The sequence below is a fragment of the Lepidochelys olivacea genome (assembly GCF_965140295.1).
Source record: "Lepidochelys olivacea isolate rLepOli2 genome assembly, chromosome: 11".
NCBI classification, from domain to species: domain Eukaryota; kingdom Metazoa; phylum Chordata; order Testudines; family Cheloniidae; genus Lepidochelys; species Lepidochelys olivacea.
In genome coordinates, this window is record NC_140421.1 from 45,972,740 (window position 1) to 46,549,455 (window position 576,716).

Genomic DNA, 576,716 nt, shown 5'->3' on the forward strand with positions numbered 1-576,716 from the left:
ACAACAGGCTACATAAAAAGCACTAGAAAAGTCAGTACAAGTTAAAATTTCATACAGACTGACTTGTTTATACTGCTCTCTATACACTGAAATGTAAGTACAATATTTATATTTCAATTGATTTTATAATGATATGGTAAAAATCATAAAGTAAGCAATTTTTCGCTAATAGTGTGGTGTGATATTTTTGTATTTTTATGTCTGATTTTGTAAGCAAGTAGTTTTTAAGTGAGGTGAAACTTGGGGTACGCAAGACAAATCAGACTCTGGAAAGGGGATCAGTAGTCTGGAAAGGTTGTGAACCACTGCCTTAGTGTATCTATTTGTTCCATGCAATTTTTTTTGCCCATTAAAAAAACAACACAAGAAGTGCTTATATTTTTTCATGTTATTTTATTGAAAAGATACATTTAAAAAAATACACAGACATTTTACTATTTACGGATTGCAGATAAAGATGTTCTAAAAGAGTTAACTCTATTTTATTCCTTTATTATATTTGTTGCCCTCAATATCGCACAAAGACTTCAGTCTGAGTACTGCATATTGATATTACCTTTATAAAAGGGGGTAGGGATGAGGGAGGGCAGAACTATAGTCAGTAAACAGAAAAGACAGTCAGTCAATTATAAATACTGTATGTTCTGTACATTATTGCATTAGGGAGCCACAACATTATGCAGCATTGTTACAAAGGAAACAAGTTTAGAAATGAAGAAAAAGAATATTTACGTATAAATACATGGCCCATTGTCTTCTTGAACAATGCAAGTGAGCTGTGGTAATGTGCAATTGAAAAGCTTGCTTTTTTTTATGTTTAACATTGCTTAGCAACACCAGTGAGGAAACTACAAAATAAGTTAAAATGAAAATAGTAAACAAGTAGTAATCTTAACTATATGTTTTATGGCTTTCTATTTTTAATCTTTCTAACTAAAACATGAAGCAAGAGAAATACATGAATTAAAAAAAGGCTTCAAAGCTGCATTGCTTCCAAACATTTGCACAGCAACTAAAAATGTCTAACTCAGACAGGCAATACATTTCTAGTACTACACAAGATACAGCAGTACTGCAGTCTAAAACAGTACACAATTCCTGTCAACAAGAGCACACTGAAAAGAAAAGGATGCAATAGGTTATTAAGATGTTATCCACAATTAAGCACTTGGTTAATCTACCTTTTTCACACTAGAATATACCCAGTCGGATTCCAGGACCTATTTACATATGTGTGAGTGAGGAAGACCCTAGTTTTCAAGTGAGTCAGGAAATATTCTGTGTTCCTTGTTTCCAAGGTGCATCATGTACATATTAAAAAAACCCCAACCAACAAACAGATGCATGAATCTTGATGCTAGCTTTTCATGAGCCATTAAGCTTTTGGTAAACCATTCTTAGACAAATTATTTGAATTTAAAAAGAGAGAGAGAGACGTTGTCTAGGCTTCTAGAATACAGTACCTGTCCATGAAAAATTCTGTGACTTGGACTGTTGGGGGGGTGTCACACTGCATGGCATTAGAAAAGAGAGAGACATTTTAAAATCAAATCCTTGCTTGCTTTGCTTCCTTTTTCCCCCTTCTACTGGCCATAGTTATCTTATCATCACTACGAAATTAGTATGGTGCAAAAAGGATCGATGCAGGAGTCGCACGTATGGGACCGTGGCCCGGCCTTAGGAGAGCTGGTGGGATTGCAGGTGCCTGGAACAAAGAGGCAGAAGGACGGGGAGGGAGGGACAGAGCAGATGACACAGCTGCAGCTGCAGCAAGAGAAGATGAAAGGAAAGCAGGTGCTAAGGGCTTAATCATATCTTTTTGGAATGCAAGTTTTGCCTGAAAAAAAGAAAAAAAAGAAATGTAAATACTGTTCCTGCCACCATTTTTACAATGAGTAGAAACATTAACCCTGGCAAAGTGTTCATTAAGCTTTTTATCGTTCTGGATAGCATGAATAATAGCTGTTTTCAATTGCTTCTTAGTACTTCACACCTGATTTATAATTACTGTATTTCGTTTGCTCCAATTTTAACCATTTCTAATAGCAGGTGTTTGAGATGTTTGCTTGTAGCCAAAAGGGCAAATTAACACAGGATGCTTTACAGGAGAGATATTAGACCACATGTTCAACTGCAAAATTTGCACTGGCATTTTCACACCTGCATCTGAACTGTGGGTGAAAATTTCAGTGCTCGTAACGTTAACTGCCTGACTACAGGTGCAAATCAGGAAAGCACAAGAACAAGTACTCCAATATCCACCTGCAATTAATTTTGCTGGTGTAAAAAATGCAGGTGCATATCGTACCTACCAAATGGGAAACCTTACATCAGCAATTTTGAAAATTGTATCCACACTGTCTTCTGACACACAGGACAATTTAAACAAACAAACTGCGCATTTAAGTACACACAAATCCACAGGGAGTAGGTGTGGGTGCTCCAGTGAGGGAGGGTTAAAGGTAATTACAAGAGTGAATATCTGTAAATTATAATAATTATCATCATGAAACTCAAGGTTGGGAAAAAAGGATCATGATCATGACTTCGACAGGACTCTACAAAATAGAAAGGTGCATTTTCCTCATTTCTTTTCAACTATAAAAATGAGGTGTAGAAAAAGGCAGAAGTCAGAGATGGGAAACACCCATCAGTTCATCTAATTTTCTCTGCTAATGCAGACTTGTTCCTTTCAGCATATTTTCTAGTCTCCAAGGCTAATTTTTGAAAAAAGCTCAATTTGAGATCCCCAACAAATCTGGCATGGGTATTGTAAAATTACCCATGAAATCTATACCATATAACTCCACTTGTGGGTTGGTGTGTTTCAAGGTTAAGTATTTGTGGGTGGGAGGAGAGATACTTACATCCTGGCTCTATTACTGTCGGTCTTAAACCCAAGAGATAAAAATATAATGCTTTATAGAAGTGAGCAAGATTAGTGTGACCCAAAGCTAGTGAACAGGGACTGTTAGAGAAAGCCTGAAGCATTTTCATTAGACTATAGGATTACAAAGAAACATTAATATTTCAACTTCTGCAGGGGTCTCATATGCTTTTTGGACAGTGTCTCACTTTTGGACAGGAGTATTTGCATCTCTTTAGTTCCAACACAGAAAAGTACTTTTGGTGAGTGTGTTCTGCACACTGCTCTCTAATGAACCCAGGACAGCGACCGTCGCAGGATGACTTAACTAGTGAAGAGAGTGCACGCAACTTTTCCTGAGCCAGAGTCCAGCTGAGCTGTGAGCAGCCTGCCCTGAGGCTAGAGAAACCAGCAAGGGGGTGTTATGGGGGATCCTGGTGAGGAGGAACCCCGGAGTAAAGAAAGGGGATATTCAGGGCTGAGGGGCTCTGGGGACCAAGGCAGGAAATAGTGATTTAGTAGCCCAGGCATAAATATGGGATAAATACCTTGATAATTAGCAATTAATGCTCCTAAACGCCTCACAACTCTCCCACACCAGCCTTATACAGTGCACACTTTACTTTGTTGTTTGTGTGAGATAAGTCAGTATGTTTTTAGCTTTACACCTTAAGCCCTTCTCCCGGGCTACATCCCTCATAACATCATGTTTTCTTAAATGCTCAGCTAGGCAGCGTGTGCCCTTTAAAGAGAGGGAGTGTACTAAAAACAGAAGAGTTCACACCTTTCCACTAGACACACAATCCATTCCACAGCCCATTGTTCATTCCCTCCCTTCTAGCAGTAAATAACTCCGGAGTGCTATTTCGCCTTTGAGTAGGCAGACAGAATACAGAACCATCTTCAAATCTGATGCTAATACAGATTCAGCCTGCAGGGGGAGATACTCACAAGCTTTCCACTCCTGTCACACTCCTATTCTCTTTGCAGTGGGAATCCCAAGGTCACAAACTCACATATACAGCAGTGATGCTGCATAGTAACAGTACTTACTGCTAAAATACTTGGGCTGCGCTGAAGTTTGTTGTAAGGGCTATATTTAGGTTTCATAGGCTTCCCTGCCACTCTGTCCTTGTGCCTTCTGCTGGAAATGTGCTGAAATAAAAAAAAGTACACATTAAGAAGAAGTTTAGAGATCTCATGGTTTTCTTCTTTTTGGAACTGATTTTTTGGCTGCATGTACCAAGTCCCTTGTCAAAGACACTGTGAGACAATTAAGGCTTAAGGGATGCAGCAATGATCTAAGTAGTTGTGTCTTGCTAAATAATGCCCAACAGTTTGGAGTAAATCACATAAAGAACTAGAAATTAATCAAATACACAGGATCCTGTGATCCAAGCTGCAAGTGCACAAAGCCACTAGCACTCAGGCAAAAGCTTCTGAGGTACCTGTTTAAGCTGAATTTCTGAATTGACATGGACATCACAGATTTCACAATGAAATGTCTTGTTCTGCAGTCCTGAGCCCTTACTGCCATTCTGAATCTTCAGCCTGGATCCAAGTCTAGGGTAAGATTTAATGGGACCTGCACCATTCCGCGCTTCCACCATTGTCTTGTGTTTGGAACCTAATGGACAATTAGATGCATAAGGATTAAAAAAGATGGAATGTTTTTTTCTTAAGCCACAAATCATGATAAACTTATTTTAGAGCATTGCTGCAGTTTCCATCCCTTTTTAGATTTTCCATAACATGAAATGTTTGTTTAGGAAATAGAATGGTCAAATACTCCACACACATGTTTAGATTATGCATCATCTTGACTTTGATCACTGTACTACACACTTCACTATTGCATGGTACAGAGGAGAGCAAAAGAAGTATAACCATAAAAGAAGTTTGAGAGTTTGTGCAGAAAGGAAAGAGGGACACATTGGAACATTTCCCTCTCTATCTCATGATCCAGGTTATTGTAATTTTCTATTCTGCAAATGGGTCATGTGGGAATAAGGGGGTATGGCCATGGAGGATACTAAAATCTGCATATAAACAGGAATTGGGAAATCCTATTTAAAACAGCACTAACTATCTCTTCGTATTCAGTGGCTCCTCAGTGGAGGAGTTAGAGACCTGTGGCCCCGTAAACCAAAAGAAAATATGGATGGAAGCTAATTGAGGAGTGTAAGGAGTATGGAGGAAGAGATCCTGGGTGAAATTTTGGTTCCTCTAACTCAGTGAAACTTTTGCCATTGACTTCAATGGGGCCAGGATTTGACCCCCTGGCTTTAAGTGTAGGAATCCATGAAGAATGAGGATCCACAAGAAATCCTGATCTTAATGATGTATGTCTCCAGAATCAATGTGATTGTTGGGGTCCTGACCCTCCTGAGACCTGCAGTCCAGGAGGGAGGATGCCAAGCAAAGGCTGCACCACAAAAGTCTTTTGGAGTTTACCATTCATCCAATTTTATGTGGGAAGAGGGAGGATAGATGTTCCTTCCTTCCTTCCTCTCTCAAAGAGCTACAAAAGAAGGGATTCCTGGACTTAATATTTCTCTTGAGGTAAGGAAAGATAGATTTAGAGGCAACATATACTTTATAAGCATCTAGTCTCCACTGTTCAAAGCCTCTGACATCAAATCTAGAAAAGTGAATCCTCAAGATATTACATAAAAACTATATTTTACCAACAGCAGCATTTAACTAGGCATGATAAGAATAAATATATTATATATTGGAACTTGAAGAAGTACAGAATTTACAATGAAGTTGAAAACTTCATGTTAGTTGGAAGCACCTCTGGAGTCAGGACAAAGTACAGTTGGGTATCATGGGCTGTAGGAAGTTTGGTGAAATCATCGGTCTAGACCTTAGGGGACTGTGTAAAGGATATCTTCAAAAATAGGTATTTAAAAGCTCTTGTGTCTGAGAATATAAAGGATTTTAACTCTATAGTGGTTTATTTTTTTTAAAATGACATACAGTCACATACTTTCATGTTGTAGGAACTCACCTGTGTTGTGTGCTTCTAGCTGTGATAGGGAGTTCACAGCCACTTTGCATAGTGAACAGTAAAGTAGTTTTTTGGCTTTTTCCTCTTCAGATTCAGAAACTGTGCTAGTTGCTCCATTTGTGCTGTTAGAGGATGATGTTGATGTTATAGGTGCTAATGTTATAGCTCCAGGTTTGGGAAGGAACAGGCCCACTTCAGTATTTGACGGCTGACTAGAACCACCGGTTTTCACTTTCCCTTTATCTTCTAAAAGAAACAAATACATGTGTATTGTAAGGTATTATACACATCAAATCACAGAGGGAATATACACAGGGCAGTGATATCCTAGAGCGGGAAATCTCAAGAACCCTTGTTAAATTTCTGCCATCAAACTTAATTGATTTTTGGGGTGATTTCCTGGGCTCTCAGGAAACTGCTAAATCATCATTACCAGAGACTTAACCCTGAGATCATAAAAATATTTCTGAAGAGCAATTTGTTTGTTTGGAATGTCCCAAATTGCATCAAATAGGAGGGATTTTCAAAATAATTTCACTGGGGAGGATACCCCTGAGGTTCCACCATAATCTTGAGAACCACTTCCCTCATTTCCGTTATACAAGTTGAATATAGAGCTTTTTTACTCACTATAGGGGGTCAATGCATAGCTGCCAATATTTAGATAAGATTATTCATGGCATAATTTCCGGTATAAACTGGGGGACCTAAAGGTTTTAATGCAATGCTCTTATGTATCATTTTACACCCATGAGTCAATCATCCAGACCTCCTCTGAGACTGGTCGGTAGGTGGTGGTGTTTCATTTTACGGTTGGGGATCCCAAAGTAGAGAGATCAAATGACTTGACTGAAGCTGCAGAGGGCATTTGTGAGAGCCAATCAGAACGTAGGAGTCTGCTGCTCTCCATCATCTGGTTAGTTTATTAGACCTTACTGCCTCTTGTGCTATTGAGACCAGAGATGACTGCTGAGCAGAGGAGAAAACACACCTATAAGCAGCCATCCAGCCCCTTGGTGGGGACAGAGGTGACCCTAATATCATCAGCAGTAGCCTAGGCAGTGTAGGTGTCAGAGCTACATGAATAAACTGCTATCATCGGGGGGGTGGGGGGGGAGGAGGAAAACCACACTGAGAAACTTTCAACTCTATTGATCAGTTGACATTAGTCTGACTGCCAGTTTGCATTTACAAGAATAGTTTTCCATAGAAAACGGTTAGATACTTAATTTTTTAAAATACAAGATGAGATTAGCCTTGACATTTCTAGGTTCCAAATATTAGCGGAGACTCAAAGGCCAGGCCTGCATTTAGGATTAGTCATATTATGGCTTACTAAACACAAGCACATAGAGAGGACATGATACAAGACACAAAGACAAAAGCCCAGAGGAAGACTTGCATGAAAAGACGCAGATTATAGGATATATAAAAGCACAGTTTTGTATATTACTTTCCCAGAAAAATTTAAAATTAAAACTGTTCAACTTAAGCTCATAATACATTTCTTAAACATATACATATTTTTTATCTTTATACTTAGTGCTGGTTTGGTACCTTCCCATCACAGCCAAGCAGGAATCAGCTAAACTACAGAGAAACTCTTAAAAGTAGCTTTAAAAATGTAATTTATATCACAAGACCCGCAGCTGTCCTCAGTGACACTGGGCACGGTGTTTCAGAACCTATTTCAGCAAATCACTTTAGCGCAAACTTAAGTCCATCCCTCATCACTGAAGCAGTTAAGCACATGCTTAAATTCTTTCATGTGTATAAGTCCCATTGAAAGCAATGAGATTTTTGTCTAAAGTTAATCCTATGTTTAAAATGCTTTGCTGTACACGGATGGACTACTAAATCACATCCTCAGGCCTTACATAAGGCCTGCACTGAAGTCCATAGCTATTTTGGCTATTTTTGGCTATTTGGCTATTTTTGCAGGATATGGCCCAATACTCCCAAGCCAGTAAAATACAACAGGCTGATAGATATTAGCTTAACTTAAATGAAAAAAGGAGCATATGCCTCAAACGTAGATAAATGCAGTGTATTTAGTGGATATTTTCTTCCCAGGTAAGCAGTGCTGGTTGCCATCGCCTGACTTTCAGTTTCTAACAGATGTGCACCTGGAGCCAGATTTTCAAGTGCTCAGCACCCACAATTGGAGCCAAATTTTTCGAGTCCAGTTCTCAATTAGACACCTATGTAAGGAGAAGAGTTTCAAAAGCGCTCAACTCCCATTGGCCAGATTTTCAAGAAAAATCAGCACCCAATGTGCTGAGCTAATTTGAAAATCTGGCCATTTATTTAGATCCCTAAATGGACGCTGAGCTCTTTTGAAAGCCCAATTGTGGGTGCAGAGTTATTTTCAAAATTTGGCCCTTGCAATTTATGTATACAACAACCAGGGTTTTGTTCTACCATCATTCTGTGTGTGGATGCTAAAGGGGTGCTGAGCACAGGATTGAACCCTTCATTGACAAAGTGTATGTATGAGCATAACTCACAAACCTAAAAGTGTATATAAAATATGAACAGGCACTTGATACTAGAGAGCATAGACAATAGTTGGCGTATTTCCCAGAAATGTAGGGCAGTAAATCTTTGAATTTAAGATCACTGAGATAAAGGGAAAAGAAGTGTTGTTAAATATTTGGTTATATACTTCAAAATAGCCATAAAAACTATTTTAGAATTACACAACACAAGCAAACCATATTTAACATTCAAATTGACCAAAAGTCAGAGGGCCAGGTTTATGAGAGGGGTACTCTAAACATTTTTGAATTGATAAAATATTACCAAAGGAAGTGGTTTTAAATCATTCACCATCTACTTCAAAATTTTAATACAGCTGTAGTAATCATTCACATCTGCAGAAAGCCAATACATGGAAATAACATCACAAATGAATATTTATAAAGTATACTCCTCCCCGCCCCCTGAAATAGACAAATAATAATAGGGAAAGTTGTTAGAGGTGCTAACAATCTGAAATGAAACATCTATTGGCTATTCATGGACTCAGGCTACATAAGAATAGTCTATCACTTGTGTTGTCTGTATGAAGAGTCCAGATGCTATGAGGTGTAGTGCGCGTTCTGAAAGGTGCTGTGCTTTCGACTCCCATTAAAGAGAAGTCTTCAGTATGCTGTAGGCTCAGGCCTTTAAAAACATGTGATAAGTGATAAAAACAGCATGAAATGTTTAAAAACAATAATATTTATAGAACTACATGGTATAATCTTCACCCAAAACAGTGGCTATATTTCTATTGTGTTTTATCCATAGAAAATAGCTGATGCCTTGTGTTTATGCACCCTCGATGCATGTAGTATTTTATTTTCTAAATGTGTTTGTGTAAATTTAGTGCTGGCAAAATGTGCCAATCCTGGAAACTCAAGTCTTCTGTTTCTCTAAAGAGAAGGTATAGGACAAGCATCAGTAATGCAAGCTTCTCCACACTGCCCTGAAGAGACTGACGGCCTTCTAGGCGTGAGTGGACAGTTCAGTCTCCGTGCCCATTCAATCCCTAGCTTCTCTGCTCAGACTGTCTATGACAGTGGCCACCTGTGAGGATATTTTTTTGTCATCCATCCCTGTGAACACGAGGCTGAAAACACAAAACCATTTCACACAGGTCACCAATCACCATCAGATTATGACAGTTTTCCATCGCTGGATTTAACAGATGACTGAAATGAAAGATTCCGTATCCCATTGCCAATCACCTCAGCCAACAAGTAGTAAATCCTGTGCCTCAAATGCTAACTGACATACTGCTTTAGCCAGGATTTAAAATATTCCCTAGATTTGTCATTTTCATTATTCTTAATAAGGAACAAAGCTATAACAAACTGACTGCGAACTTCCAGGAAACTAGCAAGAGGTTATTAGCATGTTGTCAGGCAAGGTTCTGTCAACTATTTAAATTTTGGAAAGGTTCCCAATTCAAATAATCACTCCACCCAGAGAGAGGGTGTGTTGTATATACACACACGCCCTACGCCCATCCCCATTTAGATTAATGTTTCCTTCCATCTTTCTAAATACTTAGAGAACATGTTTAAAATCCTGATTGAACAGTTAAAGTAATGTTTTAATTCCCATATCCAGTAGAATAAGATAGACGAGTGTTTGTCTACCCAATAGAGTAGGATCTGGCTTTTTTGGCTTCTAGAATCATTAAATTACATTTCTTCAAATGGGTTTTAGTTAACTATATATTGTTTTCAATCCCTCGGAGTCACATCACCATTAACTACCACTTTTAGAAATACCTTCTGAGTATTCATCTGTGCAAAGCAGATAAACACAAATCATATTCACATGCAGAATATATACAGAAGATTATTTTATTTGTATTTATAGCATATATTTAATATTAAATAAGAAACTGGTCACTTGCACACTGTTTAAGAGCCTAGATGATTTCATAATGTATAAAATGTCCATATATTTAGAAGTGTTTCATCCTAGATACTACAGGAATCATTGTATAAAATCTAGACATAAGGTGAGATGTGGCTGTAAAGTGACAGCCCCATTGTAAGGCTGCCCTGCTGGCATTCCTGGAGGCATAATTCTTGCATCTGGTCCAAGCCCACTGAAATCAATGAATTTGGACAGGGGATAAATCAATACAGCATTTAGTTCAACACCTCCAGGAGCACTCAAGTACCTCAGGCCAGAGTGACCTCTGCTACACCCCTAAGATTTAGAAGAATGCAGCATATGCTCCCTCCACCCCCACGACAGCCCAATTCCACCAGCTGGAGCTGAAGGCTGCGACTCTGCCCAGGCCCTTTCTTTTCCCAGACCGTGTTGGAAAGACTAGAGCTGCTGCTCATCCTAGTGGCTACAGACAGCACAAGACCCACTGAGAATATAAGAGCTGTAACTCGGCCTAGCCCCTGTGTGGTGCCGAAATAATTGGGTAGGTCCTTCTGTGCCCTTTTCTGTACTTACCCCTATGCGGGACTAGTTATAATCTACCCCATACTACTGGACAGTATATGACTGTGCTCTTTTCCTAAGTACAGAGGATATTTTTGTCTGTTATATTCTTGTCTGCAATTAAGGATTAAATCTCCTTTTTTCTTAAGCCCCAGGAGCAGCTCTTACTGAATCCTGCTTTTATTTTGAAATAAGACATGAGAAAAAACTAATTAAGTATCGCTTTGGGCTCAGTAGTTCAAATGCTGTTGTCTCTTACCTCCATTGTTTCAGTCTTGGCTTTGAAGTTGCTTTCATCTATGTATGAATGTTTGGCTTATATTTAGTGTCAGAATTGGATTCTAGAATCGGAGGCGTATTTAGCTAATTAGAACTATTTCTGTTTGGATTTGCATATCATACACATAGTAAATAGAGATGAAAAAGATCTAGGCAGGTCAACTTATCCATTTCCCTGCCCATGCAGGTTTATTTGAAATGACTTACAATTTGCAGCTTCTGCTTCACTCCTGGGAAGGGCTATTGCACACTCCAATAGATTTGACTGGTCCAGGTGAGTTTTGTCATTGACTTCAGTAGTGCCACAGATTTCACCCTAGGGCTTTTTTCCCCTGACGTTCAGCCTGCATTCACTGCACTCAGACTTACATGTCCTGGGTTCACCCTATACAACTGAGTTTGCACAATTTGGCCTCACTCACGCACTGAGGACGTGCACTCAGAGGAGCCGTCCATGCAAAACTCCTCTCCCTGTGGTGCAGGAGGGAGGAGTGCTCCTCCTCCCACCCTCCTATGCTTTGTAAAGAGCTGTTTTGATTAGGGCACCAGGGAGCCAGTTGTCTTCCCAAAGGTCACTGGGGCATCGGCCCAGATGCTATTAGAACCCAGGATCACACTTAGTCCTTGGAGCCCCCTTTTGTGAAATGTGGGTGTCCCGGAGCCGCCTTTGTATTCTGTGTTTTTTGTTAGAAAGTGGGACATTTTTGTAAAAAGTTGAAATGTCACATTTTCTAAAAAAACCCAGCTCATTAAAGGAAAAGAATACAGAGACACCAAGAATGCATGGTGAGGGGTACAAAATTAGCAAAGGGAAGAAAAGACAGCTGAGAAGAGCGGGAAAGTGAAATCTTAAGACCACCTCATTAGGAGACTCAGCTAAGCAGAGTAATTACCTTAGCTAGGTGAAGGCCTTCTTGGAGAGAATGAGAGAGAAGCCATGTTCAGATGTCTAAGGCCCTACTGATAAAAACAAAACACTGATGGATAACACTTCATTCTGGAAAGCCAGCTCCATAATTAGTTTTGTGTACTTAATAGTTGGATGCAGGACAATTCGGGGGATCTTAAATACCAAGTTACAAGCAGGAGGTGAGGGGACGAATCTCAGTTCATACTGAGAGATACATTTCTACCATGTCTTGGAAATTTTGTGATTAATCTCTCAACTGAGTAAATATACATCTTATCTCAAGTCATCACAAACAAAAATGTGACCACAATAGAGGTGACATGATCTCCTGCATTTAATATGACATATTAAAGTAGAATTGTTTTTAATTTTATGATGCTGTACATAGTCACTTTACAATTAAATGTATGTCTTGCAAGTTACGGGCTAAAAGACTAAAGTAACAGCTATTGTATACTCAGCAATAGTTACAGTGTTGGATGTTAAAATTGATTTGATTGAAGGAATTTTGCTCAGTTATTTTTTACTCTAAAAAAAGAAAAAGCCATTAAAAGATCTTTATCATCATCCTAGACAGTCACATAGAGAAGGATAGAAGACTGATTTAGCACATCAGTGGAAAGGTGGCACTCCTTACAGTTCAGAATCTCTCTCTAGTAACTTTTGGATACATTGCTCCAAAACTTGATTTGTCATCCGAAGTCATGACCTGGCCCAAAGGTAGTCAACAAGAGTAGTTCAAAGAGGCAATTTGCACAACTTAAAATAAAAAAAAAAAATCTATAAAACAAATCCATGAAAATGTTGATAAAAATAAAATAGAAATCCAGTATGAAATGTACCTTGCTGTTGAAATGCTTTAGCAAAGTTAGGAAAGTGAAAAAGCTCAACTTCATATTTCAGTGTCGAAGTATACAGAATTAATACATAATGCATATCTAGGACAGGTGTTACCCTGATATTTGGCTAGTTGGGTGTTATATCTATATGCATGTCTTCTACCTAGTTATCTATGTAGGGTTTGTTAACTCTTTTTAGTCTTTGATACCATAGAGACTAACAAACTTATTTGAGCATAAGCTTTCGTGAGTTACAGCTTCATCGGATGCATGCAGTGGAAAATACAGTGGGGAGATTTTATATACACAGAGAACATGAAACAATAGGTGTTACCATACACACTGTAACAAGAGGCATCAGGTAAGGTGAGCTATTACCAGCTATTACTTACCTGATCACTCTCATTACAGTGTGTATGGTAACACCCATTGTTTCATGTTCTCTGTGTATATAAAATCTCCTCACTGTATTTTCCTCTGCATTCATCCGATGAAGAGAGCTGTAGCTCATGAAAGCTTACGCTCAAATAAATGTGTTAACTCTCTAAGGTGCCACAAGTACTCCTTTTCTTTTTGTGGATACAGACTAACACAGCTGCTACTCTGAAACTAGTCTTTGATAGTTATAGATAATTCTATAATGAATTTGAATATGAAATTTAGCTCTGGTGTAAATGAGTAAAACTCTCATTACTTTACTTCAGTGGGCCTGCCTCTGTTTATACCAGGGTTGAATTTAGCATCCTGAGTCCAATTCCAAATGGACTGTAACAATATTACTGGGTACTAACAAAAGTTAAAGAAATGGATAACAGATACATTAGATATGGATGAGCCATTGCAAATGCTTTTCTAACCTCTAATCTTAATACATTAAAATGTGTACAAGTTGAGGGGCTACTTCACAAACCTTAATAGAGCTCACTATTAACCTAACAAGAAGGTAAACTGCCCCTTTTAAGATGGGTACACTGAGGCAAATGAGTATATGAAAGAGTAAGTGACTTTGCTACAGTCCAACAGCAAGTCAACGTCAAAACTGGAGGTAGAAACCAGGAGTCCTTCCATATAAGACTCCTTTTCTAGACACTAGAGAATCCGACATTTTGAAAAACATTTACCAATCCCCTCTCCTAAAAATGGCTATACATTTTCAGAACTTCCTCTACCTACATCCTGGTTGATGAGAGAGGATAATGGAGAGACTATTCTTGAAAAGTTTGGGTATTTTTGTCAGGAATGCAAAAAACCTGCTTTTTTCCTTACTTATGGTTTCCTTTTCTTCCTATGCAAAAACGAGTGAACCCCCCCCCCCCACAGGATTGCTAATTCAACTTGTCTGTCTGTAAAATGTTAAAGAACATGCCAGCAACATTGCAGGGAAAAAGGAAAGAGAAAGACAAAGAGAAATAAAAAAATAAAATGGCTAATTTGGTTAAAATGGTTAATAGTATAAAATGGTTAATACGCAATTAAGTATCAGTGCATAGATATCTCAACTTAGTTACTCCACAAATGGAGTGAACTTCCTTTGAACAGATTAATGTGTTTGAGAATAATGGAACTGATATACATGTATAGATATAAACACTTAAAGTTCATAGACTTCAGTTGTGATAAGTGCTTCCCTGTGCCACAATGTTACTGCTGAAGAAATGACTTTTATAAATATGTATAATTTTTGATTACTCGGAAGAGCCTTAATGAATTTGTTGCTAAGCCATTTCCCATAATATCCCTAAATTCTCATACAAGTTGAGTTACAAGGCACTGACGTGATTTTTCAAGTGTTGATTGTGGGTCAAATTCAGACCTGACGTAAAGCAGGCAGGACTCCTTTGAAGCCAACAGAGTCATGTCCAGTTATACCAAGTCTGAATTTGGCCCTGTAATTGCAACAGTACCATACCTGTCCATGAAAATAACTGGGCTGCAGTAAGTGGCCTTTGGAGTGTGCAGTGGTGAGAGAGATAGGCCCACAGTGTTTAACCACATTTTTTTATTCTTATTGTATAAATACTCTTCCGCTGTAGTGTGGGGGGGAACAGTGATGTTAATTAAATTCATTACAACTGTATAGGGTCCAAGGATGTTCCCTGGCATGTATATGCATGTAATTAAATTGGCATAATTCCAAACAGACTTCGGGCAGTTCTACACTTAAAATGCTGCAGCGGCGCAGCTGCACTGCTCTAGTGCTTCGTAAAGACGCTACTATGTCTACGGGAGAGCCCCTCCTGTAGGCGAAGCCCTCCTGCCGAGACAGCGCTGTCTACGCCGGCAGGCGGTGTCTTTACAGCGCTCAGGGTGTGGATTTTTCACACCCCTGAGCGACATAGTTCTACCCATGTAAGTTTACCGTTTAGACTTGGCCACGGTGAAAGTGTTCATCAAAGAGTAAAAATGTTTACCCCTGAAATTAGAAATTTGGATTTCACGTTTTCGATATTTGGCACATCTGAACTAAAACTGAAACCGACACTTATTTTGTATCTGTTAGTTACAGCACATTTCTTCCTCCCGTACGTTAGAGAATATGGCAACGGAAGATGTTGAAAAGAAGCCAGTTAGTTATTATTTATTATGTATATTACTATAGCATCTAGGAGCCTTAGTCATGGACCAGGCCCCATGCTGCTAGGCACTGTACAAACACACAACTAAAAGATGACCCCCTACCCCAAACATCTTACAAGCTAAGTATAAGACAAGAGATGGACACAGTTGGATGGGGGAGTACAAGAAAATAGCGAGACAGTACTGGTCAGCATGACAGGCAGTGGTCTCAGCACACCAGTAGCCTAACCGTTGTCAAGTTGTTTTCTAGGCATCATAGAAAAGGAAAGTTTTAAGGAGAAATGTGAAGACCAAGGAAGTGGCTTTGCGGATTTTTTATGTGGAATTCCTCTCATGCATGAGGGGCAGCATGGGAGAAGGCACAAAGGTGACTGCAAATTTAGCAAGCAGGGGATGGAGGCTGGCATCATAGGCCAACGGGAGGCAGGAATCACCATCTTGATAGCAAATGATAGAGATGATAGGTAGAGAGTGGAGACAGGTCACAAAGGGCTCTGAAGTTGAAGACAAGTAGCTTATGTTTGGTGCTATAAGGAAGGGGGGAGCCAGTGCAGGGATGCAAAAAGAGGGATGACACGGTCAAAGTGACAGGCTAGGAAAATTATTTTTCCCAGCAGCAGTCTTAATGACTATGGGGACAAGACTGCACCTGTCAAGGCCAGAGGAAAGAGTCTTGCAGTAATTGAGATGTAAGGTGAGAGCCTGGATGAGAGTTTAAGTGGAGAGGTTGGATAGGAAAGGGTGCATCTTAGAGATGTTAAGCAGAAAAAATCTGCAATATTTAGACACAGCCTAGAGAAAGGGCTGAGCTGAAGGAGATGCCCAGAGGGCACTGACTGACATGCAGGATGGTGGAGCTGTCACAATAATTGAGAAAGGAGTGATGGGGATTGGAAGGCTTGCGGGGGGGGGGTAGGTTGGGAGTTCTGTTTTAGCCATGTTTTGATTGAGATGGTGGCCAGACATTCACAAGGAGAAGGAAGAGAGACAGTTCAAGATTTTAGTTCAAATAGGAGGAGACAGGTCTGGAGCAGAGATGTAGATCTGTGAGTTTTCAGCAAAAAGACGGTAGTTGAATTATTTTTGTGGATGAGATGACCCAGAGATAAGGTGTAGAGGGAGAAATTAAGGGGACCAAGGACAGAGCCCTGTCCAAGAACTCTGTGGAAACTTGAAAGCTTGTCTCTCTCACCAACAGAAGTTAGTCCAATAAAAGATATTACCTCACCCACCTTGTCTCCATAATGAATTAGGCAGGAGTAAGAAAGCAATTAAGTCATTAATAGTTACATTCTTTACTGCATTCATAAGCATCCTTCTTACATCTCAATATCGTTCAAAAACAAACCAAAAAAGGAACAAAAAAAGCAGAACTACATTACTCTTCTTGGCACTCAGTAAGACAAGAGTTAGCCAGTTTTCATAAGGGATTCTGAAATAATTACTTTCTGCTCTCTCTATTTTCTGAATGTTGAGCAACTAGTGGATGTAGTCAGCATACCTACAACCTAACCAGTTGTACAGTGTAGTGAGGAGTGAGAGAGGGGCCTGTAGGGCTCTGCACTGGAAAAATAACATTACAAACCTGTATGCAAATCAGGATGATGTAATGTTTCCTAACATCTTGGCTACCTTTCATGTTTCTAAATATTTTTCTTCAACATACTACTCTGAAACAAACAAGCAGCCAGATTTTATTTAATTAAAAGGTTATTTTTGTCTGCATAGTCTAAGGACAACAATTTTGCTTTAAAAAAAGTAGCAAATAGAAGCTAGAAAATGTACAGTATTTAATCTCAAAGATCTCTGTAGAGTGAAATAAACTAAATACTTATTTTAGAGATGATGTGGCTACAAGAGAGAATATTTGGACATCTCTGAAAAATTGGGAGTGCTCTGTAACTAGACTGATTATTTGATTAACCACACCACTACTCCTAAAGTTGCTGAGATGAACTCTCATTTCCAGAAGTGTTATCTGTTTGGATCCGGTACAGTGACAATGTTGACACTTGTTAATTTCTATGACATTTTATTTCTGATTCTGCATTCCAAGTCCTTGGGCTACTTTCTTATAAAGAATTTGGCTTGTTTTCAGGATTTCAAATTATTTTTAACTAATCAAAATATACGTATGCACTCAAATATTTATGTTCAAAAGTTTGGGTGAGTTTTGTACTAATGAAAATGGACTGGCTAGAGTCAGGAAATGTACAAATAGCCACATGCAGCTCTGCTACTGCACTATCTTGACCCATTATATTTTAATCCTGGGCTTCTCCTGAGCAGTGTGCCTATTGTGCTAAGTGTAGTAGTGGTTTTCTGAGGTGCGTGAGTAGAACTAGGATGCAGCAGACCGAGGATGTAACAATACCATTCTATTATTCTGTTTGTTGAAGGCAGGCTACAGGCCGCAGTGTCCCATCACACCTTTCCCTCTCCATCACCAAATCAATACAATGCCTGTTTCAGACTTACTTAGCACAATCTGCAAGCTTCTGTGAGACTATAAACTTTTCCTAGTTACTAGTATCAAAAGGATTATTTGCTGAAGACTGAATCTCTGACAAAAAGCTTGTTACTGTTGTAGTTATAAGGATTTATTTTCAATGGAATCTAATCTCAGACTTCATCTATCACATGCAAATTTACATACAGAAGGCCAGATTCTCAGCTGGTGTAAACTGACATTGCTCTGTTGACTTCTATGGAGCAATGTCAGTTCACACCAGAAAAGAAACCAGTTCACTTACTAAAACAAACACAAAAACAACAAGCCAATCCAAGAGCTTAATGCACAACCATAGGTCTCTGGCTTTCCAGTGGCATACCTCATCCAGAGCAAAATAGGTTTGGAAGACTTTCAATGGAAATTAACACACATTAAGCCAGATTCATGTCCCTACTCTGACAACACTTCAAAGCTGCAGAAAATATGGTGGATCTGCCCAAAGGAGGGAATACCACAGCCAGCCATTGGTATAAGGAGCATTCCTGGTGTAAAGTCTGAAGGTCGGGGGTGTCTGTGTTCTCAGGATCCTTTGCTGGTGTGGGTAGCTGAGTAAAACTTAAAAACTACCTTTGCCTCTCACCTTCCTCAACTGTACTGATGTATACTGGCTGCAGCTGAAAATCTAGGCCAGGCTTGGGAAATTATAATATAGATTGGACAAGCTGGAAATACTGTACACAGTATTGTAAAATTTTTCATTGCAGTATGCAGCTCACATCTGGGCAAAAGTAAATGTATTGGTTTGTTTAATCTATCTTCCACTGACATCAGATATTTATTATTTTGCCAATATTTTATATTCCTCTTGCAAATTTGGTCATATGCATTTTATAGGTATTGGACGGGAAATTTTTTGCAGTATTGCATGTGTCTGTTCAAGCATACAGTGTTGTAGGAATGTTTAGAAAAAATATTAAAAGAATACAGCAAACTTTTTGTATTATATCTAGGTATCTTTCACTTCTGTTTAAAGATGCTTTGGTTCTTCTGCTAAACAATAAAAATAATGTTATCTGCATCTTTGAATCTGAAACATTTGACTGGAAAACATGTTTTACTTGCATTTTGGGCAAAACTAATCCTAAAATTCTAATCCGTGGCTACTAAAATGACTGGAAACTTAATAAAAAACCCCCTGGGTGTCTAAATAAATGTATGAAAGATGATGAATTGGCATTTTGCATGCAAGTATATTCACATGGGGCTGTATCTGAGCTCCTTACTCAGTACTTGCTCAGGCAAAACCGCCCCTGAAGTCAACTGTGAAACACTCATCTTCATTTCAGTTAAATGACACATGTAATTGTGTATTCTCATTGACTTCAGGGGCAGTTTTGCCTGAGTACTGTAAGTACTGAGTAAGGACATCAGGATTTGACCCCACAAACTGCATTTCAAATAAGCTGATGGGCAGCAAATATATTTTCTTTATCTGGAAATAATGAGCAACTTTATTGCTTGTATTTACAGCTTTAAGGCTATAAGGAACAGAATACATTTCACACTCACAAATACTATAAGGTAGTTTTACAAGCAGTTGCAGAATTAAAACTGGAGTGATAATAAAAAGCTTTGCATTTGATCTGTTTGCGTGTCAGCAACCTAAACTTTACTTTTTTTATGGTCTCCACAGATTCCATATACAGCTGTAAATGGCCCCACTTCCGAAACCAACTTTCCACTCCCAGCAACTACTAACCCATTTATATCTGTGGGTTCGTTTCAAATGTTTTAAAGTGATTAAATGTGGTAATAAAAATGAACATTGGCTAAAACAAACAAAAACATGGTGTGGGGGGTGGTATTTGGAGAGTAGTTGCTATACTGACTTTGTGCAACTATAGGATCCCTCTTTGCTAGGAGAATACTTCTGTTGGCAGCTAAGTCACTTTTACAGCCAAAAATGTGCCAGCAGTGTGGCACAAAGCACCCACACAGCACCTGGGCCATTTGAAATTTGGAGACTAAATTCAATTTTTGAAGTGTGAAAGAGAGGAATTTTAAACCTGTTTCAAGCGCACATCTCAGCACAGCCTTCACTGTGGCAGAACTAATATTGGCCATGGGCAAAATTCTACTCAGCTTAGACTCCAGACTATTGGAGGTATTAGCACTCTGGCATCTCTATTACTTACACTCTGGTGATGTGATGAAACTAACTGCCTTGGCACCAAGGGTGTAACCTTACTTCTCTTGCTTCTACTAAATTTCCCCCCTCAACTTTGCCCAGACTGTCCCTATTAGGTATAGATGAAGTTACTCTTCTTCCAGGATTATTTTAGAAGACCAGTATTAGAAGCGCTAGTCCTATTCTAACGGAAAGGCCCAAACCCTTCATTTCAAATGGCCAATTACAGCCCTGCTAGGAGCAGAGACAAGTCCCATTGACTTGAATTTCTTAAATTTTAAAACTTGTCTTGCTTATATAGGGGATTAAATTGATTCTGCCCAAACAGGAGCAAATGATATCCTCATTCATCATAGAGAATTTTTAAGAAGAAACATCCTGCATGAATTCTCTTCCTTTTGGGATCTTCCACAAGATCTTAGCCCATAAATTTCACCTTTCGTGTTATGTCTAGATCACCATTCTTCCCAGACATTTATCCTTTTACTTATCCACTACCCTCTTTCTTCTTATACACCTCTTTTCCCCATTTCTATTTTCCGTACTGCTTTCTTATTTAAATATTCAAGCACTGTCATAAACATACACCCTCCCCCCCACAGCAATAATAAACCGACACTAGTGTGGTATACAGACACCATGACTATTTTATTAATTAACATTATTTCTCATGACTATAATATACTTTACCATTTCAATAAATTGTAAGTACATTTTTTGGATTGTTTTCAATCAGTTTTTGTTATTCTTACTCAGTATATTTGCCTACAATAAAGTTGAGAAAATGGAATTTCTGGCAAACCCGCAGAGAGAGGATATTTAACACCCACACCCACACCACAATGGACAAGAAAAGCTGTGTTGGCAGGCAACCCAACAAAGCTGTTGACAGATTCTATATATAAATAGTTTCTTTGAAAATGCCTACCAAATTCATAAAATGAAAAGGAGTACTTGTGGCACCTTAGAGACTAACAAATTTATTTGAGCATAAGCTTTCGTGAAGTCTTTTCAAAGTCTCTCCCTATGGGAGCAAAGTCTGTGCTGTACATGTCATTGATAATATCTTTTACTGTACACCATGAACACTGACATTGCTATTATGACCATGCACACCCATGCATAGCATTGATGCAACTATTAATCCACTGTATTCCATAAAATAGCACTTTAGAGCCAACTGCAAGTCTGTTCTGCAGTAGCTGGGGAAAGAACGACGCACACACTTCCCATTTTGGTTAGGGCAGTCCCAGCTGAAGAAAGCATCTCCTTCAGTGAGACTAATCATGTGCTCAAAGTTAAACAAGTGCTTAAGGGCTGTTCCAGATTGTGGCCCAGCACTGTACCCAGACAGTTTCTCTTACAGTAAGGGATATATTATTTCCTGATTTTAAGACAAAAATACTTTATTTTTCAAATAGCAGACATGAGACCAGAGGCAGCAGTGTGAGGCATGAAAATTTCAGGCTTTTCATCTTCCCACTGTTAAGAAGTCTATGTGTGTTGTTCTACCCGGAAATCATCTCAGTCTCCCCATCTGGTGCCCCTACTTTTCTTTGTCTTTTTCCTCTCAAATTACATTCCCCCTCTTTCACGTTGTGGATGCTGCCAACGTTGTCAGCAAAGGCCAATGGTCAAGGAAGCAGGACATCAGTGGGACTATTCATACATCCAGTTAAACACAAGGTTAAGTGCTTTGCTGGATAAGGTCCTAGGAGCCTTAACATTCAACCTGTGCTACAGAGAATTTCCTGCTCCATGGGGTGAATCTCACAGAGTAATGACAGGTTTCAGAGTAGCAGCCATGTTAGTCTGTATACACAAAAAGAAAAGGAGTACTTGTGGCACCTTAGAGACTAACGGATTTATTTGAGCATAAGCTCACAGAGTAATGAGTTCCTATTTTACAGAATCACACAACCCCACTTCCTGCAGGACAGGTGGAGTTTAAGACTTCAGGCCTGCAGAGATTTATTCTGCATGCAGCAGAACAGTATCTGAGCACAGCAGCAGGTCTCAAGAAAAGTCACTGTCATTTGCCCAGAGGATCTACGTGGCTTCGGCTATCTCTCTTCTATTGGATTCACCACTTTCATGATACTACTTTGAATGGTCACTTAGAATATGTGCAAAAAGAAAAGGAGTACTTGTGGCACCTTAGAGACTAACAAATTTATTTGGCCACTGAATGCATCCGATGAAGTGAGCTGTAGCTCACAAAAGCTTATGCTCAAATAAATTTGTTAGTCTCCAAGGTGCCACAAGTACTCCTTTTCTTTTTGCGAATACAGACTAACATGGCTGCTACTCTGAAACCTGTTAGAATATGTGCTAACTACTTATGCTTAACAATCTGTTCCATTTTGCATTTAGCTGAGACACTTGGAGTACCTTTCCCAGACCCAAAGAAGAGCTCTGGGTGGCTTGAAAGCTTGTCCCTCTCACCAACAGAAGTCGGTCCAATAAAAGATATTACCTCACCCACTTTGTTTCTCACATTGGTTTTGCTGGTGCTGAGATTACTGAACTTTTCACACAATGTTCCATCATCAACATTATTTTTTATTATTTGTATTACCGTGGTGCCTAGGATTCCCAGTCAAAGACCAGGACTCCATTGCGCTAGGTGCTGTACACACACAGAACTAAAAGACATATACTGATACTATACCACAATCTAAGTAGCTTAGAATTTAAGGTTTGGATGATGTTTAATTAATAGGAGAGAAAATTCTTAAAGAATGAATACCTAGGCAACTACCTGCCCTTTGAGGCCGTGGTAACTAATGCTAGCCATACAAGAAATAACCGAGAATTTACCAGAGCATTTCTAATTATGTCCAACCGCAGAAGCCTTATTTTCCCCAAATTCACTAGGTTGTATGGAGAATAATCACTGGCAAAAAAAGCCCCCTAAATATTGATAATTATGCAGCTACTGTCTTTAAAATGAGTGGGAAATTATGAAAGGAGGTAAACATTCAGGTGAAATGAAAGGATTTTGTTTGGATAATCGATTTTAAAAGCACCAAGAAGCATCTGGGAAGTGTTACATGTTTACCTTTGGCAGAAAGATTATTTTTAAAGCAGCAATAGAAGTGACACTATTAGGGAGTGACTTGATGATGGACTTGTGGAATGTGAATTGAGGCCTGTCGCAGAACATCACACATCATTCCTAGTTGATGAAGAAATAGGATCAGTAACTGAGAAACTGGAAAGATCCCGTCACATCATGATTTCTTGAGGAAATGTGCCTCAGCATGTTGAGTTCTACTACTTAGAAAAGGTGGTAAAGAAAGAATATTCGCCATTGTTGTCACAATTACCTATATTGCAGAGTCTGCACTAAAGCAAACACTGAAGGCAAGAGCCTTCTACACCTGGTAGAGCATGGGGCGGAGGAGGAGGGAAGGGGTTCTCTGATCCTTGGGTTGCCAGTCCTGTCTGAAGGAGCAAGGCAGAGCAACCTGAAGGCTGCTGTAAAGTAGTACTGACTACAACAACCTTTAAAGGGCCAGTCTGGTGGTCAGGAATAACCAAATTGTAATAGCTCTCCAGAGACAGGTCCGCCTTCCTGCTGTCCACGGCCTGATGGCTCTATACTGCCCAGAATTTCCCTTAGTCCACCAAAACCACCAGGTAGCCACTGAAACTGGCTTTAAGGTTGCTTTCAGACACTGACACAGAACAAATCAATATTAGCAGGGGCCAGAATGTGGTTTTCTTGAACAAAGAGGAGTGTTTCACAGTCAAAATGTCCAAAGACATCAAATCCCAAAAGGTACATACTCTAATAGGAGACAGTATATACACATCAGGAGATCCTTATGAACTGAATTAGGACTAAATTTGAAATGCCTAAATATATCATCCCTCAAACACAGCTCCCACTGACACCGTCGGGACTGGATCATACACTTCATGGATCAATTGGAGCAAAAGACCCTACCTTTATATTCTGAAGTCCATTTCCAACCCTTCTATGTAGTTTAAAGCATTTGCATTTATTGTCTGACTTCAGAATACAAAAAAGATGATATTCCAATTTCATGTCCCTCCATTTTGAACTATATTTGTTTTCATTTAGAAGTGTGATGAAAGAATCCTTTTTTATTTGATAAGTAAACAGGTTCATTATTATTATTGTATGCATTCGTAAGGCTCTCATCACTGTAGTATCCAGGCTATGCTGGCTTGAGAGCACTTGGAGAAAGGACTGTTTCTCCTATACAGTATTCTATTGCATTCTCAAAGCTATATTTAAAAAAAAAAATCACTGTATTGCATGCTGGTTGCTATCCCCTGCCCTGTCTCAGGGGGATTCATTCCACTGGTGCTGATATTTTACATCTATATAGCAACTTTCATCACTTTACAAACTACAGTGGGGGCCCCAATTCTGCAAAGAATTACTCTTGCACCTATAGTTATCCTCGTGGAGTCCGACTGTTACCAGAGGGAGAGGTAAGTGAAAGGAATCCTCAACACAGGCTACAGAGTAGAAGTGGAATTTCTCTAGAACTGCTACTGTATTAGACGACTTGGCTTGCCTGGGTGGTTGGTGCATGTGCACAGTGGGGCAGGATGGGGTTCAAGAAATCCTCCCATCGATGTGGAAAACAGGGCCCCTGATTCCTTCCCATTTTTTCAAACATCAAGTCTGGGCAACAGGCACCGTCAGGGAAAGACGTGGGCTGCAGAGGCTTCTCCTCTCTTTCTCCTTTGTGCATGCTGTTGGAGCTGTGAACATGATGGGGATTATGGGTACTACGCAGTGCATCGCCCGTGCACACACAGCTGCTCTGGTGCAGCATGCACAAGGAGTGGACGCCCTGCAGCAGCCATCACTGGAGCAATATTAGGCTTAGCCCATGGTTCAGTAGCTAAGACTCTGATTTATCAAGGTCTTTAAGCCTCTGCTTAACGTTAAACACACGAGTAGTCACACATTTAAGTTCCTTGCTGAGTTAGAGCCCACAGAAGTGGCAACCTCAAAGAGAGTTGAGCGTTAGCATTTGGGGGCAGACCTGCAAAACAACTCTCTCCACAAATTTATCTGTTTCATGTCCACCAGCCACTCAGCACAGATCCAGGCTGATGATTTTTAGACAGGGTTAGTGAGGTGATTCTGTGGGTTACACCTCACACTTACCGGTCTGCTTTTTCATAAAAAGTGTACGTGGCGTGGCAGAACAGGGCAATGTTTAGGTCTTCCCTCCCCCGCCTCCTTCCACAGAAGTGGAATCCAGTTGCTGGGTCTTTCAACCCTCACTATTTGTTGACATTGATTTATATTGGTTATTTCAGGAAAAAAGCTAGAAACTTACCTTAAAAACAAAAATGACTCAGATTCATCTTCACAGGGCCACAGGTTTGAACAAGGGACCCGTGTGTGCCCCCTCCATCTTATCAGTGTCATTAAAAACTATCAGCCATGTGGCCCTTTCTCCATACATAATATCTCAAACTATGATATCACAAACTCCTGCTAATGTTCCTTAAAAGGATCAATTCTTCCACAAATTAATACTTGCGGGGAAAAGGGAATTAACAAGAAGTTATACAGTGAACGACTAATTTCATAACCCTAATGATCTAGAATGTTTCTCAAATGCGGCCACCAGGGGTTTTTGTGTGGCCACAACAGCCTTCTGGGCAGCGACTGGGGCTAAGGGGGAGAAAAGCATTGGCCCCTCCCACTTCCTCCTTTTTGCTCCTGGATGCGCTGCCCTGCACCGGGACTTCAGGAGCCTAGCTGTGTGGCCCCCCAGCTCCAGCCACAAGGACCTAACCTTCAGCTGCAGGTCTTCAGCCTCCGGCCCGTGGTTCCAGCTGCATGGTAGCAGGTGCTGGGCTCCCAACTCCAGTCCTGGACTCCAGCCGCGCAGTGGCGGGCACTGGCCCCAGGTGCCGATGACCCCAGCCCCAGCTACATGGCAGTGGGCTCCAACCCCTGGGCCTGGCCGCGGGGCAGCTGGTGCTGACATCTAGCCCCAGCTGTGGAGCTTCAGTCGGTGTCTGGCCCCCAGTTCCGGACGTGTGGCTCTAGCCCCCGGCCCTGATCCCCTGCTCCAGCTGCTCAGCAGCAGGTGCCAACCCTCAGCTCCGGCAGCACAGCCCCAGCTCCTGGCACTGATGCCATGCCCAGCTGCACAGCAGCAGGTGCCAACCCACACCTCTGTTCCTGGGCTCCAGCCACATGGTGGAGGGAGCTAGCCCCGGATGCCAACCCCTGGCTCTGGCTGCACAGCAGCGAGCGCTGACTCCTGGCTCCAGCACCCAGCGCCGATCCCTGGCTTCAGCCACGCAGTTCCTGTCCCCAGTTCCATGCTCTGGCCACGGGCACTGAGCCCTGGCCCTATGGCAGCAGACACCAGGCCCTGGCTCTGGCCACGCAACAGTGAGACTCATCACCCATCCCCGCTGCCTCCCACAGCCCCGCATCTCTCCCCGCACATTGCCTGGGGCCCCCGCTGCATCCCTTGGTCCTGCATCCACCCCACCATTACCTCTGGCCCCTGCTGCCTCCCCCTTTCGTCCCCGCCCCCATCCAGGGCTTAAGAGGTCCTGGGGCTTGCTGAGAAAAGTGATATTAACAAACATGCAAGTATCACTTTTCACAGCAGAGTTACTAGTTACCTGTGAAAAGTGATACTTGTATGTTTGTTAATATCACCTTTCCTAGCCTCCCAGGTAGCTACTAAGTGTGCTGTGATATTAAGAAATATACAAATATCCCTCCCGAAGGGAGAGGCAGCGTTATTTTTACTACTGAATCTGCCAAAAAACCCTTCAAATATAAATTACACTGAAAGCTTGTGCTCTAATAAATTTGTTAGTCTCGAAGGTGCCACAAGTCCTCCTGTTCTTTTTACTGATTTGGATGTGTATATTTAATTCTTTTTCCTAAAATTAATTAAATATTTTAGAAAAAGTGTCAGTGCGGCCACCAGTGAGCATCGGTGGCCGCACTCTGAGGCCACCAGTGAGAGTTGTTGTGAGAACCCCTGACTAAAACAACAAAATTAACAGTAACACTTCAACAGCTAAACATACAAAGATCAAGAAAAATGGAAGCAGGGTAATAAGGACAAGATACAGGTCAGAGAAAAGGACACACAAATATTGCAGAGATATTCCTAAACAGAGGAGAGTTGGAGGCTCAAAAGTAAGTACCACACCAAAGTATGATTCAGCTAGAACTCCAAACCTGTGGAATATAATCTGCCAATAACCACTGTTCTTGTATTCTGGCTACACAAAGCCAAAGAAGCTTCACTGAGGCATAATATTGTCTTTTAATATGGTGGTTAATGAACAGTGAATACAGTAGCTTATTTCTGAGTCACACTATCCTATTAACACCACAAGAGGAGATTGTTGCTTCTCACAGCAATAGATTCAAAAAGTAGCATCATTCTCAAGGTCCAAATTCAGCCCCTTACATCTGCCAGAAATCATATTTACCTGCAGTAACCAAGTTCTCCTGAAGACCGTTCAAAATGTTTGAACAATAAGGACTTGGGTGAATTTGGCTTTGGCCTTTGAGAGAGAGAGAGAGAGAGAGAGAGACATACACTAAAATTTCTCCTATGGTTGTGGTCACACCATCACAAGCATAACCTACTGGCGAGTGAGTGCTTCATGTCCTTCCCAATGCCTGATGCATGGCGCTTGAGAGTCTTCCTAGCGAGAGTGTTTGGCTCTTTAGCTCAAGCTAGCTCTTTCAGCTCTGGATGTCCCCGGTTCAATCCCCATTGTGTAGGCCAAGATGGTGACCATCACATAAGCACTAATGTAAACAGGTCATTGGCAACCTACTACCAAAGTTTCTTACCCTGTTCAGAGCACATGTAGATGACAGTGGTAAAAGCCAGTGGTCAGCCTACATAAACATTCCCCATCCATGCTATGTTACCACAAGCGGAACTGCACTGATACAGCAATGGTAGAAAAATTACAAAAAAAGTTTGGGTCCAAAAAAAGACAGAGAACCAAAGATGAGCAAAGAGAACTTAAAGATTCACAAAACAAGAGAAACACAGTTAAAGAAAAACAAAAATACAGATGCAAGCTAAGCGTCCCACAATAGAAATCTTTAAGACCAACTAAAATAAATTTACCCATAATACAGATATTAAAAAGAACCCATCCCTCAGAGGCAGAAAGATATGCTGAAATATTAAGAGTAAAGAAAAAAAATCTATCATTCTCCAAATTCTCAAAGGCAATGTAAATGATTCTTTCTGTTGCAGCAAACATACAATAAGGTAAAACCCACTCTTACATATATATTTTTTCAACTACAGTTTTACAAAATCACATCTAATATATAGCATTATCTGGTTTTTTAGACAGTAATCTAATAAAACTTCCCTTGCATTTTCCCACTCCATCTCTGACTCATTTCAGAGTAGCAGCCGTGTTAGTCTGTATTCGCAAAAAGAAAAGGAGTACTTGTGGCACCTTAGAGACTAACCAATTTATTTGAGCATAAGCTTTCGTGAGCTACAGCTCACTTCATCGGATGCATGAAGTGGAAAATACAGTGAGGAGATTTATATACACACAGACCATGCAAAAATGGATGTTTACCAAACACATTGTAAGAAGAGTGATCACTTAAGATGAGCTATTACCAGCAGGAGAGTGCGGGGGGCGGGGGGCAGGGCAGAAAACCTTTTGAAGTGATAATCAAGGTGGGCCATTTCCTGGAATAATACATTTAATAATTCCATAATACATTTCCAGGAAATGGCCCACCTTGATTATCACCTCAAAAGGTTTTCTTTCCCCCCACCCCACTCTCCTGCTGGTAATAGCTCATCTTAAGTGATCACTCTCCTTACAATGTGTCTGGTAAACATCCATTTTTGCATGGTCTGTGTGTATATAAATCTCCTCACTGTATTTTCCACTTTATGCATCCGATGAAGTGAGCTGTAGCTCACGAAAGCTTATGCTCAAATAAATTGGTTAGTCTCTAAGGTGCCACAAGTACTCCTTTTCTTTTTACTGTAACGAGAGTGATCACTTAAGGTGAGCTATTACCAGCAGGAGAGCGGGGGGAAAACACCTTTTGTAGTAATAATCAAGGTGGGCCATTTCCAGCAGTTGACAAGAACGTCTGAAGAACAGTGGGGGGTAGAGGGGGGGAATAAACATGGGGAAATAGTTTACTTTGTGTAATGACCCATCCACTCCCAGTCTCTATTCAAGCCTAAGTTAATTGTATCCAGTTTGCAAATTAATTCCAATTCAGCAGTCTCTCATTGGAGTCTGTTTTTGAAGTTTTTTTGTTGAAGAATTGCAACTTTTAGGTCTGTAATCGAGTGACGAAAGAGATTGAAATGTTCTCCAATTGGTTTTTGAATGTTATAATTCTTAATGTCTGATTTGTGTCCTGTCAAGGTTCCTCCCCCACTCTGAACTCTAGGGTACAGATGTGGGGACCTGCATGAAAAAACCTCCTAAGCTTATCTTTACCAGCTTAGGTCAAAACTTCCCCAAGGTACAAAATATTCCACCCGTCGTCCTTGGATTGGCCGCTACCACCACCAAACTAATACTGGTTACTGGGAAAGAGCTGTTTGGATGCGTCTTTCTCCCCAAAATACTTCCCAAATACTTCCTTGCACCCCACTTCCTGGACAAGGTTTGGTAAAAAGCCTCACCAATTTGCCTAGGTGACTACAGACCCAGACCCTTGGATCTTAAGAACAATGAACAATCCTCCCAACACTTGCACCCCCCCTTTCCTGGGAAATGTTGGATAAAAAGCCTCACCAATTTGCATAGGTGACCACAGACCCAAACCCTTGGATCTGAGAACAATGAAAAAGCATTCAGTTTTCTTACAAGAAGACTTTTAATAAAAATAGAAGTAAATAGAAATAAAGAAATCCCCCCTGTAAAATCAGGATGGTAGATATCTTACAGGGTAATTAGATTCAAAAACATAGAGAACCCCTCTAGGCAAAACCTTAAGTTACAAAAAAAGATACACAGACAGAAATAGTTACTCTATTCAGCACAATTCTTTTCTCAGCCATTTAAAGAAATCATAATCTAACACATACCTAGCTAGATTACTTACTAAAAGTTCTAAGACTCCATTCCTGGTCTATCCCCGACAAAGACAGACTATAGACAGACACACAGACCCTTTGTTTCTCTCCCTCCAAGAAAGTATCTTGTCTCCTCATTGGTCATTTTGGTCAGGTGCCTGTGAGGTTACCTTTAGCTTCTTAACCCTTTACAGGTGAGAGGAGCTTTCCCCTGGCCAGGAGGGATTTCAAAGGGGTTTACCCTTCCCTTTATATTTATGACATGTCCATTTATTCTTTTACGTAGAGACTGTCCAGTCTGACCAATGTACATGGCAGAGGGGCACTGCTGGCACATGATAACATATATCACATTGGTAGATGTGCAGGTGAACGAGCCTCTGATAGTGTGGCTGATGTGATTAGGCCCTATGATGGTGTCCCCTGAATAGATATGTGGACACAGTTGGCAAAAGGCTTTGTTGCAAGGATAGGTTCTTGGGTTAGTGGTTCTGTTGTGTGGTTGCTGGTGAGTATTTGCTTCAGGTTGGGGGGCTGTCTGTAAGCAAGGACTGGCCTGTCTCCCAAGATCTGTGAGAGTGATGGGTCGTCCTTCAGGATAGGTTGTAGATCCTTGATGATGTGCTGGAGAGGTTTTAGTTGGGGGCTGAAGGTGATGGCTAGTGGCGTTCTGTTATTTTCTTTGTTGGGCCTGTCCTGTAGGTGGTGACTTCTGGGTACTCTTCTGGCTCTGTCAATCTGTTTCTTCACTTCAGCAGGTGGGTATTGTAGTTGTAAGAATGCTTGATAGAGATCTTGTAGTGTTTGTCTCTGTCTGAGGGGTTGGAGCAAATGCGATTGTATCGTAGAGCTTGGCTGTAGATAATGGATCGTGTAGTGTGGTCTGGATAAAAGCTGGAGGCATGTAGGTAGGAATAGCGGTCAGTAGGTTTCCGGTATAGGGCGGTGTTTATGTGACCATCGCTTATTAGCACCATAGTGTCCAGGAAGTGGATCTCCTGTGTGGACTGGTCCAGGCTGAGGTTGATGGTGGGATGGAAATTGTTGAAATCATGGTGGAATTCCTCAAGGGCTGCTTTTCCATGGGTCCAGATGATGAAGATGTCATCAATGTAGCGCAAGTAGAGTAGGGGCATTAGGGGACGAGAGCTGAGGAAGCGTCGTTCGAAGTCAGCCATAAAAATGTTGGCATACTGTGGGGCCATGCCGGTACCCATAGCAGTGCCGCTGATTTGAAGGTATACATTGTCCCCAAATGTGAAACAGTTATGGGTGAGGACAAAGTCACAAAGTTCAGCCACCAGGTTTGTCATGACATTATCGGGGATACTGTTCCTGACGGCTTGTAGTCCATCTTTGTGTGGAATGTTGGTGTAGAGGGCTTCTACATCCATAGTGGCCAAGATTGTGTTTTCAGGAAGATCACCGATGGATTGTAGTTTCCTCAGGAAGTCAGTGGTGTCTCGAAGATAGCTGGGAGTGCTGGTAGCGTAGGGCCTCAGGAGGGAGTCTACATAGCCAGACAATCCTGCTGTCAGGATGCCAATGCCTGAGAGGATGGGGCGTCCAGGATTTCCACGTTTATGGATCTTGGGTAGCAGATAGAATACCCCAGGTCGGGGTTCCAGGGGTGTGTCTGTGCAGATTTGTTCTTGTGCTTTTTCAGGGAGTTTTTTGAGCAAATGGTGTAGTTTCTTTTGGTAATTCTCAGTGGGATCAGAGGCTAATGGCTTGTAGAAAGTGGTGTTGGAGAGTTGCCTAGCAGCCTCTTTGTTCATATTCCAACCTATTCATGATGACGACAGCACCTCCTTTGTCAGCCTTTTTGATTGTGATGTCAGAGTTGTTTCAATGCCCCTCTGCTATGTACATTGGTCAAACTGGACAGTCTCTACGTAAAAGAACAAATGGACACAAATCAGACATCAAGAATTATAACATTCAAAAACCAGTTGGAGAACACTTCAATCTCTTTGGTCACTCGATTACAGACCTAAAAGTTGCAATTCTTCAACAAAAAAACGTCAAAAACAGACTCCAATGAGAGACTGCTGAATTGGAATTAATTTGCAAACTGGATACAATTAATTTAGGCTTAAATAGAGACTCGGAGTGGATGGGTCATTACACAAAGTAAACTATTTCCCCATATTTATTCCCCCCCTCCACCCTCCACTGTTCCTCAGACGTTCTTGTCAACTGCTGGAAATGGCCCACCTTGATTATCACAACAAAAGGTTTTTCCCCCCACTCTCCTGCTGGTAACAGCTCACCTTAAGTGATCACTCTCATTACAGTGTGTATGGTAACACTCATTGTTTCATGTTCTCTATGTATATAAATCTCCCCACTGTATTTTCCACTGAATGCATCCGATGAAGTGAGCTGTAGCTCACGAAAGCTTATGCTCAAATAAATTGGTTAGTCTCTAAGGTGCCACAAGTACTCCATCTCTGACTCAATAGCTCTGGAATTAGATGGTGATATGGTAATTGAAAATACACTTGTAGAATCCACTGCTTCAAACAGATTCCCAGCTCCCCACTAGGATCTTAGTTGCCAAGTTCAGCAAAGCAAGGTCAGGGAGTTATGACTCTGTCTCCTCCATAGGGACCTGCACCTTTTGGGCCCATTTGTTCTTAGCTGGTAAGGCAGCAGTTCACTGATCTGCCATTGTGATTTATTTTGAGTGCTCGAAACACCTGCACTAATGTGAAGCTAAAAGATATCTGGGATATTTTTTTTAGTTCACGTTAACAAATAAATAATGATACGGTAGCAACTTTGTGGGCTGGAGTCCCTTCTAGTGGCATTAGGTTGTTTTAACCCCTTTCTAAAACTAGGCATGGATTAGAGAACAAGTAGGGTAAAGGCAAATGGCATGAGGCAAGTATGCCTGAGACAGGCTTGTGGTCTGGCTCAAGCACTACACAAAACATCTCTCTACTGGTGGGCCCCATCTGCCAGCAGAAGGACTGGTCTTGTGGTATAATGAAGGAGATTCCAACTCCCATTATTTGGACCCTTGTTTTGGCCTACAGGGGAGTCTACTCTTTGATTTAATTGTCATTGCTGGGATTAAAATTTGCTGGGTAACCCCAGATTTGCTTCAAGTTTAATAAAGTTGCAACCACAGGCTTCTACAGTGAAACATGTGTGACAGTAGAACCCGGACAAGTGGCAGTAGAAATGGAGTGACAGGCTATTTTCACTTGAAATTTTCAAGCTAAACAGTAGATTCAGTTTTAGGGGTTTGTTTGTTTTTTAGTTTACATTCAAGGAGATAATATGAGATATTTTCCATTGCAAGATCCACAAAGTTAGAGTTCTTTAAAAATATCTTAGCATTTTCACATACCTTTCACAATTAAATTCTCTCTTTCATTGTCTAATTTTAGAACATGTCCTGAAGATGCCTCTCGATTCTCTCACTCACTCTTCTCTTATTTTAGTTCTATTGACCATTACTGTGTGTCTGCCATCTCTTTTATTGTTTTATAAAATCTTGGTTTTATTTATTGGAAGGTGCTACCTGGGTTTATATTGTTTCACACAAAACTAAAATGTAGGTGGATTAGGTAAACCAAACGGAACCTCAACCTTTTTAGGCTAAAGGCCCAATCCATGAGAGTTTTGCCTGCGTAAAGAGTGCAGGATTGAGCCCTAAATGGCCATTAGCATGGGAATTAGTCACTTCCACATTAAAACATTTTCTAATGTCATTCTCCTTTTGGCATTTGTGTCAAAGCTCAGCTCCTGGGAAAAGGGTGATAAACAGTGGTCACGAAGGAAGCAGCAAACCTCTCAGAGTCTATTTCATTTCATAGCCTGGGAAACCAAAAGTGGCTGCTTTCTACTGGATAAGGATTATAGTAGTATTTCACACTGTGCCAGAAAGTTCAGGAAACATTTCTGCTTTATTCAGCAACATATCACAGAGGGAACAGAGCAAAACTGAAACAATAACTCACACACACTAGGGTTAACAATATTTCTGAGATTACCAGAAGGAACAGAAGAACAAATAACGTGGAAGCTTACATGAGGTTGTGGAAGCCATTAAAAAAAAATCTATGCTACAAGGCTCCCGTGTATTTGTTGAAGGAGATTTTCATAGCCATAACTATCCTCATTTGGTTTGAGCAGGCCTCCCCTTTTTGAGAAAGGGAGTTTCCTGGAGACAACTTTTGCCCTCAAGATACACACAATGACTTCAATGGAAGCTGAATGGAGCAATTCTAATCAATTCACAATCACAAGTTTAGATGGCATTAGTACAACATGTTCCATATTTTGTAAATATAAATTCCACACGAGAATCTTATAAACGTTATTTGAAATTAAGCCTTAGTACTGTGATATAGGGAATGTTTCATGTGTGTTACAGATGTTTTGGTACTGAATATCAAATACAGTCATTCCTGTATAGTAAAGCATATTAGCAGTTTACAAAAACAAGTCACAGACCACTAACACTCAGTCAGACTCTCACACAAACACAAAAAAGGAAAGCAAAAGAATGTAGAGAACAAAAATTGTCATTGACCTGATTTGTCAGAGATGTTGGCTGTGACTGGCGTGGTGGAGCAGCTTGTGTTAGCCTTTGCGCTGTCCTTGGAAGAACCAGCTTTTGGTTTATTTTTCGTTGCCTCTAGTGCTTTGACCTTCTTGGCATGTTTACTTCCTTTGTAGTGGGCCTCGGCCTGGCTCTACAAAGGAGAACAAATCAGGCTCATTTTTTGTACTTCCATATAACACAATGGATGATAATATAGAAAAAATGATACTTTCAATAATAGGCACCATATTATTCCACCTGACAAACTTTAGTAGCACCTTGTTAATTACTTTCCAAAGGTTAATGTATTTTATGTATTCAGAGGGGAAGACTTGCATTTTGACGGAGATTTTAATGAAGAGTATGTATTTTCAGCACCTTGGAACATGAGGTTTCAAGTGTATATTAGAATTGACAGCTGCTTATCTAATTCCTTACTGTCATACCCATGAAAGATTTAAACCTCTATGTAAATGTAAACACATCCAATTTCGAAAACTTCTATTTAATTTTCATGTGCTGTTCCCTAATCTTTATTGCTTATCGTTAGAAAGATGTACTCTATGCTGTAACAGGATTAAATAATCCGTTTTTCTCCTCCTTGACCTAGTACAAGAGTTATAAAGTATTTGCATCATTACACTAATAGCAATTGAAATGGGCATTAATAAGATTATGACTTCACTATTAGATCAAGGGGGAAGGGATGAAAAAAAAAGAAACATATAAGCTATAAACTTTAATAGCCCCAAATGAAATATACGAAATGCATAAAATGGTTACCAAGTTATGTTATATTTTATCAGTAGTCTTGTAGAGCTCTTTCCAAAGCCTTAAAATGTTGGAATATGAAGGACAGGACACCCTGGAAAAGGTTGTACTTCTTATTAGCTTCTTTTCTAAAATGTTATAAAATTTATACTACACAGTTCTGTAGAAAATTAGTAGTGTAAAATAACATTTGGTGTACGTTAGACTTTTGTCACAAAGTTATTCATAGAAACTAAGGGCAAAGTTTTCAAAGTTTCATGCCTAAAGTTAGGCACCTGCATAAGTGTACTGATTTTCAGAGGTTCTGAGCACCCATTGCTCCCATCGATCGTATATACCAACCACCTATAAAAATCAGGTCACTTATTTAGACCCCCAAGTTTGAAAATTTTAAGCTATGGTTTTTTAAACACAAAGCTGACTTCCAAAACACTAATTTCATTAACAGCCTTTATAGAATAGAAAATTGCTGAAATATCTTATATTTATACACAATCCATAAGCTGTTTTAACATACATTTAAATAGTATTTTAGCAATAGCTTTGCATTACTAATGAGAGTATCTATTTGTAAATATCATCCTTTTAAAGATTTGAAACTTCTGTTAAATAGGTGCCACTATTGAAGGACACATATTAACTATTTAAGTTAATATTGTGATTTAATTCAAACTAAAACGTTGGGAGCAATCATGTTTTCCATACTGACACAGAGATGACCACATCTCAGTGCCCCACATGTAAATATCAGCACAAGAAACATTTACTGTTTTCATGCAAATGTACATTGTTAACACATCTCTCTATCATTGGATTAGGACTACTGCATTTTGCTCACTATGTTAAATGAAGGAAACCATGAAACAAACGACACATGCTTTATGAATATTGACTTTGGGATCCAAACACTTTAGGTGTTATAAAGCAGCGTTGCTATAAAGAGGGCAATTGTACGAGGGCTCAATGTAACTAGGCACCACAGTACAGTCACCATTGGCACAGCATGTAATCACAGAGCCTTACCATGAAGGTGGAATGTAAGCAAACAGTAGGAACAAGTGAAACAGACAAGAGAACGCACACAAATCTGTGTTCACTAAAGTCTTCATGAAAATTATTGACACCATTAAAATCACTAAAGCATGCAGCTAAAATAGCCACTTAGGTGAGATGAAGTACTTATACTGGTGTATATTGCAGCTTCATAGGTGAGCACATGTACTGTAAAATAAAAGTAAATGCTTTCTGCTCTAAAGGAACAGAATAGACTGCATGTTCTAGCAGACTGTATACTTCTGAAAAAGTTTTGCTAAGCAAGTGTTCAGCAATAAGAAATACGAGGCTAACTGTAGCCTGCAAACCTTTCCAAAAAACTAACAACCTAATATTAAAATAGTGGGTACAATATTTACAGTACAGAGTCTAACAATTAGTTGTGATGCAACTACTCTAGACTTCAAAACATCTGCAGTATTAACATATAATAAAACACAATGCAAAGATTATAGAGCAACAGCTAACTGTACAGCATAATCACTACTTTACATACAGTATTTAAAGGGACACTTAACTTGAATTTTTTGAAACTAATTTCAAAAATTCAGCTTTCTGATAAAGCACCCTTTAAATAGTATATACTGATTTAAAAAAAAATCTTAATTTTCAAAGGGTTTTTCTACTCCCCTATTTAGGTTTAGAAAGGGTCTTTAGGGCTAGCTGGGGGGAAACCACCACCAAATTTTCAGATTCAAATATGATTTTCAAGTTGATGGTGTCCCCTTAAATATTTTAACTACAATTATGCTCAATGCATACATGTTCTGGTGACAAGAGCATGTGCTGCCTGAGGCCAAAATCTACACCATAAAGAAACATAGGGGCACCAAAGAGAGAGGTTTACTACATCAGTACATTGCTAATAAGCCTTTCTGCTGATATTTGCAATGAAAGTACCTGCAACATCATACTACTGTTTTTGATTCACTTCATTCAATCGTCATCTATTGTACAAGAGACCTGTTGAAAACAAACAAGTCCAGATAGAATTAAAACTAATGTAAGCTGTTTATAAATATTTGCAAAGCCTTCACTGAATTCTGCCGGGTAGCTCAGCCATAGTATTTCACTTCTGATTTCCACTAGATGGTAATTATATCCATGTATTATCACACAAGATCACAAATTCATAGTTTAGAAGGCCAGATGGAATCATTGTGATCATCTACTCTGATCTCTTATGTAACTCAGGCCATTCGACTTCCAAAAAATATTTCTGCTTGAATTAGAACATATCTTTTAGAAAAGCATCGGATCTGGATTTAAAAGTTACTAGTGATGGAGAATCCCACACGATGCTGGATAAATTGTACCACTGATTAATTTACACCTTATTTTCAGTCAGAATTTGTCTAGCTTCAGTTATCGGCTATTGGCTTTTATTATACTTTTGTCCACCAGATTGAAGAGTCCTCTACTATCAAATTTCTATTCCCCATGTAGGTACTTAAAGACTGATCTAGACACCCCTTAACCTTCACTTTGTTAAGCTAAATAAGATGAGCTCCTGGAATCTCTCCCTCATTTTCATGGCTTATCTCTGAACTCTCTCCAGTTATTCAACATCCTTCTTGAAGCATGGACACCACAAATGGACACAGCATTCCAGTAATGGTCACACTAGTACTAAATAAAAATATATTCATATTCCTACTAAAGATTCCCCTATTTATGTATCCAGGGCCATATTAATCCTTTTGACCACAGCATCACACAGACCTCATGTACAGCTGATTATCCACCATCACCCCAAGTTTTCTTCAGAATCACTGCTTCCCAAGATAGAGTTCCCTGTCCGGTAAGTATGGCCGGCACTTTTTGTTCCTGGATGCATGGCTTTATATTTAGCTGTACTGAAATGCATTTGGTTGGCTTGTGCCCAGTTTACCAAGTGATCCAGATTGATTTGTATCAGTGACTTGTCCTCTTCACTATTTACCACTCCTCTAATCTTTGTGTCATCTGTAAACTTCAGCAGTAATGATTTTAAGTGTTCTTCCAGGTCATTGATAAAAAAAATAAATGTTAGCTAGTGTAAGGCCAAGGACCAATAACACTTCTAAATCTTGAAGTCTTCATATCGATAAAGATTATAAAACAATAGATTATAAGACAATATTTTGTCCCTTGCAAATGTATTACTAATATTTGGCATTGTTTATCTTACAGAGAAAATGTACAAAATATAGACTCAATCACACAACATTTATGCCAGAAAAACTCCCAACAAGGTGTATACAGAATACAAGAACTAGCCTTATGTGAAACAAATTAACTTTCATAGGATTAAATTAGGCTGCATCCGAATTGTAAGGGAAAATCATAATGAATATTCGTATGGTTCAGCATTTTCACAATTGTGCCATCCTGGAATAAAAAACATTTAAATTAATGATAATCAAAAGTAGGCAACGTAGTACAATTTTTAAAGGTAAAGGTCATTTTAAGTATATACTTTTAGCTATAATACAACTTCTCAGCTAACAAGCATTTCATTTCCATAGCATATATTTCAATGCTGAAATTACTCTACAGAGTCAAAAACTTGGCAAAAGGAGACAACAGCTTGTAGCATACAAAAGCTGCCACAGATAATTATATTTAGTAAAAGCACTAGAAATGATCCAATTGTTTAACATATAGAATTTAATAGCTTTGCAATTATTTGCCAACTGCAATTTGAGGCTGGGCTTTTCTATGAAGCCTTAAGGAACCTAACTCCATTATACTCCTTTGAAAATCCCAGCCTGAGTGCTAATTTGGGGGTGAATTTATGGAATCTAGGTGAATCAAAACCGGTATTTTTGACTAATATTCATTTTGAACCACTATTTTCTACAGGGAGTAATTATTAGCAAGGACTTATAATACAAGATACCATTTATAATATCTTGGTGTTATATTTCATTTTAGTTTGAAACTCATTGTAAAGTCACTGGAGATGCATAACACATAAAACATTGCAAATTTTAGTTACAGTTTTAGATGACCTTATATTTTCAAAACTGTATATCCTTACACCTTATTAGCATATACCAGCAGCAGTACCAGATGATAAAGAAAAATCCATACAGTGGTTATAATTACTTTGTTACTAATAGTAAATACAGACTAAGATGGCTGCTACTCTGAAACCTAATAGTAAATTGTTAACTGTTAGCATTTTACCCAAGGATTATCCTACATAGTGAGGGAATTAAAAACAGGTGTTAATTTTTTAACACAATTTTATTTATTTTATTGTCACTAAGACAGATTCACTGTCACTAGGGACAGCAATTCCAAAGGAAATGCACAGGTGCAGTGGGAGGCAGAATTTGATCCACTATCCTTTAAATAAGTCTTTAAAATATTTCTGATCCTATGCCTGCATGTTTCATTTACTTCTATTTTTCTTTGGTAGGTGGGCTGTAATATTGATACAAAGCATTGTTATATTACAAGAAGCAATACTCTGTGGACTTTCCCTGAGCCCTGCAAGCAGGGGGAAATGATGGCTGTTTTGCAACTTCAGGTCCAACAAGGGGTCATTGATTTGTCTCTGTTTATTACCCCGTTGCCTCCTACTTTGAGAAGATCTTTCGTACAAAAGTCACTTTAAGAGCAAACTTCTTTGTATTGTATGCTTTCATAATCTCAATTCTAATTAACAAACACTAAAATGTAATACAGGCATGCTAGCAGTGATTACATATATAATTCTAACATTCTGAGTGTCTTTTAAATTAGCCCACTAGACTTCCAAGTATTAATTTTTCATTGAGTTATGAGATATTACATTTATTTCCATTTTTGCAGAAAATATAAAAGAAATTTGCATACAAGGTTAAAAAAGCCAAATGTGAAATTAGCCTATGTTTTATTAGTAACATAAAGATAATTTGCTACTTAGAGATTAAAACCCAATAGAAAATAAAACAATACTGAAAGTAAATATAGTAGCGCTACAATATTTCAAGGGTAAACTGAAGAGACTTTTTTGGCAATAGTTAATTTGGGCCAAATTAATTTAATTCATGCAAATTCTATACCAGAAATGTCAATATTACACACACAAAAGCAAGGTTAATCAAACACTCACTACTAGGGATTTCCCTACAACCCCTCCTGAATTCCTCCAGCACCCCCCACAATGGTCAACTAGTTACATGTAGTGTTGCCAGTTTAGTCATTGGTTGGAAATTTGAATTGAAACTGAAACATGAATACACATTTTAAAAGCATATACAGTGTATGATAAAATACTTGTATCTGAAAAAGTATTATAGGCTTGAAAAATATGAACAGAGACTAGCTTTTTCACACAGCTGTTGTTTTTTCTGACAACCTTGGCACAGTTGTTTCGGCAATGTTGGCCAACCTTATCATTTCAAATCATGATTTATAAGCAAAGTTCTGAATGAGCTCTCCCCTGATAGCTAGTGATGAGCCGGGGTGGGGGGGAAGGCTTCAGGACCAGACTGTATTTACATGAACTCACCTACTCTGCCTAGGTATCCAGCAGACAGAGCTGTGTTGCCCAAGTGATCAATTTTGGCTGGTGTTGGGAGTTTCTGTACTAAACATTTTTATTACATTATAATTAATTTTTACATAAGAACGGCCATATTGGGTCAGACCAATGGTCCATCTAGCCCAGTACTCTGTCTTCCAACAGTGGCCAATGCCAGGTGGTTCAAAGGGAAATAATAGAACAGGGCAATTATTGAATGATCCATCCCCCCCATTGTCCACTCCCAGCTTCTGGCAAGCAGAGGCTCTCAGAGCATGGTGTTGCATCCCTGCCCATCCTGGCTAATAGCCATTGATGGACATATCCTCCATGAACTTATCTACTTCTTTTTTGAGCCCTGTTCTAGTTTTGGCCTTCACAATATCCCCTGGCAAAAAGTTCCACAGGTTGACTGTGTATTGCGTGAAGAAGTACTTCCTTTTGTTTGTTTTAAACCTGCTGCCTATTAATTTAATTGAGTGATCCCTAGTTCTTGTGTTCTGTGAAGGAACTTATTCACTTTCTCCACACCAGTCAAGATTTTATAGACCTCTATCATATCCCCCCTTAGTAGTCTATTTTCCAAGCTTGAAAGTACCAGTCTTTTAAATCTCTCCTCATATGGAAGCTGTTCCATACCCCTAATCATTTTAGTTGCCCTTTTCTGTACCTTTTTCAACTTTTTTGAGATGGGGTGACCAGAACTGAATGCAGTATTCAAGATGTGAGCATACCAAGGATTTATATAGTAAAAGTGAGGGAGCTTGGTTTGCCAGACCGATCAGCAAAGCCAGTGCTGACAATCTATGGGGAAAGGCAGCAAAACACCAATCCTGTGGACTGCATCAACTTGCAGAAAGTCTTATAAGCAAGTCATTGTCAAAGCCAATTTTAGAAGTACTTAATGAGGCTTTAAAAATGCTGGATGAAGTTCAAATTCGTCCAATTTGGGAAAACCCGATGGCTTTCTCATGAGCGATCCTTGGCTGTTGTCTCAAAATTACTGAAACCATTATTATTGGCTTTGGAAAGTATCTACCAGATGGGACAGATCTAAGTAGTGAGGCTGGTGGACTACTTTTGCTACTAAGTTCAGAGAAGACAATCACCATTCTACTATTGAAACCACTTGGGTCATTAAACAATGCCATCCAGGCATCTGTTACAACAGTAGTAGATCTCTGTCCAGCAATGGAAGCTACACTTGGATCAATCAGAGAGATATCCATTGAAAACGAACTGGAAGAAGCAAATACTTCAGTTCAGAAGTTGACTAATTAGGGCACTTATATTAACTCCTTAAATGAAGAGGACGAGAAGTGTTTGTTAAGCCAGCTGAAAAAGTAAAGTACACAGATGTGCTTCTTACATCTCTACAACTACTTTTGGATTCTATAAACCTCTACGTAGCTTTTACAGATGCCGGTCTTATAAAACACCAACAGTTGAGTGGAGTGAGGCACTACCTGCAATGGGGCTGCCATGTGATCAGGACAGAACAGAGAATTTGAACACAACGTGGATCATTATATGATGAACGAATGAAGATTTGACTTCAACTTCTTCTTTATCATCACTTGTGGTTTGACCCAATTTTTGTGCTGTTTCCTGTGATTAAAGAAGTAGGAATTCATCTTTTTCTACCTCCAGTCCCCACAGCTACAGTTGAGCATTCTTTTTCCTCATTGAATAGAATTTTGTGTTCTGAAGGAAGTCGCCTTCTACCTGATCATGAGCATATCATGAAGGAATGGAAGTACTGGACACATGAGAAGCCACCAAAAATGAATGCACTGCATTCGAGAAGTTCATTAACAGAATTGTGCAACATTACAACAAGAAACCAAGAAGGATATAGACATAGTGCTTCATAGTAGGCATATGTGGCCAACTTTAATTGGTATGATGATTTAAAAACATGAGTTAAATCTAAAAAATGGTCGTGAAACATTTTTCAGTTTTTACTATGGTGCCATACAGCCCACCTTCGCCCTACTGGTCTCACCCCTGCCCCATATTTTTGAACCCCCCCGCCATTTCAATTTTGGGGAAAACACTGCACACTTAAGGTGGCAAAGTCAAGCAGTCAACAGTTAGGAAATGCCAAAATGAAGGTTGGCTGTACAACCTTAATTTGGTCCCTAGGTGCATATGGAATACGATACAGTCTTTAATTATGTGATCACATACTGTTTTTTCCATAGAACCCCTGCTCACTCAGTGCAGAGGATGGACCTGCTCTGTGGATTAATTTTAGGATTGTGAAGTGAAAGAGGCTATTTTCTGTGGGCCCCTGCCTCATGTGCTGCAGAAGTTGGAAGGTGTGTAGGTGAATGAGGCAGGGGCCTGCAGGAAGAGGAAGGACTGTCTCATGGTTAAGGTAGTTGAATGCTGCCCTGGAAAACTGGATCCTATCCCTGACTGACAGAGAGTTCTATGGAATGATGGACATATCACTTAAACCAGACTTTTCCAATGTTCCATTCCAGGCTCTGGAGGGGAGTATACTCTAGTGGGCACAAACACTTCTGCACATTTCCCCCAAACTTGACCCCCTTTTCCTGGCAGCCTGTCCAGGTCCCAGTCTATCCCCAGCTCCCCTTCTCCATGCCCTGTCCCAAACTCCTTATCAAATTCCCCCCTCCAACCCCAACTTCTTGTCTCCCAGTCTTCTTGTCCAGCCAGTCCCAGTTCCCCACTCCCACCTCCTTGTCTGAGCCCCGCACCTCGCCACTGGTTCCCAGACCTAGTTTCCCTCCCCAGGCTGCTCTGTTTCCTGCTCCAGTTCCTTTCCCCAGTCTCTTTAGCCCAGCCAGTTCCAGTTCTTCCCCTGTATCCCAGCTCCTTGTCTGTCTGGTTTCCCCTTCCCCTCCATTCCCATTTCTCCACCCACTGGTTCCCAATCCCAAACCCCTTGTCTGATCTCCAACCACTGGTTCCCAGTCCCACGCTCACCCCCACCTCTAAACTCCTTGTTTGATCTCAGGGTTACCCTCCCACACAACTTGAGCCCAGTCGCCACCATTTCCCTCAACTCCCAGTTTTCTCGTCCAACCTTCTTCCCTGACCCCAAGTTCCCAGGTCATATCTGCTTGCTCAACCAGTTCTGGCCTCCCATCACCCCCTGTGGCTCCCCATTCCCAGCCACCCCAGCTCTATCATCCCCAGTATTTTGCCCAGTCACTCCGTATCTCTCCCCCATCCCATCACAGTCCTTGTTACCCCATGCATTCAAATCAGAGAGCTTCTTCCTCCAAACTGTCTTGGTACCCGCTTGCGGGATGGGAATCTTTCAAAGCACAGGAGAGGCAGGCTCCCTGCTTCCAGTGCCTGGCCCCTCTGTTGGCCTTAGCAGCTGGGAAAAGCAATTACATGGAAAACCTAGCTTTGCCCCTTGTAGTCTTGGGCTGGCACACATTCGTTCACTCATTGGTGATGGCCATGTGCAAACTGATCAACACTAGGAGCTGAGAGAGGCTTGTGCATGCTCATGGAGAATGGAAATTCAGAGCTGTTACCTGCTAAAAGTGAAGCTTGCCTGACCCATGATTTTTCAAATGCTTATAACTTTGCCAAATTTGGGGAGATTTTTGTGGGGTCAGCAAAAGGCACATTCTTAAGATCAAGGTCACACCTCTAGCAAATTTCAAGTCCCAGCACCATGCATCAAGGTGCAAGACCTGTTTAAAGAAAGATCACCGGCATTTTTAACGTTGGCAAAACAGTATATTTTCCTCTATTGTTGTTCTCAGAAACAGCTGAAATCTAAAAACAATTATACTCACCCCACCCCTCCTAGACTGGCATGGAAATTTCCGCTTGAAATGGTTGAAGTTAGGCAAAGTTTAAGCAACTGAAAACAGGGTCTTATAATGGGACATATCAGGCAACCTTAATCAGAGGCAGTGCTACCTGCAAATTGTTCATAAAAGTCATATGGACAAATCCTGTGCCCAAGTGAAACTTTGGAAGGCCATTAACATGGGGAAACTTGTAAGTTGGGGAGGTCTATGGGAGTTGCAATGGAGGACTGGCTCCTCCTGTCCTTGTTACTTGGTAGTTGCTACTTCATGTTCCTCATGACTGCTGTATCCCCACCTCTCTGGAAAGGAGCATGTGGATAGTGCAGTGGTTTACAACTAGGGGTTGGGGCACCCTGAGGGGCTGCGAGCAGGTTTCAGGGGGTCTGCCAAGCAGGGCCAACATTAGACTTACTGGGGCCCAGGGCAGAAAGCTGAAGCTCCACCGCCTGGGGTGGAAGCCCAGGGCTCCAAGCCCTGCCACCAGGGGCTGAAGCAGAAGTCTGAGCAACTTAGCTTCACAGGGCCCCCTGTGGTGTGTGGCTGCAGACAATTGTTCTGCTTGCTAGCCCCTTTCAAAGCACAGGAGAGGCTGGCCCTGGCTTTTATATGCAGAAAAACAGTTGTGGTGGCACAGATGGGCTGTGGACTTTTTATTTGAGAATCCCTGGGATAGTGGAACCACTTAATCTCACTCCGTCACTTTTCTCATTTACCCTTCTTGCCACATACTAGGGCACAGGGGAAGTTCCATGGCATGCAAGGAGTGTGGACTCCTTTGTGAGCTGCCTGTAATGTGTCCCACCACCCCACAGAATAAAATGGAACACAGGGCTTTGATTGCATTGACGAGCTTTCTGTAACAATGACTTTGGCTCCAAGACTTGGCTCTACATATTTAATGAGCAATTTATATTCATATTTTAGCATGAAAGTTTCACCTGAAAACAGGTATAACTTGAAAACTACAAATACCGTAGGCACTGCATTATGTACTGTAAAGTGAGATCAATATTTGTCACAGTTATTGTTAATAAAACATCTTGTCCGGCACTTTAATTTTGAGACCTGATACTGCTTTTCTTACTCAAGCAAAATTTCCATTTACTCCAGTGGGAACTGTGTGAGTAAGGACTGCAAGATTGGGCTATATACTGGTAGGGAGAGCTTGGGTAAGTAGACGATAAACTCAAAATATACAGCAATGTTGAAAAGATGCTTAATAGATATGTTACTTCCCTCTCCGAATGAAACCAAGAAAACAATGTGCTAAAAGTCATTATCCAGTGCTATATATCAAGCTATAAATATACCTCATACTTTAAAATCCCTTCTCAGAAAGGTAAAGGACAGAGAAGGTTCTACTCCCTCATCTGTAAGTAGAGTATTTTATATACTTAATTCCTATGTTCCAGATTCTGCTCGAGTGTATGCAGGCAGCTCTCATTGAAGTCAATGGGAGCTATGCGTATGATTGAGGGTAGATTTTGGTCCCATGAATGCAACAGTGAACATCTTAGGAGGAGAAATTTTATGATTTTAGGAAGATAAAAATATAGTTTCAAATGCAATTGTAAAATGTGGTTAAAAGTGGCAAGTTTACATTGGTCACTGTAAGCACTTTTTAATGTTCATTTAAAAAGCAGAATGTCATAGCTAGTATAGGTTTCAGAGTAGCAGCCGTGTTAGCAGTCTGTATTCGCAAAAAGAAAAGGAGGACTTGTGGCGCCTTAGAGACTAACAAATTTATTTGAGCATGAGCGTTCATGAGCTACAGCTCACTTCATCGGAATGCATCCGATGAAGTGAGCTGTAGCTCACGAAAGCTCATGCTCAAATAAATTTGTTAGTCTCTAAGGTGCCACAAGTACTCCTTTTCTTATAGCTAGTACAGCAGGATAAGAGAAAATATTTCAAAAGCTTAAATCAGATTTTAGTAGTTAGCTAATGGATAGGGCCTTTCGTATTCCTAGAAAGAGGAAATACAGTCTGATTGGATAATGCTACTTAAAAGCAGTGTGCTGGGGAGCTGAAATGGTACCAATTTGAATGAGAAAATTACTTTTTCCGGGTAATCTAGAATCAGCCCTTTAAAATGTAGGAGGGGGCTTATAAGTGTATGAATATCATATCTTCAGCGTCAAACTGCCTGTTCAGCAGGCTGACTGACTTAAAGAAAATGCTCAACTTGCCGCTCATCTTTTTTTATTCTGAAGAATCTGAATGTGTGTTGTTCTTGTTTGTTAAAATTCCAGAGAGTGGAAATAAATCGTTCAAAGAGGAATGACTGAATACTCAATCTTTTCCTTTGAAATCAAAGGCAGCTGTGGCTGCTCAACACCTATGAAAATCACGGTAAATAGTTAGGTGCCCAAATAAGTTACATGCCTAACTTTATGCATCCAAGTTTGAAAATTTTGGCCAACTGTTTTCAGAAGGCCAGCTCTATATTCTATATTTCTATAAAAATGAACTTGATGGAAAAAGGTACTATAAATAGAGCTGATCAGAAACATTTCCACTGAAACTTTTTTGGACACATATTTTCATCAAGGTTTCAATATGTGCCAATTTCAATGAAATCTTGTGAAAAAACAAAACAAAGTGTTTGGATAATAGCATTTTAACAAATTTTGAATGAAACATTTTGATTTCTCGTTTCAAAATGACTTTTCAAAGTGAAATTCTTTAAAAATGTATTTATATAAAAGTTATAAAATGTGGAAATTGGAACAAAGTATTTTCATTTTATCAAAATGAAAAAATTTGACTGACTTGAAATGATTTTTTAAAATTATTTTTTGTGGGATTTTGTTTTGTTTTCAATCTATTTCTGAATGGAAAAAAAAATCAAAACAGCAGAATTTCCTGTGAAATAGGAAATCGAGTTCCTGACTTGTTCTATTGCCAACATCTAATTCACATTTGTTTAGATAAGAAGCTCAATGTTTCTCTATAAATTATAGAAAAACAATAAATAGTGATTTAAAAGTTTAATGAACAGGAACAACTTTAAAACAAAATAGATTTGGAACCTAACAGTGGGGAAAACCTTTCACAGATTGCCAGAAAGAACTGGGTACGCTTACAGACTTGGGCCAGATCCTGCAGACTTACACATGTGCTTAACTTTACATACTGCAAGCCACACTGAATTCCATGGGATTCAGTGCATAAAGTTAAGTGCGCATGTAAGTCTTTACAGGATTTGGACTTAGTGAAAAATTTTTTTGTCTCTTCAGACACCAACATAGCTATGAAATAGCTCAGAATGTTCTGGGTACCGAAATGCCAATAATCATGCCAGACATACCCCACTGTTCTTCAAATCTGTACCCCATAAAGTTTCTGCCCATTATCCTTTTGATGAATCTGTTCTTTTAGTGCCATTCAACATCTCTGAATAGTAAGTAAAAGACAAAACAAGCAATGAAAGCTTTATAATACAACAACAACAAAAATCAATCAGCCTTCTAATCTATAAGTATACTGGATTTTAATGAACAGTTTATGATAAGCTATTTCTTTTGAAAACATTTCCCATGGAGAAACACAAACACCCAGATGTTAAGTTTTATTTAAAACCTGAAGTTGATTGTTAATTGAGAATTAACATATTCATTTCCCGATTATGAAGACACCCAGTTTGAAATGTAAACACCAGGATGTTAAAATTGTGGAATTAAATATGCATACATTAAACATGTAATCTACTGGTTTGCATGCCAGATGACAATACATCATCTGAACTACAAGTCTTCCTGTTTTATACAAGGAATACATGTACACATTCTTTCCATGACAGCATGAATGCTATCATATTATATTGTAACCCTATTAATTGTAAAATGTTTTGCTTTACATATAACTTTTTCATTTTAATTTGCTAAAATAATAAGGATATATCACAGATATTCCTTTGTAATGGCATGACCTTAAAGAAACATTTTAAATCCAAGTAAGACTGCAGAACAAAGGATAATGTATGGGAAACTATGTCATGACTGAAGTCTGACAATACATTTTAAATAGGCAGCTATTCATTTCACAGTTTACAGGTAAATGAGTTTGAGCATCTCTAGCTGATGTATGAAAGAGTAATTAAATGAATTTATCTCAGTCGGGTCAGCCAGTCACATGTAGTCTAAATAAATGACATGTTAGCCTTTCTGTTCTTTTCAATGACAACCTGCAGGAAAATTTCCCTAAACTGAAGGTTCTTGTTTCTGCAGGAGCATGTATTGCTCTGCATCATCAGGTTCAACTGAAGTGGAAGCTTCCTAGCAATTCAACACTCTAAGCTGATTTTGGATGTTCTGTGTCAGTTCCTGGTTAGAAATTTAAAGGCACAATTAAAAACCCAAACAACCTTAACTCTGCCCTATAGTGTCACCATAAGGGTGAATGAAACCTTGTGTGTCTTTAAAAAGCCGTGTCAACATCTAATGTAAACAATGAAATGCCTTAATCATAATTTTATGATAATTGCATGATATCACTGCAGAGTACAGTTAAAGTTGCTCCATTACCTTCAATAAATATTTCAATACCTTAACTTGTTTGGATTTCCTGTAAGTGTAACCTTAATGCTGAATTTCCTGGGTTCACAGTGCTTGGTTTTGGAATAACTACAGTATCCCTGTAATTTTTTTACCCCTAATTATTAAGACATACTCTCACGCCTTATTCCACCTTGATGTAGTTTTTGTCTGAGACTTAATAAATAAAGCCCCAGAAAACCCCTAAGAGTTATGTAGTTATAATTCTCATTTTAAATGTGAAACTAAGCAAATTAAGGGCATGATTTTTCAGAAAAGGTGAGCACTCACAATGTCAGTTTAAATCAATGGGAGCAGTGGGTTCTCAGCACCTCCCAAAATCAACTTGGAGTGACTGGGAAGAGAATTCAGATCTTCTGACTGCCGGGTTTGTGCTTTAACCACAAGAGAGATGGATTGTTGCCCACCAAAGAAATTGGCACCTTCTTTGTGAGCTTTTAATTGTTCTGACTTATAACTGTTGAAGTCATTTATACTGGATACACACACAGAAGCACGAAGACACTGCATATGTTCTCACACAGTGTCATGGGGTATCCAAACCACACAAGCAATGAGCAAATTAATATGGGCCCAAAGGGGCCAATTTACCTTATATGCTGCACCTGAAGTTCTTTGGTTCAAGTACAGCTACTTTTAAATCTGTTATAGAATGTCCAGGAAGACTGAAGTGTTCTCCTATTGGCTTTTGTATGTTACCATTCCTGATGTCCGAAGTCACTGAAGTCTGAAGTCATTGAAGTCACTGTGACTAGTCACACACTTACACATGTGCTTAATTTTACAGGCTGAGAGTTGTAGTGAAGCATTAACATCCCACATGAATTCGCATTTTAATTCACTCCACATCGTGAGCTATCAAAGTTGCTTCCATAAAATAGTAAATTGCCCACCAAATACTTGATTACATAGAACGTTTGGTAAAATATAAAAACTATCACTTTATAACAGCATGTACATTTGAGTGTTCCATATATTATTGGGGATTTCAGAATAAAACTATTTTCTATATCATCTCTATTAAAATTTGTTTGTCAAACAGCAAAATAGAATTTTAAAAAATCTTCCAGAATGAGTAATTTCCCTGAAATTAATTAAAGGCTGAGTTGAGGAACAATTCAAAGTTAAAGTATAACTTTAGTTACAATGCAGCCATACATTACATATTTTTTAAATCCTGGTTTCACAATGTTACTTTATTTTCCAATGATTAATTCTATTTAAAACTTGGTTCCCCCAAATATTAACTTAAAATAGGGTATTATTGAAAATGACATGGAAAGAACAGAGAAACAGTACAAATCAGACCCTTAATAAGTAACTGCTACATTTTAAAAATCCAACTGAACTTAGTTAGAAGCTTTATTCAATAGCTGCTATTGAACAGAACTTTCAGCACATTATGTCCCTGCACCCTGTAATCACACAATATTTCTGTCATGTTGAAGCTAAAAATGTTCATCATTTTGTCAGCTCTGGCTACAAAGCCAAGAATTACCTTCACAAGCTCCTGAGATTTATGCTTTTAATTACCTCCTATCTGCTTCACTGCCCTCGAAACCCAAAGAATCAATATAAATAGTCTTATTTATATGGAAAATGTAAAATGTTTGAAAAAGCAGGTTATAGTTTTGTAGATTTCTATTTGATGTTATTGATTCTCTTCTGTGTTATTTTTTTTGACAGCACCAGCTAGTCATTCAAACTTACCAAGTTACCATTTATCCAGTAACCTTTATTTAAACTTCAAAAACTTGCCTTTTGGCTACTTATGCTTAAAAAACAAGACAATTATCATCATGGTATCTTTTTAATTAATCAGCTATTACTGAATTCAATTCTAGTGTGGCCTTCAGCATCTCTTAGGGCCTGGGTTTGTCACCCTCCAATAAAATCTGCCTTCTCTGAATTGCTTGTAAAATTTGTTTTCTTTCCTGAATCGAGCCTCTCTTAGTTGTCACCACAAAGTGCTACTGAGCTATCTTGATACTCATTATACTGCCATATTTCACTGAAATCGAGTTAGCTTTTAATTGTGAAATTATTACTCTCTCTAAAGACTTAAACTGGAACTACTGCTTGTTGAGCAGCCAAAGACCTTTCCCCAAGAGACGGTGTATGTGTGCGGGGAGGAAGCAAATAGACACATCTTTGCTTTATAGGTGATCAATAAATGGTAATGTTCAGATTTTAAAAGGAAGATGATTGGACTCATGTACATAAAGAATGAACTCGTGAGCCTGTTTGTTGTATGGGAGGGCTAGTGGGGCAGGGGGAGGAAGGAGAATTGAGGCAATGTAAGGGAATAGATCTTGCACTCAGTGCTTTCACAGTGCCCCGGCTCCAACACTTCCAGTGAAGAATCAACCCAAAGTGAAGAGGACAAGAGAGCAGAAAAATTATTTGACCATGAACTGAAGACTCTTATGTAAGAAGAAAAAGAAGCATGATGCTTTGCAGAAGCCAAACAGATGCCTTTGCAGCTGTGACTTTCCCTTCTGTTGTGGCTGCATGTTGAATTTTCAGGCACTTCTAAGAGCGTAGCTGTCTCAGGGACAATCTGGCTAAGGTTCTACAGCTGCTATGGGGACTAGTGCCACATGGAGAAGCTGTAGACTGATCTGGTGGCCAGAATGAAGATGAAGTATCAGCCAAGAGCAGACAGAAAGCGAGCCCAGGTGGGATAGGAAGTTGTGATTTTTTTTCTCCCTTTCCCCATTGCTACTTGGCCCTCTGTTGGATGACACAGAGGATCCAGCCAATTTGAGCAGGCTGCTGGTTTGAGTGAGAGCTACTGTAATACAGCTGATTAACAACAAGCCAGACAATATATGCTAAATATCAAAGTATTATTTATGAAAGCCTCTCTATCCATCCCGGCATAATATGAGAGCACTATTAGAATTTTGAGAGAGGAAAAAAAGCACTTTCAATACACTCATGTGCTGGCTCTATCTCAATTTCAGGAGGGTTCTCTTTTCTGGCTTCCAGGCCACCCAATTCAATCCTGCCGCTTGCTTTGGCCACCTCTACTGGAGCATGCACAATAAAGTCTGGGGCACTTCAGCAGCTGTCCCACATGCATTTCTTATTTGTAAAAACTGTTTTTCTGTAAGAAGCCGTGAATGGTGCATAAAACTGAGAAAAGTAAATGCATTTTACTTTAAATTTACTATTTCATTTTTCTGAGGAGGTCATTGTGCCATGTGCCCCAGTGTGGAGTCTCCACACCATTTTCCCATTGGCCTTTGATGTGCTGAAATAACGTGCATTTGGAAGGCTTAACTTAGTAATGTATTGTTTGCTATTTTGGAGAAGTTAAAGTGGGAAGACTAAGGTCTATTAAGAGATGAGTTTACATTTTGATTTGATGATGAAGAGGTCTGTGGTTATCCTAATATTCTGCAGAAGCAAATCCCATAGCTGCAGAGATGGCTTGATCCTCTTCATGTACACGTTCCGCACTAGGCACTGTCAACAAGAGTTCCTGAGGAATGCAGCTCTCCAGATGGGCTGTGGTCACAGAGAAAACGGTGCTCTCTAAGATATTTGGCACTCAATCCATTTAGGGTTTTAATAAGTAAGAGCAGAGCTTTATTTTGGATCCAGAATTTCACAAGGATACTGTAGTGTGGGGAACACTAAGTGATGGATTATGATGCCTCAGGGTTGTTATAAAAAGTGCTGCAGCATTTTGTTCCACATGGAGTTTCTTTGAGTTATTCACTTTCAGTCCAGCCACTGCATGTTGCAGAAGCTGAGCCTGGAAATGATAAAATTGTGCATCAGGATATCCAGGTCAAGATCAGACAGGAAAGTATTTTTGACGCATGAGACTTTGGTGCTCAGCCTCAGTGAGGGGCTGAGAATAAATCACAGACCACATATTTCACCTTGATGATCAGAGGGTTGATGCCCTCAAAGCACGGAGAAATGTTCTCAGAACATTTCATTTTACAGATTGCATAAACTTTATCTTGGCTAAAATAACTTTCAGCCAATGTCCTTTCACCCATACTAAGATTGTTCAGATACCTGAAGAGTTGGGAGACTTGGTGCTCAGTGAAGGAAATGCAGAAGTGGGTGTAAGCTGCATATTTCTGGTATTAAATCCATGGCATCCTACAATCTCCTCAAGAGATTTAGGATTGGATTTTCAAAGCCACCAAGGAGATTTGGATGTCCAGTTCCCATTAACTGCCTCAGACCATTTACTTGTGGAGTTCTATCCTATTCAAAATATAGCCTAAAAGTGGGGAATAGGATTGAGCATTATGCAACCCCACAGGTAAGGCATTTAAGGCAGAGGAGTGGCTACCAATTACATACCTGAGATCAATCCAAGAGAAAGGATTGGAGTCAGCACAATGCAAGTCAATCCACCCCCGTTAGGTGGATTTAGTAATACCTTGTGATCACCTGTGTCAAAGGTTTCTGATAAATCTAGCAGTGTGTGGATGGCCATCCACCAAAACTGACCACAGTCACTAATAATCTCTTCCCAGCTATAAAGGGATGCTTCTCTGTTCTTATTGTTCTTGATGTCTCTATGAGTTTCCACTATCGATCATCTTTCATTCTCTGATTCCTCTCCTCTCTTATTTCCCATGACTGTTGGTTCTTTCCCTACCTTTCAGCTCAATTATCCAACATCTCCTTCAATGGCTCCTCATCTTTCTCTTCCCATATCTGTCGCCATACCTCAGCCCCTTCTTGGTCTCTCTGTACTCTCCCCTGGAAATCTTATCCATGTGCTCAACCATCTCATCAGCTGCCACCTCCATCCAGATAATTCTCAGATCTCTCTCCTCATCTCTGAAACCTCCATCTATGTCCAGTGTAGCATCAACTGTCTCTCTGACATCTTTCCAGGTTGCCTCATCACCATCTCAGATGCAGGCTCTCCTAAACTGAATTTCTTATCTTTCCTCTAGTCCCTGTCCACCACCTCCCTTTTCTGTCACCATTGACAACTCTACTAACCTTCCTGTCTCCCAGGCTCATAATCTTGGTGTCATCTTCCATTCTTCTCTCTCCTTTTACCCCCATATGCAGTCTTCTCACTAAATCCTGTCACTTCTTCCTCTTTAATAGCATCAAAATCCACCCTTTAAAAAAAGCAAAGATAATTAGTTGCCCATTGGACTTTAGCCTCTTCCATGCTCGCTACTGTCACGGGGAAAATATGCTGAATTTGTTCATTTTCCAGATATCTGGACATATTGTTATATACTACACTGTATATCTATGAAATGGCTGAGAGTCACTGACACAATGTTAGGGATTGCAATAAAGTTGACATTCAGCAAAACATTAACTGATGCAATTATATTGTTAGACCATCACTCTTATTATTTGATGAATGATCACAACCACCACCATCCGTATAAAGCCCCCACACTGTCAGACTAAAGCAGGTGCCAAGGCACTAGAAATCTTGGCTTTGGTACTCTAACAGTGCTGGTTTACAGCTCATTGCAATGCACTTCAACAAGAGGTCAAATCAAAATGTGGCAGAAGAATAAATCAGGATGAATTTGAGGGGCCTGCAAAGAGCACTAACAGCATGCAGAGCGGATTAAATGCTTTCTTGCCTGCAAAAACATCCAGATAAGGGCTATCCACACATACAGAATCATGTGCTAAGACTTCCATTTAGCTACAGGATACAGGGTGACTAAAAGCTTGAGAACACCAGCGGTTAACTACGAGAAGTTAAAAAGGTCATTTGATTGCACTCCACCTCAGCATATTCTCTCTTGAGCATTCCACAGAAAGTTTTGGGATTTATAATTTAGTGAGTCAGAGATCATACTGTGCATGCATGCATAGCTACATGAGCCCCCAGTCCTGCAAACACTTATGCCCATGCTAAACTTCGCTACCAATGTCAGGAAAAGTTAAATTAATCACATCCGTGAGCATGTGCAGGAATGAGGTCTAAATTTGTACGTTCCAAAACAGGTTCAGAAGCAGGAAATGGTCTTTTTCTGACTATTCTAACCTATGCCTTCCTATCCCCTAGTCAGCTGATTTACTTTCTGTGCCGACCATGTGAAGGTAGCTCAAACTAAGAATATGTCTACACTTTGAGCTGGAAGTGTAATTTCTACCTTGTGTGTATATCCACCTAGTTACTTTGATCAACCTAGCATGCTAAAAATAGAAGTGTCGCTGTGGTGGTGTGGGTGGTAGGACAGGCTAGCCACCCTGAGTACAACCCCACCCAGGACTCTAGGGGTATGTTTACATCACAATTAAACACCCATGGCTGGCCTGCGTTAGCTGACTAGGCTCGCATGGCCCAGGCTTTGGGGCTGTAAAATGGTGGGGTAGATGTTTGGGCGCAGGCTGGATCCTGGGCTCTGGGACCTCATGCAGTGGGAGAGTTTGTCTACACTGCAATGTAAGCTGTGGGTTAGTAGAACTTGATTTAACAGGCAATGGGTTTGTTAATTTAGGAGCATCCTAATTCTCATTTGCAATCCCACATTAGGAACTGTGGAATCCTAGGTCCCAATCTGGGACTCCAGCGTCTACACTGCATTATGTGGGCTTGAGTCCAACCACCTGGGCCCCAGACTTCCTAAGCACCCTCCCAAAATGTGGCCACTCTAGCCCTTTGTTAATGGTGCAGTGTGGGAAAACTTGACTGTCCAGAGTACAAAAAGTTGAGCCATGGGATTGTGGACTACTTTTGGCAGATTCCCAGAGCACTAGTCCTGTGGGGCTGTGTCTACACTGGAAAGTGATAGGGCTTGAACTCTGGGTGCAGGCTTGATGCAGACTCATACCCTCTATCCCCAGGGGGACCTGGGGTCTGAGCCCTGGGTTAGTGTGACTTGTGTGGAGATAGAAGGGGAGTTAGGCTTGAACCTGAGTTTGAACCCTGGGCTTACAGAGCAGTGTAGACATATCCTAAGTATTTACTTGGGCAACCAGCCTGCCTTACCGTCCATGCTGCTGTGCCTATTTTTCTGTCTTTAGCTTGCTAGGTCAATCAAACTAGCACATGTATCTCTATCTGAGCTGGAAACTGCCTCCAGCTTGAAGTGTAGATGCATCCTTAGAACCAGATCTCACTTAAAGCACCTTCATTAGGTTATTTGAGCTATACTGTCAGTTATCAGAGCTAAGGAAACTAATGTTATTTTGACATTAGCGCTGCACAGTTACACTTCAAGTCAAGAAATTTTAAAGATAAGATTCTTACAGCAATCTTCACTTGGTCATACTGAACATTGTATCCTTCTATTTTATTTACTAATGGCCTGGTTTTATTTTACAGCTGCTGAGCAACTATAGTGCACAGCTGTGTGTGCAGTACTTCTGAAAATTGATCTCTTAATGTGTTATTTAATAGATTACTTCGTAGGTTTTAAAATATCTACCAAAAATACACAGAATTGATCTGATTCACTACAGCATCTTTCATGTTTTATGTTGGTGTAGCTCTGTGGAGATCTGTCAGTGTAACCTGGACTTACACAGTGGTGAATCAGACCCACTGGGCAATGTGACTGAGTTAACATTTTTGTGGAAACATTAATTTTTGCAGAAACATTAATTTTTGCATCTTGAGATTTCTTTAAAAAAATTAAACGGTGCAACTTTACTAATGTGTGAACATATTTTTGTAATATGTACACATCACTGCATATAAAATATGAAATGACAAAACTATGAATGAATGTGGTACTATTCAGATGGAAAAGACATGTTGTTTCTAAAGTGAACTGCTTTGCCCGCTGGAAGACTGACTAGCAGGCCTGTCCCTAGGGAGGTGTGGGGCCAGGGGTGGAAGTGACTGATTCGTCTCTTCCGGGACGACCGCAAAAGCCAATTGTACCGGCCTGCGGGGCCCCCCAAAGCATGGGACCTGGAGCAGTTGCCCTGATTCGCCCTACCCAAGGGATAGCACTGCTGACTAGTGTTAATTTGTAAAAGTTCATTTGGGAATTGTTTATTATCAGTGCTTGTTTATTTGCATATCTTTGTGTTGTGTAAATAAAACTGTCGCTTTTTGCCTTCCAATGTTGTATACTCCTGAGAGTCTGGAGAGAAAGACAAAGGAGGCTATGCTGGCACTTAAAATTGGGCACAATCACATTGAATTATGATGCACAGTGTCTTTTCCAATATATTTTACTTGTTGAGATATATCAGCTATGGCATTCAGGCTGTTTACATTTCAACTCTGCCTTCCATATTTTTGACACCACCCTCTGTTGATATTCACCCCTTCTTGTCAACTGTTGAGAATGGGCCACATCCACCCTATCCTGCTTACTGTATTTTTCACTCCATCCATCTGAGGAAGTGGGTTATATCCCATGAAAGCTTATGCCCAAATAAATTTGTTAGTCTCTAAGGTGCCACAAGGACTCCTCGTTGTTTTTATATCAACTCATTCTCTTTCCAATTTAGAAATGTTATTGAAGAAAGTGTCAATCATCATTTAAGTTCTTACATTAAAATGTAAATTAGTGCAATTATAAGAAATTAGCATTTAGTAATACCAAATGGAATGTTATATAAAATTCTCTCACTATTATTATATATACTCTGACTATACGCAGTATCTGGCATACTTGTGGATTTCCCACAGACACTTGTGTGGGCTTCTGTGAATCTAAATAGGATTACTTCAGAAATGTAATTTTTCTCTCCACTGTGCCACAGAGCTCTTTGAGCTTTTCCTGCGATCCCTTAGGCATATACTCATACATCTGCCTATGCTCAGATTTGAAAGATGGCCAACAATGATGACTTATTAAAATCTAAATGAACGTGCATGAAATTCATGCTCCACTAATAGAAATTAATGGGCTTTGGTATATGATGATCAAAATTAACCATAAAGATCAATTTTTAAACCATCTCTGTGTTGAAAGAAGTGAAGTAGTCTTTTATGCTTTCAGTTCAGCATTTAATAAAACCAATCTGTAAGTGCAACATCTGTCTTTTGACTTTGCTCTATATTTAAAGGGTATCTGACATTCTATTACTAACTGGTTAGTACGGGGTTCCTTTGATTGGCTGTCCACTTCTCTGAGCGAATGCATATCACTATTTAGGTTCTGTCAACTTGACTACTTTATAAGTTATCTTTTCACCTGGTGCTTCCACTTACCATATGTTTGGTATCAGAAATCCTCATATTATATACACAAGAGAGGTCTAACTACCTGATTGTTCCTGCAAAGTCTATATGCACAACTGATGGGGGGCACAAAGTTAGAAGCAGTGATATTAATTAGTTTTCCACGATAACCTGACTTTTCAGTAGCATGCAACTCAATCTACTATCTGCTATTCAAGTATTTCTTTTTCGGAACAAATGCGAACAGGTTTGATTAATGCCGCATGCCTTGTTCTGCTCAGTGTGGAATTACTATGGTGAAGCAGGGACTTCTACAGAAAAAAATGCCACTTTGTGCAGTATGGATTCATTACTTATACCACCAGTTGTCACCATTGGCCTGGTAAAACTGGTATACCTGAAGTATTAGACTTTAATGAAAATACATATTTAGTTTTTTCTATTAAAATTTTCATTAGATAGTGAGTTTTTGAAAAAGAAAACACATAAAAGCCAAACACAAGTGTGTGCATCATGTTAAGGCTCAATTTGCCTGACTTCTTATAAGTCAGATTCAGGATAAGAGGACAGGTTATCTTGAAGATGTATATTTTTCCACACATGCTGACCGACTAATCTGTAACTGACAAGAAGAGGTTCGCTCTAAATGTTTGTAAAGATCCAACAGTCTCTTTTCAAGAAGTTAGAAAGAAAAAAAATTAAGACAAAACCAGCTGGGTCTAAAGTCTATAAATACATCTTTTCTTGACATTATCCTAAACATTTATTTTTTAAACTACAGAAAAGAATCCGAAGCTTGGGCACAGTAGAATATTTCAGTCAGGACACTGCATCTCTCTAAATCATGATAAACATAGTGAAAGAGAAAATGAATGTCTTTAACCTGCAATTTTTATTTCTCATAATAAAGGGCACCCAGAGGTTTGGACATGATTCATGCACGAAATATGCTCATTCTACCACAATGGAGATGGTTCAGATGTTTTAAATTCCTTCCTCCTTTGACTTCAGACTCTCTCTGCTGGACAGCTGCAACACCATACGCTGATGTTAGGAGACTATATTTAAAGCTGAAATTGTGTAAACTGGTAGAAAACATTACTGAAACCCACTGTAGGATATATGATTAACTGAATGGAAGGTTTGACATCTACCAATTGAATTTTAATCAGGAATATTTTGATCTACTGGTCCAGAGCAGTGGGTGCCCTTCAAATGAGAGAGAAATTAGTTACACCTTATGTGTAATTTTTATTTTTCTCATACATGAGCATGCATTGATCTAAATATTACACAAGGAAAGGTAAAAAGCACTAAGATATAGGGAAGAAATTTCAACTGGAACACCAGTGAAATTCTTTTAGGAGAAACAAAAGTAGAAAATTTAATTTTTTTTGGTCATTTTCATTTTATTTGCTTGCATAGTTTAAGTCGAGGGAAGCTGGAACGACCAAAGCCTTTGCCAGCCAAGGAAAGAATACCAGTTTTGTAGACTTTGGAGAAGGAATTGCAAATCTTACATGGCTGCATTATAAACCTCATTGTACAAAGATCTGTGCTTCTCAGCCCAACAGTTTGAATGCAAACAAACTCTTACTGAATGTAATCTGATGACTCCAGGAAGGGTCTGACTAGATGCATCTAATGCCTGACATGTTAGATCTGAGCCATAATTGAAGTGCTTCATACATTTTTTAGGATTCCCCCATGAAGGAAGAACTTTCTCTACTCTAGTCCAATGAAGATTAATTTTAAAGACCATTTCAATTTCATATGGTAAATATTAAGATGTTTTTCTAATATTTGGTCGGATGACAAAAACGTGAAACATTAATTTGAACTCTGTTCTTTTTCACTTTGAACAAAGTCCAGATGAGGACTGAGTGTCATCTTTTCATGGAAGAACTGAAGACAGGTTTCTTTAATTGACAATGTTCATATTTCACTTATTCTTCCACTTTCCATAATTGCTATAAGGAAAAAAAAAAATATGGAGAGGTCTCCACTAGACGATTGATATTGTGCCAATGCAATTTATGAAGAAATAGGCGCTCTCAAGAGAAGGCTGACACCAGAAATCCATGGGCAGAAGATTGACTCTGTAGGTTAATGGGAATCTCTTATGGAGCACTCCCAGAAGCCATACGTTTGGAGTGGATTTAAGCTGAAATCCCTATACCTGGTGAACAAATCTTCCAAATAGTTTTGTATGCTGTGATTATGGAATGTTTCAGACACTTTCTATTAAAGTTACCCAGTTCCCAGGAGTATCCATGTTGTTGAAAGCTCAGACTCTTAGGTTCTGTGCTGTAAAATCAAATCTGCAAAGATTAGACTGAGGCCAATACAGTCAGGATTACTGATGCTTTATCTAGTCTTATTTTTCCAAATAAATTTGGTGATTAGAAAGAAATTGGCATACATGAGTACATCTGCCCCCTAGAAGGAAAAGGTGTCCCTCTTCCATGCCAAGAGATGCCATTGATGAGACCAAAATACTCATACTTTTCCAGTTGTTCTAAATTGTGGGTAAGTCTAGATATGGTAAGGGGAGCAGGGGGTTTGAAGTTTTGTCTTGTTCTGTGGGATGCCACTGTAACAGACAGGTTTTCCCTTTCATGGAATGAAAGGAGTTTGGTGATCTGTGGCTCAGATTTTTATTCTGTTCCTCCTCGGCCATTCACATATGCCACCATGGTCTAATTGTCCCTCTTGATGTAGAATGTTGAGGTGTTCCTTAAGAATTTTGTGAAGCAGGGCTTCTAAGTCATTGTCAACTGCTTTGGAAGTACTATGAGTGTCCAACAGTAGAGCTAATTGTGCAGGCCGAAGAACTGAAGGGTTTGGGGGTCATGGCTTGTATATGCAGAACAGCAACATAAGCATGAACCACAAACATTGGGAGGCAAACTATTTGAGAACAGTAAAGAGAAGAATTAAAACTAGAAAACTGGGATAATTACCATTTGAGGTATCTTAAAAATGAGCTTCAAGAAAAACAAGACGCTGATCTAATAGCAAGGAAGCTTTACTTTTTAGTGGGTTTGGCTAATTAGGAATTGCTGCTGGTGCACTGGGCTATGTGGAAAGAGGATTCCTTTAATGAACATCTCTAGCAGTAAGTCATTCAGCTAATGTAGGGGTAAATGCTTTAGGGAATCTCAGCTTAGTCAACACTACTGAAATTCCTTATTTGTCCTCTCCCCAAAATGGGGGAGACTGCATGGGAATGAAAGTGGTGGTAATATTCCAGGTCCTCATTTGACTCTAATGTTCATGGGTATTCTATATATCAGGAGTCATAAGGCTTTACAGGGGTTGCAAAACTGACATTTTTACAACTATTCACTTTTGACCCCTTCTGTGGTTGTCTTGAAGTGACAGCGGAAAGTCTTCTGACAAAGTGGAGATTGAAACTGTGGGTGTAAAGAGCTGACAGGTGCTCTGATGTTGGAGAACCATCCCTTTCTCTAAAACTATGTAGAGATGGACCCAGCTGCAGCAGTTTTCTCACATATGGGCACTTTCTCTTACTGCCGGATTAGTGTCACATGGATTGTGCATTGCACTAGGTCCAATCCTACTAGACTCTCTGCTGCTAGCTTCTGCTATATGGCTTTGTGCAGAACGAATGGCAGGCCCTGTAAAGTGGTAGTCTAGAGTAGGCTGCTCTGGCATGTGTACTGAGGGACCTAAGAGGAGAAAAAAAAAATCAGGCTATTATCCTGCAGATTTGAATGCTCTGCTGGTAGAGGCAGACGGGCAATGTGGGATAGGCCACTCTAGCGCGCTGCAGAGGGAAACCAGTGAAAAGTGTGGGTCTGATGACTGGCAATCCAATAAATAAGAAGTTCCCCGCAGACCGATTAAAGGAAAAGTTGCCACTACTGCTGTATGTTGTGGAGAACAAAACTGCTCTCTTACAGCCGGAATAAAGGCTCAAAGTGCAGTGATACAGCAGTCCACCCCAGGGAGCCTGAATGCAAAAGGTGAAAGGGAAGAAAAGGCTGTGGTGCCCCCATTGAGGTGGCATGAGTAGGTCTAACCCAGGCGTGACATCCAGCCCAGCAAGTGGCCACGTATGAGAAACGTATTATTTCATTTGTAAGGTAATAACATAAAATCTATTGATCTGTAATGGAACAACTATTCTCTTTCAGAGGGGAAAATAAGGGAACTAAGTTTAAAAAGGAGGCGAGTATAATCTGATGAATCCATTCTGAGGCCAGCTATTGACATAGGATGGCAGTGCTACAAACCTCTGCCAGCAAAGAAGAGAAGGCCAAACTGAACAGACCCCATCTTAGGAGACTTTTCTAGATGTAATTGTGGGGCAGTGTTGTGGTCTTCGTAAGAAAGCTGAGAAGCAGTAAATCAGGGAAGAGCATGGCCAAAGCAGTACTAGAAAGGGGTAGAATGGAAAAAAACCCTAGGGCTCTAGGTAGAAGCTTTCAAAAACTTTTCAAAAGTATTTCTTATAAGTAGATATAAATAGCAAATATTTTAATACTTCAGTATCATTTAGAGACAGCACACACTTGCTTCTTATAAATGTTATGTTTGCTCTGAGATGTTTTCATTTGTGCTAATGATAGCTTAATAGCATTAAAAGCCATTCTTCATGATTGGGTATGCTATGTTTTAAGAGTCTTCCACATGGAAATTAGTCCTCTTGATATTAACTACTCAGGGAAAATTGTAATCTGCTTATATGCATTCATTTAATGCGCTCTTTTAGAGTGCACTTTGACCTGAATTGCATTGCAGTAGACAGAGCTTCATAGAACTTGACCAGACTAAAGGGACAACAGGAAGTCGAAATCCCCACTTATCTTAACTGAAAATATTTACTATGGGACGGGTATAATTGGAGAGATCTGAGGCGAGGTTATCAGTAAAGCATGCAGGAACACAGGAGGAAGAAGAGATTTCTTCTAAAAAGGAAACGGATATAAAATATAAAGGACACATACACTTGTAGGAAGTCTTTCTGCCTCCATTTCTCTTGAATTCTTTGTGCCGTTCGCTTAGATATTAGTTTGTTGGCAAATAAAATATCATTAACCAGTAGGACATTGGATCGTGATCTGGTATTTTCTGTAGATCACCAGTGTACCTGAACCCAAAATACTTAGGCCCTGATTCAGGAAAAGCACCTACACATGTGCTTAAGTGTTGTACTGAAGAGGGATGCTTTCCAAAACTGGGAATTTAGAAAAACAACACTATCTAGCCTCAAACTACAGAAAGAAGGAGCAAGTTACTAGCCAGGTCTTTCTGCTCTTTTGGTAGGTTTACCCTGGTGGTGGCAGTCATGGCCAGGCAACTAAGTGTAAGCATATAAACCACCACGTACCAGAAAAAGTTAAAAATCACAGTGTGGGATGCCATTACAAACTCTTGCGAGTGGGCAAAATGTCATCGTAAATGGCTGGCATAAGTGTGGGCAGAACTGTAGAGGATTTAATTGGGAAAAGATGTTTGGATTAATTAGACGCACTGCTAGAAAAAATATAACGATACTCACATCAGAGTTAAAGCGAAGCTGACAGACATTACAGGAAATAACTTGTTTCTTCTTTGGGGGAATGGATACTCCAAATGTGTGGTTTATGACTGCTTTTTGCACAGGATCCATCTGGAGAGCAAACAATAAAATATTCAATTTACAACTTCACAGAACAATAAACAATGCAGAAAAGGCTCAAAATAACATTTTCCCGCTCCAAATTTCATTTTTTTTTAATAAACAGGAGGAAATAGTATTTCAAACCTCATAATAAAAATGATCAGATTTATCTCAAGATAGGGAATTTGTATCATGCCAGAGTTTACAAAAAAGCAGCTCAGCTACCCGCCATCACAGACCAGTGGATGGTCCACCTCCCTTACCACCCAGAGCACCACTATCACATCAAGAGACAAGGAGTCCATAAATCCCTCCTGCACCACACGCTGCTTCTATCGCCACACCAATAAGCACCCCGCCTCCCCAGAAGCACTAAACATTTGTATGTCTCTTTCTTTGCAAGGAAAAGTATCAGCACTCTGGAAAGAGGGAAGGATAAGAGCCTTTGGTTTTTGTGGCACAAGTAAGCTCCAGAATCATCTTATGTGGTATACGTTGCTAAGCTGGCTTTGGGATGTAAAACTAGAGATGGGAGTTTGGGGGGCACTAGAGGGAGCACAGGACAATTTTAAATCTAGATTCCCCCCCCCCCGCCCCACACACACACACTTTCTTCCTTGGTAATAAATTCCCATTTCTTCCCTTTTGGCGGCTTGGTAGCTATTCAAAACAGGCTACCCAGGAAGTGACAGTTACCAGAGAAATCCATGTCAGTGACAATGCTCCTGAGGCTCTTTTCTCTCAAGTCCAATTCCAAGGGCATATGGAAGGGGCTGCAAGTAGCAGCAGACCTGTAGCAGCTTCCCACTCACCTCACACAGACAAATTAATTGGGAAAATCGTCTCTCATGGAGACATCTTTGTGAGAGGAGTGTCTTTACAGACTCTTTTACAACACTTACTTGCCTGGAAAAATTGACTCATTCCTCAAGGATTTCCAAAATAGAATTGATGAGTGATACAATCCAAGAGAATATTCAAGTAATGAGTATTACCCAGGAAGTGTTTAAAAATGACTTTGCACCAATTATAGATGTAGCAGTTACCATACCAGAGAAAATGCTTTGACACTGAGAAAGACAGAGAGACTTGAGAAATACTGAAAACACGAAGTATCTGAATCCTGAGCTTGACAGAGAATTCTCAGGAACTGGGAACTAAAGAAGCCTTTCCCAAGTATCATAACTCCTGCTGGATATCAAACTCCACTGGCAACTGAGAAGCCTGCAGGATTCCAGACAGTTCTACTGGTACCCCTGCTAACTCTGAGGGACTTGCTCAGGGTACTGAGAGGGGGAAATTATAATTGTTACCTCACATTTGTATCATGGTAGCAGCAATAAGCACCAGTTAAAAATAAGGCCCCATTGTGTGAGGCACTGTACAAATACAAAGTAAAATGTAGTCCCCAACCCAAACGGTTTAGAACAACATATTTTACATCTATATCTATACATGTTTAGACGTGATTAATTTATTTAAAGACAAGGATGGGTCTGGAAAAAATGGGGAGGAAAAATAGTGGGCTACAATGAACAAAGAGTTTACATTTCCTAACTTTGTTTAGGGTTCCAACTCCTGGGGGAATTCTGTGCCACTGCACATGTGCACAATTCATATGCCACACAGAATTTTTTTTCTGCAGAAAATACGGTCTGCCGGAAAGGTGCTACAGTTACTCCTTTCACCCACCAGGGGCTGCTGTGGCACCAGAACAGCCCCAGCTGTGGATAGTGAAGAGACAGAGGTTGCCTTTCTCATAGTGCCCTATGGTGGGGCCAGGTCAGGAGGCACAGCATATGCAGGGATGGACATCATGGGGCACATGGGGCTGCTGGGGAGTCACAGACTGTAGTTCAGAAGTGTGGGTGGAGGGAAGACTGGGGTAGGGGCTGAATGGGAGTGGGGGTGCAGAGACTCATGGAGAATGGGGTGTCAGGGGGGGCACAGGTACACATAGGGATGGGGAGGGAGTGTCTGAGTGGGGTTGCAGGATCACATGGGGATGGAGGGAGGGGGATGCAAGGATACATAGGGAGGGGGGAAAGGAGGGATGGCTGAGTATGGCTGCAAGGATACATTGGGATGGAGGGACACATGGGGACAGGGGCAGATATGCCTGACTGAATGAGAGAGGTTAAGGGTCAGCCGGGGTCTGCATGGTGAAAGCTCCCTAACAATCCCTCCCTACCCCAAAAAATCTGGTCCATACTTCTCCCACCCACACCCAACAACCCTCCAAGTTCACACCCTGGCTCTTTGCCAGCAATTACTTCCTTCTCCCTCATCTCCTCTGATACCCATGACTCCCCCAAACCTTTGCACTACTTCTGAGGGGTGCGGGAAATAAGTTTCTGTATTGTAGTTTAAATGAATTATTACTCAGAGTTGTGTATTGACAGTGGTGAGCTGGAGCCGGTTTGCACCGGTTCGCACAAACCGGTTATTAAATTTTGAAGCTGGTTTAGAACCGGTTGGTGAAGAGATGGGCAAACTCTGGCCTGCGGGACTGTCCTGTCAGGCCCGCCTGAGCTCTCGGCTGCGGAGGCTCCCCTGAGAATCCCTTTTTAATTTGTACTCACCCGGCGCCACTCCAGGTCTTCGGTGGCAGGCCCTTCACTTGCTCCGGGTCTTCGGCGACACTTCGGCAGCAGGTCCTTCAGTGCCACCGAAGACCTGGAGCAAATGAAGGAACTGGTTCTCCAGCTTTTGGCAGCTCATCACTGTGTATTGATATGCCTAGTAAATAATCTATTTGTCAAAAAACATTTCCTGAATTTTTGTTGTTGTCTGTATTGTTACAGACATTGTTGTAGACAAGTATTTTGAAATAAATTGCCAAAATAATTGAAACTGGTGTGATTATATTGTGTTATTTTGACAAATAAAATACGCAGAATTGTGCATAATTTTAAAATATTGTGCACAGAATTTTTTATTTTTTGGTGCAGAATTCCCTGAGGAGTAATTTCCCATCACAGGAGGGAGTAGTTTGATTTGCTAAAAGGTTATATTTTTCTTGCAGATTATTTTTCAGTCTCAGCAGTGATTTTCTTGGTACAATAATATATGAAAGAGCCATAGAACTAGGATGATGCAAAGCTTGCATTTGACACTAAACTTAATTTGATAAAGAGATGGGGAAAGAAAGTTGAAGTTAATGATTCTTTAGATCAGGTTTTTGCAGTGAATTAGCTACTTCCAAATTTTCTGAAGCTGATGGCTAAATATTCTAGTTGTCCCCCTTAAAACATTTTTGATGCTTCCGGAGAAAGAAAACTGCATTATTGAGGATTTTCTTAATATAAACACTTACATACATGCGCGCACACACACACACACAATCAAGAAATATCTTTTGTAGCAAAGCTAAGAGGTTATCTATTACTTAACACTTAACTGATGAATAACTTTTTGGAGTATAGTGAGATGATGTCCCTATTACCTCCAATCCAAAAAAGAGCGTTTTGTAAAGTTCATAGCTAGCATTTATCCTTTTTGGAACTGTGATGTAATATGCACTTGCTTTTGATAGCAAATACAGTATTTCACTGCCTTAAGAGTCATAGAAACAAAAATAATTAAAAAACAAATGCAGCTCAACTACAGCGTATTACTTTGTTATAAAATGATACTATAACATTGTCAAAGAAGACAACAAGAAAAATAATAAACTATAAAGTTTGAATAAAACATCATTGAAACATAGGGCTGGAGGGGACTGTGAGAGATCATTTAGTACAGCCCCCTGCATTGAGGAAGGACCAAGCTAACCTAGATCATCCCTGGCAGGTGTTTGTCCAACCTGTTCTTAAAAACCTTCAGAGATTCCACCACCTCCCTTGGTAAAATGTTCCAGTACTTAATTATCCTGACAGGAGGTTTTTCATAATATCTAACCTAAATCTCCCGTGATACAGATTAAGCCTTCTTGCCTACCATTTCCTCTCTCTAACAGCCCTTAACATATTTGAAGGCTTATCAAGTCGTCCTCCCCCACTCCCTTCTTTTCTCAAGACTAAACATGCACAGTTTTTTTCAACATTTCCTCATAGGTCAGGTTTTCTAAAACTTATTTTTGTTGCTCTCCTCTGGACTCTCCAATTTATTCACAACTTTCCTAAAGCGTGGCATCCAAACTGGACACAATACTTCAGCTGAGACCTCACCAGTGCCAAGTAGAGTGGGACAATTACTTCCTGTATCTTACATACAACACTTCTGTTACACCCCAGAATATTAGCCTTTTGCAACTGTATCACATTGTTAGGTCATATTCAATTTGTGATCCACTATAACCCCTAGATTCTTTTCTGCAGTTCTAGTGCTTTGCCACTTATTACCCATTTTGTACATGGGCATCTGGTTTTTTCCTTCCTCAGTGGCCTGCTTCTTTATTGAACTTCATCTTGTTGATTTCAGACCAATTCTCTAATTGGTCAAGGTCATTTTGAATTCTAATCCTGTCCTCCAAAATGCTTACCCCGCCCTTCAGTGGTGGTAGACTCTGGACTGCCCCTGCAGGCCCCACTAGATATGCCCTTCCCAGTTTGATAGCAAACAATTGATAACTACTCTGAGTATGGTCTTTCAACTAGTTGCATACCCACCTTATGGAAATTTCATCTAGACAACATTTCCCTAGTATGGTTATGACAGTGTCATGAGGGATCGTATCAAAATGATTAGAATAGAATAACCCTCCCAGTGTTTCCAGAATACAGTGACAATGTTTAAGAATAACTCCAAAGCTAGAAATTAAGTAAAATTAAATACATTAAGCAAATTAAATACAAATTAGTAAAACAATTTTTATTTCTGAACTCTACCTCTCATTGCATCATTCTACAAAATAAGCACAATGTAGCAGAATGCTGATCTAAAGTACAGGTTACGGAACTTCTGCTTGCAAACTTTTTGATCATTCATTGCATAATATTAATCTAGCAGAAACATATATGAGATCATATTTAGAATTTGCTCCTGCATCAAATTTATTGCAATGTAACTGACATTTAAATATGTTTGTACTTAATGCAATAGTATTTTAGCACAACATATGTTTTGCTTTTTCAATTAAACAGCTAATAGCTAGACTTGCTAATCTAGAACAGAATAGTTTAGTGATGAAAAGTACCTCAACCCATCTGAAGTGTCTGAGATCAGTAAAAAGGAACAGCGAAGAAAACAGTTATCTGCAGAACTACTCAAAAAGTAAAACGAACAGCGATTCTCTTGTGTACCCCAGATGATAATCCACAGCATTAACATTAGGCAATTAGCAGTTTAGAAACTACAACAGAGACTATGCATAAAGTCTCAAATTCAAACAGATACAGCAGCACAAGGACAAATTCTCATGAACAATACAGCGCACCCAGCCTCCAGAAGCTACAGCTCAAGATTCCCAGGGGAGTAGTTGATGATCTTCCCCAAAGAGAAGAACTGAATGCAGTCTGGTCATGATTAGAATTCAAGAAGGTGCAACATTAACAATTAATAGGTTTTAAATATGTCAGAAACTAGGCTGGATTACAGCATGTTTGAATAGTAACATAGTATCTGTCTGCCAGAAGGCTAATGCTATGGGGTAAACTGATCTGGGATCACTAAATAAAATTAAATACATGTTGTTTTGAATAAGGGGGTAATTTGCTGATTTAGGTGGTGTTTGTGACTCATTGAAGCTCTGCAGTCTGTCAAGTTCCAGTCGTTAAGAATTTTTTCTGTAAAAAAGATGAACATCTGCTATATATTATATCTGCTATAAATTCAAGCAACAATCTAGCATCTGGATGCTTATTATTTGGACTATAATATGAGCTACAGGCATAGTAAAGAGTTCATACATTTTGCACTGAAGGTGGGTGGTAATGATATTGAGGATTAAAAACCTTTTCCATTTCATTCTCTTATTGAAAATGCATATATGAAATAAAGGGAAAACCAGTAAGGTTAAATAAAACTAAGCAGAAACAATGCCAAAAGCTTAAACCACACTCAAACCTCTACCGCAAACCCATATTAACCTGAGCAATCCTTACTCATGCTAGTAGTTGCAATGAAATCACTGTGACTACCTCTTGAGAGCACAGATTATTAGATTTGAGGGGATTGCAGCACTGGTCACTCATTTTTAACCCCCCTCTACACTTCCTGATTTCAGCCGGGACCAGAATCAGGAATATCCTCACCTTACATTTATATAACTCCTTTCATTGCAAAAGCTCCCAACATGCGTCACAAAGTACATGGATAGCTGTCAGAAATGCAGTCATTTCTGGGGTGGAGGGAAGCAACAGAAAAATCATGGTAAGTTACAGAACAGTCAGAAGGAGGAAAAGAAACATTTGGCCAAGAACACCAAAACAAACCCTACCGTTATAAAATATATCAGGATCTTTATTATTCATATATACCAAAGAGAACTTTTGCGCAATATTCACACACAGCTGCACAGAACCCTGTTTATGTACCTCAAAGGAGAAGAGCTGAGTTGAGCCTGCCAAGATGTGATCTGCTTTTGTTCCAAGAAAGAGAGGTGTTTCCAAACTTTTTGCTTCAGCTAAACTACCAAATACTGTAAGATTGGCTATTCTTGTGACATTACAAATCTACCTGTTAGTATTGATTTAAGCTCTCTGGCAATTTGTAGTTCGGAAGCTTGGATAAGTATCTAGATGCCTATCTGAAACAAAACTTTTGATTTTTGCCTATTACTAGAGAGGTATTGGTAATAAAACAAATTTGGCAGTCATCCAGCTTTGGGTGTATATTAATCTAGAGATGTGGCTGCCATTTTTCTCCACTGACTAACTCTGGTGCCAGCCTGACCCAAGAACTCTGCTTTTCCTCATTTATATCCATACCTCTGTAAGGCATCTATGCATGCTGCTGCCACTACTCCAATCTGCTGAAATTTTTACCCAACCCTTTTCTCCTCTCACCTCAACGATTACAATTTCCACAGTGATGCCTCTCCAAGTCCTGACTTTTCTGCCTCCATCCGATGCCTGTCTTCTCTCACATCAGAAATACTGCAATTTAAACAACTCCATAGGCTCTCCATTCAATTCAAAATTGCCACCTGGTTTTTAAACACTCCTTGGAGTTGCTACAAATTATGACAGAGATCATGGGTGACATTTTGAAATGGTGTGCAAGGAAACTCATTATAAACTATATGTTGATAAGCGGGTATAAAAGTTTAAATTGGTATAACTTCTGATTTAGTATGTGTTCAAAACTGGGAGTCGCCAATCGAGGTTCCGTGCCTTTTCTCCTTTCCTGCTCTCATAAAACCCTTTTAAAAATCTACAGCTAGAGAAACTAATAATTGATTTGCTGGCACAATCAGTTCTGCTGCTTTATAAATGCAATCTTGCTATGTTTTCCATTTGTGAACTGAGACAAAGTGTGTTACACATAATTACCTACCCATCGGTAAGGCATGGGTTAAAGTTTTAAATGCTGCTATTTATCCAAACCCATTAGACAACTCTTCCATTTTTTTATTTTATTATTTAAAATAAATAGGTAGGCAACCAGTAACAAGCAAACCCATAGGGTCAGAGCCAGTCTATTTTTCAACTTGTCTCTAGAGCACTAGGCTTGATGCCAACATGATTTCATTCTATATTTCAACTCTAAAGCTCCTCAGGAGAGCTGGGCATGCTGCCATTATGAAGAACCACTATATACTGGAGCTTAATTCAAATTCTGTCATATTAACACCCTCTCACACCATATCTCTCCCCAGTACTCTACATATTTTGATGAATAGAGTTATGAAGATAGACACATTTATTCAAAACAGAGCACACATTTAAAACATCCACTGTAAAAATCACAGATTGACGACAGAAACAGTTGAATGTGAAAAAAATTAAAATATTAGGCAAATAAATACTATTCCACCCCAGTCTTCTGCTCAGTGATACATTATGCACTTCTTTGGTGACATGTAAATTGGCAAGAATCATTTACAATTCTCTACTACTACATTTGTCACAATACACAGTATAACACACACACACACACCCTTAGAGAAACTTTGCTATATCCCTTGTCACTGGGTCAAAGCCAAGTGTAATTTAAGATTCAACTTAACAGTGTATTGTTATATTTTTTTCTTGCTCATTTTACATTACCAGCCACCCTGGAGTCAGCCCTGACGACACTCATTGTTTTTTTATTTTGAAAACCATCCATGTTCTCTGCTGTAGTATGCCCAGCTGGTGTACTGTAAAGTGTTTTGGAGTTGGAAAAGTCACACACACACACAAACACCTGGTGGGAATTTGAGGCAGGAGAGAGCTTCCTCGAAATCCCCAGAAGTTGACTCCAAGAACATGAGAATGGCCAATTCTAGAAAAAAATAATTGTGGTCATCTGTCTTAATCTTGTCACCGCACTTGTTGGATCATATTAAAGAAGTTCTGTATTAAAATCACAAATGAGTTTGATTCCCCAGAGTTTAAATTCCAGGGTATTACTAATGAAGAGGTCTCTTGGTTTTTGGTACTGTTTCTCTCCCTCTATGTGTGAAACTTGCAAGCTGCTAATTGCATTAGTACATTCTAAGACAGAGTCTGTTCTCAAAGCAATTCACACAGAAAGACTCAAAGCAATACTCTGTAACAGCAGAAACAGCACCCAGAGACTCCCCGCCCTTTTGTTGTATTAACAATTGTGATTAAAATAGAGATAGAGGATCTATGTGGATGGATGCTTGGTGTGGATAATAACTGAATGATCAGGGAGGTAAATAACCAGAGGACCCCCGGAGGGCAGACTGGAATCCACCCAACAGCCTCAAGAATGGGAGAACCAAAGAACAAGATAACTTCTAGCAGCACAGAGCTGTCAGGAATGTGACATCTGCTGATTGATTCAGCAACAGCATGATGAAGTAATTCCCATAGACTGGCATAGGAAGAAATTCCTATAAAAATGGACTCTAGAAAGTGAGAACTTTGGGGTCTGATTCTGCAAACCAACTTCCAGGAGCATCAGATGAGCATCTGACAAGGCCCTGCTCCCTCCTCATGTCCAGGCCACCTGGCCAGTGGCTTGGCATGAGCTACTCTAAGGCTGGTAACTATGATAACAACCTTGCAGAACCTGTGTGTGTGTGTGTGTATGAATGAATGTATGAATAAATATGAGATTGAATGGAATGTTATAGCTATAACTAACAGCTTACCATGATTCTTTCTGTATGCACAATAAATGTGGTATTTTGCCTTTTCCCCTTTAATAAGATCCTGCTGATTTTTATTTTATTGGTATAACACAGGTGTGGCCTCATCAGTGCCGAATAGAGAGGAATGATCACTTCCTTCAATCTGCTGGCAATGCTCCTACTTATACAGCCCAAAATGCCGTTGGCCTTCTTGGCAACAAGGGCACACTGCTGACTCATATCCAGCTTCTCGTCCACTGTAATCCCCAGGTCCTTTTCTGCAGAACTGCTGCTTAGCCAGTCAGTCCCCAGCCTGTAGCGGTGCATGGGATTCTTCCTTCCTAAGAGCAGGACTCTGCACTTTGTCCTTGTTGAACCTCATCACATTTCTTTTGGCCCAATCCTCCAATTTGTCTAGGTCACTTTAGACCATATCCCTACCCTCCAGTGTATCTACCCCTCCCCCCAGCTTAGTGTCATCTGCGAACTTGCTGAGGGTGCAATCCATCCCGTCATCCAGATCATTAATGAAGATGTTGAACCAAACCGGCCCCAGGACCGACCCCTGGGGCACTCTGCTTGATACCAGCTGCCAATTAGACATGGAGCCGTTGATCACTACCCATTGAGCCTGGCAATCTCGCCAGCTTTCTATCTACCTTATAGTCCATTCATCCAATCCATACTTTTTAAACTTGCTGGCAAGAATCCTGTGGGAGACCATATCAAAAGCTTTGCTTAAGTCAAGATATAGCATATCAACCACTTTCCCCATATCCACAGAGCCAGTTATCACGTCATAGAAGGCAATCAATCAGGTTGGTCAGGCATGACTTGCCCTTGGTGAATCCATGTTGACTGTTCCTGATCACCTTCCTCTCCTCCAAGTGCTTCAAAATGGATTCCTTGAGGACCTGCTCCATGATTTTGCCAGGGACTGAAGTTAGGCTGACCAGTTTATAGTTCCCTGGGTTCTTTTTCTTTCCTTTTTAAAATACGGGCACTATATTTGCCTTTTTCCAATGTGGCTCTAAGCCCCCTTTTCATCTCCCCTGAACTTGGAGCTGGCTGGGGATTGAACAAACCCTTTCCCTAGAAGAGGGTAGCTCTAAATTGTGCTAGCTGGAGGAATCCCCTCTTACTCACAGAACGCTCAGGGTATGAATGATAGAAGGTGTGGGAGGTACAGACTTTATGCCATTGCTGGACAATATGTAAATTCCCAGCATCCCCACAAAGGCAGCTGTAAGTCCCCTTTGTGATGCTGAGCCATACAAAGGGAACTTAGGCTGGGCAAGTATGTGGGGAAGAAAAAAAAGACATGATAAGCCTAATATTTACTGGCCAACTCTAACACAGATATTTTCCATATACATATAAAATACAATAGCTAGAGAGGAAACAATTAGGGCTGTCAAGCGATTAAAAAAATTAATCGTAATTAATCGCACTGTTAAATAATAGAATACCATTTATTTTAAATATTTTTGGATGTTTACTACATTTTCAAATATGTTAATTTCAATTACCACACAGAATACAAAGTGTACAGTGCTCATTTTATATTTTTTTTATTACAAATACTTGCACTGTAAAAAACAAAAACATTGTATTTTTCTATTCTCCTCTCACAAGTACTGTAGTGCCATCTCTTTATCATGAAAGTTGAACTTACAAATGTAGAATTATGCACAAAAAAACCCGCATTCAAAAATAAAACAATGTAAAACTTTAGAGCCTACAAGTCCACTCAGTCCTACTTCTTGGTCAGTCAATCACTCAGACAAACAAGGCTGGTTACAATTTGCAGGAGATAATGCTGCCCGCTTCTGGTTTACAATGTCACCTGAAAGCAAGAACAGGCATTCAGATGGTATTGTTGTTGCTGGCGTTGCAAGATATTTACGGGCCAGATGTGCCAAAGGTTCTTATGTCCTTTCATGCTTCAACCAATATTCCAGAGGACATGCTTCCATGCTGACGATGGGTTCTGCTTGAAAATGATCCAAAGCAGTGCAGACTGACGCATGTTCATTTTCATCATCTGAGTCAGATTCCACCAAGAGAAGGCTGATTTTCTTTTTTGGTGGTTTGGGCTCTGTAGTTTCTGCATCAGAGTGTGTTGCTCTTTTAAGACTTCTAAAAGCATGCTCCACACCTCAATCCTCTCAGATTTTGGACAGTACTTCAGATTCTTAAAACTTGGATCGACTACTGTAGCTATGTGATGTTCCCCTCTGGTGTTATCTGGACCAGTGATCTGCTAGGCCACTCCAACCCCTAACTCTGGGAGCCAGCCTTACACCCTGCTCTGCTGTGAGAACCCCCACTCCTGGGCTGTTCACGCACAGCCTCTGGCATGAAAGCTGCTCCCACCTACGTGCAAGTGAATGACACTAGCCAAAATCTTCGGTCCCAGAAACAACCCTAGGAACCTCCATTTTGCAGTGTCCAGTAATGCCCACTGGACACTGCAAGCTTATATAAATTCATCAATTTAACAAAGAAATTGATATGTATCAGGCTTGTTCTCCCAAGGGGAGTTTCTGACACACTGCAAACCAAATGCACTGCTTCAGGTAGAATAAACAAACAGATCTATTAACTATAAAGGTAGACTTAAGTGATTATAAGTCAAAGTTTAGCAAGTCAGATTTGGTCAAATGAAATAAAAGCAAAACGCATTCTGAGGTGATCTTTACACTTTCAAATGTCTTTACAAACTTAGATGCTTCTCACTGCAGGCTGGCTAGTTGCTCTTCAGCCAGGATCTCCCCTTTGATCAGTGGTTCAATTGCTTGGTGGTGGTGGGTGTCTGTAGATGTAGGTGGAAGAGAGAGAGCATGGCAAAATGTCTCTCCCTTTTATCATGTCCTTTCTTTCCTCTTGGCTTTGCTCCCCTTCCCCTTCAGGGTCAGGTGAGCATTACCTCATTGCAGTTCCAAACTGTCCAAGGGAGGGGGTGACTCCCTCCAGGATCTAACAGATTCTTTTGTTGCTGCCTGAGCAAGTGTCCATTGTTCCTGTGAGGCTGGGCTGGGTTTGTCCCATCCATGCCCTGACAAGGTGTGAACTCCCTCTCTGTTCTTGGAGAGTTTTTGCATGGGCTTGCTTTAAGCCGTGAGGTTACATTTTCAGCCTCATAACTATATACATAAAATTATAACCTACAACCTTATTATAACATTACTGTAACAATTACTATAACATCACTATAACAACCATGCTCAGTGCATCATGGGCCTTTCAAAGACACCCAACATGACAAACTTTGCATTGGATACCACACAACCATTCTATAAAGATGAACATGGGGTATAGGGTGTCTCCCCGAGGTACAGAGCATCACAAGCTAATTTTAGAAATCTCACATCGGTACCTTCTTTGTATTTTGTCAAATCTGCTGTGAAAGTGTTCTTAAAACGAACATGTGCTGGGTCATCATCTGAGACTTCTATAACATTAAATATATGCAGAATGTGGGTAAAAAAGAGCAGGAGACATACAATTCTTCCCCCCAGGGAGTAGAGTCACAAATTTAATTGACACATTATTTTTTAATGAGCATCATCAGCATGGAAGCATGTCCTCTGGAATGGTGGCCGAAGCATGAAGGGGCATATGAATGTTTAGTATATCTGGCATGTAAATACCTTGCCACGCTGGCTACAAAAGTGCCATGTGAACGCCTGTTCTCACTTTCAGGTGACATTGTAAATAAGAAGCAGGCAGCATTATCTCCCATAAATGTAAACAAACTTGTTTGTCTTTGCAATTGGCAGAATAAGAAGTAGGACTGAGTGGACTTGTAGGCACGAAAGTTTTACAGAGTTTTGTTTTTGAGTGCAGTTATGTAATCAAAAACAAATCTGCATTTGTAAGTTACACTTTCAAGATAAATAAATTGCATTTCTTGAATGAGGTGAACTGAAAAATATTATTTCTTTTGTTTATCATTTTTCAGTGCATATATTTGTAATAAAAAATAATATAAAGTGAGCACTGTGCACTTTGTATTCTGTGTTGTAATTGAAATCAATATTGAAAATGTAGAACAACGTGCAAAAATATTTAATAAATTTCAATTGGTATTCTATTGTTATAAGTGCGATTAATCTTTTTTAATCATGATTAATTTTTTTGAGTTAATCACATGAGTTAACTGTGATTGACAGCCCTAGAAACAATACACTCACTAGAGCTCGTTTTTATAATAGCCACGTTGCAAAATCCCAAATAAAGAGATGAAAGGCAGACCAGGACTGAGTCTAGCACTGGTACACCAGTTGATAGCTGTTATCCACTCCTTGTAATCAACTAAGGGAGCAATGTGCTTTCTTGACTTAAAAATCAATAGTCTTTTGATCAGCAAAACACATTAACCAACATCTTTTGAAGAACTTCTGGTAAAAGTAAAGTGTGGAAGGGAATCAATGAAGGATTTCTTCATGACTAATCAGATCTAACCTGAAACTTAAACAGGACTTGAATTGAGAAGATGAGGACACAAGTCTCAATAGAAAAGTAGAAACTTCTCCTTACCAGCTGCAATTTGTGTGACTGTAACAGGGTCAGCACCTGCCTCACGAATGCCACCTCCTGGTTGATGTGAGTCTGCAATCTCTCTGCTTGGGAATGAGGCAGCACCTCTTCGACATTGGTGAGGCCTCATCTGGAGTACTGTGTCCAGTTTTGGGCCCCACACTTCAAGAAGGATGTGGATAAATTGGAGAGAGTCCAGCGAAGGGCAACAAAAATGATTAGGGGACTGGAACACATGAGTTATGAGGAGAGGCTGAGGGAGCTGGGATTGTTTAGCCTGCAGAAGAGAAGAATGAGGGGGGATTTGATAGCTGCTTTCACCTACCTGAAAGGGGGTTCCAAAGAGGATGGCTCTAGACTGTTCTCAATGGTAGCAGATGACAGAACGAGGAGTAATGGTCTCAAGTTGCAGTGGGGGAGGTTTAGATTGGATATTAGGAAAAACTTTTTCACTAAGAGGGTGGTGAAACACTGGAATGCGTTACCTAGGGAGGTGGTAGAATCTCCTTCCTTAGAGGTTTTTAAGGTCAGGCTTGACAAAGCCCTGGCTGGGATGATTTAACTGGGAATTGGTCCTGCTTTGAGCAGGGGGTTGGACTAGATGACCTTCTGGGGTCCCTTCCAACCCTGATATTCTATGATTCTATGAGCACCCGCCTCACAGGAGCACCCCCCTTCTGGTCAGGTGTAAGCCTGCTATTTCTTAGTTCTTGGTTGGAGCAGGCTGGCACTTATTTGCAAGTGCCCTGTTGGCTGATGGTTTCTTCAGCAGGTCTTCAGTGACTCAGCCCTCTGGCTGAGTCACATGCTATCTGCAGATGGAACAAACAAACAACCCCCTTCCAGGGTACACAGTCTTTACATTCGCACCAAGGCTTCCTCCCTAGAGACACTGATCGCCTGTAACAGTCCAACAGGGACTCATCGTGGTACCCTCAGTTGTGGGTGTCCTTTTCAGCCTTTAGCCAGACCAGAAGGGCCCATCATGATACCCTCACTTGGTCTGGCGAGGCTCTGGGCTTAGTCTTTGCTCAGCCCCACAGCTATCCAGGAGATCCTTCTTAGCTCCACTGGTCTTCAGCAACCCTCTCTGGGCACAGTCCTGCCTGAACTGAGCTGTCCATGGTCCTGCTGCTCTTCCAGCCATCCAGGCACCTGGTATTTCCTCTTCCAGCTCCAGGCAGCAACTGACTGCTTTGCCTCTGATGCTTCTTTTTATATGGCCCTTCTGGCCCCAGATTGGCCACTCCAGAAACTCCTCTGATTGCCTGTTTCCCCTGCAGCCACTCTGGCCCACCTTGAGGACTTCTCCTCTGCTCTTTTCTGGGACAGGGTCAGGCAGAGCCAGGAGGCCTCCAGCAAGGGACCTCCAGACCTAGTCCACACCGTCACAGTGACCTTCACTGTCAACCCCCCATAGATTATACATTGTACTCATCCAGTTTGAAAAAGTGTCAGGAGCCTGGATTACCAGGTGCAATGTTCTGGCAGAATAAAAATTCACTCCTGGTTATTTGCATGGAAGAATACACTATAGCTCTGAGTAAGGGGTGGGTAAAGCCACTAGTATAACCAGCATGGATGTAAAGAGAATTCTTTAAGACTTCTTTTCCTATTAGATGGACACACATTGAGAATTTAGATTTTTTCTAAGAGCCTATTGTACAAAAGTTATCATCACTGGAAACTAACATGAGCAAATGGTGCTGCATATGTGGCCACCTTGGTCTAGGTTATATTTTGATAATATGAGCTGTGAGAAGAGTTGCTTTTCTTGCACGGTATTTGCAAAACATCCTTCAATGTTCTAATACCTAAAATATTTATAGCTAACAAACCTCTCTTTTTAAATAGCTTTCTTGTTTCTCTAAACAAGCTTGTACCTCCAATGAAAGGAAAGCACTTCCACCAAAATAAAGACTTCTTGGATTTTCCCTGTGCTGACCTATAAAAGAAATGAACTGCTAAAACATCAAATTGGTTTCAAACATTTTGCAATAATTCACAAAATACTCAGATTTTCTGAGGACTTAATGTGGCTTTTTATTTGCACTAGAGCAAGTGACAGAATTATTGCATACACATAGCATTTTTGTATGAAATTAGGTAGACAGCTAACTGCTCGATTTGTGCACAAAGTTAGAAGCAGGTTTTGAAAATTTGCATCTCAAACCTCAAGTCTATGCATTAGACTATAAAAAGGTTGTCTAAGAGAAAAACATTTAGCTGATTCCCTACTTGTATGGTCCCCTCTTGATAAGTGGACAAAGATTGCTATAGGGGGCCTACCCATTAATTTCCCCTCAAAGAAAGTTCCAGAACTATTGAAACATTTAAACAATTACACACATATGGGGAGATTTCCCTCTAAATATAGTTCAAATTAGGTTAGCTCGGATCTTTCTTGCATTGGCAATAAAATGGATTAGAAGACTTTATAGAGTTTCCCCCCCACATTTCTAGAGTCTATGACTTAACAAAGAGTAGTTCTCTAAAGAGAGTTCTAATAGGAGTTTGCCAACCCACGTGTGTAAGTATATTTACAAGTGGTGCAAGTTTTAACACCTATAGTTATCGTTGTCCCCCAGTTCCTATTATGAGACCCTGTTTTCAGTTGATGATAATTTTGCAAAACTTTAATGGTTTCCCTGAAATTTTCTTTGTCAGGTGTCTACCTCATGCTCAATTCTTAGAGAAAGCTTCAGCAAAAATGATTCAACTATTTCCAAGAACAAGATAAGGGGAAAACACATTATTTTGCCCAGGTTAGCAATTTGGTTGTAAGTATTTTGCTGTGATGCATGGACTTAAAATTTGGCAGGGAGATCACCCTGATGTCAGGGATATGCCTTTTGCCATGCCCATGAAAAACTGCCCAAAAGTGGCTCTTGAAAAAAATCTCAGTTCTTACATGCTCAGTAAAGACTTGCTAGTTTTGCTGCTAAATTCTTTGAAGAGTATTTGTAGTAAGTATACTCGAGCTCCTACATGCTGAGCAGGACTTTCCCTGCAATTGTTACTCTAAGCCACTGTTGTGCTCAACTGAAAACAGGGAGACTGTCTTTCCTGTGCCTAACCTGCTGGCATCTAAGCAGTGACCAGAAGGAGGAAGTAGCTTGACTTAGCATACAGAAAGGCTAGGACACAGGGAAAGAGGTTGTGGAAGCTTGAGGTCAGGAAGAAGCACATAGGGAGGGGGAGGATAGGGAGGTAGGGGGCAGGTGGACAGAGACAAGCTTACTGCAGGACAGTGGCAGAAGTGTCCATTACTACTAGAGCGCATTTCCCTACGGAACCTGGAATTGAATCTAGGAATCCTGAGTCTCTACTTCTCTTTGCTGTCAGCAGATAGCTGTGAAACCCATTGGCAAAGTGTCTGGTTCACATAAAACATAACAGCCTGATCTCCGTTCACTATTTTAACTGTGTTCCAGCATTGCCAACTCTCATGATTTTATTGCAAGTCTTCCAATATCTGGTGTTTTTCATAAAGTCCCACCTCTTGGAGTCAGACAGACTCTCAGCTTTCATTTACCCCCTCAGCCCCTCCCCCTCATTTCTACCCCTCTTAGTTTTGGATAAAATTGGGGAACAGTGAACCATAATGGCACAAAAACCATATAAAAAGTCCAAAAATCTACTATTTTGTTGTCTCTTGATTTTTGGGAGCTGACTATTGATTTTTTTTTAACCCTGTGGTTGACAATGCTGCTATTCTGTCTTCTTGCCTATTGATTTGTTCTGTGGTAAATTACTATGTGGCAATCAGGGACTACTGGTGCCCTCTGCATTGACTGTACTTAGTGCAATAGTGTGTCTGTGTGTGGGGGGAGGAGGGGGAGAGGGTACAAGAAAACTGAGATTTTCATGACTCCAAGACCTGGGCTTTAAGAAAAACACCAAATATTGGAAGACTTGCAATAAAACCCTGAGAGCTGGCAATGCTGGAACACACAGTAACACATTTTGGACTTGCTGCTGAGAGCCACAGGAGCTACACGCTCATTTTTACCCAGCATCACTCCCTCTTTTGAGGTTGTACTGGTATATTACAGTCCCTTCCCCAGGTAAGTGTGGAAGCATGGCAGCAGCATGCCTGGGGAAGCTTCCTGATGCAGCTCGCCATTGGTTCTCAGGCAGCTTATAAACTCTTTGTTATTGGTTTTCCTTGTGGGCACATCATGGGGAGCTTGTTCAATCAGCTGCTTTGATAGGGTAGATAGGGCTTTGGGGGCGGCTCTTCCCAGACCCAAGCTGCTCTCTGGGGTAGTACGTTGGGGTGTGTGTGTGGAGGGGAAGAGAATACCCACCAGCTTCCTCAGAGCCACCGTCAGTCAGCCCAGCACTTCAGATAAGGGAGGTTCAAAGCAGCTGGGCAGGTTACATTGGGCAGAGATAAAGAAGGGAGGATGCACTGGCCTACTCTTTTCTTATGAGAACTGGAGGAGGCTGCTCTTGCTCCAGGGCTGTTCCTGATCTCTACGGTGCTGCTGCTGCTGCTGCTGTGGGTGCTGAGCTCCTGCATGTTCTGGAACTGTAACAGACACCCCCATTCACACCCCCCCCCCCAGTATTTCTTAAGTAGCTGCAATTCAACCCCTGTTGGGGAAAGGACAGGCTTCTCCTGAGGCAGCTCTGAAGGGGAGAGGCAGCTCACTGGGGGCTGTCCTGCTAGGCCCCCATCTTGAACCTGCTCATCACAGGACTCCCTACAGGAGAAAAAGCTGATCCGTGGGGAAGGAGAAGAGAGGGCAACGGAGGAGCAGAAAACAAAAATATAAGGAACAAAAACTGAAAAGGAGAAACAGGAAGAGCAATGAACTCTCCTCCCACTGGTTACCCTGGATATAGTCATGTCTGACAAAGTGGGGTTATCCTCTTCTTACGTTGTATGTGAGTCTTACTGTTTTGCATGAATACTGTGTGTGCCTCAGTTTCCCTGTGTCTTGCACCAGTGCCTAGGTGGTGGGGATAAGGGTGTGTGACTTTTGCTGTGACCCTCGGAGGTCGCTGAGGCTGCTCCAGCTGCCTGCATGTAAGCTATGGATGGTGCTCTTCGGAACTTGAGTACCAGGAGGGGGATGCAACCAGGTGACACTTTGCCCGGGAAAGTGAGACAAAGACTGGAAGAGGAGCAATTGGCGTGTCGGAGGTGAGGCAGCAGGGTCAAGTTTAGTCTGCTATGGGGGAGTCAAGAAGAGGGAGGAGGGGAGTCCAGGGCATGTGGGCCAAGACTTGGCTGCAAGTCACTGATTTCTGTGCTAACAAGTTCTGTTCTACCCTGTGTTCCTGTCCACTAATAAACCTTCTGTTTTACACATGGCTGAGAGTCATGGCTGACCGCGGAGTTGAGGTGCAGGGCCCTTTGGCTTCCCCAGGAGCCCCGCCTAGGCGGACTCGTTGCAGGAAGCGCATGGTGTGAAAAGGGATGCTGAATGCTCCGAGATCAGATCCAGGAATGCCGAAGCTGTGTAAGCTTCTTGCCCTGGAGACAGTGTGCTCAGAGAGAGGAGGCACGCTATACCAGAGTCCTGACTGGCTTCATACAGAGCAGTTTCAGACAGGGCCGGCTCCAGGCATAAGTGACGGAAGCAGGTGCCTGGGTCGGCCAATAGAAAGCAGCGGCACTCTGTCAGTTATTGGGGCGGCACGTCTGGGTCTTCAGCGGCAAGTCCTTCGTTCCCTCCCTTCCACTTTGGCGGCAGCTCAATAGGTTTTTTTTCTTTTGGTTTTTTTTTTTCGCCGCTTCGGGTGGCAAAAAAGCTGGAGCCAGACCTGGTTCCAGAGCATCAACCTTGTGACTCCATGACATCGTGTCTGGAGTGAGTGACCCTGAGCTGCCTGCCCAGGACTAGAGCAGAGGCAGTGGCTTCTGACAGTAAGTTACCAGGCAGCTTTTCCCTCCCACCATCCTGGCTCACCTGGACTGATAGCTCTGGATGCCTGTCAAGTTTGTGAGAAGGGACCCATACATGAGTACAAAATCAGCTTATGTGCCCTGCTTGAAGAGGAATAGGCATTGCAGCAATAACTAGACCACGGTAACCTCTGAGTTTTCCAAAACGTGAAGGTGTGAGTTGGCATTTAGAAATCAATCAGGATCTAGTTAGATGTGGAATATTTCACTAATATGAAAACTGCCGCTGAGATAATAATGCTTGATTATCCCCGAGGCCAAAGCAAACTCAGAAGGAAAGCATACCAATTGCTGATTATTTTCTATTATGATACTCAGAAACTGCTTGATATTGCTTTTGCACAGTAAAAGAATGACTGTTCGCTTGTATTATTTTGAAAAAATGTACATCATAGAGTGCTGCTCTCTTCCAAATCCACTCTTCTGAGGAGATAGTAGAAACCTTCTAGTCTTTTGGAAAATGTACACCTCTCATTGTAGATGGTACAGCTAGCAACAAGATCGGTTACTCAACACTTTCTAATAAAAGACCCTATTTTCAGTTGCTTGTCAGTAGAGCTGGTTGAAATTCACTTTCTGCAAAACCAAAATTTTCTGTGGTAAAAGTGCAATTTCTAAGAATGAAATTTTATTGTATAACAGAAATTCTATTTCCCAGCTAGTTATAACCTTGTGCATATGCATTATGCTACACTTTTTACTACCTTATCACAAACTGTTTTTTCTGCAAGACCACCACCTCATTCAGTAGGCAGAATGGATGGTTATCAGGCAATTAATCATAGCTGTGTGCTGAAAGAAGCTGTGGTCTGTAGGATCCTTGCCTTATTTGTTGCAGGAGCTAGAAGTTGTGTGGTAAATGAGGCAGTGATTATATAATTAAAGACTCCATCGTAATGCATATGCCTAAGGGTCCAAATTAAAGTTACACAGGCATCCTTAATTATGACATTTCCTAAGTTTTGAGTGCTTGTCTTTGCAACCTTAATGCTTTTATTTTACTTTTTTTTTAATGTAATAATACATTTCCTCCAGAGATAACTTCAGCTGACATGCTTGTAGGTGATGGGTGATCTATCCTATTGTTTTAACAATAGATGTCTAAAAACATACCTGTCTAGAATCAATTACTTAACCATTTTTGGAAGGTTTTAATAATTTCTAAACATACAATTTTTTGAAGGCTAAAAATGAACTCAGATTAATAAGCACATTTTTGTACAGTATGTTACCTGTAAATGGGGTATACAACTCATAAAATGCCATATCTTACATACAAAGGGCTAGATCCTCAGATCCATGTGTCAATTTACACCAGCTGAGGATCCAGCCCAAGTTGTACATATAGTGTTCTGCTATGGATGAGTTAGAGCTGTGCAGGACGGGGAAGATCAGTCGCTGAGCAGAAGTCTTTGAAGGCATTATTTCTATTCATCAGAAGGGCAAACAATATTGGAAGGCTGATTGGGGAAGTGCGCTTGAGGTGACAGTTGCTACACTTCTGTTAAAGGGGTACTTTGCAACCAAGGGCCAGTTCCTGGCAGGGCCACGCCTACTCTGACACTTTCCATGCCACTTTGCCCTGACACGTATTTGCTGGCCCTGTTAGTGCTGTCTGCATTGGCTGGCTTCCCCCTTAGCACCCTGAACAGCGGCAACCAAACTAAGGCTCCTCCTTACATAAATATCATGGGAGGGGGATCCGTCCACTTTTGTCCCCCATCTACTGCACCCACACAGGAAGGCAGCAATTCATTTTCAATTACATTTTAAATATAAGGCCAATGGTGGGCTGAATTTACCCCCTCATAGATAGAATATACAAGTAATTAAAATCCAGAGCCATCACATATTCTAAAGCTTTTTATTGAGCCACACAAACAATTCACTCAGGAAAATAAACACACCTGGGGTAAGGCATCTTTTAAAAAAAAAACAAAAACCAAATCAGTGCAAAGAATGTATATTACACTTAAAAATAACCCATGCAGGCAGAGAAACAACTAATCAGAAAACAGCATATTTTAGCAAATGAAGTGAGAATACTTATGTTACATCTGTAGTATCACAGATGTTTTCAGTATTAAAAACTGTCAAGATTAACTATTTACAAATGGATCTAATCTGGTTTTATATATACTTCCATAAATAAAGGAGAGAATTCTTCTGGAAATACCATGCTCTTCAGGAAATAACGTGCTCTCTCGGGGATGTTCCTTTTAAGACATTTTCCATTTACTACCATTTATCATTATTCTATTTTCTTGCCCTGATACTTGCTGCATCATCAAATGTAAAGCAGAAGCTCTTTTCTTGTTGCGTCATTACAATTAACAAGCCAGAAATTATCTCCACCTATGTCAAGTAACAGGAAACATTTAGTGAACTGGCAGTTCAATACAAACAGAGACAAGTATATCCCAAGATGTTTCATTTTCAGGAGTTCTTTTCCAACTCTCAAAAAGGTATGAAAACATAAATGAAGGCCCTGATCCAGCCTTTGGATCTATCCCATCAAAGTTAATTGGACTTCACAGTGGTTAATGTGAGATCGGGGCCTAAATTTTTTGTAATTACTCTCATGGGTGAAATCTGTAGGTTTCTAGGTCTGGAAACTCACAGGGTCCTACAATATCTAATACATACTGTTAATCCATGATGTGCTACTGGCACTTGGGAAGATGATGCAAAGCCCTTTTAATTGTATGGCTTCCTTCAGGCCCAGACATAGGTGACCTAGATCTTACATACATTATGTCTTCATTTAGGTTCACTTTTGTCAACCTAAATTTTGCAATGTTTGCGTGTGGTCAGTTTTCACATACACCCTCTCTCTCACCCCGCGCTACAGACCATTTGCTCAGGCTTACAATGAAAGAGAAAAATAACAGGGTTTGGTCCTAAAGCCACCACTCATGTTATCATGATGTAAAATATATATTTGCAGTGCATATGTTTAGTTAATAAGAATGAACTCAAGACAGTCAGGGATCATTGTGCCCATTAGCAGATGACGATGCCCATCATAAAAAGCGATTAAGGAAATAAACACTAGGGGAGGAGGGGGAAATTCTTGTGAATTAAAAAGGGAGTAAAAGTAAACTACTGCTTCTCAGAGAATGCAGGTTAAAACGTGGTGTGTCTGTGCCTTTTCCAGTGCTATTTAATATAGTTATCAGTGATTTCAAGGGAGAAAGTAGACAGCAAGTAGTTGAAGTTTTGCTCTTTTGGTTACTAAATACCACAGAAAACTGTGAGTGGCTCCAGGTGGGTTTAAAAACTGGATGGGGGACGAGGCAGATGGAAGTTAGCTTGGGTAAGTATAAAGAAATATGCGTAGGCAAAAACAGTCTACATGTCCAGTCTACATGACTGGCCTCCAGATACTACTGCAATTTAAATGGTCAATAATAATAGCAATAAATAATGCATACTGATAGGCTTGACATTTGCAGGATCCTCAGAGAAAAAGTTTATTTAAAGAGCCTGGCTAATGTACAGCAGCATTAAACAAAGACGACGCTTAAGTACCTTAGAACAGAACATAATCACAATGATCGTATATTGGAGACTGGTATGCCCTCATTTGCAGTACCATTTTTGGTTTTGGCTCCCTCATACCGTAAGCACATCTGGAATGCTTTTTTGCATATGCACATATACATACTCCCCCATATATATCTTATGTATTGTGTGTATATGTATATATACACATACACTATACACATTTTATATACACTATATACATTTTATGTGTGTATTTTGCAATGAATACATTAATATTCAAAATGGCTTATAATGGCCTTTGAAAGAAGTTGCTGGTATACTACTCCATAATCACCCTCCAGCACTATGTACCATAACACAAGACCTCTCTGCAGAATATATTTACAAGTCATGAGGAAAAATCCTCTTGCTGTTTTCACGTCATACAGAAGATAAGTTTGCAAAAGGAAACATTTGGCAGTGGTTCAAATAAGCACTGTCTGGTGGTGCTGATAATGCAATTTTTTTCTGACTACAGTGACAATTATGATGCTGTACAATTCATGTAATCCTTATGAATGAACAAAATATATTTACTGACTGGACAGAATTTATTCACACAATGACCTGAACCATTCTCCTTTCTGTCGCTATTAACTTGTTATTTACAGACTGATTCCCTGAACATGGAAAAAAACAAGCTCAGCAAACATGCAAAATATTAGTTTTAAGTTGTATGCAATAAGCATATGGGGATAATTTAATGAACTGTAAAGGATATTAACAATAGGGATTTTAATAATATTTAGAATCTATTAATGGGGCAATTAAGGAAGTAAGAGCAATTAAAAATAAAGATTAGACTTTAAAAACAAATTTTTTACTCTGAAAAAAAAATAGGGCAGCAGCTTTGTCAATGATTTAACTGCATGTTGCAGTCATTTTACAGCAAATGCATTGCAAAAATAGAGGTGTAATTTTTCAGAAGAAAAACACAGTAAACAGAAAATGAATCAAAAGTAAATATGAGTTAATAAGAAATTGTTTTTCACCCTGGCTGATTAGATATCAATTTCAGTTTCACATCTCTTCATTCAATGATAGGCTAGACATTCAGTTAGTGAAAGTCTGAGTAACTCCATTGGTTACAATGGTTTTAGGCTGATTTATATCAGCTGAAGGCCTTGCCTATTATCTTTAATATGAAAAAGATTTTTGTTTTCAAAATCATCTTTGATCTTTCTATTTCCTATGTATATTGGTCTTTCTATTTCATAGTATATGCATGCACGTGCACGCACACACACACACACTCACACAAGACACTATTGCTTGCTAACTGTACATTGTGTTGTTCTTTTTACATGCCAACCACATCTCCAGAAGAAAACAGTCTGTATTTGTTGGATCCTCAACAGGAACCATGCAACAGGATGGTCTAAAAGGGAAGGTATATAACAAGTGAACACTGGATTTCATTCTGTCCTGTTCCCTATGTGAGAAATTAGCTATTGTAAGAGTTGAAAAGGGTTATCTAACGTTTGATGTAACCAATACATAGAGTTGTAAGACAGGCTTCATGTACTGATTATTAGCATCTGCAGAGAAAGCAGGAGGAGGGGGCTAATAACGTGAACACAAATTTACTTACTGTGTTAAAATTTGGGAAGAGTCCAACAGCAGAACTACTGTCCACAGGAAAGGACACAAAGGGCTTGATATCCAGTGAAGGCTGCATCATCAGAGTCGGTGTGCGCACAAGGGCAGGAAGTGTAGTAGTATGGCATGCACTGCCTGCCAACAACAAACCAAAAACAGGAATTCATCACTCCCTCATAGACAAAAATGCCCTTTCTTTAGGCACATACACTCTGTAAAGGTAGAGAAAAATCACCTCTGGCTAACAACCTGTAAGAAATAAACATCATACACCTTTGATAAAGTGGTTCAGTAGGAGTTAATACAATTAAAAGATGCCTACTTCTTCACATTCTGGATGAGGCAGAACACTTCCCCATGCCCAGAGCTGCTCAGATTCTGAAGAGGAGACATATGGTGCATAAATCACATTGGACAGGCAGAATAAAAACACTTCTAAGGCTCAAAAATTCTGATGAGCCAGAAAGGCAGGGCTGAGCACCTATTACAAACAGATACTTTTGCAATTCAGGGTTGCCTATGAGATTAGTGAGAGTGGACATTTATGCAAGCTGGGATACAGAGGTATTTTTTAATGTGAGTTGTGCATTCATTTTTCTCCCTTATAATGGCATCTGTAATCTGCTTAATGCTGGAAAAGTATGATTCAAAGACTTTTTAAAAAAACTAAGAAAAGGCCTACTGATTAAAAATGCAAGAAATCAAGAAATAAGTAGTAAGTCCATAACACATGTTTATACTAAATAACCATACGGCACAAAAATAAACCCAATTTTCTACCTTCCCTCAACATCACTCTCCAACAATATTTTCTTAATTTAACCCTACATCTTTCTTTCCAAACTAAGGCTTTCCAAATTTTTAGTTCATAGGAACCCATTTTATAAATACACACAGACAAAATGTGGCCTCAAACAAGTAGAATCTTTCCTAATTAATGACTGACTGTCTAAAACTGAACAGATTAATATTTAATACAAGAGCAGGCCTATATCCTTTCTTTCTGCATAGCTCCTGACTCTCTCATCTCACAGGGGGAGGGGAACAAGGGGGTATGCACCAACAGAAAGTATAGGTGGTTTGTACATCTAATGGTACAGGTGTCCCAATATCCACAAAGAAATTTCTTGTCAGTTTTCTGCAGAGGGTCATGCTCTCCCTCTTCGCAAAATGGTTCACAGCAAAGCCACATTGTTGCTGCCTCCCTGGCTGTACACTTCCCTTCCCCTCACCCTCTCCTCACCCTCTGAGGGCAGGAGAAGGCAACTCTCGGTCTAATCTCTGGCTGGATTTTCCAGTGGGAATTCTGTAGATTTGCTAGGGAGCTTATGTCACCAAAGCTGTCTCTTTGTCCCCCTGCTCCCTTCCCTTGCTTTTCTTCTGAAACAGAGAGCATTAACACCCCAGATTAGACATTTTTTCATTATATACCTTACTTTAAAAATGTTATTTCTGGAGCTCCAAATGCAGATCTGTAACAACTGGATTTACATTCTGCTATTTGGGGTTGCAAAATATTCTTCAATTAATGTATTAAGTGACTTCTAGATACTGTAAATTAAACATTTAACACAAACAATGCACTGCCCTTCAACCCTTCCAAGGCCTTCCACTCAATTGATTCCCTACCCACCAATCCTCCTCCTCAGGGCTGCCAATCCAGTCTGTGCCCAAACCCACTCTTTTCCCCCCTGAAGCTGCCCAACTATCATCTATGCTGCACACCCCCTGCAGCCTCTCAGCTCATCAGGTAAATTAATCAAAAGTATCCCACCCCTCCCTGCAATCCTATTGATCACATCCTCAGCTCCACATATATCTCTAATCAAGCAACTGATCCTCTAACATCAGCAATCCATCCTCTTCCCCACAACCACTCAATGGATCCTTTTACCACACAGCCCCAGTCAATTCATCCATTGCTCTGCAATCACCGCAGCCAGTTGATCATCTGCCTTCTCCTCCTACTAGCTTCCCTTGTCCCCATCTAATAGATTCTTTGCCTCTCCATTAATACTGCTCCTACCACTAGCCCTCCAGTTACCTTCTTCCTCCTTTCCCCAATGGCTAATCAGTGATGGGGAGGAGAGCAGTCCTGTGTTAGATGTTTCTCTGGTCCCAAGGAGAGTGAGTAGTGTACGCTGCTCCCCATGCAGGGTCCCTGGGCCTTTTAGAATGAGGTAGGAAGTAGACTGTGGAGCAACAAGTGCAACTCTCTCTTCCTCATCAAACCTCACCACTCACCCACACCCATCTGAGAGATGCCAGGCAGTCTGTAGGGCCTTGCTAAGTAGATCTGTCCCAGTGCATTTGGAATCTGTGTGTGGGTCACTGAGTGAAACTTCATTCAGAAAAGGCAATGCATTTGTTCCCTCTTCTTTTGATCTCACAACCATAGGTTCATAGACACCATTTAAAATCCATTCTACTATATCTGAGAATCAGATTGAATGTTGTGATGCTGTGGTTACCTGGGTTGATTAGATAGTCTACCATCCAAGACAGGTCCTTTGTAGATACTACTGAATAGGAGAGGGTAAATATATTAGTTTCAGCCACTGCATAAGAATGTAATGTTATAGTCTATTAGATTAATTACAGACCACAATCCTCCCCAATTCATGCATTGGTAAATCCTGGGGTCACAGAAGGGATGGACACAATATTGCAGCAGTGCCCCACCAGGCTGGTTACATTCCTTCTTGAGAGGAAGATTGATCCTGATAAAATTATCCTACATTTTCTCCTTTCCCAACCCCATCACTTGCAAAATTTAAAATACTGTTTGAAATCTATAAGATTTTATATTTTGCATAGACTTGTGAAACTCATTGAGAGTTGTGTTTAATTAACTGTAGGTTAGAGCTTATTCGTGTGAATTCATAAACACTAAAAAACTAATGACAGTCTAATGCACATACAGCCTCTTCCTTAGATCTGCAATGAAAAAACAGATCAACAGGATAATAGTGCATCAAGAGATTTACCAAAGGAATTATCCTTTGACTGTATTGTATTTCTACTAGCTGATTCTGATGTATTAGGTACACAGAACTCAGTATTGTATTCACACTGCAACAGTGTACTTAATTACACACTGTGCTTCTAATTAGGTAATGTTCCAGCCATTGTCAATGTAATTCTTCAATAAAACAATATTTACGTATTTTGATTTAGCCAGACTTATAAATATTGCTTCAATTACAACGAAAATTAAAATTAAGGCTGAGTTTTTGTAATGACTGACCTCCCATTCCTTCTAGCCAGGCTGTGGCAAGTATTCATCATAGAAATAAGTTTTCACTATTTTTTCCATATCTCTGTGCACTCTTCTTGGTACATCCTGGCTGACTACTGATATATCAAATTTATCACAACATATACCAGAAGCCTCACTGCAATTTGTGCAGTCCGTGATATGGGATGTCAGAATAATTAAATCTGGAATATCTTCAGGATACCAGGATGGATTCATAGATTCTACAGAATTTACATAAAACATGCACCCAACAGTTTGATTAGTGAAGGCAGTTCCCCATAAACCTGTGTTCAACTATTTTCACTCCCCCCACCCCACAGTTGACTTTAAAAATCCTTCTCCTCTACTACCCCTGCCAATCAAGTCACAGAGGCCCATTGACTGTCCTCCCTCCACCCAACCTCCCTGTAAAAATCCCTGGCAACATTAGCAGGAAGAGATGACCAAAAGTGACAAAGCTAGAACCTCTTCACTTAAGAGTCATCAGATCAAGCAGAATGGAACACAGACTTGCACCAAAATTCCCCCTAAAGGTCAAACACAGTCCCACTGTCACCCAATCAAATTTGTATGCAAATATGAACCAAGCAGGAATACTGGCACAACAAAGATGTAGCTGACAATGTTCATTATCACTATAAATTTAGCAGATGTTTACCATTTCATTAACATTTTAAGGATGCAGACATTTTACTGTGTCAGATTGTTTTAAATTAGTAGTAAATCTTGGGCATAAATAAGTGATTTTTCTTGCAAATTCATTCACCCTCCTCAACCTGCTAGTTTAAACACTGTTTTACCATATTTTTTATTGTAATAGCTTCAAGAACTAAAAAAACTCTTTCCACGTTTACTCTTAGGATATATGCTACAAAAGAAATATCTGGTGTTTGGATTAAAATAATTAAAAACAAACAACAAGATTTCCGACAAGCTTGTTTCCCGGTGTTCTGTCTATCATGTGACTTATTTTTTCTAGTTCATCTGCTGCTGCTGCTGCTCTGACTCCAGCTGCAATAATTATCTACAGTTACATCATCAGGTTCAAGAAACAGGCAGAGACTTTGCCAAAAAATATTAGTCCTCAGCAGAAGGTTTTCACACCACTCTGAAAAGCTAAGGGATGAAATCAGTTTTTTAAATCCTAGCTGAAGATCCAGAGTGCTTCCCATTTTATTAGAATAATAAATATTATATGTAAATATTAGAGAGCTCTCCCAGCGCGATTAAAAAAACCCCACCTCCACGAGGGGAATAGCTCCCAGCACTGAGAGCTGTGCACGGTCTACACTGCCACTTTACAGCACTGAAACTGGCAGCACTCAGAGGGGTGTTTTTTCACACCCCTGCAGTGCTGTAAAGTGCCAGTGTAGACAAGCTCTTGGGGTTGCTTTGCATTGTAATAACAACCACTCAAGGCAACTTTTGCCTGCAGAAGGTGCAAATAAGTGGGATGGTAGCAGAATAGGAACTTCTGAAGGAATGGGTCGGGTTTTTGAGTTTTCTTTTCTCCTTTTAGTGCTGCATTTTCAGAACATCAGGCCAGATCATCAAAGCAACTGTTGGAATTTAGAACACACCTTCAAGGTGGACAACAGTCATCCCCTTGGTTGTGCAGACACTGGCTGAATTAATTCACAGCCTGCAATCATAGTGCACTCTGTCATCCAATGTACCTGATTTTTCCTTTAAAGGCTTGGAACCCTTATGAGCAGACATGAGATGTTTAAAATGGTTTAAATCTCATATTTATGAAAATGCACTGTGCACACATCTATGACCCTTTTCAGGGCTGTAAAGCTTTCAGTACCATTTACTAATTTGTAATAGGAACTTTTGAACATTGTCAAAAATATTTTTGAACAATACATTGAAGTAAAGTGTTTTTTAAATATAAACAATTCTGAGCCAGAGGCAACACAGACTTTCCGACTGAATAAAGTTTGCTTCAGCTCCACTGCCTATATCCTGAAAAGGATCATTGCACTAAAAAAAGAGAGTCTTGTATGAGTCCTTACCTTAAACTTGAGTTCCTCGTGTCGCTGACATATCAGGCAGTCTAGTTCCTCCAGCGATCACAGTTACTCACTAGTTGTAGTACTTCTTCCTAGATAATGCCAGCTCATTCAATATCCTCTCACTCTCTTCTGCCAGCTCTTCCTTGGCTTTCCTCGCTTTCTCTTCCTTCCCTTAGGTATGCAATTTAATGCTGTTTAGCAAGTCTCCCATCTTCCATGCAAAGTACATGTCCCAACCATCTGAGCTCTCTTTCTCTGCTAAAATTTTTAGCATGTCCTGTTCTGTCAGCACCCCTATTCTCACATTTGTTATTTTGTCTTTCCACGAAAAGCATAATATCTTCCTCAGCCATCTGTAATGGGCAGCTTCCAGTCTCATTCTGTCAGTCACCACCATCAGCCAAATCTCTGCTCTGTACAGTAGCAAGCTCAGTACAATCGCAGGGTATAGTCTGACCTTCAGTTTAGTGGGGAGACCTCTCTTTGAGCAGATGGTGTTCACCCTTCCAAAAGTGCTGTTTGCTTTTCCTAATCTTGTATGAATCGCTTTATTGCAGCCATCTTCAAATGTCATCACGCTCCCCAGATAGCAGAACTTTTCCATCCTCTTCCATTTCTTTTCCATCCACACACTCCTTTGCATTTGTTGTTCCATTTCCTACCTTCCTAATCTTTGTTTTCTCTGCCTTTACTTTCAGTCCAATTTTTGCTAATACAAGGAGGATTGGTGATAAACATCCTTGTCTAACTCCAGTCATAATATCAAACCACGCACCCAAGCCTGTATCCAATCATACGCTGTACTACTTCCACTTCTATTATATAAAGTATTATGTTGAGCAGCTTGTCTGATATCTCATAGCTTCTAGTAATATTCCACAGTGAGTGTCTCTGTAGACACTATAGAACGCTTTCTTAAAGTCAACAGCGTTGATGAAAATGGGGCTTTGCTAAGCAGTAGCTTTTTCAGTGATCTGTCAAAGAGTGAATGTCTGTTCAAAACATGATCTACCTTGATGGAACTCAGTGTGTTTTTCATACAATGGTTCATCCACTGCTTTCTTCATTCTATTCAGTATCCTAGTAGTCAATACTTTGCCAAGGTTTGATAATAGTACAATACCTCTCCAATTCATGCACTGAGTAAGATCACCCTTTTTTGGCAACACCATAGTAATACCATCTTTCTAGTCTTGTAGCACTTGTTCTTTCATCCATATTTCATTACAGTGTCTTGGTAACTGCTCAGTAAGAATTTCATCTCCTGCCTTTAGTACCTCTGCTTGAATTCTATCAATCCAAGGAACTTTCTCCTGTTTGAGGCCTTTGATTTAATTTCATTGGGTGTTATTGGCCCCTCTTCTATTTCTAACTTAGCATTGGCATTTCTCTTGAACATGTGCATGATCATTGATTCTGGACAGTTTAATTTGGCATGGAATATTCTTTCCATCGTCTGACTTGTTCTTCATATATTTTCTGTCCATGAGAGTTCCTGATGGGAATCCCAAACCTGAGCCATTCTTTTTAGGTGACAGATCTGAGGAACTGTCCCAGATTGAGGTATCATTAGAGGAGGTTTGGGAACAAATTGATAAATTAAACAGCAATAAATGACCAGGACCAGATTGTATTCACCCAAGAGTTCTGAAGGAACTCAAACATGAAATTGCAGAACTACTAACTGTAGTCTGTAACCTATCATTGAAATCAGCTTCTGTACCAGATGACTGGGGAGGACAGCTAATGTGATGCCAATTTTTAGAAAGGGCTTCAGAGGTGATCCCAGCAATTACAGGCCTGTAAGCCTGACTTCAGTACCAGGCAAACTGGTTGAAACTATAATAAAGAACAATATTGTCAAACATATAGATGAACATAATTTGTTGAGGAAGAGTCAACGTGGTTTTAGTAAAGGGAAATCATGCCGCACCAATCTACTAGAATTCTGTGAGAGGGTCAACAAGCACGTGGACCAAGGCGATCCAGTGGATATAGTGTACGTAGATTTTCAGAAAGCCTTTGACAAGGCTCCTCACCAAAGGCTCTTATGCAAAGTAAGCTGCCACGGGATAAGAGAGAAGGTGCTCACATGGATTAGTAACTAGCTAAAAGATAGTAAACAAAGGGTAGGTATAAATAGTCAGTTTTCAGAATGCAGAGAGGTGAATAGTGGTGTCCCTCAGGGGTCTGTTCTGGGACCAGTCCTAATTTAACATATTCATAAATGATCTGGAAAAGCGGATAAACAGTGAGGTGGCAAAATTTGCGGATGATACAAAATAACTAAAGATAGTTAAGACCCAGGCAGACTGCAAACAGCTACAGAAGGATCTCTCAAAACTGGGTGACTGGGCAACAAAATGGCAAATGAAATTTAATGTTGATAAACGCAAAGTAATGCACATTGGAAAGCATAATCCCAACTATACATTTAAAATGATGAGGTCCAAATTAGTTGTTACCACTCAAGAAAGAGATCTTGGAGTCATGGATAGTTCTCTGAAAACATTCACTCAATGTGCAGCAGCAGTCAAAAAAGCGAACAGAATGCTGGGAATAATTAAGAAAGGGATAGATAATAGGACAGAAAATATCATGTTGCCTCTACATAAATCCATGGTACGCCCACATCTTGAATACTATGTGCAGATGGGGTCACCACAGCTCACAAAAGATATATTGGAATTGGAAAAGGTTCAGAAAAGGGCAACAAAAATTATTAGGGGTATGGAATGGCTTCTGTACGAGCAGATATTAATAAAACTGGGACTTTTCAGCTTGGAAAAGAGACTACTAAGGGGAGATATGATTGAGGTCTATAAAATCATCACTGGTGTAGAGAAAGTAGATAAGGAAGTGTTGTTTACTACGTCTCATAACACAAGAACTAGGGGTCACCAAATGAATTTAATAGGCAGCAGGTTTAAAACAAATAAAAGGAAGTATTTCTTCACACAATGCACAGTCAACCTGTGGAACTCCTTGCCAGAGGATGCTGTGAAGGCCAACACCATAACAGGGTTCAAAAAAGAACTAGATAAATTAATGAAGGATAGGTCCATCAATGGCTATTAGCCAGGATGAGCAGGAATGGTGTCCCTAGCCTCTCTTTGCCAGAAGCTGGGAATGAGTGATGGGGAATGGATCATTTGATGATTATCTGTTGAGCATGTGTCTTGCACTCTTCCTTTTTTGCTTTCATAACTTTCTGTTAGTCAGTAACTGCCCATTTTCCAGATGTAATTCATTCATCTTTCTTCTGCCATCTTTGGCAGCCCACTTCTTCCTCTGTTGTCTTGACTACCATCTTCCTCCAGTTTGACCATATGTCTTCCTGCCTTTCTACAGCGTGGTGCTGGTAAACACTGGTATGGTTGTGAAGTGTAATCTGACCTGTTTCTTTCTCCTTGAACTTCTCTATGGCTGTAACACCCTTTTTTGGGTCCATCTTTGTGATCTTTTTGAGTTTAACTTTTAAGGTGGCCTCTAAAAAATAATGATCCGAGGCAACATCTACTCCTCTGAGGCCTCTGACATCCCTCAAAGAAGTCCTTTAAGTCCTTATTACACTTATTTATAGACAACTATATAGAGAGTGATGTGTTCAAGTAAGTCATATTTTTAATAATCTAATGAAATATGTATTAAAAATAATCAATTAGGGTTCTTCCCTTCAAAGCAGAATCACTGTTAAAATGATGCTCCACTATCTGGATCCCTGCTGCAATATGACCCATTACTATCTACTTTCATTAGGAGCTGATATTTCCAGAAATGACATACAAATATAGTGAACCCTTGCAGGTCACTAAATCTACGGATTTATATGACTCATCACCACAGTATCTGAATTACATGTACTTAAAACCAGAAATTCTCTCTCCCTCCCTCCCCTGATCAGTTTATAGGCTATGGGGATTTTCTGTTTATTTTTTTGCTTAGTGTGTGAGTGGAAGTGTTGTATGTCTCTGAGTATATCTGAAAGAGAGAGAGAGAGCGAGCGAGAGAGATTGATTACTAAGAGAAAGCTAAGTAAAATAAATGAATTTTGTATTGGGTTGTGAAAATGGTGAAGTGCAAGTATCAGAATAGTGAAGGAAAGCCATATTTTAGAAGTAGCGCATTAAGCATTTTCAGGAAGGTGAACTTTGAGATTTTCCCCCCTAAAACACAGTCAGCAGAATAAAAGCTAGTGCTTGCCATATGCTACCACTAGGCTATCGTGGCTTGTCAGAGCTAAAGGAGAGAGAGCGACTTTCAAGATCAATTCTTTATCTGAATTTCCCAAATGGTAAATTAATATGATCCTGAGAGAGCAGCACTGCCCAGGCAACATAACTTATATTTAAAAATAACTTGTGAATCAAAACAGCAGTGTGTATGAGAACACTTCCATTGCTTTCCACTGACAATAGGAAAAATACTAAGCAGTTTATATCCCCAAAGCACCGTACTAATTAATGAATGAGTTCCTTCAAGAGTCAATATGATTACCACTAAAACCTTTGTGATGCATACATAATTTGAAGTCTAGAAGTTGTATCAACTTCATTCCTCTCAAACCTTATTCAAACATCAATGGGACAGTCAATTCTTCCACTGACCCATGAAGTGATCTAAAGAATATGAAGCACTTCCATCAACATACATGACTACCTCTTTAAAACCTGCAGAATTGTCAAAGGGGGTATTTCAAAAGGCGGTAGGAATGACTATTCATCCAGACTGGTTACTAATGGCTATTGGATAGGACATGATTAGTAGAAAGTCCACTTGCCTCAAAATCAGGAGGAAAGGCAATCTGCAGAAACACTTTATTTTAGTCCATGTCTGACCTTGTATAGGAACAAAACTAGAGAAACTGACACACCAATCATTTTGGATCTCATTAGGTTCTAAAGGGTTTTGCCTTTTTGACATAACTGCTGCAACAAACTCTGCATTCATTTCATATGGCATAACCATATTGTATAAACTGAAGGAACTATATAGATAAGTTATAGCACTATTATAGATAACTAACTCCACATAATAAACAAGCCAGACTATGAAAATCATTCTGTCCTTCTAAATGAAAATGTGGAATGTAACACTAATATTTCCATTATTAATCATCCACAAAGAAATGTCTTATGATTATATGTATTAACAGGATTGTACGTGTACGCTCTCTCGCACTCGGAGTTGTAGAAAAGCAGATACTTTGAACTAAAGTGTTTCTACATGTCAGATGTATTTAAGATTTCTCCTAAACATGCCATACAGTATACAAACCTGGAATGAAATCCTGACCCTTTTGCAGTTAATTGGAGTTTTGACCTAATATCATGCCAGGATTTCACACCCCCACTTACTTATTTTTCCACACAATATTAGGAGTCATAAACAGCTTGCAAAAAATGTAAGGGTACAATAAAAAAGTTTATAGTCGATATATAGGATTTATTGTATATTGATTATGCAGTTGAGAGATATACAGAAAAAATATCTGAAGAGTTCCCAGAATAACTAGTTCAGCTAAAAATGATTGCTAGTAAATAACTGGGTAAATAATTTACATGACAGGACAACACATTTTCATTCACTTCACATCTGTGGAAATGTTTATGAGGTTTTCATCCTGGAATGTTGTATCTACAAAATACACAGTACAATGATTTACCCATAATCCCTTTTCCAATATCAAGCTCACAACATCAACAGCATGTGTTATCAAAGTAAAACATGCCACCAATAAAAATGTTCTGAGCTACTGACTTCAGCAGGGACTGGATGAAGCCCAATATCTTAAATTGTTTAAATATAATATAAAAGCATACAACCATAACTAGTCTCTTTAATTACCTCACTAGCCTAATTATAAATGCACTTCATCCTGTGAAATAGGCTCCATTCTTAGACCCTACAAGCATTATACACATGCTTAACTTTAAACATGTAAGTAGTCCCACTGACATCAATGGGAATACTCACCATCCTTGAAATTAAGTGTATGCGCAAGGCTGAGAGAGATTAGGGCCTTCCTCACTAGAATACTGAGCTGTTTGTAGGGTTGTAGCAGTCATGTTAGTCCCAGGATATGATAAAGATAAGGTAAATCTGGTAATATCTTTTACTGGACCAATTTCTAATATACTAAAAGATATTATCTCACCTAACTTGTGTGTCTGGAATACTGAGGATTGACTGTACACCATTTTCATTTCTGTGAATTAAGATGTTTTTTCCTCAGTAGAATTTTCTCCCTCAAATCCCTCATGACTAAAGGAAATTTTTCCATTTAAAAAATATGTATAAAACAGATTGTGACTACTATGCATGTAGTTCACATGTGTGGAGCTTATCACAAAAAAGTTGATGTTTTCAATCAGTTAAAATATTTATAATTAATAATATATGAAAGCCATTCTCGGAATTTGTTCTCGAGTCTCTAGAATTCAGTAGTGTGTCAAAAATTAGAAACCGAAAAAAACAGATGTGTCTCTTAAAGCTTTTTGTGGTTAAAGAAAAACAATACTTCCAATATTTTAGAGGAAAATGAATCAACTTTAATCAAGAAAAGCTAAATTTACACCTGTAACTCTTTTACATGTTAAACAACTTAAAAATCAACAACAAATCATCCTGGACTTTGTATTGTAAATACCAAAAAGGGCAAAAAGAGTGTACAAACAATTAGAACTGAGAAAGGTATTTTAACCTCTTCACCTGAAATAATCATGTTAAAATTGTTAGGTCACAGCTGTTTGAATTAACCTTCATAGCGCCTATATCTTTATGATAACTTGTTCAAATTTTAACCTGCACATTGTGTAACTTGTATAGTATTTATCTCTCTCTAACTTTTGTCCTGCATGTGCTCCTGAACAATACAAATTTCAGAAGAGAAAATACTCATTCCATATACCATTTAATTTTGGCAGCCACTGTGCTGTACTGTTCCACTTGTTTCTTTTTCAATATTTATATTTCCAAGTCAAATGAACCCTAGAAACACCATACTAATATCAGTGCATATTTATTAGTATTGGCTGTTTGTCAAGCTTAAGCAATTAAATAAATTAAGAAGCATTACATTTAGAATCAATGTGCTGGCTGCTGTACAACTGTGATTTGCTTTTATCTGTAGGTAGCATGAAATATTTGTCATTTGTTTCTCTAAAAAGCTAATTTTGCAGACTTCGAAAACAAACAAAGCCATTTGCTCCATTAGAAAGCTGTGTGGCATGTCAGAACGTAGCATATTCTTCTCTGCAGCACTGGACTGTTCCATTCTAAATAAACATGGTTGGCTATTAATACATGCAGTACTCTTAGGTACTATGAGCAAAACCATGGCCCTACTGAAGACAATGGGAGTTTTGCTTGTTGACCACAATAGGTCAGGATTTCACCCTATATATTTGTGACTCTTCAGTTTATTCCTAAACAAAGATCATCACACACAGAACTGGCTAGATCCTTGATCTCAGTACGGCTGCTTTGAATTGTACCAGGGCATAAAGCCAGAAAGCCAGCCAAACCAGTCAGTGGAGGATTCACTCACAATGGAGGAATTCACAGGTGGTGCACCACCCCACCTCAATCCCAGAAATGGGGATGAGCCAAAGAAAGGAAGCATAGCCAGGGTGTCCCTATGCTGTTGCAATTCCCCACTGTTGAAACAGCCTTTTGGGACCATAGGTAGCTGGGTTTAAATTAAGCTGCACTAGCATAAGCTCGGGACCAGCATCTCCGGCCCTCCTGCTTTTCTCTCTCATGCTGTAGGTTCTCCCACTCTAGACTCCTCTGGTTCAGGGAACTCCATCTCAACAGGGTCCAGTTGCTACATGCACTCCAGGACTCCTCATCTATGCCTCTGCCTGAGCCCCCGTTGTCCTCCTCAGAATGTCCTAGTTTGTTCAAGCCTGTCTTCCTCAACCTCTGCAGGTGCTCTGAATGAACTAGGTCATCCTGCCCAGTCCTTATGTGGTTCTGGGATGCCATTTCTTTTCTGGTCATCAGATCATATCAGACTAACCAACTGTGTCTTTTTCAGCTCTCTAGAGTTTTGGTTCCTTTCTTTGCATAATTCTACTAGCTGACTTTTCCTGAGCTGTAGATAGCTCTTTATTTCTGTCTTTTCCCATTGTCTTCCCCAAAAGAACACAAGAAAATAAATTTTCTTACTTTTTCCTTCTACAATTTTTTTTTTTTTTTTTTGCTGGGCACTTATTGGAAGTTCATCATTGTCACAATCCTGACAATGTATCATAGTTACAGGGCTGCTTGAACCTCTGTCCCCTTTCTGGTCTCTCTGAGTGTACCCCATTAGGTGTCAGGCTTGTGCCTTTACTTGTCTGGGCAGGTGTGCTGGAACAATTTGTGTATGTGTGGGAGTGGGGGCGTGCTCAAAGCCATTAAACCCAACTGTAAGCCCTGTATATGAAAGAAACCACTTCAAGCCAGGAGGTGCTGCCATACCCCCAGTCCAGCACCTGTGTGTCTGGGCTGGAATTTTACAATTCTCCCACATTTAGACCAGAATCTGGGTTCAACACCCCATCTTTGCCAACCATTTATTGTTATGCAGGACTGAATGGATACCTGCATCACTTCCCTTCGGCAGTCTGTGACCAGGGCTACACAGTGATGAACAACCTTCTTCAAAGAAGTAGGTTTATTTAGTAAATGGAACAAAACATACAAGAAAATGATTTTAAAACAAGAAACAGGCTCCTTGCATGGTTAGACTCATCCAATCACACACTTCACTACAAGCTTCATTATATGGGCTTCCTGCTTGAGTTATAAGTGCAGAACAAACCCAACTTACATTCTTTTAGCAAACTCTAGAGTTCCTGGGACCCAGCCTGGTCTCAGTTTGCCTTCACAGAAAGTCTGTTTCCCTCTCTCATGGAACAATCTCTTTTTGAATGCCTGATCCCCTTTACCCTATTGTTCAATGGCTTTTTCTTAGAACAGTGGCTCTCAACCTTTTCAGACTATTGTACCCCTTTCAGAAGCCTGATTTGTCTGGAGTACTCACAAGTTTCATCTCACTTAAAATCTACTTGCTTACAAAATCAGGCATAAAAATACAAAAGTGTCACAGCACACTATTACTGAAAAATTGGTTACTTCCTCATTTTTACCCTATAGTTATAAAACAAATCAACTGGAATGTAAATGTTGTACTTAAATTTCAGTAGAGAGTATATAGAGCAGTGTAAACAAGTCATTGTCTGTATGAAATTTTAGTGTTTACTGACTTTGCTAGTGCTTTTTATGTAGCCTGTTGTAAAACTAAGCAAATGATGAGTTGATGTACCCCCTGGAAGACCTTTGCATAACCCCACGGGTATGTGTACCCCTGGTAGAGAACCACTGTCTTAGAGGGCCTAGGTGGGAAGTCCTTCTTTTGCCTGAGACTGTTTTTTCCCAGTTGGCCAGCCAATCCATCTGAAGGTACACCTTCACTGAGAGAAGAAAAAAAAAAGAGGTGTGTTCTTAACTTCAGTTACCTAACCCAAGTTCAAATAGCAGTGAAGACACAGCAATTCTGTTTTTAACTGAGGCTAGCGGCTGGTGTTAAAGTCTGTAAAGGAGGAATTGGAGTTAAACTCAAGCTCATGTCTACCAAGAGTGTGCAGAAACACATTTTGGTTCCAGATGCATAGTCACCACCAAGCAACTCCACATACATCACACTAGCCACTTCTCTAAAGACAGTTAGTTTTATCCAAAGGAACTTTGAGGCTTATCTAAATTATATAGAACTTCCAAACCCTTTGAGATTCAGCCAGAGGCCTAAGAATTTAATATTTTCCCACTGCCTTTTGTATATATAATCATCTCAGAGTAGTTTGGCCACCTGACCATGGGCTTCACAAAACACAAAATACTTCACTTTTTCTCCATCTAGGTTCTTATACCAGCACCCATCACCCTAGTATTTGAGTATCTTTTAGAAAAATCATCTTTGTGGCAGTTAGGCACAGAGAATTGGATTTTCAACTAAATGACTATTTACACAGAATGTATTTCTGCTAAAAAAAAAAATCTTAAATTTTTGTCAGAAAAGCCAAAAATCTGAAAACTGAAAATTTTAATTTTTTCAATAGAAAGTCAATTTTTTCTGGGAAAAAAAATTCCGACAAGCTCTACAGCTAGGTTCTTTCTTACAAAAGAGGTGTTTTACTCAAGGCATAAGCAGCATTTTGGAGGCTGGATGAAGGGGTGTCAATGCAAACCAAATAAAAGTATCCTTTATTGTGCTGAAAAATTTGTCAGATTCAGGTTCTGACAAACTTTCAAAGGGAAAATATTTTGCAGATGGGAGTCCTAAACTGGTTGTGGACAGGAAGTGCCTCCAAGATGAGCCTAACACAGGTGTTATGTGTTCGCAGCACCTTGCCCCAGTCAGGAGAGCGGCACCTACATTCTGCACTTACTGGAGTTTCCAGGGACACATTAAGTATAGATCTGAGTACAGTAGAGTATTTTAGCCTGGAGGTAAAAAATACATGGAGGACTATTGTGAGGTCAGTATTTACAAGCAATGTCAAAGCCACTGCCACATTTTATTTGAGATGAACTACAGTCAGTTACTTTTTTCCAGATCCCTACCTCATTTAGGTGGTAGGAGAGTATGAGTCGAATCTGAAATTTAAAGACGTTGAGCAAAGTATCAGCTGCGTATTGATGATAATGCAGTCCAAATAACTTTGTGGGTAAAGTGCAAGACTTGGAGTCAGGATGACTAGATTCTGTTCCTGGCTCTGACACATACTGTGTGACCATCGACAAGACCCTTAATCTCGGTTTTCCAATCTGGTAAATGGGACTAAAAATACTCACCTCACAGTACTGTTCAGAGACTTAATTTATTAACGTCTGTAAAGTGCTCTGAGGTCCTCAGACAAGTCACTATAGAAACAAAAAATTATTATTGCACTAATCTTCCTCCTCTCACTGCTACTCTTTCCCCCCATCCTCTGCATCCACTCTCCTCCCTAAGTTATTACTCTTCCTTCTCTCAGTGTTCCAGAACATTCTCTCACCGCACTGTATGACTAGCCAAATCCCCCCATGTCAACTGTGAGCTATCACAGCTCCTCCTATTCCGATGCTTTGGGAGGGATCGGAAGGAGTGTGTGGAGACACAGAAAGCTTCTAATAATTGTTCCAACTTTTAACAAGTGCTGGTTATAATGTGATAACATCACTGGAACAAGAATGACAGCAAACCATAAATAAGGACTGTTAGGTACACAACGACTAAGTTAGCAACTTCCTTTAACATAGAAGGGGGAAAAAAGGCAAAACTTGCTTTGATACTTCATAAATTCTGGTCCATATTTATCCCTTTTGTGATTCCATTGACTTCAATGGAGTTATATCAGGGATTAATTTTCCCTTGTATATTTACTGTATTTGCAGGAAAAATTTTCAGGAAAAGATTGGATTAACCAATAAACAAACCCCCCTGCCTTCCAAAAACAACAAAAAACAGCTATTTTAACTGAATACTTCTTTACTTTATCCTAAATTAATTTCCGATGTGTTATATTTATATTCACAGTGGGGGGGAAACCCCTATATGTGCTCAACACAGAGTAATGCTTACCTTGGTTTGTAAGATCATAGTCCATGACCACTTCAGCATTATATGTGGAATTAGATTTAGAGAAAAAGAATTCCTTCATTTCACTGGGGTGCTTTTGTGATGTTTGGTGCAAGGAGACAGCAGGCAAGTGATAAGTCTGAACAAATCATATGTGCTGTAATTGCTGCTTAGCTCTAATTACTGTTCAGGACGTGTTTGCAACTTGATTCCAGAGGGAGGACAGCCTACCTAATGACATCATCAGACCAAATATAACCTAAAAGACTGACAATATATATTTTAATAGTGTTTCTACAGACCGTTTTAAAGCTGTTGAAAAGTAGATACTGTTCTTATATAGATTAAAACTTCAGCTGTGTGTTTTTATGGCTTGTTTTTAAAGATTTTTTAAAAAACAAATGGCATCAGCCCCAAATCATGGGCATTTTAGGTGAAGTGGGAGGGAACAGTGCCAGGAAGTGCACACAGGCAGTGTGGTGTAGTGGCTAGGTCACCCATCAGGGAATCAGAAAACCTAAGTGCTGAGCACTGTCTCTGCCACTAACTTGTGTACCCTTAGGCACATCACTTTACCTCTTCTGGGCTCCAATCAGGAATAGGGTCTACCTAAACTATTTACTATTTGTAATTTTTAAAAATAAAAAACACAAAATTTCAATTCTGACCCTAAGTTGCTCAGCAGTGTCCCTTTACTGCCAAGCATGAAAAAATCCTAGTGAGAGACTTGATGAAATACAAAACTATAGCCCAAACTGGTGAACTTTGATGAAGACTAGTCTGTGGAAGACATATCATTAGAGAAACTCATTTTACATTACAAGCAGCTGTCTGCTTACTATGCCAGGACAGGACAAGGAGGAGTCCTGAGACTGTAACTTTTTATATTAAATTAATCTGGGTAAGCCTGCCCTCGGTTAAATTCAACAAATGTGAAGCAGCAATTTTTGTAAAGTATTTCTTTTCAATTAAATAGAGAACAGATTGGGGTGAGATTTTTGATAAAACCCAAAAATTGACTTTCAATGGAACTTGTACTCCAAAGGGGCTTGGATGCTTTTGAAAATCCCTCCTCTTATCACTTGGGAAATGATCAAAAGGTTTAAGTTCTGTTTTGATAAATGGTGTTAAAAGCAAACAAAAATAAATATGACATCAAAATAAACAGATGTGAATAGAAGGTAGATGAGAGGCTCCACAAAGCAGCTTTAAAAGACTTCTCTATCAAGCAGAATGAAGTGTAACCTTTCTTCTGCTACAGTATGCTGTGGATTTAACTTCTTATAGTTGTAGTACACACATATACTTTGTTAAAAAGTAAACGTTCACCCAAACAATGAAGTGCTTTTATGCTTGAACTTTAATAGCTATAAAATAGTTCAAAACAAAAGTAATCAACTGCAGTCATAGAGTTCCTGATTGAGGTACAAGTCCTGCAAAGAGCTTCAGGACTCTGTCTACTCACAGTTCATTGCAGGATCAGGGGCCAAGGTATTTATAATCCTTTAGCCTCAGGGTGCAGCAGATTTTGTTCAAAAGGCCCCAATGTATTAGATGGCAATATCATGCCTTCGTCTATGCATAGGTCTTGTTTACTCCAGTTTTTCTGAAAAAGTGTTCAGCCAGGACATGGAGTAACATGGAGGGAGTTACAGAGAGAGAGAGAGATGAATTTAGCTCATTGTATTTGTTCAGAGCCATGTCCCAAAATAACTTCTCTTGTTCATATTCTCAAATTGCACACTCTTCTTAGTGATAAATCACTTTCATTCCAGCTCTGAATATAGCATACCTTATCCCATGGAGATAGAAGAGAGAATTCATTTGTTTTGATAGATCCTGCAGCAAAGCATGGCTAATTCTACTACTTTACTGCCAGAACAATTAATACTGGACTACATGTTTAAAGTGCATTAATTGTAGCTTTTAAATGTGTAAAGAGCCAAATGTCTATAAATATTGCACATGGAAGCTCCACTAAAAAGGCCAGAGATTAATGGGTAGCATAAACGGACAAACAAGAGAGAGTATTTATTTATTTTTACTCTGGGCTTGGCTACACTTACATTTTATAGCACTCTAACTTGCTGGCTCAGGGGTGTGAAAAATCACCCCCCTGAGCGCAGCAAGTCTGAGCGCTTTGAAGCACTAGTGTGGACAGGGAGAGCCCTCTCCCAGCGCTCGTGCGTGACCACACTCGCACTTCAAAGCACTGCTGCGGGAGCGCTCCCGCGGCTGCGCTTTGAAGTTCCTAGTGTAGCCAGGCCCTATGCTAGCATGTCGATAACAGTCTACTGAAAGATGTAGGATTAAGGTGACAAACAGAATGGGAGTGAATGATTTAGTAAGAGCTAAGAATCTGATTCTGAGAAATGCTGAGCACCTGCAACTTCCTGAGTTCAAGATGCATTGCAGATACTCAACACCTCTCAAGATCAGGCACTTAGGGCCTCTCTACACTTGCAAGTTAGGGCTTGGCTACACTTGCGAGTTACAGCACAATAACGGAGCCCCAGGCGCACTAGCTCACTACCCGTTCACACTGGCAAGGCACATAGAGCGCTCTGACTCCACGGCTACAGCGCTGCTGGTACTCCACCTCGGCGAGTGGAATAACATTTGCTGCACCCCTGCTGGAGCATCATGGTGCCTGTGTGGATGAGGTGTTGCATTACTGCGCTCTGATCAGCCTCCAGAAACATCCCATAATCCCCTTAAGTCAAGTGGCCACTCTTGTCATTGTTTTTGAATCGCTGCAGGAATGCGGATATGCCCTTTGAAAGTTCCGTTTCAGACATCCGGTTGCTTATCTGCTCCGAGACAAAGCAACCATTAGTGTGGAATGCTGTGTGAGAGACAGAAAAAGAGAGGCGAGGGGGGAAGAGGGTCTGCTGCTGTCTGAACTTACAAGACAGCATGCTAGCACACTCCCCCCCCACCCCACCCCACCCCCATTTGAAAAGCACGTTGCAGTCACTTGCATGCTGGGATAGCTGCCCATAATGCACCGCTCTCAATGCCACTGCAAGTGCCGCAAATGTGGCCACGCCAGTGCGCTTGAAGCTGTCAATGTGGACAGATTGCAGCACTTTCCCTACTGCGCTCTCCGAAGGCTGATTTACCTCAAAGCACTCTACATCTGCAAGTGTAGCCATGCCCTTAGTTTGAATTAAGGTAGGTGTGAATTTAAAGTGCAATAGCTATTCCAGAATAACCCTACATGTGGATACTCTTTTTCCTAAGTAAGAGTGCCTTGTTCTGATTTACCTTCATCCACTTTATGGATTACTTACTTAATCAATGTATAATCGAGACAAAGCTTTCTAATGAAAATTCCAAGGAACTCATTGTATGAAATTCCATGTAAATAACTAGTACTATAGCAACATTCAGTTTAATAACTCAAACAGGAAATTCCAAATCCTAAAAGTCCAACCTGAACTCTGATTCCTTTGGCATGTACTTTAAAACATATTTCTCACGTACCAGAGGTCTACTACAGGAGTGGAGAGGAGAGATTCTGTGGCCTGTAATATGCAGGAGGTCAGACTAGATCATCATAACAGTCCCTTCTGACCTTCAAGTCTGAGTATTACATCAGGACAGCCTCAACAGTGATATCCCTCTCATTGGACTACATCATCAGGGTAAATCAGCCAATCACTGTAGATCTCTCTTCCCCCACTAGACTTTATGCTGTAATCTTATGAGTTGAAATATTATTTCCCCCCATGCTCCCCACCCACCCACACACAGGTGTTGAAGATTAAATTGAAAAGTGCGTTATTAGATTTTTGGCTGAAAGATTCCATGTAAATACAATGTATGGTTATTAAAATACCTGAGTATTTCTTTATTAAATTAAAAACTACATCATTGATGCACATTTTTTTTTATAAGAGAGACTCCAATGAGAATTTATGCTTCCAAATCAAAAGTGATGGAAGCAGTTTACTGAACACAGATGCCAGCATGTAGGTGAATGTAGAGGCAGACACATGCATGTTGTTATAGAATAGCATATACGTGTACAAAATTCATAGGTTGGTAGAGCTCAACCTCTTCCCTTTTCTCCCCACATCCTCCCTAACTTGTTGCTCTATGAATAGCACTGTGGCGTGACAGGACTGCGGCTGCAGAAGTATATGTATATCCATTAAGTTCTTTGTTGCTCCTAACACCTACATGAGTTTTGACAGATAGTCCTTGTGAGGATCCACAAGTCTTGAACTGCAGGCTCCCAGGCAACCTTCACATCCCAGTCGCCATCCAGGGACTTGCTAGTAACTAGTGGGATGACTAGTGAGCCCCACCAGAGAAGCTACTCATAGCTGTCCTGATTGGAGAAGTGCCCAGCCCCACCAGTTGGTTTGGCTGCACTATTTAAGCCAGAAGGCAGCACTGGAAGTTGTCTGTGCAACTGGGTGAATTTCTGGGTGGCTGCAACATTGAACCCAACCTTCTTGCCTGACTCCTGAGCACTGCTCTCCTGACTTGTCCCTGGTTCCTGCTTTCCTGACCTGTCTTGTTTCTGATCCCTGCCCCTGGTCTCCAACTCCAACCCTGACCCCTAGTTTGACTCCTGACTCTGGCCCCTGGCTTGACTCCCGCCTCCAGCTCCAACTCCCAGTTTCTGATTTGGCATGGTTTCTGGCTTCTGACCCCCACTGCAAGACTACTAGGCCTGTGTCATAAATATAAAGGGAAGGGTAAACCCCTTTGAAGTCCCTCCTGGCCAGGGGAAAGCTCCTCTCACCTGTAAAGGGTTAAGAAGCTAAAGGTAACCTCGCTGGCACCTGACCAAAATGACCAATGAGGAGACAAGATACTTTCAAAAGCTGGGAGGAGGGAGAGAAACAAAGGGTCTGTGTCTGTCTGTAGTCGTCTTGGCCAGGGACAGAACAGGAATGGAGTCTTAGAACTTTTAGTAAGTATCTAGCTAGGTATGTGTTAGATTATGATTTCTTTAAATGGCTGAGAAAAGAATTGTGCTGAATAGAATAACTATTTCTGTCTGTGTATCTTTTTTGTAACTTAAGGTTTTGCCTAGAGGGGTTCTCTATGTTTTTGAATCTAATTACCCTGTAAGATATCTACCATCCTGATTTTACAGGGGGGATTTCTTTATTTCTATTTACTTCTATTTTTTATTAAAAGTCTTCTTGTAAAACACTGAATGCTTTTTCATTGTTCTCAGATCCAAGGGTTTGGGTCTGTGGTCACCTATGCAAATTGGTGAGGCTTTTTATCCAACATTTCCCAGGAAAGGGGGGGTGCAAGTGTTGGGAGGATTGTTCATTATTCTTAAGATCCAAGGGTCTGGGTCTGTAGTCACCTAGGCAAATTGGTGAGGCTTTTTACCAAACCTTGTCCAGGAAGTGGGGTGCAAGGTTTTGGGAAGTATTTTGGGGGGAAGGACGCGTCCAAACAGCTCTTCCCCAGTAACCAGTATTAGTTTGGTGGTGGTAGCGGCCAGTCCAAGGTGTAATATTTTGTACCTTGGGGAAGTTTTGACCTAAGCTGGTAAAGATAAGCTTAGGAGGTTTTTCATGCAGGTCCCCACATCTGTACCCTAGAGTTCAGAGTGGGGGAGGAACCGTGACAGCCTGACTTCCACTGTTCCAACCACTAGGCATGACAGCCCAAGCCCCAGTCATGACAGTCCGAGAATAATTTTAATGTATGACAATACATACTTGTGACTGACAACAGCTTGCCATATCCTGGACAAACCTGATGGAATTATGACAAATTTTATTGAATAAATATAGCCTTATTGAATTGGATTTAATACCTTTGGGGTCCACTGTATTACAAACAAAATTGTTATGTTGTTGTAGGATGACATGTTTTCTAGGATCTTGATTAATGTCAATGTTAGGAACTTCAGAGAACTGTTTGGGACACTACATGTGAAGTGGGTTTTCTAGGAGGTACTCAGGAGGCCTTTTGAAACTACACCCTGAGGAAAGAGCCATTGTCTTCTAATTAGCAACTTCTTGAAACTCCAGATCAAAGACCCCTGAACTGTAAAAGGGGTGGACTAAATTTTTATGAGTGGGCTTGTTCTGAGCTGGAGCTGTGATGAACTTGAAACCCCTTGGATAGGGTTCTGAGGGACTGCTCCTGCCAGAGCCCATGTTAGGGTTAGAGAGATCTCTGGCAAGTTTATGAGCATGTGTGTAGGTTATTTTATTTTTAATGTGTTCTCTATAATGCTTTATCCTTAAGAATACAACAGGTTTTCATAGCAAGTTTTGTGTGGTAACTTATGACTGGTGCCCATCACCCTGTTATTAGTCTTGGAAGAGAAAACAAGAGAAGGCTGTTTAGGCAACCTATCTTCTGCTGGGAACAACACAGTGAAGGCAGCAAGTTGTTCAACCTTGAATTACCTTTGTCCAAAAGGAGAGAGATGCAAGAAAGGGGACAGCCAGGGGAAGCCTGAGATTGGGTTCCTTTGCTGTACCATAGAGCAGGATTAAGTGCAGTTGCCCTGAATTGGGACAGTAGTAATAGGGCAGAAGTATACTTCTGAGACATACGGCATATTGTACTTCCTTTAGTGAAAGAGTTACTAGTGCTTCACTTACTGAGAGTCACAGTTGTTAGACAACCAAATAATTAATCTGCAAAACAAGTTGCTACCTATTGATTGTTAACAAGCATTTGTTATGGTCAAATAGCCAAAGTCGATAAGTGGCCACTTTAATTTTGTATTTTTAGGAACTATAATTGCAAAAATATTGATTTCAATCATAATAAGTTCAGTTTTTGCAAAAAAAAATGCTCTGTAATTAACACATTACAGTACTGTGTTCATCTAACAAACTGCTTTAAGCGTACAAACAAAATTGCTGTTTGAAATATTGACAGTCTCCTATTGCAGGACTGATGGGCCCCACAATCCTCAGTGGATCAATAGTCCTTCATACCACTACGCAGATAACTGACCACATAAATTACAGCATACATTTAGAAATATTTTAAAACCTATGTTAAGGACTCTTTCATTTGTGTTTTACTGATACACTAGACTATTAAAGCTCCTTCAAAGCTATTATATTCTGTAATTTCACTGCCCATTTGAGGATTGTTTATTATATGATCTATTAACATGATAGTGTAAAAATATACTTCAATGGCACATTTATGAAATAAGTGGGGAATCTAACAATCAAATATTTAACTTCTCGGTACCTAGATTACTGACAATAGTATTAATGGTTCCTTGGGAATAATTTCAGTCTATCATTAAAATACCCATTTAAAACAGATTTAAACTTTCATATGTATATTATCAACCTGATATACCACCTGCTTCAGCCTTGCTTGAAACGCTAAGTTCAGAGTATTTAAAATCTTGGGGAATGGCCATTTGCTTGGGGTTACACCTGGTCTGCTGGAGACCTGCCAGCTATTGGGAGCCTGGGCAGGTCAGGATACTTGGGAGGAGGTAGTAATGACCTGAAACTGCTCCCCTAGCCTGCCCTCCTGAATTGACCAGCAGTGAGGAAGGTGGGTCACATAAGAAAGTCAGGCTGAGGAAGTTCACATTTCCCATGCAGGTTTTTTTCTCCCGAGACACAGATCTCTGAACAGTGCCTTGTAAATCCACCAATTATGGGTTTGTTTTTTAATTCTTCTGCTACATCCTCCCATGACACCTTACTGACTAGATTTCTAAATTCTCCTCAACATTTGCCTGCCTGAAATCCAGTGTCCATGAACGAGTCCCACCTTATGGTGAATTTAAGTCCTTTTGTTCTTCGTTGTTGGTAACTAGATCTAATATTACTTTGACATTCACAGGCAGTTCTATAAAGGCTTCCCACAGGTTGGGCACTTTGCTTTTTTACTTCAAAGTTGTATTCTGGGTAACTTAGCAAGAAAACTGTTCATTTCTTGTGAAGTCCAAAACCCAAGCAATAAGCCAACTATACTACAAACACTGTTTACTCTATATTTAACTTTTTTCTTCTAAATTTTTTCCCTTCAAAGCTGTTCCGCTGAGAGATCCATCTCCAAGCTTTCCCCATTGCTGTTATTGTCCAAGAAAAGTGAGTCTAGAGGCCAACTGGTCAGGGCCCCACTAAGCTAGGCACTGTACAGATATATAGTGAATGACAATCCTTGCCCTGAACAGCTGGCAGTCTAAGAGTGAATTGAATACTAATGATTTTGTGGGCAAAATTCTACTCACAAAAATCAATGTCAGTAAGTGGGATATAGCTTTTTTCCTTCTACAGTGGCACAAATGTTTCATTTTTCTTAAGTGCAACACCATTTGACAGATGAAGACAGCTTTCTACTTGTAATGAAAACTAATCAGACTTTATTAATGAAAACAGTAATGTGACAGTTACTATGTGCCTTCATGAAATTCTGCAATGTGAGATTTGAGTAAGTACACTGAGTATGCTTATATCAACTTTTTCCACAAGAAAGGAGATCACACATTCATTGTCCATATAAGATTATTGTACACATTCCCTTGTATGGCCATCCAACATCTTGACAGATGAAATGAAACACAACAAAGTCCATCAGTCAATGGTGCTTGACTGTACTGTGGCAGAAGAGCCCAATGCACAAGCAGCAGACCTTCCCAGAGTGGCTACAGGTCCACTTGCCAGATGGAGGTTGGAGCACACTCTGTTTCCTGGATCTCCTGTGGGCCTGAGCTTGGGCTCTCTGTGATGACTGCAACAGCCTTAACCCAGCTTCTCCAGACTGAGCAGTTGTGGGCAGGGTTCTCCCAGCCATAGATCCACTTAGAGAGTCTCTGAGCACATGTTTATCCTTGCGATCATTCTATTACAGAGACAAATAGTCTTGGTGATTTTTAATGTTTTTTGTCACTTGCAGGTAGAGCTCGTCTGATGTCTAAAGAGTGAAGTCTCCTCTCCTCATTGTAAACATGAGGTATTCGGAAGAATACTGGTTAATGAATATTTTGATGTGAAACTCAATTGTTGTGATTTCTCCCCCCACCCCCAGGTGTGGATGAAGAAGGTGAGGAGGCAACCAAAGGTTGGGGATGCAGTAGTGGATGGGTAGGGGTAGGTGGTTCTCAGTCATCCAATCAGAAATGGCCCTTGGATGGCGATGGGGCTGGGTGGCAGCAGTTGTGGTAGAGGGAACTGTATAGCTGGGTCTTTGTATTCTCTGGCATTTGGACAGTGGTTTGCACGAGTGCTGGTGGTAGAAGAATTGAGGAGGTGATCTTGGCTTATACATCTATTTACAGTGTTTTCTCTTTGAGACCACAGCATAAAGGCCTAGGGAGCAGAGGGATGTTCTAGAGTCTTTCAACAAGTGTATGTACTCAGTCTTCTCACTGAATACGTTAGACTTATCAAAAGGTAAGTACTCTACAGTATTTTGAACCTCCCTGGGGAACCCTGAGGATGGCAGCCAAGGCTCTCACTTCATGACTATACCTGTGGCTATCCCTCTAGATGCAGTGTCAGCTGCATCCACAGCAGCTTGAAGGGATATTTTGCCACTAGTTTGCAACACTTAATGAGTGTCTGGAATTGGGCTCTGCCCTCTTGAGGGAGTTTGCCCTTAAAGTCATAGAATCATAGAAAGGCAGGACTGGAAGGGACCTCGAGAAGTCACCAAGTCAAGCTTCCTGCACTGAGGCAGAGCCAAGTAAACCCAGACCAACACTGATGGGTGTTTGTCCAACCTGCTCTTAAAAACCTCCAATGATGGGGATTTTACAACCTCCCTTGGAAACTTATTCCAGAGGTCAGCTACCCTTAAAGTTAGAAAGTTTTTCTTAATATCAAATCTAAATTTCCCTTGATGCAGATTAAGCCAATTACTTCTCGTCCTACCTTCAGCGGACATGAGAAAAATTAATCTCCATCCTCTTTATAATAGCTCTGAACATATTTAAAGACTTATCAAGTGCTCCCATCAGTCATCTTTCCTCAAGATGAAACATACCCTCTTCCCCCTTTTTTTAGCCTTTCCTCATAGGTCAGGTTTTCTAAACCTATCATCAGTTTTGTTGCTCTCCTCTGGACCATCCACAATTTGTCCTCATCTTTCCTAGAGTGTGGTGCCCAGTATTGGACACAATACTCCAGCTGAGGACACATCAGTGTTGAGTGGGACAATTACCTTCCATGTCTTATATATGGCACTCCTATTAATACACCCCGGAATGATGATAGCCTTTTTTTCCAACTGCTTCACATTGTTGACTCATTCATTTTGTGACTCACTATAATCTCTAGATCTTTTTCAGCCAGTACTACTACCTAGGCAGTTATTCATCATTTAGTAGTTGTGCATCTGATTTTTCCTTCCTAGGCATAGTATTTTTCACTTGTCTTTATTGATCATCATCATATTGACTCCAGACCAATTCTCCAATTTGTCAAGGTTATTTTGAATTCTTAACTTGTTCTCTTAAGTGCTTGCAACCCATTGGTGTCATCCACAAATTTCATAAGCATTCATAAGGGATTCATACGTCCCTTCATGCTTTGGCCATCATTCCAGAGGACATGCTTCCATGCTGATGACACTCCTTAAAAAATAAGGTGTTAACTAAATTTGTGACTGAACTCCTTGGGGGAGAATTGTATGGGGGAGAATTGTATGTCTCCAGCTCTGTTTTATCCGCATTCTGGCATATATTTCATGTTACAGTAGTCTTGAATGATGACTCAGCACATGTTGTTTATTTTAAGAACACTTTCACTGCAGATTTGACAAAATGCAAAGAAGGTACCAATGTGAGATGACTAAAGATAACTACAGCACTCGACCCAAGGTTTAAGAATCTGAAGTGCCTTCCAAAACCTGAGAGGGATCAGGTGTGGAGCACGCTTTCAGAAGTCTTAAAAGAGCAACACTCTGATGCGGAATCTACAGAACCTGAACCACCAAAAAAGAAAATCAACCTTCTGCTGGCGGCATCTGACTCAGATAATTAAAACAAACATGTAACGGTCCGCACGGCTTTGGATTCTTATTAAGCAGAACCTCTCATCAGCATGGTCGCATGTCCTCTAGAATGGTGGATGAAGCATGAAGGGACGTATGAATCTTTAGCACATTTGGCACGTAACTATCTTGCTACGCTGGCTGCAACAGTGCCATGCGAACACCTGTTCTCACTTTCAGGTGACATTGTGAACAAGAAGCAGGCAGTATGATCTCCTGTAAATGTAAACATACTTGTCTGTCCGAGTGATTGGCTGAACAATAACTAGGATTGAGTGGACTTCTAGACAATAAAGTTTTACACTGCATTAAAAAATAAAACAGGTATGTTTTGTACATAATTCTACATTTGTAAATTCAACGTTCATGATAAAGCGATTGCACTACAGCACTGGTATTAGGTGAACTGAAAAATATTATTTCTTTTGGTTTTACATGCAAATATTTGTAATAAAAATAAATATAAAGTGAGCACTGTACACTTTGTATTCTGTGTTGTAATTGAAAACAACACATTTGAAAATGTAGAAAACATCCAAAAATATTTAAATAAATGGTATTCTATTATTGTTTAACAGTGCGATTAATTGTGCGATTAATTTTTTTAATTGCTTGACAGCCCTACTAATTTCATGTAGACCACATTTCCCTAGTTTGCTTATGAGACTCTCACATGGGACTGTATCAAAAGTCTTACTAAAATCAAAATATATCACATCAACTGCTTTTCCCCATTCCCTTGGCCAGTAACTCTGTCAAAGGAGGAAATTAGGCTGATTTGGCATGATTTTCTCTTGACATATGCATGCTGTCTATTCCTTATAATCTTCTTATGCTCTAGGTGCTTAAAAATTGACAGTTTAATAATTTTTCCCAATATTGTTCCAGGTATTGAAGTTCAGCTGACTGTTCTATAATTCCTTGGATCCTCCGTTCCCCTTTTTAAAGAGAGGTACTATGTTTGCCATTCTCCAGATCTCTAGGAATTCACCCTTTCCTCCATGAGTTCTTCAAGGTAACTGCTAACGGTTCCAAGATTGGTTCCGCTAATAGCAAAATATGATTTCAATAATTTGAGTAACAAAGACTGGTAGTTAGCAAAATGAAGTGAAGACTTGTAAACGAAAAAGCTTCCCCACAATATCAAGTTGTCTCAAGCCCTTATCTGTTGGTGTAGCCTTGGGATGTAATCTGAACCTTTCAGTGGCCAATTGCACCACCAGGGATATATATGCTGGGTGTGTAAAGAGGGACTCAGCTCTTTTGGCTGATATAAAATAGCATTTCAGCCCTTTTCAGGGTAGGGGTGCAAGAGGCTGGAGTATGCCAGACCGTGTTAGCTGGCTCCATGATGGAGAGCCATGTTACGGGGACGAGGAGGTTGTAAATAATCAAAAAAACTGATGTTGGTATCCTAGACTGCCTCTAGTGGAACCTGGAGGTCGTTCCCCACTTCCTACAGAAGCTGCTGCTATTGCCTGTGATTGTCAGGTGAGGATGGCAAAGATGGGGCAACTGCCGTGTCTGGTGAGGAAGATGAAACACCAATCAGTATCTGTGGATCAGGCTCAGCCACCGCTCCCTTCGCTGTAGGGACCCCATGCTGTCATAGTCCTTTCCATGAGATGTTTTTTCGGCCAGATCTCACAAGCTTTGCGGGTTCATGGGGAAAATGAGCAACAGATGCTGCACTTTGCTGAGATGTGCGCCTCTCCCAGATAGCAGACACAACATTGGTACTTGTCACTCATGGAAAAGGAGGGGTGGCAGGAGAGACCGTTCTTAAACTCTAGGATTCTGGACATAGTCTTTGTGCATCGGGAAAGACTTCCCGAGGCAGGGAGAAAACTAAGTTATATTAACTATGCTAAGACTAAAACTTTAACGACCCTAAAATACAAAAATTATTTTAATGAATCTGTAAAATATATTGACGAGAAAGACACACTGAGAAATCAGAGGACACAGAGGATTCTGACCCAGGCCATGCAGTGATAAGACAAAACTGAAGAGACATTCGCCAGCAGCACCCCTTATACCTTGGTCCAGAGCAAGTGATGTCTGTTTGTCCATCGTACCACTGTATGCCCTGAGTCAGAATCTCAGGCGCGCGGTGCACATGCCTATCCACGTGTGGAATACATATAGGACCAGCACTCAAAAGAAGAACTTGAAGATACTTTATTTGGGAAGATGCAGAGCACCACACTACTACACATTTGACATCAGTTGTAGCAGGGGGACCATACAGGGATATACTGGGAGATTTTACACTGTGAATGAAGACCACAACCTACCCACCCCACCTATATAATGTACACCACCATAGGCATCAACTTCCACTGTTCCCTGTGGGTGCTCGACCCTAGCACCGCCCCATTCCACCTCTTCCCCCAAAGTCCCCGCCCCTGCCCCGCCTCCTCCCCTGAGTGCGCTGCATCCCTGCTCCTCCCCCTCCCTCCTGGAAAGTCCTAAGCACTGCCAACCTGCTGCCAAACAGCTGTAAGAGCTGGGAGGTAGGAGGAGGAGCGGGAACGTGGTGCGCTTGGTGGTGGGGGGAGAGGTGGGGCACAGGGTGAGGGGAGGTTGGCTGCCGGTGGGTGCAGAGCACCCACTAATTTTTCCCCGTGGGTGCTCCAGCCCCGGAGCACCCGCAGCGTCGGCGCCTATTTACACCACGACTTCCTTCCCCTTCTGCACACGCACCTCTTCATCACACAATCATTGCTCAACACTAATAGTTGTGGAAGTTTGATGTACCAGTGTGCTGTGTTGCAAGGCAGTAGTGTGGTAAAGGGACAATGGAAGGCTGACATCCTCATTAGGTTACAGTTAAGGTTGTGGTAGATGGTCTGTAGTGTATGATGGATATGGTAACGGTAAAGGGCGTGTCAGTGGGTGGAGAGGAGGGCATGTACTATTCGTTAGCTTAACTTGTCATTTCCTTGCTTTTGTGATTAGGTTATGCATGAAGCAAGCTAGGCAATTCTAGCTGCTTCACAGTGAAATTTTTTTGTGGATTAGTTTCTTATGTGCTTTTAAATGCTTAAACAAGTATTTGGAGGGTAAGGTAAGTGATGGGAGAGAAGGAACACAAAGCTTGTCTATTAGCAACTGTTACTCATCTTAAGGCAACGGATAAAAATAAATCCAATTTTTAAAATAAATAAATACAAATTACCCATTTCATTAGGTCTACTCAATATCCATTTCTCTATCAAATTCTGTGTAGACAGAGATTAAAGAAACTTTCAACTGCTATAGACAAATTTCAGCCAGAGCTTAAATTTCCCGCACTTCCTATTGAACAGTTCTGAAAAGAAATCAAACAAAAAAGTACAGGGGAAAAAAAAAAAAACTATAAAATACCAGTCTCTGGGAAGCAGTCTCATGCAGCATTGTTACATTCACCTTACGCAGAAGGTGTGCTCCCAAAGGTGTCCTTTACACACCTAAAGCCATCTTTTTATATCCTCTCTGTTTACAGGTAAAAGGTACTGTGTACATCATCTGAAACTAGATTTAAACCAATCTACCTTGTTTTTCTGGTATCATGGTGTATCCCTTATCTCTTTGTTCTGAACACATGCATTCCAGGTATCAGGAATCATGAAGGCAACTCCTAAGTCTGTAATACGTAGAACTATTATATATCTTGTCCTTTTCCTTTGAGACATTCCAATACTGGCCTGTGAGAATAAATCCCTTTCTGTTGCTATGGTAAAGCACTCATCTGTCCTGATCTTGACAGCTTCCATATTTGCTCTAGCCAAAACTTACTTTAGTGAATGCAATGGGTTATGGAATACTTAGCATAAGTAAGCAGGGTTATATAAAAAGCACAGGCCAATTTAGGATATGTAACTGCTACTATATTACTGTTATGTGCTTAATAAATACCAGACAGGTTAGGACCGTTACTCAATGAAGGGCGGGAAACAATAACAGAAAATGTGGAAATGGCAGAGGTGCTTAATGACTTCTTTGTTTCGGTTTTCACCAAGAAGGTTGGTGTGATTGGATGTCTAACATAGTGAATACCAGAAAAAATGAGGTACGATCAGAGGTGGCTAAAATAGGGAAAGAAGTAGTTAAAAATTACTAAGACAAATTAGATGTCTTCAAGTCACCAGGGCCTGGTGAAATGCATCCTAGAATACTCAAGAACCTGAGTGAGGAGATATCTGAGCCATTAGCAATTATCTTTGAAAAGTCATGGAAGACGGGAGAGATTCCAGAAGACTGGAAAAGGACAAATATAGTACCCATCTATAAAAAGGAAATAAGGACAACCCAGGGAATTACAGACCAATCAGCTTAACTTCTGTACCCGGAAAGATAATGGAGCAAATAATTAAGCAATCAATTTGCAAACATCTACGAGATAATAAGATAAGTAACGATCAGCATGGATTTGTCAAGAACAAATTGTGTCAAACCAACCTGATAGCTTTCTTTGACAGGGAAACAAGCCTTGTGGATGTGGGGGAAGCGGTAGACGTGGTATAACTTGACTTCAGTAAAGCTTTTGAAACTGTCCCACATGACCTTCCCATAAAAAAACTAGGGAAATGCAACCTAGATGGAGCTATTATAAGGTAGGTGCAAAACTGGTTGGAATAGTTATCAGTGGTTCACAGTCATGCTGAAAGGACATAATGTGTGGGGTCCCGCAATGATCAGTTCTGGGTCTGGTTCTGTTCAATATCTTCATCAATGATTTAGATAATGGCATAGAGAGTACACTTATAAAGTTTGTGGACGAAACCAAGCTGGGAAGGGTTGCAAGTGCTTTGGAGGATAGGATTAAAATTCAAAATGATCTGGACAAACTGGAGAAATGATCTGAAGTAAATAGGATGAAATTCAATAAGGACAAATGCAAAGTACTCCACTTAGGAAGGAACAATCAGTTGCACACATACAAAATAGGAAATGACTGCCAAGGAAGGAGTACTGCAGAGAGGGATCTGGGGGTCATAATGGACCACAAGCTAAATCTGAGTCAACAGTGTAACGCTGTTGCTAAAAAAGCGAACATCATTCTGGGATGTATTAGCAGGAGTGTTGTAAGCAAGACACGAGAAGTAATTCTTCCGCTCTACTCCGTGCTGATTAGTCCTCAAGGGGAGTACTGTATCCAGTTCTGGGCTCCATATCTTAGGAAAGATGTGGACAAATTGGAGAGAGTCCAAAGAAGAGCAACAAAAATGATTAAAGGTCTAGAAAACATGACCTGTGAGGGAAGATTGAAAAAATTGGGTTTGTTTAGTCTGGAAAAGAGAAGACTGAGAGGGGACATGATAATAGTTTTCCAGTATGCAAAAGGCTGTTACAAGGAGGAGGGAGAAAAATTGTTTTTCTTAACCTCTGAGGACAAGGACAAGAAGCAATGGGCTTAAATTGCAGCAGGGGAGGTTTAGGTTGGACATTAGGAAAAACTTCTCAACTGTCAGGGTGGTTAAGCACTGGAATTAATTGCGTAGGGAGGTTGTGGAATCTCCATCACTGGAGATTTTTAAGAGCAGGTTTGACAAATACCTTTCAGGAATGATCTAGATAATACTTTAGTCCTACCATGAGTGCAGGGGACTGGACTAGCTGACTTCTCAAGGTCCCTTCCAGTCCTATGATTCTAGGATATATGTATGGTGTAAATACGTATTGATATTGTGACACACACACACTCGTGTATATATTAGTCAACAATATCCGCACAAGATAGTTAAGAGTCAGAATAAGAAATATTCAGAAATGAAATACCCAATAATGAACTAACATCTTTTCCCTGATTGTAGAGCATTACATTGACAGCAACAATGAACCTTATTCAAGCCCTCATTCTACAAGAGGAATAAAATAAATAGATTTACTTTTCTACCCTGCATAAATGGTAAATGAAGACCTGTGCAAGAATTCTTATGAATTAAGATGAGAATGCATCCCACGGCCAGTGTCATTACTTTCCTTCTAAATTCTGAATGGATTCTCCCCCACCCCACCCCCCCTTTTTTTTCCCTTTGCCTAAACTCTGCAGAAGTTGCAGCTACACTGGAGTGTCTTCAGAGCCAGGATTTTAGCGTGTGTGATAGACTGGAAACCCAGTAAGCAGAGCAAAAGCCATTTAAAATCGGAGGCTCTTTTCCCAAAGATCTAGTAAATTACCCAACTTAATAGTTAGGAAGTGTACAATAAAATTGCTCTAAGCCTGATAAAATATTTGGACAAAGAGGAAATGGGACTTCTTTGCCAAAGGCAAATTTGGATTGAGTTGCCACCATAAAAGATGTCAAGTGTATGAGGACAGAATTTTTATACTTCTATGAGACTACAACAGAGTTATCAGAAACTATTTAAGTCTATTAAAATGCTGTGTCACTTATACAGTAGTTCTCAAACAAACAAATAAAAAGCAAAACAATTATTTTACTTAATTTGTAAACATCTATAGAATAAACAGCCTTATTTTGGTGGGCAAAATTTAAAAAGATGACTGGGTTGTTTTTTTTTTTTTTAAAACCTTCTTCTTGTAGGATGTTATTGGTGTTACCTATATTCTCCATTGTAAGCATAGGAAATACTCACTCTGCTCCTGGGCAGCAAGTTATTTAAGCTCTTGTCTCGCTTCAAGCACGAGTAGTCCCATTGAACTTAGTGCTGATAAAGCTGATAAGAGTTTACCTACCAGTTTAAAAAAACCTTTTCTGTGCCCACTGTACATGTAAAAGAGATGGAAGAGAGCCAGAACAGTCTAGGGAGGAAAATAACCCTTAGACAAAGAAAGAAAAAACTCACCCTTTTCTAGCCATTACCCACATGATGTTTTCTGGTAAACTACATCTCTTCAGAATCTGATTGCATGGAATAGCTGTTCATTTTCAGATGTTGGAATGGGTAATACCTAAATCAGTTATGCAAGGGTTTATAGCTAAAATAAGATCAAAAGGCAAAATTACTGTAGTGAGGGAAGAGGGCCTGAACATATTGGCTGAATCTATAGAGGAAAAATCTGAATAAATTTGAAAAGAACCACTGGATTGAACAGAGAGAAACATGGCGGGGAGGGGGGGAAGGCTAGAAATCATAATAATGTAAAAAAGTATATGATAAAATGCTTAGTGTGTTTCTCTTTTGCCTGAATTCAGACTGAGTAATTACAGCCAGTTGAATTCTGAAATTGTATGATGTAAAATTTCCCCATTTTTCAAACCAGCTCTATGAGTAACATATGTATTATCCTCAGAGATGGGTGAAGGTATTATTGGCCTCTGCCAAATGCTCTAGTTGCTGGGGTCATATGGATCCCAACAGAATCTCACGTTTTGTTTTTGTTTTTAAGTAAGATTGTAGCCCTCATGGATGCCAAGAAAAACTTGAAAATGTGACCTGAGTGTAATGCATGCAATGACATCTGCCTGGATCTGCAGACAACCCGAGAACTTCCCCATGCATCTTAAGGAGGTATTAATTTCAAAATCTACTGTGCTGGGAGACCCCCAACAATACCGTCCCAGCAGAGGAGTGTGTGTAACAGGAGGAGAAGAGTGTAGTAGGCCAAGCCCCTACAAGCAAGCAGTTATGCCCAAAGTCAGTACTGGGACCCCTTGCTGTAATCCCTGCCTCTTAGGAACAGAGGGAAGACAGGCCCTGCTGCCATTCCTGCAGAAAGAAGAGGGTAGCTTGCTACTGTGACTCCAAGAGGAGAGAGGAAATGTCCTAGGTTGCAGAGGCAGAACCACAGGAGATTGCTCTATTTCGGTGTAGATAGATGTGACTGTTCTCAGGGCACCCAGAACAGAGTCATCTTCTTACCCCCTGCCTCTAGCAAGAGGGAATCTTGCCTGTGGTAGCTGGGTATTAGCTCCCTAATACCATCAGCCCTTCAGCCACTTAAGCCCCCTTCTTCAGCACTGTCTTTGCCTTGCAAATCAACAAGTGCACACCAGTCCCCTTGAACCGCTCCCCTGTGACATCCAGCCCCTGACACATGGTACTCACAGAAATCCCAGATCCTCTGATCCCAAAGGAGCAGTGTACCCCAGTTTATCAGATTAGCCTTAAGTCACCACTCTTCTGAACACTTACGATAAAACAAAAGAAGATTTATTTAACAAAGAAAAAAGGTTCCATTAGAAACAAGAGCGATGGAACAAGTGGTTACAGCATGAAACAAAATCATAAAAGGTGAACTAGGGCCTACAATTAACAACATTACTTTTCTATCTAATAAAATAGGTTTTCCCCACAAAGTTCAATCTATTGTAGTGCTGCCTGGCTTCCCAGGATCCAGTCCTTCACAAAACAAGATGTCTCCTCAGTGAACTGATACAGTGTCTTTCTCCACCCTATGACATACTAAATCAGTCTTTTGTCTCTATTCACAGATGGGATGATACCCTGTCTTTTCTAATGTTCCTTTTTACCTCCAAGTAGTTTTGATGTTTATAGTTTATCTTTGGTGGTTTTCCACAGACTTTTCCATGTTGTTGCAGCTGGTGACAACTGAGCAGTACATTACATAATCAGCTGGGCCGAGGGGACTGAAAGTTCCCTCCCACTGAAATGGACTGTCACCCAAAAATGATTCACTGGTGATTCACTTTCACTCCAAGACCATAAGGGCATAATTTTCTAGTTACCATATTTCTTAAATATTCCCATACACACCTCACAATGATTATAAGTATTGATAAGCTAAGCTATAAGCTTTCAGTAGAGATCTCACATGCTACTCTTCATGGATAAGTATCATGAAAACAATGTAGTGAGTTTGTCAGGTTTGAGACAAATTCCTCGTAAAGAATGCTGAACCCTTTGCCAGGGTTGGCAACAATGGCGCCTGTATGTCACAGTAGGTCGCTGCATTTCCTTAACCTGGCCTTGATTGTACTGTGGCTTCACACATACAAACACACATACTCCTCCTTCAGTTTGCATGTGTAGCTAGGGATTTAGAGATGTGAAAGAGGAGACGGGAGGGCTAGTGACTTGATTACTAGACAGAATCAATGGCCATTGTTCCCTTAGCGTGAGGGTGATGAAGCAGAAGGGTCATGGGATAGAGCTGGTACGGTCACTGCGGAGTAGTGCTAGGGGAGAAGGGAAACCAGCCTTATACTCTAAATTTGATTATGGACGCTTAGCAAAGGGGCAAGATTTAGCCCTAAGAATAAAGACACAACTGTCATGGGGCAGGGAAATATTAGACCCTCTCTTTGCAGCTCTGTCATCTAGATTATTGTGCTGAGCAATAGGCACTTCATTACCAGAAAGACACTGACAAATTGGAGAATGATCAAAGAACAAATGGTTGGTTGAAAGTTCTGATTTATAAGGAAAGCTTAAGAGTTAAATATGAATACCCTGGCTATGTGATGACTAAGTGGGGACATGATAACAGTCTAGAAATATCTGACGGGTATGAACACCAATGGAGAGGATTATGTAGTACAATGGAAGTGGGGAGTGTGTGGAGAACTAGGAGTAACAAGATGTGATTTTTAAAAGGAAATATTTAGAGTGAATATCAAGCAAAGCAATTTGAGTCAGATGATTTTTATTTATTATATATTTATGGTAGCATCCTCTGTGAGGATTCAAAGAGCCTATGGATTAATCTCCCCAGAGAGGTGGCGGGAGCCCCATTGACCGACACATCTGTATCTAGACCAAACAATAGAAGCAGTAAATATACTGGGACATATAGGGAGCAATCCTGCATTGATAGCAAGAGGGACTAGATGACCCGAAATGGGTACTCTAATAACAGTAGTTAAAGGAAAATTGCAAAAGGTTTTTTTCTTGTTTCGTTTCGTTTTTGTGCTACTGCTCTGTTATGATGTATAAAGATGGACTCACCCTATATGTGTTTGACTGGTGTGACTTTCATAGAGAGTGCTTTTATTCCAACTTTTGGTTAGGAGTTTCAGAAAAACAGTGTTTGAGAAAAAAACCAACGTTTTAAGCTGTCTGATTAAATGTGCAACTGTCAACTAAGGACTCCGAAAGTTGCAATTAAGGTGTCAGTGTACTGGGACATAAGTATCCCACACTAGTTCTCCAGTAGGTTCATCCTGCAGAAACCAGGACATCAAAACCTCATAATTCTAAAATAAGACAAGCAAGAAAATAATTTTTTTAGAAACAAATAAAATCTTCAAAGCAATACAGGGCTCAAGACCAGTTATTTTTTGCTTTGAAATACACACTTTATTTGATTATGGTATTTGCATTATTCCCTGTTCTCAGTATAAAGACTACTATAAATGCCGTGGTGTGAGTAATAACATTACCGCAGTAAACATTATGACACCAATCCTGCAAATGCTTAAATACATGAGTAACTTTACACATATGAATAATCCTGGTAAAATGTAACTGCTCACAGCATTAGGCCGAAGACTTTAACGGTGCTCAATGTAGTAGGTGTTTTCCTTTTCCAGAATTTATGCAATGATATTTTTATTCCCAAGAAAAGGAATTTACCATCCTAAAAATACTGATTTTTGTCAAAATAATTTCTCTGGTTCACTGATAACATGATATTTTCAATTTGAAAAGCAACATTTTACTTTGATGGAGCCTCTATTTCTTTCATAGCACACCTATATCTTCCACAGATACCAAATTCTGCCCTTGATCAACAACAGGAATTCTTAACTGTGTGTTAAATATTGACAGTGGCAATATTTTCAAATATAGCTGATATTTGGCTTTAACTGCTAGTTTTTCCACCGTATTTTAAATAAAGGTTAGGGTGAAATGCTGACAACACAGATGTTAGTCACAATTCTATTACATATACCTACTCTAATTTACTAATAGAATGCAACATGCTGTGAGCTGAAACAATGAAAACTGAAAGGCAGGTTTCATTTGGTCACAACAGGACATTTGTAAGGAGCTATTAAAAAAATATCCACAAAGAAGAATTTATACTCACCTCTTCCAGTTTGACTACAGAACTTTCAAACACTTCTATTTAAGATGTTCTAAGGCATTCTGATTAAAAGTAGATTATATCATAAAATTGTACATTTTTTCCAGGCAATACCTTTAGCTTAGTCTACTGAATCACTCAAAATCCACATTAATTACAGTCAGATTATTTCTACAGATAAAACCACAAATGAACTTGGGGAAAAAATGGTAAATGAAAAGTTGGAGGGAGGCAAAAATAAGATCACAGTCATGGGCACTATAGAATTTAGTGCCCTTTCTGTGTGTCAAGCTGTAGTGGAAGGTCAGTCTTTGAAGGCAGGACTTATTGAGTTATAATCAGACATTCATTATGGCCCACTAAGATAAATAATATACTACACATTTAATGTAGGGGTCAGCAGTAGTTTGTGATACTTGCAGAGTGCATGACAGACAGCTAAATTGGAACTTTAATTGTCAAATTTGTGGACCAAATTGTTTAATGATGTAAAGTTAACAATTATGGTTTTAATAAGACCTCCTCTGGATTAAATTGCATTGATTTAATAGAAAATGTTTATACAGAAAAATCAGATAGTATGTAAGCCATTACAACAAATATTTAGGCATTTTAGGGTGCCTGTTAATGGAATATTCGGGTTGTCCATGTCTAATACCACTAAGAGTTCACCACATTTTACAGAGACACTTTCCAGAGTAGAATGGCTTTCTGAAAGATTCTACACAGGCAGAACAGGATGGCTTTGAGATTGGAAATGGGATATAAAACCTTTTAACTCTAGGGCACTGGTTGGAATCCAGTATAATTGGTAATGATTTAAAGCTCTCTTTTACCTCGGTGGCCTTTGTAAAATGATCTGGTGGTCTCAGCCTAGTTCATAGTACACAGATGTCCACATCACAAAATCACTGTCACATTCGGCCCTGACAAATACCCAGGTTGGCAGTCTCAGCAGAGAAGCCAGGGACTGAATGGATATGCAGAATGAACTAACTTTTCTCTTTTCCATGAGCAATGTCTGTAGTTCAGAGTTAAGGGACAATGACAAGTCAGTTGAGGGAAGCTTGTACTGCAAGTGTTGCAGCCAGTCTCTAAATAAAAAGAGGACTCCAGGCTCCAAGGCTTTTGGTCTCACACTTGCCATCAGAACAAAATTATTTATAGAAGTTTAGTGAAGCCCCCTCTCCCCTTCAAGTTATACTGGTGACCTTTATCAATATCAGAACCGGTTTGCCTAAGCTTACCTGGTTCCCATGTAGGTTACTTCCACGGGTGTCTGTCCCTTTCCCTCTACTTCATTACCATGTGAACCACTAGAATTTTCCAGGCTGCCAGCCAAATGGATGACTAGGTAAAAGCCCTGTGTGGATGTACTGTACCATTCAGCCCCCAAAGGTTTAAACTAAAAATAACTGAAGCCTCATTATTTCTGGATTTTCTTGTCACTGCCCCTTTGGTACCAGCACAACAGGAGTTTATATCTAATCCTTTAAAATAGTCATTTCCTAGTAATGCCCCACTGAACTGGTGGTGAGGTGTCAGGAACGTGGAAGATTATATTGGCTTTGTCATGCTGCCTGGACTGGTACCATACACTGCATGGTTTGGTATGGGAGGAGTTCACAAAAATGAGCAAAGAATGAAAGCACACTCCCTCTCTCTCAGACACACTTTTCTAGGAACCTATTGCTACCGTAAGTGGAGTCACTGGTCATTAACACCTCTCCTTTACCTTGACATAAAGCAGGTTAGAATCCTGACCTGATATATGTCCCCTGGTAAACACATTGCCCTTGTGGTGTCTGAGGAGCTGCCACCTAAGTTGTTATATTTATTTCTTCCAAAAAATTGGAAGGGCACCCATCCATACCAACAGCTCTAGGTGCTTATACAAATATTTAAAATATATAGAAATAAGCCCCAAACCTGAACAAGAACTGACTTGCTCATTCAAACCAATTCCAGCTCTATCTGACCAAGAAAGGGGAGAAAGTTTCAGAGTAGAGGACTTCTAGTGATGAATATCCTAACAGCCTGTCTCTTTGAAACCCGAAGCAGATATGCTAATTGCATCAGAAACTGTAAGCAGTCTCTCAAGAACACTGGTCCCAAAAGATTTAGAATTTTACAGGTTAAAATCAACACTTAAAATTCAAGAAACTGATCAACTACCACCAAATACAAAGCACTAATGTAATATACTATTTAGGGAAAGCACTGTTTAATAAGCAAGTAGCAACTTTTGGGGTCCAAATTAGGGTGACACCTGTCCCAAATTGGGCAGAACAATCTCGAAATGCAGAGTTCAAGTCCCAGTCCCGGACTGACATTTGTCTCAGATTCCTTGCTGCACCATTTCACACATGCCCGAGGCTCGGAGCAGCACCAGCCTCTGACTTGTCAAGAGGCCGCGCCCTCTGCTCTTCCTCCCCCACCCCCGCCCCAAGACCCCGCCCCGGGCCAGGCCAGAAGCCAGAGTCTGGTAGTAGTATACTGCAGTATACAATATGCATCAAAGAACAAATGCAAGATTGACACATCAGGTAGCAAGAGTGTTTCAGAGGACAGGGAAGGAAAGGAGGAAAGAAACAAAGGGTACTGCATTCAACCTTCAAAACATATCCACAAGCCCCATCCATGGCACAACTGGCATTGAAGTAACCAGGAAAGATCATGCAATGAATACCAGAAGTTCAAGTCTGCAGTAATGCTTAGAATGATCCTGCTTAAGGATGCTGATACAATCAACACTGTCTGTGAAATATGCAAGGAGAGCTGCCCAGGGAGTTCAGGCCATTGTGGGAAGGCCCAGATTCTCTACCTGCCCTGGGCAGCATGCCCCAGAGGATGAGACACGGGCTGGGGGCTGCTCTCGAGCCCTCCAGCCCTGGGCAGGTGGCGGGTCTGGGATTCCCTACAGCACCCCAGGCTCCCTGGGCAGTTCTTACCACTGCCCAGCTCAGGCTTCTGGCCTTGGGGGGCGGGGGTGACTTGAGGTGGGCAGGGCTCCTGCGTGTGTCCTGCTTTTACCTTTTGAAAAAGTGATCACTCTAGTTCAAGTTAAGTTCCCAAATGATGTCAAAGTGTTGCAGTAGCCTAATCCTATATTAAAAGGTAGCATTTCTGCCACAGCACATGCTATCTCTGAATTCTAATTTTCAAAACCGGCAACTGGATTTTGCAAGTGTTGGACACAAATGATCAAACTCAATTATACAAATTTTCTTTCACTAGTCCCTCTATCACTGATTTTGGTTAGGAATTTTTGTTCCAATTTGCCTGCACCTCAACTACATAAAACCTACTCCTAATTCCAAATCTTTCTGGTTTAGCAAGAAATATTCACCATGGAAGGGCTCTTGTCTCATCATAGGTTTCCACTGCTAACCCAATGGCATTCACTGTCTGATTTTCATAATGCTGTGTCCCAGAGCATTTGAATGGTTTGTAGCAGTAGTAGTCAAGAAAGCATTCTAGCTTCTGGAACCAATGGGTTAAGGTCAAAAGCTCATTGTAAAGTCACATTTTAAAAGGAAAAGGTTTTTTCTTCTTTTTAAATGCTTTTTTCAAAACAACATTCCGCCTACATGTAAAGCTTTTACAATTTCTGTTCTCCCTCTTTAGGAGCCGACCCTGCTTTCCTGATTGTGGCCCTGCTTTCTACCACATTAGAAAACTGAGAGGGTAGCTTAAGATCTATTCTAGTAGTCTCATATAATGTGTGTACAAGGAGCTCTTCATTTTTGTGTGTAATCTGTTCTATTACAGAAGCTGAACGGCAGTTTCCTGTTGAATAGAAAAAAACAGTGCATCATAGATAATTTATTAAAACTGCCAGTTGCATCAGCCTTATCCTGTGACATGTATTCTACTTAAGAAATGTCACATATGATACCTCAGTGATAGGTGCAATGCCTATTATTGTCTGTAAGTGACCCTGTCCTGGCATCCATTTCGTTGCTATCAACAATCACTTGAACATTTAAGATTTTTTAGCTGACAGCATCTGTGGCTATTCTTTTGTTGTTAGACTCTTACTGTTGTCATGGAGACAAAAGAACAGCTGAATAGTGATTTTCCTTCATAAGAAATGCTGCTTCTGTAGTAGGGGATAAAAAGAAAAGGAGTACTTGTGGCACCTTAGAGACTAACCAATTTATTAGAGCATAAGCTTTCGTGAGCTACAGCTCACTTCCTCAGATGCATATCGTGGAAACTGCAGCAGGCTTTATATATACACAGAGAATATGAAACAATACCTATTCCCACCCCACTGTCCTGCTGGTAATAGCTTATCTAAAGTGATCATCAGGTGGGCCATTTCCAGCACAAATCCAGGTTTTCTCACCCTCCACCCCCCCACACAAATTCACTCTCCTGCTGGTGATAGCAGGGGATGCTACTCACTGTGTTAGCACACAGTCCAGATTGATCTGAAATTATAATATATTAAACTTTTGAAACAAAGCTTCACTTCACTTCTTTAATACTGGCTTGTGATTCCTCATATTGGACATTCTGAGACTGACAGTAAAATAGCGAGGGCTAAATTGTGCCCTGTCCCTTTGCAAATGTAAAGGACGTGGGAGGAGCCTTTCCCTTCCTTGTGCAATAGCAGTCCCTGCACTCAGGGGAGCACAGGTTACCTTCCCTCCTACAGCCTTCAGGGTACAAATGTCCTCATACAAGGAAGGGAGGAGACAGGTCAATGGCTCCATCCTTCCAACAAATACAGAGTGATTATCAATCAAAGAGAAGGGAGCATGCTGTATTATCCAAATGGGTGATACAAATTGCACTTTTCCCCTCTTCAGGTGAGGGCCGGTGGAGACACTGTTCTTCTCTAAGCTCCCATTAGGGCAGTGCAGCTCTACACTGTCTTCAACACAAGCCTTTCTACAAAGTACATAATCTACTCACTAAGGGCTCAGTCCTCCAAGGTGCTGAATGCCCTCAGTCAGCTCCCAATGCAATCCGTTCTCTCACATGCTCAAAGTTATGCACATGCATGTCCCTTGCAGTCAATAAGAATGGAGGCATTCACACTTTTCAGGAAGCTCAGCACCTTGTAGCTTCAAGCCCAAAATGTGTAGAGCTGCCCCCCTCAACCAGTCCTGAATGAACACAAACTTCAAACCCTTATAGCCACCTCAAATAATTGTATGAACAGGCTGACAAATGTGGCAAGCTTTAATAGAACAGAGGGCCTTTTTCCATCTTTAGCCTTTATTGCTGGTTAATGTTAGAAGTCTAATGGAACAGGATTATTAATATTTGTATTGTGCTAGCACCTAGAGGCCCTGATTAGCGATAAGGACCCTACTGTGCTAAATGCTGTGCACGCACACAATGAAATGACAGCTCCTGTCCCACAGACCTTACAATCCACGTAAAAAGTTGCACTGGAGATGTCACAGTTTCAGGGTAACTGCACCTATATTTCTCCTTCTATGGTCTACTCCAGGAGTCTCAGGATTCCAGCTGTCACCTGTCTCTGGGCAGGGACCCTTATCTCACTGCCTTCTGACCAGGGGTTTTAAGGCTGCACAGCTCCCTACTTTACACTGATATCCCCAGCAAGCCAGCTTGCCTAATGGCCAGGGCCTGCACTGTGCTCTCTCTCCAAGGGCTATGAACAGCGTATTGCCAGCAGTTACCACACAGGTCCTTCTAAGCAAGTACACTCATTCTTAAGGTAAAAGCATTACAGAAAAAAACCAATAAACAGATTGAAACACTCAGTAAACAAACCATCAGTCTTAGGAGGCTCTGGTAGGCTAAAGTCTTTCCAAACCTGCTGCAAAGGTAGGGGCCCCCCTTAGGACATTTGCTGGATCTGAATAGTTTAAAATCAGCCTTTTTATATTAAACGTTCTCTCTTTTTCTGTTGGTCTCTGGAATACTCAGTCTCAACCAATATATGCAAGTATCCCTGGGTTGGCACCTCTCTGGAGGGGTTTACAACCTAAGTGATTTACCTGAATCACCCAACACTTTTTTGGTTCCCCATTGGAGCTGCACACAGTCCCTGGCCCACAGTGATATATAAACCATTCATAAACTTATTACAATATGGTCCTCAAAGACTGGTCCAATTTTTTAGTCACCTCATGTTATATGCTGGGATTATTAGCACATAGCTGATCTCATGCAACACCCCATTCTGTAATGTTGGACTGCTAGGGTGATAATAAAAAAGCTAGGCATATCTTTAAGAGAGGAAAACTTCAGTAATAAATCACAGAATCCATAGGACTAGAAGGGACCTCAAGAGGTCTTTAGTCCAGTCCCCTGCACTCAAGTCAGGACTAAATATTATCTAGACCATCCCTGGCAGATGTTTATCTAACTTCCTCTTAAAAACTCCAATGATGGAAATTCCACAACCTCCCTAGGTAATTTATTCCAGTGCTTAACCACCCCAGACAGTTAAAGTATTTCCTAATTTACAACCTAAACCACCCTTGCTGCAATTTAAGCCCATTGCGTCTTGTCCTATCCTCAGAGGTTAAAGAGAACATTTTTTTCCTCCCTCCTCCTTGTAATCACCTTTTATGTACTTAAAAACTGTTAGGTCCCCTCTCAGTCGTCTCTTCTCCAGACTAAACAAACTCAATTTTTTCCAGTCTTCCCTCATAAATTATGTTTTCTAGACCTTTAATAATTTTTGTTGCTCTCCTCTGGACTTTCTCCAATTTGTCCACATCTTTCCTGAAATGTGGCACCCAGAACTGGACACAATACTCCCCTTGAGGCCTAATCAGCACGGGGTAGAGCAGAAGAATTACTTCTCGGGTCTTGCTTACAACACTCCTGCTAATATATCCCAGAATATCCCCCCCCCCTGTTTTTTTTTGGCAATATTGTTACACTGTTGACTCTCATTTAGCTTGTGATCCACTCTGACCTGTAGATCCCTTTCCACAGTCCTCCTTCCTAGGCAGTCATTTCCCATTTTGTATGTGTGCAACTGATTGTTCCTTCCTAAGTGGAGTACTTTGCATTTGTCCTTATTGAATTTCATCTTATTTACTTCAGATCATTTCTCCAGTTTGTCCAGATCTGTGGCATTGTCTAAATCACTGATAAAGACAATGAACAGAACCAGATCCAGAACTGATACCTGTGGGACTCCACTTGATATGCCCTTCCAGTTTGACTGTGACCCACTGATAACAATTTTCCAACCAGTTATGCACCGTATTATAGTAGCTCCATTTAGGTTGTATTTCCCTAGTTTGTTTATGAGAAGGTCATGCCTTCAGTATAATTTCAGTATAAGTAATATTAATATTATTGGTCATTTAGCCACTTTGCTGTCAAATGTTACAGGTATGTAACAGAGTTCACTCACCACTACACACACCACTTTGTGGCCAGGCACAGCACAGCAGCTTCTCACTGGGCTAGTGCCCCCTGTTGACAGTCACTCCAGCAGCATGATGATTTCTCTGTTAGGTAACTCGGTCCTCTGGCCAGGTCAGTCTTTAGTCCATCCTTTCCAGGGTTACACCCGTCCAAACTAAAGTTCAAAACTGTCTAACAGAAACAAAAAGCTTCCATCCTCTCTAGTGCTCTTCTTCAGCCAGGTCACATTCAGTCTGCAGCCCACTTCCTCAGCTCAGCTAACCTCATGAAAGAAGCGTATGCCCCTTCTTTGGGGATTTTGTAGGGGTAGCAGTCACACCCTCGACTCTGTGTTCCAGCCCAGGGCCCTGTACTGCACAACTAGGGCAAATCCTCTATCTGTATTGCAGTTTTTCCTGGGCCACTTCCTACCTCACCTCTTCTCTTCTTTTCTGGGTCTCCCAATTTCTTCCCTAGTTATTTAGGGTCTCTCAGGTCTCCCTTCCTCAGCAACTTTCATCCCTCCTCATTTAGGGCCTTGTAGGAGCCTTCTTGCTCCCTGCAGTCTCTTTCCCTCCAGCCTTTCCCCAGCTGGGCCCCCTCAGCACTTCAGCCTGTACAAATTGCAAGAAAACAGCCTGGGTCTGCTGTTGTCACACCAGTGATGCAGTGACCACACCAGGTGCAGCAAAAGGCTGTCAAAACTAATTCTTATGGATTTACTCAGGTATCTTCATATTGACACAGTACCTGCTTCTGTGTAATATGTGTGTTTAATAGAAAGGATCTTCTTGATGCAAGTCTAATAGACTTTGCTCCTTTATTATTTCAAGTGGCAGCCCTGAAACAAACCCTCAAACACGTATCTCTACAGTACCACCAAGTGGCCCCAATACATCAATGGCTGGAAAATTTAGAGATTCCTTTGGCCTGCTTCACTTAGTTCATGCTTTTCAACTGAATAATGTGAAGTGTTTGAACTGATGATACCGTAGACATGCAGAAGTTAAATATTAATGAACAAAACCCTCAGAATATTAACAGAAAAAGTCTGCCTGGTTCAGAGCTTTCCATAGTCTGCTTCTCATATTTGAAGTCTTCTGTCACCATAGCTGGAGATCATTATATACCTACCTTTTATTTTAAAACACACAACGCCTATGGTTTCATACATTTGCTGTTCCATACAGAGGCATTTCTGAGTAGAAACAACTTTTTAAACAAACGCCTTTTTGTTATTATGAACAAGTACTTTCCCATTTCTCTTTCTTTCTCTTTCTTTCTCCATTTTCTTTCTTTCTTTGAGTAGGTGGGAGTGGCAGGGGAAGAAGGTGACTTCCTGGAGGGGAGGTGGAGAATTGCATCTCTTCTTGAATTGTGCTACCAAAATATTTTCATTACAGCATTTCAGAATCATACACCTGTAGTTCTGCTGCTGAGGCAATAGGTACAGGATGCAGACGACAGAAACAACAGCAAGATCAAGATAGGGAAAAGCAAAAAAAGAGTAACTTGACCAAAAGAAAAAAGATCCTATTCCAAATGAGCTCCCTAAGTACTTCTATTACTCCAATCACCATTCCTCCTACGCAGGTCCTATTTTGGACCTATCCAAACAAGGAAAGCCTTTTTGGAGGTTTGCAGCCTATTCATTCTCCCCAGAAGATAATCAGCAGAAGAGAAAGCCAACTCTGTAAAGAGGGGGGGTGCAGCATAAACTCAGTGCATCTTGCACATAATCCCTTAGGTCTATATGAAGCAAATTTATGGATTAGCCCTCAGGGTACTTTTTCCCATTCTCAGGAACAAAGATGTAGCATCTTATCTTCTATCTCCCCACTATCTGAAGAAATACAAAGGGGATAGGAGGAAGGACAACCCACCTACAACTACGTGGGGTTGAAAGGATGGAGTTCATCTGGCTCAAGGCTTCAGCTCAATTCTGCTCAGTTCCTTGGCCAGTTGTGTTTGGAACGCCTCCTATCCCAGGAGAGAAGAATCACTCTCTAACCACATTTTGTGAAAGTAAGTACAGGTGGCGAGGAAGTAAAATGGTCCAGCAATAAGGGAGGGTTGAGATTAAATCAATATTCACAAAGAGAATACTGGACCAACAAGGAGGTGGGGTTATTTCAAAAAGGGATGAGAGAGGAGAAACAGTCTAAATTGAAAAAAATTCCAGATGGTACCAAAAATAAAATAGTCAACAGTTTAATTTTAGGTTGGAGATTGACAATTGAAGGTCTTTCAATTGTCAGTCTAGGGGACTACCACTCTTAGCGAAACTTAGAGCTGAAAGAAATTCAAATAAAACAGGCCCAAATAAAAAAAGAGAGGATATAAGGTATAGTGCAAATAAAGGACAAACATATAATTTGTTAGAATGGTCCAGATCAGGTTACAGAGGTGAAGAACCATGCACAGAGAAAGACTCTAGCAATTCACAGCAACACGCAGGCACAAGTAGACTTCTTTATTATCTTGGCTACACTAGCTTAGCCAGTTGCACCTTAGTGAGTCACAAAATTATCCTATTCCATAAGTGCAGAGTACTGGAAGCCTTTCCCTTTACAGATTTGTTATCAAGTAGCTAGTCTGCAGTTCAGGGCAAAGGCAGTGTGAGGAGTATGGCAGAGCTGAGTACAGCTCTAACTATACACTGTAACTGCAACAGCTCTAATTCCACAACTCTGATTCTTCCTTGAATGGTTCCCACCATTCCTCACAAGTTTGTTGCCTGTTTGAATAATCACTTCAAGTGTTAGGTAACAAGAACTCATCTATTTCCTCAGTAAACACTGTATAAAGAAAATAATAAAGGACCTAACATTATCTTTTATTTTCTTGGTGAGCTAATTTGATCAAAAGGTTCCAGTTCTGTCTGATTTGTCTTTGTAAACGCAATATTTACAAGATATTATATGTCAGATGCCTCAAAATATTCAGCTATTAAACACTAAACAAAGGTTCTGTTGTAAACGCTACCTTTTCTTTGCTCTAAATTACTAGAGTTAATCACTACCATTTGGACTTCCAGCAAAACCTAAAGGATTTTCTCTGAGAAAGTTCTTTGGTTTGGTTTTATTTTTAAAGGCAAAGACAGTGGCCCAGATCTTAGTTTTAGTTGGACTGTATGCATTGCTGCAGCTCTCTAAGTATCCACTACAAACACATAATATGGTTTCTGATTCCTATAACCGCCCCTCCAACTAAGGAAAATAGATCCCTAGGTTTGTTGACACAGCCAGGGACAGATGCTTACACGAATCTTAGCTATGTAGATCAAATATTAGAAGTCTCTAATATTTGTATTTTGTCTATTCTTCTAGCAACCCAGTCTTTCCTTACCTCTTCTCCAAAAGCTGCTCATTTACTTTTAAGTCAAAGCGCTATCTAAACTCTGTAATGTTACTTTAATTTTTTTAAATCTATTGCCAGCTCTTTAAATCTAGAGTGAAACTGAGTAACTACCATAATACACCTTTAGTTGGAATTTAACCAGATTCCTGGCTAGGAAAAAACCTACTACTAAGAAATAAAAAGATCATATCTGTTTCAATAACTAATACCGCTATTAATGACTGTACTTAAACAGGGACTCAAAAAGTAAAATGATACTGTTATTAATGACCCTGCTGGAGCAGTCAGCTAAAACAGTAAACAGACACCCTTCTCAGATACTAAAAATAACCCTTCTGCTTCAAGAAAAACTTTATCACCCTAGAGAAGGTATTCTAAATCATCACGTCTTTACAAAGAAAAGTAAATCACTAAAAATAAATCTAAGCTTATTAAACATAAAAGAATAATTAACAACCAAATGGCAAAATGCCATCTGTACAACCTGGTAATAAAGAGTAGGATTCAGAGAGTATAGCTCAACTGTAGAGGGAAGCAGGGACTCAAAAGTTGTGATAAGGTAAGTTCTAGTGTTTTTTTAAAAAATGCTTTATTTCAATGTTGTCTTACTATTTGGTTAAACTCTTAAACCCAATACTGAAAACACTTACACAGCGCATACTACTGTAAACAGTGCTAAGATACTCTTCCCTATACCCCAATGTAATGGGATGAAACAAAGAAAAGGATAAATTAGGATGAATATTATGAAAAATATCCCAACAGTAAGAGTTTATAGGCCATAGGATAGTCTCCCTAGTGAAGTTGATGGAAACCCCATGCCTTGGGACTTTTAAAACAATATTGGATAAAACACTAGACAGTTGCCTGCAGTACATTTTCCTGTATTTTGCAGGGGGATGGCCCAGATGACAGAGGTGGAAAAAGACCTTTAACCTCTATGATTGTGATATAGCTTATATTTTCCTATAACTTCAAAAACATTTACAGAAATATCCATTATTGTTTCATTTTCTCCATAATTATAAATAACGTGAATGGATACTTCTCAGCAGTCCCATTGTGCAACACAGGACTCAAGATGCAACTCCTATTTAAATGTATGGGAAATAGGGATGTGCAAAGGTACTGTGTACTTTTAAGTGGTCTTAATTTAAAGCTGGTAAATGAGCCAACTGCAGTTAATCCAGGGACATCCAATCTACTCTAAGAATTTCTCAGAGGTGTACTAAACAGAAGGCTATATACAGTACTATCTTTGATCAACACACAACTTCTGTTGACATCCACTTCACTTCCATAGTGGATCAGACACTATTAATATTAATTATGATTCCATGAATTTATTATATGCCAATCACTGTAATATTAAAGGTCTTTAAATGTACGTCTCTAGGTGTTTAAGGAGCTCAGAGCCACCTTGAACAGTAATCTCTTGTCCTCTAAGAAGTGCTCATCTTGAGGTTTATATGCCCTCCACTTTTGTGTGGGTGGCCCTGAAAAGTTGATTTATTGTTCCACAATAGGCGGCCTTAATAAAAGTTTTAAATTAACTATATGCTACTGTCTGAAACAGATAGATCTTGAACCAGTTTACTGAGGACAAATTGCAAATGACCCTGGAAGAATTAATGTATGCTCTTGAATCTCCTCACATGTAGAATCACATGAACTGTGTCTTCATGACATTTTAAACATCTTTCAGGTAAATCAGAACTCTAAATCCTAAAACCAGTCCTCTAGGATCTCATATGGATTTCTGAATCATTCTAGAGAACTTGGGATTCAAAATTAATGCTACAGCTTTCCAGGATGCATAAACCTAGATTTTTTTTCATTTGTGACAGATTACACTGTTCATAAATTTCCTCTCATGTTTTTGTTTGAAAACACCATGGGACTAATTCTCATCTCACATTCATTAGTGTAGATCAGGATTAACTCCACTAACCTCAGCAGTGTGAGAAGAGAATAGAGCAAGTGACCAAGCTAGTCACGTAACACTTTTTCAGCTGAGATTCACTCTTACAGGTCTAATTGATTCCTTGCATAGCAGTGCATTAGGCTACTGATACAGAAGTACTGATTTATAGTGGGAATTCTGACTGAAGAGTCAGCAATTACTGTACTGCTGAAATACATTTAAGGCTAGCTTCTTGTCTCATGGAAATCAATGTAAACGTTTTAAGTGGACTTGGTCCTAATAATTTAGAGTGAATGAAAATATTTAAATATTAAAAGAAAATTAAACGTTCAGTAGAAAGTATTGCAAATGACTCTCTTAAAAAGTATTTTAAATGCATCATCTTGCATAAATTATAGTAATGCTAGTAGAAAGTTGTTGGCTAGGCTACCTTTCCTCTAACTCTTTGATCCCCTACCAAACTGGTGTCTGCCCTGTCTACTCCATGAAAAACACCCTAACCCAGGATACAAAGGATCATTTCCTAGCTCAGTCAAAGGAGTAATTCTCTCTTCTTACCCCTCATGAGCTCTCCACTGTCTTAAACACTGGTGATCATTCTCCTGCCTTTCACTTTCTCAATAATTCTAGCTTGCATGTTTTTATGGTCACATGACCAGGTTATCCTATCTTTACTGGCTTCTCATTCTCTCTTCTCCCATTATTTGTTGGCATGGGGAAATCTATGTACAGCTTATGAATTCTGTTGCATACTGGGGAATTCTCCATGTGTATCACTATCAGACTGCAAACTTCATTTTGAATGAGGGGCTTGTTTGCTTTTTCTGCTATGTTTTGCCTCCATATTGAGCTACAACCCAAAACATGGTGGCAGGAGAAATTCCTTGCATGTCTAACAAAGGAAGGTTGTTCAAGTTTAATGATCATCCATTCAAATGGAAGCCCCCTTGGACAAAGAGTAGGCTGCCACCTAGGGGAAACCACTTTTTCCAGTTTGAACTCAAGGGGGGTGGGTAACTAAGCAAAGGATCACATGGTGGGGGAACTGGATCAGCCAGTCATCTGCCAAAGGGGCCTGGATCTTATAAGAGAAAGGGGCTCTCACCGGGCACTTTGAAAAGGAAGCTTGAGAAAGAGAGCCAGAAGGGCACTGACTCTATGGATGAGAGAGATACAATGATCCAGAGGAGAAGCCATAGACAGGATGGGGGATCCTGGACACCCTAACAGACTCTGATCTAAACCCAAAGAACTCTCCAGAATAGTGAGGAAGCTGAGGTAGGAAAATGCAGATGGGTGTTATTGTTTTTTCTAGCTCTGTATATTTCTTGTGCTAGCTAAAGAAGAGTGACTGGTTTTAGAACATGTCCCTGAAGAAGCAAACTGTAAACCAGAGAATATACACAAAGGTGGAATTCAGGAAAAGGGTGTGCTCAAGCAACTGAGGGGCCTAGATCAGCTGGACTGAGAGTCCCAATTCCACAAAGGGGTAAGAGACAGAGACCTTGTGCCCAGGAAGTGCCAAAGAGGCCAAGGAAAGAGTCAGTGCTGAAACCTACTCTGACTCAGGGCATGTTTACACACAAACTTAAGTGGACTTATGTTATGCCAACTTACAGCCACTGCAGAAATTACTGCAGTGGTTCATGTCCACACTGCCCTCCTTCTGCCGATGGTTCTCCCCAGGAGTGCTTCCACCAACTTAAGTGGGACCATTTGTGGGGGCTGAGAGCCCGGGCTCTCAGCTCAATGCAGCTCCCCACCAGGAGTAGGACAGCCCCCCAGCTCTCTGTTTCCCACCAGGAGCTGGGCAGCCCTCCCAGCTGGGAACCTCAGTGAAGCTGGGCTCAGAAAGCTTGTGGTGTGTGGGCGGAGCCTGGCTCGGAGCGGGGAGCCAGGTGGGCAGCCCGGCTCCAAGTGGAGAGCCTAGGCAGCAGCCCAGCAGAGAGCCAGGGGCGGGGGGCCAGCTAGGTTCTAGCTGGAGCCATGGAATTGACAAGAATGGCAGGCAACACCCAATGTAAGTAACCCACAGTGTCTACATGGACATTGTGTCACCCTAAATACACTGACATAAGCCCTACGCCTCTCACGGAGGTGGAGTTCTTATGTCAATCTAGTAGGGCACATAAATCAGTGGGAGCAAGGCTGCATGACATAATTAGGTCAGCGTAAGCTGCCTTATATCAACCTAACTCTGTAGTGTAGACCAGGCCACACCAATTTAGGCTACGTCTACACTACAAAGATAAGTTGACTTACGTTACGTTGACTTACAGCCATTGCATTACTTGTCGCAGTGGCTGATGTCCACAATACTCCCCTTTTGTTGGTGATGTGCACCCTCCCCAGGAGTGCTTCAACTGACTGAAGAGGGACAGTGGGGCGGGGACGGACTGAGAGCCAGGGCTCTCAACTCCATGCAGCTCCACACTGGGAGCCCAGCTGCCCCTCCCCCATGGCTTTTTCAACTTCCCGCTCCTAGCTGGGAGTGAGGGGGAAGACAGCTGGGGCTTCTCACATTCAGTGGTGAGATCTGCGCTCGGACTCCTGTCAGCTGCCGTGCTCCCAGTGGGCCATTCCAGGGAGCTAGCATGGGTGGCAGCCCGGCTTAGAACGGAGACTGGGCAGAAGTTGAAAATTGAAATTGAAAAGAATAGCAGTCAACAGCCAATGTAAGGAACACAGTGTCTACAGAGATGCTGCAACACCCTAACTACACCAGCATAAGTCCTACACCTCTTGTTGAGGTAGTTTTATTATGTCAGCATAGCAGGGGATTTACATCGGCAGGAGGAGCATTTCAGTGTGTACACCTCCACTGTTTTGTCAACAAAAGCTGGACTTTTTTTTTTAAACCACACAAAACTGTGTAGTGTAGACAAGGCCTTAGTTATGGACATTAGTCCAAACATAGAATTTATAGATTTTTTTCTTAGATTTTGTACATCTACACAGAACTGTCTGGTTAGATTTTAAATAAATACATAAATGGAGATACTGAGTTTAATTTTTTTATTATTATTAGGCATTCTTTTGAGGCTTTCCTCCTTATATACTTAAAAAAAAACTTAATAGCCAGCCTCCAAAAAGAAAAAATAAATTTTCCATTAAATCCCAATTTGTGAGTAATTTTGCTATGAGCATGACACTCTAATGAGAAGCTTGTTAAGAGATCATAACTTTTGCCCATCAAACCCAGTTTGGGACATTCCTTATTTCTTCCCTTATGTGGCCACCTGTCAAATTTGGGAGTTGGCAGTGGACTTTTTCAGGGAATAGGACAACTATTTTTAGAAACAATATAGATATTTCTATCTACTTTTCAACTAAGACATGACAACATTTGGGCAGGAGCCTTACTGTGTGGTATCTGAAGCCACAATAGGGCTGCTAAAGGTAGCAGCAGCAAGCTGACTGGGTTTTCTCCCATTTAAAACAAAAACAGAAAACAAAAAGCTATCCATTGATAAGTCATTCCCAAACCCATGGCATCTGATTAAATCTCTAGCCCCAGCAAACCATGTGAACACAAACAGTATTATTAAGTAATGCTGGATTTTCAAGCTGCTTTCAAATGTTTACTTGTTAAGGTCAATATAGAAGAAAATCTAGGTTGAACGAAGTTTTGAATAAAGTGTAAAACTATCGAAATGTCCTGGCTGAGTTGTGAAGTAAAGGAAGCTGAGCCTTGCATTCAAATTTGGCAGGCATTTACACATATTGTACAGTACCATGGATTACAACATAATGTTTGGTTTTTCTGTCTTACAGCAAAACAATACCATTAAAATATTAAATGTTATATTTTTATTTTAATCTAGTTTTCACAAGAAATTTAAAGTCGTATGGATGACCCTTTAGCCTACTGCTGTGCAGGTGTTCCTGTGCTGTCTTTTGAGTGGGGTTTCTTCCACCTGTGCCGTTCAATGGGAAGTTGATAAACGAGCAGTGTTAGATTGAAAAGGGGTCCCTTACTTAGTCCTCAGCCAGAGTAATCGTAGTACAGGATAGAACCTTGAAATCTGGAAGTGTATGCCACATAGGCATTGGTAGCCCCTAGAGTTCCATTACAGCTACAATATATCCCCTCCTATGCCAGAATGTAAATACGTGTATAGTAAATGAGTGCTACACTATATTCTTTATGCTCAAAATATGACTCATTGATCCATCACCCTTACTACTAGCACAGTTAAGGTATTAAACCTTTACATTGGCCCAATTTCCACCCCAAAGGCATGTAGCTACAGATTCAGTTGGTATTTTAAATTCCTGCTGAAGAGTAAGTATATAGTTTGCCTTTTAGCTTCTTCTGGTTGACTTTGTTAAAGAAACATACAAATGGCAATACATAAATCAATACAAAATTCATGGTATAACACTTCAGGTAAGGTTTTAAAGAAGTTGAGGGAATTAAGCACCCAAATTCCATTGATTTTTCAGTGCAATCCAGATGCCTAACTCCTTTAGGACCGTCTGCAAATCCCAGCCTTTATGTTTCCAGTTTCCTTTTTAAAACTACAATTAATATTCCCTTTCATACTTTTTTCATTCTGATGTCAGTTCATAATGATTACTTTGCAAAAGCACTTCACTGAAATAAAGGCAGCCACAAATCTTATGAAAAACTCATTGACATCATCATCAATGGATAATTAGTATTTTTACAATATCATTCTCTTTTGAAAATGTTTTTCACACACGCACACACAAAAACATCTGAGGAGAACCACGAGATTTCTTTTAAAAGAGCTGTAACAAGAATGGATCATACTTTACCATACCCTCCTCATTACAGTTATTGTCATAGAAAGGGATTCATGTTGTGCTAGTTTCTTTTCTCATTATAATCCTTGTCATGAGACTGAGGCATCAGAATTTTAATGCGCAGTCTATGATGCTTAAATCCTCCCAGTACTGACTCTTGCAGAAAGAGGCGGCTTGCAAGGGATCACTGAAGATGGAAGTCCATTCTACGTATCAGTACAGCACGTATCTTAGCCACAGGACTCTGCTGCTGCATGAAAAATATTAGCATGCTATAGCTTCAGCCTGAAAAGGCTGCCATGTTGTTTGACTATTAAAGGGTCGAAGAGGCAGCATGTCAGACTTCCTTCAGACTTACAATGGTGTCCCATCATGGCAACTGGAATAATTTCAGGCACTGGCTGTGGGATTGTTTCCTCACATGCCAGCTAGTAAGCTATTGGAGTCTACTTCCAGGGGACAATCAAGAACATTTCCACCCCTGGGCAAGTTTCATTACCTATGTACATATCAGGAATATTTCTAATTTTTTCAGAACCAAAATATGGGATGGATCTAAATGAGGACAAAAAATTATGAAGGTAATCAATCTGAAACCTTCAGATCAGTGAAGTAATGAGGAAGGGCGTGTGTAGTGAAATGTTCAGATACTGTCTGTCAAAGTAATCGTTTCTCTGATTCTCTGTCTACTTTCTGCCAGTGTTTGGTACCAGCATCTACTGAAGTCACATATCCAAGAGTAAACTGATGACAACAGATGACAACAGATTATTAAAAAAAAAAAATCTATTTGATCCAAATCTTTTACATGAAAGAAGAGCCATCCTAGAATGAGCATAATTCAGCCATGTACAGATGTGCTACCTATACAAACAACTGTATTAGAAAAGGGTTAAATAATAGAGGCTCATTTACTTTCCCATTTTGAGGTCTCACATACAGCAACTCCAAATTGGGAAATGTTGACAAAATAAGACCCACCTTTGCCTTATTTATATTGTTTGTACAGCAGTCCTTTTTCAGACATGGCTGCTTTTAATTAATAAACTGGTTCTAATAGGCTGAGTAATACAGAGCATAAGTCAGGAGAGGGGCTGCAAATGTGGCTTAAATCACTTTGTTCCTGTGCTGGCTGTCACTGTGCCTGTCTGCTGGCAAACGTCAAAGTAGCCTAAAAGTTGCTCTAAATTACGATACCCACTCATTGCAGCAGGAAATGCCAGGACACAAGAAAGTCTGAGCCACAACCCCTACTTGTCACAGGAAGAATGGTGAAGGAGCCAAAATGCTGACTCTGTGCCATCAGAGGATTACCCTACATGGGGGATCCTTCCATGGTTAGCTACACCACCTTTAGGGCCACTTTGCACCAATGATACAGCATAAAGCAGCTGCAGGAGAATCAAAGACTAGAACCCCTGTCTTTAGAAGGCTGAACTGGTTTCTTTAACTTCTCTATTTTATGTGCAGAATGATGGACATGGGGGTGTTTGGGGCTTTAGAAAGATACTAAGAAAGAAGCTAGAGTTTAAGTGAGGTAAATTATGTAGAAATAAATTTTACTGAACAACTTTATCAGGGTTTGAATTCTATTGGTCTGAAATATGAAGCAGTCACTGTATTTACGAAGTGACAAAATTTTGTTTTAACGTACACAAGAAATTAAAAGGAATTTTTAGCCATCATAGGACTTCCATATTTTCTATTAAAATGCTATAGAAACATTTTGAGAATTACCAAAAAGTATGATGTTCCAAGTAGAGATCCTACTTTCCTCTAATTTCTGTTATACATGCCTGTAGAATTTCATGGAAAAAATCAGAATGTATTTACTGTGATTTGAATCAACAGAAATATGAGCTGCAAAAAAAGTTTGTTTTATTTTCTCTATACAACTTTCCCTAGGAAACTTATTAAAATGTAAATGTGAACTCAGAGTGAGTAATCTACAGACAATGACATCTCAGTTTTAATATTAGGACAACCCCGTAAAGTTGAGTATGATACATGGCCCAAGCCTGCAAAATATTACTAGGCACACTGTACTGCTTGTTACCACAAGCAGTCTAATTAGAAGCTGGTCAATGCATAGCCTTCTTCCAGGAGCCCCCTTGCAGCCTCAGGGCAGGGGTCCCAATGACCCCTCATCTCACTTTCCACTCTTTGTTACTCAAACTCAGAAAGAGATTTTTACAAGTCCAATAACTTCAGCTCTCGTTAGGGTCTGGTTTATTAACAAAGTTGAAAAATAAACAAAATTCTTGCCATTAGCCTTCACCTGGCCAGAACCCCAAACTCCCCTGGTGTCTCAGGGTCTTACCTGCCTTCCTATCTGAGGCAATTCCTCTGGTCTCAGGATCTTCCCTGCTTGGGCTTTTCACTCTCTAAAGTTTCCTAACTCTCTCCTCACCTCTCTGCAGCTTCCTGCTGTTCTTGGAGGGGAATTAGCTCTTCCATACAAGTTGGTCCTCATTAAGCTCATCCCAGGTGTGGAAGGCAGGCAGGACTAACTGTATGGGGCTGGCCAGCTACAGGCCTTCAGCCCTTAAAGCCTGTTACAGATATCCGTGACTAATTTATGGAAATAAGCACTATAAATAAGTAGCAGGTAGTTGAAAGACTGGACTTCTCCCAGACATCAGTAATGGCAATGCTATTTTTTGAACGACTTCAAAACACTCCAAAGACATCTCAAACAAAGAAAAATGCAAAAAATGAGCCTACAATATGGGTTTTACATACTGTCAGCATTTTAAATAATTAGTGAAGAGTACAATATCTTCCCAAAACAGAGGATCAAGTGGCTTGGTGTATTATTCATAAAACAGAGCAAGGGTTGGACCAATATAAATCCACAAGGTTCAGTCCTTCATCCCTTACTGATGCATGTGAGTAAAGACTACTTACTTTGCAGCACACTTTGCCGAATCAGTCCCATTATTCATTTTTGGATAGCTCTCTGGGAATAATTTGATGGCCCAGGGCCTGGAATTGCTGTTTTAATTTTATTTGTTATGTCTCAGAAACAATCATTAAAACACAATTATATTAAATTAAAATACACCCTGAGGTTTCTATTACGTATTTGATGTATTCTAGCTTTTTCAGAGTCCTGGAAGCTTCTGTGTAAAGGGGAGGGGAAGGAGAACAGCTGAACAATACATCACAGTTTAATATAGATCAACATATACTGTAGTTACTTGCCTGCTGCAATGTTGCTGTGAACATGAAGCTGTAGCAAACAGGGATGGAGCAATGCAACTGTGATGGGTTGGACTCTAGCACTAATATTTTCTGTTGAGTGCTTATCTATATATCTTGGCTTTTAACAACAACTTGTATCAATGTAGTTTCTACGCACTGAACAGAATTACAAAATAGAAAAGTTCAATGAAAAGCTCTGTCTCTCTATTCTCACACATTTACATCTTCAGGCTCCCTATTGAGTTAGAAAGAACATCATTACATGCCAGATTATGTAACAAAACATGTTTATTACTCATCAAGGGTGATGGCTGAAATGTCTACTTCCTCAAAAAGAGAGCACTTTTTAATTACCATCAAAATACTTACAAGTCCATAAACAATCAAACACTTAAGATATTTAATTCATTGCACAATAAAGCTTTAGAAGAACACATTTATTCCAAAACTCTACCCGTATGACTTTACAAGAAGGATGTCAAGTACAAACAATACAAAATAGAAGCACTGTATAAGAAAAATCCTCACTGGCTGATTGTGCCTTGCCTTCAAGATCACCAGAATATCTAGTAACTTCTGGTGAGATGCTGAATCATTTGTGGGTGTCACATAACCACATTTATCACTGCAATGCAGGACTCCATGTTTCTCAAATCACTGAAAGTCATGTTATATAAAAAAAGTATCTGGAACAAGGTGGGTGTATGTCTGGGGCTGTGTTCATGGAGTATGCTTCAAAGGTCAGGTAGTATCACCTTTGGAACAGGGTGTCAAAGACACATTTCTTATATGGTAATAACTATTGACAAACACTATGACACAGTTGAGATTTCAATCACAAAAAGTTAGGGAATTCAATTAGGTTTCACACAATAACCTCAACTTTGTTCATTTGCTTGTATCTTTATTACAGGTGGTATATGCCTATATGGTTAAGGTTGTGCAATACTTTCCATTAGAAGACCCTGTTTTCAGTTGCTTATAACTTTGCAAAACAAACTTTTGGGCTGAAACTTTCCATGTCTAATCCTAAGGCTGAATTTTATTTTATTTATTGAAGTTTTCAGTTAAAATTGTTTAGGTCATTTCTGAGAATGAGGTTTGGCAAAAATGAGTTTGTCACAAGTTTTGTGTTCAAAAAATTCTCAGTCATTTAACCGAGCAGCATTAGTGCCTCCATTTACACACACACACACTTACACAGAGGAATAGTTACAAATCAATTTAAGAACATATGCAGTACAATGAAGAAAAAAATATGGTAGCAACCCCATATTTAGGTTGCCTAACACTTTCCATTAGAAAAGATTCTGGTGACTTTTCCCTTGGGAAGCTCTCAAACCTCCATTGTTCACATCAGGCCTTTGATATTTGGCAAGGGAAAATCTGTTCAGGCTACAAGGGTGCTTTTACTTTGATTCATGAAATTGTATACAGCTAAAGTTGGCGAAGTTGTAAAAAGTGTTAAACTGTCATTTCCCTTCTCTCGTTTTCCTTGGAAAAACATTATGTCAAAAATCACTGATTCCTAGGCCAGGCTCATGCCACAGTCACCGCACATGCTAACCCAATGAGCTGCCAGAGCAGCTGTAGTGAAAAAAGGCAGGGGGAAAGAGGCAGGCTGAACTGGACCAGGCCATACTGGGCCTCCCACACCTCTGTATATAAACTCCTGGTAGCAGCACTTGGTCCTGGCAGCCTATCAGTCCTTTCTAGTACACCTAGGGCACCAAAGGGGCAGGAACTCTCCCAAATCCTGGGAAAAGAGAGAGAGAAACAGACAGACTAACCTTGACTCCCCACAACCACCCGTTGGACTCACATCACATCAGTCTGTGTCTTCCCCCCCTCCCGGGGGGTGGGGGACCATACAGTACAGGAGGCTCCAACTCGGGGGTGGTGGGGGAGAGAGGGGAACCAGGCCATGCTGAACTTCCCTATCCAACCACTTATTGGATCTAATGTCCCATTTCCTCCCCCTAAGAAACAGCCTTCTCCAGCTACTAGCTAAAGTTGTTAGGCTTGGTCTACACTACTAATTTATGTCAGTATAATGATGTCACTCAGGGGTGTGAAAAATGAGGGCTTTTCCCGTTGACACAGCTACCACCTCTCGGGGAATTGGACTATCTATGTCGACAGGAGAAGCTCTCCTGTCAACGTAGGTAGTGTCTTCACTAAGCCCTACAGCAGCACTGCACCGGTGGAGCTGCACCACTGCAGTATGGCAAGTGTAGACAAGCCTTCTGTCTTTAGTAACCGTATGTTCTGCACATGCTAAACACCCAAGGTTCAAACTCTGATGGTGATGCAGGATGGGGGAGGAGGGTGGTGGTGTTGTTACAATTGCACATAAGACTAATTTTTTTCCTTTTAAAAATAAATATAGTCCAATACTGAATAGTGCCAAGCATCTGCAACTCTTCGCAACTACAATGGTACTTGCATCTCAGGATCAGGCCTGTAGAGTCTTTTCCATCACAGAGACTGTACAAGCTCAGGGTTCAACTGTGCTTTATAGATACTGGCCTGTGCTGGGAATCATGTGCAGCCTTACTGGACTGGGAGAGCACTGTGAAGAGGACTCTCCCAATTATAACTATTCAGCAGTGGTTAGTACCACAGCCTAGCATTATCCCTGCCCCTCATCATCTCTTTTGGGCATCTTGAACCCCGGGGAATGCTAGAAGGGAGAGCATCAGCCCCTGCATTCCGATGAACAAAGGGACAGATCAGGTAAAGACAAATCATTGGTGAGAAGCAGAAGAGTTAAGATGTAGAAACAAACTTCCAATTCTATTTTACCCAAAAGAAGGCAAGCTGTTGATAGCAGACTTGGGTCTGTTATAATCTTTAAATGTTTATGATCATGTTAATGGGAGCACTGATCAAAAAACAGAACCTCCCAGTCCCACAAACTTTACGAGTCCACAGAACGTAACATGCTTCTGAACAACACTTGGTTTTGATTCCGCAACTCAAAATCTCAGCCAACAAAGTTTGCAGAAAAACATCCCCTGGTTATACCCATCTCTAGCTAATATAAGAAAGCTGTTGTTTAATAAGATCTTAGCTTCTTTTACCAGTTAAACCAAGTTTTCTAGAAGAGGTTACTACTTGTCTGTGTCCCTGGCCTTATTGATTATTGTGTAAATATTAGGCTTCCTGCTTGTAGAGAAGTTGCTGCAAGGTTCTTTTCAGTTCTGTTTGCATATTTCAAGCTACTGCATGGTTTAGAACAAGGACGTTTATGTAATGTTCCAGAGAAACTGCAGTACATCATGGCTCATTTTAAACCAGGTATGAATATAAGACTCAGATGAACTCACAAACACGCCTTTCATCTGAACGTTAAGTAGTAACCTTTCTCCCCTCCAGAAGGTTTAAGCTGTTTTAACCTCCAAAATGATTACTTTTTGTTGTTTCTTCATTATAGCATTGGATAGAAAGAGCTCAGGATGAATCTTTCCTGAATTTATTCAGAAGAGATTACACTTTGAAATATTAGAGTATTTGAATATCATTTTCCAAATGTTTTGACTTTCACTAAAACTACAGCATATGATGATCTTAAACTTTACTTGGAGAGTTTTAGTAGTACAGCAAATAAAAGTGAAAAAACATTTTTTTTTGCCACCAAGGGCCAAATTTGCAGATGCTCATACAAAAGCGAACACCTGTCAGCAAAGGGACAGGAAATCTGTGCATGTGTAACACATGTAGACCCTGGTCATAGGCGGGCAGGATCAAATCTGGGACCTCTGGAGCTAAATGCATGAGCCTCTTCTGTATGAGCTAAAAGCCATATAGCACTTAGTTAAGGCTCATTAACCTCTAAGTAGTCTTGGTGCCATTAGAGGGGACAGAACACCACACCCAGGAGGTATGTGGGTTACACATGCAGTTGGGGAACTGCCTATCGACCAACATATTTATAAGTACAACTACTCAGTTTGCATAATGGGTGCATATGAGTCTTTAAAAATCTGGCCCTTGATTATCTTGATTATCTAGGAAAATCTTGAAAATCTTGATTATCTAGGAAAATAACTAAGTAATTTGTTTCAGTAATTTTCTTGTACTATACATACACTGATAAATCTTATGATCCTGAAGATATGAAATGCTATGATCTTTAGTCTATGTTAGGCGTCGAACACCTCTTCTCTCAGCATAATTGAAATTATAACAGATAGCAAGGGTGAAATTCCTAAAACTACTAATGACTTGAATCAAGTTCAGTCATTTTCAACATGTATGTATACATATACATGAATATTGTTTACTGTTACTACAACTGCAGTGCAAGAGAATTATGACCAGTGATATTGAACTGAATATCCTGAAGGTGGCACACACACTAAAGGATGGCATATTTTAAATTCTGAAAGAATCTAATGCATCTTTGTTAAACCTATCTAGACATGAAAGAACAGAGAAAAGGTAAAAGCAGACTTTCCAGTGCTCCCTCTGTTCTCTCAGACTTTTGACAACTGTATTAAAATTTCCACAAAATATATTTCCTTGCAATAATGTAAATATTGTCATGGCAGGGTTTGAACACACAGTAACACAGAAGCAAAGATCTGAAATGATCAGTCACCGTGCACAATCTTGGACAGTTTAGCACAGAAGTCTGCGCATTATGAATGTCAAGGAAAACATAAGTACAGTTAAAGAAACTGCAGTGATAAAAAGATGGGACCAAATTATTTTGAAATGGCAAGTGCTTTTAGTATTGTAGCATGGACACAAAGATCAAACCTATTCTGTTAAAATCTAAACAATTTAGCTATCCTGTCAGCATTAAAAAACATTACCCAGACATAATTTTTTGTCTTTAGAAAGTTAAAACATTTTCAAAAATGACGATGCAATAAATGATCCACAAATAGTTTTTAATAAGAGGACAGATCTGAAGGAAAGAACAGTTTAAGCTAGGAAATCTTGTGGGGTATTTTAAACAAATTAAATCATGAGAATCTAAATTTGCCACAAACACATATGAGAAAATGCTTCTGCAGACCAGAGGCTGTTTTATAACATTCCCAGTGAATGAAACATTTTATCAACATTTATTTAGATGTCTGGAAAATCTGCCAATAATATTCCTGCAGACAAGGTTGTCTTGTATGAAGTAAATCTGTTTCCTACAAATTAATCCTCCTAACTGTAAAACAAACAAAGATGTACAGGTTGGAAGGAAGGCATTCATCTGTTTTCTATTCAATAAGACACCCACAGAAATTTCTGAAAGGCATCCTACACATTTTTTAACATTGCTGCCAAGCAGAACAGTGAAAATGGCAACACACTAACATTTCACAAGCTGAACAACTTGAAAATGTTTCCTAAAATACAGAGAGTGGAGGTATTCTTTATTTGAAATGCTATTACTGTTAACAGAATTATGTACCATGCTATCATTCCGTATGTTTTTGCAGCAGAATTCTACAGAGTTATTAGTGGTGTTCATTATTAAACAGTCAAGTAATAGATTTTTTTTAAATTATCCATTAGCACACTTCACCTACAGAAACACACTGTGTTAATATCTGAGATATAAATACTTACAGCTGACTCACTAACAAGAAGTTTTACTTATAGCCATCCTTCAGAAAATGTCATGATTACCATCTGAACAAGAGTAAAGTTCAAATGCTGATTCTGGCATTCCTATCTCTCTATGGCATACATTAGCCAAAGATAAAAAGCATCCGAAATAAATAAATCAGACAACTAAATAATCAGAGACTAAGATTTCCTAAACTGATACTTCAGTACCTGAACCACAGCAAATGAGTACAACTTATGTTAATGGGCAGCTCTTCAAAATAAATTACCAAAATATAGTATACATTTCTCTTCATATAGAGCTGGAAAAAACATACAGAGTACCAGTCTATTATGCTAGTTAGTTGAAACAGAGAAGTTACAACTTCCCACATGGCTTTAACTTACCCAGAAGCATGTTTCTCATCTACAGTTAGCTCAGCAGAATGGCAAATTCTACACAGCAGATTTAGTAAAGGGAGCATTCCTTAAAAACTCTTTTTTGACTTGACTGAAGATTTGAGCATAGGCTGTTGAGAAACATACCTTGTACCCTAGGGCAGCTGAGGTATGATACTTCACTCCCATTGGTGAACAGTACCTCTCAGAAACAATAGAGACACTGTCAGTAGCTGTTGCCACCTCAGACTGTGAGGCAACAAAATCATGAAAAACTAGATCACTTCTCTGAAGCTTTTTAAGTGGTATATATTAAATATGTCTGTCCAGCACTTGGTTTGAAAATAATCCTCTGCCTCTCATTATGGAATAAAACTCCCTCACCCTTCACCCCACATAGCGTACCTACATATGTGCAAAGCTCAGAATATTTTACTACACAGATATTTAAAGCAAAAATATTAAGAAAAAGATCAGTGATGAGCCAAATTCAGCCCTTGTGTAAGGGGGTTCAACTTCACCAACTTCAGTGAACTCATGCCTGCTTACATGAGTACTGTACTGGTTTCATTATATGGAACATACTTCCCTTCAAGTAACATAAGTGAGGAGATTTAATTTATTTATTTTAACATGGAGTCAAATATTTACTTATTTTTGAATGTTTGGCAACTTCTGCAAAGGAATAAGATTAGCTTGAACAAACATTCAAGAAAAATATTGACTGTTTTCTGCTGGCATCCTTACTGAATATCGAAATCCATGATGGACTACTTGTGCATAGACTGTACAATAATAATTACCTTTGATGAAGAGAAAGATCTTAGAGAAATAGAAAGCCAAAAATCTGTAACGAAAGTATAGATTATATAAAGAAAAGATTAAGATGCTGTGGGGGGGTGGTCCCCAATCCCTTAAATCCTCTCCCTGTGCTCCATTGCACAGGTATAAATTCAGAGTAGACCACGGAAGCCAAGCGAGGTCAATCCAAGTGTGACAATCTGGGGAGCTTCTCTATGTACAAGTTATGAATTCTGGTTGTTTTTATTAAATTGGTATATATTGAAAGATTACGTGCCTGTGGAATTGGCCATTGGCCGTCAGGGCTGGTGTCACATCTCTCCCAGACCAGGAACAGGAGAGTCATTAACCTGAATACCCTCCATTCAAATGGAAGCACCTTAGAAAAATGGGACAGCTGAAGGTTAGGAAAACCAATTCTACTCCACTTGCAACAGGTAGGGGGCAAAAGGAGCTCTGAAATCTCCCCAGAAGGGCAACAAAGAGTGAGGTGTTGAGACAGCCCTTTAAAAAACACAGAAGGACTCAGAAGAACAAAGGGACAGGATTTTGGAGGGAAGAGGGACTTTTTGACTGCCAGATGAGCCAGAGCTGGAGAACAATGACAGCATGGGTCACAGAATGAGACTCCAGGCTTCAAAAGAGAAGTCTGACCTGGGAGAATGAAGTCCAGGGGAGGGGATTTACAACTCTCAAAGGACACTGACTCAAATCCCAAAGACTACCATGAGTGGTGGGGAAACAGAGACAGGGATTCACATACAGGTGTTTCTTAATTTGCCTAGATCTGCATATCTTCTATGCTGTCTCAAATAAAAAGCAACTATTTCAGAAATCCTTCTGCAAAGTCTGTTTTTATTTGTGTCAACTGTTCCATGTCCCCTGAAAGGTTAAGCTGTAGACCCAGCAAGTCCACAAGGTGCAGAACTTGTAAAGGGTGTGCTTAAGTTAATGGAGTGCCCTGGAACGGTCTAAAGCAGCGGGGCTGCAGGCTCTTGCCTCCACTTCTCTGTGGGTATCAGACAGAGAGATTGTCCAAAGAAATGTGCCAGTGAGACTATAGTCAGTGGCCGGAGCCTATCCAGTCAGGAAGGGGAGCTTAAAAAGCACACAGGCCCAGTGCGTGGGTCCAGACACAGCAGCCTGGTGGATGTCCAAAAAGGGGACGTTTGACCAGGGCTGACACACCAAGTTACACCAAAGCAAGTGAGGTCCGAACATGGCCCTACATTTATTAAGCTTTATTAAAAGTTTACTATAGGAATTGTTCCCTCAGCTATCCATCAGTCTGAGCCCTGTTGATAGATATACCTCCTCAGTTCCATCTGAACAGGGAAGAGTTCATATTTTTTTTGAAAACATGACTGAGTCTCTCCTGGTTTTAACGGAGTACAAGCCACATATTGTTTTGGTGTTTACATTTGTTCTTGGACTAGACTTGCATAATGTATGGGGGTGGAGGGTGGAGAGAAGACGTGGCAGTCAATGCCCACTAGTCCTGCTTCTCCAAGTCCCTTTGGAAATGATGTGGCAGTCACACACACATACAGTGTTTATACATTTCCTGGTCAATTTGGGGTTTGTGGATGGAACTTTTGCCTGAGCAGACACCACTCCCATTTTTTCTTGCTTCAGAAACATTCTTTTTTAAAGCAACCAAGTAAGGAAGGTTCTCAGAAAAATAAACTTATTTTATTTTAAAAAATCCATCAAGAAAATCAATACTCTTAAGGGCCAGATCCTCAGCTGGTGTAAATCAGCATGCCTCTATTAAAGTCAGCTTGTCCCTTATAGGACAGCTATGGGGAAATGTACAAAACTCTGTACGTGGAACTATTTCACATCAGCTCTCCGTATTAGTGATGGGGTTATTTATTTTAATTACTTGCTCTATTGTCCTGGCCTTTTCTGGTCATTTTATTTTTAAAAATCAAACTATCCAGCTGTAACCCACAGCTAACCCCGATACTAGCACAAACCCACAGATCGTTTTGGACAGGCTAAATCCAAACCCCGTCCTCAACAGAACACTTCAATTGAAGTTTTGAGCCTGTGTGGTCACAAAGAAGAGCTGGAAAATGTGAACCTACCATGCTCCAACCCCAGCAGGCAAATAAAAAGAATACCTATTTTTAAAATTTTCATGATTTTTAAGCTAGTCCCATGCTCCTGATTTTTGAATAGTTGTAGCTGGCAACACTGATACAGCAAAGGGGGACTCAGGTGACAGCATAGGGGACCTGCGTTCCTATTCACAATTTTACAATCTGCCACCGTTAATGATTTTCTCTTGTATTTACTGTGAAGATTTGAGTTGTTTGTTTAATGGCGCAATACACCTGCAGTTTATTTGTAACACCACTTCATATATTTTACACCTTTTTAAATAAATAGTTTGCACTACAGCAAAACACAATGGAAAGGACGACAGCAATGAAAATTGGCATAACAGCCGTTTGTTACATTTGTTCAGTGAATGCACTTACGCTCTCTCTGTTTGGCAAGCTTTGATATTTCCTTACGTGTGAAAGCTACTAGACTGATGGCACTGGAACTCAGCATCCACTGTTTTAACTACACAGCAGGTAAGTGCAGAGGACAGCATGACAGCGGCCCCCACACTGCCCCCTCCCTCCACCCCCCAGCAGTATACATCAACACCACTCAGGAGCAGTCAGTGTGAGAGAGGATAGTTCAGCTTCCAAATCTCTGCGTGGTGGGGACAGAACAAGCCTTTGGGGCTTGCAAAGTTCACTGCGAATCTCACCTTTCATTTTTAACCTTTTTTGTGCTGGAGCCTGCCTTCAAAACGTAAAACTGATTGCAGGTTAAGAGTTTTGTGGTGGGAATACACAATGTTAATTAGGAAAGGTTCCAAACTCCCCTTTTTAGGCCCATGATTTTTGAGCACCCATGAGCATTTCATACCTGAGAAGAATCTTGTGGGGATATACCACCAGCACTAAACTCACAGCAAATGCCCTCCCAGCCACCAGCTGTTCTCCTCCAAATTGTTATTATTGTGCCTCCAACAGCCAGGAGGAAGAGACTGACAGCCAGCAGCCACCTGTGACTGAGCAGTGGACACAAATGTCTTCTCAGCCACCAGCTGTTCTCCTCCAAATTGTTATTGTGGCCTCCAGGAGCCAGGGGGAAGAGATTGCCAGTCAGCAGCTGCCTATGACTGCGCAGTGGGCAGAATAAGAGGTACCCACTCTTCCCTTCAGCAATGGTAGAGGCAGCAGCAATCCTCAGAAAACAGAGAAGGGGAGTACACAGAGGTCAGAGGAAGAGAGGGAGCTCACCACTTGTCTTATCCTCGGCAGCAACATCTTCCCAAGGGGAGCAGGGAATTAGAGAGAAGGTGAGCTCCAATGAGTCAGGGAAAGAAGGGACCATGGAGTGGGGATGGGGAGGACCTGATAAGCGAGAGTAATGAGAAAGAGGTGGCTATGCCAAGAGGAGAGAGAACAAAGGATAAACAATGGAATACAGAAGGGATAAGAGGACAGACAACAGAAGAAGGGCTCTAAGGGGGAATATACAATGTAATGTGAGAGGAAGTAGGGTAGACAGCATAAGAATAAGACCAGTGGGATAGAGGAAAAAATAGGAGGAAATGTGACCCTACTTTTCAAAGAAAGCAAAGAGCAGAGAAGAAAGTGAGAAAGAAAGGACAGCAGAAGAAAACAGTAAGATGAAAGTACATGAATCAAAGAAGGGAGGGGAGAAAAAATGGAAGATGACAAAATAAGCCACACACAACTTTCTAAGTCAGTGTTAAGCCTGCTGGACCAGCAGGCTTAGCACCAGTCTAGGTAAAGTTTTTAAAGCAATCCTCAAAAGTTTACATCATCAAGCTGTTTAAAATATAACATCTACACATACATAATTTCTATCAAATTCTGCTGCTTTCCTCTCTCCGGAGCGCACCTCTCCTCCCCAGCAAACATTCATCTTCCTTCACACACTGCTATGAAAATCCATCTACTCTCCCCTCAAAATCCATCTGCCCTGCTATCCCACACTTTCCTCTCAATAAATAAATAAACCCATCTGCTTCCACTCTGAGATTGTCTCAGCTCTGGTAAGTGTGTACAATAAGTAGGTCTGTGATCTCGTAGAGAAGGGGGGCAGGTTGCTGGTAGACCAGAGTGCCTGTTCAGCTGAGTTCCATCCCTGCCAAAATTCAAGCAGCAGCCACTAGGAGGGAAGGTTCTGGTTTTCTTGCAGAAGGTGTCTGAAGGTGCTTGCAAGGCATGCGCCCAGCGCAGTCATGTAAGAGTAGAGCAGCTTAGTGGTCCAACAGATGAGGCATCCACCAGGCAAATACCCAACTGCGCCCCAGCCCAGTCTGTGCCTGTATGGGAATTTTATTGATGTTTATGCTCTGTTATTGTACTGCACTCCGATATCAGGCACATATCCAATATCTGTGTAGGTTTGAGAAGTGCTATTTTGAACATTGGCAATAGTGCATTAATATTGCTGGCTGTTATGGTTTCTCTAATAGAGGCAAGAAAGAAAAGAACCTAAATTCACCAAAATGTACAAAAAACTCTGCAGTTGAAGGTTGCAAAACACGCTCTCCTCCCCAGAAAAAAAAATTCCCTTTGCTATGATAGCTTGCCAATAGGGGGTGGTATAGTGTGATAACAAGCTTATGTATAGGGCAGGGGTGGCCAACCTGTGGCTCTTCAGAGGTGAATCTGCGGCTCCTTGTCTAGGCACCGACTCCGGGGCTGGAGCTACAGATGCCAACTTTCCAATGTGCCGGGGGTGCTCACTGCTCAACCCCGGCTCTGCCCCCACTCCACCCCTTCCCACCCCCTCCCCTGAGCTTGCAGTACCCTCGCTTCTCCTCCCTCCCCCCCAGAGCCTCCTGCACACCACGAAACAGCTGATTGGGAGGTGCGGGGAGGGAGGGGGAGGTGCTGATCGGCAGGGCTGCCCGTGGGTGGGAGGCGCTGGAATTGGAGAGAGAGGAGCTGATGGGGGAGCTGCTGACATATTACTGTGGCTCTTTGGCAATGTACATTGGTAAATTCTGGCTCCTTCTCAGGCTCAGGTTGGCCACCCTTGGTATAGGATAATGTCAAGGTGGAACTTCGAGAACTCTACTTTCAGGAAAGCCTGATGACAGAGCAGGAAGGAATAAAGCATGAATGTTGTACTATCATGGCTCGCTCTTTGCATGCTTGGACACTGAATAACTTTCCCTCCATAAATCTAGCCCTTGGGATTTACACTGCATTCTATGGCAAGTACTTATATTACAGTGTCACACTGATAAGATTATTTTCCTAATGGCGAGCCACACACACATGGGGGTTTTTCTATCTCATGCATCATCATGGCACCAGAAGATCTGCAGGCCTCACCTACACTGCACTGAGATTATATCCTCTCTACCAACCTATACAAACTCACAGCAGGCAACCAGGATGCACAGGTTCTCAGGGAAGGTTCAATAATGAAAATAATGGGACTATATCTATGTAGCAGAGTGTATAATTTGGCCTGCTACGCCTCTATCTAGTGATAATACATGAGTTGGAGAGAATCAAAGTTAACTCTTTGAGGCTTGACTGTAATGCTGTAATATATATTCAACCTTTCTGCCTCAGAATCTTCATCATCCTTTCACCACAAGAATTCTACCTTTATGATCTGTAGCTGAGGTATAGGGTTTTTAATCCATATTTGGGGCTCAAACACTACAGTGATGAGTCATATAAATGCCTAGGTAGATGAATGAGTGTATGCTTTACTGTACAGTATGTTTATGCATAATGCAACAAAGAATAACAACTATTTTGGAAGATAGGATCATTGCTCATCTTCAGAGACATCCTCTTAAGCCAGTGGTCATGTCTTCTAGTGCAAAGTTATATTATATCAATGAGCAGTAAATCTTTTTGATGACAGACAATTTTAATCTGGGAAATCCCTTTATTCCACTTGTGGTGATAAAGAATTTCCTTTTAAATGACTCAGGAAATGAGATTCTGCTAGGTGATCAATTTGGCAGATGTTGCATGTTTAGTGCCAAGTAATATTCTGTTTTGTGCTAGGAGTTCAAGGCAAAGAAATATCAAGCCTTTTCACTCCAAATATGTCTAAATGGAAGATACAGCATTTTCAGGGAACAAACAGAGGGCTGCAATTACTTAGTATAAGCACCTCTTTTGCCTTCAAGAGAGTTGCAACCACTGACTGCAACGGACTCATGGAATAAAAATAAAGCTCAGACACACACACAGACTATCAGTTTGTGATCATCTTTAGTCTGAAACATTTTTCAGGAATAAATATTTAAACAATGTTCCCAGTTGAACACAATTTGTAACAAGCTATTTTGTTTACACTTTTTCATTGATGTTTTTCCCTTCAGTAAAAGGGAAAATGGTGTGCAGAAAGAAGGAAATTGTAACAATATGAACAACTGTAATGCACGTGATATACAGTAGTTGTGTCAAATTTTGTTTCTAATATGACAGCATACAGTAAATACTTGTTATTCCTTTTTAAATAGCGCCTTGGGTAATATTTTAGGACGAAACCTGAGCTCCAGTCCTCCTCTATACAGTATATTCATGATTAACCAAATAGCACCGGGGAAACACATTTTATGTGGATAATCAAGAGGGAAGAGAAGTTCAGCAGTCGAGGAGCCTCCCCCATGGCCAGGAGCTCGTCATCCTTCTCTTCACAGCCCTGGCCAGTGGGGTTTCTTCTCTGCCATTCGCACTCACTCCTAAGACAACAGAGCTGCAGACTGCTCCCTGCACTGCCATAGGGCTGGTGACACCCTATCCCTGATGACACATGGCAGAACAGAGACCCCTGGCCAGGACTCTGCTCTGCCCCAGAAAGGACTGGAGCCTTCTCTGCACCTTGCACCTGCAAGGATCAGGTGCCAATGGCCCTGCTGCAGGGAGCCTTCTGTAGCTCTGGTGTCATGGCCCTGCTCACTCTTGTGACAACAGGGTTATAGAGGACACCCTACACTGCCACAGGAGCCATTCAGAAGCAGGGTGGCCTCTTCCACAGCTGGGGCTCAGCCTTCTCGCAGTCGTGTCTAAGGGTCTCTACTCTATCATCTGAACCTCCACTTTATCCAAAGCCCTTCCTTGTCCCCCAGCATGAGATACATGGGGGACGGGAAAAGGACTCAGAATGTGGAGGTTCAGAGAATAGGGTTTTGGATAATCACAAGTATACTGTACTGTCCATGCAACCATGTTGATAGGGAAATGTCCTGTGTAATTTCAGCTGGATAGTAGGGCCTTCTGCAATGTGATTCCTTGGGATAAATTAAGACATATAAGCCACCTTAAAGAGCAGGCACAATCTAATACATGAGTGCACAATACAGCCTATAGAAGAATGTGATTACAGACTATACCAACTGAGGTTTGTGGTGGTGGATAGTAAGCACCACAGATCCCCCCTGGGAATACAGTGATACAAGCCATAAATCTGACCAGGATGGAATTTCAGAATTGTACAGCTGCAGTGCAAGAAACAAAAAAGGAAGTCTCATGGACAATGAAACATCATACGGGATGTTTTGAAAGGAGACAGGTGCCTCAAAGGAAAGCTGTGACTGAAGATAGACCCCACTGTGGAACCTATGTGCTTACCATGAAGGAAAATTCCAGTGCCACTACTTAACACAGTATGCAAGGAGCTTGAAAGTCAGCAGAACAGGGATATCATGGTATCTGTAGAGGCCAGTATAGCCTGGATAAGCAGCATGGTGGTGGCAAAGCAGCAATCAGGTAAATTACACATCTGCATAACCTCAAAGCCTCTGAACTGGACATGGGAAAGATGCCACTATCCATTATCCACAGTTGATGGCATCTTGCCAGAACCTTTAGAGTCTGTGATATGAGGAACAGGTTTTGGCACATAAGTCCAGACACCGACCACCTTTGCAACACCCTTTGACCACCAGAGACGGCTATCGAGCCCATACAACCATGGGGAAAGGTGGAAGTGGACTTATTGACCTACAAGGAAAAAAAACAACTGTACTTGATTACAGTGGACTACTATTCAAATTTTTGGAATGTCTATGCCTGCCTTATAACAGAACTGAGTCAGTGATTAGGAAATTAAAAGGCCCACTTTCCAAGACAGCGGATTCCACATGCTGTATTCACCTATAATGGACTTCAATTTCTCTCAGAAGAATTCAGGGAATTTGCATGCAAATGCAAGTCTGACCACCACACCTCCTCCCTGGCACAAGACTGCCAAAATAGTCTGCCACAGGCATTGATGGGACAATAGTCCAAAACCCTATCATCAATGAAAGACCTGTTGCAGGCTGAAGATGGAGACACTAAGAGGAGATAGTTGACAATCAGAGAAAACAGGCACTAGAGTATGACAGATCAGCCAAGAATCCTGTGAGAATACAGCCTTTAGAGAGTCACCAGAAGGAGTGGACTAAAGGAGCTGTGACGGATACATTGGCACCTAGGTCCTACAAGGTGACTGTGCAAGAGGGAATAAGGGATCCAAAGGAACAACAGTCATTTATGAGCCAGCAGACAAACACCCAGAGAACCTACCAAGAGGATCAGAATGGGGGGGGGGGGAAGGGAGGGAGAGATAGAGAGACAGTGCATCCAGAGGCCAACCCGACAGGGGGGAAGGATACTCCACAGAGAGATAGTTTGCTAGACTTGGAAACAGAGGTAGATCACTCCTGGTCTGGTTGCCGTCTCTCAATCACTACACAACCAGCCAAGTCTGTGGTAAAGAAGTGACGCCAACTCAGCTGTGCGCTAGCAACTCTGATCAAAGTAATATAGGGTGGGGGTCTGGATGTCAATTATTTGTTTTTAATATTTATATTAAAATGTTTGTAAAATAGGGAAGTTGTATCATGATCAGTGGAACTGGAGTCAGAGAGCCCATGTTCCATGGAGAAATTATTACTGACAGCACTCCAGAGAATTGGGCTGGAAACAACTCAGCCACGTGGACAGAGCAGTCCAAAGGGTTTAATAAAGTTCCATTTGTTCAACTTGCAGTACTTTCATCATCTCTTTGCAAAATGAAACCTGGCTGGAACATGCTGCACTCTGGGGATCATTCCCATGTTAGCAACGTTGAGGTGTAGTTTTAAGATAGTGCAATTTAGAGCAGTGTTGAGATTACTCTAAATTATGGCCCAGGATTGGAGGAAGATGGGAAGGCACAAAGCAACCCAACCATCAGGTGTACCAAGTATTCGTTCTGTGCATATGAGCATTCAGACCAGGTGTCTCCACTGTCAGACATAGAACGAGGGCAGGGGAGCATTACAGTAAAATGGCTTTCATGGTAATCACTCGTATATCCATTTCTCCTTTGGCAAACCCTAGATGATATCTACAAAGACCCCCAAGGGAACTATATTTCTCTACCTAGAAAGAAAGGCATTCAAGCAAAGGTGGGGAGTATGCAAAAGGGACAACCACTTTTAGCCACTGTCAGTCTTCTACCAAACTCCTGTGTTTTGTTTGTTGCTGTTCCTTTCTGTATCTACTTTATATGGGTTTGCCAAAAACATTTTATATACACCTTATTAATCTTTAGACTTGTTAGCATGCAGCAAGCTACAAACAAATATAAATAGAACATTCCTGTTCCAGTTTATGGCTTTTATCCAAGGAAAGTAGACTTGTATAATTATTAAATTGACTCCTGTGGGCTTAATTTTGCCTTTAAAGCACAGTCCTGCATTAGGGGAAGTGCAGAACAGCCCTGAACCAAAGAGGGTACCACGAGGAATTTTGCCTCATAATGCCTCCCTCCAGCGCTTAGGGGGAACACACCTATTGCTACATCCTTTAGGAGGTGCAGAATGCTCCCCTTTCCTGTACACACCAGTGTAATGGCCTGGCACAGTGTGACCCTATGCAATTCATCTCACTTTAATTGACTTCGTCCCAATCCTGCAAAGGAATCTTCACACACAAACTCTTACATGTGTACCAGTGTACCAATGACTACAGTGCAACTCAATCACTTCAAATCACTTACTGTTTTGACCCAAGATCTGTTTGGCTACGAACTTATCTTCAGCAGCTCTAGATAACAAATGTTGGAAACCATTGCAATTAGTCATTGCTTTGCAGTTGTGTAAGAGAAGTGACAAATTTATTTTTCTACTTTGGATCTTGTGCTACAAATTTTATGAAGATATAGTATCTCAATGACTGTAGAAGGCATTTATGATGAAGAGTGCTGTAGCCATACCAGGTATCACTGAGAAGTGTAGAGAATGGTTTGCAAATTCAGAGAATGAAAGATTAAGAAAAGGCTTTTATGCCCCCCGCCCCTTCCAACTCAAATTGGTACATGCTGATCACTATTGTTACTCTAACCCACAATAAATTAATCAAAATCTAAGTAATCTGTATACAGATAAGCAAGGGGGGGAATTACAAAACATCAGTGGAGTTATACTAGTGCTTAACTGCAATGGAATTACTCCCAAATTGAACTAATGTAAGACTACATGCGAGTCTTATACACTAGTTTAAGTCTATATAATAGGGAAGTATGATACAGGAACACCTGGTATCTAATGACAGTCCAATGCAATTTGGATCCTGGAACTGCAGGGTACTTAATCACTGTGAGGTAAGAAACCCCACTGTCATTCTCTAGGATTCCCAAAGGTAGGTGTAAAGAGTTGCAAGGTCAGATTAAGGAGAAGGGCCTATCCAGCTCTTTTGTCATAGGGCACTGTGGGCTGAGGAAGTGAAGGAGGAGTGTAGATAGAGGGAGGAAAAAAGGGGAAATCCTTGGCATGCCAAAAGAAGGTCTTTGAACCCTTGGGAGACAAAACATAACCTGGTATGCATGTGTGGGACTCCCACTTATTTCAGTGAGAGCTGCAAACACATTTCTAAGGGAAGACTTTGGCTTCACAATTGTGAATATCTTGAAAGGAACTCTGACTACTTTTGAAGTTCACCCCTTGACATCAGAAATATGGAAACAACACAGTGACTGCTTTGGCACAGTAGAAACAATAAATTACATGCTGATAAATTGTTATTGTATCAGCATGTTCCTCTCAGTGTTAAGAGATAATATGAATTCACATGACAAACAGAAGCAGAGTAGGTTACAGTCACCAAAAAGAGTCAGATTTACGACAAAAAAATTAGAAAGGCATCCGCACGAACATGAAAAAAGCAAGTTTATGAGGTGGCTCCTGAGTTGTAATGTACCATGAAACTTCATTCAAATCCTCCCAAAAACCATGAGAGGCTTATGCATGAGAGGATAAAAGGGACTAGCACGCCAAAAAGTTCTATGCATGAAGGAAATATCAGCACATAATGTCAGTTATACTGAGAAAATGAATCCATAAGAAGCAAATGACATATCCTGGTACTCTATAAGAGCAGCTAACAGAAGCTTATATCACACTAATCCCCTGGTTTACAGACAAACTCATTAAAAACATTCTTAGTATTCTTTCGCCTTTCCCTTGGGAGTTTCAAAAAAGTTTTACATTAAAAATAGAAAGAAGCATCTGGACACAGCAAAGAATCAGATAAAAATGTATGTGAAGCAAATCAGTGTAAGTAGATTAATGTCAGGGTGATACATCTAAATAAGCAGCAATAGGTCTTTCTGGGAGACTCAAACAATGGATGATATACTAGAACCTTTGGCGTTTTCAAATGCAGCTCATGTTGGTAGTAATCAAAAGTTATCTTCTGGTGCTTGGTTAGTGAGCTATGTGAAAGAATTGTTAGCCTCATTTCAGTTCCCACAGTAGCTAATGTTATTGACAGTCTTAGCTCAGAGATTAAGGTTTTAATTGTGAAAGACATTAAAAAATATTCTATTCTAGGTATTCCCTCCAGAACAGGAGGGCACAATGGTGGGTTGTGATAGAAGTGGGAATTTTCTGTAATATTTTTATGAATGATATGCAAGACAGCGACTTGTTTAACTTGCTATTGCTACCTGGTAAGTGCAAAAGGGTTAAAATGCTGCTCTTAGGGCACAGCAGGAGACATGAGGAGCTTGTGCAACATAACTGTGTGGGGTAACATGAATGGGTCATAAAAGCCTGCCTAGAACCTGCCTTTATATCAATCAAGGATCTGGAAAGACAATGTGAACCCCCAGTGACTTAACAACTGACACGTAACAATGGGGAACTCCAACAGAAGGAACCAGGAACTCAGCCTGGCTTTGGAGAAGGTAGACAATGGACTGAGAGGTGACAGCAGGCAAAGCTAAGAACTGGGCCCACAGAGAGAGAACAGCTCTCATCTGGGACTGACAGAAAAAGAGACAGATCCAAGATGGATTCTACAGCCGGTTGGCTGGATGGAGCCCTGTGTTAACCAGTATGGACTGTGCCTTGACCTGTGATTTTCTATGCAAACCTAATGATTTCCTCATGCTGTATTCCAATTGACTAAGCCTACTATTGAAAAGGCTGCCTGGTGTCACTGCAAATACTTGCTGAAGTGTACCTACAAGGGACTGTTTAAAAGCTGAGGCATAGCATGGATCTGGTATAAGGCCAACACAGGAATATTGTAAAGAGGAAGCAGTGTCTTGAGTTTCAGGCTCAGGGGTCAGAGTCAGGAGACCTGCCATAGGTTTTGTGTACGGCCTTGCTCAAATCACTTGACAGGTGTGTCTCAGGTTCCCTATCTATAAAATTAATATAATGCTACCTACTTAGAAGAGTGTCATGAGATTTAATTCATAAGGCTCAATTGCACCTAAATGGCACAGCCCTAGAAGCACAATGCACCCCATAACTCCTCAACATACAGGGGGATGTCTTCTCCTCTGCTGATTGACCGTTTGCATCAAACCCTTCCCACCCCGTCCTCACAGGCTCTTCAACATTCATTTCACATGTACCTCCCATACGCTTCTCTTTCCTCTTCTCACTGTTCTTCCACGCCCTATCCCTCTTCCCCCACTTCCCTACAACACTCCCTTCCCTTGTCTTCACATTCAGTTTAACCCTGTCTAAGTGCACTGCTCCCTCCCCCCCCCCCAAAAAAAAATAGTGGAACTAACATGATTGCTACCACTGCAATATTCACTCTGCTGTGTGTTATACCTCTTTCCCCTACCCTTTATCTGTCTGTCTGGTCTATTTGGAGTGTGAGTTCTTTGGGGTAGGAACTGTGCTCCCCTGTGCTTGTACAGTACCTAGAACAATGGCACCCTATTCTTGGCTGGTTCCTAGGCATTACCATAATACATAAGATTAATAATAATACATACTTCTCACATGAGCATGATTACTTCTGCAGATGCTATGAATGGAGGGGTATTGAGTTAGTAGACATATATCCATTATATTGGAGAAGCTGTTCTAGATTCGATTCTCAATAGGGAGGACCTGGTTGAAAATGTGAAGGTGGAAGGCAGCTGAGGTGAAAGTGATCAGGAAATAATATAATTCACAATTCTAAGGAATGGTAGAAGGGAAAAGAGCAAAATAACCACAATGGACTTCAAGAAGGCAGACTTTAGCAAACTTGGAAAACTGGTAGGTAAGATCCCATGGAAAGCAAGTCTAAGGGAAAAGAGTTCAGGAGAATTGGCAGTTTTTAAAAAAGATTAAGGGCACAAGAGCAAACCATCCCAATGCATAGGAGATATATGAAGTATGGTAAGAGACCACCTGGCTTAACCAGGAGATCTTCAATGACCTGAAACTCAAAAAGAGTCACACAAAAATAGGAAACTAAGTCAAATTATATACATTACAAAGTGTAAAACTCCCCATCACACAAGCACGTAGGGATAAAGTTAGAAAGGCCAAGACACACAACAAGCTTATACTAGCTAGGGACAAAGTGCAACAAGAAAACATTTTACAAATACATTAGAAGCAACAGAAAGACCAAGGACAGGGTAGACCCATTATTCAATGAGGAGGGAAAGCCAACAGAATACACAGTATTGGCTGATCTATTAAATGTCATTTTTGTTTCAGTTTTCACCAGAAAGGTTAGTAGTGATTGGACAACTAAAATAATGATCAGTGTAAATGGGGAGGAGCTGAGTCTAAAATAGGGAAAGAATAAGTTAAGAGTTACTTAGAAAAGCTAGATGTCTTCAGGTCAGCATTCTAGAATACTTAATGAATAGGCTGATGAGATCTTTGAGAATTCATGGAGGATAGGAGAGATCCCGGAGAACTGGAAAAGGGAAAATATAGGACCAATCCATAAAAAGGGAAATAAGGACAACCCAGGGAATTTATAGACCAGTCTTCTTAACTTCAGTACCCAGAAAGATAATGGAGTAAATAAATCAATCAATTTGTAGGCATCTAGAAGATAATCAGGTGATAAGTAACAGTCAGCATGGATTTGTCAAGAACAAATGATTTCAAACCAACATACTATCCTTCTTTGACGGGGCAACAAGACTTGTGGATGGGGGGAGGGGAGGAAGCAGATGATGTTCTATCTTGACTTCAGTAAGGCTTTTGATACCGTGTCACATGACCCTCTCAAACAAACTAGGAAAATATAGCCTAGATGAACCTACTATAAGGTGCGTGTGCAACTGGTTGGAAAACCATACTCTGTAGTTATCAATGGTTCACACTCAACCTGGAAGGTTATATCAAGTGGGGTCCTGGGTCCAACTCAATTCAATACCTTCATAATTGACTTGAATAATGGCAGAGAGAGTACACTTATAAAGGTTGTAGGTGATACCAAGCTGGAAGAGGTTGCAAGAACTTTGGAGGACAGGATTAGAATTCAAAATGATCTAGACAAACTGAAGAAATGGTCTGAAACAAAAAGAAAGAAATTCAGTAACAACAAATGGAAATGATCACACTTGGGAAGAAATAATCAATTGCATAAATGCAAAATGGGAAATGACTGCCTAAAGAGTACTGCAGAAAAAGATGTAGGGGTTATAATGATCACAAACTAAGTATGAGGGTGACCTGATAGCAAGTGTTCAAAATCAGGACAGTGGGGTTTGTGTGCGTAAATAGGCACCTATATAAAACAAAGCCCCAAATATTGGGATTGTTCCTATAAAATCAGGACATCTGGTCACGTTAAATATGAGTCAACAATGTAATACTGTTGCCAAATATATTATATATATAAAATTCTTGGATGTTTTAACCGGAATGTTGCAAATGAGATACAAGAAGTAATTCTTCCGCTCTACTCAGCGCTGATAAAATCTCAACTGGGAGTGTACGATATCCAGTTCTGGGCACCACACTTTGGGAAAGGTATGGACAAATTGCAGAAAGTCCATAGGAGAGCAACAAAAATTTTTTGGATCTAGAAAACACGACCTCGGAAGGATTGAAAAAAATGGGGTTGTTTAGTCTTGAGAAGAGAAGACCGAGGAGGACATGATAACAGTCTTCAAGTAAGTTAAAGGTTGTTATAAAGAGGAGGGTGATAAATTGTTTTCAAGCACTGAGGACAGGACAAGAAGCAAAGGGCTTAAATTGCAGCAAGGGAGATTTAGGTTAAACATTCGGAAAAACTGTAAGGGTAGTTAAGCATTGGAACAAATTACCAAGGGAGCCTCTGTCATTAGAGATTCTTAAGAAAAGGTTAGACAAACACCTGTCAGTGATTGTCTAGATCAGTGCTTCTCAACCCTTTTTTTTTTTACCCAGGGACCTCTAAACTTAAATAACCAACCTGTGGACCTCCCAACCAGAGGCAACGTCGGGGGGGGGGGGGGGGGCGCACACAGGGTCAGGTCCCCCGTCCCTTCCCCAGATTTCTGCTTTCCATTTGGCTCTGCTCCTTGAAGTGCTGATTAGCAGGGCAGAGCAGTGATGTCTCTCCTTGGCTAGCTCCCGCCTGCTCATGGAGCCAATGTCTGTGAGGCAACCCCTTCTGATGGCAGGGGGAAATCTCTCTTCTGCAGTGATGCTGCAATTTTTGGTTGCACCTCCTGGCTAGCCCAGACAGGCTGGGTGGCCTGCTGAGCTGAACCCTGCTGCCCAGGCCTGAAGACCCATCACTGGCAGACTCCCTGAAACCTGTTCATGGCCCTCTGGGTTGAGAACCAGTGGTCTAGACCAGTGGTTCCCAAACCTGTTCCACTACTTGTGCAGGGAAAGCCCCTGCCGGGACGGGTCAGTTTGTTTACCTGCCGCGTCCGCAGGTTCAGCCGATCGCGGCTCCCAGTGGCCGCGGTTCGCTGCTCCGGGCCAATGGGAGCTGCTGGAAGCAGCGGCCAGTACGTCCCTTGGCCCGCAGCGCTTCCAGTAGCTCCCATTGGCCTGGAGCAGCGAACCTCGGCCACTGGGAGCCGCGATCGGCCGAACCTGCGGATCTGGCAGGTAAACAAACTGGCCCGGCCCGCCAGGGGCTTTCCCTGCACAAGCAACGGAACAAGTTTGGGAACCACTGGTCTAGATAATACCTAGTCCTGCCCTAGTGCAGGGGACTGGACTAAATGATATATCAAGGTCCCTTCCAGTCCTACATTTCAAAGATTCGTATGATATGGTTCTTATGGCGACAGCTAGAAGTTCATTTTTGTTTTAACTTTGTGTAATAAAGCCCAAATAAATAATTTATTTGCAATTCTAATTAAACCACTAATTAATTTACATTGGTCTCCTTTAACATGAGATACAATCAATTTTTTGACAGCTAGCACAAAATTGTACAGGTGGACTTTACAAATGCAAATAGCTGCAAACATCAGAATTAGTGTCTGAATGTGCACTTATAAAATGTAACCTAATGGAGTAGTAGGTACAGATGTGCACACCACTGTTAGAAATTTTAATGGGGGTACGTGTCTATACACCTGCAATGAACACACAAATGTACACCCAAAAGTGTGCATGAATAACTGTAAACTGGATAGAACTCTGGCTGATAATGTGGCCCTTGATAGAATAGCAGACACAATAAAACAAAATCCATTTATTTTCAACCAACTCTCTCTAAACTTGCAGCAAAAACTATATATTAGTTGGCTCTGTAGCTTCTAAAACTGATAGAATACTATCATGTCAAATGAATTTCATGCAGGGTATACTACTGAAGCTCTAAATCAAAGCGACACCTCATATGATGATTATTTCACCTTGAAATACTATGTCTAAGTTCATGTTCTGTTCAATAAGCCCCCTGCCTGAAAGATTATTTGCAATATGTATGATGTAATTTTTTTTTCCAGTCTGGGTAAAAATTCAGTCCTGTGAATTTGACCTCTAAGTTTCTAATGGAGACCCCAAATGGCCTTTGTATCATACACATTTATGCATGATGGTCTAGAAGATGTAAAAAGAACTAACAGCTATATACCTACAGGACAGTTTATGCTCAAGGGATCTTTAATTCTTTGTAAGGCTATTCACTCAATGAATCCAAAACCTCTAGAGGTGATTAATCACTAGTAGCATTGAATAAGGTCATTCCAGATGTATTTTATGAATTTTAAGCAATCTAATTTTATTAATCATGAATTTCAGTCATCTAGAATTGCCCAATTAGAATGGCAATTCACACAGATTTTCTTGAAGATTTTATTTGCCTGAATAGAATCATAGCTCTGCAGTCCCCTGCCCACTTCTGCAAAGAGCCAACTTAGGTATGTGAAGGTTGGTGTGGGTGAGACAGACAGACAGAAGGGAGGTGAGATTTGCACTCTTTCTGTAATTTTAAACCATTGCACACAAGTTGGAAAATAGATATGCAGCCTAAGTGCCAGTTTTTAGCCACACAACAGACACACATTTTGAATATCTGAGCCAAAATGTCTCATTTAACTTGGCTATTTCAATTATTTAGCCCTATTCCAACTTGAGTACTTGCAGTCACGTGGGACTGGTCTACATTTAAGAAGGTACAGCAGCGCCACTGTAGCACTTTCAGTGTATACACCAGTGAGGGGGCAGCTTGAGCTGGGGAGGGGGCCTGGAGTCCACCCAAAAGGGGACAGCTGGAAAAGGCTGTTAGAGAAGACAGAGGGAAGGAGAAGAATCATGATGCTGAACGAGAGGATGAACCACAGCTGGGGTAGGAGGTGAGATGATAAAACAAAAGAATGGGAGATAAAAGCAAGGGACTGGGAAGTGAAGAGGAGGGAAGAAGGAAAACAGGAAAGATTTCAGGTCAAGAAAAGCAGAAAAAATAGAACTGGGTATGTGAGCAGAGGCCATTAGAGAAGGGAAGTAGAGAGTGTGACGGTGCCCCCCATAAGGCTTTATGGAAATATGCTTATGAATGTATATATGACATAACTGGAATATGTTTTATGGTACATATGCCATGTAACATATCTCTGTAAAGGTTGTGACCTACCGAATCTATTAATCCTATTTGTATGCATGTATCATATTTGTGTTCAAAGTTATGAACATTGGCTGTGTACTGGCTTGATTTTTAAGTAGCCTTTGTAAAGCATTTGGTCAGCTTCTTGAAAGAAAGGAATGTACAAATTAAGTGCCCAATCAAGAAGCACTTAAGGGACAATGGGTCTTGGAAGACTCCAATCCACATAAGAAATCTACATGAGGACATTCAAGGTAGCAGGTAAGCAATGGCTGCTGCCTGTAAAAACTGAGTCATGCATGGTCATGTGACTTGCCCAGGTGACTCCAAAATTCCATCTTGGAGCTGGACTTTGCATAGGAGAGAGGAGGGGGTCTCGACCCACAAGAGAAAGTCTATTTAAGCCTGTGGGGGACCCCTCCATTTTGTCTTCAGCTGGCTAAAGAGATAGCCTCTCCACCCCCAAGGATACCTGAAAGAAACTGGAACAAAGGACAGTAACTACAGGGGATGTGAGTGATTGTTGGACCCAGACTAGGAGACTAGTCTGTAAAAAGAAGCCTATTAGAATTCCTCTAAGGGTGAGATTTTATCTGTATTCAGTTTTATTACTGTACTAGACTTACATGTTTTATTTTATTTTGCTCGGTAATTCACTTTGTTCTCTCTGTTACTACTTGGAACCACTTAAATCCTACTTTCTGTATTTAATAAAATCACTTTTTACTTATTAATTAACCCAGAGTATGTATTAATACCTGGGTGGGCAAACAGCTGTGCATCTCTCTCTATCAGTGTTATAGAGGGTGAACAATTTATGAGTTTACCCTGTATAAGTTTTATACAGGGTAAAACTGATTTATTTGGGGTTTGGACCCCACTGGGAGTTGGGCATCTGAGTGTTAAAGACAGGAACACTTCCTAAACTGCTTTCAGTTTAAGCCTACAGCTGTTAGGGGATGTGGTTCAGACCTGGGTCAGGGTTTGCAGCAGGCTAGCAGATCGGGCTCAAACCAGGCAGGACACTTAAGTCCCAAGCTGGGAGGACAGGAAAAGCAGGGCAGAAGTAGTCTTGGCACATCAGCTGGCAGTTCCCAAGGGGGTTTCTGTGATCCAGCCCATCACAGAGAGAAATAAAGTCTACAGATATATCACAGAGAAAGAGAAAGAATGAATCAAGGGGGAAAAACTGGAAAGAAATATAACTGGCAAAAAAGGAACTTGATCAAAAAGTTGTGTTAGATGAAAAAAGAGCCTAAACACAGTAAACAGGAAGTCCACCTACAAAGAATCTGAAGCAGGAGTTGGCAACCTTTCAGAAGTGGTGTGCCGAGTCTTCATTTATTCACTTTAATTGAAGGTTTCACGTGTCGGTAATACATTAATTTTTTTTAGAAGATCTCTTTCCCTATAAAAGTCTATATATTATATAACTAAACTATTGTTGTATTGTAAAATAAACAAGGTTTTCAAAATGTTTAAGACGCTTCATTTAAAATTAAATTAAAATGTTGATCTTATGCCGCTGGCGCGCTCAGCCCGCTGCTGGTCTTGGGTTCTGTTCACCTAGGCCAGCAGCGGGCTGTGCAGGGCCGGCGGCCAGGACCCCAGACCGGCAGTGGGCTGAGCGGCTCAGCCCGCTGCCGCTCAGAGGTTCTATCCGTCGGCTCCTGCCAGCCTGGATCCCGGCTGCTGGACCCGCTCAGCCCGCTGCCAATCTGGGGTCCCGGCCCTGCCCACATAGAGTGGGTACCTACCTTCTCCCTGGTTCTGGCCCATTCTCTTTCTCTCTCTCCGCTCTGAGTTGAGAGTGGGAGTGCACTGAGCATAGGGCTGGGGTGAAGGAGCAGGCTGGGGGTTGGGGTGTAGGGTCTGGCCAGGAGCTAGAATGAGGGAGGGGGTCAGGGTTGGGGCAGGAGGTTTGGGTGTGGAGCGCTTACCTGGGCAGCTCCCATTTGGTGGGCGGGGGGGGGTGCAGGAACTCCCGTTTGGTGCTCAGGGTGGGGGTGGGGATGTGGGGAGTGCATGGAGTGGGGGGCAGCTGCAAGAGTCAGGGCACAGGGCTGGGGGCCTGTGAGGGGGGTGCAGGTATCAGGACATGGGGGGGCTGGATATGTGTAGGGGTGCCAGAGTCAGGGCTTGGGTCGTGGGGGGTGGGGGAGTCAAGCAGAGGGCTGGGTGTGTGTGAGAGGGGTACAGGGCTACGGGCAGGGGTCTGGGGGGTGTGCAGGGCTCAGGGCTGGGGGGGTGTGGGGGGGGGGTCGGGCAGAGGGTGTGGGCTGGAGTCATGGGGTGCTTACGGCAGGGGGCTGGAGGGGGTATGCCCTGTTTCCACCCCCCCTTCTCCAAGGCCCTGCTCCTGCTTCTTTTCTGCCTCCGCCGGGAGCAGTGAGCACGCTGACCTCGCTCCTCCCCCACCCCCTTGCAAGGGCCATCAGCTGATTGGCCAGCAGGGAGGGACGGAGAGGAGGAGGAGGAGGGGCAGGAACCCAACACACTGTGGGAAGAGGCAGGGGAGCCGGCAGGACCAAGCTTCTGCCCCCGCGGGAGGAGGCAGGGGGCAGAGAAGAGCAGGCCAGGCCGGGCAGGATTTTTAATGACACGCTGCTGCTGCCCCGGCAGGCAGCAGAGTGCCATTAAAAATGGGCTCGCGTGCCGTCTTTGGCACGCGTGCCATAGGTTGCCGACCCCTGATCTAAAGTATATGAACAGAGAGAATGACTGTGGGAACATCTATTGGAGAAATACACTTCAAAAGTGTCTAATGGACAAGTGAGGGCCCACTAGGTGAAAAAAAACCATTGTGCATAAAATCGGTACAAAGAGGTACAGCCACAGGAACATCAAATATGAAGCCATGTCTACGCGAGCACTTATGTCGGCAAAACTTACGACGCTCGGGGTGTGAATATTCCACCCCCTGAGCAACACAAGATACTCTGGCATAAGTGGTAGTGTGCACAGTGCTAAGTCGTTGGGAGAACTTCTCCTGCTGACATAGCTACCACTGCTCATTGGGGTGGTTTAATTATAGCCGACGGGAGAGAGCTCTCCTGCTGGCATTGAGCGGCTACGAGAGAGACCTTACAGCAGTGTAGCTGCATCGGTATAGCTACACCACTGTAAGCTCTCTATTATAGACAGCCTAAGGAGCACTTCAAGGTGAAAGAAAGCAATGAACAGCACCACAAGAGTGGAGCTGGACTTATAGCCAAGGAGAGGAAAAGTTGATTCTTCTCTGAAGTGACAAAGTATATTGTTGGGTAATGTCTTTTGTTCTTGATGATCATATGTTTGGTATTAAATTGCACAGAGTAAGGAGTAGCAAGTTGAAGTTCACAAAGGTTAATAGGTTGGTATTATTGTAAATAGTCTTGGGAAATGTTCTTTATTACTTATCCTTCTGATACAATGTTTGGATTTTCCCAATAGAGTTTTAAAAATTTAAAGTTAACCCCTTTGTCTTTGTTTGCCTCAACCTCTCCTTATAGTTAGCATAGCGTAGCCTGGTCAGGTCACTGCATCAGCACCATGCAAGTCAGGCCCTTAAATTAGGAGTTTGGCCTGGTATACACTTAAGTTAAACTGGTATCACTATGTTGCTTAGGGCTCTGATTTTTTTTACTGACAAAGCTATGAGCCCTCATGTGGATGCAATTATACCACTGTAACCATGGTCATACCAGTATAGCTACACTGGCAAAGCCCTCTTAGTGAAGACAAGGCCCTAAGTTCTTTTGCACTTGTAAAATATACATTATAAAATAGGTTTTCTGTTTGCTTAGAAAAATAGTAAGGATTTATTTTACTCTATTCTAGTAGAATAAAACAGAAAACAGTTTTGTTAATTAGAACACTTCTCTGAGGTTTGACTTTGGCATTCTGGATTCAGCCACAGAGTGCTGGTGTTCAGGCGCTGCAGCGAGGGATCGCCAGTGATTTGTGATCCTGGAAATCTCAAGACAATCTCCATTTCACACAGATCTATTTGAAGAACCCTACACCAATTTCCAGTTGTGGGGGTTAGTGCTGTCGCTGTAAAACTAGTGCTGACTTCCACCCAGCTGACTTTACACAGCTGAACCAGTTTTGTCTGCTGAGCACCAGTGTGTCCTCCTCTGGCCGCAATAGGCAGCTGAATAGCCTGAGAGGGAGCTTGATCTATTAGACTAAGGCCTTCTCTCCCCTAGGGGTTTTATCCTCCTGTAGCCATGCTGCACCAGTGTAAAGCGTGAGTTGTGGTGGTGCAGCTTACCCCAGTTCCCAAGTCTTGGTTTACACTGTGGAGTACAACATCTCTACACTAGGGATTTGCACTGGTACATCTACATTAATAAAAAGGCCAGTGTGCACAAGGTTTAAGTTAAAAGCAAGAAACTCAACACTGTAATTATGGATACACATTGACTGTCTCTATGGCTTCAGCCAAATCACATACTTCCTTGGTTTCACCATTTATAAGATGGAGATATTTACCAACCTCACAGAAGTACCGTGATTAAGGTTTGTAACATGCTAAAACATACATAAAATCCTCCAATGCACAAAGGCCTAGCAATTGCCATTCCCTTGTCTTATTTCCAGGGATTAAAAAAAATTTACTAACCCCCTACTAGGCAGAAAATGAAGCCTACTCAACACAGCCAAAGAAACCTGCACGCCTAAATGATACCATTCACAGGAGTAAAGCAACAGTGCTGGTTGCATGGTGTAATTAACTGTAACAGAGCATTGTCTGTTCTGCCACTTCCACCCCAAAGCATCTTAGCTACAGAGAGTGGTTGGAGTAGCGGTGCTTCTTTATTACTTTAATCCCCAACCTTCTGGCTGCTTCCCCAAGCAGCAGAATTTCAAATGATCTGATGCCTGTCAGATTGACTCTTTCCTGCAGGGTTCTGAATAGTGGCACAGAGAAGACAAGTCAGTATTTCATTCTGCTGCAACTTGGGAGCAGCAGCAGCACGGGAGCTGATTGGCTGCAGACTTAAAACCGCATCAGTTTACAAAAAGAAAAGGAGTACTTGTGGCACCTTAGAGACTAACACATTTATTTGAGCATAAGCTTTCGTGAGCTACAGCTCACTTCATCGGATGCATTCAGTGGAAAATACAGTGGGGAGATTTATATACATAGAGAACCTGAAACATGGTAACACCATAGTTTACACTGAGTCCACATCTATAAGGTTTTCTTTACAAACACATCATGGGGATGGATTTTTATTACACACACACACAGAAACTTAAGTTGTACGAAAGAGCATGATGGCCCTTGCCTTGGAAAGATCTCTGTTCATCCCAGGTGGGTGGATTTTTCAAGACTGAACAACTGTAAAACTGTTGTAAATGTTGGCAATGAGTTACACATGGAGCAGCTAGACTCCCCATCTCCTGCAGCAGAAGGCTGGTGCTGATATGAAGAATTCCTCTTGTATTTTTATATTAAATGGCAGATAAATTGGGGGTGTCGAAACTCATCTTGCATGCTATCACCAAATATCCTTCGGGCAGCCCTGTGCATAGTGGCACAGAGGATAGTGAAGAGGAATTGGTTATTGGGGGGGATGACTGGGTGAAAAACTGTGTCACAAGTTCACAAAAAACACTAAGGCCAATCCTGGCTGAAAGAACAGCCCAAGATTTTAATCAAGAGGAGAAAATACACAGCCAGGGACTTCAGATTGGCCACCAGATGGCGCCCATGCAGACTTATAAATGATAGCACCACATTAAAAACAGACAAAAAAGGGACCACTGCTTAATACCAAGAGAATTTCAACAAAATACATTCCCCAATTTATACTAGACTCCATGTTTATAAAATCGCTATATGTATTACTGCCTGAAGTAGAAGAAAAATAGACAACTCCCAGTTTGGGGCTATATAGTTTTCTTTCAAAACTCCTCTCTCTCTCTCTCTCTCTCTCTCTCACACACACACACACACGATAGTGAGCACATTACAAAACTTTTCAGCAAGTGAACATGCCCTGGGAAAGTCTAGAATTTGAATAGGAAGCTTTTCAGGGCAAGGACGGTCTCTCACTGTGTGTTTGTACACAGTCTAGCACAAGAGGCCTGGTTTTTGGATGGGCCCTGTACACATTATTGGGATACAATAATAGTAATTAAATATTTAGTTTATGTATCAGGGAAGCATTTTCAAAAGCATTTAAGTGAGTTAGGAACATAAGTGCTATTAACACCCAATAAGATTTTTCCAAAAATGTCTCTAGGTAGGAGCATAACTGAAGAGGGTGAGTTTAATAGCAGTGCTGCTTTACCCCCACTACAGCTTCATTGCTGCTCCAGTGGAGTTTTTAGTCTCTGCTACTCTACACTTACGCTTGACTGTATGGATTTTTTTGGTTGTATGGATTAAGACCCAAGTCCTGGAAGCTTTTCTGTATTGTTGGACCCCTATACCATAAGGCATTCCAATGATGTCATCTGTGAGCCCCTCTGTCCAATGCAGTTCGCAGCACCATGACATCACTAACATCAAATGCAGTTTAATGTAGCAAAACAGTAGTGGTACATCTTTTTATTTTTTTAATACACAGGTATTTGTATCTTTAACAGATTGACATAATATTTTACACTTCTTTATTGTACTATAGTATTACCAGTTAAAATAAATTCCTTCATTTACTCTTTTTTTTAAACCCATATTTCTTCTTGAAACTAGCTGCAATTATTTAAAAGTAGGGCACTATTTTTACTGCATCCACATGTTCCAGGTATTTTTAGGTGAAGTGCACCTGCTGTTCTATTGAACACATTAGGTATTCCATTATTTCACTGATTTTAATGGAAAGATGGCACCACAGTAGGTGCAGTGGAGGACTAGCAACAAAAGGGTTAAACTTAAGAGTTGAGTTACATGTAATTTCCCCCCTCCCAGTTTGATAGTCTAAATTATAAAAATAAATGGATAGATTAATAACTAATTTTTTCCTAAACATTCTTTTCCAAGTCCATCAGAAACCAGATGTGAAAACTGCAGAGTTGCCCATTTTAAAGTTATAGGTTCACTTAATAAAATCTAAACAATGTATATACATACAGCCAAATCAAAGGTATGTTTCAATTGTAGTTTTAAGACTATTGATTGACCACATAAAGTCAAGGGGATAAAGGATAGAAAAACTCTGAGTAGCTATAGGACACTGATAACATTTCTATTGAAAAGGAAAACATACATAGAAGTAACCACAATTTATAATATCATCCAGATGGGGAAAAGCCTGTGTAAATAACTAGGTCTTGCAGTGTACCCTGAAAGTCAAAGAACGTTGGCTGTCTCAGAGCAACGGGAGGAACGAGGGCCTGCACAGCAGCTTGTTACAGAATATACGGAACCTGTTAGCTTGAATGATTCAGTTAAAATAAAATGTGAAGATGCAACATAAAGACTCTAAGACAGGACTGAAGCCATATGGAGCTTTATTTCTCAAAATTAACACCTGGAATTGTACATGGAAACAAACTGGATGTCAGTGTAGGATACAGAGCTCAGTGGCTATCGGCTACTAGTGAGAAACATGGCTAATTAAGTGGGCAGCTTCATTCTGCACTAACAGAAGGCTTCCAGGTAGTCTTCAAGGAAGCCTCACTTACAGTGCATTGCAGTAATCCAATATGTAGTTGGTAAATCATAAAAGACTACATCTGAAATGAAAGGCTGCAACCTCCTTACTAAACTCTCTTGATTACTTCTTTATAAAGCAACCAGAAAACCAAGAGGATTTCTAGATCGTACACCTTGTATAGGCAAATGGCAGGCGAACCCTCTCAATCAAGGGGGTAGATATTCGCTCTGCCATCTCCTCCCAACCAATCAGGTATCAATTTTATCTTCTCTGGTTTGAGCTTCAGTCAGCTACCCCTCATCTAAGCCCCAGAATGAGTCAGATACTGAAAAAGCCAAAAGACTGCATTATCTCTATCTTCAATACACTGATGCCACTGCAGCCCAAAGCACTCTACTGGAGGCTTCAAATAGACATTGCATAGGAGTGATGACAGAACACAACCTTGCAAGGTCCCACGCAAGAATTTCAGGGCAGCTAAGCAACAGTCCAACAATTTCCTCTTAGCTGTCTCAGAGGTAACAACAGAGAAACACACACTTACTACTTTGCCTATCCCTGCCGAAGTTTGCAACCAAGTTAGCAATTCACATTCATTTGCATCAAAGAATCAACACAAGCACTTAGTGTTTGACCTTTGCCAAGGGAAGATGATTGACCAATGAGATAAGTGCTGCCTTTGTAAAGCAGCCAGGTTTAAAAAACAGATTGAAATCTGAGGACTCTAGCTCTGGGTAATGCCAGAGCTGCTTTGCCACAACCTCGCATCAATCTTGCACACAAAAATAGCACGTTATACAAAGCCAGAGTTATAAAAAGGCTGGCAATATTATTAGCATCAAAATATTGCTTCTGAAGCATGGCCTCAACTGTTCCTTTGGCAGAGCTTAACACCTTGCCTTCTCTTAGGGAGAAATGGACAGTTTCCCCATGATAAGAAACCCTGTATTCCCCTTTGAGCACTAGCTGGCCATAGACCCAAACTGATGGTTCCCAAGAACTCCCAAACAAAACATAGCAAGAGAAAATGTGCTTAATCTCAGCCATTTTTGCAACAACTAGTGTCATGGTAAATGCTGTATATTTTGTGCTACTGTATGTACATCTGCTACTGAAAGCTATCAGACCTCTTTATTGACAGCTAATAATGTCAGCTGTAAATGACATGATATTAATATATTCTTTCCAGTTATTGTAAACATACTTTATTCCCGTTGAGAGCTCAGCCTTCCTATGAATGACAGTAATAATATTCAAATGTCTATTTAAATAGGCATCCTGGGCCAAACTCATCCCTAGTGCAACTCAATTGGTTTCAATAGTTACATCAGGGATGCATTTGGCCCTACCTCCCAAGCTAAACTGCAAAAGAAAGCCTTATGTCAAACAAGTGAGATAAAAAATGTCACAGGAATGTTAAATTAACACTTGTCATCAAATACAGTAAAGGCCTTTCCTATAACCTCTACTCTTGAAAAACACCCAGTGAATTGTCTGGGAATTTGTAGCCTTATATGTGTGGAGTTACTTGTTTAAACAAACACACTGCAAGTTGCAGTGCTTGACAGAAATATAGTGACTAAATCTACCACAAAGTGGAACAGTTATCTCCACTAATAGACAGAAGATCTAAATTTAGCATACAGTCCTAGTGTATTAAAATAGCGTCAAGAAATCTCATGAAGTCTAAAGCTATCAACCTGTAACGGAAAATTGCCGTCTATATTGTTATTAGCTACTTGAAAAGATCTCTGCAGGCTGTGTAAAGTGATTATAACCTATTAAGAATATAGCCTGTGTAAAGATCCCTGAGAAAAAGAAAATGGAGTTAAACCCATCATCCTTATGACTAAACTATCTGTGATAGACCCAGCCCAGTTGGGTACAGCAGAGTAGCCTTACTCGGATACGGGAAGTGGGCGGGCAAAGCACACACACCCCAGCCAAAGAGGGGGATCCACAGGACCAGGACACCAAATAAATACGGGGGACAACTAATGAAATAACAAGGACAGGAGTGTAGTCAAAGGGTCAAACAAAGGGAACCGGATGGGGACACCGAGCAGAGAACCCCGGACAGTGCCCACTGCTCCTCAAAGGCATCAAGGGAGTTGGTGGACGCTGCCCAGAGGAACTCTGCCCAGATACGTGAACGGACAGAGGATCGGAAATAGGCCCCACAGTCACAGGAGACTCCATCGGCCAACCTCCTCACTCTGGTTTTATAGATGGCCATTTTAGCTAGGGCCAGGAGGAGGTTGACCAGGAGGTCCCGCGACTTTGTGGGGCCACGGATAGGGAGTGCATAAATAAGAAGGTGAGGGGAAAAGTGCAACCAAAAGTGTAACAAGATATTTGTGAGGAGCATATGGGCTGCAGCCTGGCACACTCCAGGTATGTGTGTGCCAGGGTTTCCCTCACGCCGCAAAAGGGCAGGTATCTGGGATAGGGGTGAACCGCTCCAAGTACACGCCCATGCTCACGGCTCTGTGAAGGAGCTGCCAACTGATATCCCCGGCGGGCCTTGGGACCAAGGTGGAGTATAGGCTGGCCTACCGGGGCTCCTCACCCTCCAGAGGAGGCAGGAGGTCCCGCCATTTTATATCGGGGCAGGACACGAGGGTGAGGACTTGAAGGATGTGGAGCACGAGTGTGTATAGATGTTTCCTTGGCGCTGTCTGAAAGCAGACTGGCTGCAGCTTGTGCAGCCGGCTCACGGTGAAGGGGCGGGAGGGTCAGTTGGGTCCATGGGGTAGGGGCCCGATGAAAAGGTCCGGTGAGTCTGGGGTGGAGGGTGGGCGGGGCGTGCCCTCATGCAGGACCCTGTCAAGGTAAACGTGAGCAGCGGGCAGCAAAGCGGCCCTCACCTCCTGAAGTACATGCCCGGGAGTACAAGGTCTGTAGAGCCCCATGCGCTGAGTGAGCGTCAGGAGATCCAGCCAGTCTCCCCAGTTATAGTCCAGGAGGTCTCCGACTCCTGTGACTTCTGCCAGGACCAACTTCTGGCACACCGAGGGGGACTCCGCCATCTGCACGCGGAGCTGGGGGTTGTGTAGCAGGGGCTCCGCGAGGAGATCCGCCCCCTCGGTGGCTGCCATGAACCTGGTCGTTGAAAGCAGTTTCCAGGTCCGGAGAAGGTCCTGGCAGAAGACCGGCAGCCTGGAGAGGTCTCACGGAAGACCTCTCGGATGCAGATAAAGGAGCTGCCGGAGCCCTCGGAAGCAGCGCAGGAAGGTGTGCGCCAGTATGCTCCACGCTGGACTACCTGCCCCATAAAGGAGCCCCTGTAGGGCCTGGAGGCGGAAGACACGGACCTGGGTGTGCAGACACTTCAGGCCCTGCCCTCCCTCCTCCAGGGGCAGATGGAGAACCCCTGCAGGGACCCAGTGCAGTCCTGACCAAAAGAACTCCAGAATCGATGTCCGGAGGTTGGCCAGGAAACCCGGGGCCGGGACCAGGGTGTACAGCCGGTATCAGAGCATGGACAGGACTAGTTGATCAAGCACCAGCGCTCTCCCTCAAAGGGAGAGGCACCGGAGTAGTCCTGTCCATTTTCAGAGCCACTCTATCACCCTGCCCTCGAAATCGTGCCAGTTCTCCGGCGGAGAGGGATACGTGACAGAAAGGTAAATGCCGAGATAGAGCAGAGGACCCGCGCTCCACCGGATGGCCTGAAGCGCGGGTGAGAGAGAGCTCAGCTGCCAGCTGTCCCCGACTACGAGGCCAGAGCTTGACCCAGGCAGAGGAGGCTGCCGAATAGATGGCCTAGCAAGCCTCCACCCACGCCAAGTTGCCCAGGTCCTGGACCACGAGGAGCAGGTCGTCGGCGTATGCCAACAGGACCAGCAGACAGCTCCGGCTCCCGCAGCACCAACCCCGTCAACCTCCTACGGAGAAGACAGAGGAAGGGCTTGATCACCAGAGCGTACAGCTGCCCCCAGAGGGGGCACCCCTGCCGTACTCCTCGCCCAAAGCTGATTGGTTCGGTTAGAGTCCAGTTGAGCCTGACCAGACACTCTGCGGAGCCGTACAGCACCCAGAGAAAACCCACAAACTGGGGTCCGAAGCCAAACACTCGCAGAGTGCTCAGGAGATACCCGTGGCCCACCCTGTCAAACGCCTTCTCCTGATCCAAAGACAGGAGGGCGAACGACAGACCATCCCTACACCCAAGTTCCAAGAGGTCCCGGACCAGATACAGGTTGTCAAGGATGCTGTGACCCGGGATGGAGTAGGTTTGGTCTGGTCAGATCACATCCGACAGCACGGACCCTAGCCGCAGCGAGATGGCTTTTGCTACAACTTTGTAGTCCGTGCTGAGAAACGAGACGGGATGCCAATTTCGTAAATCGCGGAGGTCCCCCTTCTTCAGCAATAAGGCGAGCATGGCTCACCTGCACGAAAGAGGGAGGACCCTGCTCTGCAAAGACTTGGCCCAGACGGTGACTAGGTCTGGGCCAAGGATGTCCCAGAACACGCGGTAGAACTCCACGGTCAGCCCGTCCATGCCCGGAGATTTATTGGTGCGCATGCAACGGAGGGCTTCCAAGAACTCGGCCAGAGTAAGAGGCAGCGCTAGCCAGTCTTGGTCGCCCGTGCTGACCGTAGGAAGGTCCTCCCAGAGCACTCTGCAAGTGTTAGGATTGGTCAGATCCGGGGAGAAAAGGCTTGCGTAGAAGGTTCTAGCCCTTCCGCACATCTCCACCAGATCTGTGAGGGGGGTGCCGTCCTCTGCCAAAAGGCAAGTGACATGCTTCTTGGCCCCCCTCCTTTTCTCCAGGGCATAGGAGAAGCAGGAGTCGCGATCCATCTCCCGAAGGAGACGGATGCAGGATCGAACAAGTGTGCCCTGGGCCCGATGATCTTCAAGGGCTTGGAGCTCCTCCCGCTTCTCCCGGCACACTCCGCAGAGGGGCGGATCCTCGGGGCTGGTGGCCAGACGCCTCTCCAGCTCTAAGACCTCCCGTTCCAACTGCTCTATCGCTGCATCCCTCCATCAGCTGGCGCCCCGGATGTAGTCACTGCAGAAGAGCCGGGCACGCACCTTCCCCAGGTCCCACCACCGCTGCGCCGAGGGAAAGGCATGCCGCTGTCCTCGCCAGGCCAGCCAGAACTCCCGGAAGGATGCCAGAAGCCCACATCCTCCAACAAGCTGTTGTTGAAATGCCAATAGGCTGGCCCTGGCCTCAACGCGCAGAGAGAGGCCATCACGGTGGCTAGATGATGATCAGAGAACAGGGCTGGCTGGATGCTGAAGGAGTGGGCCCAGGAAAGGTGGAAACATGATAAATAGATGCGGTCCAACTGGGAGTGGCACGACTGACGGGCCTCCATCCGGACAAAGGTGAACGTTGAAATGTCATCCGGGTGGTGGTTGCACCAAACGTCCACCAGGGAGTGGTGTTTGACTATCTCCCGGAGGATGTTCGCGGTGGCCGGGCACTGCTCGGTCCCCGAGCAGTCCTGCTCCTCGAGGGTGGTATTAAAGTACCTGCCCAGGACCAGGCATTTATGAGGATCCAAGGTGCCGAGGAAGGCGGACGCCTGCTGATAGAAACGCAGCCACTCCAGGCCCGATGTCACAGCATAGATCTTAACGAGATTGACCTCTAGCCCCTCCATACGGACCCGGAGGTGCAGCAGGTGGCCCGAAACAGCCTTGGCAACCCCCAGCACCTCGGGCTGTAGGTCGGGGAAGAACAGGGTCACCACTCCAGCCGTACGAACTGTGAGATGGCTAAAGTAGACCCTGTCCCCCCATTCCAGCTGTCTTTGGTGGCCGGATCCATATGGGTGTCCTGCAGGAAAACCACAGAGTACCTCCACTCCCGAAGGAAAAAGAGCACCTGGGACCTGCGGAGACCCATCCTACAGCCCCAGGTGTTCAATGTTGTGATGATGATTGGTGCCATGAGGAGAGCTGGGGAGGATCCTAGCCTGCAGGGATGCTAGCAGCCCCCATTGGGCCAAGCAGCAAACCGTGACCTACCCCATAGGTGAGCAACGAGTCATGGAAGCCGCGGACCTGCTGGTAGGCTGTGGCAGCCTGCTTCCTGGTCCTTTTACCGTCCCCCATAAGGGCCCTTGCGCCCCGGAGGATTTGGTGAAAGTCCCCCCGTCACTGGAGAGCAAGCTGTACCTTGTTGCGGGAGCTGCAGACGTCTTCAAGAAAGTCCCGCAGCTCCTCTCGCAGCGCATGGGGGGATGGGATTATGGCTCCTGACCATCCTCTGGCAGGGCCTGTGACACAGCCCTGTGGCCCACCGAGACGGGCAGGCAAGGGGCGGACCCCCGACGTGGCACCCGATGGGCTGGTGCCACACAGCCCACCTCAAACCCTGGGTCAATAGGGGGCGGCGAAGGGAAGATAGCAGCTCCTAGTGGGTCGGGACAGGGAAACACAAAAGCCGCTCCCTGGAGAGCATCTACTGGACAGGGGAAAGAAACAGCCCCTGGGGCAGCAACATCATCACAGGAGGTGGAAGGGATAGGGACAGGATCAGCATCAGGGGCAGAGGTGAGATTCCGGGCTCCAGAAGCCAAGCAACGGGGCAGTGGCACTTCCCGGTCAGGCTCAAGGGTTTGGGGGGGTGGGGAGGGGGTTCTCACCAATGCTGGGCGCAGGCTCTATGGTGGGTTTGGCAGCCACGGCATCAGGAGGTAGACTATCTTCTGTAGGGCCCCCGCCTGGGAGGGAGATCGATTGCTCCACACCAACGAGGGGTGCCCCTGGTGGCTCGGGTCCCGGCCACGTGGCACTGGCTGTCGCCTCAACAGCCTCAGCGGCTGTCAGCGGGGTGCCTTTGGCGGCCGGGTTGATGGAGGAGTCCAGGGGCTCCTCGGAGGCAGGAGTGGAAGCAACGGTTAGGGGGAGGGAGCATGGGGAAAGGGGGGCTGGAGTGAGGTCGTCCAGATCAAGGCCCGCTGGCAAAGGGTCGTCCTCCCCCCGGGTAACCGAGGTCAGACCGCGGGCCACCATCTCCTCATATAGAGAGGGGAGATCGCCTTCCACCACCTCGGAGTGCTCCCCGCCGGCACCCAAAGTGACGGTCGCCTGGAGGCTCACAGGGGCTTCATATGACTCTGGGGCATGAGGGGCTCCATCGGGGGCCTCGGAGGGGCGGGACTCCCATGGAGGGGCAATATGACCCTCCAGTGCTGCCACATCTTCCCCAGCTGGCACCGGTGGATGGAATACACCAGTGGGCAAAGCGGAAGGCTCGGCATCGGTGCTCCCCTTTCTGGTCTTCCAGGGGGCCTCCACAACGTATGGAAGGAGAGGAGCTCGAGCCTTCCGCTTGCCCCACTTCCCCTGTCCTAGGGCCGAGCCCTCCATGGCGTCATCTGAGGCCTGGCTAGCAGCAGTCAGGTCAGGGGGCAGGGGAGATGGCTCAGGGACTCGGAGGGAGAGGGGTAACAGTGGGGCAGCACGAGGGAAGGAATATTCCCACTGGGGCGCGCCCTCTCCCATGCCCGGCGGTATCCCTGCCGCACCCTCCTCCACAGGCCCTGCCAGATTGCAAACAGCAGAGGCGGGCCTTTCCCACTCATCTAGGCATAGTGGGGGAGGTGCCCCTTGGGCCTGAGCGGGAGCAGTGGTGGGCTGGGAAGGAGGAGGGGTGGCTTCGGGCGCTGGTGATGACGGGGCCGGCGCCCTGCCAGGGCTCGGGGGTCCCGGATGCCCCTCCTTTGTGGGCCAAGGGGCAGTCCCTCCAGACGTGTCCCATGGCCCAGCAGAGGTAGCACCGGGCCTCCCCCATTGAATAATGCACCCTGTAACGGGCCCCCTGGTATGGGACCAGGAATGACCCCTCGAGCGCCTCTCCATCATGTGTCGCCGGTGGCAGTTGAAGCTGCACCTGCCGGCGGAACGAGAGGACATAACGAAGGGCAGGTTCTTTGCAGCCCAGTGGGAGAGGGCTGACAATGGAGATGGGTTTCCCCAGGGTGGAGAGAGCGGATAATAGGGCAGCACTGGGAAGGAAGGGAGGGACGGAGGTCAGGACCAGGCGGATGCCCAGGTCCTCTAGCAGCTCTAGGGGGACGAACACCCCCACCCACCCACCACCAGGCCCTTCTCCACCACCTCCTGGGCGGCGGCCTCCGATGCCAAGAAGAAAACGATCTTGCCATAGATTTTGGAGGCTGCCACAATGGCCGTGGGCCCCACCACCCTCGCCAACGCCTGCACCTAGGTTTCTACATGGGGCGAGGCGGGCACCAGGAGGCAACGGACACCATGCTTCCTGGTCAAGGTGGGGAAGGGGCCCTGGCCACTACAGACGGTAGCAGAGACGGTGGGCGGGAGAGATGACTTAGCAGCAGGCGGGGGGGCTGCCGCCACTTGGGCGTACGCCCTGGGGGCTGGGGGAGAGGCACCCGCAGAGCTGGTGGAGGGAACAGTGGGGAGGGACGCCGTGGCCGATAGCGGGGCTGCAGCAGTGGGGGCAGCCCCTGCCCTGGAGGGCTTGATCTTTTTTGCAGGCTTTACTCTTCCTTTTACCCTGGCCCTTCCCGCCAGCTGCGGGGGCTTCCCCAGAGTCGGAAGGGGCGAGGAATGTGGCAGCAGTGGAGGTCATCCTGGTGTCCACCGCTGCTGGTACCCCAGCGTGGGCAGTAGCAGGTGGTTCGGCTGTGGCAGCGGAGATAGAGGCTGGGGGGGGGCAATGGGGCGGCAGGTGGGGGAGGGACAGCGGGGTCTTCCGGAGGGGCCCCACCCACCTTGTCCCCTGCCATCACGAGCAGGGAGGGAAGGGGAAAAAGACACCAAAGAGGGAAAGGGGAAGCAGGTCGACCACTCCTCCCCACTAGGCTGCAGGCAGGGGAGGAGAGCACCAAAAGGGGTGGGCTGGACGGGGGGGCAAATCAGGGGCTAGGGGTCAATCACTGACACAGGGTGGGATTCTGGCTCCTCTAGCTGCACTCGAGGAGTGGGGGATACAACAGCATTGGGGGGGTGCAGTGAAGAGGGTTCAAACTAAAATGGGGAGTGGCACAAGCGCATGGGAGGGGGTACGGGCGCACAGAGAAAGGGGCTAAGCAGGCTGGAGGTAGGACGGGGAAACCAAGGGGCTAGCTTCGGAGGCTGGGGCAGGCCAAACAAACAAAGGCTGCAGAGGGAAACGGGCAGGGCAGGCAAACAAATTGAAGCTAGTAAGGGGGCTGGGGTAAAGGGGAGGGGCAAAAGGCTGCAAGGGGCAAATGGGCAAGTAGCAAGGGGCAAAGCTGTGGGGTGGGCAGTCCGGGGGGGGGGGGCATGTGCGCTTGCACAAAGTCAGTGTGGGCTGGCTGCTGCTTCTGGCCCAAAGGGTGGAAATAGGGCACGGCAAGCCAAGCAAGCAGCTGAGGCCAGAGGCAGGAGCTGAAGCAGGTGGTAAACAGCCAATGGGGATGGTGGAGGGGGCAGTGCTGGTGGTGGGGATTGGGGGACGCAGATGGGTCGGGGGGCAGCTCCACACCACACCCCGTGTCCCCACAAACATAGTCAAAACCCCCACCACAAGAGCACAGTTTGAAAGCTACTCAGTCCTTCATGGCCCCCTCCACAGTGGTCTGCAGCATCTCTGCGCGCTTCCCCAGTAGCTGCAGGTCCTCTTCGTCTTCTCCTCTAGGGTCCAGCAGCTCCCGGGCAGCAGCAGCTCCAGCAACTCCAGATGGCAGTCCGGTGGCTAGGCAGGCAGAAAGGACCCCTCACAGGTGGTGGTGGTCATAGTGTTCACAGCAGCAACAGCTGGGGCCCCTCTCTCCCTTCCTCTGGGGAGCGGGCCAGCAGTTCCCCCCCACCCCGGGCAGTAGCAGTACCTGAGGGTGGGGTGGGTCCAGCAGCTGGCTAGCAACCAGGTAGCAGAGAAGGGGGGTGGGTGGTTTCTGGCCCAGCCAGGGGAGCAGCTGGAGCAGAGGCAGCAATAGCAGCAAGAGCCCAAAGGCCAGCAGCAGCAGTCTCCCTCCTCCCTCCAGGCCAGTCAGGTTCAGCAGAGGGCAGATTTACTAGTCACTGGATTAACAGTTTTCTGTTCCCTGACTGACCAGAGCAGGGGCTGCTCCAGGCTAATGAGAACAGCTGACTCCAATTAACCTGCAAAGAGTCAGGTGAGGCCATTAAGCTAATGTGACCACCTGACTCTAATTAAGGCCCCTCTGATAATATAAAAGGGCTCTCTCCAGTCAGGCAGAGACAAGCCAGAGGAAAGGCAGTGTGGCTGAAGGGCTGGTTAATGAAGACACCCTCAAGTCATTGGTAATGGTGAAGAAGGGAGAAACAGGAGAGCTGTGGGAAAGTGGCCCAGGGAAATGTAGCAACTCTGGCAGTAAAAGGTTGGCTGCCAACAGCTGCTACCATTAGGGTCCCTGGGCCAGAACCCGGATTAGAGGGCAGGCCCAGATTCCCCCCAACCCACCACTATGGAAACACCTCCTGGGAGGGGAAAACAGGCCCCTGTCAGGACAGGAGGCTAAACTGTTTTGGCGTGAGGCCATAGGAGCAACAGAGACTGGGAATTCTCTCACCCACCTCCATTGCTGGCTTATGATGAAAAGGGCTCAGTAGACTGTATCCCTGGCCCTAGAGAGAGAAGGGCTACGTGGAGGTTTGCAGTGAACCTCTGAAGCTAGCATACACCGCCTGGAAGCGTGGGACCCACAGGACAAGGTCGGAGCTCTGCCACATATCATAAAGGTGAAATATGACTTGGCATATCCACAATATTAAAATTTAACTTATAGTTGAGAGACATTTTAAAACATCTATTCTTTTAAAATAAATTTTTTTTCTGAAGATCCAGTGTGACAATGATAAGTTAAAACAAATCAAGTTTTGTCTTTGAATTTTAAAAATATGATTAAGAGTCAAACATAACAGGCTGGTGTAGTTCAGCAAGGACAGAAAGATGGAAACTCACAGTCCTGAATCTTTGTTGCTAAAGCAAGGAGACAACCAACAGAAACCACCACTATGCTTTTATTTTCTCTCTCCTTTTTATAACATTCCAGACTCCTATCTCACTGGGAATTGTACAACTTCAATTCACAAGAGGTCAATCCCTAAAGTCCTTACGCTGTCCTATGTCCTATATTTTCAGGATTTGGCCCATTGTTTCCAATGTAGGAAAGTTATTTTTTTGTATGAAACTATATTGAAACTGATATGAGTTTTATCAGTACAACTCCCACCCATCCCCACATATTCCAGTAAAAGAGCTACTTTTGACAGTTTAGGTTCTGTTGCTTGGGAAAGGATTTAAGCTAAACAAAACAAAAACAAGATTATCTTATATTTGAATAAGCGTCCGCATAGGGGGAACTATACATGTATAACTGGTAACACTTTCCTATGTAGGCAGGACATTGCATTTTCAGTCAGCTGCAAAAATAATCTTTACAATTTAAGAACCATTTACACTTGAACAGAACAGAAAAAAACAACATAATATCACCACAGGCAAATCGATAACTATGTGAACTGGGAGGGAACAGGCACATATAATTCACACTTACAAAGGAAAAACTCTACTTTAAAGATGAATTCTGGATTGTACCTTGGATCTGGTGAAATGTGCAATTGTTATTTGAAAAGTGGCAACTAATCAAGCTAACTCTGACCCTGTGTGTTAGGCAAACACATAGAAGTACAGGTTTCAGAGTAGCAGCCATATTAGTTTGTATTCGCGAAAAGGAGTACTTGTGGCACCTTAGAGACTAACCAATTTATTTGAGCATAAGCTTTTGTGAACTACAGTATGCATCCAATGAAGTGAGCTGTAGCTCACGAAATCTTATGCTCAAATAAATTGGTTAGTCTCTAAGGTGCCACAAGTACTCCTTTTCTTTTTACATAGAAGTACAGTTCCTGCCCCACAATAAAAATTAAGACAAGCCACTACAAGTGAGTGTAACAAACAGATGTACAAAGTGAACAGTGACAGGAATATGTGCTTACATAGACCAGCTCTGTGCACATAAACATGAGATATTTTGATGTCAGTAATTATAGACCTCAGTTATTTACTGTGGTTTATAGCACAACACAAACAGGCACCCATTTGCTATTCTGGGTGCCTCTGAAATAATTTAAATACAACAAAAAACAAAACCAGAAGTAAACCCCAAGATAAACTCCATTCCCAACTGTCAAGGCTGAATCCCCACTCTGTCACTCCAAGTGCAGGAATTAGGGGCCCACAAGGATTTTAAGAATTAATACTTGCCACTCCAGGCTTGCATTAAACTCCCAAGGTTACAGCTTCTCTCTGACCTCGGCTTGGTAAACGCTGCCACCACTCAAATGCAAAAAAACAACCACCACCACCTTTGAACCCACAAAGGAGCACTTGTGAATTCCTCCCTGTGGGGTACCCTCAAGCCCTTTCACACACCCCTCAAGGGAAGAGCTGAGAAAGAAAACAAAGGAAATTAGCTGTGGCTATCAGCTAATCAACCAACATGCACAAACCTCTTAGGACACCAAAAATCCAATCCTGTTCTTAAAAATCATAAATTTTATTAAAAACAAAAAGGAAAAAATACATCTGGAACTTAGGCTTTTTGCTAGACCTTAAAAGAAACAATTACAAAAATTAAGCACCCAAAACAGCTTTCTTGGGGGTTCAACTTAAAAGTTACAAGCAACAAAAGCATCTGGGGTTACCACAGAGGAGATCCACAAGCCAAAATAAGAAATAAACTTGATCATGTCTAACTAAACATTCTGATCTACTTACACATCTGAAGTTCAGATAAATAATTCTAGGCATGAGCTGATGATTTATGATCATACCTGGCTTAAGCTTTACATAGCATTCCTGCTGCCCTCTGTTCCCCTTTCCCTGAGGGCAACACACAAAGGGAAAGTTTCTTTCCCCATTTTAAAAAGTTCTAGTCTTCCCATTGGCTCTTTTGGTCAGGTGCCCACTTTTTCCCCCCTTTACCTGGGGGCCTTTTTAACCCTTTACAGGTAAAGCCAGTAGAAAACAGCTACCAAGACGGACTTTATAGCTAACTGGCTGGCAGGGTGTCCATAAAAGGAAGCGACCACCCCCCACTTCGTTTTATCACACCAAACACAACACAATAGGTGGGTTTTCTAACCCTCCACACTATTGGGAATTTGTCATAGACATTATGGTAGAAGAGCTCCACTTGGCCACTAACGACGCTATTGCTTGGCTTGGTGAATATGTAAACACTAAATAAATAAATGGTAGAAGAAAGTCTTGTGGAGTATTTGAGGTAGGACATGGTAGTGATATATTTTATCATGGAGAGCATTCCGTTCAAAAAATTAAAAATATTTTTATTTCTGTGGCAGTCTCCCATTGATTCTTACTTAAGCTGAACAAAATATCAATATGTACTCAATATACATGCCAACACATGTTATTTGGTATTATCTGAAAGTATTCAGCTATGAAAGGAGTTAATAAAGATGATGCAGCCACTGCACCTATCAAGAAATTTAGATAAATATATTCAGATCAATCCAGCCATCCCTTGGTAAGCAATATTGATGAAAATGGTCTGTAATGTTGAGAAGTGCCTTAATAGCCATACCTACCCCTCCACTCCTTAAACACACTGCGTTATCTCTAATATGCAAATGAAAAGCAGAAAGGTAGCTTTCATCCAATTATACTAGCTCATGAATCTAGATATCAACCATTGATACAGCAAATCTGAAAAATCTACTAGATTTACTGTCTCAGCTCACTGTGCAGATCATCAGAGAATTAAGCAATAGGGGTGATGAGAAGAGATTTTTTTAAACCTATGTGTATGTTGTATGAGAGTAACAGTTAATTTGTGCAGTGTTAAAATGGGAATCAATTTGCATTTGAAAGAATTTTAATAAAATAATCACTGTTATTATTAGGTACATTGGTTCTGCTTTTGTTATAATACAGCCATGACCTTAGCATGGCAGAAACAAGATTTTATACTTCATTTGGGGGGGCGGGTGTTTTGTTTTTCTGTTTTACTTTTCTTTGAAGCCAAAGGGACTATTCACTGGCAACGTTATAGACATTCTAAAGCACAAATTAGGGCCCTAGTGCTTAACACCCCTAAGAAAAATACCCAAAGTAATTTAAAGTCCTGAAACATAAAGCCAAGTGTCCAAGTCTGAGTTAGTAGAATTATATCATCTTATTATTATGTAGTTCCAATTTTCCTTCAGCTCTTTAGTAAGGAAAAAACACTCAACCCCTTTAACATGATTTCCCCCTTGTCTGCACTCAGCTGAAGAGCTTTCTATCAGGAAATTTTTTTTTAAATGGATAATTACTGTGCTCTGGGCTGCACATTTTGGAATTAGGGCTTCTGGTCTTGGTTAATAAAAAGTGGCTGAATTAAATCTTGTTCAGCTAACATCAGAGCTTTTGAAGGGGCAAGGGTAAAATATTTTCTAAGAGACTATACCTTAATAGCCACTAGCAAAACCCATAATTATGCTCAATGAGATGTATTTTTTTTTTCATTTTCAAGACAGATACAATTGTTTGAAGAGTTGCAATTATTTTATCCCTTGGTGCCTCCTGATCTTCCACTTCTGACTTCTTCCACAGTTAACAATAAAGAGGTTAAGGAATTGAGAACATCACCACCTTCAACTAACAGAAATCATGGTACCAAAGTTCTTGGTATCAATATTATGCATAAAGACAGTAAAGGAGAAATTCACTGTACTGTGTAAGGGGTGGGTGGGTGGGTAATAAGTTTAACCTTGAAATTTGCTATGAACAACTGAGTACTTCATTATCGCTCTTGACTTTAATGGAGCTATGACATTTTCATCAGCTGAGGATCTGCCACAAAGAATCATCATCTTCTTGTACTCTCCAAGCTGGCGTGAGATACAACTTCTGTCCCTGCACTCTGGATTCCAGGGACAGCTCCATTCTTGTACGTTTGTACACACGTTTACAGAATACACACATACACAGACACATATTCTTGCTTAACAGGATACCAAGGATGCCACAATAAGTAACAGCCTGGCTTTTTTGATCAATAAGCTCTTATCTTTTTCAGAGAACAGTAACCAATTTTATCAAGGATTTATATTAGCTACAAAAAAGTGATGCTTATTACTATATCAGAGGACCTCCCAGCTATGTCATTAAAAAGGAAAAAATATTTAATACTGCTGAACTCTGTCGGGCTCATAGCTACCAACTCTGAAAACATCACAATTCCCTCTAAACATGGGGAAATTCAATTTCGTATTAATGCTTTATATAATGGAAAAATACTTGGGTTATGTTTCTGCTCTAAATAACCCTTTCTCCTTGACTGGAGACTTGTCCTGCAACTTTTCAGTCTAGCTTAGAAACCATTAACTCAAACTGCAAGGTCATCAAGATAAGAATAAAATCAATAGATTGTCCTTCGGGTTCTTTTCTAATATTGCTAGTGTATCTCTCCAGCACATTCTTTTCAACACTGAATCCAGTTTATTCAAATATTTACACTGGCCGCACAGTTAACTTTTGCTTTGCCTTGTTACTTATCAATGAGCATTTCTTTGCTTCTCTAAGTATTTTGGGTCAGATTCTGATCCAAACACATATTTTGGGTCATTATTTTATAATCCATATAAACCCATTGCTTTCAAAGGCATTACTAATTATTTATACTGGTGTAAGTGACATCAAAATCTTCCAATTGATTTAAAGCAGAGGGGAATAAACTGGAAAAAAAAGGTCAAACTAATGGAAACTAGTACTTAGATACTATAATGATACTACAGATATATTGATGGACACCATTATAAAAAAGTAGATGGATGCATGCATCGAGCAGTCTACTAACTGGTGTAAACAACTGTAGAGATTTCACTCTATAAAAAGTAACTACTGATGGGCCAAAACTGAACCAATCTCCCATCCTCTAAACTGAAGCAATGGCTGGATACAGAGATTACATGGCCCAGAACCCTCTACACTTTTAACTATTACCTAGATTTTGATTATGAGAGTTGCATGGTTTAAGAGCTCTGACCGGATCATGGTAAACATTGATACCGCGGCTGCTCTGATGTCCAGTGGCATCTTTAAAGCCCTTCAGAAAGTAAGTATCTTCTCCCTTCTTATCTGTTCTGCTGCTAATACCAGTCTCCATCACCAGCTAGTGTGCTTCTCCTGTAACTGTACTTACTTATGATGAATCTTATGCATGGCACACCCTCCTTGATCGAGTCTGCATAGCTGCTACCTATCCATCCTCTTCAAAATCTTCAAGTCCCACCTCTACTGTGATGTCTACAAAGTGACAACTCAGAATGGCTAGACAGCCAATGGTAGCTTCTAATATTTCTCCAATCAATTTACTTTATAAAGAAATTAGAGCAAACTGGAAGCCATATAGCTGGGCAAATACCTGGCCTATGGCCAATGCTTGTTATTTTCTTATTACTATTTACTTGTCCTACCCTCCACTGTTCCTTCAAACTATTTGTAAGCACACACTGAGTATGGTTTCAAATCACATTTTAAAACTCTTTAAGGCAGAGACTGTCTTACTCTGTGTTTTTACAGTGCCTGGTACCACTGGACCCTGATCTCAGCTGATCTGGGGCCTCTAGGCATTATCAACACACCGAATAAATACAACACAAGCCCCACATTAGTATCAGGAAGTTAGAGCCGTCACTATGGCCACTATATTTAAATCGACTTAGGTTATGCTGACAATCATAAAGCCCTGTAATTACATCACTTGTGCATGTTCACACAAGACTCCTTGAGTCAGCAGAGCTCATCCACAGTTGGCACTCTGGCACCGACAGAGAGAGCAGAGATAGCATGGGTGGCTATCCCACTGTGCAAATCGCCACCTTCTCCGGTTAGGCGTTCTGGGAATGGATTGCAGTGCATTCTAGGGGCAGAATCACCACCCCCATGATGCAGTTCTCTCTGTCCCATAATTCCAAGGGCTTCCGACTGCATTTTGCATTATTTTCCAACTGCCCCTGTAAACTTTGCGCCCACCATCTCTGCCTGAAGGCATAGATCTTGCACTGCTCACCAGTCTTGAGATAAGCATTATGAACAGAACATGGCTGATCCTGCACTATTTCATGAGCTGTGAATCTGAACAGGAATCCATGCTACTTGCCTTGCTCCGTTCCATGGAAAGAAAATTCAAGATTGATGTTGGTATTCACTGAGCAGCTGCACACGGTGGACCGTTGCTATTGGGCTCAGGAAACAAGCACTGAGTGGTGGGATCAGATTGTGATGCAGGTATGGGATGACGAGTAGTGGCTGCACAAGCTTTGTATATGCAAAGCCATCTTTCTTGAAATGCGCGCGACTGCTTGCCTGTGCCCTATGGTGCAAGGAGGCCAAAATGAGAGAGGTCCAATGGTGGAAAAGTGAGTGGTGATTGCTTTGTGGTAGCTGGCAACTCCAGACTGCTACCGGTCAGTCATGAATCAGTTTGAGGTTGGGAAGTCCACCATGGGGGATGCAATGATGCATGTGTGCAGGGCCATTGATCGCCTCCTGCTACTAAGGACTGTGACTCTGGGTAATGTGTGGGAAATAATGGATGGCTTTGCGGCAATGGAATTCCGTAACTGCAGTGGGGTGATATCCCAATTTTGGCCCGAGACCATCTTGCAATGGAGTATATCAATAGAAAGGGATACTTCTCTTTCGTATTGCAGGCACTGGTGGATCACTGCAGTTGTTTCACGGACATCAATGCAGGGTGGTCAAGGAAGGTGCATGACATAGGCATCTTCAGGAACACTGATCTTTTCAGACGGCTGAATGCAGGGACTTTCTTTCCAGACCTCAAGATTCCAATTGGAGATCTAGAAATGTGATCCTGGGAGACCCAGCCTACCCTCACTCCTGTGGCACATGAAGCCATACATGAGAACCCTTGACAGCAGCAAGGACTGCTTCAGCAACAGGCTCAGCAGGTGCAGAATGAGCGTTTCTCAGATTAGAGGGTTACTGGTGCTGCCTTTTGGGCAGGTTAGACCTCAATGAGGAAAATATTCCCATGCTCATAACCGTGCGCTGTGCTCTGATTAACATTTGTGAAGCCTCCGGGGAAAAGTTTCTGCACATGTGCAGTGTTGAGGTGGAATGCCTCATGTCTGATTTTGAGCAGCCAGACACCAGGGCTATTAGAGGAACACAAAGGGGGGCTATTCGAATCAGGGAGGCTTTGAAGCAGCATTTTGACAATGAGCCCCAGTCATGTGTCTTTCTGTGATGAATTAAGCCTTGCATTGTTTATTTGCCACCTTGAATGATCTTTGTAATGATTCCTGCTGACCATTAATTGTAGTCTGCAAATGTGGTGATTGCCAGGGTGTTTGAGTTTCTGTTCCACCATCCTGTCGGTCACAAATAAATTCAGGGTGGCAAAACCATTATGTTCTAACACAGTGGTTCTCAAACATTTGTACTGGTGACCCCTTTCATATAGCAAGCCTCTGAGTGCAACCTCTTATACATTAAAACACATTTTTTATATTTAACACCATTATAAATGCTGGAGGAAAAACGGGTATTGGAGTGGAAGCTGACAGCTTGCGATCTCCCATGTAATAACCTCGCGACTCCCTGAGGGGTCCCAACCCCCAGTTTGAGAAACCCTGATCCAACACACTAAATATTATGAATGCCACATTATGGCATAGCACCCACTGATCAAGTTACTTCCAGTTTCAACAGAAAACTGTTTAACTGCTATATACATAAAGAACACCATGAGAAATCAAAGTCTATTTTCAAGCTGAGCATCCATTTTTTCTCCCCTTCAGCCCCCACAACTTAATTATGCTTTTTCCCCAGAAATGCACTGCAGCTATAAAAATGTGATTTCAAACACAAAAAAGGAATCCTGTTTTGAAAGCTCAGGCTTTAAAAGAGTAAATCCCATTGAAATATGAGGAAATAGATGCTACCATTGTCCACACTGCTAAATTCAGGGTCATGTATAATGCTACAGCATAAAGCATTTGGGGAACCATGGTAGCCCAACATTCAGTGAAGAACAATGATCAAGAAGCTGACAAGAGAATCAGAAAAAAGATCTTAGTAAAGTATGTACAAAGTATCTCTTATATAAGTGAGATGTTTCCCTCTGGTGTTATCTGGACCAGTGATCTGCTAGGTCACTCCAATCCTTAACTCTGGAAGCCAGCCTTACCCTGCTCTGCTGTGAGAGCCCCCACTTCTGGGTTGTTCACGCACAGCCTCTGGCATATAAGCTGCTCCTTGGATTGTGCAACCAAATGACAGTCACCAATATCTCTGGTCCCAGACACAACTCTAGGAACTGCCATCTTGCAGTGTTATGCCCGCAAGACGCTGCAAGCTTATATGAGTTTGTCAATTTAACAAAGAAATTGATATGTACCAGGCTTGCTCTCCCAAGGAGAGTCTCTGACACACTTCAAACCAAACACACTGCTTCAGGTAGGATAATCAAACAGATATATTAACTTTAAAGAAAGATTTTAAGTGATTAGAAGTCCGTCAGATTTGCTTAAATGAAATAAAAGCAAAACGCATTCTAAGCTGATCTTAACACTTTTGATGTCCTTACAAACTTAAAAAGAAAAGGGGGACTTGTGGCACCTTAGAGACTAACCAATTTATATGAGCATAAGCTCACTGCATCGGATGCTGTAGCTCACGAAAGCTTATGCTCAAATAAATTGGTTAGTCTCTAAGGTGCCACAAGTCCTCCTTTTCTTTTTGCGAATACAGACTAATACGGCTGCTACTTTGAAACCTTACAAACTTAGATGCTTCTCACCACAGGATGCCTGGTTGCCCTTCAGCCAGGCTTTCCCCTTTGATCAGAGCTTCAGTCGCTTGGTGGTTGTGGTGCTGTTTGTAGATGTAGGTGGAAGAGAGAGGAAAAGCACAGCAAATTTGTCTCCCTTTTATCATTTTTTTTCTTCCCTTTTGGCTTTGCCCCCGCCCCCTTCAGAGTCAGGTGAGCATTACCTCATCAAGTCCCAAACTGATCAAAGGAAGGGGGGTGACTCATTCGAGAAACCAACAGATCCTTTGTTGTTGCCTAGGCCATTGTGCTTTGTTCCTGTGAGGCTGGGCTGGGTTTGTCCCAAACATGCCCTGATCAGGTGTGAACTGCCCCCCTGCTATTACTATAACATCACTATAACAACAATGCTCAGTGCAGCATGAGCCTTCCGAAGACACGCGACATGTCGAATTTTGCATTGGATACCACACAATCATTTTACAAGGATGAACATGGGGGTGCTGAGTGTTCACGCGAGGGACAGAGTGTCACAGTAAATTCTGTGTGGTTTTAAATTGCTAATCCAAAATGGCATCTGCACACAAAATTAGGTCAGGCTTATTGTGAAATATATGGGTTTAGGTTATATTGGGCATTATGGAGAAAAGAAGTTATCTAAATGAATGGACAGCAGAAAGAGACAGGTCTCATTGCATGTGAAGGGAGCTGGCTGAAGGCAAGGGAATGGGCTAACTGATTGGCTCCTGTGGTTTTCTCCCTCAATAGGTTCACAACCTATTTAAACTGGCCCAGACTTTTCAAAAGCCTCTTGTTCTGGCCACTTACCTACTCCCCACCCCCCCGCTCTTAGTATGGCATTGGAACTCTGTTATTGATTATACTGCAGGTCTGACCGATTGCCTGCTTCAGGATCAGGAAGGAATTTTTCCAGTGGGACCAACTGACAAAACATCTGGTGGATTTTTTCACCTTCCTTCCAATATCACAGAGGCACAGTTACATTTTTAAAGGACTAAATTAGGAAAAGGAACTGTTTTAACTTGTCTCAACTTGTGACGCGTGTCCAGTGCAGGTAAGGATAAAAAGGGACCTAGCTCCCATGGTAAATGAGACTCGGATTGCCTTTGCCTATAGGAAAAGGGAAGACCTTAAGTCTTGCAGACTGTGGTCCTCCCTTAGGAACATTTACCCCCACGTCCACACCCACACACCTTGCAGAGGAAATAAAGAGAATTCACAAGTGAGGTAGTCCTAGGGGTGGGCCCAGGCAAGTTGACTCCAAGTTACTGGCTGCACAGTAGGAGTCCTGAACTCCACAATGGACCCAATTTAATGTCCAGTGGGAGAGAGCAGGAGCCAGGGTACCTAACACCCATCCCAGTGTTAAATAAAATTGAAGCCTGTCGCTTAAATCCTACATGTCTGTTGTTCATTTGCCTCCATGTACTGATCTATGTGACTGCCAAGGCTGTAAAGATGCAGTTTCCTTATGCCAACCAACAAACAGCCTACTTTCATACGGAGTTCAGACTACTCACTCCACAAGAAGTACTGGGCACACAGAATGAGACTCAAAGACCTATATGTCCGACCCACGCCTTTTCTGGCTGTTGAAAGTCACAAGCAACTAGTGTTACTGACTGAACTACCTCATTCAGGGAAGAAATCTCTCTCTTCTTCCTTCAAACATGCAATAATCCAATCAACATGGAAGAAACCTAGCCTGGATATATTGGTGCTAACTACTGGTGAACATCAGGGGCACTTTAAACGAACAACAAAAGAGGAGGATAAAGAGAGTGGGACGATATGAGCACTCATTTAGCACAAAATCAAAATGTTGAGAACAAAATCAATCAAGGAATCAAAGGACATGAAGAAATTATTTAATTGCCTACACACCAATGCTAGGAGCCTAGATAACAAATAAGAGGAAAAGGAATTGCTCATTTATGAGCATAATACCAACTACATCAAAATTACTGAAACCTGGTGGTATGATTCATATCCCTGGAACGTTCAAATCAATGGTTATAAACTATTTAGGAAGGATCGAATGGGCAAAAGGGGAGAAGGAGCAGTAGTCTGTCAAAAATGACATTACAGTACTTGTTTCTGATTCATTGAATACTCAGAAGATGGTCATCTTGAATGCTTATGGATCAATGTCCTAAAAGATAAAACACAAGATGGGGCACTAGTTGGTGTCTGCTACAGACCACCAAATCATACTAAAGAACAGGATGACCAGCTCCTTCAACAGAGTAAGGTCGAAACCAGGGCCAATTTGACAAAGCTGAAAACAATTGTGAGCCAAATCAGCTGGGATGAATAATTTAATAAAAAAATTTAATGATCATTTGGAATTTTTTAATAACACTTTACTAGATTCCCAAAAAAACCTACAACCCCACAATTGAGGAAGAAGGCTGCATTAGTTTTTTTTTAAAATGATCTGGTTTAAGGGGAAGTGAATGCAGCTATAAAAATTAAAATAGAACAAATGGAATAAAGGAGAAACCAACAGTAATTCATATAAATCAGAAGGTAAGAATTATAGAAAATTGATAAGGGAAGTAAAGGGACACAAGTAGAAATTTATGGCCAGCAGAGTTAAGGACAATAAGGTGGCTTTTTTTTAAAAAGGATTATTTTAAGTTCTTAATATACTAACAATGGTATTGGTCCATTACTAAATAGAAATGATAGAACTATCCATAATAATGCAGAAAATAAAGAAGTGTTAAATTTCTTTCTGTAATTGGGAAAACAGATGTAGTTATAGCATATGATGACATTCTTTCCATTCCACTAGCATCTCAGAAGAATGTTAAACAGTAGCTACTAAAGCTAGATATTTTTAAAATCAGAAGGTCCAGATAATTTGCATGCAAGAATTTTAAAAGAGCTAACTGAGGAGCTCACTAGAGAGGGCTAGACATTTCAGGGCAGTTTTGAGGAAATTCAGGACTGGGGGCATGTTGGGGTTACTTGGCTAGTAGTAAACAAGGCTGGTAGAGACCAGAGTGTAGCTGTGGTGTAACAAGGAGGCTGTTGGAGTCAGAGTTACTCAACCAGGGCCGCTGAACACACAGACAATATAGGCTTGTAAGCTAGCTGGGAGTGTCTAGACAGGGAAGTATGGCAGCAAAGCATTAAGGCACTCAGGGATTACAGATCACGTATTGACAACTGATGTGAGTTGCACCCCAAAATATAACTAATTATAGGTCTGTCAGTCTGACATTGATCCCAGGCAAGATAATGGAGCAGCTGATACTCGACTTCATTAATAAAAAGCTAAAGGAGGACAATGTAATTAATGCAAATGAGCATGGGTTTATGGAAAACAGATCTTGTCAAACTAACTTGATATTTTGTTTAATGAGATTGCAAGTAATAGTCTTGATGTAACATACGTAGACTTTTGTAAGGCTTTTGACTTGGTACTACATGACATTTTGATTTAAAAAACCTGAATGACATAAAATGAACATGGCACATTAAATGGATTAAAACTGGCTAACTAATAGACCTCAAAATGTAATTGTAAACAGAGAATTGTCATTGAGTTGGTCTGTTTTTAGTGAGTCCCACAGATATCTATTCTTGACCCTACACTATGCAACATTTTTAATCAGTGACCTGGAAGAAAACAAAATCATCATTGCTAAAGTTTGCTGATGACACAAAAACTGGTTCAGATAGATCTGGATAGCTTGGTAAACTGGGTGCAAGCAAACAATATATGTTTTAATACAGCTAAATGTAAATATATACTTCTAGGAACAAAGAATGTCGGCTATACGTACAGAATGGGGACTCTATTCTAAGAAGCAGTGACTCTGGAAAAAAAATTGGGGGACATGGTAGATAATCAGCTGAATGTGATCTCCCAATGATTTTGTAGACAAAAGAACTAATGCAATCCATAAACAGGAATCTCAAGTAGGAGTAGAGTAGTTATTTTAACTCTATATTTGGCACTGGTGTGACTGCTGCTGGAATACTGCATCCAATTCTGGTGCCCGACATTCAAGAAGGATGCTGATAAATTGGAGAGGATTCAGAGAAGAGCCATGAGAATTATTAAAGGATTAGAAAACATGCCTTACAGAGACAGGCTTAAAGAGTTCAATCTACCCATTTTAACAAAGCAAAGGTAAGGAGTGATTTGATTACAGTGTATAAGTGTCTACATGGGGAACAAATATTTAATATTGGGCTCTTCAATCTAGCAAACAAAGGTATAATACAATCCAATAGCTGGAAGTTGCAGTTAGACAAATTCAGACAAACAAGGCATACATTTTTGAGAGAGACAAAGTAGGTGAGGTAATATCTTTTATTGAACCAACTTCTGTTGGTGGAAAGTACAAACTTTTGAGTTCCCACAGAGCTCTTCATGTCTGGGTAAAGAAGCAGAGTGTCTGAGCTAAATATAAGTTGGGATACTACACCAATATCCAATATATGTTAAATTCAAGGTCTTAATCTTCAACTTCAAATTACACAATGGTTTGGACCCAGGATAATTCAACTATCACCTACAGCTCTGGGATGAGGATCTCTGCCAACAAGGAACAGTACAGCTGCCCATCACAAGACTAAAACTTTCTCATGGGCTGGTCCAAGACTGGAATGAACTCCTGCAGAATCGAAGAACCACCTTAAACCCAAGAGTAGGAACGATGGTCTTGTGGATAAGGTACTGGACCAGGACCAGAGTAATACTTCTCTACTTCACAGGGGTGTTGAGAGAGTAAAATCCATTAATGATTGTGAGGTGCTCATACTACAGTGATGAGGGTCATAAAGTATCTAGATAGAAACCTCACCACCTTGTGCTCCACGGGAAAGGCACACTTCTTCAACACTGCCTTTTCTAATAAAAAACACACATAGCACAATGTACATGTTTATTTTTTAAATCCCTACATAGTTTCCTCCAGGGGACAGGAACAGAAAAAGAACCACATTGAACAGATGCTAGTCACGTCTCTTAATGCACTTCTGGAAGATGTTCAGAAACTACAGTGATGAAGATCATATATGACTCTGAACAGAACAGATTAGAATTAGGCAGCAAGTGTGCCTTTTATAATGAAAAGGAAAACTGTTAGCTAGATGCATTTGAAGGGATTGTGGTTACCTAGCTAACAGTGCTTCTAGATTGGTGGAAGATGAATAAATCTGTTTTGCTTACATAGATAAAGCACAACATGGAGATGAATATATAAAGGAATATTTTCTAAAACTTTACATTGGAAAATAATTGTCATCAAGATTAGAGCTGATTGACAAAATTTGTACAACATTTTGGACATTCCCCCAAAATTTTCAGGCCTACGTTGCAGTTTCTGCTGATTCTAATACAGGATATTTGCACACTACACAAGACCACCACAGTGTATCATAAATCATTAGGTACACCTGCATTAGTCTCATAGTGGTTTACTTGTTTAAAGCTTGTACCACCACTAGGAGGTAGAGGGTACTTCGCTATACGTCACTTCCCCCCCCCCACAACCCCCCCCAAAATGCACAAATTGGAAAAATATCTTAAATTTTTTGCCTATTTTTGCATATGTGTATTATATAGATGCATGTATATGTATAAAGTAACAGTATAAATCAGTACACTGCTCATATTACACATAGAAAAAGATTAGAGAAATAAATCATTCATTCTGAAAACTGAATCATTTGAACAATGGTTTTAATAATAGAGTAGATCATGCCTTAGCCTTGAAAGTCCAGTTATGAAGAAATATGCCTTCAATCAATTTCACATGCCTTTAAAACTACATAGAGCATTTCATTTCTTATTTTTATGTTTAAATTCTGTCACACTGTACTCTGCTCCTTTCCAACATTTCCTTGGGATGTGTTCATACATTCAGGTATTTCCTTGCATTTTGTTCATGTATTTTGTTTTTTCACTTTCAGACATTGCCTAGAACTTGATTTCCCTTCTCTGCTATCTTCATTACTGAAATACTCCTGAACACTAAGTTTTCTGTGACACTGTCTTTACTTCTTACCATAAAAATAGTGCAGTAATTCTCTATCATACCTTAGAATCAGAAGTGTAGTCTCGAAAGGTCATCTAGTCCAGTCCTCTGCACTCAAGGCAGGACTACATAATAACTAGACCCACTCCTGACAGTCGTTTGTCTAACCTGCTCTTAAAAATCTCCAATGAGGGTGACTACACAACCTCCCTAGGCAATTTATTCAAGTGCTTAACCACCCTGACAGTTAAGAAGTTTTTCCTAACGTCCAGTGTAAACCTCCCTTGCTGCAATTTAAACCCATTCCTTCTTGTCCTGTCTTCAGAGATTAGCAAGATTTTTTTGCCCTCCTCCTTGCAACAACTTTTTATGTACTTGAAAACTTATGGTCATCCCCCATCTTCCCCCCCCCCCCCCGGGCCATTCGTCTTCTCTTCTCCAGACTAACCAAACCCGTTTGTTCCCTATCTTCCCTCACAGGTCATGTTTTCTAGATATTCAATCATTTTTGTTGCTTGTTACATAATTATATTACACTATTACATTATTTACTCCTAGGGGAATTCTGCACCACTGCACACACAGAATTCATGTCCCATGCAGATTTCTTTGCTTCCCCACAGAAAATGACCACCAAGCCTCACTCCCCCAACCCCTCCCTGCTGAGTTCTCCACACCCAGACCTCCTCTCCCCCACCAGATTCCATCTACCCAGACCCAGACCCCCAACCACCTTCAACTGGACCCCCCTGCTGAGTCCCATTACCCCTGAACATGGAACCCCGCCAAACCCCTGTGCATTCTGATCCCCCATGCACCCAAACCCCCACCAAGCCACCCACATCCAGACTGCCCCACACAGAACCGTCTCACCCCACACCGCAATTCCCCTGTACTAAGCCCCTCCATACTTGGATCCTGCTGTGCTGAGCCTGTCTGCCCACACCTGGTGCACCTGGTGTGGAAGGATAGGGCCCTGGGGTGTTTCTGGGGTAAGCCCAGCCCTTGCCCGGGGTCAGGGTCAGATGCAGCCTCACCACCGAGTCCCTGTCCCATGGGGGGTGGGGGGCAAGCGGAAGGATGGGATCTCGTGCCTCCATGCAGCAGTGGCCTGTGCTCCCCACTGCCATGCTGGAGCCTCCACATTTATTTGATAAAATTTGCAAAATTGTAAAATATTGTGCGCAGAATTTTTATTTTTGGCACAAAATTCCCCTAGGAGTAATTATTAGTACATTTTGATTTCTTGTTACATTATCCTGGTCTTCTTACCAGCATTTGAGAGAAGTGTGTTCTTTTGGTGGTTCTCTCTGAAATATCCTATTAAGTTATTTACTGGCTTCACTGGCACATTCTGGTACAAGATGCAGATAAGATAAGTTACCCATAAAGACAAAGATGCTAATGACTCCAGCTGATGTTCCTGCTTTTCAAGCCAATGGAAGCATGAGTTTTGTTTCTGGTAGGGGTATATCTCCTGAAGCATTGCCCTAACTCACTCTCAAAGTAAAGCTTTCATTACTTATAGTAGTTCCGAAACATATTCACTGAATTGCTTCACAAAACCAAATTCAGCTGACTAACAAAGCAAGAGCAAAGGCATTTATACTCTCCATTCACTTGGCTTTATAAGAAAGCCAGGTGTCAGATGAAGTGGAGAAAATAAACAGAACTCAGCTGGTACTTACCAAAGAAGTGGCCCAATCCCCCCACAATTCAATGAGTGGAACAAAAAAAAAAAAAAGTTTTTATAGAGCCTTTCAGAGTGCTTTAAAAACATTAATTCATTTAGCCTTGCAATACACCTTATTTATTCACATTGCTTCGAAGAGCCCCAATCTGGAAGCCCTTATACACAAATCTCAAATATACAGAGATTTGAAAGTAGATTTTAAAAAAATCTTGTAACTTGTTCAGACGAAACAACTCCAAAACATAAATCACGCAACAAAACCACAGCCCCCTCATTAACCTGCACCGTACCCCTCAACCCAATAATTTACCTAAAGACCACGAAATAGATAATTCATGCAGCATGCTTCAAAGGTTAACAAATTTAGTCTCTGCCAGTGCAATGAGAAAGCAACCCCTAAATTGGAAGAGCCCCTGTACAAAAGCATCCTGCTACCAGCTTCCTCGAGGTAGCCAGGTACCCAAGACCAGAATATTTTATGGCATCAAACTAAAACCAACTCCTTACATTCTACGAACTAATCAGAAGCCAATGGTAAATATAGACAAGAAGTATAATGACAAACTCATAATCAAGAGGTATCAAAAGATAGCTGACATACCTAAAAGAATGAACACAGATGATGGATTTGTTCCTAGCAATTAATGAAGATAACTGACCAATGCAACCTGAGCAGTTTTTTACACCATACCTAGGCCTGAACCCAGAGCATGAAAGCTCTAGTTTTCTGGAACTGTAGCCTTAACATCTGCCCACTTAGGACTGAGATCCACACATCCATTTGAACTTAAAGGCTGAGATACTGAAACTCACTCTGTCAAAAATCAGAACCCAGCTGTATATAAAACAGCACCTGGAAGTTAGGGTGCCCAAAATCTGGGCCTATGCAGCATGCCCATGATGTCACTGCAAGTCTTTGGGGATAGACCCCATGTCTTCTGATTTCTAGTTCTGTGTTTTTTTACCCAACAGACCATGCTTCCTCTTTTCCTTGGTGGGAGACAGGGGGAGAGAGGGTATTTTATTTGTATCTTCCCTTTCAAGATCAAATGGTAAAACATTCAAGTTTCAAACAAAATAGACAAATAAAAATGGCCTGCTGCTGCAGTCTGTGTAAGAGAAATAGTGTTACCCCTTTTTTACTTGAGCAGTCAAAGTTTGGGGCCCTGTGGATGTTCCCACTGGGAGCAGAAATTGGCGAAGCCTCTAACTAGCAACAGACTCAAAAACTCTCTCTCTCTAGCTTCTTTCAGGGCCATACTACAAGGCTTATGCCTGGATTTCTTCAGTCTGTCTCTCTCTAGTTCTGTGTTCCTTCACATACACATCCTAACCAAAAGCAAAACAACCTCTGCCTACAAAGTGCAAAACTCCTCTTTTCTGGGGTGGGGGCGGGGCAGGGCTTGTGATTAATTTACTTTTATAATTATGTTAACTGAAGAGGGTGTTCCATCTCAATCTCAGTAAGGTTTTAACTCAACCCTTAACAAGATTTATGTCTTTAGGCCTTTTTCCATGGGACCTGACTCACTGGAGAATAAAATGCAACTAGATTATTCTTTAATAAGCCAGTGTCCTATCTCCTACCCAATCATTCAATTTTTTTTTTTAAACAATGGCAGATATATTAAGTGAAGTCACAAAACCCATATGCTCATTTTCATGACACCCACATCAAGAAACCACCTAACAGTATGGTAGTCTTTTGATCCATTTACAGTATTTTAGGAACATCTCAAATTCAATTTCTTCTTCAAAACAGAAGCCCACACTTGTTAAAAAAAAATTTCTCAAACAAAATGCAAGCTTATAGAAAATGAAGCATGCCTCACTTTGAAGTTGGCAAGGAACAAGGAGAGCAACTTTAGCCCCACTAATAGTTTTAATTATGCTAGCAATGGATTTTTCACATATATGAACTGGAAACACAAGTCAGTCTTCTAAAAGTAAGATCTCTGTAAGGTGAAATTCACACTCAAAATAGGGCTTAAGGAGTGTATGGGCTTTGTGGTGGCCTTCTGGCATGGGGGTAAATTAAAACTACTATGTACCTGCCTATGATCTATACTTTGTCATTACTCTTCTACAGATTGGATATATGGTAGGACAAAAAGCACACACCAGTACTCAGTTACAGGATTCCTTTGGATATCAAGCAATAATTAAGCAAGTGTCAAGTCTTATGTTAAATCTTTATTACCACTAGAACATAACTGAGTATCTTGAATGTATGAGATAAGATTGTGTGGTACACCTCTAAGAGGTGCAACACAGATTTCACAGCCTGAGGGAGGTGAGGGGGGGTTTGGGAGGGGTTAAACTAAGATGGCTTTCAGCCACTTTTGCACATTCCTACTGCTAGGTTGCTCCTGGGACTGGAGAGGCCCCTAGAACAAGCTAGAAAATCCTGGGGCCTGTCTATGTTACAGCAGTCTGTTGGGGCTGCCCGATAATCTGCAGCATTGCCCAGAAACTACAGCACTAGGTAGAACTGCTCAGGAATTTTTCATTTATACTGTTTTTAGTCAAAACCAAAACACATTTGGCAGGAACATACCAGTTTCCAAAAAAAAAAAAGCCAATGGCAAGAGCTGGGGTGGGGATCACACTCATGGTTTCTAATTAGTATATAATATCTTTCCAAAATCACCTCTGCAATTTCATATGGTGATCTTCATTATGATTGTTAATGGTCCAGGTCCTCAGTGGGTGTAAATCAAGGGATCCAGTTCACACCAGATGAGAATCTGGCCCATTTTTCTCAATGAAGAATGAGGGACACAAACAGTGTTTGTAATCCCGCTTCAGTTAACTGCGCAAGGTAAAATATTAAGTAAAAAATGGTTGTGTTCAATACATTAACAAAGTAGTAAATGGTTGAAAAGTATATATAAAGCAACTTCCCTCAAGATAACTGAAACCAAGATCTTTACACATTATGATGTGCTGTATGTATTACTTCAGTTATGTTCACAAGCTTATTAAAATATTTCTACAAAACAAGTCAATTTAAAAAATTGCTTTAGTTTTCTCCTAGAAACTGGAAAGTAGACAAACACATTGCTTGACACCAAAACCTTGAATTAACAAGATCTATTACCATACAGTCTGACTCATCACAATGTCGATAATTTTACAGAAGATGTATATTAATAATTAATAATTCAACATTAGATCCATTTGGACAAATGCTCAGTTATACAAAAGCAGTTTCAAAGCATTAGAACATAATTTATTCAACCAAAATCTGATTCTAATAGTTATATTCCTTGACTTTAAAAGTTCCCTATTTCTGCAAACTATATGACCCAGGTTGTGAATAGGCCTTTGGCAGGAGAGGTGGAGTGGGAGGAGCTTCCATCTTTGCGTGCTCAAGGCAGGGGGCAATCACAATAGCAGACTCTGCACCCAAGGGAGTGCAAGGGAGCTTTGCCTCCTATGCGCCTTAAGAGAGATCTCCCAAAGTGGAATGGGAGAAGGCAGGTTTATTTCTACCATTCCCCCCTACCCCTTCCACCACCACCACCACCCCCCTACATAGCAGAAAGCTCAGGAAGTGAATTTTGTCTGTCACAATATAGCCCTACATTATTTGTACTGACTTTAGCATCTCCAGATTTGACTTTGTTATTTGCCTTGTTTACATTTCACTTAAGAGTAAATGTATTTATTCACCTGTAATATCTGCCATTTCAGTCCTCTTCCTACCTATTTTGGAGTAATGTTTGGGGAGTGAGCTTAATACTGTGATTGTACAACTATAATACTGTTGTCACAGTTCAGAGCAACTGCATCTGTATTCCCCTCTTTGGTCCACCAGGGGCACCCACTCTCAGGCTTCCTGCTCCCTGGCCATTACCTCTTGTGCAGAGACACTCATCTCTCTCCATTCTGGCTTGGTTTTTCCAGGCTGTACAGTTCTCTGCCTACACTGTGAGCTCCCAAGCAAATCAGACTGCCTAAGCAGGCCAGTTTTACCTTCTCCTCAGAAGCTATAAGCAGCGTAACTGCCTGAGGTATAAGTTACCACACAGCCCCTTTCTAAGCAAGCACTTTGATTCTTAAATTGAAAGCACTACAGATAAAACATTAAAACAACCTACAAGCATGCTAACAGATCGCCAGTGATCATCCCAGTTCCAACAGTCTCTGGCAAGTGATCAGTCCTCCAAACCCCACCAATGGATTTTTTGTTGGTCACAAGTTCATAACAGCTGTTAGCTCAGAACAAACACCCCCATAGATCTGAGAGTCACTCCTTTACAGAGAATTTGGGTCTTTGATTTGCAGAGACCAAGAACAGGTAATCAGCCAGAAAATGACCCCTCCTGGCATAACCAGAGGTGGTGATTTGCATTCACCTGCCACCAGGTATTTCCTAGGAACCCCACTTAACTTTCTTTGTCTAGCACATTGTTTAAAATAGTGCTTTGATGCTCGTAACACTTCCAGAATTCCTTAAACCCATCAGACTAGCATGTAGTCACTGAAGAGCTTCTACTCCTATTCTGAAAAAAGATAAGGAAGCCACAATGAAAGGGACTTATTGCTGCCTGGTCCAATGCCAGGGCAGCTCCTATAGATTACAGCTCTGGTGGTTGAGACCTGTGAGGAACCTGCAGTTGTTGTGGGGATGAAGGCAGCTCTGATGTACTGAGCTGATCAGAGGCTGCAGTCTAGGGCTGTAGATGGGGTTGGAAACATCTGAAGGGCTGCTTGCAGTCTCTTGGAGCCACAGGAATAGCTCACTCAACACTCTTCTCAGGTCTCCAAGGCAGCTGAGGCAGAAATGGGGAAGCTGCTGCTCCTAGCAAGGATGGGAAGGGTAGAGGACACTACCATCACTCCCACTTTGAGATGGACAGTCACTACTACAACTGAGTGAATAATCGATTTTTTTTCCAGTTTGGAAAACATTTTTTGAGCCAAAAAATCGGGGGGGAGGAACGGTTTTTAATTCAATGAGGTCACTCTTGGTCACTGTTGTTGAAGTTGTCCCACTTTGTACAAGCAATTTAAATATTCTGTGGCACAGAGGGAGTGAAGATGACTCTACGGCCTAGTGGTTAGCGCATTCACGTGGGAGACCCAGGTTTATTCACTGCAAATGCCTAATTTGCGATCCTGCTGGCACTTAAACTCCGAGCTGCTTGGTGGCATCAGGACTTTGGGTAGGGGTAGGCAGGAGAGGAGGTGGCATTAGACAGCAGCTGAACTGGAATTTAGAGGGTTTAAATTTTGGAATTAGGCTAATAAAGTGGCAGTTAGGTGAGGAAGAAATTCAAATTCATCAGTCCATCTCTATTGCCTTTGCTCCTGCTTCTCATATCCAGCAATCAGCTTCTCCCTCATCTCGCACTAAAACCCTTAACCCAATCCCCTTGGTGACAGTGACCCTCTTTTTCATTTATATATCTGATCACCTTGTATGGGGGGAGCAGAAATGGAGGCACGATGGAAGAGAAGAGAGCTTCCTGTATCTATAGCACATCCCCCTTATTTTTGGCTGCAGCTGCCCCAGTTACAAATTGATAAGGTATTTTTATACTGTAGCTGTTTTTAAAGAACAAAAAGAGGAATAAGATGAATACTTTACACAGCTAAGAGAAGCCAAGCCAACACATCTTTAAATCTTGAGAACATCTTGAGATGGAAAAGTTAATTTAGAAGCATAGTCAGGGAAGACAGGAGAAAGGGCAACACAGTTCACAGCTATAACAGAATAATCAGACAAATATCTATCAACAGAAGTTTTTTTTTTTTTTTTTTTTTTTTTTAAGAGATTAAGCCCACTTTCGGTGAGGTGGACCTAATCAGACAGATTTTATGAGAGCAGAAAACTGTGAGAAAAATGACCTGTTAGAACTGAATTTAATAACAGAGGCAGCAAATAATACAGTACATTGTTAGGACTCTATAGAACAGCTTTTGAACAGATTGATGAGAAAAGAAGTTATGCAAAAGCCTAGATTTTTCAGATATCTTTGCAATTCCTACAATTTATTTATTTAACAGGAAAGTGTTGTTTCCCTACCAGCCACCAATAGTTTTTTTTTGTCTAAACCAACGTTCCTCAATCTCTTGATTATCCTTTTCAGATTCAAAGGTGCATATGGGTGGACATGCGCAAAACAGACACAAGCTGTGTACAGGCCCTTAAAGTTTACGTTCTGTGTCCATTATATGTATTGACAGCTGCCGATATTGTTCTGTTTTCTACAGAATATTTGGCTGCAGCTTCAAAAGACAAGAATGTGAGAACTGGGATCCAGCAGGGGTTAGCATTGTTTGCCATTTCATGTGTGTCAATCAAGGAGATCAGAATACAATTCTTAAATTCCAAATTGATTTGATGTGAAAGTGCAGAAATACTACAATAAAATGTCTGAGCTGCCAAAGGCAGACAGAGGGAATTACAGATGTGATATTCCAAACTCCCCACATTGTGCGAAGCTGAAGTGTCATTTTTAGCCCTTTATTAAGGTGCCTCTGAATCGTGGATCTTCATACACAGTTGAGATTAAATCAACGTCCTTCATTAAATTTTGAAGTCAGTGGGAGCTTTGCCCAAGTAAAGATTATGGATTCAGGCATGCTAAATACAGTTTCCAGTAAAACCCTACCAAAGCAGAAATCTAAGAACATATTTTTATAAAATATACTGAAAATACACCAGACTTAAGTTTTTGGCATTATTTGTTTTAGAAATGAAGGAAACCTTAGGGCTCTTCTAGAGTCATTGGATCCTTGTCTATACTACAGACAGTAGCAATAGGATATGTACTAGTCAAGGCACGGTTCAGGTAGATTTTCATGAAAGAGTGATAAAAAGCCCAGCTTACACTAGTGGCCTTTCACCAGTGTAACCACATTATTGTTGTCCATCGCTGTACCATGGGTACTGCATTTCTAGAATAGATGGACCCTGGGAGCTCTCAGACATCAGGGCTTTGAGATGTAATCTCCGTAGGGTTAAAAGAGCACAGCCCCTTTAAAATCTCATTCTGAGGCAGAGGAAGTGCTGCTTGTTCCAGGGAGAGGGAAATCAAAGTGGGGAGAGCAACAGGGGCATGTGTGTGTCTATAGTTCCCAAACAAAGCAACCAAGAACCAGCCCGAAGCTTGGAAGGGGTAGAGCGGACGATTGGGAACGTCCCAGGACAGGCACCAAGTCAGGAAGGAATCACCTGAGAAGGACAAACCAAAGCCAGACCCAGTATCACTGTCACCCAGAACTGTATGGAACCATGAGGACTGGGGCCCGTGTATTAGTACTGGGAATAAGGAGGGAGGTTGTCATGCTGTGGGTTTGCAGAGAGCAGCAGAAGAGGGCACCAGAGGGTTTGTTCGGGAAAGTTTACTGACACCGAAGATGACCAGAAGCACAGGAGAATCACAGCCAGACTGGAACTCTGCCCACGATTCCTGAACTCTGAGTCTAAATGCATGGCTTGGCATCTACGCTTCTATATTGTGGTTCCACTAGGCCCATGTGCCCTTATGTTAGATGTAACCCTGTTTTATCACTCCCCCAATATTCTCCCCCTTTTGTTTTCCTCCCTTCATCTCTCTCTGTAAATATTTCCCCCTCCCATATTCACTGTACTATTCCAGTGTGTGTGTTTTTACTCCGGAGGTTTGGAACAAGAGACACTGTTCTGAAAGGAACTTTCCCAGCCGTTTTCCTGTATAACCCTTTTCTTAGCAGGAGCTGCCCCACAGAGCAGACTCCACCTTGGCCAGGAGGGCACTATGGTTACAGAGATACACATTTTTACACACACACACACTTTTTATTTATATATATATATACACACACACACACACACACACAAACATACATTTTTAAAAACAATGATAAAAACTAATTTTACATCTAAAATGTGAGATTGCTTTTCCTAAGAGCACAAAAAAATCCATAATAAAATAAAATACACACCACAAACTGGGTAACCTCTACAAAGCAAGTGCCATTGAAATAAATAAAACTTTTTTTCTGTAAATAAATTGGCACATTTTAACTGCATAGAGTATGCACTCATACTAGTAATATGTTAGCTACCAGTAAAAAGATAAAAGAATACTTAACTAACCACATGTAAAAGATGTTCTTAGGAAAAACAAGATAAAAAATGGACTTTAGACATAGTAAGTAAGGCTAGTTGAAAAAAAACTGATGGAACCATATTATACCAGAATATGCAGTTCTGTCAAAATAGAAAGAATTTCTTTCAAAATTTCAGAAAATGTTTTAATTTTTTTCATGCAAAATGACTGGTTTGAATTTTTTACATTTTGTATTATGTATTATAATAAAATATAAAGTCTAAATTTTAAAAAAAGATTGTGTTGAATAAAATGTTTCAATTTTGCCCTCAGATTTTAATTTTGCAAAGAGTTTAGAAGTTTTCAAGTTTCATCCCTAATTGTAATGAACATAAATGTTGAAGTCTCCAAATCCTTTGCAAAACAGAATTTGTTCTCCACACAGCTCCAATAGTAAAACTGTGGACATTCAAAGAAACAATAAAACAGTGAGAGACCATCTTTATGAGTAAAGAAAGAAAGAATTTGTTTACTCACCTGTGCAGTAAATGAGATTTTTGAGAGGTCTCTCTCTGTGGGTGCTCCACTCCAGGTAATGGTGCGTCTCTGCACCTTCTCTTGGAGAGTTTTGCAGCAGCGCCTGCACGGGCCGTGCACTCATGGTGCCTACCTCACATGCCATTGGCACCTGAAGTATCATGCGCACGACCTGAAGCCCTCAGTTCCTTCTCTATCGCAGAGTACACTTGAAACTCTGAAGTAGAGGGGAAGAGGGAGGGACATGCATCTCAAAGAACCTCAATTACTGCACAGGTAACTTTCTCTTCTTCTTCGAGAGGTCCCTGTGGCTGTTCCACTCCAAATGACTGTAGCAGTGTCCTCTTAGGATGGCCCGGGCTTCGGAGTTGATAAAATAGCTGTGGACAGTACCACACGGCCAAGCTGAGTATCTCCTGTATGGCCTTGTGTGATTGCATAGTGTTAGGCAAAAGTGTATTCAGAGGCCCTGGTGGCTGCTTTGCATATGTCCACAAGGGGGACGTTGTTTAGGAAAGCTACAGGTGTTGATCTGGATCTACTGGAATGTGTCTTGACTGTGGCTGTATGCCTTTCAGTTGGTAGCATAAGCAAATGCATCCAGCTATCCAATCAGAGAGTCTGTGTGGTTATGGATTTACCCTTGAAGCATTCAGCAACTGATACAAAGAGTTTTGGTGAAGTGCTAAATGTCTTGGTTCTGTCCAAGTGAAGAGCTAGCACTCTTCTAACATCAAAGGTGTGCATCATGGCTTCGAAGGAGTTCCCATGGAGTTTGGGAAAGAAAGATGGAAGCTGAATCTGAATGGGTTGATTAATATGGAAGGAAGTGTGTACTTTGGGGAGGAATTTAGGGTGGGTTCATAAGGTGATTTTATCTTTGAAAAAGATGGTATATTGGTGGGTCTGCCAATTTCTCCCACATGTCTCGCTGATATGATAGCTAGGAGGAATGACACCTTCATGGATAGATGTAGTAAGGAGCAGGTTGGTAATGGTTCAAAAAACTTCTGAGTTAGGGCTGTAAGGACTAAGTTTAAATCCAAAGGCACCATGGGTGGTGTCACAACTAGGTAGAGGGTTTGAATACCCCTGATGAAACGTTTGGTGTTCGGGTGAGCAAAAATCATAGTGTCATCTATTTTTTGATGAAAGGAAGTAATAGCCGCTTGATGTACCTTCATGGAGCTGATGGACAGGCCCTATTGTTTTAATTCTAGGATATAATCAAGAACTTGTGGAAGAGGTGCAGACGTTGCATCAATTTGTTTAGCACACCATATAGTAAATTTCTTCCACTTACGTGAATAGCTGATGCATGTAAAGTCTTTCCTGCTATGAAGTAGCATCCTTTGGCCTTGTCTATCTGAATTTTCTGTGTTACTCTGTGTAGCAATGGTATTCGTGGGAACGCATAACAAAGGCCTGTGTTCCAGCTGATCAGTAATGCATCCCCCATGGATTGTTTTTCCAGGCCTGTTCTGGAGCTGAATTTCTGACACTTGGTGTTGCGGGCCATTGCAAACAATTCTATACATGGGTAATGCCATTTTCGGAATACTTTTGCAGCACTGTATTGTTGAGTTCCCATTCATGGTCTTGCAGAAAGCATCTCCTGAATTTGTCTACCATGGTGTTCTGGCATCATAAGAACATAAGAATGGCCACACAGGGTCAGACCAAAAGTCCATCCAGCCCAGTATCCTGTCCGCCTACAATGGCCAATGCCAGGTGCCCCAGAGGGAATGAACTTAACAGGTAAGGATCAAGTCATGTCAGCAAGTTAACTTGTCTGCAAGTTAAGGAAGTATGGGCTGGATGAATGCACTATAAGGTGGGTAGAAAGCTGGCTAAATTGTCGGGCTCAACGGGTAGTGATCAATGGCTCCATGTCTAGTTGGCAGCCGGTATCAAGTGGAGTGCCCCAAGGGTCGGTGCTGGGGCCGGTTTTATTCAATATCTTCATAAATGATCTGGAGGATGGTGTGGATTGCACTCTCAGCAAATTTGCGGATGATACTAAACTGGGAGGAGTGGTAGATACGCTGGAGGGGAGGGATAGGATACAGAAGGACCTAGACCAATTGGAAGATTGGGCCAAAAGGAATCTGATGAGGTTCAATAAGGATAAGTGCAGGGTCCTGCACTTAGGTCGGAAGAACCCAATGCACAGCTACAGACTAGGGACCGAATGGCTAGGCAGCAGTTCTGCGGAAAAGGACCTAGGGGTGACAGTGGACGAGAAGCTGGATATGAGTCAGCAGTGTGCCCTTGTTGCCAAGAAAGCCAATGGCATTTTGGGATGTATAAGTAGGGGCATAGCGAGCAGATCGAGGGACGTGATCGTTCCCCTCTATTCGACATTGGTGAGGCCTCATCTGGAGTACTGTGTCCAGTTTTGGGCCCCACACTTCAAGAAGGATGTGGATAAATTGGAGAGAGTCCAGCGAAGGGCAACAAAAATGATTAGGGGACTGGAACACATGAGTTATGAGGAGAGGCTGAGGGAGCTGGGATTGTTTAGCCTGCAGAAGAAAAGAATGAGGGGGGATTTGATAGCTGCTTTCAACTACCTGAAAGGGGGTTCCAAAGAGGATGCCTCTAGACTGTTCTCAATGGTAGCAGATGACAGAACGAGGAGTAATGGTCTCAAGTTGCAGTGGGGGAGGTTTAGATTGGATATTAGGAAAAACTTTTTCACTAAGAGGGTGGTGAAACACTGGAATGCGTTACCTAGGGAGGTGGTAGAATCTCCTTCCTTAGAGGTTTTTAAGGTCAGGCTTGACAAAGCCCTGGCTGGGATGATTTAACTGGGAATTGGTCCTGCTTCGAGCAGGGGGTTGGACTAGATGACCTTCTGGGGTCCCTTCCAACCCTGATATTCTATGATTCTAAGTGATCTCTCTCCTGCCATCCATCTCCACCCTCTGACAAAACAGAGGCTAGGGACACCATTCCTTACCCATCCTGGCTAATAGCCATTAATGGCCTTAACCTCCATGAATTTATCCAGTTCTCTTTTAAACCCTATTATTGGCCTTGCCTTCACAACCTCCTCAGGCAAGGAGTTCCACAGGTTGACTGTGCGCTGAGTGAAGAAGAACTCCCTTTTATTTGTTTTAAACCTGCTACCCATTAATTTCATTTGGTGGCCCCTACTTCTTATATTATGGGAACAAGTAAATAACTTTTCCTTATTCACTTTCTCCACACCACTCATGATTTTATATACCTCTATCATATCCCCCCTTAGTCTCCTCTTTTCCAAGCTGAAAAGTCCTAGCCTCTTTAATCTCTCCTCATATGGGACCCGTTCCAAACCCCTAATCATTTTAGTTGCCCTTTTCTGAAGCTTTTCTAATGCCAGTATATCTTTTTTGAGATGACATCTGTACACAGTATTCAAGATGTGGGTGTACCGTGGATTTATATAAGAGCAATAAGATATTCTCCGTCTTATTCTCTATCCCTTTTTTAATGATTCCTAACATCCCGTTTGCTTTTTTGACTGCTGCTGCATGGCTGTCTTCAGAGAACTATCCACAATGACTCCAAGATCTTTCTCCTGATTAGTTGTAGCTAACTTAGCCCCATCATATTGTATGTATAGTTGGGGTTATTTTTTCCAATGTGCATTACTTTACATTTATCCATATTCAATTTCATTTGCCATTTTGCTGCCCAATCACTTAGTTTTGTGAGATCTTTTTGAAGTTCTTCACAGTCTGCTTTGGTCTTAACTGTCTTGAGCAGTTTAGTATCGTCTGCAAACTTTGCCACCTGACTGTTTATCCCTTTCTCCAGATCATTTATGAATAGGTTGAATAGGATTCGTACGAGGACTGACCCTTGGGGAACACCACTAATTACTCCTCTCCATTCTGAAAATTTACCATTTATTCCTTCCCCATCTTTTAACCAGTTCTCAATCCATGAAAGGATCTTCCCTCTTATCCCATGACAACTTAATTTATGTAAGAGCCTTTGGTGAGGGACCTTGTCAAAGGCTTTCTGGAAATCTAAGTACACTATGTCCACTGGATCCCCCTTGTCCACCTGTTTGTTGACCCCCTCAAAGAACTCTACCAGATTAGTAAGACATGATCTCCCTTTACAGAAACCATGTTGACTTTTGCACAACAATTTATGTTCTGTGTGTCTGACAATTTTAATTCTTTACTATTGTTTCAACTAATTTGCCCGGTACTGACAGACTTACTCGTCTGTAATTGCCAGGATCACCTCTAGAGCCCTTCTTAAATATTGGCGTTACTTTAGTTATCTTCCAGCCATTGGGTACAGTAGCTGATTTAAAGGACAGGTTACAAACCATAGTTAATAGTTCAGCAATTTTACATTTGAGTTCTTTCAGAACTCTTGGGTGAATGCCATCTGGTCCCGGTGACTTGTTACTGTTAAGTTCTCAATTAATTCCAAAACCTCCTCTAGTGACACTTCGATCTGTGACAATTCCTTAGATTTGTCACCTACAAAAGACGACTCAGGTTTGGGAATCTCCCTAACATCCTCAGCCGTGAAGACAAGCACAGAATTCATTTTGTTTCTCCATAATGACTTTATCATCTTTTAAGTGTTCCTTTTGTATCTCAATCATCCAGGGGCCCCACTGGTTGTTTAGCAGGCTTCCTGCTTCTGATGTACTTAAACATTTTGTTATTACCTTTGAAGAACAGCTAGCCAAAAACTCAAAACTCATTTTTCACTTTTCTTATTACTTTTTTACATTTAATTTGGCAGTGTTTATGCTGTTTTCTATTTACCTCACTAGGATTTGATTTCCACTTTTTAAAAGATTCCTTTTTATCTCTCATTGCTTCTTTTACATGGTGGTTAAGCCACGGTGGCTCTTTTAGTTTTTACTGTGTTTTTTAATTTGGGGTATACATTTAAGTTGAACCTCTATTATGGGGGTCTTTGAAAAGTGTCCATGCAGCTTACAGGGATTTCACTCTAGTCACTGTACCTTTTAATTTCTGTTTAACTAACCTCCTCATTTTTGCATAGGTCCCCATTCTGAAATTAAATGCCACAGTGCTGGGCTGATGAGGTGTTCTTCCCACCACAGGAATGTTAAATGTTATTATATTATGGTCACTATTTCCAAGCGGTCCTGTTATAGGTACCTCTTGGATCAGATCCTGTGCTCCACTCAGGACTAGATGAAGAGTTGCCTCTCCCCTTGTAGGTTCTTGTACCAGCTGCTCCAAGAAGCAGTCATTTAAAGTATCGAGAAATTTTGTCTCTGAATTTCGTCCTGAGGGGACATGTACCCAGTCTATGGGGATAATTGACATCCAGGTAGGTATGATGCTGAGATAGGGATATTGTGTCGGATACCCCAATTCCAGAGTCTGATGGCCTTTGTACACGAAGTAAGATCAAGCTCCCCCTTGCCTGTTTATATAAAACATGCAAGTTATATTGTTGGTCATCAGTCTTATGGTTTGATTTCTTATGAACGGCAAGAAATGGAGGCAGGCATAGCGGACAACATGTTCCAAGAGATTTATATTCGGGCTTCTCTCTGTCATGGACCATAGTCCCTGAGCTGTGCGATGTTTCATGTGTGCTCCCAAGCCAGTGAAGGAGGCTTCAGTTGTGATAATATGCGATGGTGGGTCTTGTATGAATGGGATTCCCCGGGCAAAGGTTGTGAGGTTGAGTCCACCAGGTCAGTGAGTCCTTTACCTTGGGAGGCATGGTTAAGTGTGTTTGACGACAAACGTGCACGCTGCCATGTGGCCTAGTAGTTGTAGGCATTCGTGGGCTGTGACTTGTGAACTGTTCTGTAGCATAGATATGAGTGCTTTCATGGTGTCAAATCTGTCTCGTGGGAGTGACACCTTCGCAGTGATGGAATCGAGGGAAGCGCCTATAAATTCCAGCTGTTGAGTCGATTGTATAGTCTATTTCTTATGCTTAATTGCAGACCGAGTCTCTGGAAACAATCCATTGTGGTCTGTGTAGAGTGAATGGCGTGTAGAGTGAATGGCATCTAGATGAGTGCATGACTGCAGAAGTCCAGTTAAGGAAATATTATTCCTTGTTTTCTCAGGTGCGCCGTTACTATGGCAAGGATCTTGGAGAAGACCTGTGGTGCTATTGACAGGCTGAAAAGTAGTACCTTGTACTAATAGTGGGTTGTGCCCTAGGAAAATCGGAGGAAATGCCTGTGTGCAGAGTGTATTGTCACATGAAAATAGGCATCCTGCAGGTCAAGGGCTGAAAACCAGTTCCCCTGCTCTAGCACTGGTATTATTGTTAAGGGGACCATCTTGAACCTTTGTTTTTTTACGACCTTGTTCAGTCGCCTGAGGCCAAGGATAGGTCACCATCCTCCGTTCTTCTTTGGTGTTAGAAAGTAATGGGAATAAAACCCTTTCCCTCTGTGTTGTACAGGGACCGGTTCCACCGCCCCCAGTTGGAGGAGGTGCTCTACCTCTTGGCGTAACAAGTATTCGTGAGAGGGGTCCCTGAAGATGGATATAGAAAGAAAAGGGATAGTATAGCCCAATCTGATGACTTCCAGGGCCCATTTGTCAGTGGTGATGGTCAGCCATTCTCGGTAGAACAGGAATAGATGGTCTGTAAATAGCGGAGTGGTGGTGAAAGCGCTAAAACCTTGGATAGGTTTTCTAGACCCTTGACTAACCCTTCAAATGTGCTTGTTGGAGGGAGCTGGCTGAGGTGCCAATGATGGTGGAGGGTGTCATCATTGTGGTCTTTGTCTCTGGTGTTGTTGTTGCTGCTCATAGGGTCTCTGGTGTTGAGAGTACGTGGGGTATCTGCTCCTCTGGTATGATTGATACCTAAATTGTCATCTTCTCATGGCAGGTGCGTGAATGCCAAGGGATTGGAGCATGGCCCACGAATCTTTCATAGCATGCAGCACCTTGGTTTTGGCTGTGAACAACTTCTCGCCGTCAAAGGGGAGAGCTTCAACTATATTCTGCATCTCCCTAGGAAAAGTTGTGGAGTTAAATCATGAGGCTCATTGCATGACAACAGCTGTAGGGGTGGATCTGGTTTCAGTCTCAGCTGCATCAAGGAAGGCCTCTAGTACAATTCGTGCAATCATCTATGCCTCAGAGATCAAAAACAAATTGTTGTTTTTCATCAGGAATATTGTTAATAAAGTCCATAAATTTACCATAATTTCTGTGGTCATATTTGGCGAATAATGCTGCATAATTTGACACTCTAAAGTGGAGCGTGGATGACAAGTATACTTTGCAGCCAAAGAGATCCAACTTTTTGCCATCCTTACCAGCTGGGGTGGATTGGAAATATTGCTGTTTACCTCTTTGGTTGGCTGCCTCAACCACCAGTGAGTTGGGTGCTTGGTGTGTAAAAATTCTGAACCCTTCAAGGGGACATAATATTTATGATCTGCCCTTTTGCAAGTTGGTGGGATTGTAGCTGGAGTTTGCCACACTGCTCTTGCAGGTTCCATGGTCGCCCCATTGATTGGCAGTGCTATCTTAGGAGGACATTTGCAAGATGTCAGTTAACTCGTGCTGAGTTTCTAGCACCTCTTCCAGGGCAATTTTGAGTTCTGTAGCCACCCTTTTGAACAAGTCTTGGAAATGAGTAAAGTCATCCACAGTGGTAGGTGCTGGGGGCACAACAGCCTCGTTGGGTGAGGAGGATGAATTATTAATGTGTGATGAGGTGTCAAGAGCAGTGTCCTCTTCCTGGTCTGCCATTGATACCTCCCGTGCCACAGTTACTGCTGTATCAGAGGCTGGAAGTGGTGATCTGATGCTGTCCCTATATGGACTATGACATCTGCTGTGGTGTCTTCTGTGAGACCGCCAGGGGCTCCAGTAAGGCCAAGGCCAGAAAAAAGAGTGGGTGGTCCCATCCATGGGTCTCCATACCATGGTGGCATGTGGTCATAGATTTATCTTGACCATGATGATCTTTCAGGTATGCGTGACCTGACTAGGGAAGAGTGATGAGGAGAAAATAATCCTTCCACCGTGTCATCATTGTCACTTGAGAAATGTGAGGCTATTGGAGATAGCTGCTGGTGCGGCACCGCTGTAGTGGGCAAGAGATCAGTGCCCAGAAGGGGAGACTGAGGTAGAAGAGACCAGTAGAGGTCTTTGTGATGAGTAAAGTGTTGTGGTGCCAAGAGTCTCGGTACCAGCAGCAACAGTGGTGGTTGTGCAGTGGGCGTGGTGTGGATCAGAGATGATGTGGAATATGTCGGCACCATTACGCTAGCAGCGCCAGGCTGTGGCATGGGGTTTGGAGCAGTTGTCGGTGCCAACTCCATTGGAGGTGCTGACGGTGCCCTGGTGGAAGTGGGCAGCTTAGACACATTAGCGTCGGCATCGGAGTGGTGGGTGCCGGTGGTGGATGCCACATGGACAGTGCCGGAGGCGCTCAGCCTCAGTGCGGTCGGGACCACAGAGAGCGATCTAGCAGGTGACCTTTTCTTCTGGTCTGCTCTCTGAGGTGGTGAAGCTGGCTTTTTTTTTTTTTTTTTTTTTTTTTTTAAGATATTGGGGACCTTGGCAGTGAAGGGACTGGAGACCTTTGTCGTGAAGATCCTTCTTGTCCGAGGTCAGAGGCCGGGTTCAACGACTTCTCCATTAAGATAAGTTTCAGCCTCGGGTGCCTATCTCTTCATGCCCTACCCTTCAATTTAGAGCAATGGGCACATTGCTGGGGAACATGAAATTCTGCCAGCCACCAGACACATTGAACGTGCCCATCAGAGACTGACATTGCCTCTCCGCTGTTGGATCATATTAAAGAAGTTCTGTATTAAAATCACAAATGAGTTTGATTCCCCATAGTTCAAATTCCAGAGAGAGAGACTCAATTCACAGAGAGACAGACTCAAAACAATACTCTAACAACAGAAACAGCACCCAGAGACTCCCTGCCCTTTTGTTGTATTAACAATTGTCATTAAAATAGAGATAGAGGATGTATGTGGATGGATGCTTGGTGTGGATAATAACTGAATGATCAGGGAGGTGCCAGCCTAAGAATCCAGTGTCCATCGGCTGAAGAAGGCGTCAAGTGGAAATAACCAGAGGACCCCCCCCCCCCCCGGAGGGCAGACTGGAATCCACCCAACAGCCTCAAGAATGGGAGAACCAAAGAATAAGATAACATCTTGGAGCCGTCAGGAATGTGCTATCTGCTGATTGATTCAGCAACAGCATGATGAAGCAATTCCCATAGACTGGCATAGGAAGAAATTCCTATAAAAATAGACTCTAAAAAGTGAGAACTTTGGGGTCTGATTCTGCAAACCAACTTCCAGGAGCATCAGATGAGCATCTGACAAGGCCCTGCTCCCTCCTCATGTCCAGGCCACCTGGCCAGTGGCTTGGCATGAGCAACTCTGAGGCTGGTAACTATGATAACAACCTTGCAGAACCTGTGTGTATGTGTGTGTGTGTTTGTATGAATGAATGTGTGAATAAATATGAGATTGAATGGAATGTTATAACTATACCTAACTGCTTACTATGATGCTTTCTGTATTCACAATCAATGTGGTATTTTGCCTTTCCCCCTTTAATAAGATCCTGCTGGTTTTTATTTTATTGGTACAACATTTTGGTGGAGAAATGCGAAAGGGGGAATACTGGTAAAAAACCTCAGTTATTGTAAATATTGGTGTGCACACCGCCAGCTCTAGTGAGCTAGACATTTCTATTAGGTTAACCAGACCTGCTGGCCTCCGGGAAGGTAGCAGACAATTGGAAGGTGCTGGCTACAAATACCCAAAGCCAGCTGAAAATAGTGAAAGAGGCACTCCAGGAATACAAAAAGAGTGAAAAAGTTAACTCTGCAGAGGCTGGAGGGAGGCAGGTAAAGGGGGAGAAGGTCCTATGTACGGCACCCCCAGACATAATTACAAAGAGAAAAGAGTAAAAAAAAAAAGTTAACTGCAGAGGCTGGAGGGAATTAAGCAGTTAAACTTTGTATTTCACCCAAACAACTTTTAACCGAAAATGTTAAAAAGGAAAAGTGTTAGAGAAAGAGCATTCTTGGTTTCTTTGCAGCCATTCTGAAAGAAAAACGGGCCCTTTTCCAAAGGAATGTCTGTAAATTAGCCAGGCAAAAATAAACTATCTGATTAAAATCATTTGACTGGACAATTTAGTCAAATTTGATGAAAGAACATAAGAGGGTTCTATTGGAACTTAACTGCCTCAAATGTATAAAGGGAATGTAAGATGTAAAAAACAGAGAAGTGTGGAAGGGATGTTAAGGAAAAGAAAATGTGTATGTATCTGTCTCTGTGTGTGTAAATATGTAAAGTTCTAAGGACCAGTTAGTTTTGTTTTTGTTTTAAATAATGCCACTAAAAATCCATTTGACTCTAATTCAAAGTTGTAAAACTGACAGACCTTTTTGCTAGACACAGGTAATTAGTGTTGTTTGGCTTTGGGATTTGGCATTTAACCCTTAAAAGGTAACTCAATGCTTTACAAAATTTAAAATGTTTTTAAGTTGTGGCTGCAATCAGGAGAATATAAAAAAAAATTGGATTCTTTTTGTTTGTTTTTTGTTTGTTTTTGTAACAAAATAGCAGATGAGAGTTGTAGTAAAAAAAAGACAGTGCCTCTCTGAAGCAACAGCAGGGGTGAGGTGCACAAAACAAAAAAGCAATGTTAGAAACACTGAGTCTTAAAATGGCTCTGAGTAATCAGACTGTCACTTTGATAAAGGTACATGAAAACTCTGTAAGCAAAAAAAGAAATAGTGACACCCTTATGTAAAAATGGATCTGGATAATGTTATAGAAGTTAAACTATGGAAGGAATGTGCATTTGCCCCAGAACATGTGCAGGGTATATTGTAGAAGGGGCAAAAGAAATGCAAACATACCATGCTACTTCATTAAAATGTTATTAGGGCTCCAAAGGGAGCCACAATAGGTTGGGTTTTCTTTTTCAGATTGCTGTGTGTTTTGGAAGCAGAAGTTAAAAGTAATCAAAACTCTGGTGAAAGTTGATTGTGTCCCTTTTAAGATAGACTCTCTGAGCTGCTGATGGCTTTAAATCCAAAAGCAGGAAGTTTCTGTGAAAATGCAAATTACCTAAATGATAAAGGAAGGAAAGAACTAGCAGCACAAAGGAGCTGCAGATAAAGGACATACCTGGTCAGCAAACAAATTGTCTAAATAAAAGGCATGGGATAACAAGATAATTTTAATAAATTTAATGATAATAAGTATCCCTGTAACAACGTATAGTGTGTATGATTTTTGGAAAAATCCTTTAAGGTCGTATGGTAATGATGCTTCTCAGTTATTACCTGTAAATAAAACGTAAAGCTTAACACAGCAGGAAAAACATTATAAACTTGGTCTGCTGTATAAGAAGGAAAACTCAGGGATTTAATGACTAAACAGTGGGATAATTTCCCCATAACCCTTAAAAGATAAAAGCCATTGAAACCTGGCCCGCCTATAGAACAAAAACAGGAAAATGTGGGGGCAATTCCTCTGTTTTGCCTGCAATCAGCAAGGGTATTTGTAAAAGAAATATTTTAAGCAATAATCTGTCACCCCAAAAGGGGTAGAAACATGTTCTTTTTGTTTTTCAGAAAATCAGGAAAAGCTGATGACAGCTGAAAAGCAACCCAATACCATGAATCTACTGTCACAATAGAAATTGTGTTCTGTGTTCTATGTTTTGTCTTGTGTTTTGTCTTGTTGCTAGCACTGTTGTGTGTTAAAAAAAAAAAATACTGAAGACCTGCAGGAACTTAAAAATAAATTAAGCTCTCTGTCCCAGCTACAGGACAGCCTGATACAAAAACAAGTACATGCCAATGTAGACTTGGTCCAAATTGGTCTGGGTAACCTAAAAGGCCGATGGAATCTTTAGTAATGGCTTAATACTACCACATGGCTTATCCATAAGAAAAAAAAATATTAGAAATAGGAAACTACACAGCCATAGCTATGGGATGCACTGAAATGCAGATACTTGCACTAGCTACTTTGAAACACAAAATGTTCTGGGTCATATTGGGAAATATGAAGGGTTTGATGCATTTGTTAAAAAAAGAAAGAGATCATTTAACACTTTGATAGTTTGACACTTTGGAGTTTAACACTTATCAATATGAATGGATGCAATATGTTTCTAGTACTGTAAACCAGACTTGTTAATGGGAGAAATTGTTGTCAAAATTGCACACCAACAGTCCCTGGAGGCAAAGATATTGAATGTTAACCCACTCCCCATATTACACATGGGATCCTTCTGGCTACCCTGGACCTTGAGCCAGTGGGCTGGGGAGGGAGGGAAGCTATTGGACACTAGAGGTTGTACCGAATGGACTCCTCAAAAGTGGGTGTGCCTCACCTTGCCTGTTGCCCCAGAACCTTGTAGTAAAGATACATCACTAGGATCATGTATGTGGCATGAATTGGAATCACAAACTCAAATTGCCTCACAGTACTTTCTCTTGAATAGGCTACATAGAAAGTGACACTGACGATTATAAATCTTAGTGTCAAAAGGGGGATTATGTTGGATCATATTAAAGAAGTTCTGTATTAAAATCACAAATGAGTTTGATTCCCCATAGTTCAAATTCCAGGGTATTACTAATTAAGAGGTCTCTTGGTTTTTGGTACTGTTTCTCTCCCTCTATGTGTGAAACTTGCAAGCTGCTAACTGTGTTAGTACATTCTAAGACAGAGTCTGTTCTCAAAGCAATTCACAGAGAGAGAGACTCAAAACAATACTCTAACAACAGAAACAGCACCCAGAGACTCCCCGCCCTTTTGTTGTATTAACAATTATCATTAAAATAGAGATAGAGGATGTATGTGGATGGATGCTTGGTGTGGATAATAACTGAATGATCAGGGAGGTGCCAGCCTAAGAATCCAGTGTCCATCGGCTGAAGAAGGCGTCAAGTGGAAATAACCAGAGGATATCCCCCCCACCCCCCCAGAGGGCAGACTGGAATCCACCCAACAGCCTCAAGAATGGGAGAACCAAAGAATAAGATAACATCTTGGAGCCGTCAGGAATGTGCTATCTGCTGATTGATTCAGCAACAGCATGATGAAGCAATTCCCATAGACTGGCATAGGAAGAAATTCCTATAAAAATAGACTCTAAAAAGTGAGAACTTTGGGGTCTGATTCTGCAAACCAACTTCCAGGAGCATCAGATGAGCATCTGACAAGGCCCTGCTCCCTCCTTATGTCCAGGCCACCTGGCCAGTGGCTTGGCATGAGCAACTCTAAGGCTGGTAACTATGATAACAACCTTGCAGAACCTGTGTGTATGTGTGTGTGTGTTTGTATGAATGAATGTGTGAATAAATATGAGATTGAATGGAATGTTATAACTATACCTAACTGCTTACTATGATTCTTTCTGTATTCACAATCAATGTGGTATTTTGCCTTTCCCCCTTTAATAAGATCCTGCTGGTTTTTATTTTATTGGTATAACACCACAAGTCAAGTATCTTCTAAAACCCAGCAAACCAGAATAATTTTTATTTATTTACACAGGGGCGAAAACCGAAACCAGCTCAGAACACTAAACTGTCTAACTAAGACTGACCTGAAAAAATGAAAGTTTTTCAGCAGGACTGCTGAGCTCTGTCTCAGGCCGGGGACAGTTGAGAAGGAACACAGGGCTCCAGGTCGCGCGCGCAACACTTCAAGTGCCAACCACACACGAGGCAGGCACCGCACGTGTGCAATCTGTACGGGCACTGCTGCAAAACTCTCTGAGCGAAGGCACAGGGACGCACCATCACCTGGAGTGGAACATCCTCAGGGACATCTCTTGAAGAAGAATTCCAGAGTACTTAATATGCAATGTACAGTAAGGAATCACTTCCCTGTGGACCATCACCATTTATTGCTGTTCAATTACTAATTGAAGCATCACCTGTTTCGAATACCCTGTAGTAAAATCATGTACGGATTCTGGACTACAACTTTTTGAGCATTCAAAAAAAAAAATGCAGAGCATTAGAGCATTCAAAAAAACAGTGTTTTGTCACCTACATTTTAGGTATAGTCCCCTTCACATGTGTTTTTGGGCACCATGTTCTTCAAACTTTCAGTCTTCTGAAATCTTTTGGAAACAGTCAATGCTGTTCATTAACAGCTAGAGGGATTGCTGTTGAGTAAGGCATGTAAGGCATGCATGTCCCCACAGGGGCTGAATTTGTTGCCTTCACTGGATTCAGTCCCTGCTGGTTCTGGGAATGAAGAGCACTACCACATCACACCAACCCATAGAGAGATGGATTAGATTAAACTCCTGGACAAATTCACAGTTAATCAGCAACCAGCAAGCCATAATGAATTCAGGTAACCCTTATTCAATCTGTATGTTGGAATACAAAGTGAAATGAGATTTTGATCTTAATAAGTGAAAAGAATATGTTCAATTAACATTCAGGCTCTGCACTAATTCTACAGAACCAAGGCAGAGTTAAAGCTGCAGTTTCATTCTCATCTCACTGTGAATTGGAATTGCAGACCCAAATGTAAGTTCAACCATTGGCACCGGGTGTACCCTATCGGTCTGTACACAGGACTAGCAGGCAGGAACTCCTGAGTTCCAGTCCTGGCTCTGATACTGACACCTTCCCTCACCCTTATGAAAAAAAATCTTGTAAAATTTAATAGCAAGTGATAAATGTTATATGGGATTTTTTTAAAAAAACATCCCACTATATTTTACTCCTAAAGGTGGTGCTTAAATCGAGAGTCCCGCTAATCCTGAATGTGCTTGCTTATACTGATGTAAGTCAGGCCTTCAAGTAATTTTGACATAGTACTTTCACTGTCATCTTAATTTTCTATCTGAAAGTCACCATCTTCCAGAGTTCTTATATGAGATTATAATGGCAACAGAGTATAAGGCAAATGAAAATATAGTCTGATTTCCTCAAATTGTGCATGGACTTTAAGTCTGGCTAACTTTAACAGGAGCATTTCTGAATACAGGCAGCAGGAATGGACCCCAAAAGATGGAAAATGAGATGTGTTCTGTCTAAAGCAGAAACTAAATGGGTCATTCCAGCACGTGCTCAGGTTTTAACCACAAACAAGAGCATCTTTCTATAAACATGGCCCTTTTTTTGCTGGAGAAGACACTCAGGGGAATAAAGTGCAACAGACTGAATCATTGTCCAATAAAGCAGTATGAGCGCAGAAAGATAGAGCTGTCGCCATTATGTCGGACATATTAAGTGTGGTAAAATCCATAAACTCAACTTCAAGTTAAGTCCATGACTTTTATGGTGAAGCTGGCCTTCAATCAATTTACAATCTTGCAAATGTATTTCTTGTATATACAAGATCACTAGACAGAGAAACTTGAATTAAGCTACTCAAGGGACTGAGAAAAGCTTCTCTTAAGGAACATGGCCTTTCAATAAAGGTGGCTGAAAGTTTTTCTTAAAAGAGTAGGGAATCATAATAAAGCTAAGTCATATTTGACACCAAAAACTGTACTGCTTATAAAGCACTTAAAGATTTTGAATTATAATAAAATATTTATAATACAAATACTCAGTATAAAACGGACATTTAAAGTATAAAAGGTCACGTGCAGCTAAAACGTTGATCTGTGTGCCAGATAACTCAGACATATGAGAAATAAAAATCTGAGTTTTATTATACTAAGTCACCATCTAGTATTTCACTATAAAAACAAAGTAACCGACAGAAGTAGGCGGGGTCCTGGAAGAATTTTTTATAGTGGGGGTGCTGAGAGCCATTGAACCAAACCGTAAACCTTGTATTTAATGGAAACCACTTCAAGCCAGGGGCTGCCGTAGCACCCCCAGCAACCCTAGTTCCAGCAAAGTTCAGAGTCTCCTGTGCATGAGCTGTGTCCAGGATCCTGCTCACAGTTACACATGGGCTTAACTTTATTGCATGAGTACTGAAGTCCAAAGTGGCTCAGCCATTTTCCCGAAGAAGGTGTGTTTTATCTGAGACTAGTTCTGCGAAGTCACTCGTTAACTTTGACTACAACTACCCTGAGTATTTTAGGGAAATCTCCCATTAACACTGGATGACCATGCAAGGGTGATTTACAATCTTGTCTTACCCTGTTCCAAAGTGATTAATTTAACATTTTTGGAGATACCTTTGCTGCTGTTGTCTATGATAGGCGGTCACTTAGAAAAGGTGTGGTGTTTAAACACAGGTTTTACTGACCTTGTAACTCAAATGAAATCGATGTTTTCAGATTAAATGCACGCTTATGGAAAGAAAATTCTATGGCTGCTGCTAATGGTTATAATGCTTATTCTAGGAATAAATGTCTCCCGATTTCAAATGCAAAATACCTGCTAAAAGCATTAGTAAAACATATTATATGAATTGAAAGTGCACAATGTTACATAACTTGACATGCTTTTGAAAGCGAGTTAAAAATAAAACATTGCTGATACTTAAGGCTACGAGTTTGTCACAGAGGTCACGGAAGTCATGACTTCTGCAGCAGCTGGTTCACCTGGCTGACACCGTCTGGCCAATGGGAGCTGTGGGGGCGGTGCCCTGGGCAGAGGCAGCGCACAGAGGTGCCTGGCCATGCCTCCAACTAGCAGCTGAGCGAGGGGGACATTGCTGCTTCTAGGGAACCCCACATATAAGTGCCGCCCAGAGCATGCCCCACCCCATCCCATGCCCCAATCATCTGCCCCCTCCTATACCCAAACTCTGCTTTTGGGGCAGGGAGAGAGGCGCAGAGGTTGCCCTCCCCCCTCAGCACCACAGGGAGTCCCGGGCCACGTGCCAACCCCTCCTCTTCCCTGCACCAACAGGGGTCCCATGCTGCATGCTGCCACCACCATGGGGCCTCCCTGTCCATGACTTGTCTGTGACTTTTACTCAAAATACTCATGACTAGAAACGTAGCATTAGATATTATATGGTAAGTAAAAAAATTATATCTATTGATATCTACTGAAACTATATGGTAAGTAAAAAAATATCACTACATTCAACAAGGTCACAAAAATTCAGCTCCCCCCCTCCCCCCAAACATTAGCTTGTACTACTGTTTGCCATTAAACTGATTCAGAATTGCTTCAGCCCATTAGAATACAGGATATTTACAGTCACTGATATGGTAGTTTTTGGTAAGAGCAGGTCAAACTATTTGTTACAAGCAACATTTAAGAATCTGATGCCTTTTTTTTGTGCTTAGCAAGCTATTTGCATAAGGATCCCAGTTGTCTTTGAGTTAATCTTAAATATTCGCTGGATAGTTTGGATTATTTATTTTCATACTAATTCTTTTCAGATTATATTTTGCTCACTTCATATATCTATCATTAACTTGTGGTGTGTGGCCTATCCCATAAGTAGCACAGTGTTGTTTCTGTTCCCTGATTGAATTAAAACATACTATTCATTATTTTAATGTTTTTAATACATAACACACTTCTACTATAAAACACTGGGATGATCATTTCTGCTAAAAATTGATGGGACTTCTTCGATTTATGAACATTTTTACAAATAGATGGTAGTCATCCAAAAATTCATGAAGCAATAATATGCATTCTCAAAGCATAACAAACCAAACTAGGTACTTCTATTCATGAAGATGTTAGTGACTAAGGGTTTTTAGTTTTACTACTTACTAGCTCTAAAAATTATAATAGTATCCACTGCTAGCTACACAGTAACCATGCCAAAATATGGACTTTTTATACAACTAAGGGCAATGTCAACTGGATTGTTTTTAAAAAGCTAATAAAACAAAATACCCTTTAATGACAGCCTCTTAATAATATGTCATTTATTTTTTTAATTCCTTAAAGATAAATGTTTTCCTGATCCCTAACTGATGTTTATAAGGGGCTTTTCTGTAGGGAAGAAACCAACTACATTATAGAGTAACAAAAGTGAAAATGAGTAGACCAAGTGTTGTCGCATGAACTAAGTAAATAAACTGAAAAAAATGGAGACAATATTTCCTACTAACTTGTCCAGTCAGTAATCCTTAAAGTTACCATAACCATAGTAGTTAATTTTCAGACAGAAATGTTAGTTTTTAGTTCTCCCTCTCTCTCTAATAAAAGCAACTTACAGATGCTTCTCTAATAGCTGTGCCTTCAGCTAACCTTCGTTCCAAAGGTAAAATTTCACCCTCATAGGGTGAAGTTTTCAAAAGGGCCTTAGTGGTTCAAAAGCAACTTAGGCATTTAGGAGACAAATCTCATTAAATTAAATTTTAACTCTTTCCACCAAGCCTGCTTTTCCTTGAAGTGATTTCTTTCACTTTACCCACATGTGCCATATTAATGCCTGGAAGCCTACCTCACTTCTATTTTCTCCATGCTCTACTACTTTATTTAATTGTGCTTCACTGATAAAGTCTTTACTTTTGCTTACATTTAAATGGTCATTCCTAAATTATGGATTTATACCTTTACACAATGAATCAAAACATATTTTACCATCTTGTCACTGCAATCTTATCAGGTTAACTCTGAATTGAGAATGCGCACACACTCTATTCATGCACATTGGTAAAAATCCATAACCAAGTTTTGAACTAGTGTGTCTTGAAAGTAATTTAAAAATATCCTAGTAAACCTGTTTCCTAGCATCAAGGACTCCAAACAACAAAAAACCAAACAAAAAAAGAGGTGGTTTTTTGGGGGGCAGGGGGAGCTGTAGGTAGCTGGAAGCCATGGTCTTAGTTATAAAGGATACATTACTTATTTTAGGAAATTATTATTAGACACTACTAAAAAAAATTTGGAGCGGCAGGCACCACTGGGCCTGTATTAGAGCACAATTTACAGACAGTTCCAAAAGTAAAAACATTGGGGTGGTGGAATTCTCTCAATAAAAACTTTCCGGCACAAGACTGAAAACACAGGGCCCCATCTCAGTTCCACCAATGTAACTCAAAGAACTTACTCTGGATTTTCAGTGTAATTGAGTCCAGAATCAGGCATTTTATTTATTAGCATTTCACAATTGCACAACCTATAGTATTCCTGAAAGGAAACAGGGAAATAATTTTTGTATTACAATAGCAAATACAGGCTCCAGTCAAGGATCAGAGGCCCACTGTGGTAGGATTGTCCAAACAAGTGACAAATAAGACCATCTCTGCTCTGAAGAGCTTACCATCTAGGTCATAAATAAAGTTCAGATAGGGATTTCACTTGAAGTTTTACCTAACAGACATTGTAAAAGGTGCCTCTATTCAACTTGTAAAAATACAAACATTTTTCAACCCCCTCATTTTTGTACATGTAAAAAAAAAAAAAAACTACCCGTTACTAACCTTTCATAACTGTTGTTCTAAGAGATGTGTTGCTCATGTTCATTCCATGCTAGGTGTGTGCGTGCCAGATGCACAATTGCTGGAGATTTTTCCCTCAGTGGTATCCGTTGGGCCAGCTCTAGCACCCTCTGGAGTCACGCACATGAGCCAGTATAAAGGGCGCCGCCAGCTCCATGCCCTCAGTTCCTTCTTGCCAGTAATTCTGACAAAGGTAGGAGGGCGGGTCATGGAATGGACATGAGCAACGCATCTCGAAGAACAATTACAAAAGGTTAGTAACTGTTTTTTCCCCTCCGAGTGCTTGCTAGGTGACTCACAAGCAGTACCCCCTGAGGAAGGCTCAGAGTTCATGAACATCCTGACTGCAACACTGCTCTCCAAAAACTGACATCACAGGCCTGTTGCGTGATGGTGTAGTGGGAAGCAAAGGTATGAACTGACGACCAGGTTGCAGCTCTGCAGATGTCCTGGGTTGGTACCTGTGTGAGGAATGCTGCTGATGAAGCCTGGGCTCTTGTGGAATGAGAGTTCATGATGGTCGGAGGCAGAACCTTCACCTGCTCATAGCAAGCTTGTGTACAGGCAATTATCCAGGACGAGATTCATTGGGATGACACAGGTAGCCCTCTCATCCTTTCTGCTACTGCTACTAAGAGTTGTGTGGTCTTGCAGAAGGGCTTAGTTCTCTCAATATAAGAGACAAGGGCCCATCTAATATCCAATATCTGAAGCCAACGTTCCTCAGCGGTCTCATGAACTTTTGGAAAGAAGACTGGCAGAAAAATATCCTGGTTGTTGTGGAACTGCTACACCACCTTCACTAGGAAGACCGGATGAGGGTGCAACTGGACCTTGTCCTTGACGAACACCACTGTATAAGGGGGTTTGACATCAGGGCTTTGATCTCGGAGACCATTCTGGCTGAGGTGATTGCCACTAGGAAGGAGACCTTCCAGGAGAGAAGCTGTAGGGAGCATGATGCCAATAGTTCAAAGGGAGGCCCTGTGAGCCTCAACAGGACCAGATTCAGGTCCCATGGGGGGGATTGGTTTCCGAACCTAAGGGTAGAGTCTTTCCAGCTCCTTGAGAAACCTGATTGTCATCTTGTGAAGACTGATCTGCCATTCACTGGAGGACGGAAGGCTGAAATGACTGCCAAGTGAACCTTAATAGATGAGAGAGACAGATCTTGATGCTTTCAGTAGAGCAGATAATCCAAGATAGACTGCAGCAAAGATTGGGATGGAGAGAGATTCCATTAGGAGGCTGAACAAGTGAAACATTTCCACTTGGCTGGGTAGGTAGTCCTGGTGGAAGGCTTTCTACTACCTAGCCAGACCTGTCAAACCTAATCCAAGGAGGCCTGCTCTTCAGGATTCAGCCATGCAGCAACCACGCAGTCAGGTGCAGGAAGGCAAGATTCAGGTGAAGCAACCAGCCATGGCCTTGTGAAATCAAGTCCAGGCAGATTGGGAGCGCGAGTGGAGCTGCCATTGAGAGGTCCAGAAGCATAACGAACCAATGCTGGCATGGCCCCGCCAGTACTATCAGAGTAACTTTTGCCTTGTCCCATTTGATTTTTAGGAGGACTTTGTGAACCAAGGGGATAGGTGGGAAGGCGTACATTAGGTGGTCTACCCATGAGAGCAGTAGGGCATCGGAGAGGGAGCCTGTGCTGTGCCAGAGCAGTGAACAGAATTGATGGCATTTCCTGTTCTGTCTGAAGGCAAACAGGTCCACCTGAGGAGGCCCTCACCTCTGAAAGATGACACTGACAACCTCTGGGTGAAGGGACCACTCACGGTGAGAAGAAAAGGATCTGCTGAGGCAATCTGCCAGTGCATATCGGGCTCCCGAGAAATGTGATGCCTTGAGATGAATGGCATGATTCACAGAGAAGACCCACAGCCAGAGGGCCTCCTGGCACAGAGCTGAAGATCAAGCCCCTCCCTACTTGACGTAAAACATCGATGTAGTGTTGTCTGTCAGGACCTGCACCACTTTGCCCAAAATCTGCGGAGGAACACTTGCCAAGCCAAGTATACCGCCTTGAGTTCCCTGCCATTTAAATGCAGGGAGAGTTCTTCCTGGGACCAGAGGGCCTTAGACTGATGAGGTGGGCTTCCCATCCCAGGTTTGACACGTCCGAGACTAGGGTTATCGATGGTACCCCCTCCATTATGGATTCTGCATCTCTCCTATAATGTCAGCGAAACTAGAACTGGAGGAGGGATTGAGAGTATTGAGTCAGGTGGTGTCTGCTTGGGGATTAGACTGACATCAGTCACATCTGTAGGGGGTCTGAAGCATAGCCTCGCAAATTGCACCATGCAGGTACATGCCGCCAGGGGACCTAATAGTTTGAGGCAGACCCAAGCAGTTGTTATTGGATTGACCATAACCTTGGAAATCATGTCTGACATAGCTCAGAATTGGGCTTCAGGTAGGGAGGCTTTAGCATGGGTCAAATCGAGCACTGCCCCGATGAACTCTGTTCTCTGAACTGGGACCAGGGTTCACTTCTGCTCATTTATCAACAGACCCAGCGCATGGAAGGCAGCTTGTATTATACTGATGCTACGCTGCATCTGAGTCTGCGACTGACCTTTGGTCAGCCAGTCGTCAAGGTACAGGTAGACTTGCACATCTCGATGCTGGAGGAAGACTACTACCACTATACAATTCGTGAACACCCGTGGGGCTGCCAATTGGCCAAATGGAAGAGTGGTGAATTGGTAGTGGCACCGACCAACTACAAACTTGAGAAATTTTCTGCAACTCCGAAAAATAGAGATTGGGAAATAAGTGTCCTTTACAATGAGGGCGGCATACTAGTCTCCTGGATCCAGGGAGGGAATGATGGAAGCCAGGGAAACTATGTGGAATCTCAGTTTCTTGAGATATATGTTGAGTCGAGGCAGATCTAGGATGCCTTCAAAAGGAATTTCCTGGACAGGCTGCTTAACCTAGTGAAGGATTTCAGAAGATCTGAGCCATGAACAGTGCCTTATGGTGACTGCCGATGCCATAGTCCTGGCTGCCGAGTTGGCCGCAACTAAAGCTGCCTGAAGTGAGTTCCTGGCCACAATCTTGCCCTCCTTTAGGATGGCCGTGAATTCTTATCTCTATTCCTGAGGAAGAGAGTCTTTAAATTTGGACGAGTCCCACAGATTAAAATCATACCTCCCCAGCAAAGCCTGCTGGTTGGAGATACGGAATTGGAAACTACCAGCCAAATAAACCTTGCATCCAAACAGGTCTAGTCCAGCTTTGCTTCTTTATTTTAGAGGGATAGCACTCTACTAACCCTGTCTGTCCTGTTCATTTGCCTCCGACAATACCAGGGATCTCAGGGGGAAAGGGTTGCGAGTAAAAGGTATTTGAACCTGCTTGCTGGGACACAGTATTTCTTCTCTAGCCTCTTTGAGATGGGGAACAGGGAAGAAGTGGTCTGTCAGAGTGCCTTAACGGGGCCCAATACTGCTTTGTTTATGGGCAAGACCACTTTGGAGGGAATAGCTGCAGCCAGGATGTCAATCAGGTTGTGTGCGAGTTCCATAAGCTCCTCCACCTCCAGGCCCAAGTTTACTGAGACCCTTTTCAGGAGGTCCTGGTGGGCCCTGAAGTCGTCTTAAGGGAGCAGAGTACTAGGGCCTGCAACTGCTTCATCCGGGGATGAGGAGGAGAAGGCCTGTGCTGGAAGAGGGGCTCCCTCCTCTTCCTCTGCTTCCATCACGTCCATTGTGACCACTTCCTAGATGTTCGCACTGGGCTTGGTGCCAGAGTCGAAGTCTGGTGCTGGATAGAAAGAGGTGGTAGCCTACCTTTCTGACAGCAAGTATGAGCAATTGGAAGGGAGCCCCAGTACCAGGGGAACCAAGGTTTTCAATATTGCCACTGCATCAACCAGTGGCCAGACGCTGGCAGGAGGGTCAGTACCGAAGTCTGGAGGAATGCAGGTCTTGGACGGAGTGAAGGATTCCCCTTCCGACTCCAAAGAGAATTCTTCCCTTGGAGACCATGGCAGTGCAGTACCTATTTCCACCACCAGATAGTGCCAGGAGACCGATGTCAGAATAGTGACCAATGCATCAGTAGTATGGAGGGCTTGCCTCTGGACTGTGCCGCAGTCGTCTGTACTGGGAAGGAGCTTGTCGGACCTTGTTCCCTTCTGTCCCCAGTCACCTTGGCTGGTGAGGGTCCTTGATGGGTCAGTGGCATCAAGAGGGACAGCAGGTTCTTCACCACCAGAAAGACCTCCCGTGTCGAAGGGTCAGCTTTTCCAACATCTGGCTAAAATCAGCACATAGATAAGCAAGAGCTGGTTGAAGATAAATCCTAGCAAGACCGATGTTATGCCTGTAGGCAGAGGGAGGCACCTTACAGAACTTATAGCTACAGTTTGCTTTCATTTAATTGGGTATGCATCCCCACAAAAAGTTAAGCCAGTTAGCAGTTTAGGAATTGGATAAATGGACTATAAGGTGGATAGAAAGCTGGCTAGATCATCAGGCTCAATGGGAAGTGATCAATGGCTCGATGTCAAGTGGAGTGTCCCAGGGGTTGGTCCTGGGGCCAGCTTTGTTCAACATCTTCATTAATTATCTGGATGATGGGATGTATTGCACCCTCAGCAAGTTTGCAGATGACACTAAGCGGGGAGGAGGGGGGAGGGAAGAGGTAGATATGCTGGAGGGTAGGGATAGGGTCCAGAGTGACCTGGACAAATTGGAGGATTGGGCCAAAAGAAATCTGATGAGGTTCAACAAGGACAAGTGCAGAATCCTGCACTAAGGACGGAAGAATCCCATGCACCGCTATAGACTGGGGACCGACTGGCTAAGGGGCAGTTCTGCAGAAAAGGACCTGGGGATTACAGTGGATGAGAAGCTGGATATGAGTCAACAGGGTGCCCTTGTTGCCAAGAAGGCAAATGGCATATTGGGCTGCATTAGTAGGAGCGTTGCCAGCAGATTGAGGGAAGTGATCGTTCCCCTCTGGTCGGCAGTGGTGAGGCCACATCTTGAGTATTGTGTCCAGTTTCAGGCCCCCCACTACAAAAGGATGTGGACAAATTGGAAAGAGTCCAGAGGAGGGCAACAAAATGATTAGGGAGCTGGAGCACATGACTTACGAGGAGAAGCTGAGGGAACTGGGATTGTTTAGTCTTCAGAAGAGAAGAGTGAGGGGGGATTTGATAGCAGCCTTCAACTACCTGAAGGGGGGTTCCAAAGAGGGTGGAGCAAGGCTGTTCTCAGTGGTGGCAGATAACAGAACAAAAAGCAGTGGTCTCAAGTTGCAGTGCGGGAGGTCTAGGTTGGATATTAGGAAAAGCTATTTCACTAGGAGGGTGGTGAAGCACTGGAATGGGTTACCAAGGGAGGTGGTGGAATCTCCATCCTTAGAGGTTTTTAAGGCCCAGCTTAACAAAGCCCTGTCTGGGATGATTTAGTTGGGTTGGTTCTGCTTTGAACAGGGGGTTGGACTAGATGACCTCCTGAGGTCTCTTCCAACCCTACTTTTCTATGATTCTATGAATTCTTCTGGACCCTCCTGATGCAAAGTTCTCACATGGAAGACTGTTTCTTGTGGATTCTGCTATCATCACTGACTGGAAGACTGAATCCCACCCTTGCTAATGATGACATGACTTTGATAAACACATGCCTTTGTGACTTCTCTTAATTATAGGAATGCAATCTAACTGGACTTGAAACAATCAGCTCTGAGAAAATTGAAACTGGTACACAATCCAACTGCTGAGGACATCAGCCTCACACTGCACTCCCTCAGCTGTCTCCCATTGAATACATTCACTCCTTATTTTCAAGGTGCTGGACCTAGGATACTTCAACTGCCTCATATTCCAGGACCTCAACTGCTCTTGAAAACTGCACTTCTTGAGCACAAAGAACCCTTTTCAGGGGCTAGCCCAAGAATTGGCCTAACCTTCCAGGAGAGACTTCTAACAGCCTAACTCCTTCCAGGTGTTTCTCCAGCCCGCAGAGAGGGTGCAGAATGGGATTCTTTATAAACCCCAGGCCACTTCCCCAAAATCACTTCTCCTTTCTCACTTACAGTGTCCTTGTATCCCACAGCAATTCTTATCAAGAAACCCAGAATGGGGTGTTGCTTATCCAAAAGATTTCTCTCAATCCTCAGAGGTCCTATATATCAATATACTTTTTTCCTAAAGGAAAATGATTAAAAATTTATGAAAATTTTCATAGGAAATGCAAGCCACCATACAAAAATAGCACCCTTCAATACTCTCTCAATGCAGTAAATTTCCCAACAAGGAAACAAACTGCTTCTTGCCCAACACTACCAGTGTTCTGGAAAGTGATTCTCTCACTACCCATCAGCGTGAACTGGCAGAAGGAGAGCTATGCAGTGATCTAAACATTTAAGAGGATGTAAGATCTTTGAAGTTGAAAACAGCTTACTCACAACGTAAAGTTGTGGAACAAAGAACTAGCCTGCCTGTAATTTGGCAAGCATGTATTTTATAACAATAAAAATACTTGATAAGTCCAAAAAGAACAAAGAAAAATGCACTGTACTTACAAAACAGTATTTTTCTTTAATAGCTTGTGCGACTGGTATATGCAACACACCTTTTTCTAAATGTAAGCACCAACATTTTTTGCTTGGTATGCTTTGAGCATTTACAGAAAAATGATGGAGCAATGAATTTAAAGGTCTGAAAATGACAGCAACCATATTTTTAAACCTACCTAAAACCTAACTGTGTCAGTTTGTATCTAATCCTCAATTCTTAGGGCCAACCCAGACACAGGTTTGGTGCAGGGAGCTCTGTGGCTGCCAGGTACAGACAGAATCCTTTCGCTAGACTGCAATGGTGTTTTGTGGCTCCTCCCACTGTCTAGTAGTCTTCACAACTTCTGCACCCTTCCATTTTCCATGAGGCAGGGGAGCGTACAATTGGTGTACCAACTTACTTTTACATCAACCAGCTTGTACCTCCACCACTTTCTAAGCTCACGCAGGTATAGAAAGAGCTACTCATGTTTTACCTTCATCACCCACACAGAGGAAATGCAGCAGTTCCACTGCGTATTGGGTCTTCCAAGGGGCAAGAGGCAGGGGCAGGATTTGCCACTTGGAGAGAAACTACAGCACATAAGTATATACTGTATTATAAAAGCTGATCTTATTGCAAGATTTATTCCAAAGCACGGAGGGAGACCATTATTAAATAAGCACAGAACTGAGAGCCTTGCTTTCAAAAGGAATTAACAGCATTAAGTGGCCAAACTAACCTAAGGAAAGCAGCCTAGTACTAAATAAATTCAACATTTGTTAACCTCTTTAGCTTCTTAACCTCTAGCTGACAGCATCTGCAATTATGGAAACAGTGCATAATTTAGCATAGTGAAAATTTCACTTTCAAAGGAAAAGAGCTAAACAGAGCTAAACATTTATAAAAAGCAGTTTCACCAGGTTAAGGGTAAAATGCATTTCAGGATGAGTGTGGGGCAGAATAACTGTTTACAGCCATTTTCCTTTATTCCTATAATTTAACCAACACCAATCATATTAGATTTAAAAACTCCAGTCTGGAGTGTACAGAACTACATAGCAACATAGAACAAAAACATATACACCTTGCACCATCTATTTTACGTTCACACACATGGTGCTCCTGATACATTAAAAAATAGACAAAAGGAATAATATTGCCAACCTCATGAAGGCAACCTATTACAAATTGATCACAAAACTATGCACAAACAAGACAATGTATTAATTTTTGTATTTCATGAACAGGCTATGGCAGGAAAATGTATTTTGATGTGTATTATCTGAAAGATTGTCATAATAAAATAACTTTGAAATAAGGAGAAGAATAAATTGGGTCAATGGGGAGAATTCTCTCCTATTTAGGGTCTAATTGGGTTCTCTTTTTTATCTCCAAAGGACACCTTAGCAGAAGCTATCAGCTTTGAGAGAACACTGAAATCCTGGCAGCAAACTATAAATTGACCATTACCATAAAAAGAAGTGCTAAATGAGAAACCATGTGCTCAGTATAAAACTAATTTCATGCTTTCAAAAGCACACAGTTGCTTCTAGCAAGATAGTGGCCCTGGGACTTGCAAAGACAGATTGGCTAATACAAATAGTGAGCTCCTGATGCAGTCTGCTTAGCCAAGCTTTACATGTACTGGCAGTAAATGGAAATTCTCGAATCTTCTGTCAAACAAATACACACTTATCTATAACTTTACAGCTGAAAGCTATAAAACAGCTGCCTTATAAATAAATTTAGCAGGAAGACACATGAGCTGTGTGAGTTCCTCAAAGAAAACCTCTAGTCTACATAAACAGACATTTTAGCAAGCAAAATACCATTTTGAATACAATCATAATAATTTTAAACTCTCTTTTTCTGTATTAAACAAGTTAATACCACCATCTCTACATAATTAAAGCCGGTTTCAACATAGACTGAGCACATTAGCAGGACTGTAATGCTTAATAAGTAACTTTCAGATTAAGTAAATTTAGTGGTTTTGTTGTAGGTAAAATTTCTGGTCCAAGCTTTTTATATAGCTACATGCTATTTATTGCTCTGTAGGGTCTTTTTATACCTTAAGATTTACTCATATAAACTTCATATAGTAGCTTCAGCACCCTATTTTTAAATAAAACTTGCTGGATTTAATGTCAAATTTAACTAAAGCACGGTTAGACATCAGTGACAGTAATTTTATACCTCCCTCATGAAACAAGTTGTCAGAGCCAATGACTTATTGGAGGTTGTTCTGTACCTGACAGGTCATAACTTTTAACATTAATAATGTCAGGTTTATATAAGAAGTCAACTCCAGCATGCAGTTTATTTCATTTACTTTCTTAGTTTATCTCATGAATACCATTGGTCTCATATTCTTCATATCATGACTCAAAATTGGATTTAATGCATTTAAGAACAGCTTTCTTTGTGACCAGTGGTGTACAAATCATACTATTAATTAGCTTACTTCTATAATGATCAGCAAATCATATAGTATCACTGACGCGTTCTGAAATATTTAAAATGCATAGGAAGTCACCTACTGGTAAGGTATCCTCTGCAAACAGCAAGCAAAGAAAGGAGGCTTACCACATATATTTACTGAGTTACTTTTACATTAAAAAAACCCCCAACAAAAAGGCAAGGTATATCTGATATCATTTCCACTGTAATAACTAGAATACAAATGACATACCCACAGAAATAGTGCCAAACATGTAAGCATCTAGTAGTGAAATCTCAAAGCTATCCAGAAAAGTTTAAAAATAAAATCATGCTCACCTCTACTAGGAAGTCCACTCCACATTATGACAATACTATTTAACCAGCTTAAATAGCAACCAAGTTAGATAAACAAAACTTCCAGTATGTGACCAATATGATCTACGGTGCTACAGAGTCTTGGCTCCAGCCCTGATCATCTGTGTGACAGTACACTGTTATACCAATGCAGCTTCAAACCTTCCCAGATGCTGGCTTATTGCATTGCTCATTGAAAATCCTTTACACGCTGGCAACATTTTAGGGAAGGAGGACAAGCACACTGAGTCATTTGTAAAGAAAGCAAAGCAATTTCAGTTCTATATCTTCATGCGTACTGAAACACAGAGCACTATCAAAGTAGAAGTCTGAGATGGATTTATGCTTAGAAACAGGCAACCTAAGCCTTCATTATCAATGCATGAAATCAGCAACTGTGATCAAATTCAAGCAAACCATAAAAAGGATATGATTATGAAAGGCTCTACAGATTTAGCTTCAAACCACACAGAATGAAGAATCATCTATCTAAATTGTGTAAATGTTAAAAATAGCTCTGCCTTTTCCACAGTGAATAGGAGACAGAGGAGAATCAGCAGCCTGTATTCAGATGAGATTTATTATTGGAAAAGCCTGAAATAAATAAATAAAGTAAATTAAAAAATAAAAGTCATTCCTGGACTCTTTTGCATATTAATAGAAGCACTCAGTTATACAATTATGTAAAGGATACAAAAATAGCATAAGAGAGCAAGAATATCCACAGATATGTCTGTCTCTAATATAAAGAGTCATGTAAATATTTGCGCAGGGGGGAGATGGGGGAAATGGAGATTGCCCTAGACTAAGATCTTCTGTACAGTAGAACATAGTAAATATTTTCAGAGATAATTCAACAGCTAAGTGCATGCCAGTATATGACAAAACACTTTCCTTTTTCACTTTGATTACTTACCTAAAGGACATTTTCCCATTCGCCTCCCGACTTCCCAAAATGTAAATCTTGCTGTCTTTTCATCTGCTTCATACAGGTTATCTTTCCCCACAAAGAAGAGGGGCATATATACAAGATACAAAATATAGATACAGAACAGTGTTGCAATAACAGTAAATTGAAGATCAGGGAGAGATTAAGTTTGCAAAGCAAAAAGGCGTACGAGTTTGTTAAACAATTACACGGTTATCTAAACATACTAGGGTATTAGCAGTTGGTGCAAGGGAAAGTATCTCAGACCAAGATACGTAGTGTATGTTAACTAGTCTCGCTTTACTTTTTTAGTTAAGTCAGAGGTGTCAGGGAGTGGGTGTTTTTTAAACAGCTAAATGACTATCTATAATCATTATCATCATCTTGCATTTATATAGCACCTTTCATCCCACAGGGCTATAACACTCTACCACAGCGTTTCTCAAACTGGGGTCCCTGGGTTCTGCTAATGAACTCCTCCCCCACCCTCCCAGCACCTCCTGCACACCAGGGAACAGTTGTTCAATGGTGTGCAGGAGGCACTGGGAGGGAGGGGGAAGGAAGAGGCAGGGAAGAGGAGGGGCAGGAGTGGAGCAGGGGCGGGAAGAGGTGGGTCCTTGGGGAAGGGGTGAAGTGGGGGTGGGGCTTGGGGCTGAGCAGCAGTCTTGGGGGGGGGGTCCATGAAAAATTTTAAGTCAAAATAGGGGTCCTCGAGTCCGCTGCTCTACAGACACAGCAATCATATATAAACAGAGGACCCAGGTTTCAGCCTGACTAGAGATCATATTATGCACCACTATTGCAACCATGTCCATGCAGAAACGTGGCCAGGTTTAAACAGAAAACTGCAATGTCACACAATTTAGGACAGGAAGTGAACATCTCTTTATCCAAAGGAGGGCCCAATTATAAAATTCTTCACCAAGACATAACTCCGACTTGGGAGAATTTACTGAACAATTCATGAACACCCACATTTGCAACATGTACACATAGCTGGTGAATAATGTAAAAAGAGCCCCAAGAATGTTTTGTGCAATTTTCAGCTAGTCCCTAATTTTGCATGTACAAATGCGCCAGGCATCTACCAATCTGCGCGCCCAAAACAGCTGCATGTCCAGTCCTATAAAGCACAAAATTAGAGTAAGCTGGTGGATAGTTAGCACTAAAACTCCTAGTTAGTCAAAGGGATGTTTTCCCCCACTCCTTCTGGGGGATTTTATGTTCTGCTTCAATACTTCACCAATTGCTAAAAATGAACCTTAACTAACCAATAACGGAGAAGTAAAAAAATCCCAAGAGGTAACTTGTAGGTGCAAATTTTGCACCAGCCCATATCTGGAACTGGGGCAATGTGCACTATATACAGAAGGATTCATAGCTCCCTGACAGTGGACCTCCACCAGGTATTTGTATACTTTCTGGGCACTGGATCTACAGGCTGCAGCAGGGAGCAGGAAAAAGGCAATGTTTTTCAACTACCACATATTTTCTAATATAGTCACCAGTAGATTTACACTACTCCTTTTCCATCTTTGAATCAGGAATTATGAACATTATTCACAACTATTAGTCCCTCAGCTAACACCTGTTATGTAAATAATAATACCTCAATCATCTGTCACCACAAAACACGTTTTGCTAATAAATTAACGTACACCAAAACACTACAGTCAAGTCCCTTAGTTTCAAAATGGTTGATTGCTTTGATATGACAGAAAACAGCAATGTATATATTTAATATATATCATATACACATGAATGAATGAATGGCTAGCAAATATGTTGATTTAGGCAATATTTCATTTTCCAGAAAAAAATAAATTTTGAGGATACTTAAGGAACAGAAATGAAGTGCTGCCCTCTACTCAACAAAATCTGGTTGTACAGAAGACTATACAATAGTTATGAGTAAGAAATGAACACAGCCTCTAGACCTCATTTAATACTAATCTAAATTACATTAATGGAATTATTAATTTTGGCTTTTAGTGAAAGATGTGAACTAATCATTTACGTAAAGGCCGGACTGCCCCCTTCTGCTATCCTAATCCAGTTGCTCTCTCTTGCACAGACAGAAATGGGGACAGTGTGCCAGCCATGTAGCATCATGCCCCCTACTCAAACCCAATGGAGCTCCTTTTTTTGAGCTATTGTACATGGGGTTTGGGCTTTACAAAGCAAAGGAAGGAGAGTTAGAAATAGCATTGACTAGGCTCTGTATCCTAACCCCACGTACATTCCTCCCTCTCTCTCAGAGCAAGCTTTGAAAATAAAATTGCAAGGGTTAAAACTAACTAAATGGAAACAGGCAAAATTGACATTGAGAAAATGTGCTATATTGGGGTACCACAGCACCTAATAGCAAAAACCCCCCCAAAAACTAGATGTGTGCAGTGAAACTGTGCTAACTCATGCTCCTGTTCTTGTAATCCTTGCTCTCCATTCTCCTGTCCTTCTCCCTCCCATCTTTCTATTTAGGGATATTCCAGTCCTGCAAACTCTTATGCACATGAGTACCTTTGCCCTCAAAAGTAGACTTTATTAGCATTTAAGCTCTTTGGGACTGGGACTACCTCTTCGATGCTTAGCATGCTTTTCGATGCTGGTGCCTAGCATGCTTTTCAATGCTCACTAAAATAAACTGACAGACATTTTTCTTCAAAGAGAAAACTAGAAAGGAGTTTAAGGCCTAGTTCAATAAGATTACTGAGATTCAGATTCTGATCTCCAACAAGGCAGCGCAAATAGTCCTAAGTGGGACAGACAAAGCTCCGGCACAGCTGAGGATTTGGGGCTATATACCCAGATTCCATTTTAGGGTCAGATTCTGCTCACAATTAAAACATTGAGAGTAACTCCACTGCAGTCAATAGTGTTACAACAACATAAATCTGGGTGAGTAACAGAGCATAGTCTATCCCTTATTCAGGCTTTCTGTATTGACTAGCAAAATTCTGCTCACCTATTCACCAGAGACAAATAATTTCTTTAAACTAAGACTAATTACCTATCCCCTCCCAGATTGCCCTCCAGCATCATCGTGGCAAAGGTGGATGAGTAGATATTGTGGCTGGACTAGTACATTTTTAGAGCAATCTTCCAAGGTTTCCTTACAGCAGTTTTAATTTTTCACTGATCACCTCAGAGAGTGTCATCTTAACTATGGGAAGGATTCATTAAGATAATACTTTTCATTTTATAGAGTTCTTACATTTTATTACTATGTGTTAAATCCTGCAACTGTCACAAATCTAGGTAATGTTATAGGGTTAGATCCTGCTACTTGATCTGCCTATATGCTTCCCTGGGCCTTCATGGGGCCCCACTAACGTGAAAGGGATTGCTGCATAGGTGCAGAATGCACCTGAGCAAACAGCTACAGGATCTAACCCTACAGTGCGACAGTGTTCTGCAAGGAGAGAAACCTGTGAGCAAACAGATGTGCATGCCAGCATAACAGCTTACGTACTCATGCTGCTGACAGAGTATACTGTGGCAAACAGACAACCAATCTCTGTTCCCCAGCAAACTCACAGAGAGGCCACTCCACAGGCCTTCAGTAACGCAAGGACTGCAAAAGGGCATCACTAAATCTAATCTGCAAGTTAATTCACATTTGCTACCTAAAGCAGCCCAGAACCCAAAGAAAATTATTCCATTTCTCAGAAACAAGTTGGGCATAGAGCAGAAAGGGCACTTCCAGAATCTGTGACATACATAGGTACAGAGACGGGCAACAAAAAAATATTAGGAGTATGGAACAACTCCCATATGAGGAGAGATTAAAAAGACCAGGATTGTTCAGCTTAGAAAAGACAACTAAAGGGGGATATGATGGAGGTCTATAAAATCATGAATGGTATGGCTAAAGTGAATAGGAAAGTGTTATTTATCACTTCTCATAACACAAAAACCAGGGATCACCCAATTCATTTACTAGGCAGCAGGTTTAAAACAAACAAAAGGAAGTACTTCTTCACACAACTGTAGGCCTGGCTTGACATGAGCAATTGTATAGGCCAAGTGGATAAGTTCTCAGAGGCTACAAAGTGGATGAGGTCTCAGGCTACCTCAAAAACTACACCCAGTCAGCCTGTGAAACTTGTTGCCAGGGGATGTTGTGAAGGCCAAAACTATAACTGGGTTAAACAAATAACTAGATAAGTTCATGGAAGATAGGTCAACTGTTGGCTATTCGCCAAGATGGTCAGAGATGCAACTCTGTGCTTCGGGTGTCCCTAAACCTTCAACTGCCAGAAGCTGGGACTGCATGACAGGGGACTGCCCTGTTCTGTTCATTCCCTCTGAAGCATCAGGCACTGGTCACTGTCAGAAGACAGGATACTGGTCTGGATGGACCACTGAGCTGACCCTGTATGGCCGTTCTTATGTTCTTAATTAATTTTAAAAGGTATTTTGCCTTTTTCCAGGCATTTTTTCCAGTTTTAATACAAGCAAGGCAGAAACCACAAGCAGACTCCCCCAAGCCCAATATCCCAAGAGGCTGATAAGTGTTTTGGGGAGCAACAGCACTGCTGGGTAAACTACCTGTCCAAAAGGGAATGAAGTGCAGTAGGAGGAGGCCATTCATAAAACCAACAATAGTACATATAACATATCACTGCTGTCCTGCAAAGGGATTCATAAAAAAAAAAAAGTTTTGTTTTGTTTAAAAATCCACTACATATAGCAACAGAACTTAGCAGAATTGTAGATCAAGTGCCTGTTGCAAGCTTGCAGCACCATCTTGTGGGAACTTCGCATTGCTACACTATTGTTTCACTATTGTTTTTCAGAAACACTGAATTGCATTCTAGTAAATGTACTGGCTCTTAGGCCAAAGGTATATTTTGTAACATTCTATGAAAGGCATTATGTTTAGGGATTTTTTTTCCTTTTACTAATAATGAAGTTAATGTAATTCAACTATACAAATAAAATGCCTAACTCTTATAGCAGCAGGCACTATACAAATTATTTCTGGAGGATACAAGTTGATTAACAAAAGAAATATTAATTTCAAGTAATGTGCAGTTTAATGAAGCAATTGATCCTGATTTTTACAGGCAGATGTGGGTAAAGGTATGCATCCAAGGCACACACCCAAAGGAGATGCAAGCAGCTAAGATGGAGAAGGCCTAAGGACAAAAGAGTGTAGGAGACAGGGGACCAAGAATTACAGTTTTAGGTTACTTAAATTGCTGACAAAGCAGCAGATGTACACAGCTCAAAGAAATCAAAACATACAGCGCAAACAAATACTTTAGGGGCTGCATTTTCCAGCAACACAGAGAGATAATTTTACTTCATTAAATGATGGTGTCTCACTCATTCAGAATACTTTTGAAAAATTTCACAATGAAACCACCAGGGTATTTACACATCAATTTGAATTTCATCATTTTCAAACACAGGCCTGGTTGCCAGCAATATATCCAAGTGACACACATTCCATCCTCAGATTCAAAATAAACCAAAACGTAAGAACACCAAACCAAGGAAACAGAAAAAGTCAAGCATCCAGAAAAAAGAACTCAAAAGGAAGAGAAACAAAGACCATTTAAAATAGCAATGGCTTATCTCTTCAATCCAGTACTCCGAAGTTTTCAGTTTAACCTTCAACGTAGCTCTGGTGTTTCTATAATAAAATGAATAAATCCTTCCTATGAAGATTTGGAATCTGTCACTTGATCAATACTTTTATATACTAAATATTAAAAGCAGCTATCTGTGGCTTCTCTAGACAGCAATTCTTCTGAACAACGGTATCTTTTTGCATCTCTCTCGGCACAAGAAAGAATTATGGTTACCCCTCCTTCAAAGGTGACCTGCAAAGGATTTTTTAAAATATTGGACTTGAAGCCTTTTTGCTTCTTAGGAGGTAGAAAGGCAGCCTGATTTTTTCCTTTTAATAAAACAAAGAGCGAAGAGGGGGTATGCTTTAAACAAAAAAAAAACCTGATGCACCCAAACTATAATCTGGTAAAAATTACACCAGATATTTTCACAATCACACTTGCAACTTCTTTCCAGAATTTAGAATTCTTAGAACAACAACAACAAAAAAAATTAAAAATGTAAAGGACACAGGAGCAGTTGACTATGAACATCTGTTTAAAACCCTACACATCAGAGAATAGCATGCTACATCTTTAGATACAGACATTTTTGAATATTCCATACCTTAAATACATACAGTCCAATCCTGGCATCCTTAAACAACACAGCATTGCCTTAATAAAAGCTGGACCAATGTGAAGGAATCAACATGTTCAATGCTGCAACTAGAATTATATCAATACGTTTCTATTAGTGCTTTGTGAAATGAAAGACTGAGTAAATTCCTTTCACAAAAATGAAGACGTAGGTCCACTTTTTCTTTTCAAAAGGAAATAAATGTAACAGTGGCTAAGACAGTATAAAGGATAATAATAATTATAATTAGCAGTAGTGTTCTGTATTACCAATCATTAATATTGTACATGGAGTATTAAAAAAGCTTCGCTATCTCTGCAAGTTTTGGGTTTTTTCTGACCAGAAATCAGCATCTCTCGTATATATATTAATCAAGTACCTGTGCTTGTGCTCGCAAACAAAGTGCCTGTGGTAGCATCTGTAGGTAGTTTCCCATTATTCAACTGCTTCACTCTTCTCAGGTGAGATTTCCCATTGTAATGAACCTGAGCCTGTGTTGCAGAGTTCAGCTGTATATTGCACACTTCACAGAAGGAAAATAGTATCTTCTTTTTTTCTTTACTGAATTGATAGTCTGGTCTATCATTCCTCAGTCCTTTCTCTTCAAAGCCCCGTAGAAAAGTTGATGGATTCATAATTCCATCTTCAAAGATTTGGGCAGGACTTATTGGGTGCTTCATACCTATAAAATGAACACACTGTTGATGCCAGAAACCAAACCACAACACTTACTCCTAAATAAGGATCTTACTTTTTAAACTTATTAAGTATGTATGGAGCATTGAGGACCAGGCTCATAAAAAAAACCACTGTGCAGGATGGTGTATGGAGCATTGAGGACCAGGCTCATAAAAAAACCACTGTGCAGGATGGTGCATTGTGTTATTTGTGTCATTTCGATGAGCTCAGCAATAATAAGCTGGTAATATGCAACTCTCAATGAACAATAGTACTCATCTTGTTCAACCAATTCTCTTAAAAAAACAGTTGAGTTTTTCCTCCCCACAGAGGTTAAGATTACATAAGTTTTTTCCCCCCTCTTCACTACAAATAGGTTCTGAAGCTTTTTGCTCACTGATACATAGAATAGTGCACAAATTCCTAAAGAAGTATTAGACCAAGAGAATGTAGAACAAAAAATGATAATGAAATTTTGGGGACAACAGAATATTTAAATAGATAAGGTTAATGAATACTTTGCATTTATAGCACTCAATGATCTCAAAGCTTTGCAACAACATCAATTATGTCTTACAACAGACCTGTGAGGTAGATATTTTATTATTAAACAATTATACTGCAGTATCAGCTAAAGGCTAACTAGGTGGGGGGAGGCACTATACAAATGTACAATGACCAATCCTGTCCCCAAAAGCTTACAATTCTCATTATTTCCATAGGGCTTAAAAATGCACTTGCCCCTAGTGAGTAGGAACATTGCCCTGGCAAATGAGGAAACTTACACCAGACAGTTTTATGAAAGTGTAATTTCAGCAAAACACACAAAAAATGGGGTGGTGGGAGAGTTTCTAGTTCTTGTGGTTGTGGAGATAACCTCCCAAATGCAGCTCAAGCATAAAACAGACCCACTTATTTCCTTCCTGAGCCTGTAAACATCCAAGTTCTGTGCCTCTGCTACTCACAGCTTTTCCAAAGTAAAATCAACAACGTTGGTTAGTTCCATTGCTGTTATTCACCACTTTGTGGTCAGCAGTTAAACTACCAAGAATCATGTCAGTTTCATACTGTTGTTTGGGAAACATATGGATATGTCTATCATTTGCCTGCACAGGGATAAAAAAAACCCAGGCTGGCCCAAGTCAGCTGACTCAGGCTTGTGGAGCTCCCTCCAGCTCTGGGGCTGAAAAGGTGGAATGTCGCAAAGCTCGGGCTCCAGCATAATCCCGAACCTCTATACAGCAATTTTTCAGCCCCATAGCCCAAGCCCCATGGGGCTGCAGCATCCACGGGGAAAAATTAGTGGCAGCCAAGCTCCCCCTGCCCCACCCGCTCCCCTGAGCACACTTCATCCCCGCTCCTCCCTCTCCCAGTGCTTCCTGCCTACCACCTAACAGCTGTTTGGTGGCGCTCAGGACATTCCAGGAGGGAGGGGGATGTGGCATGCTCAGGGGAGGAGGCGGTAAAGAGACGGGGACTTAGGGGGAAAGGGGTGGAATTGGGATGGGGCCAGGTCAAGCACTCACAGGGCAGAGGGGAAATCAGTGCCTATGCATCCATCTACACACAAATCACACTAACCTAGGACTTGGTCCCAGGACTCCAAAGGGGGGAGGGTCTCTCAGCCTGAGTCAAGCCAGGATCCAGAGTTCAAGCCCTTTTGCTTTGTAGTGTAGGTGCAGCCCAGCTAGATTTGTGCTCTGGGAGTCCTCCAAAAGTAGCCCATAGTCCCACAGGCCAACTTTCTGTGTCCTCTGGACAGTCAAGTTTAGTAGACAATCAAGTTCTCTCACACTACACCATGAACAAAGGGCTATAGCTGTCACGTTTTGGGTGGGTCTTAGAAAATATGGTATATGGGTGCTTGGACTCAGGTCTACATAATGCAGTGTAGATGCTGGAGCCAGAGACTGGGACCGAGGGTTCAACAATTCCTAACCTGAGATTACAAATGAGTGTAAAAAGAAAAGGAGTACTTGTGGCACCTTAGAGACTAACACTCAACCTCTAGGTTAAACCCAGGGTCTGCTTACTCAAGTTCTATTAACATGGGGTTTACATTGCAGTCTAGAAATACCCTATGAGAGCAGCAGAGTTAGGCATTGGATTCATTCATGAAAGACAAAAAAAATGACTAGAGGATGAATTTACATCAACCAAAAGGATCTGGATGCTAAGAGAAGAGAAAGTTTCTTCCCCAGTCCAGAGCTGGAGTATTATACTGATCATTACAGAAACTGATATAAGATGGAGAATCCAGCCTGTCCCAAGATCATCATACCATTCCTTCCAAGTACAACTGTGCTACCCTGAACCTCGTGAATGAGCGCTTCTCCTCTCCCCACCCAGTCTTCCATACTTAGCTGGGATTAGGTTTGGTTCCTCAGTTACTATGCCTGGTAAATATTTCAAGCCACCATTTTAGGAGGAAGGAAAGTGAGGCAAAAAGAGGTTTACTTTCTCTAAGTTAAGGAGTACTTGTGGCACCTTAGAGACTAACCAATTTATTTGAGCATAAGCTTTCGTGAGCTACAGCTCACTTCATCGGATGCATACTGTGGAAAGTGTAGAAGATCTTTTTATATACACACAAAGCATGAAAAAATACCTCCTCCCACCCCACTCTCCTGCTGGTAATAGGTTATCTAAAGTGATCACTCTCCTTACAATGTGTACGATAATCAAGGTGGGCCATTTCCAGCACAAATCCAGGGTTTAACAAGAACGTCGGGGGGGGGGGTGGGTAGGAAAAAACAAGGGGAAATAGGTTACCTTGCATAATGACTTAGCCACTCCCAGTATCTATTCAAGCCTAAGTTAATTGTATCCAATTTGCAAATGAATTCCAATTCAACAGTTTCTCGCTAGAGTCTGGATTTGAAGTTTTTTTGTTGTAATATCGCAACTTTCATGTCTGTAATCGCGTGACCAGAGAGATTGAAGTGTTCTCTGACTGGTTTATGAATGTTATAATTCTTGACATCTGATTGGTGTCCATTTATTCTTTTACGTAGAGACTGTGCAGTTTGACCAATGTACATAGCAGAGGGGCATTGCTGGCACATGATGGCATATATCACATTGGTGGATGTGCAGGTGAACGAGCCTCTGATAGTGTGGCTGCTGTTATTAGGCCCTGTGATGGTGTCCCCTGAATAGATATGTGGGCACAGTTGGCAACGGGCTTTGTTGCAAGGATAGGTTCCTGGGTTAGTGGTTCTGTTGTGTGGTAAGTGGTTGCTGGTGAGTATTTGCTTCAGGTTGGGGGGCTGTCTGTAGGCAGGGACTGGCCTGTCTCCCAAGATTTGTGAGAGTGTTGGGTCATCCTTCAGGATAGGTTGTAGATCCTTAATAATGCGTTGGAGGGGTTTTAGTTGGGGGCTGAAGGTGACGGCTAGTGGCGTTCTGTTATTTTCTTTGTTAGGCCTGTCCTGTAGTAGAGCAGGAGAGTGGGTTTGTGTGGGGGGGGGAGGGGTGTGTGTGAGAAAACCTGGATTTGTGCTGGAAATGGCCCAACTTGATCATACACATTGTAAGGAGAGTGATCACTTTAGATAACCTATTACCAGCAGGAGAGTGGGGTGGGAGGAAGTATTTTTTCATGCTTTGTGTGTATATAAAAAGATCTTCTACACTTTCCACAGTATGCATCCGATGAAGTGAGCTGTAGCTCACGAAAGCTTATGCTCAAATAAATTGGTTAGTCTCTAAGGTGCCACAAGTACTCCTTTTCTTTTTGCAGATAAAGTATAAAGTAGAGCTGGTCAGATAATTTTCAAAACAGTTTTCTGCTGGAAGACATTGCTTACTTGAAACCAAAATGCTTCCCAGAGGTGTTAACGGCCACCCTACCTTGAATGGTCCCTTAGAATATGTGCTAACTACTTTCCCAGACCTAAAGAGCAGCTGTGTGTGGCTGGAAAGCTTGTGACTCTCAGGAAAAGAAGTTGGTCCAGTAAAAGATATTACCTCTCCCACTTTGTCTCTCTAATATCCTGGGATCAGCATGACAACAACTACACTGCATACATCAGGGAACTAGCTTAGTCTTGATTACATTTTCAAGACACACTAATTAGGCATAGCAAGGACTTAAACCTTAGGCTCCCATGTGCCAGGCCAGTGTTCTAACCAGAGAGCTACAGAGGGAGACAGTCTGTCTTGCTCTCTCCATCAGAGCAAAAACATTTGAAACCTCATTTATTTATTTGCAAGACAATTGTTATTTCCCAGCCAGCCCTAATAAAGAGTATTGTCTTGTTTGGCATTAGTACAGATCAAATAACTACATACTAGAACAATTTTCCACATGCTACCAGGCTGAAGTCTAGAAATTGTTAAGACAATTTCTTCAAATTTGTGTGCTTAGGTTGGGTTTCTAAATAAAAGTGCCGAGCACCCAAACCCAGCAGAGCCATTAAGAACTACAGGTGCTAAACATCTCCCAAAGGTGCCTAAAAATGGCTTTAGGAGACTTTCTACACTGGCAGAGTTACAGCGCCGGCAGTTACAGCACCACTCAGAGCGCTGAAAGGAAACCACTGTTGTGTGTTCACACTGTCAGCAGCCTGCACAATAGTGTGTTCACACTTGCAGCAGTATTCAGAGCCGTGAACTCTGGGCAGCTATCCCACAGAGCATCTCTTCCTCTTCTGCCGCCAAGAGTTGTGGGAAGGCGGGGGGGGGGGGGTCGCAGGGCATCCTGGGTCCTGTCCCAATGCCCCGTGATACATTGCTTCGCATCCCAGCAATCCCTGTGCTTCTGTCCACATTTGGCGCAATCTTTCAACAGTTGTGTACTGTGCGCTCTGCCTCTTTGGTCTGCAGGAATGGATCCCGCACTGTTGACCAATATGCTGCTCACTCTATCACGTCAAGAGTGGCAGTGGAGTTATTCCTTAAACTACAAACGCAAGAGGAGTGAGACGTTGATCTCGCCATGCATAGTAGCTACGGCATTGAGATTGCTTGTGGCATTCACGGAGGTGCTGACCAGTACCAGGTTTACAATGGCACCAGATGTGCCCTGGCACCGGGCTCATGCTCAACAGGGGTCCATCAGAGGGCCGGGCGCTGCACTTCACTTGCACTGCCAGCTGAGGGGCCACTGCAGGCTGATTCTTCTCCTCTCCAGCCTCTCTCCGGCGTGCCTCTCGACTGTCTAGCCAGCCCAGGTATGCCCTGTCCCGTCCCCTCGCTCCTCCGCCAGCTGGGCTGGGGAGCTCTCAGGGGTCACGTCCCACAGGGGTCTGCCTGCCCCGCTTCCCAGCGCGGCTCTGGGCGGTCTCGCTCTGCCTGCAACCTCCCGGGGCTGAGCCGCCTGGGACCAGTGCAGGGGCCGGGTCATTCTTGGCCCGCATGGGGCAGGGCGGCTCTTCTGGGCCCCAAGCAAGGTGGTTCTGAGGGAGCCCGGCCTGGGCAGGCCCCTCCCACTCTGAAGACCAGAGCAAGTGAAGGACCCGACGCCGAAGTGCTGCTGAAGACCCGAAGCGCCGCCGGGTGAGTACCAGGGGGTGGCGCTTTTTTTTTTTCCCCCAATCTCTGCTCCCCGTTTTTTCCCACCTGGCTACGCCACTGCTTGAGGGAGCAATCTGATGCTGAAAGCCATGAATATTTATTGCTATGCTCAGGAGTGCAGTGCTTGTAATGCTAGGAAGTGATTGTGATTGGTGCAGGCGATGCACTATGAAGTTGTAAGAAAATTGTCTGTTGCTTTGCAGGACTCTGTTTGCTTTCAGTTAATGGAATGAAGATTGCTTTCAAACCAATTATTTTATTTAAAAACAACCACCGGAGGAGAGAGAGAAACAAAAAAACACATCAGCACTGAGGGGGATGGAAGAGAGGGTCCCAGGAGGAGGTGGGACCCAAGGATGGTTAAAGATTTGTGTATGTCTGGGTATTATATCCAACCTTCTCCTCTGGAGTACAGTGCAGCAGGTACTGGGAGTGCAGTGTTGAGTGCAGTGGGTACTGGGAGTCTGCAGGGCTGGACTGTGACGGGGAAGGAGTGGAATGCAGTGGGTACAGACTGGAGCCAGAAAGTTGATAAGAGTGTGCTGGCGGTGTCTGGGGGGCGCATGGGAAAGAGTTTTGTGACAGCAGCTGCAGGGGAGGGCAGGAGCGGAGCTGCTCGGTTTGCAGTGCTCGTAGCGCCTGGAGCGTGTCCACTTGGCACTCCATAACCTTTAAGAGCCACTCCATGGTTTCATTCTGGTGTGCCGCATTCTCCTTTCGGTCCCTCTCCTCGCTCTCCCGCCACTCCTTCAGTTCTTGTTTTTTGGCCACGGAGTGCATCATGACATCACACAGAAAGTCCTCTTTAGTTCTTCGTGGCCGCTTTCTAATTCTGTGCGGCCTTCCCCAAGGAATTTAAGGAGTGAGGATGATGGTTGGTCACCTGAGGGAGTTCAAACCAACGACCAGAGAGGCGAGAACAGGCATTGTGGGACACCTCCTGGAGGCCAATTGCAGCGCTGTAATCGAGCAGGGTGTCTACACTGGCACCGTGGTGCTGTACCCCCGGCACAGAAAGCCTCTCGTCGGGGAGGTTTTTTTTACAGCGCTGCAATTGTGCAGTTTCTGCGCACTCAGTGGCTTGGCAGTGTGTGCACCTGGGGAGTTACACGGCAGAAAGCTGCTTTACAGCGCAGAAACTTGCCACTGTAGACAAGGCCTAACAGTCACCTTGGTTTGAAAATTTTGGCTTTAGTGCGAAACCTGTTGTCAGCTTTTACAGAGATATCATAACAGCCATCAACGTTGCCCAAGTTATCAATCCACATACTGCTCCTTTATAACATACCCTCAACATGCACTGGCTCTTGCAGGGATAACACACCAGCTAATCATGCTAATCCTGCAAAGATTGCCATATATTCAAGTAATTATGGGCCAGACTGTTCTGACCTAGAGAAACCTCCCACTCCTGTGCAGAAAGCAGTGACAATCCCGCCCTTTTGCTTCTTGTGCTCTACGACAGATAGTTGAGCAGTGCTAGATACTATAAATCAGGCATGGGATGAAGGGCAAGTTCAGATGATACAGGAGAATGGAGCTGTGATCACAGCAAGCAAGGATGTGAAAGGAGAATGCAGGGTATATCTACTAAAGGGGATAACAGTGGCTGTTGCAGCATGCACTTCACAACCCCCATGAAGACATTCTGTTTTGGGCAGAATGTCTGAGCCACAGGGTCCCCTCGTCACCTGCCCTACCACAAGCTGTGACTTAGCAGACATGCTATGGGTCTATATTATAGAGTTGTGTACACACACACACACACTCACTATCTGCTCCTCCTCTAAAAAGGTCAAAAAGTTTAGCTGTTGACTTAAGTAGGACCTGTGGGATGCTTAGTACTTTTGAAATTCAGGCCACTTACATAGATGCCTAAATATAGACACAGCAGCTTAACTTTAGGCTCCCATCATTGAAAATCCTGGCCCAAAAACTTTTATGAATTCCAACATTTTCTTCAACAAACACTATTTATAGGAAACACTATTTCACTAGGAGGGTGGTGAAGCAGTGGAATGTGTTACCTAGGGAGGTGGTGGAATCTCCATCCTTAGATGTTTTAAGGCCCGGCTTGACAAAGCCCTGGCTGGGATGATTTAAGTTGGTATTGGTCCTGCTTTGAGCAGGGGATTGTACTACATGACTTCCTGAGGTCTCTTCCAACCTTAATCTTCTGTGAAATGCAGCTATCAGACAGGATCACAGCTTATGTGTGAGTGGGAGGATCACACTACCACAGAGCTGCCAAACTGTGACAAGGTAATAACATCTGTAAACAGTGGCGGATTAGACACTGGGTCAATAGGGCCTGGGGGGTGAGGGGGGTGGAAGAGGGGAGAGTGGAGAAGGAGAATGGGCACCCCTGTACCCATTTCCCGGCAAGAGCCGGGGGGCGGGGGTGTAACCTGCAAGCAGAAGGGGTGGTGCAGGGCCCCCACTTGCTCTGGCCCAGGGCTCCACAAAAAGCTTAATCCACATTGGTCTGTAAATAGTTTCCATAAAGAACACATAGAATCATAGAATATCAGGGTTGGAAGGGACCTCAGGAGGTCATCTAGTCCAACCCCCTGCTCAAAGCAGGACCAATCCCCAATTTTTGCCCCAGATCCCAAATGGCCCCCTCAAGGATTGAACTCACAACCCTGGGTTTAGCAGGCCAATGCTCAAACCACTGAGCTATCCCTCCCCGCAACATGTCAGTTACACAACTATGGATGCCTTCGCTACTACCTTCTAACCTTGTGTCCAAAATTATTATATGGAAACTCCAATTTTGCAGTGAATGATCTGGCCCTTCTTCAACTATGAGTTTGGAAGGAAAAAATATATTTTTAAAGATTGAGTCAGGACATTATATTGGATAAGTTACATGCACCAAAAATAAATGCTGGTCATACTTCTAGAGTCTGTATTGAGTTGACAAATTAGCACAAGATTAACAGATGTGTTTTCAAAGAGTAATTTTTCCTATAGAAAGCTATTCTGATTCCTCTCAATCAGTTGGGCATCCACCCCTTTCCACTCTTATGACATGAACTTTGCACTTACTTTTTAAAAATCCAATTTAATTTATTAACTCTTACTGATCTCTCCATTTTTATTCAAAGGAATGAAGTTCTATAAGCATACCTTGCAGGTAAAAACATTTTCCAAACAAGAAGCTCTATACTTTCCAGTATCTTCTGGAAAGATTTTGAAGAGCTCTGAGGAGTAATCAACCTCACCTGGAGTTAAACATGAGTTTGAAGGAGACATGTTATTCTTTGGTTTCAACTACAGTAGAACTAGATCTTGGGCTTATAGGTAGTTTACACGAGACCATAATGACACAGAAGCAGTCAACAGAGAACAAATAGTAATTTACAGGAAGCATTATATTCTATGGAGTCAAAAAGACCCAACAGTTCTCAGGATATTATTATAAAAGGCAACAGTCTATGGGGCTATGTGAAGTATTTAGAAAATAGGCTCAGAATCTGTAACCGAGTTTTTTTGTTGGGGACCTGCATTCCTACAGGGTGATAGGAGATGATTCTGTATCATTCTCTGAGAAATGTGTCCCAAAAGATACAAGCAAATGACAAATCAGTTCTTGTAAAGCGGATCAGGCACAGTTTTACAAGCAGGGAAAACAAGTGGAGACTAACATGGGGAGAAATTTAATTAAGTGTCCTGACTTTAAGTTGCCAAAATCAGATGCATGGGGCAAAGCAATAACTGAGTTTTTATTGATAGGAGTTTAATTATACAAAAAGAGTGAGAAGCACCATTCTTCCATTGAAATGTTGTTTGGAAGGAAAAAAAAGGTAGATGCATCTCTAGTATGTGCATACAACAAAACCCAATACAAGGGAAATAATTTTGGAAGCCTAAAGTTGGCTGAGCACAATCAAGGAACAGACTGAAGGAACAGAACTGCTTTGATCCAGAAGATGATTATGTTTGAATTGTCACTTTACTTGCAATGATCTCATCGAAGTCTGTTCTTTTCAAGTATGTTATATCCTTTGAAGCCTATTTAGTTTTTTCCTTCACTAAATCTATTGCTTAAGAGTCTTAAATCTGAGGACATTTAACACACTATCGTTTCCATATACTTCACTATGGTTTCCATATACTTACCTTCAGATTAACAACTCTGGAAATTACCTTTATTTATATTTATTTGAAAAATTAGACTATTCTATTACATTTTCCAAAGTGTCTTTAAGACTGTATTTTCTTGTGCTGAGAACAGTTTTGAAACCAGTTACAGGCTATATTTAGAAGGGTTATATTTTTGTCTATAAAGTTAACATTTAAATGAATAAGAATCCTACCATACACTCAGCTACACCCAAGTGACAGCTCTGGAAAGTAACTAAGCAAGATTTGTCTTCAGCCAAATTTCTTTGCTCCCTTTACATGTGAAAAATATCCACTTATGCATGCATGGGTAGAACCAATTATAGAAGTTAAAATCTTCCACAGAGTTCAAAGAGAAGAATTAAGACCTAACCTAGGATCCATGGGAGAGCCAGATCTACATGTCATGTTTCAGCTACTGGTTGGACAAAAGGAGTCTCTTTCAGACCTACAGCACAGGCCAATGATATACTACTGGCTGAACTTGAGGATCCTAAGTTAGTCTACTTAAAGTCAGAAATAACATTTTCTACAGCTTCCCCAGCCAGACACGAAGCCAGAAAGGAGCTGGCTGGCAATCAGCCTTTGAAGCTTAATGCAATGGTGCAGGCATTGTTCACCTGGTCTGCTGAAAAACTCACAACTGCTTCAGTTCCTCACTCAGATCTGCTTCTCCACCCCATTTGCTGAATTCTCCTTTTGGCTGCAACCAGATCTCTCCCATTCCCTGCCCCAAGTGGGGAGCAGGGCACCCTGGTGGAAGCAGCAACCGACTGTGCATCAGAAGCTGAGAGTGAAAAGGTCTCTGAATATTTTGGTCTTTATTATCTAGTTCTATGATTAATTAAAATTCCTCTCTCAAAAAGTAACACTTATTGTCAGCTTTTGATTCTGTAGGAGTTGGCAGCGGCACAGTGTAACGCCCAAGCCTCAGTAACAGCAACCAAACCAAGTATAATGCCTATAGGCAAGGATAATCTGCACAGAGGAACTATGCAACCACTAACTATTTACCCACTAACTATTTACCCACTAACTATTTACCACAAAATGGTAAATATTTCCTGGGTAAATTTTTGAATTTTTCTTCAATTGCTGAAATTACTGGGTTTTGGGATGAAAAACCAAAATCCGACATTTTCTTGCTCATTTTGTTCGTTTCAGCTTACTAAATTTTTAAAATGTATTATGCGGAGCATACTTCTTCCATCTGGAAGCTCCAATACTGCCATCTGAGTTTGCCTCCCTTGTCTCTTGCATAACTAAGTTTTGCTTCAAATAGGCTAAAATCCTTTATTTCTCTTGATCACACATGGCCAGTAGAATAAAGCAGGCACAGAAATTTTTTTTGGAATAGATTTCTTAATGTACACAATTACCAGACTGAGAAAAACCAAAGTCGTGATCTGTCTGACTCAATTCTGCAGGTAATATGGGAGCAAAATAAATTAGAAATTTATGCCACTACTTTAAAATTCTTAGATGTCATGAGATATGTGGTTTCAGAAATTCAGTCTCAGCCTCTCACAGTTGGCAAAAAAATCCAAGCATGGACTTCCTTTGTACTTGACACTCAAGGCAACTGGCCTTTCAATTTAGCTAATTTACTTTTTCAACAGAGTTATGCTTTCAGAGGAGCTACAAATAAAGGACTATGTACAGCGCACTCTTGTAGGTGAGAATATGCAAATCTTCATTGAAAGGAAATAAGATTTTGGTTCCCCTAATGAATTAGTGATGGTTATATAAAGCATTCTTTTCCTGTGTATTGGCCAAACTTTTGTAATGCCCATTCCTAATTAGCTGATACTTCAAAAGAATACTACTCTAGAAATGTAATTAGAATAGCATCCCTCTGGAGTCATGCCAGCAAAGCAACACAGAAGATATATTATAACAACTTCTAAGCAAGCAGAATTCTCTCTCAGAGCCTTAGGTTATACTCAAATGAATTCTGGGACACACAGGGATGAAAAGTATCAAATTAAATCGATTTTCTGCATACTTGTGTTTTCAAAACGGTTTGTTCAGCCAACAGCAACAAATTTAGGATTGGTTTCAGAGTAGCAGCCGTGTTAGTCTGTATTCGCAAAAAGAAAAGGAGTACTGTGGCACCTTAGAGACTAACCAATTTATTTGAGCATAAGCTTTCGGGAGCTACAGCTCACTTCATCGGATGCAAATTTAGGATTGAAGTTTGTATCATGCATTTATTATGGGTGAAATCTCTTTCTGTGCAGATGGCCCACAGAAGTCTATGCATTAAAAAAGCATAAGGAAGGTCTTGTGCTGCAGTGAATTTCATTCTATAGTGTAAATAGTTCATAGGGGCTTGGGAATTTCACACTAAGGTCAGGACTCTAGAGTATTATTCTGGCAACCTTTGCTATAGCAGGCTTTGGAAAACTCTTATGACCTTTTCCATTCTCCAATACAGTATTTCATAAATATACCTAAAAATATATGAAAACATATGGTTTGCACCATCTGGTCGACAAGTTGCACTGGGATACTGTGGTGAAAGCATATGCATTGGTGCCTTGTGCTTCCTATCCGACAGTGTTAAAAGAAGCACAAGAGAATTTTGAAGCCAACCCTGAAAGATCTCCCATATGTCTTAGGAACCATTTGCCTTTCTAGAGATCTGTTGCTCTTTTCTTTAGTCCAAATTGAAGGCATACAGAATTCCCTCATTAAAATCTCAATTTTGTTCCTAAAATCCTCAAAGAGGCAGTGTCTTTTGTCAGGCTTCCAGCTCTCCAGTAGTCTACTGCCCACAGATACATCCAGTCAAGACTGGCTTATTTCTCCCCCACTGTTCCCTGAGCATGTAGCACAGCTCCTAAAAATACTATAGTTTAAAATTACATCAGAAATTGAATGGTTAGGAGTTGTATGTGTGACTGACAAGGAATAAACGGTTGATGATCTATACTTTCATGACATAATGGCCATGTCAGGTCAAAATACAACTCACCAGCAAATACTGGTTTTGGCACCTTCATATTTTGATTTTACATATCTAAAAATAGAAGGGATAATCCACATGGGCAGAAAGTCAGCTTGCTATTCTTATACACAGAAAACTATTTTGAATGGTACAGGGTGACAACCTGCTGACAGCATCTTCACTAACACATTTGAAGTTATTTAACATTTGAACAAGATTCTCTTTATACTGCAAAAACAGATGGTTGTTTCTCAACACAAACATTAGCTGTTCAAAAAAAGGTAATTCAGAAAATTGAAATCATTTGTGCAGCAAGTGTTTTGCTTTGTTTTCCTTTAAAAGGGACAACTTGAATGCTGGTTAACCTAAAATTAGACGTATTGGAACAGATTGTTGTCTTAGCTGGCCTGGAATAAATTGTAGAGTAATTCCATTAGAGGAAGTGGAATTATTCTGGATTTAAATGGTGTAAATGAGACCAGAATTCAGCTGGCTTTGTTTTAGTTTGTAGTCGCATGTGCGCGTGCATGGTATTTTGCGTCAGCTCCACTTTTGTAGCTATCCTTCTATCTCCCCTCAAACCTCCTTAAATACTTGCAAGAAAAGATGGGCTTACAAAGTCCCCAGAAGGTTAATAAAGTCTGGGCTCTGGTGGGCCACCCTGGACTCTACTGGAAAGTTATCTGCACCTTTTGGAGCAGCATAGTTATATGCTCCTGCATGATGCATCATTTGACAAGCTGGTGGCTGCTTCTTACACACCTCTTTCATTCTACATACTATTTATCATTAACGGTCCTCCATCCTTCCCTCTCTCTAATACAAGTGACTGTACTCACACCCAAGCCAGAATTAAGTTGTTCCAAGTAAGATTTCATACAAATTCTGAACAGATTGCTAAAACTGGAACAAACAAGAGGGTGGCTTTTAGACTAGGTCAAAGTCAACCCTGTTAGGAACAAACACTGAAAAAAGAAAAAAACACCCTCTATAAAATTGAATATTAAAATACATTGAATCAAAATATAAATATTAATTACTTTCATGTTTTCCAAATTGATTTTTAACAAAGTCCCAAATAGTGGCCTAATCTCAACGGTAAGCACTACAAAATAATTTTTCCTCTGTCGATATTCACCCCTTCTTGTCAACTGTTGAGAATAGGCCACTTCCACCTTGATTGAATTGGCCTCCTTAGCACTGACCCCTACTTAGTAAGGCAACTCCCATCTTTTCATGTACTGTAATATATATACTGCTTACTGTATTTTTCACTCCATGCATCTGATGTGGATTTTAGACCACCAAAGCTTATGCCCAAATAAATTAGTTAGTCTCTAAGATCCACAAGGACTCCCTGTTGTTTTTGCTGATACAGACTAACACAGCTACCACTCCAAAACAGTCAAGTTATTGCTTCAAAAACATCAAGATTCCATAGTCACCGAGTACTTGCCAGGATTCAAAAGTGTAAAGGAGTATCTGTGGCCCCAGAATTATCATGAATTGATTGATAAAACCAGTGGGGAATTGCAAAGGAGGTTTTCTGAAGAAAACTCTAAGTTAAACAAAAGCTTGTCAGCAACCTATTCTATCAGCTCTCTAGATTTCTTGAAACTGGAATCCATGTGTGCTTTGATGGACTTGCTTAGACTAGAATGGAGAAGGTGAACGTTGAAATGGCTGTATTTAAACCACAGAGAAGAGAAATTGTAAAGAATTTGAAGAAGTTCTAGGTGCCATCAAAGAATTAAAGGAGGCTTTCCCATATATTTTTGAAATATCCATTTTATTGTTTGGAAGATAGGCTGCAGCTTGTCCTTTTTCTTGTTTGGAGAGAATTTTATCACACTGGAGGAGCAGCATGACTCAGGAAAGAAAGAAACCTAACTCTCCTGCCAAATGAAAGCAATTTGACTTCAAAACTGAAACTGGATGGATTTGTGGAAGAATTCAGATGACAATATGCAAGAAAACTTCAACTTTAGTTTCATGAACAGTCTTTACATTACACAGCACTTTCATGTTAGGAGCTAGACTTTTATATTTTTGAATTTTTTGACTGCTTGAATATTTGTTATACTAATCATATTAATATGCATCTTTTTCTTATCATAAAAATAAAGGAAAAAAGGCTTCCAAAAGACTATTTTTCTGTAAGTACATAACTTCTGAGGGTAAGTACAACTGCACCTCTTGTCATGCAGCTTCCGCCTCCCCCCACCATGTCAATATCCCTGCTTCAGGGCTGTAGCAGAGAGAAGTGAAAAAGGGAAAAATAGATGACAAAGGCTTCCAGAAAAGTATTTGCACCTAGTTGTTGCTCTCCCTTCGCTCAAACATTTTGGGAGGACACAAAGTCAATTTACAGAAACAAGAGTTATCCCAAGTTTTCTTAATATTTAGAATTCACCTGAGCAGAAGAAAAATATGATGGGAAGGCAAACAACAAAGGCAGCCTTCATTTTTATGCAACTAAAGCGTCAGACAAAAGGGTGAAAAGAAGAATCTCAGCTGCAATGAAAGCAGTTAAACAAGCACAATTTCTCCTTCACAGAGGGGGCGCCACAGAGGGGCTCAGGGAACCAAACAAGAACTTTGAGAACCACATAATAAGATCTGTGCTGGCTAAACAAAGGATTAGGCTATCCTTTGTTTAGAGATAACCACACTAGGGAAATCTCAGCAGCATGAGATTGCAGAGCTGAAAAATATCAGTCTTCGTGACATTACTGAAGATGTGGAGAAGAGACGCTTTTGCTCAAATCTCCAAATTACTGGAGTTTTTGAGGGAATCAACAACAGCATCCTGGTACAAGCACTAAAGGGCTCTTGGAACAGATGCCAAAGGCTCCAGAACCCACCCAGGGAACTCAAGAAAGAGGCTACCCCAGAGAACCCAAAAGAATTCGAATTAATAGGTTGTTTGCATTTCCAGACAAAGAATGGGTGCTAAATATACAATAATCACATGACAAATTCTGAAGATGGGGTTACTCCATTCTCCTCTCAGTTTAGCCACAGGTTGTCACTTTTGGGTATAATGTCTGAAAACCAAACTAGAGGATATGACTGGAAATTTTTTTCTGACAAAATAAAAAAAAACACTTACAGTTCAGTGGGACATGTGAACCCTAGAAAACTCTGAAAGATTATTATTGGGCTAGTGTCACTTGAGCAGCTATTTATTGGTGTACCTTTCGATTTGAAACTCGCTGGATAAAAAAAAAAGAGGATACATTCATCAACTGTATTGGTACCAATCCAAATCCACTGAAGCCCATGGAGATGCACTACACTTATACCTGGGTAATGGCAAAATTTGGCCTCGAAAGTTTCCCAGCTTATTAAAATTAAATTGTTAATTATCTACCTGCGGACACTGTTTCGCAAAGCGCTGACATACAAAAAACCTTACTACTAGCTTGATGGATTTTGAAATCTGATAATCAAGAGGTCTGTAATTATCTTTCCTCATGCACAGAGCTCTGAAAGTTGGGCTGTGGTACTGATCTGATCAAAAGGTTAAAGGCATTGGCATGGTTCCTATGTTACCACTATTTATTACCAAGTGTGTGTGTCACCACAACAGATCCAGGGGAGGCACGGCCACATTTTCCAATATCTGCAACTACATCACTACAGAACCTCCCCCCAATGTTTGAATTCAATTTCATATGAAATAATATCTGAAGGCAGTCCATATAAAAGACCTGTCAAATAGATTTACAAAGCTGTAGTGGCTTTATTCCACTGAAAGCAGCAAAAAGTTCATTGGTAGACAGAAAAAAACATAGTGCTGACTGAAAAGCAGTCAATATGTAGGAGTGTAAATGTACCTAACCCAGCATTTGAGAAAACTCAGAATAAATTGACACAACATTCATGACACCTTAAAAAAAAGATTTTCAGACAGTGCTTCCCCATAGTACTGGAGTGAATACACAGGCAAAGAGATACCTCCCATGTCTGGTGATACTGCTCACTGAGTCTTAATTTTTGACTCACAATTCAACTTAAAGAAAAAAAAATCACACAGATATGATTGCAAAGCCATAAGAATTGGCAGGCGGGTGGACTCCAGACCAGCTGCAGCATCTGAATCTACTCAAATTACTTGCTGAAACTGACTAGTTTTCAAGTTGACAGTGTCATTTCAACATGACTGCCTTGCACTTATCTATTTTCTTCTCCATTTTTTCTTGTTAAATGTGAATCACAGCTTAATACATCATTGTTCATAGTAGAATATACACTTCAATATGTAAAGATGTATGTGACCATATTAATGTTTTGCTGGAAAATCTTAGATCTTGACCCTACAAACACTTAAGCATGTGCTTATCTTTATGTGCTGAAAGTAGTCCCACTGAGCTCAACAAGATTAAGCAGTACTCAGTGTATTAAACATGTCCACAAAATTTAGAGGGATGGAGGCCTTAATTTCTTCTGATTTTTATCTGTGCTACCACAAGGTTACACTAATGCAGTTTTTGGGTTTAATAAGGATGAAGTCTTTCTAAAAAGAGAACTATAAATTCACTGACACTTTAGAAGCATTATTTGGTGGCATCTTTCCGTACTCATGGCATTTCATAACTGTAATTTCTTCAATCTGAAGTTTGATAGGAAATACACCATTGAACTGTGAAAAATTCCATGCAAATTTTGTTTTCAGATCTTTTGCTCTCCCTTAGTAACAAAATCCCAGAAGTATATGATTTGGAGAGCCTACTGAAGAAACATACATATGAAGAGCCCCAGATGGTGTATTCCAGCCCTTTAAGTCTTCTACAGAAAAGAACAATTGATAGTTCAAACAGCATACAACTGTATAGATTTTTTTTTTAAACCCAATGTTTAGTTATTCTGAAACTGGAGGCTTTATGCACTAATTATCCTGAAAGTATCAACATACAGAATCCAGTGTCAGGTAGAGCACATTTAGCTATTCTAAACACTATATTAAACTCCTGTTTTGTTAAATGGCTACTTCATAAACTGAACAACTATGATAGAGTGTCGTATCAACATTGACAAACAAGGATTCAGGAAACACTAAGTGAAAGCATACATGCAAGATCAGACCAATGAGAGAACTGCAAATGTGGTTATTTGCGGGACAGACAAGATTGTCCATGACTATTGCAGGCTGTTATATCATTGCTTTGCACAGTTCACATTTTTCACATAAGGTGTTAATGCACCTTGCTTCAAAGCAGTTAGCAGCGAGATGACAAATCTGCTGCCACCTTGAATGGTCATGACCTATTGCTTTCCAGTTGCTGGGGTCACCTCACACTTTCAAATTTGACTTCAGTGTACATCCTTATATAGCTTATATTGGCCACCATAGGAACTGATATCTTGCTTTCACAGACCATAAAATATAGCCTTGGGTATTCTCAAGTCAGTCACGTGAACAAGACCAAACCAATACAGATGAGCTTTTATGAGCTTGCTTTGAATGCCAGACATCCAACAACAATTAAGGATCTCAATATTGGGACTCCCATCCCACCACTTGACCCTTCATACAGACTGAAGACAGTTCATATGGAACTGATTACGTTTCCTAATGTGATGGTGATATGTTGTTCATGTCTCAACCATATAAAAGTGTTGTAAGCATGACTGCCCAACAGAAGTTTAGCTTAGCACTTATTTTGATACCCCTACCATTCTGTAGGCAGCATGACAGTATTCCAAATGCAGAGCTGACCTTGGCTATGTGATGGGTAACCTCAATTGTGACATCCTGTGCCAGTGTACCCCTAGGTAACAAAACTCCCCCATGGACTTGAGGAGCGTTGATCTTAATATCTGGGCAGGCAAGCACTTCCCCTAGCACAGGTTTTAAAATCCTTCAGTTTTCTTCAGTTCTAAAACCAAAAAAACTGACTGCATGAATGAAGTGATCAGCTATACAGATCACATATACAGACCAGATGAAGTCCAAATAAAGCATCTGTTATAACACACACCAAAATAAAAAACTTCGCTATAGCATAAAACAGTACAAGATGGAATCAGAGACTTCCTCCTTTCAAAGATGCTTACACCCAGCAAATTTTACTCCAGAGCATCACACCTGACTAGCGTCACTATTGAAAACAGCACTGTGTATTTGGTGAACTGCCCACATGAGCCACAAACCTGAGAAGACCCCTTGAACAAAAATAGCATTTTAGAGCAAATGATTTATTTGACAAACCATATACACTGAGAGGCAATGTGGTCTAATATATAGGGCACTAGACTGAGCATCAGGAGACCTGGATTCTGACCGTGTGACATTAGACAACTCATTTTACAACCTTGTGCCCATTTTCCCTCACCCCCCTTTTCTCGCTTGTCTATTTAGACTGGAAAGACTTAAGGGCAGGGACTGCCTCTTACAACATGTATGTACAGTGCCAGGCACAATGGGATCCCGATCTCAGTCAGGGCATCTAGACATAACTGCACTTATTTTTATTAGAGGCACCAACCAAAATCACAGCCCCATTGTGCTAGGCAATGTACAGAGACAATCCCTGCCCCAAAGAGCTTATAGTCTAAACTGAAAAGACAAGGATGGGAGAAAGGAAATATCTTCCTATTACCAATGGGGAACTGCAGCACAGAAATTTAGTAGCTTCCTCAAGACTGTGTACACTGACTCTTCAGCAATACAGACTGGAGCGTTTACAGGAGATTTCTTTCTTTGGACAGCAACAAATGGTAGAGTGCTTACACATGACAGTCCCTGACATCAGCTGTGCCTTGCCAGATGGTGACTGGTGGGATGCTGATTTTGTCCTGAGGCAGTTAACAAAGACCAAGATATTATTACATGTAGGACTAAACAAAGGCATGTGCCATCTGCTGTCAAGGGCAAGTATTTTAACTCCTTCATATCAAGGTGAACCTGAAGTGTAAGTCATAGGGGCTATTCCCCCACTCACTGGTCTGAGACCAGCAAAGGGATCCCCTGCACAGGGCACCAGGGCTTATTCTACGCCCCCCCCCCACAACCTCAACCACATGGGCTTGGGGAAACTGGTGGGGTGGAATTAGCTCCTTGAAGCAAAGACTCCCATGCCCTAGCAGTACCTGGAAGCAGTAGCTTTAGCAGCAGCAGCTCCTTCAAAACACTGACAGACTTCTTCCATCCCTTATATTTTGATTTTGGACATTCTTCTTGCCAAATGGTTGTTTTCTCCAGTTCCCTTCCACTCCTCCCTCAGGTTCTCCTTACTCCAACTTCGCTATCTGCCCTACACCCTGTCCATCCCTCCCACCCTCCCTGAATCATATTGCCCTTCCTTTCCTCACTCGCACGTTCCTACTGACTCATCCCTTCTCTCTGCTCCCACCAGCTCCCACTGTACATAAAGTTAAATGAGGAAAACAACTTAAAAAGAACATGGCATTTGCCATCCTCACCACCCTGCTTAGGTTATATCCTTCTCATCTCCATCTTGTGTCGTATTTGTTTTGATGTTATTTACTCCTTCTCATAACACAAAAACTAGGGGCCACCAAATGAAATTAATAGGCAACAAGTTTAAAACAAACAAAAGGAAATATTTTTTCACACAACGCACAGTCAACCTCTGGAACTTCTTGCAAGAGGCTGTTGTGAAGGCCAAGACTATAACAGGGTTCAAAAAACTAGATAAATTTATGGAGGATAGGTCCATCAATGGCTATTAGCCAGAATGGGCAGGAATGGTGTCCCTAGCCTCTGTTTGCCAGAAGCTGGGAATGAGCGACAGGGGATGGTTCACTTGATGGTTTCCTGTTCTGTTCATTCCCTCTGGCATTGGCTACTGTCGGAGGACAGGATACTGGGCTAGATGGACCTTTGGTCTGACCCAGTATGGCCGTTCTTATGCTATGATAAAGATCAGTCTCTTATTACATGTTTGTATGGAGCATAGTGAAGCCCCAATCATGATCTCGGGCAATTAGGCACTTCCAGGATACAGATGATAATCCTACAATTTGCCCATTGGTCACTCCAACTGTCTGTTTTCTGCTTATCTGTTTTGCAAAACTTAATAAATGACTTATCACTTTCCCAACATTTAATTTGTGCTGTCAGAAGCCATACACTAGAAGAAGAATCAATAATTTTGCAGGGAAAAAAATGAAGTGTACAGACACACCAGATGTGTTATCCATGTATGTCCAAGGAAGAACACACAAACACAACCACCACAAATTGGCAATGCATCCTGGAATCATTGAAGAAAAGAAGAAATGCCCCATTACTATTTAAATTTGCATCAGCCCAATATATTCCATCATTTTGGGGGCTAATGAAATGCCCATTACTATTTAAATTCTTTCCCTAAAAAAAAACAGATTTCAGAATATGGGCATGGCTTCAGAAGAGCAGAGCATAGAAAGACATTGGTCAGGCTCTTTTTAGAAGCAGTTGGGAGTGGTGAACAGGATGCCATTTCAGTCAGCAATAAGATTCATTGTATACCCCTCAACATCTTTTAGTCAGGATCACTATTCAATGTTGTTTCCAAGCACAAGCAAGCAATTGACAAGCTCAAGTATCTAAATAGTAGCATGCTGGTCACTGGGCTTTTTTGGTCCCTGTTTTTAAAAAGATTACAGCCACCAGATGCACTAAATTGTAATAATGATAAGTCTGTGGAGGGGTCTTTGGAAAGAGGTTAGTTCCCCCCCCCCTTTACACAAACACCCAAATATTGTGAGAAATATGGGGAGGGTTTATCAAGTTCTATATATAGTCAGCTTCCTTAGCCCCTTTAGATGGATACTAGTGCAACTAATGGACTTCTGATTCTTCTTACATCATAGCAGAGTATTTATTCTGGCTGCTACAATAAAAATCACAAACAATCTGTGTGTACAGCTGTGGGTGAGAAGCATAAAACAAACATGATGTGTTCAAGCTGCCATGATGCAGTTCAAATTCAATATGCCAATAAAGTTAATTTAGTGGAAAGACGTGATCATGAGAGATCTCACAAATATGTACTAGTTATAGTTATTACTTTCTTTTCAAGATGATTGTATAATTACTGTAGCTGATTCGTTATCTCCTTACGGGCACAAATATTTCTTCACATGTTATTTTATGACTAAGAATCTGAAATCGTCATAGGAATTCAAGCACACTAATCCAATAAAAATAAAAATGTCATCTTAGTATAGAATAAACTCCTGATGACGGCCACGCTGACAAATTGGCTGTTAACCTCCTGTGAATAAATACGGTCAAAGGCAAAAATGTGAACAGCCTTTCTTCCCCACTTTAAAATATTGAGGTGTATAGTGAAGCTTTTTCTTTCATGTTTATAGGTAAGGTTTTCCTTTAGAAGGCAGATGTAATTCTCATGAGACAATTATCTTTGGCCTGCTCATTTTTCAAAGTTTCAGCTCTTTTCTAGACTGGGCAGTAAAGTATGAAGATTATTTTCATATCTTATTTCAATAGATTTTTCTCCTCTGTGAGTTGCCCAATCTATTAGTGATACAGGGTGGTTTCTCAAATCTAAGCATTTTGTCATAAGAGGAGAGGGGGTGTGGGGAAAGAAGGGATACCATCACTATATTTTGCAACATACAACTCCATCAGCAGTATAAATACAAACTGCTCATCTACCCCATGTCCGTAGTTCAGCTGGTTAATGAAACCTTCCCCCCGCCCCGAAACTGGCTTATCAACTTGCACTGTATTCATATTACAACTTGCTGGATAGTGTGTAAGAGGCAACTGGATAAAGATGACTGCAGCCTAATAGGAAGTTTCAGAGCTAAATGCCTAAAAACCCACAGACTTAAGAGATCATATGGACAATATTTGGCTCATTGTGTTGATGTCATGGATATCACCTATTGAAATATCACATACACTGAAAGGTTCAACTCTTAAGTGTAAAGCGCCCCCTTGTCTAGATGTTGCCAACTGCCATCGGGCGCCTCCGGCAGTACCCAGTGTACTACTTTGTCTGGCCAGTTCGTGTTGTCCCACGGTCACACACACACCAGGTTGCTACTCCTTTCACAAGCGTATATTTATTCTATCCTTACAAAGTATCACCAGCGTACAGCCCAGAGGAGGCTTCCCTGCAACCTTCGCTCCTCAGCCCATGCTCACTATCCCTTGCTGACGGTGTATCCTCTTATATCCTCCCAGTTACATCACTAGCTCAGTGATTACCAGCCAGGCAGCTAATAATCCCCCAACAGAAAGTGTTTAATTGCTCATAGCTGAGCTCACAGCTTTCTTCAAGCTGCAGCAATAGCAGTAACCACTGTGCTATTAAGTGTCCGATCACTCCAACTTTCACAAGTTTATCACGAGTCCCTTAATATTTGATTTTTTTTTCCTCCTGGCATCATATCATTACCTGGCAATCTCAACTTTACCTTTTTACAGTACTTTTAAAAGCATATTTTTTGTCTTTGTGGAGAAGAGCTTGACAACAAACCCTAAAAGCTCAAAACTAAGGCAATTAAGCACCCAATTTAAATAAAAATATCATGATTTTTCTGGGGCTTGACACTGGATTTTTGAATGCTTGAGGGCCACAATACCGTTGGTGGTGAAGTAAAAGTAGATCTTTGACAGGAGGACATTCTCTTAACCTAGAGACTTTGCTACCTGCTATCACAGATCTTATGCCCTACATCATTTCAAAAATGGGAATCAATTGCTCTCCCCTAAATCCTTTTAGAATGAGGGCTGGTTTTGGTTTGTTTAAATTCCTTAAAAGCCTGAATTTTCCAATCATATGGAGACATCTCGAATTAAGATGATTAACAGCTACAGTTTAGGAGTCCATAATATGCCAAAATAACTTAATACAGATACAGAACACTCAGTACATTCGTTCTGAACACCCAGAGTCCCATCCCCCGCCCCCTGCCCCCCCCCCACACACACTCAGAACTAGGCCCCATTACGGGGACTCCGTGTGCTGCTCAAGCTCGAGCAGTGGCACCTGCTCAAAGGGACCTACCAGTGATAGATTTGCTGCATTAAAGGTGGATTTCCAGGAAATGGAGATTGTACCTTGTTTTGCTTCTCTTCAACATACCAAGAGGGCCCAAAATTATTTTACTTAAAAAGGTGCAAGGCAAGAGAGGAATATCAGGAATGTAAAGTCTGGCCTGTCCTGGGTTTGTCAGAGAACAGCTGGAGGTATAAAGGTATTTACTTGTCAACCTACACAAACTGAAGAGGTAATGGTGTTGAATCTAACCGACGATCTCTTTGCTCATAGTGCTAGTCACTGAAGTTAAATAGATGTTAAAGCATAGACGAAAGTTTAAAGCTTTAAACAATCTGAGGAAAAGTCCCTTCTCTCGATAGCTCATTTTTCACCTCTTGGTGATGTCATAATTTACACTAGTTCATCAGATATCGAAGAGTCTTCTAGTCTAAACAGGACCTGAACTACTACTGTAAAATAAAGAGGTTTTTTTTTCAGGCCTTCTTTACATATCATAAAGCAGCAAAGCTGAAGCCTCATTTCCTTTATCCTCTGCAACTCACCACGTACTCCTGGTCAGCTTTCCACATAAAAATGCAGTTGGCCTGCAGAATATGGCACGATGGCACACAGCTGGTTCTGCCTAGTCCCTGCCCCAAAACCATGCAGAGCCCAGACATCACAGAGTCCCAGCTTAGGGGTCTCCCGAAGGGCCCCAGAGAGAAGAGGCAGTGACGTGGAAGCAACAGCCCTCTTCTACAAAAGCAGAGGGGAGAGTAATCCACAGCCCCATTCGAAGCAGAGGTTTCCCCTGAAAACGATGTGTGTTCCAGCACTATAGGGTAAATCCTGCATACTCTGGCCATTATCTGGCAAAAAACAAACATGCTTCAAGTTAAGCATGTGGTTAAATGCTTTGCTGGATATGGGCAAGTGTTTTCTCAGTGCCTCACAGAATGAAGCCCCATGTCATTAACTCAGAGGAACCCTTATATGGTACTTTAAAGGTTATTAAGAGGCTTTTAGAATCAAGAGCTTCACTATTATTGTGTGTGTTTGTTATTCATTTAGGGCTAGATTAGGTCACCTCGCTCATGTTGAGTTTCATCTTAGTTCCACTGGTCGCTAAGAGACTATTTGCGGAGCAAGAAGTTGATCAGTATGAATAAAGAGGGCAGAATCTGGCCCTCAGCAGCTTGGGCTGTATTTCAGCTGATTGTTGGACCATGGTAAATTTTCAGGAGAAAATTATGGAATAGCCATTCTTTTTCCATCATTCACATTTTATTAAATTTATTTTTTTAATTACATATTTGTAGCCCAAACCTGCAGTCCTTGGGCAAACAAAATTCCTACCAAAGACAATTTAGGTGTGGGGCAGGCAGGCCGACAGACAAAGCAAACACAGATACACTGATCAGGCTCAATTCTGCCTTTAGAAAAGCCGATTCACAGAGTTGTGCATGCCAAGGCCCCAAGAGTTTATATAAATGGTCAGACAGATTAACCATGTTTAACATGTCAAAAAGTTGTGAAATGAGTTTGTCAGCGAAACAAACAATCTCTGCCAAACTATTCCACCCTATCTCAAGGTGGATGACAAGGCTTCTAACACAACTACTGGTCTACACTACGAGTTTAGATCGAATTTAGCAGTGTTAAATCGATTTAACCCTGCACCCGTCCACATGACGAAGCCCTTTTTTTCCGACTTAAAGGGCTCTTAAAATCTATTTCTTTACTCTATCCCTGACAAGGGGATTAGTTCTGAAATCGGCCTTGCCGGGTCGAATTTGGGGTACCGTGGACGCAATTTGATGGTATTGGCTTCCGGGAGCTATCCCAGAGTGCTCAGTTGTGACCGCTCTGGACAGCGCTCTCAACTCAGATGCACTGGCCAGGTATACAGGAAAAGGCCCACAAACTTTTGAATTTCATTTCCTGTTTGGCCAGCAAGGCGAACTCACCTGCACAGGTCACCAGGCAGAGCTCATCATAACAGGAGACCATGCAGTCCCAGAATTGCCAAAGAGCTCCAGCATGGACTGAACGGGAGGTAAGGGATCTGATCACTGTATGGGGAGACGAATCCGTGCTGGCAGAACTCCGTTCAAAAAGACGAAATGCCAAAAATATTTGAAAAAATCTCTAACGGCATGAAGGACATAGGCTATAACAGGGACCCGCAGCAGTGCCGCATGAAAATTAAGGAGCTGAGGCAAGCCTACCAAAAAAACAGAGAAGCAAACGGCTGCTCCGGATCAGAGCCCCAAAAATGCCGCTTCTATCATGAGCTGCATGCCATTCTAGGGGGTGCAGCCACACTACCCCAACCCTGTGCTTTGACTCCGTCCAAGGAGTGGCAGGCAACACGGAAGCGGGTTTTGGGGGCGAGGAAGATGATGATGAGGAGGAGGTTGTAGACAGCTCACAGCAAGGAAGCGGAGAAACCAGTTTCCCCAACAGCCAGGATCTGTTTCTCACCCTGGACCTGGAGCCAGCACCCCCTGCACCCACCAAGGCGGGCTCCCGGACCCTGAAGGCAGAGAAGGGACCTCTGGTGAGTGTACCTTTGTAAATATTATACATCGTTTAAAAGCAAGTGTGTTTAATGATTAATTTGCCCTGGCATTCACGGCCCGTACAGCTACTGGAAAAGTCTGTTAACGTGTCCAGGGATGGAGCGGAAATCCTCCAGGGACATCTCCATAAAGCTCTCCTGGATGTACTCCCAAAGCTTTTGCAAAAGGTTTCTGGGGAGGGCAGCCTTATTCCGTCCTTCATGGTAGGACACTTTACCACACCAGGCCAGTAGCACGTAGTCGGGAATCATTGCGGAACAAAGCATTGCAGCGTATGGTCCCAGCATTTGCTGGCATTCAAACATCCGTTTTTTATCTCTCTGCTTCACCCTCAGGAGAGTGATATCATTCATGGTCACCTGGTTGAAATAGGGTGGTTTTAGTTAGCGGACATTCAGAGGTGCCCGTTCCTGCTGGGCTGTTTGCCAGTGGCTGCACAGAAATCTTCCCCGCTGTTAGCCACACGGTGGGGGGGGGGGGGGAGTGAAGCCATCATCCCAGAGAATTGGGTGTGTAGGGAGGGAGGAGTTAGTTGGGGTTCTGCTGCACGTGAACCCGGAAACCGCAGCCCCTCCTTTTAAATTGCCAACCCATTTTTAATGGGCAACCCAATGGCTACTTCGTATGGGAAATGAGGGCGCTGCTGTTTGAAGCCGTTCCCACATGTTATGAAGGTTAAAGAAGCCAAAATGACTTACCATGGCTGCCTGCAAGCCAACTTCTGCTGCCTGGCCCTGCGTGAGTGATCTCTCACACCAAACTTACATACCCTCAATAAGAGGCAAAATGTGACCTTGTAATGAAAGCACAGGTGCTATGTAATGTTAACAGCAAGGTTTACCGTGAAAGAGTGTTCCATTGTTCTATAAAATGTGTCTTTTTAACTACCACTCTCCCGTTTTTTTCCTCCACCAGCTGGATATGTTTCTCCTTCCCAGAGGCTAGTGAAGATTAGAAGGCAAAAAAACCGCACTCGTGATGAAATGTTCTCTGACCTCATGCTGTCCCCCCACACTGACAGAGCACAGCAAAATACGTGGTGGCAGACAATCTCAGAGTGCAGGAAAACACAATATGACCGCGAGGAGAGGTGGTAGGTGGCGTCAGCTTGCTGAAAGAAGGCAGGAGTCAATGCTGAGGCTGCTGGAGGATCAAACTCATATACTCCAGCATATGGTTGAGCTGCAGGAAAGGCAGCAGAAAAACAGACCGCCACTACAGCCCCTGTGTAACCAACTGCCCTCCTCCCCAAGTTCCATAGCCTCCTCACCCAGATGCCCAAGAATGCGGTGGGGTGGCCTCCAGCCACTCCACCCCAGAGAATTGCCCAAGCAACAGAAGGCTGGCATTCAATAAGTTTTAAAGTGCTGTGTGGCCTTGTCCTTCCCTCCTCCACCACCCCACCCAATACTTCCCTCCTCCCCCACCCCTCCCGGGCTACCTTGGCAGTTATCCCCCTATTTGTGTGATGAATAAAGAATGCATGAATGTGAAGCAACAATGACTTTATTGCCTCTGCAAGCAGTGAAGGAAGGAGGGGAGGGTGCTTAGCTTACAGGAAAGTAGAGTGAAACTGGGGGGCAGGAGGGGGAGAAGGGTTCCATCAAGGAGAAACAAACAGAACTTTCACACTAGCCTGGCCATTCCTGAAACTGGTTTTCAAAGCTTCTCTGATGCACACCGCGCCCTCCTGTACTCTTCTAACCACCCTGGTGTCTGGCTGTGCGTGATCAGAGGCCAGGCGATTTGCCTCAACCTCTCACCCAGCCGTAAACATCTCCCCCTTACTCTCACAGATATTGTGGAGTGCACAGCAAGCAGTAATAACAATGGGAATATTGGTTTCGCTGACGTCTAAATGACTCAGTAAACTGCACCAGCGTGCTTTTAAATGCCCAAATGCACATTCTACCACCATTCTGCACTTGCTCAGCCTGTGGTCGAACAGCCCCTGACTACTGCCCAGGCTGCCTGTGTACGGCTTCATGAGCCATGGCATTAAGGGGTAGGCTGGGTCCCCAAGGATAACTATAGGCATTTCAACATCCCCAACAGTAATTTTCTGGTCTGGAAAGTAAGTCCCTTCCTGCAGCTTTTGAAACAGACCAGAGTTCCTGAAGATGCAAGCGTCATGTACCTTTCCCGGCCATCCCACACTGATGTTGGTGAAACATCCCTGGTGCTCCACCAGTGCTTGCAGCACCACTGAAAAGTACCCCCTGCGGTTTATGTACACGCCGGCTTGGTGCGCCGGTGCCAAGATAGGGATATGGGTTCCGTCTATCGCCCCACCACAGTTAGGGAATCCCATTGCAGCAAAGCCATCCACTATGACCTGTACATTTCCCAGGGTCACTACCCTTGATATCAGCAGCTCAGTGATAGCATTGGCTACTTGCATCACAGCAGTCTGCACAGTAGATTTACCCACTCCAAATTGATTCCTGACTGACCGGTAGCTGTCTGGCATTGCAAGCTTCCACAGGGCTATCACCACTTGCTTCTCAACTGTGAGGGCTGCTCTCATCTTGGTATTCTTGTGCTTCAGGGAAGGGGAAAGCAAGTCACAAAGTTCCATGAAAGTGCCCTTATGCATGCGAAAGTTTTGCAGCCACTGGGAATCGTCCCAGACCTGCAACACTGTGCGGTCCCACCACTCTGTGCTTGTTTCTCGGGCCCAGAATCAGCATTCCACGCCATGAACCTGCCCAATTGACACCATGATGTGCACATTGCAGGGGCCCGCACTGTGTGAGAAGTCTATGTCCATGTCTTCATCACTCTTGTCACCATGCTGCAGTCGCCTCCTCCTCGCCTGGTTTCGCTTTTTTTGCGGGTTATAGTACTGCATATCCTGCTGAATAACGCGTGCAGTGTTTATAGTGCTCATAATTGCTGTGGTGATCTGAGCGGGCTCCATGTTCCTAGTGCTAAGGCATCTGCACTGACAAAAGGCGTGAAACGATTATCTGCCATTGTTCTGACGGAGGGAGGGACAACTGACAACATGGCTTACAGGGTTGGCTTAAAGGGAATTAAAATCAACAAAGGGGGTGGCTTTGCATCAAGGAGAAACAGAATGGCCCCCTCAGGGATAGAACTCAAAACCCTGGGTTTAGCAGGCCATTGATTTCACGGAGAGAGGGAGGAGAAAATGAATACAAAACAAATCTGGTCTATTTCTTGTTTTGGTCCACTTCATCTATCTTTATACATCTTGCTGGCAGCAGACGGTGCAGTACGACTGCTGGCCATCATCATCTCCTAGCTACTCGGCAGAAGGCAGTGCAGTAGGACTGCTGGCAGGACTGAATCGCCATGAGACGAAACTTAAAAGGGTAATGACCTGGCTGAGTCACTCCCATGTTTGCCCAGGCACCCCTGACCTCACCGAGGTCGGTTAAAAGAGCACCCTAGAATATGTCGATGATGGCTACCATTCATACTATACCGTCTGCTGCCAAAAGGCAATGAGCGGCTGCTGTGTAGCAATGCAGTACCGTGTCTGCCAACACCCAGGAGACATACGGTGATGGTGAGCAGAGCGGGCTCCATGCTTGCTGTGGTATGGCATCTGCCCAGGTAACCCAGGAAAAAAGGCGTGAAATGATTGTCTGACCTTGCTTTCACGGAGGGAGGGAAAGGGGGCCTGACAATATGTACCCAGAATCACCCGCGACAATGTTTTTGCCCCATCAGGCATTGGGATTTCTACCCAGAATTCAAATGGGCAGGGGAGACTGTAGGAACTGTGGGATAGCTACCCACAGTGCAACGCTCCGGAAGTCGACGGTTGCCTTGGTACTGTGGATGCACTCCGCTGACTAAGTGCCGGATAAATGCACTAAGACCATTTGTGTGGGGATACACACAATCGACTGTATAAAAATGCTTTCTACAAAACCGACTTCTATAAATTTGACCTAATTTTGTAGTGTAGACAGTGTGGTAAGTGACCCTATAACGTACACTCCAATTCCACTGCAGGCATCTGGCCAGAAACGTACATAAAGGGGCCTTGACTGAGCCTCTCACTTTGCACCCCAGCAAATTATGGGCACAAGCGGTAGCTCCTAAACATTGAGCTACCTGATTAGAGTGTACAAGCCAATACTGAGACAAATCAATTCTGGTGTGTCCCCACAATTTTCTGCCTGCAGTTTGTATGACCTTTCACTGGGACACAGTCAGCTTTATCATGCTTTTCAGTGAAGATAGTTCTTAATAAGTAGAAAAACTGAGTAGTTTCCATTAAATGTGTGGATCAAAGGAACCCAGATTAAGCAACCTCACTAAACCTTTGAGCTCATGGTGCTCAAACATAAAACTCAAGAAATAGAGGTTGATACCAGGAATGTGTAGCTCACAGGTTTGTCTTCTTGCTCATCTGAAGCCACGAGACGTGATCAATAGTCCACCACATCATGAGCTGAACAATCTTTTTCTCCTTCTGCAGGAGAATTCAGTAATGACCACTAAAAGATTTCTGTGTGACATAAGGGTTTTACTCTCACAAGTGCATTAGAAGAATCTAAACTGTTTTCTGTATCTGAATTAGATGGTAAACTTTTAGGGACAGGATCCATGTCATCTTATATACACTTGTACAGCATCAACCAGATTGCTGATGCTCAATAAATCATAAATAACGTGAAAGAGGACTAAGAGCAAAATCTGGTACATCTGAAGTCATAGGAATTTCGCCATGGACTTCAACAGGATGAAGCCCTTAAAAGAGTATAACAAGTACATAGAACAACATAACCAAATGGGTATTTTTCCCCCTCAAAATATTTTCCTTAGACCTTAGTAACACCCACCTGAAGCATCATATTCAGCCAGGCAGCCAAAATAAGAATTCACCTGAGGAATGGATTTATCATATACAAAAATCACCTTCAGATATGATAAATGATGGGTTATCTGAAACTAATCCAAACCTTTTTAAACAATCCCTCATCCCCAAAGACCTACTGCCTTTTCCTGCATCAGTCTGACTGACTGCTTAGACAAGAGTTTACCAGCCCACACAGTTAGTATTGTTGGTGTTCTTAAAGCAAGTAAATAGGTGGGTGAGTGCCACCAAGTTTAAATACTTTTCCTATTGCATTCGACTTGTGTGTGCTCTTTGGGGAATGGCCATATTCTTGGGTCAGCACCAGTTTTCTTGAGAAGATTTAAGAGAGAAGGCAAGCCACTCATTATCATTAAAGATCCTTCAACTTGCTTTAAATAATATTTTTTTAAAAAGCAGCAGCAAGCATTAAACCCAATATCCTGATAGTTAACTGCATTCTGCCTAAGCGCAGTCAGGAGTTTCAAGAGGATATGGTATTTTTCTTCATTTCATACCCTACATTTAGACTTGGGAGAATAATTTTTTTTTATAATTCTAACAGATATCCATGTTTATATTTAAAGATTTTTATTATACTAGTTTAAAAATTCAGGAAACTATGGGAGGATCAGACAATGGGGGAGGAGGTCAGACTAATTATTTAACAATAGGAGATGCTGAGATTTAAAAAGTTAAAGCTTTGTAAAGTTAAAACTCAAATTGTCGACATCAGGTCAAAACAAAGTAAATATCCTTAAATCAAACTAAAATTCTCAAGCAGTATTTTCCTTACTTTACCTCTCTGTAAATGTTGATCATCATTGATGGAAATATTTTTTTCATTGATTTGTGCGTGTATGGTGAAATTGACATATATTGACATTACCAATAAAAATCTAATCCTTACAAGGCTACCTAAACTGTAATGTTTCCGTACAGTGTAAACAGCTGCCACTTGTCACACTGAAGATGGCTGCATTCTAGTAATAAGCATCAAGATTTCTGTTTATAAAGCACATTTGGATCATTTGTGGTGAAAGGTACTAAATAAATGAATATATAACTTACATTTATCTATCAGCAGTGATAAGTACTAGTCTTATAGTTTACAAGGCATCAGTGGTTTGCTTTGTTTAAAATTCGAAGCCACAGCCATAAAGGCTGTGAATGATTTTTTAAAAACCTTTAGCACTATAATTTAAACAGTATCTTAATCCTTCTTGCACCACCAGACCTCACTTAAGGCACAAACAAGGCTACACTATCCCTGTTTGATTACACTGTTTGGTGGAAGAGTTACCTCTTACATTTCTATAACATGAAGAGAAAAAGTTATGAGGATAGCTCATCAGCACTATTGCTCAACCCCAACCTGAGGACAAGCAGACTGCCTTTAATCTGGTCCCTGACCTATGACTTATCTGGCTTAGGAGGTCCTACCAGGAGTTACAACTGCTGCCAGTAAAAAGAAAAGGAGGACTTGTGGCACCTTAGAGGCTAACAAATTTATTTGAGCATAAGCTTTCGTGAGCTACAGCTCACTTCATTGGATGGCACTGAATTCAGCTGTCTGGAGTGGAAATCTATCAACTTCATGAAGTGAGCTGTAGCTCACAAAAGCTTATGCTCAAATAAATTGGTTAGTCTCTAAGGTGCCACAAGTACTCCTTTTCTTTTTGCGGATACAGACTAATACAGCTGCTACTCTAATTAAACTGCTGCCAGTATAGCTCTCATTCCCAGTGTGTCAAGGGAAAGATTTGAAGGGTAGTTAACTGGGGGGGGGGGAGGGAATCAGCTGATTTTTAAAAAGAAATTCACACCAGACAAGAGTCACACCCCTGAGAACATTATGGTACATTTGAAAAAACAGGGTGACAAACTGCTTACAAAGTACTGCTCCTGCTCTCACTGAAATAAGTCATAGTAAACTCCCACTGACTTCCATGGGAGCAAGATAGAATCCTAATCAAATAAAATTAAATACAGTAGCTATGCTCACTACAGGAGTTCAGCATTATATTTCAAATTAATTCTTGTGTAAGAAAGAGTTAGGAATGAATAAGTCAGTGCCCTAAAACTCAGCATGACAGTGAACTCATTTGGGAGCTACAGCTGTTGTGCTCTACGGATTTGGATGGAAATCCATCATTATCTTACAGTTAATACTCTTTCATGGACCAATCAGTGGTCATATGGCGTTTACCAGCCCTGATCGCTTAACGCACTTGAATGGCCTTTGTGCTATAATTTGTACCTCAATACAGTCAGATTACTTCTAATCTAAATGATTTGTGTCCTTTATGGGAGAGATAAACTCTAATCCCTATGTTCCTAAAACACAGTAAACCTAAACACTGCTAGTGTGGATTTTCAGTTTTTCTATTTGTACAACAGATGCATAAAAACATACTAGGATAGTAAATATTTTATCTTGATTGTACCAAGACTACTTTTAGTTTTAAAGATAGTTTGAGTTTCCTCCATGGAGGAGGGAGAGGGGGGAAAAGAGAAGAAAAGAGTAAAAGTTTGTTCTGCAATACTGAAGGCGGCATCACAAAAAGGCAAACAAAGCAGTAACTGTCTTTTTTTAAGGTAAGTAATACTTGTCTTAGACATGGTGTAAACCTATTAAGCATTAAATGGCACTGTACATTTCATAGCAAAAACCATTATTTAAAAATAAAGTGGGGTGAGATGTGAAGGACATTTTTGTATTGTTTATTGAACAAATGCATGTGGTATCTGACTACAGTCCCTGGTTTCCAACAACAAAACTGCTTTAGAATGAACGTGAAACATTGGGTAGATAGCTAATTCCTCATTGAAGCTTAACTGTAGAGCACAAATGAAAGACCATACTTACAGAGAAACTACACTGCAATATGAAAGTCTAATCACTACATTTAATTACACTGAACAATAATGCATTTAGGGCTTGCGCACCCATGGAGCTATTCAGGAATAACTCTGATATGAACACACTTATTCCAGAATAAGAGTGCCTTGTATTAATCTGAACAGGAACAAGGCCCTCTTATTCCAGAATAAGAGCTTCCACACAGAGTTAATCAAGAATAGCTAGTTTGCTTTAAAATCCATACTCTACCTTAAGTCAGAAAACTTTCAAAATGTAAACATGCACACGGGTTCTAACCCTGAAAATGCATCTACATGGATGGATCTGCGAACCCCTGTAGAACCCCACTAAATCATTGGGACTGAATGTGCAATTGCAGTCACAGGATTGGAGCCTTATATACCCAAGAGTGTGTGCTTTAGAAACACCAGAGACAAAGAACTATAATAATTTGCTAATTTAATAGCTGCCTGATGGTGACAAAGTTTAGGATGATTGGCAACCATTTGATTGCTAGAGCTGGCAATTTTGTTCTGTTAGCTTTTGTGAGTGCACACACACCCCCGACCCTGTTTACCATAGAGAAATAGAGACAAATGTCTAACAATTGCCCGCAAAACATCTCACCTTACGAAATACAATCAGATTACATCATAAGTACTTGGGTAAAGATCTCCAAAGAAAACGCAAGGTACTGCAGGAAGTGGTGTTGGTGACTGAGGTCCTCAAATTTGCACTGACTTATTTAAATTACAAACTCCTGCACGGATGCTCACATTTCATTTGAAGAGTAATTATTTCAGTTTAATTTAAATCTCTCCCTTGCTGAATTAACCTGAACTGAAATAAGAGTATCCATCCTGTCAAGCTGTGCTGGCTTCACCAATAGAGCTTGTTAATGATGATTCCCAAAAATACAATCTCATAGAACTAATAAGCACGTCTGTGGTATTTCCATGAATGTTGGCTGTTTTTCTGTTTGAAACATGATGGACAAAGGAGTTCAATACAGAAACAACTATAGTTCACAATGTCCTTTGGCACAGTGCACACATGAATTAGAGATCACAAACTCTGCTGTGAATCTTGCAAACTCTTTGAGCCCTGATGTATGTATTTATTGATATTTTGAGTAACAATTTAATGGAGTGGCCTTTACATTCTGTGAGCCCTGAAATATTTATTAATGAAGTGATGGACTTAGCAATACTAAATAAATTACCCGGAATCTTTTGAGAGTCCTGAAATGAACTCAAATGTCTATACTTGTAATCTATAAAGTTACTGCATGGGGTGTAAATAAGCTCCATGGGCACTGCTGGTATATCTTCTAAGATCAACAGCAGTAAGCACAAACTTTACTAGGTTCACAGATTGGCCCTGCAGATCTTTAAAAGGATGGGCCACAACTTAGGTAGCAACAGCTGTAGACTTCATATGCTCCACAGCAGTAAGACTATAGACAATGTACAAAATAGGTTATGCCTGCGTACTTTGAGAGCTCAGTAGGAAAGGCCAGCAAATCATGAATGTTTTGTAGTCAAATGCTACACCAACCTTCTACCCCCAACAAGACCTGACTCCCAGAACTTGGCGTGTGTGCAATGCTTCTGAGCTCTGAACAAGACTATACCTTGCAGAACTTCAGCTGTACAGATGTGCACAGAACAAATCGGATACTTCTTCTCCCTCACCTTTAAACTTGCCCTCACTACTAACTACCAAAGCTAACTGTCCCCACTGTTGCACTTACGATTTCTTAAAACCTTGAGAAGTATGAATTCAGTTTATTTCTATAGTATCCCTATTTTTTTTTCCAGAATTGTTGGCAAAGGTTTAAATTAGAAATGGAATACACTGAGGGCCAGATTCTGCTCTCAGCTACACTAGTGTAAACCCAGAATTAACTGCACCGATTCAATGAACTCTTTGGAGTTACATTGGTGTAACTGAGAACAGACTTTGGATCTCAGTAATCACCATGTTTTATATTTCATGAAGACACAAGTAGCCTGAGATTCCCAATTCCCAATATTAGGATATATTTCAGATGTAAAACAAACAGATTAAAAGGAAGGGTAAACAATTTCTTTCTACACAAAAGCAACTTAAGTTATCAAAGTGGCTGTTTGAAAACATACCAAGAGAATCCAAAATTGACAGAAGTTTTAAAAAAAACTCGGTCAACATCAAGAAAGCTAAAATCATTAAAATACTGTTGCTCTAATGAGAATTTAAACAAATTAAGTTACAACTAGATTTACACACTTGTGATCTGGCTGCAGCAAAACTGATTAAATTTAAGTGAAATATAAATGAAAACGCACAACTTTTCACCTTAAATTTTTGCTTTATTGAAGAACTGTATTTTTTATTTTCCAAAACAAGAAGCAGGTGAGTGACCAGGGAACATGAACAATTACAGATGACAGCAAGCTGGACCTTCCTTTCCTTGCTATAATAAATGATGACTCCATAGTTGCTGCTTCTTTCTTCTCCTCCAGTACACTAGTCACTAGATAGAGAAAACCATTAAAAAAACTGGAGATGTGAACACATTCTGGCTTTTCACTTCATTAAATCATATATTTCTACATAGGAGCCACAGAGCTATAAATCATATAAGACAGAATGAGAGCTAATTAAAGAGTCAGCTAAGCACATAATATTGAATTGTTATGCATCAGACACTAAAATTGACAATTTTTAGAAAATATTGTCAAATATTAAAGAATTTTCAAGCAGATGCTTATTTTCTCCTCAGACAGAACTGCATATTAAAAAGCAGAAAGGTATGTGAAACACATCAACGTTCAGATTTTAATTGCACAAGACCCCATAAATTTTAGAGTTTGTTTTCTCATAACCAACCAATTCACACGCATACAGCATTTGGGGCCCAGTTCTACCTTCCTTGTGTACCCTAAACTTACATGGATATCAGGTCAGTGGGAGGAGTTTGCAGTGGAAAGGAATACCTAGTTTGTCCTATACACATGGTGATACAAAGCTCTGATCACATGCATCTAAGATTGGAAATAGATTACGTTTAAACGTAACAGCCCATAACTCAATTTATTTATAGGTTTCCTTGAGAAAGAATATAAAATTGTTTTTAAAAACCTACGTTATTTTACCAGAGGTTTTCAAACTGAGGCGCACCTGCTTGGGGGGGCACGGAGGAATGTTTAGGGCGGGGGGGGGGAAGATCAGCTGAACTCAGGGAGAGAGTGACACCTCCACCCCCAGACTCACCTCAGTGGACCTCCCAGACTGTCTGGGCTGATCCTAGTGTTGCCAGGTGTCCGGTTATAAGTCCAGTTGGCGGGGCTGGCAAGCTGCCTACATTGGCTCCACATAGCTCCCAGAAACAGCGTCATCTCCCTCTGGTTCCTATGCGGAAGAATGGCTGGGGATAGTGGGCTCCATGTGCTGCCCCTGCCCTGAGCGCCGGCTCCACAGTTCCCATTGGCCAGGAACCACGATCAATGGGAGCTGCAGGGGCAGCGCCTGCCAGCAAGCACTGTGCAGTGCCCCCAGCCGCCACCACGCCTAGGAGCTGAGGGACATGTCACCATTTCTGGTGAGCTCGTGAGGTAAGCGCCGCCTGGAGACCACTCCCCCTCCTGCACCCCAACCTGTTCAAAGTAAGTGTGGGAGGAAGGGTGGGGGACAGCAAATGACGGAGGGAGGGGGGATAGAGTGAGCAATGGGCAGGGCCTCAGAGAAGGGGCAGGGCAAGGGTGTTCAGTTTTGTTTAATTAGAAAGTTGGCAACCCTAGTTTCCCCTCCCCTTTAGTTACAATTTTTGGTTGTGTCCCCCCAACCCAGGTTGATGAATTGGGCATGGAGGTGGCACTCCCTCCCTGAGCCCCACCGCCTGGTGCCACCGCTTGCCCTCCCGAATGTTCCTCCACACCTCCCTAGGGGTGCACACCAGTTTGAAAACCTCTAGAAGCTGTTGCTAAATGAAAGGCAGAAATCTGGGGGGTCCCATGATCCTGCGTGCCCCTCCCCACATGTATCACATTTGCCTCTGTCAGATTGGGCTATGTGGTAGATGACACTTCGAAAGGGGTACACAGCCGAAAAAGTTTGAAAATCACTGCATTATTGTATTTGTCCAGTGCTCTGTGATTGGGTGGTGAATGATCCTATTACATTCCAGTGGTTGGAGCTGAAAGTGCTGTGTGAATTCTGAATTTAGTGGCTTTGTGTAACTAAAATCTCAACCTTAGTATTGGATTTAAAGATTATTATTTATGTAGCAGTAGTACCTAGGAGCCCTAATCATGGTCCAGGACCGCATTATGCTAGGTGCTTTACACAAACAGAGCAAAAAGATAATCCCCTACCCCAAAGAGGTTACAGTCTAAGTAATCTGAAGTCAATTTTTCTTTGAATTTCTTATTTATTTAAATGACCAGTTTCCATATAGCTGAGTTTACTAAAGAAATTCACCCTTGACCTACGAAGCATGAACAATTTCAGCATACTAGTAGTCTGATTTGATACCTGCAGGTAATGGTTTGGTACAGCAAGTGTACATTATTCTCAGTGTTCATGCCTTTTAGGTTTCCCAGCCAAATACCTTCAGACAAGGCAAAACATATATTCCTCATCCCCGATCACCTAGGATTCACAAACTAAGTTTTAATACATCTTATTTTAAGTGATTCCTTGGGGGGTGAAAAAGCATTTAAAACATCTCAGCTAGGGAAAAATAGTTTTAATTTCATGTTTGGATGACTCAAAATCTATTTTATTTAAAAGCTGAAGAGTCACATTTCCACTAAAATACTTTGTTTGTTCCAGAGAGAAAGCCAAGAGAGATGGGGCCTCTCTCAGAGCATCTCCTTATGTCCTATCATGGGAGGAAGCAGGGAGGCCAGGGAGTCAAGACTTGTTCCTCTCCCTTCCCCCTGGAATTAGATTGCAGATCTCGCCTCTAAATCTGGAGGATCCCAAGGGATCTGCAGCCTCCTCTGCATTTGACACTACTTTTCATATAGTTTCACCACTTCTGTGTATACTCAGCAAGAAAAACAAACAGAAAATATAAAACTAGGAAACACACTATTTTCAAATGAATAAAAAAATCTGACATTGCTCATAAGGGAGTACTTTAAAATTCCCTTTTCTTATAATTAGTCCATTCAAAAATTTGAGTTGACAGTGATCCTTTAAGTTAAACAATACAGAAACACACTCCTTTGGTATGATCCAAAGCAATTCAACCTCAAGAGGACTTTAAACCTTTTACTTTAAGTTCTGAGGACGTGAATAGAGAGTAATTGAAGAGAAGGGAATTTCGGGGTGCTCATCTTACAAGTTGGGACAGTTAGTACAAAAGTATATACAGCCATAACTATATTGCAATGCTGCAGTGAACAATGGGTGCAGCTCGAATAATCCAAAAACCTATCAGACCCTCAAAAGAATGAGTTTTTAAAAATCTCAATTTGTGGTTTTTATTTGCCTTCTGTTTTCCAAGTCTTTAAGGTGCACTTGTGTTTTGTTCTCAAGCTTCTCTACAACCTCGAGGGCTAGAAAAATTTTAAAAAAGGGGTTGAGGGAAAAGGGAAGTAAACGAAGTAAAGCTTAGATGCTCATGAAATAACATGAATCCAGGAGCAAGAGCTTTAAGAAAAGAAAAAAAAACCCACCAAATATGCAAGAGTTGGCAACACTGCAATTGGAGAGAAAGATTGTGACTGAGAAAACAGGGGGAGTAAATACTGAAAATTATAATATATGCAAGAGGAGAGACTAAACTGACCACAAAAACATTCAAGAAATAAGAGCAGAGAGAGTGTTGAGAAAAAAAAAATCTAAAAGGATGAATTAATCTGAGAGAACACACACAGAGCAAGAGACATCAATGCCGGGCCAATGTACAGCTGTGCAACTATAAGCAAGCTGTTCCCTCACCCTGCCCCAGGTAGATTTGATGTAAAAGTTTTTGCATTGTTTTAGATAATTTTGCTTCTCCCTTCACTCCACAGCAGAGGTGGGCAAACTACAGCCTGCGGTACTGTCCTGCCTGGCCCTTGAGCTCCCGGCCAGGGAGGCTAGCCCCTGGCCCCTCTCCCGCAGCCTCAGGTCACCATGCTGCCAGCACTCTGGGCAGCAGGGCTGCGAGCTCCTGCCAGGCAGCACAGCGGCATGGTCCTGCTGCTCTGAGCAGCATGTTAAGGGGGCAGAGAGCACAGGGGTTGGATAAGGGGCAAAGAGTCCTGGGGGGCAGTCGGAACAGGGGGTGGTTGGATGGTGTGGAGGTTCTGGGGTGGGAGGTCAGGGGACAGGAAACATGGGGGGTTGGATAGGTGTGGGATCCTGGGGGGAGCAGTCGGGGGGGGGGGGTGGATGGGTCAGAGGTTCTCCACAGTCAGAGGGCGGGAAGTGGGAGAAGGTGGATAAGAGATGGGGGCAAGGCTGTTTGGGGAGGCACAGCCTTTCCTACCCAGCCCTCCAAACAGTTTCGGAACCCCAATGTGACCCTCAGGCCAAAAAGTTTGACCACCCCTGCTCCACAGCAATTGCACTTTTTTGTGAAATTTCACATATAGAACATACCCCTTGTCCTAAACTATGAAAGAGCAAGAAAAGACACTCCATGCAAAGCATTATGATGATTAATATTTGGTAATACCTAAAGTCCAAATGATCACATTTCCCACAGAATAAGACAGTGGCCATCTTTGAAATGTCTCATGTGGGAAGGGCAGAGGAAGTGTATTATATAGGTTTGTTTTTAAAATAAAAACATACAAAAATACACACACATTTTGTGATAGAGGAGGAAAACAATTTTAAATAAACCAAAAAAATGTTTTGTTGAAAGAATGAAAAATTCAGAAAGTTTTTAAATAAAATGGAAAAGTATTAATTTTGTTTTAATTTTTCACTAAAACTACGGTAACTCTGGTTATGGCAGAAAAATTTCATCCATTAAGAATGTTCTGCAGGGTTTCCTAAAAGGTAGACTCTGGATTCCTCTAATATCTGGAAATTTGTTGCAGAGTCAGATCCCCTCAGCCAAGAATGCCTTGCTTCACCAGCTCCCTGCAGCATCTCAAGTGATTTCTCAGGGATTTGATCAAGCAAATGTAGGTAAACAAGCTTTTATAAATGGTAGGCTGCGAAGGAGAGTTGGGGGGGGACGGGGGGGGGGTAGATTTCATGGTCAGAAAATTTCTTTTAAACTGCCAACACCAAATCATCATTAAGTTAGAGATTCAAAACATTGGCTAAAGCAAACAAGATTTAAGACAAGTTACTACAGCTTTCTTGTTTACTCCTCTCTTTCTTCCCCCTATTTGAAGTATGTGAGCAATTGTCAAGTATTTCTTATGTGACACTGATACTTGCCCTTAGCCAACAAATGCAGTTATTCCATGCAGCATTGCCTACATCGTTGACTGTGTAATCAACCTTGGACATGTTTTTGTCAATATCTGGATTTCACTGAAAAAGTCAGTGCCCCTTTCTGTGGTGTAAGTTTGAGTTTCTTCACATGGTATTTCTTCAGGACTCCTCCCTGGGTGAGCCTACCCTGCTGACTCTCCCAAGAACACGTGGAAGTCACTTAGACATGTTTTCCCTCTCCTCCAAACAGGAAAGGAAGAAAGGAGACACCACCTTAGGAGAACCCAGGCCTGCCTTGCCTTTAGGGGTGACTGTTTGCCTCCTATCAGGAATAACTTGGGCACCTGCCTCCAGTATGAAACAAAGATCAACAGCCTGCCCTGACTGGGGCTTCTAGCTTTTCTTCCCACTCAAAACTAGAACAACACAACCACAAAAACCCGACCATACTGGCCTATGGAAAGCATGCATTTCATCCTTTAATATTAATTCATATACACTTTACAATAAGCATAAATTTATTCATAACATGTATAACTAGTATATGTAGTTGTATAGCATACTTTGTAGTAGTTGTATACCTATTATAGGCAAGGCTGGTAGCATTGCTAGGTTTTCCAACACTTTCCATTGTAAGATCCAGTTGCTTATTTTACCGAACTTTAACCATCTGGGCTGAAGTTCTCCTGCCGATGTCTGCCTAAGGCAGAATTGTTTTGAAAATTCTCAGCTAAAACGGGTTTACTCTTCCCAAAAACTAGCCTCGGGAGAAATACATTGTTTTCCAGGTGTTAAATTCTGGCAGCATTTCTCCGAACAACTCTAGTGCCTACAAGCTTTGGAGCAGACATGTGAAATTTGGCAGGGGAGTCACCCTGGTGTCAGGGTGTGTCTTTTGCCATCCCCATAAAAGCCTACCCAAACCTATAAGATGGGGGAGGGAGAAATCACAGTTCACACAGGCTCAGTAGAGACTTTCGATTTTAACAGCTAAAACCTCTGAAGATTCCAACCCTATTGAACATGCTCCAGCCTCTCGCAGCTCCTAATGCTGACCAGGTTGTGCCTGCGCCATCCCCATGACATGAGTGAGCATGCTCCAGACTTTCCCTGTAATGCCTGCTCCCAGTTGCTTGGGGCCAAGCACAAGAAGAGAGAGCAGGTCTTCTCCTATGATCTCAAGAACCCCTCTCCCAGTCAGCATGGAGGAGGAAACCATCCGATCGGAATGCAGAGGGGACAAAAGCCCAATGGAGGGACAGAAAGGAGTTGATTGGGACAAGGAGTCTGGTGAGACCTGGGCAAGGAGGTGAAGGAATGTTGAAACTCGGAGGGGAGATTAGGACTGGAAGCCGGTGAGGACAACACTGGGATCAGACAAGGAATTTGGCAGGGGAGGGGGCAAGAGGGAGGGATTGGGAGTAGCTGTACAAGGAAACACTGACTAGGAACTAGTTGAGGGAAAATGGTGGGGAAGAGAGGCAGATCTGACGAAGAGCTGGGGAACAAAGAGGAGCTGGTGCTGGCTGGGCAAAGAGATGGGGACGAGGAGCCAGGGAGGAGAAAAAACTGGAGATAAGGAGTCAAAAACGTATGTGGGGGAGGAGGGGGGAGGGGAGAACTGAGACTGAATAAAGAGCCTGGGAAGTGAGACTAGGCCTGAGAGCCAGCATTAGGGAGAGCATTAAAATCAGATGGAGCCAGGAGCAGAGAAACAGACTAGATGGGCAAGTAGACTGGGCTGAGAAACCTGAGGTATGGAGACTTGGACTGGGTAAGCAAGGAGAACAGGACTGGGTCAGTGAGCCAGGGATAGAGACAGGACTGGGATAGATTGGAGGTGATGAGGCAGAAGGGATCAATGGGCAGAAGAGTGTGCCCACTAAAGAACAGATTCCCCTCCACAGCCTGGAATGGAACCCAAGATTCCTGATTCTCACTATTCCTCTGCTGTCAGCAAATATCTGGGAAACTCACTGCCACAATGCAATGATCCCCTAGTGCTGGTTCACATAGATGAAGACCACCTATTACTGCTATCAACTACTCAGTGAGCTCAAGTGGCAAAGGACTGTGTGGTGGATCTAAAGGTTCCAACCCTGCTGATGAACCATGTGGATGTCAATATGATGCCTCATGACGGAAATATTTTTTCCCCAATTTGCTTTTTCAAAAAGCAAGGAAATTACATATAAAAATAATACACATTAAAAGATTATTAAGGTTGTGAAGTCAAGTACTCAGAAGTTAGGAAATACCAGAATTAAGGTTGCCTATGCAACTTTAATTCAGCTCCCATGTGTATATATATTTTATGATAATCTTGATTACATGATCACATTCTTTTCCATAGAACCTCAGAATAATTCAATGCACAAGATGGTCCTGCTCTAGAAATGAATCAGGGCTGTGTAGTGAAGAAGGCCATTGTCTGTAGGATCCCTGGCTTCTTTTCTACAGAAGTTGGAAAATGTGTATGTGTGGGGATTGAACCCTGACTTCTAGATCTAAAGGCATCAGCCTGTAACAAATAAAAGAGGGGATTCCAGGGGGGAAAAAGGAGGATGGTCTCACTGTTAAAGCAGGTGAATGTTGCCCTGGAGTATTGTATTCCATCTCTGCCTCTTTCACAGAGTTTCTACTTGATCCTAGGACAATCACTTAAACCAATTAACTTTCCACAGGTGGCCATTAATTGTGTGTTCCTCATTTTCTGGGCACCCAACTTGAAACTCTGAGGTCTTATTTGCAGAAATGCTGAGCACTCACAGCTACAACTGTAGGCAATGGGAGTTGTGCTTTAAAACATATCAAGTACACTGAATACATTACATCATAAGTGTTCCAAATTGGGCAGTCAATCAGCAGAAACTTTTGACCTCTCTCCAAGCCTCAGCTCCCTATCTGTAAAATGGGAGTATTGCCACCCCTCACCTCACAGGGGAATTGGGGAAAAAAAAGTCATTGTTTATGAACAACAACTCGGATACTATACTGATGAGCCCATGAGGAAAAATTAAAATTTCTGTCTTCAGAGCAGGGTTTGAATAGCATGTAGTAATTAAAGCTGCATGATGGACAATGAAAATAAGACAGAAAATTGCATAGCTGCTTATTTAAGTAACACCATCCATCCTGTGAATGAGGCAGGGCTCCTGTGGGAAATATAGTATTTGATCACGTAATTTAAGACTATCATAATGCACATGCTCAAGGGGGTTGTAATAACGCTGTGCACAGGAAACCTGAACTCTGGCATTTCTTAACTTTTGAATGCTTGACTTTGCAACCTTAATACTGTTCTTTAATTTGTGTGTGTGTAATATGGGTTTCAGTTTAAGTTTTTTTCCTTATTAATAAAAGCTAAAACCTTAAACCAGATATTGACACCATATAGGTCCCGAGGTCCACCCAGGTGCAGCTAGTTACAGGACAGGGGCTTAAAATAATAGGCTGTATTTTTAGAAACAAACAAAAGTGGAGTTATATGCAGGATTTTTTCAAATGTTTATGAACTCCATATTAAAGGTTTTTTTTTTTTTTAAAGTTAGTAGTATTCAATCGTTTTAGCTTAACTTGAAAATTTACCGAATCACTTACACATGCCTTTATGTATAAATCAAACCTGATGCAAGGATTCATGGTCATATTAGTAGGTGGCTGGAAAGAAAAAGATGATACAAAAACCACTGGAAACTACTTCTGCATCAGCATTTCCATTATAAAACCCTATTTGGAGGTCCTTACTCTGCCCTTGGAAGTATTCAACAGGACTGAGTAAAGACTACAGAGGAGGAAGTGTTTACAAAGTTTCTCAACAACACACATTTTGTCCTGAATAAATGGAGCAGACACACTCAATTTCTCACTCTCCCTTTCCTTGCCTCTGAAGCCTGACAAAATACATATTATTCAAAAAACAATTTGCTCTAATTTAAAAGTAGTCAAACATTTATGTTCTAAGATTTCTTGAGTAAGTGGAGTAATGAGGGCTGCTATTTTGAATGTGCAATAAAAAAAATCAGTAAAAACGTCATAAGGGTTTCTCTTTTTTAGCATGCAGATTCCATGTATATGCTCAATAGAGGCACTAACACTGTCTATCACATGAATGAACCTTAAACTAATTAATTTTTGGAATTACATCATAAATTGTAATGGTTCCAAGGAGATCTGGAAGTCTATTGTGTTCAGAACATATGTACTAATAAGCGTCCAATTAGAACTTGACACCATGAACTACTAAGTAAAGTGCCCTTAACATATCTTTAACCTTTGGAAATCTGCACAAACAGATAAAGAAATATGGCCTGCAGCCATAACAGCTTGTTCTATAAGCCAATTAGATCTCACAAGCTGAGTAGGGTTGAGTGGTGTTAAGGATTCAGTTCTGAACCAATGCTACAACCAATAAACCAATCAATAAGCAGTCAGCAGGGCATTAAGAGACACCAATTCTGGAGGTGCCGCCTTTGGCTGTGATAAAACCAAGACCCAGAACACTTGTGATCATTAAAAAATACCATGACATTTTTCAAAAGAAAAGAAGTTTTAATACTAATGTCTAAATCAAACTTCAACTCAACTAACTATATTCTATCTGAGCTTCCCCTACGATTGCAATATATACAGTATTCTTCCCTGTCTGTTCTGAACCATGTTGTAGTCTTGCTCTGTCAGAGCGGTCCTCAACACTGGCTATTTAATGCTCTCAACCCACCAACCTCCCATTAGGTAGGTCGGTATTAGCCCTATTTTACTGGTAAAACAAAGTAATGCAGAATGAGATGCCAAATAATTCAGGAAAAAAGTGTGTGGATGCAAACCAATTTAACATAAAATAACTACAGTTGATCTGAAAAAAACAAACATTCCCATGTAGACAATCCAAAAGGCAGAAAGGTCACCACCAAATACATATTTCAGCATTTAAACAGCCACCTGATTTCCTGAGGTGCTGAGTACCTGCAGCTCCCACTGACTCAGTGCAGCCAGCTGACAGCTTGCCTTAGTACGAGCAGGAAAAGGCTGGGAAGTAATATTCTCTACAGCTGGAAATTGGTCTGTGCTTCCCACCCAAACTCAAGAGACCAAACTGCCAAAGGCTTTGTGGGTCCCTGAAGCCACCCGTTGGAGGGTGTGGACTATGAACAACTCAAGATATTTGAGAAAATAGATCACTGAACTTTCAACCATTGCCATCAGTTTACATCATCAAGAATATCTTCACCAGCAGAAGGGCTAGAAACTTGGGTCAAAATGTAGTTATTTAAATATGGTATGAAAGGAAGTGATTTGATTGTCAAAGGTTCTGAGCACCTACAGCTCCCACTGACTGAAAGATAATCAATAACATTCCATCATTACCTAAATACCTAAATTTGGAAGTAGGACCCTAACTAAGATTTGTACGTTTTTGACATTACTGTAATAAAGAAAGCTGAGATAATTCTTTACAGTCAGTTTTCCAAAATCTGGAAGCATATGGGAGGTTGTGGGCCCCCAAAACCAGCAGTCTAGCTATTGTTCTAGAAGTACTGTGTTCCACCATACATGTGGTGAAACTCCAGCTGGGTAAAATTAACTCTCCAAAGAGGATGGTGAAACTCAGTTACTGCCGGTAAAATGCTAGGAGAATACTGAGTTGAAAGATACTAAAGGCAAAGTATTTTTATAAACATATGCATGTACACAAAGATTGTCCTCCAATCTATTTGACTGCAAGTCCAAAAAAGGCCAACATTTTAAGTGTTAATACAGTAATCAGACCAAAGAAAATGTACCGTAAATTTTTGCTGTTTCAACAAATAAAAGTAGTATTATTTCACTTTAAAACATTAGCTAAAATATCAGTTTATTTCAGTCAACATAATACTGTCCAATGAACAAAGGATCAAAAGATATTGGACAGTTGTAGTGTATCTGGCAGATTATTAATAATACTTACCTTTTATAAAACCTGCCTGTCAATTAAACAATAATGTGGTAAATTACCAGTAATGGTAAGTGAAGATTTGAACTCCACTGATTTACTTAGATTAGCTCACCAGGCTTCTGTTTCTACAAACCTCAGCAGCTCAGGTTCTCTAATGCATTTTTAACATGTCAATTAATACCTTGTTTATAGAAGGTGATGTCAGTTTCAGTTAATACACTAGAAATATCACAGTTCTGTGCAGAATGTGTAACATCTGTGTGTTAAGACTGTATGTTATTACATTTTAGAGATTAAAAAGAATTATAGCAGAAAATCTGATGAGAGCGCTCATCTAAAAAGGGCAATATGCAATAAAATTACAAAATTAATGGGCATGTTTAATCAATCTTTGACAAAATACGTTAGACAATGAAACATGATGCATTGCAGGGCACAGAAATAAGGTGTTTTCTGTGAACAGAGCAAGACCATTAAAACTTCCTAACATTAAGAAGCCTACAAAATTGACTGAATATTTTGTGATCACAAATTGCTTAAATAATGTCAGCATTGTTGCTAAATAAGCATCAGGTATACTTTACTACAACACATCCCTGCATTGTAATGTTAACCATTATTTCTTAAGCACTTTCAGTAGTCAGAAAAGATACAGTGTAGCTATATGATTCAGTTGTGTCTTTATAATTTAGATTAGAAACCATACTTTACCCAATAATTTGCTACATGTACTGTAATGACAATATATTTTATATTAAGGCTTTTAAAACAAATTAATTTTAACAGGAAATAAATGGATCTTTCTCGAGAATCCAAATACCGAGGACATTATTTTGAAAGGAATTTCTTTGTTTTGATACTGCTAAATATTTACCATAATGTTTTAAAAATAGAAACAAATTCATATTGAGAACCCATTACAGGTAGCTAACAGGCTTATTTGAACAGCAAAAAAATATCAACAAAATATTCCACCATTCAAGGGAATCTCTGTACATTTTACATTTGCACACAAAATAAGAACAGAAAATGATGTCATTTGGCAAATATTTGATTTACATTCACAAGTTTAAGTAAGCAAAGTCTGTGATCAAAACCTATTTGCATGTACAGCTGGTGGGAATACTAGCTTTATGACTGCACACAAGAACAAATGTATTATAATTCTTTCAACCCTCTGTGCATTCCGACAGCATGCTGAGAACATTAACTCAATAGTCATGGGTTCAACTGAAGAATCATAGGTATAATAAATCATAGGTTATTATAAATTTAATATTTTTCTATTAAAATATCTACTGCCACTAGCTTTCGGCATGACTTGTGTCAAGTAAAATAGGTATAATACTCATAATATTGTTATGGGTAAATTATTGTTTAAATGCTTTGATAGACTCTTCAATCAAGTGCAAAGTATTTGTTTCCATTTTGTAGCTTTCTCCACTGCAAGTTCAAAAATTTATATATTTAAAGAAAAACCCACCGTTGTATCAAAAGTATTACAAAGGTAATTAATAAAGAGCAGAAGTTTAACACTCAAGCTACTCAGACTGTGAAGCCATCTTTTTCATCTGAAGAAGTAAAGATGACCTGATCTTTGCAACTTGACTTCAGTATATCAGGAAGGACAACCTTCCAGAGAACTATACCCAGTTACATCCTGGCACAGACTGACAAGTTCTTCAGGATTCAGAGCTCCATTCCAACTGGACTATATGTTAAGTAATAAGAATGTCTTTATTTCATAAGTCCTCCAACGCTAAGGACAACCAGGCTGTAACTCCAGTCCTCGAACCACTGGTAGTCCACAGCACTGCTTCTATTACAATGGCATGACAGATGTCAGACTTCATGCAGTGACACTTGCTCCTAACTGTAGCCCAGTCTTGGACTGGGGATTTCAAAAGGCATTAAACCCAAAACAGATTAAACTCACAAAAACAAGCTCCTCTGTGTGGCTGCTTCATGACTGCAGTCCCTATCTTTGGTAGAAATTCAGCGGAGATCAAATTTGAAGACACTGCCGAAATATGAGAGGTAACAAACGGAACAGCACAAAATTGAAGGGAGAAAGCCCCTTGAAAAGATCAAAACATTGGGGCCTGCAGTCAGTAAGGGGAGAGTCTCTACTAGCGCATGTTCCTCCATCTGGGAGAGTAAGCATAGCACAGATGCAACAACAGGGCAGAATCAAGCAGCTACTACCATCACATTACAGTTTGTCGTCATCTTGTCTCATTAATACTATCCTATTTCTATTACCTGGTTAAATGGAAAAGTATCATTTGCCACAGAAAGATGTGGGGAAAGGATTAGGAAATACAATTTGGAGGTAGTCCACAAAAGGACATTTATATTATTAAGTGGACCATAATATGCAAGAAGTTAAAACAAGCAACAGTAGAGTGAAGTTGATAATATATATCACAACTCCAGAATCCTGCAGACATAAATCAAACTATCATATAATCTCACTCCGCAGCTGTTTGGCAAAGTAATGAGCTTTATGTACTGGAGCTATTTGGGGGAAGGAATCACACAAAACACAAAGACAACTGGACATTGGGCAGATAATCAGAAATCCTCCTCATCCCCTGCATAACCTCCTTCCCTTCCCTCAGTAGCCAACGGACTTGGTGGGGGGAAGAACAGCAAAAACATTCCTCTTTGGAAAGGGAAAGGGAGTGTGACAGACAGCCAGAAGACTGAAGGAGGGAGGGATAGCATAGCAGACACCCCCTACTCCAACAGCCCTGCTGTATGAAAGAAAGAGCACTTTTTCTACCTTTCATCAGCCAAACAGTTGAGATAGGGAAGAGCTATCACCACATACTCACTAGATAGAAACTGCCTCAAAAGGCAGAAACTTCAAGCAGGGATCTAGGGACAGCACCCTTTATCTTCCAAGCAAAGTGGATTTCTCACCAGGTGCTGCCCTTACTTCTCACTATAATTGCCACAGGGACGTCAATGGACCACTTAATAGAGAGTGGTCCACACACCTCTCTGATGGTTAAAGTTTCTTCGTCAACCATTAATTTTAAATAAGAGCTAGATCACTTTTTCATACTGTTATACAATCAGGTACTAAAACATGTATGTTCGTTTTAATGTTAGATCACTTATTTTGATCCATCTTTTGCTATTTGTAGAAATAAACCATTGATGCAGCATCAAAAAGAATTGGGAATAAAACATCTATTCGCTTTATCAGCAGGTACATACATTTCTAAATTCATCCAGTAGTTATTTTTAAAGAACTTCCTCACTAAATATCACTAGTATATTACCAGAATAAGACTCATCACACTAGGCAGTTTCCACCTCCCAACTTGTAATACAGTAAGTAGCTGTAACGGTTAGTTTTGAAGTTCTTTTATACATTTTGACTGGTCCCACATTTTTAAAGTACAATATTCTTTAACACAAACTAGCCATTCTATTGAAGCTTGATATTCAAGTGCTAATACCTTGCAGGTTCAAGAAGCATTTTGCTGATGTGATAGTAAACAAGATTTCTTTTCCCAAAAATGGGAGAAGTCAGAAAAAAACCCCACACTTTTCATGTTCTTCAGACACTGATGCACAGAGTAACTACTGTTACACGTATACACATGCAAAGTTACATATAGACAAGAATGCCTCAGAGAAACAATTTTCAAGTATAAAGAAATTATTTAAAGCTAATATCAATATATGTGCTGCCAAAGCATATACGTACACACTTAGTAATAAATTTTCAATGCAAGTATTAGACTTGGGGCAGGTGGCCTTATATTCTTAATTTTCGAAGTTTATGCTCATAATTTTCAGCTGGAGTGGGGTGGGGTGTAGAAATAGCTAAGCATCACAAAGGCAAGCTTTTAAAACTAAGAACTTAAGACTCTCCAGGACCCAAAAATCTAGCATTTTGTATTGAAAACTGATTGTTAAGCATACCTAAGGTATTCAGAGCCTTGTCCCCAAATAACTTACAGTGCCAGGCACTTACTCCTAAGCTATGTAATTAGATCATCAAGGATGATTCCTTAAAGTAGGTTAATGCCTCTTTTGTTGGGGGAAATTCACCTTTCCAAAAGCTTATAAAGATCTATAAAGAGAGCCAGGCTGTGCTAGTGTAACTATAACTATAACGAACTCCTACTCAAAACGCAGAAAAAACAGAACTTATCTTAAAGCAAAGCAAAAAAAAACAAACAAAAAAACCCGCATATCTTTTAGAGAAAAGAAACATTGCGATGCAAACCAAATTCATCATGACTCAAGAGACTGACCTAGTTAGAGAAATGGGTTATACTTTCTAGCAGTAAATTAGTGGCTGCAGCATAAAATGAAAACCCGCAACACACGGGGAAGGAAACTGGATACCGCACATGGGAAGCCCAGTAGAAACCCGTTAAAAGGCTCCGGTAGGGATACACAATACGCCCCCACACCTTGAGTTCACTTTTAAGCTACGGTAGGGACCGCGGCCAAGGACACGGGCAGCGCGGCCGCTCGGCGCTGGGTCCCCCGAGCCCCTGGCCCCCGCGGCCAGACGGCCGGACCGGCGGCAGCGCCGCGAGCGAGACGCGCACCGGCTCTGTCCCCGCGAGCTGCCGCGAACCTGCCCAGCGAGCCCCGCTGCCTCCGCCCCCGGGGGCGCTCGCCCTCGCCCCGGCGCGCCCCGTCCCCGCCCAGCCCTGCTCCCGCCACGGGCACGTGGGGGCGAGCGAGCCGCTGCCCTGGCGGGGGCGGCAGGCAGCGGGCGGAAGCGGCGCTGCCCCAGTCGCCCCGCACAGCCCCGGGGGCACGGCCAGCTCTGGCCCCCTCCCCAGCCGCCAGTCCCAACAGCCCCGCCCCGCCCCGGCACCGCTCCCCTCGTACCCTGCCCGGGCGCCGGGCTCCAGCGCCTCCGGCGCGCGGGGATAGCAGGCGCGCGGGGCTCAGCCGCCGCCACATCAGGCAGCGCGTCCCACTTACTCCGCGTTGGAGCCACGACAGGCTGCCGCCGGGCGCATGCGTCGAGGCTGGCCCGGAGCCACCCCACCGCCCAGGTGAGAGGGGCGTGGGCGCGCGAGCACGAGCGCGAGCGGCAGGTGAATGGGCGCGTGCCGGCGGGGCGCAGAGGAACCCCGCGCGGGAGCGCGGGCAAACAGCGCGGGTGGGCGCGCCCCACTTCTGTGTGACCTACATATAGAGGGGGTGTGGCTGCACCATTCCGTCGTGTGCACACACGTGTGGCTTCCCGGTCATGTGGACGCGCGCCTGAGTGCGTATGTAGGTGTTTGCAGCGGGTTTATACTTGTGCATATGTCGCCACTGCCTCACGCCCTGCCAGAACACTTCCCGCAGTAGTTAGCGGGGAAAGCTTCATCCATCAAGTTTTTCTACAGTGCACGGATTTTTGTTTGTGGCCTTTAAGGACAACCTTCCGAAGGTAAAGGAGCTGCGCTGCTTCCCTGTGTCTAAACTCACAGCTTTAAGGGTTCTGGGGCTGTAGGTAACTTTCCCAAGCACCAGGATGAAATTGGCAGGAGTGATCAGTTTCATTGCGGTATTGAGAGCCCTGTAGAACTGAAACCGGTAAGAATCACGACAGTTTTGCTCAGGGGAGGCAGCTGCAGCTGTTCACAGAAACAGAGGAGGATGACCAGAAAGATAGCTGGTAGGAGACTCTTATAATGTGAAATTAAGACAATCAGGTACCCAGAAAAACTGCAGGTAGACTCTCTCGAGCCTTGCCCCCATTTCCTGACAAGAAGTTTCAGACTTAAAATGAATAGGGCAATTCACACATCTAGTAACATTTGTTTCAGACTGTCTGCAAATTCAGGTAGGCATCAGGCACAGGTAGATAACATTTTCAAGCTTTTCTTTGCATGCATGAAGGCTAGAACATTTTTTATTTAAAAAAAAAAAACGACTGAAATTCTGTTCTCCTCAGGTGACTCCAGCAGCTGTAGTCTTAAGTGTAGCCCTCATGCCTAGTCTAGGTTGGCCCAGGGTAGAGTTGTTGAGATCCTCTGTTTTGCCTAGTAGCAGGGCAGAATAGAAGACATGTCTCCTCTGCACCCCTACCTTTGCCTAAACCAGAGAGCTTTGGGGTGGGGAAAAAAGGCTCTTTATCCCATATATTTGGCTATTTCAGCAGGAATAGGAAGATACTGTCAGATGGGAGGTTGATATGAAAAATGGAGCCCTTCATGAAGGAACAGGGAGCATAGCCTTGTAGGAATCCCAGCAACTCAGAGGTAAAGGAGGGTGGGCTTCTCACCCAGGCATTACCCCAGTGCTTTGCAGGTGGGCCTCCTTAGTCTTTCCTACCAGATTCCAGCTATGATGTAGTATTCTATCTCATAAACTGTACAAGTGCAGAGAGAAAAAGAGAGTGTGTGGTTTGCACATATATGGGTTTAAATTCTTTCCCTCCCTAGCTCTGGTAAGAGTAATTGGGGAATTTATACAGATCAGCCTCAGTTACATACACACAAAACAAGAGGCACTCAAATGGATTAGTTTTGCAGTGTCTCAGTCCTCCATTGCAAAACCAAGATACTGCTGTAAAACTAATCCAAAAAGAATGAGTGAATGGCTGGTCTGCCAAAGTATCCAAAAACATCCGTGGTAATGGCAAAGAGTTTCAAAAGGTACAGCAAAGTGGCCCACATCCAAGACAAATGATGGAGCAGATGCTTCAAAGATTACTCAAACAGAAGGAGAGGAAAATCTATGTAGGAAATAATCTGTTGCAATATATTTTTTTCCTTTGGCAAATTTAGAGGTTACAGACCATGGTGCCTAGCATCAATGTTTTCTGGTGTAGCTGGCATGAATTCCCATGCCAAAAGCACCAGAGCTGTGTGTCAGAAATAAAAGAACTTTGAAGAAGACATGCAGAAATACCATATTTCTTTTTTTCCCCCCACGTTCCACTTTCAGGTTGTTGGAGGAGTTTTTTTTATTACATTAGGTGTTCAGGAGCTCACTAGTTTCTGGCTTTAGAAAACTACCTGTGAATTGTGCAGAATAACAAGGTTCTCTACGCAAATGGTATTAAAGCAAAAGTGGATGACAGTGGATCTCAGAAAACAGCAATTTTACATGTGCTTCATACAAAAGTCAGGGTGTTATAAATGACACCAAAGTGTTAGAGTCTGAATACAAATTAAAGAACAAATATTTAGGCTACCTGCCTTCTAGAGGATGTGATTTTAAATGATGGAGGAAGCACTACAATGCTGAATCCATTTGTTTGCTACTCAGCAGAAAAGAAAAACAATTTAACACTGATTGGATAACACCTCACCATACTTCAATCTGAGCTCTTGGAAAATTGTAATTCTAGTTCTACTCAATAAAATCAAGGATTGCATCATACCTTGTTTACAGCTCATTTTGTTAGAAGATGTTTGACAGGCTCACTTACGGTTTATGGCAGGTCATTTTCAAAGTTTGGACTAATCTTCCCTTTAAGTATGGAGTCTAAAGTCACTTCCTCTTCAAAGTCTTAACAAACCACAAAGTCCCATATAAATAGTTTGGACAACTAAAGAATCACTATGTGTTTTTTGAAAGAAAATCTGTATTCTACAGACAGGAAGGGAGAAGTGGTATAAATGAGGACACAATTTCCTCAGAATGTCTGGTCTCAGTTCCCTCTTAATCTGCCCTGGGGGATTAGATGTCACAGTAGTAAAAATCCCAGAATCTGCTCTACACGACTGCTTCCACTGTTGAAACTTCAACAATTCTAGACGAATGATGAGGAAAATGCTAGTGTAGAGAATATCTTCAGTACTTCCCCATACAAAAGAGAAGAGCTGATCTGATGGCAGAATGCTGAACAAATCAGAATTAGAATTGATTCTCTTGAAAAAGAAGCATTCCACACGGTGCCAGACTAATTTTATGTTGGAAATGTCTAAGGCTTGGACATTTGAGGGTCTTTCACCTTAAACCAAATGAATTAAAGTCACTAATTTCACCAACAGCTCTTTTAGTGGCAAAGATTTACTGACATCCAGAACAGCAGCTTCGAAACTGTGATTCACAGATCTTCCATGGTCTTTGGTGGTCTGGGGAGAGCTGGCTTTCTCTTAATTTCCATATACTAAATTACGTTAAAAGGAGCTAAAATCCATTATATACTTTCTTAACATTACTTTTCCATGTAAGTAATTGTTGTATGTGTCATAGGGCTGTTATTCAATCTCCAAACTGATGATAGATGTTCCACGATAACCAGGAATGGGAGGGGAAGTAGTTCATGAGATATTCTCTCTATTTGAGAACATCTGGTCTGGAATGTTGTGACAGTCTTCAGAACAAATATATCTGTGTTTTATAGAATCACCAATCACCTTTCATAAAATGACAATTCAATGGATGGTAACCATTAACCTACTATAGAGAGATGTCATGGCAAGTAGATAAATGCGTATGATTCTGAATAGTTCACATGCATTGTACAGGTGAAATAAAAACTCAAAACCATTTCCTAGATCTGTCTTAAAAAAGAGCTGCTCCCATCTTAGATGCTAATTTAGTCACTTAATCCATAATTTAAAGTTTCCTGATAAAGCATTCCCTTTAAATCCTTTAAATCCTCTCACCTTGTAACTCAAGGTGTGGGGGGGAGGAATAGCTCAGTGGTGGGGGGAGGAATAGCTCAGTGGTTTGAGCATTGGCCTGCTAAACCCAGCGTTGTGAGTTCAATCCTTGAGGGGGCCATTTAGGGATCTGGGGCAAAAATTGGGGATTGGTCCTGCTTTGAGCAGGGGGTTGGACTAGATGACCTCCTGAGGTCCCTTCTAACCCTGATATTCTATGACTCACCTGCCTATAAATCCTTGGGTCCACCTTCTTACTGAGATACTATTCTCCAAAACATCTTGCAGATCAAATCAAGAAACAAAAATATCACTGATTAACCCAAGGATTTAGAAAAAACTCGAGGTAGGTAGGAAACCTTAATTAAACTGTCCAAGAGCAGCAGCTCACATCACATTTGAACTAGTTGTGCTGTGGCTACAGTCACCACCGATGATTGCCTGATTCAAAGCCATTTTTAGGAGTTCACACATAGTCTATCCCGTCTTTCCAACTCGGAAGGATGTATCCATGATCTTTATTTTTGGGTCAGGTCTTCAGCTGGAAAAAAAATCAATGTAAATTCTGACTAAGACACTGTGCTACCATGAGCTATCCCTGACCTTGTGTCTGGGTGTTCACACCTCAATTTTCTCTCTGTTGGCACCGTAAAGTACAAATACTCCATGTGTTGCAGTTAAGGTACCCATTGTTGGGGCTGTTTATTGGAATATAACGTAAATGGATTTCATCCTTACACCAGGGCTCCCCGGGTCCTTTTAGTGCTTCCCAGTTCCCCATGTCAGGGTTTCACCATCCATTTAGTTTTTTCCCCAGGTTTCACAGCTACCCTTGATTTCAGGGCTTCAGATACCAATTGTCTCAACTCCCAGCTGCACTCTCACCCACTGGTACCCCTTGTCAGTGGACTCTCTTGACCTCTGTGTGGAGACACTAGAATATCCTACTGTTGGGTTCTCTTCAGAGCAGTGCAACCTAGTGAACAGTGCACTAGAGGGGGTCTCAAGAGACCTGGGTTCTATTCCTGACTATGTCACTTGCCTGCTGCTCACTTCACCTCTCTGTGACTCAGTTTCCCCAGGCATGTAGGTAGGAATAGCAGTCAGTAGGTTTCCGGTATAGGGTGGTGTTTATGTGACCATCGCTTATTAGCACTGTAGTGTCCAGGAAGTGGATCTCTTGTGTGGACTGGTCCAGGCTGAGGTTGATGGTGGGATGGAAATTGTTGATATCACAGTGGAATTCCTCAAGGGCTTCTTTTCCATGGGTCCAGATGATGATGTCGTCAGTGTAGTGCAAGTAGAGTAGGGTTAGGGGACGAGAGCTGAGGAAGCATTGTTCTAAGTCAGCCATAAAAATGTTGGCATACTGTGGGGCCATGAGGATACCCATAGCAGTGCCGCTGATTTGAAGGTATACATTGTCCCCAAATGTGAAATAGTTATGGGTGAGGACAAAGTCACAAAGTTCAGCCACCAGGTTTGCCGTGACATTATCGGGGATAGTGTTCTTGACGGCTTGTAGTCCATCTTTGTGTGGAATGTTGGTGTAGAGGGCTTCTACATCCATAGTGGCCAGGATGGTGTTTTCAGGAAGATCACCGATGGATTGTAGTTTCCTCAGGAAGTCAGTGGTGTCTCGAAGGTAGCTGGGAGTGCTGGTAGCGTAGGGCCTGAGGAGGGAGTCTACATAGCCAGACAATCCTGCTGTCAGGGTGCCAATGCCTGAAATGATGGGGCGCCCCGGATTTCCAGGTTTATGGATCTTGGGTAGCAGATAGAATATCTCAGGTTGGGATTCCAGGGGTGTGTCTGTGCGGATTTGTTCTTGTGCTTTTTCAGGGAGTTTCTTGAGCAAACGCTGTAGTTTCTTTTGGTAACCCTCAGTGGGATCAGAGGGTAATGGCTTGTAGAAAGTGGTGTTGGAGAGCTGCCGAGCAGCCTCTTGTTTATATTCCAACCTATTCATGATGACAACAGCACCTCCTTTGTCAGCCTTTTTGATTATGATGTCAGAGTTGTTTCTGAGGCTGTGGATGGCATTGTGTTCTGCACGGCTGAGGTTATGGGGCAAGTGATGCTGCTTTTCCACAATTTCAGCCCGTGCACGTCAGTGGAAGCCCTCTGTGTAGAATCCAGTCTGTTGTTTTGACCTTCAGGAGGAGTCCACCTAGAATCCTTCCTTTTGTAGTGTTGGTAGGAAGGTCTCTGTTGATTAGTATGTTGTTCAGAGGTGTGTTGGAAATATTCCTTGAGTTGGAGACGTCAAAAATAGGATTCCAGGTCACCACAGAACTGTATCATGTTCGTGGGGATGGAGGGGCAGAAGGAGAGGCCCCGAGATAGGACAGATTCTTCTGCTGGGCTAAGAGTATAGTTGGATAGATTAACAATATTGCTGGGTGGGTTAAGGGAACCATTGCTGTGGTCTCTTGTGGCATGCAGTAGTTTAGAAAGTTTAGTGTCCTTTTTCTTTTGTAGAGAAGCAAAGTGTGTGTTGTAAATGGCTTGTCTAGTTTTAGTAAAGTCCAGCCACGAGGAAGTTTGTGTGTAAGATTTTTTTTTATGTGAGTATCCAGTTTTGAGAGCTCATTCTTTCCCTGTTTGCTGTAGAGGATGTTGATCAGGTGGTTCCGCAGTTTAATTAAACTGAGCTTTTCCAGGTGTTTTCTTTCCACATCTTTTCAAAATAGTTTCCAAGATTTCCCAACAGGCAACACTAAATATACTGGTGGCTAATTTTCTAGTTTCTCTCTTGTAAATTAAGTTATTTTTGCTATATTTCAATCAGCTAACATTTCTTCTGAATCTAGTAATTTTGTTTTAAATCTGTTGAAAGTTCATCAATGTCATTTATGTCATTTAACACTCACAGCTGTGTGTCAGCTGAACCTAGAGTTTTTGATCCTTAAAGTGAAGCTAACTTTTTGTAATTAGTTATTTTATAGTTTCTCGTTTTCCTTTTGCAGCCTCTGGGGAAACAATCCCTGATTTAGTGTAAAAACAGTGTGCTTCCTCTGTAAAAACAGGCAAAAGTAACTGTTTATCTGTTATGCTATTTCCTAAGAAATCTATCCTTATTTTGTTAAGCAGGCTATTATTTACTTTAGCTATTTTTCCTATTGCATTTATATTTGATAAGCCCCTTGTTACTTGAGATATTTTCTGCAATTTGCTATTTCTTTTTACTGCTCTAATGTATTCTTTCCTCAACCCTCCAATGTCTTAGTGCTTTAAAAATAGGTTTAAATATCCCATTTGGATCTTTAACGGCTCAAAGATATCCCTTTCTAATGCCTTCATGTCTCCTAACTAGAGCTGATTAATTATTCCAGTAAAGAATTAATTTGATGAAATTAACTGCCTTTTGTGTGTAAATTATCTATAGATTTAAATTTTTACTAGTGTGTTCATTCTTTAAAAAAAAAAGACAACTAGTTTATATTAATATATTTAATCTTTGGATTACTTGCAAACTATTCAACATACTATCAATATACTGTTTGTACTGTGTGATGGGCCACTTAATTCCCATGATATTGTTTCCATTTCCTGATTGGATATTTGGTGCTCATAACTGGGTTTAGACTGTAAGCTCTTTCGGGCCAGGAGAGGCATTTATTACATTTTTACAATAGAGTCCTCAGCAACCCATCTAGGTGCATCTGCAACATAAATAATAACATCCCAAAGAGTTGTCAAGATGGTGATGTGACCACTTCCGACACAAGTATATATTCACTTGGACACTTTGTGAACTTTCATGTGAACAAGTATTTGAAGAACAAATTTAAATAAGTTGCAAATATGTTCTAAACAAATTCACTGCTTTTATACAAACAAAATATTTGCACATCTTTGTTTGCCACATGTGCCAATTTCTGCTGCCAATCCTAATCTTAATTCTTCTATTATTCTGCCTACTATGAGTTGCTAAATTCATTTACCTTTAAACCTGAATCTTGTTCCTTTAAAAGACTGAATAATATGAAGAAGCAGAAAAAATGCTCAGAGCAGAAATTTATGCCATAGTACTAACCAAGAGGGAAGCTACAATAAACCTTTCCTTTTCAGTAGAACAGAAGTCAGTCTCAACCGTTCCTAAAGAGTGAGAATGTACAGATATTCATTGAGACTCATCCATTCTATTCCTTTCCCTGAGAAATCAGCTTCCCAGCCTTCTTCCCTATATAAATGCATTCCGGGTGTTTTAGGGCAAACACTGCAAGCACCTTGAATCCCATAGTTTAAAGGAAGAACGGTTCCAGTAATAAATGGAAAAACTCTCCCCAAAAAGAAGCCTAGCCTTACATTGTTAGGCAGAGATTGAGGAACAGTGTGATTCCTAGGCTGGAGAACCGCCAAGCAGAGACAGCACTTTACTAACATTGCAAAAAATCTGAGAGCTTGAAAACTGGTTGAACAACCTTCTGAAAATCTGCTGCTACTGTGTGCAGGTAGGCTAGCGAGATAGCATAATATTTGTATTAGCTAATTCTTTGAACATGAAAACCAACTCTTCTGCTATTGAAGAAGCGCTCTGCATAGTCGCTTTCACGAATAGAAGTTGATCTAATAAAAGATATTACCTTACCCACATTGTGTCTCTAATATTCTGGGACCAACACGGCAACAACAACGCTGAAAACACTGAAGAGCAAGAACAATTAGGATATTTCTTGCTCTTCAGTTGCCTTACAGTAGTGTCCATTTAAAAGCATCAGGGATTTACGATCAGATGATAAGAACAAAGTAGTTTCCTGTTTACAATAAAGGTGATGGACCACAGCCGCCACTGAGTTTCTACCTGGTTTTCTACCAATACTGCCTGTATGGAATTCATATAAGAGATTAGGAATTGGGAATGGGAACAGTATTAGGGATTCAGTGTAATACATTTTTCTTTGGTGCCATAGTCAAAACAATGATGTTATTCCACATATTCCAATGTAATGGAAGCTTCTGTGTCATTATAATAGCCCCACAACCAGGTTTAATCCCAGACCTACAGAACTAGCTCACTGCTTGAGCCAAAGGACTAAATCCATTAGCTGAAAGCAGACACATGGAGCTCTTGGTTGGACTAGCCAATAGAGGGGAACAATGAGTCACATGCTCATAGCATAGGTTTCATCGCTCTGTAACATAATGGGGAAAAAAAGCTGTGATGTAGCAAAACCAGTGTAAAAATGTGATGGGTTTAGCTCAGCATAGAAATTGGTTACCTTCAGTTTTAGGCTGTGAATTGAAAACAGGTTACAGATAATGGGACTAAACTTACATTCCTTGAACACCCCAAACTGCCATTGGAAGTATGGTCTGACAGTTAAAACAGAAAACTTGGTGTCAAGGAGATCTAGAATCTGTTGCTGGCTCTACGGATTCGTTATGTGACCTCGGGAAAATCACTTAACTTCTCTATAAAACGGAGATAAAAATACTTAGCACTTTGTTAAAGTTCTTTGAGATCCTTGGATGAAAGTATTGATAATTATTATTAGGCCTTCTGTGGGATTTTTGGGTGCACACGGTATACAGGATCTGAATCAGACTGTGTGCCAGGGACTATAGACACTGTAAGTGTAGTCAGACTGACTTAAAAATGTAATGATTTGCCATCACATAATGCAAATACCCTACTTTGCTGCTTTTAAGAGACTTATTGCAATGAACTACTTCACTTAAGGACCTTCACTCCAGTACCTGTACTATTTCATTCCATTATTACTAGTGGAAAACCCTGATATACCTGGCAACGCGTTTTGCTAGATATACAGTACCTAGCACATTCAAGAAAAAGCAAAATGAATAAGGTCCTGGAGCTCAGGCCAGAAATAAATAGAACTGTAGATGGTATGGGGAGATTTCTATATGGCTCATAGGAGTTGCTATCTTAATTTAGCTGTAATTGTACCATGGCTTATTCCAAGGAGGTGGGTTATGTATAGCCCTTAAGTATCCAGGACTTGATCTGCTGTGAGCTATATTAGCTTTATACCTAATGGTTTGTAAATACAGTGTGTGAGAAGGGAAGATACAGATCTTGAGATTACAAGGCAATCCCACCAAGCACATGTGTAATCAATTACTTAGTCTTACTTGCATTTGTGTGTGTCAAGGAATGATGAATTCTCAATTAATCTAAGGGCTTGTCTACACGGTGTTTGTGCAACCCCCAATGTGGACACAGTTATATGTACATAAAGATATTGGTATCACTTATTTCAGTAACTTGTGTGTAGAGAAGCCCTAAGACCGGGCTTGTCAGAGTATCTTATGCTCACCCTCTTTTGCTCCCCAGAATGATGCATAAGGCACATGAAAAGGGAGAACAAAGACAACCACATTCTCTACCACATGCATTTTAAACACAGACCCTAAATGCCCACTAGTCCTGAGCAAAGCAGACAGGCAGAAAAGAATGGTATAATGCTTTAAAAACTGAACTTGAATTAATTATGTTTCTTAGCCTTCCTGTATTGCAGCTATATCCATCTTATTAAGAAAATCAGCTTAATGACAAGTTACTTCAACATTTCAATATAATTCCAAAGTGTGTTTTCTGAAGTGAATTTGTCATGCGGTTAGTGTTCAATGAATGCTGCTGTTAAAGATCTTTGGTTGCCTAATATTTAAAGGCGGATGCTCTCATTGCATATTTCAGAAACATGGAGGAAATAGGGGTACTGCTCAATAACAGCCCACATCTGTTCCCACTCAGTGGGAATAGGATCTGTCCCTAAGTGCAGATGTGGCTGTATCCTGAATGCAGCTACTAGTAAGGGTTTGTCGACACACATTTGTACTGGTTCAACTATAATTCAAATGGTACAAGCTCTCTAATGTGGATGCAGTTATATCACTATAAAGGTGCTTTATATTGATAAAGCTATTTCCATACATAGGGGAATAAGCTATAATTGTATAAGGTACCTTTATATGAACATAACTGTGTCCACACTATGAGCTGTACAGGTATAACTATTGGTTTAAAAAAAAAACTCACTCCTAACTGAAAAAAGATTATACCAGTACAAAAACTGGTTTGTAGAGTCAGCCTAAGAATATTTAGAATACAGCCTGCAGCTGTGCTCCTCTCATTTCAAGACAAGCTGGGGTGACCGCATCACAGGGGTGGTGTCCTTGAGAGAGTCAGGCTGAGTCATATGAATCAGAGCCTCTGGGGCCTGGTAACTGGACACATGTGAAAGAAGTTTGTAACATACACTAAGAACACTACACTGTATGCAACATGAAAGTAAATCAAGAGCAAGTTTTATATACACCTGATTCTCTTCTATTTCACTAATTTCACACCTGCATAAATTCACAAAGTTTATTGAAGTTATTCTGATTTATATCAGTGTGAGAGAGGTATCAGACATATATATATTTAATATCCGTGAAACTTTACTGTGCATTGCTCTAATCGGATTTTAATATTAACTAAAAGTCATATTTTAACTATTGAATTTCAGTCATATGTAGTAAAATCATGGAAGACATATAACCTTAATGCACTGAAAAAGCATTCCTTGTTTTAAATGTTCATTTTAATACATATGCATGTGTCATAAATATAAAGGGAAGGGTAAACCCCTTTGAAATCCCTCCTGGCCAGGGGAAAGCTCCTCTCACCTGTAAAGGGTTAAGAAGCTAAAGGTAACCTCGCTGGCACCTGACCAAAATGACCAATGAGGAGACAAGATACTTTCAAAAGCTGGGAGGAGGGAGAGAAACAAAGGGTCTGTCTGTCTGTAGTCGTCTTGGCCGGGGACAGAACAGGAATGGAGTCTTAGAACTTTTAGTAAGTAATCTAGCTAGGTATGTGTTAGATTATGATTTCTTTAAATGGCTGAGAAAAGAATTGTGCTGAATAGAATAACTATTTCTGTCTGTGTATCTTTTTTGTAACTTAAGGTTTTGCCTAGAGGGGTTCTCTATGTTTTTGAATCTAATTACCCTGTAAGATATCTACCATCCTGATTTTACAGGGGGGATTTCTTTATTTCTATTTACTTCTATTTTTTATTAAAAGTCTTCTTGTAAAACACTGAATGCTTTTTCATTGTTCTCAGATCCAAGGGTTTGGGTTTGTGGTCACCTATGCAAATTGGTGAGGCTTTTTATCCAACATTTCCCAGGAAAGGGGGGGTGCAAGTGTTGGGAGGATTGTTCATTGTTCTTAAGATCCAAGGGTCTGGGTCTGTAGTCACCTAGGCAAATTGGTGAGGCTTTTTACCAAACCTTGTCCAGGAAGTGGGGTGCAAGGTTTTGGGAAGTATTTTGGGGGGAAGGACGCATCCAAACAGCTCTTCCCCAGTAACCAGTATTAGTTTGGTGGTGGTAGCGGCCAGTCTAAGGATAACGGGGGTAATATTTTGTACCTTGGGGAAGTTTTGACCTAAGCTGGTAAAGATAAGCTTAGGAGGTTTTTCATGCAGGTCCCCACATCTGTACCCTAGAGTTCAGAGTGGGGGAGGAACCTTGACATGGTGGCACAGTGGTGGGATTAACCTGAAATCATTTTGAGATCCAGTTGAGATTTTTTGAACTAGAAATACAGATTTTAAAAAGGAATTTTTAGGAAGTCCAGAAGGCAGCTTTGAAACTGAAAGCAGCTTGGTTTCTCTCTGCTTTGTGGCCAAGCAGAGACAAAAGGGGATTATCTTGTGAATTGCAGGTTTTCTTTGCCTGGAGGCAGGGTACTTAACTCCTGCAGGGAAATTCACAGTCTTCCAACCCAGAGGTTTTTTTTTTTCTTTTCTTCCTAAAAGTAAATAGGGGGTGTGTGCTCTACCCATTTGCCTGGAGACAAAAGTGGCAGGGTTTTTTTTAGGATTTCGATTTTTTTTTTGTTTTACAAGGAGCACAGGTTTGAAAAGAAATTTTTTTCTTCTTTGGGCTGGGTAAGCAGGTTTCCAAGTAGTTGGAGGTTTTTTGCTTTAATTTGGGCCCAGAGCAGAGACAAGGGAATTGTCTTTTTCTGTAGGCTGACAATCACTATCAGAGAATAGGTATTCTATTCCAGCACAGCAAAATTTTACAGCCAAGTTTTGTTTGTTTATTTCTAAACCTCGGGTGTAAAGTTAGTTAAAAACAGAGAGGTTAGAATGGCCAAATCCTCAGCTCGACTACAGCTGGAATTAGCCAAATTTCAGGCTGAGGAAAAACAAAGGGAACATGAAAGACAGATAGAACTCATGCGGCTGAAGGAGGAGGAGAAGGAAAAAGAGAGGAAGCATGTGGAGGAGATGGAGAGGATAAAGGCCCAGCAGAATATACCAACAAACCCTAGCAATCCTTCTCCAGGTACCACTTCCCATCCCAGAAAGTTCCCCACCTACAAGGCAGGTGATGATACTGAGGCCTTCTTAGAAAACTTCGAAAGGGCCTGCCTTGGGTACAACATCTCTACTGACCAATACATGGTAGAGCTGAGGCCGCAGCTCAGTGGACCCTTAGCTGAGGTGGCAGCTGAAATGCCTAAAGAACACATGAACAAGTATGAACTGTTTAAATCCAAGGCGAGAGTCAGAATGGGGATAACACCCGAGCAGTCTCGTCGGAGGTTCAGAGCCCTAAGGTGGAAACCAGACATGTCATTTACCCGACATGCCTACCACATTGTAAAACATTGGGATGCCTGGATATCAGGAGCAAGTGTTGAATCTCCAGTAAATTTGCCCTTCCTAATGCAAATGGAACAATTCTTAGAGGGTGTTCCTGAGGAAATAGAAAGATACATCCTAGATGGGAAACCCAAAACTGTAATTGAGGCAGGAGAGATTGGAGCCAGATGGGTGGAGGTGGCAGAGAAGAAGAAAACTGGTCACAGTTGGAGCGGAGACCAGAAGGGACCACCCCAGACCACACCCTATTACCGGGGGCCGCCCAAAGCCCCACCTACCTCCCAAAGAACCCTCCAGACCCCTTATCGTCCCACCACCCCGTTCTCCAGCAACCCTCCTCGCCCCAGTGACCTGTCAGCTGGACGATGTTTTAAGTGTAACGAGCTGGGGCATGTAAAGGCCAACTGCCCCAAGAACCCCAACAGATTACAGTTCATTGCACCGGAATCACACCAGAGGTCCACAGGCCCAGATACCTCCCAGATACCCTTGGAGCGGAGGGAAAATGTGAGTGTGGGTGGGAAGAAGGTCACCGCGTGGAGGGACACCGGAGCACAAGTGTCAGCTATCCATGCTTCCTTAGTGGACCCCAATTTAATCAACCCAGAGATCCAAGTGACGATTCAACCCTTCAAGTCCAACTCTTTCAATTTGCCTACAGCCAAGTTGCCTGTCCAGTACAAGGGCTGGTCAGGAATGTGGACTTTTGCAGTCTATGATGATTATCCCATCCCCATGCTGTTGGGGGAAGACTTGGCCAATCATGTGAAGCAGGCCAAGAGGGTGGGAATGGTCACCCGCAACCAGGCTAAACAAGCCGTGAGGCCTAGCTCTGTTCCGGAAACTTCTATCAGGACCCAGTCAGAGGTGATGGACCTGGACCCCAGGCCAATGTCTGCAACAGCAGTAGTGGATCCAGTCCCAGAGACCCAGACGGAACCAGTCCCAGAATCGGAACCAGCCAAACAACCAACACCAGACCCCGTGTCAGCACTGAATCCAGTACTTGCAACCTCAACACCAGAGGGCCCCACCGAACCTGAACTGGCAGCAGCCGATAACCCTACACAAGAGGCTCAGCCGGAGCCTGAATCCCAACATAGTGCACCAGCGGAGCGCGGTTCACAGTCAACAGAAACAGCTCCATCCCCTATATCGCTTCCAGAGGGACCAAGCCTAGGTCCACAATCCCATGAGGAACTGATGTCTCCAGCATCAAGGGAACAGTTCCAGACCGAACAGGAAGCAGATGAAAGCCTCCAGAGAGCTTGGACGGCGGCACGGAGCAACCCACCGCCTCTCAGCTCTTCTAATCGATCCAGGTTTGTTGTAGAAAGAGGACTTTTATACAAGGAAACTCTTTCTGGTGGACACCAGGAAGACTGGCATCCTCAGAGACAGTTGGTAGTTCCAACTAAATACCGGGCCAAGCTCTTGAGCTTAGCCCATGATCACCCTAGTGGCCATGCTGGGATGAACAGGACCAAAGACCGTTTGGGGGGGTCATTCCACTGGGAGGGAATGGGCAAGGATGTTTCTACCTATGTCCAGTCTTGTGAGGTGTGCCAAAGAGTGGGAAAACCCCAAGACCAGGTCAAAGCCCCTCTCCAGCCACTCCCCATCATTGAAGTTCCATTTCAGCGAGTAGCTGTGGATATTCTGGGTCCTTTTCCGAAAAAGACACCCAGAGGAAAGCAGTACATACTGACTTTCATGGATTTTGCCACCCGATGGCCGGAAGCAGTAGCTCTAAGCAACACCAGGGCTAAAAGTGTGTGCCAGGCACTAGCAGACATTTTTGCCAGGGTAGGTTGGCCCTCCGACATCCTCACAGATGCAGGGACTAATTTCCTGGCAGGAACTATGGAAAACCTTTGGGAAGCTCATGGGGTAAATCACTTGGTTGCCACTCCTTACCATCATCAAACAAATGGCATGGTGGAGAAGTTTAATGGAACTTTGGGGGCCATGATACGTAAATTCGTAAATGAGCACTCCAATGATTGGGACCTAGTATTGCAGCAGTTGCTCTTTGCCTACAGAGCTGTACCACATCCCAGTTTAGGGTTTTCCCCATTTGAACTTGTATATGGCCGTGAGGTTAAGGGGCCATTGCAGTTGGTGAAGCAGCAATGGGAGGGATTTACACCTTCTCCAGGAACTAACATTCTGGACTTTGTAACCAACCTACAAAACACCCTCCGAACCTCTTTAGCCCTTGCTAGAGAAAACTTACAGGATGCTCAAAAAGAGCAAAAAGCCTGGTATGATAAACATGCCAGAGAGCGTTCCTTCAAAGTAGGAGACCAGGTCATGGTCTTAAAGGCGCTCCAGGCCCATAAAATGGAAGCATCGTGGGAAGGGCCATTCGTGGTCCAGGAGCGCCTGGGAGCTGTTAATTATCTCATAGCATTCCCCACCTCCAACCGAAAGCCTAAGGTGTATCATATTAATTCTCTAAAGCCCTTTTATTCCAGAGAATTAAAGGTTTGTCAGTTTACAGCCCAGGGAGGAGACGACGCTGAGTGGCCTGAAGGTGTCTACTACGAAGGGAAATGTGCTGGTGGTGTGGAAGAGGTGAACCTCTCCATGACCCTTGGGCGTATGCAGCGACAGCAGATCCAGGAGCTGTGCACTAGCTACGCGCCAACGTTCTCAGCCACCCCAGGACTGACTGAACGGGCATACCACTCCATTGACACAGGTAATGCTCACCCAATTAGGGTCCAACCTTACCGGGTGTCTCCTCAAGCTAAAACTGCTATAGAACGGGAGATCCAGGATATGTTACAGATGGGTGTAATCCGCCCCTCTGAAAGTGCATGGGCATCTCCAGTGGTTCTAGTTCCCAAACCAGATGGGGAAATACGTTTTTGCGTGGACTACCGTAAGCTAAATGCTGTAACTCGCCCAGACAACTATCCCATGCCACGCACAGATGAACTATTAGAGAAACTGGGAAGGGCCCAGTTCATCTCTACCTTGGACTTAACCAAGGGGTACTGGCAGGTACCGCTAGATGAATCTGCCAAGGAAAGGTCAGCCTTCATCACACATCTCGGGCTGTATGAATTTAATGTACTCCCTTTCGGGCTGCGAAATGCACCCGCCACTTTCCAAAGACTTGTAGATGGTCTCCTAGCGGGATTAGGAGAATATGCAGTCGCCTACCTTGACGATGTGGCCATGTTTTCGGATTCCTGGGCAGACCACCTGGAACATCTACAAAAAGTCCTTGAGCGCATAAGGGAGGCAGGACTAACTGTTAAGGCTAAGAAGTGTCAAATAGGCCTAAACAGAGTGACTTACCTTGGACACCAGGTGGGTCAAGGAACTATCAGCCCCCTACAGGCCAAAGTGGATGCTATCCAAAAGTGGCCTGTCCCAAAGTCAAAGAAACAGGTTCAATCCTTCTTAGGCTTGGCCGGTTATTACAGACGATTTGTACCGCACTACAGCCAAATCGCTGCCCCACTGACAGACCTAACCAAAAAGAAACAGCCAAATGCTGTTCAGTGGACCGGAAAGTGTCAGAAGGCCTTTAACAAGCTTAAAGCGACACTCATGTCTGACCCTGTACTAAGGGCCCCAGACTTTGACAAACCGTTCCTAGTAACCACAGATGCATCCGAGCGTGGTGTGGGAGCAGTTTTAATGCAAAAAGGACCTGATCAAGAATTCCACCCTGTAGTGTTTCTCAGCAAAAAACTGTCTGAGAGGGAAAGCAACTGGTCAGTCACTGAAAAAGAATGTTATGCCATTGTCTACGCTCTGGAAAAGCTACGCCCATATGTTTGGGGACGGCGTTTCCACCTGCAAACCGACCATGCTGCACTAAAGTGGCTTCACACCGTCAAAGAAACTAACAAAAAACTTCTTCGGTGGAGTTTAGCTTTCCAAGATTTTGATTTCGACATCCAACACATCTCAGGAGCTTCTAACAAAGTGGCTGATGCACTCTCCCGTGAAAGTTTCCCAGAATCAACTGGTTAAAATCGTCCTTGAGATGTGGAAAATATTGTTAGTCTTTATGTACTTGGTAGTATATTTAGAGATGCATGTGTCTTATTAACTCTGTTTTTCCTAGAGCTCCAGGAAGAAATCCCAGCCAGTGTTTCACCCTAGCTGAGATTTGGGGGGCGTGTCATAAATATAAAGGGAAGGGTAAACCCCTTTGAAATCCCTCCTGGCCAGGGGAAAGCTCCTCTCACCTGTAAAGGGTTAAGAAGCTAAAGGTAACCTCGCTGGCACCTGACCAAAATGACCAATGAGGAGACAAGATACTTTCAAAAGCTGGGAGGAGGGAGAGAAACAAAGGGTTTGTGGGTCTGTCTGTAGTCGTCTTGGCCGGGGACAGAACAGGAATGGAGTCTTAGAACTTTTAGTAAGTAATCTAGCTAGGTATGTGTTAGATTATGATTTCTTTAAATGGCTGAGAAAAGAATTGTGCTGAATAGAATAACTATTTCTGTCTGTGTATCTTTTTTGTAACTTAAGGTTTTGCCTAGAGGGGTTCTCTATGTTTTTGAATCTAATTACCCTGTAAGATATCTACCATCCTGATTTTACAGGGGGGATTTCTTTATTTCTATTTACTTCTATTTTTTATTAAAAGTCTTCTTGTAAAACACTGAATGCTTTTTCATTGTTCTCAGATCCAAGGGTTTGGGTTTGTGGTCACCTATGCAAATTGGTGAGGCTTTTTATCCAACATTTCCCAGGAAAGGGGGGGTGCAAGTGTTGGGAGGATTGTTCATTGTTCTTAAGATCCAAGGGTCTGGGTCTATAGTCACCTAGGCAAATTGGTGAGGCTTTTTACCAAACCTTGTCCAGGAAGTGGGGTGCAAGGTTTTGGGAAGTATTTTGGGGGGAAGGACGCGTCCAAACAGCTCTTCCCCAGTAACCAGTATTAGTTTGGTGGTGGTAGCGGCCAGTCTAAGGATAACGGGGGTAATATTTTGTACCTTGGGGAAGTTTTGACCTAAGCTGGTAAAGATAAGCTTAGGAGGTTTTTCATGCAGGTCCCCACATCTGTACCCTAGAGTTCAGAGTGGGGGAGGAACCTTGACACATGTAATCACTTTGTAAATTTAAAAACCAATATAACAATCTGTGACAGAAATCTTTATATAACTTCCTCCCCCCACCAAAAACCCATCATTTTACCTTTATAACTACATTAGCACCGTGCCAATAAACCCCACCAACATTTTAATAAAATATTAATTCCTTTGAAGGGTGTTAGTTTACTAGAGGTCCCCTGTATTAATATTTGTACAGATAAAAATAAAAAAGTATCAGCACTTCAATTTTACAGCTTGTTTTTCCCGTGTTTATTACTTGGCCAGCAAAGTACATTTCCAAAAGAAAGTATGCGTGCTAAATCTCACAGAGCAAGTTTTATTCTTTCATTCAGTTCTAGTGTAATTAATTCATGTAATTTATTTTATTTTTGTCACTCAGGACAGTGACAGAGACAACTTAAGCATACACGTCAGGAATATATAGATAAAGAAATGCGTATATATGACAATTACTTTAGCAAAACAAAAACAGGCACCAAAATGGTATAAGGTGAACCAAACAGCATCTGGTATAACCACAGAAAAACAAAGCAAGTATCACATGCAAGAGGCAGAGCATGAACAGAAGGTGTAGGCACTCTGCGCCCAGATGAGTTTTACCCAAAATAACTAAAGCAGGAAAATGTGAGGATCTGAAATAGCGGGGACGAAGCCAGACCTGAACTGGTTAATGCCAACATAGGGCCAATTTTCCACTTCCCCCCAAGGTCTCCCAGTGGTGTGGAGTATGTGTGTGTCCACACAGGGGTATCCCCAAGCTAGCAAAGAAGTTGTGGGAGCAGGAGGGAATGCTATCTTTGTGACCCCATCCCTTCTGCTGCCCTGGACCTACTGCTGCTCCCTGCTTGGAGTCAGGGTCCTCTGCATGGGAAGTGGAAAGACCAGAAGCCCTTGTGTGCTACATGCATAGTGCCCTCTGGTAACAAGTGGGGAATCTACTGGGAAGTTAATACCACCTGAAGTTGAATTAATTTTTGTGTGAAGCCTCTCTGGGCTGTGGAACAAATCCCTCTCATGGTGTTCAGGGAGCTGCTGACAGGGTACAGGGAAGTACAGCCGGGGGACCAGTGAACAACAACGGCATACAGAGCCTCTGATGGATCCTCAGGATCTGTTTGGGTTTCAGAGGGTTCTGGCACCAAACCTACTGCCCATGACATTGAGGTGAAACAAATTCCTTCTGGACTCCCAAAACAATGGTTTGGTGAAAACTCTGAGGGAACATTGGTGAATATTCTGTCTCCTACTTGTATTTCTCTGCATAAGGGAAAGCTCTGGCCCATGATCATGAAATTATAATTTGCTATACCCTCTGTGAGGATTAGAAAACATGCTTTATAGTGATGATTCAAGGCACTTGACCTATTTAGCTTAACAAAGAGAAGATGAAGGGGTGACTTGATTGCAGTCTATAATGACCTACAGCAGGAACAAATATTTGATAAAGGGCTCTTCAACCGCGTTATAGCTTTCTCCGCTAGACTGAAGTTGAATGTTGACAAATTCAGACTGGAAATAAGGCATACATCTGGAAAGAATTAAAGGAGGGTATTGTAATTAATGCAAATCAACATGAGTTTATGGGAAATAGATCCTGTCTCACTAACTTGGTATTTTTTATGAAGTTAAAATTTGGTTGTTAAAGGTAATAGTGTTGACGTATTTCAGAGTAACAGCCGTGTTAGTCTGTATTTGCAAAAAGAAAAGGAGTAAATTGGTTAGTCTCTAAGATGCCACAAGTACTCCTTTTCTTAGTGTTGACGTAATATACTTAGACTTCTGAAAGGCATTTGACTTGGTACCACACAACATTTTGATTAAAAAACTAGAATTATACATCATTAATATGGCATATATTAAATGGATTAAAAACTGGCTGACTGATAGGTCTCACAATATAATTGTAAACAGTGAATCATCAGCAAGCACATGTGTTTCCAGTGGGGTTGTGCAGAGATCAGTTCTTGGCCCTGTGCTATTTAACATTTTTATCAATGACCTGGAAGAACACAAAGTCGTCACTGGTAAAGTTTACAGATGACACAAAAATGGAAGGAGTGGTAAATATGAAGAGGGTGGGTCACTGATTCAGAGCAATACAGATTGCATGGGAAACTGGGTGTAAGCAAACAATATGCATTTTTAATATGGCTAAATATAAACATACACATCTGGGAACAAAGAATGTAGGCCATACTTATAAGCCAGGAGGTTCTGTCCTGGGAAGCAGTGACTCTGATTAGGATTTGGGGATCATGATGGGTAATCAGCTGAACACGAGCTCCCAGTGTGACACTGTGGCCATGCAATCCTGGGAGGCATAAACAGGGGAATCTCAGGTAGGAGTAGAGATTTACCTCTATATTTGGCACTTGTGCAACCGCTGCTGGAATACAGTGTCTAGTTCTGTTGGCCACAGTTCAAGAAGGATGCTGATAAATTGAAAAGGGTTCTGAGAAGAGCCACAAGACTGATTAAAGGATTAGAAAGCATACCTTATAGCAGTAGTTTTCAAACTGCAGGTTGCGACCCAGTACTGTGTCGCAGAATGTATGGCACTGGGTCGCGGCAGCTCTAGTCAGCACCGCCGACCGTGCTGTTAAAAGTCCTGTCCATGGTGCTGCCCGGCTAAGGAAGGCTAGTCTCCATCTGTTCTGACACCGGGCTGTGCCCCGGAAGCGGCCAGCAGCAGGTTCGACTCCTAGGCAGCGGGGCCACGGGGTTCCATGCACTGCCCTCACCCTGAGCACCAGCTCCGCACGCCCATTGGCCAATGAGAGCCGGGGGAGTGCCTGCTGGACCTGTTGCTGGCTGCTTCCGGAGCTCAGTGTGGTCTGCGGTGCCAGCACAGGCAGAAAGCCTGCCTTAGCAACCCCACTGCACCGCTGACAGGGAGCTGCCCGATGTAAGCCCGTGCCCCAATCCCCCCCCAGCCCTGAGCCCTCCCAAACCCAGAGCCCCTTCCTGCACCCAAAACCCCTCATCCCTGGCCCCACCCCAGAGCCCCCTCCCATACCCCAACCCCCTGCCCAAAGTCCCCTCCCACACACTGAACCCCTCATTCCCCGCCCCACCCCACAGCCCTCACCTCTGCCCCCAGCCCTGAGTCCCTCCCATACCCCAAACCCCTCATCCCCAGCTTCGTTGGGTCATGGGCATCAACAATTTTCTTCAAGTGGGTCGCCAGAAAAAAAGTTTGAAAACCACTGCTTTATAGGATGACTCAAAGAACTCCGTCTATTTAGCTTAACAAAGAGAAGGTTAAGGGATGACTTGATTAGTCTGTAAATAATGGGCTGTTCAGTCTAACAGAGAAAGGTATAACATGATTGAATGTCTGGAAGTTGAAGCGAGACAAATTCAGACTAGAAATGCATACATTTTTGACAAAGAGGGTAAATTTACCAAGGGTCGTGGTGGATTCTCCATTACAGATTATTTTAAAATCAAAATTAGATGTTTTTCTGAAATATATGCATGTGAGCCGGGTGGGCCTTCCACCTAGATGTTAGCATGATGACAGCCTTGCCTAGTCATTAGGGGATAGGGGAACCCAGGCCCTCGCACTCCACAGGTTCTGACCCCCAGGCCCTCTTGAGCACCAAAGGCAGGAATCCACTCCTGACAGTTCAGGCTGTCCCCTGGGCCTCCTCCGACCACTCCTCCAACCTTTTGGGGGCATATTGTAGCTGGTGGTTGTCCCTGGTGATCCGGTCCACAGGTCTCAGCAAGCTAGGGAGTCTTGGCTCCATGTAGCAGACTTCCCTGTGGGAATGCCTTCCTGGCATAGTCCCTCCACAGCAGCAAATACAGGTCTGCCTCTCTCCACCCACCACCTTGCTGGGCTGAAGAGACTCCCTTTTAAGTCCCTCCTTCCACTGGAGCATGCCTAGCAGGCCTATGGAGGTGGAGCTTCCCAGGCCCAGAGTTATTCCTGCACCCTTACTCTCCAATGTGGGGTTTATCCACCCTATCACAATGCCCTAGGAATTATTTTGGGAAGCTATATAGCCTGTACTATACAAGAGACCAAACTAGATGATCATAATGTTCCTTTCTGCCCTTGGAATCTATGAGTCATGTTTATGAGGCACACTGCACATTGGATCCTTTTATTCCCTCCTAAATGCATTCCTTTAGTGACAGGCCCAGCTCCCTGCATCTCGCTCTGGGAGGAACCACACTGTCCAACCACTTTCCCAGAGACCCAATCCCAATTTCCCAGCTCTGTTAATGCAACAGGCTTAACTATGTTTGGCCTTTTTACTGTAGGGACCTGTGACAGCAGATGATTAAAGCAATTAAAAAACAGTGTCTTCAGAACAAAGCACTATTTACTCATTCCCCCAAAGGTACGAAGCTTAAAAGGTAAAAACACCAAAAGTTTTAACAGGCATGGGTCTGTCTTACAAAACCTGGCAAGCAATGATATGGTGTTAAGGTCCGCTCAGCCCTGCTAACCTTCTTCTCTAGCTGAGGACGCAAGCTTAGGTCGCAAGCTCTCCTGCTCACAGCAAGTTCTCTCTGTCTCTGAGCTCCCTTGCCAGCCTGGCAGTTCTTGCTGGTGCTCCCTGGGCAATCTCTGTCCATTTACTCAACTCCCACCTTTTTCTAGGCCTTGACATCCTCTAATATTTCATATCCTCCTTTTTGATCTGAGATTTAGCCTTGGGATGAGTAAGTAGTTCTTAGCCTGGTTGGAGCCAGGTCAGGGGTGTTCCCCAATAAAGAGCTTCCCCATTGTTTCCTCAAGGACTTATCTGTCTCACTGTTTTACTTTCCCTGCTTGGTTCCTTTAACAAACTCCATTTGCTCTAACTCCAAAGTAAAGCATCATAAACACAAAAAGGGATCCCACATTCATAAAAATAGCTACTTCCCAGTTCATCACACCCTCTCCAAACTATTTCTAGTCTTGTGTGTGGTAGGTGAATTGCATGAAAGTTGGTCTTTCTGTCCATTACATAAGGAAATACAATTTAATAATTTGTTTCCCCACTTGGGGGATGACCATAAGTGAGTGGGCTTCCAACTAGCAATGCAGGATTTCTTATGAACTTCTCACATGGTCTTTCTCCCTTCCCATAAAGGCAAAAGGACAGACATATTACTGGTGAGGAAGCCAATCTCCTTTGCTGCTGTAGTGTTCACTCCCACTGTCCTCAGCACAGAACAATCCCAGAACACATGGAAGCAGGAGCCTTGTGCCTCTGCGCAGCAAAGACTATGAGGAGGAACCAAGTACCATCTCAGAAAATTTTGTCCTTACCTGTAAATTTGTCTTTTCACAATAGAAAATCCATGGCTGTAGTGTACACTCCTTAGAGAATGAGAGGAAGACTACTTTTTTTTAATCAGCTTGAGAAAAAGCCCAGCTGACAAATTCTACTCTGATTTACATTCGTGCGAAGTCTCTGTCCAATACCATTTTTAGATCCTTCAGTGACAGCTTTTCAGATTTCTCTTTTCCCTTTAGGCATATTTTTCTCCTGAAAATATTTGACAGTTTAGCAGTGGCATGGCACAGACTGCTTGTCATGTCACAGCTGATGAGACAGTGACATGTCCATCACTTCACTGACATGCAGCATGCAACAGGCTAAAAATCCTACTGATTTCTTTTGGAACTTAACCACTTGATGCCAGTAAACTTCAATTGATGACGGGCTAAGCACAGGAGCCTCAATTCAGTCTGTGTTTGGCAAGTGGATCAAGGTATCTTAAATCACCAGAAAAAAATATATTTTACTTATCTCCAGAAGTAGGTTTGTAGCTGTTCATCTAACACTGACCATAGGTAGGAATTGCCATATTGGATGAGAGTACAGCAATCTCTGCATGTGATCTGTGTCAGATTTTCTTCTCACTTACACTTGTGAGAATCAGGCAGTAGACTCACTGAAGTCTGTGGAGTTTCACTTGTATAAGTGAGACTAAAATCATGTAGCCCCCATCTGCATGAATAGTGCAATATCTGGAAAAATACTCCATAGCCAAACCCACAGCACAAGATGCAGGCAAAGGAAGATTCAGATTAATTTCCACTATCCTGCTTGCCTAAAGAGAATCACCAACACTTGGCAAATTTGCCCACATATCCTACTGAAAGTAGGATTTATTCCTTTGGCCCAGTACTTCTCTTTTGGGGTTATGGACATGAGTCCCTGAGTTAAACACAAACAATATCCCTCAGATCCCAGGCTGTTTAAATTATACGGTATTCTCCTATGTGCTGTAGTAAAGTGCAACCCAATTTGAGACCATATAGGAAGAGATTAGGTCAGGGCATATTTTATGAAAGAACCTAAATATAGCCAAGGAGTACAGTACCACCTGTTGTATATTGCATGGAGAAGGGTGAAAAATATCCCAGGGCTAGACCACGACCAAACAAACTGCTCTGAGTAAGAGGCAGCTCGAGGAACAGTGTATTATGTGCTAGGTGCAGACCCAACAGAGTTTGCTCTCCTGGAGCAGGCCAGGAGGGAGACTGTGATTTGAATTGCATCATTATCTAACCTCCCCATTCCCCTGCTGCTTCAAGGAGGGTGTAAATGGTGATGGGGGTTCTACCTGGTGTAAAACACACTGCCCAACACGCTGGCATGGTTATGCCATGGAACGTTTTCCCACCCACCAGCACACTGGCTTTGTGGAGCCTGCTTCTCCTCCCACGTGTCTACTCAAGATTTGAGTAGCTGACTCAAGGAAGTAAGAGGACACCTTGAGCCCCCTTACAGCCCTTTGCCAACATGCCACAATTTGGTCCCCAGTAAGTACAGTATTTTACTCAGATTTTTATTCTGCCTCTTGGTATGAAACAAAAATCAAACTCTTTCTCAAATGGTTTTAAAGGAAGTTTTTAAAACATGAAGGAGCCAAAGAAAGTGAGGAGATTTTTCTGGAGCCAATTTATTTTTAATTCATTTTTACTACCTTGGTATTTGGGATTTTTAAAAAAATCTATTTGAATTCAAAGTCCTTGAATTAACCCCTTGGAAACACTGGCATTTTGTTTCCAATATCTTTCAAGTTCTCAGTAGTTTAGATTGTATTCAATGGCTTTTGGGGGATTATAATGCACATTTCTGATAATACAATATATGCATGTATCATCAAATACTAATTTAATTGTAATTAAAATGTAAGATCCTCCCAAAGATATACCACTGCAAACTGTTCTGGATAATATTATTTATTTGAATGTTCAAAAAGCCTTTGGCAAAGTCCCTCACAAAAGGCTATTAGGAAACTAAGTAGTCACGGTGTGAGAGATAAAGTACTGTTGTGGATCAGAAACTGACAGAAGCAGAAAAACAGAGTAGGAATAAAAAGTCAATTTTCAGCATGGCAAAAGGTTAACAGGGGGATGTCTCCCAGGATCTGTATTAGTCCAGTACTGATTAATAGAATTATTAATAATCTGGAAAGGGGTGAACTATGAGGTGCAAACATTTGTAGATAATTAAATCATTTAGGTTACTGAAAACCAGAGAAGACTATGAGGAACTTTTGAGAAACCTAACCAAGTTTGTTGAACAGGCAATACAATGGCAGATGAAGTTCACTGTTGTCAAGTGCAAGGTAATGCGCATTTGAAGAAATAATATGAACCACTCATACACATTGCAGGGTTCTGTATTAATGGTTACCACTGCAGAAAAAAGACACACACATCATTGTGGACAGCAAAAATCTCTGCTCAATATGCCATGGTAGACAAAAAAGCAAACCAATTATAAAGAAGGAGAGAGAAAATAGTACTGAAAATATTATAATGTCAGCCTATAAATCAATGGCATGCCATCAACTGAAAAACTGAGTTTAGTTCTGGTCACCGTATGTCTAAAAAGATACAGTAGAAATAGAAAGACCAGAGAGAGGGTGGGATGAGGGCCAATAAAAATGATTATAGGTATGGAAAGATTTTTCTCTGAAGAGAAATTGAAAAGATTGGAATTGTTTTGAGAGGAGATGAATAAGGAGGAACATGACAGGGATGTAAGCAATGATGAATGGTATAAAGAAGGTAAAACAGGCATTCCTATTGATCCTCTTTCATAACACAAGAAGACATTAAATGAAAGTGAAAGGCAACAAATTTAATCCAGATTTTTTTTTAAAAAAATCCTCATTGTGTAGTTTATTCCATAAAAGTCTACAAGATTTCTTGCACCTTTTTCTAAACATTTGGCTTTTTAACATTTAATTAATTATTTAGAGATAATATGCCTCTAAGAACAGAAAAAGGAGGGAATGAACTTGCCAGGAACAGGGGAGGAGGTGGATTTAAAAATCAAGGCCAGGGTTAAAGTGTAAAATAAATGTGTCGCTCAGACTGATAATTTCACATATTGGTGACTACCATCATCCAACTGATCTTGAAAACTACTCCGTTTCAATTGGAATACAACTTATAGGACATTAAAATGTTTGTCTTAGTGTTATATTTTCCATGTAAAGTACAGTGACTGCAATTATGGAAATAAGCCCTCCTATAAATAGTGTGAAACAGAGACGGCTTTTGATGACATATGCAGAAAAAAGAAAGTAGACTTCAAGTTATGGTTTTCTGACCTGTTCACTAAAAACAATCATTAGCTCCCAGCACATCTGTAATCAAAGTAATGCGGACCACAGAGTGTGGCACCCATCCTCCACCAGCACACTGACGCAGTCTCATCGTGTTGTGTACACTTTTTCAATTAATGCTAACTCTAAATTATTCCTGGACAGCAAGTTACAAAATTGCACAAGTAAAAATGTCAGATGGCAACACCAAAACACAACAATCCCAATGAACATTTCTCAAGGTGCGGATATCTATTTTTTCACCTTTCTAGTACATTTCTCATTAATCTTTATAAAAATGTGTAATTTTCCACTTCAGTGGTTCATGTGTTATACCATACATCACAAAAGACATTCTCTTATCTACCATGTACATTTTTTTTGTTTTGCAACTTGATATTCCAGTAGTAAGAATATGAATATATTGTACTGCCCAAGTGTTGGGAGAAAAAAATATGTTTGAGGTATGGTGATGAGGAGCACCACAGAAAAGCTGGTATATGTAAATGAAATAAATATTTTAATATTGTAATAAAAATATGTGTTCCAATAAACTACCTTAAATCACACTAACACCTAACCCTAAATTATCAGCTACAAAGAGAATGACAACTGAAGATATGTATAAGGAACTAAAATATGAAAAAACAGAGATGGAAGATCCACATTTCAAAACAAAAGGATAAAATTAATCTTTGGTGTAAACTTGGCCCAATGTTTTTAGGCCTTTGTCTGTACAAGAAAAGTGGCAGTAGTTTAACTAAATTGATCTAGTTAAATCAGTGCAAGTTAAACTACATCAGTCTAAAAGATTTAAATTAGCTTAGGTGTATTTACATAACTCGCTTGATTTTAAATCAGGTTAGTTAAACTGGTGTAACGTTGGGGGTATAAACGAGGCCTCACTGAAGGAAGTGGGGAAAGCACAAATCCAGACTATTTTACAAAACTCAGCCAAATATTCAAATGAACACAGATGGAAATGAAGCAGAAAATCTGAAGCCTATTATACCATCACTAATTTGGCTCTTCCTTTTTGTAGACTAAGGCCCCAATCCTGCAGCTTGTTCCAGGCCAGACCCCTGAGTCCAGTGGAACGCCACTGATGGAGCATACAATACTCTATGGAGCATGTTCATATTGAACAAATTGCAGGATTGGAGCCATTGTGCCTGCCACATTCTTTGCTTGCTGAGGAGGTGGAAGACCTGGGTGCAAATCCCTGCTGCACATCAGGCAGAATGGGGACCTGAACCCATGGCTCTCACATCCTAGCAGCCTCCTCTATCCACTGTCTATGAATCCCTTTTTCAGTCATCTAAACTCTCCACATGCACTGCACAGCAAGCTTGTGCACCTAACTGGGGTTGTGAATGCCGCTCGGCAGCAGGGCATCTAAAAGGCACTGTAATGTATAGACAAAGCCTATGAGCCCCATTACAGTGTCAATGTCTTTTATCCCAACTAAAGTGTGTGTGGTGGTGGGGGAAGTATGGCAACTACAGGCCAACTCTCCCTAATCCAAACTTTTCTTAATATATACTTTTCAGGATGCATTTTGCTGGGTGTGCACACTCCTAGGTTGAATACATGGCTGCATCTACTTGAAGAATATACTTTTCAGGATGCATTTTGCATGTGTATTTTTGGTATATGTTTTTCTTCCCCATCTTTTGGATGGTTAGCACACTACATGTGGCAGAGAAAGAACAAAACAGTAGCTCTAAAAATAGGTCACTAAAATGACAGAATAAACTATAACTGGAGCAGGAGCAACAATCTAATGAGAGTGGGAATGCTGAACAACTCAAATATCAGAGAGGCAGGAATAGCAAAGTGGCTAACCACACAGAAGCCTGATTCAGCTTCCATTTGATTCAATGGGAGACTTTTCAATTAACTTTAGTGAGATTTGAATCAGGCTCCAAGGCAGAGAGGGAGGCGTGCACATTTCCAGTTATGTGGGGCAGGGAAAAATGCTTACCATGGGTCTTAAAAGTAGGCAGATATTTTTCAAATTAAACCATGTTTAGGAAAAACAGTAAAGGTTCTATTGCCCAAAAAGTTAAGCACCAGATTCTAGTTCTCTTAACTAGGATTGAAAGGTACCTTTCTCTGTGAGTCATTGCAATGAAATCAATCAGATCGTTCAGGAAGTAAAATACTACTCAATGTAAGCATGGCAGAATTTGTCCTTAGATGTTTTATTTTTTAAAAAATATTGCAGTTATTTTGCTGATGCACATAAACATCAAGAACAGAAAAGATCTTTTAATATTAAAAATTACCGAATCAGAATGGTTCCTTTAAAATATAATACTGGGATTATTAATTTGTGTAATGGGTGCCCAATGTACAGGATAGGCACCTCTCAAGCTTTTAGTTTTTTTCAGCTCTATAAAACATTTAATTTAAAATAGGGTTACCACCAGATAGGCCCAAATGTGTGTCTTCAACTGCATATCCCAAAATGTCAGTTGGCAGCTGTTTAAGTATTAATGCAAATAGAAGTAGTTTATAAGGCTATGTATCAAAAAACCTATCCTTTAGAATGGGAAAGTATATTCTAAAACAAAAATAATTACTAGTAATAATTCTACATAATAATTCAAAGTGGATGTGCTGTTGAAATCAACTACCAAAAATCAAAATGGTGGTTGAGGCATAAAGCACCTCCAAAGGCACAAAAATTACTGAAAAAAGCCAAAGGCACAAAAATTATAAAGGAAAAATGCACATTTCAATTAAGCAAGTAAGCAGCAATTATAGCAGTCAAGTGAGCTAAAAACCTATTAGCATTTCACCTACATGCCTGTCAATGGTATCTGAAGTGGGAAAAACTTGTGGGTGTTCATTTTGCTTACCTGCCACAAGCACTTCTTAGTTAAAAGGTGAGTTCTCTCTCTGTATCCTTGTGGTTCTGGGGTTCACTTTTGTTTTTTAAATGTGGTGGTTTATTTTCTCCCCTCAGAGAAGTGGTTGATCATCATTTAAATTTTTTACAAAGATGTTCAAATGGAAAACAGATGAAATAGACATTAAAGGTTTTTAGAGTTAGACTCAAGACGTGGCAATTTTTTTAATGGCTTCAGTTATTTTAGCCTTTGAGAAACAGGTTTTACCAATGCATACCAAGGGTTCAATTTGCTTTTTTTTAGCAGTTTGTGGAAAATGCATGATGATAGTCATAAGGAGCAAACAGGAAAAGAAATTCCCTGACTCTACTCACAGCCAAATTATAGACTTGCTTAGGGAAAATATATAAAAGAAAACTAAAAAAAGGCAGAAAACCTAGGAAGTTACTTTAGCTTTTCTAGTTCACAAAGTAATATATTCATCATGTCACTTTCAACCCAGTGAACACCCCAAAGCATTTCTTTAATGTAGAGTTAGTTTGCATTACCCTGATGCCTTTGCATTGGAAATCAAAAGTAATTTTTAACTAGTAAGAATATATTTAAAAAAATCCTAGTTAACGTAATCCTCCAAAAGGAAAACAATAGTGATTGAAAATACATGTAAGGAAAAGTTTCCCTGTTTTCTGTACGTTACTAGATAATAACAGCAGTCAGTTACCTTTACTGATAAAATAACACCACTGAATGACTTATGTCAGATTTATGCTTTAAAATTCTTTGACGCATTATGGTTTGTTTCAAATCTTTTTCTGTTCTAAGAAAATGTGTCAGTTTGAGAGTTGTAAATAAAGTTTTAACTGTTGCCTTCCTTTATATTCATAAAGCTGCACAAAGAAACTTATTGATAGGGATGCACTTAAATCTTTTTTGGAGTTATGAATAAATACGCCACCCTAACCAACATTTTTTTTTTTTGGTGGTGGGGTCAGATGTATAATTAGCTATTTTAGAAGGTTCGTTGAATTCAAATGTTGAGAAAGGAATCATTCTCAAAATCCAAAATAAATTAAATAGGACACTTTCAGGTTAAAAATCATGCTTTGGCATACAGATCTCCTTATCTGTAATATTAACAATTCTTTGTTGCAAGAGAGACTTTTCAAAATCCAATTTACTTTGAAACACGTAAGCAGTATGTTTCTTTTGTGCAATGCAGAGTAGTTATAGCTGTGCAAGTCCCAAGATATTGGACAGACAAGGTGGATGAAGTAATATATTTTATTGGACCAACTTCTGTTAGTGAAAGAGACAAGCTTTCAAGCCACACACATCTGACTTGAAGAGCTCTGTGTGGCTCAAAAACTTCTCTCTCTCACCAACAGAAGTTGGCCCTATAAAAGATATTACGTCACTCACCTTGTTTCTCTATTTGTGCAATTTATTGGGCTTGGACTGAACTAGAAAAGCCCTCGAGTCAATTTCACTTGTCCATGCAGTAGCACAGTGCTGTAATGTTTGTTGTTCGAACAATACAGGAATTACTTCAATATTAACCAGAACAGTTCTGAGTAAAATTTTTAAAAATTCTTGATACATTTTTATATTAGGGTTTTGAATGATTTTTAACAGCATCTAAAGTTTGAATGAGTGAGTTTCAATGAAGTCACACAAATGAGGGTCATTCTTGTCAGTTGCCAGCTTGTGCAGATGAAGGAGTGACTGGTTCACATTCTTTTCCAGGTGCAAGGCACACTCCATTGCTGTCAGCCCATTCTCCCAATCATCACGATCTGGTTTCTTGATGTCCTGCAAAAAGATGCGACCGCCCCTCTGGTTCTGCAGCTTCATGAGTTTTTCAGCATGCTCACACTCCTCGTGGGAATGGTGCAGGAAATACTTGGCAAAGTTCTTTAGAGCCACATCATCCCGGTCAAAATAGAAAGACATGCTGAGGTACACGTAGGAGGCGTAGAGCTCCAGGTTGATCTGGCGGTTAACCTGGTTAATCTGGTTAAATTACCAGTCAGTTAAGTACTCAGATACCTTAATATGATAGTGATTTGCATAGCATGATAGCCTAAATAGAATGGAAGTGTCCCCGTATTTCAGCAATGGTTTTCAGACTTGAGGATGGGGATCAAGAATAGTGCCAAGAAGGCAGATTTACCCAAAAGAGTGACAAAAATTACGTTTAGAGGGCAGAACAGTGGTCGTCATGGCAGCCATGAATTCCAGAGACAATCCAGAAAGAACTATCATCTGTATGGACATTGAATTCATTGGGTGCTTTAAACTGAGGTGCCTGCACTATCAGCACAGCGAGCAATGGGAGAAACTCAGCAAGGGATTTTGGGGTACAGATGTGCCAGCTGTACCCCAGGGCTGAACCCAGGTACTAGCCTAGGACAAGACATTCAATTACAATTACCATTTTTGGAAGGTAACTTATTGCACGCAAGTTTAGATACAAAAAAGATGGTGTCATAAATATAAAGGGAAGGGTAACCACCTTTCTGTATACAGTGCTATAAAATCCCTCCTGGCCCGAGGCAAAACCCCTTCACCTGTAAAGGGTTAAGAAGCTAAGATAACCTCGCTGGCACCTGATCCAAAATGACCAATGAGGGGACAAGATACTTTCAAAGCTGGAGTGGGGGGCGGGGAAACAAAGGGTTCTGTCTGTCTGTGTGATGCTTTTGCCAGGAACAGATCAGAAATGCAAGCCTTCCAATTCCTGTTAAGTAAAGTAAGTAAGTAATCTAGCTAGAAAATGCGTTAGATTTTCTTTTGTTTAATGGATGGTAAAATAAGCTGTGCTGGATGGAATGTATATTCCTGTTTTTGTGTCTTTTTATAACTTAAGGTTTTGCGTAAAGGGATTCTCTATGTTTTGAATCTGATTACCCCATAAGGTATTTACCGTCCTGATTTTACAGAGGTGATTCTTTTACCTTTTCTTTAATTAAAATTCTTCTTTTAAGAACCCGATTGATTTTTCATTGTTCTTAAGATCCAAGGTTTTGGGTCTGTGTTCACCTGTACCAATTGGTGAGGATTATCATCAAGCCTTCCCCAGGAAAGCGGGTGTAGGATTTGGGGAGATATTTTGGGGGAAGATGTCTCCAAGTAGTCTCTTTCCCTGTTCTTTGTTTAAAACGCTTGGTGGCGGCAGCATACGTTCAAGGACAAGGCAAAGTTTGTACCTTGGGGAAGTTTTTAACCTAAGCTGGTAAGAATAAGCTTAGGGGGTCTTTCATGCAGGTCCCCACATCTGTATGCCATCTATACCCCAGTGTTGAACCCATGTACTAGCCTGCGACAAAACATTCAATTACAACCATTTTTGGAAGGTAACTTATTGCACGTAAGTTCAGATACAAAAAAAGACAGTCAACTCCTTCTATCTGATCCTCTTAGTTCATGCCCATTCAAAACCATCTGGGTCAGACTCAGTTCTGCAGCCTCATCCAAGTATTCTGTGCTTTGACGTGTAAAGATTATCAGCCCTGATCCAATCGTGTAAAAATAATTAATGACCATGTATTAAATAGCATGAAGGATCATTGAGAGCCAACATCCAGCATGCCTCATAATTCTGATAAATTATGCAGAAGACCTTCATGCAAAGGCTGATGGGATGGTTGGACAGGCATATACAAGTAGGCATCCAGGGCTGTATACAGGTAATCTTGGGGTAGATCTCCTGAATGAGAAAAGACAATCATCATCTGGATGTGTCCATTGAAAGTGGAAAAATCCATTGTAGTTAAGACTCCACTGTATCTTAATATCACTCTAAATACTTCATGATGCCTATGTTCTATTCCATAATGGGAATTGGGGAATAAGCCTGGATAAGTTGTGCATTGTTTCCACAAAAGCATGTTTTCTTTGGCTTGATGGTAAATGGATAGATCTGAGGGGAGAAGACAAATTGTATTGGCCCTAGATCCTCTGAGGCTCATTGATAGGGTGGAGGGAAGGGGATGCACAACAAAATACCTAAGTCCCACACTGAGGCCAAGACTGGGCTAAGATTTCATGGGTATTTGGAAAGCTAGGCAAATACCATTGACTTACCCCTGGTTCTCTGAATGGATAAGTTGCTGCTGCAACAACAAATATATTTGGAAGAACTGAAACTGTTGTTTGTATCGCCAAATCAAGTTAGCAGTGGTTGATGAAACTCCAGAATAACTTCTCTTTCTTCTGCCATTTGGGTTTCTGTACTTTCCTCTAGTTGGTGGCTTATTGATTGCAGTACTGAGTTCCACTGAACAGCGAAAGGCTGCCAAAGTTATTGTTAGATCAGATGCTCTGTCTGCCTTCCCACAATGGAGCATAGGGAGAATCAAGAGAAAATAGTCACAAGAACCATCATTTACAAATAATAAAACAACAACACAAGAAAGCCCTCAACATTCTGATATCCTGTCTGTTAGATGTGATTAGAGCACACGTTAGCTTAGACGTTATTACACAGGCCACTGAGAGTTGAAACAGGTATCTCGTAATGTTTTTGCAGGGACTGTGTAAGTGTTGTGACATATGCCAGAAAAACAACCTGTTTCTTGCTGTGTTTGTCCTTCTGGATTTTTTATTATTTGTGACCCATCCTGCAGTTGGAATGTTTACACTATGGGGTGATCCAATTCGACTTGTGCAGGGGCAGATTCTCATTTGAATTTATGCATTTTGAGAAGGTCCCTTTTCTGCACTGAAATATTTAGGATTAATAAGGAAATAAAAAGAGAATAAAAAACGAGAGAGCAGAAGCGCTGCTGGAGACCAAACATGGAGGAAAACAGACACCAACTGTGAAAGTGCCTAAAGAAAGAAATTTGCACGCATTAGCTCAAGCTGAAAGTGGGCCGACCCAATCAGCATGTGAATCAAATTGGCAGATGGATGCTCACCTGAGAAAGGCCTTGCTAAACAAATATCATTGTTCTGAAAATGAACAGCTCCTTTGTTTACAGTTAAGCAAAGGACCAATACTGGCTGCATCTGAGCTAGAAAACTGGCCCACAAACAGAGACCACTGGCTTTAGTGATAATGCAATGGAAGTAAATCAGTGTATACTTTTGAATATTTAAATGTTTGATTAACCTTTGCCTTCCTTTTTATATCTTGGACATCACCCAATTATCACCCTTATTATATCACTTGACTAAACCTTGATGCACAAACAGAAATCATCATATCCTGTGTAAGGTGATCTGAAATTATACACTGAACACAAGTTTTATTAATATACGCACTTCAGTTTCCCTAAAAAAGAACCAGAATTATTGTACTATTACATAGGGTGTAATAGTTACAGTTAAATACATAAACACTTAAACACTTCTGTAAATGATCATCATCACTTGAACCAAACATTATTTTGAATTTAGGCTTGGAACTTTTAGGTCCACAGAAAATCACAACACTGTGATCCACTAATAGGGCTGGATTAACGCCAGGGCTTTAGGGGCTGCAGCCCAGGGCCTTGGGCTAAGGGGGACCTTGCAGGCCGGATGCAGCACACTGCTTCTTTTCATCCAGCCCACGGCAAGTCTCCACGTCGGTTCCCAAGCCTCGGCACCCCTCCACCCACCATGGGGCTGGAGCTGCGAGCACCAGCTCCCCAGCATGCCCCTGCGGCCCTTAAGTGAGGGACATTGAGGGAATCTCTGCACACTGCCCCCGCCCCCAGTGCTGGCTCTGCAGCTCCCATTGGCCATGAACCTCGGCCAATGGGAGCTGTGGCAGCAGCGCCTACGGGCATGGGCAGTGTGCACTGCGAAGAGGTGCCTGGCTCCTTTGCCTAAGGGCTGGACACGCCAGCCACCTAAGGGAGCAGAGCAGAAGAGTCAGGGATTCTGCCTTAGCCCCACTGACCAGGAGTCACCCGAGGTAAGCACCTCTGGGCCAGAGCCTGCACTCCTCACCCCAACCCCCTACCCCAGCCCAGAGCCCCCTCTGGCACCCAAACTCCCTCCCAGATCCCCCACCCCGAACCTCCTGCTGTACCCCCACCCCCTCACCTGGAGCTGCACCACCTCCTGCACCCCCAATCCCCTGCCGCAGCCCTGAGCCCAGTCCCACACTCCAAACCCCCAGGGGCCCCACAAAAGCTAACAGCCCTGGGTCCACAGGAGAGTTAATCCAGCCCTGTCCACAAAGCCTGAGTGAAGCACCTTGGCTCCCTAAACAATGAATAGGGAGAGAAAGGTGAGTCATAAAAGCCAGCATGCTAGGTGGGGAGCCGCCAAAGCTAGCCAATGGGAAATGTTGATAAAAGGAGTGAATCCTCAGCCCTGCTTCACCCATGAAGAAGATGGGTGCCAAAGTCTGGGCTGTAGGGAGGCACCTAATAGCCTATCTCTGCTAGCGATCCAAGCTGGAAACCTGTCTCCTGGAATCAGGCAGCTTAGGCACCTGAACTGTTTCCTGTGAGTATCAGTTGGCTGCCTGACTCACTCTGTACAAAGCAGGGGTGAAGGGGAGAGTGGGAGGATGGCCATCTTATTTTTTGTCCCAGTTGGAGCACTCACTTGGGATGTGGGAAATCCCAGTTCAATTCCCCCCTCTGCTTGGGGAGCAGGAGGAGGAAGGATTTGAACAGGGGTCTCCACCTCTTACGAGAGTGCTCTAACCACTAAGCTATGGGATACTCTGATATTGGGCTCTCAATCTCTCCTGTTCAATGTATTCCTCTTTGGATAGAGTCCTTGCAGTTCAGGGTCTTTCACCTCTCTGTGGGTGCCCTAACTACTGGACAAGTCTCTCTCTCTCTTTTTCTCTGGCCCAATTCTTATTTTTTGTACAGTGGAACAGCTTCAAACTGAGGCAGCCCCACATCAGAGTATCTCATAGCTAAGAGGTTAGCACTCTCCTGAGAGGTGGGAGACACCTATTCAAATCCTCTCTCCCACTCTGCTCAAAAGGAGAATTGAACCTGCGTCTCACATCCCAGGTGAGTGCTCTAACCACTGGGCTAAAATTTATGAGGTAGGCCCCACCACCAGCCAGATTTTGAATGAGACCCAAAGCAGTCCCCATATGCAAGTTCGGTGGACAAACCCCTATCTTCCCCAGGTTCCTGGGTCGCTTTGGGGCTTCAGCAGAAGATATGTGCCCAGACACCGAAAGCAGAGCAGCAGTTCACATGCCTACAGGAAGAAAACTTAGGTGCCTAGGGAACTTTTACCTCAAAAATGTAGACACTGAGTTAGTTTAGGCACCTAAAGGGTTCGACAGTTCTGTGGATCACAGTAGACCCTAAAACTGGGTGCCTAAGTACCTTTATGGATCTGGGCACTTGTGCCTAACAAGTGAACCACTAAAAACATATCTTACACTACCTTTAATGGCAACTAATGTACTGAGAAAAAATGTACATATTGTTTCCTCTCTCTCCATGCATTGTAATGTATTAATACATTTTCACCCCACACCGCTTCAAGGTCTGGAAAACCAGCCATATTGTGAGAAAGAATCAGAGGGCTCTTTAATTTAGCAGAGAAAGTCATAATCAGATCCAAGGGCAGGAAGCTGAAGCTAAACTAATTCAGATTACAAGTAAGGCACATTTTAAGTGACCATAATTAACCATTGGAACAACTTACCTAGGGACGTGAGTGGTACATTCTCTCTGTTACCTGAAGTCTTTAAAGCAAGACTGGATGTCCTTCTCAAAAACTCAACCAGAAGTTATGGGCTTGGTGCAGGAATCACTTGGTAAAATATTATATTGGAACAGACATGTATTAGTTATGTTTTATTGTTTTTAACAATATTAACCTCCCAATAGTGAAATAAGGGCTGAATTTTAACAGTAAGATTGGGATCCTGCTTAAAGCTGCAGTTAACGCAATTCCTTATCTAGTGAAATGGAAATAGCCATCTTTGATTCATGGCCAGCAACAAAATGGTGACACCGAAGAGCTGACACATCAGTTACGCTCCAGCTCTCCTGTGAACCAACTGCACTCCTCCACAAAATGGGAACACTTTTTTGTTTAATAAAAGTTGCTTGTTTATTTTAAAAGTAGAGATAAATGATTTATGAAAAACACTCCTATAAAAAGAAACTGGAACAAAATTGAAGCCAAAGGGTCGTCTTAAAAAAAACATACAACTTTTGCGAGAGAGACTGTAAAATGTTCACATTTATGTTAAATAGCAAGGAATTTCTCTTTGTAAAAGCCACCTTTATTTCAGATACAGACTGTGTGTTACCACAACCATAGCTAATGTTGCTCTATGAAATTATTTTGCATATAGCGCAATATTTTTATTAAATAGGAAAAACGGTCAAAAAAAAATTATAGCAGTACCAGAATTTATGCTGGCACTTCTTGAAATATGCCAGAAATAGAGAGTTGTTTAAAAAAAAAAGTAAATTTGTTTTATGTATTAACCTTTATTCAAGTGCCTTTTCAAGGCTCTATTAACTGATACACAGTATGTAAAAGAGTTTATAATGTGAATGTTAGCAGCCCATTAACAGAGTGGACTAAGCGTTATTGCAAAATTTGGAAAAATATGGTGTGTTAAGAAATAAGCTTGTACAACACAACTATAATCAAGAAAAGGCCACAATGACACAACAGCATACTGCGGAGAGTTGGTGATTTAAAGAAAATCAATGACAACCACCAATTGGAATTCTTCTGTCACAAGCATTCCTTCAGAATAACCTTTTCAGTGGGATTCTTAGTTCAAGGCATTACAGGGAATAAAATAGAAAGATTTGAGACTGAATACTGAAAAATGAAAGTTTTCAGATTCACAGCAATTTGCATTTTAGTTCATGGTGTAAAAAAATTCAGGGAGAAAAGTCAGTCTTACACAGCACTGAGGGCAAGCTATAGAACTGACTCAACTGTTACTTTTGTAAAACTCTCCCATTGTGTATACTTACACTATTGCTTTATACACCTTATGCCAAAGGACCCTCTGTTTCTTTAAGTATTACTCATTACCCAGCAATATTTACCAGGTTGTTTTGATTTCTCAGGTGACTAGAAATATATTTATCTTCCTCAGCTATTTTGGGTCTGTCAAATTTATACTAACTATTGCTACAACTACTTTTTCTGGTCTCATATAACATTTTGTGAACTTAATTATTCTCCTGTTGGCACTTCTGGAACGAATTTTGGAGCATCTTCTGTACCCATAACCAACTTCTTCACATACTCAACAGGCACAGGACTAAGGTCCTACTAAGGCTTGGCAGTTATAATGACAGAGATCAGAGCTGAATGACCTCCAATCAAACTCACAGGTTGAAAAAAATAATCGGGGGGAAGGGGAAAGATATCTTTATAAGCAAGCTAAGACAGGCTGGTCCAAGAAACTAAAGTCTTCCAGAAGTAAAAAGTTTAAAAAGTAATATAAAAACAAGTTTCTAAAACTTCAAACTGTGATGTTTACAAGTGCAATTTTTTTTTGTCTTAAGAAAAAAAAATCAATAATTTATATTATATCAGATTACTCAGAGGCCTGTGCTCACATCTGCCTCCAAGTTTAACTGAGAATCTAAATTGAAGAACATGCACTACAGGTCTCTATTGTTGGTATGTACTTCTACAGTCTGCATTGCCAGTGCAGATATGTTTATAAAAAGACTGAAGAAAAAAAGATTCTCACATAACACTTATCTGAGCCTTACCTCTTAGGTTTGAAGTTCACTGAGAAGACGCATCACTGAAATAGGAAGACATCAATCATAGTTCCAGTTGACATTTTAAACTGTACTCATAGCATAACATTTTACAGTATTTCAGCTCAGCTTTTTGAAAGTGTTATGTTTTTATACCGAATGGTAATATGCAAATACTTGAGACTCCTTAATTTGTTGTGTCTGTTTTCATTTTAAGAGCATAAACTATTCAGGGTGTCCATTTGTTTTTTTTTTAATATATATATATATATATATATATATATGGGAATATGAAATTTCTCACCTCTGTACAGTAATCTGACTGCTCGTCAACTACTAAACCAAACTAAAAAGTAGCATTTTCAGATACAGTAACTCAAACACAATATTTACAAAACATCTGAAGTTAAGCTGATAAAAACATTCATTTCAGTGAGATCTTAACTATTTTATTCACAAAATATAAGCAAGCTTCTGTTTTTCTCTCTCTCAAATGAAAATGCTCTTCCAAGGAAGAAATTTAACAGAAGGGTTCTTCACATACAGTGATTCTACAAGATTCAGTACTGAAAACCGTAAGAAGGCCAATAAACTTTACAAATACAAACCTGCACTTTGTACAAAAGCTCCTTTTTTAAAAGAAAGTTCAGTAATAGGGAGTTAAAAATACAGTTTTAGCTGCACAGAAAATCATTTATTTCAAACTCAGTGGCATAGAGTTATTTTCGCCTATGTGGAGAATTCTCCCTTCGTCTGTCCTCATTTTTCCTGGATTCTCTAGATTGGTCAGAATATCTGCTATACTTCTCTGGGCGTTTCTCTGCACCATTCCGATATCTATTCTCCTGCTCCTCTTCCTCTCTGGGACTTGAATTATTACGGTTTCTTTCTCTAGATTTTGACCTTTTTCTCCTGCTCTGATGTACATTGTCTTTACTCCAGTGTTTGTCCTTTTCATTATCAGAAAAAGAAGTTCTTCTCTCTGCTTTCTTCTTTTTGGAATTACTGTGTTTGTTTTCTAAATCCATATTTCTTTCATAATACCAGTCCTTTCCACTCCGATAACTGTTCCTGTCAGTGGCATCATCTCTGTCATAGGGATATTTAGATAGATCATCTCTCCTATTTGGATCTCTCAAATTTCTGTCAGCATTTCTTTCTGAATCTCTCTCAACATCATATCTACCTTCCTGCTCGCTCCTTTCTATTTTCTTTTCAATTAGTTTCTTTTTACTCCCTTGTTTTTTCCTGGCAACTTTATCCAATGCTTTATTTTTCTTTTGCATCTTCTTCCTTTTTACTTTAGCAGCATCTGAAAGTACAGCATACATGAGAGTTAACTATTTTTTAATTTATTCAGTGTCATTAATTATGCATAATTATATTATATTATATAGAAAGTTCTGGGCGAAATGTTTTGCCAAATTTTATATTCTTAAATGCTTATCTTGCCACAGGGTTCAAAATAATGAGCTTAGAGTTTTATATTTCTTTCCCTCGTGTGAGTCTCCAAAACATGCTGGGGAAATCTGCCCATGCTCTATTAATTTAAGAGAAGGGACTTATCTTTAAATGGCAGTCTAAAACAGGTTTTTTGTTTAAAACAAATAAAGAAATTCTCTAAAGGAAACCCACAGAAAAAGAAATTTGGTAAACTGGCTATCAGTCCCAAGATTTCCCCACATTTTATTCCTCATTTTCTAGGTTTCGTTGCTGGCCTATACGTCCACTTGTTATATTAATACAAAAACAACAACTTCATTTAGTGACAATAAGGTTGCATCTGGATACACTGCATCCACCCACAATTTTAAAAGCTTGGAAATAAAGGGAGTCTTCTGCATTCCTTCCCATTTTATATTGCCTACATGCTGTCAATACCACACTCTATCAACATAAGGCTTCCACTTGCATCTCCAACAGATAACAAAAAGAAATACATATTCCAGCTTCATGAAATGCTCACTCTAACACAACCTTACCAGCAACCTCAGCATTGTTTTAGATACTAAAAGAGCACTTTTAGTATCTGTTGCAGATGGAAGTAAAAACCTTATAGAGTGCTTGAAGTGTGTTATTGACAGCACTGGAGACAATGTGAGGGTGGCAAGGAATGCTGGAGACATTCCCCTTATTTTCATGCTTTTAAGATTTTGGGTGAGGTATGTCCTGTGCAACCTTAACAGTCACTAAAAAAGTTTTTATTTGTGCTACAATTCCTTAAGGACAGCAAAGACAATACAGCTAAAGAAGTAAATTATGTTGCTAACTCAGAAGGGGTCGTTTTTTTTCTCTCCATCCCACCCAAAAAATAGTTTTCCAAGTTCTACATTTACCTCACAGAGAAGCTAAGCTTTAAATAACATCTAGATTTCCAAACAGACTAGAGTCTCTCTCCATTGTGGAACAAGTTTTATTTAGCCAACCTACTAATATCTGTCAATACAGAACCTATTTAGTATTCGATGGAATGAACAGACATGGTGGACTTTTCCAAAAACATGGATAGTGTCATTATGTTGACTGGTCACTAAAAGAAGGGCTTAAAGGATGAGCTGCAAATAAAATACAAACATTACATCAACAATATTTGCTGAACATCCCCTAGAGTAAAAAGCACTATAAAGAATACAACTAAAAAAAAACAACCTTTGTTTCTTTTTACTCTAAGCATTGCGATGTCACACTGGCCAGCTCTAGCTCTGCTTAATTGTCTTTTGAAAGCATCACCGCTACCAAGGAGACACTAATACATTTTATTTTAGATCAAATAACTGAATTTTACAGCAGTTGCCTAACCTCTGATGTGGAGAGAGAGGTTGCTGGTGCTTCTCTAATGACATGTTTAAAACCAGCCCATAGGGAGTCACTTAAGTCATATTTTACAATATGTTGTATTTTTTTAAATAGTTTCTTTTTCATTATTATAGCTCTACTGGAATGTAAAAAATAAGAGAGACTTTGTAAAGTAGTTTAATGGATAAAAAAATAACTGACTTATTTGACTATAAGCAAGCTTCATGCTCCTACAGACAATACGGAGTCATAGCTGAGCTGGCAGGGGAAGATATTGGGGGACACAGTAAAAGACAAGTTCACTATTCGTTATGTGCTCAGTGCCCTCTTTCTGTTCCGTTTCGATGTTCAGAACATATTGCTGAAGCAATTTTCTTTTAAAGTTCACCCTGGAAATGTACCTGAAGAACAAAAACACCCTTTCCAGATTTCAGAGTAGCAGCCGTGTTAGTCTGTATTCGCAAAAAGAAAAGGAGGACTTGTGGCACCTTAGAGACTAACCAATTTATTAGAGCATAAGCTTTCGTGAGCTACAGCTCACTTCCTCAGATGCATATCGTGGAAACTGCAGCAGGCTTTATATATACACAGAGAATATGAAACAATACCTATTCCCACCCCACTGTCCTGCTGGTAATAGCTTATCTAAAGTGATTTCCAGCACAAATCCAGGTTTTCTCACCCTCCACCCCCCCACACAAATTCACTCTCCTGCTGGTGATAGCCCATCCAAAGTGACAACTCTTTACACAATGTGCATGACAATCAAGCTGGGCTATTTCCTGCATAAATCCAGGTTCTCACATCCCCCCCACCCCCATACACACACAAACTCCCTGTCCTGCTGGTAATAGCTCATCCAAACTGACCACTCTTCAAGTTAAAATCCAAGTTAAACCAGAACATCTGGGGGGGGGGGGGCAGATGTTCTGGTTTAACTTGGATTTTAACTTGAAGAGTGGTCAGTTTGGATGAGCTATTACCAGCAGGACAGGGAGTTTGTGTGTGTATGGGGGTGGGGGGGATGTGAGAACCTGGATTTATGCAGGAAATAGCCCAGCTTGATTGTCATGCACATTGTGTAAAGAGTTGTCACTTTGGATGGGCTATCACCAGCAGGAGAGTGAATTTGTGTGGGGGGGTGGAGGGTGAGAAAACCTGGATTTGTGCTGGAAATCACTTTAGATAAGCTATTACCAGCAGGACAGTGGGGTGGGAATAGGTATTGTTTCATATTCTCTGTGTATATATAAAGCCTGCTGCAGTTTCCACGATATGCATCTGAGGAAGTGAGCTGTAGCTCACGAAAGCTTATGCTCTAATAAATTGGTTAGTCTCTAAGGTGCCACAAGTCCTCCTACCCTTTCCAGAATAAATGTTTTTAAATCTGGTTCACTTCCTTTCTGTTGTAAGAAACATGGCATTTCTTTAATTCCTGGCCCACATCCCACTACATATGCACAGAGTTTCCATCAGCACAGGAATCACAAATTCTTAGATTGTTCCTTAGCAAGAGACTTTTACCTAGTAACATTTATGTGCCAGGTTTAATTGCTAGACCAGTACTACGCTGGTAAGAGAGTTGACAAATACAGTCCTCTGGGAAATGCTTTTCAGAATACTACTAGGAAGTCCTCATTATAGTCTATGGAAAGATGCAAAACTGTGAACAACCTGAGATACAACCAACAATTAGCCTTTGCTTTCTAGCAAAACTGTGAAGTTTAAACCACTAGGGAATACAAAGTTACAAAAATGAAATCTGATTATCTCACAGAATTATTATAGTTAACACTGTAATTATTTTTGCCACATTCCTGCTTCTAGCGTACATAAATCAAAGCATACTGCAGAGATTATCAAAATGCATATATTAATCTGTTTTTGGAAAAAGGACAAAATAGTAGAAGAGAGTGTCCTTTTACAAAAAAAGCATGCTCACATTGACAGACTGCAGAATCAGTTGGTTTTTCACTAAGGACTTACCTCTCTGGTTCCTATCAAGCAGCTCAGCCAAGCTGCAGCTGTCTATGCAGAAGCCATCTGGCTCTTTGTGAACTTACGCCTCTCTGACCCGGTTAAACTGTGCCCTCCACTAGAGTTTTGTCATCATTAATGCAATAGCTTTATAACGATACACAATCAGTTCAGACTTTGTAAAGTAAGCTTGCAACATAAAACAGAAATGCATTTCTAATGCATGTGTAATTCATATTGCTTGTGTACTTTTTATTAATAATTTTTTTGCTGCTAAAATCATAATAAATCAAATTAACTTTGAATCAGCAAGCTTCCTAACTACAGAAGTTCATGCTGTGCTATCATCTGCTCTCCCACCACACTATAAGACAAAATGCTCTAATTTAGAATAGCAGATATATTTTAGATTAACAATGTTTATTATACTTCATGTCAAATAGCAGATTTTACATCAGCAAGATGATCTTATTAAAAATACTAATTATAATGCATGAAATTCTCGCATAACAAATTGTCGGCAAAAGTTTCATCTTTCTTGGAGAATTCTCAAGGGACAGGAGCCTGGGTTATTATAACAGCGCACCATACTGCTTCTGAGCAATAGGAATGGGAAGTGGATTCAGAAACCTAGACCTGCATAAGAAGCTAAATGAATTGAAGGGAACTCAGCAATCCCTTATCTGACACATGAAATAGCACAACTGTGGTTACAAGGAAGGAAGCCAAAAAAAAAAAAAGAGAGAGGATTGGAATCCAATGGACAGATCAAGAAGAGCCGTGAGACAGGCCTGTACTAAAAAGATAATAATAAAAAAAACAGGTGTGTTAACCTTTACAGTTCACTGATAATCCTGCGAAAGAGACACTGGTGCTAGGCCATTATTTATAAACAAGTATCAGGAAGTCTTAGATTAAATTGGGATATTAACTTTATGCAATGGACCCATCAGTTTAAGGAAACAGCCTCCAATATAATATGCTTCTCAAAAACCTCACTCTCTGGAAACAGGAGCAATTTCTTTTCTTTTAAGATTTCCAGAATTTTATCAAACTTACAGATAGGAATTTTTAAAGTACAGATTTAGCAATAAATAATTAAATATCAACTATAACTATTTCCTCATGGTAAGTATATAAGTGCGCACAGTAAAGAGAGAATGAGTTAAATGATAGATGTTTAATACCTGAGACACTGCTATGGCCACTGCTAGAAGAGGAGTCACGGCCACTAGATGATCCTGAGCTACTATTACTGCTGTCAGGATTGGAATCTGAGGAGTCAGACTCTGAGGAAGATGATGAGCTATCTGATGACTCAACATCTTGTTTCTGTGTCATGATCATCTTTGGTGCATTTTTCAGATGTTCCCGTAATTCATCCCTAATTAGCAACAAAAAAACAAAACAATCTCAATCCTTAAACAGAAAGTCAAGCAATGTCAAATCAGGATTAAGACCAAAAAAAACAACAATTTCTTACGTTAGTCCTCCAAGACCAATGGAAGTGAAAAAATTGATGGCAAATCGAGTGTTTCTTGGGTTGTCCCGAGGCAATAATCCTTCAAAAAAAGGTTGCAGTGTTCTGATAAAAACAAAACATAGACGTTAAACCTCACGCAGCAAACTATTCTTAATTTCTACATGCATTTTTTGAAAAATACATCATAGGAATCCCACAGGACAAAAATAGTCTTTGTTCACCATTGTTTTTTGCAGACACTGCAATGGATGAAAAAAGCAATGCTTTTGTGGGTCCAGCAAAGTAAGTGTTCCTTTAGCAGAATTTTAAAATTTCTTCATAAGCCTGTGGTGGTTTTATTAAAAAAAAAAAAAAAAAGGACAGCCTTTTCCTGTCAGATGATGACAAATTTAAGAGCCTGATTCTGTAGCAGCTCTCCATTTAGAAATTCCATTGAATTGGGCCCTAAGGTAGGTCAAAGTTTGGGCTTCAATGAGTTTTGAGTGCTTGTTTAATTTACCATCATACAGGAGAATAGCTCCTGAAAAGGAGTAAGCCTCAGATCCTCAAGAAATAACCTGAACAATTGGAAGGATCCTCACTGTTGTGTAAGTACTGGAACACACACACACACACACGAGAATGTATTACTTTTGTTGTGCTTAAAATAAAGCAATTAATCTTATAAAAATACAAAGTTAATATTTTTGAGGTCTTTCAGGCGCTGCCAAAAAAAAAAAAAAAAAAGACTATCCTGCCCCACATCCTTCAGGAATGATGCTGATGTATACAAATAAATGTCCTTCAGCTAGAGAAGTTACTATTCAAGTTGAAACAGTAGTGGAACAAAACCAAGAAAATACAGGTCCTGATCCTTCAAATATTTATGCATGTTTAACTGACTAGTCAGAGCGCGTACACGGACATCAATCGGGGCCATAGTTTGTTATGTATTTTCACTTAGAAATTTTCACTTGAAAATGGAGAGTCTGTATGTACTCTTACAGGGTGAAAGAATTCAAAGGACAATGCTCAGAGTAAAATTTCAACTTACTCATCCTTTAATCTTGCATTAAGATTAGGAAGTCCCATATATTCACTAAGTTCCTGGAAGAATATTTTGACGAAAATTCTACTGGATGATGTAGTAGTTTCTTCACTCAATATTATACATTCAAGGACCTGAAAATGTTAAGAAAAAACAGATTTTAAATATACACACCCAGTTCTATTTTTAGAAGGTCAAGCTCAACCTTTGGCCCGAATATAGAATAGCATCTTTCACCCCAACACTATAACAATATAGTTTGTAAGAATGTTAATTAAAATAACACATTTTGATTTTTTTTTTTAATCAGAGTCTTAGTAGTTTAAGTCTCAGGCTTTAAAAAACAAGACTTAAAAAAAGGCATCCCTGACACCAAGCATGATATATTGTAATTTATTTCTGAGAACTACAGACTAGCTACTGAAGAAAGAAGCTAGGACAAAGCCCTTTTCTACTTACACTCCAGGGAAGTGAATCTGTGTACAGAAGATGAGCAAACATCTTGGCTACATTTCTCAATTTGTTTGTTTCCAAACGGTGGATAGTATCATACTGTTCTTTGAAAATAGCTTCAAAGGATTCCATGTATTCTTTTTTTAACATGCAGAAACGCTGAAATAACATTGTACAGTTAAAACAACCAGATTAAATAAAAAAAGAACATTAAACAAAAATATATTTAGAACTAAGCATTTATATAGAAGTCTTTCCTTTTAAAAGGAAAGGAAAAAATACCTTTAAATGGAATATAAAGATCAATTTATTACCTCCAGCAGTTTCTCGGAGGAAACTCATCTTGCATTATGAAACAATAATTATCAATTTTGACATGTTACTAGATAAGGTAATTTCTTCTACCTTGCAACATCTGTCATCTAGTAGTCTCACCTGGTGGGACCCCTTAATACAATACCACAGGACATAATATTTTTAATTACATCATTGCAAGTTTATTTGAAACTAGAGAAATAGAAGGGAGCATAGTTAGTGTCAAGACATTTCAGGCAGAAACAGCAATTCCAAGAAATATAAAGAACACACTTTGTTCCGTAATAATCCTGGATATTGAAATATTTTTCACGGCAATCTGTAATAAAGTACGATAAATTTATTCAGTAAATTTCAACATCCAGGATTATTATGGAACCAAGTGCTTTCTTATAACCGGTTACTAGCAAATTATAAGGTAACTGTTAGTACTAGGTGAGTAATAGAAAAAGGAAACATGGTCCTTTGTGCACAGCTACATCAGCAGTAACATTTTCTAAAAATCTGATTGTCTAGAAATTAATGAAACTTCTGTAATTGTAAGTAACCTTGGTAAGGACATCAAAAGTTTTACTTATGTAAACTTTATTAGAGTCAGCTATACTGAGATTACAGATGGAGTAAAAGGAAAACTGCTACTTAATAAATAATTGTAACAAAAGTTATAACCAATTTTACACACACACACACACACACACACACACACACACACACACACAGAAGAAGAAAACCAGATTTGTTTCTTTTAGTGAGAGAATGGTGCAGGAATGAGCCAAGTCATCCTAATTTGCTAAATAAACTAACTAAGCAACCTTAACGAAGTGGAGAAACAACGGAGAACTCCAAAATACTATCTTTCCTGCTGCAAGAAAATTATTTATAACAAAGCATAGTACTTTGCACTTATGTAGTTCCGTTACTGTTAGTGCTATCCATTGGCCACTGACCATCCTTCTACAAGATAGGAATATTTAAAAAAAACAGGGAAAAAGTGTGCTCCCATTCTGCATTTACTGTGAATGCTTATTACCATCTAATGGATAATCCAACCACCTCAGCTCATATAACCAACTTCAGAACGAAAGAGCCACACGTAATTGACTTATTTATCGTAAAATATCAGATGCTTATATGAAAACTTTTACTGCCATATTATATAAATTATGTTTCTTGCTGTAAAATTTGAAGTCTGAAAGTGGAACTCACCCCTGCCAGTAAACCAAAGAATTTCTCATATGTTCTTTGTTGAGCACAGCAGTCAAGGATCATGTTGCAGAGTTCTTTCTGTTTTAAGATAACACAAAAATTCCTCTACATAAATTCTCTGTAGTAGTAGAAATCCACTCCATAAACGCAAAAATATTAAAGAATGATTTTCGCATGGACGCCATCTTTGAAACAAGCACTTAATTTTTTTCTAAAGAAAGGTCAGAGGGGTCAATTTCAGTAGTTTTCTGAATTTCCACTATTTTGGAAGGTATTTGGGGCTTAGCTATTAACCTTCTCTATCCAAATTTCTCCACCTGCCCAGATCTGCAGGGAAGTTATAATCCTGTAGTCTTACTAAAGAAATGTCATCACAAATTCAACATTATGATATAACTGCAAGATTAAAAAGACAATGGGCTGTAAAAAGGGAAACGACTTTTAAAACACTGATACCTTTATGCAATAAGAAAAGGGTCTTAGAAAGTGAATGATAAAGCCAAGCGTAAATATGAAATTCCTTGAGTAAATGGCAGTTGAGAATGCTCTGTGGTCTCAAGATCAGAACTTAAGGTGTTGATTTTACAAAGAGACTTATACATTTGTGAGTAGTGACTTCTTTAAGCCCTGGTCTACACTAGGACTTTAGGTCGAATTTAGCAACGTTAAATCGATTTAAACCTGCACCCGTCCACACAGTGAAGCCCTTTATTTCGACTTAAAGGGCTCTTAAAATCGATTTCCTTACTCCACCCCTGACAAGTGGATTAGCGCTTAAATTGACGTTCCCAGCTCGAATTTGGGGTACTGTGGACACAATTCGACGGTATTGGCCTCCGGGAGCTATCCCAGAGTGCTCCATTCTGACCGCTCTGGACAGCGCTCTCAACTCAGATGCACTGGCCAGGTAGACAGGAAAAGAACCGCGAACTTTTGAATCTCATTTCCTGTTTGGCCAGCGTGGCAAGCTGCAGGTGACCATGCAGAGCTCATCAGCACAGGTGACCATGATGGAGTCCCAGAATCGCAAAAGAGCTCCAGCATGGACCGAACGGGAGGTACGGGATCTGATCGCTGTTTGGGGAGAGGAATCCGTGCTATCAGAACTCCGTTCCAGTTTTCGAAATGCCAAAACCTTTGTGAAAATCTCCCAGGGCATGAAGGACAGAGGCCATAACAGGGACCCGAAGCAGTGCCGCGTGAAACTGAAGGAGCTGAGGCAAGCCTACCAGAAAACCAGAGAGGCGAACAGCCGCTCTGGGTCAGAGCCCCAAACATGCCGCTTCTATGATGAGCTGCATGCCATTTTAGGGGGTTCAGCCACCACTACCCCAGCCGTGTTGTTTGACTCCTTCAATGGAGATGGAGGCAATACGGAAGCAGGTTTTGGGGACGAAGAAGATGAGGAGGAGGAGGAGGTTGTAGATAGCTCACAGCAAGCAAGCGGAGAAACCGGTTTTCCCGACAGCCAGGAACTGTTTCTCACCCTAGACCTGGAGCCAGTACCCCCCGAACCCACCCAAGGCTGCCTCCTGGACCCAGCAGGCGGAGAAGGGACCTCTGGTGAGTGTACCTTTTAAAATGCTATACATGGTTTAAAAGCAAGCATGTGAAAGGATTACTTTGCCCTGGCATTTGCGGTTCTCCTAGATGTAGTCCTAAAGCCTTTGCAAAAGGTTTCTGGGGAGGGCAGCCTTATTTCGTCCTTCATGGTAGGACACTTTATCACCCCAGGCCAGTAACACATACTCGGGAATCACTGTAGAACAAAGCATTGCAGTGTATGTTTGCTGGCATTCAACCAAAATCCGTTCTTTCTCTCTCTGTGTTATCCTCAGGAGAGTGAGATATAATTCATGGTCACCTGGTTGAAATAGGGTGCTTTTCTTCAGGGACACTCAGTATAGCCCATTCCTGCTGGGCTGTTTGCCTGTGGCTGAACAGAAATGTTCCCCGCTGTTAGCCACAGGGAGGGGGGAAGGTTGAGGGGGTAGTCACGCGGTGGGAGGAGGCAAAATGCGACCTTGTAACGAAAGCACATGTGCTATGTATGTAATGTTAACAGCAAGGTTTACCCTGAAAGAGTGTAGCGACTGTTTTATAAAATGTGTCTTTTTAAATACCGCTGTCCCTTTTTTTTTCTCCACCAGCTGCATGTGTTTCAATGATCACAGGATCTTCTCCTTCCCAGAGGCTAGTGAAGCTTAGAAAGAAAAAAAAACGCACTCGCGATGAAATGTTCTCCGAGCTCATGCTGTCCTCCCACACTGACAGAGCACAGACGAATGCGTGGAGGCAAATAATGTCAGAGTGCAGGAAAGCACAAAATGACCGGGAGGAGAGGTGGCGGGCTGAAGAGAGTAAGTGGCGGGCTGAAGACAGGGCTGAAGCTCAAATGTGGCGGCAGCGTGATGAGAGGAGGCAGGATTCAATGCTGAGGCTGCTGCAGGACCAAACCAGAATGCTCCAGTGTATGGTTGAGCTGCAGCACAGACTGCCACTGCTGCCCCTCTGTAACCAACCGCCCTCCTCCCCAAGTTCCATAGCCTCCACACCCAGACGCCCAAGAACGCGGTGGGGGGGCCTCCGGCCAACCAGCCACTCCACAACAGAGGATTGCCCAAAAAAAAGAAGGCTGTCATTCAATAAATTTTAAAGTTGTAAACTTTTAAAGTGCTGTGCTTAAAGTGCTGTGTGGCATTTTCCTTCCCTCCTCCACCACCCCTCCTGGGATACCTTGGTAGTCATCTCCCTATTTGTGTGATGAATGAATAACGAATGCATGACTGTGAAGCAGCAATGACTTTATTGCCTCTGCAAGCGGTGATTAAAGGGAGGAGGGGAGGGTGGTTAGCTTACAGGGAAGTAGAGTGAACCAAGGGGCGGGGGGTTTCATCAAGGAGAAACAAACAGAACTTTCACACTGTAGCCTGGCCAGTCATGAAACTGGTTTTCAAAGCTTCTCTGATGCGTACCGCGCCCTCCTGAGCTCTTCTAACCGCCCTGGTGTCTGGCTGCGCGTAACCAGCAGCTAGGCGATTTGCCTCAGCCTCCCACCCCGCCATAAACGTCTCCCCCTTACTCTCACAGATATTGTGGAGCACACAGCAAGCAGTAATAACAGTGGGAATATTGGTTTCGCTGAGGTCTAAGCGAGTCAGTAAACTGCGCCAGCGCGCCTTTAAACGTCCAAATGCACATTCTACCACCATTCTGCACTTGCTCAGCCTGTAGTTGAACAGCTCCTGACCACTGTCCAGGCTGCCTGTGTACGGCTTCATGAGCCATGGCATTAAGGGGTAGGCTGGGTCCCCAAGGATACATATAGGCATTTCAACATCCCCAACAGTTATTTTCTGGTCTGGGAAGAAAGTCCCTTCCTGCAGCTTTTGAAACAGACCAGAGTTCCTGAAGATGCGAGCATCATGCACCTTTCCCGGCCATCCCACGTTGATGTTGGTGAAACGTCCCTTGTGATCCACCAGAGCTTGCAGCACTATCGAAAAGTACCTCTTGCGGTTTATGTACTCGCCGGCTTGGTGCTCTGGTGCCAAGATAGGGATATGGGTTCCGTCTATAGCCCCACCACAGTTAGGGAATCCCATTGCAGCAAAGCCATCCACTATGACCTGCACATTTCCCAGGGTCACTACCCTTGATATCAGCAGATCTTTGATTGCGTGAGCTACTTGCATCACAGCAGCCCCCACAGTAGATTTGCCCACTCCAAATTGATTCCCAACTGACCGGTAGCTGTCTGGCGTTGCAAGCTTCCACAGGGCTATCGCCACTCGCTTCTCAACTGTGAGGGCTGCTCTCATCCTGGTATTCATGCGCTTCAGGGCAGGGGAAAGCAAGTCACAAAGTTCCATGAAAGTGCCCTTATGCATGCGAAAGTTTCGCAGCCACTGGGAATCGTCCCAGACCTGCAACACTATGCGGTCCCACCAGTCTGTGCTTGTTTCCCGAGCCCAGAATCGGCGTTCCACAGCATGAACCTGCCCCATTAGCACCATGATGCATGCATTGGCAGGGCCCATGCTTTCAGAGAAATCTGTGTCCATGTCCTGATCGCTCACGGGACCGCGCTGACGTCGCCTCCTCGCCCGGTATCGCATTGCCATGTTCTGGTGCTGCATATACTGCTGGATAATGCGTGTGGTGGTTGATGTGCTCCTAATTGCCAAAATGAGCTCAGCGGCCTCCATGCTTGCCTTGGTATGGTGTCCGCACAGAAAAAAGGCGCGGAACGATTGTCTGCCGTTGCTCTGACGGAGGGAGGGGCGACTGACGACACGGCTTACAGGGTTGGCTTCAGGGAGCTAAAATCAACAAAGGGTGTGCCTGTACATCAAGGAGTATTTCAGGCAGGACTGCACGGAGGGTTCCAATAAGAAATGGTGCACCAAAGTTATCGTTGTTATTGGAACAAGGAGGTTAGCCTGGCCTCTGATTGATACATGGCTAGATTAACCTCGCTGCGCCTTCTCTGTGACTGACTGCAGTGTGATCTAGACAGGGGAGGAGGAAAATGAGTACAAAACAAATCTGATCTATTTCTTGTTCTGACCCACTCCATCTATCCTTTACATCTTTGGCTGGCAGCAGACAAAAAAGGCGCGAAATGATTGTCTGCCCTTGCTTTCACGGGGGGAGGGAGGGTTGGAACGGGGTCCTGACGATATGTACCCAGAACCACCCGCGACAATGTTTTAGCCCCATCAGGCATTGGGATATCAACCCAGAATTCCAATGGACTGCGGGAACTGTGGGATAGCTACCCACAGTGCAACGCTCCGGAAGTCGACGCTTGCCTCGGTACTGTGGAAGCGCTCCGCTGAGTTAATGCACTTAATGCACTTAGAGCATTTTCTGTGGGGACACACACACTCGAATATATAAAACCGATTTCAAAAAAACCGACTTCTATAAATTCGACCTAATTTCGTAGTGTAGACATACCCGAAGACTAGTCATGTGTGCAACATTAAGCATGTGTGAATGGGTACATTTACACTACAGACTACACCAGCATAGTTATGCTTGCATAACCTCATAATGTAGATGCAGCCTAGCTGACAAAAGGGGTTTTTCTGCCAGTGTAGGAAGATTTCAGAATAACATCCGTGTTAGTCTGTATTCACAAAAAGAAAAGGAGTACTTGTGGCACCTTAGAGACTAACCAATTTATTTAAGCATAAGCTTTCGTGAGCTACAGCTCACTTCATTGGATGCATACTGTGGAAAATACAGAAGATGTTTTTATACACACAGACCATGAAAAAATGGGTGTTTACCACTACAAAAGGTTTTCTCTCCCTCACTCTCCTTACAATGTGTATGATAATCAAGGTGGGCCATTTCCAGCACAAATCCAGGGTTTAACAAGAACGTCGGGGGGGGGGGGGGAACAAGGGGAAATAGGTTACCTTGCATAATGACTTAGCCACTCCCAGTCTCTATTCAAGCCTAGGTTAATTGTATCCAATTTGCAAATGAATTCCATTTCAACAGTCTCTCGCTGGAGTCTGGTTTTGAAGTTTTTTTGTTGTAATATCGCAATTTTCAAGTCTGTAATCGCGTGACCAGAGAGATTGAAGTGTTCTCCAACTGGTTTATGAATGTTATAATTCTTGACATCTGATTGGTGTCCATTTATTCTTTTACGTAGAGACTGTCCAGTTTGACCAATGTACATAGCAGAGGGGCATTGCTGGCACATGATGGCATATATCACATTGGTGGATGTGCAGGTGAACGAGCCTCTGATAGTGTGGCTGCTGTTATTAGGCCCTGTGATGGTGTCCCCTGAATAGATATGTGGGCACAGTTGGCAACGGGCTTTGTTGCAAGGATAGGTTCCTGGGTTAGTGGTTCTGTTGTGTGGTATGTGGTTGCTGGTGAGTATTTGCTTCAGGTTGGGGGGCTGTCTGTAGGCAAGGACTGGCCTGTCTCCCAAGATTTGTGAGAGTGTTGGGTCATCCTTCAGGATAGGTTGTAGATCCTTAATAATGCGTTGGAGGGGTTTTTGTTGGGGGCTGAAGGTGACGGCTAGTGGCGTTCTGTTATTTTCTTTGTTCGGCCTGGCCTGTAGTAGGTGACTTCTGGGAACTCTTCTGGCTCTATCAATCTGTTTCTTCACTTCTGCAGGTGGGTATTGTAGTTGTAAGAATGCTTGATAGAGATCTTGTAGGTGTTCGTCTCTGTCTGAGGGGTTGGAGCAAATGCGGTTGTATCACAGAGCTTGGCTGTAGACAATGGATCGTGTGGTGTGGTCAGGGTGAAAGCTGGAGGCATGTAGGTGGGAATAGCCATCAGTAGGTTTCCAGTATAGGGTGGTGTTTATGTGACCATCGTTTATTAGCACTGTAGTGTCCAGGAAGTGGATCTCTTGTGTGGACTGGACCAGGCTGAGGTTGATGGTGGGATGGAAATTGTTGAAATCATGGTGGAATTCCTCAAGGGCTTCTTTTCCATGGGTCCAGATGATGAAGACGTCATCAATATAGCACAAGTAAAGTAGGGGCATTAGGGGACAAGAGCTGAGGAAGCGTTGTTCTAAGTCAGCCATAAAAATGTTGGCATACTGTGGGGCCATGTGGGTACCCATAGCAGTGCCGCTGATTTGACGGTATACATTGTCCCCAAATGTAAAATAGTTATGGGTAAGGACAAAGTAAGGACAGAGCCAGAAGAGTTCCCAGAAGTCACCTACTACAGGACAAGCCTAACAAAGAAAATAACAGAATGCCACTAGCCATCACCTTCAGCCCCCAACTAAAACCCCTCCAACGCATTATGAAGGATCTACAACCTATTTTGAAGGATGACCCAACACTCTCTCAAATCTTGGGAGACAGGCCAGTTTTTTTGGGGGGGAGGAGCATTCATATCAGCACAGCTATGTCAGTCAGGGACATGTTTTTTTCACAACCCTGACTGATGCTGCTGTAACTTTCAAATGTAGACTATGCCAAAATCTCTACAGGATTGGGGCCTAAATTACTCTCTCATTCACATTCATGTCCACTCTAAACCACAAAAATCTAATCCAAATAATGGCTAAAATTATTCCCTTCTTGTATTACAATTAAGGGACTGTTGAGTAATTCAGATACCAAATTTAGGTTTTAGTAAAGCCCAATAGGAACATAAAACAAAAAGAACTAAGAAAAACCCAACAATTAAAATAGATTCATTTTTTGGGTTTTTTTTGGGTTAAGTTTCTTCTCAATGCCAGAAACCCAAATATAAGATCTGGGCTAGTTCATTAAAATTAAAAAGAGACCACATAAATGTTGAAAAGTACATTTGTTTCTCTAATTCTTTTATGTTTAACTGTCAAAATATAGTATAAGGCTTTTTTTTAAAATGACACTTTACTTGACAGTTCCAGTTTAGATATTTTTATGCACATTCTATTCTGCTATGTAGAGAACTTTCTGGCATCACTAAAAGATGGAGTTTTTGAAGAATTTTACAAGTAAAAAAATTTAGAAGAATAACTGATTGACAAGAGTAAGTTAAGTTACCTTACAGATAAAATCACTTTGAAACATACCATTTTTTATCTGGACTTCCCTCACCCCAAATCAGAAATTTTTGTACATTTTAATTACTGTACACCAAGGAAAGCTGTATAAAACAATAAGGCTCAATCGTGGTGTCAGGGTTCCTTCCCCACTCTGAACTCTAGGGTACAGATGTGGGGACCTGCATGAAAGACCCCCTAAGCTTATTCTTACCACCTTAGGTTAAAAACTTCCCCGAAGTACAAACTTTGCCTTGTCCTTGAACAGTATGCTGCCACCACCAAGTGTTTAAAACAAAGAACAGGGAAAGAGACCACTTGGAGACGTCTTCCCCCTAAATATACCCCCAAGCCCTACACACCCCTTTTCCTGGGGAGGCTTGAGAATAATATCCTAACCAATTGGTTACAAAACCATCAAAGACCGAAACCCCTGGATCTTGGAACAATGGAAAAATCAGTCAGGTTCTTAAAAGAAGGATTTTATTTAAAAAAAAAAAAAAAAAAAAAAAGGTAAAAATCATCTCTGAAAAATCAGGATGGAAAATACTTTACAGGGTATTCAGATTCAAAACACAGAGGATCCCCCTGTGGGCAAAACCTTAAAGTTACAGAAAACAGGAATAAACCTCCCTCTTAACATAGGGAAAATTCACATAAAACAAAAGATAAACTAATCCGCCTTGCCTGGCTTATCTATACTGGTTGCAATATTGGAGACTTGGATTAGGATGGGTTGGAGAAAATGGATTTCTGTTTGGCCTCTCTCAGACCCAGAAGAGAACAACTACGTAAACAAAGAGCACAAACAAAAGCATTCACCCCACCCCCCCCCCCAAGATCTGAAAGTATCTTGTCCCCTTATTGGTCCTTTGGGTCAGGTACCAGCCAGGTTAGCTGAGCTTCTTAATCCTTTACAGGTAACAGGATGTTGCCTCTGGCCAGGAGGGAATTTATAGCACTGTATACAGAAAGGTGGTTACCCTTCCCTTTATATTAATCACACATGGATTTGCCACAAGCCCTAACAAGGGGAGCGCCTTGTTGCATTGCTCCTTGGAGCAGACCAGGAGATCATGACTCTGAGACTATGTCTACCCTAGAGAGCTTTCAGCTGCGCAACTCTAAGATCTCTAGTGTAGCTGCTTTATGCAAACATAATTAGTCCACCCCCAATGAGCAGCAGTAGTTATGTTGGTGGGAGAAGCTCTGCCGTAGACGTAGCGCTGTCCACACAGGCGCTTATGTCAGCGTCATTTATGTTGAGCTGACATAAGCGCCCCTGAGTGACAAATTATACTGACAGAAGTGGTAGTGTAGACAGCCTGAGTCACAATCTGCTTTCCAGTTTCCCTCTGCTCCACTGGGGAGGATACACTTGTGCAGAAGTGAGATGGGGAAATGGGATATAGCTTCTTTTCTCTCTGCATTGCTATCTGGGTAGCTGTCATACAGGGATATGGGGGCACCTTACACCTCCTTACTCCCTTGCACAATTGTGTAAGCGGGTCCACAATCTGCCCTGTGGCAGCAACTTAAAAACCATTTGTAAAGAATAATTAATATTAAGACAACAGAAGCAAACATTTTCATATAAATGGACAGTGCATTTAACACTGTACTTCATTCAATTTAATTAACATATTTTATTTTCCCCATAAGATTTAGTCCATTAACAACAACAAAAATGATGGTAGTTCCAAAATACAATATGTTTAAGACGCCAACTTTGTAGATTTTTGCAGATGTCTGATCTAAATCTTGTTATGAAGGATCTGTCTAGCTGTTTAGATCATTTCATAGCATTTTAATAAGATGACTTGTCAGACTTGTTAAAACACAAAAAAAGACATTGCACGCTAAAAAGTAACAATTAATTAGACTGTCAGCAATTAGACCTCTTTAGCAATTAGTTTAAATATGTTTGTCTCTTTAGACTAATTAGAAATCTTAGGAAAAACAGAACACACACATTTATAGTTATTTTCTCAAAACTGAGAAGTCACAACAACAAATTTCCCGCAATCAATAGAGAATCAATATATTTAATGCCACTGCAATTAAAAAAAAGTCTAAACACATTTATACTTTAAATATGGTAAGTCTTATATTAAATCTGTTGTAATGTACTCCCATTTGTACCAATCCTTCTATCATGAAATCCTAAAAGAAACATTTTTTCCCATTAAACAGCTCAAATACACAAAACAAGCTAACAAAAATAAATAAAATAAAAATAATAAAGGCATAATCTATTCAGTGTTAAACAAGTAACATTCAGCAAATACTGTGCCAAAAAAGTTAACTTACAAATCTGTTTAAGGCCATTCTTTTCAACTTAGTCGCATTGTGTTAGCTTGATATATTAAAATGCATATTAACTTTTTTATATTACCCTCCCGTTTTACAGTAATGCTATAATCAGTTTTCAAACAATAAAACAGGGCAAAGTGCTGATGCCACTGCTAATAAAGTCAGCACGACTTGCAAAACCAATTACTTTTTCCTCATATTAAATGCAATTACAACATTGATATCCCTTGTGGTTTACAGTAATTAAATATTTTAACATTTTAATTAAATATTACAATGATTTCTAGGAGAGTATCTTGAATAACCACATGCATGAAAATAGATTTACCCACAAAGACATTCTTGCTAGTGTTATCAAAACAAGTTGAGGTTAGGTCTAGAGTAACTGTCTTCTAGATTAAAAATTAACAAACTTTGAAATGATTTAATTAATTTTTAGAGAGATGTGACAAGTTCACATTGCAATTTTAACTTCAATTATAGCTTTAAAGGTTACTTCACTAGTTTCTCTGCTCAGAACACTTCTGATAATGCCTATGACACCAACAGTCTGGACTTTAAGTCCATCATTTGCTTTAAAAAGCCAGTGAATTTTAATTTTTATAGACAATTTATATACCAGATAGCTCCAAGGTTTTTACATACTTAATGCACAAATTGCATGCAAAAATGACTGTCATCAATGTTTTAATGATACCTTTCCAATCATGATGTAACTATTTCAAAAGTATTACAGAGTTCTCGAGTCCCACAAGTGAAGTGAATCACTTATTTTTTATGAAGACCTTTAGCTCCAGATGTGATTTTGTATCATGGAAAGGTCACTCCACTTGGAAGTGTCCCTGTGTGTGGGTGGTTGAAAGATAAGTTAGAAGACTCAAAAAAAGGTGCACTCTCCAAAATGCCTGCTCCATTTCTACCTCTATCCTACAGAACAGCGGTTCTTAGCTAGGGGTCCACGAGCAAGTTTCAGGGGGGCCACCAACATAAGTCAGAGAGTAGGGCTGGCGTTAGACAGGCTAGGGCCCAGGGCAGAAAGCCATAGCTCAAGCCCCACTGCACAGGGCTGAAGCTAAAGCCTGAGCAACTTAGTTTTGCAGGGCCCTGAGCAATTGCCCTGCATGCTACCCCCTAACACCGGCTCTGGCTTTTAATTTACTGGATATGCAGAAAAACAGCTGCTGTGGGCTGTGAAGTTTTTATACCATATAGGGAGTGCGAGTGCACTCAGAAAGAAAAAGGCTGCTGAGAACCCTTGCTATAGAAAAACCAACCAGAAAAAGACAACTGGGGCTAAAGAGAAGAAAAAGACAGTTACCTGTTCTGTAACTGGTGTTCTTCGAGATGTGTTGCTCATGTCCATTCCGTATTAGGTGTGTGTACTCGCCACATGCACCGGTGCCAGAAGTGTTTCCCTCAGTGGCAGCTTGAGAAGCACTGCTCTATGGATATCTGATGTGGGGGACCAGCAATTTATTTCCCAATGTGTGTGCAGATCGGCAGCTGATGGCTTGCGGACTGGCACCGGTCCACGGGAGAACCACTTTGAGTAGCACTGCCGTAGAGGACTGGCTCTGGCGCCCTCTGGAGTGGCGGGCACATGCTGCGGTATAAGGGGCTCCGCCAGCTCCCCCCACCCTCAGTTCCTTCTTGCCAAAACTCTGACAGTGGGGAAGGAGGGCAAGTCATGGAATGGACATAAGCAACACATCTCAAACACCAGTTACAGAACAGGTAACTGTCTTTTCTTTTTCAAGTGCTTGCTCATGTCCATTCCGTATTAGGTGACTCCCAAGCAGTACCAATGGAGAAGGGTAGGAGTTCAAGGATGTGTAGATTGCAACATGGCTCCGCCGAACCCAGAGTCATCCAATGGCCTGCTGCATGAGGGCGTAATGTACTGTGAACGTGTGAACCAAAGACCACGTCGTGGCTCTGCAAATGTCCTGGATGGGAATGTGCGCCAGGAAGGCTGCCGAGGACACCTGAGCTCTGGTCAAATGGGCCCTCACAATCGGCGGCAGTGGGACCTGTGCCAGCTCGTAACAGGTCCCGGATGCAGGAGGTGATCCAGTTGGAAATACTCTGTGGACACTGGAAGGCCCTTCATCCTGTCCGCTGTCGCGAAGAAGAGCTGGGTCAACCTGTGGAAGGGCTTGATATGCTCCAGCTAAAATGCCAGGGCACGTCTGACTTCCAGGGCATGTAGCCTCCTTTACTCACTGTGCAGCTTGGGACAAAACACCATGAGGAAGATGCTGGTTGACATGGAAGGAAAACACTACTTTTGGCAGAAATGCCAGATGGGGTCACAATTGAACTTTGTTCTCGTAGAACACTGTATACAGTGGCTCCAATGTCAGGGCTTTAATCTCCGACACTCGTTTAGCTAATGCTACCACCACAAGGAAAGTGACCTTTCATGACAGGTGGGAAAGGGAGCAGGAGACCATAGGCTCAAAGGGCAGGCCCATGAGCCTAGAAAGAACTAAGTTAAGGTCCCACTGTGGGACAGGAGCCTGGACTGGCGGGAAGAGTCTCTCGAGGCCTTTCAGGAATCTGACCGACATGTTGTGCGAGAACACCGTCTGACCTTGGATTGGCGGGTGGAAAGCAGAGATGGCTGCAAGGTGCATCCTGATGGAAGAGAGGGTCAGCCCCTGGTTCTTAAGATGAAGAAGGTAATCTAAGATTGTAAGGAAGAGCACGACAGAGAGATGCTATGCTCAGACACCCAGTCGGAGAACCTCGTCCACTTGGCCAGGTGGGTTGCTCTAGCGGAAGGCTTCCTGCTTTCCAGGACGACTTGCTGGACCTCATTAAGAGCAGGTCCGCTCCTCCGGGTTCAACCACGCAACATCCAAGCCATGAGGTGGAGGGAGGTGAGGCTGGGGTGTAAGAGGCTCCTGTGATCTTGCAAAATCAGATCTAGTCGGTTGGGAAGGAGCCCGGGAGCAGTCTCCACCAGTATGCCGAACCAATGCTGGCACGGCCACATTGAGGCGATCGTGATAACTTGGGACTTGTCTCTCTTGTTCTTTGACAGGTCTCTGCTGATGAGTGGGATTGTCAGGAATGCATTCATCAGACCCCCCTGACCATGACAGGAGGAAAGCGTCAGAGAGAGAGAGAGAGAGAGAGAGAGAGAGAGTCAGTCCTTGCCCAGATCTTCTGGAAGAGCAATCAGGCTACCTCCGGATGCAGTGACCACTCGTGGAGAGAAAAAGGACATGCGGAGGCACTCTGCCAGCGTGTTCCTGACACTGGGGAGGTGACAGGTCTTCAGTGGATTGCTTGATGCAGGAATCCCACAATCGGAGAGCCTCTTGACACAGAGCTGATGAGCGTGCTCCCCCTTGCCTGTTGATGTAGAACATTGAGGCCGTATTGTCCATCAACACTCTCACCACCTTGCCTGACAGATGCGGTAGGAAGATCCCACAGGCCAAACATACTGCTCTGAGCTCCTTGACGTTTATGTGCAATGTCATCTCCTCCGGAGACCACGTACCTTGGGTCTGTGTCTCACCTAGATGCGCTCCCCAGCCGATGTCTAAAGCATCCAATATCAGTTCAACCGAGTGGAACTCCTTCCAGGAGAGCCTTGGGGTCAGTCCACCATTGCAGGGAGTTAAGTATCCCCGGCGGGATGGTAACAACTTTGTCCAGGTGATTTCTGGACTGGGAACAGACTATTGCCAGCCACAGCAGCAAGGGTCACATCCTGAGCCTTGCATGGCGGACGACATATGTACATGTTGCCATGTGGCCCAGCAAACGCAGACATACCCGGGCCATAGTTAGAAGGAACATGGTATGATGTCCACCATCGTCTGGAACCTCTCCTGTTGCAGGAAAGCTCTGGCACAGGTGGAGTCGAGCACTGCTCCAATGAACTCTATCTTCTGCACCAGAACTAACATAGATTTCTTGTTGGTCACCAACAGGCCCAGGGACCGGCACATGACCTGTTGCACTGTGAAGTCCCTTTGGAGTTGGGACCTGGACCGACCTTTGGCCAGCAAGTCGTCAAGATATGGGTAGATCTGAATACCCCAAAGCCTGAGGTAAGCTGCCACTACTGTCATGCACTTAGTAAACACCCTCAGTGTTGTTGCTTAGGCCAAAAGGGAGGACCGCAAACTGGTAGTGGTTGGATCCCATTGTGAAGAATAAGAAGCATCTGTGTCCTTGGAAGATCGCTATACGAAAGTATATGTCCTTCAAGTCGAGGGCGGCATACCAGGCTCCCTGATTCAGGGAGGGGATAATGGAGGCCAGGGACACCATGCAGAACTTTAACTTCTTTAGGTATTTGTTGAGGTCTCACAGGTCCAGGATGGGTCTTAGTCCGCCCTTGGCCTTTGGGATTAGAAAGTACTGGGAATAGAACCCCTTGTTCCTGTAAGGAACTTCTTCCACCACTCCCAGCTGCAGCAGGCCCTTCACCTCCTGTGTGAGGAGACTTTTGTGAGAAGGGTCCCTGAAGAGAGATAGGGAAGTGGGGAGGGTAGAAAGAAACTGGAGGGTATAGCCCCGGGCCATTGTGTGGAGGACACACCTAACTGTCCAAAGTTATTGTGGTCCATGCAGGGAGGAAAAAGAGAAAGGTGGTTGGAGAAACATAGGGAAAACGGATCCAAGGTACAGTCTGGTAGGTTGCCCTCTGGTGCACCCTCAAAATGCCCACTTTAGGTGTAGCTCCCGGTGGGCTTTGCCTCTCCCACTCATTAATGGCCACTCCTACCAGGGAGCTTGGGACTGGGTGGGCATTGAGGTACTCATGACCCTTAGGTGGCACAAAATTCTTTCTGCCCGCTAGGAGATGAGGGGCAGGGATGAGGGGGTTTGCCACAGGGCGTTTGTAATCTTTGACACCCCTCATGCAGGGGCAATGCCACCTTGGCCAGTGCCATCGAGCAAAGGACATCGATTAGGGAGTCCGATGGTTCCTCTAGCTCCTCTGCCTGGAGCCCCAAGTTAGAGGCAACTCTTTCCAACAGCTCCTGTTGAGCCTTAGCATTATCCTGAGGAAGTGGGTGCGGGCGACCCACAATCACCTCATTAGGCTAAGATGTGGTAGAAGCCGGTGTCATGGGGTCTGCCACATCCCTTGGTGGGCCAATTGGCAGTTCCCCGGGGTCCACGTGAGCCTGAGGGGTTCTCCCTTCAGGGCCATCTGCCTCTGGGGGAGGGCGGGATACTGAGGCCGATGTTTTTACGAGGTCCCCGCCACCAGCCTAAGCCCTTGTGAAGACTGGGTAAAACCCCACAGGTTCAATGGGTACTAGGCAGCTGGCCACTGGCCATGGAGTAGTTGGCAGTGCCGCTGATGTAGAGGGTACCACCGGTGCTGGGGTTTGGCAGGAGGTCAACCCTGCGGTGCTCGGGACAGAGTCAGACTTCGACTGCTCCGGTGCTGGAGTTAGAGCCGACTCCACCAGGAATGCTTTGAGATGGATGTCTTGCTCCTTCTTAGTCCGAGGCTTGAAGGACTTGCAGATATGGCACTTTTTGCTTATATGCGACTTGCCCAGACACCTTAAACAACTGTTATGTGGATCACTGATAGGCACTGGGTTTTTTGCAGCAATCGCAGAGCTTAAAGCCTGGGGACTGGGGCATGCCTCGTCCATAGGCTGAGACCTGTTCAGGACTAATCAAGTAAAATACACTAACACTATAACTTAACTATGTACAACTATTTTACAAGAAAAGTTCGTAATACTGAACAAAGCAAAAAGGCTAACCAAAGCAGCAGACTTTCCAGCACCATCACTGGCGGCAAGAAGGAACTGAGGGTGGGGAAAGTCAGTGACGATCCTTATACCATGGAATGTGCACGCCACTCCAGACGGCACCAGAGCCAGTCCCCTACAGATACCACTGAGGGAAAATATTCCAGCACCGGTGCATGTGGCGAGCACACACACCTAACATGAGCAAGCACTTGAAGAACTTAAGTTTTCTACTTATTCAGACCGCACATGTTTTTTATATTTAATTTTTATTTACTTCTCAAATCTCAGCTTTTCACCTCCTTTCATGCATTCTCTTATGCTTGGGAACTGCATGCCACTGAAAGTTTGTTTCTACACACACTTGCACTCATTTAACTAAAGCTATATTTTTAAATCTGATCAAAGTTTGTTTGTTATTTCAGTTTAAGAATGGTTTATTTTGGTTTTGCTTAATCCTGTAAAAACAGATTTATCAAAGACAAATAAGCCACTCCTTAAATGGAAATCAGAGTAATTACACACAAACTTTCAATTAAAAAATACAGCTCTAGTTGAATGGGTACAAGTGTGTTTAATGAAAAGGATTTAGTGTTAGCCAAGTATCCAACTCTGCACTCCTTAAACTCACTTTTTTCAAAAAACCTTCCTATGTTGATCTACTCACCAACAATATTTTCATGTGTTTAGTTGTCTGAACTGTATAATGCCTTAGTTGGACTGAAAAGTCAATTGGGCAAGAAAAGTCTTCTTTTTAATGTACTTTGTAAAGTTAGGACACTTTCTTAATTAGGGAAACAAGATCAATGCTTCATTTTTACACTAACTGAAGTGATAACAAAAGATTCACAATACGCAGAGATGTTTAAAATATTTAGGATTTTGACTAAAATGTTGCTCTTTCTAGTTTAGCACATTTTAATTAATTAAGAGTAATTACAATGGTTTATATTTACCCAATAGCATTCTACAGCTATTTCTCTTCCTTCTCTTCTTTGGTTAGCAGGGATACTACTCAGATTCAAGGCAAGCAAAGATGTGGAGAATAGGTCTTTCAGCAGCATCTGGCTTCTTGGCAAACTCTGCAGGCTCTTGTGCTGGCACAATTACTGCACTCCCTCTTGGTTTGTCATGTATTTATTCTATTGGTAGGCTTCCTGAACTTTCTGTCCCTCTAAAATGCCATTTTCTCTGTATTAACTTGCTTTTAATTCCAGAGCAATTAGCTTAGAATTCAACCTGCTTGCTGAACTCCTGAACAACTCAGACCTATAATTATTGAACAGCAATTGACAAAAACTGCATTTTGAATTTATAGTATGTTGTACTGCTACATAATGCAACTGAGAAGAATGTTATTTAGCAGTTCAAAAAAGGATGTTGGCAGAATTATATGATAAACCTATACAATACCTGCCTACATTCTGGCCCCAATCCTTCAACCATCTATTCAGATAAACCCCTTGTTTAGCACCTCTGTGATGTTTCAGTACTATGGAACTCTGAAAACTATTTAGTTTAATTATTTTTTCTGTGAAATAATGTAGTTTTCAAGAAAAATATAATGTCAAGTTTATCAAGGGAATGCTATCTACCTCTAGGAAATCCAGAGGATTCAGTGAAAAGGTTCAAAATCTCTCCCTACCATGCATGTAAAGTCCAAATGGCTAAAACATTCACTACTGAGCTCACAAGCGGCCATAGCCAGAACTTTAAAAAAAAAAAAAAAAGTTACCTGACACCGACTAGCCTGATTTCTCAGCCTACTAGCCTTGGTTCAAAAATCAAACATGCAAATACCACTTGTACCACGATGCTCCCCGAAAAGGTCACTGTTCCAAAGCCATTCCTCCCTATCCCCCACAGGTGAAAAGAATAAACAAACTGTGTACTGTTATATTGTATACCATACTGAACTGTAAAATAAACCAATTCTACCAGTATTAATCTAAATACATTTTTTCTGAGTAGTATTTGACCAGCTATAGAGCTGGTTGATAACCACAAAAAAGTAGTAACTGAATAAGCTATTTAACGGATACCAGTAAAATTGATTGAATAATATATTTGCCAAGTACTATTCAACCAACTCTACTTATTACAGATCTTCTTTCCTTGGAAAGAATTCTTGCCATAACTCTTTCTATATTATTTCTATTATAGATCATGGCAGATCTTTTTCCAATTTGTCTTCAGTGTGTTTTTTCTTATTTAATCTCTCACCATCTTTCTTTCACTTTCCATGCATTGTGCTCGCCATCTCTCCATGTATTTTGTGTCTCACTTTTGTTCTCTTAAAACCAAATTCGAAGGGTATGTCTACACAGCTACTAGACACCCATGGCTGGCCTATACTAGCTGACTTGGGCTCACAGTGCTCAGGATGCAGGCCTGTTTCACTGCTGTGTAGACTTCTGGGCTCAGGCTGGAGCCCGGCCTCCAGGACCCTGTGGGGTTGGAGGGTCCCAGAGTCATGGGGTTTTTCTTTGCTGTGTAGACGTGCATTAAAAGAAAGTCAAGTACTATTTAGGGTAATTAATCAATATCTCTCTTCCCCCACTCATACCTACAGCATTTGGAAATTTTACCAGACATCCCATAGCTAAAAAATTAAACCTACTATCCACTTAATGAAACAAACAAAACATTAGGGAGTGATACTGTTCAGGAGCAATATGCAGGGAAACCAAATTCTGTTCCATTCCAGTGGCTGGAAAAGGAGAACATTTGGGATTCCTAACAAAGTGTTGCTCTCTGGGTCTTGCTTGGGAGCTGCAAACCGGAATGTCCGTTAGCCCAGTGTTTCCCAAATGATGGGTCGTGGGAAGATTCTAGATTGGCCACCACATCCAGGGCCAGATTAACCCATAACGGGTCCTGACCTACCCAAACACACACTTCTCCCAGTCTGGTGCGGAGGGGAGGGTCCGGAGTAAGGGGCCATGAGAGTGAGCCCTGCCCTGCATTCACCCTGCAGCCACAGCTCCTGTCCTATAGGGCTGGACCTGACTTCCCACTCCGGGCATTGCAACCTGCTGTATGAAGTCACTGCGCCATTCAGATTTAGCCCAGCCATTCCTACTGGCCAAATATGAGTGGTGCTGCAACCCCATATACCAGGTTGCAGTGCCTAGAGTGGGGAGCCAGGTCCAGCTCCAAAGGACAAGAACCCGCTGCTGCAGGTGAGTGCAGGGTGGGCTCACTCTCCAAACCCAATCGCCACCCCTCCAGGCTGGGGTTAGGGTTGTGATGCTTGGGCAAAGTGTGTGTGTGGGGGGTGTGTGTGTGTGTGTATATGATGGGTTATAAAAAAAGACAAAATGCATTTGGTGGGTCACCTTAGTAAAACATTTGGGAACCACTGTACTAGCCAGAGCCCAATAATGAAAGATGGAGTCCCGTCAAACAACAAGTGTGGCTTCTGGGATGGAGAAGGGGTATTCTCCTTTCGTCTTCCTCCCCACACCTCAGAACTTCCTGGCCACTGTGAAGATATCGGGTTCTCTCTACTTCACCTCTTTCTCATCTTTCTGGATGCTGAACGGGGAGCATTTGCCACTATTATATCCTTCTCCCAACATTCATATTTTCAGTCGTCTCCCCAGTAAACAGTCTCCGAGCCTGCTTCTGCTATTACTCAAAGCTTCCCCAAACTTTGGCAGAATGAACCTGACCTGAATCTCTTCAGCTTTACTGTTGCCTGCAGGAGTCTGAAAAACAGCAAAAACTGACAAAATTCGTCAGCTTTTGCTTTGTTTCAGGCTGTGGAAGCTCAGGGCAGGAACAAAGGCACTGATGCTGCCTACTGATTTGGGAATTCAGTGCTGTGATGATTTCAACTCATAAGATAACCTTCACATCAATGCAGGCTAGACAGGTGCTTTTTAAAAAGATGAAATCTTAGATTCTGCATTTGCTCAGTGAAGTTTTCTACTCACCGGACCATCATACACATATTGCATCTTTGGCAATTTAGGATGCCCTGATACACAGTGTCTTCAGTGTCCTTATGTGGAGGAGATGGTATGGGTGCTTTGGATACCCTAACTTAGACACCCCAATACACAAGTGTGATTTAAACAAGCAGTTAGTACGCCTGAAAAACATCCTTAGTAGCCAGGCTGCAAGGCCTTATCAGTGTGGTAGGGCTTTTTTGTAAATAGACTCTTACGAGAGGGTACTGCCGGTGCCTGGACCATTTGCAGGTGGTTGATGGTTGTATGGAGTTGTTTGGTGATGCATTGAAGTTGGAGAAATGGTTGTGAACCTTGGGGCAAGTCACCTACTGAGAGTGGTATAACAGCACATACTGTACTGTAAACTGTATTTTCTGGATTTGTTTTTAATAACTAAACGGATTTGCCTGACAACAGGAATTTTTTTTCTCTTCAGAATTTTCTGGGTATGCCTCTGGAAATCCCTGGAAATCATAATCCTCTATTGCTGAACATCACATTTATTCGCTGCTGAATCATTTCCTACAAAATGACTTTGAGCTTCAGATAGGGAAATACACAGCAGGATCAGATAACCTCTTAGTCTCCTAGTTATCTGCAAATAACCTTAATAAGAAAACATAGTAAATAGCAAAAATAATTTCTAATGATAATATTTATCAAAGTTTTCCTAAAGGGCGTCAACTGTTTCTTTTTGTCCATACAAAAGATATTTATATCATATTGACTTCACCTGCACAAATTGTTGCATTGATAAAAGTGAGCTTCATGCATCTCTGGATCATATTTTGTTTTAAATAAAAGAGATTGTTCGTCTTTCATGCATTGAACTTCAAAGTCACAATTCAGATCCCTAAGCTAGAGCTCACTTATCTGTTGATTATTGACAATCTCACCACTGACTAAATACCTGTCTTGGGAATTACGTGGCTATTTAGATCCTGCCCACTGCTTCAGGATCTGGTTTAAGTCATAGACAAACAGCAATTTCCTTTTCAGAACACATAGCAGTCAAATGGATTTTAGATGTACTATCTGCAGACAAACAGACATTCTTCAAGCTTACACCAAAACAGCCATACTTGGAGATGATTGCTTAATATAGTACATATTGCTTAAACAAGACTGTGAAAGCAACAAAACCTTTTTTTAAAGCATTCCCATAAAATACAGGGTGCAATTCCATCTTTTGAAGCTATCACGTTGAATTTCTAGCTGAACAGATAAAATCAACAGCTATCCAGAAACCTACTAAAAAAATCTTCCTGCAGAAACATTTCTCTGGCCTCTAAGTTGTAGCTGTTCTATAGCAGTAGTTTTGTCATCTGTGGCAAATGACATCATTTCAACAGCTTGCATAACAAACATTTTTATAAATAGAATGACATCACTTTATAGTTAAAAATGTATATTGAAAAGAAGGAATTTCACCCAACTGTCTGAACTGCTAACCAGTGTTCCCTCTAATGTTTTCCATCCATGTGCGGAATGAATTTTGTTATGTGTACCATATCAAAGTAATGTGCGGATGTGTGTCACCAGTACAAACAAAAAACCTAGATATAATATATATTTTTAAAAAGCTACCATAGAGATAATTACTCCAGCCCGGACAGGTTAGGCATTTTCGAACTCACTACTCAAAAGAATTAAAGTTAAGCATAAGAGAGAAATAAAAATTATGAAATGCATAGACCAGTCACAAAACTAAAACACACTTTTAAAGAAGTATCAAGTAACACCACCACCACAAGTATGTTTGGAAGGTGAGTGTGACAGAGAGAGATACACGCTGCCCCTTGAAGTAGATTGGTACTCAGCAGTCTGAAGTCCGCTTGTTGAGACACAGCAACAGCTGCCAGCAAGCTCCTTCCATCCTGAACCCTGTTGTGTCACCCCCCCCCACCCCACTATGTGGAGATTGGGTACAGGGGCGGGGGACACCCTGACACCAGCATCTCCCCCCCGGCACAGCAAGCGGGAGGCTCCCGGGAACAACTGGCCAGGGGCTTCAAGGCAGAGGGCAGGAGCAGTGTGGCAGTGAGGGGAGGGACACCCGAAGTACGTGGCACTTGATAGCCGGCTGGGCAGCCACCCAGCCAAACAGCTTAGAGGGAACTTAGCTGCTAACTGCTAAGTGAGAAAGAAAAACCAAAAATATCAAATGTCATGGTATTTATCATAAAGATTACAAAATGAGAAACAATAGCTGTAATAGCAGTTAATTCCATTTTATAAGTACATGATTGCATTGCAGGTGTATATCATGTGAATATTAATTTTGCTAAAATGTTAATGATCAAATTATACTCCCCCCCCCAAGAAACAGAAAGGGAATCAAAAGCAAGGCTTACAGTTTGACTGTCAGGAAAGTCCATCTTCAACAATTTATGAGCACATTCTTCAAAGTCTAAGCTGCAAAGAAAAAATAAATAGTTTTGTATTCCCATTGAGTACACATTATGTTAAAAACACATACAGAATTATGTTGATACCAATGATGTTAAACGTACAAACCAAAGTGTTTTAGCATGACAAAAGTATGATGTAATTGAACTTGTTGCTGTTAAAATGCCCTAGCAATGCTAGTTTCGGCTCCTTCCAAACATAAGGGTGGTTGAGGAAATCAGTATTTGAAGTATGGTGACAAATGAAACAATAAGGCGAAAGCTGTCTAAATCAAGACTATGATCTGCATTTTAGAGAAGACTGAATACATTCTCCTTTCACCACACTTTAATTACTCATCAAAAGCATTGTGTTCAACAGCTTTCTTTAAAAGTTCTCAAGCTTAAACTAAAATATTTCCCAACAGCATTCTGCTATTCAACAATTTTATATCTGAAAGTGAATCCAAAGCTAATAAATCTGCAGACAGACTGAAAACAAGGTGACTCTCTTTTATGAGACACTGCTATTACATCATACTAAATGGAAATACACAAAGTCTAGTAACAAAAATACATAAGTTCATTCTGACTCACTCCTGTAAAATACCAAAATGTAACCTCTGTACCCATGCCCATATACTTTTCTGAAATTGCTATCTTGATCTTTAGTATCTCAGGTTTCAGAGTGGTAGCTGTGTTAGTCTGTATAAGCAAACAGAACGTGGAGTACTTGTGGCACCTTAGAAACTAACAAATTTCTTTGAGCATAAGCTTTCGTGGGCTAAAACCCACTTCACTGGATGCATGCAGTGGAAAATACAGTAGGAAGATATATATAAACAGAGAACATGAAAAAATGGGTGTTGCCATACACACTATACTGAGAGTGATCAATTAAGGTGAGTTATTATCAGCAGGAGAAAAAAACCTTTTGTAGTGATAATCAGGATGGCTCATTTCCAACAGTAGACAAGAAGGTGTGAGTAACAGTGGCGGGTGGGGATAAGCATGGGGAAATAGTTTTACTTTGTGTAATGACCCACCACTCCCAGTCTTTAGTCAAGCCTAATTTAATGGTGTCCAGTTTGCAAATTAATTCCAATTCAGCAGTCTCTCGTTGGGAGTCTGGTTTTGAAGTTTTTTTGATGTAATATTGCGACTTTTAGGTCTGTAATCGAGTGACCAGGGAGACTGAAGTGCTCTCTGACTGGTTTTTGAATGTTATAATTCTTGACCTCCGATTTGTGTCCATTTATTCTTTTACGCAGAGACTGTCTGATTTGGCCAATGTACATGGCAGAGAGGCATTGCTGGCACATGATGGCATATATCACATTGGTAGATGTGAGGGTGAATGATATATGTGATATATGCCATCATGTGTTAGCAATGTCCCTCTGCTATGTACATTGGCCAAACCGGACAGTCTCTACGTAAAAGAATAAATGATATATGCCATCACTTGTGTCAATAAAACTGTGCATCGTAGACAAGGCCTGAGGAGAGTTTGGAACAATAGTTCTGAGAGGTATGAACTGCCTCCATTCATCTCCGTAAGCTGCCCAGTAATAAATTACTGTTTACTATTTCATTCCTCATGTAGGAAAGGCGAGAGAGGATCACACATCTATACAGGTTTCAGAGTAGCAGCCGTGTTAGTCTGTATTCGCAAAAAGAAAAGGAGGACTTGTGGCACCTTAGAGACTAACCAATTTATTAGAGCATAAGCTTTCGTGAGCTACAGCTCACATCTATACAATTTACTGTGAGCAATGATTCATTTTGGTACCACAAGAGGCTAGCATTTGGCAGATACTACCAGCTATTTTTAACCCTCATGAAAAAGCCAAGCTCAAGGAGCCTAACAGAGCTCATGGAGTATTCAAGAAACAACGAAAGGGAGCCAAGTAACATACACTATTATATTTTGCATATTTACACAATTTGCTGTAAGACTGGAGATTCACACGGGTGAAGCTTATTTTGTGGGCAGTCTGGAAAAGTACTGTTTCCCCGTACCCCCAATCTGTCCTAACTAAACCAGTGCTCCATAAAACAGAAGCATGATCTAGTGTAACGTTTTAAAAGTCTTCACCCAAAAAGGAAGTTTAGAAATGTAATGTACTAAATCGTTTCTAAATTAAGAACTTAAGAATGGCCATTCTGGGTCAGACCAATGGTTCATCTAAAACATCTGTTCAATTTGTTTATAAGACTGTAAGATAATGATAAAGCTATTAACAACTCCATATTCAACAGATTCAGTACAAATGCACTAATTTCTAAAGGACCACACACTTTTTTCAGTATAAATTATATACGTTTTACCTTGACTGAATAGCAAGATAAATTGTACGACGAAAGGAGACCAGGTTAATTTCTGTTTGGTCATGGATAGTCACTTTTTGTCCTTGAAGAGAAAAAATTGGATATTTAGAAATTGAAACAGAGACATACATTCTAAGACAGTAGAGATGTATGCATCTTCAGTAAGTCTTCAGTCTATTACGTAATATTGTGTATAAATACATTTAGGAGCATTTAGTAGGTGCTGTAAAGTTTACGAAAAACACTGGTACTTGCATTATGTGAGACTACAACTTAAAAAAAAAAAAATCAAATTCACAAGTTATTCACAATTTTCAATGATACATGTATTAAAGGTCCTGATTTTGCAAAGGGCAGAACCATATTCCTGTGCAGAATACAGACACCTGTTTATGATCTGGGACTAACTGAGTGAACATTTTCTTTTCATGTGCCGGCTGGCTGATGTTTAGCCATCCAGAACTTGAACAAGGACTACAAAATTAAACCAAAATGTTTAATACAAAACTTAATAAAGGCAATTACTTACACCAGGGATGGGCAAACTTTTTGGCCCAAGGACCACATCTGGGTATGGAAATTATATGGCAGGCCATGAATGCTTATGAAATTGGGGGTTGGGGAGGCTCCGGCTGGGGATAAGGGGTCCGGAGGGCAGAAGGGGGATCAGGGCTGGGGCACAGGCATGAGAGGGATACAGGGGGGCAGGCTCCGGGCGGTGCTTAACTCAAGCAACTCCCAGAAACAGTGGCATCCCCCGCCTGCCCCCCTCCCCCTCGCAGAGGTGTGGCCAGGCGTCACTGCATGCTGCCCTATCTGCAGGCGCTGCCCCTGCAACTCCCATTGGCTTTGGTTCCCAGCAAATGGGAGTTGCGGAGGCAGTGTGCGGAGCCCCCTGGCTGCCCCCACATATAGGAGCTGGGAGGGGGAACATGCTGCTGCTTCTGGGAGCCGTGTAGAGTGGGGCAAGACCCCGACCCCGCTCCCCGGCTGGAGCGGGGCAAGCCCCGGACCCCACTTTCCGGCAGGAACTTGAGGGCCAGATTAAAAAGCCTGGAGGGCCGGATGTGGCCCCTGGGCCGTAATTTGCCCACCCCTGACTTACACAATTGTGTGTATTTAGATCCAGACTCAGTTCCCATTAACATAAACAGGAACCTTTCCATTCACATCAATGGTAGCTGGATCAGGCCCACCGTGGCCCGCCAAAGGATATTTGATGTCATGCACTGGAACAGAATTAAAAAGGACTAAAATAGCTAAACAGCTGCTCTGAAGGAAATTAATATCCTATTTCATATGGGAGCTTTCAAATATGCAACAGAAGTGACAACAGGCTTCTGTGAATTACCATCTTTTTCTTCAGCCTGCTATCTAAGTAAATTTGTGGGGGTTTTTTTTGTACAATACTGTAACAAGCTGGTGAAGAAATGATTCCCACCGCTCTACAGAGTAGAGCTTTCCTTCTACATTTTGCAGACCTATGAAGTAAACATCTATACTTATTCTCATCCATCATATCTTTCTCAGTAATTACATAAGACGTTCTACAAAATGCACAGACACCAATACGATTGTTTATTTGGAGTAAATAACTTGTAACAATGGCCTGTACAATAAATTATCCTGTCTTGAAACTCCCTTTTTAAAAAACCATCAGTTGAAAGGTAATTGCAAACTTGCATTTTGAAATTGACCTTAAGACATTCAGACAGAGCACAAATAGCATGTCCTCAACTGTTCTTAAAAATTCCTTCAGAAAAATTACAATTTTTCTACTCCCTGGTTTATATTTACAGGGATCTTTCTGGAGTGCAACTGACACAATCAAACATACAAAGCCACAAATTCCTCCCTACTCCCATTTCTCTTTCTATGGGCCCCTGCCCACTTCCTCCCACCTCTTCAGTTTTAGCTTTGCTGTTGCTATAATTGGTAAACACCCTCTTGCAGAGCCCGTGGGAGGACATGAACCATCAACAAAAATGAAACTTAATATGCACAAAGTGCTGTCAAAGACAAAGTAAACAAATTGAAAAAAGAAAAATAAGCATATTTAATCTTGTAACAGTAAAAACAAATTTTAAATAGAAATGTGATTTTTGTTGACTGCACACTTTAAATCTCAATTGCTTCAGATAGCATATAGCAAGTTACATTCTGAGATTTCCTTTTCTTGATCTACTATAAAAAAGATCAATAGTAAACGTCTATAATCATACTCCTACCTTCTTCATCCTCTTCATCCTCTTCTTCATCCTCTTCACTGCTTCCAGCATCTTGATCTGTTTCTGAGTCACTATCACCTTCATCAAGAATTTCTAGAAGCAAAATTCCAAAGTAAATATTCCTGGGGTGGACGGTTTGCCTAGTGACGCAGAGATGTGGCCCCAAATACCTCGGGATCTGTCTAGTCCTAAGGGAGGGAGAGCCTGACAAAGCTGGAGCATGAAGACATGCTGCAACCGAGCTTCAACAGAAGGAAAGTCAATCTGACACAAGGCTTAGAAAAATGGAACTCCAGAGGGCCTTGATACCGTAGTGACAGGTATATTAAAATATATGGCAGATAGACAAATAAAAGGATCCCCCCCAAAACAGGGATGCCAAACTCAATTCAGGCATACAAGAATGAAAAACTGGTGGAGAGGGAAACTGGTTGGTACTTTTCCAAAAACCTATTTTAAAAATTCCTTTCACTGGTTTGACATAGGCAAGCAATGGAGGGCTCTGTGTTGAAACTCAACTCTTGGTCAGAGGAAAAAATCGTTGTGACAAAGGCTCAGGAGGAAAAGCAATGTACTCAGTGCTCTCAGGAGATCCCTGTTCTTGTGGAGAAAAAGCTGTCTTACATTTACTTTATAAAACCAATATTACTTTTAAAATAATAGATTTCATATTTGAAAGCAGGGTTGTTATTTAGAAACACAGAAGTGTTGCCAAAGAACACACAGTAGAAAAATCTTTATTAAGTGTGTATTAAACTATTACTATACGAATCTTCGGGACACAAATGACGGATTAAGAATTGTGTAACTACGACAAGGTTGCAAGTAACTGACAATATTTATGGTCCATTGTAATAAAAAAGGTGGTGTGTGTCTCATTGTGCATATGTGCAGTTTACATCATCATTTAAATAAGAAAAATTCAGCTAAAATTAAAACCAGCTTTTACCTCAACAATACATATTGTTGGCAATTTTTTTTTCCCCTACTACCCCCTACAAAACACGACCTATAAACTTGCTAGAATGCTATAATATGCTTCATAGTTTTATACTCCACTTGAGTGCTTAAATGAACCTGGTTTACATACCCTTCTTAAGGGTTTTGTACTTCTCTTCATTTTCCGTGAAGTCAGGATCCATCTTGAAAACATCTTTAAAATAAAATAAAATCTTATTTAAACTAAGAAAAAGAACAAAATTATTGCAGGTTTCATTTTAATTTGTTTTCATAGAGAATGAAATTGTTTGAAGTTAAATTTTTACTTCTCACTTACTAAGAACATCTTCTGGGTTATAATCATCTTCTAAAGGTAACATATGAGTAAACTGATCCTCTTCTTCTACTAGGTCTAGTCCCTCTGGAATGATTGGGTGATCCTTGAATCCATCCTTACGTACAGCAAACATAACTTCTATCATGTACTGAACGCGCATGTCAATTTTAGATTCGTGAAGAACGTGGCGAAGGCGGTCAAAGATTGCTTTAGATTAAAGAGAAAAACTAATTCTAATTTGAAGTGATCAGATACTAATAAAAAAAGACTACAGATTTAAAGATAAATTATACCAACTAATTATACTCACCATTAATACCTCTCGGAGATACTTCTGTTAATTTGAGTCCACATTCCTTTAGAAATCCAATTGCTACTTCAATACTGTCATCTGTTGGTCTTTCAAGAAGCAACGTGAGCATCTCCAAACATAAAACCTCATGAGCCTTCAGGGAGAAAAACAGAAAAGGGTTTTATAAAAGCAAGAACGTCTGACTTCCAAAATAACAATCCATTTTATTGCACTATTGTTATAAAATACTAGTTGACCAAGAACTATGCTTTTTGTGACTGCTACATCTTGTTTCAGTGTGGGAAGTTATATTGCCACTTCCACATAAACTAAAGTCAGCATTTCAAATAAAGGTTCTGATTCTTATATTTGCACCTTCTTTGTACTGGACATCATTCTACTACTCAAATATGGCTGTCCTCATTCAGTCAAGCAATGCAAGAAAATCTTTGCCATCATGAAGGGAATGGAACACATTTTGAAGGAACACTAACATCAAATATCATTTAGAGAAATAAAGTTTGGCACCGTCCTTTCATGCTCCTCTCCCTTACATTTACTGCTAAAGCTTATTTAGAAGGGAGAAAAGAAAACAACTGCTGGAAACCAATTTGTTTTTAGGTGCAATTAACGAGGTTGATATTGATCTATAAAGCCCTACATTGTTTAGGTTTCAGAGTAACAGCTGTGTTAGTCTCTAAGGTGCCACAAGTACTCCTTTTCTTTTTACATTGTTTAGGTGCTGACTATTTTAAGCAATGGTCCTGCAACTGTCTTTCCATGAACAGATTCTTCTGCCTGTATAGCAGCTCCACTGCAGGCACTGGGGCTCTTTGTGGGCACCAGGATCTGCTCACGTAGTCTTAAGTGCAGAGCTAGGGCCTAAGAGATCCCTGCTCTCCCTAAGCAAATATTATTATTTGTTTGTGGTCTTATTTCTTTAAAAAAAGGAACTGCTTCTTTATCAAAAAGTAATAAATTAAGCATCTTACTGTTCAAAGATTGCTATAAGTGTAACCTGTAGTATCAAATACAAAATAACGTACCACATTCTGATTGATTAGATGTGCAACGAACTTTGAAGCTGTCAGACAAAGTTGCTGAAAAATGAATAAAGGACAGTTAAATATATGTCAATTTCTTCACACATTGAAAGAGCTCTCAACTTAAAAACAGATCTCACAAACTGTGTATTTACGTAAATGACAATTTAAAATTAACCGGGAAGTCCTATGGCTTGTGCGATACAGGAGGTCAGACTAGATGATCACAATTCTCCCTTCTAGCCTTGCAGTCTATGAATCTATTAAAGCACTGCTGCAGGATACCGAAGCATTTCTTTTAAGATTATTAAAAGGATTGTACCCTATAGAATAAAAGCCATTGTTGTTGCATTAACTGAAGTTAAAAAGAGTTGCGATCTTCAAGCTGCAGGGCATAAGATGTGGTCAGTTTAATACTACCACTACTTCTAGAATTAATATAGTGCGTTTTGCCAGGTTCTGGGTAGTCACACACATTCCTTTGAAACATACATTATTGATCACTCGGTAATAGGATAACACACTAGTGGGATCACTGGTTACAGTGTGGCACTGTAAGTTCTTACATAAGCTTCTCTTACATACCTTATCATTTCTGCGATATCCTTTGCGAAAATTTAGAATTAGCCTCTTGAGAATCAGTTCTCCAATATTTGGAAACTTTGAATTGATAATTGCTACAACTGCTGCATAAACGTGTGTAAAGATTGGAGAGGCACTTTGTGCTTGCAAAATTGATCTAGACAGCAATCCCCTGTAAGTAAGAGTACACACACACAAGTATAAGTGCCAATCATGAAAATATGAAATGATGTCATTCACCATCTACATTGTAACAGAAGCATATTCTGTGTTCCAGATAGTTAAAAGGTAGTTCCAAACAGTGGTTATTTTCATACTAAAACCTCGGATTAGGTTTGGAGTACCAATTCTATATCATATTAATGTTAACAGGATTACAATTTACTTAAATAAGATTTTTTAAATCAGCGATTAATTGTATGATCTGAGAACTAGAATAAGTTTGTCTTTGAAAAAAATTAATCTTTCTAGATCTCTCTTTCTGAATCTCTAGCTGCCTCTTAACTTAGCCCTAAGTTACAAAAGCCATTCACTTGCAGGGAGGCCACTTTAAAAAGGGACAAGTGTAAATAAACAAAACACAATGGTTACTGTATATTGAGACCTCTCAATTGAAGATTAAACCTAGTTAAATTTCCTAGCCATTATTTCAATGCTATTTCTACTATCTACTAAAAAAATTAACTTTTTACTGAAGATAAGGAATGATTTACACTTCCAATTGGTCATTTAAAAAAAAAAAGAAAAAAAAAAAAAGAAAATGAAGATTAAAGGTGAAATCCTTTCGGAAGTGATGACATTCTGGGAAAAAAGCTATTTCAAGAAGAAAAAACCTCTCCTTTTAATTTTTCAACTTAATTTAGAAAAAGTAAAATCAGAGGCAAGAAACTCACTTTAACCTTTATATTAAAAAGTGAAAGATTAAAGACCGTTTGGGAAAACGTGTGTGTATGTGTAATCTAAAGTACAAAAAAAAATTACCCCAAACAAATACAAACTCTAGCTAACAATATGATCTGAAAGCGTGTGATAGGTATATAATGTAATTGAAAAAATATGAGAGCAGAAAATGTCACTAAAATTAGATGAGAATTATTTAATCATTACTTTTTATCTTACCATAAATTGTTTCTTTTCATAACTACATTTTGTAATTGTTATTCAAAAGACCACTAATACCTTATAAAAGTAATTCTGCTGCTACCTTTTTTTAATTACAGTAAATAAGTGTGTGTGAAAGCAGCTTCTTTGTGGCTTAAGAGTTCATCTGACCTTGTTCCTTACTTCTCAACTGAATTAATAATATTTATTTGTGACAGAATAGCCATCTCCACTGCAGTTAATTATGAAAACAGAGAATTATGACATTTTTAATAATGAGTATACTCAAAAGCAAATGAACGTCTCAGGAATAGAAATCTTGTTTCTATGCAATGTCACCAACCCCCAAAAAACAAAAACAAACCCCAAACCCAGTGTAAGACTAATAAAGAAAATTGGATGTTCAGCAAGACCAGAACAGTCTTCAAATGGTAATGCTATAAATTTTCCCCACATGCACCAGCAAACTTTTATACACCGTAATTATGCTTTGAACTGACAGCTGGGGACAGAAACATTGTTTCTGAGAATGTAAACAGTGAGACAGGGAGGAGATGATCAAGTGGTTATTTTAACTACTTTCCCACTCACTAAAGACTGCTACTGTTAACTTGGCCCAGTTCAGCATAATTGGCAGACTCAGATCAAAAGAAACCCAACACGTTAATTGGGGTATTGTTGCATGTCAGGATTTAAGTGCACTGGCAAAGCTATGAGGAAGCTAGCAAAATACCTACCACTACCTAATTCTATTAGTTCCTCATTTTCAGGGACTCGAACTTCACGCAAATCATTAAATGGCTACGTTAAGGTTTTGACACAAATCTAAAAGATTAAGGCACCATCCCTTGCCACTTCACTAAATTATGGTATCACTATGATATCACAAGCACATCAAACGCATTTACCAAATGCAGCATAATATTAGTACATGCTACTCATCTGAACACATTACATAAAAACTATCACGATTCAGATATGCTGGACTGTAATAAAAGACAGGTTTCAAAGTAACAGCCGTGTTAGTCTGTCTTTGCAAAAAGAAAAGGAGTACTTGTGGCACCTTAGAGACTAACCAATTTATTTGAGCATGAGCTTTCGTGAGCTACAGCTCACTTCATCGGATACATACCGTGGAAACTGCAGTAGACATTATATACACACAGAGACCATGAAACAATACCCCCTCCCACCCCACTGTCCTGCTGGTAATAGCTTATCTAAAGTGATCATCAAGTTGGGCCATTTCCAGCACAAATCCAGGTTCTCTCACCCTCCGCCCCCTCACACACAAACTCACTCTCCTGCTGGTAATAGCCCATCCAAAGTGACCACTCTCTTCACAATGTGTATGATAATCAAGGTGGGTCATTTCCAGCACAAATCCAGGTTCTCTCACTCCCTCACCCCCCTCCAAAAAACCACACACACAAACTCACTCTCCTGCTGGTAATAGCTTATCCAAAGTGACCACTCTCACTACAATGTGCATGATAATCAAGGTGGGCCATTTCCAGCATAAATCCAAGTTTTCTCACCCCCCCACCCCCATACACACACAGCCACCTCTGATAGTGTGGCTGATGTTATTCGGCCCTGTGATGGCGTCCCCTGAATAGATATGTGGGCACAGTTGCCAGTCCTTGCCTACAGACAGCCCCGCAACCTGAAGCAAATTCTCACCAACAACCACATACCACACAACAGAACCACCAGCCCAGGAACCTATCCTTGCAACAAAGCCCGTTGCCAACTGTGCCCACATATCTATTCAGGGGACACCATCACAGGGCCGAATAACATCAGCCACACTATCAGAGGCTCGTTCACCTGCACATCCACCAATGTGATATATGCCATCATGTGCCAGCAATGCCCCTCTGCCATTTACATTGGTCAAACTGGACAGTCTCTACTTAAAGAATAAATGGACACAAATCAGATGTCAAGAGTTATAACATTCATAAACCAGTCGGAAAACACTTCAATCTCTCTGGTCACGCAATCACCAACATGAAGGTCACTATCTTACAACAAAAAAACTTCAAATCCAGACTCCAGCAAGAAACTGCTGAATTGGAATTCATTTGCAAATTGGATACTATTAATTTAGGCTTAAATGGAGACTGGGAGTGGCTAAGTCACTGAAGATTTTTTGCATGAAACTGAAATTCTGGTTCCCACACAGTTCTAGTTCCAGAAAATTAATGGAGTAGCAGAAGACTAGGAGTACTTGTGGCACCTTAGAGACTAACCAATTTATTTGAGCATGAGCTTTCGTGAGCTACAGCTCACTTCATCGGATGCATACCATGGAAACTGCAGAAGACATTATATACACACAGAGACCATGAAACAATACCTCCTCCCACCCCACTGTCCTGCTGGTAATAGCTTATCTAAAGTGATCATCAAGTTGGGCCATTTCCAGCATTTCTGTGGGGTGTCTATATTCTATCTTTGCTGGGGATAGACCAGGAATGGAGTCTTAGAACTTTTAGTAAGTAATCTAGCTAGGTACGTGTCAGATTACGATTTCTTTAAATGGCTGAGAAAAGAACTGTGCTGAATAGAATGACTATTTCTGTCTGTGTAACTTTTTTGTAACTTAAGGTTTTGCCTAGAGGGGTTCTCTATGTTTTGAATCTAATTACCCTGTAAGGTATCTACCATCCTGATTTTACAGTGGGGATTTCTTTATTTCTATTTACTTCTATTTTTATTAAAAGTCTTCTTGTAAGAAAACTGAATGCTTTTTCATTGTTCTCAGATCCAAGGGTTTGGGTCTGTGGTCACCTATGCAAATTGGTGAGGCTTTTTATCCAACATTTCCCAGGAAAGGGGGGGTGCAAGTGTTGGGAGGATTGTTCATTGTTCTTAAGATCCAAGGGTCTGGGTCTGTAGTCACCTAGGCAAATTGGTGAGGCTTTTTACCAAACCTTGTCCAGGAAGTGGGGTGCAAGGTTTTGGGAAGTATTTTGGGGGGAAAGACGTGTCCAAACAGCTCTTCCCCAGTAGCCAGTATTAGTTTGGTGGTGGTAGCGGCCAATCCAAGGACGACGGGTGGAATATTTTGTACCTTGGGGAAGTTTTGACCTAAGCTGGTAAAGATAAGCTTAGGAGGTTTTTCATGCAGGTCCCCACATCTGTACCCTAGAGTTCAGAGTGGGGGAGGAACCTTGACATGGCCCAACTTGATGATCACTTTAGATAAGCTATTACCAGCAGGACAGTGGGGTGGGAGGAGGTATTGTTTCATGGTCTCTGTGTGTATATAATGTCTTCTGCAGTTTCCACGGTATGCATCCGATGAAGTGAGCTGTAGCTCACGAAAGCTCATGCTCCAATAAATTGGTTATTCTCTAAGGTGCCACAAGTACTCCTTTTCTTTTTGCGAATACAGACTAACACGGCTGTTACTCTGAAACCTAGCAGAAGACTGTGCATTCTATTCTCCTGGCTAGCCTAAGTAACACAGAAACAAAAGAATTATTAATATTTACTCATTCTCTGTAGAGTGGGGGACATGGAACCTAAAAATAACGTAAAAAATGCTTTTACCTATATTATTACAAATGTAACACAGAAAACTGATTTGCCCTCCAAGACCTGGATCTTGAAATCTGATCTATGTATCCACATGGAGCTCTCCACTCAACTGCGCTCTGACTGTTTGCCTTTCAACAGAACTCTCCATGAGTGCAAGAGTTCACTTGGCATAAAGATTAGTCTTATGCTTCTTCTGGGACCATCTTAAATAGATATAAAGATAACTATCAAGACTCTATTTTAACAGCTGAATAAAAAAAAATTGTCTTTCCAATTTTGCATTCACCTTTAAAAACTTGTGGGGTTTTTTTTGGCCAATTTAGGAGTTACAATTTAATTATGAGATAAAGCCAAATGGTGCCGTTTTTATATCTAAAATTTGTGCCTGCAACTTAATAAAACTAGATAAAAAAGGCTTTATCAGAAGCATACAAAGAACTCCCAGAGACTAGATAACTATTCTAGTAACAGTTATGTAACCCATATTTTAAAAATAATCACTGCCTGTTAGAAAAAAATACAGTTTTTCAGATATAAAATTCATAAAGAGACAAGTGCTACAATAAAAACTGTTCTACAATAGGCTGTCAGAGACTTTACTGTCACCTCCTGCTAGAAATGATGCCTGGGAACTAGACAGTTATTTCTTGTTTTTAGATTCTCTGCAACAGTTGGCTCCCCCCTCTCCTCTTCAGATTAAAAAAAAAAATTAGCATACCCAATACATCCCACTCCTCTAATGGTACATCTACACGGGGATGAAAGCCCCATAGCATGGCATGGCTGGCTCAGGTCAGCTGATTTGGGCTTTAGGACTAAAAAACCACTTTGCAGACATTCGGACTCAGGTTGGAGCCTGAGCTCTGGGACCATCCAACCTTGCAGGGTCCCAGAGCCCGAACATCTATACAGCAAATTTTCAGCCCCGTGAACCCAGGTTAGCTGACCCAGCCCAGCTGTGGGTATTTTATCCCTGTGTAGATATACCCTAACACGGGGTGGGGAACTTTTTTCTATAGGGGCCACTGACCCACAGAAAAAATCAGTCACGGGCTGCACACAGCCCCCTGTGGTGTGGCACGGAGGCTCGGAGCTTCCTCCCTGCAGCGAGGTGAGCTGGCGATTGTGGCTCCAGGGGGGGGTGGGTGTGTGTGTGTGTGTGCGTGTGCGCGCGCGCACACTGAGGGCTTCCCCTAGGCTCCAGGGTGGGCCAGAAATGAGGAGTTCAGAGTGTGGGAGGGGGCTCTGGGCTGGGACAGGGGTTTGGAGTGAAGGAAGTGGTGAGGACCCTGGCTGAGGGTGTGAGCTCTGGGGTGAGGTTGGGGATGAGTGGTTTACGGAGCAGGAGGGGGCTCTGGGCTGGGGCCAAGGGGTTTGGAGTGCAGGAGTAGGCTCAGGGCTAGGACAGGGGGTTAGGGTGTGGGAAACGGTGCAGGGTCTTGGAGGGGGTTCCGACCTGAGGGGGGCAAGTGGTTCAGGCTGTGGGCTCCGGCCGGGCAGCACTTACCTCAAGTGACTCCCGGTTGGCAGCACAACGGGGCTAAGGCAGGCTCCCAGCCTGCCCTGACTTCACGCCACTTCTGGAAGCAGCCGGCCCTGGCCCCGGCCCCTAGGTGGAGGCGTGGCCAGGCAGCACTGCACAGTGCACTTAGCTTCCCTGATTGCACCTGCACGTACGGGCAGCAGGGACATGCCAGAGGCTTCCAGGAGCTGTCCGGAGCCGACCGGACTTTTAATGGCCTAGCAACTAGCTTCCCCCCACAACAGGGCGCGCCATGGCTCGCGGCTCTAGCCTCGCGCAGGGAGGAAAAAACAGCGCTCAGGGCTTCCGGCCTGCGGCACTGAGACTTGCTGCGGGCTGGATGAAATTAGGCAGCAGGCCAAATCCTGCCCGTGGGCCGTAGGTTCCCCACCCCGGCCCTAACAGTACCATAACTAACATTTACATTATAGCAGGTGTTATAGTCTGCCTAGAGCAACAACAAAAATATGTATTTCCAGGTATTTTTAACATTATTCGTTCTAGACATAATTGCCTTTGTTCAAGGCAGAATGTGTTGCTCTTGGTTTTTCTGCTTCTCTTTCTTGCCAACCTTAGTAGAAGACCAAAAGGCTTTTTTACTTCTCACAGTAAAAACAAAGAGGGCATCTCTATTTTTCTGGATTAGCTGTTCTGATATCAACATATCTTTATTAATTTTAAGACTGCTGACTGTAGTTTAATATCTATTGTTTATACCAATCTGCAATAACTACTGCATGAGATTAATACTATAAAACTGAGATTAACGTAATTTTTCTCCTTTCTCAAAATGTTTTTGAGGATTTATCTTGCTAGACAAAACACAGACGTATAAACTGAGGGAGCTGAAGGGGAGGGGAAAAAGAAAAAAGGACACGAGCCATCTAACACCAGCTGTTAGGTCAGAGATATTCTGCACTGTCTATATATCAGAGAAAAATGGACATTTAGAACAGAGAGGAAAGATGGTTCAGCAATTACAGCACTACTCTAGGATTTGGAAGATTTGAGTTCAAATCCCTGCTCTGCCACAGACTTCTTATTTGGCCTTGCCCAAGTCACTTAGCCTTTCTGTGCCCATGGGAATAACAGTACTTCCCTACCTCACAGGGGTATTGTAAAGATAAATGCATTAAAGATTATGAGACACTCAGATGATTGGGGCCATAGAAGTACTATTGATAGACAGGATGTGATTTTTGCTTCCTGCACTGTAACCAACCCAAAATCAGCACCTTATCTAAATTAACTTTTGCAAAGTGCAGATGTCATACATGCTAGATCTTTTGTTTTCATATAACACTCTACTTTTACTCAATCCTGTTTTACTGGGAAGGTCATGCCTGCTGTCCTGATGACATGAAACAACCTTCAACTTCTAAGCAGAAGCAGTGAAGACACAGCATGTGGATCCTATGCTGCTTGGGAATCTCAGTCAAGCAGCCGTAGACTAAGGCATTTTTTCCCATTAGGTCTGCTACTTTTAGGCTGTGGTCTTCCAGATGCATGGGAAATGCCTCGTGATCAGGGATGAGAAATGAATTTGAAGATCTGTTCGAATGCTTGAGATGAAATCATTCCTACTCAATAGGTTCTCCCATCCTATTCCCTAAAATTCTCTAACAACAGTACGCCACTATTATTTAACAGTATAAAACTCAGATCCCCAGAAGTCTGCCCTTCTGGCCTCAGATGATGTTACCGCTACAGTGTGTGTAATCAGAAGTATCATAATAATAATAATTTAGATTTCCTTGTTCTGCTTGGAAGAATTAATCGAAGTTGGGAAAGTAACAATGCTGAATATTTCTTCTCAACTGTACTACCGCCACGTTGTGTGTCTGCAGCAACATTTTTAGTCTTGGACTAAATCCCCTTTTAATCCTCACCAATTTTTATTAGATTCCTCTAAAAACTCACTGAGCAAGAATTTCATCATCCTTCCAAACTATCCTCCTACAATATCTGTGCTTGCTTCTTTTGATTCTGTAACTATACCTGCTCCCAACTATTCAGTGTGGTTTTCCCTTTTTTATATTATGTCCAACTATTTAAACCAAGAAAAGCAGATACTATATTATGTGAGGTATAAAGGGTCAGCTAAGATATTACCTACAAACTGACCTTTCAGAATTGCTTTCAAGATTTTAACTCAGTTTTTAAAACCATTTAACCATGAAAGACTTTTGATGCTGTACAAAATACCAATAACCTGTTAAATAAAATAAAAGTGTTAAAAGCTATTTAAAACCTCTGTACAAATATAAATATATGACCATTAGCAGGCAAAAGACAGAAAGAAGAGTTGGCTGTTGCAAGGTCCCTGGAAAGTCAGCAGAATTTGATATTGGGAGATCAAGGGCCATCCTTTATTTAAATTTGGAGAGGATTAGCAAAAACACTCCAGATGACCTCAGAGGTAGGAATATTCTCATAAGTAAAATCCAAACTATAAATAGCTTCATAGATCAACCTATTGAACAATACCTGAAAACTAGGAACAAATCTGGTCTTTGAAAAACTGGTATAATATGCTACCAACCACACCACAAGCAACACATTACATATCAGCTATAGTTTCCATACGGCTTGGGAACACACTGCAGTAGTCTATTCCACATGTTACAAAGGCAAGGATAATTATGGCACAGCACATACACATCAGACAGCAGTGATCACAAGCACACTACTAGATGCGGATTTTTTTTTTTAAAAGTGATTTTCTCCACTGATACACCTATAATTAGGGATAAAAAAAAGTATTCCTAAAATGAAAACCACTTAGGCACAGAGTGGGTAACTTCTTACTCTGTTTTTTCCAACCTACCAGCAGCAAATGTGTTTTCTCTGCAAACAAACCATTCTTATTTTCCATGCAGGTTCTTCTTTTTATAGCATAGAAGAGTTTCAGAGTTATTTAAAAACCTGACTATTATTAGTTTGTCTTAGCGTTACTATTCTTTACATATTATAAATAGAAAAACTAAAGATTTATTTATTATGAAACAATCATTTGACACTTACCTTCCTCTGACAATATTTTCTTGAAGAAGTTCATGGATGATATTTTCTATATTAGAAACGTTCACCTTATTGACAAGACCGTTGATTGACTTCTTCAGGGCTTCCCAACTCATCCTTTGATATGCTAAGCTATTATGAAAATATTACATTAATACAAGTATATCTAGGTACACTATAAATACACTTTAATATAAAAATGTGAAATTAATTTGTAGTCAATAGGAGCCTCAAGGTGCAATGCTCACAATATATTTTGCTGCCTTTTTCAATTTTGGTTTTACGATTATACTGACAGTAACTCATTACTACTAAACCAATCTGGTTTACAAAAACCTCTCTCTCTCTCTCTCACCCCAAACCAAATAAAAACTGTAAAGCTAATGCTGAAGTATGGTTTTCTACGGAGAAGACAGACAAGAGAAAACTTTATCCCACAAATCTCTCTACTAATAGCAAGTACAGGAAATGAACTAGAACAAAAGAACATACAGGAATGTTAAACAGTATTATACTAAAATATTATACTTCAAAAAAAACCACCACAATATAATTAAGACTTATCTGAAATATTCAATAATAGATTTTTGAAAGACTTCCTAAGGAATTGTGAAAAACATTAAGTTTGTTTGCAAAGAAGACATTTGATTTTGGCATATTTACAGTTCCTGCCAAAATTACTTTGTAACACAGAAAAATGTCACAAATTATACAGACTCATACCCCTTTCCATGTAATCATGTTTCTTATTTATAAATACATATGATTAACATTTAGTGAGTGTAGATATGAATTCACTCCTCATTCTTAGTGACTAAAGAAAGAAATTCCAGTAGTAGTGTAAGTACTTATAAATGAAAGGAAACCTCCCCCCTTTTTTTTTAAACAAAATTGGAAAATATATGTATTCCAACCCCTTTTTGCTGTGTATGTCCACTGCATTCATAACTATCAACTTTCTCAAAATATTTTGATATATTTTAATTAAAGAAGAAGATATTCCAAAGCTATTTTACAGGATAAAATATCAACATACACATTTATGATGCATATTTATATACTACTTTTTACTATTTACATTTCAAAGGCAGGTCACAACCCCAAAAATTACAGCACATGGCATCACTGCTTCAGCATTTCACAGGTTTTGAACAACTTTCATGTCTGATCAGCCAATCAAAAATATTTTACACTTCTGTTTTACAGTGCTCTACTATGCCAGTAAATCCTGTTAATTGTGATATTTGTTAACTTTGACTTACCTATTTTTATCGGTAATTTGTTCCTGCATCATCCTGAGCTTTGCTGGAGGAATGTATGCACCACCTGTACGGGTGAGAATTGGATCCAGCTCTTCTTTTCTCTTCTTTGAAGGGGGTTCATCGTGACCAAGTGAGCTCTGGGGTACTGATCTTTCTGGACTTTTTCTATCAGGTGAAGAGAATTTTTTCTGTTTCCTTCGATCAGATTCCCTCTCTTTCCCCTTCTCTTGGGGAGTCTCTCTCCTCCACCCCCTATCAGGCAAAAGTTGGAAAGTAAACGTGAAAGAATTTCCATCTTATGGAGATGAAGGCTGAACATATTGTTAAGAATTCAGACCAAGGCAAGTGTAATGGTTTTACTTTTAAACAAAATACTAATTGTTGAAAATTATATTAAGCAGAATGAACACCTTTTCATTTTCAAATACTTAATACTCACCTGGCTTCCACAGTTTTATCATCACGCCCCTTTCCCGAATATTCCTGATCATACTTGCTGTGATCAGAGTAACCTCTGTCTCTAGGGGACCAAGACCTCTCACGTTCTGCATACCTACTCCCATCCCCAAACAAAAACCTTTTTAGTAAAGCTTTATTAAACTTGTAGTTTACAGGAATTGTACTCTCTAGGGTCTGTTTTTCAGTCATGGATTGATTGTACACATACCAATGTTTTAAAAACCTGGAGGCCTCAATTTTGTATCAATGAACTGAGCCTCACTATTAATATATAATTCAAGACAGAAAGATGCACACTTTAATAAATCATATAGTCCTAGTGATAAACAAAAATTAATCTGATAGGGGTGTGACCTTCAAAAGAAACATTATAAAAGAAAACTCAGGGCTCAGAGTTAAATGATAAATAGTAATGAAGTTAAATATTGAGTGTACTCAGCCCTATGCAAGTCACAAGACAGCCCACTGAATGTATCCATTCACTATATTTGTCACCTTTGTTTACTCGTGCAGAGTTAAGTATACCATATGTACGGGCATAAAAGAAAACATACTTTATGTTTTAGTATCACAGAATGTTCACTGTCAGTGAAATGGAAGTTACCCTGAAAGAATTTAGTTCATGCCTTATGTATGGTAGACAGCACAAGAAATGGCATTTTTGAGTCTCCAGCTGACACGCATAACCTTGCTATAAAGTGACAACTGTGGTTAACAGCACTGGAGCCATGCAAGAGACTGGAATCCAATTTCCGTTTTAAAGCTGTTCAGTATTCAAAATGAACATTGAAGAGTTTTAAAATCTTTCATATTCAATTACTGCTCTCCCATTTTCATCCACAATTAGTGACATTGTATTAAGTCTATAACTATATTTTTCATGTTCACTTATCAGCATAAGTGAAAAATATGGAACAAAACTGTGTTTTGTTGTACTTATCTGATTCACTCTGGATGAAGATAACACACAATTTTAACTACTATTAAATGCAATTACAAAAAAAATACTTGTTTACCTGTCTTCTGGAGAGGAACTCCTCCGGCAAGAGCTGTGACTCTCTTTTCTTTCATAACTGGAGCCATGCTTTAAAACAAAGTATTAAATTATTTTAGACCATAGTATATTTTATATAATAGTATATTTACTAAGCATATCTATCTTCTTATATGAAGGATTATTTTATGTCCTTCTCCCACTCTGAAATTTTACACCTGCTGTCATGCCACCCACTATACTTTGAATAATCTCCTACTCCACCCATTGTTTAACAAAGATCTCCCTTTTTTCTCCTCCAAATTCCTCTTTATAATCCACTTTTTCTCCCTCCTAAATTTCTATGCAGTTGCCTCATTTATCTTATCTGTCCAAGTTACACTGTACCCTTTGTTTTACATTTTCTAAATTATACATTTATCATTTAAACAATTCTATAAATGTACTTTTCCAAGGTTAAAATTGCAATCACTTTACAAATCTGTCAAGTAAAAAAAATTCACTGTAAAGTTAATACGTCTGTTCACAAAATGAACCAGAGCCGCGCACCGTGATTCAGAATGATCAGTACACTTACAATAGATCTACAAAAGAAGTTACAAATAGGTTCCTCCAGCTTACCAAGCTCTTTCACAATTAATTTGGATTTGCTTAGCAACCATCTCTGTTGAGTTCTACCCTTTCATTGTAACATTTAACTCCTCCCTCTGAAAAATATTATTCCCATTCACCAGAACCACAAACTGATACCATCTGGCAAAAAACAAAACAAAACAAAACAAAAAAAACCCCTATGAAGTAGAGTAACCCATCACCTTGATTCAGATACACCATACCAAGAGCTGTTTACAACATTCCTGGACTGGAATTCTGTCACCAATACTCATACAGTATATATATTGACCCCCCACTCCATCTATAAGGATGGCAGTGTGCCCACTAACAAGCTGACATACTAGTTTCTATATCACCTTGGAGCCAGTCAAATATAAGTTTAGAAAGCTAGCCAGTTGAATACAAGTGACATCTGCTTAATAACAGGTCCTCCTGATAGACAGCAATACCAAATGATGTTTGAATATTTAACAAAGGAAATTATATTTTTTATTACTTGTAGCAGGGTCTATTTGTGCTATATGCTGTACAGAGTACAACTGGATCCCGACTGAAGCTTCTAGGAGAAATAGTAATACCTGCAAAAATGAAGACTGAAATATCCTCCCATCCAGGGTCCAACTGGGCTGACTCATGCTGGCTCAGTAAGCCAATACTTTGGTTTTTTAAGCTGCTATCATGTGTTCCAGAATCTCAACTTATTTTAAAAAGGCACATTTCTAGCCCTTAGGGTTGAAACATGCCCCCCACCTCATTCTACAGAAAAATCTGCAATGGTGAAAAGTGGGCCAGTTGCGTAGCACATCTGTGTAGCACATCTACAATGGGGTTTGCACTGAAAAAAATCCCAGCATAGGCAAGTCCTTAATACGATCAATGCAATGTCTGCATGAGTTTGCAGGGAATCTGAAACAGCTCTGGGATACATGAACTGCCACAAGCATCTGTATAGGTGTTAACTCCAAAAATGTTTCCACATTAAAAATGTTACCTGATTTGATCAGCAGTAAAATAGTTAAGAAAGCAGAGGGAGGATCATACCATGAACATCTATAGTTTACTGTGAGTACTTTTTCCCTTTCTAATCTAATTTATGGAGCTGAGCCCTTTGGGGAGCCAAGCTCAGCAGAATATCCATGATCATATTTTGAACAGCTGCACGATTTACTGTGAGTGGTGTTTGACTTTTGCATCTCAAGCGGAAAGAGCGTGGAAGAGACTATTCAGCTTTCCCCAACGCCCCATATATAATACCTGCTCCCAGCCCAAACACACTGTCCTTCCAGACCAGGGTTCAAACACATTAACAGAGCTGTATAAAGATGTTTGTATTATTGATGCTTGTGCCATGCTTGTTCTGAAGATAAATGCAGGATTTTAGTCTCCTGCAGACTTCAGGCTAATGATCAAGCATCTTTCATTAATAAACAAGAAAAAATACTTCTTGATATAATCTCTAAGCATAACATGCATTTCATGACTATGTGATGACCAGAAGACAAAACTCTGAAGAGAGCAATTCTATACTATAAATTCATTTCTAAAAATTCCATCCACTAATTACTTAATTATTATAATCTCATGCAAGATACACTCCAAGAGCTGGAAAGTAATGAAAAAATTCCATTATTTCTGCAAATATTTAGCTTTCAAAGTAAATCAGCTGGATCTCAACTGTATTGGTAACATTTCTCTATTTTGTTATCTGAAGGGAAGTTTTTATATACATTGTGTGTGAATGAAATTACATGAAAAATATTTAACTTCATAGATATAGCATCATGAAGCCAATACTCTAGAAGAAAGTCTATATTTGCGAACAGAAGTTTTGCTTGCTGCTATATTCCTAACAGTACTGCACCTCTCCCTTCTGAAACATACAACGTTCAGATTCCGAAAGAGCAGGACCCTTCACTGTCAGAAATAAGTTTCTCAGAATTGTAGGAATCCAAATACCATACTTATAATCTTGATTGCATGATAGTAAGATGAATAACTAATATCACAATCCAGAGAAAGATGCAATTAATTTCCCCTCCCCACCATTCTCATAATCCGTCATTATGCCTCAACTCACTCATGCTTTCCACTGAACTGTTTCCATCTTTTACCCACTTCTCTTCACACTTCATTCCCTTTTCACATTGCTGCCAGGTGCACTTGGGACATCTCTTGCTAAGAATATCTGTACATCAACCAGCTGCAGTTTGCCGGTTTAAGTAATAATACTTCTTGTTCTTAATTATGATACAGCATATATTGGGGAGAGAATACATGCAACTCCTTTAGAAGTTAAAGGAATTTGTGTTCATATATGAAGTGGAAATAGGCCCCTACATACTAAACTCACACAAAAATCCCCAAACAATATTGTACTTCTCCTGAAAAATTAAACTTCACAATACTTACACTTATGTGTGCCACTCTACTCTTCATTTTTTCCTGTAGCTCACCTAAAGTTCTGAACTTGTAGAAATAATAACGTACTCAACTCAAATGGGGGTCTCTTATGAAAAAATGTTTCACCTACAAAAGATAAACAACACATTCCATAATTGATTAAACAATATTTAGATTTATTTTTAAAGGTAAAACAATCACTGGAGAAATGAGTTGTGATCTTTACAAAACTTTAAAAGAATCAAGTCTAGGAATCATCTCACCAAAACATTAACTTGAATATTTCTTATTGCTTCACATAACTACAGTTACATTATATTATATATATGTTTTAATCTGCTAAAAATAGAAAAACACGGATAACACCTACCAAAATTCTCCTAAATAAAACAGAAATATTATTCTACCAGAACAAGTCTGTCTGATTTCAGTATTTTCTGATGGTCTGAGACTGAAATCGGGTGTACCTGTGTAAAACAAGATTCTAATTAAAATTTAAAATTAAATTTTAGAATAATCAAGATGATCATAAAGATATCAAATCCACTTGCAAACAAAGGCAGTATTAATTTCCATTCTGTGAAATGGATATTGTTCATAGAATATCAGGGTTGGAAGAGACCTCAGGAGATCATCTAGTCCAACCCCCTGCTCAAAGCAGGACCAATCCCCAATTTTTGCCCCAGATCCCTAAATGGCCCCCTCAAGGATTGAACTCACATTAGCAGGCCAATGCTCAAACCACTGAGCTATCCCACCCGTCTCGTTCATCACAAAGCCAAAATTAAGAGAGAGCTTTGTTTGCACAAGTCTGCTCCCAGCTGCAATCTTGTCAGCCTATTGATTATACTTTTCAGTAAGACATTGCCTCAAACTCTCATCAGGAGAAGGAAGATTTAACCTCTTAACATAAAATCCACATTGGCAACGCTGAAAAGCAGCAGAAAGCTGAAGACGGTTCCAGTTGCTTTTCATCTCAGTATTTTAACAGCATTTCAATTGCAAGATAACATTTGGCAGGCCAGAAAGAAAATACTCACAGCAGCAGCACTTTTTTATAAATCTGGGGTGAAAACTGGATGTTAGAGCCAGAAGAAAATCACTCTCTCTTATTGCCTTTTGTCTTTTCTAATTTCCTGATTTAAAGATCTTTCCATTCTATATAAAGTTTATAGGACTAGTAACTAGAAAAAAAAATCAGTGAACAAACAAAGAGACAAAGGAACGGCAGTACATCCATAACTTACCAAACACAGAATATACTGAATTCAGTCAGGTTAAGTATATTTTTATCTTCTGAGTGATATTTTTATCTTATTTAAGAGAATTTTGTCAGACATTATTCTAGCTTCCCTGATTTTAGAAATGCAAGCTCAAACAGTTGCATTGCAAATGCAGATAGCCAAGTTTCAGAACTTGACTATTATGGGAGAGAGCAAGGATTGTGGGGAAAAAAGGAGTTTACCAAATACACTTGTCTTTGAAATTAGGTGGGTTTTTTTTTTTCTTTTTTCGAGTACTCTGGAAAAGGAAGTGGATCCTAAACAAAAGAGAGGACTCTTGCTGATGGCCACTCTCACACTTTTTCCTAAAATACTTAATTAGCTTTAGGAAAAACAAAGAAATATGCATATATATACACATCCAAAAATTGTAATTTATTTACTGATAGCTAGTAAGTCCATTGTGAACAGTGATATTAACAAACATACAAGTATCACTTTTCACAGCAGACTTACTCAACCTTGGCAAGCCTGGGGACAAATTAAGCCGTGGATATGGGGGGTAGACGCAGCAGGGGGCTAGAGCCTGAAGCCCCACTGCCGGAGCCTGCTGTCGTGCAGTTGGAATCCGGGACTGGAGCCTGAAGCCCCGTGGCCAGAGCCTGCCAGCCCACCATCCCAGGGCTAAATCCCAAAGCCTGAGCCCCACCACCCCTGGGAAGGTGGGGAACTCACTGGGTGCTTGCTCCTCCAGTGTTGTGCCCAAGGTGTCTCCAGAGGGGAGCAGGGCCCAACCCCTACTGGCAGCCCCAGCAACCAACACCAAGGCAGGGCATCCAGGAGAAACAGGAAGGGTGAGGAGCTGCTACTCTTCTTCCTCCCCCCCCAGCCCAGGAGGCTGTGGCCGTAATAAAAGTCCCTGGTGGCCACATTCAGTAAGGACAAATGCAAAGTACTTCACTTAGAAAGGAACAATCAGTTGCACACATACAAAATGGGGAATAACTGCCAAGGAAGGAGTACTGCAGAGAGGGATCTGGGGGTCATAGTGGACAAGTTAAATATGGGTCAACAGTGTAACACTGTTGCAAAAAAATGCGAACATCATTCTTGAATTATTAGCAGGAGTATTGTAAGCAAGACATGAGGCATAATTCTTCCGCTCTACTCCGGGCTGATTAGGCCTCAACTGGAGTATTGTGTCGAGTTCTGGGCACATTTCAGGAAAGATGTGGACAAACTGGAGGAAGTCCAGAGAAGAGCAACAAAGATGATTAAAGGTCCTGAAAACATGATTTAGGGGGGGAAGACTGAAAAAATTGGGTTTGTTTAGTCTGGAAAAGAGAAGGCTGAGAAGGAACGTAACAGTTTTCAAGTACATAAAAGGTTGTTACGAGGAGGAGGGAGAAAAACTATTCTTCGTAACCGCTGAGGATAGGACAAGAAGCAATGGGCTTAAATTGCAGCAATGGAGGTTTAGGTTGGACATTAGGAAAAACTTCCTGTCAGGATAGTTAAGCACTGGAATAAATTGCCTATGGTGGCTGTGGAATCGCCATCATTGGAGATTTTTAAGAGCAGGTTAGACAAACACCTGTTAGGAATGATCCAGATCAATGTTTCTCAAATGCGGCCACCAGGGGCTTTTCTTGCGGCCACAGCCTCCTGGGCAGTGATGGGGGGGGGGGGGGGCAAAGCAGTTGTCCCTGCCTGTTCCTTCCGGATGTGCCACCTTGGTGTTGGTTGCTGGGGCTGCCAGCAGGGGTTGGGCCCTGCCCACCTCTGGAGACACCTGGGACACAACCCTGGAGGAGCAGGCATCCTGGGAGTTCCCCACCTTTCCAGGTGTGGTGGGGCTCGGGCTTCAGCCCTGGGATGGTGGAGTGGCAGGCTCTGGCCCACCCCCCCTGGCAGCAAGGCCTCATCTCCTGGCTGCAGGACTTCAGCTATATCCCCAGGGCTTCAAGCTCCCTCCTGGAACTGCATCCCTCAGGCTTCAGACTCTGGCTCCCCGCTGCCTCCCCCACCCCTCATTGCCCCTGGCCCCTGCTGCCTATCCATCCATCTCCCCATCCAGGGCTTAATTTGTCCCCAGGGATGCCGGGGCTGAGTAAGTCTCCTGTGAAAAGTGTTACTATCCCTTTTCACAGCAGACACTGGTTAGCTAGTTGGGAGGCTGTGAAAAGTGATATTAACAAACATACAAAAATCACTTTTCACAGCAGCAGACTTACTAGCTAGCAATAAATAAATTACAAGGATTTTGATGTGCCTATTTATTTGTTTCTCCTAAAGTTAATTAAGTATTTTATGAAAAATTGTCAGAGTGGCCACCAGCAACAGTTGGTGGCCGCTCTCTGAGGCCACCAAAAATTTTGGCAAGGAGTTCCACAGGTTGACTGTGCTGTTGTGAAAAAATACTTCCTTTTGTTTGTTTTAAACCTGCTACCTATTAATTTCATTTGGTGACCCCTAGCTCTTGTGTTATGAGGAGTAAATAACACTTCCTTATTTACTTTCTCCACACCAGTCATGATTTTATAGACCTCTATCGTATCCCCCCTTAGTCGTCTCTTTTCCAAGCTGAGAAGTCCCAGAAATCTCTCCTCATACGGAAGCCGTTCCATACCCCTATTCATTTTTGTTGCCCATTTCTGAACCTTTTCCAACTCCAATGTATCTTTTTTTCAGATGGGGCGACCACATCCGCACACAGTATTCAAGATGTGGGCGTACAATGGATTTATATAGCAGCAATATGATATTTTGTCTTATTATCCCTTTCTTAATGATTCCCAACATTCTGTTTGCTTTGACTGCCGCTGCACATTAAGTGGATGTTTTCAGAGAACTATCCACAATGACTCCAAGATCTCTTTCTTGAGTGGTAACAGCTAATTTAGACCCCATCATTTTATATGTATAGTTGGGATGTTTTCCAATGTGCATGACTTTGCATTTGTCAACATTTGAATTTCATCTGCCATTTTGTTGCCCGTCACCCAGTTCTGAGAGATCATTTTGTAGCTCTTTGCAGTCTCCCTGGTAGCTACAGTAGTTTTGTATCTTCTCCAAATTTTGCCACCTCACTGTTTAACTCTTTTTCCAGATAATTTATGAATATATTAAATAGGACTGGCCCCAATACAGATCCCTGGGGGGCACCACTACTTACCTCTCTCCATTCCTAAACCTGACCATTTATTCCTACCCTTGGTTTACTATCTTTTAACTAGTTACCAATCCATGAGAGAACTGTTACCCCTGGCTGCTTACGTTGCTTAAGCAGCTTAAACTTCCAAGTGAAGACTGACACAGTGATTTGTGAAGCCTGAAAACAACCTGCAAGCTCCAGAGTCTCTATTGTTCCTGCAGTTTTACCTGCTTTTTTAGGCTACATCTATACTACTTGCACCTCAGCAGCATAGCTACATAGAGCCTGAAGGATTTTTCCTTCGAGGTCATTATTGCACCTTTCTGAGAGGTAGCAGAGAGTTTGATGGAAAAAAACCTTCCCTCCACGTAGCCGTGCCTACACCGGGGATGAGGTCGAGGTAACTACGGTGCTCAGGGCACGACACCGTTTACAGTCCTGGGCGAGATAGCTTGATCGCTGCGATTTTTAAGTGTAGAGCCGGCTTTTTAGTGACCGAAAGACGCCAGTTCCCACCTCGGACACTCCCGGCCCGTGAGCAGCGGTGAAACGGCGAGGCGCCCATTCCGCAGAGGCGGGTGCTGCAGCATGGGGAGCTTGGACCCAACGACAGGCTCGCGAGGGGCCGACCTAGCAGCCGGTGCATAAACGTGGGCGGCCCACTGCGATAGCAGCGCCCTTTCAGGAAAAGGGGGCTGCATGGGCGCTGAGTCTGTGCGGACACCGGGGAGATGCGGGGAAGGGATGGGCGCCGAGCGTCGGCCCCGGCCACTCGTACCAAGGCAGCCCATCCCCCGCCCTCACCATGCTCCACCCGCAAGGTGACAGAGAGGTCCCGGCAGGGGAGAGCAGCCGCCGCGCGATGTGGGAGAAGAAGTGGAGATGGTGAGATTCCCCCACAGTCAGAGCTTACCTCAGTCTCCCAAAGGCCACCATCCTACCGGAAGTAACTTTACTTCCGGTGAGACGCGGGGGCGGGGTTTTCCTGCCGGAAGTGCAGTAACACCTCGTGGATCTTAATAATTTTAACGGTATTTATTTGGTGTTAAACCGAGTTAATAAGAGCGAAAAATAAATGCAGAAAATAACCCAATCCTCAGCGAGCCCCACAGCAGGCGGGTTCTACGTCAGCAACATGGCGGCCTTGGAGCCTCAAACGGCCGAAACGACAGCTCCCAGCATGCAGTGCGACCTGAGCGTAGGCGGGCTTGCGCGCGTGCGGTTTCCCGAGGTGCTGATGGGCGGCCCCAGAGGGCCGGGGTCCCTTGTGTGCGCTTGTGGCTCTGGGCACCACGCGGGGCCTGTCGCCGCCCCGGGCAGCAGCAGCCCCCGCAGAGAAGCGCGCGGTTCCCGGCCTGGGGCTCAGGAGCCCGCTGCTCTCGAAGGCTGAGAAGCTTTGCAGCTACTCAAACGCTGCAGGCCACCTGCCGACCTGGGGGTCCCTGGCTCAGCACGAGCAGGGAGGGGGAGTTTAAAAGCTGGCCCCATTTTTGGATTCAAATGAGCCGCCCCCTTAAAAGTAGTAAGTAGGGAGTATTTTAAGAACCGAAGGAAGATACGTCCTAGGTAACTCTACCCCTGGGTAGGGTAGGTGTGACATGGGCTTTTTAGGAGAACTTGCATGTTGAATTTTGGAGGAAGGGTTGTTGAAAGTCAGGCTCTTTGTGAAAAGCTAACTTCAGCCTTAACTATGGAGCAGCTACTGCTATGCCACAGCAGAGCATGCTGGTGATTCAGACTGTGCTAGCATTAGTCAGGTCACAGCACGCAGAAGTCATAGGTAGTATGGTAAGAAAAGCAGCTGCCTCTCTAACATCCCCCAGAAGAAACCAATTCCACTGACAATTCCCCTGCCGCTTCCCAGGCCCGGGAGTGGAGGGAAATCAGGCATTGTTTTTTTGTTTGGTTGGTTTTTAAAGTTTAGTTTTATTTTATTGGTTCATCATAAATCACAAAATCATATATATGCCTTTTGAGGTAGCTGGTTGATTGATGGTTAGGGCTTGTCTACCCCTGGAAGCTAATCAGAATAGCTATTGTGCATACATTAATTACCCACATACATATTCCAGAATAGCCCTAATAGCTTGCCAAGTGCATACTTTATTCCAGAATCAAAGTAACTGATTATTCAGGAATAATGTGTGCTTCCAAAGTGGAGGAATTATTCTGGAATAAAATCATTTTTATTGTGTAATAGCATCCATATAGTGAGTTATTGCAGAATAGCTTGTTCATAGTAGCTCTTTTGATCACAATAGCCCCATGCAGTTTTGTAAGGTGGGAGAGAAGTTGGGGGGGAATTACCAACAGCTGATTTTCCTTGTACATAGAGCAACTTGAAAATAAATGATTTAATGTAAAAACATAAATGCATTTGTTGCTGCCTCCAGGCATGTACAGCTAGACTGAGCCAGAAAATATGTGTGTGTGTGTATTGTGAGGAGGGAGGCCTGGATGTGGGATTAGTAGGAGATGAGGAGGGAAAGGGATAAGGAGGGACATGGAGGGATGGTGTGTCGTGCTGTACTCTTGTAGGGTGGCTCTGGGGGAGGAAGGAGTGTAATCCACACACCTTGTGGGTGTGATGTTCTGTCCCATCTAGCGGCACCGGGACCACTTAGAGAAAGGGATAGAGAGATTGAGTCTGCTCTACAGCTTTAGCTAACAGCCATTTGGCTTTTAGCTCATGCAGTAGAGGCTCATGCACTAAGCTCCAGCGGTCCCGGATTCGATGATGACTGGGGTCTGTTGGTGTTACAAGAGCACAGGGAGGGAAGCAAAAAACAGACTGAGGAAGTGGTGGTGGGATAAAGATGAAGTGAGTAAATCATGCATGGACATGGTGCATAGAAAAGAAAAAGGGCAGGGAACTGGGTGGGGCACAGAGAAGGTGTAGAAGGGGGTGCAGGAGACTGGGACAGGGAAAGAGAGAGAGCGTGACGGGTTGGATCACAGAAACCCTCTGGGGGCTGCCTACTGATGTGCCAAGACTACTTGTGCCCCTGCTTTCCTGCCCTGGCAGCTTGGGACTTCGGTGCCCTGCCTGGTTTGAGCCAGTCTCGCTAGCCTGCTGCAAACCTAGACTCAGGTCTGAACCACATCCCCTAACAGCTGTAGGCTTAATTGAAAGCATCTTAAGAAGTGTTCCTGTCTTTAACACTCAGTTGCCCAACTCCCAATGGGGTCCAGACCCCAAATAAATCCATTTTACCCTGTATAAAGCTTATATAGGGTAAACTCATAAATTGTTTGTCCTCTATAACACTGATAGAGAGATATGCACAGTTGTCTCTCCCCCCCCCCCCCGTATTAATACATACTCTGGGTTAATTAATAAGTAAAAAGTGATTTTATTAAATACAGAAAGTAGGATTTAATTGGTTCCAAGTAACTTCTGAAGCAGAACAAAGTGAATTACCAAGCAAAATAAAATAAAACACACAAGTCTAAACCAAGTACAGTAAGAAAACTGAATACAGATAAAACCTCACCCTCAGAGATGTTCCAATAAGCTTTCTTTTACAGACTAGTCTCCTTCTAGTCTGGGTCCAGCAATCACTCACACCCCCTGTAGTTATTGTCCTTTTGCTACAAACAGAAGCTCTACACAAAAGACTGATGACCCATCCCAGCTGTGGATGTACTCCAGAGACTTGATTTGAACCTGCAGTTTATTCCATCACTGCGACAAGCCTGAACTAAGAACGTTGCCATTACTGTATGTAATTGATTCCATTTAACCGATTCTAGCTCTCACCTATATCTTTTTCCTTTTATGAATAAACCTTTAGATTTTAGATTCTAAAGGATTGGTAACACCATGATTTGTGGGTAAGATCTGAATTGTATATTGATCTGGGCCTGGGGCTTAGTCTTTTGGGATCAAGAGAACCTTTTTTCTTTTACTGAGGTATTGGTTTTCAAAACCATTTGTCCCCATAACGAGTGGCACTGGTGGTGATACTGGGAAACGAGAGTCTAAGGGAATTGCTTGTGTGACTTATGGTTAACCAGTGGGGTAAAACCCAAGTCTTCTTGGCTGGTTTGGTTTGCCTTGGTGTGCATAGAAACCCCAGTTTCTACCCTGCTTTAAGCAATTTGTCCTGAATTGGCACTCTCAATTGGGTCCCACCAGAACCAGCATCGTTACACAGACTAGAGGAGGTTCATGGATGAGGCTTTGCAGGTATACAAGGGGAGGCATGGACAGACTTTATAGAGGTGTGCTGGGAAGCAGGAAGAGGCAAAGTAAGAGGAACCAGAGGCTTGGTGACCATGAGAGCATGGGAGTGAATAGGCACAAAAGGTGGCAAGAAAAGGTAGAGATTTTATTCATGTTAAGGAGTTTAAACAAAATGGGCTGAAGCTCATTACTCTGTCCCATTTCAATGGTGCAAAGCAGCCACAACTGGCTTAAGTGAACTTAAGGGGAATCCTTTTGTGGCACACAGCTCTGTAGTTGAATGGTGTTTAAATGAAAGTCTCGTTAGTGTCACCAAAATGAATGTAGACAAATATGTCTAGCTCGACTCAGAATCAGATAAAATTAAAGCTATCTTATGTACCTGTATGGCTCCCATTACCATAATAACTGTGCCTCTTAATCATTTAATATATTCATCCTCACAACAACTCTCTAAGGTAGATGGGGAATTGAGGCACAGAGATCATACAAAGTATGGAGTGGCGCAGGGAACTGAAACTGGGTCTTAGGCTCATACCCTATCCACTGGATCATATTTCCTTATCTTCCTGCCTCTGTTCGTAAAATTTAGAAACTTTTGTTGAATACAATAGCTAAAAAGTTCTCTTAGCGCTCAGCAACCACAAAGCTGATTTGCAAAACTCTAGCATCCAAAGTCTGGTCTGGATAACACACCCAGAGGAGCCAAAACATAAAATACCAACTTTACCTGTTTCACAGTAATCTCTTCCCGGAAAGCTCAGTCTTATTGATATGCTGTGTTGATAATTTGTACTTTCAGTTGAACTCGGTCAAATGTACTTGTGACACTCTGTACCCCATGTACTCGACTTTTATATGGTTATGATATATTTTGTACAAAGTATGCCTTGTGAGGTATCATTTGAAAACTCAATCTGCTGATTATTATATTTTGCTGTATGCTTGTTACTGAAGTACGTTGTCGTTCTGGGTAACACCCGTGAACCAATTCCTCAGAGACAAAGGCACACTGGCATGCCAGGAAAGTGCTAATGATCTATTACAGGGGAGTTGTAAACAAGAAATTTACAATTAATCTGAAAGACAGTTTAGAGCAGGGGTTTCAAACACGCGGCCTGCAGGCCGCATGCAGCCCGCAGGATTATTTTCTGCTGCCCACCAGTTCCCCATGGCCCCCCCTGTCCCCCCAGCATTTACCTAGAGCGGCTCCAGCCTGGCGTGCGCCGGGGTCAGGGCAGGCTCCCTCCCTGCCTGCCCAGCCCCTGCGCTGCTCCGAGAAGTGGCTGAGACCTGGGTGAGGGGGGGCACAGGGGTCTGTGAGTTTGCCCTCCGCCCTCCGAACCCCTCCTGCAGCCAAACCCCCTGCCCTGAACCCCCTGCTGCACCCCAAACCCTTCCTGCACTCTGACCCCCTGCCCTAAGCCCCCTGCCGCACCCCTCCTGCACCCCAACCCCTGCCACACCCCGACCCCCTGCCCTGAGCCCCCTGCTGCACTGCACACCCCAACCCCCTGCCCTGAGCCGCCTGCTGCATCCTGCACCGTCCCACCCTGCACCCCGATCCCCTGTCCTGAGCCCCCTGATGCACCCTACACCCTCCTGTACCCCCTGGGAGCAGGGAGGGGGTAAAGTTGGGGTGGGGATTTCAGGGAGGGGGTTGGAATGGGGGCAGGGGAGGGGTGGAAAGAGGCGGGGCAGGGGCAGGGCCTCACAGAAGGGGTGGAGTGGGGGCAGGGCAGCGGGGGACGGGGGGGGGGGTCAGTGGTGCGGCCCTTGGGTCAATGTACTAGTCCTCAAGTGGCCCTCGTCGTCATTTGAGTTTGAGATCCCTGGTTTAGAGCTCACATATGCAATGGAACTGCCTACCCACTTGACCCACCCAGCAAGGATTTTTCCAGCACACAAGAGTTTGGGGTATAAAAAGGGGGGAGGAGAAGAGGGAGGGAGAAATGCCTCTAAACCACCTCACCTTTCGAACATCAATGAATACCTGAAAAATTGTGAACAAAGGGGAGTGGTCCCAGGCCGAAAGGAAATCCTGCCTGAGACCTGTGAACTGAGAATTGCCTGCTGCAACTGGTTTGGTGAGAATGATGTTTACTTCAAATCCGATTTACTTTGATAAAGTTTAGGAATTGGCTTGCGGTTTTATCTTATTTCTTTTGTAACAAATCCTGACTTTTATGCCTTGCCACTTAAAATCTATCTTTAATTAATAAACTTGTTAAATGGTTTTATCTAAACCAGTGTGTTTGATTGAAGTGTTTGGGAAAACTCCACTTGAGACAACAAGGCTGGTGCATAATTGTTCCCATTGTTGGAATGATGGACTGTTAATGAGCTTGTACTGTCCAGTGGGCTACTGAACAGTACAAGGTGTACATTTCTAGGGGCAAGGCTGGGACTGAGGGATATGTGGGTGTTGCCCTATATGTGATGCATGGATGTCTGGGCATGGCATTAATATATTCAGCTGGTAGTGACTTTACATGCTGGTGCCTGTGAGTGAGCAGAGCCTGGAGGCATTGCTGTTCATTAACAAAGCATGCAGTGTAAAAGGCCTCCCAGGCTGTAGAGTTCTGGGGCTGCATCAGGTCAGGTTGCACCCCGGGGGAAGGTCAGAGTACTTTAATTGCTGTAATTCAGAATGCCTGCAGAAGCACTAAATAAACAGGAATCACAACACCTATCCCAAGGGAAAAGATTATGCATTTTGCTGATAAACTAATGTGCATGTTTACAGCAAGAATATATTGCACTTTGTTTCCTGTGATATATGTCATTTGATGTAGTCACTTTAGAAATACAGAATTTTAACATATTAATAATTACGTACAAAATAACTAAGTATGGTCAAATATTTTCAGTACATGAGCCTCTCACCTCATGTACACCTCCTGGGTGTAGGTGCGTGTGTGTGAGCCTCTTGCTCTTGGTGTTCATTTTAGGTAGCTCCCCTGTGCCCCAGGATCACGGTGCCAGGCTACCTTGTTTAGGCCTGAGGGGGAACCTGGATGCCGAGTGTCCCAACCCAACTCCTGTGAGGAAGGATAGGAGGCAGCAGCAGCAGCCTGAAAATGTCTGTGCAGCAGCTGGCTCTGATGGTGGCAGGCCAGGATTCAGGATCCATTGCTGGACATGGATTCACACTCCATGGTTCCCAGAAGGTCTGTAGGGAAAAAGGCCTGTGGAAAAGCCAACAGCTCTATGAAACAGGCTTAGCAGCATAGGTTGAAGTTCCATAGGAGAGGGCCAGGTTAGTTTTAGCATGTTGAACTAGAAATTCTGCCTCTCAGTGAGACTGATGGCTCTGGCAGACCAGAATCTCAGCTCCAAGAAGCATCCATTCTTAGAAAAACTGGAGATTTAGGCAGAAGGATAACATGGAAAAGAGGGATTTAGGCTGCCCTGCATCTTTCTTAGCTGCTGTTGTCTTCTGTGGGTATGCAGAGTAGGGCACATATATCCAGTGCTATGTGCTATCCCTGCGGTCAGGGTATATTACCACACACTGTTTCACTGCAGTGAGGGTGTTGTAGCAAAAGCAACACATCTGTGTTACAGTTAAAGCTTATGGATCACCTTGGCCATGCTGCACAGCCTGTGCTCTTGCTAAGTCCAGAATCCCATTCTAAGAAGTGGTGTTATAAGGGGTAAATAATGATGAGGACAGGAAAGTTATGGCCAGCAATCAGGATCGGTTGGTAAACTAACTCCATCCAAACAAAATGCATTTTAAGACAACCAAATGCAACATGATATATCTAGGAACAAGGAGTGCAGGCCATACCTCCAGAATGGGGGATGGTATCCTGGAGAACAGTGACCTGAAAAAAAATTAGGTTTCTTAGTGGACAGCTCAGCTCCCAGTGCAATCCTTGGATGTATAAACGTAGGAGTAGAGAGGCGATTTAAACTCTGTTTATAGCGTTGGAGAGATCAATACTGCATACAGTTCTGGTGTCTACATTTTAAAAAGGATGCTGAAAAATTGGAGAGACTACAGAAAAGAGCCACAAAAATCTGAAGGCTGGAGAAAATGCCTTACAGTGAGAGGCTTAAAGAGCTGACTCTGTTCAAATGATGAAAGAGAAGACTGAGAAGTTACTTGATTACAGCGCATAAGTCCCTTCATAGGGAGAAAATACTTGGTACTAAAGAGCTCTTTAACATAGTGGAGAATAGCAAAACAAGAACCAATGGCCAGAAGCTGATGCTGAGAGGTAGTTTGGCTAAGCAGAGGACTATCTTTTTGTTCTGTATTTGTACAGCACCTAATGTAATGGAGTCCTGCTCCAAGACTAGGTCTCCTAGGCACTATGGTTATACAAATAATAATAAGTGGATGAAACTTGCATCTACCCCATTATTAAGAGATCTGGCCTCTATTTCCCGTTCTGCCAGAAATGGCTTTGTGCAGTCTCACAGATCTTCAGTTATCATGTCTGTAAGATGTGGGGAGTGATATTTGCCTGTCTGCTAAGGTAGGGCCATGAGGCTTTGTTTATGATCTCGACTCCTAGACCAATGCACCTTTCCCTAAGCTAGAGGGTATTTGGATGGGCTTTTAAAAATTGCACCCCAAAGTAACTATCCGAAGGTGGCCATGATAGCAGCTGAAAATAGGGCCTCTGTAACAGGGTCTCCCAAAACTGCCCCTGCCTCAGTTTCCCCACTGATGGTAAGTCATAAGGCCTACCCCCTAGCCAGCTGCATCAATGAAGTTCTCACCAGCATCAGTATTTCCTTCCTTTTTCCTAGGGATAGATTTATCGCACAAACACTGCTCATCATTAATCAAAATGGATAAACATTTCCTGCCACCTGGCCCCGCCTAAGGCCTCTGCTTCAGAGGGCTGTAATTACCACTGCTACCTACAGAGTAATATTCTTAACCAGGACTGTTAATATTCTTAACCAGGACCATGACTAGGGCCCTACCAAATTCACGGCCATGCAAAACGCGTCACGGACCATGAAATCTGGTCTCCTCACCGTGAAATCTGGTCTTTTGTGTACTTTTACCCTATTGTATACAGATTTCCCAGGGGGAGGCCAGCGTTTCTAAAACTGGGGGCCCCGACACAAAAGGTGGTTGTGGGGCAGGGCTCACAAGGCTATTGTAGGGGCATTGTGTTGCCACTTTTACTTCTATGCTGCCCTCAGAGCTGGGCAGCTGGAGAATGGTGGATGCTGGCTGGCTGCCCAGCTCTGAAAGCAGTGCTGCAGCCAGCAGCAGTGCAGAAGTAAAGGTGGCAATGCCATACCATGCCATGCCATGCCACGCCACCCTTATTTCTGCATTGCTGTTGGCAGTGGCGCTGCCTTCAGAGCTGGGCTCCTAGCCAGCAGCTGCAGAGCTTCCTGCAGCCAGGGGAGGTTCCTGGAGGTGGCTCTGACCCGCCCCCAGGAGTGGCTCCTACAGGGGAAGTGGAAGTCCCGTCCCTCACCAGTCCAACCAGGACCAGCAGCTGGAGCCCATTGTATGGTAGGAGCCCTTGGCTAGGGCACCCCCAGCCCTGTCCCTCCCCAGCTCCAGGCCCAGCATTCTGGCATTTGGGGCTTAAAGGGGCCTTGGGCTGGCTGGGGGGGGGGAGGGGGGAGAGTGCGGGTGCCCAGCTCTGAAGGCAGCTCAGTCACCAGCAACAGTGCAGAAGTAAGGGTGGCAATACCACAACCCCTCTACAATAGCCTTGTAACCCCCTGCGTAGCCTCCTTTTGGGTTGGGACTCCCCCGGTTATATACCACCCTGAAATCTCAGATTTAAGTATCTGAAACTGTGAAATTTACAAATTTTAAAATCCTGTGACCGTGAAATTGACCAAAATTGACTGTGAATTTGCTAGGGCCCTAGATCTGACACATTCTTCCATATCCATCCCCTAACCCAGCACCTCCTGCCCCATTCTCTCTCTGCCTTCAGATTGCCTTTATATCCCAGCAGGCTTGACTTTGAGTCACAGTCTTCTATCCTGTGACCTCAGGATTTATTCTCTTCATCTGGGAAGTTAGGCTACGCCTGGAACAGTATGCTGCTTAAAGGCCTTCTCACCCTGCCCTAAGAGGTGCACATTGCCCCACTCATTTCAGTAAAGAACAGAAACTCAGCAGAAACTGCGGATTATGTCATCTTGTTTAGTAATATTTGTGTGGTAGAGAGAGTCATTATCTGGGATGGAGGATTGTGAGAAAGTGTTATTAAAATGTTGGTGGCCCACAAGGAGGTCATGGCTTTGAAAAGTTTAAAAAGCCCTGGCCCTGCTGCCTCTTCAGTATTTACATCACTCCTGAATTTGCTCCCAAGTTTTCTATGGCAATGTCACCTGCTTAACTGGGTGGAATCTGTCCCAAAGCCTAGAATTCCATTGGCTTTAAAACAATCTATTGAAAGAGGTCAGATGAAAAAAAAAAAAACGTTACCTGAGAGAGGCCCCAGAAGGCCCTGCAAAACTGCTGAGAATTTAGTTTAATTTCCCCTCAAATTAAACCTAGAGTTAGAATGGGGGTGGGGGCGCGGGGGAAGAGGAGGGCTTTTTTCAAAGCTTACCACTGATATAAATTGGCATAATGCAGGGGTGGGCAAACTACAGCCCGGGGGCCACATCCAGCCCTTCAAATGTTTTAATCCAGCCCTCAAACTCCCACTGGGGCATGGGGGCCAGGGCTTGCCCGGCTCCATGCCATGGCTCCCGGAAGCAGCAGCATGTCCCCTCTCTGGCTCCTACGGGTAGCACAGCCAGGGGGGTTCGGACACTGCCCCGCCCCTGCCCCAAGCACCGCCCCGGCAGCTCCCATTGGCCAGGAACCGCCACCAATGGGAGCTGCAGGGGCGGCGCCTGTGGACAGGGCAGCGTGCAGAGGCCCCTGGCTGTTCCTACATGTAGGAGCCAAGAGGTGGGACATGCCGCTGCTTTTGGGAGCTGCTTGAGGTAAGCACCACCCAGAGCCTGCACCCCTGACCCCATTCTGTGCCCCAACCCCCTGCCCTAGCCCTGATCCCCCTCCTGCCTTCTGAGCCCCTTGGTCCCAGCCCAGATCACCCTCCTGCACCCCTAACCCCTCATCCTCAGCCCCACCCCAGAGCCCACACCCCCAGCTGGAGCCCTCACCCCACCATAGATCCCAACCCCCTGCCCTAGTCTGGAGCTGCTTACCACACCCTGAACTCCAAATTTCTGGCCCCACCCCAGAGCCCTCACCCCCTCCTGCACCCCAACCTCCAATTTCATGCATTCATGGCCCGCCATACAATTTCCATACTTAGATGTGGCCCTTGGGCCAAAAAGTTTGCCCAGCCCTGGCATAATGCTATTGAAGTCAGTGGAGCTACCTCAATTTACACTAGCAGAGAATCTGGCTCACAGCATATAAAAGTTTACTAGGACTGTGAAAGATAATATAAAGCATGTTACTAACCACTTAGGTCAAAAAAGAAACAATGCTTTGTAAGGTCTTAAAATGCTTACATCTAATTTTAATGTTTGTGGAAGAATGAAAATTATAAACTATTGGAGGGTACAGTATATTAGGGTCAGAAAAATATTAATTCAGCAAAGAGCCAGATGGTTTTTTGCTGGTACAGCTGCAGTTCTGAGCTGCTTTGTAGGAACCAGAGAGGTAAGACCTTTGTGACAGCTCAGCTGATTCTGCAGTCTGCTAGCATCAGAGTGTGTGTGCGCGTGTGCGTGTGCAGTGGCATGGGATTTGTGTTGGGGGAAGTTTAGAGGGCAAAACGGTAGGAGGAATGTTAGAAGAATTCTAAAAATTTGTCCTTTTTAACAGAGGGAAGAACTAGGTCTAAACCAGAATAATTTTGATGATCTTAGAATACTTTTGCATTATGCTTACTCCCAGCAAAAAATGCTGTAGTGATGACAGTCAGCTAACTAGCTCATTTGCATCGTTTCCCACAATAATTTAAATTTACTTGAATGTACTGTATTTACAGCACAATATACTATACCATCACCCCAGGAGCTGTATGTGGAGGGGTCCACGGATCTCCCTGTGACTCTTTTTGGTAAGATCTACCCTTCCTTTCTATTGGAGTTCAGGGAGTGGAACAGGGCATCAGAGAGGGTGAACCATCTCCCAGAATCCATGGATTTCCACATGAAAATTCTGACAGGGAGTAATACAGCTAAAGCTGTATTCTCTTCCAATTAGTCCACTCTGTGGCAGCTCTGCATATGCAGCGAGACTCAAATCAATGATACTTTGTGTTTTTGGCCCTCTGGGGCACTGCAGTTGGATATATATTCGAGCCCCTTCTGGCTGCTCTAATAAACTGTGTATTCTGCGTATTACACCTTCAATGTAGGAAGTTGCTTTACCTACCCCTGATGGGGCAGAGATTTAAGATGGATGGTGTAAACTGGTGGCTGCCTCATCAGCTCAAGAAAGAACCAGTTCCACACCTAAGTTCAGGCTTTGCTTTAGGGCACAATTTATTGTTCAAACATAAAAATTCATGAACAAAGCAATTCCTTTGCCCAACATGGGCTGCAGTCCCCAGAGACTCTCAGCCTGCACACCCCCTGCTGGGTCATAGGACAGGCAGTAGTTCTTAGCCTTTTCCTGGCTCTTTTACTCTATCACAGCTGGTCACAGTGAGACACTCTTCCATAGATATTACATATTTGCCTTTTAACTTGAACTAAATAAGGATAGTTTAGACTGACAGTACATGCTTTGCTCTTTTTATATGGAGAACACAAAGAAATCTTGAGTACACTTTTATCTTCTATCCATGCCAAAAATCTAGGTGGTCTCATGTATATTTGTAAACAAATTTTAAACATGCTTTGCAAGGTCTTAAAATGTTTACATCTTATTTTAAAGTGGAATAATGAAAATAATAAACTATTGATTTTGTAAAGCAAAGGCATTTCAAAGCTGAAGGACAGGGGTGCAACAAAATGAGCACATTGAGGAAAAACAACTTGATAGTAAATGTATTACAGATTAAATGTAAATGTATTACAGATTTTTGCAACACAACCAGTGAAAAAATTATGGTTGGAAAAAAATGCTACATGACCAAAGTGCGGTAACTACCTCCTGAACTATGACAGGGAATATGCAATTTGTTTTGAAATGGACAGAAATAAAAAATGCTGATGCTAAGAAAAGCAAAATGGTAAAGGTAGTTATAGAAACAGGACAATGAATGTTCAAGTTGGTGAGAAAGTAGAGGTGCAGAGTTGTAGACTATTAAAATCAAATGTAATGATGCAAGTTTCTGAAATGACATAGTAAAAGACGATTGAAATGGTGCAGAAAAACAAGTTAGAAAAATACAAGACAGAGGTACTAAACCCACAGTGCAATCGAAGTGGTCAAGGGAGGAAAGTAAAATGAGGGAGTTTCATGAGTAGCTCAACATATTTTGAAGTGAAAAGCAACTGAGGATGTTGAAATGAAAATGCTTTTTTAAAATAGGGATTATAAAAAATTAAGGGCCCAACTGAGTGCTCTTTAGGAAGAGAAAATTCCTGCTGAAGTCCCTTTGAACATAAAGAATGGTGCAGTATGAAAGTAATTCTCTAATATTTATGGTTTTATGTTACAAATATGACATTTTATTTCTCATAATCAGACTGTTTCTAATGGGTCTTGTTACTTTCTGTAAATAAGTTATTCTTAAAAGCTTTTGAAATGTTTGAGTATTTTGTGATAAGCTGATCATTCTTGGTTACTGGAATATTTAACAAAGTCTCATGATAATTTCAGTACATTAGTTTACTTCCTTCATTGATTCAGTAGATCTACAGTCTTGAGTCTTGGGCTTGAAGCATAACTAAGGTTGCTAGTCTGTCAGGGAGGTCACAGATTCCGTGACTTTCTGGGACCTCTGCATCAGTGGTGTGGCTGACAGCCCCAGAGCCTGTCACACCTGCTGCAGTTTGGGCGGCTCCAGACAGCTTGACTTGGGGGATGCCAGAACAGCAGTGGTCCTGGGAGCTGCTCCGGAGCAGCCGCCGTGCCCCGGGCTGCCCCCTTCCTGGAGCAGCAGTGGCACCCTGGAGCTCCCCGCCCCCAAAAAATCCAGCAGCAATGCCCCGGAGGCCCCCAGCGCACCTAAGATTTAGTCAGGGGCAGGGGTGAAAGTAAGGTGAATTACTTACCAGTATGGGGGCCCGGCCTTGGGCGGAAGGGGCGGGGCTGGGGGTCAGCTTCCCCCAGCCAGCCCTTCCACGCTACCTGGCCTGCGCCGCCTGGGGCTCTGGCTGCGATTTAAAGGGCTCGGGGCTCCAGCCGCTGCCGCTTTAACTTTGCCTGTGTACGGGCCACTTCTCACCTACATCGTACTGGCCCACTTTCATCTCTGGTGAGGGGTATTTATAGTACAAGTCATGGTACAAGTGAATATTTGTTTGTCAGTGACCTGTCCATGACTTGTACTAAAAATACCTGTGATTAAAACATAGCCTTATGCATAACCATTGACGTCACTGGAAAGCTGTCCATTGATGAAGGTCCATTCTGGGAATGCTGCGAGACCTCTGTTTTCTGAAGATGTTGGTGAAAGAGAGTATAGGTTAGTTCAAAGCAAGGCAGGCATATTTGTTAATCTTAATAATGAGGAGGAGAGCTTGTAATCTGTAACTGCTTTATTTGTGAGATTTGTTGTCGATATATATGTACCCAGAGCAGTGTGTGGGCACATTTAAAAAAAATCCAAATATATACATAGAATTAAATTTACACTTTAAATTTTGTTTACTTTTGTAAATTTGGAAATGTAGAGTTGTAGATTGTCAGAGTTCTTCTATGACTAGACTACTGAGATATATCTTTTAGAAAACAGAATGCACTTAAACCCAGATCCTACAAACACTTGGCCATCAATCAGACAAAGTGAGCCACATTTTGCCTACATGGATCTCTTTGCAGGATCAGTGCTATAATGGAACCTCTGTCCAATGGAACTATTTATCTGATTGAAGTTAAGCATGTGCATATGTTTTCCGGGTTGGGGCTTTAGTAATTATGGGATTGGCTGGGGCCTTATTGCTTACTTTGTCCATGAAAATTTTGCTTTGTTATTGGATTATCACATTTTTCAAGGGTAATGGAGATGCTTGATTATATGGTTTGCAAATATTAACATAAATATATCATGTCACATTAAGCTGTGTTTGATTCTACCACCTGGTGCTGTGTCATGTCACATAAACTGCAGTGACATGACAATGTTATATCATATAATCAGATGTTTTGAAACACAATGAGCTGTAAGTAACTTCCCCTCCCGCATTTTTTTTAATGCACACTCACAAAATCTATTAGGAGGTACAAAATCTGCATCTTTATAATATTGAAGTTTGCTGGCTCAAATTTGGTGCAGCATTTTAATCACACTTACCCACAGATAGTGCCAAGCTACAAAATTCATATCTGAATTTTGAATCTCCCTCCCACTCAAAGTTTGAGGAGTGTTTGGGTTCAGGTTTTGGGTTTGATCATTACAGATAGGTTAATCATACTATTTTAATACAATATCCCAAAGCGTGGTACTAGAGACCTAGAATGATGGTTCCATCCTGCCTCAAAGATACTACAAACTAAGGCCCAGAATCTGGCAATTCAGTCTGCACAGGTGGATTCATGCTCCTGTGTGGAGCCCCATTGTTTTTAGTGGTGCTCCATGCAGGAGCAAGGATCTGCATGTACAGTATGATTTTCAGGATAGGGGCCTTAAAAGACAAAATACATAACAAGAACGTGGGGAAGAGATGCAACATAAACAAGGTGGTTTGAAGGGTATGGTCCACACATATCTTGTGAGTGCCACAATTTTTGTTGTCATTTTTCTGTCTTCACTTATTTTTAGCATTTATATTATAATGTAGCCTCTCCCATATCCCATATACATATACCCTCTACTGGGATCTCTAGCAGTAACAAGACACACATTCAATGTGTCTGTGGGTCCCCTTTTAAAATAAAAAAATATTTAGCTCAACCCCCCCCATCTAAAACCTAATCTACTTCTAGGGTTCAGAAATTTACAATCTAAATACCCTGCTCACTTTTGCAGGTGTTGCTTTCCCACTTGCAAAGCACTTGGGAGTATGAAAGCACAAATCCCATTTATCTGGGAAACAGATGAACAGCTATTCACATAATAAAATATGGCAGGCCAGCATAAGTGAGTGACCTATATATGGTCACCTTTTCCCATTAGTATCTCTCACAGTTGCTGCTCTTTTTTCAGTGTGTGTTTTTTACTTTTCCCCCACTCCTTTTTTCCACACAGTCTCTCCTAAGCAAAACACATAGGGCCTGATTCTCTGTGTGGCTTATGAATAGGCTGCAGTGTGTGCTGGGGGAACAAGGGTGGTGTTAAGTCACCTGCAGGCTTGCACTACTCTAGGGGCGAGTGGTGGAGACTATGCCGCTGTGTGGCATTGCCAGCTAAGAATATCAGGAGTGCAGCAGTACGCTGCAGGGAAAGGACATGGTCAGTATGCCCCCTACGCCAGGGGCTGACAGAGGGGCTGGCACAGATCCTTTCTGATAGCATATCACCATGGGAACCTCCTTTCCCCACAGTTATTCTCCAGGGGCCAGTTCCCCTATCTCTACAGCCTTTATGCTGCCAAAACGTAATGTAAGACCGAATTGGGCTCGTTTTCATGACTAATATGTAAGCCACAATGTTTCAAGCATGCCTTAAATTAGACAAAATGACTTTGCCTGTCTTTAATGGACTTCTAACTTATGTCCATTGGGAACTGAACAGTGATCAGATAGTAACAACTATTAGTGACAGCTAACATGGCCTAGATTTGAAATGGTGGCCTATAACTGAAAGATTCTCTCTCATTATTAGTTCTCTGAACCAGCTAATCCTCTTGTTATACATCTGGGCCTGATTCTGACCTTGCTTACACTTGTTTTACCCCCACAGTGAATCCACCGACTTTAATGGGATTACTTTTGATTTACACTGGTGTAACTGAGGACAGAATCAGGTTGTGTCTTAATAAAAAGGCACGCTAAAAATGTATTGATTAAAAAACCTAGCTAAATGTGTTAGTTGTCCTCAATAAGACTAGATTCAGCAGCTGTAATATGCCTAGTGCATTCCATGCACAGCACTGTCTCTGTGGTCTAGTAATGTTACATATTTTAACAAATCTATTTTCTTTGTTAATTCAACTGGGAAAAAGTAGATTTGATAGGACACACTAAGGTACATGAACTAATTTCTTCAGTAACCGCTTGCCTTGTTATATTGACCCTTCAAAGAAGAGATGTGTAGGGTGAAGTACATAGCAGCAGTGAAGGTGACCTTTAGTTATTTTTCCCTTCATTTTTGACTTTCAGTGAATGAACTTTGATTTTAGATGTAATGAAATACCATTTAATTATTCTTCAGCCATCACAGCAGCATGTCTCACATTGCAGTGCCGTTAAGGGAAGTCTATCCTACTGAGAGCACCTCACAGAACTGACTTAAATCCCTGCTGAAGTCCAATTTTAAAAAAATAACTTTTATTGACATATTAGCTGACAACTATATAATTATAACTGGAAGTAGTTAAGTTGCATCGGTTCCCAGGGGATTTTGCCTAAACTCTGGCTTCTGTTACAAGCCAGGTTCCATTAAGTTTTCCTGCAGGTTAGCAACCATGCAATTGCAGCCAATGGTATATTAAATCACAGACATGTAAAAGGTTCTTCTAACTTTGATTTCTTGATTAAATAATTCAAGAAACAAAGAGCTTATCAGAAAGTTAACTGATGAGAGATAACTCATTATCATGCTTCAGACATCATATTGCAGTGTAAGAAGCCCATTTACATTACTGATGCACATTTTCGGCCAAACTTTCAAACTGCACAAGCAAAAATGGAGGCCACCTTTTAATCTGATCCATAGCTCATAAAAATGTCCATATTTTGATTCACACACAAACAGCAAAAGAAAATAAACATTTGCATAATGCTCCCTCTAAATCTACAACACTTCTACCAGGACTATTTTTTTCATTCATAAGAACTGGTAGCCAGCTGCAGCAGTAAGAGTAACTGACAAACCAAAACCACACAGGTTAACACTCAGGGCTGCTTCCTGTCAACATCAGTTTCCCACTCTTTTTAACATTACCCAGGATTGTCCAGTAAGCAAGCAGAAGCTTGCCTCAAGCTGAAAATATAATCACCAAAGTGGAGGAATACTATTTTTTTTCTTGTATGCTAAAGAAAATATAAGCATTCCTTTGTGACCACACAGAGCTGTTGTACATATACAAAACTATAAACTAGACTGAAAATATATAATTAAAATTAGTTTCATGTTACAGATTATGCTGTGTAAAAAGAAGCTTTAAACACAGATACTCTTGGGCTGCTTAACATTATTTATTAGATCTGGGTGAATAATAAAAATACACAAATATTTGTCCCAACTTTTGTACATGTTCCCTTTGGCCATGTTTGCTTTTCTTTGAATTCAAACTAGCTAATAACACAATTGTTTGCAGTGTAGGAATTGGAGGAAATTGCTAGGGCGACTTAAATGGTGTTTTTACTAAGAGATTTAAAGCAGTGAGTAGTTACATACACTTCACCCTCCAGAATAAATATGCTGTGTGCTCCAGGGTTGGCTCCCCCTCTTTTATGGTCTCATCTTACACCTACATCATTGTTTTAGAATACCTGGTACTCCATGTCCCCTGTCATGTTTTTTTAAGTCATTGTATGGCATCAGGATCCTCAGGTTCACTAGACTGGGGAAGTAGTGTGGTCTAGATCAGAGATTCTCAAACTTTTCTAAAGGGTCAATCACATTTTAACAGAGATATTCTCCTTTGTGATTGTCTGGATCGCATGCCTCCTTTTTGTGATCATACAGCCTCCTCACAGCAACTACAATGTTTGCTCATATGGAAAAGTGAAAGTGTACATTGTTAACTGTCGTTCAGGTGATAAGTGTTTTTTCCTTCTTAAAAAAAGTAATCCCAACATTCTACCTTGGTTCTTTATTCCATCTCTCCCCCAATCCTTCTGTTCTTCTCTCTCTGCTCTGGATATGCTTCTCTGCTACCTCATCCCTTTCTTTGCTTCTCTTCATGCACATTTAATTCTACTGTTCCCCTGGACTTAACTGCCTGATTGCCTTTGTTTCTTCTCCCCTAGACTCCTGATCAGTTGCAGCCTCTGCAGGTGGCTCCAGGTTCCTTCTCCTTTTACGTAACAGCAGCTACTAGGTGAGTCAACAAGGTAAACTCCTCTTCCTTGTTTCTGGTTGCCTTTAGTTTGGTTAGAAAGAAGAGGATCAATAGACTATGAAGAGGTGAAAAAATGGGAGGGTGACATTATGGGTAATTTCCTTTTTTCTTCTTTTTTTACATTTTGTCTTTTAAATAGGTTTATGCCAATTATCATTTATCTGCACCTGGAACGGAAAGGGTGGATCTTTAATGTCTCAGGAAAAAGCTTCTGTATGACTCATATGGGCTGTTCAGCTTGGGTGGTATGAAAAAGCTTTGAATTACTTACAGCGGAATCTCTTGTGGAGCACTGATTGTGATGATTGCACATTACAGGTCAAAAACTCATTTAAAGCTCATGAGCTAGAGCACATTGGACTCCATGTTAGCAGGGAATGGTGTGCAGGTGTTGTAATATCAAAATATGTATTGACATTATCACCTGATGGTCATATAAACTGGTATATGATGAAAGAAAGATATATGTTTGAATGAACCAAGTTTGGTAAGTTGTCCAGGAATCTTTTCTTTAGCTCTCCAGAGGAGGAAATGGTGCGAGAAAGATCAGGTTTGAGTAGATATAGGGTTGCCAGTTTTGGTTGGACATATTCCTGGAGATATCATATAACAATCTTTAAATTAAAGATTAATCTTTAATTCCTGGAGACTCTAGGACAATCCCAGAGGGGTGGTGATCCTAAGTAGATAACTAAGGCTGAGAAGAAAGATACACTTTGATGAAATGCCTGATTGACTTTAAACAGGGACTGTAAAAATGACTACAGAGGGAAACATGTTTATTGTTTTTCAATGACTCAGACTCAAGTTTTCCTAGTTTACAGGTTATAACATCATTGTTTTAAGGGCCAGCCCTACAAACTCAAGCCTGAAAGCCCAACAGTATTTGTCAAGCTGTCTTGAGTGGCTCAGGAACGTCAGTACCAACCTCAGGGAAGACTGTTAAGAAGAAGCAAGGCGCACACATCCAGAAGAAGCAAGGCGCACACATCCCAACATTCGTTGAGAGTTCTATCCTTAGATTCCACCATCCAAGTATCAGCTCTGAACTCCTCACGCACTACAACAGCCTCAACACGGAGGCACAGACAGTCCCCGTAGGTACTCCAATCTATCTTTCCACCTAGGCAAGCTTAACTTTGTGACACATGGTCACTTACACCAAAAAAAATCACCGTAATATTCAGGTTACTCCCAGTCTCAAAGGACTGTTCACTTACCCCAGCTCAGTTGCACCTCAGATCTCACACCAAAGACAACGCTTGTCACCAATTCTGTAATAAATTAACTAGGAAAAAGAAATAAGCTATTTCCAAGGTTAAAGCAGGTAAACATACAGACACAAATGAGTTACAGTCTTAGGTTCCGAAAGGTAATAGAGGCTGCTGTAATATGCAAGCTCTATATGTCCTCTAGGGCTAACTCAGGCTAAACAGCTGGTGATCCCTTGCTTATGCTTAGAAATCTTGACCTCCCAAAGTCCAAGCAGCATAGAGATATAGTTTCTTCCTGTCAGGGATTGTTATTTCCTTCCCCCAGAGTTGAAGCTGATGGGATGAGCCCCAATGCACATCTCCTTTTCATGGGTCTGGGGGGTGGGAGCAATTAAAGTCTTGTCCTTTGATGTTCCACAATGGTTTGTCTGGTGTCTATGGGCTTTCTTTTGTTGGGAAGGAGATACCACCTCCTGTGGTAAACTAATATTTCACATTTAATAATGGTTCTCTCCTGACTGTGGGGTTTAAAGTTTCAGAGCAAACACTTAAATATTACCTTATAATGTAGATATTATGTGAGATTAATGCATGTAACAATTTACACGCATTTCATAAAGTTTAAATACTGAACACATTTTAAAAAATCCTATACCTATTTTACCAATAGTAACAGATAGGTGAGCCAGACAATTTTCCAGCTATGCCTTTGTCAGTGTTCAGTTGAGCCCTCGGGGCCTTGGCATGAGCTAGCACCTGGTCCGCCACCAGCACCACAGTATTATCTCTAACTTGCCCATATGACCAGTAATAAATATTCAAAATACAGTTAATTCTGCTGTTGATGCATACATCAGAATAGAATCTTGCTCATTCTCTTATGGCTTCGTAGTGCCAACAGTAGTAAATAATATTCTTTATTTTTGTCACTGAAGCAAAGAGCTCTTATTCCAAAAACACACAGGCAGCAGATCTATTGGATAAGATGCCATTTTATATGGACGCTTTTCTGCCCATAACCAAATATGAACTGCAGAATTCCTTTTCTTTGGTTTTAGTCAGATTTGTAACTGCAAGTGCTTAAGTGGGCGATTATCCAGCCAACATGCAGTCCATTTTTAGTTATATACATTTTGACAATACAAGTGGTTATGTGCTTTTACTAGATGCTTCACAAACCCACTGCAATACAATATTGGCTGCTGGCAGCCACAAATGCCAGTGAACTCTCTAAGCTTTCACTCTCTGCTGTGCAAGTAATTTTTTTCCTGACACTCACTGTGTGAACAGGTGTCAAATAAAGAGGCATATGGCATGAACGCTGCAGTGCCATCTCAGAAGAAGGGCTTCCTGCAGCTGAATTGCCCATGTAGTATTATACAGCCTGCCTATTTCAATGTACTGTAAGATAGTGAGCAGAGAGATGGGACATTTTTTGGCAGAAACAATCTTGAGAAAAAGAAAAGGAAACCATCATTCTTCATTGCTTCTGAAATAGATATTTATGTTTCACATGGGAAATACCTCTGAAAAATGAGTGTCTGTTTTGAAAGCAACTGAATAACATGGAGACATAACATTCTCTGACAAGTTACAATACATCTCCAGCAGTCACTTTCTGTCCGATTGATGGAGGGTAGAGGGTTGGTTGGGGGAAGGAGAGTCAGGGAAGGTCATTTTAGTATTGAAGGTTGACTCCTAAGGTATGTCTGTATGGCAAAAAACCCACAACCTTGCAGCAGAGATTCTCATACTCTGGGTCTATAGCCTGGGGTTTGCGCTGTGGTGCTACAAAATAGTCCTGTAGCTGTTTGGGCTTGGCCTGGTGCTCAGGCTCTGAAGCTCAGGGAAAAGGGTGGGTTTTAGTGCCCGAGCCAGAATGTCTACATGGCTTAGACAGCTATTTTTAGCACCTCAGCATGAGCCCCAGAACCCAGAGTTTGTAGATGCAAGCCCTGAGACTTGCTGCCGTGTTTTGTTTTGTTTCTGTGTAGACATACACTTAGGAATGAGAATCTAAAGATCTTTAACTCTGTGTCCTGTACTAATCTGCATTGTTACAAGATGGAATGCTGCAGTGCATCAAAGAGATTATTTTCCATTGTGAGTCCAGAGAAAAGTCACAACAGAAGTACAGAATACAGAACCAATAAGGAAAAATATAACAAACTTCCTGATCACCCAGTAAGAGACAGAGTAATGTGTGACAGATATTGCAACCACATGCAGTATTAAGTTTATGAATCACTATGGGCCAGGGACTGTATGCAACTCTGGGGGTGGAGGGTTGCCACAGCTCCAACAATTAAAAACAGTGTGTTGAGTGGTGATTAGGAGGTAAAGACCTCCAGAGAGTACCATACCTGGTTCAGATGGGATTTTCCAGCGACCTGCAGACAAAGAAAAGGCTTTTGGCAGTAAAAAGGCTGTGTATAGATGACACACTGGGCCTTCTTTTGATTCAGTGAACTTACAGGACTCTCTATCCAAGGAGGAGCTCCAGCCCTTACAGAAGGGTTGGAAGGGCTTCAGCTTACTAGGACTCCATTAGACTGATGGGTAGCCTCTGGGAAGCTTTTAGCATGCAAATAGGAACATTTTTTGTTTTATATTTTCTCTGTAAAGCTTTTACCCTAAAAATAACTGTATTTTGCTTTGTGAAGGCTGGCTGGCAACTGATATACACTGTTGTAGCCCCTGGAGAAAGGCTAACCACAGGTGCCATACCCTTGTCAGACCTGCTGGGGAAATCACAGTGAGGTATAGAGGGACTGCAAGTCGAAACCTCGGGTCTGGAGGGAGAGACACCCAAGTCTCAGCCTGAGAGAGATGATGGCTGGGAACCTGAAACCTTAAGTCAGTGCCCTTGAGGGCAGCCGTCAAAGATGCAGTTAACCCTAAAACTGTGACATAATTTGTTTTTTAAACACAAAGTAGGATTAGATTCTTGTTTTATAGTAGACTCCAAATCTCATTTAAAACAATTTAAACCATAACACTGCCAACAGATCCTAAGCTTCCCCCTCCCACTGCAGTCTGTTTGAATCCAAGACAAGACGAACTTGGTGGTTCAGACCTAGTTCTATTGTGGGTCAAGCCAGAGCACCTCCCAAATTTTGGGGAAATTAAGATTCTGATTCAAACTTCACAGCTTGGGACCATCTCCAATTGAAAAACATTTTAAGGAATAGTGTCTCATACAACAGTAACACCAAACAGTGTTATAGCAGTAGTGCTGGGTTTAGGCTACTGCAGATCCCAGGACTATGGAAGAACTACAGATAATGGATCCCGAGTAAGTACAGGAGGCAATCTTTCTTATCTCATGAAGGGCTCTAGCAGTGTATTAGGGCACTAGGTCCAATGAATGCTCCTCAAAAATGTCAGTGCTTTGACACACTATTTGATAGAGATAAGTAAATCATATATAAATTATCTGTCTTTGCGACGGGTGCTCTACTCACCACTAGGATGGTCACTCCTGGTTACTCTGGGGAATAGCTCGCCAGGTCAACTTCCTTTCCCCACAGTTGCACACCGTCTCTCTGCCTTTCTCTCTGGGTCTGCAACACCTCTCTTGCTCCTTGAGCTGCAGCCTCATCTTAATAATTTGGCCCTCCAGGCAAGTCACAACCCATGTTTTCCCCTTCCAAGGTACCAAAGTCTTCCTTCAGTAATCCTGGGCAGTCTTGCCGTTTACTGCTGCATAGCATCACTTCCTCGGTGGCTGACAGAGGAACCCAGGCCCACCCTCTATTCTGGGTTCTGGCTCAGGGACCCTTTAGTCAGCAGTCAAAGGTCAGTTCCCTTTTAGACCTTACTGCCTTTCCCTGAGCCCTTTCCTCACCAAGTGGTACTCTCCCCTCTCTGGGTTTGCCAGCCTCACAACTCCTTCCGCCCAGGGAGTAACTTTAGGCTACGGCCCCAAAATACTGCTCCCTTCTCCCAGTGAGTGACTGCAGATTTTCTCAGCGGCCCCTTCTGCTTCCAATGTCCTGGCTTTATAAACCCAACCTAGCTTGTTCCTGTTCAGTGGGGCTCCCTCCCTCAGTCAAGGGATTACTTAGCCACCTGATTCCCGTGGCCTGTCAGGTTAATTAGCCCCCTTCTCAATCTACATTAACCCCTTCAGGGAAAGTATGGGGTGAACACCCCATCACACTATCTCTCTATATAATGTGTCTATATTGGAAGGCATTTTTAAGATGCTAAATCCAGTTCACATGCTAGAGCTCTGTTCTTTAAAAAGCTGCTAAATGTTAACAGGAAAGAGTATTGCATATCACTGCTATGTTCGTTATATCCTTCCAAAAGTATCACTCATTCACCCTTTGTTTACAGGGTTAGCACTCACTCTGCAGTGTATTTGGTGGTTAGGTTTATTGTGTCATTATCCTGGCGGCATCCAGCTGGACAGATTTATGGCCTGGGGCCTAATTCTGCTCTCAGTTACAGCATAGATAAATCTGAAGTAATGTACTACCGATTCCACTCTCTCCAGCTGAGAAGTTAGTCAACAGCACTGGATAAAATATCACCAGATATACTGAAAACCAACATCCTGTGAATACAAAATTCTCATTTGCGAAATTTCAGTCAATGTTTTAAAAAAATACACCATCGCAATTGGAAATCATGATGGCGGCAGAGAAATGGAAATGAACTACCTTCTGCTACCTCCTATTATTTCCTCATTTATTTACATAAGTGAAATGCTCCCTGAGCTCACAAAGCTGGTGCACTAAATATAAAAGCAAATTTGTGCATTAGGTTATTTCCCCTGAACTCAAGTAGATGTAGGGGGAAAAAAAAAACCCACACACTGCACATTATGAGAAACTATTTCTTTAGCAGTACTGATGCACTTTATACAAAAAAAGCCGTGACACCAACTCAGTCTAATGCAAGTTCTTATAGTTGATCTTGAGGATGAATATCTGAAATAAGTTAGTGGTTTGGTCTCTCATTGTACATAGATTCACACTCATTTCACTTTACTCACCTTTGACTTTCATGGAGCTACTCACATGTGCAAAGTTGCGCACAGAGCAGGCTATAGAGTGACAGCACTTTCAACCAATGAAACACAAGATCGAAGTATCATAAAAACACATACTGACTGAATGTAGTGAGACAAGAACACTTATCTAGCTACAATTCAAATCTAGGTCATAGGATGAATATCATCATACAACACTAACTAGTGTCCTAATTTTATTCTGTTAAAAACTTATGCTACAGCTTCTCCTAGTCTCTGTGTTATTACTGGTGATTGCCTAACTGCGACCAGAAAGGTGGTCTGCTTGAAACAGAATTTAATTACAACATATGGCTTTTTTGGCAGATCCATCAATTATTGTGAAAGTTGGCCTCTGGAATACTATAACCTGACCCGCAACTCCACTAAAATGCACAAAGCAACAGCTACTTGCATGCTTTAAAAAAATAAATTAAAATGTGCATTGTAAGAAATTGCATGTTTGTTGTAGCTAGATGGTGTTTTAGGATGATTTCATTTTCTTTTGGGATTGTCTGTATTTGCAAGTTATTTGAGAGATTTACTCATCTGTCGGAACAAAATTTTAAGGTAATCACAAGCCAGTATGCTGTACTCTCAATTGACAGTTAACTTAGCCCTGGTCTACACTAGGACTTTAGGTCGAATTTAGCAGCGTTAAATCGATTTAAACCTGCACCCGTCCACACAGTGAAGCCCTTTAATTCGACTTAAAGGGCTCTTAAAATCGATTTCCTTACTCCACCCCTGACAAGTGGATTAGCGCTTAAATCGACGTTCCCAGCTCGAATTTGGGGTACTGTGGACACAATTCGATGGTATTGGCCTCCGGGAGCTATCCCAGAGTGCTCCATTCTGACCGCTCTGGACAGCACTCTCAACTCAGATGCACTGGCCAGGTAGACAGGAAAAGAACCGCGAACTTTTGAATCTCATTTCCTGTTTGGCCAGCGTGGCAAGCTGCAGGTGACCATGCAGAGCTCATCAGCACAGGTGACCATGATGGAGTCCCAGAATCGCAAAAGAGCTCCAGCATGGACCGAACGGGAGGTACGGGATCTGATCGCTGTTTGGGGAGAGGAATCCGTGCTATCAGAACTCCGTTCCAGTTTTCGAAATGCCAAAACCTTTGTGAAAATCTCCCAGGGCATGAAGGACAGAGGCCGTAACAGGGACCCGAAGCAGTGCCGCGTGAAACTGAAGGAGCTGAGGCAAGCCTACCAGAAAACCAGAGAGGCGAACAGCCGCTCTGGGTCAGAGCCCCAAACATGCCGCTTCTATGATGAGCTGCATGCCATTTTAGGGGGTTCAGCCACCACTACCCCAGCCGTGTTGTTTGACTCCTTCAATGGAGATGGAGGCAATACGGAAGCAGGTTTTGGGGACGAAGAAGATGAGGAGGAGGAGGAGGAGGTTGTAGATGGCTCACAGCAAGCAAGCGGAGAAACCGGTTTTCCCGACAGCCAGGAACTGTTTCTCACCCTAGACCTGGAGCCAGTACCCCCCGAACCCACCCAAGGCTGCCTCCTGGACCCAGCAGGCGGAGAAGGGACCTCTGGTGAGTGTACCTTTTAAAATGCTATACATGGTTTAAAAGCAAGCATGTGAAAGGATTACTTTGCCCTGGCATTTGCGGTTCTCCTAGATGTAGTCCTAAAGCCTTTGCAAAAGGTTTCTGGGGAGGGCAGCCTTATTTCGTCCTTCATGGTAGGACACTTTTATCACTCCAGGCCAGTAACACATACTCGGGAATCACTGTAGAACAAAGCATTGCAGTGTATGTTTGCTGGCATTCAACCAAAATCCGTTCTTTCTCTCTCTGTGTTATCCTCAGGAGAGTGAGATATAATTCATGGTCACCTGGTTGAAATAGGGTGCTTTTCTTCAGGGACACATTCCTGCTGGGCTGTTTGCCTGTGGCTGAACAGAAATGTTCCCTGCTGTTAGCCACGGGGAGGGGGGAGGGTTGAGGGGGTAGTCACGCGGTGGGAGGAGGCAAAATGCGACCTTGTAACGAAAGCACATGTGCTATGTATGTAATGTTAACAGCAAGGTTTACCCTGAAAGAGTGTAGCCACTGTTTTATAAAATGTGTGTTTTTAAATACCGCTGTCCCTTTTTTTTTCTCCACCAGCTGGATGTGTTTCAATGATCACAGGATCTTCTCCTTCCCAGAGGCTAGTGAAGCTTAGAAAGAAAAAAAAACGCACTCGAGATGAAATGTTCTCCGAGCTAATGCTGTCCTCCCACACTGACAGAGCACAGACGAATGCGTGGAGGCAAATAATGTCAGAGTGCAGGAAAGCACAAAATGACCGGGAGGAGAGGTGGAGGGCTGAAGAGAGTAAGTGGCGGGCTGAAGAGAGTAAGTGGCGGGCAGAAGACAGGGCTGAAGCTCAAATGTCGCGGCAGCGTGATGAGAGAAGGCAGGATTCAATGCTGAGGCTGCTGCAGGACCAAACCAGAATGCTCCAGTGTATGGTTGAGCTGCAGCAAAGGCAGCTGGAGCACAGACTGCCACTGCTGCCCCTCTGTAACCAACCGCCCTCCTCCCCAAGTTCCATAGCCTCCACACCCAGACGCCCAAGAACGCGGTGGGGGGGCCTCCGGCCAACCAGCGACTCCACAACAGAGGATTGCCCCAAAAAAAGAAGGCTGTCATTCAATAAATTTTAAAGTTGTAAACTTTTAAAGTGCTGTGCTTAATGTGCTGTGTGGCATTTTCCTTCCCTCCTCCACCACCCCTCCTGGGATACCTTGGTAGTCATCCCCCTATTTGTGTGATGAATGAATAACGAATGCATGACTGTGAAGCAGCAATGACTTTATTGCCTCTGCAAGCGGTGATTAAAGGGAGGAGGGGAGGGTGGTTAGCTTACAGGGAAGTAGAGTGAACCAAGGGGCGGGGGGTTTCATCAGGGAGAAACAAACAGAACTTTCACACTGTAGCCTGGCCAGTCATGAAACTGGTTTTCAAAGCTTCTCTGATGCGTGCCGCGCCCTTCTGAGCTCTTCTAACCGCCCTGGTGTCTGGCTGCGCATAACCAGCAGCCAGGCGATTTGCCTCAATCTCCCACCCCGCCATAAACGTCTCCCCCTTACTCTCACAGATATTGTGGAGCACACAGCAAGCAGTAATAACAGTGGGAATATTGGTTTCGCTGAGGTCTAAGCGAGTCAGTAAACTGCGCCAGCGCGCCTTTAAACGTCCAAATGCACATTCTACCACCATTCTGCACTTGCTCAGCCTGTAGTTGAACAGCTCCTGACCACTGTCCAGGCTGCCTGTGTACGGCTTCATGAGCCATGGCATTAAGGGGTAGGCTGGGTCCCCAAGGATACATATAGGCATTTCAACATCCCCAACAGTTATTTTCTGGTCTGGGAAGAAAGTCCCTTCCTGCAGCTTTTGAAACAGACCAGAGTTCCTGAAGATGCGAGCGTCATGCACCTTTCCCGGCCATCCCACGTTGATGTTGGTGAAACGTCCCTTGTGATCCACCAGAGCTTGCAGCACTATCGAAAAGTACCCCTTGCGGTTTATGTACTCGCCGGCTTGGTGCTCTGGTGCCAAGATAGGGATATGGGTTCCGTCTATAGCCCCACCACAGTTAGGGAATCCCATTGCAGCAAAGCCATCCACTATGACCTGCACATTTCCCAGGGTCACTACCCTTGATATCAGCAGATCTTTGATTGCGTGAGCTACTTGCATCACAGCAGCCCCCACAGTAGATTTGCCCACTCCAAATTGATTCCCAACTGACCGGTAGCTGTCTGGCGTTGCAAGCTTCCACAGGGCTATCGCCACTCGCTTCTCAACTGTGAGGGCTGCTCTCATCCTGGTATTCATGCGCTTCAGGGCAGGGGAAAGCAAGTCACAAAGTTCCATGAAAGTGCCCTTACGCATGCGAAAGTTTCGCAGCCACTGGGAATCGTCCCAGACCTGCAACACTATGCGGTCCCACCAGTCTGTGCTTGTTTCCCGAGCCCAGAATCGGCGTTCCACAGCATGAACCTGCCCCATTAGCACCATGATGCATGCATTGGCAGGGCCCATGCTTTCAGAGAAATCTGTGTCCATGTCCTGATCACTCACGGGACCGCGCTGACGTCGCCTCCTCGCCCGGTATCGCGTTGCCATGTTCTGGTGCTGCATATATTGCTGGATAATGCGTGTGGTGTTTAATGTGCTCCTAATTGCCAAAATGAGCTCAGCGGCCTCCATGCTTGCCTTGGTATGGCGTCTCCGCACAGAAAGAAGGCGCGGAACGATTGTCTGCCGTTGCTCTGACGGAGGGAGGGGCGACTGACGACACGGCTTACAGGGTTGGCTTCAGGGAGCTAAAATCAACAAAGGGTGTGCCTGTACATCAAGGAGTATTTCAGGCAGGACTGCACGGAGGGTTCCAATAAGAAATGGTGCACCTAAGTTATCGTTCTTATTGGAACAAGGAGGTTAGCCTGGCCTCTGATTGATACATGGCTAGATTAACCTCGCTGCGCCTTCTCTGTGACTGACTGCAGTGTGATCTAGATAGGGGAGGAGGAAAATGAGTCCAAAACAAATCTGGTCTATGTCTTGTTCTGACCCACTCCATCGATCCTTTACATTTTTGGCTGGCAGCAGACAAAAAAGGCGCGAAATGATTGTCTGCCCTTGCTTTCACGGGGGGAGGGAGGGTGGGAACGGGGTCCTGACGACATGTACCCAGAACCACCTGCGACAATGTTTTTTGCCGCATCAGGCATTGGGATATCAACCCAGAATTCCAATGGGCAGCGGAGACTGTGGGAACTGTGGGATAGCTACCCACAGTGCAACGCTCCAGAAGTCGACGCTTGCCTCGGTACTGTGGAAGCGCTCCGCCGAGTTAATGCACTTAATGCACTTTAGAGCATTTTCTGTGGGGACACACACACTCGAATATATAAAACCGATTTCAAAAAAACCGACTTCTATAAATTCGACCTAATTTCGTAGTGTAGACATACCCTAACAGCTTGAGACATGCACAAGGATTAAGGGCACCAAATATCACAAACTGCAAATGTGCTTCAGTGTCAGCATATGTTACACACGCACATGTGGTCTGTTTTCACCACAATAATAGACTCAGACCTAAAATACAATAAGATCCAATTCATGGGTAATCAAAAATAGAGATTATATTTTCAGATCAGGCAAATTTAGAACAACGTTCTATGCACTGAAAACATTGAGATCAAGAACAATTCAACTGAGACTAATAGTAATTAAACCAAATCTAGAGACTGTCCCATTATAATCTTGGAGACTTTCAGAAGGAGAGAAAGAATAATGTAGCTAGCACAAATCCAAATTCAACAATTCAGTGCAACACATGATTACATGTACTCCCATTAGTGAGCCATAAGAAAAACAGTCTTACAGGCCATATTGTGTTCCCTTGACAGTTTTTGTCTTTATGCTTGAAATGATACAAAGTAAAGAATCATCTCTATTGAACTAACTGGACTGGCTCCTCAGCTGTAAGTTGGCATAGCTCTATTAACTGCTACTACAACTGAATAATAGGGGCTTCCTCTCAGAAACACGTTAGAAATAAACAGTACTACAAAAAAAGCAACGACTACAACACTAAATCAGGTTTCAGAGTAGCAACCGTGTTAGTCTGTATTCGCAAAAAGAAAAGGAGTACTTGTGGCACCTTAGAGACTAACAAATTTATGCTTATACGCGAATAAATTTGTTAGTCTCTAAGGTGCCACAAGTGCTCCTTTTCTTTTTGCGAACACTAAATCAGTGTATTACCCTGGTAGCAAAAAGCTTAATACAAATGACACATACAGTTAATATTGATTAATTAATCAATCACATAATGACAGATTTAGGACTCTCTTTCCCGATTGTGCATAGTGGGGAAGGAGGATTTATACACATAACTAACGCCCATTAAAACTCATTGGGACATAGACGTGCTTTAGTGTACAGTAGAAATAAGAGCTATAGGCAAGACTCAAACAGCTGGTATGTGACCATATGCTATAATCCATGGCACATCTCTGAAGCTATTTTATTGTGTAGAATCTCAGGTTTCATTTTGTAAAAAAGTCTCTAGTTGTTATTGTTGTGAAGAAAATCTCAAAAGTATGAACACTGTGTAACTGATGCAGGGATATCTCTATGATAGAGAATCTGGAACAATAGCTAATTCATTTAAGTAAGGTGTTAACGCAGATGCTCAGGGATGATTAGTTAAATGTCAGCATTGTTTACTATTTCATTCCTCATATAAGAAAGGAGCAGGAGGATCACAGATCTGCACAATTTACTATGATTGGTACCTCAGTTTGGTACCATAAGTGGGTGGCATTTGGAAGACACTACCACTTACTTTTTGCACAAGGAACCAAGCCAAAGGAGCCTATCAGAACCCCGTGGCACACTGAAGCGCCACAAAGGGGGCCCAAGGAGATCAATGAGCACATATGATCTTATTTCGAAAATCTGCACAATCTATGGGAGCAGCAGCTCATTTTAGCCACCTGGAGGTGGAGCTTATTTTGTGGGTGGAATTGTGAAGAATGCCACTATCTTTTTTCCTCCAGTCTGATCCCTATTTGTACGTTCCAGTTAGCAGTGTCAGTGGCAAAACATCCATCTCAGGTTTAAAGGGACAATACATCTTGTGACGTTGCACTCCATAGGTTTATGGAAATATGCTTATGAGTGTGAATATAATGTAACTGGAATATGCTCTATGGAAAAGGTCTCTTGTAAGGTATACAAAGCTTATAATCTACTGAGCGTGTTCAACCTATTTGTATGAAGGTATCATTCTTGTATCTGAAGCTAGAAATATGAAGTATTACTCTGAAGTCCTATTGTAATTATGCAAAGTGTAGGCCATTAATGGTGGCTTGGAATCTTGATGGCTTCTATTGACTAGGACAGTTGGTTGTGAATGGCTCAGTTTACTTGCAAACCTTCCTGGAAGAATGAAGGCTCGTGTCTCACAGGATATGTGACCACATCATATGATACTGGAATCCATCTTAAACCTGGTGTTTTTCCATTTAGAAGGAAGGGTGGGGACCCAGAGAGAGACAAAAGATTCCCTCCTTGTGCCAAAGATATAAAAGGGGGTGGAACAGAACAAAAGAGGCTGCCAGTCACAAGACATCCCCTAGTTATCACCTGAGTTGGAATTAACAAGGACTGTAGCAGGGGAGAGGATTGGGCCCAGACTAGGAAAGAGTCTCATCTGTGAAAGTAACTTATTGGAACATCTCTGAGGATGAGATTTACCTGTATTCAGGTTCTTAATGTATTAGGCTTAGACTTGTGTGTTTTGTTTTATTTTATTTTGCTTGGTGACTTGCTTTGTTCTGTCTGTTATTACTTGAAACCACTTAAATCCTACTTTTTATACTTAATAAAATTACTTTTGTTTATTAGTAAACCCAGACTAAGTGATTAATACCTGGGGGAGCAAACAGCTGTATATATCTCTCTATCAGTGTTATAGAGGGTGGACAGTTTATGAGTTTACCCTGTATAAGCTTTATACAGAGTAAAACGGATTTATGTGGGGTTTGGATCCCATTGGGAGCTCAGTGTCTGGGTGCTGGAGATAGCAAACCTGCTGTGCAGCTTTTGGTTAAATCTGCAGCTTTGGGGGCATGGGTCTGTGTTGCAGCAGGCTAGCATGTCTTGTTGAACAAGACAGGGTTCTGGAGTGTCAAGCTGCCAGGGAAAACAGGCTTAAAGGTAATTCCAGCATGTCAGGTGACAATCCCAAGGGGTCTCTGTGACCGAACCCATCACACATCTGTCACACTGTCTGGAGTGGTTTATGACCATGAGTGCCAACCTCAGGGCAGACTGTTCAAGAAGTGGGGCCAAGACCCCAAGCTGGTTGTATGTTCTATAATTAGATTTTACCACCCAGTAACAAATATGAACTTCTGAAGCACTGTCAGTCTTACCATGGAGTCACAGACGGTCCCCTTGGGCGTTCCAGTCTACCTTGCCATCGAGGCAAGCTGGATTTACTGATATTGGTTGCCATACATCAAAGATCACAAAAGATTCAGGTTGCTTTCATTTCCAAAAGAGCAGTCACTTATCCTAGGTCAATTTGTACCTCAGATCTCACACCAAACACAACGCTTGTAGCCAATCCTTTAGTAATATAAGGATTTGTTAACTAGGAAAAAGAAATGAGAGAGTTATTCACAGGTTAAAGCAGGCAAACATATATACACAAATGAGTTACAGTTTATGGTTCCAAAAGGTGACAGAGTTGCAGTAATGTCTGTCAGCACAGAATGTTTTTTAGGGCTAACCCAGGTTGACTCGGGGATCTCTTGTTCAGTTTCATAGCTCCAGCCCTGGAGCTGGATTTTATTTTTGGTCAGCTATCTTTGTTTCCTTCTTCCAGAATTCGAGCTAAGGGGACCAGCCTTGTTACATGTAGTGTCTTCCTGGGTGTGCAGGGACAGTTGTAATGTGATGTCCCACATTGGTCCATTGAGTTTTCATAGTCCTTCCGGATGGGCAAGAAGTAATACCTTTCACAGGGATTTTGCACTAGGTAAAGTTTTTTCTTGTTTGGTTAGTTACACAGTTCAGAACAAATATTTTCCAGCTATATAGCAAACAATTATTACCTTGTAGCATGGAATACAGATATTATAAGTAGGATTAATACATGTAGCAATTTACAAACATTTCGTAAAGTCTAAACATGTCGTAACTCCAACACCCATCTTAACTATACTAACAAACCGGTGAAACAAAGTGCTTTCCTGCAATGAATTTGTCAGTGCTTATCTGAGGCCTAAAGCCTTGGCAAGAGCTGGCACTGGGTTTCCCGTGTCACAACATCTACTGGGGGAAATGTCCTGCATGTTGCAAAACTAATCACTACCTCTTTCATGTAGATGCCTCATGTTGTAACCCTTATTCTTCCTTGCCCTATCCCCTTGCTATTCATCTACCCCACTTGTGTCACACCTCATAGATAAATTGTAAACTCTTTGTGATAGGGCCATGTCTATCTTTGACTTCTGTGAAGAGTTAGCATATCTTTGGGTGCCAGAAATTATTTAGATACCAATTTTATCTGTTTTCTGATATCTGCAGTGACATTATGTCAGCTGCTTCTCAGAGTAATCTAAGTCTGCACAGTTGCTGTTGAGAACAGTTTCCTATTACATAGCCTGAGATTTTCTTTTTTCTTTTCAAAAAAACTTCAGGACATTGCTCTTGTCCTGCCATCTTCTTGGACTGTGAATAATTCCTGTCCTTCGTTTATATTGTTGACCTGAAGTTATCTCTAGACTGAACACATACTCCCTGTGCCTTCTTTTTCCAGGCAACATAAATCTAATGTCTTCATTCTCTTTTCATGTTTCTCAGCCTCCAATCCTGGTTCCATTTTGGTTCTCCATTGTATTTTTTAAAAAATATATCGTTCCTAAGCTTCAGGGACTGGAGCCACACAGAATATTCCAGGTGAAGCTCTATCAGTGATATATAGAGTGACAGTATTACTCTCCTAATTTTACTTGCACTATGTAATTCTAGAATAACAGTAATTATTTTTCACAAAGGCCCTAGACTACATACTTATGATACAATCGAAGATTTTCACCCTAAAGCCAATGAAAATGAAGACTGGAGGAAAATGCTATGTACCAGAATTAATCTGTGTGAACTCCGGAGGTGAACTTAAGTATACAGTTGTTTGGGAGTTTTACCTTATTTGGTGTTTTATTTCCACTTAATGAAGTTTTTTCGTGCTGAAATCTTTTATGTATCTCTAAAAAGCCACTTTGTAAAATCTTATTTTGTCATCTCTTAATTTTTAAGGTTACAATGGCCCTTAAAGTTGCAACACCTTACTTTATTCATATATATGTATGTACACACACACACACACACACACAAAATGAAGTTCCATCTGGTCTCTCAGTTGCAAAAAAAATATTCTCCAAGGCCTAGAAAATGCCCCTGAAATTTTATTCTAAATTAAGTAACAACTGTTCCATAGAGTCCAGTGGGATTGGTACATGCTTCTGTAAACAGGGCTAGACCTGGCAATCTTTGCTGTTCTAAAAATGGGAAATGCATACCTCTCTCACAGTTGTTACTCACACTGGTAGCCAAAATTAGCTACCCCTAATATTTTACGATATATTAATTGACCATTCTCTCAATATGGTGCAGTCACGCAAATCTTTTACTGAATGAGACAACACAAAGATTTCTAAACCCATGTCACATCCTCGTGAGTACTCTTGCACTTTGATTTATTTGGTATTGGTCCTGCTTTGAGCAGGGGATTGGACTAGATGACCCGTAGAGGTCTCTTCCAACCCTAATATTCTATGATTCTATGCATGCTCCTGAAAGTTGATTCTCCTCTACGTCCTCTTTTTGTCTTCTCACTTGAGATTTTGTAAGAGTCTAAATTGGCGTAGCTTGCAATGTGCTATTTACTCCACTTTATGCATCACCTCCAAATTTGACAATAGTATTCTAAGGATCTAATTGTAGAAAACCAGATGAAAGATTTCAGACTCTTTTTTTCAGTAGACTGTTCCAGTTGATTATTTCTGAGCCTCCAAAAATAATTAGAGAGAAAATCTTTGATGAAAGTCTCCTATGGAAAGGACCACACAATGCAGAGATTTTAAGATACTTCCATAACAATTTTATATTTTATTTTATGATAAACTATAAAACAGAGAAAGTTTTAGCAATAAATTATTCCCAGTCCACTGAATTAATTATAGGAAGCCAATCTTGTTGCCCACAAAAATAATTACTAATAGTATTCTTTTGCCTGTGTTCTTTCATTCATAATTCTTTGTCAAATTAAAAATAAACACATTTTGAGAAGGCCATAGGGACTTGTCCTGAGAATACCTACACATGCATTATCTGTAGGCATGTCTCCCCTTTCCAAAGTAATATCTTTCTTGCTTTACTTGTAAGGCACTATACACGTCGCTTGTTCCAAGGCCTTGATGTGTCTGGCTTGATCCCAGAATTGCCTTTCCCCTTCATTGTGAGCTCTGTTGCTCCCCCTGACCCACCACCTTCTTTTCCCTTACTTTCGTGTTTTACAGGAGGTCAGACTAGATGATCACGATCATCTCTTCTGGCTTAGGAATCCATGAATCTATTAATACTTTCCACAACTGCCACACTGAACATGTAACCTGATCCTGTAATGGGATGAGTTCCTCCATGATATAAACACATTCTACCAACAAGAAAACAATACTTACCTCACCGTTGAACTAATGTAGTCCAGTTATTTGAAACTCTCCTGGAATTCAATAAGTAAGCTTTAAAAAGTGTAAAAATTAAGATGCATAAGGAAAAGACAGCACTAACCAACAAACATCTTGGAATACTGGCTAGCTGTTGTAGAGGAATCTAACATTTTAGTAAAGCTCGGTTAAATTTTAGTACTTAGCACTGATTTTCTTGATTTAATTTCCTGGCTTTCTCTTAATTGCACGGCTGCTTTATGTATGGTAATATGCAACGTGGAGAACTGTAGGCACAGGCATTGATGTTCCAATCTGCTGGGGGGGTGCTCAACCTCTGGCCCTGCCCCCAGCCCTGCCCCCACTTCACTCCTTCCCCCCAAGACCCCGCTTCTGCCTCTTTCCACCCTTGCCCTGCCCCATTCCACCCCTCCCCCTGAGTGTGCCGCACCCTCGCTCCTCCCCCATTCTCCCCCCCCAAGCATCCTGCACACAGCAAAAGTGCTGGTCATGGAGCGCGGGAGGCACGGGGAGGGAGCGGGAGGCGCTGATTGGTGGGGCCTGCCAGTGGGCGGGAGGCGCTGGGGGAGAACTGCTAGGGGGGTTGCTGGTGGGTGCTCAGCACCCACCATTGTTTTCCCCATGGGTGCTCCAGCCCCAGAGTACGCACGGAGTCGGTGCCTATGACTGTACAGACTTTTAAAGAAACCTCACATTTTATTGCTGAACTTCCACCAGTTTTGCTGTGGTTTAAACCCAGTGGGATTAGTGCTTACAAAAAAAAAACAAACCTACCCAGAAATTTTATTTGGATCAGTTTTATCCAGAAGGAGTCACTATAGTGAACTCCTTTGAGTTTGTAATGTAATGACATGATACATTTGTTAATTACCTTTTCTTCACATTATAACAGATCTAATTCATAGCTATTGAGTACTGCAGGCAAACAGTAGATGCCTTACTGAATTAATTCTGACTCTATATGATTTGAAGTATATCTCTGCAGTGCTGTTTTAAAAAGAAAATAGCCATCAGTCTCACTAAGAGGAAATCATAGGCTGGGAAACTTGATGGGGCTGGCGATGAAAGGGGTATGGTCACAGCAGCAAGGGTGACAAAACACTTGCTAAGGGCCAATAGGTAGCTCCTCCCCCCATAGTCTCTGGCACGTATTGGACAGCTAGGGGAGAGGAGAGCCGATGGGGAATGCTGACAAATCTCCTAGGATTTAACTCAATGCAAGGGCTATGTGGAGCCTCTTGCAGCTTCATTCTAGCGTCCCACTCTGTCCAGCTGAACTAGGAATGGAAACCCAATCTGACAGATGCAGTGGGTCACCTGTTTAGGGGGTCAGGAAGGAATTTTTTTTCCTTCCATGGACCAATTAGCAGAGAACCAGGGAGTTTTGGGTTTTTTTTGCCTTCCTTGCAGCACCTTCAAGCCACGGTAGGTTAAACAGGAACACGCTTACTACCTAACAGAGATGCCGGGGATGGATTTTTCATCCATTTTCCAGTACAGTTGAGAGAATAAAATGAACTGTTCCCACGGGTAAAAGATCTGGGATTTTGGTGAGGGACTTTGGGCTCATGTGATACGGTGAGACCTTGTGGCCTTCACAGGGTGAGGTCAGACCATGCGGCCCTTGGAAGCAGAAGTCCCCACCCTGCTGCACCCTCTGTCCCCCTCATGGTGGGGAGGGTGCTAGGACTCAGAGACAGCAGAGTCTGGGGGGCAGACTGAGGAGAGCCTACCCTGCATTATGGGTTATATGGTAAGGATCTCTGCAACCCTTGTGCTAGTTACAGGTATTATGGTAACCCCCACACTGGAACCAATTAAATGCCTGATATAGGAGAGTATCAGTGATAGGCAGGTAGTGCCTCTCTTGTGTGTTAAAGTTTAATAAAAGTTGCAGCTTGTCACTTAATTCCATGCATGTATCTGTCCTCATTTGGCACTGTGTCCACAACAAGGTACTCCATGATGCGGAAGTATATTTGAATTTCTTATACAATATTCAGTACATTGGATTATATGTTTAAAAATTGACTATAAATGTCATTTTTGTTTATAAAGCGACACACGTAGCATCATTTGTGGCACAAAAAACATTTTTCACTCACAAGAGTGAGAAACTGCACATACACAAATAGTAATTTGCTTAAATATATTACCCCCAAATGTGTCAAGTTCAATGTACTGGCTCATTTATTTTGAATAGTTAAATAAGTAGTAAGATTTTTTCTCTGTTTAAAAAAAAATCAGAACACCTGAAAGATATCAAATTTATTTGAGCATAAGCTTTCGTGAGCTACAGCTCAATGAATGCATCCGATGAAGTGAGCTGTAGCTCATGAAAGCTTATGCTCAAATAAATTTGTTAGTTTCTGAGGTGCCACAAGTCCTCCTTTTCTTTTTGCGGCTACAGACTAATGCAGCTGCTACTCTGAAACCTGAAAGATATCAGTTATCTAGTAGTTGTGCCAGATTGTCATATCTGACCAGTAAAGAAAACATTTCTTGCTTTTTAATGTACTCTCCCATTAAGTGATTTGTTAGAATCAAGGTATACACATCTCACAGTTATTTTCTATTTTGAGTTGAACCCTTAGTGTTTTTGCAGAGAAAAAAAAAAAAGAAAAAAAGCTGTTAATATACATGATGAGGATGATTTCCAAGTAAGCCTTTGGCAACATAGCTGAATGAAGTGGGACCAGGGTAAAAATAAACTGGCTTCATGTCTCAAATCTCTATGGAGCTTAACAATGACTTCGGCAGAGAAACTAGGTTAAGGGAAGGACAGCCCATTTCCACAATTGATAGACAGGCTTGAGAGCTAAAAACACAAACAAAAAATCCAATCATTCTAAGAATCAGTGCAGACCTAGGAAAATAAAATGATGAATCCATAAGAACCTAATGCCTAAAACTCTTACTTGTATGAGGTGCCCTCTGCAGGACTTGTGTGAGTTAAACCTAAAGGAGGTTACCTCTTAAACAAATTAACCCATCTTAAAGCTGAATTGACATTATAAGCATCCACGGACTTAATGTTAAAAGCCAGTCATTTGATAAAAGTCAATAAAAACTCACCTGCTTTCTAACATGGCACTCCCATTTCCTTTTGTAGCCTGAATTGTTCATAGGTTCCTTTATTTAGTGTGTGTGTTAGACCATTTGTTTTTGAGGTTTTTGGGTCAGAAGAAGTTGTCTTGTTTGCTGGTACAAGATTTAATTGGGGAATGGTGCCTTTTTAATCAAAGTTATTTTTAGGTATTTAGACATCTCCAGGCATGGATGTCCTATCAATTCACAGGTATTATTATTTCCTGCCAAATATCTATTATATTGTTACTATTCCAATTGTTAGCAATGATATAGATTTTCATTATCCATATTCCTAGCTGTAGCTATAATTAGCTACTTGTTTTTGGAAGTATTCTCATGGGCTTCTTATATTTCTATATCACCGTTGCCAAGGTCACAGTTATGAATAACCTTAAACTAGATGCTGGGTCGCTACAAAAATAATTTTCCCTCTGTTGATACTCACACCTTCTTGTCAACTGCTGGGAATGGGCCACATTCTCCTTGATTGAATTGGCTTCATTAGCACGAAAAAAAAGTAATTTCCCCTATGTTGATATTCACCCCTTCTTGTCAGCTGTTCGGAATGGGCCACATCCACCCTAACTGAATTGGCCCTTTTAGCACTGACCCCCCCGCCCCCCAACTTGGTAAGGCAACACCCATCTTTTCATGTATATTTATACCTGATGAAGTGGGTTATAGCCCACAAAAGCTTATGCCCAAATAAATTTGTTAGTCTCTAAGGTGCCACAAGGACTCCTTGTTGTTTTTGCTAATGTAGTAGTTTTGGATATGGAATACTTTTCATTGCTGCAGAACTTCCTGAAACTGTTCCCTGTCATTTAAATGTAATTCTCTGCAATGCTGCTGTATCACTAGTGTTGGTAACAGAAGTCATTACTGACAACATAAGCATTTGATTTTTTTTAAATGAAATACTGCCCCCCTGTGCTTCAGTATAAAAAGGGGAAATTTAAGGAAGTTAATTTAAGCCTTTCACCCTCCAAGAAACAAATCTATGAAGATACTATTCTGATAAATATTTTTGCTAGAGGGATTGGCTTAAACAGAACAGATGGAAATAGACAGTCATTTTCCACTGCTTTGCTACAGTTGGGGGACTTAAAATGGGGATTTTACATAAATAGAGCATAATTAATGGATGAATTTTACTAGTGTTTCTAAGCTTTTAGCAGATGACTTTGTCGGTAGTTTGAAAGAGAGGGAGATAGATGGCTACCTGCCAAGTCTGCAATATACTTTTTTTGCAGTTGGAAATATCAGCAGGTTATTATTGTTTTTATTAGTGCACAGGTTTTGTTGTTTACCAACTGCCATTGTGAGTGTTGGTAGCAATCCAGTAGAGATCAAGAAGAAATGTTTGTTTATCAAAAAGTGTGCATGAAATGAGGAAAGGGAAAGAGCAAACAAGGAACAGTGTTGGTTAAATATAGCTAACAAGATAAAAATTTAGAAACCTCATTGAAGTGGAGCTCTCTACTAATATATATATATATATATATACACACACACACACACTCACAGAGAGGAGAAATATTGTAAAATATTGTAAAATAGAAATGAACAATGCAGGTATGCTTTATATATTCCCTTGATTCCTGTCCCCGCTGCTGGACAAACCCACAGGCTAGGAACTAGCAGAAAGCCAAAATGATGCTGAGGAGCATTCTGGGAGGACAACTATTCACAATAGGAATATTAGTGAGACAAATACAGGAGCTATGTGGCTACTAAAAACTGGACTGAAATTACAGGTGAACTGGAGGAAACAGGACAAGTTCACACAGGTAAATTCTGGAAAGGAAACAGTATTAGACAAAGGAGTTAAATACAATGATGTAGAAAAAATGATCAGAATGAAAACTGTATGGCCCCAATCCTGCAAACACACAGGCTTAACAGTAGCCCCATTGAAATGAATAAAACTTATGATGGCAGTAAAGCATATGCATAAATAGTTTGCATGATCGGCATCTGACTGTCTAAATACCAGTATGAGAAGCTTAAGAGCAAAAATTTGTTAACTGAAATGCCTGGCAATAGAATAGGATCTTGACACAGTAGGCATTTCTGAAACACATCAGTATGACAGAAATCAATGCAATACTAACAATACCTGGCTACAAACCAAACAGATAAGGAGATGGAGCTGCAGGAGTAGCGCTTCACCTGAAGAGGTTCCATAGAATAAGAGAAAATTTCTGAGTGGAAAGGACCCTGCATTAAATTTTGCATGGATGCATCTTAAACCAGTAAGGTTACACTATCCGCTTCCCCATCAAGAAAAGGATAATGAGTGCATAACATTAAGGGAGATCAGGGAGGTAAATGAGTCTAATAAAACAGTAATAATGGGAGGTTTCCAACCACCATCATATAAACTGAGGAAATGACATACCAGGACAAGGTGTAGAGAAGCGATTTCTAAACACCTTAAAGAATCACTTCTTGGAACAACTAATTCAACAGCTGACTAGGGGAAAGGTGATTCACAACTTTGCCTAAATAACACACAGGTGTTGGTTCATGACATAACTATAGCTGACCCATTGAGGAATAGTGACTATACAAGTTGATCATCCTCAGGGGGAGAATTCATAGCAAAAACTAGGAACGAGACATTGCATTTTGGAAGGGACAGGGGGTTAAAAAAATTAAGAAAACTAGTTACAGAAATCCCTAAATTAAAATCCTCACATATGGAGACTACTTAAACATTTCTTACTGGCATCTTAGAGAAGATATGCCTAGGCCTAAACAAAAAAACAAACAAACAAAAAAAGCAGGAAGACAAGAAAACAATCCCAAAGCAGTAGGGTTAAATGTCTAATACAAGAGACTATTAAGTGACACATGTATCCTTTAAAAAGTGGAAGTAATGAAATGTACAAAATGAGAGATGACCTTGTGCTGTAGAGAAAGTAAGCATGCATGATAATGCCAAAGGTTGGCCTAATCAAAGCTTGTACCATATTTTTAAAAATGATTTCTTTACTATGCATATCTGTGGATATCCAAAATTCAGTAGAAATTGAATGCATGCATCCGAAGAGAATTTTACTGTTAATTTTCACAAAAAAGCCCAAACCTGCTTTGTATCTGGCATTAGCTGCACGGTTTATGTGGAAAAGTAGTTACAGGGTCTAGCTGCAGATGAAAGTGGTGCGTGTATTTAGTAATAAGAAGAAGCTTTTTGCAGATTACCTACAGTAAACATGCAGGACAGTTTGAACTGCAGATCTTCCTGGAAATGATGAGCCGCAATTTAATCTGACCTTCTGAGAGGACAATCACTTTGCAGTTATTTGATGAGATGGGTACAGTTAGCATTTTTTATGGTTCAGAACACTGAATTATTCAATACAGTGACACAAGAAGTTTATAAATACTGTGTGTATGTTGCTTAGAACTGACCAAATTGATTTTTTTTAAGTTTAGCGTCTGAACTGAAAACCCCAAAGATTTTTGGTTTTCGGTTGCTCCCAAAAAATCATGTTGGGTCTCACAAAGTGTTTGTTTGGATCTGATCTGAAATTTGGCGGTTCCCCCTCTCCCCTCATTTTTGGGAATATTTTGCCTTTTAAGATATAAAAGGAGGTAAATTTCAAAATGAAATGTTTCAAAAATGAAAAGCTGAAATATTTAATTTAAAAAACTCTTGAAATGAAATGTTAAAACTTTTGGAAAAAGTTTTTTTTTAAAAAAAGGCTCTCCCCCCCGCCTTTTGGCCAATACTACTTGCCAAATTTGACCCGAATTGTGAAGTTTCAGTTGACCCCACACTGCATTTGTCAGAAAATAACCTGTTATTTTCCCACCTCAGTTCTAGTATAGTTATGCTGGAAGGTGTCAATGGCTGGAGACCCCGTTACAGCTGATGAAGGCTAAATGGAAAGAACAATTAAGTGTCCCTTTGCCTAGATATCCCTGAAACAATAGAAACCTACCACCCAAGAGGCTGACCTGCAGGTCAAGGTTAGAGCAGAGTTAAACTGCATGGCCCAAGGGGTTTTCCTGGGACTGACTATGAAACACAGGGGAGTCAAAGTGCGAGCCTCTTCTGCACAGTCCCTTGTGGCCCTCCCTGTGCACTGTCAGTCCTCTTGGATTCCTTCAATCAATTACCAGACTTAGGTTTGCTTAAGAACATGCACACCCTTTGTGGGGTCCGATTTATTAATTTGTCTTCAAAGGGTGACTTTGTTAATTGCCCCAGCTCACCCTGTTCTGGGTTCCTGTACAAATCCTGGTCAGCTCATTGTCCTGGTTCAGGAGACAACCATCACCTTCCTGGAGCTGGGACTGGGCTTCAAGCAGTCACTCTCTCTCCGTGTAGCAGGAGCTCCAGCCCTTCTCCCTGGGGCTAGGTTATAATTTATCTTTCTGTTGGGTCTTAGCCAGCTTCTTCCTTAGCCAGCCCCCTTTTCCCCTCAATTAATCCTCAGGCTACCCTGAAGACCCAAAAGGCAGCCTTCTCCTGTTGGTGTCTGCTCTGTGTTAACTCTGGGTTCTTCAGGGGCCTTCTTACTCCCTACATCATCTGCAGACATCTACCTTGCTACTAGGGAGGAAGCAGCATTTATGCTCATCCCCCTTCTCCCAGCTCATTCCTAATTGATTGAGCTGGGGGGAGAGAAGGGAGCCTTGCCCTGTCTTCTTTGCAAGGCTCCAAGCCCTTAAAACTACAGTGACAGAAATATTTCCCAAGCACTGTTCATTCCTGGGACTGCTAACTCTCTCTCCAATTCCCCTTGGGTCTTTATGTTGGACCTTTCAAACCCTCAAAGGGGCATGGCACATAGTGGGGTGGGCTGACTAGTGGAGACTACTGCTTTTAAGGGCCAGACTACCCCACCACAACGGGCTAGGGATTGATTGGTTGTAGCTGTGTGTGTTTTTGTATGAGAGACCAGCAGAAAGCAGGAGAAGCAGTCATGAGCACGATCTGGGAGGAAGCCAAAAGACAGAGCTCCTTTTGGGCACAGGACTCTCTGGAAAGGCAGACTTGGGGAACTGCCTGCTGTTGTTTGGGTTCAGGGAAGAGGACAATGTGTACATTCTTGGTAAATAAATAGGATTGAAATAATTGACCCTTATCATCAGTTTCTCCCCCTAAAAGAAACAACTTGACATGGCCTTGACCACTGGCTTTTAGATCTGCCAGGCCTGACTTGGTCACCAGGGTAGTTAAGCTGTGGAATAAGCTTCCCAGGGATATTGTGGAATCCCCATCATTGGAGGTTGGACAAACACTAGTCAGGGATGGTCTAAGTTTACTTGGTCCTGCCTCAGCACACGGGCCTGGACTTGATGACCTCTCGAGGTCCCTTCCCGCCCAACATTTTTATGATTCTATGAAGGAGTAAAGACAGGTCTCCTACAGAAGTCTAGTTTGGCTGGCTTCACAGCAGGGAGCTATGGTGAGAGACAGGGCTTGTGGGTGCCCTAAGATCCAGTTTCAGACACTTGGAGGCTACAGGCCTGACTCTGTGGAACTGTGTGGATCCTTGAGGCCTGGCACACTAAAGGGGTCACTCCCCAGGGACTGATTACAGGCTGGGGTATAGGCCAGAGCCTGTGGATTCATGACAGGGTCCAAACTAAGACTTTAAGTTCCACCTAGACACTACCGCTAGCAATGCAGATTGAGAAGCTCCTGAGCAGTAGGCTCATGATGTGATATGATGCTGAACTCTGTGCCAACTTCAGTTTCTAAATTAATTTAAGAAGTAAAGTAATTATGTTAGAGCCTCCAATATTTACCTGTTGGATGTTTCTCTGTTCTTTGCTGCATGACTTGTCATTTTGAGCTGTCACGGAAGTCAGTGGGAATTTTGTCTTAGAATTCAACAGGACAAGAGCAGGTCCTTAGTCCTGAAAATTAGGATTCAGTGCAGGAGGCTGATGTACCCATGAAATGGGTCATCCAAATGGATAAATATTAATACAAAGGCAAAACATTTCTTCCTGCTCTTTGGGAAAAGGTTCACATTAAATAAAAGATGGTCCAGAGCTGAAGAAACACACACAGGCATAGTTGTCAGACAATTCCCTCTGATTAGGTAGAAAAGGACATGAAAAGAGAAACAGCCATGAGATACTTAAATGACAGTGATTTACTTTTTTTTTTTTTTAAACAAGAGGGAAGAGACCACTGATAAAATAAAAGACCAAACCTCTTCTCCACCCAAGCCTCTCACCCCTAACATTTCACTAGGAAGTGTAAAAAAGTCATTTAAAATTGCAAATCCTAACCCAATTGATACATTTACTATAGTGTAGTTAAGTTACAGTGTACATCTTGAGTTGCACACCTTCATTCAGATCTTTGTGGCAGAGATGTCCTTAAGAGTATGAACAGTATAACACAAGAGGAACTGAAGACTGAGCATATTAGGTACATCTTATATATATATATATATATATTATATATATATACACACATGTACATATATATATATATATTATATATATACACACATCTTATGCTATGTCTATATTCCCCTGCTCATGTACATATACTTCCGCTAGCTCTCACTGAGTTAGCATGCATATACCTAGCAGTGTAAGCTATGGTAGCCTGGGTAGCAGCAATGGATTCACAGCTGAGCCATACTGAGTAAAAACCTGTCTGAAACCTGTGGCTACACTGCTATGTATACTCACACTAGTTTGAGGAGAGCTAGTGTGAGTACATATACACAAGGAGGGGACTCATAGCCCTATCTCATAACGTAGACATAGCTTTAGCTGAGCCATGAGGTACCTTTAATAGTCAGTTCTTGGCTTATCTCTGAGGGCTATTGCTCTATAAAAATAAAAACATACATAACTCACAGTCAACCATTTATTTTAATCACAAATATAAACAGAAATACATAGCACAAATACTCCGCGTATACTATAATTGTAGTAATTTCCACTATGAAAGGCAGATTGCAACTGTACATAAAGATAAGAAATGGTCTCCAAGAGTAAACAATAAAAAAAAATCACAAGTAAAGAAGAAATCGCAATAAGGAGTGTACTTTCTTTATTTTGACAATGACAGTTTAGTTTTAATTATGAATATTACTTCCTAGTATACTGGTAAGATTACTACAGTGCAACTCCAGTTTTCTAAACTGCAACTGTCCAGAACTCTGGGCTAGCCAAAGATTGACTATGTTCCTCTGGGCTTGCACTGACCGAAGCGCCAGTCCCATAGGAGTTCCTAAGTACCAGAGATCAGCTTAGGAGAACCACAGGAACTTAGCTTCAATCTTTCTCTGCTTACAATAGATCTCTACTTTCTCTGTTTATGATATGCTTCCAGACTCTTTAAGTTACCTCAGGTTATCAGTAGCAGCTACACATTTGTAAAACCAGAGCAATGTGTGTTTGTGGAAATTACAAATTTCATAGATTTGGTCTACAGAGCATGTCAGTTACTCGTCTCATTCATCTTAAAAACTTCATTATCTTACCTTATTTAGGTAGACAACAATGTTACTGCTGATTTAAGGGATTCTCTGACTCTTTTTGATGTTTCTTAGTTGGTTATTCACCTGACCTTTATGTGGAAAAATTCTTTCTTGATGTATCAGAAGCAGGGCTAACAGGATTTGCAATAAGAGTTTATTTTATAATTCCGCTGTTGAACAGGCATACGGGTGACAATCTCTTAAAGTTATTGTTGGATCCTCAGATAAAGGTAAACAAGTTGTACCTGAATTACTCTGTTGAGCATTGCCTTCTGCTTTATGGAACTTAGTATCCATAATAGTTACAGATCTATCTACTTCAGCCAATGTTCCCTCTAATTTTTGACAGGCCGTGTGTGCGAAAAATTTCTTCTGTGCAAATTTTTGACAGGCCGTGTGCGCAAAAAATTTCGTCTGTGCAAATTGTTGTGCTTCTGTGCAAATTATTGTGTGCACGGTGTTTCGCCGTGTGCACGGGGTTTCGGATCTGTGTGCACATGCACACGTGCACAGCTTAGAGGGAACAGTGGCTTCAGCCCCTTTACATGCATTAGGGATGGAAGAACAAGTTCTGTCAAAATAAGAACCTGCCAAAAACTTTGCACTGTCTTTTAATGAACCCCTTATAGTTATACAAGAGCTCTTGCTCTCTCTCTCTCTGTCTCTCACAGAGAGTAGCTTGAGTATTGCGCTTGAAGTAATTTAAAAGTAGGGCAACTGAGGTGCATAGAGCTGGGTATTACATCAAGTATATGCATGGGGGGCCTTTTATTTGCCATTCATTTATTCACTGTAGTTTTATGACTGGATCATTATATATTCTTGAGCCATAAAACACATTAATCTAATTTTTATTTTTTTTAAAAAGTAACTTATTACAGTTGTTACACAATTTTTAATCATGTGCAAAACAGAGGAATCATTAACATCTATGAAAACAAATATATAAGTAGTGGTGTAAAGGAGACAATGTCACCTTCCATTAGGAAAGTAAAGTATGTCAGTGTCCATTATATCAATACCTGGAGGTTTGTTCTTTTTAGTATTAACACAAATCAACATTACTTTTAAACACGAGAAACTTCAATTGGTGTGTTAAAAAGGTTAGTATTTGCTGTGTTTGTAGAGCAAACGTTGATTGATTCTGGCTGTTCTTGAGATTTCTTTCACTTATATACTATAAGCTGCATTTGTCCATTGGATACTGGTAATATCTGGAAGCAGTGACACACAGCAAATCAGTGGCAGGGCTGAGAACTAAATCCTTGAGCCCTGACCCCTAGTCTCCTGATCTAACAACTTCACTTCAATGCTGAAATATGTTATACATATTGTTGTGGTGGAGGAGGTGGTGGGATGTTGGATGAATATACGAGTTGGGGAAATTTGATGGGAGGCCAGAAGCTGGGAATGAGTGACAAGGAATGGATCACTTGATGTTTACCTGTTCTGTTCATGCCCCTCTGGGGCACCTGGCATTGGCCACTGTTGGAAGTGAAGTTCTGGAACATCCTTCCAAGGGGAGCAGTGGGGGCAAAAGACATATCTGGCTTCAAGACTAAGCTTGATAAGTCTATGAAGGGGATGGTATGATGGGATAGCCTAATTTTGGCAATTAATTGATCTTTGACTATTAGCAGTAAATAAGCCCAATAGCCTATAATGGGATGTTAGATGGGGTGGGATCTGAGTTCTACAGAGAATTCTTTCCTGGGTGTCTGGCTGTGGGAGTCTTGCCCACATGCTCAGGGTTTAGCTGATCACCATATTTGGGGTCGTAAAGGAATTTTCCTCCGGGGCAGATTGGCAGAGGTTTTTTCGCCTTCCTCTGTAGCGTGGGGCACAGGTCACTTGCTGGAGGATTCTCTGCACCTTGAAGTCTTTAAACCATGATTTGAGGACTTCAACAGCTCAGACATAGGTTAGGGGTATATTACAGGAGTGGGTAGGTGGGATTCTATGGCTTGCGTTGTGCAGGAGGTCAAACTAGACGATCATAATGGTCCCTTCTGAGCTTAAAGTCTATGAGTCTATGAGACAGGATACTGGGCTAGATTGACCCTTGGTCTGACTCAGTATAGCCATTCTTATATTCTTATGAGGTGGTTAGTTTTCTACTGTCAGAGGCTCTCTTCTGGCGTCAGTTTTTTCCCCTCTTGATTTGGCTTTTGGATAGCCGTAAAGCTGCTAAAGAAGAAACAGTTGCTGGTGCAAGAGAGATAATAGCTGGTTTTGTAACTGGGGTGGAGTGAATTTTATAAGCTCTGGGGGGAAAAGGTGACCTCTGTTCACAAGACTCCCTGCTCATTAACAGATGGTTGTAGTTTAAGGATTCCACTGTGCTGGGGCGAAGGAATCAAATTAGATGTTGTGTGAAGCTGTCATTACACTGTGTTTTTCTCTGTATAGTTCCAGTTTAAAGCATGTCATTCCTTTCATATCAGTTCTTCAGATTACTGAATCTCATTTTTTTCACATCAAAGCCCTGTCAGCACTTTTATATTATAAAAAGAGGATGCAGAGCTAATATTACAATACATTCCCTTCAAACAGCATGGAGTTGTAGTACATGTTATTTGCAGGGTATCTTTTTTCCCTTAGATTTGCAAAGGGAGCTATGCCAAATGAGAAACATCTAAAAAATCTCTGTCAAAACTCGAACAAAGTAACTCTGTTGGGATGAATTTTTAACATTAGATCATTCTAAACTACAATTTTCAAGATACATTGCTCAGAAATGTGGACAATTTAGAGGGTGGAAAATGTGATAGCTAATTTGTCCATTGACTGAAAAGTGTGGATGAGCTGTTTGTTATTGGTACCTGAAGAAATAACCTGAAAAATGGCCACATTGCAGCAAATATTGAGCCAGCTCCCACTCCCATTGTAGTGAACTTCAGTTGAATTCAGAAGGAGCAGAGTTGGGCCTATTGTGTCAGTATTACTGCTGTAGCATGAAGGAAGAAAATATAAACAAATATATGAAGGAGAAGAAAGAAAAAAAACAGCAGAGAGGGAAAGGCTTCATAACTTGCTCGCTAGGGTGGTCTCTTATTCCTACTCCACCATCAGGTTAGGAAGGTACACGTTTCATAGATAAGTGATCAGTAGTTCTTAGAAAGGTGTGTATATCTTGGTATACTGGCATCTCAGACTGTAATTACTAGCTCGTTGGCCACCCTACTTTGTGAAGAAGGTTGTCACACAACTGACAAATGGAGGCAAAAGGAATGAAATTGTGTAAATCAGCAATGCGTGAATCTCAAAAAGGTTGGCAGGCTGCATTTTGATAAGCATCTGAAAAATTTCTGGGTGAGGCCATGTCATCCATTTCTCATTGCAGGTATTCTCTGAAATGGAGTTTGGAGTACACCAAGTACTACTTTTCCTCCTTCCTCTGGTAGAAATAAGTCGTCGTTGGGTTTCAATATCCTCTCTGCAGTCATGTTTTTTTCAAAATGAAAAGCATCCTTGGGTTTCCCTGGATTTTCCCTCCATTCTTTCATAAGCAGAAAAGTTATTTCACTGATCTCAAAATGGTCTGGCATTTCAAGAACCTGCAATGCACAAGCTCTCAGGAAGCCCTGGAGCATTACATAGTGTGAGAAGAGTGATTGCAGTGTGGCCCAGAGCAAGGATTCTGGATACTGCACCGTAGCTGCTCCAGAGCAGGCTGCCTGGCCTTTCCCACTTGATGATGCCGGAGGTTAAGCTGGAGGTGAGACAGACTTACCAAGCCTTTCTTGAAATATATAAAAGGTTTAATCTTGAAATCCATGTGAATTAGACTAAGAGAAGAGTGCAGTAATTGGCTCCAAATACTGAAGTTCAATTAGAGGAACAGGTGAAGGTTTGGGAAAGTCTTATTTTCTCAGAACTGGATGAAAATAGAATAAACTGGTCCAACTCATGGAAGTCAAAATCCAGAACTAAAGCGTATCTCAGTGAGACCCGTCTCTGTCTCAGATGCTGTTCAGAGGACTTCTGTGCTAGAAGAGCTTTCAGTCCTACAATGACCTTTCCTTATCATGACCTTCTTCTGCTTTACCTGCTCAATGTCTTTTGAACCTGTGCTGATCTAGGCTGGACAAGTAGCTCTGTGTGTCCTCGAACACAAATGAAGAGCACTTAAATTAAATGACTCTCCCTTACATTGGTGTAAATCTGGAGAAGCTCCTCTGAAATCAAGTTATTCTGGTGTAACAGAGATGGAATCTGGCCCAAGGGTCCAATTCATTTATTGGCAACATGCAAACTGCATCTGAAATGAACCTTCAAGGATAAATTAGATATCTGTGAGGGCACACAGTGTGAGAGGTAGTCATTGGTGTATGCTTGGGTGGAGAGTGGCCTGATCTGTATGATATAGCCATACAGCTAAGGCACACCCAGAGAAGTTTTCAAGGGGAGTCAGTTGTTATGCAGCCAAGCAAAATTAGGGACAAAATGCTTTTAGAAAAATCAAAAGATGCATGATTATGTCCCTGGTAGCCCCAGCAGTTGGCATCCCTGAATAGATCTCCTTTCTTAGAAGTTTTTAAGGTCAGGCTTGACAAAGCCCTGGCTGGGATGATTTAATTGGGTATGGGTCTTGCTTTTGAGCAGGGGTTTGGACTAGATGACCTCCTGAGGTCCCTTCCAACCCTGATATTCTATGATTCTATGATTCTATGCTGCTATTGTGGGCTCACTGGGACTGTTGCCAAGTTGCTTTAAGAATTATAATAATTTTTACACTGTTGAATGTTTCTGTAATGGCTGATAAGAGCTCGGTGTTCTATTTTAGCATCCTGCAAACTTGTGCATTGAGCTGGGGCAGACAGTATGCTGCAACTTTAGCAAACTCAGGCAGTTGTTAGGTAAGATCCCTTGAGAAGCAAATCTGAAACAGTTAAAGAGAATAGGCAGCGTTTCAAGGAGACATTATTAAGGGCACAAGAGCAAACTATCCCACTGCACAGGAAGAACGGCAAGAAACCACATTGGCTTAACCAGGAGATCTTCAATTATCTGAAGCTCAAAAAAGAGTCATACAAAAATGTGGAAATTAGGTCAAATTACAAAAGATGAATATAAGCAAGCAAGCATGTAGGGACAAAATTAGGAAGGCCAGGGCATAAAATGAGATTAAACTAGCTAGAGACATGAAGGGTAACAAGAAAACATTCTACAAATACATTAGAAGGAAGAGGAAGACCAAGGACAGGTAGGCCTGTACTCAATGGGGTGAGGGGGGCAAACAACAACAAGAAAACATGGCAGAAGTGCTAAATGACTTTGTTTCAGTTTTCACCAAAAAGGTTAGTGACAATTGGACATCTAACATAGTGACAGCCAGTGAAAATGAGATAAGATCTGAGGCTAAAATAGGGAAAGAACAAGTTAAAAATTACTTAGACAAGGTAGATGTCTTCAAGTCACCATGGCCTGATGAAATACATCCTACATACTCAAGGAGCTAACTAAGAAGATATCTGAGCCATTAGTCATAATCTTTGAAAACTCATGGAAAAAAGGGTATAATAACCACTCAGGGAATTATAGACCAGTCAGTTTAACTTTAGTACTTGGAAAGATAATGGAGCAAATAATCAAGCAATTGGCAAACACCTAGAAGATTATAAGGTGATAAGTAACAGTCAGCATGGATTTGTCAAGAACAAATCATTTGTCAAACAAACCTAATAGCTTTCTTTGACAGGGTAACAAGTCTTGTGGATGGGGGGGAAGTGGTAGATGTGGTATATCTTAACTTTACTAAGGCTTTTGATGCTGCCTCTCTTGACCTTCTTATAAAACAAACTAGGGAAACACAATCTAGATGGAACTATTATAAGGTGGGTGCATAACTGTTCGGAAAACAATTCCCAGAGAGTAGTTATCAATACAGCTGTGTGTTTGTCACAGAAGTCATGGATTCTGTGACTTTCTGTGACCTCCGTGACTTCTGCAGTGGCCAGCAGAAGCAGCAGTTTAGGTGTGTGGGAGGGGGCTCAGGGCTAAGGGCAGGGGGTTGGGCTGTGGGCTGGCGCTTACCTCGGGGTGGGGGGCTCCCTGGCTCCCACTGGCATGTCCCTGTAGCTCCGAGGCACAGGGGGGTTCTGTGCACTGCCAGCAGGCCCCACCCTGCAGCCAATGGGAGCTGCGGAGCTAGCACTTGTGGCGGGAGAAGTGTGCGGAGAGCCCTTGGCTGCCTGCCCCACCCCCACCCCCAGCACCAGTGGCGGTCCTGGGCCGCATGCCACTGCTCACCCCCCCTAGCACCAGCGGGGGCCCCGGGCTGCGTGCGCAGAGCACCCCCACCCTGGACCACTCGCGCTCCCCCCACCCCAATGCAGCTGTGATGCGGTTTAATCTCTTGTGTAGTCGCTCTATGCCAACGGAAGAGAGCTCTCTCATCAACATAATTAAACCACCCTCAATGAGCAGGGGTAGCTATGCAAGTGGGAGAAGTTCTCCCACTGACATAGTGCTGTGCACGCTACCACTTATGCCAGCAAAATGTATGTCGCTCAGGGGGGTGTTTTTTACACGCCTAAGTGACATACGTTTTGCCAACACAAGTGATAGTGTAGACATCGCCTAAGTCTGGAGAAGAGAAGACCCAGAGGGGACATGATAACAGTTTACACGTACATAAAAGGCTGTTACAAGGAAAATGACAAAAATTGTTCTTTATAATCTCTGAGGATAGGACAAGAAGCAATGGGCTTAAATTGCAGCAATGGAAGGTTAGGTTGGACATTAAGAAAAACTTCCTAACTGTCAGGGTAGTTAAGCACTGGAACAAATTGCCTAGGGAGGTTTTGGAATCTCCATCACTGGACGTTTTAAAGAACAGATTAGCCAAACACCTGGTCTAGTTATTACCTAGCCCTGCCTTGAGTTAAAGGGACTGGACTAGATGACCTCTCGAGGTCCCTTTCAGTCCTACTCTTTTAAAATTCTGCCTGAAGGCAGTGCTGTGCCAGACAAGCAGAGGGCTGTGGCAGTTTTTAGAAACCAGGGTTAGTGAGGTTAGAAAAGCTTATGCTTGTTCACACCATCACTGCATGAGTTTACTTGTCAGAATGGGCAAACGCCCTCCATCCACAAAAACTGCACCCCTTTTCCCACTACCTTGCCTCTCCACCTCCCAACCCCAACTAATAGGCTATTAAGATCATAGAGTAGCATATTGCACCAGTGTAAAAATTATATGCCTCTCCACCAGGTGAATATTTTGCCCACATATAAATTACACCAACTTGTACACAGTGAATTGAGATCCAGGTCTCATATGTCTGCTGTTAATGGCCCATCTAGTTTGACAGTCTCTATTGTCCTCACTAAAGTATTCCATTAACTAAACTAGATACTCCCGGGATTTGCAGTGGCTTTTAACCCTTTCTGCAGGAAGCGTCCTCCACATCTCTCAATAGCATCTCATAATGAATCCATGAGTTCCAGAGCTTTGCCATATAGTCGTAAAGTGGCTATTACTTTTTATAAGAGGAAATATAATTGAAATAGAAAATGGATTTTTGTCTTCTTTTCTCTCAGTGATATTTTTTCTCTCTCCAAACGTGGATGCAAGTAAGAGTGGATCACAGCAATATTGTTTGTTCATTTAAAATCAAACAAAATCATTAACTCAATTATTGAACAAAATAGAACCAAATTTGACCTTTAGAAGAATTTAGCCCATTTTTGAGGTCAACCACCTTTTCTGTACTATATGAGTTTTGAAAAATCCAACAAATCAGAGAAAATTCCCAATTCTTTTTGTTCGCTTTGGAACATTTAAAACCCTTTTGAGAATTGTCTAGTCCTGCTACAAAACACACAAAAACTTATCACAAACAGTTACTTGGACTGCACATTTTACAGATCTTTCAGCAGGTTGCTAGTAGTTGTGCATAATGACATCTCCAATCCTTAGCACAGGCTGAGCCGATAATATTAACACATATTGCTTATGCATGTTTGTTAGTTCTTAAATAAAAAAAAGTGAAAGTTCTAAGGAGAAATCTGGCCATAGTTACTCCCATACATCACACTTTCTATTAATCAGCAAGCCCTTCTGATTAATAAATCAGATTTGAGGTAGAAAGGTGTCAAACTGAAGACCATGTCTCAGCTGATGTTTTAGGCCCTGCTTAATCACATACTTAAGTGCTTTGCTTGAAGTTATGCACATGCTTCAGTACCTTGCTGAATGCAGGCGTTAGAGCCAACAAGAATCACAGAAGTGCCAACAGGTGCTTCCACATATGCTGGTCTTATTCCAGCCCAAATTATCTGAGACTCAGGTAAGGAGACACTGAGACACCGTTAAGGAGAAGTAGCTCAAGTTTGGGCCACACTTCCAATTTTAAGCTGTTTTAAGTAACAAACAGGGGTTTGCAACTTCCTGATGCAATTACTAACCATGATACAATAGTATGGAACATGGTGTTAATTTAGTAGGTTCCACCATCGTTCCATGGATCTGCTATATTTGTATTTGAAATCAGTCAGTCAGGAAAACAGTTTTCTTTCATGAAGGTTAGTTGGGGAAGGGTAGGAGATTAATAGTTTAGGCTGAGCTACAAGCCATGAACCTGTTAGGGAGGATCATTAACACTGTCCTTGAAAAATTCACAGTTCGTGGAACAGTGAGGTCAAAGGGAAGCCCCTCCATGCTCCCAACCTTCCCTTCTCTCCCCATCTTCAACACTCCTTCCTTCCCATCCCATCTTTTCCCCTTTGTCCTTTTCCACCTCAGTTCACAAACATACTGCAGCCTTATTGAATGAAATAAAATGAGTTAGCAAACATCACTGTGAGGGCACACAAAACAAATAGATAAGAATATTATTTCATCTGTTGACACTAGATACAAGTGGATATAAAATGACAGGCAATTATTTATCTGAAAACACTGAACACGATCTCCAAAATGACACTCATGCAGGCCTATTAAGCACATAGGGCTGTCTAGGAGACACATCAGAGATATAGGGGCAATTTTGTAAGTGGGTATATTGGATCTTTTTCTTATACCAGGACCCAATGTAAACAGCAACCCCATTGAACTGTAGTCCACATAGGGAACTGCTAGATGTGCAGCATTAATTTTCCCTTGCTAGCTATGGATACTAGATGAATCTGAAAAACGTATCCATGAATCAAACTCCTAAACACATCATCCATCATCCCTTTCAAGTAAGGACATTAAGCATAAGTCAAAGAAAAACCAATACTCATGTTCGGATTCCCCACATAGGAACAGTCACTTCTAGACCAGATCTTGCCAGCTTCATCCTAGACATTATCACTCAATGAGTGGCAGATTAGTTATCTATCAGAAGTGATCACTTACTGGCCGGAAGCCACCACATAAATAACTTATTTAGGGCCTGATCTTCCACAAGGTATTTCTTGTTGAGTTCAGTAGAATAATGGAGCAAAACCCTTCACAGAATGGAACCCTTAAAGAGTTACATTGTCCTATGCCAGCCAGTGAATGTAAGTTCAAAAACCTTGCATCAATTGTTGAGTCAATAACCATTATAAACCTTAAATAACTTCAGTGAAGTTAATCAAATTATTTCATATTTACACTGGTGTGTCAGAATAGAATTTCACCTATTGTTGTGTCCCAAGTTTCACCCTTGGATGCACTTCCTTAAATACAAGATATGACAAAAATATATAAAACACTTTCCTATTGTTACTTTTCCTATTCTTACTATTTAGATGGTAAGCTCTTTGGGGAAGGGGGTGTATCCTGTGCTTTGTACATGTTAGCTCAAGTTTTTAAAGAGATGTAGAAGTTGCTCTGCTCTGTGTTGCAATGCCTAACTAATTTAGGAGTCTAAATATCATTTTCAAAAGGGATTTAAGCACTTAGGTACCAAAATGCATCCACTGTCAATGTGATTTTAGCACATAAGTGCCTAAAATCCCTTTTGAAAAGGGGATTTAGACTCCTAAATTAATTAGGCGTTGCAACACGTAAGTCTCTCTAAAAATCTAGACCAGTGTGCCTCGCATAATGGGGCCACATTCTTGGCTGGTCATAATAAACAGTGATTAATAATTATCATCATCATGTTTCCATGCAAGAAACTTCTGTAGTTGCCATAGGGATATTAAGTGATTGTGAATCAGAGGAGAAATGTCTATTAAGATGTTTTACACGCTGTGATAAAGTTGGAGGATGCCTGTTTTATAGAATTAAAACCAGTGCCATTAAAAAAAAATGTTGATGCAATACGTTTGCTTTAATTCAGTTGCCATGAGGAATAACTGAGAAGAGAATTTTGGTATTTTTTGTTGTTTTAAATGGAGATGTGTTTGCACTGTTAAAAAGATGACTGTATACAGGGGCTAACGATAAAGAGTTCCTGTGTGATCTTTAATATTGACCTCCATTTGAGAAGAATAGCTTTAACATAGCTCCCTGATTTTAAATGGCCGCGCTGCATTTGTAGTGCTGACTTGCATTCAGTGTGTGTTCAGCTGGTTGCAGCAGGTTTGGTACCTCTCTGCTTTAGACACTAGCATTTGAATATTTTTTCTTCCTCAAGAGGTAAATTATTTATATAGTACCAAGCTTTTTTAACCTAGTGTATGACAGGCTGGGATTTCTCCAGTCTCAGTTGAAACTGTCTAAATAATTTATTATGTTCCTTCAAAGTACAATAAATTCTGAAGCCTAAGAAATGTTAAATGAGATTCTTTGCCCTTCTTCTGTGAAGTGGGTCACTGAGGTTAAGCTAGTATTTTCTTTGAACTTCTCAGAACCTTGTTTTCTCCCATTGTGTTAAATCCCTTTTTTCTTTTCTACTGTGTCTTTTCATTTTTTTGACATTTTCTATTTATCAGGCTTTTCCTTTGTCTCCTTGTATCTCCTGCTAACTTTCCCCTTGCTGATGTCTTCCCACGCTTTTTATTATTAGCTACCAATCAGAAAGTTGTCCCTTTTTATGGTCCTCTACATACGGAAATCTTTGGTTTCTGGACCCAAAGTTGTACTGGCAGTATCAGAAATCCACATGAGGTCTCAAGAACTGGAAGTTGCAATTCAGTCTCTGATTTAACTGGAACACGTGTAAACAAAAACTAGTAATGGGCAAAGCTTAGAAGTCTGGAGCTTTGGCATAGATTAGGCCAAAAACTTAGGAAGTAATAAAAACTCTTGGTTCTGCAATGAACAAGCTAATAAACTTGCAAGCAAGGACTTACTTGTGGGATGTCTGATGCCTCCATTTTATGGTCAGATTAGAAATACTTCAAGGATATACTTTTCCCTTGTTTTGGGGGTAATTATGGCAGGTCTTCGACAGATCTGAAGAGTGCACAAAAAAAGAAAAATAGTAATACAATAACTGAACTGTTCCAAACTTCACAACAGATATAATTCTGTGTGGTTTTCGGTAAATATTCAGGTGGGTTCATATTGTATTCAAATCAGCTCGCTCAATTTTGCTTATATGGTGATTATGGCAAGGATTGTGGCATTTGACTCTCTGAGGGAAAATGTAATGAATGAATCTCACCAAATAGACTTTTTTTTTGAAGCAGTGCTCACGGCTAAGCGTGGCTTCCCTGACCCATTAATATTATAGGACCATGTTTCTAGCTATGCAAAGTCTTGTTACAATTACATGCAGCAGACAAGGGCTGGGAAAATGCAAGGCAAGTTTATTCTTAAGTCTAAAACAACAATATGATCTATGTATGTATATAATTGGGGCTGTACAGGTGTAACTGAGGGCAGAACCCAGCCCCTATTATTTAGGAATGCAGAACATGGAGGATGTTTGCCTGACATCTCTGAAGCCACACGCTTATGAAAGTTTGTTAGTATTTCTTTACCTTGTGTATGTCATTTATTGTAATTATAAAGAAAAAAACAAAGATAAGTTAAGGAGGAAGGGAAGTGGCCTAACAACCTCCCTCAAACATCATGACAGGATCAAAGAGACATTGTACAAATCAAATTGGATTTATTTAGGGCAGGTGTCACAGAATGGTTAGCTGCACCTCTGACCCCTTCTCTGGCCTCTCTTAGTGTGCCCCCTCTCAGGTATGAGGCTTCATGCCTTTATCTCCCTATGGTAGAATCACAGGAGTCTCCCACTGTTAGACTGTTCTCATACTACCGTACCCTGTGGACCAACTGTTCTTACCCAGCAGGTCCAATTGGGTTCAGATACCAGCAGCTCTTCCTTTCAGGAGTTTGTGACTAGTAGCGAAAGCAGTAATCCCAAACAGGCTTTTAAAAACAAAGTATTGTTTAACCCAAACTGTAGGAACAAAGAAAAGCATGATAAATAGGACTTCAAAACAATGAAAGAGCTACAAGTATGTCTATCTTACCTAAAGTTTTCCATTGCCCTGGAAGCTTAGGAAGGCCTAACTTCTTCAGAACATCAAACAGATGTCTGTGTTCCCAATAGTTTCTCTCTGTCCTTGAGAGCCTGTCTTGAATCTGGGCAAAGTTCTTTGTTTCAGTTTTCCTGGGCTTGGATCTCTGACTCCTGCCACACTGGTGACAAGTCTGGGACCTCACCCCTGCCACATCTTTGCCAGACTGGTCCAGTGAACTCAGCAGGATGTTGGAGATGGCACTTCAAAGCAAATGACTTTGGTATTGTCCCTGAAATGTGGGGAGGTGGGTGGCTCTCTGAAGCCATTTTCCTCTTTCCTGTGTATACGAAGCCAAACTCTTTTTAATTTAACTCCTCATATTCATATAATAAACTCCACAGTCAGACAGAAAATATAATATTAAGTTATTACAGAGCAGCAGCCTCCAAATCTATCACACAAGGTCATTCAAAATTCTCAAAGTAAGCCATATTCCTGTCATGAGAGTTTGCTCATGATGAACGTTATCCAGAGCCAAAAAGATTCATTTCTCCATATCTAATAACCTTTTCTATAATGTGGGATGCTGTCATATGATTGTACTTCCCTTCTTTCTGTGCCTAATATGGCAGCTGAATGTAGCCATTTCTTCTCATAAGTGCTATTCGCTCAGTTAGGTGACCTGGTAAACGGTTACTGGATACGTTACGTAACAGACAGATGAAAGGGAAACGTCTGGTCACAAAAGCTTGATGCTGTCCCCAATGATCCTCAGCAGGATGATTTAAAAGCTGCTTTTGGAATAATTTAAACTGTGACTTGAATGGAAAATGAGATAAAGTATCACTGGATATTGTGTTTCAATGACCTCTAGCCCAAACTCAAAGGTGCATAGAAGGGAGGGTGCTATTCAATATCCTGCATAACGTGAGCTGTGCTCCTTATTTGCCTTGAACTCTTACCCTGCAAAGCATTTCTGTCTGGTTTTCCAGGGCACCAAGAAGCCCATCAGACATTAGCTTCTTTTCTAACAACATATCTATATAGAAAAGCAAACCTCGTGGGCCAACTCCTCAGCTGCCACCAAGCTTACACAGGAGGTGGAGAATGATGGTTTAAAATACCAGTCTAGTCCCCTGATTCTGGGATGGCTGGGGGCTGTTTGCCAGGGACCTCAATGTCATCCCCCTCATGGAAGAGTTTTAGCTAATTTGACAGAAGTATTTGTGACAGATTTGAACAGGGTGGTTACAAAGCGTACAGAATTTACTCGTGAAGTACAATCAGCCTTTTTGTAGAAGCCCATTTTTTTCCACCCCATTAAATTCCATAGGAATTTTCATAAGGATCAAAACAAAACTCATGCAAGCACTGTGTCTTTCTGGCTTTGACCAAAAAAACCCATGAGCCAAGATTACATTGTCTTTTCATTGGACACTTCCGCCCCGCAAGAGACTGTGTGAACCCCTTATCTTTTCTGACTTCTGTGGAGGGACCCAGGGACTTGCAAATGAAGATGCTGGGAGAAGGGCACAGAGGCAGTTGGCTGGTCTTCTCTCCCTACATGAAATCTTTGGAGTGGGGCGAACAAAGTCAAAGCCTAATACACCGATTCACGAGGAATCCTAAGGAAAGCAGTCTGTCTGCTCCGTTACTCCATGTCAGACTCAGCAGAATCAGCAGAATTCTGAGAAGTATTTCTGAGTAGTATTGAAGTATTTCTGAGAATCAGCAGAACTCGAAGAGCCTGCTCCAAAGCCCATTGAAATCAAGGAGAGTATTTTCACTGACTTCACTGGGCATTGGCTCAAACCCTAAATGAAGGCAGGACAACTGTCACCACTAGATAATACTTTGCAACACTTCTTCCTCATTCTGGGCCTGATCTAAAACCCACTGAAGACAAAGGGAATGTTTCAAAAGGTTTTGGATCAGGTCATCTAACTGGGTCTTTTTCTCCCCCTTATTATAATCATCCTCACTGATACTCTGTTTCAGTGCTCTAGTGCAAATCACTAGTCAGTGTCTTTGCGGTGACCTCTTTGCCTGATATAGCAAGCATGCGAGTCTTATAGACTCCAACTACAGAGCTGGGCTCTTTAGCTCAAGCTGTAGAGACTCACGCTTTGCTAGATGCTGTTGCTCCTGTCCGCATCAGAAGATAATCACTTACAAACGCCAGATGAGAAGAGAATGACAGCACCAGAGTCTGACAATGAATTTCAAACATAGCAGGATCTGCCAGTGTGGGCAGGGCTCAGATAGCTAGCATGATTTCTATGTTGCTGCTTCACACAGTGGCAGCCCGTAGTGTACTAACTATAATGGGCTCTTCGGTCTAGCAAAGAAAGGTATAGCATGATCCAATGGCTGGAAGCTGAAGTTAGTCAAATTCAGACCGGAAATAAGGCATACATTTTTAAGGGTGAAAGGAATTAACCATTGGAACAATTTACCAAGGGCCGTGGTGGATTTTCCATCACTGACAACTGTTAACTCAAGATTGGATGTTTTTCTAAAAATTCCAAGAGCAGATCTATTTTGGGGAAGTTCTAGCAGCTGTATTCCACAGCCGGTCAGACTAGATTCTCACAATGGTCCCTTCTCGCCTTGGAATCTATGAACTAACTACATTTCAGGACAGAGAAGCAGCATTTTGCCAACTATTACTCTTAATGTCTTAAGTTGAAGAAGAGTTTAGCTCAGATCTCCTTTTCCAAATTATATAAATTAAAATTACCAAAACCCGTAATTTTCAAGCCTGGTACCTAAATCCACATTTATGCACTTAAAAGTGGTCTGAATTTCAGAGAGGGACTATAAGTTGTCAGCACTTCTGAGGAAACAAAACAAAACAAAAAAGTCTCCCCAAGAAACAGGCGACTTTGATTTGCCATCTTGGATATAAAGTTAGGTGTTAGATTATATTGTGTTTAGATTTGAATGTCAAATAAGTAAATTACAACATTCCATAACTATGCTTAAACATAACTCCAAAAACAACCCTAAAAGGAAAAGATAGACTGTAATCTTTAGAAAGTCAAAACACTTTGATTTCACTGAGTTTTGCCTGAATAAGAATGGCAGGATAGGAACCTGAAAAAACAGAGAGAGAGAGAAAGAGGAAGAAAACCAAAAGTGATAAAAAGAAGGAGGCAGAAGTCAAAATGACTAGCATAGAACCTGCTTATCAGTATCTGAGAATTTCAGATATTTTTCAAATAACATTTATTTCATGCTCACTGAGTTTTGCATCTTCAGATTTGGGGCTGAGCTCATTTTCTAGAAGAGGAATGAGTAACATAAAACATTTCACTCCCACAAATCACATTCTAGCTCTAAATCGTTAAGGTTTAGGTTTGCCTAAATGTTTTCTTAATTCATACTTTTGGGATTGTTATTTTGGATTTATTATATATTTAATACAAGAATCAGTCACACATAGTATTATCCTTAACTTGGAATGTTACAGCACTGGTAGTGTCTCTATCTTAATACTATATAAACATTCCAATATTTAAAAGTGTATTATATGAAATTCTTATTTATATGAGATATGCAACAAGCTTATTTTTATGTATAGATACCAAATCATGCAGATCCTTATTTTATTTATTAAATAAGAGTCTATGTAAATTTCACAATCATCTCTTGAACACATAGGTTATTGTTTCATTTCTCATATTTGATGTATGCATAGAATAATCACATCCCAAGGCTTCTAGATGTGTGAATCACTGATAAACTACTCCCATTCCTCCTGCCAACCCCAAAATACTATTTTCTACATAATTTTGTTGTTTCTGGAAATAGGAAGTGTCCTCTTATTGTTCAGAATTTTCACTAGATGGTGCTCTAAGTATAGAAACATTTCTCATACCAAACCCTTCTTTGCTGTTATTCTTTAAAATTTGCAAAACTTATTACCAGTTCAAATGTACAGGAAAGGTTTGATAATTGTTGGTGTGCCAGCAGCTACATCTGATCAGATTATGTCTGTTCTCACAAGCTAAGCAGTGATAATTCTGTTCGGGTGGTGTGATAGGACACTATGCTAACAGAAGAAGTTGCTTTTGGAATGGGTTGGGCAAACTCTTTGGCCTGAGGGCCACATCTGGGTATGGAAATTGTATGGCGGGCCATGAATGCCAAGTGCGGGAGGGGGACTCTATGGGATGTAGAATGGGGGGCTCTACAAGGGATGTTACCGAGGTTGGGGGGAGGGAGAACTCATGGGCTGTGGCGCAAGGGGCTCTATGGCTAAGGTACCGGGGACTCCTAGGGACCCTGCCAGCAGTGACACCTTAGGCGGCCGTACCAGGCACTGCCAGGGGCAGAGGGAGTGTCGCTGGGACAGGTGTGGCCTCTGAGCAATTTTGAGGCTCTCGAGGGAAGAGCCGTAGGAAACCAGGAGGGGATTGGATGTGCTGCCGTGTGTGGGGTCTGCTGCATAGAGGCGGGATTCTGATCCCAGAAATAGTGCGGTGAAGTCCTGCCTATGCAGTGTGGTTCTGCGTGCTGAAAGATGGTGCTCATCAAGGGAATTGTGAGTCAGGGCCTGGGGAGCGCTGGGTGGGCAGAGCGGGGCAACCGCTGACCCCACTGGCAGGAGCTCGAGGGCCGGATAAAAACATCTGACGAGCCAGAAGCGGCCCACGGGCCGTAGTTTGCCCACCCCTCTTTTGGAATAACTGTAAAACTGATATCCTGACCCCCTTGTAATTAAAGATACATGGCACTTTTTCTACTCAAAGATCTTAGCCACGGCACTCTGGCCAAATTCTAACTGGGCAAAATTACATCCTCTGCAGTTTCAGTTAGTACAATATCCACTAGTTGCCCCAACCTGTTGCACAGCAGTGTTGTTGCTAAGTGCCAGCAGCGGCAGTGTTGCACGACAGTGGGATTAGTAATTTACATCCCTCCATGCACACTATTTTTATATATGAAAATAAAAATCACTCTCCTCCTGCCCTCCCATGTCTATTTACAGTTACACACGTTGTGTAACACTCTACAGAGGTGATCACAGAACATTTATAAAGGTCTTTAAGTGCACACTGTTGCTTTACAAAAGATGTAAAGCAAAGTTGTAGGCTACAAAATTGTGCCCAGGGTATTTCCTGTGGATGATGTGCAATTGTCAGGTTTTCATCATTTGGCCCTAGCAGAACAAATACCCAAGAGAAGTTCTTTCATTGAGAATGATTTCCCTGCCAAATTTCTAATTTCTACCCACAGCACTAGAATTTCCATGTTGTTCATTTTAAATAATTAGGAGAGTGTCTTTTTTACTCTTCTCATCCAAAGAAGGCTGATTTGTTTTTGCTGAAATTTAAAATAAAATCATAGGACTGGAAGGGACCTCGAGAGATCATCTAGTCAAGTTCCCTGCACTCTTGGCAGGGTTAAGTATTATCTAGACCATCCCTGATAGGTGTTTGTCCAACCTGCTCTTAAAAATCTCCAAAGATGGAGATTCCACAACCTCCCTAGGCAATTCATTCCAGTGCTTAACCACCCTGATAGTTAAGAAGTTTTTCCTAATGTCCAACCTAAACCTCCCTTGCTGCAATTTAAGCCCAATCACTAAGAATTTCAGTTGGAAAGGTCATCATTACAAGCAAATGAAAACAGGGTTAAAAAAAGGCTCACATAGCCTTAAATGTAGCCACTACTAAGGTTTCCTCAGTAAAATAGTATGTTGATCAACATAATTGAAACATTTGATTGTTAAGGTTTAGAAAAGAGCAAAACAGGCAAAGAAAAAAATCAGTAGTATTAACTTTCTAATTTGAGGGCACCTTCTGTTTACAGAATTGGGAAACTTGTCAGCAACAAGTTCTTTCATCTCTATAAATGGTAAGGTTTGTAAAATATAGTAAATTAAAAGGCTGATGCTTGTAACATTTTAATAGATGCTTTTATTTTCATTGTTCCAGACTGTTAAAGTAGTTCACCCTTGCACTTCTCATTCTAATAAAGGAATTTCATCAGGTAATGATGGTGTGACATGTTGATGGGAGCAGACTTGATCACCCTGCTGTGTCTGAGCACTGAATAACGTTCTTTTAATCAATCATTCACATATTGATTTTCTATATAGGCCATTACAGATACAGCAAATCTATATAGTAAACTAACTGGTTTCTTATCCTCATTAATAAATGAAAGTCTATTTACTTATATTGATGCATAACCTCAATCTCTTTTAATACTTTCCATTTTGATTGACCTCATCTTGTGTACTGAAATGACTTTTACCAGTTCCATCACTAGAGAGGCATACTGTGTATTTACAATGATGTTCCTTTTCTGTGCTGGTGTCATTTCCCCCACCAAAACTTATTTTCAGCACTATCTTCTCTGTATAATGTACATACCAGTTCCGTCATATGTTAAAAACAACAACAATACATTTAAGGAATGATGGCTGACATTCTTTTGTTGCCTTTGATTTAGCAGGAAGTTCATTACTTAGATATCAGAGGGGTAGCCATGTTAGTCTGTATCCAAAAAAACAACGAGGAGTCTGGTGGCACCTTAAAGACTAATAGATTTATTTGAGCATGAGCTTTCGTGGGTAAAAAACCCCACTCCTTCAGATGCATGGAGTGAAAATTACAGATACAGGCATATCTGTATTTACACATGAAGAGAAGGGAGTTACCTTACAAGCGGAGAACCAGTGCTGACAAGGCCAATTCAGTCAGGGTAGATGTGGTCCACTCCCAATTATTGATGAGGAGGTGTCAATACCAAGAGAGGGAAAATGGCTTTTTGTAGTGAGCCAGCCACTCCCAGTCCCTATTCAAACCAGAATAGCAAGGGGTAGGCTGGATCTCCCTGGGTAACTACTGGTATTTCAACATCACCAATGGTAATCCAGCAGTCAGGAAAGTCCCTGCTTGCAGCTTTCTGAACAATCCTGTGTTCTTAAAGATACCTGCCTCATGTACCTTCCCAAACCAGTCAACACTGATGTTGATGAAGTGTCCCTGATGATCCACTAACACTTGCATCCAGAGGTGAAAGTAAGCCGGTACACCCTGGTATGATGTACCGGCAAGCGCCGGTGCACCGTACTGGGGCAGCCCGGCTTCTCTAGGGGGCAATTTAAAGGGGCCCCAGGCCCTTTAAATTGCCTCCAGAGCCCCACTGCTGGAGCCCTGGGGTAGCGGCTGCAGGGCTCCAGCAGCTATTTTAAGTGCCCAGGGCTCCCCTGCTTCTACTGCCCCGGCCCTTTAAATAGCCACCAGAGCCCCACTGCCGCTACTTCAGGGCTCCGGGGGCTATTTAAAGGGCTGGGGTGGTAGAAGCAGGGGAGCCCCGGGCCCTTTAAACAGCCCCCAGAGCCCTGGGTTAGGGGGGAACTCCAGCTGCCTTCCCGGTCCTTTAAATAGCCCCAGAGCCCCAGGCTGCTTCTGCTACCCCAGTGTGTGTGTGGGGGGGACGCACTTACTTTACAGAGTGGGCTGGCTCTGACCCCATAAACCCCGCCCCTTCCTCCCTAGGCCCCTCCCCTTCCGGGGGCCAGAGCTGGCCCCATCGTACCGGTAAGTCACTTGACTTTCACCCCTGCTTGCATCACAATAGAAAAAGTAACCTCTTTGTTGATATACTCTTGGGCCCAGAGGGCTAGTGCCAAAATAGGAATATGCACTGCAGCAAATCCATCCATTATGTCCTGCACATTGCCATGAGTCACAGTCCTGTGTAGTAGGAGACGATTAATGGCCCTGCATGGTTGCATGACAACAGCCCCTACACTGGATTTGCCAACTCCAAAATTATTTTCCACTGACCAGTAGCAATCTGGAATTGCAGGTTTCCACAATGCGATTACAACTTGCTTCTCCACTGTCAGTACAAAAGCAGAGTCTGGAAATGCTGTCTGGAATAAATGGAAGTTCTCACCCTGTTTAAGCCATATGTATTAGTTAGAGTCTATTCTACTAATTTGAAGGTTAAATATCTGATAAAAAGCCTAATCTTACAAGGTAAAGAGCATCCTTGACTCCCACTAAAGACAAGAAGAGTCGGAGCCCTTAAAGTCTCATAGGCCTGGATCTAAAGTCTGTTAAAAGAATGGCTACTCAGGTGGATAATGGATTGTATGAAAAGGAAGGGACTACAAAGCATCTTGTTGCTGCTGAATGAGCAGAGGTGACAAACTAAAAATAGTTATAACCTTGAGAAAATGTTATAATGTACATATCAGTAGCATATTTTATTTCAGAAAACCCATTATTGTATTTTGGTTTTATACTAATTTACTAGGAAAATCATATTGGGATGTAGCATCTCAGTTGTAAGGGAATCCCAGGATAAGAGAAAATGAGGCAACCATACACAACTTTATGAACAATTAAGATATAATTATTATAATAAGCAACAGTGCATCAGCATCAACTCTGAGCAATAAGCTATGCTGCTAGCATATCATTTCTCAAAGAAAAATTTGTCCTGAGCTGTTAGCAGAAGATGTTAATTTTTATTGCACTCAGAGGTACTCTTGAGAAACTACTGTTTGAAATTAGTCCTGAACAGAAGATATTTTCTTAAGTCTGCACCATGCAAGTACAGATAACACAAAGTGCTCTTCAGTTCCTTGCAGATTTGGGCCCTTGGAACAGAAAGCTGACTTCTATGCTCGGGTGAAAATTCATGGGAATTTAGAGGTATTCTTTTGCTCCCTAGAAGACTTCCATATTTTGCTGACAAAAGTAGTTTGACCAGAGGAGAATTTGCATTCTTGGAGTTCAGTTGGATGAGCTGTAATGTGCATTCAAAACACATTATTTCCTTTATTTCCAGCTTTTGAAAAGCAACAACTTTATCAAGAGTGTGAACAAAATTGGGTGGTGGCCTATCAATGTTTGCATATAAAAATTAAGGTACCTGTGAGGTTTTGGAAAATTCATGAATTTGGTCAAAGATGAAATTTTGTCTGTACTTTCAGTAAAGAGTTTCCATGGTGGAATAATGGCTGGAGACAAAGTGAGAGATTGACAAATTTGCCTCAAGTTATTGTCAGTGTGGAAAAATGTTTTTTTATTGCAAAGTGATCAGGAAATAACATTTCCCTCCTCATTTCTCCCCCATCCCTTACACACATAGACACATCTGTTGTACAGTATTGCACAATTGGCTGAATGTATTAAGAATCCAATCCTGCAGACATGAGCAACTCTAGTCACAGGAGTAGTTTTTGTGGACTCTACTTGCAAGGCTAAAGTTATTTGTGTGTAAATGTTTGCAGGATTGGGACCTATGAAGACTAATCTTTCTCTGAAGTACTGGATTCCAGTCTTCTGAGGCAAGATAAAGGCTTAATTAGTGACCTGCATCAGTGTGGCACATCTATGTTTGGCTGAAAACAATGGCCTTGGGCCGTCATAGGAGCGTGAACAATAAGAGGCCAACATGCAAATTGGATGGTGTTTTCCCGCAAACCTGCAAAGTGCAATTTTTGTGCCCAGCTCTCATTCTAGGAGAACACTTACAATTAAGTTTTGGAAACGTGGTGGTCCAGCAGAAGGCTGCAGAGAGAGTGCAGGCTGTGGGTAGTTGGGTAGGAGTTAAAAGTCTAAAATGACTGCCTGTTATCTGAAAAAACCTTAGATTTCTATCTGCTTCCATTTTTTAACCTACGTGCTTCTATGGCCCTCATCACAGTGGCATCTCAGCACTACCCACATTAATAGAAAAGAAAACAGCAAACAAAACAATCTGCCCTATCTTCCTGCAGGATTATCTTGAATGTCACACTGTCCCCCATTCTCCTTCTCACTGAAGATATGGTACAGCACACTCAGAAACCATTCTTGGTAATGGCAAAACCTCCAAGACAAACACAAGGTACTTTGCAAGAATCAAATGTATATGGTCATTTCTCACAAATGAAGGAATTACTGGCCATGATGACTATTCTCCACAAGATGGCAGTAGCTTGTGTGCAAAAATCTTTCCAGTCAAATATATTCCTGGAGTCTTTGTGGATGTAGCTTAATTTAACTCTCTCTCTGCATTTAGTGCCTGCAGAAGGTGCTCCATGCTCAGCTGTCAGATTGGGAGACTGAAGCCCACCTACCAGGTACAGCATGGATAGCAGCAGTGCAAGTTTCCTCTCAATGCCTCTCAATATAGGTCTCATCTTTAATCTGGGACAAGCAATTTGGAGCAGAGACTAGTTCAGTATCTGTACCCATCTGGTCCCTGGCAAATGACAGCACTAGTTGTCATTGTGGTGGGGTTGGCTCTGTCCAGTTAGTTATCAATGTTCTTTTAAAAGTCAGGCCTGAAAGAGCTATTTCTGGTAAGATAAGAAAACATCAGCAGGGGAGGTGGCCTGTTAGCGTGGTATTATGACACGTGGCATGGGTATTTACAAGAAGGACACAGTACCCTATAAGCCAAGAAACCTCTTCAGCGGTGAGGAATGTTGCTCGGAAACTCTGACATGAACTTCCTAGAATCTCCTGGTTCCTCTGCCTCTCCCACTCCTCAAAGCAGATAGTCCAGCTTTTCCAGTCACCGTGGAGTGATTAATCTTCACAACAGCTGCATGTGGCCCAAGTAGCCTGAAAGAGGTACTGTGGTACTGCATGAAGCATGCAGTAGGAATGGTGCTTTCAGAACCATGTGCAGAAGTATATCAGTGTTTCAAATATTCTTTGAAACTTGGATGCATTATTCAAATACTTGACTATCTTTGGATACTGAGAGTGATTAGCTGTGGGATCATAACCTAATATTACAAGAACCAGAAATAAATAATATATATTTATGTTGCTTGCATATTTTGGTAAACCAGGACTGACAGTGAGGGAGAACTCAACCTACTCTGTTCCTCCGATTAGGGATACTGATTCAAGGCAGCCTGTAGGACTCTGGAAAACTTGTTCAACTTGTCTTTGTGTGTGCAGACATATAAAAACACCAGTCTCCAGAGACACACATTTACGTGGAACAGAACTCAGACTTCCAGAATTTTACTGTATGTGGCTTAAGATTAGAGTGGAAAAATCAGGATTCCAGGTGGGAAAATCCTGAGCTCTTTTTTTCAGGTTTGTTAGTGGATTTACAACAAGTCACTGAAGTCTTTTATATCCATTTTATAGATGGATAAACTAGGACGTAAAGAGGTTATCTGTCTTCTATAGGTGAATATAGAAACGTAAAAAGCACTATAAAAAACAGGAAGTTGAAATGTTGAAGGGATAACCAAAACCAAAAACAATTCAAGCCACCATAGATGCACCAATAGAAGAGTGAATTAAGAAATGCCCATGGAATCATGTGGAATGTTAAGAGTAAATTAAGGAGTGTTAAAAAAAGTCAAAGGACAGAGTAGTCTCCAAAAAGAATAAAGAAAGAAATGCAATACTCCCTTGAGGATTTAGGATAAAGGATCCCTCAGTCCTAGGTAACAGCACAAAGCAGGTTAGGGAACTGTCTGTGGCAATATAGAAGCAAACACTTCAAAAGAACCAAGAACTTGAAAAAGTTGAAAAATGCAGTTAGCAACAGACTTGGATCTGAAGAAGAAAAAAAAGCCAGAGCTAGCACAGTTGGATATGAACTTTGATGTTGAATTAAACAAGGTTAAAGAAGAATGAGCCTTTAAAAGAAATGGTCATTGGAGATTCCATAGGGTCAATCAAGGGGTTAGGGAGGGAAGAATCTCTTCTACTCTCTTGCGACCAAGAGCCACTGGTTAGCAGTCTTCTCTGATAGAAGCTGAGCCAGCTACTCATGCTGAACTTGTGCAGAGCCTTGCAGATCTGGGGGCTTATTTACCTTGGGATTTTACGCAGGCAGCTGAGCAACAAGGACAATATTTGGCAGTCAGTACACAGGAGACAGCTCTGAGACAGTGCTCTTAACCTCTTTGCAAGGTCTTCCAACCAGGCAGCACTTTCCAGGGTCCAGTCCAAGGGTGAATGATAAGGGACAATTTGTTTGAGCTAGAAGAAGATATATCTATTTACTTTGTATCAATCTCTGTATGACACCAGTCCCCTAGATAGGGTCTGAAAACTATTCTTCCCTGTTTCCAGAAACACGATGTGTGTGATAGAAAAGGAACCAACAGTCCTTTGAGCTAAAACTTGCTGAGAAAGTGGAGAGTTTGTACTTTGGAACCAGGAAAGGAAAGAGGAAGAGAATGTTGGTACGTTGAATGAAGGTGTGATGGGTGCTCTACTTACCACTAGTCTGGTGCCTCCTCCTGGCTGCTCTGGAGATTAGCTCATCAAGTCATCACCCCTTCCTGCAATTGCACACTGTCACTCTACCTCTCTCTGTGGTCTGCAGCCCCTCCTTCGCTCCAGGAACCACAGTGTCCTCTTCACGTCTTGGCCCTCTGGCCAGATCACTCAGCATTCTCCCCTTCTGGGGTATATCAAAGTCTTTTCTTTGGCAATCCTAGGCAGGCTTCCCATTCACTGCCTCAGGTGCCACTCCTTCAGTGGCTGATAGGAGAACCCTGGCCTGCCCTCTACTATGGGTTCCACTCCAGGGACCCTCAACCCAGCAGTTCCTGGCTTTCTTCTCTCTGTCCTCACTGCTTGCTTGCTTGCTTGCTAGCAGCCACAGCCACTGCCGCCACCGCCCTTCTCTAGGGGCTACCAGCTCCAAACCCTCCTCCCTCTTCCCAGGGAATGACTGCTCCAATCTGTTGCCAGCTTCCTGGCTTTATAGGCCCCACCTCTTTCTTCCCAGATAAGCCTGCTTGCAATCAATCCTTGCTCCTTGGCTCTTCCTCCCGGTGAAATCAGTGGAGTTAATGGGCCCACCTGGCCACCTTAACCCCTTTCAGTCCTGTGTAAGGTGAACATCTCGTCACAGAAGGAGAGAAGGCCGCACTAAGGCCCTTTCTGCACCAAAGCCCTTTCTACACTAAGCGAGCAACAATGGTTTTAGGAAATGCTTAAGAAGTGTGGTTCTGTTTAAGACAGTGTGGTGTGAGTACGCTACAGACAAAGACTAAGCAAGCCCATTTCAGACTGTGTTCCGAGGGAAGGTGTAGGTGGGAAAGAGCAGGGAAGAGAAGCAGGGGTCTGCTGAGGAGCCCCTTGTCATTTATGAGAGAAGAGGAAAGTTCATTGCCCACATACCCCGTTGTCAGATGTAAGTGAAGGGGTGGGAGAGAAGGGAAGAGACCCCTCCTAACCAAGGACCCTATCCTCTTTCATACCCGAAGTCCTCATGGAAAAATGGGTCCTATGTTGTGACCTTTTCTTTGTTTTTGTATGGAAGACAGAGGGCCCCCAGCAAGTCTCTGTGGGAGGGGGGGGAATCCCAGAAAAGCGACTCATGGGGTCTTGTATTCCCCTTCTTGTACTCAGTTGAAGATGGTGTTTCTGGGAAAGGATACCTCCTTGAAGGAAGGGGTGAATCTCCCAACAGATCTGGTTGTTCTCCCCCTTAGGAGATGGATGTTCATGTAGCATAAAATGGGATTATGAAAGAACCTCAGGGGAGTTAGGGACCCAGCTTCCACTGGAAGTGAATGAGATCTGAGCTCCTAACACCTCCTCCTCAATATCCCATCTATGGTTGTTCCTGTCCACGTGGGTACCTTTCAGCTATGGCAGACTGCAACTGCTTATTCAGAGGTTTACACAGGAAGTACATGACACCTGTGCACTGTAGTCAGCAAGACCTTTCAGCTGATTTCTGAAGTAAGTTCAAGAAGTTGGTTTCAAGCTACAAAGCCCTTAATGGTTTGGGTCCTTCCATCTTAGCAACAGTCTCTCCACCCAGCTGTGTCTATATTAGCAATTTTCAAGAAGTTTCCCACTGTTGCTCTAGCACTGGTGGCACATTGGTGTAGACAGACTCAGGCATTTTTTTTTTACAGATGGGGGCATGGACTAGTTGCCGAAGTATGTACCCAGGGACCTGGGGAAAGCTGGGGGGGCTTGTCCTCAAGCATCTAGCCCATGCCACTGCCTGTGCTGTCATGGCTTCGCTGCTGTTTTAGCAAACTAGCTTGATTAAAGCTAGCATGATAGGTAGGGATTGTCGAATCGTGGAAGTCAATGAATGGCGATGCAGGTGGTGTCGGAGAGAAGGCTTTGGATTCTTTGACCATTGGATGGTGTTCCAAGAAGGAGGAGTTCTCGGCGGAGACGGGCTCCACCTAACGAAGAGAGGGAAGAGCATCTTTGCGAGCAGGCTGGCTAACCTAGTGAGGAGGGCTTTAAACTAGGTTCACCGTGGGAAGGAGACCAAAGCCCTGAGGTAAGTGGGGAAGCGGGATACCGGGAGGAAGCATGAGCAGAAGCGTGTGAGCGGGAGGGCTCCTGCCTCATACTGAGAATGAGGGGCGATCAGCGGGTTATCTCAAGTGCCTATATACAAATGCACAAAGCCTGGGAAACAAGCAGGGAGAACTGGAGGTCCTGGCAAAGTCAGGGAATTATGATGTGATTGGAATAACAGAGATTTGGTGGGATAACTCGCATGACTGGAGTACTGTCATGGATGGGTATAAACTGTTCAGGAAGGACAGGGAGGCCAGAAAAGGTGGGGGAGTTGCACTGTATGTAAGGGAGCAGTATGACTGCTCAGAGCTCAAGTATGAAACTGCAGAAAAACCTGAGTGTCTCTGGATTAAGCTTAGAAGCGTGAGCAACAAGGGTGATGTCGTGGTGGGAGTCTGCTGTAGACCACCGGACCAGGGGGATGAGGTGGACGAGGCTTTCTTCCGGCAACTCACAGAAGCTACTAGATCTCATGCCCTGGTTCTCATGGGTGACTTCAATCATCCTGATAGCTGCTGGGAGAGTAATACAGCGGTGCACAGACAATCCAGGAAGTTTTTGGAAACTGTAGGGGACAATTTCCTGGTGTAAGTGCTGGAGGAACCAACTAGGGGCAGAGCTCTTCTTGACCTGCTGCTCACAAACTGGGAAGAATTAGTAGGGGAAGCAAAAGTGGATGGGAACCTGGGAGGCAGTGACCATGAGATGGTCGAGTTCATGATCCTGACACAAGGAAGAAAGGAAAGCAGCAGAATACGGACCCTGGACTTCAGAAAAGCAGACTTTGACTCCCTCCGGGAACTGATGGGCAGGATCCCCTGGGAGAATAACATGAGGGGGAAAGGAGTCCAGGAGAGCTGGCTGTATTTTAAAAAATCCTTATTGTGGTTACAGGGACAAACCATCCCGATGTGTAGAAAGAATAGTAAATATGGCAGGCGACCAGCTTGGCTTAACAGTGAAATCCTTGCTGATCTTAAACACAAAGAAGAGGCTTACAAGAAGTGGAAGATTGGATAAATGACCAGGGATGAGTATAAAAAATATTGCTCTGGCATGTAGGAGTGAAGGCCAAATCACATCTGGAGTTGCAGCTAGCGAGAGATGTTAAGAGTAACAAGAAGGGTTTCTTCAGGTATGTTGGCAACAAGAAGAAAGCCAAGAAAAGTGTGGGCCCCTTACTGAATGAGGGAGGCAACCTAGTGACAGAGGATGTGGAAAAAGCTAATGTACTCAATGCTTTTTTTGCCTCTGTCTTCACGAACAAGGTCAGCTCCCAGACTGCTGCACTGGGCAGCACAGCATGGGGAGGAAGTGGCCAGCCCTCTGTGAAGAAAGAAGTGGTTCGGGACTATTTAGAAAAGCTGGACGTGCACGAATCCATGGGGCCGGATGAGTTGCATCCGAGAGTGCTAAAGGAATTGGCGGATGTGATTGCAGAGCCATTGGCCATTATCTTTGAAAACTCATGGCGATCAGGGGAAGTCCCGGAAGACTGGAAAAAGGCTAATGTAGTGCCAATCTTTAAAAAAGGGAAGAAGGAGGATCCTGGGAACTACAGGCCAGTCAGCCTCACCTCAGTCCCCGGAAAAATCATGGAGCATGTCCTCCAGGAATCAATTCTGAAGCACTTAGACGAGAGGAAAGTGATCAGGAACAGTCAGCATGGATTCACCAAGGGAAAGTCATGCCTGACTAATCTAATTGCCTTCTATGATGAAATAACTGGTTCTGTGGATGAAGGGAAAGCAGTGGACGTGTTATTCCTTGACTTTAGCAAAGCTTTTGACACGGTCTCCCACAGTATTCTTGTCAGCAAGTTAAAGAAGTATGGGCTGGATGGATGCACTACAAGGTGGGTAGAAAGTTGGCTAGATTGTCAGGCTCAACGGGTAGTGATCAATAGCTCCATGTCTAGTTGGCAGCTGGTATCTAGCGGAGTGCCCCAAGGGTCAGTCCTGGGGCTGGTTTTGTTCAATATCTTCATTAATGATCTGGAGGATGGTGTGGATTGCACCCTCAGCAAGTTTGCGGATGACACTAAACTGGGAGGAGGGGTAGATACGCTGGTAGGGATAGGATACAGAGGGACCTAGACAAATTGGAGGATTGGGCCAAAAGAAATCTGATGAGATTCAACAAGGACAAGTGCAGAGTCCTGCACTTAGGACAGAAGAATCCAATGCACCGCTACAGACTAGGGACCGAATGGCTAGGCAGCAGTTCTGCAGAGAAGGACCTAGGGATGACAGTGGACGAGAAGCTGGATATGAGTCAACAGTGTGCCCTTGTTGCCAAGAAGGCCAATGGCATTTTGGGATGTATAAGTAGGGGCATTGCCAGCAGATCGAGGGACATGATCGTTCCCCTCTATTCGACATTGGTGAGGCCTCATCTGGAGTACTGTGTCCAACTTTGGGCCCCACACTACAAGAAGGATGTGGAGAAGTTGGAGAGAGTCCAGCGGAGGGCAACAAAAATGATTAGAGATCTGGAACACATGACTTATGGGGAGAGGCTGAGGGAACTGGGATTGTTTAGTCTACGGAAGAGAAGAATGAGGGGGGATTTGATAGCTGCTTTTAACTACCTGAAAGGTTGATCCAAAGAGGATGGATCTAGACTATTCTCAGTGATAGCAGATGACAGGACAAGGAATAATGGTCTCAAGTTGCAGTGGGGGAGATTTAAGTTGGATATTAGGAAAAACTTTTTCACTAGGAGGGTGGTAAAACCCTGGAATGCGTTACCTAGGGAGGTGGTGGAATCCCATTCCTTAGAAGTTTTTAAGGTCAGGCTTGACAAAGCCCTGGCTGGGATGATTTAGTTGGGGATTGGTCCTGCTCTGGGCAGGGGTTGGACTAGATGACCTCCAGAGGTCCCTTCCAACTCTGATATTCTATGATTCTATGATAGGCCTACGTGTGCTACAATCACACCTCCAATTGCAGTGTAGATATACCTGTGTCAGAGCAGACAGACTTAGATGATATGGTGGTAAAAACCCCTGAGGCCAGTCTACATGACAGCTCTGATGGTTCGAGCTGCATGAGTACTAGTGCAAAAGTAGAAAATTTTCCCAAAATTTCCAGTGTAGATACCTCTTCAGTGGTCGGCTGAGGAATCTGAGCCATTAGTGCTCAGGAGTGAGTTTAAATGGATCAAGGTATTTTCATTGAGGAGCCAGTCCCTCTACTGCATATCCATGATCCCTGTCACATGTCCACATTACCCTTTTTTCCTAAATTTTCCCATCATTGCCATTACTGGTGCAGCCAACTTTTGGGGCGTTAATATAGACTGGATATAGATGTTTGAACCATTATCTTGTCCATCCTGAAGCATGCCAGACACAACAGTGGTTCAAATGCCTGCAGACACTAATGCAGCGTCTATACTCATGCTCTGCAACTTTGTTCCAGGCTAGTCAAATATTAGAGGCATGGGCCAACATACAAGCAGAGGTAAGAAATCTTACTCTGTTAAAAATACCTTCACAAAAGTATATTACCAAAGTATCCATTGAAAAGGAAAACAAAACCCAAATTAGATTCATGGTGAAATGCAAAAACCTGACCCTTTCCATATAAGGCCCCAATCCTGCAAAGAGAACCGCATGTGCAGACTTTCAGTGGGGCTCCACTTGGTCCACCTGCATAGCTCTCTTTGCAGGATGAAAGCCTAAGAATTCAGATATTAGCATGAGCTACATTTAAGCAACAAAATTGTAGTTGGAATAATTGAAGCATTATAAAAAGAATTGATGATTCAGAAGTTAAAAATCTTTACTGCAATTTAACCAGAAGTGATAAATTTGTTATTAACATGTCAACTTGTTGATACAGGATCAAGCATGGTAATACTGATTTAAAACCACACATGGAAAGCAACAGAAAATGGAATAATTATTAAAAGTAATGATTGGGAGCCCAGTATGTGGCAAACTCAAACTAGGTAGAAAATGAGCTCCATTAAAGTAATACACCAAATTTAACTTCTAGTTTGGAATAAATACACTAGGGCTAGAAGCACAAGCAACAGAGATTTCTGATGACTAAACGAATGTTATTTTGTTTGGATTGTTCATGATTAACATCCATCAAATCTACCTATGTTAATTTTTAATCCTCTCTAAAGAGAGTGCACATTGATCAGGTTTCTATAATTTCACTGAATGAATGAAACCATTCAGCATAACATTTAGCAAGGTCAAATCACCCTTGCTACTATTTAAAGGTGTTACTTTACTCCAAATAAAGCTAGTCAATGTAATGACATCAGCAGGCCAAGATTATGTAATATTCAGGATGGTAGGTTTTATAGCAAAATCCCCATCTCTTATTGAATTAAGAAATTAATCAGTCATTTTAGTAGATTCCATTTGAGTAGCCTATATGACACTGAGATATACTCTGCTAAGATAAGGCTGTCTCCTCACATTTAATCATTTTACTGCCTACTTGACTGGTTGGCAGCTAAAGACGGTCAGGTTAATCCTAATTTCTAAAGCAGTGTCAACTACTATTTCTTTCCCTGGAAATGATACAGAAGGCCCCTATGTGGTTTATGACGCCACACTACTGAACATGAACCTTAAAAAAAGTCTTGTCTCCAGTAAAACCTCCCCTTCTAAGTAACCAGCAAACCTAAAATAGTGAATGAAATCCTTTAACTAATGGAGGTGGGGGGTAGTTAGAATGAACAGAGAAATACTGCCAAATTACCTTTGATCCTTTCACCTATTTGTTGGGTCCAGGCAAGAAGAGGTCCTTTTATAATGAGCAGACAAACAAGAGAAGTTAGATATAAAGACCTATTACATCATTGATTCTATCTCTCTTCCAGTGTAAAACAAGGCCTCGAGATGGGACATACCAGATATCAAACAGGTGCTAGATTTGCTTGAGGCAAAATGTGGTTTATGTTTACTAGGAATTGGGAGAATAAAAGTGATTCATGAATATTTTCACACATTTAGAGTGAGTTCAGTTAACTGTCATTTGAGAGGTAACATTCTTAGCCTTTTTTCAGTATTTTAACGCCTCCTAGGTATCTGAAAACATTCATTGAGCCCAAAAGCTTCACTAATTTCAGCGCAAATGATCACTGGACCTAACATTTGTACCGGGAGTAATTTATTCACTGTTCATCCTTCTTTTGTTTCAAATGTTTTTTCATACAGAGCTAGGTTGTGCCTTGCCACAAGCCCCCAGTGTATGGGACACCTCACTGTTTACAGCCCAGGCAGTAAACTGTACCTTGTCACAGTCTACCTCCAGCAGGATGTACCATGCACCGGCCTACACCTGATGCAGCATACCTGTCGTAGTTGCCAGTGCATCTGAACTGCCCAGAATGTAGGGGGGTGAGCGGAGCCAACGCTCCATCCCCCAGCCCCACCCACACCCACCTGCATACATGTGACAGGGAACAGTAACTCTGTGGAGCTTGCTTCCACTGACCTACTCATGCTGCTACCCAAGATGCCCCATTCCTCTGAGAGGGAGCCAATTTCTTGCTTTCTTTTAATTAGGGAGCAAAACCAATACCAAATTGTTATTTAAAAGAGGGTTTTCCACAGCAAAATGTGAAATTCTGAAGCCTTACTCTAACAGCAGTAGGACACCCCAGGGTATGAAGTGTCATGTGATGGCCGAAGGCACTCTATATAGCAGAGATCTGTGCCAATAGCCTATTAAGGCACACTCTGTTGTAGTTATTCTGGCTATATTGCTGTCTGTTGGTGGCATGAGAGGAGCTGATCAGTATGATCCTGGGGGGCTTATTAAAGACAACTGAGTTTCAACAAAATCGTGCTCCTGAAGGAGTCTCCATACATTATGTAACAGACTCGGGGCCGGGGGAGAGGTCCTTCATATTGCATGTTTATTTCAGTATTACAAGGAAGTGGGTGAGTCCTGAAAATCACCAGAAATAACTTACATAATGTATGGACAGCCCCTGCATGATTTCAGCTGGTCATCCATTTTGGATTATGACAAGAAATTTCTCCTGTTATCTATCATGAAATCCCATTGTGCAATACATCTTCATCCGTGTGAATATTCTTCTGTTGCTGACTTCTTAGTATCCAGGCATAGGGCACTCAGATGCCATTAAAGTCAGTGTGATGCTGAGTGCCCCCACTTTACAGGAGGAACCCAACACCTCACCGGATCTGGCCCTTAGGTCCAATCCTGCAATCATAAGCATGCTTGCAATTTTTTAAAATTACCTACACTCATCCTTTGACCCTCAGTTTCTCTCTGTACTCTTATATTCCTTGATTTCTTTAACCAAGCAGTTATTGACTGGACCTGTTTCAAAACCCAGCTGACAAGAAATGAGTCAGTCCCCCTGTCCAGGGTCTAATAACTAGAACTGGTCCAAAAATATTTTTTTAGAATGTGGGAATTTTGAGAGCATTTTCATTGTCTTTTCTTTAAGCTGACCAATTTTTCACTTTCCGAAACCTTCCATGGATGTCTTGAATATTTTTTCCTTCCTAATTTTAATATCATATTTTTTAAAACAAATCTTCAATTTTGTTAAAAATAATCCCACCACATACCTAAACTGGCCAATAAAATTGTGCAAAGAAAAAACCAAACCAATATGCTAGCAGACAAAAATGTAGAAAAACAAAATAGTTTCACAAAAAAATTGATTTTGAAAAAAGGCCATTGTCTGATGAACACTTTTCCACTCAAAAAGTGTCCATAATTTCCATTTTTTCCATTTATTCTGTGTCCTTTACACTGCCTGCCTTCTAGTGACGAAAATCACTTTTTATGTAGTGTAAGGCAGTCTCGAGGACAGGAAAACACACTTGTAAGCTCAAGGTTACATTGCCTTTTCTACTCCCTTATTGACTTATTTTTATTCTAGTCTTCATAGTTTTCATCATCTTAATTCAGCACATTAGCATTCCTCCAATTTTTAATTATTCTCCTGGTAATTCCTCTAGGCCCTCTACTTGAACTTACTTTCTATACTTGCTTAACTCTTAAGTAGTGAGCACCTACATTTTCGGAGTTTAGCCCCTGTGATTCTCTTTATTTCATGCATATGTTGCAAGCTGTCCCTTCTAGGGAGAGGCCTTCCAGTTTGAAAGAAATGGGCGTCTATTCTTTCTCATCTTATTTCATTGTCAGGTTGACTACTGCTGAAGACAGAACTATGACAGTGCACAGTTTTGAACCCAGCCATGAAAATGGCTTTATCATAATCTTTACCAATGCTGCATTACATGGTACTGGACTTGCTTCTGGGCCAGAGAGTCTTCTCTCCATCTGTAATTCTGATTTATGACCAAATTATTTTTGAATACTTTACTTCATGCCTAATACTAGGAAAAATAGAATGGTGCATTAGAGGCTTACCTGTAAAGATGAATCTACAGTATTCAATTTTCTTGCAGTAGTACTTATTTAGTATAACATATACACAATAGGATTCTTTTATAATATGTACTGAGTGTATCACTTCCTTCCCTACTCTACACATCTTCTCGTTTCTATGATCAATTTTACTATTTCTTCCTACTGATTAGAATTTAATCCTAGTAAGTCACTATGCTTGTGGTACGTGCACATCATGCACAAATACACATGCCTCTGTAGATTACCATAATTGCCTTTACTTTCCCTCTGAGCTAATCCTTATAACACCCCTGCATGACTGTGGAAAGCTGAAAATGCAGCAGAATTGCCACATCTTCCCTGGGGGAGGGGAAGAGGAAGCAGAAAAGATACCTGTCAGGTTACAGCAACCTCCATGCTGTCTCTGCAGCAGTGCAGTATTTGAGAATGAGTTGAGGGAATGGCAGTGGCAAACTGCCTGGAACCAATAGACCATGACAAGGGACAGGGAACAGTCTTACAGCCCATGCACTATAGTGGTACCTGTGGCCAGTCTATGCATGTGCTCTACTTCTTACATCTGGGGCTCTGGTGGATGGGTGGGGAAGGGAGAGGATTCTTTTCTCCACCCCCAACCAGTCACACAGTTCCCTTTGCAAAGCTCTTCCTCAGACTTGGTTCAGGAGGAACAGGATTTAACCTGCTACAATCATAAGAGTCAATACTTCAGATAACAGTGTGTACATCTTCTTTTGGCTGTATTTGCATGGCTGTGTCCCTTCTCTTTAAAACTGCACATTACCTGGCTGGGATCATACATCAGTGATATGTATGCTGAATAGGTCATTTTAATCCTATTCCTTCCATACAAGGGACAGGATTTGACCCAGTATAGCAGGGGTGGCCAACCTGTGGCTCTGGAGCCGCATGTGGCTCTTCAGAGGTTAATATGCGGCTCCTTGCATAGGTGCTGACTCTGGGCTGGAACTACTGATGCCAACTTTCCAATGTGCCGGGGGGCGCACTGCTGAACCCCATGCTCTGCCCCAGGCCCTGCCCCCACTCCACCCCTTTCCCCAAAGCCCCTGTCCCTTCTCCCGAGCCTGCCATACCCTTGCTCCTCCCCACCAGAGCCTCCAGCGCATGGGAAACAGCTGATTGCGGGAGGCATGGGGAGGCACTGATTGGTGGGGCTGCCGGCGGGCGGGGGGCATTGGGGGCTGGAGGGGAAGAGCTGATGGGGGGGCTGCTGACATATTACTGAGGCTCTTTGGCAATGTATATTGGTAAATTCTGGCTCCTTCTCAGGCTCAGGTTGGCCACCCCTGCAATACAGCTATTAAACAGAGTAATGACATATGAAAAATTAGACAAAAAGATTTCACACCTTAGTTCGGCAAAAATTATCTTGAAAGTGACACAAAGTAATATTGGATACTCTACACTGGAAATATATGGGGCAACATAAGTTGCAACCGTGCAGTTACCGTTCAGTCAAGTAAAATATACAGACATGTGGTGCACTGTGCAGAGCAAATAATGGCAATCTTCTGCATGGCTTGCCAACCCAACCCTCTGCCCCACCCATCACCCCACCTTTGAAACCAGAGTTTTACAGGCACTGCAATAGGAGAGTGTACTTATTACAGTTTACCAAACAGTGGCAGGTACGGAACAGGGTAAATTTAAATTAAGGCACCAGTAACTCATTCAAGATGGTATGTACACACACACCTTGCTTACCTTATTTCTATGTTAATCACAAGATGTAGCTTAAGACCTTTACATTTGAATTCAAATGTTTCTTTATAAACACTTGATTTTGTGCTTTGCATGGCACAGGTTATAGATCATGTACCATTTCTATCTAACAACTTGGATTTGCAAACATCCTTCCCAGGGAACTTGTGATTAAGCTAGCTTGGATTCCAATAAGGTCAAATCACTATATGAAGATGAGGAAAGTCCTTCTACATCAATTTACATGATGGACTCAGTGTCAGATATTGCTGATCAGCTGTAAAGCAAAATGTCCTAGATATGTCCTCCAGAGGAGGAGAAGAATCTAAGTGGTGATTACAATAAGGAAGAGCCAGAAAGTTATTTTTAGGTCCTTTTGCAGACAGAATCAGATGCAATTTTTTGTGTAGTATACATAGCACCTACATACCAGAATGATAGGTACATTAGAAATGCAAACAGATTGATACATTAGGCTGGCAATTGTAGTCTTGCTGTCACTCTTTCCACATTCCTTCTCTTCATTTAAATTACACCCTTTTCATTTCCCCTCTCCTCATCGTTTCACTATTTTAATGGAGTCATATCAGTAACTGTGTGATGCTTCAGTGTTACACAGTGTAGTTAATTCTATTATCTGCGTATACTCAAAATGTAATAAAACGTTATTCAAAATATAAAAACTACTGTGAGGTAAAAAGGCCATGCAGGTTAGCCAATTACTGGCAAAACATTTATTGACCGACTATGTATGGGCAGCTAACACTGTGTAGTACTACCCTGGGGGACAACTCTTTTTGGTCCTATAAATAATACAGAAGAGCAAGATGGTTTTAAGGTTAGAGTTTTAAGGGATTACCTAGTCTTGCTAGCTTTTGAAACATAAACCTCTGGATCAGAGTTTTCTGGCTCAGGCCCAGCAGCAGCTATTATCGTGTTCTGGGACAGATTCAGACCAGTGACCTGGAGGCTAAAGGCTTCATAACCCACTAACCCTCCCTTGAGACACTCAGTCTCCTTATATGCACTGTCTTAGAATGAGGAGTTTCCTCTTAAATTGTGATCTGGAACATCTATTCTTTTAAAAGGAATTCATTCTAAAATAATTAATGACAGTTTATATTGCTCTCATGTATCTGTAGTTTTCTCCACACTCTGGCTACAAATATCATGCAATTCACTCATTCTGTCTTCACAGTCCTACCCTGATAATTGTAATGCATGGCTAAGGTATCTGTCAACACATTGCTCTTTTTGCTATTTGATGGTTCATAGAACAATGGAAGCTATATACCAAACACACCTGTCTTTTTAATAATTCAAGATATTAAATAAAAAGCAGTAAAGTTGAGAATATACCTACTGCCTTGTTCTCTTTAACTCCCCCATCCCTCCCACACACATTTCATGAGGGAAGCCAGATGTTAAGAGGCACTGATTTGTCGTCACCACAGAAAATTAAATTGCAACCAGGAAAGATTTTGCCTTTGCACCTTACTGTTTCTCTTCAGTGTATTCTAACATTAGCCAAAACAGTTTAAATTATTAGCCAAGACAGCACTATGCCCTAATTACACAGAATAGCCAAGACAGCTGGGCATATAAAAGCAAATGTATTTATACTGCTAGTACATTTTTGAATAGTTCCAACAAAGTCCACATTTCTTAACATGTAATAGATTTCAGTACTTTTTCATATAATCTGAATTTGTTTTTTTGAGTCCTTGTGTTATTACATTTTCTATTATCTGCATATATTTCTATTGTTCTGCTCTGTTCTTGTCTTACTTTTAACATAGATGGCCCAGGATGCAAAATTGGGACCCAGATACTAAACAAAGCAAACTTTGAATTTCAAATATCTCCTCAAAGTTGGGGCTGTTCAGAGCCAAGAGTTTTCTTTCAGTCCCAGCTATCTTCTTGCATATTAGAACATAAGAACAGCCATACTGGGTCAGACCAAAGGTTCACCCAGCCCGATATCCTGTCTTCTGACAGTGGCCAATGCCAGGTTCCCCAGAGGGAATGAACAGAACAGGTAATCATCAAGTGATCCATCCCCTGTCGCCCATTCCCAGCTTCTAGCAAACAGACTAGGGACACCATCCCTGCTCATCCTGGCTCATAGCCATTGATGGACCTATCCTCCATGAATTTATCTAGTTCTTTTTTGAACCCTGTTATAGTCTTGGCCTTCACAACATCCTCTGAAAAGAAGTTCCACAGGTTGACTGTGCACTGTGTGGAAAAATACTTCCTTTTGTTTGTTTTAAACCTGCTGCCTATTAATTTCATTTGGTGATCCCTAGGTCTTGTGTTACAAGAAGGAGTAAATAACACTTCCTTATTTACTTTCTCCACACCAGTCATGATCATAGACCTCTATCATATCCCCCCTTAGTTGTCTCTTTTCCAAGCTGAAAAGTGCCAATTTTATTAATCTCTCCTCATACGGCAGCCATTCCATACCCCTAGTAATTTTTGTTGTCCTTTTCTGAACTTTTTCCAATTCCAATATATCTTTTTTGAGATGGGGCGACCGCATCTGAACACAGTATTCAAGATGTGGGCATACCATGGATTTATATAGCGGCAATATGATATTTTCTGTCTTATTATCTATCCCCTTCTTAATGATTCCCAACATTCCGTTTGCTTTTTTGACCGCCGCTGCACATTGAGTGGATGTTTTCAGAGAACTATCAACAATGACTCCAAGATCTCTTTCTTGAGTGATAACAGCTAATTTAGACCTCATCATTTTATATGTATAGTTGGGATTATGTTTTCCAATATGCATTACTTTGCATTTATCAACATTGAATTTCATCTGCCATTTTGTTGCCCAGTACCCAGTTTTGAGAGATCCTTTTGTAGCTCTTCACAGTGTGCCTGGGACTTAACTATCTTGAGTAGTTTTGTATCATCTGCAAATTTCGCCACCTCACTGTTTACCCCCTTTTCCAGATCATTTATGAATATGTTAAATTGGACTGGTCCCAGAACAGATCCCTGGGGGACACCACTATTTACCTCTCTCCATTCTTAAAACAGACCATTTATTCCTACCCTTTGTTTCCTATCTTTTAACTAGTTACCAGTCCATGAGAGAACCTTCCCTCTTATCCCATGCCTGTTTACTTTTCTTAAAAGCCTTTGGTGAGAGACCTTGTCAAAGGCTTTCTGAAAATCTAAATACACTATATCCACTGGATCCCCCTTGTTTACATGCTTGTTGACCCCCTGAAAGAATTCTAGTAGATTGGTGAGGCATGATTTCCCTTTACAAAAACCATGACAACTATTCCCCAACAAATTATGTTCATCTATGTGTCTGATAATTTTGTTCTTTGCTATAGTTTCAACCAGTTTGCCCGGTACTTAAGTCAGGCTTACCAGCCTGTAATTGCTGGGGTCACCTCTGGTGCCCTTTTAAAATATTGGCATCACATTAGCAATCCTCCAGTCATTTGGTACAGAATCTGATTTAAATGATAGGTTATAGACTCACATTTGAGTTCCTTCAGAGTTCTTGGGTGAATACCATCAGGTCCTAGTGACTTATTACTATCTCTAACCTCCTCTAATGACACCTCAATCTGGGACGGTTCCTCAGATTTGTCACCTAAAAAGAATGGCTCAGGTTTGGGAATCTCCCTCACATCATCAACCGTGAAGACCAATGCAAATAATTCATTTAGTTTCTCTGCAATGTCCTTATCGTCCTCGAGTGCTCCTTTAACATCTGGATTGTCCAGTGGCCCCACTGGTTGTTTAGCAAGCTTCCTACTTCTGATGTACTTAAAAATTTTTTTGCTATTACTTTTTGAGTCTTTGGCTAGCTGTTCGTCAAATTCTTCTTTGGCCTTCCTAATTATATTTTTACACTTCATTTGCCAGAGTTTATGCTCCTTTCTATTTTCCTCACTAGGATTTAACTTCAACATTTTAAAGGAATCCTTTTTGCCTCTCACTGCTTCTTTTACTTTGTTGTTTAGCCACAGGGGCTCCTTTTTTGGTTCTCTTACTATGTTTTTTAATTTGGGGTATACATTTAAGTTGAGCCTCTATTATGGTGTCTTTAAAAAGTTTCTATGCAGCTTGCAGGGATTTTATTTTTGGTGCTGTACCTTTTAATTTCTGTTTAATTAACCTCTTCATTTTTGTGTAGTTCCCCTTTCTGAAATTAAATACTACAGTGTTGGGCTGCTGTGGTATTTTTACCTCCACAGGGATGTTAACTTTAATTATATTATGGTCACTATTACCAAGCGATCCAGCTATATTCACCTCTTGGACCTGATCCTGTGCTCCACTTAGGACTAAATCAAGAATTGCCTCTCCTCTTGTGAGTTCCAGGACTAGCTGCTCCAAGAAGCAGTCATTTAAGGTGTCAAGAAATGATCTCTGCATCCCGTTTTGAGGTGGTATGTACCTCGTCAATATGGGGATTGTTGAAATCCCCCATTATTATTTAACCCCCATTATTATAGAGTTTTTTATTTTAATAGCCTCTCTAATCTCCCTGAGCATTTCACAGTCACTATCACCATCCTGATCAGGTGGTCGGTAATATATCCCTACTGCTATATTCTTATTACTCGAGCATGGAATTACTATGCATAGAGATTCTATGGTACAGTTTGGTTCATTTAAGATTTTTATTTCATTTGATTCTACACTTTCTTTCACATATAGTGCCACTCCCACAGCAGCACAACCTGTTCTGTCCTTCCAATATATTTTGTACCCTGGTATTACTCGTCCCATTGATTATCTCATTACGCCAAGTTTCTGTGATGCCTATTATATCAATATCCTCATTTAATACGAGGCACTCTAGTTCACCCATCTTATTATTTAGACGTCTAGCATTAATATGTAAGCACTTTAAAAACTTGTCACTTTTTAGCTGTCTCCCATTACATGATGTAATTGAATGAGACTTTTTTCATTTGACTGTTTCTCATCAGATCCTACCTGTATTTTATCATCTTCCATACTCTCCTCCTTACTAGGACATAGAGACCCTCCATTAGTAGATCCTCCCCTAAGGGATGTTTCTGTCCGAACCACGTGCTCCTCCGCACCTGTTGGCTTTCCCTCAGCCATATTACTATGGCTCTCATTACCATTGTTCGAGTACCTCACAATCTCTAATATATGTATCCTCACTACATCCCTGTAAGTTAGGGAACTGCTATTACCTCCATTTTATGGATGGGGAAATGAGAGACCAAGTGAGCCACCCAGCATCACACAGGGAGTCTGTGGTGAAGTAGAGAATTGAATGTGGGTCTCTGAAGTCCCAGGCTAGTACCCTGACCACTGGACCATCCTTCCCTTTCTACTTTTGAGGCTCTACTCCATCTCTCTTTTTCAGTTACCATACTTTTGAGAAATCAGTTATGAGATTAGTCTTACTGGGACATACTGTGGAATAAAAGAAAAGGAGTACTTGTGGCACTTTAGAGATTAATCGATTTATTTGAGCATAAGCTTTCGTGAGCTACAGCTCACTTCATCGGATGCATACTGTGGAAAATACAGAAGATGTTTTTATATACACAGACCATGAAAAAATGGGTGTTTATCACTACAAAAGGTTTTCTCTCCCCCCACCCCACTCTCCTGCTGGTAATAGCTTATCTAAAGTGATCACTCTCCTTACAATGTGTATGATAATCAAGGTGGGCCATTTCCAGCACAAATCCAGGGTTTAACAAGAACATCTGAGGAACAGTGGGGGGGGGGGAAGGAATAAACAAGGGGAAATAGGTTACTTTTTATAATGAATCAACCATTCCCAGTCTCTATTCAAGCCTAAGTTAATTGTATCCAATTTGCAAATTAATTCCAATTCAACAGTCTCTCGTTGGAATCTGTTTTTGAAGTTTTTTTGTTGAAGGATAGTCACTTTGAGATCAGAAATCGAGTGAACAGAGAGATTGAAGTGTTCTCCGACTGGTTTATGAATGTTATAATTCTTGACATCTGATTTGTGTCCATTTATTCTTTTACGTAGAGACTGTCCAGTCTGACCAATGTACATGGCAGAGGGGCATTGCTGGCACATGATGGCATATATCACATTGGTAGATGTGCAGGTGAATGAGCCTCTGATAGTGTGGCTGATGTTATTAGGCCCTGTGATGGTGTCCCCTGAATAGATATGTGGGCACAGTTGGCAACAGGCTTTGTTGCAAGGATAGGTTCCTGGGTTAGTGGTTCTGTTGTGTGGTATGTGGTTGCTGGTGAGTATTCGCTTCAGTTTGGGGGGCTGTCTGTAGGCAAGGACTGGTCTGTCTCCCAAGATTTGTGAGAGTGTTGGGTCGTCCTTCAGGATAGGTTGTAGATCCTTGATAATGCGTTGGAGGGGTTTTAGTTGGGGGCTGAAGGTGATGGCTAGTGGTGTTCTGTTATTTTCTTTGTTAGGCCTGGCCTGTAGTAGGTGACTTCTGGGAACTCTTCTGGCTCTATCAATCTGTTTCTTCACTTCTGCAGGTGGGTATTGTAGTTGTAAGAATGCTTGATAGAGATCTTGTAGTTGTTTGTCTCTGTCTGAGAGGTTGGAGCAAATGCAGTTGTATCGCAGAGCTTGGCTGTAGACAATGGATCGTGTGGTGTGGTCAGGGTGAAAGCAGGAGGCATGTAGGTAGGAATAGCAGTTAGTATGTTTCTGATATAGGGTGGTGTTTATGTGACCATCGTTTATTAGCACTGTAGTGTCCAGGAAGTGGATCTCTTGTGTGGACTGGACCAGGCTGAGGTTGATGGTGGGATGGAAATTGTTGAAATCATGGTGGAAGTGAGCTGTAGCTCACGAAAGCTTATGCTCATATAAATTGGTTAGTCTCTAAGGTGCCACAAGTACTCCTTTTCTTTTTGCGAATACAGACTAACACGGCTGTTACTCTGAAAACTGTGGAATAGCAGACCTTACGATGGAGCTCGGTACCTCTTCCCTAAGAAACCAGTGGAAAGTCACTAGCTGCATTTCACAGACCACATGCCCATTGGCAGCTCAGGCTGCTGATTCTGACCAGCACTTTTAGGTCATACATGAGTTTTGCTATCAAAATTGACAGCAGCAAGGATTCACTTGAACTGATTTTCCCTGGCTATTTGAGGCATGTTATATCAGGTTAGGTACTATATGTTGCTGCCTATCGCAAACCAACAGCTTTGATAACTGAAAAATGACAATTTAAAATCAATGAATAATATAGCAAAGAACCAGATGATAATCTTACATTTATATAGCCTATTTCAGCCTGAAGTCTCTCAGAATACTCCACCACGATACACAGAGAGATTTACTGAATCTGTACACGTCTAGGGTGAAGGGTAACAATCTAGCAGCATGTTGCCTATCAGTGGGTGATGGGAAAGTATTGTCCAAATTTTGTGATACAGTCCTATAACGTTTAATAGAAAATGGTATTAAAAGAGCCATTCTATATAATTAACAGGGAATTTTATCCCTGCTATAGAATTCTATAATCTGGTTCAAAAGTGCATAGAATTTGAACAGAGAATGATATCCTTTCCATTATTTTTCTTAAATTCTTATATACTTGTGCAGCAGAGACACGACTATGTTCAGTTATATTGGCTTTTAGAAATAGAATCTTATTAAATGTTATAGAACCTTATTGGTTCCATCCCTATTAAATTCTATAGGACTGTTCCATAAGGGAAGCACACCAGAGCAAGCCCTCACTTTTCTGAGAAGTGTCATGGGATCTTCACTGTCCCAAGAACAAACAAGACATTGGTTTACCATCTACAAAGTACCATATTTATCTGCCTTAGGAAGATGAAGTTCAGCTGAGCATGCCAAGAAAGGAAACTATGGTTGCATGGGGATTAGGAGCCAAAGTCATTTATGGCATAAGCAGTTGTAATTCCATTTACGTTCCCAGTAGCAATGAATCTGAACTCGGAACTTAAGGTTCAGAAGATATTTTTTAAAATTTTGTTTCTAAAATCATTGGGCTCTATTTTACCTAAATATTTATAGAGTGCTTATAACTGGATTCTAAACACCTGTCCCCAAAAACTTATATTTCCAAAAGAGGCTACTGATTTTGGGTGGACAATTTGAGACATATTGGGCCCAATTTTTAGAGTTGCTGAGCACCTCAAATTCCAACTGACTTCAGCTGAAGCTCTAGATGCTCACCACCTCTGTAAATCAAGCCCTACGCATCTTAAATTGAGCACCTAAGTATTGTGGCATGTTAAAAAAACAATCAGTGGTCTCTTGAAAATTTTGTCTCAAGAGTTCTGCTACTGAGACAAAAGGCCACCAACTCTAGGTTCATTACATCACTTAAGCATTTTTGAAAGTTTTACCCACCACCATCTTACATTTAACAGGACCACCTTCATAGTTCTAATGCTCCTGGAGTCTCCCTGCTTCTCTTAAGACTAGAGTTGGGCCAAAATAAAATCCCAATACCTGAACACCAGGGAAGCTCAGATCTGCGTATGAGGTTTGCAAAGCCTTATTGCCCTGATATTACCAACAACATTCCCATGCCTCCTGGATTTAAATGATGTAGTGTATATGTCAGAGTTAGACTGCAAACTCCTTGTATTTGACTTGTTTTGTCAAGTACTGTGTACAGTTATGGCTCTATGAATTAATAAAAGGTGGCATCAGATAGTCATGTGGCATCATTGGGATGCCACATCACAGAAGCCATTTTAGAGTGCAAAACAACTGAAATTGAAGTTTGAAAGGCCTACAAATGTTAAAAGAATTTTATTCTACTGCTGAATATTAAAAAAAGATTACTTGCCCTACTGTGCATATATTATGAAGCTGTCACAGAAACAAAGAGGAGAAAATCTTCCTTGCTACTCCTAACATAGCCTATTAACCAGCATTGTATTCAGATCTTGCCAACCCTCTCCGGCTTTGTTCCCTGAGTCACTATGAGCAAATGGAAAAAATGGCCAGTTTTCATACAAAACACAAATGTTTGCTCAAATTGAGCCCAAAACTTGTTACAGTCTAACATCATCATTGTGGTGCCAAGTAAAAATTTAATCTGGAAACTGATAAGTGAGAAATAGGGAGTCGTTTCTTTAGATATACCACTTCTAATAGGAAAATGAAATCTGCTGTAGAAGTGTCAGGCTGAATCCACTTTGATGGTATCTAAGTGTCCTCAGAAATCCAGCAGCCCATCTACTGAAACAAGATTTAGGAAACTGGCCTACCTCTGAAGGGAGTTTGCAGAACTCCAGGATCACAAGCACTGCTGTGGAGTTACAGAGTAGCACAAATCACTCTAGAGAACAGAGAAAGAAGCCTAGAAAAGCTACTTTTTAATGCTCTTTGGGGGGTTACCATAGACTCTTATAAAACATTGTAGGTTATGAAGCTCCAATGACATCAAATAGGAAGGCTAAGGAACCTCTGTGGGCAGACAGAGGGAGTAGGCTTACAAATTGTAAATTGATGGCACAATGGAAGACAGCAGTTGGATATTGTAAGGAATTCTGGTGTTCACTGGAACCAAAACCCCACATCTGAACATCTCCCAGAACTATCAGATGTTCGGAATGCTTCTTCTCTTCATTTAAATTAAACCCTTTTCATTTCCCCTCTCCTCATTCTTTTGGTAGTCAGAAGCCTGGTCTGGAACTGAGCTTTGTGACTTGAGCACTTCTGTAAATTAAGAACAAACTAACACCCCCCGCACCCATAATGGTCAGGGCATAGATGGCTAAGCTCAAAGGCAAGAGTCAGGACTAGTTACCAAGCCCACTCAGGAGACAGGTATCAAGGTCAAAACAAGGTGAAGGCAGGGAGTCAGGCATAAGACAAGACAAAAGATAAATTCTGTAGCAGTGGCAAGCAAAGAGTCTACATTCCTGCTCAGACAGCTCCCTGGGCTAACTTCTTGGTTTAAATAGTTGATGTGGACCAATCAGATGGCTGCAGGATTCTGTTGCTCTGGCCTCTTTTAGGCGGAACTTCCTGTCATGCCTAACCCTCTAGTAATTATTGAGTGCTGCTTCATCTGGTTCTCCAGTGGTGTCATTAGTCACCTATGACCCCACAGTCTGGGTTTCTGTACCCCTGGATCATTATACCCCAAAGCAAGCAAACAAACCACCACCACCACCAAGCTAAGCCAACCCTTGTGTAATAGATAATTATTCATGTGGCAGAGTCAAGACACATATTTTTGATGTACTGTAGTCACAGAAATCTGAACTATAGCAACATGAATTTCTTCTCACTTCCTATTCCTATTCTCATATGGTGCAAAACGTATTTTAAAATTTTGAAATACATTTGTTAAGCTCTTGACTGACAACACATTTGCAGGTGAAGATTTCTATTTAATACTACTGATCCTACCAATATTTTCTGATAAGCCATCACTCCAGCAGAACCAGGAGGGTGTGGACAGGAAACAGCAGAGCTTGGAGCTCTGTTTGTGGGAAGGGTTATTCCTTCTCAGTCATACCCTCAGAAAGGTTCCTTTGCCCTCTGGCCTTTACCTCTGGGGAGCCTGCTGCTTTCTTTCCTGCTGAGCAGTTCAGGGGAGGGGTTGGGTGAGGGTTTTGCTGGTGCCTTTCTTCCTTGCCCTCCAATTAATACAGGATTATGAAGCTGCTCCAATCCCCTCTCTCCAGCTACAAAGTGCTCTTCATTACTCCACAGCCCCAGTTCTTTTGTTGGCTCCAACACCCTTCCTATAGGCTCTTCTTTCTTGACTCTCACTGTTAGACTCAGCTGCCAACTTCCCCCAGAACATCTCTCAGAGCATGTGCTGGGGAATAAAGTAATCTCCCAAAGATGGCCCTGACCTCCAAATCCTTGCACCTATGGCAGGTAACTGAAATCATTCCCCTAGCTAGCCATATCCAGCCAACCTGTGGATGGAGGCTATACATCCCATCACAAGTGTGGATTGACTCCATGAGTTGCTGTAAAACTATTCTGGATTTAGGTGATAACAGTCAATATTACAGAAAAACCAATAGATTTGTCCTGTCACAACCATCCAGCTTCTTCTCCAGCATAGGCCAGAGCTGAGTTGATTTGGAGAATGAGTTGATCTGGAGAATGAAGCCTCTTTTAGGAGCTGACATAACCAAGATCAGCGTTTTTAACATAGCTGATCTATTTTAGAATGCTAGCTCCTACTTTCAGGATGAATCCTGGTCCCATTGACATTAATGGGAATTTTGTCATTGACTTCAATGAGATCAGTATTTAGCCCTTGTAGAAGCAAGTAAATAAAACAACAACAATACAATAAGGCCTACTTAAATTTCCATTTGTAACCTATCAGCCTTCGTACATTAATAGATCAAGAAAGAAAATTAAAAAAATTAGATTTCAGCTGCCAATGAATATTCCCATACAAGTGAGTGTGAATCTTTCAGATATCATGGTTTAGAACCAATTGATGCCCTTGGATGCAAACACAACTCCAATTCACTTCAAGGGAGTCCGTATGTCTACATTATTATTACTATTTATCTGGGGGCAGAATCAGGCACAGACTTTACATCTGCATTTGTGATTATACTGATGAGATCTTGCTAAAAAGCTGCCTGGTGGGGAACTGCATAAAAACTTGGAAGCCCTGTCTACTGTACAAGCTCATTTTGTAACCAGATGGCCATATGTTCATTTTATACCTTGCTTACGACAGCCATGACTGTGTCCCTGCAGCAGCTATTCCACCACACATCTACACTGGCTTCACTGCCTGGGCAGCTACCCATACTGTTCCAGCGTACAGTCACACAGACCAGTACCAAAAGCTCTGGGACATATGATTGGCTGACATAGTTAAGGAGTTCAATCTTCACAGCTAGAAAACTCAGGTGTTATGACCCAGTTAAAAGACAACCATGTACCAGTCTAAGCTGTTGGCAAAGGTCAGACTCAACTAGCTGCCACTAACCAGGCATTAACCATACAGTATATGACAACAGACTTGTGGTGGGAGCCAACTACATTCGTAACTGCTTACAAAGATTGAAGGCAGCAAGCATAGTGGACAGGGCCTTAGTTACTTTGAGTAACATTTAAAATCAATTGGGGGGGAGAGGGAGAGGGAAATACCAAAGCTCTTAGAAGTGCTGCTTACATATGGCTCCTGAAGTCTTTGCTTTGGTTAATATTGTTTAACAAAAATCAGAACAACAGCAACAAATGAATCAGATATATACATTAAAATATAGTAGAGAATAGCAGCTTACAAGTTGAATTTCATTTCAAACCTAACAGGCAAATGGGAATAAATGCTTGGGTATCTCCAAGTGAGCCATGGGGGGCTTGTTTGCCAGCGTTTCAATCTCTGGTGACCAGCTCTTTGCTATTACATGCAAGATTCAGTAACTAAACAGATGGTACACCAGAGCATGGCTTCATGAGGAATAAGAGATGAGTAGCTAAAGCCTCTCAATCTCAGTTTTATATTGGGTGATCAGAATCTCAGTCACAAGCATACTATGATAAAATACTCTGCGTGAAGGATGAATTAAGATGGTATGTGTGTTTTATCAATAAAAGTAATGGTAAGAGATATATTTCTTACAATTCTTTAAGCAGAAGAAAGCTCACGAGTGATACAGTTTGCTTATAAAGCAGTGTGAAGTGGGATAAATCACACTGTCAATTTAATGGTTCTGCGTTTGCTGCATCTGTATTATCAGCAAGATTATTCTTTGTAGTCAAGTGAAATGCTAGAAATATATATAGCACATTGTTCTGTGCTAGGCCTCAGGCCTATCAGGAGTGCTCCGAAAGAACGAGGCCTACACGCAGCAAAGCAGCGAGTTATTGGCTTTATTGAAGGTGACACACCCACAACGGGGACTCCAAGCGTTGCTGTCAAGGAGGCGGGGAACCCAGCGCACTGGAGCTCTGCCTGGGACGGAGCTCAACGAAGGGGGAAACAGCGAGCCATAATAAGCAGTACACAGAAACAGCTCATGAATATATACTTAGGTACTTTCCTACAAGAGGTTTCTGCTACCTGGCAAAGGGCCATACAGGGCAGACAGAACAGGCCGAAAGCTGGTTATATCTGGATTTTTATGTCCTACAGTGAGCCGTCAGCTCCGAGAAAGCGGAAGTTCCCTAGCTAGGCCGTAACAAAGTCTTCCTCAGTCCCTTACACACATCCACACTAATTGTTTTCCCCTGCAAGGGTCCTTAGCCATATAGGCTAGCACAGGTTAGAAAACCAATTACTTGCTTTATTATATACTCTTATATTTATGACACATTATAAATTAATTCAGGATTCTGTCATCTAGATGTATTTGAACAAGATTTTCATATTTGAAAAACACTTTCATGTCAAGAAGTTAATGAGTGAAATAACTAGAATATTAGGACAGCCTACAAGTAGATATTTCACTTAAGTTATGTGAGGGAAATAGCTTAAATTATTCAGCACATAAATTGATGTCACATGGCCACTGTGCTGTACATACCACAGTCTGAATTAATGTAATAAGTATTAATTATTTAATAATCAGGGCCAAATAAATTACTGTAAACATAAGTCAAATCCACCAGGACAGCATCTCTCTCTCTCTCTCTCTCCCAATTTGCACAGCAGATCTTGATGCCAAACTAGAACTGAGCAAACAATTCATAACAAATACTCTATTTGCATCTATATCCATTTTTGGAGCGAGATCACAATGGCCTCAAATCTATTTCTTCAAAACTATTCATTGAAAATTAGCACAAATTTAATTTACTCTGTGCACTGCTATTTAATACTCAATATTCAAAAATGAACTATGTCAATTAGGGTTTGACTACACAAAAATTGTACCACTTCAACTATATTGATAATTAAAATGGCACAGCCCCCTCTAGTGTGGGCATAGTAATACTGGTATAAAAATGCTTATACAGGCATAGTTTGTTCCCATCAGTTATGTGCCCTAACCAAAATAGTTAAAAATCAATATAAAACTACTTGTGTCAAGTAGGCCTTTGGATATGTCTACACTGCATTCAGAGCTGTGACTGCAGCATACATAGTGATATCCGAGCTACCTTTGATATAGCCAGTTCAAATAATAATGCAGTGAAGACACAACAGCATGGGTTAGCATCTTACATACATATCCAGTCTCCTGGGAGGGCTTGTACAGCCTCTGCCAATGTGGATTCATTGCTATTGCTATTTGAGCTAGCTAGACCAAAGCTAACTTAGGTATATCTGTGTGCGATGCAGTCACGCCACTGATTGCAGTATAGACATACCCTTAGTTGTGATTGGTGACATAAGTCACATGCTATTGTTTGTTCCTTGAGCAGATCCTGGTTTCTGTGAAGTCAGCCAGCTCTGCAACAGATTGAACTTTCCTATCTAATAAAGTAGATAGGAAAGGTAACTATTAATAAATATAGGCCCTAGTTTGCCTTTTATGATTTTGTTTTGTATTGTAGCCATTTGTTTCCATCACTCTCACTTGTTTCCAGTAGAATCTCAATTCTCTCTTAAATAAACTCTTGTTTCTTTACACATGCGGTGCGTTACACAAGAGTAGTGGTTCAAGGTAAAGTTGGTAAACTGATCCTTTGGAGTCAGAGTGTTGCTGGCACCCAGTGCCAGAGGCGAACAACAGCAGGGGTTCGTTATCCAGTGTGCGTCACCCAGTAATCACAACGGGGTGGAGAAGCAGAAAAGTTTATTTGCAGCTGCAAACAAAGTACAGGGAGAATAGAATCTCAAATCCTGCACACAGAGCAGGAAGTTACACAGGCTTTTATACATGCTTTTCTCAGCATACTTATCCAATAGCAAGCTGCCCTAAGTATCCATATAGCCAGCCAATCCAGTTACCAGCTAGTTCACTTGTGCTCTGTACCATCTGTTAAACCATACATAAAGCTGCTTTATTCAGCATTGTTCTTCCATATCTGCCCTGTTTGGCCTTGTATAGTTTCAAGCAGTCTGACTCTGCAACATATTGTTGCAGATCCTCAGCATAACTGCTGTGAGTGCCTCCAGGCTGGGGGCCAAGGACACTTGGGCCTAGTGCGCATAACTGCTACGAGTGCCTCCAGGTTGGGGGAGGGGGGGGGCGCCAAGGACACTTGGGCCTAGTGCGAGGGGGCTTCATCGACACTCGTGGTCTTCCATCCCCTCGAGTTACCTAGTGGCCATGCCCCAATGTCCCCAACAAGAGGATCTGGGATTGCTGAGAGTAACTAGCATCAGGGGCTGGATATCACAGGGGGATGATTGAAGGGGATTAGGGTGCTGAGCTGCACCTCTTGTTAACTTGAAAGGCAAAGACATGGCTTACAGAGCCTGGAAGAGTGTGCTTGGGTGAATGAAAGGCTGGTTGTGTTAGGTAGCTAGCAACCAGTTAACACAAGCAAGACTCCCTCCCTCCCTCTGGAGGCAGTGGGTAGCAATGTATTCATAGTCCTGCATACTCTGATGTCCACCACAGGGCCTTATTCAGGTTTCTAGTGCAAATTATCATGGAAAACAAATACAATGTTTGCTTTCCATGTATAGTGGAGCATGCAAACTCAGCATTCATGGTATTAAATACTGATGTAAACAGGAAAATGAACAAAAGTGGGTGCAAATATGGCAAAAGCACATTCAGATTTAAATTCTAACAAATAGTTGCAGGATTTTCTGTTTTGTTTGTTTGGCATTACTTTCCTAGCTCTAATGCTTACATTCTTTTTTCGCTATGTGCTTGGAACTCACATAGGACATCAGCGATTCTCCACATGGATCAGAAGGGAGAATTTTGTCCTAAATTATGTATGCTATAGAGGTTTTAATACTGTATTGCCTCCGTTCACAAATGATAGCTTCTAACTCAATCAATGTGACAACAGTGCAAAGCTCTACAATTTCATAAAAAGCCATTTTAACATCAAACATTTCTGAGTCAGACTCTCTGGTGATGTAAATTGGTACAAAGTTGTACCAATTTACACCAGCAGAGAATCTGTCTTTGGTGGACTCATGCCAACATAGTGAAAATAGTGATTTTTGATCCTATTATACAGGTCCATCCTGGCTAGCATAAAAATCAAACCTGAATCTGAGATCCCACAGGTTTACACTAAAAAAGCCTTATAAGCTAAATAAAAGAGAACTCTTCAGGGAGTCTCACACAGGCATCAGACTGTGGCAATGGAGCTCAATTTTATCCCGTGCACAGCAAGTAAGTGGGAAAAGTGTTTGTGGAGCATTTCTTGGCCATTTGCTTTACAGTCTCCTCATCTTATGTCTTAGTGTTTGTTTGCAGCTGTTCCAAACTGTAAGTGACATCCTCTCTGTGTAGCAAATTGTGCGGAATTTCATTTTTTGACACTATGATATTACTGACTGTGGTTGTTGCTATCACATATTTGATATTTCACTGTTTCAGCATCACCAAGCCTACAAAAAACTTGACAATCTCTAGATTGCTAGGTTTCAGAGTAGCAGCCATGTTAGTCTGTATTCGCAAAAAGAAAAGGAGTACTTATGGCACCTTAGAGACTAGCAAATTTATTTGAGCATAAGCTTTCGTGAGCTACAGCTCACTTCATTGGATGCTCCAATGAAGTGAGCTGTAGCTCATGAAAGCTTATGCTCAAATAAATTTGCTAGTTTAGAGACTAGCAAATTTATTTGAGCATAAGCTTTCGTGAGCTACAGCTCACTTCATTGGATGCTCCAATGAAGTGAGCTGTAGCTCATGAAAGCTTATGCTCAAATAAATTTGCTAGTCTCTAAGGTGCCATAAGTACTCCTTTTCTTTCTAGATTGCTATTGGGTTGAGACCACAGCCTATAATGCTGATGAATATTATCTCATTATTTCCTTTTACCCCCTCATAGGTCTTTCTGTATCCATCTCTTGTCACTTTACTCCTGGGGCAATTCTGCACCAAAAAAATAAAAATTCTGCACACAATATTTTAAAATTGTGCAAATTTTGTCGAAATAACTATATAATCACACCAGTTTCAATTATTTTGGTAATCTATTTCAAAATACCTGTCAGCCAATAGGTCTGTAACAATACGGACAACAAAAAAGATTCCCTCAGGAGTAGAGAGTTAAAGAAACCCCTATAACAACCTAGTCCCTAGTTCTCAGTTATGCTTTTGTTGGCTACCTCAGCTTGGATGGGTCACACGTGCCAGCTGGGCACATCTTGGAGGAAAACTCTGTTCCTTGGATCTCAGACACCCAGACCCATCCCTGCACCAGAACTCAGCCACAGGGCACTTCCCCTCACCCCCATGCACTCCTTACGCCACCAGAGCCCAGGGATCCAGAGGGAGAAAGAGCCTGATGATGGTCCCAGGATTGTACAGAGTTTCCTGCACACTGCCAACTTCCTTCAGGAGGTGCTGGGAACAGCAATTGCCCAGAACCTTCAGCTCTCCCCACTCCCTGCCCCTCCCCCTCAGCAGCATTCTATATTTGCAAGCTGGAGAGCCATGCTCTGCTCAGTCTAGCAGCCCTAGTGGCAGCCAGCAGCTGTGCAGCACCAATTCTGCACCAATTCTGCATTGCGCAGTGGTGCAGAATTCCCCCAAGACTATCTCTTGTCTTATGCTTAGATTGAAAACTCTAGGGAAGGGAGCATCTGTTCTGTGTTTGTACAGTACCTAGCACAAAGAGGCCTTGGTCTATCACTGGGGCTCCCACATGCTATGAAAATACAAATAAGAAAATAAATAATATGCCTTCCTTGCCCTTTTACTTTTCATAAAGTATCAAACCCTTGAGACTTAATCCCAGAAATTTAGCTTTTTAAAAAACAAACACCAAAAGGAAAAAAAGCCAAAGCCAAGATGAGATCAAAAATGCTCCTGAATAGCAAGCCTATATTACTATCACAGATCAAGAGGCAAAGTTAGAGCAAGAACAGTGAAAATTGCTTAAATAAAAGATTTTATCTCCTCATATTGTTTTATTTAGTTAGTTTTCTGCATTTACCTTTGGACTCCCAAAAGCTGAAATATTTGATAATTATCAGAAATTTAGCAACAGAATGCAAAATTAATTGGACGGTTATTATATATGTATTACAGCATAGTGTGGAAATAAAATACATACATACTATCATTGTAAGAGTGCTGAAGATGAAAACATTCTTAAAGCTTTTGTTTTCAATTTACCAGGTCATAGCTATGTCATTTGAGTTTGCATCATTCTGGCCAGCACATGAAATACTTGATGGAATATGATGAGACTTCTGTAGCTCAGCATGGCCCTTGTCAAAGGCAGTTTATCTCCAAGTTTACAAAAAACCCAGAATGTTAAGAAATTATAGGTAAAGCAAGCAAGATTTTAAAAAATAAACATTGAGGAATATTTTATGTCAGGTAGTACTAAACAGTGGGAAAAATGAGATGTTTACTGCTGTGTATGGACTCTACAATTATGCATGGCTACTTGATATCTCCTTGCTCCCCAGGCATAGTCCTGAGTGCTTAATTTGTAATGAAAAAGGTGCCAGGGCTGAAGCAAATTTTTTACTTTCATAACTGATGCAGCAAGCCCAGAGGTGCCAGGGCTATGAACTTCCAAGCCTGCCAGGGCTCAGCCCTGGCAAGCCCTGGAACAAATTAAGCACTGATAGTACTTAGCTGGGATCGAGTACTTAACTAGAGGTTGTTGTCCAAATGCACCCTACTTTTACCAAACATCTCTGGCCTTCTGTCTCTTTGAAGTTCAAGTAGTTCCACCCTCAGTCAGATTTATATGCTGTATGCTTCCAGACCTCACAAAAAACTAAGAGGAAGCAGAGAAAGACCCCAGATGAAATATTCATGAAGTTTCATAACATATATTATCATTTTATGCTTCTTTTACTTGGTCTAACACCAATGCTTTCTAGCACTCTACTAAATCAGCCAGCAAACTTTATAAATCACTAGCAAAAGTATATGAAATTGTCACTTAGAATCATAGAAGATTAGGGTTGGAAGAGACTTCAGGAGGTCATCTAGTCCAACCCCCTGCTCAAAGCAGGACCAACCCACAACTAAATCATCCCAGCCAGGGCTTTGTCAAGCTGGGCCTTAAAAACTTCTAAGGATGGAGATTCCACCACCTCCCTTGGTAACCCATTCCAGTGCTTCACCACCCTCCTAGTGAAATAGTTTTTCCTAATATGCAACCTAGACCTCCCCCACTGCAACTTGAGACCATTGCCTCTCGTTCTGTCATCTGCCACCACTGAGAACAGCCTAGCTCCATCTTATTTGGAACCCCCCTTACATAGTTGAAGGCTGCTATCAAATCCCCCCTCACTCTTCTCTTCTGCAGACTAAATAAGCCTAGTTCCCTCAGCCTCTCCTTGTAAATCATGTGGCCCAGACCCCTAATAATTTTTGTTGCTCTCCGCTGGACTCTCTCTAATTTGTCCACATCCTTTCTGTAGTGGGGGCTCCAAAACTGGACGCAATACTCCAGATGTGGCCTCACCAGTGCCGAATAGAGGGGAATAATCACTTCCCTCGATCTGCTGGCAATACTCTTACTAATGCAGTCCAATATGCTGTTAACCTTCTTGGCAACAAGGGCACACTGTTGACTCATACCCAGCTTTTCATCCACTGTAATCCCCAGGTCATTTTCTGCAGAACTGCTGCTTAGCCATTTGGTCCCCAGCCTGTTGCAGTGCATGGGATTCTTCCGTCCTAAGTGCAGGACTCTGCACTTGTCCTTGTTGAACCTCATCAGATTTCTTTTGGCCCAATCCTCCAATTTGTCTAGGTCACTCTGTATCCTATCCCTACTCTCCAGTGTATTTATCTCTCCCCCCAGTTTAGTGTCATCCACAAACTTGCTGAGGGTGCAATCCATCCCATCATCCAGATAATTAATAAAGATGTTGAACAAAACTGGCCCCAGGACCTACCCCGGGGCACTCCACTTGATACCAGCTGCCAACTAGACATCGAGATGTTGATCACTACCTATTGAGCCCGACAATATAGCCAGCTTTCTATCCACATTATAGTGCATTCACCCAATCTATACTTTTTTAACTTGCTGGCAAGAATACTGTGGGAGACCGTATCAAAAACTTTGCTAAAGTCAAGATATATCACGTCCATGGCTTTTCCTATATCCATAGAGCCAGTTATCTCATCATAGAAGGCAATCAGGTTGGTCAGACATGACTTGCCCTTGGTGAATCCATGTTGACTGTTCCTGATCACCTTCCTCTCCTCCAAGTGCTTCAAAATGGATTCCTTGAGGACCTGCCCATGATTTTTCCAGGGACTGAGGTGAGGCTGACTGGTCTGTAGTTCCCTGGATTCTCCTTCTTCCCTTTTTAAAAGATGGGCACTATATTTGGGGAAGATGTTTATTGGGTTTCTGATGACACACTGGCCCTCTTGTTGCTAAAAGGCAAAATAAAATCTTTTCATATTAATTAAAGTTTTACACTTCTTTGTATTATTCAGTAGTGTGTAGCAAATCACAGACTGACCTTCAGAACACATTCAAGAAGATGTACTAGTACAACCTTCATTTCAAAGAACTTGGTTGTGTCCAGCGTATTATCTTAATATAGGTGAAAAATATTGGAGTTAAATCTTGGTCTCATTGAAGTAAATGAATGGCAAAACTCCTACTGACTTAGATCCGGATTTCACCCTTGGTGCTTAAGGCCCAGTGTACAGATGATAAAAAAAAATTCTAACATTTGTTTAAGAAGGGCTCATATCCAAAATACTAGTGTACCAAAGACAAAAACATCTTACATTCCCTCAGTAGGGTCAGGTCTAATGACAACGCTACTGTACAGGTTCTTTTGGGAAAGCTTAGAGTCTGCTGAACCTGTAATAAATAGATGCCATTATCTACTGCCAACCCCTGAGCTCTAGAAGTTCAATTCTTCACCCATAAAGGACATTTCTTAGATTAGAGCTACTTCTCAACACACTGAAACGATAGAGTTAGTAGAGAGCACCAAAAAAGGTTGCTGACTTCAAATATTATGATGAAGGCTGTATATCAGTAAATGCTTTCTGCCACACAGATTAAGGAAATGGGCCTAAGGCTAGTCAAAACTTTCCATCAACACTTCTTTTTTTTAAAAAAAATAAACAACAACCCCAAAATATAGGTTTTCGATTAGACACATTTTTCTTGGAAATGTCAGTTTTCCTCAAAAATGTTCAATTTTTCCATCAGCACACTTAAAAGTTTTCAGTTTGAGGGTGGGTTTTTTGGTCCCCAAAACCCCAAAATTTTCTGAGCATTTTCCAACCAGTTCTAAATAGGCATTTAAATTTATTCAGTCAAAGCCATACTTTTAATATAATTCACCTTTTGGGGTAGCATCCACCTGAACGGTCCTAGACCTTTTAACAATATAACTATTATGCAGCAATAGATCCAAACATAGCACTTCACTACAGCAAGCAGTATAATCTGCAGCTGCCACTGTAGAATATTGCAGTTTTGTTTTGTTTTATAAAAGAAGGATAAAACCCAACAGGAGAGTTAGCATAACAGGACATGCAACTGAAGTGTCTCTAAAAGTAGTTCACAAATTGTAAAGCTATCTTGGCCCTTTTACATTGCACAGAACCAACGACATGACTCTATAGCCATTCATAGTTTGCTCTCTTGGTCTGATACTGCTAGCTGGCTATATTTTCAGCCACAGGAATTGTGGTAAATGCAATCTGGATGCCACAGTGGTTTGTTGTTTTTGCCTTCAGTAAATGTCAACTTTGCAACATTTTGTAAGCTTGTCATTCTTTATGGATTTCCAAATCCAATTTCTACTGTCTCAACAAAACCTGAAGAACATAGCTTTTTAGTTCGAGGTGGTTTATGTAAACAGTTTCATTTATTACTGAAGTGATTTTAGGTTCCGTTCTGTAGCTTGTCAGTTATTCAGATCAGCAAGTGGAGTCAATTCACCAAGAGTCAGAGCCTCAATTGACATAAATTGTCATAGCTCCATGGACTTTGATTGAGCTACAACAATTTACTCAAAAATTGAGAAGGGTCTGATTCCAGAGACCTAATTAAATAGCATACAAGTTCTCTGATATTTCACATTTGAAATCCCAATAAAGTTAAAAATGGTTTTGGTTTCCAAATAATTACTTTTCATTGCTATGTTTTGTGGCTAAAATAATTTTGTTTTGGAGGTTTTCCTTTTATCATTCGTGAAAGCATCAATGATATACAGCAAGGAATAATTACCAAGTTTGCTGATGATCAACTTAAAAACCCCCACCAAAAACCAACAACCCAAAAAAGAAAAAAGAAAAAGAACTCCCCCACATATACACAAATATTTTTCTTGTTTACAAAAGCATTTTTAAAAATGTATCCTTATTGGCTTCTTCTTCACAGAACATCTTACAGATTCCAGGCAATTAAATCTGATAGGTGTACATAACTTCACAATAACATTGTGATATGCAGATTTCTATTGTAACAGTGAAATCATTTTTATGTGGAAAAACAGTAAGGCAACTAATATTATTTGGTTAGTAGTCTTTATTCCAAGTAATGTCTCCCTTTGTATTGTAAGAGAAGGTTTTATGGTAGCCATTTTTTAAATGATTATGATTTCTGGCCCTTTGTTGTAAATAAGAAAATAGAAAAATCGGTGGAGGAAGCCAGATCAGTTGCAGACTTGTCCCCATTCCTAATAATAACTGATGAAGATTCCTGTGCACTAGCAAAATCAAAAGCATAAAAGGCCTTTTCTATTTAAAATCAGTGGGAGCCAACGCAATACTGACATAAAGGTGAGGGTCTCTTAATACTGAGAAGAACTATCTGAGGAAGTCATATCCCATCTGGAGGACTAAGTAGTAGGTTGCTGTTATCATTCAAATGTGACACTCCTGTATTAGAAATACCTGTGATGACAGCTCCAGACCCTAATGGAGTCATATCCTCTCTCCAAAGGATATATTAAGAGTTAAAATATTGCTTTGGGGTTTTTTTGTCAACACCAGAACATATCAAACTGGCACAAAGTGGGTTGATCATTATTTCCTTTAGTAAACTAGGGGTTAGATTACTCTGAGCTCAGTTACTTCAACCTTCCTGGTCACTTAATTTAAGACCTAAAAGTCGCACTCCTTCAACAAAAAAACTTCAACAACAGACTCCAACGAGAAATTGCAGAACTGGAATTAATTTGCAGACTGGACACCATTAAATTAGGCTTGAATAAAGACTGGGAGTGGATGGTAAAAACTATTTCCCCATGCTAATTTCCCCCCTATTGTTACTCACACCTTCTTGCCGACTGTTTGAAATGGGCCATCCTGATTATCACTACAAAAGTTTTTTTTTCTCCTGCTGATAATAGCCCACCTTAATTAATTAGTCTAGTTACAGTTGGTATGGCAACACCCATTTTTTCATGTTCTCTGTGTATATATATCTTCCTACTGTATTTTCCACTGCATGCATCCGATGAAGTGGGTTTTAGCCCACAAAAGCTTATGCTCAAATCAATTTGTTAGTCTCTAAGGTGCCACAAGTACTCCTCATTCTTTTTGTAAAACTCAAGTAACTGCATTGATTTAAGTGGAGTTACTTCATTTTTAACACTGGTATAACCAAGATTAGAATCTAGTGCTAGGTGTATAAACTAGTGTTATCATCAGGTTTCTATTAACATGTACATAAACGAGTGAATTATAAGATTCCATTGTTTAGATGTTCTCTCTCTGTTTACACATATTTACAGAGTAGAGGTGCAAAGGAATTCTTATTTCCTTGCATGGGCACATTCACAATCTAGCCCCAAGTGTATTATTTTCCTAGAAGTGTTAACTCCTCAGAAAGGACCATCCCAGTCCTAGAGGATCTTACAGAGAAGATTAAAACTCATGTAACAGTGACAGCGAATGCATTTTACACTTGGGCTTTAACATCTGTGTACCATGAAAACTGCCATTAAAGGGTTAGCATAGGAAGAGCTTGTAGTTTATGTTTTTAATTCTTTTACTAATCTGCATACCCTTACTGAAACAAACTGGCCTCTTTTAACTCTTTTCTCAGTTTAGATTCAACTGTGCTACGTTTCAGCTACAGTGTTCCTAACTGGTAAATAATTCCTGTTTTTAGCCTGAAGGCTCATTAAACATTTTATAATTCCAGTAACAATTCCTTGGGGGATTTTGTATCCCTACAAAAAAAAAATCAAGCAGTTAGCCATACTTCAGTGAGGGATGAAATCCCCAGTTCTAGTAATTGAATATCATTCTCAGTAATCAAGGAAAGAATCTTCAAGTACGTTTTGGACCAATAAAAGGATTCTGAAGTCAGGTTTGGTACCACAACTAATTTATTACCCACAGCATCTTTTGTCTTCCATGATGGAAGTATGTTTATTAACGTTTGCATTATGTCACATCTAGTTAAGGGAGGCTTCCTTTTCTGATTCAGTGAGGTCTCACAGTGGTAAAAGACTCTTCCTTTAAGAGCTACATATTTTGGGCCTGTCATAAATATAAAGGGAAGGGTAAACCCCTTTGAAATCCCTCCTGGCCAGGGGAAAGCTCCTCTCACCTGTAAAGGGTTAAGAAGCTAAAGGTAACCTCGCTGGCACCTGACCAAAATGACCAATGAGGAGACAAGATACTTTCAAAAGCTGGGAGGAGGGAGAGGAACAAAGGGTCTGTCTGTCTGTAGTCGTCTTGGCCGGGGACAGAACAGGAATGGAGTCTTAGAACTTTTAGTAAGTAATCTAGCTAGGTATGTGTTAGATTATGATTTCTTTAAATGGCTGAGAAAAGAATTGTGCTGAATAGAATAACTATTTCTGTCTGTGTATCTTTTTTGTAACTTAAGGTTTTGCCTAGAGGGGTTCTCTATGTTTTTGAATCTAATTACCCTGTAAGATATATACCATCCTGATTTTACAGGGGGGATTTCTTTATTTCTATTTACTTCTATTTTTTATTAAAAGTCTTCTTGTAAAACACTGAATGCTTTTTCATTGTTCTCAGATCCAAGGGTTTGGGTTTGTGGTCACCTATGCAAATTGGTGAGGCTTTTTATCCAACATTTCCCAGGAAAGGGGGGGTGCAAGTGTTGGGAGGATTGTTCATTGTTCTTAAGATCCAAGGGTCTGGGTCTGTAGTCACCTAGACAAATTGGTGAGGCTTTTTACCAAACCTTGTCCAGGAAGTGGGGTGCAAGGTTTTGGGAAGTATTTTGGGGGGAAGGACGCGTCCAAACAGCTCTTCCCCAGTAACCAGTATTAGTTTGGTGGTGGTAGCAGCCATTCCAAGGATAACGGGGGTAATATTTTGTACCTTGGGGAAGTTTTGACCTAAGCTGGTAAAGATAAGCTTAGGAGGTTTTTCATGCAGGTCCCCACATCTGTACCCTAGAGTTCAGAGTGGGGGAGGAACCTTGACATGGTGGCACAGTGGTGGGATTAACCTGAAATCATTTTGAGATCCAGTTGAGATTTTTTGAACTAGAAATACAGATTTTAAAAAGGAATTTTTAGGAAGTCCAGAAGGCAGCTTTGAAACTGAAAGCAGCTTGGTTTCTCTCTGCTTTGTGGCCAAGCAGAGACAAAAGGGGATTATCTTGTGAATTGCAGGTTTTCTTTGCCTGGAGGCAGGGTACTTAACTCCTGCAGGGAAATTCACAGTCTTCCAACCCAGAGGTTTTTTTTTTTTCTTTTCTTCCTAAAAGTAAATAGGGGGTGTGTGCTCTACCCATTTGCCTGGAGACAAAAGTGGCAGGGTTTTTTTTAGGATTTTGATTTTTTTTTTGTTTTACAAGGAGCACAGGTTTGAAAAGAAATTTTTTTTCTTCTTTGGGCTGGGTAAGCAGGTTTCCAAGTAGTTGGAGGTTTTTTGCTTTAATTTGGGCCCAGAGCAGAGACAAGGGAATTGTCTTTTTCTGTAGGCTGACAATCACTATCAGAGAATAGGTATTCTATTCCAGCACAGCAAAATTTTACAGCCAAGTTTTGTTTGTTTATTTCTAAACCTCGGGTGTAAAGTTAGTTAAAAACAGAGAGGTTAGAATGGCCAAATCCTCAGCTCGACTACAGCTGGAATTAGCCAAATTTCAGGCTGAGGAAAAACAAAGGGAACATGAAAGACAGATAGAACTCATGCGGCTGAAGGAGGAGGAGAAGGAAAAAGAGAGGAAGCATGTGGAGGAGATGGAGAGGATAAAGGCCCAGCAGAAAATACCAACAAACCCTAGCAATCCTTCTCCAGGTACCACTTCCCATCCCAGAAAGTTCCCCACCTACAAGGCAGGTGATGATACTGAGGCCTTCTTAGAAAACTTCGAAAGGGCCTGCCTTGGGTACAACATCTCTACTGACCAATACATGGTAGAGCTGAGGCCGCAGCTCAGTGGACCCTTAGCTGAGGTGGCAGCTGAAATGCCTAAAGAACACATGAACAAGTATGAACTGTTTAAATCCAAGGCGAGAGTCAGAATGGGGATAACACCCGAGCAGTCTCGTCGGAGGTTCAGAGCCCTAAGGTGGAAACCAGACATGTCATTTACCCGACATGCCTACCACATTGTAAAACATTGGGATGCCTGGATATCAGGAGCAAGTGTTGAATCTCCAGTAAATTTGCCCTTCCTAATGCAAATGGAACAATTCTTAGAGGGTGTTCCTGAGGAAATAGAAAGATACATCCTAGATGGGAAACCCAAAACTGTAATTGAGGCAGGAGAGATTGGAGCCAGATGGGTGGAGGTGGCAGAGAAGAAGAAAACTGGTCGCAGTTGGAGCGGAGACCAGAAGGGACCACCCCAGACCACACCCTATTACCGGGGGCCGCCCAAAGCCCCACCTACCTCCCAAAGAACCCTCCAGACCCCTTATCGTCCCACCACCCCGTTCTCCAGCAACCCTCCTCGCCCCAGTGACCCGTCAGCTGGACGATGTTTTAAGTGTAACGAGCTGGGGCATGTAAAGGCCAACTGCCCCAAGAACCCCAACAGATTACAGTTCATTGCACCGGAATCACACCAGAGGTCCACAGGCCCAGATACCTCCCAGATACCCTTGGAGCGGAGGGAAACTGTGAGTGTGGGTGGGAAGAAGGTCACCGCGTGGAGGGACACCGGAGCACAAGTGTCAGCTATCCATGCTTCCTTAGTGGACCCCAATTTAATCAACCCAGAGATCCAAGTGACGATTCAACCCTTCAAGTCCAACTCTTTCAATTTGCCTACAGCCAAGTTGCCTGTCCAGTACAAGGGCTGGTCAGGAATGTGGACTTTTGCAGTCTATGATGATTATCCCATCCCCATGCTGTTGGGGGAAGACTTGGCCAATCATGTGAAGCAGGCCAAGAGGGTGGGAATGGTCACCCGCAACCAGGCTAAACAAGCCGCGAGGCCTAGCTCTGTTCCGGAAACTTCTATCAGGACCCAGTCAGAGGTGATGGACCTGGACCCCAGGCCAATGTCTGCAACAGCAGTAGTGGATCCAGTCCCAGAGACCCAGACGGAACCAGTCCCAGAACCGGAACCAGCCGAACAACCAACACCAGACCCCGTGTCAGCACTGAATCCAGTACTTGCAACCTCAACACCAGAGGGCCCCACCGAACCTGAACTGGCAGCAGCCGATAACCCTACACAAGAGGCTCAGCCGGAGCCTGAATCCCAACATAGTGCACCAGCGGAGAGCGGTTCACAGTCAACAGAAACAGCTCCATCCCCTATATCGCTTCCAGAGGGACCAAGCCTAGGTCCACAATCCCATGAGGAACTGATGTCTCCAGCATCAAGGGAACAGTTCCAGACCGAACAGGAAGCAGATGAAAGCCTCCAGAGAGCTTGGACGGCGGCACGGAGCAACCCACCGCCTCTCAGCTCTTCTAATCGATCCAGGTTTGTTGTAGAAAGAGGACTTTTATACAAGGAAACTCTTTCTGGGGGACACCAGGAAGACTGGCATCCTCAGAGACAGTTGGTAGTTCCAACTAAATACCGGGCCAAGCTCTTGAGCTTAGCCCATGATCACCCTAGTGGCCATGCTGGGGTGAACAGGACCAAAGACCGTTTGCGGGGGTCATTCCACTGGGAGGGAATGGGCAAGGATGTTTCTACCTATGTCCAGTCTTGTGAGGTGTGCCAAAGAGTGGGAAAACCCCAAGACCAGGTCAAAGCTCCTCTCCAGCCACTCCCCATCATTGAAGTTCCATTTCAGCGAGTAGCTGTGGATATTCTGGGTCCTTTTCCGAAAAAGACACCCAGAGGAAAGCAGTACATACTGACTTTCATGGATTTTGCCACCCGATGGCCGGAAGCAGTAGCTCTAAGCAACACCAGGGCTAAAAGTGTGTGCCAGGCACTAGCAGACATTTTTGCCAGGGTAGGTTGGCCCTCCGACATCCTCACAGATGCAGGGACTAATTTCCTGGCAGGAACTATGAAAAACCTTTGGGAAGCTCATGGGGTAAATCACTTGGTTGCCACTCCTTACCATCATCAAACAAATGGCATGGTGGAGAAGTTTAATGGAACTTTGGGGGCCATGATACGTAAATTCGTAAATGAGCACTCCAATGATTGGGACCTAGTATTGCAGCAGTTGCTCTTTGCCTACAGAGCTGTACCACATCCCAGTTTAGGGTTTTCCCCATTTGAACTTGTATATGGCCGTGAGGTTAAGGGGCCATTGCAGTTGGTGAAGCAGCAATGGGAGGGATTTACACCTTCTCCAGGAACTAACATTCTGGACTTTGTAACCAACCTACAAACCACCCTCCGAACCTCTTTAGCCCTTGCTAGAGAAAACTTACAGGATGCTCAAAAAGAGCAAAAAGCCTGGTATGATAAACATGCCAGAGAGCGTTCCTTCAAAGTAGGAGACCAGGTCATGGTCTTAAAGGCGCTCCAGGCCCATAAAATGGAAGCATCGTGGGAAGGGCCATTCGTGGTCCAGGAGCGCCTGGGAGCTGTTAATTATCTCATAGCATTCCCCACCTCCAACCGAAAGCCTAAGGTGTATCATATTAATTCTCTAAAGCCCTTTTATTCCAGAGAATTAAAGGTTTGTCAGTTTACAGCCCAGGGAGGAGACGACGCTGAGTGGCCTGAAGGTGTCTATTATGAAGGGAAATGTGCTGGTGGTGTGGAAGAGGTGAACCTCTCCATGACCCTTGGGCGTATGCAGCGACAGCAGATCCAGGAGCTGTGCACTAGCTACGCGCCAACGTTCTCAGCCACCCCAGGACTGACTGAACGGGCATACCACTCCATTGACACAGGTAATGCTCACCCAATTAGGGTCCACCCTTACCGGGTGTCTCCTCAAGCTAAAACTGCTATAGAACGGGAGATCCAGGATATGTTACAGATGGGTGTAATCCGCCCCTCTGAAAGTGCATGGGCATCTCCAGTGGTTCTAGTTCCCAAACCAGATGGGGAAATACGTTTTTGCGTGGACTACCGTAAGCTAAATGCTGTAACTCGCCCAGACAACTATCCCATGCCACGCACAGATGAACTATTAGAGAAACTGGGAAGGGCCCAGTTCATCTCTACCTTGGACTTAACCAAGGGGTACTGGCAGGTACCGCTAGATGAATCTGCCAAGGAAAGGTCAGCCTTCATCACACATCTCGGGCTGTATGAATTTAATGTACTCCCTTTCGGGCTGCGAAATGCACCCGCCACTTTCCAAAGACTTGTAGATGGTCTCCTAGCGGGATTAGGAGAATATGCAGTCGCCTACCTTGACGATGTGGCCATATTTTCGGATTCCTGGGCAGACCACCTGGAACATCTACAAAAAGTCCTTGAGCGCATAAGGGAGGCAGGACTAACTGTTAAGGCTAAGAAGTGTCAAATAGGCCTAAACAGAGTGACTTACCTTGGACACCAGGTGGGTCAAGGAACTATCAGCCCCCTACAGGCCAAAGTGGATGCTATCCAAAAGTGGCCTGTCCCAAAGTCAAAGAAACAGGTTCAATCCTTCTTAGGCTTGGCCGGTTATTACAGACGATTTGTACCGCACTACAGCCAAATCGCTGCCCCACTGACAGACCTAACCAAAAAGAAACAGCCAAATGCTGTTCAGTGGACCGGAAAGTGTCAGAAGGCCTTTAACAAGCTTAAAGCGACACTCATGTCTGACCCTGTACTAAGGGCCCCAGACTTTGACAAACCGTTCCTAGTAACCACAGATGCATCCGAGCGTGGTGTGGGAGCAGTTTTAATGCAGAAAGGACCTGATCAAGAATTCCACCCTGTAGTGTTTCTCAGCAAAAAACTGTCTGAGAGGGAAAGCAACTGGTCAGTCACTGAAAAAGAATGTTATGCCATTGTCTACGCTCTGGAAAAGCTACGCCCATATGTTTGGGGACGGCGTTTCCACCTGCAAACCGACCATGCTGCACTAAAGTGGCTTCACACCGTCAAAGAAACTAACAAAAAACTTCTTCGGTGGAGTTTAGCTCTCCAAGATTTTGATTTCGACATCCAACACATCTCAGGAGCTTCTAACAAAGTGGCTGATGCACTCTCCCGTGAAAGTTTCCCAGAATCAACTGGTTAAAATCGTCCTTGAGATGTGGAAAATATTGTTAGTCTTTATGTACTTGGTAGTATATTTAGAGATGCATGTGTCTTATTAACTCTGTTTTTCCTAGAGCTCCAGGAAGAAATCCCAGTCAGTGTTTCACCCTAGCTGAGATTTGGGGGGCGTGTCATAAATATAAAGGGAAGGGTAAACCCCTTTGAAATCCCTCCTGGCCAGGGGAAAGCTCCTCTCACCTGTAAAGGGTTAAGAAGCTAAAGGTAACCTCGCTGGCACCTGACCAAAATGACCAATGAGGAGACAAGATACTTTCAAAAGCTGGGAGGAGGGAGAGGAACAAAGGGTCTGTCTGTCTGTAGTCGTCTTGGCCGGGGACAGAACAGGAATGGAGTCTTAGAACTTTTAGTAAGTAATCTAGCTAGGTATGTGTTAGATTATGATTTCTTTAAATGGCTGAGAAAAGAATTGTGCTGAATAGAATAACTATTTCTGTCTGTGTATCTTTTTTGTAACTTAAGGTTTTGCCTAGAGGGGTTCTCTATGTTTTTGAATCTAATTACCCTGTAAGATATATACCATCCTGATTTTACAGGGGGGATTTCTTTATTTCTATTTACTTCTATTTTTTATTAAAAGTCTTCTTGTAAAACACTGAATGCTTTTTCATTGTTCTCAGATCCAAGGGTTTGGGTTTGTGGTCACCTATGCAAATTGGTGAGGCTTTTTATCCAACATTTCCCAGGAAAGGGGGGGTGCAAGTGTTGGGAGGATTGTTCATTGTTCTTAAGATCCAAGGGTCTGGGTCTGTAGTCACCTAGACAAATTGGTGAGGCTTTTTACCAAACCTTGTCCAGGAAGTGGGGTGCAAGGTTTTGGGAAGTATTTTGGGGGGAAGGACGCGTCCAAACAGCTCTTCCCCAGTAACCAGTATTAGTTTGGTGGTGGTAGCGGCCATTCCAAGGATAACGGGGGTAATATTTTGTACCTTGGGGAAGTTTTGACTTAAGCTGGTAAAGATAAGCTTAGGAGGTTTTTCATGCAGGTCCCCACATCTGTACCCTAGAGTTCAGAGTGGGGGAGGAACCTTGACAGGGCCAAATTCTCCATTCAGTTACACCAGTAAGTGGACTCACCATTGAAGCTAATGAAATTGGTAAAAGTTCAGATCAGTGTAACTGACCATATTAGGACCTCTTAAAGATAACTAAATGGAGAATTCAGATATATTTTAAATACTATCTAGAGTATAGAATTAACAGTATAATGAATAAACAGTAAGAAAAAACAGATTGTTAATGTTTTCTAATCGTCAGATGACTGGAGGAAGGGCGAGGAGGGGAGGTGTGAGAGAAACCTGCTCATCTGACAGTTAGGAAGTTTTTCCTAGTGTCCAACTAAAACCTCCCTTCCTTTAATTTAAGCCCACTGCTCCTTGTCCTATCCTCTTAGGTTAAGGAGAACAATTTTTCTCCTTCTTCCTTGTAACAGCCTTTTATGTCCTTGAAACTTGTAATGGCCCCTCTCAGTCTTCTCTTTTCCAGACTAAACAAGCCCACTTTTTTCAAACTTCCTTCATAGGTCATGTTTTCTAGATCTTTAATCATTTTTGTTTCTCTCCTCTGGACTTTCTCCAATTTGACCATCTTTCCTGAAATGTGGCACCCAGAACTGGACACAATACTCCAGTTGAGACCTTCTCAGAGCAGAGTAGAGGGGAAGAATTATTTCTTGTGTCTTGTTTACAACACTTCTGCTAATACATCCTAGAATGATGTTTGCTTTTGTTTGTGTTCCACTGTTGACTAATATTTAGCTTGTGATCCACTATAACCCCCAGATCCCTTTCCACAGTACTCCTTCCTAGGCAGTCATTTCCCATTTTGTATGTATGCAGTTGATTGTTCCTTCCTAAGTGGAGTATTTTGTATTTTTCCTTATTGAATTTCATCCTATTTATTTCAGACCATTTCTCCAGTTTGTCCAGATCATTCTGAATTTTAATCCTATCCTCCAAAGCACTTGCAACTCTTCCCAGTTTGGTATCATCCACAAACTTTGTAAGTATACTCTCTATGCCATTATCTAAATCATACTAGACCAGTGGTTCTCAAACTTCTGTATTGGTGACCCCTTTCACATAGCAAGCCTCTGAGTGTGACCTCCTCTTAAAAAGTTAAAACACATTTTTTATATTTAACACTATTATAAACGTTGGAGTTGAAGTGGGTTTTAGGGGTGAAGGCTGAGAACTTCGACCCCCACGTAATAACCTCGCAACCCCCTGAGGGATCATGACCCCCCATTCTGAGAATCCCAGTACTAGATCAATGGCCACACTTTGAATTGCAAGCATAAAAAAATACGTCGACTGGTGAAGGACCCTCAGACCATGGAGATCAGGATGCAACTCTCATCCCCAAGCAGTTCTGAAGGGAGGTGTTGAAACTGGCCATGCGATACCTTGTGGAAGACCCCTCGGATGGGAAAAAATGCTTGAAAGGGTGACCCTGAGGTTTTATTGGCCCAGTGTCCATAAGGGAGTGTGGGACTATTGTGCTTCGTGCCCTGAATGTCTGTGGATGAGCCCAAGGAAGGGTAGGAATGGACTTAATAGGCTACCTGGAAAATTGCACAGCAGCACGCCAATATATCTTGGTGATCATGAACTATTCCACACACTATCCTGGGACAATACCCCTCAGATCCTCAAAGGTGGCAGATATTGCCACAGAGCTTATGAAAGTATTTGCCCAAAGAAATAATCACCAACCAAGGGATCAATTTTATGTCACAATTAATGAGAGAGATGTGCAGCTTAAAGGTGAAAGCCTTAAGAATTTCCATTTACAACCTACAGATGAATGGGTTGGTGGAACATTTTAATAAAACCTTGAAGGGGATGTTAAAGTTTGTGGCTGACAACTTGTTACTGGGACAGCTCCTACCTTGCATCCTGTTTGCTGTCTGGGAAGTTCCAAGCCTCTACAGGGCTTTCCCCTTTTGAGTGCTGTATGGAAGACAACCTTGAGAGATATTAGATCTGATCCATTAACTTGGGACAAGATTTGAAAACCACCAACTTGGTGCAGCACGTGCTGTGGCTCAGAGAAAAGCTAAAGACCCTGGGTGAGTTTGCAAAAGAGAACTTGAAGGCATCACATGACCAAGACTGGAACTATAATAAAGGAGCCTGTATCTGAGAATTCCAACTGTTGCTTTTATTACCTACCTCCGAATCCAAGCTGTTGACTGGAAGGCAGAGTCCCTTCAAAAGTAGTAAGATGGGTCAGGACCATAGCTTACGATGTTCATCAGTCATGGAAGAGAAATGTTACTCAAATATCACGTTAACCTGTTGAAAGCTTTGAAAAAACAGGAGGTACTCCTTGTCAATCCATTTCCTTCTGAGCCTGAACCTAAAGGCTATTATGGTTTCCCACCTGGGATGGTGCCAAACAGAGAGGGATTGTGACCTGAACAGGACCAGCAGATACATAAACTCATCATTACCTTCCCCTTTGTATTTTCAGCAAACCCAGGTCAGATTCATCTGGTGTTCCACCATATGGAAACTGAATCTAGACAAAAAATGCAGGAGAACATGTGACCACTACCCAGGAAAATATGGGAGATGATCTGATAGGAACTGTTGTCCCTGTTGATCCTCAGTGTCATCGAGGAGTCACGTAGCAAATGGTGAAGTCCAATCGTACTCATGCCCAAACCAGGTTCAACATGGTTCTGCATGGATTTTTGAAATGTGAACACAGTATCCATGTTTGACATTTATCTCATGCCCCAGGAATTGCTGGAGAGGTTGTGGGCTGCCAGGTATATATCTACCTTTGATCTGACCAGGGGATACTGACAGATCCCCCTCACCCCAGAATTTCAGGAGAATACAGTGGAGTCGCATCTTATGTGGGGGTTAGGTTCTAAAGTCAACACGTAAGGCGAAAATCGCATATAGTCAAAATTACCCTTGAAAATCCTTTAAATCGCCCATAAAGTACAGTATACTATACATGGTTTTGTGTATACAACCCAGTACAGTAATATGTATAAATGTATAATGTATACAGTACAGTATATAATAAAGAGTACATATGCAAAATATAATTTTACAGTACTGTATTTTTAATTACAGGGGGTCATCAGGGCTTGATGTCAATCCAGGAGACGAAGGTGATGGAGAGCTTCGGTGTCAGAGAGCAAGTCGTAGACAAAGTGGTTGGCTCTGGTTCAGCTCAAGAAGTTGATTGCGTAGGCTCATCTACTGCTGGTTGTGTTTCCTTGAAAAACATGGTGATCAGCAACTGTCGCTGTTGTCTCTTGAGCTGCTCAAACATTTCTTGATACGGTCTCAAACCGTCTGTAATACTACGTGTGATTTTGAGTCTTCATTCCATAGAGGGATCATATTCAGAAGTTAAATCACTCAAATGTTTCGCTGCTTGGAACACTTCAGCAAATTTATGAAGATTCCAACTTGCTGGCTCTTCCTGTTCGTCGTCATCAACTTTGTCTTCTGTAGATGATTTTATCAGTTCCTCTAACTCTTCGTTAGTCAATGTTTTCTCTGTGGCTCTCAATTAATTCTTCAATTTCTTCCTCAAGGATGTTGATGAAGCCCTCACCACCCACTTGCCTGGCCACCTGAACAATGCATTTCGCTTCTTTGTCAATGATCGGGAAACTCTTAAAATCATTCACACATTCTTTCCATAGGTTTCGCCAACATGCATTGACTGTTTCAGGCTTGATTGCAGCCATTGTCTGTTTAATATAAGTGATGCAATCGGCAATGTTGACGGACTTCCAACACTCCATCACATTAAGATTGGGATCAGCATCCACAGTGCTACGTATCCGTGAGAATGTAAGCCTTATGTACGTGGCCTTGAAACAGCGAATCACGCGTTGGTCAAGAGGTTGGTGAATGAAGGTGGTATTGTGGGGGAGAAAGACAACTTCAACATCATTATGCACAAACCGGAGTGCCGCAGGGTGGCCAGGAGCATTGTCTAAGATCAGCAACACTTTAAAGTCAAGTCCTTTCTCTTTGAGGTACCGCTTGATCTCTGGAATGAAACACTTGTGGAACCAATCCAGAAATAATGCTGCCATCACCCAAGCCTTTTTATTTGATTGCCAGAACACAGGCAAGAGATTTTTGTTCTTGCCTTTTAGGGCATGGGGATTTGCAGCCTTGTCGAGTAAGCCTGGCTTTATTAAATATCCAGCTGCATTGCCACAAAACAATACAGTCACGCGGTCTTTAGCTGCTTTGAAGCCAGGGACTTGTCTTTCTGATTTTGAAGTGTAGTGCGGTTGGGCATTTTTTTCCAGAAGAGCCCAGTCTCGTCAGCATTAAAAATTTGTTCCTGAAGATAGCCCTTTTCCTCTATGATTTTCTTTAATTGTTCGGGGTAGGCTTTTGCTGCCTCTTCATTGGCAGATGCAGCTTCACCAGTAGTCTGCACGTTTTTGAGGTTGAAGCGGTTCCTAAAACTGTTAAGTCAACCTTGTCTAGCTTTGAATTCCTTCTCATCAGAAGGCTTTCCCTCTTCGGCGGGAGGTTTCAACAGCGCATAGAGGCTAAGAGCCTTTTCTCGCAACGTGTTGCCATCGATAGGCACACGTTTACGGTTCATGTCTATCAGCCATAAGTTTAATGCCTTTTCAGTCTTCACTAAAGTATTATTACGCACCTGGCTCATCACCTTAGCAGTTATAGGAGCACTTGATGCCACAGCTTGATGAATTTCTCTCTCTCGAATCTTGATGGCACGGATGTAGATTCGTTGCGGCCATATTTATGCGCCATGTTGGAGACCGACATACCGTCTCTCAATAAGTCCAGCAAAGCCAGTTTTTCCTCCAGCGTTGGAACAGATTGCTGTTTCTTCAGTTGAGCACCAGATGAAGTAGTTGGCTTGCGTTTAGGGGCCATGTTGTACGAAAAATATGTACAGTATCTTTAAACACTAGAATGACACTCAGCATGGCGAGATGCTCACACTATGAGAGACAGGCAGGAACTGAGATCGGCTGAGGGGCAGCTGCTATTAAGCTGACCCGCTGGAGGAGGCAACTTGAACAATAGGCTTTTGGGGAAGAGAATTAATGCACATAGCCAGGACAGACAGCACAATCCTCAACTGAGCTCCAGGACACCTTTATCCTTCTCCATTCCTGGGGATGGCCATAGAGAAGCCTCTCTAACTTGCACTTGCTACAGTGCTTCCCTAGACCCCATTCTGCAGGCTGGGAATTGGCAGAGCATGCAGGACCATTCTGCTGGCTCCAGCCCCACCCCTTTTCACCTCCAGAAGGACCCCTACCCAACCAGCACACCCCAGGCAGGGGGGAACTGGAGGGACTGGCATAAAGCTGGCTAGTTCAGAAAGGGATAGTTCAGTGGCTCCATTACAGCAACTTTCAGGTCATTTTACACCATTGTGATAACACTAAGTAACCTTTAGAAGAGCTGAGAATCTGGCCCATAGTTTGAGCCTCTGCTTAGCAAACATCTTGACTATTTAAGATTTGAGCTTATATGATAACATTAATTTCCTGTCTTCAAATTTAGAAAATCTAGGCACCCTCCAAATCTGCAGTGCTCATAAACCCATTTCCCTCAAAGTATCAAAATAAAAGCTATGCAAAATATGCAGCACCAGGTTGAGACTACAATCAGTGCAGATACTTGGAGAATTTTGAGACATTAATGGTAACTGCTGAATATCATTGACCAAAGTGCAGCTGTAGTCTAGATGAAAAGCCTTTGATATATAAATTCTATTTTACTCTTATGTACAATAGGGTGAAATTCACCCTTGTGCAGAGGGCCAGTACAGAGACTATGCATTAGACTATGCACCACCCTATTAAGTGAGAATTAAGTGGTGCATAATTCTTGTACTGTCCTTCTGCATGGGGTAAATATCACCCTTTAATGAACAGAAGAGGTTTTAGGACAGAATATATGGCATAATGTCCTAGCATACAGCAGTTCTGAGGTTTTATACCAGTTATCCAGCCCTAAGAATTTTAATCATCAGAAATAATTGTTACTGATCTAAGACTGTGCATATTTTGTTCAGTTTTTGCTTTGATCACTTTTCTATAGGAAATATTGCCCTGGAGTCAGCATAATGTAGAATAACCAATATACTTCCAGGATAAAAGTATGTATATTTTATGAAGAAACCCTAATGAGGTTGAGCCAATCTTTAGAGAAAGTACCAGAGTTTCCTAGGGGAAGTATTCAAAATTATGATAAAGAGGAATGAAACAACCGTTCATGCTAGAAAGGGGATCAGAATGCAGGATGTAATGTAATGACCCACTCCTACTCCCACCCAAGTCAACCGGCAATACTTTCGTTGATTGAGGTGGGAACAGGACTGGGCCCACATAATTGAAATTGAGCACCAGTTTGGAATTCAAGCACAGCTATTTCATTCAAGCAGTGACACTTATGGATGAGGTTGGACAAGTAGACCTGTTGAAGCAATTACTGTTACTGTATACTATGTCTGAGTCAACTGGCCGTTATAGAGAAAGAAGGAAACAACTGCAAAGCAAAGAGGTGGTAAACTTAAGGGGAACAGGCTTGTTGGGCCAAGTAGCGTTTTCTTGTTCTGTTTTTTTATGGCCTGATCTGTACTATACAATTCATCTGTACTGCCTGATTCATTGTCTTGAGTGATTATTTTGCTTGGGAATTTAGGACTCAACCTTGCAAGGCATTGTGCACTTTGGCAACAATCCAGGTCTGCTTATATGCTTTGCTCGATTGGGTCCTGAGTGCACAGTACCTTGAGTCCATAACAGCATCCTCCACTACTTTATATCCAGAGACTAGTTCCAACCAGCTGATGTGTAAGAATCTTATTGCCATTCTAATTGCTGTAGTGAACAAAAGGACCATCCTAGAGAATTACATCTATTAATATAGTGTTAAACTAAAGCTGTTTCTCCTCTTCCTTTATACTGCAGATTATATTGCATAGCTTTTATAATATATGGTACTGTCCTTGGGGGACTGAGGCAACGTTCAGTCTATTTAATTTAAGGTATATGATCTTGACTAACAGCTCTCTGGTGATGGTGAGTGTCTTATGCATGTTAGATGCTTACACATAATGAATCAGTTTTGTTTAAGAAGTAGGAATTCAAAAGAAATACTTCTCAAAAAACCCAATAGAACTATGAACTATGGTGGGACACACAAACCCAGTCTTTAAAAAGGATCAAGAATTTGCTGTGAATTTGTTTGCCCAGCTGCTCAGATTTTTTTTAAAGTCTATAAATGCTACTTCTTACACAAGTTTCTTGACCTAAACTGAAAATGTAAATCAAAACTGAGCATTACCATTAGGAAATGAAACCAAAGGAAACTAGCAGAACAAAAGGAGAAAAATTAATACTGAAGCTTGGGGAAGCAGATCAAATGATGTATAACAAACATCTTTTAGGCGTTCTTCTAAATTCCCGGTGCTCACCTCCATTGACTAAATAGCTAAAAGGCAAAGAGGCTCCTTGTACCAGCCCTGCAAGCGTGATAACACCTTGAAACTAGCTTCCTTATTCTCTGCAGAATGTCTGTGTTACAAAATAAAAACTGCTGCTTGTGGGATGAAAACTCCAGTACATGAAAAGTGGGGAGAAATCCCTAACCACCAGAGCATGATCATTGTGAAACTTGGCCTGTATTAAAAAATAACTCTGCTGAAACCTGGATGAAAAAAATCACATTAACCAGGACAGTGAATGGACTCTGAAAATGTGGAGGAAAATACCATATGCAGGAGACAGTGTAAGAATGAAAGCAAGATACTGAACCTTAAATAGGTTCCACGGCCTGACAACTCACCAGCTGAATCATGGGATAACCTAGCAACTCAGAAACTCAGCTCATCAGTAGAAGTGAAACTGTCAAGCCCAGGGGTTCAAAATGTTTTTAATGGCACTGCCCAAGTGTTATTAGAGATGATCTTTACTGGGAGGGCATTTGAGCCTTGAGATAAAATGGAACACCTGTCCCCCATTGTGAGTCTGTAACATCTCTATGGCAACTACAGCTATTGCTTACTTAGAAAAGTAACGTTTGGAAGATATTGGTGGAATTTACTTTTACTTTTTACTTTTAATTTACTTTAATTCAATTTGGCAGAGAGAAGAAGTAAAGGGGAGAATCAGCAATAGCAGTATGCCAATATTAGATCAAAATTTTCATGTGAACACAATTATGTCAAATATTGGTTGGAGGGAAATTGAAGGTTTTGACTGCTGAACATGGGGCAGATAGGGTTTTGGCTCCTGGAGATCTGCCAATGAAATTATGATTGTGGGAGGCAGTCTGGCATTGGGGGACAGGCTTGTTAGCTGGACGTTTCTTCTAAAATAATCAGTAGTGAATAAAGTTGTTGACTTTTAATTTGTCATCTTTATGTTTCAGACTTTGAAATGAATGGGACACACACCTCAGTCCTATCTGTAGACCTATTAGGTCTCTAATTCCTAATCTCTCTCCTTAGTAAGACAAGATTGTATCAGTTTCCATTCTGTTCATATTTTTTAAGGCTTTCTTCAGTTATAATTTTTTTTAATGAAAGCTTGGATTCTGAAGCATGATTCTGTATGTTGCACCTGCAGATGATAGAATACACAGAGCCCTGGATAGTACAGTATGTTTCAGTCTAGCTTTGCCAAACTCAGCTGTGAACATGAAGTCCATCTTAGATGAGAGGAAAGGTAGATTTTCCCTGGTTTGTATTAGATGGAATATTTTGGTTATTTTCTTGTCTATAAAAGCATACTTGAGCACATTACACAAACATTTATACTGCAGACACTAGTACATGCAGAAATGCTGGGTATTTGTGGTTGCCCCTCTCTTTTGTTGTTGAATGCTGCCCTGTGAGTTTGCTTTTAAATGGGATTTCAATCATTTGTGTTTAAAAAAAAATCAGACATTTTTTCTTAAAATTTCACATTCCATCAATAATTTGTTCATTGCTAAAACACCCAAGCCTGTTGAGCTAGCTTCTGGCGGCAATCCACTCAGATTATCAGATGCCTGAATGAGCTCAAAAACGTTTCAGCAGTGTGAAGAATTTATGCTTAATCACTTCGGAAAAATATCCTGTTTTGATTTCTAGCTACACTACTCATGTTCAATTGCCTAGTCACATGGAAATAAAATTTCACCATCCAGCCATATACTACTTATAAGTTTTGCTAGTCAACATGCTTTGACTCAGTGTCTATCATTCAGCATTCCACAAGAGGTTCTCCACAACTATTTAAATTAAAAAACAAAACACAACAAAAAACCCACACCAAATGTATGGTGTGGCCTGCTTGCAATTCAGAAATTTGTAAGTAGGGGATCCAAACAATATTAACTCTGAGAGATTTTGTATTTGTGTAACCCACACACCTTCTGGGTATGGTGCTCTGTCCCTTCAAGCGGCACCGAGATAAATCAGTCTACCACAGTCTTAGGTAAGGGCCATGTGGCTTTTAGCTCATGCAGTAGAGGCTCATGCATTTAGCTTCAGAGGTCCCAGGTTTGATCCTGCCGGCTGATGACTGGGGTCTGTCGGTGTTACGTTTGCATCCAAATTTTGTAACTTGGTGCCATCAGGACACTGCCTCCTGTACGCTTCCCCATGGCAGGGCACTGTGCTGCAGCTGCACTGCCTTACTTTCCCCAAAGAGTTTCCAATCAGCTCTGGTGACTTCTGGATTAGCCATCTGGCCAGGTCATTATGAATGTTCAGTCCCCTCCTTTGAGGTGGCAGGATCCAAAGTCTCAGGGCCTCTGAGATTATTGCTCCCCTCCCTCTAGGCTCAGCTGTCAGACCCACCCCTTCCCCTGCAGCACTCCAGGCCATGGCTGACTCAACCACCAGCAGCAAATTGCTGAGAAAACCAACCACTCTGGTGTCAGGCCTACCTTCCCTCCTGGAAGGCTCGGAGCAGCCAGCCACAGTCTTACTCAGTTCCTAGTTCCAGTCAGGCTTCTCTCCCTTAGTGAGAGCAGCTGGACACATCAGAATTTCTTGAACAAATAGCACCCTATTGTAACTAACATAGCTCAAACTCTATTGCAACTATTATATTTATAGATGTGTAAATTCCAAGGCCAGAAGGGACCATTGTGATCATCTAGTCTGACCTCCTGTATTATGCAGGCCATAGAACTTCCCCAAACATTAAATACCATGAGAAAATCTGTTGAGATTTCCGTTTTCAACGCGAGTCACTATTTTACCTTCGTTACTTCAAAAAAGCAGAACTTTTTACTGAACCGCCAAGATGTACACCTGTAAATTGGGTGTGTGATTACACTGCGAGCCACTGCGAGTGGTGGGACTATTGGGAGGGGTAATTTGGGGCAGGTCAGTGGCTGGGGAATGCCATAAGGCAACTGAAGGAATTAGCGTTCTGGAAGTGAGTTCATGGGGCAGCTGGGATTCACATTCTGTTCTGATCTTAGTGATTCACCTCCTGTGGGTATGGAGGAACGAGCTTTCAGAAGGGATTTAAATGAGAAAAGGAGAGTGGCTTGGCAGACTAAAGTAAGGAAGGCATTCCAAATGCAGGGAGAAATATGGAAAAGGCATGGAAACACTTATGGGAAAAATGGACAAATGAAGCTTCACGGCTCATGTCACTGGCAGCACCAAGAAGATGGGACTGATGTGATAAAAGACATGGTCAGTGCATGCCAGTCAGCTGTTTTACTAGCTAGGGGAAGGGAAACAACTCCATACTCAAGTACTTTTTAAAGCCTTTCCTCAGGGCGTTGCTTATAGTTCACAGCAATAATAGAACAAAAACAAAACTCCTCAAGCAAAAACACCGCTCAGGATTCCCATAGGCCTCCCTGCCTCAATCAGTCCTGGGGAAAGGACCAACCCCCCAACTTCCTCTACTTTGTGTACCTTACTGAACCATGTGATTGGCAGGGATCTTTTGACCCTTTCCAGGCTGCTGCTTTACCTAAACCCCACTATGGCTGACTGAGACCTGTAACATGGCATAGTTAGCTTCTCCTTAGATACCACTTGTTTGTTTAATGTAGTGTGGTTGTAGCCATGTTAGTCCCATTCGATATCCAGAAGGTTGTAGGTCTTTAAGATATTTCAAGTTACTGCTGTAAGCTCCCAAAGAGGAGAAATGGGATGAAGATGAACTAATGGAAGAAATCAAATATTTAAATAACACATCTAACAGACTTAAAGCCTTTTACATGGCATCCTAGGAAAGAGTCAATCATGGGCATAATAAGAATCTAATAGCCAAAGTAGACCAAATGTAAACACTGTCATCCTTAAAAAAAGTTCAGAAGAAGCTATACAAATAGCAATGAAAGAAGACAAATATGCACGCTCAGAACACACACCAGAGTCTTCTTGCAGAAGCACACAGCAAGAATTTGATTTAAGCTTGGGGAATTTGGAATTCAGACACAGCTGAATTTCACTCGAAAGCCTGTAAAACCTTAACACCAGTGTACTCCATAAGTGCAAAAAATAACTTAAGAAAAATGAAGTGAGCTGTAGCTCACGAAAGCTTATGCTCAGATAAATTTGTCAGTCTCTAAGGTGCCACAAGTCCTCCTTTTCTTTTTAAGAAAAAACTTGTTAGTCACATTTTTCAAGCCTTATTTATAAGAACCTTCCTGTTCCTTTATTGCCAGGTAAAAGGTTAACAATACACTATATTGCATCAGTGCCATTAAACTTAAAGCACAGGGGATGCTGTTAAAGTAAACAGTAATTGCGGTGATCAACTATTGCTGGAGGAAATAAACCAGGATTTTGAATTCCAGTGAGAGCCCTTTACTTTTTAAAAGTATTTTGTCATTTTGTTTGAAGTACTTTGTCATTTCTGCAGGCTAAGTTGACATTTGATAGTCAAAATTCTATATACTCCTGGTGGGTTTAAGATTTTGTTTTAGTATGATTACAACTATAGAGAACACTACACATAACCTTATGAATGATCATATTCAAACTAGCTTCTCTAGGCACAAGTTTTTTACTGCCAAGAAAGTGACATTTTGAATGTGTTATGGGTAAGCATGACGTCAAGTGTTGTCTGGCAGCATTTATAATATGTAAAAACAAAAAACTTTGTTCAAAAAACAGTTAAGGCTGCAAAGTGATAACCACATATTTATCTATCACATCATTCTCAAAATCTAAGCACTAAAAGAGGGAAATGCTGAGTTATAATTTTTTAAACTAAGTTTTCCGATTTGGGAATTTGCCAGATTTCTATTTCCTGTTCCTTACATTTTTCAGTTATTCTTTTTTGTAGGTAAATCAAGATTCAGTTTTAAATGTTAATAAACAGAATAGACTCCAGAGTATTAAACTGAAGGAACGAGTGATGAGTTGGCCAAGTTCATAATAGTACCTGTTAACACCGCATCAGTGTTAGTTTCCACTGACAAGATGTTTATCATTCAGGTTTTGATGAGGTAGTAAAGATTTTCAGAATCAAGACCTCAGATGGGAGCCCTTGTTGAAAGAGACATTAACTTCATTCACTGAAGATACTGAAACAACAACAGGTATTTCCTAAAATGATTTTTAAAATTCACATATATAGAGAACTATATTATTTTATTAGGGCCCATTATTTTATTTATTTATTCTGCCACCCCTCACTTGTGTTGAGCAATACTTTACAAATAGTCAACATGAGTCAGAGTTGCAAAATTTCACCCTTAGTAAATACATATTTAAACACCAGGGCCTTTATCTTGTAAACATTTACTTAAATTACTTCAGTGGGACTCAGGTCTTGTCTACACAGCAAATTACTGTGTGGCAAGCTAGGGTGTAAATCGTTAGAGCTTCAGCTTGCTGCGCAGTAACATCCCGTGTGGATACTGCTACAGTGCAGTGACAGTCCTGGAGTGTGGCTTGGCATACTACTAAATGTAATCATACCGTTTAATTACTCCTACCGGGCCAGGATTTCACCCTGTGGGTGTCTGCATTTTACTTTTTTTTAAAATATGACTTTTGCATTTTTGTTATGACAAAGCAACAAGTATTTTGACATTTTACCATGACAAACAATCAGCCTAAATTATATTCAATCATTGCAGTTTTCAGTTATGTGTAGTGTTCTTCTAAATAACAGGTGTGGATGAACCCATGTTCCATGGCAGATGCCATGGAATGAATCCATGTTCCACTCTGTATCCCACACTGCTTTGCTGGCTACCTGTGTGTTTATCTGTGTATCCTCTACTGCTCCAGGGTCATCCTGACTTGATGTCACCTTGCCATTTAAATGGTGGTGTGAAATGAGGATCTTTCCTTTGTGATTATGGTTTGTGGGGAGTTTGGATACCAGTTCATAATCCTAGTTGACTGATCATGCCTCAGTGTGGTCTTTTGTTGAAGTCATTGATTTGAATTTCCCCCCCATCAGTTAATTCCAGTTCAACAAGACCAGAAACTCTAATCTAGACAAGGCCTAATCTATCTATGGGTGTGCAAGGAAGTTTAGTAGAATTTATTTTCCAATGTATAGGTGTATGTGGACTGCAATTTGTGAGGTTATGTACAGAATAAATCTTATTGTCTAAAGAGATAAAAAGGCGGTTGAAGGATAGCAATGAAAGGCACGTTCACTGTCTGTCTTGTTTCATGGGGACTGGCAGTGGGTTGTGCCTTCTCCACCATTGTCTCATCACTTTATGAAGGAGGAAGTTTGGAGTTTATAGGTCTTATGAAAGAAGTGAGTATTAAAGCAGTGATGTGAAAGAGGCGTGTATCAATGAAGAGACAAGGGGGGTTCCAGGAGCAGGGTGTATGTGGTAGGAGTAAATGAAAGGGACCCTTACAGCTGATTGGGTAAAGTAAGGGGGTGTGAGGTGCGTGTGTGTGTGGGGGGGGTGGGGGAATGAAATGCGTTGAGAGGTCAGCTGAGTGAAGAAGAGTTGAGCCATATTTAAGAATCCACATACATAGTTTTACACATTTCATTTGCTGCTGCACATCCAGCTGCACTGTGATGAGATAGCAGTGAGGGATTTATTTCTGCTGTTGTTTAAGGGATCATTCATACCTCATGGTACTCATAATTTGTCTCCAACTCAACATACCATCATGTATCTGTCAGTGACTAACCAACAACATTTTTATCAATTTTTCAATCATTTTTCATGTTTGTGAGTGTGTTTTCCAAATTACACTGAAGTTTTTTCTTCCCAGCTTGCTCTCATGGGCTACTACTCTGTAGCCAAGCTCAATGTATTTTATATCTGCTTTCAAGTGTTTGTTACATTTCTAATGGCAATTTTTAGTTAATATTTATCCAGCTTCTCCATTTAGATACCAAATAATTATAATGAAGAAGCATCCTTTTGTCATTAATTGCATGTGATACTCAGACACTAGAGCAAAGAGTTGCATGAATGGCCCTTTCTTCAAAAGCTGTGTTTTGGACATTTGTTTCAATCTGCATTACTACTAATGGTTATATTCTTTCTTCATTGCATGTACAGAATTCCCATTAATGTCAACAGGTGTAATCACACATGGACTTAGTGGAGAATATACCCCCTAAACTTGTTAATATGTGAATGATCACCTAATTATTATGGTTTTACTTAACCTTTGTACTTTGGATGCGTTAAACATCATTTTCTATCTGCCTTGAGGCAAAAGTAGAATTTGCCAGTTTTCTCATTAGAATTGAATTGGGGAAATGAGGTGTTGCTATCATGATAATTTCAGTGGCTGACCACAGACAGTGCATTGAGACCTATACAGAACAAAATAGTGAAACTAGCCCTACCGCCAAGTAGTTTAAAATCATAGGGGCTTGATGCTGCAGACTGAAATTATTGGAACAACTGTCATGAAGGTTTCCTAGATTCTAAGGCCAGAAGAAATGATTGTGATTACCTAGTCTCACCTCCAGCATAATACAGGCTATAAAACAGGAATAATTTCAGGGAAATTCTAACCAGAAAAAACATCCACTCTTGATTTAAACATTGCCAGGTTTGTTGGTGATTTAACTTACCTCTGTTCTGTTGTCAATAACAAGGGTGGCATCTAGAAAAGAACTTAAAACCCACACTGCAAAAGCATCATCAGTTAAGGGACACCTCATGAAGAACATCTTTTGCAAACTAAACATCCTAATAAGCAGAGAGGTGAAGCTGAGGAGAAATAATGATTTGGTGGTCAGTATTCTATGGGACTGAAACATTGCCTGTATTTGTCAAGATTGAAAAGAAGTTGGACATCTTTCAGATGGAACATCTCCAAATGATTGAAATAATCAAATGTTATGAATTCAAGTCAAATGAAGAGATCCTTTTCTAACAGGCCCTGCTCCCTCAAATGGTTGCCCAACACCTCTAAGTTGGTATGGTCATCTGCTTTGAATGCCTACCAGCCGCCCTCTGAGAATTATCTTTGACTTTGACCCAATGCAAGCAGGATGGAAAAGACCTCTATCTCCCTGGGAGACATAAAACACATTGGCTGGATGGCATCGATAGACACCTCACAGGCATCCTACCCTATAATATGCCAGATTTGGCTCAGGACAAAACATTATGGAGGCAGATAATGCATTAAGTAGCCACTACACTAACAGCATGAGAACTAACCTAATTTTGCCAGATTTGTAGGATTGGGTCATAATCTGAACAAAACAATGCACACAGATAACGCACTGTCTGTTAAAAGGGTGGAAAAGAGGTTTTCTTTCAGAGGGTTTGGGAAGTTTCTGGTTGCCCCATCTCAAATAAATATATTAGAACTGGAAAAAAGTACACAGAAAGGCAACCAAAATCATTAGGCATATGGAATAGCTTCCATATGATGAGAGCTTAGAAAGACTCTTAAGCTTGGAAAAGAGGTGGTTACAGGGAGGATATGATAGAGGTCTATAAAATCATGAATAGTATGGAAAAATTTGAATAAGGAAGAGTTATTTGCCTCTTCACATAATACAGGAGCTAGGGGCTACCCAGTGAAATCAATAGGCAGCAGGTTTAAAACAAGAGTAAATACTTCTTCACACAAGGCACATTCAATCTGTGGAACTCACTGCCATGGGGTGTTATGAAGGCCAAAAGTATAACTGAGTTCCAAAAATAATTAAATAATTATTGGACTATTATCCAAGATGGTCAGGGATGTTACCCCATGCTCTGGGGTGTCCATAAACCTCCAATTGCCAGAAGCTGGGACTGGATGATAGGGGATGGGTGCCTGGAGGAGAGTGCTTCAGTGGCTGGTAGTGTTTGGGAGCTAACACCCAGTTATCACAAGCACACTGGAGGCAGGGGATATCCCACGAACCATCACAAGGTATTTGCATGGCCACATTACTGCAGTATCTGCATGCCTCATAATCTTGTGTGTTTATCTTCACAACATTCCTGTGAGGTAGGGACATACTACTATCCCCATTTTACAGATGGGGAACTGAAGCACAGACAGATCAAGTGACTTGCCCAAGGACACACAGGAAGTCTATCGGAGAGCAGAGAATCAAATCCAGATCTTCTGAGTTCCAAGATAACATCCTAAACCCTGGATTATCCTTCCTTTTTATTGCACTTGATCTATTAGACAGAGAATGGGAAATAGGGGCTAGAGTTCTAATTCCAGCATTGCTACTTACTTGGTGCAATTTGTACAAGTCATTTGAAACTCACATACAGAGGTTCCCATCTGTAAAATGGGGATAAATATCATTATTGGTTTTAGTTAATATCTGTCAAACACTTCAGCAATAAAAGTGTTATAGCAGTAATAAGTCTTTTCATATAATTTGTGAAAGAGGAGTGGGTAACACATGGTAATGAGAAAATGTTATAGCTAGTTTACACATCAAGTTATTTTCAGTCATAAGATTTTAAAGTTTATGGTAGATTGAAAATTTAGATCCTAGTTCACACTGGGCATGCCTAGAAACTTAATACAGATATTAGCCACCATCTTGATGAACCCTGGGGATTGAACTAGGGACCTCTGAAGCTGAATGCATGAATTTCTACAGCCTCAGAGAAAAGGTTAGGTTCTGGAGCTGAGAGCTGTAGCAGAACCACAGCTCCTGTGGATCAGATGCAGAGGGGGACACATGCACTGATCAGTGGGTTGTATTAGCATTCTTATTTGCACGCTTGTAACATGTTACATATCCTTCACCACTTGTCAATAAAGGCAATGTAAAAAAGTCATTTTCATAGACATGTGTCATAGTTAAAAGCCAAGCAGGTCCACATTTTTGGAGAACAGCAAACAATGAATCAGAGCTTTCTGAAGGTACAGTGATGACAGCACAAATGGCTTCAAATCGGTAAATATGACCGAACATTCATGGCAAAGATGTATTGCTTGACCTGGATACCAGAACACATGCAAGGTTGTAATTAAGGAAACTGCATGGAAACCTATGGCAAAAACAGTTTTATAATAAGGACATAACACAATCCAAGAGCAAGAAACTTGTCTTAAAAACTAGTATCGTTTAATACGTTTCCCAAAAGAGAACCCAGATGTATCACCTGTGCTCTTTAACACACACACACACAGCTGACCTGCTGCCTACCTCAGCCACTATGCTCATGTACACTTAAGACATCTGCTTAGCAGTAACCAGAAGGAGCTGCGGTCTTGCCTGTCATCTGACCTTGACACCTTGACCAAATACTTTACAGAGTGGTGACTTAAACTAAATGCACTGACCACAGTGTCATCTTGTTTCCACCTTGCCAACCAGTTAGCTCATCGACAGCTGCAGATCCTTCTGAACAATGAGCCAATTGTTCTTGAACCATGCCATACTTATTTGGGGATAAAGCGTGACCACTCTCTGAACATAAGAATGGCCATACTGCCCAGTATCCTGTCTACCTACAGTGGCCAATGCCAGGTGTCCCAGAGGGAATGAACCTAACAGGTAAGGATCAAGTGATCTCTCGCCTGCCATCCATCTCCATCCTCTGACAAACAGAGGCTAGGGACACCATTCCTTACCCATCCTGGCTAATAGCCATTAATGGACTTAACCTCCATGAATTTATTCAGTTCGCTTTTAAACCCTATTATTGGCCTTGCCTTCACAACCTCCTCAGGCAAGGAGTTCCACAGGTTGACTGTGCGCTCAGTGAAGAAGAACTTCCTTTTATTTGTTTTAAACCTGCTACCCATTAATTTCATTTGGTGGCCCCTACTTCTTATATTATGGGAACAAGTAAATAACTTTTCCTTATTCACTTTCTCCACACCACTCATGATTTTATATACCTCTATCATATCCCCCCTTAGTCTCCTCTTTTCCAAGCTGAAAAGTCCTAGCCTCTTTAATCTCTCCTCATATGGGACCCGTTCCAAACCCCTAATCATTTTAGTTGCCCTTTTCTGAACCTTTTTTAATGCCAGTATATCTTTTTTGAGATGGGGGACCACATCTGTTTGCAGTATTTAAGATGTAGGTGTACCGTGGATTTATATAAGGGCAATAAGATATTCTCCATCTTATTCTCTATCCCTTTTTTAATGATTCCTAACATCCTGTTTGCTTTTTTGACTGCCGCTGCACACTGCGTGGACATCTTCAGAGAACTATCCACAATGACTCCAAGATCTTTCTCCTGTTTAGTTGTAGCTAACTTAGCCCCCATCATATTGTATGTATAGTTGGGGTTATTTTTTCCAATGTGCATTACTTTACCTTTATCCACATTAAATTTCATTTGCCATTTTGTTGCCCAATCCTTAGTTTTTGTGAGATCTTTTTGAAGCTCTTCACAGTCTGCTTTGGTCTTAACTATCTTGAGCAGTTTAGTATTGTCTACAAACTGTTTACCCCTTTTGCCAGATCATTTATGAATAAGTTGAATAGGATTGGTCCTAGGACTAACCCTTGGGGAACACCTGTTGACTTTTGAGCAACAATTTATGTTCTTCTATGTGTCTGACAATTTCTTTCTTTACTATTGTTTCAACTAATTTGCCCAGTACCGACGTTAGACTTACTGTTTGTAATTGCCAGGATCACCTCTAGAGCCCTTCTTAAATATTGGCGTTACATTAGCTATCTTCCAGCCATTGGGAACAGTAGCTGATTTAAAGGACAGGTTACAAACCATAGTTAATAGTTCCGCAATTTCACATTTGAGTTCTTTCAGAACTCTTGGGTGAATGCCATCTGGTCCCAGTGACTTGTTACTGTTAAGTTTCTCAATTAATTCCAAAACCTCCTCTAGTGACACTTCAATCTGTGACAATTCCTCAGATTTGTCACCTACAAAAGACGGCTCAGGTTTGGGAATCTCCCTAACATCCTCAGCCGTGAAGACTGAAGCAAAGAATTCCTGTCCTTCTGTCCTTTCGACACCACATTGAGAAGACATGCTAAAATTGCCTAACATAAATAAAGGAGAGAAAAGAGGCACAGAAACTGAACATATAATGCTAAAAAGCTATTAAAGATTTTGGGCCAGGTTCTGCAGTCCTCCATCTGGCAAACATCCTTCTGATTTCAATAGCAGTCTTGCTAGCTTAAGAATGACAAAATATAGCCTTTTTTCTTTAGCACTACTGGAATGGTTTTATAGTCCAAGAGCAGCCCTCATGGTGCTGTTGTCACTCACTATCCTGCAGCACTCTTTTGTGGTTTCTCATCCATCTCTTAGTGGGATACTTGGTCTTCTAGCCAGTTTGCCCTAGAGTCCCACATCTTCCAGGGCATCAGTGTCCTAAATAACATCCTTGTGAAGGGGTATAATACCTCTTTAAGGGCCGGGGCAGCCTGGGAGTATAATCAAGAGGCCCCAGTTCCACTGAAGGGCTGGGCTATTTGGACAGAAAGCTGAGCAAGAGAGAGGGAAGTAAAAGCCATGAAGGCTACAGTAGGTGTTGGTAGTTTTTCTGCTCAAGCTCTAGGAGACCAGCCTAACAAGAGGCTTTGCCTTGTGGACTTCAAGTTGAGACTTCTGAACCAGGGCCCTGAGATGAGAACCTTATGAACTTTTTATTGTGATTGTTCCTTCCTTGGAACCTTATTAAAAGGGGACATCCCTTGCAGAGAAGAAAACAGATCGGCACTGCCTGAAAGTGACCATAAGCATGACACTCAGAATTAGCAGAATTTCAAACTGAAACACAAACACCTGCTTTGGCAGCCAGGGACATGATCTGTTTAAATGGATGGCTGAAAGAAAGAGTACATCCGATCCCCAATCTGAGGCCACATTGGTAATTTAGGGATCAAATTAGCAAAAGAAAAACATTTTTGGTGTTGTTTTACTTCTAACACTACCTATGAAAAATGAAGGCAAATTATATAATTTGCCTGAATCTGTTCCACAGCTCAGGTGATAGCTGTGTAGCTCACATAGGCTTCAGTGGGCATCAGTGAGTGAAATCCTCACATACAGCAGTTAAAAGTGTATTCTTAGGAGTCTGACCAAACTACAAAAGCAAATAAATTCAGACTCCAAGCAGGAAATCCATTCTTATTTTATCTGTTGGTATCTAGATATCAGTCTTTACACAACGGCTGATTTTATGAAACGTGTGTTCAATACCTGGGCACAGCAGAGTACAGTCTCCAAAGGTTTAATTCTCCTAAATTATTAATTTCTCTGGAAGTCTATACAATGTCAGTATTTCAAGGGTTAAGGGCTCCCTCACTGCCAGTCTTCCACTATACCTATTGTGCTGGTGTTGGCCATTACTACTCCATTAGAAGCAGTGAAGTTGTTATTGTTCAGCTGCATAACAGGTACCTTCACTCTGGAATATTTGCGACTCATAAACAGGTTAACTCAGAACTGAAGGTTTAAATCAGACTGTAAGGTTATTGGAACCCAACTGTCTGGTGTTTACTAAGACAATGTCTGGTGCAGAAGACTGCTACATTACTAGGTTCAAGATTTATATAGTGATCTGCATGCATTGCTATGCAAAGAAGGATAAAAATCCTATTTTAAAAATTAGATTTAGAACACGATTTCCTAATTATTGCAACAGTGCCATGCATTTTAAACACCCCATCACATGATGCTGAGAGACACAAGTCTGCAAATGGCAAATATATTTGTTTTTCAATAATATCCACTTTGGTTGCTCAAACGATATTTCATGTTTACTAAGAGAAAAACAGTATTTTAAAATACACATCTTCCTCAATTTTCTTTTGCACCAAGCAATACAGGGACATATACAAGTTACTCTGAACTTAATAAATGATCGCATTCACAAGGAGTTTCTCTGACATCAAGAGCACGTTAGGCATCTCATTTGATTGCATTCACAAGAAGTTTCTCTGCCATCAAGAGCATGTTGGGCATCTCAGAAAAACTTACCTGGCTTACAGTAGAGCTATTGCAGGCAATAGATTTCCTTCCAGAAGACAAAGAGTTAGGCCATTGAGATGAGAGAAGGAGGAGGCAGGCAGAGATAAGTATTTTCTCCCTCCTTTAGCAAAGGATTAGTCCAGCAGCACAAGTGTGATCTGACAAGTGCAGTTGAACAACAAATGTAGAAGTACAGAAAATGCCACTTGCTTGGTGATTTTGCTGATAACATAGCACATTTCTATCAATAGCAGAAAACAGATGCCAAGTAAAAAATAAGCTGGTGTCATACAGAAATCTTACAGAAAAGAGACAAATGGAACCAGCCTCCTAGCCTAATGGTAATTGTTTGCGTTGTCATGTTGGAGACTCAAGTGTAATTCTTGTGCTTGCACAGGGGTCAGGGAGGGTATCAGTCTTGTTTTGCATCAACCAGTGCTTTTACTCAAAACAGTGGGTGGAGAAGAAAAATCTCACTTGCTCTGATGGAGATATTGCAGCAGAAGATGAGCTGAAAGGTTCTCAAGAGAATTCTGTCTTCAGGTCCTGGCTGAAGAAAGCCTCGAGGCAAAAGAAAAAGAAAAAAAAATTTCAAATAGGGCTTGATTTCAGTTCAGTTGTCATCTGGCCAGTTTGTTCATCCCCATGTGTAAGTAGACTTAAATATCACAAATGCATGTATTTCAAAGCAAAATAGTTGAAAACTGATTCCTCTCTGCTTAACAAAGCTTGGTCAGAGTTTTGTGTTTCCCCTGCTAAATCTAATCTCATCCAGCATCTCCATCTCTACATCTCTATCAAATCTGACTTGGCTGGTGCAGTGGCATGAGTTATTCAATGTCTGTATGACATTTCGGAGTGGACAATGGCTAGCTGGCTGTGGCTCAATCCAAATAAGAGTGAGAGGATGGTGAGAGGCAGGGAAGGAAATGGAAGAACTGGCACACGTTGCAGTTGGCAGAAGGGTGACCATTTGCAGTACAGGTTTGTCATGTTGGATCCTGGGATACTTCTGGATGTCCAGAAGGTAGCAGCTACAGGCAAGGGCATAGAGACAGGGCTCCTGACAGGCCCTTTTCCAAGACTTTGAATCTGCTAACCTCATTGGTCCGCCAGAACACTTATTTGTTAGACTTTGAGTAAAGCCTATACAATTTTTCATAGACATTTGAGGTGAAGGTGGTTGAGGGTGTGGTGGAATTTTGGTATGGATTTCTGACTTGGGAATGGGGGACCAGTTTCTGTTGTTATCCCTGGACAGCCCATTAAGCATTGGTAATTTTTAGACTTTTTAGTGAACTCTTAAGTAATGTGAAGTGCCTATAGCCTGGCATAGGTTCTGGGGGACATAAAACCAAAATAAATGAAGCAATACAAATATGAGTGCTGGCAGACACATTTGATATATAGTTTTAAGGCCAGAATCGGCAATCAGACGCTTTTCTATCATCACTAAGGCTTGCAAGATTGGACCCTTAGTTTGCTTTGGGGTCGCATTAGATTGTTCATCAGGGCTTTATCAGTGTGCTGCTAGATATGTCCCATGAAACTACACACAACATAATTGACAGCATATACTATGCAATAACAGGCCCATTTTGGGAGATTATGGTTTTGTACACTGCAGACAAGGGTTGAGGAAGCAGCATGTATACAAGTTTAAAATTGTTAGATAAACAGTTAAATGTAATGCACGTAGCTGCCTGCTATGTTTTAGGTGTCAGTGACATACCATCACCTGTTTTAGGATAAACATGGAACTCTGAACTAAGGTTTTGACAGGTAAAATGCCTTTAGCTCAGTGACCCCACAATATTACTGGATTCTGTGGGTTAATAATGAATATATACTAAAGCTCATGCCAACTGCAGAATTTGAGTTCTAATCAGATATCAGCATGTCCTTGGGAGCAATACATATCTGATAAGGAAAGACTATTTGCAGTGCTGCTAGTTCTGACAAATACACAGAAAGGCAGAAAAAGTGAAAGCAATGTAATACAATATCTGTTTGCAGAGAAAAAATTATCACTTCATTTTTAGTTCATCGACTCCTGTATTCACAGCATGACTATACAGAGTCTTAAAACAAACTAGAGTTAAAGAAACCCAATTTGTACTAATTTCCCTGTCTTAGAGATAAAAGGATATCAGAAATAATGTAATCTGCAGAATTATTTGGAATTTCAACTCTTAGTATGAGTTTGTATAGTGCCTACGACAATGTGGGCCCAATCTCAGCTGGGATTGCTAGGTGCTACCATAAATAAAACAAAATCATAATAATAAAACATAATGCACAAAGATACTGATTATAAAACTCACCACATCTCATATTTCTAATTTTAAAAATGGTAAAGTCTGTATTTTACATTATTTTCTTTCAGATACATTATGCTTTTCTGTCACAGTTTGACTTCAGTTTTGTTTTCATTAATACTTGATTTTATTTAATTAATCTATTAAACTTAATTAATGCAGGATGTTTAAGTGTTATGCATGTTTACAGGCCAGAGGTACAGCCGATGAGCCTGTATTTAATAATGTACGTGTGTGGGGTTTTTTTTACTTCCTGTGTTGGCAAGTGTGGCTTGTAGACCCTGACCCAGCAAAACACTTAAGCATATATTTAAAACTAAGCACATGAGTAATCCCACTGAAGACTTGAGGTTTCTGACATTTGAATTATTTTACTCCTCATGAAAGATTTTAAGGAAACAATTCCCTTATTTTATGAATTCAAAAATGGGATAGTTACTAGCCCTTTTCTAAATTCAACTAGTGTGCAGTTTGTGGTGATTGCCAGTGGGGGTTGCAACATATTTTCAAATGGAGCCAAAGCAGTTGAATTTAAAGCAGATTTAGCTTTGAAGGGTTTCATTAGTCAGTGAATTAGATTGATTATGGATTGGAGGTTTCTTCTGTGCGATGGGCAGGGGCCTGTACCTCACTTGATTTTTTTTCTCCTTTTGCCTCACCTTCTGAGTTGTAACTTATTTGATGCTCACCAGTTGCATCCTTTATTGCAATGCAGTTACAGAGTGTAATGATAGTTTATTTCAATGGACCTTTCAGAAGTTAAAGCTGTAAGCCAAATTTGTCACTTGTACAAGCGGGTGCAACACCAGCTGAAGTCACAACATAAATAAGACATAGCCATGATCGCAGTGTTATGTAATGTGAAATCATCATGACTTGGTTTGCTACTTACATCTATTCAGTCTTGGATTAAATGGGAGTTGCACCTACTTATGCCAACTGAGTTTGACCGTTCTTGTTCAATGCAGCTTTGAACTTTAAAAGCACACAAATCAAACCACTAACTTCACTCTCCTGGGGGATTGCTAAAACAAGTGCTGAAGAAATGGGTTAAAGGATGACTGGTGTATGAGAAAGCCAGGCTTTGCCTTCACTTGCTTATATAAATTTAAAGTCTTCTGGTGGGACAAGTTTTCTGATCTTAGCTGCACTGAATTCAGGGTCTCCTGATCATAGGAACATCCTAACAATAGCTTAATTTCTATTCTGAGTTGGGAAGTATTTCATTTATCTGATGCACAGCCACAATCTAGAGATAGTTCAGGTTTGTTATTTTAATTTTTTAATTTAAAATTAGTAAATATTTTCCATCAATCATTTTTTTTCACTGCCCCTGCACAGTTATGGATCTGAGAGGTACTGAACCTCTGCAGTTTCCAGTGGATTTCAGTGAGATTTGTAGGTGTTCAAAATCTTTCAGGATCTGGCCTTGCAGTATTATATTTCTGCGGTAGAAATAAGGCATTTACTGTGAGTGAGAGCAAACGGAAATGCTGTAGCAGGACAGGGACAGAATGGTGTCTGAGTATTTTGAGCACAACAGGGTGATGAGAGAGCAGGACCAACAGCAACAAAGAGAACTGTTCAAGTAGCTGTTTAGCCTGATGGCCAGCCCCCAGCATGGATTGCCTTGGTCCAGCTATCAACAATTGACTCTCCTTCGTACTACCATGTTGTGCAGCCAATGGACAGTTCAAGGGTAGGGTGGGGAATGAGCTAACTGCTGCATTTCTGGAAAGGACGTGTGCATGGGCAGATGTACCTTGTTCACTCTACCCCAGTGCAACGAGAGTGAGGTAGGAAGTTTAAACTAAAGCTTTTATTAGACTCTCATAATATTAGTGATAGTAGTACCATAGCACCTAAAAGTCCAATCATGGACCAGGACCCCATTGTGTTAGGCGCTGTACAATCAGAACAAAAAGATGGTCCCAACCTCAAAGAACTCACAATCTAAGTAACAATAAATAAATGGACATGTATAGTACAGGAAAAAATCACATTACTCTACACAATCACATTTCCCTGTGCAAAGCAAAGACGTGGACACATAGGGCATCCCTTACTTCCCTTACTCTCCTGGACAAGCTCCAGTTAGAGGCACACTTTCTTGTTGCCTGTATTGAACCTGTCTTCAGCAGCACTGTCTTCAACCCTCTTCTGACAAAAGCTCTCCCCCTTATCCTTGCGTATGTTGTGCACTGTGCAGCACCCCCTAATAACACCAATGGCGTTGAACACACTGGCATCTATATGCATTATTAGGCAGTGTCGTCTTGCCTTCAGCCTGATAAATGTGCATTCCACCACCATTTTACAACTGCTCGGTGTTTAATTAAACCTTCTTCTGCCAGGTGCTCTTAAATCAGGGTACAGCTTCATGGTCCAGGGCAGTTGAGGATAGGCAGGTCCTCTTAATTGACAGTGGGCACAGACACCTGTTGATATCCATATTATTGGGAAGGAACAAAGTCCCTTCTTGTCCAAATAAGCAAACCAGATCTCCAGAATATCCTGGTATCATGCACGCTGCTGGTGCATCCCAGGATTAATGAACCTGCCTCTGTGGTTAATCATCATGCGTAGTATCCTCTCTGGTTGACATATTCACATGCCCCATGTGTGAGGACAGACAAGGGGCACATGTATGCCATCAACGGTGCAGTTTGGCAATCCCATTCTCTCAAAGCCATCTATTATTTTGCGGACATTAGCAATGTTCACCACCTGTGGGTAAGTCACAGCAGTATTTACCTCACAGACCTCTACCACCACAGCAACAACACTTGACTTGCCATCACTAAACTGGTTAGCTGTGGACCTGTAGCAGTCTGGGATAACCACGTTCCAGATGGCAATAGCAATCCACTTCTGGATTGGTCTGGCCTCCCTCTGCATGTCCTGGTGCTGGAAAGTCAGGGCAAGCTCCTTACACAGCTCCATGTAGGTTTGCTTCCTAAGTTGGAAGACCCACTGCCAGTCATCCAAGGTCTGCATGATGATGTAGTGCCCCCACTCTGTGCCTGTGGTTCTGCTCCACAACTGCTGGTCAGCATATAGGCAGTGAGAATCCACAGCTATCAAAACCTGCATTAACTGTCTCCACTTTACCATGCCTGCATGATCTCTTCACCCAGGCACATTGCTGCCTTCTCAAAGTGACTAACCACTACTAAAATGCCCTCCATTACATCTCGTGCCTTCTACCTCAGGTTGCAGAAATAGGTGTTGCATTAACAGTCCCAGTCACTGGAACAAGTCATAGTCCTGAGCTAGAGCCATCCCTTGGGACCAGCTGGAATAAAGGCTAGACAGATGTTAGGAGCATGCCGAGCTGCAATTGCTCTAGTTATTGCAGCCCAGTTATTGTTCCATAATAGCCATCCCCAAAGTGAAATTTCCATGTATAATACATTATGAAATAGCAAATTACACTGAGTGCACAAACACATTAAATACTTTTCTGATTATTTTCTGGACTCCTAACGGCACTAAGGCAAGAGTTATTTGTGATACTATCATTTTACTAATTACACCAGCCAAATAATTACTAAGATGCTTGTTGCCTCTAAATAGCCAAAACTGTAAGTGATATGGTTGCACTTAAAGATTTTAAACATTCAGAAGCATGGGGAAGGAATTTGCTCCAAAATGGAAAGGCACTGTGGAAACATACAAGGTTATGACAGGTTTCAGAGTAGCAGCCGTGTTATTCTGTATTCGCAAAAAGAAAAGGAGTACTTGTGGCACCTTAGAGACTAACAAATTTATTTGAGCATAAGCTTTCATGAGCTACAGCTCACTGAATGCATCCGATGAAGTGAGCTGTAGCTCACGAAAGTTTATGTTCAAATAAATTTGTTAGTCTCTAAGGGGCCACAAGTACTCCTTTTCTTTATACAAGGTTATGAATCCTATATGAGATACTGTAAACAAACCAGTAAGAAAACATATTAACTGTCCAAGTCAAAAAAGGAACACCAGCTGAATTTATTTAGACATTCATCGGAAACCAATATCTGCAGAAATACTAAGGAATCCAGTTGAATGGAAAAGGAATACAAAAAATAGACATGTAAGAGAGACATGACTGAATTTTCACAAAACAGAGCAGCCTAGACCAATTAGATGTCATGCAGATCTAAGTGGTATAATCAAGATCCTCATTGCAACTACTGAAAGAACATCTCTCGAGAGGTGAATGGATCCACAGGAAAAGAATGTTTGTTTGTTTTGAATTTGCACATTATATTCTTCTGTTTGAAGCCACAGAAGCATGTATGTATGACAATAAGGACTTCACGTGAAAGTTTATGGAAATCTAGCATAAATATAATTTTCAAATAAATAGGATCTTTAGTATCACTTACTGTAGCACAACATTAATCTCTCTTGTAGCATTTACATGAAGAATTTGGCATTTAAACAGCTGTGTGCTACACGTAAACAACTCCAACTAAACACTTTATCAACCAGATAAATTTGTTTTTGATAAACCTTTAACCGTTTGCTGTCTCAAGCTTAGGAGTGTGTTCTAACAGTTAGACCAGGTGATTGGTAGCCAGGACTCTTTGGTTCTATTCCCAGCTCTGGCCCTGTTCGACTTCCCTTGGAAGACTTCACTCCTTGGACTATTTTTTTCTGATATTCAGTCTATTTTCTTTTACAAAATATTGGACAAAAGTGAGTATTGTAACTGGAGCACCAGAGACAATTCCTTTCCTTCTTGGAGTATTCACCCTTCAAGTATTTGGAAGAAAGCTTCTTTATTTGAAGCCTAATCCTGCATTCCTTGTGCACTCAGATCTCTTAATGAAGTTAATGAGAGTTTTGGGTGCATAATGAAGGCATGGCTGGGCTCTTGGCCCTACCTGTTTAGCCAAGCAATTAAAGAATCAAAAAAGTGCAAAAGACACACAAGAAAGTGTCATAATCAGAAATGTAGGTGAACCACAGTACCTGTAAGAAACTAATTACAGGTTTAATAAATCCATGTTCAGATTAATTAATTTTATTAGAACTCTGGAACCAGGAGAAACAGTTTTTCATTTAGTGGAACAATGCTTTTATGAGAATACCAAGTGAGTCAGACTGTTACTCACATTTAGAAAATTACCTGGCAAAAGCAGAAGTACCAATTATAACTTTAAAATAGCTGTTAAGGTTATTAAAGGAGAGGCTGAAAGAGAAGATCCTTGCAGGAATTAAGAACAAACATTTTTAAAAACTATTTATTCAGGAAGTTTTAATAAGTTGACAAATCCTTGCCATTTAAATATCAGAAACAAAACAATCCAAGAGTTAGTTTTTTTGTTATAAAGAGACATTAGACACTAATATAGTCATCAGATCTTTCTATTTAACAGTGTGTTACCATATTACAGAGTGAGCCTCATTGCATCATCTGTGTCGTTTCTAGTGATTTTATTCAATTGAGTGAAATCTCTATAGACACATTTAGCAGACCAGGTATGTCTATCAAATATAAATATTTTTTAAAAATTGGACAGATATGCTGCGGTTTTTTGCGGATGAATGTACTTTGTCTGAGTACTGAATAATAGGTAACCAAATATCTAAGTATCTGTCCTGTCTGTTTTGCTTGGTACATAATTGGTGTGTTAATTTTTCCATAACCGCAACCTTCCATATTTTTATGAGCACCTGAATGTTTTGCTACACATCAGTAACCACCTAGGATTTCATGATTGTTGCTATTCTGCTCAATGGCTGTTTAGAAGTTCCGTGTGGTATTGTGGAACTAGTCAGAAACTCTTTCTCTAAAATATTCTAGGCTCTTATCTCTTGACCTAAAGGAGATGTTAAGTCAAAACTGCATCAACTGTTAGGGCCTATAGCATACAGTTTTTCTTTAGATTATGTACAGTAGGTGGCAGTAGTATACATAAACAAAAGCCAGTTCGTTACAATATATTGAAAATGTGTCAGATCATAATCTACACAATCAGCCTAGAGTACAGTCTGTCATTTTATCACATATTACAAGTGCTGATATTATCCTTTGCAGTTGTCAATATTTTTATTTAAAAATCAATATCCACACATACAGATAACATCATTCTATTATATTTATACAAATTTCCTTCAACTACAACATAGCGAAGCAAGTGATAGATACCACTAACACTTTTTAGAGAAATCCACAGTCCTGTACTGGCAGAAGAAATGACAAGATGGCCTAACAGGGCTTTCACATTTCTCTGCTGCTATAATTTAAAGCAATGTAGTAAAAAAAAAAAAAAAAAAAAAAAAGCCCTTTTCTGACCCTCTTCTTTGTGCATATTCAGGAGCACGGTATGTCTTTTCAAAGCTGGCCTGGTATTTTGTGATGTAGCAGTTGAATAGGATATAGTTATCTAGCCCAAGCTGACATATCTCTGCAGAGTGCATTTGGAAGGTGCTAAAACTGTTGGGATCAATAAGCTAATAAATTAATGAGCCACATTTGTTTTAAAAGAGGCTGCTAATGCCATATTTCACCATTTCAACCATTCCATTATTATGGATTGTTAACCAATCACTGATTTTTTCATCCCGACTATATTGTAAACAGGCCAATTTGCTATTTTGTGAGTATGTTACATAATTCCAACTTCAGCATAATAGCTCATAGAATCATAGAATCATAGAATATCAGGGTTGGAAGGGACCCCAGAAGGTCATCTAGTCCAACCCCCTGCTCGAAGCAGGACCAATTCCCAGTTAAATCATCCCAGCCAGGGCTTTGTCAAGCCTGACCTTAAAAACCTCTAAAGAAGGAGATTCTACCACCTCCCTAGGTAACGCAGGTACCTTCTTTAGGTAGCTAAAGAAACAATTACTATATTTTACTCCGTGTACTGTATTTCATCTTCATTTTTAACTGCCTGTCTCTAGTAACTAATGATAGTACCAGCTAAACAATGGCTCTTCACATATATAAAATTATTGCTTAGTTTTAGACATCTAAAACAATAGAATAGAAAAGTCATAGACAACAGTCAGAAATCAGTCTAACTCTTTTTTGCTCATATTAAATAATGAAACCACTAAGTTTAAACAAACTTGTACACCAAAAGGAATGATTTTTGTAAAGGGCCTCATCAACTCAGCCTCCAATGTTGGGCATAATTTTGCATCTATGTACAATTAGAATTGAAGCTGAGGGTGGCACATGATGATATTTATATAACAAAATATAGTACCTGATTGCACCAATTGACTAGGCAGAGTAGTTACATGTGTACATTCTATCAGTAATATAGGAGCTACAAATCAGACCTATTACATTACCTCAGGTATGGATCTTTCCCAGAGATGTGCAGTTTTGAAGTTGTTTATTAGAAATCCCTTTCAAATGTGCGGTGCAGTGGATAGAGGTGCAAGCTGGTAATGAAATATGAAGTCACTCACAGTCTTGACTCTTGCCTAGGTTGTTAGTGGCCAAAAATTGACCATCTGATGAGAATTTGGTACCCTATTTCAAATGCTTGGTGAAGCATTTGAAATGCTTGGTGGTCCTTATCACAAAAAACACCGCTGCAATTGGCAGCACTGGCAGCTGAGACTACTAGCAAAGAGGCCAGTGAATGAATACTCAGAGAGACTCAGATAGCTGCCTTCACTTAAGCAGGTCCTCCAGCAGAAGGATAAGACACATTGATTTGCAGTGCAGCTGCCCATGCTATAGCTATTCTATAGATAGAGATAGGACTATATTTTTCTGGATATCCCAGTGTTATTTCTGCATAGCTGATATTGAAGTGCTCCATATTTTGAGGTCTGGGTATTTTTGCCAGAAGCCTATTATTTAAAGTTCCTCATGTTGCTTCATTTATATTTAGACCAAAAGATCTGCTGTTTTCTTCATCCAGACACTAGTGTGTCTCTATCAAAGACCTTTGCTTCCTGGTGTAGTAGGTATTAAAGAGGGGAGGAACAGTACTTTAACTCAGCAGGCATGGAGGGCACTATACAGGGAGCAATGAATAAACAAAGAGTTAGAAGTCTTTTGTCAGCCTAAAATACTCCCTAGGATTGTGTTTGATAAAATAATGATAATTATAGTGATGGCTGAGGCTTGCCATTGAAAACCTGCAATTTTAAACAGCTGTGGCTCCTAAACTATGACAGCTACCAGCATGTGTATATATATATAAAAGTAGTTTTATTTTCTAGACTCTGCATTTCTCTGTTTCTGTAAAATGTATGGGTCAAATTCATCCCTGGGATAATTGCATTGACTCCAAAGCCCCCTTGTTTTTAAGTTTGGTCGCTCGAAGGATATGAGGCTGCGTGAATTGCGTTTAGTATGTTTAGAAATGTACTAAAGGTTTGTTTAAAAATAAAAAGCTATTAGTTAAAAAGCAATTAAAATGTAAAGTATCTGAATATGATGCTTTGATCAGAGTTGGGAGAAAGGTATGTAGTTGGTAAACAGAAGTGACTGCCAGAAAGACAGGGTATTTGACAACTGTTGCATAGGAAAATTATCTACAGCTTACCAAGGTTCAAACATGCTATAGCGTATACTACATAAGGGAGAAACCAAAACTCATAGGCATACTGAGTCAAAGTGAGAACAAGGTAGCCATGATAGCAAGGGACAAAGTGATTGACAATGTGACAGAACCTAAAACACAAGGTTTGCATATATGGCATGGGTGCTGAGATGTGGGCAGACAGTTATATCCTGTCTATTACAGCCATCCATTTCTGGCTTTTTTACTTTACAGATCTAAGGTAATACATAATTATACACAGTAAGTGGGTGTCAGGGCTGGGAATAAAACTTGGGAGTTCCTGGCTTTCATTTTGATGCTCATGTTACTAGAGGCATTGGGAAAGTTTGACTTAGGTGCCTAAGATCTGTTTTCTAAAGTGCATTAGGAACTGATGAGCATAAATCTCATTGAGAGTCAATGGTTCAATGCCTATGTCATTTTAGAAAATGGAACTCAGGCTCCTCCTGAAACTTTTTCCCATTGCCTCTAAAAGGTACTAACAAGCCACTATTACACTGTGACTGTGGGGTTTTATCTTCATACCTGTGAAACCAAAGAAATTATTTTAAGTAGAGAGGTTATTTTACTTTGTGTTTGGCACTGGTGCAACCACTGTTGGAATTCTGCGTCCCGTTCTGGTGTCCATAATTCAAGAAGAGTGCTGAGAAACTGGAGAGGGTTCAGAGAAGAAGCACGAGAATCATTAAAGGATTAAAAAACATGATTTATAGTGACAAACTCAAGAAGCTCAATCTATTAAGCTTAACAAAGAGAAGGTTAAGGGATGACTTGATTACAATCTGTAAGGATCCACACAGGGAACCAATATTTGATAACAGGCTCTTTAGTCTAGCAGAGAAAGGTATAACATGATCCAATGGCTGGAAGTTGAAGCTAGACAAAATTCAGACTGGAAATAAGATGCACATTTTTAACAATGAGAGTAATAAACCACTGGAACAATTTACCAATGATCATGGTGGATTCTCCATCACTGACCATTTTAAAATCAAGATTGGATGTTTCTCTAAAAGCTGTGTTCTAGGATTTATTTTGGGGAAGTTCTATAGTCTGTGTTTTACAGAAGTTCAGATGAGCACAATGGTCCCTTCTGGCCTTGGAATTTATGAATTTAATACATCTTGTGCTTATTAGCTCAAAGAATCCAAGCAAATAACCACCTAGGAAATAACTTATTTAATTCTAGAACTCAGGAGGTCATATGAGCAGAGAGGGGTGGGCCTTAGTTCAGACTTTTCCAGAGTCTCAGAGGGTTTGCTCACTGGAGATTGAGGGCTAGCAAATCTGCTGGTGTAAATGGTTGCAGTTTCTTTGACTTTCATAAGTCTCTCTGATATTTGCGATATATTTGACTCTCTGATAAACCTCAATATTTGCGATATATTTGACTTTTTTCATTGGGGAATATCGAATGGAGATGTTTAATGTGAACGTATGTCAGAATATTGCATCTTGTTGAACTGACTTGAAACATTTCATTTGAATCAGTTCAATAAAACACTACACTATATTTCCCAATCAATGCATTGCCTTATGGGAGTTACAGTGTAGGCTCCCATTCTCTCCTATGAGCCGAACTCTCTGCAGGACTACATCCTACATAATGCTATGCAGATTTCCTCTGACCAAGTTCTGTGTGGGTGCATTATGAAAGTCGCGTGATTCTGCGGGCATCATGGGATGTGTAGTCCAGCCAGGAAGCCTGGACCATAGTGGAGAATGAAGGGCATCAGACTCCAAAACTACAACTTCTGTGAGGCAATATTAAAATACAGTTTAATGTTGAATGTACTGAAACCGAAATGTTTTGGGTCACTTCAATAAACCAAAATGAAATGTATTGATTTCGGGAATGTCAAAACATTTCAGTAAAAAATGGTGAAGAAAAATGTTTAGACATTTCTGAAATTGAAACTCTGCAGACATTCTGTATTATGAAAAAAATTGAAATCTCAATTTTTTTGTTCCAATTTGGGACAAAAACAAGTGTTGAGCTGTTGGAATTTTCCAATGGATGGAAATTCTGTACTCATCTTTATATGTAAAGCATCATGCATACCTATAGCAATATATTAATATTACGTATAAATAATTTACCACTTCACTCTATTTGCAAGTGACTCTTTTCTATAGTTGTTTCATAGTCTACAGGAATAGTATGGGTTTTCTTTCTAATGATTCTATATTGACTTCATCTACCACATTACTGTAGTACAGTGACAATTTCTTCTAAATTATTTGACCAAACAGAATTTTAGCCATTTTGAAATACAACAGAGTGGAAATAAACTCTTTCCCCATTATAAACAAGTTCTTCTGACTCCCCCTGCTTCCCCTCCCAAACAAAAAAATCCAAACCCACACCAAACAAACAGCTCTAGTACTGAAGCAGCTGGGAATGGAAAGCTGAAATCTGGACTGGAAATCAACCCTCAGTGAGGAGAAATACCTCTGAATGCTGGGATGCAAATAGTTTGCTTGTCCAAAGCAGGACCTGACCAGAGTAATACTTGGCACACTCACAATTAATTTGCACTGACTTGCATTGCTAAACACTTATTGGGAACATGGGGTCCACAGTTACAAGGGCGGGAAGCAAGTGAATATGGACCAGGGCTCTGATCCAGCAAGGTACATGAGCAACTGCCTAAATTTAAGCACAAGTAGTCCCACTGATCTTTAAGAGCCTGAGTCAGTTTTCACTTTGTTGTGAAATCCCTGCACAACAACTGATTGGGGAGGGGGGGTGGGAGACATACACTGTCCCCCAGGTATTTCCCTCCCCTGATGTTTTCCATGTGTGGATCTCCAACTCCATGGGAAAGTGTGATGGAAAGGTGCCACAGTGCTACATGTGCCCCTTCCAAGCCTCTAGGGTGGGGACAAGTGAACGATCTGAACATTAATTGTTTACAAGAAAAACATTATAAGAACAGCCTGGAGAAAACTCACATCATAGCAGGTTATTAAATATTGCATATAAAGTGTAATGGGAGGTGCAAGTGACTGGGTCAGGTTAGCTTTATCTCACACCCTTTTTAAAAGTAACATACTATGTAGCATTGCATCAATACTGTAATTTTCATTCCTTTCTGTATTTATTATTGGGGTATTACACACCAGAGCAAATTCAGAAATAACCTCAGCACTTCTTTATCCCACTTGCTTTCATTTGTATGAGACAGAAATTTCACTAATCCTGAGCAACAACAAACAGGAATGTCAAAAAAAAAACCCTCTCTCTCTCTTAATACATATGAAATATTGCATGTAGGTAATTTGAATGTTGTGTTATCAAGCAACAGAACTGAGGGACTCAATACAAAAAAATGAATTGGAGATGATTCAGCATAACACTCACCAAAAATGTCAGCAGGCAGCTGGTTAACCTTAAAATTGTCATGTCAACTGAAATCCTTCCCCTGGCAGTCAATTCTTTCCATCTCTCTTGGGTATTACAAAAGGTCAGAGAGAGAATTTTACCCTTTGCTCAGACTCATTCTCAATCTTCTTTCTAAGAAGCCAGCTGACTGAGCTTAAGGCCACAGATTGGCAATTCAGGATTTAAAGGAGCCAGGTAACCTAACTCCGCTAAATCTCAATCACTTTTTAACTTCTTGAATACTACATTTCAACAACAGGCAACCTTGGGCCGGATCCTCAGCTTCTGTCAATCAGCAGAGCTCCACTGGGAGCCCCTGGAACTGCACTAAATGACACTCGCTGCACCAAATGGCCCCAAATCATGTTAAGCATTTTGATTTGCCAGTCAGTGTATTATCACAGCACACTGTACTGTACAGCACATTACATGCCGAAAATAACTTGCATGTGTTTTTTCCTTGCACGTACAGAAAGTACATTCAAGAATTTTTCTTCTATGTAACAGAGTCCATAATCTGGAACTACAGATCCAAACACTATGAAAGGTAAGACTATTCCCCCACCCCACCCCACTCCACTCCCCTTTAAGTTCTGGAAGGGACAGGAAAGGTGTCACATCAAAATCCAGTACTCTGAGCCTTTTCAACTACAAACAGGAGAAACTTCCTATGAAGCATCCCAGCGACCTAAGCTTTTTGCAGAATTAGGACATATAGTGGAACATTTTTACTACTGAGTTCAGATACAGTGATACTCTGTTGGTAGCCATTGCAGCAAAACCAACCAACACCCAACTTCTATCTCTGGACACTGCCATGGTGCCTGACATTTAAGTATGAAGCCACAGACACTGAAAAAAGCCCTAGATGGTATTCCATGCAGAAGATCCTCTGCTAAGCAACACAAGTTGCAATGATCTCTTCACTCGTGTTCTGCTCTCTCCACTGGCTCCCCACTGAATGCAGAGTCCAGTTCAAAATCTAACACTATCCCCACACTCAAAGCTGTTTACAGGATTGGGATCCTATGTCCTTCCACAACCATGATTTCTTATGACAGCCATGTTCCACAGGAAAATATTAAACTGTCGGCCAGGGAGGTCCGTGAGTTCTGGACACTATAGCTGTTCAGAAAAAATTGGACAAAATTTTTTCCATCAAAATTCGCTAATTTATCAGAATCAAAGTGTTTCATGGAGCTGATGAGATTTCAGCAAAGTTCCAGTGAAACCCAGGCTTTGATTGGAAATGTGCCCATCACCTACCTGGCTGCTAAGCAGCCAACCTGGTGGGCTGCAGGGGACCCCAGGCTTTGGAGATCCCTGACTCTGAGGCAGTTTGTCTGGCGGGCTTCCCCAGACTCAGAGATCCCCAGGGATCCCCAACTTTTTATTCCAAATCAGAACAAAAACAAATCTTGAAATCCTCCAGGAAACAGAATTACTGTTCTCTACCCAGCTCTGCTGGAGACAGCAGGTGGGCTTAAACTGCAGAGCCCACAAGAGATGTAAACAACCACTGACCTCCTTACTTTCAGAGCTAAATACAAAACCTATTCTTTTGGCTTCACTTTCCCTCAATAATTTCTTCAAACACACTCATCACAAAACACACACATAAGACCCGAGCAAACAAGATCAGGTTAACAAAACCTACAAATGATACAGTCTATTTGTCCTGTCTGGGAAGGAGGACATAAATTGTTATGTCAAATTTTAAGTGCTTGGGAAGCTTTCAGATATTACAGCAATTGAGGATATGTAATAAATAGACAGCTGTTTAAATAGCCTAAAAGTCCCAAATTGTTTCAGTGAATTGAAGTCTGTGAATTCAAAGTCAGCCTATAGGGATCTCTGCTGATACTGAAATTCATTGGAAAAAATAAAAGAAAAAGACTTCACTAGAAAATTATTCTACTGCACATTCTTAGTGTCTATTTCAGAGCATGGGGATATTACAGAGTGTGAGGAAGTTTGCTTACCTGTTGCCTTCAGATGCGGCTGCGACCTGAGGTTTCCCCTCTGGTACAGTAGTTTCAACCCCTTTTGGGGTAATGAAAATCTAAAACAAACAAGTAGTTGCAATAACTATCCTGCTCCTCTCCATGTCTGGGCCACTGGACCTCTCTGAAGGTCTGTATCAACCCTTCCCACCTCCCTCATGTTCAGTTTGTGAGGTCTTCCCTCCTAGGTGCTGAGAAATGAAAGGTTTTGTTCACCTTTCCCCAGCTACTGTTAGGGGCTCTGCCCTCCCTTGAGGCTCTCTCAGTATTCTTCCTTCTTCCAGGGCATGACAGCAACACCTCATTTGACAGTCCCTTTGAGGTTTAGGAGAACTCATACCCTTCGTCTTCGGTGGAGGTCCAGCTCTGGGACACTAATGGTGAAGCAGCCCTCTGATCCATCAAATGTTCCCACTTCACTTCACCCCAGACACTCCAGGAAGCCTTCCTGTTGCCAACCTCCTACACCTCATTGTGTGACCTTTTAACATCACCAAGACCTCCGCTCAAGCCTTCTTCTTACAGGCTGTCTCCTATATTCTTCTTGCCCCTCTTAGGTTTTCTCCCAGCCAAAGATGGAGACACCCAGAGATCTTTACTTTTCCCGGTGCTTCCTCTCCAGAGAGGGGCCAATAGCCTACTTCTTTCCAGGAGTTCCCTCATCCTCTAACACAGCCTGTACCTTTCTAGGATATCTCAGCAGTGAGAACCACAACAGCTCTTGCTTCCTCCCTGGTCTCTCTCACACTAGGAAAAGGAAGTTCCTTTTTGTCCTGTTCCCTTTCCCAGCATGGCTTGGAACCAGGCCTACAATTCCCATGCTCCAAGAATGTCTCCTTTTTGAGCTCAATTAGCCTTTTCAGGCTTGTAGGGCTAGCGTACCCGTTATGTGTATTTGGATAATGCATTATATTGCAATGGGATATCTAATTTCCTCATCCACACTGTACATTCAGTGGTTCTCAAGAAGTTAATAACATTCAAGGGAAGGATTAGGAATGAATCTGTTCTTGGTCATACAAACAAGAATTACATAAATTTACATCATGGTAAATCAATTCCTTATGCCAGATACTCATGGGAGCCTCTGAAGGTATCTTGTTTCTTATCACTATGTAACAATTCAGTGACTTGGTTATCATCTCCAGTACTCGGTACACTGGGACTGCATGGACTTTGCAGCTGTAAACAGGGTTAGTCCTAGGAATCTTCTGCTCCAGAACCACATGACTTTACCATGTAGACAGATGAGAATCTGTTTACATTAGGACTTGTATCCTCTGGGGCTTACAGAGAGATATGATCACTCTTCTGAGTGGTTCTGAGATTCCATTCGTTCAGTTTCATTTCCCAATATTTCTGTTTTGTAAAATCTCAAAGTGTACAGCATACAGTACAGGTGTTTACTTGTCAGACAGAGATATTAAATTATCAGGCAATCACAAGTATTGAGTTGTTCCAAAGTGCTGTTCAATAAAACATACCAAACAAAGTAGTAATCAGAATGTTTATTTTACAGTATATTTAAAAAAAATGTCCTCCTCTTTAATTCTCCCCTAAACTATCTTTTTATTCTCTGAATAAAATTATGTTTACTGGTGGCATCTATAACACTTCATATAGTAGCACTGCCAGGTTGAAGGCAAACTTTGTAAATGAACAATCTGGGGACAAGCATGCAAACATTAAAGGAGTTTAGACTTGGAGGACATAGGGCAGATATCAGAACTGGAAACATCTTTTTTTTGTGTGTGGGGGGGAGCATGTTTTGAAAGGTGGTGGATGAGGGAAAATCCACAGTTTATCTGCAGTTTTATTCATGGACAGCATCATGGACTTTCACTGCCATTCTGGAAAGTACAGCTTACACCACGTCAGGAAAAGTGGTAAACACAAGTGGACAAAACCAAACTGTAAAGTGACCTGCAGAGATTAGAACAGTGAGTGCTGTAGAAAGCCCTACACCCTGGGAGAAGAAACAAAGATGCAGAATGATACATTACTGAGCAACTGCACCCAGAATTTTAAAACAGGCTTATTTGCATCTTGTCATCCTAGAACCACCCGAAGATTACTTCTCCATGTATCCAAGCACTGTAGATAGTATAGAAAGGGTTTGTGAGCAGGGCTGGGTAATAAGGAATCTACAAGATGATCTCTGTCAAAAGTGAGCCACAATATGAAAAAAGTCTGACAAATACTGGGCTAGCCAATATCTCACAAGTCCTCATTAAAAGTAATGTTTTTATGTAACAACTATAGTTCTAGGCATTCAAGGGAGCCAAACTCCACATGATCTTAACGTTCTATCCTGGGAGAGCGTGCTCAATATTTACAAATTACCATTGTCGAAAGGGTTGCAGATGGGTACCTGAATGGACACTAGGGTCTCACTGAAGATGTCCAGTAGAGCTGTGTCCCCTTTTCCTGTAAGCGGAGGCATACAAATATAAGATAAAGCAGTGATAAAAAATCACTATTTAAAAAGTGCATTACAGCTCTCTAGTAAGCACAGTAAAGGATTCCTGACAGACATTTCTATTTGTGTGCGTGAGTGTGCTACAATTCTACAATTCAGTCCTTAAGCAGCAGTTGGCAATATTTAGCTAGGCATTCGTGTCATGTCTGGCTTTCATTTTTATACACAAATTCACCTTCTAAATACTGACACCATAACAGTCTTTAAAAAAAGAATAAATACTGTCTTGTGAAAATCACTGACATTGTGTTCAAGTCTGGCCATATTGTTTCCCATTGTCACTGAATAAAATATGGTGTCAATGGGTTGATCAGCAAGGTCTCTATCCTACCAGATGACAGCAGAATTCTTTGTAAGGAGCTATGACAAAACAGTGACAAATTCCTGAGATGCCTTTATATGCTTCCTTCTGAAGTAATATATTGAAAACAGTTGTGTGGGAATAAGAGAAAAATCAAGATTCTAAAGTAAACACATTGTTTTACAGAAAACAATTATAAAATTAACATACATATAAGAGTATCATTTCAAGGGCTGGCTATTTGAAGAGACTGTTAGTGGAATATGGAAATTTTTGCCTACAGCTGGCCAGTTCAGAAGATCTAACCCAGGTTTGTAGCATTCAAAAGTTATCAGCTGGTGGTTCTTAATGGTCTCAGATGAGACGTGTCCACATAACCAAAACTGCAAACACCACCACAGAAAATAACCAGCTGGCTTCCGAAGAAAATGGGCAGGAAGACCGGAGGCAAGATTTTATTTTAAAAGATAAACACAAAAAAGTGCGTGCCATTGCCAGCCTATATTTGCACATGCAGTTATTGCAACTAATATACTAAGTCATAGAAAAAAAATCTGTGTGTGCAAATATCAGATGTGTGTAACAGCACTATGTGTGCTAATATAAGATGCAAGCACATTTTGAGTTCACAAGTGAAGCTTCAATGTTTAAACTGATGGCCTTGGATGACCCTCTGGGTAGGAGTGGTCCCTCCAGAACAAGACAGTGGTGCCTCGAGGAAAGCTTGCACAACCACAAAAGATGCAGTACAGGCAGCATCTTCTCCATGGATATCCAGAGGTTTCCACTCTTCAGTATTTTCAGGAACATTACGTTCATACCCACAATACACTGTTTAACCTTCCTCCTGCTGCAACTCATCAGAAATGAGAGGATTTCCTGTGTTTTATTTTTGTTGGAATATGTGGTTCCCTTACACTTTCCTGAAGGATGCACCACAAATGGTTTCTTTGTGAGCTTTTTGTAAACAAAACGACTTCTCAGTTGAGATTCTCTGCTACACAAAAGTTAATTTATGAGAGCTTAAGACATTTGAAAGAATTATTCTGTACAAAGAGTATACTAAGCTTGGACTAGACTTGATAAACAATCAGTTTTGACTACAAGATTGCTTGCTTGCGGTCTCTTGGGGTCTCTTCTGCTATTGAGCCTCCTGCATGACTTGCCACAAATTTTTGTTCTGCCAGATGGAATATTCAGTATGTTCAAGAGCAGAAGTTCTCATTCTCTTCCAGGCTGAGATGACATTTTGCCTACTGTTAAAAAATAAAGCATTAGGACTCCTGTTCCTTCAATTTACATTTTTCAGTGGAGAGTGGGGAGTCAGAGCAATGAGTCTGTCAGACTCCGTTGAGTGTAATGGTGATGATGCATACAGCCGTGTAAACCTTGTGATACAGACACTGGTACATAAAATGATGAAACACTCACTGTTTCAGGTATGTGACAGCAGCTTTTCAACCTCTAGTGCTTAGTTCTCAAACCCTTCCCTCTCCCCTGAATATGACCCCAAACAAAATAATGCGTGACCACCTCTCCCCCACCCCCCCACCCCCCCAGGTTGAGCAGATATGCTTTGCAGAAAGCTATCACAAGAAATGACACAACATATTAAAGGGCATTTCTCCCCACCATGGTTACTGATCTTAGTGAAATACTTTTAAAATAAGCTAGGATTTCTACATACAGTGCTTGGCAAGTAGAGTATGAGTATGTGCCTGCCTCCTATCTCAGACCCCACTGAGTCCAATACCTTTACATTATAGGCTACAGTGCATCTTGCTTTCAGCACTACCTCAGATTTCCAGAACATCTTTCATCAACCAGATGTCTGCTAGGGTACATTGTTATTTCCCAAAGATTTCTCATTTCACTAGCATATTTGCTTTAGGAGAGCTCAATGGTTTATTACCAACCTTGGATATTATTGGCTATTATGAAACTTCCATGCATGTAATTAATCACTCGTGCCATTGGGACATACCCTGAAGTATTATGTAAAGCAGCAGACAGTAAATTTCCTTTGTGCAGTGGAGATTTGAAAATTGAACTCTTTTATGCATTCTACAAAGAGAGACCATTTTTGCAGAACAGGTTGGTCAGGGTGAAGCAGAAAATAAGTCCACCTTGCAAGTGTTTGAGTGAACAGTGTGTCAGAAGGAAAGGGGATATACAAATTCTTATAATGTAATTAATATCTGTGGCTCTGCACTTTATTAAGAGTACTATGTGATGCATGGGAGTGAGGTGTCTAAATCTGAATCCCAAGCTTAGTGCCTTGATGGCTAACTGAAGGGGTGACCTTCCATTGCTCTGGAGCAGTGGCTCTCAATCTTTCCAGACTACTGTACCCCTTTCCGGAGTCTGATATGTCTTGCGTACCGCCAAGTTTCACCTCACTTAAAAACTGCTTGCTTACAAAATCAGATATAAAAATACAAAAGTGTCACAGTACACTATTACTGAAAAATTGCTTACTTTCTCATAAATATAAATATTGTACATAGTATATACTGTATAGTATATAGAGCAGTATAAACAACTCATTGTCTGATGGAAATTTTAGTTTGTACTGACTTTGTTAGTGCTTTTATGTAGTGTGTTATAAAACTAGGCAAATATCTAGATGAGTTGATGTACCCCCTGGAAAACCTCTGTGTACCCCCGGGGGTACAGGTATCCCTGGGTGAGAACCACTGCTCTGGAGAAAAACACATTTAGCCCAGAGGGAAAATCAGTGTAACACAGGGTCTTTGTGTGTGACTAAAAGGAGCAGAAACTGCGGGATTTTAGGTGCTTTGAAGATTTCCCAAGCAACAACATAATATGGAAAAATTGTCTCTCCTTTGCATCATCTGGGGCATACAGAAAATGGAATCCTCATGCTATAGTAAAGAATATATGCTGAACTGACACAAAGTTTACAAAACATTAACTCCATTGAGATTTTTTGTGTGGAGGGAACTTAATGAATATGTTAATGCACCAGGAGGCTGGGTACTTACTCCTATGTAAGGTCTGGAGTGGTGAGAGCAGGATGGAGAGAGAAGCCTTTGTCCTGCAGTAGGCTGAGCAGAACAGGTGATAATGATAAATAAGGCTCAAACTGTTGCACATTAAAGCCAGTGTGACCATGTTGGATAGATGTTGCTTGGGCCAGTAAGGATCTATGTCAAGATTTGTTTCTTTTTGTTTAAAAAACAAACAAACAAAAACCAACCCAAAGCAGAAATATAAAAGAAAACAGATTCAGGGGATGCTGAATGGTTTCACAGATGATAGATTCAGTAGGTCTAACCAGGATGGCAGCATTAAACTTCTATAACAGCAGAGGCTCCTTCTGATAGCTGGGGCAGGCCTTGTGTATCCCATTTTGAGTCAGGTATGGCATACGCCTTCTTTAATTGAGATTGTGAACAGACTGATCGTACTTTACATGCCATTTTTGCCTAACGGGTTCAGGTAGCAATAATCTCCACTCACTTCTTCCTAGATGGCTGCATTGGTTAAAAAAATGTGTGATCCACTTAGAAAGAATCTGTTTACCTTTTCCTACAGCACATAGAACACTCGGTTTCACTCTTTCCCATTCTGTGTGAGATATTCTGTGCTTTTTCTATTGGTTTCATTCTGGTAACTACTAAACTAGCTGCATTCTCTGCCTCCACGATCTTGTTTTCAATTCTATGACATAATCTGGAAGATTTTTCATGACCTTGCACTTCTCCAGTTTCTCCCTGTGATCTGCATTTCTTTTGGAGACACGGCTTTTCAATAGCTATCTTTTCTTTGAATTTATGATTTTTCGTTGTGACCACTTACATTCCTTATGATTTCACTGACACCTTTGATACAATGCCACAAAGACTTAAGGCTTCCCATATGTATTACAGATAATCTTCAGAGTTTCTTTTATTAAAAGAACAGATTTAATATTAGATACTGAATGCCCTAAATAAATATGGTTGGAGGAGATTTCTATACATGAAAGCATTTAAAATAGTAGTTTATATTCTCTTGCAGGTGCAAACAAGAGAAGATCAGGGGTCAGTCACCAATTTCTGTTTGCTACAAAGGGAAGAAAGGGGATAAGGCAAAAAAGTAAAGGAAAGTGTTTCCATGTTTAAAGGTTCCCTGTGCAGAGTGGACTCATCACAGGAGTGCCTCCTTGTGGCTGGGCATGGTGTAGCTGCTCTCTCTTGTCTAGCGCCCCCTGCTGATGGTTGCTCCAGCCCTGTGATAGTCCACCTTTTCATGTGACTATGGCCAGGCCACAGTTTAGTTCCAACCCTTCCTGGTTAACAGAGGACAACAAATAAATGTCCAAGTGTCCTTAGAAAAAGTTCTTCAGCCCCAACTCCGGACCCCATGATCCTCAGACACTTCTCTTGGGGCTCTGCGGTGTCCTTATTACCTTAAATCAGATGGTGGTGGAAAGCCCTTCTGGTGGCTGTTAGTGGAACCCAGGCCTGCCCTCTACACTGGATTCCAGCCCAGGGATCCTGCAGTGAGCAGGCAAGGTCTGTCTGTTCAAACCCATATCTGCAACCTCCCTGGCCTTCCACCAACCATAGCTTCTTTCTCAGGTCGTCTCCTCACAATCTCTCTATGTTCACCCTTCTTTCAGGGCCTGGACTAACAGGGCTCTCCCCAGAAATACCCCAACAAGCTAAGAGTACCAACGTCTTCCCTCCTTAGGCATGACCTTTCATTCCTCCTTTCTGCTCTGTTTCCCCTGCTCTGTTCCTCAGCTGAATATCTCCCAAGGCACTCTCCTAGGAAGTCCAGCTCCTGCCTTTCTTTCAGAGCGGCACACCAGACCTTGCTCTACCTCAGTGGTTGCTTTGTTTCTCCCCTGGTCACTTACCAGCCTTCTGTACTCAGGCAAGGATCCCAGGGCTTACTCTCCCCCTAGGCTTCCTCTTAGTTTCTCCTTTGTCTAATCCCAGAGAGTGATTGCAGAGTTCCTTTTCTTTCCTCCCTGCAGCCTCCTTCTGCTTCAGACTTCCTGCCTTTATAGTCACCACCCAGCTCCTCCCAAGCTGGGCTGCATCTCTAGTTAGGTCTGGCCCGCTTTCCAGGTTCAGCCCAGTACCCTTAGTGGCCTCTCAGGCCCACATTAACCCGTTCAGAGCCTGTGTATGGTACACAACCCATCCAAGACCCACATTTTGGAGGACTGTGTTCCCTACTGTAGAACTGGGAGACTGAACAATATAGTCCATGGAGCCATAGCCCTAGTGCTTAATTTCTACTGTGACCGGCACCTTATGAGTTACTCTAGTAGTCACTATTAGAAAGTCAACAGTTGTCAACAGTCACCTCACTGTTAAAATAAGAAATATTTGGGGTAATTATGTGAGAATGGTTGGCAAATATTGATTTTCATTGGCTTCTGCTACAGAGAGAAATAGAATATGCAACATACTCAGTAGTTGTAAGTATATAAAATGTTTTACTACATATCCAAAATTTGTCAAGTGTACTTTGGAAAATGTGTTTCTCCTCCTCAGTGAAAGGACTGATAAGCCTCTTTGTGACAAATCTCCTTTGTTATTTAGTTGTGCTCATGACATTTAGATCAACATTTTCAAACCTGGTAGTTAAGCTCCTGAAAATCAGGCTCCTTTTATATAGAGGTCCTGAGTACCTGCAACACCAACTGAAGTCAATGGGAGCTGTAGGTTTTCTGCAACTCTGTAAATCAAGCCTGTTTTATTTAGGAGCCTAACTCTAGGCTTGATCATTTTTGGTCCAAGATTTTAAAGACAAGGTTCATTTTGATGATAGATTGTATATTTCAAATGCAAATAAACCAGACAGACAGCTTGTGACATTGCACACCATGTGTTTATGGAAATATGCTATGAGTGTAAATATAATGTAACTGGAACATGCTTTATGCAAAGAGTCTCTTGTAAGGTATCACTATAAAGCTTATAATCTACTGAGTGTGTTCACCCTATTTGTATAAATGTATCATTCTTGTACCTGAAGCTAGAATTAAAGTATTACTCTGAAGTCCTATTGAACTATGCAAAGTGTGGGCCATTAATGGTACCTTGAAATCTTGATCACTTCCATTAACTAGGACAATTGGTGGTAAATGGCTCTTACTTGTAAGCCTTCCTGTATACGTGTGTGCCAGCCAGTGGATAATTAAGTCTCACAAGACATGTGAACATGTCACATGATACTGGAATCCATCTTAAACCTGGTGCTTTTCCATTTAGAAGGAAGGGTGGGAACCCAGAGAGACACAAAGGATTCCCACCTTGTGCCAAAGATATAAAAGGGGGTGGAACAGAACAAAGGGGGCTACCAGTCATGAGAAATTCCCTAGTTACCACCTGAGTTGGAACTAACAAGAACAGTACCAGGGGAACTGATTGAGCCCAGACTAAGAAGAAGTCTAGTCTGTGAAAGAAGCTTATTGGAACATGTCTGAGGGTGAGATTTACCTGTATTCAGTTTCTTAAATGTATTCAGCTTAGATTTGGGGGTTTGTTTTATTTTGCTTGGTAATTTGCTTTGTTCTATCTGTTATTACTTGAAAACACTTAAATCCTACTTTTTATACTTAATAAATTCACTTTTGTTTATTAATTAACCCAGAATATGTGATTAATACCTGGGGGAGCAAACAGCTGTGCACATCTCTCTATCAGTGTTATAGAGGGCAGACAATTTATGAGTTTACCCTTTATAAGCTTTATACAGAGTAAAACAGATTTATGTGGGGTTTGGATCCCATTGGGAGCTGGATGTCTGGGTGCTGGAGATAGGAGACTTACTGACCAGTTTTTGGTTAAAGTCTGCAGCTTTGTGGGCATAGACCAGACCTGGGTCTGTCTTGCAGCAGACTAGTGTGTCTGGCTCAACAAGGCAGGGTTCTGGAGTCCGAAGCTGGCAGTGGAAAACAGGATCAGAGGTAATTCTAGCACGTCGGGTGACGGCCTCAAAGGGGGTCTCTGTGACTGAACCTGTCAGACAGCTATCCTAAAGTATAGGCACCCTGACAAAAATCACTAGAAATGCAGACTTTAATTCTTGGAAACAATAGCTAAACAGCATCATATCTTAGCTCCCCCCAATTCCTTAAGAACCCTCTCCATCCCACACATCTCTGCAGTCCCTAAACACCTGCCCAAAAAGATGAGCCTTGCAATATACCTGGAATGGCAACAGATTCTATTTTGGACCAGAGCTGTTGAAGCGGGGCAGTGAGTGAATTCCAAAGTCAAGGGATCCTGATGGACAATCCTCTGCTAGCAGATCCTTCTCATACACAAAGGGAGCTCCAGCTCAGGTGCCCTTATTGATCACATGTGTGGCCACATCACTCAAAGAGAGAGGCCCTCTCTCCAATAGGCAGGTCCAAATCCATTTAGACTTTATAAGTCAAAACTGACCCCTTCAAGTCCATCCTGAAGCCAAAAGGCAGCCAATCCAATTCATGAAGCACTTGAGTTCATAGACAGATACTCTACTTAATAAGTGGGCCACTCTGCTCTACACGAACTTCAGCTTCTGAATGGATTTAAGCTGTAGCCCCATGCAGAATACACTGTAGTAGTCCGATATAGGGGTGACAAAGGTGTGGATTATGGTAGTGACTTCGATCAAAGTGATTCTAAGGGCCCTGCCACCTTCTTAATACTAGATCAGCTTTTAGCCTTTCATTCTATTGCTCACAAGAGCCACCACTAGACTCTTTGGAACACATGACAACCAAAGAGAGAAGTACTTCACTGATTTACATCTTCCAATTCGCAAAGACCTCAATTTATAACTGCAGGCATTATCACCTCTAACCGAACAGCTGTACAATTGGCTATGACCCAGGGCTTGGTCTTTGATCCCATTCTATTTAGCATCAGTGTGTTGGCAGTGGGTAACATTATTAAGCATCTCTTTTTTAAGGTATCACTGTTATTAGTATGATACTCAAATCTGTGTTTCCATTTCAGCAGAGTGCAGTTTCAGTGCTGTCAACTTGTCGGACATCAAATCTTGAATGTCAGTCAATACACACAAACTTAATTCAGAAAAGACTGAGATATCGCTTCTTGCATCCAAATATTGTTTAAAGCCATTAGATATGTCTGCAATTCCCTTTGATGGAAATCAGATTGCTGTGTCTCTTCGGTAGGGAGTCTGGAGGTCATGGTTTGTCCTTGGAAAAGCATATAATTTCTCTAGAAAATGTCCTCCAGTATATTTTAAGGCACATAGCTGGGTTTTGTTCCTTTTATTGCGTTCTGATCCGATACATGGTTATTTATAGCTTTATTGTTGCTAATTTTGTCTATTGTAACATAATAATGCCTGTTTGTTTAATTAAGTTTTCCATATAATAGGCAAGTATAAAGTCCTGTTGTAGGGACTGGAGGAAAAACAAAGTTTGCATGTATTACACCAGACCTGAAATTATTCCACCGGTTATCAGTTAAATAATGATGTGATTTTAAGGCGACTTTTTAAGTAGCTATTTTGGATGAAGCTTGGCACTCCTAGGCCATTTGACACTTTTGGATACACACTAGTGCTGCACTGCTCTGGAGAGACAACCACAATGTTCTCCTTGCTTTTGATTCACACAGACTCTCGCATTTGCTTTGCTTTGTCTTCCTGGACAGACTAGAGATCAGATTCTCTCTAGTTAATAATGTCCTCAGATACAAAACTCAAAACCCAATTCAGTTCAGATTGAACAAAAGTCTTTACTGGTAGTTTGCAGAAGGGCAGGAAGACAGGAAACAAAATGTTATATAGCAAATGCCTGAAAAGCAGACAAGGGAACACTCTTCTAAAATATCCCTGCCTTTAAATTACAGAATATGTGTAGATTTTTATCCGATCTGTGACATGACAGAAAAGCCTTAGCTCTCCCACAGCCCAAAGCTGTCTTTCTGTCTTTCCCTGTCGGACCTGTGAGTGTGACATACAGCAAGAATGTGAAGTGTGCCGAGCAAACTATTTGAGTGCATAGATATCCTTGCTTCTGATGTAAATTGGTCACCAATTTATAATCCATACCAGTAGTTAAATCTTCCTGTCCTTTGAAGTCAGGGACAATACCCAAGAGTACAGCTTCCCTCTTTCCTGATAGAGCCACAGTAACATATGATTATGATACATCCTTTCTAATAATTCATTCTCTAGTTTATGCCAATATCTGATGCCTTTCAATCAGCACACCCTGACCAACCAGGGATGACAAAATATCTTGCATAAATTTTAGTTAATTGGCTTTTTGTATTGTTAAAAATCCATTAGAATTTAAATGAAAAGCTCACACTTTCAGCTTCTTTGTATAGCAAGTTTCTGGGTAAGTCTATTTGATAACACATGAATCATAAAAACTGGCACACCAGGTAAGATTAAAATTGGACACATTTGTTATAACTTGTCACACCTCCTCCTAGGTGATTTCAGATTCAAGCACATGACACATAGTAGTCTCATCTCTTAAGTCTTTATGTTCCTGGGAACAGCCTCAAATTTGATGTGATAAACCAAATTACTGACACAATCTGAAAATGTAAAGGCATTTGGAGAAGGGGAATTTATGAAATTCTTGGTGATTAACGTCTAAAGGGCAGAAAGTGCATATTTTAAAATAAAGGTTAAGATAAGTCCTATGAATAATACTACTTATCACTTACCTAGTGGGTTAATATAAATCTTTAAAGGGTATTGCAAACATGATCTTTGTAGCACTTGCCAAGGTAGACAGGTAATATCTCCATTTTTGAAATGGGATTAGTGGGGCAGCATCCCAAGGTAATGAGTAATATTCTTGTGGTACTATGCTAATTGTTTGACTTCAATTAATGCTACAAAAACATTTTAGTATAAACACGTAAACTTTGATTGTAGGTTTGTAGCAGGGTGGATGCACAGTTGGTGTGCCCCCTTTTCGCTGGGTGTGGCATAGCAGTTATTTCCTGTCTAGCCCCATATGTTGACAGTTGCTCTGGTCCTGTAGTGGCCTGCCTCTTGTGATAGATTTCCAGACCAGAAAGGAGCACTGTGATCCTCTTCACTTTCTAGTACTCAGAGTGAGACTGCAGAGTTCTTCCTTCTCACCCAGCAGTAGCAGCTCCCATCCAATGGGACTGAGCCCGGGCTCTCCATTCCATGAGTTGCAACCTGGTGCAAAGGATCTCAGGGCGATTCAGGTTTGGCCTGGCCGCCCCTCCATCAACTGGGCCAAATCTGAATGAGTGGATTACAAGCTTGCAGCACCACATGACCTCATGTGCCATGTGGCAACACCCAGAGAGGGTAGCCGGGCCCATCCAGGTAAGCGTGGAGGGGACACACTCTCCAGCCCTGTGTCAAAATTGTTGAGGTGGCACACATATACCTAAAGCCTGCTGTAGATGGGGGAGAGACACCTCCCTGTGCCTTCCTATTAGCTCTGCTACTGCCTCTGTCAAGGTTCCTTTCCCACGCTGAACTCTAGGGTACAGATGTGGGGACCTGCATGAAAAACCTCCTAAGCTTATCTTTACCAGCTTAGGTCAAAACTTCCCCAAGGTACAAAATATTCCACCCTTTGTCCTTGGATTGGCCGCTACCACCACCAGACTAATACTGGTTACTGGGGAAGAGCTGTTTGGACACGTCCTTCCCCCCAAAATACTTCCCAAAACCTTGCACCCCACTTCCTGGACAAGGTTTGGTAAAAAGCCTCACCAATTTGCCTAGATGACTACAGATCCAGACCCTTGGATCTTAAGAACAATGAACAATCCTCCCAACACTTGCACCCCCCCTTTCCTGGGAAATGTTGGATAAAAAGCCTCACCAATTTGCATAGGTGACCACAGACCCAAACCCTTGGATCTGAGAACAATGAAAAAGCATTCAGTTTTCTTACAAGAAGACTTTTAATAAAAATAGAAGTAAATAGAAATAAAGAAATCCCCCCTACAAAATCAGGATGGTAGATACCTTACAGGGTAATTAGATTCAAAAACATAGAGAACCCCTCTAGGCAAAACCTTAAGTTACAAAAAAGATACACAGACAGAAATAGTTATTCTATTCAGCACAGTTCTTTTCTCAGCCATTTAAAGAAATCATAATCTAACACGTACCTAGCTAGATTACTTACTAAAAGTTCTAAGACTCCATTTTTGGTCTATCCCCGGCAGAAACCCAGCATATAGACAGACACACAGACCCTTTGTTTCTCTCCCTCCTCCCAGCTTTTGAAAGTATCTTGTCTCCTCATTGGTCATTTTGGTCAGGTGCCAACGAGGTTACCTTTAGCTTCTTAACCCTTTACAGGTGAGAGGAGCTTTCCCCTGGCCAGGAGGGATTTCAAAGGGGTTTACCCTTCCCTTTATATTTATGACACTCCATCTTCCTCCTGGCTCAGGACAACCTGCCTCTGGCCCTAGACTTCACTCCCCACCTCCACGCACCTGCAGCCCAGGCTTCCTGCTGGCTCAAGACTCTCTGCTTCTGATGCTAGACCTCCCAGGCTTCTCTCTGCCTTTAGCCCAAGAGAGGAAACACTCAGATACTTCTCTTCTTGGCCTTAACTTCTCACTGCCCAATGCTTCTGCATTTATGAAGACCCAGCTCCTCCCAATTGGGGTTTGAACCTCAGTTTTGCTTTACACTTTCTCCAGGTGCAATCCAGGGGCCTAATTAGGCTCAGTCTCCTGCTAACCCTTGGTTAACTTGGGTGGGGTTTATACACCCCATCACAAGGTTATTTTTAAGCAGATTGTGACTCAAATAATGTATCACTTTCTAGATTTCATTTGGTCTTTAAACTGTAATAATTGGTGGCGTTCATTAAAAGCTATGCTCTGTCTTGTGTTTGTAGCCACATTTACAATCGCTCATATTTTCTTTTGTATATATCAAAATGTAAAGTAGCAGCTGAGTGACAGACATAATTCAATACAAGCAATTTTGTATTCTATTTTAACAGATCTGATATATTTTTTCTAACATAACTGAATAGTGTGGCTTCCCATGATCACCATGTATTAACATAACCAAAGGTTTAGACTGTCATTTAACAATCAGTTTATTAAAGCTGCATCTCTTGTTCTCTCATGGAAGTGAAAGCCATTATCAACTGCCTCTATGAGTTAATTTTGTAACAGGTTAAAATGTACATTTATAAAATGCATTAGTGTAATGAAGGGTTTCTAGTGCTTCTCTTTCCACATTACAGTCATAGAATCATAGAATATCAGGGTTGGAAGGGACCCCAGAAGGTCATCTAGTCCAACCCCCTGCTTGAAGCAGGACCAATTCCCAGTTAAATCATCCCAGCCAGGGCTTTGTCAAGCCTGACCTTAAAAACCTCTAAGGAAGGAGATTCTACCACCTCCCTAGGTAACGCATTCCAGTGTTTCACCACCCTCTTAGTGAAAAAGTTTTTCCTAATATCCAATCTAAACCTCCCCCACTGCAACTTGAGACCATTACTCCTCGTTCTGTCATCTGCTACCATTGAGAACAGTCTAGAGCCATCCTCTTTGGAACCCCCTTTCAGGTAGTTGAAAGCAGCTATCAAATCCCCCCTCATTCTTCTCTTCTGCAGGCTAAACAATCCCAGCTCCCTCAGCCTCTCCTCATAACTCATGTGTTCCAGTCCCCTAATCATTTTTGTTGCCCTTCGCTGGACTTGCTCCAATTTATCCACATCCTTCTTGAAGTGTGGGGCCCAAAACTGGACACAGTACTCCAGATGAGGCCTCACCAATGTCGAATAGAGGGGAACGATCACGTCCCTCAATCTGCTCGCTATGCCCCTACTTATACATCCCAAAATGCCATTGGCCTTCTTGGCAACAAGGGCACACTGCTGACTCATATCCAGCTTCTCGTCCACTGTCACCCCTAGGTCCTTTTCCGCAGAACTGCTGCCTAGCCATTCGGTCCCTAGTCTGTAGCTGTGCATTGGGTTCTTTCGTCCTAAGTGCAGGACCCTGCACTTATCCTTATTGAACCTCATCAGATTTCTTTTGGCCCAATCCTCCAATTTGTCTAGGTCCTTCTGTATCCTATCCCTCCCCTCCAGCGTATCTACCACTCCTCCCAGTTTAGTATCATCCGCAAATTTGCTGAGAGTGCAATCCACACCATCCTCCAGATCATTTATGAAGATATTGAACAAAACCGGCCCCAGGACCGACCCCTGGGGCACTCCACTTGACACCGGCTGCCAACTAGACATGGAGCCATTGATCACTACCCGTTGAGCCCGACAATCTAGCCAGCTTTCTACCCACCTTATAGTGCATTCATCCAGCCCATACTTCCTTAACTTGCTGACAAGAATACTGTGGGAGACCGTGTCAAAAGCTTTGCTAAAGTCTAGAAACAATACATCCACTGCTTTCCCTTCATCCACAGAACCAGTAATCTCATCATAAAAGGCGATTAGATTAGTCAGGCATGACCTTCCCTTGGTGAATCCATGCTGGCTGTTCCTGATCACTTTCCTCTCATGCAAGTGCTTCAGGATTGATTCTTTGAGGACCTGCTCCATGATTTTTCCAGGGACTGAGGTGAGGCTGACTGGCCTGTAGTTCCCAGGATCCTCCTTCTTCCCTTTTTTAAAGATTGGCACTACATTAGCCTTTTTCCAGTCATCCGGGACTTCCCCGGTTCGCCACGAGTTTTCAAAGATAATGGCCAATGGCTCTGCAATCACAGACCTACAAGAACTTACTGGCTCTTATATTTAAATAAACCACCACTGAATTTTCTATAGATCAAATACAAGCTACAACAACTTACTTATTTATTTAGAATTATGCACAAACCAGTATTAAAGATTAGGTACATTAATATTGATGATAACATCTTAAGTGAAGCATTTGATTTGATCTGCAACCAGCAGATGGCTAAATTTGTTTGTGCAAGCTACAAACACAGCAGAATTAAATGAAGATGGGATCATTTTAACTTGCAAACTGTAAAATATCAGGTTATAATGTGAAATTCAACATACACACAACAAAATTCAGGATGTCCAGGGGAAGCAAGCAAGCAGCAACAAAAACTTGACCAGGAGCAGTCAGGACAGTCTCCCAGAAACAGAGTACCAGATATGTGAAGCAGCTGAATTCCATTGGCTGGGCTATTTCTTTTCTGTTTAAGCTACCCAACCATTGAACACGGCTGCAATGTCCTATTTATAGGTTCAGTGCCTGCTTTCAGTCTTTGCCTGGCACAGATCTTATTGCAATGTTGGTTAAAATAAAATCTTTCTGCTTCAAGTTGCCAACTGTACACATATTTGTATTGGGTAGGTATTTGATCACATGGGCCACATAGATCCTCATGCACTGTAAGCACTAGTGGTTTTCCCTTCAGCAGCTAATAAGTACAACCTTTGAACAGAATGTCACATTTCTCTTGTTTTTATACTCACACATCACTAGGCTAGGGAAGAAGTGACTATTCCTTTCACATAGTGACGTAATGACAGGAGGAAATAAAAATTAGAGTTTCAATCAACTGCTCGAGAGAGCTCCCAGCTGTAAGTCTATGGAAGAACAAGCCTACCAAAGCTTGTGAGCTCCCATCTCAACCACTGACAGTTATTTGGCTGCAAGTCTTGGTCCGCGACTATGAGCTAAGAAGTGCACATTAGCTGGTGATGGCAAATAAAGCTACCACAATGCTGACAAAAAAATCACACCCCTAACCCGAAAGGCAATTCACATGGCTCCCAGAACAGGAGCCAGTCAGAGCTGTTAAAGTTCTGAATGAGCCTAGAGAACTGTAAGACTAAGCCAGCTAGGAAACAACAATGAGGGATTCCAGTGGGGCAACAGAATTTTGCTTTGGAAGCAGAGTCAGAACAAGACCTATATGACACAAGACTTTTTTGCCTTCCAAGGATTTTAGGTACTGAAAAAAAAGTTAAATTTCAGCCACAAAACATCTAAGAAATGATGCTTCCAATCAGCTGTCACAGAACCCTCATCCATCTCTGCCCTTGGAGCCAATGAAAGAAAATGAACCTTGCAGCATGGCCTGAAGGTCAAAAAATTCAAGCTCTTTTGGATCAAAGAGGAAAGAAAATTCCAGGGCTTGGGACCCCTATTGGAGAATGCCTGGGCATCAGCCCATCTTTTGATATGAAAGGAGCACTTGTTAAAGTGCTTTTGTTGACTATTATGAGTGCCATGATACCACAAGGAAAGAGGCATTTTTTTTTAATGGAACCAGGGCCCCAACTGTTTAGGGCTTAGTAGCTCAAAATAGGCCTTTAAACTCCACCCGTATACTAACTGGCACCATTGCCTTGTGCGAGTGAGATGATTGGGCAGTCAGATTTTTGCAACAGGTGAAATTTCAGATTTAACTGTAAAGTGTAGCTCCATGAAGAGCACAGTGCAGTACTCTAATCACAAGGTGACAAAGGTATGGGTAATGGCTGCAAGGTTCACACCTGAGCGAATAAACTGAAATAACGTCTCAGATATTAGGCCTTAGAAGCCCTTTAAAGAAAGTTTATTCCGGACCCTACTATTGGGCTACCTTTTGGGACATCAAGTTAGGAATGACTGGGAAATGCAATCAATGGAGCTATTTTGATTTACATCACCTGAGGATGTTATCTACTATATACAGGGTTGTCATCTAATTTTAATGACATTCTGCTAGATCTAGTAAATTATTTATTGTGAGACGTGTCACTTTTATGGGAACCCACCAGGCCTGAGATTTAGAACATATATGGTCTACTGTCTGAAGCTGCTTTAGTGCTTGTTTTCAAGTATATAGTCCACGTGACATGGTAACAGGTATCCAGAATAGCTTGATGTAGCACAACACTCCTGATGACCCAACTGTGGGTTAGTTAGGCCATGTCTACACTAGAGAGCTTACAGCGGCACAGCTCTACAGATGCAGCTGCATTGCTGTAAGCTAGCCCGTATAGCCGGTTTATGCCCATGGGAGAGAGCGCTCCCATCAACATAATAAAACCACCTCCATGAGCAGCGGTAGGTATCTTTGCAGGAGAAGCTCTCCCGCTGACATAACATTGTCCACAGCGGAGCTTCTGTCAGTTTGACTTATGTTGCTCAGGATGGTATTTGTTTACATCCCTGTGTAACACAAGTGATACTGACAAAAGTGGTAGTGTAGACATGGCCTGAGTTACAATCATTTGACAAAACTATCTGAGCCTAAACTGGTACTGAAATACTTGAGTGTCCGACTGTAGCATGGCGGGCACTCACCGCCGCGGCACCTCCTGTCTGGGAATTAGTTCAGTTCCAGCCTCAGAGCACCTCCTGCTGGCCAGTGTCTTCCTACCAGTGCCTGCTTCCTCCTGATCTCCACCTCTTATAGCACATAAGCCCCACATCCCTCCTGGACCCTAGTGCCCCTTACCTTGGGATGCTGCCCCACAGCAGTGCCCCCACACTCTGGGTCTCCCCTCCCCAGGGAACCCCAATCCCTTAAGCCCACCTCACCTCAATGACCCACGGCCAGTCCTCATCTAGCCCCTTCACTTAGAGGAAAACTGCAGTCTGAAGTGGTCACTCATCATCAGCAAGGGGGTTTGGACCTGCTGCCTTTCTAGCCCCAGCTGCCTCCCTGCAGCCCCAGTACCTCCTCTGGCCTTTAGCAAGGCCTCAGTCTGGGGACACACCAGGCCAGAGCTCCTCAACTTGGCCTGCCTTTCCCCAGCCCTGCTCTGCCTCAGGTACCTTGCTTGTTCTCCCAGGCAGCCTGGTCCTCTCTGCTCCTTAGCTGGAGCAAGAATGTTCTCTCACTCCCTCAGCCTGCCCTTTTATCAGGGCTAGCTGGACCCTAATTGGGTGTGGCCACATCTGTGGCTGTTTCCCCAACCAGCCTCCCCTGGCTGCTTTTAATCCCTTCCTAACCGGAGCGGGGTGACTGCCCCGCTGCACTGACAAAAGTAGAATTTTTTTTAAAAAGTGGGCTGTGCTGTCACGGTGCTGTCTTTCTGTTTTGTTGAAGGGAAATAGACTGTCAGATCTGGGATTTACTGTAGTTGAGAAGTCTATTGAGTTGTTCTTCCTGCTGCTAAGGAAAACACAGTATAATTAATGCTGCAATTGTTTCTGATTTTAGGTATGTGGAAAGGTAAAGGAAAGAGAGGAAATGGTGCTTGGAAATTATGACTGAGAAAACAAGAATAATCAACATATAAATGAATGTATTTTTCTCAGTTGTGATATGACTCCCCATGAGTTAACAAATGGAAAATAACATACTTTTTCTAGACAAACTAAAATAATCCCAATGTGATGAATGCCAGTAGCAGACCTGCCAAGATGTGCAGATTTTCAGTGTGATCACATAGATTTCATTAGTCATGAAACAGAGAAATGCACATGATTACACTTAAATGATGATAGAGCTGCCAGCACTGCTCTACCTGGGAATCATAGTTCATGTTACAAAATAGCAGACTATCACACCTGCAAGCTGACAGGTGTTCACTTGAATTTATGAAAGCTTCTAAAGCCAAGCTGTCAGGGTGCTGAGAAGCCTGGTGGATGTCTTGTGTCTCGACATACGGTATAGTTTTTCCAGTATGTGCGTTTTGAACTGAATGTGATTTGGAAAATTATAGGTCTGCTCATGATCTTGATAAATGTATTTGTTCCAGGATCTCACTGCACTTGTGTCTGTTGACTGAAGAGGCCCAGCAATACAAATAAAATGGTAATCACTCAGACTATGACTCAGTATTTAAAGTTTCCAGGCTTGCTGGTATGCCCAGACCTGTCTCCCAAGAGTCTTACTAGAAACATCTTAGTTAAGTTCATAGCGTAACTGTGTTTAACGCTTTCCTGTTTAATAAGATTTCATAACCCTGGAGGTTTATGTGCAAGCAATATTTGTCAGCTCTTAACCAGTCTGAACTTTCAGATTCAGAATGCCCAAGCAGAGTCACTAATTTGGGTAATAAATCCCTAAAGCAACAGTTAGTGTTATCAATATTTTATATGTAGTTAACAATTCTGTGAACACTGCCCAAGTCCTTTTTCAACACATTCAACCGTATCCGTACATACATATTCACAGAAACAAAGAACTCAAAGTAAAACCTGAACATGTGACTGACACCTTTTTAACGGACTCAATCCACAGTAGTGGCTGGAGCACTTTACTGAACATGTATGTGTATGAGGGTGCAATACTTTTTCCAACTACTCAAGACAACCAAATATTGTACTTCATTCTGCCCCCATTGAAGTCAGTGGCATTTCGGCCCAGGAGATTTTGAAGAGAAGGTAAAGGAAAGAAAGAGAGACTGGAAATAATTTGCTGTAATATATTACTGCTACACTATATCTCATGATAAATGGTATCATCTGTGGACATTTACAGGTATTGCCATTCTCTGAAATCCTGGGTGGGATTG

General features: G+C 41.6%; 2 protein-coding genes and 1 pseudogene across 17 annotated transcripts; all 3 read right to left on the minus strand.

The window, feature by feature from the left end:
• Positions 1-427: 427 nt before the first annotated feature.
• Positions 428-305,510, minus strand: ZNF385B (zinc finger protein 385B). 12 transcript variants are annotated; one of them, XM_084643003.1, is made up of 9 exons: positions 305,435-305,510; positions 253,129-253,431; positions 88,899-89,041; positions 64,017-64,127; positions 34,697-34,859; positions 5,880-6,125; positions 4,315-4,493; positions 3,920-4,021; positions 428-1,837 (listed from the first exon to the last, which is right to left on the minus strand). In XM_084643003.1, exons 2-9 carry the CDS (start codon positions 253,427-253,429, stop codon positions 1,619-1,621), a joined length of 1,464 nt encoding a protein of 487 aa, XP_084499129.1. In that variant the 5' UTR covers positions 253,430-253,431; positions 305,435-305,510; the 3' UTR covers positions 428-1,618. The 12 variants fall into 12 exon arrangements, with proteins under 12 accessions (XP_084499129.1, XP_084499134.1, XP_084499133.1 ...); XM_084643008.1 differs by lacking the exons at positions 253,129-253,431; positions 305,435-305,510 and adding exons at positions 91,378-91,425; positions 245,606-245,886; XM_084643007.1 differs by lacking the exons at positions 253,129-253,431; positions 305,435-305,510 and adding exons at positions 91,378-91,428; positions 245,606-245,886.
• Positions 305,511-336,921: 31,411 nt separating this feature from the next.
• Positions 336,922-337,320, minus strand: LOC311528154 (ferritin heavy chain pseudogene; annotated as a pseudogene). The gene has a single exon. The product of its transcript is annotated as a ferritin heavy chain pseudogene (transcript).
• A 7,946-nt stretch (positions 337,321-345,266) lies between these two features.
• CWC22 (CWC22 spliceosome associated protein homolog) lies at positions 345,267-404,218 on the minus strand. 4 transcript variants are annotated; one of them, XM_084643076.1, is made up of 20 exons: positions 404,108-404,218; positions 398,827-398,943; positions 395,825-395,892; positions 394,789-394,902; positions 394,350-394,601; positions 393,091-393,219; positions 383,898-384,066; positions 383,316-383,369; positions 382,288-382,423; positions 381,978-382,184; positions 381,792-381,854; positions 380,702-380,794; positions 378,474-378,555; positions 376,110-376,170; positions 354,218-354,295; positions 352,703-352,855; positions 352,250-352,377; positions 351,217-351,318; positions 350,921-351,117; positions 345,267-346,272 (listed from the first exon to the last, which is right to left on the minus strand). In XM_084643076.1, the coding sequence occupies exons 2-20, from the start codon at positions 398,851-398,853 to the stop codon at positions 345,680-345,682; spliced, it is 2,706 nt and encodes a 901-aa protein (XP_084499202.1). In that variant the 5' UTR covers positions 398,854-398,943; positions 404,108-404,218; the 3' UTR covers positions 345,267-345,679. The 4 variants fall into 4 exon arrangements, with proteins under 4 accessions (XP_084499202.1, XP_084499203.1, XP_084499204.1 ...); XM_084643077.1 differs by lacking the exon at positions 404,108-404,218 and adding an exon at positions 403,711-404,022; XM_084643078.1 differs by lacking the exon at positions 404,108-404,218 and adding an exon at positions 399,188-399,206.
• Between the last annotated feature and the right edge of the window lie 172,498 nt (positions 404,219-576,716).

Excerpts from the sequence above, each read along its gene's own strand:
- ZNF385B (XM_084643003.1), bottom strand. The coding sequence starts at position 253,429 with ATGAAGCACCCAATAAGTCCTGCCCAAATCTTTGAAGATGGAATTATG. Across the intron at positions 64,128-88,898 it reads TCTTCCCAAATTTTAACACA|ATGGATCCTGTGCAAAAAGC; the intron begins GTAAGTAAATTT and ends TTTGCTCTCCAG. Across the intron at positions 4,022-4,314 it reads CAGAAATTCAGCTTAAACAG|CACATTTCCAGCAGAAGGCA; the intron begins GTACCTCAGAAG and ends TTTTTATTTCAG.
- CWC22 (XM_084643076.1), bottom strand. The coding sequence starts at position 398,853 with ATGAAGAGTAGAGTGGCACACATAAGT. Across the intron at positions 394,602-394,788 it reads GATAAAACTGTGGAAGCCAG|GGGGTGGAGGAGAGAGACTC; the intron begins GTGAGTATTAAG and ends TTTGCCTGATAG. Across the intron at positions 382,424-383,315 it reads ATCTAATCAATCAGAATGTG|GCTCATGAGGTTTTATGTTT; the intron begins GTACGTTATTTT and ends TTCTCCCTGAAG.